The 576,716-nt window shown below is 37.8% G+C and overlaps 13 protein-coding genes across 17 annotated transcripts; 6 read left to right on the forward strand and 7 right to left on the reverse strand.

Moving 5' to 3' along the window:
- Positions 1 to 14,727: 14,727 nt before the first annotated feature.
- On the reverse strand, positions 14,728 to 340,774 carry LOC134745926 (putative polypeptide N-acetylgalactosaminyltransferase 9). Of its 4 annotated transcripts, none has more exons than XM_063680044.1 (13): positions 340,559 to 340,774; positions 206,107 to 206,139; positions 67,424 to 67,448; positions 29,392 to 29,969; positions 27,032 to 27,082; positions 25,292 to 25,484; positions 24,685 to 24,854; positions 23,834 to 23,998; positions 22,974 to 23,437; positions 22,542 to 22,724; positions 22,308 to 22,415; positions 20,262 to 20,390; positions 14,728 to 19,744 (listed from the first exon to the last, which is right to left on the reverse strand). In XM_063680044.1, exons 4-13 carry the CDS (start codon positions 29,621 to 29,623, stop codon positions 19,583 to 19,585), a joined length of 1,857 nt encoding a protein of 618 aa, XP_063536114.1. In that variant the 5' UTR covers positions 29,624 to 29,969; positions 67,424 to 67,448; positions 206,107 to 206,139; positions 340,559 to 340,774; the 3' UTR covers positions 14,728 to 19,582. The 4 variants fall into 4 exon arrangements, with proteins under 4 accessions (XP_063536114.1, XP_063536115.1, XP_063536113.1 ...); XM_063680045.1 differs by lacking the exons at positions 22,308 to 22,415; positions 340,559 to 340,774 and adding exons at positions 21,474 to 21,578; positions 290,727 to 290,881; XM_063680043.1 differs by lacking the exon at positions 340,559 to 340,774 and adding an exon at positions 290,727 to 290,881.
- A 17,194-nt stretch (positions 340,775 to 357,968) lies between these two features.
- Positions 357,969 to 367,050, reverse strand: LOC134745953 (larval cuticle protein LCP-17-like). The gene is made up of 4 exons (XM_063680098.1): positions 366,952 to 367,050; positions 365,364 to 365,588; positions 358,506 to 358,610; positions 357,969 to 358,133 (listed from the first exon to the last, which is right to left on the reverse strand). The coding sequence occupies exons 1-4, from the start codon at positions 366,952 to 366,954 to the stop codon at positions 358,020 to 358,022; spliced, it is 447 nt and encodes a 148-aa protein (XP_063536168.1). The 5' UTR covers positions 366,955 to 367,050; the 3' UTR covers positions 357,969 to 358,019.
- Positions 367,051 to 374,319: 7,269 nt separating this feature from the next.
- LOC134745840 (larval cuticle protein LCP-17-like) lies at positions 374,320 to 376,955 on the forward strand. Its single transcript, XM_063679930.1, has 4 exons — positions 374,320 to 374,344; positions 375,219 to 375,395; positions 376,082 to 376,186; positions 376,680 to 376,955. The coding sequence occupies exons 1-4, from the start codon at positions 374,342 to 374,344 to the stop codon at positions 376,953 to 376,955; spliced, it is 561 nt and encodes a 186-aa protein (XP_063536000.1). The 5' UTR covers positions 374,320 to 374,341.
- A 931-nt stretch (positions 376,956 to 377,886) lies between these two features.
- Positions 377,887 to 379,842, reverse strand: LOC134745841 (larval cuticle protein LCP-17-like; the record flags this gene model as incomplete). Its single annotated transcript, XM_063679931.1, has 3 exons — positions 377,887 to 378,171; positions 378,940 to 379,044; positions 379,588 to 379,842. Coding segments are annotated over 3 exons (582 nt in total), but the record flags the coding sequence as incomplete, so codon positions are not given.
- Positions 379,843 to 398,467: 18,625 nt separating this feature from the next.
- LOC134745842 (sodium channel protein Nach-like) lies at positions 398,468 to 404,979 on the forward strand. Its single transcript, XM_063679932.1, has 10 exons — positions 398,468 to 398,644; positions 399,204 to 399,407; positions 399,903 to 400,056; positions 400,637 to 400,770; positions 401,092 to 401,313; positions 401,642 to 401,829; positions 401,865 to 402,014; positions 402,510 to 402,678; positions 403,148 to 403,254; positions 404,723 to 404,979. Exons 1-10 carry the CDS (start codon positions 398,547 to 398,549, stop codon positions 404,977 to 404,979), a joined length of 1,683 nt encoding a protein of 560 aa, XP_063536002.1. The 5' UTR covers positions 398,468 to 398,546.
- Positions 404,980 to 414,956: 9,977 nt separating this feature from the next.
- LOC134745901 (uncharacterized) lies at positions 414,957 to 430,250 on the forward strand. Of its 2 annotated transcripts, XM_063680011.1 has the most exons (4): positions 414,963 to 415,300; positions 415,451 to 416,646; positions 417,413 to 417,442; positions 427,587 to 427,714. In XM_063680011.1, exons 2-3 carry the CDS (start codon positions 415,944 to 415,946, stop codon positions 417,427 to 417,429), a joined length of 720 nt encoding a protein of 239 aa, XP_063536081.1. In that variant the 5' UTR covers positions 414,963 to 415,300; positions 415,451 to 415,943; the 3' UTR covers positions 417,430 to 417,442; positions 427,587 to 427,714. The 2 variants fall into 2 exon arrangements, with proteins under 2 accessions (XP_063536080.1, XP_063536081.1); XM_063680010.1 differs by lacking the exon at positions 417,413 to 417,442 and having other exon boundaries at positions 414,957 to 415,300; positions 427,587 to 430,250.
- A 6,944-nt stretch (positions 430,251 to 437,194) lies between these two features.
- LOC134745902 (leucine-rich repeat-containing protein 28-like) lies at positions 437,195 to 447,708 on the forward strand. The gene is made up of 4 exons (XM_063680012.1): positions 437,195 to 437,671; positions 441,944 to 442,091; positions 445,087 to 445,617; positions 447,556 to 447,708. Exons 1-4 carry the CDS (start codon positions 437,275 to 437,277, stop codon positions 447,683 to 447,685), a joined length of 1,206 nt encoding a protein of 401 aa, XP_063536082.1. The 5' UTR covers positions 437,195 to 437,274; the 3' UTR covers positions 447,686 to 447,708.
- A 650-nt stretch (positions 447,709 to 448,358) lies between these two features.
- LOC134745843 (uncharacterized) lies at positions 448,359 to 457,366 on the forward strand. Its single transcript, XM_063679933.1, has 8 exons — positions 448,359 to 448,602; positions 449,212 to 449,383; positions 450,760 to 451,074; positions 452,857 to 453,058; positions 453,859 to 453,950; positions 454,247 to 454,432; positions 455,827 to 456,016; positions 457,035 to 457,366. Exons 1-8 carry the CDS (start codon positions 448,391 to 448,393, stop codon positions 457,364 to 457,366), a joined length of 1,701 nt encoding a protein of 566 aa, XP_063536003.1. The 5' UTR covers positions 448,359 to 448,390.
- A 3,868-nt stretch (positions 457,367 to 461,234) lies between these two features.
- On the reverse strand, positions 461,235 to 489,431 carry LOC134745903 (PAN2-PAN3 deadenylation complex catalytic subunit PAN2). Its single transcript, XM_063680013.1, has 24 exons — positions 489,263 to 489,431; positions 488,704 to 488,864; positions 487,810 to 487,979; positions 486,531 to 486,651; positions 485,163 to 485,359; positions 484,513 to 484,744; positions 482,860 to 482,999; positions 482,162 to 482,314; positions 481,012 to 481,108; positions 479,452 to 479,547; positions 478,190 to 478,288; positions 477,169 to 477,250; positions 476,090 to 476,241; positions 474,507 to 474,653; positions 473,918 to 474,035; positions 473,002 to 473,028; positions 472,354 to 472,490; positions 469,654 to 469,829; positions 467,381 to 467,465; positions 466,559 to 466,650; positions 465,850 to 465,958; positions 465,201 to 465,370; positions 464,969 to 465,103; positions 461,235 to 462,854 (listed from the first exon to the last, which is right to left on the reverse strand). Exons 1-23 carry the CDS (start codon positions 489,312 to 489,314, stop codon positions 464,998 to 465,000), a joined length of 2,919 nt encoding a protein of 972 aa, XP_063536083.1. The 5' UTR covers positions 489,315 to 489,431; the 3' UTR covers positions 461,235 to 462,854; positions 464,969 to 464,997.
- Positions 489,432 to 490,798: 1,367 nt separating this feature from the next.
- LOC134745752 (dynactin subunit 5) lies at positions 490,799 to 492,894 on the reverse strand. The gene is made up of 4 exons (XM_063679827.1): positions 492,755 to 492,894; positions 492,491 to 492,678; positions 491,947 to 492,058; positions 490,799 to 491,105 (listed from the first exon to the last, which is right to left on the reverse strand). Exons 1-4 carry the CDS (start codon positions 492,800 to 492,802, stop codon positions 490,905 to 490,907), a joined length of 549 nt encoding a protein of 182 aa, XP_063535897.1. The 5' UTR covers positions 492,803 to 492,894; the 3' UTR covers positions 490,799 to 490,904.
- A 705-nt stretch (positions 492,895 to 493,599) lies between these two features.
- On the forward strand, positions 493,600 to 515,484 carry LOC134745844 (spermatogenesis-associated protein 22-like). Its single transcript, XM_063679934.1, has 10 exons — positions 493,600 to 493,639; positions 493,722 to 493,782; positions 495,277 to 495,376; positions 496,246 to 496,345; positions 504,363 to 504,482; positions 504,852 to 504,992; positions 507,562 to 507,638; positions 510,126 to 510,234; positions 511,942 to 512,080; positions 515,319 to 515,484. Exons 1-10 carry the CDS (start codon positions 493,600 to 493,602, stop codon positions 515,476 to 515,478), a joined length of 1,047 nt encoding a protein of 348 aa, XP_063536004.1. The 3' UTR covers positions 515,479 to 515,484.
- Positions 515,485 to 517,904: 2,420 nt separating this feature from the next.
- On the reverse strand, positions 517,905 to 523,040 carry LOC134745845 (uncharacterized). The gene is made up of 4 exons (XM_063679936.1): positions 522,433 to 523,040; positions 521,221 to 521,449; positions 520,594 to 521,091; positions 517,905 to 517,916 (listed from the first exon to the last, which is right to left on the reverse strand). The coding sequence occupies exons 1-4, from the start codon at positions 523,038 to 523,040 to the stop codon at positions 517,905 to 517,907; spliced, it is 1,347 nt and encodes a 448-aa protein (XP_063536006.1).
- Positions 523,041 to 536,256: 13,216 nt separating this feature from the next.
- On the reverse strand, positions 536,257 to 572,572 carry LOC134745846 (uncharacterized). The gene is made up of 26 exons (XM_063679937.1): positions 572,558 to 572,572; positions 571,634 to 571,795; positions 570,839 to 571,019; positions 569,758 to 569,935; positions 568,481 to 568,673; positions 565,701 to 567,965; positions 564,565 to 564,708; positions 563,854 to 563,954; positions 561,405 to 561,681; positions 560,540 to 560,725; positions 559,746 to 559,870; positions 558,626 to 558,787; positions 558,047 to 558,136; positions 556,853 to 557,054; positions 556,371 to 556,496; positions 554,992 to 555,120; positions 553,255 to 553,533; positions 550,643 to 550,940; positions 546,940 to 547,044; positions 546,197 to 546,336; positions 545,016 to 545,256; positions 544,154 to 544,239; positions 543,657 to 543,738; positions 542,792 to 542,879; positions 540,487 to 540,592; positions 536,257 to 536,382 (listed from the first exon to the last, which is right to left on the reverse strand). The coding sequence occupies exons 1-26, from the start codon at positions 572,570 to 572,572 to the stop codon at positions 536,257 to 536,259; spliced, it is 6,087 nt and encodes a 2,028-aa protein (XP_063536007.1).
- Positions 572,573 to 576,716: the final 4,144 nt, after the last annotated feature.

Raw genomic sequence — 576,716 nt, forward strand, 5'->3', positions numbered from 1 at the left:
TTGGAGGCAAATTTTTTTCGTTAATGTGAACCTCTTGAGGGTACGTTAGGGCTGAAGAAAAAGGCTCAAAAAGGGTTTGACGTCTTATTTATACGTCCCTAGATAGAAAACAAGAGATTTGAACATATTAATGACTAAGTTAACGGTAATAGCTAGTCTTTCCTTGAGAAAAATACGAAAATAAGATATTTTATCCAATGATTTTTCCTGGAAACTTAACTAAGTAGGTACTAGGTCCTATGTAGTAAATGTTAGATATTCTCTTAGAAATAGGTGGAAGCGCTGGTGGCTTAGCGGTAAGGGCGTGCGACTTTCATTCCGGAGGTCGCGGGTTCAAACCCTGGCTCGTACCAATGAGTTTTTCGGAACGTGCGAAATATCATTTGATATTTACCAGTCGCTTTTTGGTGAAGGAAAACATCATGAGGAAACCGGACTAATCCCGATCCTAGTTTATCCTCTGGGTTGCAAGGTCAGATGTCAGATGGCAGTCGCTTTCGTAAAAACTAGTACCTAGTACCATTCTTGGGATTAGTTGCAAGCGGACCCTGGGCTCCCATGACCCGTGGCAAAATGCCGGGACAAGGCGAAGACGATGATTCTCTTATATAGGTAAAAACAATGTGTTATTGATGATAAGTACCTAAATAAGGTATTGAGAGTATCATTTCGTGTCATTTGGAGTTGAAACTCTAGATTCATGGGGTCCCAGCGCGCATAAGTTGTTTGCAGAAATCGCGAAGCGTTCGGTTGACGTAACTGGTGACCGATGAGCTGGCGGCTTCCTCGCAAAAAAATAACAATAATAAAAAATAATAAGGTACCTATACATGTTTCAAAATCAGCTTTCCTAGCGCTGCCCTTTCATTTCACTTTCTTATTTGAAATTAAAGCTTCTGTCGTGCGTTATATTATCAGACAATTTAACTGCTAATCAAGTTCGATAAAGTAATTTTTGTATCAATACAGTTTTGTTTTTTTTCTAATAGGCTACACTTATTTAGGCTTTGTTCGCGAGGTTCTACAGCTCACAGAACCTCCCTTGTGCTTAAAGTTCATCATCTTCCTCGCGTTATCCCGGCATTTTTAGCCACGCCACGGCTCATGGGAGCCTGGGGTCCGCATGGCAACTAATTCCAAGGCACAAATTTTTACGAAAGCGACTGCCATTATTAGGATTAGTCCCGTTTCCTCGCGATATTTTCTTTTCCGGAAAAGCGACTGTTAAGACCTATCTTAACAAGGTACAATAAGTAGGTATTAGTCCATACAAATACCTACTTACCTAATCTAGATAAACTAAGTCTCTCAATTCTATGATATAATAATTAAACTAACTAAGGTGACATCTATTCTACCGAAACTCTTGTGTACTTGCAGAAGTACTCTATAAGCTTAGTTTATCTATGTCATTATATGTAATAGTTCATAACCAATCCGTAGTGTCATAGTGTGGCACTGCACTTAGCTATATAAGCTTCTACATGTATGTAGATACGATCACTCTTTCCAACCTGCCTTCTGTTAACATTAAGCCGGGCCGGGGTTTGAACCCGCGACCTCCGGATTGAAAGTCGCACGCTCTTACCGCTAGGCCACCAGCGCTTGTGTTTGAAGTAAGGTTTTGAAAAGTTTACGACAAGAAACAGTGCCAATATAGAGGGCGCTATTTGGCTGGTTTACGTGAACCTGGTTCAAATCTGTACTTGGAAAACTTTTTGTTTTTTTTATTGTTGTTTTTGTATTAGCATTCCGATCACTGCTACCACACAAAATTTTGCCCTGTATTCTACACACAGTAGGGTCAAAAGTAGGCAACAAATACCCTCATCACTACTCACAATACGCACCGATACCTCGGAATTTTGAAAAATTACTAGACCTTCAGAAACCAACCCACTGTATTCCGCATCATGTCATCCAACATTAAACCCTGTCCTCGTTGAACTAAGGTATTGAATTAAATATGAGTTCAAATGCAGATACGAGAAGTATGCTTAGTTCAAAGTAGCACACGTAAAAGATAAAAATCGTCCGTCACTGCGATATTCAGGGGCGCCTTAACCCATTTCTTGTCGTGTGACTAACGCTTACAGAGCGTTCGCCTCGAACGAGACCACCAAAAATCACTTGGGTTTCTATGTGTGAACGGCATGTCTGTACACGCGTCATGCGTCATAGTATAAGTTGCTTAAAAATAGTACTGAGCGGCCGGCAAACGGGTGGCATCTGCTGTCGCGGGGCGAGGTAATTCGAGTCGGGGCGGGGCGGTGCGTGGCCGTTCTGTATTAACTTTTACTTATTCTGTGACGAGACAGAATTCGGCGTCTCATAAATTTCAAAATAAATACATAATTATTTTGTTATGTCTGACCATACTATGAGGGTCAAATATGTAGTTCATACTGAACAACTTTTACTATGGGACCAACAACGAAAACGCAAAAAAATTGTTGTCTCATAAGAACATTTCGGCGAATCTTATGTCAATGTTTTCGATGGAACAGCAGATTTTCAGATGGATTCGTAGTTGGCTCTATAGTAATATTATTGTTCTGTATATAACCCATAACCCTACTACTAATATTCACCCCTCAAAATAAGGGACACTGTTATGCTGGCCATTCGCCTTATTTGGCAAATATTCGTGATGCATCTCTTACCTTTAACATACAAAACAAAAGGGATGCAACACGAATATTTGCCAAATACAGCGAAGTGTGGTTCTGGCATTAAAGTGGGATGTTATGGGAATACTGAGGGAGCTGAATTTGTATAAACTGACATAGATTCATATACAAAAGAAAAAGTGACCAAGGCCTCCATTGCCCGGGGCTAGGATCGAACCAGCGTATTCTGCATATCTGCATTAGCGGCAGATTCATAAAGGTTTCTGGGCTATAGTTTCTACTAAAAAATATACAAACTTAGAGCTTTACACACAGACCTTCCAATTTCTCAGCAAACAATAACTAATCTTTCACCGAAAATTTAAGTAGGTAGTCTTCACCGAAAATTTACGTAATTTAATAATCACATCATATTCGTATCATATTTCGTACGTAAGTTCCAAGAAACTGTACCAACCGTATCAACCGGATTTCTGGCACGGTTACTTTTATTCATGTATCAGTGAAGCAAATGCTTGGTATGTAATGACAATAACGTCTCCTAATACGGGCCCAGGGGGCAATCTCTCAAGGGAAATGAATATTTTTACACCGGTCCACTTTATGCCACATTTTGTTTGTGTAAAGCCAGTGTTACACGGTAAGCCAAGCTTTCTACCAAGTGACGTTTGCAACCGTGACGAAGGTGCCTTTTACCTTTCAAAACCGTTGGTCGCGGTCAGGCATCTCCGTTGTATGTTTCAATGCCGCCTAAAACGAAATTTTCTAGGTATTTTGGTTGGCCAATATTCGACTGGCTCCACTATATTTACCTATGTACTTAGGTAGAAGAGCAAAGTAGTAATAATATGTACAAGTGGCCGTAATGGCTGCTATCAGGCGGCGTCGCTTAAGTACAAGTATTCGCGGTTGTCCAACTACTTGTTCGTTCCCCCTTGCTGTGGAGACATCTGAGTACTGGTGTGCGGAGGCAAAAATATTTATTGGGAAGTCAGAGCGCCGCCTGCAAGAGACCCGCTCCAGGTAGTTCCTGGTGCAGAGGTTGTCCATTCACCGTTCAACCCGGTAACGAAGCAAGCATGATCGACACCATTGCATCGGAAGCGATGTACTGTAAAGTAGATTTCATAGTGTTATTTTGTAGCTTAGTTTAGTTTTAGTCGATTTTATATTGTATTATTTCATTAGTTTTGTTTACATAAGGGCTAAAATACTCAAAACATAGTGAAACTAACAATGCCAATCTAAACTAATCTTTCTATTGGCCGAACGAGCGCAAAGCGTCTCCAATTAAGCTTGGGCAACAATGCTTTTTGTTCGGCCTCGTATGTCCGGCTCTTTTTGTCCGGTTGTTCTCCTCTACGTGTACATTTATATCAATTTTTAAACGATTCAGTATATTTTTGTACATACATACATAGATACATATAATCACGCCTATTACCCGGAGGGGTAGGCAGTGATCACGGATTTCCACTTGCTACGATCCTGGCATACCTCTTTCGTTTCCTTCACTTTCATAACATTCCTCATACACGCTCGCCGGTTTAGGGTGCTTTTGACCTGGCCTTTCTTTACCATATAATATGGATATTTTTGTAATGTTTCAATAAAGCCATTGTATAGTTAGTAGGCATTGCCAAGGTGATGTAAAGGTCTGTTATGCTATCTCTCCCTCAGGAGATTAAAAATTAAAGAATATAAGGCATACCAACATATTTCAATTGAAGTCTACTTCCAAGTGGGCTGACTGTAGCTTTAATATTATCGGCGTGGGTGTGGCCCTGGGGAATTGTTTTTTACAACCCCCTCTGCCATATGAACCCTTTATCTATAAAACCTTAGGCACATAAAAACTTTGTGAAATAGACGTTTAAGCTATTAAACCTTTTTAGTTTTATCTGGCTATTTTAGGAACTAAAGCATACCGTGTAGTTACTATAGTAGATAGTGATATAAATAATAGTTATATAATTAATATACAACACAGTATAATTCACTTGAATTAGAATATATTTAAAGTCACCGAAAGAAAAGAAAATGCCTTGATATTATTCTGAGAAATTTTGTTAAGTACCTACCTAATTAATGTAACTCCAGTTTTTTCACTAATTCTTAAGTTACCTTGTTTATCCTAGTTATGTAAGTATATGTCTTTATAATGCCTTGCTTGAAATTGTCTAGCACTAAGACGAAAGTTCACATGCAGAACTTACGTAGGGAAGTTCTATATTTTAAGGTGGACGCTCACTTGCCTTCTGTCTCTATCATTACTTACAAAGCTAAGTTTTGAACTTGCTTTAGGTAGAAATTGCTTTAAATTTTAGATTTACCCTGACTGACTTCAACACGGGGTAACTTACCTACTTCATCAGCGTATACATCAGCAAAACATAAGTAGGTTGATATCGCGACGAACTCGAAAATCCATTTGAGTAAACATCCTTTTGAAGACAAGTTGTAACATGTAGTACGTGAGTACAGTTGTAATGCAGTTGATATCATCGATTAAGTACCTACAATACCACAGGGCGGACACGCTATACATAAAAAATCATTTGCGTTTCTATGTGTTAACGGCACGTCTGTACACGCGTCATGCGTCATAGTGTGAGTAAGTTGCTTAAAAATAGTACTGAGCGGCCGGCAAACGGCCGTCAATCTGCTGTCGCGGGGCGAGGTAATTCGAGTCGGGGCGGGGCGATGCGTGACCGTTCTGTATGATAATTACTATTACTTATTCTGTGACAATACTTAAGTTTATGATGCATTTCTGGGGCGTAAGAGATGTCCTTATCACAACCACATAACAACCATAGCTCAAGATAATAAGTGCTACTAGTTCCGCCAATTCTTGGGTTGATAAATGTGCCTAAACCTTTAAAGAAGTTACCATAGGAAGCGGTATTTTATTCACTAGCTGAATAACACATGAGCTGCGTACCTTTATTTGACCTACGTGGAACCGAGTGAATTTTAAACCGAGCCATGTTGACGGGCGAGGGAAAATTTTATTAACTTCTTGTTTATGCATTGGCCTGGATAGTGTTGTTTGTTTCCTCGAAGGCTTCGATCTGTGGAATAAACTCCATGTTTTCTCGAGTTTACAGTAACGGGTTTAAAAAAAACCAGTCAAGTGGGTCGGACTCGCGCTCCAAGATTTCAGAGCATCGCACATATATTTACAATGATTTTTATTTTCCAGTCCGATTCACGCTTGTGCTATTTATTATTTTTTATGATGGAATATGCCTTTTTTATTGCCACTCCCAATGTGGCAATAAAAAATAAGAGGTTTATTTTTTTTAAACGATTTTTTTGACAAACATTTGTTGTCTAAAATATTCGCTAAGCAAATTAAACAGAAAAACTATGTAGTAGGTTTTAGGGTTCCGTACCCAAAGGGTAAAAACTGGACCCTATTACTAAGACTCCACTGTCCGTCTGTCCGTCTGTCTGTCTGTCTGTCTGTCTGTCTGTCTGTCCGTCTGTCTGTCACCAGGCTGTAACTCATGAACCGTGATAGCTAGACAGTTGAAAATTTCACAGATGATGTATTTCTGTTGCCGCTATAACAACAAATACTAAAAACAGAATAAAATAAATATTTAAATGGGGCTCCCAAAACAAACTTTATTTTTTTGCAATTTTTTGAGTAAAACTAAAGCAAAGTACTATCACTTCGCAATTGAAATATGACTCCTTTTAATCGCAAGACCCACAGTCAGTCATTAATTCCTAAGGAAAGCTTTTTAAACCCCAGACTCAGTATAAAAGGATTTCAAAGGCACTAAAGTCTATATATTATTCAGCCAGCGTTCGGGAGCGTAAATGAAAAAGTTTTCTGTATTCAATGACTATTGGAACGCCACCAAATAACTCGTAAACCTGAAAGTTTGAGAATTGAACCGAAATTACGGGAGACAAATTCAGGTCAGCTCAGGGCTTGTACTGGATTAAGCTTTCGGTAATAGATTTTTGGTAATTGTTTAGAAATAAACAAACAAAATACGTTTTAGTTTAGAATTTAGATCAATAATATTTGTTTTCCTTTTAACAATATAGCGATTATCTTAACTCGTCATAGGTATCAGAGACAGTGTCAAAAACGGTAGCTTTTTGATATATTTCAATACTTCCAAGATCTTGTCAATTCATTGAACTAGCTATCTTCTTTAATTTGTGTCCAACTCACTTGCGAAAAAATTTTGGGCAAAATTTCGCGACTTCATACCTATAAGCTACCTATCAACTAAATACCTATTAAACCACCAGGTCAAATTTATTTTCTTTGTCTTGTTTCTGATCACTCTTACTCTGTCACGCTTCTATTTTTGTCTTTTATCAAATAAATAAAAAAAGTTAAGTGCTATTGCATCTTTCTAGCTGTAAAATATAATTGTCTTGAGAAAAATTAAAAACTAAATTTCACTCCCTTCCGTCACATTTTTTGGTGACAAAAAACAAGACAACGAAAACAATTTTAACCCTACCAAAGTTACCAAACCCAAACCAAAGCCATCAAACCCATTAGTAAACGAGAGCATGGCCGTAACTCAATCGCTTCTCAACTTCCCCTCCGATCCAATCAAAACCAATCCAGAAAATTTGAAGTCACCTTAGTGATGTCAAATTGCCGAATTTGTCAAGTAATGTAATTGAAGTCGGGGCAAAACCGGATTTCCCGTGCCGCGCACGGTCCGGCAAAATTCGCTATAAGAATGCTGGGACAAGAATTTTTAAAATTAAATCTTACGGTACAATGATTGTTTCGCTTCTATGCTTCGATTGCATCGTTCTACAAGAACTATAGAGGTATTAATAAACGTATGAAGAGCCATACGCCTATAAATACGCCTTTATAGACGTTATGAAGGGCCAATTCGAATGCACACTGTGATAACAGAATGACATCTACCTGATGACATTCAGTTATAATGCATTTAGCTCGTACTTGTCCGTACATTTGATAACGATAGCATAACTAAATAACATCATTCAGATATTATTCTGATATCAGTGTACGTTCGATTTGGCCAGTTTATTGTGTACCCACCAGCCGGGCTAGCACATGATTGGCGCGAGACTACCCGTCCCCCTTTAATTCATACAGTTAGTAAAAGACGAGTAGTCTATCTCGCGGCGAGTTACTGTCGCGCCAATGATGTGCTTGGCCTACAGGGATCGGAACCAGTTTTTTTACAAAATCTTCGATATAGCCATATTTTTCGAACTATTTTATACTCGCAAAGTTTAAATCAGCTGTGTTTTTAGGTAACTTCCCAATTAGAAATGAAATAATTAACAAAGAACGAAAAAATACCGTTTCCGTTCCCATACAAAAAATACCGGTATTCGATCCCTGGTACCTACTGAATTTCATACAGAATTATGTCGGAGGTGAACTGTGTGGTCCTAAAATTGACCAATAAATTTACAGTTACGGAGAACCTTAGTTCTAGGCTGGGAATGCGGGGATGTTTTATTATTATTCCTGTAAGTATATTTAGAGTTTTTCTCAATAATGAGAGAGAGAAAATGGATATAATAAACAGATAATGATTTAGTACATCAAACATTTATTCAGCAAAATAGGCCACAGGGTAGAGTTGTGCCGTTCCCGGTAACATTACCCATTTTGTATAGAGAATGTTACCGAGCGAGAAATTTCCCCATACAAAATAGGGAATGTTACCGGGAATGGCACAACTCTACCACAGGGGCATGTCAACTTTTTTAGTATAAGTATAAGAGTTTATCATATAACAATATACAAAACTATCTGAGTATATCAGAGGAGTTTCTCTCCTTATTTAATTAAAGAAATCTAAATAAAATATATTTCCAGCTTTTATTGTAAACTCGCATTTTTCATTCTCCTCACAGTTCCATTGCGTAGAATCAGCGGCAGCCGATTGAAAAGTTTTCAACTTAGCGCGCTTTCAGTTTTACGTCCCGATTCAAACTTTAAGATACGTCAAATAATTACGTCTAGATACGATATGGATTAGTTGTCAGTGTCAAAAGTGACGTTTCTTCAAACAAAAATGTCACTTTTGACACTGACATATCTAATCCATATCGTATGGTCTAGACGTAATTTTTGACGTAACAACGTTCGAATCAGGCCGATAGTCGGAGACGGAAATTATTATTTATGATGCTGGCACCACACTTCGCCTTATTTGGCAAATATTAGTGTTGCATCTCTTTCCTTTGACATACACAACAAAAGGGACGCAACACGAATATTTGCCAAATACGGCGAAGTGTGGTGCTGGCATTACATTGACACAGATTATTTTTGGACAAACACAACCATTAATTTATTTTACTCACAACCCCATATTACTTTTTACGATGATAAACCACGCGTAATTATCAAATAACTACCTGAAAACACACGTTAAAAATAATCACCATTTTTAATAACCCAAATGGGTTTCATAAAACAAACCTTTTATGAAATCGTAAATTTATTGTTTTGTGAAAAATACGCCTCGGAGTTATTTTCATTTGACTAAAAGGATGTTATTTAAAACCAGCTGTGTCAGTTGATGCTAAAGTTGGACGTTTCAAACAAGTTTGGTGACATCGTTATTATACAGGCCTATTCGAATGTACACTGACATCAGATTGATATCTAAATTATGTCATTTAGTTATCGTGCATTTCGCTCGTACAAGTCCGTAGACGCACGTTAACAATGATTTCACATATGTATCATTTTGATGTCGAATCAGTTGTCGATGTTCGAATTGGCTTGTTAGTCGTTTAATTTAGACGAGTTTGCGGTTTGTAGAATCAGAGTGTTATAATAATACACATATTGCAGATGCGGTCCCTTTGTTTGACATAATTATTGAAAGTCATAATGTAATGATTGTCATATTATCATTAGTCATAATTCCGAAACCGTTAACTTTTCAGGATTTTTCTCGGGTTCCTATCGATAGGTTAGGTTTGTTTTATGGCAATCCTGAAAAGTTACGCGTTTCTGAGACAAATCAAATTATGACTAATGATAATATGACAATCATTACATTATCACAAACAATAGAGACCCATTGCAGATGTGTATTCAACTCAAAATAATCACTAACGTTGTTGCGTAGGATGATGAAGAGACATAGTGTGATGATAATAAACATATTGCAGTCATCTTAACATGGCGCTATAGGCTTAAAGCTTGTAAATTAGTATCTAATAAATGAATTAATTAATAAATATTTTCAACGAATGAATATTTTTATTGCGTGTAACACATGGACACATATTTTTATTAGTAGAACTTACAAACTAATGGGTTAGTATTTACAATGCAACGAACTAACATATATAACACACATAACACACAACACAACAGTAACACACACAACACAACAGTAACAGTGTTGTATAACAGTATAAGATGTAAACTGTAATAGATGTCATATATTAAAGAAAAAGTGACGAAGCCCTCCTCCAGTACTGGTGAAGCCTTTACCACTGGAGGCGAATCACCGTGAAGGCCGGATTCGAACCGGCTTCTTTAGTAGTGTGACCACTTAAAAAACACAAATCCAAATATTTAATAAAATAATTTGATTTGTTTCTAAAACTTGTTTTAGTATAAGATGTAAGAAACTTTATTTTCTTTATATAGTAACATTTTATAGAAACGAAGACTAGTAGACCAGACATATTAAGTTTCATGTAATTTCCTACTCCTCGTGTCCCTCATTGCTGAGGGTCTTGGCCTCCAAGAATTTTGTGGACGCCTTCTACTGGAATCGGTTTTTGGCAATGTGTAACTGTAACGCAGCGTACTACGTAGGCGAACAACACGCGAATGCGAAGCATAGCGATGCGCCGCGGGGTGAATGATTCCTACCTATAGAGGTGTCCTACGTGGGCGATCTCGTTGCGAACGCGAACGCCGTGGGCCCGCCGCGCCGCGCCGCGCCGCACCGCTTCGCGTTCGCGAGTTGTTCGCTTGTAAGACGCTGCGTAACGCATTCATGTAATTTAAGCATGTTTTAAAATGTTAGTGTTAGTGTTAATCTGAAAACAGAATAAGCCTCACTATTTTCTAATCCTGCCGGTTACCGGCGGGAGAAATAGTAGATAGTGAGCCAAAGCTGCGGGAGGAAAAAGTTACTTTGTAGGTACAGACATTTGTTTGAACACCGGACGGCCATCGATTTAAAACTTCGCTTGAGGGATACGATTGATTGTATTGCGAATGTTTTTTTATAGGCAAAGGGAAGTAGCTGCTTGTAACGACCGTAGGTAGGTAATCATCATCTTTCTCGTGTTATCCCGGCATTGTGCGACGGTTCTTGGGAGACTGGGGTCCGCTTGACAACTAATCCTAAGAATTAACGTAGGCACTAGTTTTTCCGAAAGCGACTGCAATCTGACCTTCCAACCCAGAGGGTGAACTAGGCCTTGTTAGGATTAGTCCGGTTTCCTCACGATGTTTTCCTTCACCGAAAAGCGACTGGTAAATATCAAAATGATATAAGTTTCGAAAAACTCATTCGTACGAGCCGGGGTTTGAACCCGCGACCTCCGGATTGAAAGTCGCACGCTCTTACCGCTAGGCCATCAGCGCTTTTTTTGACCGTAGGTAGGTAATATAAAAGTTAAAAAAAGTTTTTGGCAAAAATTTAATTTTTGGTACATGCTTTTATCGCTGACTGTACTTTTCTTTCCACAGGCAACTAACGGCGCGATTCGGGAAATGAATTAGAGACTAGATAGAAATATAGTAAAAATATGTGACGTCCCATGGGTAAAGGTACCTTATGGCGGTTGGCGCTTACGCTTACGTCGCATAGCGCCACAAGAATTTGCGGCGCCAATATGCGACGTAAGCGCCAGCCGCCATAAGGTACCTTTACCCGTGGGACGTCACATATCTTTTCTATTTCATATCTAATGAATCTGTAATTCATTTCCCGAATCGCGCCGTAATACTCATCGAGACAATTCTAGGAGTAAAAACCCCAAACACACGTTTCGTTGTTTTATCACAGAGTTCCTATGGCCACCTCCTGTCTCCATCATCAGATCAGCTCGGTGGTACAGTCAGCTGCAGAGAAAAGGTACCCCACGTCCATACTAATTTACAGAACTTTGTATGCAGGGGGGGTGCCTTTTCTCTGCAGCTGACTGTACCATAATATTGCATTGTCACCCGACTTACACATGTATGCAAATTTTCTGCTCGATCGGAAACTGGGAAGTGGGTCAAATTTAACTTGCATGATTTCATTACAGACAACGGCCACGGGTGAAACTAAATAAAAGCTTTTAACAAGGGTCAAAAATACTTGTACACTTGGTTGGTTTTTTTTTATACTACGTCGGTGGCAAACAAGCATACGGCCCGCCTGATGTTATGCAGTCTCCGTAGCCTATGTACGCCTGCAACTCCAAAGGAGTTACATGCGCGTTGCCGACCCTAACACTCCTCTCCCTCGTTGAGCTCTGGCAACCTTACTCACCGGCATGAACACAACACTATGAGTAGGGTCTAGTGTTATTTGGCTGCGGTTTTCTGTAAGGTGGAGGTACATCCGCTGTCCTGTGCCCTACCACACAAAGCGAAAGGTCATTCACAGTGCCCATACCTCTCTTTTGGACGTAGTTTAAGGACATACCCCCGGGTCCGGACGTAGTTTAAGGACATACCCGGGTTCCGGGTCCGGGTGAATGATTCATTTTTCTTTCATTTCATGTCCACGCGGCTTAGCTGGAATGACACATATTATATTTTGCGCCTCAGATACGTCGGACACATTGTTGAGATAAATAGCCGACGAATATGCGGATGGGTAAAATAAAATTTTAAGAACTTTTACTGCTTTTCACTTAGAATTCGAGTTAAGTAATATTATTTTTATCTTCAGAGTAAGAACCAGAATTGACGGTCTGATCAACGATAATAGGGTCTCTATTGTTTGACATAATTATTGAAAGTCATAATTAATTAACTAATTAATTAAATTCTTTATTCAACGACCAACTAGGATCAATCAGTGTTAGTAATGCTTATGGGTAATCTTATACTTATTAACATGGTAATAACATGATAATATGACAATCATTACATTATGACTTTCAATAATTATGTCAAACAAAGGTATCCCACATGTTGAATTTTATAACAAAATCTAGTTGAATAGATAGCAAAAGAGCAATTTATCACAATAATGTGAATATTAAAATAATGTATGGAAATAATACAAAAATACAGGACCCGAAAGTTTTTTTTTAAATTAGTCTTTTTTTTTAAACTTCCAAATAGGTAAGTCAAGTAACCTCCCATTCGATTCCTTACATTTTATCCAAAAAAAGATTGTACAGCAACTACATACTACGTACTATATATATACATAAACGCAATATTTCACGGACAAAAACGCAATTAACTTGTTTTGTCCATACTTCAAGATGGGATCTGTGATCTTGACGTCACGTTCACTTATCGTTTTGTTAGAAGCGTTTCACGATTGAGGTACGACTATAGACATTTGATCCTAAAAACACACCTGATCTATTAGTAGTCCTACCCGACCCTACTATTAATGAAAATTTGTCATCTAGCCTATTAGCAGTAGGTAAACTGCAGCAGTTTAGCCTTAGCAGTATGCTGGGGCCACGCTAAGGTATAGCCTGTCCTGTGGTGGACACAATACAGTTATACTTTAGTCTCTATGGTTTTTATTGTTTTTAATGTCGCTAGTCTGGCTCATGGTTTTCCCACGTTATTATAATTTGTAGGTATCTTAAACTTTCGTTAATACTTACAATACTTATTTACATTCATTCGCCACAGTTACAAATGTTACAATACTTACAATCTTCACAGCAGGATGCGATCAGGGCCTTTGCTCTAGGAATTTGTTCAGGCGCTTAGGTAAAACCTTAACAGACATAAAAGGGCTCTTACACATGAGCTGATAGTCACTAGCTGCATGTGTTATTTAAAATTAGGTACTTTTATATTAAAACTTTAGTTTCTCCATTTATAAAACTGTACACTAGCTGTCTTATGCAAATATAAATTAAATAAATAAAACTATTAAGACGCATTATATCGCGTATAATGCAATGTTAAAACAACTAAGAGCGTCTTTTAGTGGTAGTTCCTACTCATGATATATGAGCCGCGCTTTCACTGCAGCTTTAGTAGCGAGCTTTATTGATCGCCAGCATTCCAGTGTGCAGCATGCTTTATTGTCGTCTTTCTCCGTAGAAATTATTTCTTGCTCTCCTACTAGTCAAATTAGTTTCTTATTTAGAACTGTCTAATCGATTTGCTAATTTTTTTATACAATGACGTCAGGGTCAACTCACCTTCTTTTTACACGACTGCCCAAAAAAAGGAGTGTATTGTTATACTTCAATCCGATTGATTACATATAAATTGTGTTTAAAAATAACTGCTATGTATGTTTTTCTAAAATTTATATGATGCTTTCAAGCATGGTGTAAAATAATTTATGAGATCCTGTTGTTTGACATAATTATTGAAAGTCGTAATGATTGTCCATTGATTGTCAGATTATCGTTAGTCATAACTCATAATTATGAAACCGTTAACATTTCAGAATTTTCGTAAGGTTAGGTAGATAGGTTAGGTTTGTTTTATAGCAAAACTGAAAAGTTACGCGTTTCTGAGAAAAACCAAATTATGACTAACGAAAATTCGGACAAACAATACATTATGACAAAAAACTATGAGAAACAATTAGAGACCCATAATTTATTTTGTATACAGTTTAATCCCCTATTATAACTTTTTTCTATAAGGAAAACAATCATCTTAGAAAATTTCCGCTATAATGCTGAATCGGCTAAGGTCAATGTGGGGAAGACCGGCATATTGAGAAGACTGTCATATGATAGGCGTAGAGCAAGAACTCTCGTATTTGTATACGTACTTCGCTCAGAAACACAATTAGAAAGGAATAGCTTCGTTCCATCTTTATTATTACGACGAAAGAGCTCGTAGACAGTTTTTTATAGACGGTCTTCGCCACAATGACCTTAACTTGTCAAAACTATTAACCCTCAGTGAGTGTAAGGTAAAATAAAAACCACAAACTTGTACAAATCCAACATAATGTTTTATTTTACAAATACTATATTATCGCCATCTAACATAATTACGCTATGATACTATGTATAATACATCATTGGAGACATCGCATTATATACAGAAATTTCAACATTCAATTATATTAATTAACTAAGTAAAAGATATAAGGCACGTTTATAACTCCCTAATAATAACTAACACCTAAAGGTTTCCAACTTTTAGGAAATTATATTTAATTACATAGTTACTAAATTTACGAAGTTGGAACCATATGTACAACAATATTAGGAGCGAAACATACGAAACGCATAACAATTGCAACATGTGTACGTACTTACAGTACAAAATTGCGGTCCGTCTGTTTCGGTCCTAAGATCACGAATATTGTAATCTCATTTTACTATAGATTGAGTGATATAATTATTGAGATATTATTACTATAGAGAAGCAATACCAATCAATGAAATTGTCGCAAACGCAACCTGTACCACGAGCACAGAACTTAAGCGCCGTAAAATTCATGGGGCTTACGCGTTTAGATCGCAAGACTCATGCTCCGCTTCTATGGTTTGTTGTCAAAACGACATCAACTCATGGCGCAAAATACTGGTTATGTGCCGGTTCTATTCGCTAGTAATAATAGTTCAATGGATATAATAAACAATATGTGTGGGATCCCTTTGATTGACATAATTATCGAAAGTCATAATGTACCTAATGATTTTCAGATTATCATTAGTCATAATTCTGAAACCGGTAACTTCTCAGGATTTTCGTAAGGTTATCCGGTTAGGTTAGGTTTGTTTTATGGCAATCCGGAGAAATTACGCGTTTCTGAGAAAAACCAAATTATGACTAACGAAAATGCGGACAAACAATAAATTATGACTTAAAACTTTATGGGAAACAATACAGACCCAAATTGTGTAGGTAAATAAATATATGTAAAAAGATAATATGGAGTCCGCCTACACTAACTCTGCACCGAATTTAATAGAACAAAGTGAGAGAGTGTCATTATAAATAAACGTCATATTTTCATAGAAATTTGAGAATAATGATGACATTATCACACTTTGTCGTTGTAAATGCCATGCAGAGTTAGCTCCTTCCAACTCTAGGTAGGACCAACCTCAGTACAGCTACCACCAGTTTGGCACTGACATAAACGCTAGCGTGAACGTAACTTACTTTCTATGCATCTCGCTCGTACTAGCATAATAGTGCGAGCGAGATGTATTGAAAGTAAATTACGTAGACGTCAGCGTATATGTCAGTGTTGACACTGTCAGTGACTCATGGTACGGGTACAGGATATACATTTTGTAGCCTAAACCAGTATTTGAAAAAAAAAATACACTCATCGCCTTGCGGGTAAGATTCAAACTCACGGCTCTGGGACACTGACTCAATACTCTACCACTGAGCTATCGAAATCTCGTCTAAGGCGATGATTTTTTTAAATTTTCCTTTAAAAATTTAATTCGTTAGATCTGCGGAGTACACAAAAAATATATATTACTCGATACTATTATTCAAATGTGATAAATATAACGAGTGATTTATAAGTAATTTCATAATATCTAGCTGAAATCGAAACATTTATACTATGTCACAGCATACCTAATCGAATTCAGTAAGTCATGGAGCCAAATTCAAGTTAAATGAGTCTTAATATACCTATCTTACCCGGAATGTCAAATATAGAAAATTAAATGGTTACTATTTATAATGCCTACTTGAAGGATCAAAAAATACTGTTTGCATGAGAATATATGCAAAATATTGCAAAAATTAAAATAATATCGTTTCGGAATTCTGATGAGTAATAAATAAATGCTTAAGTATTATATAATAATATATGGGAACAATAAATATTTTAAAACATTTTTTTGATATGATATCATAATGTTGATATGGATAATAGGAAGATCTACTAGCAGATATAACATAGTTTATTTGTAAATACACAATTTTGTAAAACAGCATATTTCAACTATCGATCATTTAAAAAATATTTATTTTTTCAGTATCAAGTAGTATCAACTCAACAGTAACTCATAATTTTATTTTCTAGTGTTAAATGACTAAAACGAGTTTTTAAACGACACCCTATCCGCAAATTTGCAATAAAAGTTAAAAAGTTAAAACATCATTTAAGAAATTTCATACTATAGCTAGCTAGGACGCCCTTAGACGAATGTCGTTTAAAAACTAAAAACCGTACAGTATTATAACATCCGTCAAAAGCTTTAACAAGCTTGATAAAATCAAAACGAAAAAAATAAAATCATAGAACATTACAGTCCCTAATTACTCTCATTTACTTTAAAATTGAGCTGACAGCGCGGCTGTCAATCCTTAATGACTTTGGCGAACGCTGACTCGGCCGATGTCTTCTAATTGTCACCTAAATTAATGACATTAATCACGACTGTCACTACGCATTTACATAGCTCGGCGCTGCACGAAACGTAAATGATCTAAACAAGGTAAGTTATAAGGAGGATTTCATAGTTACTAATTATTTCATAAGTGTTTTCACCGATCGTAATATTTTGAATGAAGACTTTTTATCGCCCCAGGTATCGCTGGTGCGACAGGGTGGAGGCGGATCTGCGCGAGCTTCGAGTCACCAATTGGCGAGAGGTCGCACAGGATCGAGAAAAGTGGCGCTGTCTTGTGTCGGAGGCCAAGTCTCATTTTGGGTCGTTGAGCCAACGGAGTGAGTAAGTAAGTATTGTAAGTAAGACTTTTTATTAAACTTTATGCCTGTGATAAAATGTCTCGTAGATTTTCAAAAACCTTTATCTGTGTACAAGCAAAGTTTAAAAATATTTACTGTGACCCATGATCCACTGTAGGTGCAGCTGGCAATATCTTTGTATGACCAAATACTTCCATTTGATCAGAAAAAAAAATAACTACGTGTTTTAACATTTTTACAAAACTGTCAACTTCATAAAACAGGAAACTATTGAAAATATTTAAAAAAGAAAGAAAGGAAAACCTCTGTATATATTTAGTTTAGATCAAGTCCATTTCGCAGCTGTAACCGTTTCCACACATAACATTTACAGGCAGTTGAATTTTTACGCTCTAATAACTATTTAATTGAATCACATGGTTGTAGGAATGTTAAAGTATCTTATAACAATGGAAAATAAAGATAACTTAATGAGACCCAGACCTTGTTGATAGCTATGGAATAACAATTAAAGTCGGCAAATTATTATTGGATACTTTGTACAAAAACTCAAGATGTTTTAGTAAAACCAATCAATTAATCGGAATTGGTTTTTCTTCAATTGGTAAAATTGTTAAGTAGTTATTAAATTGATATAATAAAATACAGATATGCTTTAGATATGTATGTGAACGGTTTTTACTAATGTTATCTTACATTTGAACTATTTATTTTAAGTATTTTAGACGAAGAGGATCTAGAAAAAGTTGAACTATTCTACGTAATTTCAGTCAATTTTAGTTACGATTTCTCCGTAGTCAAAAAAATAAATACGGTCGCTATCAGATTTATATCGGGGCGGCCGAGGTGCTCAATAATATCTCAACACGCACTTTAGCGACTTGACAATAAAGGCGTGTTCAGATATTTGTGAGCACCTTAGCCACTCCGATATATGTGATGGCGACTGTAAGAGAAAATAAATTCGATCGAAAAAGAACTAAATAAACAAAAAATATACCTATTCTAAATAAAAGTGAACAATAGTATTCAAACTTTTGTATCGTTACCCTATCAAAGTCTAGTTTTATAGTCAATTGATATCTAGGTACTATTTTATGCTTTAAAAAATCACAAATCAAAATATATAAATATCTGTTATTATTGCAACGTTAGCAATATTTATAAAGCTTTTATTTATATAACTACATATTTATAAAAAAACATATGTATTCAAGATATGTACTAACATTTTGAATTTTTACTCTTTAGCTAAATAATTTCATAAAATACGTATTCATGACAATAACGAAATAGAAAAACAAAAAATAACAATACCTACTATCATTATTAATGCCAATATAAAATCCAATTCAATTAAAAACCTACTAAATTAAATAAATACACCAATGAGATTACTAGTTTTCCATTAGAATTAAAATGGGAGTTAAATATCAAACAATTTTACAGATTTACTGAAAATTCACTGGGACATAAATCAAGGAGGGCGGTTGGAATTTTATAATCTTGTTAGGAACCAGTCTGTCAGCAGCCAACAGTGTCATTTCTTCAACCAGAAATGTCGCTATGACAGCTGACAGATCCGATTCAAATCGACCTCAAGGAACCTATAATTTAGGCCAAAAACTGCATCACTATTTAAACGTTACAAATAGGTACATCGATTTACATCACCCGTTTAATCGAAAGGGATTGCAATCATGAATCTATGGACATACATTTATTACATTTACTAATACATTTTCACTAAAATGTTCACAACCTTATTTTAATTATAGGTTATTATTTTAGTGAAAATGCATTACAATCATTCATTTACAACATCAACACGGCTTCATTAACAACGGAATGAAATATTGTTCCATCACTATTTTCCAAAACTTCTCAACACCTTTCAATAGTGTCATCACAATATGATTTCACCGGTTCACTATTTGTAACTAGTCCGTTATTAAAATCACTTTTAAATTTAAACACAGATATGCATATGCACACATTGCTTTTAACAACAAGTGAATCATTAATAATAATTTCATTATCAACACTAAGACACATATTTGTGTCCAATTTCAAAATGTCCATATTTATAGCAGTAGTGGCAGTGGGCCCATTCGTTGTTCAAATGAACAATAGTTCTGAACCCACTCTATCGGTTTATATAAACATGAGTTCCGGACCCAGTCTGTCGGGGCGGAAGTTTTCGAGGGTCCACAGTTGCCGAATTTCATCTTCGTTGCAGGACTCCATGGTGATTTTGGACTTGTTTTCCGATATCGCCATGCATTTTTCACTGGAACCATGCTTCAGTAGCTTCGTCTGCAAAAAAACGAAGAACATAGTAAGTATATCATATCACTAATCAAAACATTTATTGACTAAACTAATATTCCAATTAATTATCTTTACTGGATTGAATATCAAAATTGATCACTTTGAGGGCCTGTTGCAACGAACCCACTGACAACGTCATCTTATGAGATAAAAAAATGAGAAGATTCCGCCGTGGCCAGCCACCAGCCAGTGCAGTGCCAGTGGTCGGCCTAAGAGAGATGGCGAGATGATGGAGGATTTTATAAGACTACCTTAGAAATAAGTAGATATAAAATGTTGCTACGCCCTAGTAGGGTCCATGATTGTATTCACTTTATTTTAAGAACATCTGTAATACCATGGTTGCAACGAATAAATGAAATGAGGGATTGATGGCGGGACGATTTCTCAACAACTGGACAGATATTGCACTTAATACCTACCCAGCAGTAGGACACCTAATAAGCTTTAAAAAAAAATCTTACGACGAAGTCGCGGGTAATAGCTAGTATGCTATACTTACATTTTGATCATAGAGCCACAGCTGGTTGCCTTTGGCCCCGTGACACGGGTACAAGACCACGTCGTGCCCCGAATAGTCCAGGCACGTCTCGTCACGGCGAATCTCACCCGTTTTCGAGTACATCCAGTACTGTGGACATTATGCATTATGTTATAACAGATGCCCTATTAGATACAATTAACTGAACATTTGTAAATTATATTACGAACGTAATAAGGTTTAAAAATGGTCAGTTAAATGTGTCTAATGGCTAAAACAAAATTGATGATTAAAGCAAAGTCAAACAAAATTTTTATTCTTCTATGGGAAAAAGGAATCAGGTTAAACCATAAATATATACAAAACACGAAGACCCATCCCTCAGTTAAAAGTACATCTTACACTAGCTACTAAATCAAACAAAAACAAGTCACAAATAAATACAGATGAAGAATATACTAAACATATTCAACTATGGTAAATACAATGAATGATGTATTGAATATGTTTAACATGAATAAGTTAGATTGTGAAATAAAACGACACTTAATATTAATAAAATAAACCTAGCGGCAGTACCCAAATTGTAGGAGTAATATTGGTTTAAATAACTTGAACTTATACAATTACCAGTTCGGATTTATTTTGTCCATTTGTTAACCCTTAAGGATCCCATTAAAAGATAAGCTCTACTATTGCTTATCTAGAACATTAATTTACCTCTGAAATAATCAAAGCCGTTTACCATGCCGTCGTGCCTTATTTTAATGGTGGAAAAATGATGAATTAATTGTATTCTAAAATAAGTAATGTTATGAAAGCATTATTTATGCATACTTGTTAGAACTTGGTGCGTCAAACTAGGGAGAGTCGTGATTAGTGTGTTTATTTAAAAATACGCTAAATTGGTAAATTAATCTATATTAAAGACTAGATCACAACTTACCGCGTATCTATTTTTAATTGCTAAGGATTCGTTTCCAACAAGTTGTCTGACATTTAATAGTCAACAGTGCACAGCACTTGGTCCAATGCGGGAGACAACCTTATGTAAACGTGCTCTAATATTCATCCACGACATTTAAAAGAGGTGGAGACAAATCGCGTGACAGAAAAGATTTCGCAGTCAGTTGCGCTAGCCAATCTACCCACCAACTTTACGCTACTGGATGAATCACCAACACCAACTTCATGAAAGGAAAAGTGAGGTGATATAGACAGCCTATGACAAACCTGGTTGCCTCCGTCCCCATGGCAAGGATAGGTGCCGACCGGCTTCTTCATGTCTTCTGGACCGGCGGCGGAGTCGAGGCATGTATCCAATCCGTGGTTCGCGATCTATTGTGATCCATAAGTTTAAAGGCGTGCCAAAAGAAAGCGTGCCCGGGTAACATTATCACTTGACAGATGTGGGATAAAAAAAATGGCGTAAAAAAAATTGAGTGTGATTGCCACCATCCACACTTACGATCACTCTACGATGTTGTACATATACAAATCGTCAAATACGTCATTCGAGAAAATACACTCAAGAGCATAAGTAAACAGGACGGTTTGGTTTGTTGGAATTTCCAAACAAGCTTTGCGTGAAGCGCCGTGCGAAGATGCATTCTTTATTAAGTCAAGTGATCATGTTAAACCGAATGATAATGAAATTTCTTTTATAAGAGTTGATGATGAAACACTTATTCCACATAATTGAATAAGTTGAACTTAAAAGAAGGTTGCCACTCTAGCCCTTCTAATAATGACACACCCAAATCACGTATATCATTTCAGGCTACCTGATTGCCACCCATGCGGTGGCACTTATGAATCTTAACAGTTTCTTCTTGCGATGAGTTCTCATCAACATCTTCCCCATCGAGGCAGTATCTGCGGCTAAATGCTTCATTTCGTATCTAACTCGTGATGAAAAAACCAGAAAACATTAATCCATGCAACGTGTGCTAGACGGCGTGCTAAACGTGCTTAAAGAGTGCAAAAAGAACTCGAAAGGACACAAAAAGAAACAAAAACTCCTAGAAAGTGGTACTGCCGCTTTAGGTGGTGTAAACGACAGTTAACCTGGTTGCCGCCTTGCCGGTGACACGGGTACAGTCCGACGGGTTTATGGTGATCGGACTTGCGCGTTGGTGAATCCAAACACGTCTTTTGGAAGCCCACGTTTCGGATCTGCATAGGTAATTTGGAAGGCACGTTCAATGTCAACATAAATTAGCACTCGAAATTGAGGATGATAAAATTACTCGTATTATTACGATTTTCTAAAGTAAACGAGAAAAAGAATGATAAACTCACCTCGCCATGGGCCACTGACTCGCCAGGGATGAAGAGTTCAGGATAAATGTTTTTAAGATACCACTCGAAGGATTTGCATTGTAGATTTTTCCTCAGCTCTTTTCGGCCACTGACGTCGCCGAAGTCACCTTTATCGTTGCCAACTCTTTGGTAGTAGTATTTGGCGTAGTCATCCAACCATACCTAAACAAAAGCATACCTTAAGTGTAATGGAAACCAACCTGAGCCACCCTATTAGGTTTAAATTCTTTTAAACTTGTTGCTAACACATCCCATTTTTGCTCAAGCGTTTCTCTATTCAGAGCACTTATACCGGGCGGAATAAATAAGGAATTTTAAAACGAAGCAGCAACAATACTAAATTGAGTGCGGCTCAAGTCTAGATTTTAGTGTTTCAGAACTTGGTTTATAACTATCTATAGGTCTGCATACCTCAGCAAGCCGAACTGAATTCTTCTTCAACACGTTAACACCAGTCCTCCACTTATACGGAGATCGTTTCCTAAATATATGTCCAACGTGTGAGCAGGGTACGATTTCCAACGTCCCACCGCACATCCATGTTTTGAAGGACAACTCCAAATTTTCGCCTCCCCAGATGTCAAAGCCACTGTCATACGTTCCCAATCTTTCGAAGAATTCTTTGTCAATGGCAAAGAGCCCGCCAGCCATAGTTGGGGACCATACTGCTTCAGCAGTATTGGAATGCCTGGCACGCTCTCTGGCTGGGACTGGGTGCCAATTGAATTGAAGGTTCCAGTCGAACCCTCCAACGTTGACGGACGTGGAGTCTCTATAGTGGAATTCAAGAGTATTGTCGTCGATTACATCGATGACGGGGCATACGACGGTAGTTTTGTTTCGCGCTATCCTGTCCAGTAGAGGTTCAAGCCATCCTAAAAAGAATTATTTATTGTGTAAAATAAATCAAGTGAGTTCCTGAATATATACTAGTGTTGAGCTACTGCCATTACACTCATTATCTTCAAAAACCAGTAAAAACATAGGTGAGAAAATGTATTGTCTCCGAATTCAGCATGTATAGTGTGATATTTGTCTTCGGTACAGTAATTAAGCATGCATATCACTTGATTCCTGCAGAGCTCAATTCAAGATTGAGATATATTTAGCGCATTATCTCTTGAGAAATAGGAAGAAAAATTAATTAGTTCAAGCTTGCCCGCAGATCTCGACCACACGTCATTATTTCTTTAAATATCTCTCAAATTGTTAAGAAAAAAAAGGCGATTCAAACGCCCAGACATATCGCCCACTAGCAATAATAAGTTTACCTTCAGTACACTCGCAATGGCTGTCTAGATATGTGAGGACCGGCGCAGTCACGTATCGCGCCCCGAGCAGTCGGGCCCTGATTAAACCTTCCCGGCGCGGAGCTCGGACTATGCGCACTTTTGGCAGGGACGACATATAATCGTCTAATTGCTGCATCAAATGGGCTGGAAAAGAATAGAAATTTATCAATATCTAAGAAATCTTTACAAATGTGTAGATCTACCAATTATCACAGCCTGTTGGTAAAGTTGCGTGGTGATTTTCTAGCAGAAAGTAGCCGAGTTTTGGGTCTAAAAGTAGTATTCTGTAAAGTACCATTCTGTAGCTGACCTAACTTCTTACCAACCACCTCAGTTAAACGAAGAATTTTTCGTAGTCTTCTATTGCATATTTTATTAGTCCTTTCAAGTTTAATGCATAAATTTTATTTGCTTCTCAAATATTGCTACTGCAATGCAGTCACTGTTAGATATATGTACACTAAGGCTCACTAAGAATATTCCAGTTTTATTTCCCATTTTAAGGAATTATTTATGTACCTAAGATTAAGAATTTTTATAGAGTATAAAAATACTTTAAGTGTACTTGCATATACCATTGGTGCTCTAAATAGGTTTTTCCTTTAGATACAAAGGGGGCGTGTATTTTGTTTGAACATCTAAGTTTGTTCGTATCCATTCCATTTGTTTTTTTTTTAATACTACGTCGGTGGCTAACAAGCATACGGCCCGCCTGATGTTAAGCAGTCTCCGTAGCCTATGTACGCCTGCAACTCCAGATGAGTTACATGCGCGTTGCCGACCCTAACACTCCTCTCCCTCGTTGAGCTCTGTAGATACAAAATACATACGCATATCAGAGAAGTCATCCACAAGCACGATCTCCTTGATCAAATGCTCTGGCGAACGGTCGAGCACGGAGTGAACCGTCCGTAACAGCACGGACCAGGCTTCGTTGTGGAAACAGATCACGACGGATGTCTGCGGGAGATCTTCGAGGAAACGCCCTGGTGTTTTGCACCTAATAAAAAAACATATGAAAATTGACGACAACGATAGTGATAAGAGATTGTTGATATTGTTGCGGTGATACAACCTAAATACACCAAGTATATTTTGTTGCTTTTTTAAGCCTGTCAGGGCTTAAAATTACCAAATATTTTCTGTTTAAGCAAATAAAAATTCATTTGATTAGGTGTAATACATTATAAGCTCGACCAGTTTAAATTTCCAATTAGCCTCTCAGCTTGGACAACAATCAAAAGATGTCGTTGTATATTGCATAATGTGACTCTAATTCACTAAGGTAACATAACAGCCTTAAGACTGCTCAAAAATACAGCATCCTAAATGGGAGAAGGCAGTTAGTAAGTTTAATTTCAATGTATCGTTTCAAGTATAAAAATAAGAAATTAATAAGAAAATGCTAGCAGGTAGTGTTTACAATATGAATCTCACCATTCGTCCCTAGGATCCGGCAGTTTCCTTCTAATCGATATGAGATCGCTGACGTACTGGTTGAACGCGTTCTTCTTCCATCCCTCAGCCACAGCAACCTTTGCTTCATCGCTGATGTTCTTCGGAAGGACCACAGGCTTTCCTAGTTCTCCTGGTGCGTTGTCTGATCCAGGCGCCGCTAGTACACCTAGACCTACGAAACGTTAGTCATTAGCATCATTATCAACACCATCATCATCACAAGCCTATAACACGCTGTTCAAACCTCGCTCAGTGGACAACGGGCTTCTCTTAATTTCTTTACAGATAATGTAAGTTTTGAGACAGAAAGAGGCAAAACATTCTTAAATCTAGCAATTCTTGCTAAACATGTCTCATATAAAGCCATATTGATGATGCTTTTTGTATGTAAGATAAATGAAAAATTTAAGAAACAATATTCCGATTTTGTTAACAAAATCACTAGAGAAAACCAACACCAAAAGCAAGCACATGTTATTATCTTAGTTGTACACATAATTATGTAGGACAAATCATTTTTTATTTTATACACCGTATAAGTTTTTTATAGAAATCGATCATTGTCATTTTTATTGTAAATGAAATAGTAGGACGCTTTGGCAAAATATCTTCTAATTTTCTTCCAATTTCTTATCCATCTAATGTCATTGGTTGAGCTCGTATTAATAAAGTACTACATGTTTAATAAATTCAAATCAATAACTATAAGTACGCAGCCGTAGCTAAAAGATAGTTCTATAAAATAAAATAATATATTCAAATTTAAGTGCAATCAAATCTAATAAACATTGGTAGTTTGGGAACATGGCCGTGCTTAGAGTATTTAACAATTGGAGACGCCTCGTCTGTAATTTTCTGTACAATACAGTCTGCCGATTTTTGCTGGGGAGGGGCACGTCAAATGTATGGCTATTTGTAACGTACAAATAGCCATGTTAGATAAATGTCAGTCCATACAATGGGTATGACCATTGGGCGAGGTTTCTCTTAAAGGCGACTCCGGTTGTTAAATTCTCTAAGTGACCGTGGCATTTAATACATAATTATGTACAGTCAAGGAATGTGACATATGTACTCTTTCGTATGTAGTCACTGTGATTATCAATGTTAAAGTCACTGGGATATCATATTATTGTATATGTATAGATATTTATATATGTATTTATTTTTAATATTTTTTAGTATGATCTTTAATATGTATGTATTAATCTAACTATTTATGTATGTATATTGTTATATATTTATCTGTGCTGATTTTATTTAAAAAAAAATCTCCTACTCTTGTTATCCGTTTATTTTTCTACCCATTTATTTCTTCCATACGGTAAATTCTACTACCTGAAGGTTGTCTGTAAGAGATCGCTTTTTAGCGATAAGACCGCCTGTTGTTGCTTAGTTCGCTATGTTAATTATAATGTATCTAAATTTGTTTTAATTATGCACAATAAAGAATATATTATTATTATTGTCACTGTTACAAGGTACGAAATGGTACAGTAATCAAATCTCTTGACCGTCCATAGGATAATATCGTCAGGTTCATAGCCATAGTGAACCGTATTAGTACCCTATTAAGGTTGATTTATGTTTAATATTTTTTTAGTAATAAGTGAGTTTTGGTTTACACCTGATGATATGTGAATCGAAGTCTCACTACAGTTTATAGAACTAAACTATTATTAAAATTGCGTATTAGTAATAAAGCACCATAAACATTACCTTCCTTACTTTTAGGAGCAATCCGATCCATCCAATTGATCCGTTTCTTTGCTGTGATAACAAATCAGGCAAAACGTAAAAGTAAAAGCAACTGTTAACAAACATGCAGCAACATTAGACACAACTAACACGTTCAAAGTCAGTAGTTCAATGGGGAACTTGCATTTGTTTCAATGTAGAGAAATGCTTCTTTTTCTCGAATACAAGCTGTTCTTTAAATATAGCAAGATTAGAAATGAGAAACAGTCAAGCACTACAAAATCCTTAAAAGCTAAATCTATTAACACTGCATAAGATGTGACTTCATAGTTCACACTTTAATCATCCACAGTGTGTCATAATGAATACATTTCTGGCTTCACTTGAAAACTAACGTTTAAGTAAAATTGTAATGATAAATTTTCTTTTAACAAATTAAACACTAGACTTATATTGACCGGGAACCGACGCGCAAGAATGAGGGTAGACAGAGCGCTGTCTACACAACTTTGACACCCACCCGCTATCTTCAGTCACCCGTGAACATGATGCATGTAACTGCGTCGAAATATCGGGAGCTCACAAATAATACAAAAGGTAATCACGGTCTATATCCCAGTCAATATAAGTCTAGTGAAACTAACCGTGAATCATTCAAAACTCACAAATTAAACAGTAAACAACTAAACACATATAAACGCAATTAAGCGTTTACCCACACCCCACACCGATGTGTAGGATAAATATGTAAGTCAAACTGAACCAGTTTTAGTACGGAATAAGCCGCGAAATACTAATACCCACAGAAAACATCGACTTCAGATCGCTTGATTGTGTGAAAAAGAAACAGCCAATTCAAAGGCGATACAAAAATGAGGCAAATATTTTGAATGCAAGTTCCCCACTCCAAAGTCAGTACTAGTAAGATTGATATTCATGCAATTCATAGACTCTATCTCGATTAGCATTTCAATTGTGTGGATCTTAGAACAATCGAGGTGTTCTTTCAAAAGGTCTTATTTCTCTATGGAAACCATACAAACATAAGGCCTTTTGAAGACACTCCTCAATCGTCGCGGACGAAAGTCTCAAGGAAAGGAAATTCTAGCTTCAAATTATCATAACCATTTCCTGTGCATGACTTACAAACGATGCGATCGTATGAGGGAATTATGCAAATTAAGTGTTTTACTGTCTTTATGTGTTTCTAAAAGGTGCTTTAATTGCCATTTTCACTTAAGAGCAGCAACGGTTAAAAATGTATATTATAATTTTTAAGTGTTCTTTATTAGCCTTTGCGATTCTGCATTAAACTCATCAAGTAGATAGTGCTAATCGATATAATCACAAACACTTAACACTTTAAACATTATTCATGTACAACATTAAAAAAAACGCACAAATAACCAAAACCATGAAAGTACAATTAATTACAATCTTTATCATACACCTGGGAGTTTTCTAAAATAAATATTCCTAAACATGATTATTTCAAATCTGGACATTCTTGGGCTCATTCTACTCAGAATCGACAGCATTCTCCATCCTGCCTTTAAAAAAAGATGTCCCAAAATGTCCATTCCATTACGTCACGTTTTAGTGTTTTTTTTTTTCATTCGTGACGTAGTGGAATGTACAATTTTTATAGAAAACTTTGGGACATTTTTTGTCATCAGGATTAAATATGCTATAGTGATTCTGAGTTGAAAGAACTCAAAAACACCAGGATCTGTGAGAATCAGGTTTTTAATATTTATTTTAGATATCGCCCACCTACCAACACCACACCAGGTCATGCCTAAGTGAGCAATATTCTAAAAAAATTATTAAAAAAAAAAAAAACAAATTAATCATTCACATCAATAGGCTGAAGTCGCAGTGTACCTATGTCACAAGAGGCAAAGGATTTTGAAGCTTTTTTACAGTATTTAAGTTTGATATTCGAATGGCAACGGTCGCGTGTAATTGCGACTTCATCCAGGAGCCCGATTAAGATTTCACGACTTGTTGTGGTTTTGAACTGGTTCTGACACGACCTTGACGATCGTCTTCTTCTTCCGCACGAACGCATTTCACTTCATTTCGTATGTATTCAAGGTTGTATCAAAATTGTAACAAGTTTTTAAATCTGAATCTGGCACCAGTTAGCGTCACTTGCACCATCCCACAAACCCGGCCTTACCCGGTTAAACCTGGAGTTACCACAGTTACCAGTACAATTTAACACTGGGTTAACGGTACGGATTAACCCCGGGTTAGTGGGATGGTGCAAGTGGCCCATAGTGTCAATCGTACTTTGATAGCTGAATGTGAATACTAATATGAAGAAAATAATGAACTAAACCTTTTCAGAAAGAACGAAAAGTATTGATGAAACTCACCATCAGACAGATTATTTCCATAATTATCGCTTTTCTTCTTCACAGACGTAGATTTCGCCATCTTGTATGGTTTCGCTTCCGCATCCTCGTATTCTATCGGCGGTGCAACTAAGGAATTCCTACTACCATTGGTAGTCAGCAGTGCTACCATGAACCATAACGCCGTTAATACTAGCACTGCCTTTAATATCCATGTGCGTCTTCTTAAAAACAACATACTAAAGATCTTCATCTTTATTCTCTCAAGCTTCTTTATCTTCTCTAAATTTTATACATTTCAATATTTCGAGTCTTATAGAACTTAAATTGTAAACTTTGAGCAATTCTTTACTATCTAGAGTAATCACAAATGGTGACTAGCATGAAAGGAATCAGATATGTAAGCTTTTAGCGTTCCAAGATATGCTTTATAGATATGACAGTTTGCATCAAGTTTTAATGTTCCCTTCACATGACTATGGTTTCATGTTCGTCTAAAAACTCTTTTTCTTTCAGAAACCACTCGGTTCGCCTTCTTGTTTCATATGTAATGTGTCCATGATAATTTGTTTTCTTCCATATTGAGGTCTCCTCACAATCTGAAAATAAAAGAAAGTAATTCATTTACAATCCAACTACATATATTTTATAGCATGTACCACTATCACGGTTAGAATGTAACTTAATTAATCAATAAAGTATAATAATTACTTAAGAAACAAAACAGTTATAGTCCTATAAAAATTATAATTATAGTGAAATCTTGTATAAATCGACCTAACTCCACAATAGGCTTCATGAAACTTGTATTGTAAATACTAAACAAATAACGACACACAATATTTATTAGACAGTTGGGCACAGGTAGGGCGTATGACATACTTATATGAAAGGGTTCCATTACGTTAGATAGATTATACATACATGTATACGAACTTATATATTGGTTTATTTATTCCAAAACTCCAACAAATAATTATTACTATATAGAACCGGCACAGAGAACCCTGATTTTGCGCCGTTTGCGCTGCCGTTTTGGCATCAAACCATAGAAGCGGAGCGTGAATCTCGCGACCTAAACGCGTAAGCGCCATGAATTTTACGGCGCTTACGACGTTTCGGTCGCGTGGCACAGGTTGTGATTACGACAATTTCATTGTTTGGTATGTCGTCTATAGTATTAATAACTCAATGCAATTAATAAGTATATAATAAACATACCTACTCGTTTTTGACACGTCAAACTCATTCAAGCTAAACCTATTTCAATTTCACACATCCGTTACTATTAAAAAACAAAACAAGTTAACCTTTAACACACTCATTATTTATATTATTAATATCCCCCGTTTTAAAAAGCCCGAGCAAAACAGAACACGGCAATAATGAACCCTTGACATTCGCGAGCTGACATATTGCCGGCGATTTTTCCTCGAATTCCTGCCAGGAAGGTAAATGGTACTGGGTCGGAAGGGAGTTCGGCTGTTCATACAGCTTAGTAAACGTTGATATCTATTGTTGTCGAAAAATAAAAAGTTTTGATACCAAGCTTTTATAGCTAAGAGCTTTTATCGTCGACTCATCTTTTCTTTTAACAGGGGGCGTAAAGCCACGAAATTAGAGGGGACAAAAGATATGACGCGCCGCGCGAAAATTTATTTATATAATTATTAAAACTTAAAATAATTGTAAATGCTGACAAATTACACCGATAATTAACGTGACTCGTGAATTCCGGGCTTCATTGTATCAAGTTTAGAAACAAATTAAAAGTGGAAAAAAATCACTGTCTTGGGTGGGACTTGAAATATGGTGGAAATATTCGCTGTATTGGATAAGGTCTTGTTAGCCAGTGGCGTAACTAGGGGGGGGGGGGGCAGAAGGGGCGTGCCCCGGGCGCCATCCAAGGGGGGGGCGCCAAAATGTCGTCAGGGGGCGCAAATCCTCTAGCTATGCCCCTGTTGTTAGCTCAGATGAAAGAGCACCGGGCTAGCGATTCGGTGGTCGTGGATTCAAGTCCCACCCAAGGCAGTATTCTTTCCAGTTTAATCTTGTTTCTAAGCTTAATAGCATCGTTCGCAGATATTTCTGCTTCATACAAAATTAATTCATTGTATCACTACGTAAACAAATTACTCGTAAAGTTACAGAGATCATTCGATCACAATTACTGTCAATTACCACACAAGGCGGACTCCAATAATCGACTAATATAGATTAGACAATGTTCTTCCAATGTTCCAAGGGTTAATCCATTAATTATGTCACACGAATTTCGAGGTTTTTTGACCCCTCCCTCTCGTCACCCTTGGTCATATTTGGCAAACCCCTCCCCCCATGGTGTGACGTCACATTTTTTCAATAAAATCGGCAAATCGAATTTAGGTATTATAAAAAGAAAAATTACTAGCCTAATTTAGTGTCCCACTGCTGGGCAAAGGCCTCCCCTCGTTTCCTCCACTCGACTCGGTTAATATTTTATCAAAATATTTTAGACAAGAAATATTAGTAATTTTATAACCCAAAACTGATTAGGAAAGAAAATTAATTGAATAAAAACGATTATCGTTCCAAAAACTTGGTATTTAACTGTAAGTACAGCGAATAAAATAATTTAAATAAGTTAGTGACGTCACAAAGTTTGTGACTCCCCCTCCCCCTTGTCACAACATGTCACATTTTCTTGACACAAATGAATTCCACGGCAAATCAGGGGATGTCGGGTCCGTGGGTAAAAGTTTAAGGTCCGCTTGGATTCCAAGGTAACTTTTCATTTCAAAGTGGACCTTATTACCCACGGTAATTTTAATCCAACTCCCGTCCATCTGGGAATAACAATACAGATACCCCCACCCCCACCACAGGGTCCACCGCTGACGAATGGCGCCCCACATTATCGGCTCTAGGGCCCGGGCTATTTTTCAGCCGAACACATTACAATTTGTACGGCAAATGACCGACTTTTACGAGCATAGATTACCATCCGTAGACCGCGTTACGGATGTTACGTCACAATATAGACGTTGCGAGAAGCCGCAGGCGAGTTTCGTTACAGTGATCAAACAATTGAACTGATAATACCTACGAAGACCGCTAGCTTACAAAGGTGCTATTTTACTTATAAAATGCTACTGTTACTACTTTACGAACCGCAATAAGTTGCATCCTCTGCCATTTCATTACATTTGCTGCATGATCCATGTGCGCAGGAATAGGTAAGTAGGCGGATTTTCTTTAAACTGGTTTTTGAGAAAATCTGCTTATTTATTTATTTTAGAAACTAGAATTTTATAATTGTACTATATAATTAGCTAGTCAGTAAATAATTATGTATATACTAACATTAGCCTTAAGATGAAACTGTCACCAACACAAATTGATCCAAGTTGGTCCTTAATAAATGAATTTATTTATTTTATTATTTATTACCCGATCATGGAAGGTATGTATCATGGAAGGTGTGTAGGGTTTGAGGATATGTTCTTATGTTTGTGTTCTGTGTTCCTCGCTAATCTCAAATCTGAACTGATTTAGGTGAATGATCTGCTTATCAATTCGTTTTTATGATGATGGTGACATGGGCTACTTTTTACCAGACTTTGAAAGAGGAAAAGGTTTGGTTACGAGCAAACCGTAGTCGGGTAATTTTTTTACCGTGTTGCTTATATACAGTCACCCATTTATTCATAAACGCGCTACAAGCCTCAATAAGCTTATTATCATTTGTCTTAATTTGTCATTTGGACTTATACATATGTAAAAAGGGATCATCGATGGCGCTTACGCCATTATTAACGATGCTCTGATATAAATACAATGCCGCGCGACGCTGTGCGGCGTAAGCGCCATCGACAATACTTATACGGTCCCTTTTTATAGAAAATGCCCCATATTATAATAACTGCTCTTATGAGTGATGACCACGAGTCCTTGCGCCATCTTTCAGGTAACGTAAGTGATCTATGTTTACGAGTCAGTCCCGCCGCAGACTTTTGTGCTTTTTGAGTTTTTTTTATTTTTATCGCCGCCCATCTCATTAGGGAGGATGGTAGACTGTTTAATTTATGGAGCGTTTTGTTCGATTCATGCAACAGCTTTTATTTGTTAATGTTAGTAAGTGAAGCGAACTGTTATTATTTTATAATTAATGAAATATGGAAAAATACAGCTCGAGCGAGATTTCAATTCGTGACCTTCTCAAACACTAGTGAAGAGAGTTCGCCGGGTTTTTTTTTAAGTTTTTTTAAGAGGGGGGCCAACGCAAATTTGTAGTATGATTTAGATTTAGTTTTATTTGATTTCACACACACACACACACACACACACACACACACACACACACAAAATGCATGCAAGTTTTTGAATAGCCTTAGCCTTCCCGCTATAATATTGTTTGTACCTAAATTAGATATTATACAAAAGAGTTATGTTGTCAATACTTTTTATGTTATAAGTTAAGTCTAATTGTTCTTTCTAATTCTAACTGATTATATAATACGGGCAACCACTGGGGTTGCAACACAGTGTAAACTAACGCAGTCTCCAGGGCTCCAACTTCATATCTACCATGTATGTTTTGAACAATAAAGATTTTTTATTTTTTTTATTATAATCTGATCGGCGATTGGCCCTAGTCACACCTGATGGAAAGTGAAGACAGGGCCTAAGATGGAGCTCACCGGTTCAGTAACAGCCTAGTCACTCTTTTTTTTCTTTTTTTTTTCTTGTATTTATTTATTATTATTGTTTATTATTTATTTCATAATATTAAATTACAGTATAAATTATTGTAAGCAAATCTTTACGAATTTACATTATGATCGTAAAAATATACAAATGTCAATACAGATAAAAATCATCATCAAAAATATCAAGATATACAGGCGTGAGAGTCATATCTTCCATCTCAAGTTTCGAGCGGCGCGCCATATTTTTTGATTCTTTCTAATATCTTGGCTTTAACAAATTGATATGTAATTACGTGCCAAAAAAGCAACGGAACTGATACGAATCAGCGATGATTCCATCTGCTGACCTCATGACTCGATTGTTATTTATAATGACCTTGACGGTTATGCTTCGACTGATGGATTGATTACTATATTTAGTTAATATTAAGTTAGAAGGAATATGTAGTTTTTATTCAACTACTTATGTCGGTAATGACAGAATATTTAGTTCTTATACTGTGGTCCCCACTAGACGGGACATTTACCACATTTACCACTTACATGGCATGGCTAAAAATAAGTGCATTTTCATTGCCAGGAAGGTTTTGGGATTATACTGACCAACTTTTACTATGGGACCAACCACGAAATCGCGAAAATTCCCAAAACCTCCCTGGCAACGGGAATGCACTTATTTTTTAGGCACCGTGTATATTAGCGCAACCAATGTAATTATTAAGGCCATCGAAATGCAGCCAAATTATGGAATTCTAATTTTTTTAATACGTTGATACTAATACGAGTTTTAAATTGTTGACCTTGAAAGCATTGACTATTTGTTTTCAAGTATTTGAAACCTTAGCGGGGTTAGGACAAAGGGGTACAGCTCGTGGTTTTCCTTTGATTATAATACCTGTCCTGTTTTTTTAAATTAAAATATATTTTTTTTTATATGAATCAAACGGTCATACATAAAATATTGTTACAGTATCTTCTCTTAGTGTAACAAATTTTTCTTTTTTATTTGCTTACCTGTCGGAATAAACGTGATAGGAACTGTAGATTTGAAAATTGAAATCTGAAACAACGAAAATGTGACAATTAAAATATTATTCTGCGCGACTGAACAAGTATGTATTATACAATCCTTACATATAAAATTCAGCCCTGCTTATCGCACTTGCATGAATAACATCGTTAAAAGATAAACAATTCGTAATTTTCGAGACTTATAAAGCTAATTTACACAAAAAATAATAATTAATAATGGATATATAAATAGAAAATGGTTTAATCATTGCATAAGGTAATACATCATGTATCTACACAATATTTATACAAGTACGACTAGTCAGGAATTTTTAAACTATTAAGATTTTGCATATCATAAGTCTTACTTAATTAGGTCACTTGAGCACGATACACTGTAAATTTTTATTGTTCTTTGACTACTAATTCATAGAATATTGTCTTCGGTTACCGCGATAGTTACTCATGAAATAAAACTATGAAAACGGATTATATCGCGTATATTGAATTTATAATACATCCTGACGTTTCGAACTCTTTACAGCGTTCGTGGTCAACGGGTGACTGAGGAAAAATTACAAAATGCAAAAATACCCACATACTAAAATAATGAACAATCATAGACTACAAACTTTAAGGCTGGTCATGCAAAATCGGTTCATAAGGCTAGTTATACACTATAATTATTTTTCAAGTAAAGATATATATATATACGCGATAAAAATAAACTATGCCGGCTCCAACCCTACACCACGGACCCGAGAAGATTTAATTCCCTCCTAAATTGTAAGAAGGGTATCCCAATATGGGTATCCCAATAATTTGTTGCCGGTCCCATATTGGGATACCCTTCTTACAATTTAGGAGGGAATTAAATCTTCTCGGGTCCGTGGTGTAGGGTTGGAGCCGGCATAGTTTATTTTTTTTGCATTTTGCATATCATAAGTCTTACTTAATTAGGTCACTTGAGCACGATACACTGTAAATTTTTATTGTTCTTTGACTACTAATTCATAGAATATTGTCTTCGGTTACCGCGATAGTTACTCATGAAATAAAACTATGAAAACGGATTATATCGCGTATATTGAATTTATAATACATCCTGACGTTTCGAACTCTTTACAGCGTTCGTGGTCAACGGGTGACTGAGGAAAAATTACAAAATGCAAAAATACCCACATACTAAAATAATGAACAATCATAGACTACAAACTTTAAGGCTGGTTGTACATGCAAAATCGGTTCATAAGGCTAGTTATACACTATAATTATTTTTCAAGTAAAGATATATATATATACGCGATAAAAATAAACTATGCCGGCTCCAACCCTACACCACGGACCCGAGAAGATTTAATTCCCTCCTAAATTGTAAGAAGGGTATCCCAATAAGGGTATCCCAATAATTTGTTGCCGGTCCCATATTGGGATACCCTTCTTACAATTTAGGAGGGAATTAAATCTTCTCGGGTCCGTGGTGTAGGGTTGGAGCCGGCATAGTTTATTTTTATCGCGTATATATATATATCTTTACTTGAAAAATAATTATAGTGTATAACTAGCCTTATGAACCGATTTTGCATGTACAACCAGCCTTAAAGTTTGTAGTCTATGATTGTTCATTATTTTAGTATGTGGGTATTTTTGCATTTTGTAATTTTTCCTCAGTCACCCGTTGACCACGAACGCTGTAAAGAGTTCGAAACGTCGGGATGTATTATAAATTCAATATACGCGATATAATCCGTTTTCATAGTTTTATTTTACTAATTCATAGATTAGGTTCACTTTAATACGTCGAAAAAGGTATATTAATATTAAGGAATCTATAGGTTTTGTTTAACCTATATAATAATATGCTTTGTTATATCGTAGTTTACTTTACACGTCGACTTCCGCTTTTCGACTTCAAAGTCAGCTTTGAACCCGAATTTACCACATTATGCATTAACCCCACGGGAGGCGCTCACTCAAATTTATTACATGGAAGCCAATTCCGTATTAAGAATCGGATAGGACCATATCTTTCATATTCACCTTAAGATCTACCGTAGGTGTATTTATTACGCTTCTTTGGATGGCTTAATACAGTGACTTTTCTCCACTTTTGCTTTATTTCTAAGCATTGTATCATCTTTTTGTTGCATCTTTTTAAATGACTTTTTTGCCTAAGACGGTAATCTGTTAAACAAAAGCCTTTGTTCCTTTTGTGCTTTCGGTCGCCCATTGTGTACCATTGTCTCTGACAATGGCACGCGCCGTAGCACTCGCTCAGACTCAATGGTACACAATGGGCGAACGCTCGCTCAAAAGGAACAAAGGCTTTTGGTTAACAGATTACCGTCTTAGACGAAAAAGGTCATTTGAAAAGATGCAGACTATAATATCACTTGAAAACTATTCTGCTTTATACAAAATTAATTTAATCGTCGAAAAGGCGTCACTCGTGCACCATCGCGAGCAAGATGCTTTATAAGAGGACACCCGGTAACACCAATCAGCGGTACAAGCTGCACGCTGACTCAAGGTCGTATCAAAATAAGACGAAAACCATACCAAATAGTTAAAACAGCAACCTACAACAACAGCGCAAGACCGCCAACCGGTCTCTCATCGCGCGCCCAACACGCTGCGCGGCGAGCGACAGTACGCGGCGCTATTACCTTGAACCACAGGGCGGACACGCTATACCTACATCAAAAACCACTTGCGTTTCTATGTGTGAACGGCACGTCTGTAGACGCGTCATGCGTCATAGTGTGAGTAGGTAAGTTGCTTAAAAATAGTACTGAGCGGCCAACAAACGGCCGTCAATCTGGTGTCGCGGGGCGAGGTAATTCGAGTCGGGGCGGGGCGGTGCGTGGCAGTTCTTTATGTTAATACTATTACTTATTATGTGCTTGAACGCTACTCATGTACCGGTAGTGTTTGAAAATTAAGATCTAGACTCCCTAAACATGTCACGCATACGTGTTAAACCGTATAATTAGCGTAATGTTAGTATGACTCACGACAGTTAAATTCGATTATGTTAAATCAGCTTCAGAATCGGCCTCATGGGCTCTCAGATAGTGCGATTTGCCGTCCTACGTTATTTACGCGATATTTGAAACCGTTGAGATGCCTATCAAATATTTATTGCCTTTGTGTATCGGTTTTCGGGTTATCCTCTTGGACTGATTACACTTTTACGTGTTGAAAGGATTGTTTTGTAATTTGGTTTATTGTGTTGTAAAATAAGTGACTGGAAATTGAAGCTATGTCTGCAAAGGGCAGAAGGGAATTCCTTTCTGACTGTGTCTGAGCGAAGTACGTATACAAATACGAGAGTTCTTGCAATATGACGGTCTTCCCAATTAACAATGGTATATTGTGTCACTCTTACCCACATTGCCCTTATGCTCCGTCTAATATACGTGATCTGTGCTGTACATCTCTCTGAAAGACGACTTTATTACGACGATATAGACGTCGTGACGCATTTTTCATGCTCTTCGTTAATCCTCGTCATACCTACGGTCTTTATAAGAAGGAACCGTTAATCACCAGTTTTTTGGCGGTTTCACGCACAAAGTAAGACTAATTCGCTCATTAACGCCAGGAAGACTGTGGTCCCGATAAAAAATCTCCTTTGTTATAACAAATTTAACCTTCCGTTCTTTCAAACTTAATGTAAGGTCATAACAACTGTATCCATACTTAATATTATAAATGCGAAAGTGTGTCTGTCTGTCTGTTACCTCTTCACGTTTAAACCGCTGAACCGATTGTTGGAATTTGGTATAGAGATAGTTTGAGTCCCGAAGAAGGACAAAGGGTAGTTTTTATCCCAGAAGTCATCCTTAAAGGGTGTGAAAAGGGGGGATGGAAGTTTGTATAAGGAATCGATTAAAAGCAGATTGGATAAAATATAAGCTACCCAAATACTAACTCCACGCAGACGAAGTCGCGGGCAAAAGCTAGTACAGATATAAAAGCATGTTCCGACATAATGTGCATTGGAGTAACTTCGAAAGCGGTTGTGAAAATGGCAAATATCTACTATAATCCGTTTTCTTTAAGATTACAAATTTGTCTAACCTCAAAAGTAGTGGTAATTAACTTTTTCTTCCAAAAATGCTAGGATTCAAATGATATCTAATATTGCGGTACAATATTAATAGACTAATCAAATGGAAATTATGTAGTAATTGTTTACGTAATGATCACCAATCGTACCAATGCCGCCTCGTTGGCGCTGGTAGCCGCATCTGTAAAAGAAGGCATAATACTTTGCTTCACAAAGCAAACAACTTACCTAGCGGTTCTCAACCGCATCAAATCCAACCATCATCATCATCATCACGTCGGGGTCACCATAAATTGTAGGATAATTCGGTGCTCTTCAATGAAGTAGACGGTTTGAAGTATATACAGTATAATCAGCTTCTACAATGAGTATATTATATTAGCCACTGGGCGTCGGCTCATCGTCCTGTTTACCGGGACTCCAAATAAGTAAAAAAAAAAACTGTAATACCTAGGTTAAGATGTACTAACTCTAATATTATAAGTCTGTATATAACTAACAATCTATGGGAATTTTATTTATTTTATTATATCACAGAATTTGGTGTATGTAATATTACCTGTCCATCTACGGCACGATCAAGCGCTGCCGAGTACTTAAATATTACCTACACCAAATTCTGTTATATAAAGATAAGATAAAAAGATAAAAAAAAGTTTATTACCGTAACTAGAAATCTTACATTCCTTAAACCTTAATTAAGTAATAAAAATACGAAGAAGTTGGACATCTTAAACATAGTAGGTAGGTACATTCATTCAAATTTCATACCGTTATTGGCAATGGGTACCAGTCTCAGCCTGTGCCAGATATATATACTCATTGTGGAAGCTGATTATACTGTATATACTTCAAACCGTCTACTACCATAGATTTAATACACAGATTTAATTTTTTGAGGAAAAAGTTACCACTAGTTTTGAGGTTAAGTATATAAAATTTCTAATATGAAAATAAAAAACGGGATATACCCTGGAAGCACTTATAGCAACAGTACGCACGATGCCTTGGTAATTATTTCTATCGAGCAAATTTTAACCTATTAAGGTTTTGGTCGGAGTTTGCTCGTGCAAATATACTTACTCTATTTTCCGTGTGAACTTTTTCATGGCATTGATCCTTAACTAAAATGAGTTAGTCAAATAAAAACTACTATCCGAATTTCAATCGTGACAGTGGCTGGTCGGTGCCGCCTAGTTGGAAAACGGTTTTGGGTACTGCGTCGGTGGTCAGTGTGGAACGGCCTTTAGCAAGTGACTCAGTGAGTGTTGTGTGCGATCCAACATTTGACAAACGCAATACGGAGGGTAGAGCTATCCTCGCAACGGTGACGTCGCCGGCACCGCCGACGCCGTCTGTCGTGAGCGGCCGGGCGAGTCGGGCTTTGGCCCGCAGTACACGCCGCGCCCTCGACCAGTGAAGACGTGTCGTGTCTCCGTGAAGACGGTCCTCGTAAATTGGACTGAAACATGTCGAGCTATTCGACTTAATAATACGTGAGTGACCCGGTTTAAAATAATCTAATATGAAAAACTACTATGTTGCTTTATCCCCATTCACAGGTTTAACAGTGTTAAGCTAGCTTAGCGGACTGAAGGATCGCAACGACCAGAGATATGCGAGATTGCGTAACGAGGGATGTGTTTGTTCAGAAATGTTTTTGGCAAAAATTTCATTTTTGGTACAAGCTTTTATCGCTGACTGTACTTTTCTTTCCATGGGCAACTAATACTCATCGAGCCAATTCTAAAAACCCGAAACACAATTAAGTTGCGTTGTTTTATCACAGAGTACCTATGGCCAACGCCTGTCTCCAGCATCAGACCAGCTCGATGGTACCATAATATTGCATTGTCACCCGATTTACATATGTATGCAAATTTTCAGCTTTATCGGAAATCGGGAAGTGGGTCAAATTTAACTTGCAAGATTTGACCCTTACAAACATGTTACATACACATTACATACATAAGCTTACATAGGTACATTGCAAGTTAAATAAAGGCTTGTAAAAATAGAATCACTTCATTTGCTTTTCTCATTCAGCGTGCAGTGATTCTATTGGTTCTGAAAAACACATCCCTCGCTACGCATCCTTGCACAACTCTGGTGGAAACGCAGCCTAAATGTTGCGTTGAATGACAAAAGATAGCCATGCAGACCACCAGGGTATCAATAAATTCCCAGCGTCATTGTGGTAAAAGGTCCTGCCGCACAAAATAGATCAAAAAAACCGGCCAAGTGCGAGTCGGACTCGCCCACCGAGGGTTCCGTACTTTTTAGTATTTGTTGTTGTAGCGGCAACAGAAATACATCATCTGTGAAAATTTCAAGTATATAGCTATCACGGTTCATGGATACAGCCTGGTGACAGACGGACAGCGGAGTCTTAGTAATAGGGTCCCGTTTTTACCCTTTGGGTACGGAACCCTAAAAACTAGTCAATATTTGATGGCCATCCAGCTATTGGATTCTAGCCTGGAAAGCTCTAAAACATTCATGAGCGTTTTGATATTCAGCTCGGCAAAAAACCGCACGAAAGGAACGCACGATGGAAATCTGGGGGCACGGCCGTGCCCCCGCCAAGACGAGACAAAGGGCAAAAGGCAGTGCATATCTTTTCTCGGCACGTTTCGCCGTACTTTCGAACCCTCGTAGCTTCGTCTTGGACAATGCTAGAGAGTTGTAATTTTTTGTATATCATGTACTCAGTAGACTTATCAAAAACACCAAGTTTTATTAAGCTACCTATTATACTTAAAATTTTATAGTACCTTAATTTTCACTGTCCGAAACACATGAAATTCGCGTCATAGAAAATACAGACTACTTCCTGAAGTCTTAGAAGGCTGAAATTTGGCATGTAGGGATGGGTCTGTATGCAGACACATATGGTGACCAGAAATCTGTAACTTTCGCCCTGCAACCCCTTAAAATGGGGGTACCTAAAAATACCTCTAAACCTGAAAACATTGGTTCCTGAAGTCCTAGAATCGTGAAATTTTGTGTGGTAGCAGTGATCGGAATGCTAATACAAAAACAACAATAAAAAAGAACAAAAAGTTTTCGAAGTACAGATTTGAACCAGGTTCACGTGAACCAGCCAAATAGCGCCCTCTATATTGGCACTGTTTCTTGTCGTAAACTTTTCAAAACCATTCTTCAAACACAAGCGCTGGTGGCCTAGCGGTAAGAGCGTGTGACTTTCAATCCGGAGGTCGCGGGTTCAAACCCCGGCCCGGCTTAATGTTAACAGAAGGCTGGTTGGAAAAAGTGATCGTATCTACATACATGTAGAAGCTTATATAGCTAAGTGCAGTGCCACACTATGACACTACGGATTGGTAATGAACTATTACATATAATGACATAGCTAAACTAAGCTTAGAGTACATCTGCAAGTACACAAGTGTTTCGGTAGATGTCACCTTCATTAGTTTAATTATTATATCATAGAATTAAATAACTCTTTATTTACATACAAGATAAAGACAGTGGTACTACGTAAACGAAATTAATAACTAACTATCTAAAATAGGCCCTTGAGGCATTGTACCAAGGATGCTGGTGGCATTTCCTCGCTGTATCGCAATGCTGATACGTTGTGCGAGGAAGCCGCCAACTCATCTATCTAGATTAGGTAAGTAGGTAGTTGCAAATATATATATAACTCCGTAATAGATGGATACAGTCCAAGGAAAAAACGGTGCCTCGAAAATCACGAAAATTTGATTCTCGATCAGATGACGCCACTACCTTTGGCCTACTCTCGTATAGAGGGCGTTGACAGTTTCGTTTATTATTTAACTATTTTAACGCATATCAGTGAAAGAAATGGGTCAAAATCATACAATAATAATTAATGCAAGTAAAAAAAAAACATTTATCCATATTTAAATACATTTTATCGTACTTTTATAAATCTACATTTTTAGTTTTAAAGTGTGTCGATAGATGGCAGTGAATTTACTGTGTTTACAAAATTTAACTTCTTACTTCGGCCAAACCGTCCGCCATGAAGATACTTGGAGACGTTGCGGGTAGCGTGTACCTGTCATACGCTCCGGGCATTCGGCCTTCAGTAGCCAAAATGGCAAAAACGGAATCCTTACAGTTTTGTTTAGTCCGTCTATCCGTCCGGTCTTCCGTCTGTCTGTCCATATGTGACAGCCATTTTGGAACAAATGTGTATTTTGTGAGCAGACTATGATCAGTTGTTTTATAAATTACATTACATACTCGACTGACGACGTTCATGTGACTCGTATTCTCACGTAACAAAATATTGTTAATTAAATTAGATTTGCCGTATTGTGCTGCACAATTTATTTGTGCAGTATTCAGCGAAAGGTGAATATATGTAGTCATATCATAATAGGAAGTTTGCAGGCACATACGACTTTTTGTTTTCGGATGTCACAGTACCATCAAACAGACCAACGATTTAGAAACTCGCATGCGTGTAGAGATCTCGAAACACCAGAGTAACGCGACCGTAAGATCCGTAACAATATGTATGCATATTCGGAGAGCTCATTTATATACCGGTTTCTTTACCTCTTGACTCGCGTGTGATAAGTGAGCTATTTTAATATTTTTTAAATAAATTCTGCTCACAAAATTTATCGAAAATAAGTTGAGTAATACGTACGACTTATACAAAAGAACAGCCGGAGACTAGAAAATATTTTTGCCCAACTGTAACGAATACCTACGCTTAGCTCGTACTTCGCACTCGCTAAATTCAAATTTTATTTAAAAAAAATACATGTCTGGGGATCAAACTCGAATCGTCGCACTACAAAGCCGCGGTTTTCCAACAGCACTGCGATAGCACGTAGGTATGTACCCACACCAAGGTATCTATATCTCTAGGTGAAATTTAGCTACTTATTCTCGATTAAGAATTAAATATCTAAATAGATGAAATTTCTGCATTAAGTACATGCCTCAAAAAGAAAAAAATGCCTAATGATATCGAAACCGCTACTTTTTTAGGCGCTGATCTACAATGACTCCGTGATGTTGTATATTCTCTAAATATATGTACTCAGTCGAAAAACATGTAAACACAAAATTCACAAAAATCGGTTGAGTGAGCTGAATCGGAGATCTTAACTAACGCTTAGGTCATTAAAACAATTCCGATTATGATAATAATGCTTTAAAATTTCTAGAAACTTACAATTTATAATACATAAAATTCCTGACATAATTTATATAGGCTCTACATAGATGGCGCTAGCAATACGTAACTTTTATAAAATCTAATGTTAGAATATTGTAGAATTATGCCTGCCTATATATGATCCTGTATTATCGTAGATTCTATAAACGAATAAGTCATTTCTAGCTGGTATATCAACTCTTACAAAAATGAATGACATCCCACCAAAAAACATTTCATGTAAAGTGTTGCCAAGACTAGGCGCATAAAGCTTTTACACTCAAAAGCTATCAGATCCCGTAGTAGGTACCAAGACTTTTACTCTGTAAGTCCTAACTTTATTAACTCTAACTGTATAAAGCCAACATCTTGGTCAAACGTACAGTACGGCTTGGCCGTTTCGTTGCAGTCACATAAACACTCAATCGGTGGACTTGTTGTACCAAGTAGTTACACAAGTCTTTCAAATTCTAAGTGTCATTATGGGATTGTCCAATTTGTCCATTTGACAGCAACGAAACGGCCAAGCCGTACTGTACGTTTGACCAAGATGTTGGCTTTATACAGTTAGAGTTAATAAAGTTAGGACTTACAGAGTAAAAGTCTTGGTACCTACTACGGGATCTGATAGCTTTTGAGTGTAAAAGCTTTATGCGCCTAGTCTTGGCAACACTTTACATGAAATGTTTTTGGTGGGATAATATATTTTAGGGGCCGTTTTAAACGGAGAATTATAATATATCGTTATGGCATTTTCATTTATTGGCTCTGTCCGCTGGGCAAAGCAATAGTACATTTAACAACTTACTTTGTATCTATTCCTTGCAAAGAAAGCTTATGTCTTTATGAACTTAAACTTTAAACCCGTGACTGCCGTGTGAAACTAACTCAAGTTTAACTAATGCCACTTAAGAGGTCCAGAGTAAAGTTTCACACAAACCACACGGCGAGAAAATTAAAAAAAAAATGTTTTGCCGCCCGAGGGTAGTAAAAGTATAAAAACAGTCCGACCTCAGGATATAAACCCTCCCTTGATGCTGCAGGGAGTGAATTTAAGAGTTTGGAATAGTTAATATATAATATTACAGTCACTATAGGTCTTCAATCTCACGGTTCCTAAGGACGGTCCAGTTTCCATCAGGTCTTTTTTTTTTAGGTCCAGTATCTTACGGAGGATCTTCCTCTCGGCCACAAGCAGCATATTTTCTTCCTCAAGTGTCAGTGTTCACGCTTCGCATCCGTAGGTTAGAATTGGGAGAATCACGGTCGGATTTTGGTGCATCTACTTAGAAGCTTGGACATTAACATCTTGGCTGCACTGCATCGCAAGGTATTCTGGATACTGATACCGAACTAATATCACGTGAACTTTTTTCATTTTACCAGTTCAAACCGAAAAGTTTACCTGGTATTAGTTCTAGTTTTGCCTGTTTGTTTGTTAAGGATTTAAAGATCGAAACCGGTTTGTGCACGATACCATGAGCAGCGTAATGACATCAGTGTAATGTCATAAGTATCATTCCAAATTCAAAATCTTAGTCAAACCATCATTAGAGCGTTCTCCGACTACGCATACTTGTTACTGATCTAGAGGTCGCTTTACAGTGGTTAACCAATTCAGCCATTAGGAATGTACGACCAGATTGCATTGCGCCTGCGGCGTGCTCCCGCGCCGCATAGGTCATGGTTGTTGCGTTCACGCATCTCTGCGCGGTGCGGCCATGAAACTGAAATCTAATACCGTCTGTAGTAATGAGGCTCAGATGTACAATACAATACAAATATTCTTTTTAGCACACCTCAATAAAATAAAACGATACAAAAAGAAAACAGAAACACAAGCAGAGGTAAACAACAGGCGGTCTTATCGCTAAAAAGCAATCTCGATACGATGCGAGCGATGTAGTTAGTTTTGCTGAGCATTTTTCGCAAGAGTACAACCGCCGCGGACAGTCGGACCTGAGGAAGGATTACCGACGAATCCGAAACATGTCGCCAAAAGCGGTTAAAAATAATAGTGAGTGAAACCGTACTGATCTAAATATTTTAATGTTTCTCTAAGAACAAATTAAATTATTTTCTATGAAAATATTTTAATTTGTGGTTTTTCAAGTAGACACACTACTATTTAAACTATAAACTGAAATAAATATCATATACGAAGGAAAAAATGATCAAAGCCTCCAGTGTCCAGGGGGCGCCACAAGCCTTCGGGAATTGTCATATACTTGGAAATTTCGACCCATGCCACCGTGGCCGGATAGCCGAGCGGTTCAGGCACCTGTCCGGTAAACGGGGTACGCTGGTTCGATTCCAGCTCTGGACACTGGAGGCTTTGGTCATTTTTTCCTTCGTATATGATATTTATTTCAGTTTATATTTTAATGTTTGTTTAATATTTAAAAGAAAAGTGAACTAAAACAGATATTGTCGAGAAAACGCGGCTTCAAAGGCCCCAAGTTTAACTGGTTAGCAAACACCACAAATAAACTGAATAGCGAGGCTTCTGCAAATTATGCGTTGTGACACCGACCGACTATTTTATTAAAATTGTTTACAATCGTGCTTGACATTGTTTCGTAATAACATAATTAACTATTCTCTCTGCTAGCTTTAGACCTCGCGATCTCCGCCTTTTTGACAAATTTCCAAATATCGGTTGAGAAAATACGACCTGTAGAATATAGCCTTCTTGCCCTAAAAGTAACAGAAAATCTCTTGTTCAAGGTCAAAGTTCATATAAAACGGTTTTTCGCGACTATCAAGGTTTCTTTTGCTCCAATAAAGAAAATAATACGAGTTTCCAGCTTATTATCTCTCACTCTGAGATTAAACCCTTAATTTTTTTAGGAGAACAACCGGACATAAGAAAGCATTCTTGTCCAAACTGAGAACAACTGGACATAAGAAAGCATTCTTGTCCAAGCTGAGAACAACTGGACATAAGAAAGCATTCTTGTCCAAGCTGAGAACAACTGGACATAAGAAAGCATTATTGTCCAAGCTGAGAACAACTGGACATAAGAAAGCATTATTGTCCAAGCTGAGAACAACTGGACATAAGAAAGCATTCTTGTCCAAGCGGAGAACAACTGGACCTAAGAAAGCATTCTTGTCCAAGCTTCGCTCACCCTCTCGGTCTAATTCGCAACTAACTAACTCTCAACACTCCAATTCTCCTCTCCCATAACTATGATATTCACCGGGAAAATTATTTTTTACCTATAAATCCGTGATATCAGTGAATATATTTAAGATATTTTAATTAAACCAACCAAACATAGCAACGACTTCGGAAACGATCCTAACAATGTATAAAATGTTGGGAAATATAAGGGACGCGACGATTAAATTGGATAATTTAACAATATTTTTCGAGGAAACTGCCATTTTCCTGCTTATATATCGATGAATGACACAGTAGTTAGAAAAACAGAAGAACAATATTGTAAAAAAGATCCGAACAAATAAAGTAGAGACGCTTTCCACATCGTTTTTCGTACATTGACCCGCCGCGGCGGGTTATATTGCTGTCAAGTTATAGGGTTTTTTTTGCATACAACGATAGTGGTAACAAGCGCGCGGCCGGCCTGTTGGTAAGCGAAAATCGTAGTATATAAACGCTTGAAAGAACAGATTTATTACACGCGCGTTACCAAACTCTGAAATAACATGACATTTGACATGTAGACTTATATAGACCGTGATTACCTTTTGTATTGTTACACCCACCCGCTATCTTCAGTCACCCGTGAACATGATGCATGTAACTGCGTCGAAATATCGGGAGCTCACAAATAATACAAAAGGTAATCACGGTCTATATCTCGGTCAATATAAGTCTAGTGAAACTAACCGTGAATCATTCAAAACTCTAATATGACATGTACATTAAAGTAACATATACCTATGTCTGGTACTGTACTTCTCTTTCACTCTGATGTAAACACTCAAGATATCAAAATATTTAGATCAGTACGGTTTCACTCACTATTATTTTTAGTCGCTTTTGGCGACTCAAGATATCCATCGAAGTACCTACCTCTTTTTATAATAGCCTGAAAAATATGTCAGTAGCCGTACTACAAGTTGACACTTGACTTATACGTTAGCGACTGAGTAAACTCGATCGCAGTCCATCTCGCTCGCAGATGTATTCGCTAACGTAAATGTCAAATACCAACTCGTGTTAGCCGTACAGGAAATTGCATAGAACATTGTACTACAGCTACTGTTTTACTGCGTTTCTCTTTCTCGCCGTAAGCGATGCCGATGTGATGATATCGTTACGGCATCTTCCCCAATATTTTGTCTCGAGCGATAATAATGTTTTGTTGATCGTTCAACAAATACATTATTATCGCTTACATCGCGCACATTGGTTCGTACAGTCGCCATCAGATACATCGGAGCGGCCAAGGTGCTCAAAAATATCTGAACACGCACTCTAACGCCTTGACAATAGAGGCGCGTTCAGATATTTGTGAGCGCCTTGGTCGCTCCGATATATCTGATGGCGATTGTACCAATGGGAATGATTACAAAATCTGCGAAATAAAGTACAGTGAAAGTTTACTGGTAAATAAATAAGTATTTAAGTGAGTAAAGCAAAGTCGCGACATTTTAAAATACCACTCAGGCCAATTCGAACGTACACTGATATCAGAATGACATCTAACTGAGTTTATCATTCATGTATTAGCGCGGGGGAGACGAACGACCGGTCTGGCCCTAATGGATAGTGACCCTGCATATGAAGCCGATGGTACCGGGTTCGAATCACGGTAAGGGCATTAATTTATTCCTGAGTCATGGATGTTTTCTAAGTATATAAGTAAGTATTTATCTATATACGTGGGTATGTATATCGTCGCCTAGTATCCATAGTACAAGCTTTGCTTAGTTTGGGGCTAGGTGGATCTATTCTGTGTATGATTGTCCCCAAATATTTATTTATTTAGATATAATTTATTTATATATTATCAAACTATATAACATGATTGAAATCTTGTTATATGGTTATAAATAAATAATGGTCGCGTATTGTGCGGTTTAACAGGAATTTCCTCCCGCGGACGCTCGGCTATGAAATGAGCTCCCTGCCGAGGTTTTCCCGAGGGGCTACAGTATGGGGTTCTTCAAAAAAGGAGTGTCCAGGTTTTTAAAGGGTCGGCAACGCGCATGTAATATCTCTGGTGTTGCAGACGTCCATAGGCTACATGACTGCTTATCATCAGGCGGGCCGTATGCTTGTTTGACACCGACATGGTATAAATTCAAATATTATTCTAATGTCAGTGTACGTTCGAATTGGTCTGACTATATAAAAATTTATCATTCATGAATGTTCAAAGAATTCATCAAATTTGGAAAACAAATATTATTAGGTGTTAAGATTTTTTTTTTGGAGCTGTAAAGTCCCATTTCAGTTTTATCTATAAAAAAAAAATTCATAGACAAATAATGTTACATAATAAATAAAATACGAGTACTTATAATGAGAACGTTCTACAGGATTCTTAAAACGAGAATATTTTCAACATTTCACAAGTTCAACGTGGCGTGCTAATAGGTACCTTTGTAGAATAAATAAAACTATCATTACAAAATGACTGCAGTTGTATAACTCTATTCATTTTGCTCTAAAAGTTACTTAAAAATATTCACACCCTTTTAATTTTATGCTTGCAAATTTTTATGACAATCCGAAAGTAGGTTATCTTTTATCAAAATCAATATTAAATATAAACAATAACAAAAAGGTATAATTATTATTGAAATGATACTAATCTCATATTTAATTTCAATACAATCACAATAATGAAAAATCGAAAAAAACTGTTTGAATGATAGACAACTTGTGGGAAATCGTTTCATAAAATTCTCAAATACGAAGAAATAATACATAATCAATCAAAATATTGCAAGAACAATTACACTCAATCTTACTTTGACGTGTCGACTTTTGACGCAAATTGTTTATTTTTAAATAGCATTTTATGCAACAGTTACATAGTAAGAATTTTTATCACCATTAGGTACGCCTCGTTACAATTTGGACCTGCCGTTTCAAAACAATAAAAAAAAATTCAAATCATCATCTTCCTCGCGTTGTCCCGGCATTTTACCACGGCTCATGAGCCTGGAGGCCTGGGGTCCGCTTGGCAACTAATCCCAGGAATTGACGTGGGCACTAGATTTTACGAAAGCGACTGCCGAAAGTGAATAGATATAATAATTTATATTATGATATTTTGCATTCCCCGATTTGACAGGAGCGAGAAAAAAATCAGAAAATCGATGTCGATAAAATTTTGACGTATCATAACCACTCTTATGTAAATTGTTACAAATTTTTAATGACGCGTTTAAGACCCGTTCGTGATTTTTTTTCTATCGAGCAAAAACTGATTGATCAGGTTTCGAATCAATAAATTTACTAGAAAAAGGCCTTAAGATTGCTATTACTTAATATTTTTTGGCAACCGTATTATCATCTAAAAAACGCTACAATTTTTCAAAAACCGCTGGCTTGTTTTTGGAATGGATTTTATAATGAGCCGGGCAGCGAGTACCCTTTGTTCGCTTTTCGACTTGAGCGTCTAATGCGGGAGAGGCGTATAGAGCTTTACAAACTAAACTTAGGTCTACTTAAAACTAACTATAACTAATTATTACTAAATAAAGTCAAGAATAGATGCTCATTTGAGTCCCTTAAGGGCTCAGGGCAAAAAACTCAAAGGTATACTCATACTCATACTCATTTAATCATCTGACACTTTCTTTAGAACTAGGACTATTTACATTAGTATTACTGAACGCTTAAAATAACCATCATTAATTATGTGCCTAATATGCATAAACTATAACACAAACACAAATATGGCCATTAAAATTCAATGATGTATGTAAACATTGCACGAGATAACTGCATAATTGCATTCAGCATTTAGCAATATGATTACATTTGTAATTGATTGAACGCTGATTGAATCAATCGTGATAATGTGAGGCTATTTGTTGGTGAAATTGTGTTTGTCAATGATTTCAAGTGAATAGCATACGGCGAGTACCTGTTAGTAATTTTGTGTGAAATATCTGTATTTCATATAAGAAAATTCTATGTTGAATCACTGTACATAATTAATAATTAAACACATGCAGTATTATTGATGCAAAATGCATTCATAATATTGAATAACTTCTAAACGGACAGACATTGTTCTTTTACCCTAATAAAAAACTGGTACTCGATATACATGTATTTATTGTTACTTTGACACCGTTCATCATAAGCATAACATTATATTTATATATCATATAATGCGTATGATGATTTAGACATGCCTCCAATTCTTGATGGCGAACCAGATGCCTTACCTAAACTTTAAATTTACTTTCAATGGTTATGATTATGAACTTATCACGTTTAAATTATCACTTACCATTCTTCTAGCTACTATAAAATGAATTTTGTATCAAGCAGAAAGTTCTATTATTATTAATTATTTTAGAAAGTTTCTAGACTAGTATTTTTTTAAATTAATTTTTAACAAGCAGAAACGTCTGCGATCGATGCTATTAAGCTTAGAATAAATTTAAAAGTGGAAAAATTACTGCCTTGGGTCCAGAGGCCGTGAGTTCAAGTCTCACCCAAGGCAGTAATTTTTCCACTTTTAAATTTAGTATTTTTTTATACAATTTTGGTGTTTAACGATCGTTTTGTGAATTCTTATAATTAAGTTTGACATATCTATAATAATTCAATGTTTTTAAAAATAATAATAACTGCATCAATAAATTGCTCTGATATTTAGATTAAGGGAATATTTAAAACTTGACAATTTAAAAGTGCTTGTTGCTAGGCCTATTTGAATAAAGAATATTTTGACTTTGACTTTGAAACATCTGCGGACGATGCTAATAAGCTTAGAAACAAATTAAAAGCGGAAGAGGTGGTAGGGTCACCCTAAGGCTCATATATGGCGGAAATATTCGCTGAATTGGGTAAGGTCTTAGTAGTTCAGATTGAAGAGCACCGGGCTAGCAATCCGGTGATCGTGGGTTCAAGTCCCACCCAAGACAGTGAACATTTCCACTTTTAGTTTGTACCTTAAAATAGTCTCAAAGTAGACTCGCAACAATGTTAAACCAACTCCACAATCTCCCATGTTCCTGCCCGCTCACCTAGACTCGTACAGTCGTCATCAGATATATCGGAGGGGCCGAGGTGCTCAAAAATATCTGAACACGCACCTAGCGCCTTGACAATAGAGGCGTGTTCAGATATTTGTGAGCACCTTAGCCGCTCCGATATATATGATGGCGACTGCACAAAAAGGCTGTGGTAGTAATTCCAGTCTTGTCAGGCGCCTTCATCACGGACGCATTAAACACGTACCCGTTTTATGGGTTCTTGTGACACGTTTTTTTGTATAATTACATAGTTTTACTGAGCTGGAGGATGTATAAAATATAGGTAGTCATTAAGTTAGTAAGGATGCGACGTAATTATAATAGGGTTTCATGTGAAATGGTAACATACAGTTCTGTTGTGTGGAATAAAATAGCAGTCAATAGGAGAATGAAAATTAGGGGAAAACAATAACTTTAGATCAATTATATTTGATCTTTTTTTTATACTTCTTCTGCATTACTTCGGTCAAAAATCAACAACAAAGTCCGAATGTATTATTTTAATATTTACATTATTCTAATAAATTGCTCATTTGCGATAGCAAATACATATATTTTACTAGATTTTGTTATAAAATTCAACATGTGTCTAGGGATGATCTATTCGGCCGTAATCCAGGGGCGCGCAACATTCGCTGTACGAGTATGATGACGCGAGAACGCGGCCGTTTAATGAGACCACAACTTGGCCGCAACGAATCGCTCCCAGTTTCGTCTCGCAGGCTTTAATTGAGCGCATCAGCAGTAAGGGCGTTCGCGCACGGGTCGACAGTGCAACGTGTGTTAGGGCCCTAAACGAGATTAGAACTTGAGATTTAGAGTTACGAGTATACCTATTGTGTTTTGTGATTATGTATTTTATAACGTAGTCGTTGAAAATAATAAAAAACGGCTACCTACTATTAATTAAACTGGGGTTTCGACTTGTCTTTCTGTGTCATCTTTGTATGAAGTAGATAGGTACGTGATTAATGATGAGTATATATTTCCAAAAATTCCAATATTGATATTTACTCTTCAAAAGCTTGTAAAGAAGCATCAACATACTAGAATATATATGACGGGCCCGCCGGGATTAATTTGTTACATGTTAAGAATAAAAGTCAAAAATTTTACCAGAAATCGATCCACTACGAATTCTTAATCTCAAAAAGTGTGTAACCGCCTTTACTTCCTCTTCCGCACAGTGCAGTGTGAAATATTAACCGGCGCGTATAAATTCTTACGCCAGGAACCTATTCATTCCCGGCTTTGCTACATAAAGACGGAAATGTCGTATCTCTATACGAATTTGCTAGTAACATACGACGTTTTGGGTTTAGTATGCAGAGAAGATTCTAGGAGCTTTATTTGACGCCCGTGTGATCTGAATATTGAATAAATATTTTATAAATTACCGGCTTTTATGCATGAGGACGTAAAATTAATTTATTAAAGAAAAGGTATAATTAAATCGGGTATTTATATCAATTTTTATTCTAATATTTTTACGCAATTACTTAGAACGAAATAATTAAATTCTTACTCAACGGTGGTATTTAGTTCAAGTGGGTAGGTACTCTTTATTGCATATTTATCTCACATACAAAAGAAAAAATAACAATAGAAACAAGTGCAAAACGATTAAATAGATAGTTAAGCTGTTGCTTACTAAGTGGTATTTCATTATTAAGGCTTTATTTCTAGACTATTCTGGTGTTCCACAGAACGCCATGATTAACTTTAAGTTTATACTTAAGTAATTAAATAATTAAAATAAAAATCTACTTAAGACGATAGGCCGTCATCCGTCAATTCTTAGACGTCAGACGGACGTCCATCAAATTAAGAGGTTGCATTGGAAAATGCGTTTTTCAACGAAATCGTGCCTTCCTAGATACGTGCATCACGCATTGAGATTACACACAATCTTAGACTAACCAGTAAAGATTGACCCCAAGCAAAACTGTACTAGCAAATGCTCTAAAGCTCAAGTTACTTTGGTCGATCTTCATACGTCAAGGTCATGGCATTACAGATGAATGCTGGAATACTGTTATGAAATCTTTGATATGTATTTTAATATGAATCTTATGATTTACGCGATACACTTGAGTTTACTACTAGTGATTTTATTATGGTACGAGTTTGCGAAGGTTATTGATATAAGGATGTGGTAGCGGAAGATTGTTTCAACCTTCAACTGTATGTCAAAAAAAATGCTTTAAGTAAATTCGTGAGCTAATTACGGTTTTTTATTACTTATTAAATGGTGTAAAGCGCTAATAGGATTGAAATAATAAAAATAAAATAGAGGTAAGAGTAATTGATACGGTGACTAATTGGCCACTTTTAACAATTGGCTTGTTTCTTTCTGATTTGTTAGGAGTGGCCAATTACTATGTAGTGGCCAATAACGATAGCAGTCACCCCACATAGCTCAATTAAGTATAATAATAGTTGTCGAAGTTCTAAATTTAATGATACTAAATTGGGAAATGACTTGCCATATGAAAAGTTTTGTAGATCATAATTATGTATAACTTACACCTTTTTAGGGTTCCGTACCCAAAGGGTAAAAACGGGACCCTCTATTACTATGTGACGAGAAAAGTATTACGAATGAATGTAGTGGGAGGTACGAGGAGAGGAAAACCGAGGAAAAGGTGGATGGACTGTGTGAGAGATGATATGAAACGAACGCAAGTGAATGATGAGATGACGAGCGACAGAGAGGTATGGAAGAAAAAGACATGCTGCGCCGACCCCAAGTGAATGGGACAAGGGCAAGCGAATGATGACTTTTGAACCTAATTTTCAAAGGCAACCATAAATTTGCTATTATAAGGGTAACCTTAAAAAATTGGCTGTTAATATGATACTTCCTGCGCACATTTTGGGATATTCATTTTCTAATTATTAATACATTTTTATCATTTCGTGCGTACAATGTAGCTTTTATGTTTTTAATAAGAATTAAGTGTCCTCTTAAGATTATGAAGCGACTTTTATACTCGTTTATAATGTAAGTTAATTTTCTTGTTCAATGCATGTAACCCACGTTGTTAGAAATTTCACCCTGAGCAAAATTTGTACGTTGTAACCATAAGTCAATTATTTTCTTAGAAATAAACAGAAAGTTGAATAACTTACTGTCTCCGGTGAGTCTTGAGCTTCCGATTCCGGGATACCAGCCCATCGGTCTTACAACTCAGCTACCGAGACTTACCCTTTGACGGCGAATATATGCACAATCTTTCATTCTTTCTTTGCGCCTTAGGGAGGCGCCTTTGCGAAACATTTTTTTTTTAAATATATTTAATCTATAAAATTTACAAAGTAATGAAAGCACTAATCTGCCAAACTGCAGAACAGTTTGTTGGCAGAAAACTAAATCTACCCTCCATAAATATTAATACTTTTAACTATATAATTATGTTATATTGAACCTTAGCTTGCATACGAGTGGGTATGTTATTGAACACAGGTCATTGTATTATATTTAAAAATAACATAACATTATAAATTTAACGGTCACGGTCTGGTATAGTTTGCAGTTTCTGATGAATACAAAATTAATTCAAATTATCATCTATTGAAAAATAGCCATAGACGGCATAAACCAAAACGCCCTTCACCATTGGTCAAGGGAATGTCAAACGTCGTTTTACATCGGAACCCCTCCCTAGTGTTATCTTTTTTCGATATCGTGACGAGCGTTGGCGTTTGCGTTATGTCTATTTTTATATGGGATTTTAAACAGCGCGCCAAGCGGGACGTTTTGGAAACTTAAAATCCCATACAGAAGGACACTTAACGCAAACGCATACGTCATATCGCGCTATCGAATGATTTTTACACAAGTATACAGCTAAAAGTTTACAGTATAACTTTTAGCTGTATACTTAAACCATGTTCCAAATAGTCCGTGCAATCTGAAAAAGTCACAAACAAAAGTAATTATCTAATAACCCATGGGGCTAGGGCCTCATTTCGACACTAATCTAAATAAATTACCACACCACTATTTGCATTTAGACTCGTTTTTGTTACTAATTGACTTACGCTTAATGAGCATAGAACGCTAAGTGAAATTCATGGGCAAACCCATTTAGCATTAATGAGCGGTAATAGAGAAAAAGTGCCGGATTAATGACCTAGTCCTAAGTGCATGCTAATTGAGAAAATTATGGCACTAATATTTCTCCGGCTAAAGGATTTCGGATAGTGACTGCACGTTACTGCTGCACTGTTGACGCGGACGTATTGTCAATTTGTTTGATAAATTGCTTTGATGTTGCTAACTTAGTATCAAGATTAGAACGTTCAATCCGTCACTCATTTAACAAAGAAATAGGGATGTTGACATAAATCGCGAATCCCTATATAAAATGTTATGTTTTACCATAGCAGGGAATATTAGAATGCTGAAAATCATATTTTGTAAGTGTAAATATGCGTAATAAATTAATTAAAAATAATTTAAAAGTATTTAGAATAATGCCCGCCATCATGACTGCAAACGCAAATCGGAGCGCGTGACGTCACGTTGTGAGAAACACGCACAGACAAGTTGTCAAACCTGGTGGTGAGGACCACCAGGTGTGGCACTGACCAGAGGTGGCACTGACAGCTGTTTGTTTATCACATCGTTACGTCATCAAGATCACGTGAGGTCGATTTTTTATTAAAAATTAATGAATAAAAATAAAAATAAAAATTGCAATATTTAATTATTTACGTGTCTATCTATAAAATGAAAACAGTTCAAAAAAATTGTCAACATCCCTATTGACATCGCCCGCGTCAACGCCATGGCGGTAACGCCGCAACAGTAACGCTGCTGCAGTCGACATCCAAATGTCACCTTTACTACGAAAATAGTTATTAAGACACGAGTTATTAATAAGTTTATTAATACACGGTGACTTTGTGTTGTCTAACATTGAATAGCTTTGCTTATTAACGATAAAGTTATCATTTATCATGCATGTGGCGATAAACGCCTGTCGAACTTAAATTGTCGCTTAAATTCAATCTAAATACGATTAGTCACTATTAAATTTGTTTAGTAGATTCGTTTGTGTCTGTTTTAAGTTTTATGAACACGGCAGATAATTTATACATAGAAATCGATTTGTATATTATAATATACAAATCGATTTCTATGTATAAATAAATGATCATATCATATTATATTATTAGGATATAATATCATTATAGAAATCTATACTAGATACCTAACGAACTAACGTAGTCTCCTATTCAACAGATATTGTTCCCACGGTACATAAACCGACGGATGTGGCAGAAACAATTATTATAGTGCAAAACAGGTGTTAAAACCAGTCCAGGAATATTTTTATTGGTCACTATTTATATCCCTGGTCTGTTGTTGTCATCGCTGTGAAGCACATTGCCTCAGTGGTACATATATGCATTCTTAAAATTGGAAGTTCTAGAAAATTCCCGAAAAAAAAACGGAAGATTTCGCTACCCATACACAAATATGAGGTGTCGAAAATTATTCAATATGGAAATTTCGCTATTTTGGAAAAATTTCAGACGGCATATCAGTGAGACACTAGCAAGAGTCGAGCGCAGCAGCGTGCCGGGGCGTGCAGCGTGGCGTCGAGCGTCCAAGGGCTTTCTGCGCAAAACCCATTCATAAGAAAGCACATAGTTCTTATTGACAAAAGGGTTATTTGTTAAGTATAACACCGATCACTCCTATAACACATGAGGTCACGTATATCTGGTCTGGTTTGCCTTCCACTCGGCCAACCAACAGGATTAGGTACACTGATCGCAAACACCGGTCGTCGACATCGCAGGATGCGCCCGCTTATCTTATTGAAGCCACAACTGACTTTATTACGTTTAAATTTTATTTATGGTGCCGTTTCGTGCATTGATGGGTTGAATATGGGTGCAATTGGTTTATTTTTGTTTCGTTGTTTTAAAAGCAATCAAATTCTCTGATGACTTCAAAAAGTTGTTTCTAAGTTACAGTGGCTATGATGCGTACCAATCGTAGTACATATTGACATTTGATTTATGAGTAGCTATTATTCATATAAATATCCAAATCAAATACCAAAATGTGTTGAAAATTTTGACGGTTTTAACAAATAGTCGTATTTGTGATGTCCTCAACTTTTAATGATTAAAAAACAACGGGTTGCACTCCGGGAGTGCCGGCAGAAGTGAAAACTTGAATATTGTATTTTATCAGCGAAATAAAACAATTTGAACGGATTATATTCCGTGTGATGAATATAAATATAATACGGGGTTTATAACAGGAATAACACAGGATCGAAACGTCGTGATGTATTTTAAATTAATTATACGCGATGTAATCTATTTTAATTTGTTTAATTTATAATTTATCAACAGTTACTATCTGCGAAGGTACGTTCTCGTCTGTATGTAATGACAATTTTGTTTATAGCCGGTGCATGGAGAAATGCAGTAGGAGAGGACAATACCATTTGGACAACATTTCTCGTGCAATCATATTATACGATCTAAATAAATTAACATTAAACATTACTATTATGGGTCCCATTACTGAGTCTTTTGATCCACATGCACAAAAAGATTAAAATAAATGTAATTTTTGTTTCTCACTAGTCGAATTCCACTGCACCGGGGGCTAGTACATTTAGAAACTATGCGAATCAACACACCCGTTAATAAGTTTTACAGCGATGGAATTGCACCAATAAATGTCGATCGTGTTTGATGTCTTAATGCGACAACCATTTTACTTGGATCCGTGTCAATCCTAGTGTTTCCCGTGCTACTATTGAGTTGTGGGATTTAGTAATGTACCATCTTCACAATATTTTGGGAAATATGAGAATATTCTTATATATTAAAGGCTAAATGGGAAAATTCACCGCTACGGGCGACCTTTCGGGACACCGGTCCGATTGCTCTTTACCAACTGAAGCTTACCAAAAGCATGCTATGAAAATATCTAATGTAAGTAACGTCATCTCAAAAAGTAAATAACATTCAAAACGTTGATATTTCATATCCCTGGAACAGTTGCCGTCCAACATTTGTTATTATATCTATACATACTTTTCGTGCCCCTGACGCCATAATGAAATGTCTATTGGTTTCACAGTGCTTTGGATCACTGTTATGCTGTGAAATGTAATGAATAAAAAATAATAATAATAATAATAATAACTTCAACGCCTGGGTAATGCCCATACTCATATACTCCTTTGGCATACTAAGGTGGACTCAGACTGAGCTGGACGCCCTGGATCGGAGGGTCCGTCTACTACTCACCACACACCGTATGCTACACCCACGCTCGTCAGTTATGAGATTGTACATCTCACGGAAGTGTGGAGGTCGAGGCTTCCTTAACGCCAAAGATCTCCACAACCGCGAGGTGTGCAATCTCAGGAATTATTTCCTTAACAACGAGTGTGGGATGCATCGTGATGTGGTGGCAGTGGACAGGAACTTCACGCCGCTCTCCTTGGCAAACGAGAACTGGCACAAACCTGTGGTACAAAGTGCTGTGGGCCGCAAGGCGGTATGGGAGAGTAAGGTGCTACATGGGCGGTTCTACAAGGCCCTCACGGGACCCGATGTAGACCTGCTCGCGTCGGTGAACTGGTTACGATTCGGGGACCTCTTCGGAGAAACCGAGGGTTTTGCCTGTGCAATTGCGGACGAAGTTATGATGACGAACAACTATCGGAGATATATCCTGAAGGACGGTACGGTCGACATTTGTCGGGCATGCCGCCGTCCCGGAGAGTCACTCAGGCATATCATTTCCGGTTGTTCTCATCTTGCTAACGGCGAGTACTTGCACAGACATAATCTCGTAGCCAGGATTATTCACCAGCAGCTTGCTCTTCTATACGGCCTTGTGGACTGCGAAGTACCGTACTACAAGTATTTACCTGTGCCAGTTCTCGAGAATGGTCGTGCCAAGCTCTATTGGGATCGATCTATCATCACTGACAGGACTATTGTAGCCAATAAGCCTGACATTGTGATAATAGATCGATCGGAGCGCCGGGCCGTGCTCGTCGACATCACCATCCCCCATGATGAGAATCTCGTGAAAGCCGAGAAGGACAAGTCCAGTAAGTACCTAGACTTGGCTCACGAGATAACCGCCATGTGGGATGTTGATTCGACGATCATTGTCCCGATAGTCGTTTCAGCGAACGGTCTCATAGCGAAGAGTCTCGACCAACACCTTGAGAGACTCTCGCTAGGTGGTTGGATCAAGGGTCAGATGCAGAAGGCGGTGATCTTGGACACGGCGCGGATAGTCCGCCGGTTCCTCTCTCTGCGGCCCTGACCACCGGCAGCTTGGGCCCTGCCCCGCTGCTGGCGGCACCCTAGGTTAGGTTTTTTAAAATTTGTTTATATGTATTTTGTATTGTTTTGTAAGTGTTTTTATATTTTACTTTTATATGCATATTATAAAAAACCTAGCATAAGAAAAAGAATAAATAAAGAGAATAATAATAATAATAATAATAGCTTGGGCCCTGCCCCGCTGCTGGCGGCACCCTAGGTTAGGTTTTTTATAATTTGTTTATATGTATTTTGTATTGTTTTGTAATTGTTTTTATATTTTACTTTTATATCCATATTATAAAAAACCTAACATAAGAAAATGAATAAATAAAGAGAATAATAATAAGTCCAGTAAGTACCTAGACTTGGCTCACGAGATAACCGCCATGTGGGATGTTGATTCGACGATCATTGTCCCGATAGTCGTTTCAGCGAACGGTCTCATAGCGAAGAGTCTCGACCAACACCTTGAGAGACTCTCGCTAGGTGGTTGGATCAAGGGTCAGATGCAGAAGGCGGTGATCTTGGACACGGCGCGGATAGTCCGCCGGTTCCTCTCTCTGCGGCCCTGACCACCGGCAGCTTGGGCCCTGCCCCGCTGCTGGCGGCACCCTAGGTTAGGTTTTTTATAATTTGTTTATATGTATTTTGTATTGTTTTGTAAGTGTTTTTATATTTTACTTTTATATGCATATTATAAAAAACCTAACGTAAGAAAAATAATAAATAAAGAGAATAATAATAATAATAAGTCGCTAACAACATTTTGGCCTCCGCTCAAAATGGATGTAGGGTTGGGTCCCGTGGTACTAAAGAGCTCCTCCTCATAGACATGACCATATGCCAGCAAGTTCGGCGGAACAGGGGGGCCCTCTCGGCCGCCTGGATTGACTATAAGAAGGCCTATGATTCGGTGCCTCACTCATGGCTGAGAAGGGTATTGGAGCTGTATAAACTTGATGCAGCTTTAATATCCTTCCTAAGTGCGTGTATGAGGCGGTGGATCACAGTCCTTCGTCAACCAGGAGGTGGAGATGACCGCCCTGGCCCGCAGGACTTTATAAGGATCGAGCGAGGAATATTTCAGGGTGACAGTCTGAGTCCCCTGTGGTTCTGCCTAGCTCTGAATCCCCTCAGCACCCTGCTGAAGGATTCAGGGTTAGGTTGCCAGCTTCGGAGAGAGGGTGAAGTCATTTCTCACCTTCTGTACATGGATGACCTCAAGCTATTTGCGCCAAATAACCAAGACTTGATGGTGCTATTAAAAACCACAGAAGTTTTCAGTACCGCCATCAGAATGGAGTTTGGTGTCGATAAGTGTGCGGTTATGCATGTACAGCTGGGGGAGGTTGTAAATTCAACAAATTTACAACTTTCTGAGACAATGTCTTTCAGATCTATCTCTGAATCAGAAACCTATAAATACCTTGGTATGTCACAGTCGTTGGGTATTGAGGGCGAGGGTATTAGACGGTCGGTGAAGGAGCGCTTTTTCAGTCGGGTCACAAAAGTCCTTAACAGTCTTTTGTCAGGAGGCAATAAAGTGCGCGCCTTCAACGCCTGGGTAATGCCCATACTCATATACTCCTTTGGCATACTAAGGTGGACTCAGACCGAGCTGGACGCCCTGGATCGGAGGGTCCGTCTACTACTCACCACACACCGTATGCTACACCCACGCTCGTCAGTTATGAGATTGTACATCTCACGGAAGTGTGGAGGTCGAGGCTTCCTTAACGCCAAAGATCTCCACAACCGCGAGGTGTGCAATCTCAGGAATTATTTCCTTAACAACGAGTGTGGGATGCATCGTGATGTGGTGGCAGTGGACAGGCACTTCACGCCGCTCTCCTTGGCAAACGAGAACTGGCACAAACCTGTGGTACAAAGTGCTGCGGGCCGCAAGGCGGTATAGGAGAGTAAGGTGCTACACGGGCGGTTCTACAAGGCCCTCATGGGACCCGATGTAGACCTGCTCGCGTCGGTGAACTGGTTACGATTCGGGGACCTCTTCGGAGAAACCGAGGGTTTTGCCTGTGCAATTGCGGACGAAGTTATGATGACGAACAACTATCGGAAATATATCCTGAAGGACGGTACGGTCGACATTTGTCGGGCATGCCGCCGTCCCGGAGAGTCACTCAGGCATATCATTTCCGGTTGTTCTCATCTTGCTAACGGCGAGTACTTGCACAGACATAATCTCGTAGCCAGGATTATTCACCAGCAGCTTGCTCTTCTATACGGCCTCGTGGACTGCGAAGTACCGTACTACAAGTATTTACCTGTGCCAGTTCTCGAGAATGGTCGTGCCACGCTCTATTGGGATCGATCTATCATCACTGACAGGACTATTGTAGCCAATAAGCCTGACATTGTGATAATAGATCGATCGCAGCGCCGGGCCGTGCTCGTCGACATCACCATCCCCCATGATGAGAATCTCGTGAAAGCCGAGAAGGACAAGTCCAGTAAGTACCTAGACTTGGCTCACGAGATAACCGCCATGTGGGATGTTGATTCGACGATCATTGTCCCGATAGTCGTTTCAGCGAACGGTCTCATAGCGAAGAGTCTCGACCAACACCTTGAGAGACTCTCGCTAGGTGGTTGGATCAAGGGTCAGATGCAGAAGGCGGTGATCTTGGACACGGCGCGGATAGTCCGCCGGTTCCTCTCTCTGCGGCCCTGACCACCGGCAGCTTGGGCCCTGCCCCGCTGCTGGCGGCACCCTAGGTTAGGTTTTTTATAATTTGTTTATATGTATTTTGTATTGTTTTGTAAGCGTTTTTATATTTTACTTTTATATGCATATTATAAAAAACCTAACGTAAGAAAAATAATAAATAAAGAGAATAATAATAATAAAATAAAATAATTTCCGCGGATATATTTGAGGTATTCATAGATAACACTTATACAGTATAGGTATGTGTAAGCTAACATAATGGATGTAACAACGATTATGTTAAGATAGGTCCTTATGTTAGGATAGGTAGGTGTTGGCAGGCACCAAAAGCTTACTTTCTTCCTTCGAGTTAGTACTCGAAGAAAGAAAGTAAGCTTTTGGTGGGTGAGAGGAAGATCTCCACAAAATCCTCGGACCAACGCAGAGACCCGATTGCAGCTGGAGAATCGGCAAAAACGCCGAAGTTGAACAGATAGTTGCCGAACCAAACATCATTGGTGTCACAGAGGCACAAAGGCTTCGGTGGCTTGCGATATAGAGCGAATGGCAGGCGATCGGGCGGTGAAAAGAGCTTTCGAGGGAAAACCGACAGCACGCCGACCGGCCGGTCGACCTAGGTATCGATGGGCGGATGTGGTGGACGCGGATCTACGTGAGATCCTACAGCACAGGATCGGGATCAGTGGCGAGCAGTCGTGATGGAGGCCAAGACACACTTTGGGTCGCTGCGCTAGTGGAGTAAGTAAGAATGACAATATTCCCGAGTACTATGAAACATTCTCGAGAAGAGAAAAAAAGAGATAAATATTCCCATATCCCCGCGCATCACTACTTTCATCATATAGGGGAGGTATAGGCCTCAACACACTGGTCGCGTTTATCACCGCTACCGCAAAGCTAATCGTGTCCGAACGGTAGGATGGGCCGATTGCGGTGTGGACTAGTGCCCTAATTTCAGTGTCCACTTTATCAATAACCTGTCAGTTGTGTTTCACTGATGCTGGGAAATTATTGGTTTTAAATAGGTTTCATTTAAGTTTAACGGCGTGGAAAGTTTAGGATGTTTATGTATGATACTTATGATTTTAGCAGTCTTTGGTATAGTTAGAATTTTTAATGTTCGGATTATATGAAGAGCTCTTATAAAACAATCGAACTAGGAACTAGGACAAATGTCAAAATCTTTAAAACAGTCCTGAAATTTGGTATGTAAGTAATGTGTTAATAGAATTGTCCTGTTTTCATGTCCATACGTAACAATGTTTTTTTTAATATTTATTCGGAGGCACAAGCTCGTGTGATTTAGCTTAAAAAAGACTCGTAAAAATGAGTCGAGTTCTTCGATATAAAAGAGGTTTCGGAGCTTCCGGGGTAAACTGCAGAATCCGACACAAGAGCAGAAGATTCAACGGAGCCACGCCGTTCTGTCGCCAAAATAGTGTTTAGTGTATGCATGAAAATTTATATGTATGTTAGTCTATAATAAGACTTATATTGACCGGGAGCTAAAAAAACAATACAAAAGGTAATCACGGTCTATATCCCGGTCAATATAGTTTAATTATTCACGGCTAGTGAAACTAACCGTGAATCATTAAAAACTCTTAGTCTATAATAAGGAATATGTAATGTGGGCCTTGTTGACTGAACAAAAAAAAAGACGAGTATATTTGTTTGTAATAAGTAACGAAATTATAAGGCGAATGGCATTCAAGCACATTCACTGCCAACGTTTTCGTAGCGCTGCGCTCGTAGCCGATCCCAGCATTTTCCCGCTTTGTAGAGGAAAAGTTCCCGGCACTCAATGTGTTAAAGGATTAATTTTATATGCCATCATCACATCACTTTTCTAAAATTGTATATCCACAATAAATCAGAAACAGTTTCAATAGTAGTTAATGGAAAATTCTAAGGGGCATTTACTTATGGGTCAGTTTCATTAAATATATCTCCGATTTCCATCGAAGGGTTTCCCATTAGGCACAATGCCCCGAATGATTTCGGGGCATCAATGTGCCCAAAGGTCGGGGCAAAAAAGGGAAGTATTTATACTAGGTAGTTCCTGCGGTTCGCTACTTAGAGTGCAATCTGTGCCATTAATTTGTCATGTCATAATTAGGAAAACCTGACACTGGACTCGGACCATAATTCTGCATTGCATGTGCAATGACGAAGCGTGGCAATGTCATCATTCATGTCAAATCTCTGTGATGTTTAGAATGATCTTCCTATATCTTGTCGGTGCAAAGTTACCTAACGGAGGTTCTTTTGATATATTTTCATTTACGTTTAGAGTTTAGGAACCTATGGCAAAAAAAGTAAGCAAAAAAAAACCCCAAATCGAAAACTAAAACCCACTTTCACGTTTCTGCACAAACTATATTTCCCCTAAAAAAAGTCGGCATCCCTAACGGTTAGCCTCGTTCTGGTCAATTGATTGAATTCGTGGCCGATCGGCCGTCACTCCCGACGGCCGATTAAGGGCCGAAAAAAAATTGACATGAACCTGGCTTATATTGAAAATGTTTAATGGCGTTTCCCTCTTGTCTCGTTCAATCTAGAGCCGAATTTCTATGGCCTAGCGAGCGGTCGACTCAAAGTCGAAAGAAAATATAAGTGTGATGGTTACGCACTGTCGTTAAAGATTTTCAAGTCACTGTTACGCTGCGTCAGGCGTGATTCACTTCGCGATTTCGTCGCGCCGCTACAAGTACATGCGGCCGTCCCCAATTCTGGGGTCTAGCCATAGTAATTGCCGCGCACCGCTACGGTACGGACGCCTGTTCGCGCTTGCGCCACCTAGCGGTCATATCTGTCGTAATAGACGCGTTTTGTTAGAGAGTAAATCTTCTGTATCTAGTACTATAATTTATTCTGTGGCTGCGTCTTACGTAAGCGAACAACTCGCGAACGCGAAGCGGCGCGTTCGCGTTCGCAACGAGATCGCTCACGTAGGACACTTCTATAGGTATCAAAGGATTGATTCACCCCGCGCCGCATCGCTTCGCTTCGCGTTCGCGTGTTGTTCGCCTAATACGTAGTACGCGCGTTATACGGTTAGGTTTCAGACTACACCAGCATTACTGCTGTAGTACCTAATGGCCGAGCGACATTAATGTCAAAATCGATCGGATTTTTGACATTTACGACAGCAATGTAGTCGACAGTAATGTCGCGCTGCAATACTGCTGCATTGCTGTAGGAAACGACAAATTCAAAAACAGTAGAATCGAGCCCTGCATTTAAAGCGCCGTGGGAGACATACTGTAGGCATGTAAATGTCTTGATAAAATTAGAAGCAGTATTGCAGCGCCACATTACTGTACACTCGATAGTACAAAATGTATAGTTGACAGCAATGTCGCGCCGCATTACTGCAATAGTTATGCTGGTGTAGTCTGAATCCGAACCACAGAATAAGTAATAGTATTATCATACAGAACGGTCACGCACCGCCCCGCCCCGACTCGAATTACCTCGCCCCGCGACAGCAGATTGACGGCCGTTTGCCGGCCGCTCAGTACTATTTTTAAGCAACTTACACTATGACGCATGACGTGTGTACAGACGTGCCGTTCACACATAGAAACGCGTGTTTTTTTTTTCAAAGAGATATCACAAATTTTACATGATAATTGATAAAAAGCATCGTTAAACCAGAATGGTTTGTCTCGATACTCCATTTCGCATGATGACGATGCCGCCTTTTATTACATAATCAAATATACAATACAATACTTAGGTACGGTACATCCAATTTATAAACAACATAATGATTGCAAAGAATCACAAGTGAGCGCATTCCCTGCCCTGTGTCCGAACGGTACCTTTACCTGGTTCTTCCACGACGTGAGTCTAGTAGGCGATCAGAATCAAGTCGTTGATGTGTTTTTTTGGGAACTCACCTTTATGTCTACTCCGCTCACGGCTCTGTGGACAATAGAACGGTCATATTATTGATAGCTTTTGACGTACTTTATTTGGTTTGTTTATTAAATTCTACGGTTAAGTAAACATGTGTCCTTATATAAAAGGCATTTAGTCTAATACCAGTGTATATAAGGATTTAAGGATGCCATTAGCAATAAGTGTAAGTGTAACAAGGTGCATTGGGGTAAATTCGACAACGGGATAATTTTGAAAATCCCTAATATCTACTTAACTAATAGAAGCACTTCACACCTACTTTGGCAATGCTTTCGCTACTGCAACCTTTACCAAGGCATCTTGCTTAGTGTTGATCAGGGGTCGGAAACCGGTATTTGCTCCATACAAAAATACCGGTATTATTACGTTCTTTTTCGTTCTTTTGTTTATAATTTCATTTTTAATGGGACGTTTTAATAATGCAAAATTGTTTTCTAAATACATGATTCAGTCCTACGTAATGAGCATAAAAAAATTCAAAATATTGGGCTATTTCGGGGTTTTAAAAAAATACCGGTTCCGAGCCCTGGTGTTGATACAGTAGAAAGTACTTATAATTAAATATTTTCTACCTCAACTAAAGATAACTTTTTTTATAACACTAAACTCGCGTTATGTACACATAATTAATGTCATTAACGGGTGTAACGCGATTAAATTTCATTATTTTACCTTTTTTCCGACGTTTCAGCTAGGCTGCACTAGCTGTGGTCACGGAAGACTCATGATGGATTTCTCGGGTGGATTTGCTGGGACGTCAGTCTTCCGTGACCACAGCTAGTGCAACTTAGCTGAAACGTCAGAAAAAAGGTAAAACAATGAAATTTAATCTCGTTGTTAATGATATTAATTAACTTTCTTTTATATTTCTTCGAAATATTTCTTTATGTTTGTGCCATAAAAAGTCAACATTAAGGCAAAGCTTCGAGATTCATCTAATTTTTTCCTATAAATTTTCTACACTAGGTCAAAACGACAACGTGTTTTATCACATAGAAAAAATGATAACAATTAATTATTTGCCACCATATAATTGCCACCGACGTGGTATAAAAAAAAAATATGCGTTATAAATTAGAGAATGCAAACCGGTTTTTATTTGTATGAAATTTCGGTAAATAACCGGTTTCCCATACAATTAAACACCTGTTTGCATTCCCTAGTTACAAAGTTATCTTACGACAATATATTATCTATTCCACTCAGTTCCGGCCATAAATCCCATGAAAAAGATTCGCGCCACCGCCTGCCAGTGAGCTGTTAATGAGTGAGGCGGAATGCCAAAAAAATGCCACCCCGAGTCTCTTGATTTATTGTAAATTACTTGGCCATTCTGTTTTCCGCTAATGTAACATGTTTTGAATTTTCTGCATTTCGGTTTACGCTTGGATAATTTTCATTTATTGCTGGTATTGTATGCCAACTGACTTTTCGCATTCGGTGTTATTAAAATCTTAAATTAATGATATGAAAAATGTATTTTGTTTATCATCTTTTAACCTTTCAAAATCTTATGGTCAAAATTCGTGTGTTCACCTCAGTTGTACTGTATAGAGCAAAAAAAATGGTTCTCGGAGAAAATGCAAAAACATGAAGGTTTGGTCAGAATCCTTATTAAACAATACTCAAGAGGTTAATATTTGCGCGCCTTTACACTGGGCCTTGAAAATGTCTTCATACATTTTTTTCACGTTTAATACTCTTTCACGCTAAAGATGCTTATTCGACACCCCAGAATTTTCTTAAGCGGGTTGTACTATAAATGTTTTAAATGCTACTTGCCATAGTTTTTGCATTCAAGTATTTTTTGTTGCAAAAATTCCTGTCTGACATCTTCAAGGTAATAACGGAAATAAACCATTTGTTTAAATTTAGTTCTGAATTTGTGCTTAAATTCATAACATCTATGCAAGATTGAGAAACATTCCTATTTTGGACAATAAATTGCTTATATTATGTAAATTGGCACAGTTCTTGTTTAGATTTTCCCATATTTGTCCATTCCATACATATCTTTGCGTTCTTTAAAGTTCAATCAATAATGTAACATTCACTAAACATTCAAGTAACCTATGTATCTATAAGACTGCTAGATATACGAAAATGTAGTGTAGTGGCATTCTAGAAAAGTGGTGTTTACATAACGTTTTTTTTAACACTTCCAATAAACGAAATAAATGTCATATACAAGGGAAGAAAATCACTTATAAGGACTCCAGTGCCAAGCGGTTCAGACATCTGTTGTGTAAACGGAGGACGCTGGTTCGATTCCAGCCCTGAGGCCTGGCCCTGCACTGGAGGCCTTGGTATTTTTTTCCTTTGTATATGACATTTATTTCGTTTCGTTTATAGTAGTATGTCTACTTGTAAAAAAAAAAAAAAATTTTTCATAGAAAGTAATTAAATTTGTTCATAAATAGACTTCTGAAAAAGCTAATAAGCCGATATTTGGCGTGATAAGGTTTCATACCTTAGCTTTAAATTAAAAGATACTAATACCGATTTTTGCAGGTTTTTAAGTAATTTATGGTCGCAGTAAAAAAACCGGCCAAGTGCGAGTCGGACTCGCGCACCGAGGGTTCCGTACTTTTTAGTATTTGTTGTTATAGCGGCAACAGAAATACATCATCTGTGAAAATTTCAACCGTCTAGCTATCACGGTTCATGAGATACAGCCTGGTGACAGACAGACAGACGGACATACAGACAGACGGACAGACGGACAGCGGAGTCTTAGTAATAGGGCCCCGTTTTTACCCTTTGGGTACGGAACCCTAAAAACAGTAAGTAGTATACGGGTCACATCCCCGACAAAATAGACCTTTAATGGAATGCCCCTGTCCTGTAGAACACTACAATAATTAAGTAGAACGGTCTATAAAAGGTCAGCGGCCGATAATTTGATTGTACTAATCCATTCCAAGCCTATACTGGGTACGGTACGATCGATATCAAAGAGGAGAAATATTCCATTTGAATTAAATATGTCTTTTAATGGTGTTGTTTTTAGTAACTCGTAAATAATGGAATAGTTTTTGTTTGATTAATATTCAATGAATTAAATATACACTTTAAAACATGGGCAGTTAAATATATCACAAAGTACTTTTTCACCTCAGCGGCTCGAACAAGCCTACTTTCGTCACTCCCTGGAGTGAGGAAAGTGCGACTTTCGTCACTCCAGGGAGTGAAACAAAGTAGCTTTTTAATTTAGTGAGGGCCATGAACTGCCACTTCATACTTCGGGATCTATTACTAATTCGAAATACATTTTAACCTTTTATATGTTCTCACTACTGAGGTGAAAAATTATGTGTCACACGAGAGGAAAGTTATTTTTTCCCTCACTAGCTCGGAAAGTTGTCGTTTATCCTTCAATACAAGCGGGGAAAAACGCGTTTTATCCACTAGTGGGGAAAGTAATTTGACCTTGGATGGAGCGTGTTTAAGTAGCTTGACAGATAACAAAACGTAAAACGCTCATGATAATGGTTCGTTCGATATTAATTATCATTAAATATATGGTTTGAGAATCTAATAAAAAATACCAAAAATAGCTTTATTTAATGATTTTAAGTCATAAACCTTAAAATTCCATAAGAAACGTTTGTTTTTTTATAATGATGTTAAATACTAAACGCACAAGTTGAGTCGATGCAATTTCAAAACGCATCGTTGACATTTCATACATCAGAAATGTCAACATTGTCAACCTTTTCTCACCGACTCGCGTAAAAATACACAACTTCCAGAGTTTTCTGTTATAATATCGTAAAGAAATGAGTGATTCCAGTGATGAAGATGATCTAACGCCTGTGGATGTTGCACTTTCCTCGCTATAGTGAGGTAAAAAGTTTTGTGTTACACACGGGCGCAAATGTATTTTACTTCTCGTGTGTTGAAACACTCGCTACGCTCAGGATTCTATTTTAGAACCACTCGCTTCGCTCGTGGTTCACCTATAGAATCCTTTCGCTTACTCGTGTTTCAATTCTACACTCGCGGGTAAAATACAACTTTGCACCCTTATATAACAAATAACTATTACATCTCGTGTTTTTGAGTCCCTCGCTACGCTCAAGATTCTAACTTAGAATCTTTCGCTTACTCGGGACTCAAAATCAACACTCGCAAGAAAAACCAACTTTCCTCTCTTGTTGCACAAATAACTATTTTATGAGATACCAATCGAGCAGACGGATCGCCTGATTAACGCCTCTGGTGTTGTAGGTGGGTCAAAATTCTTTCCGTTTTCTTGTTTTTGACCACTCTGTCACGCTCTCACGCTTGTATTTCCGTCTTCTATCAAATAAATAAAAAAGTCGAGTGCTATCGCATGTCTTTAGTTTCTAGCTGTAGATTGTATTTTACATGAGAAAAATTAAAAACAAAATTTCATCTCATACAAAAAGCTACACTCCGTCACATTTTTTTGGGACATAAAACAAGACAACGAAAAGAATTTTGACCCAGGCGTCCAATTGTCCATGCGCGATTTTAATTGCAATTAGCAAAGTAATATTTTGGTATTAATTTATATGGATTTACTTCATTAATTTAGACGTAGAAAAGTTTGCAATTAGGCGTTACTACGATTTTGTTAAATTTTATTTATAAATATGTAAGTACCTATCAAACATCTGTCATGATTTATTTATGTTTACATGACAGATAGCAGTTGAATAATAATTATAATGTGGCAACATCATTGCGTTACCCCGATTAGTACGGGGTAGTTGGGAAAATACCTGGCAACACGGTAGGTAGCTAGGTAGTGGGGCACGGGAGCCAGTTAGACTGGCTCATGAGACTCGTTCACTTAGATCGAGGCAGTCATCGTGAAGGATCAGTCAGAGTACCTGCAAGTACCTCTATTGTTGTATAAGTGATAATTAGAGTAACCCATAGAAGCAGAATCACCACACATCACACAATATCAATTAACTCTTAGTCATAGTACAGTACGATCTCGTATACTGCATACATCACATACATGTAAACTTCTGAACTTTGAACGCAATCAAAATGCTCAAATTTGAACTTTACACTGTCTCAGGTAAGGTCACGGAGTAGGATGGAGATGGCAAGTGGGCGTTCCCGTCTATCCGACAGTTAGTAGCGACCGACTCACTTTATGCACAGACTATGCTCAGTTGTTGTGTAAACTTCATGCTCGAATGACATTCACGTCGTACGTACGCTCGTCTAACAAAAATTGATAATTAAATTTAAAATGCCGTATTGTGCAGTATTAAGCTGCAGAAATCACAGCGGTTTAAAAAATCTTTCACGTGGAGGTATTTCCTATCACCGGTGGTTATTTATTTAAATATAATCCGATAAATACGAAAAATCTGTTTCTATTGCATTATTTACGAATGTTCGTTAATTTACATCTATATTTTATCAGTTAGAACTTAGAGTTCACAATCCTTTGTCACTATTCTTTACGTTTATCTGGAATATTCGCTATCCTAAATGTCAAATAACTTCGCTACTCAGATGCTGCGCAATGTCGATATTTATATCGATAAAGTTAAAGTTACGATATTTCAAGTTTGATGTTTGGTAGTTCGGTAATAAATTATTATTTTAGACACGTTTCTAATTATTATTTGGGATAATCAATGTCTTAGTAAATATGGCAGCTCTGGTCATCAAGCACTAAGTTAAGTCGGGGTCATTTCATGGCAACCTTTCAAACCTTCGTATTCCTTTACATACGTTTTTGTTTTTTACACCCCATCATATTTTCATCGTTAATATAATTAGACTAGGTACTTAATGCACTTATGCGTACAATGCATGCAATGTGCCATGAATAAACGTTTTATATTTTCTATTTCTTTATTATTAATTATTATAGGTTACCACAAGATGCCGATATTAAAAATAAATGGGTCAATGCTACTGGGCAAGAAAATTAGTTTCCGCAAAAATATAGCACCATTTGCTAGGAGCATTTCTTAGAGAAAGATTTCTGGGGATAAAATTGCCATACATCTCATCTAGCGTCCACACGCCTAAAACTTAGTTACTAATTTAGTAATTATTAGTGACATTCGGGTTCACTTAATTAATAAAAAGTGTACCACGCAAACTAGCGTGAAATATTGGAATTTTGCCGCCCCCCTTCCTGATTTGATAGGTCACAATCTTACAATCAAATCAAGTGGGATCGATGAGCCAGTTTCATGTATGCTTTCACACCATACAATTAATTTGACAATTTAATCAGGTTGTCCCGTCTAGATTGGCCTTAAATGCTGCTACAAGTAAATATATTGTTAAAGACGAATACTTACCTATGTAAGTAATTGCAGATTTGTGATCACAAAATAACAGCAATACCGAGTTAATAGACCTTTAAAGAACTATGATTTTATCTGTTTGACTTTAAGATATATTTAATGTTCACATTAACAACCTAGTTGGTCAATTAATAAGAAACAAATTTCTAGTTAGATATTTGTTGTACTGTACTACATATTATTTTTCATACAATCACGATTATCACTACCTATATTATAATCATAAATAAAGTATCATCTAAATGTGTTAAAACATACGGTAATGAAATATCAATACCTAACTGAACACACAAATATCGATAAAACACTCCGATTACACTGTCCCCTCCCTATATCGTCGAATGGAAAGAAGTTCCAACGGTTAGCTACTCGCAGGCGTGTAGAGGTCTCGAAAACACCAGTGTAACGTGACCGTGAGATCCGTAACAAACCATGCGTAATTAGACCTTACTTATACTGGTTTTTTAGCCCTTTTCTCGCCTGTTAAGTAAGTGATTTTAAAATTATATAAAATAACGCCATCTGGTGTTGAGTAGTTGTATTAGGTGAACGTTGAGCGAGCTTTTGTGAGATGAATGAGATAATGAAAGAGTCGTATGTCATATAGCTTTGACATTATAATTTAAACCGTCACTCATGTAGCCTACAGTTGATATTCGTTCGAGAAATGTCCACCGGTAATAACTTTTTGGTATGGAAAGTTGCTACGAATCAGAGCAATTTTGTAAGTGTGTGACGTATTTTAACGTGGCTATGAATGTGTGAGTTTAGCGACACTGGTTTTCATACTAAATAGGAGTCATTTCACATCCACTAGTTTATTAATTCGTGGGTAAGGTAGATTTTTCATTAAATTCAACACCTAAAATCCAAGCGGTTTGCAACGGCCTAATGGGCGGGCGTAACGAGAAAAGCACCCTCGAGACGCCCCGAGCTAGCGGGAATGCAGTTAGAAATGAAACGAGTGTGGAGAGGCCTTTACGAGATCATTAAATAGACTCGAGTTTTTCAATATGATTGCTGATTAAAAGGCTAATAGCGCTTATTCAGAAGGTAATCGTAGTCCCATAAGTATTAAACTGCAGGATCTCTGAATAGGATTTCAAAATGTAATTTAATCTATAGAACTGGAAAAAAGCAAAGGAAACCGTGTTAGTGATTTCTCCGCTTTTGAATAAAATAATGTCAATAATATACAATAATTATTTCGTAAATTGACAATTCTAACAATGGATTTGAACATGTTTGAAACGTATTAATTACAAATCGTTAATGTAGAAAAGTAGGTACCTCTTCATAACACCGTGAGGACACTAAACTACGAGTAGGCTTAACAGAACCTAAATTTCTCCACTTGGTGAGGTCAGGCTGCCATCGCGGTATTGTATTGTGCAAATTGTCGTTTTACATTTGACGTCGTGAGACGGTTTTCCTCAGACCTAAGCCCTCCTACGTGTATATGTACAATACGGCCGGGCAACTCTACTGCCGTGAGTGTGAAAGAGTTTTTAGGAGCAAGTTTGGCCTGGCCAGCCACATAAGAGCTCATGAGAGGAAAAAGCCTTGATTGTTGAGGTCGCCGTCGATGTGGAGGACTAATGTATTGTAGAGATCAAGGTGCCAAAAGGATCTCAGGTTTCTATTGTTTTGTTTCGTTCAAGTTTAAAACAAAATAAATAAAATTCTATTTTCTAATACCGTTGATTCAAATTGCCATTTTTCCTTGTATGGTGGGCAGCTAGAGGTTAAACCCCAATCGTAACTTGTCCACACATGTCCGCAATTATGAATCATCCTCGTCGGAACCTGGAATAAATGGTCCCCCCAATATAAGTCCGGTTGGGGGTCGGAAGTGCTTGCTCGGCGCCGCTTGATTTATTGGAGCGCCGCGACGGATATGAACCGAGCACGTTGAAATCTCCGCGTCACGGACAAGGGATGAAATCTGAGCGAGTCGCTAAACTTTTACTTATCGCTATACAAGGCGTATAACATCTTACCAGCCTCGGTCCATAAGAAGCAAAAAAGAGGAAGATGGAAAAGAGAGAGGAGATAGAAGATATTCGATAAATTAATGGAGAAACAGGATGCGTACACCTGCTTGATAGCAGAATCAACTTAAAACTTACTCAAAATCACCTGACTTCAACATAGATTGGAATTAATGGCCTCTCAATGGATGAGTTAAGGACAAAAGACGAAATGTGAGCGAGTTACTACAACAAGACGAGACTTTACATTTACATACTTGCATATTATTTTACATACTAATTAGATTATGTGTGGTCATCTTAGTCCTGCTTGATTTATTGATGCGCCGCGACGGATTTGAACCGAGCACGTTGAAATCTCGTGTCAAGGCCAGAGATCACGGTCCAACAAATTACCACTTAAATGAAGAAAAAATGGCCTCTGTAGAAAAACATTTCGAGTAAGAGAGGAGAGTAGAGAATTAATCCAATCCGCACAAATAATAGTTATAATAGTTTGCGATGAGTATACATTGGAGGTAACATAATTCAAATAGTGGCTTGCATTAGAATAATACAAGAAACTAATAACTAAAAGAAAAGACACTGTGTAATCATGTCAGCACTAAAGCTTAAACAAAAAACTGCGACTAAGTAAGTCAAATGTATTACTATCGCTCACACTTGACAATTGGGCATCATCCCGAGGCGTTACAACGAGAAATTTCTCATAAAAATTGAAAGAAAGACTTGCTTATGAGAAAGTTATGTAGACTTTCAAATGTGTAGCAAAATCGCATTTATTTTAATGAAAGCGCTCAAGGCTTTCATTTTATACGAGGAAAGAAATATATTTTCAGTACAAATATTAGTGATTACATTTATGATTTACTGATCAGACAAAGTAGTTGGTAAAACCAGTCAACTGAATAAAAACGATAACTTGGATCTTTTCAAATCGACAGTGAATAGACATCTTTTAGGTAGGTAAGCATATCAAAGGTAAGGTAAGGTAAGGTTGTAAGGTGAGGTTGTGGTCAAATGCTTAACTTTATCGAATTAAACAATTAAAAAAAAAGGACAAGAGCGAGTCGGACTCGCCCACCAAGGGTTAAAGGTAAAAAGTAGTGTTTAGTATTTGTTGTTAATAGCGGCAACAGAAATACATCATCTATGAAAATTTCAACTGTCTAGCTAGCACGGTTCATGAGATACAGTTTGGTGACAGACAGACAGACGGACGGACAGACGGACAGTAATAGGGTCCCGTTTTTACCCTTTGGGTACGGAACCCTAAAAACAACACACACATGTATAATTAAATTTTCGTTTCTATTATGACCCCAATTTTGCGTTAATAAAACGTAAAGTGAAACTGTAATGTACCTACAAAATTTTTACCATTTAACCAAGATAAAGCAACTAGGTACCGACTACTGCAAACTGAATAGGCTTGATGACAATTTTTTATTAATGGTATCAATCGATCAGGTTTGTTTTTGGGATCAAATGCCCATATGAGACCCATTGCATTAAAGCAATACAAAAGTCAGAAATGATAGTCAAAGTCCGACGGTCGTAATTCACTCGCGAAACGCTCCTAACAAAGCGATAACTGAACGTGACGTCAAGGTCACTGAGAGCCCATCTTGAATGTATGGAAAATAAGTAAAATTGCGATTTTGTCGGTGAAATATTGCGTTTATCCATATAGTTGGTGTTCACTCTTTTATTGGATAAAATGCAAGGAATCGAATGGTATGTTTTGTTTATTCCTTTTTGGAAGTTAAAAAAGACTTTAAATTTTGAAACTTTTAGATCCTGTATTTTTTATCATGTCCATATATTATTATAATATCCACATTAGTGTGATACATTGCTCATTTGCTATCTATTTTACTAGATTTTGTTATAAAATTTCAACATATGTCATCATCTCTATTGAAATCCGTAAACAAATTTTCTGAAATCGCCTCTTGCATTAACTAAAACGAAGGAAAAACGAATTGAACAGCATACCGTTTTATTTCATTTGAGCAACTTCGGTGCCGTACGTGACATTCATACTGACCTAAATATTACGTACTTACGAAGTAGTCGGGGGAAAGAACAAAAATTCGAAGAAAATCCTATTAGGCGAACGGTGGTGAGAAATTGTTTTCATTTTTGCGAAACGATTGTTCGTGATAAAATCGTTATGATTTTGCCATTTACGAGTTATTTCGAAAGGTGCTGTTATGTTGCAGGATTAAATTAATTTCGTTACAAAATTTTATTCATATAAGTACGATAAAAAAAAAGATTTTTAATAAGTAGTGAAGAGTACTGATACTAAACCAAAAAGGATTACGATAACCGAAGACGAAAAACGAGTAAAGTGAGATAAATACGTCAGATTAATTTGGAGAGAATTTATGTCATTTAAAATTGTTCCAATACTGGAATCAAAAGGTAATTTTAATCATCTAACTTGTGTAAATATCCTTCCTAAATTAATGATCGTAAGAAAATTCATTTTCAATATGAAGATCTTATTTATGAAGACTTGATACTACTATCTTACCTCGTTAATCAAACAGAAACAACATCACAAAAGCTAACTAACGGTAAGTGGAAGAAAGGAATCCATTCTTATACTTCCCTCGCCATACATAAATGATGGATGATAACTCAGCTACAGGTAACTTGTTCTATTTTCGTATACATGTTCCACTTCTTCCTTATCCCGGAATCCTAAATTGTTCAGTGAAACACGAAAAACAGCTTTGCCCTGTCATTTCCTGATTTAGAAGCCAATAAAACACCCTTCACGATTTCATGGCGTAATCTAATATCCTTGTAATTTTCATAAAATTTCTATTTCCTTGTTCAAAATTTAGCAAATAGAAAGCCGGTAATAAATTTGGTCTATCGGTAGATAAATCACGACGAGACGAGTCGTGTGCCTCTCTTTTTACACGGAGCTCCATCAGTCTATTAGCTTTGACATAGGAAAATGCTAAGATTTATATGTCTGCAAATACATTTTTTATGATGTGATCCAATTCCACCGTACATTTCTTTGACCACTGGCTTTTCACTCCGTCATACGTTTCACTTTTATGCTTTCGTGAGTGATTTCTAAATCCTATCTACAAATTTGTAATCTTCTCGATATGTAGAACTCATTTCTTAGAATTTTTTGATTTACTTCCTAGGATGACTTAGTCGCAAATTCGCAAATATTACTTAATTGTCTTTTATTATTATACACTAACGTTACTTAACGATGCCTATTTAGTTCGTATGGTGCCTGTAAAACGGCCACATGGGCACAAAATGCTTTATAACACACTTTTTTTTATTAAGGTCTTATTTCAATAAATCAATAGTTTTGAGATGAGGCCGTTTTGCGGGCACCACATGAGTGGTCGACTTGAAAAAGGATTTATCAGAAACGAGTTATGCTCAAGGAATCTTTCAAACACTATAATAATCCGATAAAGATATATTTATGTATCGCAAGATAGTCACAAATTCCCAAACGCGACTTCCGATTTCCCGACGTACGTTCAAGTAACGCTTATACATAATTTATCCTATTCGACGTATCGTGTACCAATTGGTTGGTCTTGGATCCGCTCCAGTCGCCAGATGTCGCCAGATCTCGGGATTAGAGGAGATTTATTGGACGAGCCGATAGTGTTCTATTAAAAATTCGATTTCGTTTCGGATCGACGATCTACGTATACTCGAACCGAACGGCACCGTGTAATTTGAAATTGAAAACTGGAACGTATTGAATCCGCAAAGAGGATTTTTCTAACACGTCTTGCGACATTTCGCGGAATTGCATTTGAATAAGAAGCGCTTGCTCATTTCCCAACGTTATTTCGCAAACTTTTTCATTCCTTTGCGCCGAATCGCATACATTTTTAACGTTTAAAAAGGATTATGTCATAATATCTTCTAAAGTATGACGGAGACGTTGCAGTGTAAAAAATACAACGCTTATGTTAATGACGTACCTACTGGGAACTCTAAAATTCACATTTTACCTCGCTTTCATAGATAAATTCTATTTCACCCGCGTCGTAATAAAACGGTTTTTAAGCGTTTTCAGGAAAATGTTAATCTGTTATTTGAGAATGTCATCAACTAGCAAATTATTATCCCTCTTTTCTGTTTGGATAGTTTATTATCTTCTTTACCGCAAGCCTCAAACCGCAGCCAAATAACACTAGACCATACTCATAGTGTTGTGTTCCTGCCGGTGAGTAAGGTTGTCAGAGCTCAACGAGGGAGAGGAGTGTTAGGGTCGGCAACGCGCGTGTAATATCTCCGGTGTTGCAGGCGTCCATAGGCTACGGTGACTGCTTACCATCAGGCGGGCCGTATGCTTGATTGCCACCGTGGTATAAAAAAAAAATCTTCTTTAACCTACTTAACCTTTCTATAGCATAATTTAGTCGGTGGTTAGAATGAATTCAGATCAAATTTTGAAATTATGTTTACTTAGCGAAGTTAATTAAATGGGTAACAGAAACCATCCTGTCAACCTTTATGTTTAGATCTTAAAAAGCAACAACCTAAATGCAAGATAAAAGATAATGAAGAAGAAATTTTAAAACGTAAGGTAGAAACAAAAGCTGACTAAGAACGATGTAGGCATGATGTCTGAATGAAGAAACAAGTCACTAGCGATGTTGGCAGGATACTCGCTAAGCTAAGATGAAAGTATCGCCGGTCATATCACCGCCACTGCCAAAAAGCTGATGAAGCGAGATAAGAGAATCACATTCGCACAAACTGGGACGCAGTTTGTTTTGCTAAAGGTGCATTCTTTGGTTGTGCAAGGGAGCCAAGTTTTTAGACTGACCAATGTTAAATGACCTCGGGGGTCGTAGCTACAATAGACGGAAATAAAGGCCTTTAAGTGCTGTCAACTACAGAGAGCCTACCGTGAACACCCAAGTTCTCAAATTTCGGACGTCTTCCCTTTTACTCCAATTAAGGCGTAATTAGAGTGACAGAGATAGTTGTTCTAAACTTCCATTTTCGCGGTTATAACCCAGTAGCCAAGAACTAGATGAAAACTTTAAAATAAATAATGGACAATTACAAAAACCGGACAAGTGCGAGTCGGACTCGCCCACCGAGGGTTCCGTATTTTTTAGTATTGGGATTAGTCCGGTTTCCTCATGATGTTTTCCTTCACCAAAAAGCGACTGGTAAATATCAAATTATATTTCGTACATAAGTTCCGAAGAACTTGGTATGATCCGGGGTTTGAACCCGCGACCTCCGGATTGAAAGCCGCACGCTCTTACCGCTAGGCAACCAGCGCTTTTCAGTAGATAGATATATGTATAATATATACTGCACTGGAAGTTTTCTACGTATTAGCCCCAAGATACACTTGTAAGTTTTACTTGCGTAAGTAGGGACACAGCTATACTACAGAATGAGAGATGAATATATTTATCTCATTCTAACAAATAGCTTTGTCCCTACTTAGGTACGTTAGTAAAACGTACAAGTGTATCTCGGGCCTAATGCATAGAAAATAACCATAACTCAGGTACAATCTGTGACAAACACACAAATAAATGCCTTTACCAGGACTCAAACCCGGAACCTCCTACTTCGTAGGCCCCTGCCTACCCCTTGACCCTTCACTACTATAACTAGGCTAGTAGGCCACATTGCACGGCGCCATATGTTTTGTGATGGCTCGATTGTCAACTTCAGCACATGACACTTGTCAATTTAGCTTCATTGCATACATTGTGGACAAAATCAAAGAGAGCAGCCGAGGTAGACAGTATAGTTGGTCAAACCAAATTGGCAGTAAATACGAACAACAAAACTATACTCATCCTTTTCTTTTGGGTGCTAGTACGAGTGTAAGACAAAGATATTATGAGTCTCTCTGTCTATGTTTGAAATGAGACAAACTATATATACAAGTAGTGTTAGACGCGCCACCGAGCGACCGGGGGTAAGAGAAAGAATATTCATATAAAATTTGGGCAACATAGGATTTTTCTCTTTCACTCTTATAAATTTCGGTATTTCGCCATCGCCTCCTACCTATGATGCCACCCGGTCGGTGATAAAGACAAAGCATGGCACTATTTTCTCTTTCATCTTATAGGAATCGCAATTAGACTATCTTTCTCTATCAAAGAGTGTCAGGCCCTTGAGCCGAGGGCAACCGTGACCCATGTTCAAATTCAAACACAAATATAGGCTAAAGCTCGAAAAGCTTGTGGAATGCCACCTCAAATGCCGCGGATCACTGGCGTAGAACACATAACACACGGACAAGTCACTGTACATTTGACGTTTATCTGCACACTAGTATTTCAAGCGGGTGAACCTTATTATCCGGCCGCTTTAGTACTGTTAGTTTTATCTACTCGACAATTCGTAAACTCTATTGCTAAGACAATAAGGTCCACATATGCTAAGCTAAGCGTGCTGTTGCTAGTACTAAGTTACTTCAAGCGAGCGATTCGTATTTGTTCTATTTCGCTGGACAAAATGCATGTTCAGCTTATGTTTTCTAGTTGGTTCTGTACTAAAACCAATATTCTTATCTGAATGTCGGTAGATTTTATATCGTTGCAATAAAGTTTACGAATTGTCAAAATGGTCAGTGAAATCTAAAACAATGATTTGTTTGTTTTTAACGTCGCTGTTAAACATATCAAGTGTGAAATGACCCCTTGGTGACTAATTCTTTATGTTATATTGCTTGCCGTACGATTTTACAAAAAAAGAAAATTCGAAAGAAGTTTCGAAAAGATGCTTAAAAATAAAAACGGTTTAAAACCGTCTTCCGTGATAAACGTAAACTGAACCCGATCCAATCTTTACTTAACCTACATAAGACATTGTATTATTTACCCCAAAAGAACAAAACGTAGTCCAAGGCGTTTAAACTGATCGATCCTAAGCCTCATTGACATGAACTCAAGTTTACGGCGCACCGTGTCACGTACGGAATATATACACATCAGTACCTTCATTCTGAATAGATGTATCAACCAAAGGGATTGTAAGCGTCATGTTACTTTTTAGTGTCGAGTGGAGCTCCCTTTCCCTGCTTCGTTCGATTTACACGCTTCAACTGCGTAAGTATCTGTGGAGAGAATGTCAGCTGGTTGATTTGAAAACAAACGCATGACATGATGTTGTTAAACGATACCCTCAGTTACGGCTTTTTAATATTTTCCCAAATTGTCTTAGTTAATTCTCTCAAAGATGCACTTGACACTTGATTGTGGTTTTTACTATTTAAAATCCCGGCAATTCAAATTTAGTCATACATTGTAAGCAGTATCACAAATTCTGTAACTGCTTTTTAGTTGATTGTGATGATACTTTCCAAAGGGATTATTGTCGCAAGACTGTCGGCCTGATTCGAACTTTAAAATACGTCAAAAATTTGCTAAAGATACGACATGTATCAGATATATCAGTGACAAAAGTGACGTTTGTTCAAACAAAAACGTCACTTTTGACACTGTCATATCCGATCCATGTCGTATCTTTAGCAAATTTTTGACGTAGGTACCTATCTTAAAGTTCGAATCAGTACGTATGACTGTTTTCGGGCTGCAATGGAGGACCCATCATAAGTTCGATTTCACCAAAATCATCATCATCGATTTTTGAATAGTATGTAGGTATAGAGATTGTGACCTTCACAAGACTAACTACCATCAGCATACTGTATTATAGTTGTACTAGTTTTACCAATTCATTTATAAGCTAGGTCAAAAAATTGATGCCACTACGCTTTGTTTTTCAAAGGCAGCGTTTTACTACCACTGTTCTAACCTTGACTATCAACGCTACGTCCATAAAAAGCAACTTCTTTACATGTGGGACGATATAGGCTTTATTGACCCAGTTTATCGTAAGCACACGTGTATCGTACCTGGTTCATAATGCGCAAAAATACCTCTTGATATAGAACCTTTGTACTCAACAAGCCATGAAAATCAGTTTGTGTAATTTTAGCCAAATTTTGTCCAAATTTCATTTGTACCTACTTTTTATGTTTACTACGCGATTACTCCGCTATGAAATGATTTTGATGATTTTTTTTTTTTGGTTGGTTATATGTTCTTCAAACTATCATATTTATATCAAATTTGATTCAGTGCTTCTTGTGAAATCGTTTTTTTTTTTTGTAAAGTACCTAAAGATTATTCAGTAGGTAGACGATTTTATTGTTGAGCTTTATTGTAGGTAAGGAAAAGTAGGCAAGTGCCTACTTTTCTTTGCAAAGTCTGAATGTAGACCTTGAACATGCCTTCTTTATCATTTGAAATGATTGAAGAAAAACAAGAATGTACATCCATCAAGCAAAATTTTTGCGTCTTGGAAAACTTCTCAACTTTTCCATTGCGAATTTTAGCCACAAAATAATGCTTACACTTCAGAACATTTACAACCTTCGTCGTCTTGTTTGGGACACATAATACTATTTCACGATCACGTTGACATCTTAATCCAAATTTGCGTTACCTAAAAATACGCGTATGGCACTTATACTTGGTTTTTACGATTGTTTCTACGTTAGGGGTAGTAAAATCTCAAATAAATTTACTCAATGCGTCGTCAATGGGCCAAATAGTGCAAATGAAAGTATACTGGAATGATAACTGCTTCCAGCTCCATTCAGAGCTTTTCGTGTTCTTAGGCGAACTAGTGTGAATGTGGGAAACTAATAAGGAATATAAGCCTAGGCATCCAGGTTTAAGATGTTTTAGGGAGTGTAGCTAATTTGTGGAAGTATGTAGTTTTTTGATAATTTATTAGCACTATTAGCAGCAGAATTCAGTAAATAAGAGAGACTTGTTGATACACAAATTACCGATTCTCGTAATTGTTTTAGATTGTCATATCACATGCTTTGAGGTTATTTCGACCATCTTAGATGGCGATATAATGCTCGCTGCGTCTTACGTAAGCGAACAACTCGCGAATGCGAAGTGGCGCGGCGCGGCAGGCCCACGGCGTTCGCATTAGCTGTGGTTGATATATATACAACAAATTGTGTCAAAATATTTTCAATAATTTTAATGCCCAGAGAGGAAAATGAGGACTACGTTTGTATGAAAAGGCGATTTCGCGCGGCTCCTCCACTTTCGTCTTAAGGCCAGGAAAAGGACAGAATAGTTTTTATCAATCATCATTATCATCTTTCCACACAGACGCAGTCGCGGGCAGAGTCCAGTTCTTTAAAATTCATTTGTCAGCAACAAACAAAATTCACCGCTATATGTATAGTGTTATTTTACTCCCATATAACCAAATATATCTACAACTTCACTAGTTTTCGGCAATATCCGGAATCCAACCCTATTCCCGTAATATCGTAACTTGGAACGATCGTCCCTCGTGAATCAAATCATCGTTTCAGTCGTTCTGGGGACAAGTCGCAATTAAACCGTCATCGTAAATCCATTAACGTGATTTTATGACGTTTAAAGTATTTTTGAATTTCGTAATTGACACATGGAGCGTTATAAATTGAGCGTTGAGCGTGGGTTATACATTTTACAAGTGTAATTTACCTTCACGTAAGTCTGTACTAAGTATAAGTATCTCTACATCCATTTGGGGACATTTTTCCAGTGACACGGGTCTGATACCCAATTGACTAGTATATTCATATGAAATAAAACTATGAAAACGGATTATATCGCGTATATTGAATTTATAATACATCCCATGTAGGGTTGGAGCCGGCATAGTTTATTTTTATCGCATATATATATATATCTTTACTTGAAAAATAATTATAGTGTATAACTAGCCTTATGAACCGGTTTTGCATGTGCAACCAGCCTTAAAGTTTGTAGTCTATGATTGTTCATTATTTTAGTGTGTGGGTATTTTTGCATTTTGTAATTTTTCCTCAGTCACCCGTTGACCACGAACGCTGTAAAGAGTTCGAAACGTCGGGATGTATTATAAATTCAATATACGCGATATAATCCGTTTTCATAGTTTTATTTCATGAGTAACTATCGCGGTAACCGAAGACAATATTATGTACACCAGTACGGACTGGAAGTTGCAACCAAAATCCGGCGACATGAAGACCTTGGGAATAAGCTCGCGCGCGCTCGTTGCGCTCTGCATTTCTTGAAGAGGTGTCGAGATGAAAATCTTATTCCTACATGCGTGAAGATAGCTCCGAAGAAGGACATTATCGGCAGTGAACGCATACTTCGCCGGGCGAGTGAGAGATTACTGTGCAAAGCCATCCATAACAACCGTTACACGGCTTATAGACTTGAGCAACAGATTAAGGTAGGCACCGGTCAATTGCAGGAAGTGTTGACAAGCACCGATTTTAATGATGTTGTTGAACAAGGTAATAAACGTTACGCATTTACATTTGAACAATGCAAGAAACGACAAAGTGCCAAGTTTGACAAGTTAAAATCGAAAACGAGACGCAGCGATAACGGAGGGCTTCAGAATAATAGCGCTAACGGAACGTCGCTGTCAGTGTCAAATCGGTCGGTTGTCAATCTATCCAGTAAACAATTGTCGACGTCTGAGTTTTCAGTATTAGAAAAAGGTCTTAATTATGTTGTGGCTCCGCGAAAGATCCCTTTTGAAGACATTATTGTTAGTGTAGAAGACTGTCTGGTGAAAAATCAGGTAAAGAAGGAAGATTTGGAGGCTATACGGCAGGATGTTTCGTCATTATTACGGAAAGCCAAGCCTCCGAAAAGGAATTTGCCTAGAGATGAATTGGCCGCGTTGAAAACGTTACGCGATGATCCAGACCTTACTATTCTTCGAGCGGATAAGGGAAATGCGACGGTTGTACTTAATACTTCAGATTATAACCAGAAAATTAGGGAATTATTAGCGGATACTACAACCTACAAACATGTAAAGACGGACCCGACTATGAAAGTATTGAAAACCACTAAAGAACTAATTAGTGATTACTCGGAGAGCCTTGATCTGAATGTTGCAAGTTTAGTTCCTGACTGCCCCGTGCCTCCAAAGTTGTATGGGTTGCCAAAAATACACAAACCTAGTGCCCCACTACGTCCCATAGTGAGCCAGATAGATGCTCCCACATATAAATTGGCTCAGTACCTCGCGGGAGCCCTCTCAGCATTACGTGGTAACACTAGCACGCATACAAAGGATTCTTACCATTTCATCGGTGAGATTAAAGACCTAACATTGACTGATGATGAGATCATGGTCAGTTTTGACGTCCAGTCGCTATTTACAAGCCTACCGGTACAAGACTGCATTGAAATTGTCAAGAAGAGGTTATGTGAGCAGAACATGTCAGAGGAATATGCTAAGCTGTTGGAACATTGCCTTACATCTGGCTACTTGCTATGGAATGGTGAATTCTATCTTCAAGTCGACGGCGTGGCCATGGGGTCTCCGGTGTCTCCAGTAGTCGCTGACATCTTTATGGAGGACTTCGAGGAGAGGGCACTCTCATTGGCTCCTGTGCGACCGAAGATATTTAAAAGATACGTAGATGACACTTTTACTATACTTCCAAAAAGTAGTGTTTCAACTTTCTTGGATCACCTAAATTCCATCCATAGCAAAATAAAATTTACTATGGAGTTGGAAAAAGACTGTTCTCTCCCCTTCTTAGATGTATTGGTAAAAAGAAATCCTGATAACACCCTAGGTCGCACTGTGTATAGGAAACCTACTCATACTGATAGGTACTTAAATGGCAAATCGCATCACCATCCCAGTCAACTTGTTACAGTAGGCAAATCTTTGTTTCAGAGAGCCCAGAGGATATGTGATGACCAGCATCTGGCCGCGGAGCTCCAGCATGCCAGGCGCGCGCTCCAGGCAAACGAGCTCAGGATACCGCGGGTCAACCAGAGGTCCCACATTAAGATCCCCACAGTCGAGCGCAGGCCTGCCATTCTGCCTTTTGTCAGGGGGGTCACGGACAGGATCAGCCACATCTTGAAGCGTGCTTCTATAAAAACATATTTCAAGCCAATGAAGAAGATGTCACAATTCCTGAGGCCTGTAAAATGCAATACCCCTCTACAGACTGCAGGAGTGTACAGGCTGGACTGTGAGTGTGGCCTATCATATGTCGGGCAGACGAAACGGAGCATTTCCACTCGGGTGAAGGAACACATAGCTGATGTCAAGCACCGTCGACCTAGGTCTGCTGTCTGTGAGCATGTCATGGATAAAGCCAATCACTCAATCAAGTTTGATAAGCCTCTGGTTCTTGCCAAGGAGAAGCGTTACATACCCAGAATGCTGCGCGAGGCCATTGAGATTAAGAAATATCCAAACTTTAATAGGGAAGATGGCTTTTCTCTACCACCAGCTTGGGATCCTGTAGTCCACCTGATAAAGGAGCAAGCGAGACATAGACTGTGAGACCGTAGTGTTGGATGATGCTGGACATTCTGATGTTTTGAAAAGATGTGTCCCGCCGAGTTTGTTGCCGGTCCCATATTGGGATACCCTCCTACAATTTAGGAGTGAATTAAATCTTCTCGGGTCCGTGGTGTAGGGTTGGAGCCGGCATAGTTTATTTTTATCGCATATATATATATATCTTTACTTGAAAAATAATTATAGTGTATAACTAGCCTTATGAACCGGTTTTGCATGTGCAACCAGCCTTAAAGTTTGTAGTCTATGATTGTTCATTATTTTAGTGTGTGGGTATTTTTGCATTTTGTAATTTTTCCTCAGTCACCCGTTGACCACGAACGCTGTAAAGAGTTCGAAACGTCGGGATGTATTATAAATTCAATATACGCGATATAATCCGTTTTCATAGTTTTATTTCATGAGTAACTATCGCGGTAACCGAAGACAATATTAGTATATTCATAGCTATTTTGGTCACTGAGTAATTTCATGTAATTTAGAGACACAGTACAGTCGAGTTCACATAAATCTGAATGTTTATAATTTGTCTGTAATTTGTTTGTTTGCTTGTCTGTAATTTATATTACCAATAAAGTATGAGTATGAGTATGAACACGACCGTACAGGTTTTGTACGAAGACAGGGGCAAACAAGCATACGCTTCGTGTGATTGGCAATTTCACCGTAGCTAATGGACGTTTGCAACTCGTAGCTGCAAGGCACCTATTTTTCTATGGGTCTTAGTATCCTGATTCAATCAATCAATCAATCCCCTGGCTTTTATCCCTATTCGGGGTCAGCCCTCCTGATACTTTTTCGCCAAACTTGGCGCTTTTGCGTCATTTCTGGCGTTAAGCCCGTCGTCAGCAAGTCTTTTTGGACTGTCTGTATCCAGGTGGTTGGTGGGCGGCCTCTACCTCTTTTGCCTTCTTCTATGGCCAGTACCTCTCGAGTCATGTGGTCTTCATTTCGGCGCATTACGTGGCCGAACCAGCGCAGGCGGTTTTCTTGCATTTTATGCGGTATTTCGGCCACTTTGAACGACGGCCACTTTATCCTGATTATAAATGATAATTGATTTGATTACATTTCCTGATCAATCAAAAAAAGATACTTAAACATATTGGTTTGATGGTAATCAGATGTTATTTTATCTGTGAAATGTTTTCCCAGCTTTCCTTCACTCATACACTATTAAATAAAAGCGCAGTCTAGTATTAATACAATGAGACGCAATGGTCACGACCTCCGTGAGAGTCGAGGACGGGCGCAGTTCACAGTCGGACCTGGGGGTGTATTCTCAATGCTTCTGTGGCCGTGGTATTCATTCTAGGGTGAACCTCTAAGACTACTTAGAGTGACGTCACGTCACGTCGTATGCTAGACCAGGCGTATCTCACTCCGCGATTTTGTCTCGTCGCTACAAATACCCGCGGCCGCCTCAATTTTGAGGTTTTTCCATAGTAATTGCCGCGCACCGCCACGGAACGTACGCCTGCACGCGCTTACGCCGCCTTGCGCGTAGTAGACGCGTTTTTTTAGGGAGTGAATCTTCTGTACTCTAGTACTATTATATATTCTGTGGCTAATAGGGACACACTTAGCCCACGTATTGTATTGTATTGTATTTATACAATACAATATTGTATTTATACGTACCGTGAAATATGTATGGTTACATACTTGTCATACGCAAATCAACGCAGGACAAGCGTCATTTATTTAGTGTATACTAAGCATACAAATTTCAGGGCACATATTTCATAATGGATTGCATACGTTATGCACGTGGGCTAAGTGTGTACCTAGTTTACAAGACCGCTGTAGAATTCTGGAGTGAACCAATAGGTGTGACGTCACGATCTGTAATTAATACTACTTTCTGACTGACATCGAAAACACGTTACCCAATGAGTACAGTGTGTGAGTGCCAATATATGAGTGCGATACAGAAACGGTTGTAAATGTCATTGAATCTAAATATATTCAGTTTTTTTTAATTATTTATAGTACGACGTGTGAGAGATTACGATAAATCTACCACTTGATTTTATAATCTCATCCTATAGGCAAATATAACGACTTTTACTAGCTTCTACTTTTCAACTGAGAGGGAAAACTAAATCTTTTCGAATTAAGGTTCTAATTCCTGGTAACGTTTTCCTTCGCGAAAAAGCTCAAAAAATTCTAGTAAATTTCTAGCCTGAGGCGATAACCACGTTAGGCACTATGAATAAGGGCATGAGCATCGATGTGATGCGAGATAGCTCCTCTAGGGGCTTTGCGAAAAAATATATAGCAATTGCGAATATTCAGTCCGCAACCAGACATAATCGTAACATGGGATGAGGTTGGATGGGATACGTGTGGAAGGGCTTTTACGAAATGATATGTTTATGGTATGGCGTTTAAAGATGGTAGCAGTGGAATGAGTAAATCTGTTGGCAAAAACAAGGAATAATATAGGTGAAATTCGTAATTTCACCAAGTGCCGGTTGCATCATTTCTGATAATTTGTGGCTTTCCATCAGAAAATCCTTAAAAGACATTTCTATCAGAATTTCTGTTAGACACTGTTAATTGTTGTTGATTTTCTGTTGTTAGAGCACCGTCTGTGAACACTGTCAAAAATAGACTGGATACACATTTTAGAACTTTAAAAAGTGCAAAATAAAATACAAGTACGAAAGGGACGAATGTTACTCGCGTCCGCAGGATTTACCTATCACAACCCTGCACGTGTCCCCTGGGTGGTGCTAAACGAGTGACAAACCTGAGGCGAAACATATAGGCTTCCTATCCGCCCCTCCAGAATAGTTTAAAAAAAGTAGTCATGTCGTATTAAGTGTCCAACCATTTTCCCGCGTCTATTTTCAATACTGTTTAGAATAGCTCTTCTTTCACTCACTCTTCTTAGCACCTCCTCATTCGTTATCCTGTCTCTCCATGCCTTCCATTCACCTCCAGACATTTCAAATGCTTCCCTTCTTTTTCTATGAAGATACATAAATGAATCCAGTTCAGCCGACCGATCAAATACCACAATGTAGGTAATAAAACTCGCATGCGAGTTCTCGCACCGTTTAAACGAGCCCTAAGAGAGCCCTATGAGACGTCAGAGGAGCATCGCCCGCCATTACGTCGTCGAAGTGTGATTTACCCTATGCCTGTTTTCCGTGCTTTTATTTATTAAATCTATATTTTTGTAACGTTGGCTTGTGGAGATATTTGTGAACTCGAGCGTAAATCATGTTTAATATACCTTACCTTTCATATAAATAAGCACTATTACCTTAAAATAAAATCCAACACTAAATTAAATATCTTTATATTTTTGTCATAACGTAATACGTAATCCAGTATATGGTGCTTTCATCATAGTTCAGTGATTATTCTCGTCCTCCAAAAATTCAGTTTGCAAGTTATTGAAGATAATTTGGCGGTTCAATGTCCGAATAATCACCATCCAAAAATATTTCGCAATGAGAAGCTAAAAACGCCGCAAGTATCATGTAAGGATAATATCTCATGGCCACTAAATTCTCCGAATCTGCAACGATGAGCAAGACACGATAATGCCACAGTCCTTATGACTGAATACAGTAATCTAACTCCGAATACAACTTTGAGAACAAATCCAATTATTATTTATTTAAAATTGAATACTTGAAAAATTGGGACGCATACCGCCACGAAAGGGTAGCCTAGTGGTCCAGGGCCTTAACCGCGTAAACTGAAGACGCCGGCTTGAATCCGGCCTCCGCCACTGGAGGGATTTCTTACTTTTTCTTTAGTATGATATCTATTTCAGACATTGCAGACTATCTCCGAATGTTAAGGCTACATTTGGATGGCGACTGTACCAGCAACACTATTGCAACGTAGTTGACGAGAGCGATGTTACTGTAAATTTCCTTAACGGAGTTGCTGCCATTTCTGTCGTGATTAGGACATTCAATCCGTCACTCTTTTATCAAGTGACATCGCCAGTAACGCTACTGAAGTCGCAATTCGAATGTCATCTTTCGTCGAATGTTTCTATAGCTATTCACGTAGAACTAAGTTGTGCCGTAAGTTACCAAAATTGCGAAATTTCCACATTTCCACAATTTTCGGAAACATATTATATTTGTGTATGGGGATCGAAATATTCAATTTCCAGAGAGAAACTTATTAATTTTTTGTTAAATTTTCTTGAAATTTCCGAGAAATTTTCCAACTTTAGGAAACTTTTCGCAACTTTCACATCTGTAGGACGTTCATGTCGAACGCAATGACTTGGCTAATCTCTAGTAATCCAGGTTAAAGCTAAAATAGTAATCTTTTCGTGTCGGCCGCGCGATTTTTTTTAGTTAAAAGGTAGGCTACTTTATACATACTTTATACTGTTTCAATGAAGACCCGTAAATGTACACGATATGGTATAAGTTTACATCATAAAACGCTTAAGTGAAATATCTTCGACATAATCTTAAGGCTTACATGTCGAGGTTCTTTATGCAAATGACATTGGTTACTACCTACAGTGTCTTGCGAAAATCATGTTCAAAAGCATAAAAAATAATGATAAGCTTTCGATAAAAAATACCTACAGAAGCCAGCCAAATATTCTACCCTGCATTTTCATTTTATTTTATCGATAGGTCTGCATCTTATCAAATGACTTTTTCGTCTAAGACGGTAATCTGTTAAACAAAAGCCATTGTCTCTTGTGCTAGCTGTCGGCCTTTGTGTGCCATTGTGTGTTGGCGCGTGCCACGGCGCGTGCGGCGCTCACACACAATAGCAAGAGACAATGGCTTTTGTTTAACAGATTACCGTCTTAGACGAAAAAGTCATTTGAGAAGGTGAAGACTATATCCTATATGATAGGTAGAGAAAATATGCTATATGAGGCTATGATTATGAGGTAGGTGCGAGAAAATCAAATTTACCCGTATGCAATATCATTTATATGTTTATTTCAATATGGAGGTAATTCAATATGGACCTTTTTTGTGAATTAAGGTAACCGTTGGCATACGAACATAGTAAACATAATTATTAAGAACCAATTGCTTAGATCTTCATCAAAAATGTCTGTTGTTAGAATCAGTCCCTGCCAGTAAAATAAATAAATTAGTACCACTGAGAAAATCCTCAATATGGCGAAGGATCAGGCGGACGGTCTGCTCGAGTAACGCAAACAAAACCTACTTTCATCCCCAACTACATCGCCATCTGACTCTTGCAAACTTTTAACAACTACAAGAATGGCCGATCGTCTTGTCTAATAAACCAAGTCGCAATGCGGCGTGAACCAAGTAAACTTGCCCATGGCCAAAGACTAGGTAAGATACAGACTGTCGAAAAGTGAAGAGCGCAGCGTACAGCGCCGGAACATGCGCTCAGTGGTTTGTTCTTCTTCACCGCATTCGTTGAGGGGAGATTCATTCCAACACCTGTTCAGACGACATCAAATCTTACGAGGTAAATTAAACTCTTTTGGCGTTCTCGTCAAATCTGAGAGATAGATAATGAAATTTAGCGAACACTTTAACGGTGGCAGACGGTTTGGTGCAACCGACCATTAATACGAGTAGCTACGGTGCTGCCAAATGTTTTGTTTAGTGATAACTTTGTATGTTTAACGATCTTTACATTGAACTCGTCTTTGGCCTGGGCAATACAGAAGTCAGAAGTTTCTGGACCATTACACCGGGGGCGGTGTTATCCGATAACAATGTGTAAGTTGGAGGAAACGAGACAACATGTCTTGTTTTATTGGCACTGGCTTAATTAGACGGCTAACTTTGCGAGAAAGAAATACAGCGAAACTACAAGGGTATTCGGGTAGTTTCGTATCGGATTGTTCCCAAAATCAGATGGAAATCATCCAAAAATTTTAAATACGAGTCCATTATCGGTTTCAAGACAAAAACAAAACGTGTCAGCGACGACGCCATCTATGTCAGCTGCACATCCAGTGTTGCAAATACTATATCAAGATTAACCTTTCGTATGCTTAGTAGCAGATCTGCTCCATATACCAACTTAAACATGAAATTGTCACGATTGCTACTGATATGGCAATTTTTTGACAGCGCATACGAAAGGTTAAGTTCGGCTTTTATACAACTTTTACTGTGCAATAGAGTTTAAATAAACCAATGTATTATAGTTGTAGAGATATAGCAAGGTATTTTGCAAGTGCGTGCGCTTTAAGTTTTAGGACGAAAAAACTATGATTTAAAATTAGCATTACCAAACTTAGCTTTAAAGGATTTGCCACACTGGATGCGTTCTGCGGGCAGCGGTCAGGTCAAACTTCAACTTTAAAGGTTGCTGTCAATATATTTAGATAAGTACGGTTTTTACTCACTATTATTTTACTTATCTCAATATTTTGAAATATGTCTCACGATAGTTTAAGTTCGATTGTTGCTGTCAATGTTGTTCATACATAATGCGGGTTTGACCTGACCGCTGACCGCAGAACGCATCCACTGTGGCAAATCCTTAAAATCACTAGCATTAGGTAAGTGCGGGTGTAATAACTGGTAACTTCTTAACAAATAAGTTTGGGATTAACTTATTCGCCTCTGGGTGTACATTTGATTCAATTTGGAACTAAGTTATAATCACCTTAGCGTGTAACTTTGCCCGCGGTGCTATCGTTTTCTTGAACTTAGTTTTGGTAATTTTTTTAGAGGCTGAGTTACGGAGAGTAGGAGATTGAAAACATAATACAGAATTATATATTAGGGCCAATTTTTTTTTGTTATGTTGTCGAATTTTTTTTACGTCAGATTACGATTAATTTATGTGGAATACTTCCCTCTACTGAACAATATGTGGTATTTTCTATAAAAAGGGACCTTATTGTCGATGGCGCTTACGCCATTGTTAACGATGCTCCGATATAAATACAATGCCGAGCGACGCTGTGCGGCGTAAGCGCCATCGACTATAAGGTCCCTTTTCGTAGAAAATGCCTCCTTCCTCGCGTTGTCCCGGCATTTTGCCACGGCTCATGGGAGCCTGGAGTTTGCTTGACAACTCATTCCAAGAATTGGCGTAGGCACTAGTTTTTGCACCGTATTATGTCATTTATGTCCTAAAAACTTCCTGAGTCTGAAAATTACATACTTTTTTTGGATAAGTTGTGATTTCACACTTCAAACCAGCCAAATACTGTGCAAATCTAACGCAACTAAATAAAACTTAGAATTAAAATCTGTCAAAACATATTATATATATTCAAGACCAAAAACAAAGTAAGTTATAAAATACACGAGACTACATACTCAATTTAAATAAGTCCAAGCAAACTCCTTTGAACGTCGACTTAAGTCACAAATTCCGTATTTAAAATGAATTCCCGTCCCCGAGAATACTTAAAAGGCAAGAATATCAGAAGACGTATAAAAAATTCAGTCGGTAAGTACACATAACTGCGTGTTCCATTCACCGGATCCGCTTTGATTTCCGGCTGCCTTTCATATACGCCGTATTAAAGCTGACAGTACAGTCAGAATAAAAATGGGGTTCCCGAAATTTAATTAAATGTGGGTGCGATAAATGTAAGAAACTTATGTAGGACCTACAGATATACATAGACAAAAAACCGGACAAGTCGGAGTCGGACTCGCCCACCAAGGATTCCGTACTTTTTGGTATTTGTTGTTATAGCGGCAACAGAAATACATCATCTGTGAAAATTTCAACTGTCAACTGTCAATATCCAATGTCAACTGTTTTCTGTTCCACACACCTGTTTAGGTGTGTTGGTCAGAAAACAATAGAATAACACACAACACAGAAAACTACAGACAAGAAACCAAGAAATTTCACCACAGCAATGCATTTTTATAACAGTGGCAATACCAAACAGGAAATCGTTGCAGAAAGCGGCAAAGAAGAAATCGAGTCACAAATATGACACGACACAAAGTTATTCCCATCTCAAAAATCACACGCTCACTGTACTTGCAAAGGCAACCCAAGTCAAAGGTGCAGATTCACAAAGCGTCATTCATGTATCGCACTACATTTTAGCCTTCTCCTATGCGATTACGCCGCCATCTATACAGACGGGAGACCGGATTTAGGTATGTTCTCAGACGGTTGGGGAGAATTTATTTATTACTATTTCTACCCGCGACTTCGTCTGAGTAGAATTAGTACTTCCATTAAATTCCATCCCCTTTTTACCCTCTTAAGGAATGGGTTTTGGGATAAAAAACTATCCTATGGAAGGCCCCAAGACTGGACTCAAATTATCTCCATACCAAATTTCATCTAAATAGTTTCAGCGGTTTAAGCGTCAAGAGATAACAGACAGACAATCAATTACTTTGATTCACTGTGTAAATGATAGATCTGCAGTATGTATTTTATGTGAGTTGCATCTTCCTTTGCCTGTGCATCGCCAACTGGTACAAAATACTCAAAAGGTTGCATTGAGTTGAGATTTTTTTTTCATACTTCAGAAATGTGGAGATACATGAATTGAATGTTCGACTTGGTGGCTGCATTTTAAAGCGTCACATGCATCTATAAGCCACTGAAGATTTTCCAATCGTTGAATATGTATGTATTGTACGCGCAATAAAATTTTCATCATCTCCCTATTTTATGTTTACATATAGACGAAAACTATTACTAAATTGTTAGGTACGTTTCAAAACCTACTTTGTACAATTACAAATTATACGTCAAATTCCAAAATTCATTAAAATAATAATCAAAATAAAACATTACAAAAATCTTAACCTAAACTAGAAACTAACAAACACAAAAGCTATTCACAAAATTCGCCCCGCGCCCCAGACGCAAAGGAGCCCATCACGCTCGCCGCGTTGCCACGTTGAACAGCGATGGACAACCTTTGCAAAAGGAACGACCCGGTTTGGCTTTGTACAAGTAAACTAAGAACAAAGCATACTTTCAATATCGTGTTCTCCAATCTTCTTGATATTAATAGTTTCTAAAACATGTAATCATACGTACGTAACGGTATCTATTAAAAATCCTTAAGTAACGAGGCGGACAGCTAAGTGAAGATAATTACCTGTAGCGAACATAATAGACATTATTTAGTAAATAAATTGACTCATATAAAATTCAAGTATTACGGTCAAGGAATTTGATTTCTGTGCCACGTCGTACGTTATCATAGTGAATATTATTTGAAATCCCTAACGGCTTTCATATTGATTGTTAGTGTGACAAGCTACGACGTGGCAATACCTTTACTGTTCATATTATTCTATGTAGGTATCTATTAAAGTAGTAAGCTATATAATATTGTCTTCGGTTACCGCGATAATTACTCATGAAATAAAACTATGAAAACGGATACATCGCGTATATTGAATTTAAATTACGTACATCCCGACGTTTCGAACCCTTTACAGCGTTCGCTAGACAGCTATAGTTACAATCTAAACCCAAGCTCCATGCAATTTTGAGCTGAAGAAGTACAATTCTTCAGAGCTCAAATACCAAAATTAACAATTCGACATCAAGGTGTACCAAGTACATGACTTAACTTCTCTAAATATTTCAAAATTCTTAACTAAACCGAATACAACCTGAGGATACACAATCCCAAGATGGAACCCTAGTTCCAGCTAGTTGTCTTGTTGCACTTTTTCTCCGTCACTCTAAATTCCCCACAACAACCCCCGCCGCGCTCCACACCTGGTAGCACATAAATAAGGAAAACGGGTAAACTTGAAGTTACATCCGTGTAGTGATGTACCATATTCCTTGGTGAGAATATATCCATTATATTCGTATTTAGTCCGAGATAATTACTAGAAGAAGCTCGCCTTTTCGTTGTCCAAGGCGAGTTACAGAGCCACTAAAAAGATTGATGCCGTCATCTGTCAGTCACTTCGCTTTTCGCGTCCGTATTGAACTTCACTTCAGGTAAGTTCGTTTAATCTTATCATTATCCAGTATCTGAAAATATTCTTAACCAAAGAACTTTCGATGACTCAGATTCATAATTGCACTCAATCGGCGTTGCATCGGTATTTCAATGAATAAAATGACAATGAAATATTTAGGACTAACAAACCGAAAACAAGTTTTCTTTCAATGTTATTTGTTTATCATCGTACTCAATGTTCCAATTTTGGGAACAATTCCAGAAATATGTATCTACATGCGGCACATGACTATTGCCGTGGCAACACTTTGCCGGTCTAAGATTAGTGTGATGCCAGTAGAGTTAGTGCTAAACGATCCCCCAGGCTAAGATGGTCTAGACTAGAGTTAGACCGCTTCGGTACTATAACTATAAGATAAAGGATAGGTATTTACAAGAAGAATCGATGTCACTATTCTTGGCAATTTAATGCTTTAGTTGAAAGCGCGATTGCTTATTTTAGTCGCGTTCACATTTATGACCTACATGTACAAATTATCAACAAAAACTGTAATAGTATTAATTAAAACGTTTTGCGAGGTATTTAAGTAAAAGAATGTGACCAAAGTGACCGCACGATGTTTGCAAACACTTCAATACATATTATATTGTATGCTTAACTCGTTCGCTTCTTTCCTAGCTATTTTTTACGATGCACCCTCATATTCTCGCAAACATTTCTTCAGCACCTGAGACCGAAAGCGTGATATATATTTACATACCTGGGTAGTTAACTTTAGTTTATTGTCTACAGAAGTTACTTTTTTGAAATGTGTTTGACCCTTATAGTATACCTAAGTTACTTATTAGCCTCAAGTGTTTCATACGCTTGCTTACTTGATTTACGGTTGATTAGCAAGATGTGCTATTTGAAGCAGCGAGATTTCGGGTCCTTTTACTTTTAGCTACAATTTAAACATATATTCGCAAACGATCATGCAATTGCAACAGTGTTATCCCACGTAGATATATGCGCATAGACAAATTTAAACTAGGATAGAGAGGTAGATCACCTTGTTCTGTCCGATAAGCTAGATATATACGTTCAGATGTGTTAGTAAATCTGTCAACATATAGACGGAATTAGACACAAATATATGTCTGTTGCTGATTTGTAAGCACACATCTTTGCTTAATTTTCATCACACAATGACAGATTTGTGTGCCCAACACACCTGGGGCCCGTTTCTCAAAAGCTTGTAACTTGTAACACAAGCGGATGTCACTTTTTGACAGCTTTTGTAAGACTTCCACTTGTATTACAAGTTACAAGCTTTTGAGAAACGGGCCCCTAAAATAACCTTAGCTATTACCCGGGAGACAGCGTTCTCAGTTTATTAAAAACCGGCCAAGTGCGAGTCGGACTCGCGCTCCAAGGGTTCCGTATATTACACAATTTAAACAATGTATTTTGTATGTGAAACGTGAGTGATTTGTCTTTAAAAAACCCGTAGGGGTCGGATCAAAAACTAAGTAATTAAGTCCGACTCACGCTTGACTGCGATTTATAATAGGTTTTCCTGTAATCTATAGGTAAATATCTATTTTGTTTATTTTTTTCAAAATTTTAGACCTAGTAGCTTCGGGGATAAAGCGTTGGGAATGGACATTTTTTGCCTATTTTCTTGAATAACTTCTAAATTATTTATCCTAAAATTATATAAAAAAAATAATTGAGATTCTCACAATGAACTCTTTCATTTGATATATAACACGATATAGTCTGAAAAACTTTATTTTTTATTTTTTCATTTACCCCCCAAAAGTGGCCCCATGTTTAAAATTCATCTGTTTGCGTTACATGTCCGTCTTTGGGTCACAAACGTACATATGTATACCAAATTTCAACTTAATTGGTCCAGTAGTTTCGGAGAAAATAGGTTGTGACAGACGGACAGACAGACAGACAGACAGACAGACGCACGAGTGATAAGGGTTCTGTTTTTTCCTTTTGAGGTACGGAACCCTAAAAATCGCATGTTTAGTGAGTTTGAATCATATAAAATTATGGTATTATAGAATAAACAAGTCAAATAGCTATTACAACGGCAAGTAGTGACGATAAGTTCAATGTCCATAGAACATTCTCACTTTAGTAACTTGATAATTTAAAAGTAAAACTATGAAAACGGATTATATCGCGTATATTGAAATTATAATACATCCCGACGTTTCGAACCCTTTACAGCGTTCGTGGTCAACGGGTGACTGAGGAAAAATTACAAAGTGCAAAAATACCCACATACTAAAATAATGAACAATCATAGACTACAAACTTTAAGGCTGGTTGTACATGCAAAATCGGTTCATAAGGCTAGTTATACACTACAATTATCGTTTTTATCGCGTATATATATATATCTTTACTTGAAAATAATTGTAGTGTATAACTAGCCTTATGAACCGATTTTGCATGTACAACCAGCCTTAAAGTTTGTAGTCTATGATTGTTCATTATTTTAATATGTGGGTATTTTTGCACTTTGTAATTTTTCCTCAGTCACCCATTGACCACGAACGCTGTAAAGGGTTCGAAACGTCGGGATGTATTATAATTTCAATATACGCGATATAATCCGTTTTTATAGTTTTATTTCATGAGTAACTATCGCGGTAACCGAAGACAATATTAATTTAAAAGTAGTTAATACTAACGTTTAAGTAAATACAAAATCATCAGATAAAGTACAAGCTTCGTTAACTATGCTGCATTTCTTACCCCAAAAATACTCGCACCGATTGCGAAAACTTAATAACCTCTTCAGCTCCAACAAAAAATAACGGTAAAACCAGAATAAGTCCTTTAGAGCCTTGTCAAGTCTATAAATCTCCAGAAGAGTTTCGTGTTGGGACACAATACATAATTGTACAAGGCGAATGCCAAAGTATCATAGCTATAAGATCAACCACAGTTTTCGAGCGTAAAATCAGTTTTCCGTCTAATTGTTTCAACAATATTGGTTCTAAAATCCGATACTTTTAATTCTTTTAGACCTCTATTGTTAGATTTAATCAATTTCACAGAACAATAAACAATATTACAAGAACAATTTAACTTTATAACAAAGGCCATGATAGTCTCAAACAATTTGAAATTCGCGAAAACTAAACTCCATTTTAAAACAGAAGTTTAATTTTCTGTGAACGCTAAAGTATAATCACAAATGTCTTTTGCAGTAAAAAAGCTAATTTACTGCACACACGGTGATTTAAATTGGCTATGAATCATATCTTACGATATTACTAGAGGTAAATTCTTCTTTTGTCTAAAATAATTATTATCTAGTAAATGTTGTGGATAGGTATTAGGTACCTCAAAAATACCTACTTTAAACATCATCTTCCTCGCGTTATCCCGGCAATTTGCCACGGCTCATGCCTGGGGTTCACTCGACTACTAATCTCACGAATTGACGTAGGTACTAGTTTTTACGAAAGCGACTGCTATCTGACCTTCCAACCCAGAGGGGAAACTAGGCCTTATTAGGATTTGTCCGGTTTCTTCACGATGTTTTTCTTCACCGAAAAGCCACTGGTAAAATATCAAATGATATTTCGTACATATGTTCCGAAAACTCATTGGCACGAGCTGGGCATTGAACCTGCGACCTCCGGATTGAAAGTCGCACGCTCTTACCGCTAGGCCACCAGCGCTCCTACTTCAAACGAATATGTAATATAATAATCCTCGCTTTTAATGATACATTGAATGATTTATATCAATTCCAGTACCAACCTACAGAAATGAGTGCACGGTTAAAATGTTTTACTCGTAACAATTATGAAAACATTTAAAATTTTGAGAATTCAACAAATACAATCTTTGCGTTTAATTATACTTCAAACAATTAAAATCACTTCCAGTAAACAGATTAAGAAAACGTGCACAATTTAACATTATTTTTTGCTTTATGGTTACAAAGAAGAAAATAACTCCAAAGCCAAGACGCTGTGTCTGACAGTGCGGTAATATATAAGGTTGACACCAAGCCTGGTCATAAGTAAGCCACTTCGCACCCCATATTTCTGCTACAGCCCTGGTTCCCTTGTATCCGACCTAAGTAAATAATGTAACACACTCGGTTTTCATTTTTCTTTGTACAGTTTGACTCAAACCTAATGTTTCTTATTATCAAGACAATTTCCTTGATTTATTTGGCGATAGGTAATAGGTGTTCTTAAATCCAGAAATAGAATAGTCGAGTACTAGATAAATGGGTAAGAAAAGTATAGTCGGAAACGATAAATTAAAACTTCAACCACAAATACATTAATTATTTTTATCACTTGATAAAAACAGTCGCGCACATTTGGACGTCTAAGGTTTTGTGAAACAGATCGCATAGGTATTTCTGCACATAAAAGGAAATCTCACCTTATTGTAGGTGCAAACCAAACTACTTAAATAAAGATTGATCAAACTTCCAATCCACAAATATCAATAAGTACACAACATATAAGATAGACTAACCATCAAACTATTAGCTGTAACTGACATTAATGAATCCCCAAGCTTCGGATTCTCGGTACTTCGGTCAGCCGTCAGCGTCACTCGTCAGCTGTCCGAGTCGGATTTATTTGGAATTCTCGTTTCAGGCCCGCTGACGGGTTATTCCTTCCGCCAATCATCCATTGACAGTGCTGGGTTTAGGGGCGTAGCGGAAAGTAGCGGATATTTTTTGGAGTTGAAAAGAGTGAATCCTTTTTATCGATCAGCGTAGTTTTAGTTAGTTTCTTTGTGTTTGTTTTTTTTCCGCTAATCAACCATTGGGGCATCCCAGAGAAGTGTCGGGTACGTGATGCTGTTTTCTTAACACTTCTGATACATTTATGAAGCGGACATCTGGCATGATAGCTTTTAATTCAACGATTTATAATACAGATTTCTGCAGGTTATTAAGGTAGTTGCCATACACGTCACGTCTCCGAGAAAGTAGACCTTTTTGTGGAATGCACCCCATTGAACGTGGAGTTTAGAAACAAAGAGGAATTTATTTATGTCAACTCTTTGAGTAGGTACCTAGTGTTGATTGTGACTCTTTAGTGAAGTCAATACTAAATTAAAGGTTGGACATTGATTTATAATTCTGCAGTTCTGAATAACATTTCACCTGAATGCAATATCATGCGATCCAATCCGTAGGAGTCAATTTTATCTGTGAAGCAAAAAGAACAACAAATCTCCGAACACGCAATAAATTAAAAACCACCCCACACCAGCCAAACCGTTTCTCGCAGACGCCTCGAACGATTCAATTCTTCGACTTTTTGCTCTAATGCGGTCTCCATCGCCGCCTTTACATTGCAAGCGTGCAAGAGTGTCGAACAGATACAGAGTTGGAAGTTAATCTCTTCCAGCCAATCGCTTCTTTCGTGGTTAATGGCGCGGGAGGATCCACCGGGAACGGCGATTACGATAGCTACTCACGTACATTGGCTGATATATAAAAGTAAAATGTCTGTGGTGAAACTTTGTTTATCCATCATGGCGTAATGAAAGTCGGGGATCTCGCAATTCAAAAAGAGGCTGGGTTTGGACGCAATTTATGATGCTCTTGGGTAATCGGAGAGATGTAATAATCGTTACTATGTTGTGTACAGGTTTTCTCTTTTTGAATACTCTATTGATAATTACATTCGTTATTATGTTATTCAGCGGAACCTACTTTAGGATAAACAGTCCTTTTCATCGTAATTAGGTTTGTATTTAATTGTAATCTATCAAGCCCAGGTTTTATTATCACTAAGTTCATTGTATAACTATAAACTCTCATCACTAATCACATAGTTTAAAGTAACTACAAGCAGCAGTTCGTACAGTTCGTACTTCTAAGCTCTGGTTTATTTAAACAATAACAAAATTATTAATGTCACACACAACACACATAATTACTACTCGTGAAGCAATACAGGACTTGTGATAAATGACTGAAAACATAATGTAACTAACCCAAGCAACTTATTTTAATTGCTTTCCCAGACCTTCGCTTTCTCGTCAGTTTTTGTCCATCTTGAAATTGCTCACTTAAAAGTCCACGGAACCAAGATTCTCACAAAAGTTACGTAATGCTTGCAACTCTGCAGTAACGTGGAAAGGCATTTCAGCTATCCACTAACTAGCACTCGAGGTATGTGGTGATATCTAGCCAACTCGGAGAATATATGACAACATTGTTAATGGTATTCCTGCTGAAATTACTGGCCTATTTGAAACAGGAATTTTAAGAATCAAACCTAACCAAAACAGTGCACTGTAAAGGAAAGAATTCATAAATTTCACGATACTTGTTTACGCAACTTGAACTGTTTGTTGAAAAAATGAAATAATATAATAGCTATTTAATTGATAGGCATTCTTTACTTTAGAGAATTCTACAGTAAATTTAGTTTGCGAGTGCCTTCGTGCGCGAGTCCGACTCGCACTTGGCCGGCCTTTTTTTAAATATGTATATGACTAAAATTTATCAACACAAAATGAAAATGAAATTTGAGTCCGTCTGAGCTGACTTGGCACCGACTTAAACAGAACAAAGTGAGGGAGTATCATTATAAACATCATATTATCAGAGAAATTTTACATCAATGATGACATTACCACACTTTGTCATTGCAAATGCCATGCTGAGCTAGCTTGGTCCGACTCTAGTTAGCTGTTTGGCTGATGTGTCCGCAGACAGAACTGACGGACGTATCTGTACATAGCTATCATGGTCAATTATATAATTTTCATTCATCACGTCAGAGACGAGCACTGCATATCAAGTCGTGCACGGTAATTACCCTTCTGCTTTAATTTTATCTAATTTATCATGTAAAAGATGTATAATATTCACTCACCATGCCGTTATCTTGGATTTGACCAAGTAAAAACGAAATCAAATAATCGTCAAACGTATTAGAATCCTTGGAAAAGTATTACTCGTTTACGCCAACAAGAAGTGAAGCCTAATTAAAGAGATGCCGGGAAATGAAAAGGCATAAGCCGATTAGATTAGATATGAAAGACTGATTGAACGGAAATGATTAGAACGAGAAATATTTGCTGGTAATGAAAGTACAGATTCCTCTTTACCTCGCGTAGGAATACGTATACGAATAATTTGGTCAAGTGCGAGCCGAGCGGATCTTCGAAACTTTTTGGGTTTATTTACTCGAAATCGACGCATGGTCGACTAATATTCAAATAATACATTTTACTTTATTATTTTTAACTGTTGTGAAAGGAGGTTTCAACATGGCCTTCTATACAATGGCTCCTAAATAAACTCATTAAAAGAATTAATGCGTATTTAGCTTTATTAATAAGGTATGGAACCCAAAAGTGAACCACATGTACAAGAATAATTGAGCGCAGAGAAAATCTTTTTGTCCTCAACCACATATTTTCGGCCGAATGTTTTGTGCGTAAACATTTTCTTGCCGGCCCGACCTTGATACTTGTTTCACGAAGCCCTTTACTTTCTTACATGTTCTGTCCTAAATAAATTTCGGGGATTCCTCACAATATTTTGTCCCTGCAAAGAAAATATGCAAAAAATGTGATGTTCTCCGGCCTGTGTGTTTCGTCACTCTTATCACTCGAGCAAAAGGTTAGTTTAGCTTTGAGTTGGCTTCTTTATACATTAACTTGGAAAACCGATGAATATCTCGATGACGCAAGCAAGTTCAAAGTCAAATAAGTATGTATAAGAGTAGATGTAATTTTGAGACCTGCCATTTCAATAATTTGTGCTTTCGAAATGACAGGTTAAAATTCATTTTAAAACGGCAGGCGACAAAAGAATATGACTGATGGCAAACAAAACATACAGTCCCTCCTATAGTAATTCTTCTAATATTACTATTGATATATAACATAGTTTCAGTTTCACATAGCTCCCTTTTTGTATTATTTTTTTCCTCCAGATCACATAGCATACTTCGAGCGTTATCTCTAACAATTGTCGATAGAATTCCTGCATCTAGAGCGCTGCAATCTCAAATTCCAACGTTTTCCTTTGCGCTCAATCGTCCCGGCGTATCGATATAAACAATAAAGAGACCGGGATCCAACTAACTTCATTGTCAAACAATACGGCTGCAACTGTACCGACGCAGTGAAAAAAGACAAAACGAAAACTAGTAATAAAACACGGCCAGAGTTGTTCCCTGAGGTACACCTTTTTCACCAGAACATCTGTGACTAGAAACCTTTAGAAGCGATTGTAGTCAGAGTCCATGCTTGTACTGGTTTGATTTACAACATTTCTGCAGTTGAAAAGCTACAGGAATAACGTAGCGGTGGGCAAGTTCACTTTACGTGGATAACAAAATTCCCTCGGTCTGTGACGGTAGTAATACTTTGTCCAGTCGCTTCGTATTCGGGTCGATGTAGGCTGAGGCTTGTGTTATATTTGGATGCGGAAAGGTGATTAGTAAAATACCGAAGTCAAATTGAACAGCTTTATTTTTAAATTTTTTGTATATTATTTTAGGTATACCGACCAGTGAGCATCGATGTTTCAAGTTTAAATTGCAGTTCAAAAGCTAATCTAATAAACTAAAGGTTAAGTGAAAATAGGGCGAAGATGATGAATCCTAAAATCCTAACTTCAAATTTAGTACCTATTAGATATGAGTCATTCTTAACAACCATAACATTGATTGAAAAAATGCATTATTTAATTAACTTTAACCCATAAATAATATTTATAAAAAGCTTTCACTTCATCATAGCCAAATACGCGCTTACATTTATTTGAAGACTCCAAAAGCTGTAAACGCATAAATTGGCAAAAAATATTGATGAATTTTCAGTATCGCCATGTTTATCCAGGGTGAAATTAATGGCGGGGCCAACGGTGGCTGTAAAACGTTGTCTATTTTCATTTTAGGGGCCAATACACGGATTTAGCGAATACTGTTATAAATACTGGCAACTTTAGGGGAAGCTTTTGCGCTGTATCAAAGGCTTTAAGGCGGAAGTGACTGGAGACCATAGACAAATGCAAAATATTGCATCCACATTTGACAGGGTGAAATAAGGTCACGTTCGTGTTCAGATTTCAGAGTACACCAGCATGACATAAATTGAGTAAACTACCTTCAAGACGTTTCCTGTGCCTGCACGTTAGCGTTTTGTCATAACTGGATTCGCTAGCGCTTCGCGACTGTCTATAGGTAGTTACCTGCCACATAATGTTTATCTTATTCGGAAGTGCTTTTTGCCTACTTACATAAATAATGTTTTGACTTTGAGATAGGTATGCTATGCACCGATGCTCATGAGGTTTTTGTTATTGGCTGGATTATCAAACGTTGGTATTAGAGAATTAAAATGTGATACTCGAATTTTCAAAACTAACCTTCCCTTGAGAGTGACACTTACAGTGACATCAACATTATCGTTAAGCGATAAGACCGCATGTTTTTAATCTATCAAATTGTCTTTGTTTATGTTTCTGTAAGTATATGTATCGTAAACTGTAACGTGTGCAATAATGAGGTAGTACTTATTGCATAGTTCAAAGTGAAATGTTTTCAATTTACGGAACAGTTATAGTTGGACGGTTCACGCTTCACCCGCATTTTTAATCTCTTTATTTACAGCTACTGACTTCCGCATATGTGCGGGCACCAGCATATCCACCACCAGCATATCTACTGCGAAGTTTTCGGAAAACTAAATTCGATATTAATATAACACCAATCCTATACGAGTATCTGTATCTACAGACGGGACATTTTTATATTTTTTACTTCGTGTTTGGATAAGATTTGGCTGGTTTAAGGAGGAGAGAAATCACACCTTGTCCCGAAAAAAATGTATATGTAATATTCCCTTGAGTTACGAATATCATAACACCAATACTTTTTCGAAACTCAATGGATTTCTTTAGGAGATACGATCGTTATTTAAAACTTTTTGTTCTCATTGATCGTCAGTAAATTCATCCAACACACTTACAAAGGGCGCGGGAAAACAGTAGCCATTGGATAAATCGGAACAGTGAAAAGGCTCAAAAAAATCTGAACACGTCTCTAATACCAAAGTACTGTGAATGAGTAACTAATTATTGCGTTAAGTATTGGCGCCTTTGTTCAGCGGTGATGAAAACATCATCATCATTTTAGCCCCCTGTCACCCACTGCAGAGCATATGCCTCTCGTGTATGAAATACCATCTTCATTGCGTTTTTCCCGGCATTTTTGCCACGGCTCATGGGAGCCTGGGGTCCGCTTGGCAACTAATCCTAGGATTTGGCGTGGGCACTAGTTTTTACGAAAGCGACTGCCATCTGACCTTCCAACCCAGAGGGTAAACTGGGCCTTATTGGGATTAGTCCGGTTTCCTCACGATGTTTTCCTTCACCGAAAAGCGACTGGTAAATATCAAATGATATTTTGTACGTTTCAGAAAACTCATTGGTACGAGCCGGGGTGTGAACCCGCGACCCCCGGATTGCAAGTTGCACGCTCTTACCGCTAGGCCATAAGCGGTACAGTCGTGTATGAAATACCAAAGAATAATTAATATAATGCACATGTGCTTGTTATTTGTACTTGCTTGAAAGCAATGCGCTCGCAACCAATATGTTTTCGATATAAATCCGATAATTCAAATACAGATTTGAGAATAGCGCCGGCGTAACACTGCGTTTTATAGCCAGGCCATGTATCAAAGTTTCGCAAACGTACGGAATACAGTAATACCTGGGTAAAAGGAATCTCGGATTTTCTTCAATTTCGAGGTATGGGTAAAAAACTTAGGGAGCTCCTCTTAAGTTCGGCTTCTGTAAATAATACAGAATTGATATAGAATTAGTCTAAATTCGTAACTTCTATTTCCACTCGGAGGGTGTCCCTCTAAATGCATGTTATAATAATTAGCTAAATCATTTCATAACCCACATAAATAAAAACAGGAACCTCAACTTTGTATGCAAATAATAATAGTATTTATTTCTAATCGTGTATAACTATTTTGTGTTTGTATTATTCACTCATTTCTAACCAGTGTATAATTATTTTGTGTTTGTATTATTTATTATCCACTCATTAACATTTTACAGACACATAATTTTATATTTAGTTTTCCTTTTCGTTTTTCTTTTTCCTTTATGCATAGTGATGGATGCAGCCTACACAACAAAAACATCAAATTTTATACAATTGTTCCTATATATTATTTCAATAGTAAAACTAACCCGTTTTCCGATTTTTTTATTTAAATTTAGGCAATATTTTTATTTACAAAATTTCATTTGTTTTGAGAGAAAATGTTGGAAAATTAGTGTGGTTTTGGACGTTTTTTTCGGGGTTTTTAATTATTTTATATTTAAAAACTTTATCACAGGTCTATCAATAATAGTGTATGTTTCTGATGGCAATAAGATTTTTCATATATCTCTTACTGAAAATTATATATTTAGCCTATGCAACTTCTAACACTGATTTTTCAGTTAAAATCGATGTTATATTTTTTTTACTATTTTTCCCATAATCAGCAAATAATTACGTAACACATATATTAATTTCGGGCAAAAAAAAAACATTCAGTTAAGGGTTTTGTATTAAGGTAAATTGTATGGTTCATAAATACAAAAAAATTGTGCATTTCAAGTCATTACATTAGTTTCAAAAATATAAGTTTTGCAGACTAAGTTCAATCACGCAACTGTTTCTTATAACAGAGGTTTTACTTCTGTTCACCCGGGTCGCATTTAACCAGGTCCCACTGTATACGAGAGCACCTACTACAATGCCCGACCCCGACTTTACGGCGAAAATTCGAAAACTTTGTTCAAAATTAGTTTGTTTACGCTGTTATACAGGACATTTAAGTCCCGGGTGGCATTTGTACGGGGCCATAATACAGTATGAATTATAAGTGCGAGACAAGTTTGTGATACTTTATAACATTGTACTGTCAAAGTTTCTGATATTGTAGTCTTAGTTTTCATTGTGTTAATTTAATGAATCATAGAGTTTGTTTCAAAATGGTATAATTTCTTATCAACAGTATGATTTAAGATAGGTAGGTATATGACTTAAAGTTTAAAGTTGTTGTTAAAAGTAACTACATACTTTTAATGTTCCGTACCCAAAGGGTGAAAACGGGACCCTATTACTAATACTCCACTGTCCGTCTGTCTGTCACCAGGCTGTATCTATATATAGACAGTTGAAATTTTCAGATGAGATGTTGTATATCTGTTGCCGCTATAACAACAAATACTAACAAAAATAGATACCTAATTGTACGGAACCCTTCGGGCGCGAGTCCGACTCGCACTTGACATTTTTTAGGGTTACGTAGCCAAATGGCAAAAAACGGAACCCTTATAGATTCGTCATGTCTGTCTGTTTGTCTGTCCGTCCGTATGTCACAGCCACTTTTTTCCGAAACTATAAGAGCTATACTGTTGGAACTTGGTAAGTAGATGTATTCTATTAGAAAAAAAAACAATAAATTTTGGGGGTTCCCCATACTTAGAACTGAAACTCAAAAAAATTTTTTCATCAAACCCATACGTGTGGGGTATTTATGGATAGGTCTTCAAAAATGATATTGAGGTTTCTAATGTGTCTGTGAACCTAGCATATCAAGTGCTAGCATCTCAATCTTTTTTAAGAGTTCTAGTAGCATCCCTAATAGTTCTACAGTTCTAGGTGGTTTTTTTTCATAGTTCTGCTCATTTTCGCGAAAAAAATGAAATTTGAAAATGAGATGCTAACTTCACATTTTGACACTCCAGCATCCCAGCCGTTATCCACTCCACAGCCTCAAAATAGCATTCAAACGTAAGATACTAACATTTCTAGACGATATATAACGAGTTCTAGTCAAAACTGTAAAAAAAATTTTTTCCATATATGTATGGGACACGAACATCAAAAGAAATTGTAGGTATATTCTGATTAAAGCTAAGTTTGAGCTAAAATCCCAAATTTGACAGCTAGCATCTCAGCAGTTCCGGATAGCCAGATGCCTAGTGCACTAGAATACACACAGTTGTATCTTCTAGAAGGAAATTTTACAGAGTTTTGATAAACTATATCCGAAAATAGTCGCGAAATCGAGTAATTGCTAAGTTCTGGGCATAGCATCTCAGCCAATGCAGATCTGATACCAGGCATCTCAGCAGTTCTGGATAGCCAGCTCACTAGTGCACTAAAATACACACAGTTCTATCTTCTAGAACGAAATTTGATAGAGTTTTGATAAATTATGTCCGAAAATAGTCACAAAATCGAGTAAATGCTATGTTCTTAGATTAGCATCCCAGCCAATGCGGGTCTGGTACCCAGCATCTCAGCAGTTCTGGTTAGTCAGGTCTCTAGTGCACTAGAATACACACAGTTCTGTCTTCTAGAACGAAATTTGGCAGAGTTTTGAAAGACTATGTCCGAAAATAGTCTCGCATTAGAGAAATTGCTAAGTTCTGAGCATAGCATCCCAGCCAATGCTGATTTGATACCCGGCATCTCAGCAGTTCTAAATAGCCAGCTCACTAGTGCACTAGAATACACACAGTTCTGTCTTCTAGAACGAAAATTGGCAGAGTTTTGACAGACTGTCCGAAAATTGTCTCAAAATCGAGTAATTGCTAAGTTCTGAGCTAGCATCCCAGCCAATGCTGATCTGATACCCGGCATCTCAGCAGTTCTAAATAGCCAGCTCACTAGTGCACTAGAATACACACAGTTCTGTCTTCTAGAACGAAAATTGGCAGAGTTTTGACAGACTGTCCGAAAATTGTCTCAAAATCGAGAAATTACTTAGTTGTGAACTAGCATCCCAGCCAATGCAGGTCTTACACCCAGCATCTCAGCAGTTCTGGATAGCCAGCTCCCTATTGCACTAGAATACACACAGTTCTATCTTCTAGAAAGAAAATTTGATAGAGTTTTGATGAACTATATCCGAAAATCGTCGCTAAATCGAGTAATTGCTAAGTTCTGAGCTAGCATTCCAGCCAATGCAGGTCTTATACACAGCATCTCAGCAGTTCTGGATAGCCAGCTCCCTAGTGCACTAGAATACACACAGTTCTATCTTCTATCACCAAATTTGACCGAGTTTTGATAGGCTGTCCGAAAATAGTCTCAAAATCGAGAAATTGCTAAGTTCTGAGCTGGCATCCCAGCCAATGCAGGTCTGATACCCGGCATCTCAGCAGTTCTGGATAGCCACCTCACTAATGCACTAGAATACACACAGTTCTATCTTCTAGAACAAAATTTTATGAAGTTTTGATAGACTATGTCCAAAAATAGTCTTAAAATCGAGTAAATGCTATGTTCTTAGATTAGCATCCCAGCCAATGCAGGTCTTACAACCAGCATCTCAGCAGATCTGGATAGCTAGAACCCCAGTGCACTAGAATACACACAGTTCTATCTTCTAGAAGGAAATTTGACAGAGTTTTGTTAGACAATGTCCGAAAACAGTCGCGAAATCGAGTAATTGCTAAGTTCTGGGCATAGCATCCCAGGCAATGCTGATCTGATACCCGGCATCTCAGCAGTTCTAAATAGCCAGCTCACTAGTGCACTAGAATACACACAGTTCTATCTTCTAGACGGAAATTTGACAGAGTTTTGATAGACTATGTCCGAAAATAGTCACAAAATCGAGTAAATGCTATGTTCTTAGATTAGCATCCCAGCCAATGCGGGTCTGGTACCCAGCATCTCAGCAGTTCTGGTTAGTCAGGTCTCTAGTGCACTAGAATACACACAGTTCTGTCTTCTAGAACGAAATTTGGCAGAGTTTTGAAAGACTATGTCCGAAAATAGTCTCGCATTAGAGAAATTGCTAAGTTCTGAGCATAGCATCCCAGCCAATGCTGATTTGATACCCGGCATCTCAGCAGTTCTAAATAGCCAGCTCACTAGTGCACTAGAATACACACAGTTCTGTCTTCTAGAACGAAAATTGGCAGAGTTTTGACAGACTGTCCGAAAATTGTCTCAAAATCGAGTAATTGCTAAGTTCTGAGCTAGCATCCCAGCCAATGCTGATCTGATACCCGGCATCTCAGCAGTTCTAAATAGCCAGCTCACTAGTGCACTAGAATACACACAGTTCTGTCTTCTAGAACGAAAATTGGCAGAGTTTTGACAGACTGTCCGAAAATTGTCTCAAAATCGAGAAATTACTTAGTTGTGAACTAGCATCCCAGCCAATGCAGGTCTTACACCCAGCATCTCAGCAGTTCTGGATAGCCAGCTCCCTATTGCACTAGAATACACACAGTTCTATCTTCTAGAAAGAAAATTTGATAGAGTTTTGATGAACTATATCCGAAAATCGTCGCTAAATCGAGTAATTGCTAAGTTCTGAGCTAGCATTCCAGCCAATGCAGGTCTTATACACAGCATCTCAGCAGTTCTGGATAGCCAGCTCCCTAGTGCACTAGAATACACACAGTTCTATCTTCTATCACCAAATTTGACCGAGTTTTGATAGGCTGTCCGAAAATAGTCTCAAAATCGAGAAATTGCTAAGTTCTGAGCTGGCATCCCAGCCAATGCAGGTCTGATACCCGGCATCGCAGCAGTTCTGGATAGCCACCTCACTAATGCACTAGAATACACACAGTTCTATCTTCTAGAACAAAATTTTATGAAGTTTTGATAGACTATGTCCAAAAATAGTCTTAAAATCGAGTAAATGCTATGTTCTTAGATTAGCATCCCAGCCAATGCAGGTCTTACAACCAGCATCTCAGCAGATCTGGATAGCTAGAACCCCAGTGCACTAGAATACACACAGTTCTATCTTCTAGAAGGAAATTTGACAGAGTTTTGTTAGACAATGTCCGAAAACAGTCGCGAAATCGAGTAATTGCTAAGTTCTGGGCATAGCATCCCAGGCAATGCTGATCTGATACCCGGCATCTCAGCAGTTCTAAATAGCCAGCTCACTAGTGCACTAGAATACACACAGTTCTATCTTCTAGACGGAAATTTGACAGAGTTTTGATAGACTATGTCCGAAAATAGTCGCAAAATCAAGAAATTGCTAAGTTCTGAGCTAGCATCCCAGCCAATGCATGTCTTACAACCAGCATCTCAGCAGTTCTGGATAGCTAGCTCACTAGTGCACTAGAATACACACAGTTCTGTCTTCTAGAACGAAAATTGGCAGAGTTTTGACAGACTGACCGAAAATTGTCTCAAAATCGAGAAATTGCTTAGTTGTGAGCTAGCATCCCCGCCACTGCAGGTCTTACTCCCAGCATCTCAGCAGTTCTGGATAGCCAGCTCCCTATTCCACTAGAATACACACAGTTCTATCTTCTAGAAGGAAATTTTACAGAGTTTTGATAAACTATATCCGAAAATAGTCGCTAAATCGAGTAATTGCTAAGTTCTGAGCTAGCATTCCAGCCAATGCAGGTCTTATACACAGCATCTCAGCAGTTCTGGATAGCCAGCTCCCTAGTGCACTAGAAAACACACAGTTCTATCTTCTATCACGAAATTTGACCGAGTTTTGATGGGCTGTCCGAAAATAGTCTCAAAATCGAGAAATTGCTAAGTTCTGAGCTGGCATCCCAGCCAATGCAGGTCTGATACCCGGCATCTCAGCAGTTCTGGATAGCCACCTCACTAATGCACTAGAATACACACAGTTCTATCTTTTAGAACTAAATTTTATGGAGTTTTGATAGACTATGTCCGAAAATAGTCTCAAAATCGAGTAATTGCTATGTTCTTAGATTAGCATCCCAGCCAATGCAGGTCTTACAACCAGCATCTCAGCAGTTCGGGATAGCTAGAACCCTAGTGCACTAGAATACACACAGTTCTATCTTCTAGAAGGAAATTTGACACAGTTTTGATAGACAATGTCCAAAAACAGTCGCGAAATCGAGTAATTGCTAAGTTCTGAGCATAGCATCCCAGCCAATGCTGATCTGATACCCGGCATCTCAGCAGTTCTAAATAGCCAGCTCACTAGTGCACTAGAATACACACAGTTCTGTCTTCTAGAACGAAAATTGGCAGAGTTTTGACAGACTGTCCGAAAATTGTCTCAAAATCGAGAAATTGCTTAGTTGTGAGCTAGCATCCCAGCCAATGCAGGTCTTACACCCAGCATCTCAGCAGTTCTGGATAGCTAGAACCCTAGTGCATTAGAATACAGACAGTTCTATCTTCTAGAAGGAAATTTGACATAGTTTTGATAGACAATGTCCGAAAACAGTCGCGAAATCGAGTAATTGCTAAGTTCTGAGCATAGCATCCCAGCCAATGCTGATCTGATACCCGGCATCTCAGCAGTTCTAAATAGCCAGCTCACTAGTGCACTAGAATACACACAGTTCTGTCTTCTAGAACGAAAATTGGCAGAGTTTTGACAGACTGTCCGAAAATTGTCTCAAAATCGAGAAATTGCTTAGTTGTGAGCTAGCATCCCAGCCAATGCAGGTCTTACACCCAGCATCTCAGCAGTTCTGGATAGCTAGAACCCTAGTGCATTAGAATACAGACAGTTCTATCTTCTAGAAGGAAATTTGACATAGTTTTGATAGACAATGTCCGAAAACAGTCGCGAAATCGAGTAATTGCTAAGTTCTGAGCATAGCATCCCAGCCAATGCTGATCTGATACCCGGCATCTCAGCAGTTCTAAATAGCCAGCTCACTAGTGCACTAGAATACACACAGTTCTGTCTTCTAGAACGAAAATTGGCAGAGTTTTGACAGACTGTCCGAAAATTGTCTCAAAATCGAGAAATTGCTAAGTTCTGAGCTGGCATCCCAGCCAATGCAGGTCTGATACCCGGCATCTCAGCAGTTCTGGATAGCCACCTCACTAATGCACTAGAATACACACAGTTCTATCTTCTAGAACAAAATTTTATGGAGTTTTGATAGACTATGTCCGAAAATAGTCTCAAAATCGAGTAAATGCTATGTTCTTAGATTAGCATCCCAGCCAATGCAGGTCTTACAAATAGCATCTCAGCAGTTCTGGATAGCTAGAACCCTAGTGCACTAGAATACACACAGTACTATCTTCTAGAAGGAAATTTGACACAGTTTTGATAGACAATGTCCAAAAACAGTCGCGAAATCGAGTAATTGCTAAGTTCTGAGCATAGCATCCCAGCCAATGCTGATCTGATACCCGGCATCTCAGCAGTTCTAAATAGCCAGCTCACTAGTGCACTAGAATACACACAGTTCTGTCTTCTAGAACGAAAATTGGCAGAGTTTTGACAGACTGTCCGAAAATTGTCTCAAAATCGAGAAATTGCTTAGTTGTGAGCTAGCATCCCAGCCAATGCAGGTCTTACACCCAGCATCTCAGCAGTTCTGGATAGCTAGAACCCTAGTGCATTAGAATACAGACAGTTCTATCTTCTAGAAGGAAATTTGACATAGTTTTGATAGACAATGTCCGAAAACAGTCGCGAAATCGAGTAATTGCTAAGTTCTGAGCATAGCATCCCAGCCAATGCTGATCTGATACCCGGCATCTCAGCAGTTCTAAATAGCCAGCTCACTAGTGCACTAGAATACACACAGTTCTGTCTTCTAGAACGAAAATTGGCAGAGTTTTGACAGACTGTCCGAAAATTGTCTCAAAATCGAGAAATTGCTAAGTTCTGAGCTGGCATCCCAGCCAATGCAGGTCTGATACCCGGCATCTCAGCAGTTCTGGATAGCCACCTCACTAATGCACTAGAATACACACAGTTCTATCTTCTAGAACAAAATTTTATGGAGTTTTGATAGACTATGTCCGAAAATAGTCTCAAAATCGAGTAAATGCTATGTTCTTAGATTAGCATCCCAGCCAATGCAGGTCTTACAAATAGCATCTCAGCAGTTCTGGATAGCTAGAACCCTAGTGCACTAGAATACACACAGTTCTATCTTCTAGAAGGAAATTTGACAGAGTTTTGATAGACAATGTCCAAAAACAGTCGCGAAATCGAGTAATTGCTAAGTTCTGGGCATAGCATCCCAGGCAATGCTGATCTGATACCCGGCATCTCTGCAGTTCTAAATAGCCAGCTCACTAGTGCACTAGAATACACACAGTTCTATCTTCTAGACGTAAATTTGACAGTTTTGATAGACTATGTCCGAAAATAGTCGCAAAATCAAGAAATTGCTAAGTTCTGAGCTAGCATCCCAGCCAACGCAGGTCTTACAACCAGCATCTCAGCAGTTCTGGATAGCCAGCTCACTAGTGCACTAGAATACACACAGTTCTGTCTTCTAGAACGAAAATTGGCAGAGTTTTGACAGACTGTCCGAAAATTGTCTCAAAATCGAGAAATTGCTTAGTTGGGAGCTAGCATCCCAGCCAATGCAGGTCTTACACCCAGCATCTCAGCAGTTCTGGATAGCTAGAACCCTAGTGCATTAGAATACACACAGTTCTATCTTCTAGAAGGAAATTTGACAGAGTTTTGATAGACTATGTCCGAAAATAGTCTCAAAATCGAGTAAATGCTATGTTCTTAGATTAGCATCCCAGCCAATGCAGGTCTTACAACCAGCATCTCAGCAGTTCTGGATAGCTAGAACCCTAGTGCACTAGAATACACACAGTTCTATCTTCTAGAAGGAAATTTGACAGAGTTTTGATAGACAATGTCCAAAAACAGTCGCGAAATCGAGTAATTGCTAAGTTCTGGGCATAGCATCCCAGGCAATGCTGATCTGATACCCGGCATCTCAGCAGTTCTAAATAGCCAGCTCACTAGTGCACTAGAATACACACAGTTCTATCTTCTAGACGTAAATTTGACAGTTTTGATAGACTATGTCCGAAAATAGTCGCAAAATCAAGAAATTGCTAAGTTCTGAGCTAGCTTCCCAGCCAACGCAGGTCTTACAACCAGCATCTCAGCAGTTCTGGATAGCCAGCTCACTAGTGCACTACAATACACACAGTTCTGTCTTCTAGAACGAAAATTGGCAGAGTTTTGACAGACTGTCCGAAAATTGTCTCAAAATCGAGAAATTGCTTAGTTGTGAGCTAGCATCCCAGCCAATGCAGGTCTTACACCCAGCATCTCAGCAGTTCTGGATAGCTAGAACCCTAGTGCACTAGAATACACACAGTTCTATCTTCTAGAAGGAAATTTGACAGAGTTTTGATAGACAATGTCCGAAAACAGTCGCGAAATCGAGTAATTGCTAAGTTCTGAGCATAGCATCCCAGCCAATGCTGATCTGATACCCGGCATCTCAGCAGTTCTAAATAGCCAGCTCACTAGTGCACAAGAATACACACAGTTCTGTCTTCTAGAACGAAAATTGGCAGAGTTTTGACAGACTGTCCGAAAATTGTCTCAAAATCGAGAAATTGCTAAGTTCTGAGCTGGCATCCCAGCCAATGCAGGTCTGATACCCGGCATCTCAGCAGTTCTGGATAGCCACCTCACTAATGCACTAGAATACACACAGTTCTATCTTCTAGAACAAAATTTTATGGAGTTTTGATAGACTATGTCCGAAAATAGTCTCAAAATCGAGTAAATGCTATGTTCTTAGATTAGCATCCCAGCCAATGCAGGTCTTACAAATAGCATCTCAGCAGTTCTGGATAGCTAGAACCCTAGTGCACTAGAATACACACAGTTCTATCTTCTAGAAGGAAATTTGACAGAGTTTTGATAGACAATGTCCAAAAACAGTCGCGAAATCGAGTAATTGCTAAGTTCTGAGCATAGCATCCCAGGCAATGCTGATCTGATACCCGGCATCTCAGCAGTTCTAAATAGCCAGCTCACTAGTGCACTAGAATACACACAGTTCTATCTTCTAGACGGAAATTTGACAGAGTTTTGATAGACTATGTTCGAAAATAGTCGCAAAATCAAGAAATAGCTAAGTTCTGAGCTAGCATCCCAGCCAATGCAGATCTTACAACCAGCATCTCAGCAGTTCTGGATAGCTAGAACCCTAGCGCACTAGAATACAGACAGTTCTATCTTCTAGAAGGAAATTTTACAGAGTTTTGATAAACTATATCCGAAAATAATCGCGAAATCGAGTAATTGCTAAGTTCTGGGCATAGCATCTCAGCCAATGCTGATCTGATACCCGGCATCTCAGCAGTTCTAAATAGCCAGCTTACTAGTGCACTAGAATACACACAGTTCTATCTTCTAGACGTAAATTTGACAGTTTTGATAGACTATGTCCGAAAATAGTCGCAAAATCAAGAAATTGCTAAGTTCTGAGCTAGCATCCCAGCCAATGCAGGTCTTACAACCAGCATCTCAGCAGTTCTGGATAGCTAGCTCACTAGTGCACTAGAATACACACAGTTCTGTCTTCTAGAACGAAAATTGGCAGAGTTTTGACAGACTGACCGAAAATTGTCTCAAAATCGAGAAATTGCTTAGTTGTGAGCTAGCATCCCCGCCACTGCAGGTCTTACTCCCAGCATCTCAGCAGTTCTGGATAGCCAGCTCCCTATTCCACTAGAATACACACAGTTCTATCTTCTAGAAGGAAATTTTACAGAGTTTTGATAAACTATATCCGAAAATAGTCGCTAAATCGAGTAATTGCTAAGTTCTGAGCTAGCATTCCAGCCAATGCAGGTCTTATACACAGCATCGCAGCAGTTCTGGATAGCCAGCTCCCTAGTGCACTAGAAAACACACAGTTCTATCTTCTATCACGAAATTTGACCGAGTTTTGATGGGCTGTCCGAAAATAGTCTCAAAATCGAGAAATTGCTAAGTTCTGAGCTGGCATCCCAGCCAATGCAGGTCTGATACCCGGCATCTCAGCAGTTCTGGATAGCCACCTCACTAATGCACTAGAATACACACAGTTCTATCTTTTAGAACTAAATTTTATGGAGTTTTGATAGACTATGTCCGAAAATAGTCTCAAAATCGAGTAAATGCTATGTTCTTAGATTAGCATCCCAGCCAATGCAGGTCTTACAACCAGCATCTCAGCAGTTCTGGATAGCTAGAACCCTAGTGCACTAGAATACACACAGTACTATCTTCTAGAAGGAAATTTGACACAGTTTTGATAGACAATGTCCAAAAACAGTCGCGAAATCGAGTAATTGCTAAGTTCTGAGCATAGCATCCCAGCCAATGCTGATCTGATACCCGGCATCTCAGCAGTTCTAAATAGCCAGCTCACTAGTGCACTAGAATACACACAGTTCTGTCTTCTAGAACGAAAATTGGCAGAGTTTTGACAGACTGTCCGAAAATTGTCTCAAAATCGAGAAATTGCTTAGTTGTGAGCTAGCATCCCAGCCAATGCAGGTCTTACACCCAGCATCTCAGCAGTTCTGGATAGCTAGAACCCTAGTGCATTAGAATACAGACAGTTCTATCTTCTAGAAGGAAATTTGACATAGTTTTGATAGACAATGTCCGAAAACAGTCGCGAAATCGAGTAATTGCTAAGTTCTGAGCATAGCATCCCAGCCAATGCTGATCTGATACCCGGCATCTCAGCAGTTCTAAATAGCCAGCTCACTAGTGCACTAGAATACACACAGTTCTGTCTTCTAGAACGAAAATTGGCAGAGTTTTGACAGACTGTCCGAAAATTGTCTCAAAATCGAGAAATTGCTAAGTTCTGAGCTGGCATCCCAGCCAATGCAGGTCTGATACCCGGCATCTCAGCAGTTCTGGATAGCCACCTCACTAATGCACTAGAATACACACAGTTCTATCTTCTAGAACAAAATTTTATGGAGTTTTGATAGACTATGTCCGAAAATAGTCTCAAAATCGAGTAAATGCTATGTTCTTAGATTAGCATCCCAGCCAATGCAGGTCTTACAAATAGCATCTCAGCAGTTCTGGATAGCTAGAACCCTAGTGCACTAGAATACACACAGTTCTATCTTCTAGAAGGAAATTTGACAGAGTTTTGATAGACAATGTCCAAAAACAGTCGCGAAATCGAGTAATTGCTAAGTTCTGGGCATAGCATCCCAGGCAATGCTGATCTGATACCCGGCATCTCTGCAGTTCTAAATAGCCAGCTCACTAGTGCACTAGAATACACACAGTTCTATCTTCTAGACGTAAATTTGACAGTTTTGATAGACTATGTCCGAAAATAGTCGCAAAATCAAGAAATTGCTAAGTTCTGAGCTAGCATCCCAGCCAACGCAGGTCTTACAACCAGCATCTCAGCAGTTCTGGATAGCCAGCTCACTAGTGCACTAGAATACACACAGTTCTGTCTTCTAGAACGAAAATTGGCAGAGTTTTGACAGACTGTCCGAAAATTGTCTCAAAATCGAGAAATTGCTTAGTTGTGAGCTAGCATCCCAGCCAATGCAGGTCTTACACCCAGCATCTCAGCAGTTCTGGATAGCTAGAACCCTAGTGCATTAGAATACACACAGTTCTATCTTCTAGAAGGAAATTTGACAGAGTTTTGATAGACTATGTCCGAAAATAGTCTCAAAATCGAGTAAATGCTATGTTCTTATATTAGCATCCCAGCCAATGCAGGTCTTACAACCAGCATCTCAGCAGTTCTGGATAGCTAGAACCCTAGTGCACTAGAATACACACAGTTCTATCTTCTAGAAGGAAATTTGACAGAGTTTTGATAGACAATGTCCAAAAACAGTCGCGAAATCGAGTAATTGCTAAGTTCTGGGCATAGCATCCCAGGCAATGCTGATCTGATACCCGGCATCTCAGCAGTTCTAAATAGCCAGCTCACTAGTGCACTAGAATACACACAGTTCTATCTTCTAGATGTAAATTTGACAGTTTTGATAGACTATGTCCGAAAATAGTCGCAAAATCAAGAAATTGCTAAGTTCTGAGCTAGCTTCCCAGCCAACGCAGGTCTTACAACCAGCATCTCAGCAGTTCTGGATAGCCAGCTCACTAGTGCACTACAATACACACAGTTCTGTCTTCTAGAACGAAAATTGGCAGAGTTTTGACAGACTGTCCGAAAATTGTCTCAAAATCGAGAAATTGCTTAGTTGTGAGCTAGCATCCCAGCCAATGCAGGTCTTACACCCAGCATCTCAGCAGTTCTGGATAGCTAGAACCCTAGTGCACTAGAATACACACAGTTCTATCTTCTAGAAGGAAATTTGACAGAGTTTTGATAGACTATGTCCGAAAATACTCTCAAAATCGAGTAAATGCTATGTTCTTAGATTAGCATCCCAGCCAATCAATGCAGGTCTTACAACCAGCATCTCAGCAGTTCTGGATAGCTAGAACCCTAGTGCACTAGAATACACACAGTTCTATCTTCTAGAAGGAAATTTGACAGAGTTTTGATAGACAATGTCCAAAAACAGTCGCGAAATCGAGTAATTGCTAAGTTCTGGGCATAGCATCCCAGGCAATGCTGATCTGATACCCGGCATCTCAGCAGTTCTAAATAGCCAGCTTACTAGTGCACTAGAATACACACAGTTCTATCTTCTAGACGTAAATTTGACAGTTTTGATAGACTATGTCCGAAAATAGTCGCAAAATCAAGAAATTGCTAAGTTCTGAGCTAGCATCCCAGCCAATGCAGGTCTTACAACCAGCATCTCAGCAGTTCTGGATAGCCAGCTCACTAGTGCACTAGAATACACACAGTTCTGTCTTCTAGAACGAAAATTGGCAGAGTTTTGACAGACTGTCCGAAAATTGTCTCAAAATCGAGAAATTGCTTAGTTGTGAGCTAGCATCCCCGCCACTGCAGGTCTTACTCCCAGCATCTCAGCAGTTCTGGATAGCCAGCTCCCTATTCCACTAGAATACACACAGTTCTATCTTCTAGAAGGAAATTTTACAGAGTTTTGATAAACTATATCCGAAAATAGTCGCTAAATCGAGTAATTGCTAAGTTCTGAGCTAGCATTCCAGCCAATGCAGGTCTTATACACAGCATCTCAGCAGTTCTGGATAGCCAGCTCCTTAGTGCACTAGAAAACACACAGTTCTATCTTCTATCACGAAATTTGACCGAGTTTTGATGGGCTGTCCGAAAATAGTCTCAAAATCGAGAAATTGCTAAGTTCTGAGCTGGCATCCCAGCCAATGCAGGTCTGATACCCGGCATCTCAGCAGTTCTGGATAGCGACCTCACTAATGCACTAGAATACACACAGTTCTATCTTCTAGAACAAAATTTTATGGAGTTTTGATAGACTATGTCCGAAAATAGTCTCAAAATCGAGTAAATGCTATGTTCTTAGATTAGCATCCCAGCCAATGCAGGTCTTACAAATAGCATCTCAGCAGTTCTGGATAGCTAGAACCCTAGTGCACTAGAATACACACAGTTCTATCTTCTAGAAGGAAATTTGACAGAGTTTTGATAGACAATGTCCGAAAACAGTCGCGAAATCGAGTAATTGCTAAGTTCTGGGCATAGCATCCCAGCCAATGCTGATCTGATACCCGAAATCTCAGCAGTTCTAAATAGCCAGCTCACTAGTGCACTAGAATACACCCAGTTCTGTCTTCTAGAACGAAAATTGGCAGAGTTTTGACAGACTGTCCGAAAATTGTCTCAAAATCGAGAAATTGCTAAGTTCTGAGCTGGCATCCCAGCCAATGCAGGTCTGATACCCGGCATCTCAGCAGTTCTGGATAGCCACCTCACTAATGCACTAGAATACACACAGTTCTATCTTCTAGAACAAAATTTTATGGAGTTTTGATAGACTATGTCCGAAAATAGTCTCAAAATCGAGTAAATGCTATGTTCTTAGATTAGCATCCCAGCCAATGCAGGTCTTACAAATAGCATCTCAGCAGTTCTGGATAGCTAGAACCCTAGTGCACTAGAATACACACAGTTCTATCTTCTAGAAGGAAATTTGACAGAGTTTTGATAGACAATGTCCAAAAACAGTCGCGAAATCGAGTAATTGCTAAGTTCTGGGCATAGCATCCCAGGCAATGCTGATCTGATACCCGGCATCTCAGCAGTTCTAAATAGCCAGCTCACTAGTGCACTAGAATACACACAGTTCTATCTTCTAGACGTAAATTTGACAGTTTTGATAGACTATGTCCGAAAATAGTCGCAAAATCAAGAAATTGCTAAGTTCTGAGCTAGCATCCCAGCCAACGCAGGTCTTACAACCAGCATCTCAGCAGTTCTGGATAGCCAGCTCACTAGTGCACTAGAATACACACAGTTCTGTCTTCTAGAACGAAAATTGGCAGAGTTTTGACAGACTGTCCGAAAATTGTCTCAAAATCGAGAAATTGCTTAGTTGTGAGCTAGCATCCCAGCCAATGCAGGTCTTACACCCAGCATCTCAGCAGTTCTGGATAGCTAGAATCCTAGTGCACTAGAATACACACAGTTCTGTCTTCTAGAAGGAAATTTGACAGAGTTTTGATAGACTATGTCCGAAAATAGTCTCAAAATCGAGTAAATGCTATGTTCTTAGATTAGCATCCCAGCCAATGCAGGTCTTACAACCAGCATCTCAGCAGTTCTGGATAGCTAGAACCCTAGTGCACTAGAATACACACAGTTCTATCTTCTAGAAGGAAATTTGACATAGTTTTGATAGACAATGTCCGAAAACAGTCGCGAAATCGAGTAATTGCTAAGTTCTGGGCATAGCATCCCAGCCAATGCTGATCTGATACCCGAAATCTCAGCAGTTCTAAATAGCCAGCTCACTAGTGCACTAGAATACACCCAGTTCTGTCTTCTAGAACGAAAATTGGCAGAGTTTTGACAGACTGTCCGAAAATTGTCTCAAAATCGAGAAATTGCTAAGTTCTGAGCTGGCATCCCAGCCAATGCAGGTCTGATACCCGGCATCTCAGCAGTTCTGGATAGCCAGCTCACTAGTGCACTAGAATACACACAGTTCTGTCTTCTAGAACGAAAATTGGCAGACTTTTTGACAGACTGTCCGAAAATTGTCTCAAAATCGAGAAATTGCTTAGTTGTGAGCTAGCATCCCAGCCAATGCAGGTCTTACACCCAGCATCTCAGCAGTTCTGGATAGCTAGAACCCTAGTGCATTAGAATACAGACAGTTCTATCTTCTAGAAGGAAATTTGACAGAGTTTTGATAGACAATGTCCGAAAACAGTCGCGAAATCGAGTAATTGCTAAGTTCTGAGCATAGCATCCCAGCCAATGCTGATCTGATACCCGGCATCTCAGCAGTTCTAAATAGCCATCTCACTAGTGCACTAGAATACACACAGTTCTGTCTTCTAGAACGAAAATTGGCAGAGTTTTGACAGACTGTCCGAAAATTGTCTCAAAATCGAGAAATTGCTAAGTTCTGAGCTGGCATCCCAGCCAATGCAGGTCTGATACCCGGCATCTCAGCAGTTCTGGATAGCCAGCTCACTAGTGCACTAGAATACATACAGTTCTGTCTTCTAGAACGAAAATTGGCAGAGTTTTGACAGACTGTCCGAAAATTGACTCAAAATCGAGTAAATGCTATGTTCTTAGATTAGCATCCCAGCCAATGCAGGTCTTACAACCAGCATCTCAGCAGTTCTGGATAGCTAGAACCCTAGTGCACTAGAATACACACAGTTCTATCTTGTAGAACGAAATTTTACAGAGTTTTGATAAACTATGTCCGAAAACAGCCGTGAGATCGAGTAATTGCTATGTTCTGAGCTAGCATCCCAGCCAATGCAGGTCTTACACCCAGAATCTCAGCAGTTCTGGATAGCCAGCTCCCTAGTTCACTAAAATACACACAGTTTTATTTTCTAGAACGAAATTTGGCAGAGTTTTGAAAGACTGTTGAATAATCGGCAGAGGTATGGAACCATGTTCGTCGACGGTTCGACATTCTACGTCGTTAAGTAAAAATTCCCCCAATTTATCCTTATCGTAAGGCATGACCGCTCCAATCCCACTTAACAGTTCCAAGTAATAGAACTTTTTTTTTTTTACATTTTTCGGACAGCAACAAACAAATAGACATAAACGAAACGACCAATCGATTTTGACTTCGATTTATTTATTACAACAAAACCAAACGACCTTATTTTGACTTATAGTTTTATTTATTTGTTTATATTGCAAATTGTACGAAATAATTGTTAATACAATCAATATTCGAACAGAAAGAAACGCAGAATACAAACACAGATTTATATTGGTGTAGAAACCAAGATTTATTCGAACCAAAGTTATCCAAACGGATAGCGTTTAGCGGTATAAAAGCGGAATCGGAATTCAAAAACAAGCCAGGGCCAATATCAGGGAAATCACCAGAGTCCAAGATGAATAGCCAAGGGTCGTCAGAATTTTCAGAGAGCGTATAGCGAGTTAGGGAGTAGTAGCGACAACAACGAGATGCAGTGTGCGACTGATTGCTTTATTTTATATTATAATTGGCTTTCTGTGACAAGGGGCAGAGATAAGATACTAGAGCAGATATTAGAAACAATGAAAAGGTTCGCCGAGGTAAATGGTTATAGCCCTGTACTCTTGCCTCTTGCTCACACTATGTTGGTGCGAGCGAGCCGGACTGCGAGTGAGTTAACGTGATCACTAAAATTTAAGTTCGCCTTCAACTCAAATAAGGGTACTCGGAGGGCCTGTCGCTACAAACGAAAGTTATCTGCCTCTTTATCGCACTTGCATAATGGAGCGATAGAGACGCAGATAACAAACTCCGATTTTCGCGGTGAGCCATCTGAATCTGATTGAATTTTTCAAGTAAATATAAATTTAAATTAGTTTAGACAGGATTTTCATAAGGGATTTTTTTTGCAAACTATGTGTCACTACGCACAATAATAACGTTTACATATTTTTAATGTGGACTCTACATATTGATACGTTTTATTTTATTACATCCTTTTACAGAAGCATAATATATGCTTATACGTATTTTGGTGTCTCATTCATTATTTCATTAAACAAGCAAGGTAATTGGTCTCATAACTTCCGTGAGACACAGACATATTAAATATATTAATAACGGGTCACTAACGGGTCGGATGCGGGGGGGGGAGCGTTTTTCGACTTAAAATACGTGAGTGACCCGTTATTAATATATTTTTTCTACTCGTCGAGTATAATCTGCGTATTACAACTTCACATGCAACACTACAACCTTACTCTTTTCAACGTTGGATAGGCTATGGCACTTCCGACTCGAGCATAAGAATTTTATCGCTACGGTTTAGTCAATTATAAAATTTTGAAAATAGAACTTCATACATTTCGAGGAGACTCGATTCAATGCATCTGCTTTGTGATTGGTTGGCCAACAAAAACATTTTATTTTATGTTGTAGTAGAAACAATTTCTTCATAAGTCAGAAACGCGCATGTGACACCCTTTATATAGCAACATCCATACCCTACGAAAACCACTTAGCGTTGCTTGTTAGTCTCCATAGGCTACGATGGCCAAAATCGAGAAAAAAACTGTCTTAAAATTGAATTTAGCGCGGAGCCGGTACCAGGGCCTCATGAGTTACGAGGAGGTGTCGTTGACCAACCCGCCGGGGGCGCCGGGCCCGGCGGCCGGGGCATCGGTATGAACTGTATGAAGGTATCGCGGGCTGCGGCAGCTTGCGTATCTTAGCTGTATACTTTTGGTTTGTTTACCTATATGATTCTACTAGTTGAAAGTATTATTTTTTTGTCTCGTAGAAAAAGTATTATATACAATAGTGATATAATCAAGCTTTTCAATCTCGTACCTTAATTTAAGCAACTCAGCAAGCTTCGTTGCTTAAACACGGTACTGGACTGAAAAGCTCTCTATTATATCACGATTGTATAAAATACTATAATATGTAATTGGTCTCGTTCATAATATAAGATCGACCAATTTTACGCTCTAAGTACTTATTTGTAAAAAAGGTCCCATAGCTTAGGGAGAATTTACTTGACGATATGCATTGTATCATTGTAGGTAAGAGAGAGTCGGTTATATTACAGATATACAGATCTTTATTGGTAAAATAAAATACATTTTACAAGTCATTATTGTAGGGTGAATATTTGGAATATTTGGTTTATGAAGGTTCATCAATTACAAATAGGTTTGTTTGACTGGGCATATACAGTAACAAATTAACATAATTACAAATTTAGTTCATTACATTATTATTGTATATCTAGGAAAATTTTGCAAGTTTATTGCATATTTAAGGGTTAACTAAGAAAGGCTAACAAAGAGAGTATATAAGGGAGAGGTAGAAACGGGAGTTGGAAGGGGCAGACCTCGGCGGACTTTCTCTGATCAGATCGGGGAAATCCTGAAGAAAGGCCAGGTCAAGAGCACCCTAAACCGGCGAGCGTGTATGAGGAATGTTATGAAAGTGAAGGAAGCGAAAGAGGTATGTCAGGATCGTAGCAAGTGGAAATCCGTGGTCTCTGCCTACCCCTCCGGGAAATAGGCGTGATTATATGTATGTATGTATGTAACTAAGAAATATTTATAGCGGAGCCAAAATCATACTTATACGACTAAAAATACCACTACTACTAATAATACTAATGGCGTTATTAGGGTTCCGTACCCAAAGGGTAAAATCGGGACCCTATTACTAAGACTCCGCTGTCCGTCTGTCACCAGGCTGTATCTCATGAACTGTGATAGCTAGACAGTTGAAATTTTCACAGATGATGTATTTCTGTTGTCGCTATAACAACAAATACTAAAAAGTACGGAACCCTCGGTGCGCGAGTCCGACTCGCACTTGGCCGGTTTTTTTCTTAAACGCGTTACTTCCCTGAATTAGCTATGAATTGTTTGTCTTTATCTGTCATTTTGACTTATGCATTTGTAAGAAAGGGATAAAACATAATTTAACTAAATCAGGCCGTTAAGTTGCCCGTACCATTGCCTGTAAAATGATTTTAGTTTTTAATTGGAAATTTATTAGATACTTGCATTTAATTAAAAAAATGCAAGTACTTATTAAATTTATAATTTGCATAAAACAAATTAATAAAGTAACTATATTAGTTAGTTTAGTTGGTACAATAGTAGATTGTGTCACAACTGTCACAAGGGAGCAAAATGACATATTTACGGCGAGGGCATACAATTGAATCCTAAACGAAGCGAAGGCTTCTATAATAGAATCCTGAGCGTAGTGAGGGATTCATGTATTAACGCCCAAGGTGAAAATAATTTTGCTACCATGTGACACCCCAGACACATAGTGCTTTTCACATCACCTATGAGGAAATTACATATTAGGTTTATTAGGTCTCAAAACATTTGTATTTTAAGCAAAGATCGATACGGACAAGTGCCAAATATATGTATACACGACCTTAGTATAGGTACATACCTCTGGCACTTTGTCCGTATCGATATTTTCAGACGTGACTGTACTGACAAATTAAAAGTACCTACAGCTCATAATTATGTACCTAATATCTTTTCAAAGACAGCAGCAAACACCTAAAATGATACAATAAAAATCAAGTACATTATTTTTGTGGATTTTTCTGGTAACAAATTAGCTTTTACCCCTTTAAACCAAATCTTCGGAAGAACACTATGAAGACTGATATTACTTATATTTATTATTATAAAGTTATTGATTTAAACTAAGTATTTAGAAATTTATACACAATACAGAACCGCATAATTCTGCTTTGTGAAATATTTGTAAAAAACTTTTTAAATATCAACTTTTTAAATTGCATAGACAAGTATGGATGCGTTTAAGGAGACCTAAAATGTCAAAATAAAAATAAATTATTAAACTAATGTTTTTTTACGTTTCTTTGTAAATATTACGCTAATTAATTAATTTACTTCATTTAAATATGCTATTAATTAATTTAAAATACGCTAATTACATTTATTGTTTACAATTACAACAATAGTTATTTGTTATACAAGGGTGCAAAGTTGTATTTTACCCGCGAGTGTGGAATTGAAACACGAGTAAGCGAAAGGATTCTATAGTTGAACCACGAGCGAAGCGAGTGGTTCTAAAATAGAATCCTGAGCGTAGCGAGTGTTTTAACACACGAGAAGTAAAATACACTTGCACCCGTGTGTAACACAAAACTTTCCCCTCACTATAGCGAGGAAAGTGCAACATCCACAGGCGTTAGATCATCTTCATCACTGGAATCACTAATTTTTTAACGATAATACGATATTATAACAGAAAACTGGAAGTTGTGTATTTTTAGGTGTCGGAGTCGGTGAGAAATTTTTTGTTGACAATGTTGACATTTTTGACGATGCGTTTTGAAATTGCATCGACTCGAATTGCAACTTGTGCGTTCAGAATTACATACAACATCATTTAAAAAAAGAAATGTTTGTTATCGAATTTAAGGTTTATGACTTAAAATCATTAATAAAGCTAAATTTGGTATTTTTTATTAAATTCTCAAACCATTTATTTAATGATAATTAATATCGAACGAACCATTATTATGAGCTTTTTACGTTTTGTTATCTGTCAAGCTACTTAAACACGCTCCATCCCAAGGTCAAATTACTTTCCCCACTAGTGGATAAAATGCGTTTTTCCTCGCTTGTTTTAAAGGATAAAAGACGGCTTTCCGAGCTAGTGCGGGGAAAAATATTATTTAACTTAGAAAAATAGTATGCACGTTATCGATTATAACATATTATAATATTTTAAACTGGCAATAAAATGTCCCTGAACAGAAAAGTGCCACTTTGATCCCTCCTAGCAGGGAAGAAAAGTTCCCTTTTCGAATACCTTGATGTGAACAATAATTTGTCTAGGAATTTGTCATATGTTTTCTTTTTGAGTTTTACTGTGCGAAAACATTAAACCCTTGAGCGGCACAAAAGGCATATTTTTAAAGAATGCAAGAATGCATATGTGCAAGCAAATGCAAAACAGAATTTTACGTCAGAATCAAAATGATTAGATCAGCATTGGCTGGGATGCTATGCCCAGAACTTAGCAATTACTCGATTTTGTGACTATTCGGACATAGTCTATCAAAACTGTGTCAAATTTCGTTCTAGAAGACCAAACTGTGTGTATTCTAGTGCAGTAGGGAGCTGGCTATCCAGAACTGCTGAGATCCTGGGTGTAAGACCTGCATTGGCTGGAATGCTAGCTCAGAACTTAGCAATTTCTCGATTTTGAGACAATTTTCGGATAGTCTGTCAAAACTCTGCCAATTTTCGTTCTACAAGACAGAAATGTGTGTATTCTAGTGCAATAGGGAGATGGCTATCCAGAACTGCTGAGATGCTGTGTGTAAGACCTGTATTGGCTGGGATGCTAGCTCAGAACTAAGCAATTTCTCGATTTTGAGACAATTTTCGGACAGTCTGTCAAAACTCTGCCAATTTTCGTTCTAGAAGACAGAACTGGGTGTATTCTAGTGCACTAGTAAGCTGGCTATTTAGAACTGCTGAGATGCCGGGTATCAGATCAGCATTGGCTGGGATGCTATGCCCAGAACTTAGCAATTACTCGATTTCGCGACTGTTTTCGGACATTGTCTATCAAAACTATGTCAAATTTCGTGATAGAAGATAGAACTGTGTGTTTTCTAGTGCACTAGGGATCTGGCTATCCAGAACTGCTGAGATGCTGTGTATAAGACCTGCATTGGCTGGAATGCTAGCTCAGAACTTAGCAATTACTCGATTTAGCAACTATTTTCGGATATAGTTTATCAAAACTCTGTAAAATTTCCTTCTAGAAGATAGAACTGTGTGTATTCTAGTGGAATAGGGAGCTGGCTATCCAGAACTGCTGAGATGCTGGGAGTAAGACCTGCAGTGGCGGGGATGCTAGCTCACAACTAAGCAATTTCTCGATTTTGAGACAATTTTCGGACAGTCTATCAAAACTCTGCCAATTTTCATTCTAGAAGACAGAACTGTCCGTATTCTAGTGCACTAGGATTCTAGCTATCCAGAACTGCTGAGATGCTGGTTGTAAGACCTGCATTGGCTGGGATGCTAGCTCAGAACTTAGCTATTTCTTGATTTTGCGACTATTTTCGGACATAGTCTATCAAAACTCTGTCAAATTTCCGTCCAGAAGATAGAACTGTGTGTATTCTAGTGCACTAGTGAGCTGGCTATTTAGAACTGCTGAGATGCCGGGTATCAGATCAGCATTGCCTGGGATGCTATGCCCAGAACTCAGCAATTACTCGATTTCGCGACTGTTTTTGGACATTGTCTATCAAAACTCTGTCAAATTTCCTTCTAGAAGATAGAACTGTGTGTATTCTAGTGCACTAGGGTTCTAGCTATCCAGAACTGCTGAGATGCTGGGTGTAAGACCTGCATTGGCTGGGATGCTAGCTCACAACTAAGCAATTTCTCGATTTTGAGACAATTTTCGGACAGTCTGTCAAAACTCTGCCTATTTTCGTTCTAGAAGACAGAACTGTGTGTATTCTAGTGGACTAGTGAGCTGGCTATCCAGAACTGCTGAGATGCCGGGTATCAGACCTGCATTGGCTGGGATGCCAGCTCAGAACTTAGCAATTTCTCGATTTTGAGACAATTTTCGGACAGTCTGTCAAAACTCTGCCAATTTTCGTTCTAGAAGACAGAACTGGGTGTATTCTAGTGCACTAGTGAGCTGGCTATTTAGAACTGCAGAGATTCCGGGTATCAGATCAGCATTGGCTGGGATGCTATGCCCAGAACTTAGCAATTACTCGATTTCGCGACTGTTTTCGGACATTGTCTATCAAAACTATGTCAAATTTCCTTCTAGAAGATAGAACTGTGTGTATTCTAGTGCACTAGGGTTCTAGCTATCCAGAACTGCTGAGATGCTGGTTGTAAGACCTGCATTGGCTGGGATGCTAATCTAAGAACATAGCATTTACTCGATTTTGAGACTATTTTCGGACATAGTCTATCAAAACTCTGTCAAATTTCCTTCTAGAAGATAGAACTGTGTGTATTCTAGTGCACTAGGATTCTAGCTATCCAGAACTGCTGAGATGCTGGGTGTAAGACCTGCATTGGCTGGGATGCTAGCTCACAACTAAGCAATTTCTCGATTTTGAGACAATTTTCGGACAGTCTGTCAAAACTCTGCCAATTTTCGTTCTAGAAGACAGAACTGTGTGTATTCTAGTGCACTAGTGAGCTGGCTATCCAGAACTGCTGAGATGCTGGTTGTAAGACCTGCGTTGGCTGGGATGCTAGCTCAGAACTTAGCAATTTCTTGATTTTGCGACTATTTTCGGACATAGTCTATCAAAACTGTCAAATTTACGTCTAGAAGATAGAACTGTGTGTATTCTAGTGCACTAGTGAGCTGGCTATTTAGAACTGCTGAGATGCCGGGTATCAGATCAGCATTGCCTGGGATGCTATGCCCAGAACTTAGCAATTACTCGATTTCGCGACTGTTTTTGGACATTGTCTATCAAAACTCTGTCAAATTTCCTTCTAGAAGATAGAACTGTGTGTATTCTAGTGCACTAGGGTTCTAGCTATCCAGAACTGCTGAGATGCTATTTGTAAGACCTGCATTGGCTGGGATGCTAATCTAAGAACATAGCATTTACTCGATTTTGAGACTATTTTCGGACATAGTCTATCAAAACTCCATAAAATTTTGTTCTAGAAGATAGAACTGTGTGTATTCTAGTGCATTAGTGAGGTCGCTATCCAGAACTGCTGAGATGCCGGGTATCAGACCTGCATTGGCTGGGATGCCAGCTCAGAACTTAGCAATTTCTCGATTTTGAGACTATTTTCGGACAGCCCATCAAAATTCGGTCAAATTTCGTGATAGAAGATAGAACTGTGTGTTTTCTAGTGCACTAGGGAGCTGGCTATCCAGAACTGCTGAGATGCTCTGTAGAAGACCTGCATTGGCTGGAATGCTAGCTCAGAACTTAGCAATTACTCGATTTAGCGACTATTTTCGGATATAGTTTATCAAAACTCTGTAAAATTTCCTTCTAGAAGATAGAACTGTGTGTATTCTAGTGGAATAGGGAGCTGGCTATCCAGAACTGCTGAGATGCTGGGAGTAAGACCTGCAGTGGCGGGGATGCTAGCTCACAACTAAGCAATTTCTCGATTTTGAGACAATTTTCGGACAGTCTGTCAAAACTCTGCCAATTTTCGTTCTAGAAGACAGAACTGTGTGTATTCTAGTGCACTAGTGAGCTGGCTATCCAGAACTGCTGAGATGCTGGTTGTAAGACCTGCATTGGCTGGGATGCTAGCTCAGAACTTAGCAATTTCTTGATTTTGCGACTATTTTCGGACATAGTCTATCAAAACTGTCAAATTTACGTCTAGAAGATAGAACTGTGTGTATTCTAGTGCACTAGTAAGCTGGCTATTTAGAACTGCTGAGATGCCGGGTATCAGATCAGCATTGCCTGGGATGCTATGCCCAGAACTTAGCAATTACTCGATTTCGCGACTGTTTTTGGACATTGTCTATCAAAACTCTGTCAAATTTCCTTCTAGAAGATAGAACTGTGTGTATTCTAGTGCACTAGGGTTCTAGCTATCCAGAACTGCTGAGATGCTGGTTGTAAGACCTGCATTGGCTGGGATGCTAATCTAAGAACATAGCATTTACTCGATTTTGAGAATATTTTCGGACATAGTCTATCAAAACTCTGTCAAATTTCCTTCTAGAAGATAGAACTGTGTGTATTCTAGTGCACTAGGGTTCTAGCTATCCAGAACTGCTGAGATGCTGGGTGTAAGACCTGCATTGGCTGGGATGCTAGCTCACAACTAAGCAATTTCTCGATTTTGAGACAATTTTCGGACAGTCTGTCAAAACTCTGCCAATTTTCGTTCTAGAAGACAGAACTGTGTGTATTCTAGTGCACTAGTGAGCTGGCTATTTAGAACTGCTGAGATGCCGGGTATCAGATCAGCATTGGCTGGGATGCTATGCCCAGAACTTAGCAATTACTCGATTTCGCGACTGTTTTCGGACATTGTCTATCAAAACTATGTCAAATTTCCTTCTAGAAGATAGAACTGTGTGTATTCTAGTGCACTAGGGTTCTAGCTATCCAGAACTGCTGAGATGCTGGTTGTAAGACCTGCATTGGCTGGGATGCTAATCTAAGAACATAGCATTTACTCGATTTTGAGACTATTTTTGGACAGTCTGTCAAAACTCTGCCAATTTTCGTTCTAGAAGACAGAACTGTGTGTATTCTAGTGCACTAGTGAGCTGGCTATTTAGAACTGCTGAGATGCCGGGTATCAGATCAGCATTGGCTGGGATGCTATGCTCAGAACTTAGCAATTACTCGATTTCGCGACTGTTTTTGGACATTGTCTATCAAAACTGTGTCAAATTTCCTTCTAGAAGATAGAACTGTGTGTATTCTAGTGCACTAGGGTTCTAGCTATCCAGAACTGCTGAGATGCTGGTTGTAAGACCTGCATTGGCTGGGATGCTAATCTAAGAACATAGCATTTACTCGACTTTGAGACTATTTTCGGACATAGTCTATCAAAACTCCATAAAATTTTGTTCTAGAAGATGAAACTGTGTGTATTCTAGTGCATTAGTGAGGTGGCTATCCAGAACTGCTGAAATGCCGGGTATCAGACCTGCATTGGCTGGGATGCCAGCTCAGAACTTAGCAATTTCTCGATTTTGAGACAATTTTCGGACAGTCTGTCAAAACTCTGCCAATTTTCGTTCTAGAAGACAGAACTGTGTGTATTCTAGTGCACTAGTGAGCTGGCTATCCAGAACTGCTGAGATGCCTGGTATCAGACCTGCATTGGCTGGGATGCCAGCTCAGAACTTAGCAATTTCTCGATTTTGAGACAATTTTCGGACAGTCTGTCAAAACTCTGCCAATTTTCGTTCTAGAAGACAGATCTGTGTGTATTCTAGTGCACTAGTGAGCTGGCTATCCAGAACTGCTGAGATGCTGGTTGTAAGACCTGCGTTGGCTGGGATGCTAGCTCAGAACTTAGCAATTTCTTGATTTTGCGACTATTTTCGGACATAGTCTATCAAAACTGTCAAATTTACGTCTAGAAGATAGAACTGTGTGTATTCTAGTGCACTAGTGAGCTGGCTATTTAGAACTGCTGAGATGCCGGGTATCAGATCAGCATTGCCTGGGATGCTATGCCCAGAACTTAGCAATTACTCGATTTCGCGACTGTTTTTGGACATTGTCTATCAAAACTCTGTCAAATTTCCTTCTAGAAGATAGAACTGTGTGTATTCTAGTGCACTAGTGAGCTGGCTAATTAGAACTGCTGAGATGCCGGGTATCAGATCGGCATTGCCTGGGATGCTATGCCCAGAACTTAGCAATTACTCGATTTCGCGACTGTTTTTGGACATTGTCTATCAAAACTGTGTCAAATTTCCTTCTAGAAGATAGAACTGTGTGTATTCTAGTGCACTAGGGTTCTAGCTATCCAGAACTGCTGAGATGCTGGTTGTAAGACCTGCATTGGCTGGGATGCTAATCTAAGAACATAGCATTTACTCGACTTTGAGACTATTTTCGGACATAGTCTATCAAAACTCCATAAAATTTTGTTCTAGAAGATGAAACTGTGTGTATTCTAGTGCATTAGTGAGGTGGCTATCCAGAACTGCTGAAATGCCGGGTATCAGACCTGCATTGGCTGGGATGCCAGCTCAGAACTTAGCAATTTCTCGATTTTGAGACAATTTTCGGACAGTCTGTCAAAACTCTGTCAAATTTCCTTCTAGAAGATAGAACTGTGTGTATTCTAGTGCACTAGGGTTCTAGCTATCCAGAACTGCTGAGATGCTGGGTGTAAGACCTGCATTGGCTGGGATGCTAGCTCACAACTAAGCAATTTCTCGATTTTGAGACAATTTTCGGACAGTCTGTCAAAACTCTGCCAATTTTCGTTCTAGAAGACAGAACTGTGTGTATTCTAGTGCACTAGTGAGCTGGCTATTTAGAACTGCTGAGATGCCGGGTATCAGATCAGCATTGGCTGGGATGCTATGCCCAGAACTTAGCAATTACTCGATTTCGCGACTGTTTTCGGACATTGTCTATCAAAACTATGTCAAATTTCCTTCTAGAAGATAGAACTGTGTGTATTCTAGTGCACTAGGGTTCTAGCTATCCAGAACTGCTGAGATGCTGGTTGTAAGACCTGCATTGGCTGGGATGCTAATCTAAGAACATAGCATTTACTCGATTTTGAGACTATTTTTGGACAGTCTGTCAAAACTCTGCCAATTTTCGTTCTAGAAGACAGAACTGTGTGTATTCTAGTGCACTAGTGAGCTGGCTATTTAGAACTGCTGAGATGCCGGGTATCAGATCAGCATTGGCTGGGATGCTATGCCCAGAACTTAGCAATTACTCGATTTCGCGACTGTTTTTGGACATTGTCTATCAAAACTCTGTCAAATTTCCTTCTAGAAGATAGAACTGTGTGTATTCTAGTGCACTAGGGTTCTAGCTATCCAGAACTGCTGAGATGCTGGTTGTAAGACCTGCATTGGCTGGGATGCTAATCTAAGAACATAGCATTTACTCGATTTTGAGACTATTTTCGGACATAGTCTATCAAAACTCTGTCAAATTTCCTTCTAGAAGATAGAACTGTGTGTATTCTAGTGCACTAGGGTTCTAGCTATCCAGAACTGCTGAGATGCTGGGTGTAAGACCTGCATTGGCTGGGATGCTAGCTCACAACTAAGCAATTTCTCGATTTTGAGACAATTTTCGGACAGTCTGTCAAAACTCTGCCAATTTTCGTTCTAGAAGACAGAACTGTGTGTATTCTAGTGCACTAGTGAGCTGGCTATTTAGAACTGCTGAGATGCCGGGTATCAGATCAGCATTGGCTGGGATGCTATGCCCAGAACTTAGCAATTACTCGATTTCGCGACTGTTTTCGGACATTGTCTATCAAAACTCTGTCAAATTTCCTTCTAGAAGATAGAACTGTGTGTATTCTAGTGCACTAGGGTTCTAGCTATCCAACACTGCTGAGATGCTGGTTGTAAGACCTGCATTGGCTGGGATGCTAATCTAAGAACATAGCATTTACTCGATTTTTTGACTATTTTCGGACATAGTCTATCAAAACTCCATAAAATTTAGTTCTAAAAGATAGAACTGTGTGTATTCTAGTGCATTAGTGAGGTGGCTATCCAGAACTGCTGAGATGCCGGGTATCAGACCTGCATTGGCTGGGATGCCAGCTCAGAACTTAGCAATTTCTCGATTTTGAGACAATTTTCGGACAGTCTGTCAAAACTCTGCCAATTTTCGTTCTAGAAGACAGAACTGTGTGTATTCTAGTGCACTAGTGAGCTGGCTATTTAGAACTGCTGAGATGCCGGGTATCAGATCAGCATTGGCTGGGATGCTAGCTCAGAACTTAGCAATTACTCGATTTTGAGACAATTTTCGGACAGTCTGTCAAAACTCTGCCAATTTTAGTTCTAGAAGACAGAACTGTGTGTATTCTAGTGCACTAGTGAGCTGGCTATTTAGAACTGCTGAGATGCCGGGTATCAAATCAGCATTGGCTGGGATGCTATGCTCAGAACTTAGCAATTTCTCTAATGCGAGACTATTTTCGGACATAGTCTTTCAAAACTCTGCCAAATTTCGTTCTAGAAGACAGAACTGTGTGTATTCTAGTGCACTAGAGACCTGACTAACCAGAACTGCTGAGATGCTGGGTACCAGACCCGCATTGGCTGGGATGCTAATCTAAGAACATAGCATTTACTCGATTTTGTGACTATTTTCGGACATAATCTATCAAAACTCTATCAAATTTCGTTCTAGAAGATAGAACTGTGTGTATTCTAGTGCACTAGTGAGCTGGCTATCCAGAACTGCTGAGATGCCTGGTATCAGATCTGCATTGGCTGAGATGCTATGACCAGAACTTAGCAATTACTCGATTTCGCGACTATTTTCGGATATAGTTTATCAAAACTGTAAAATTTCCTTCTAGAAGATACAACTGTGTGTATTCTAGTGCACTAGGCATCTGGCTATCCGGAACTGCTGAGATGCTAGCTGTCAAATTTGGGATTTTAGCTCAAACTTAGCTTTAATCAGAATATACCTACAATTTCTTTTGATGTTCGTGTCCCATACATATATGGAAAAAAATTTTTTTACAGTTTTGACTAGAACTCATTATATATCGTCTAGAAATGTTAGTATCTTACGTTTGAATGCTATTTTGAGGCTGTGGAGTGGATAACGGCTGGGATGCTGGAGTGTCAAAATGTGAAGTTAGCATCTCATTTTCAAATTTCATTTTTTTCGCGAAAATGAGCAGAACTATGAAAAAAAACCACCTAGAACTGTAGAACTATTAGGGATGCTACTAGAACTCTTAAAAAAGATTGAGATGCTAGCACTTGATATGCTAGGTTCACAGACACGTTTCTAATATCATTTTTTTTCTAAACTGAATAGTTTGCGCGAGAGACAATTCCAAAGTGGAAAAAGTGTGTGCGTGTCCCCCTCCCCTGTAACTTCTAAAATTAGAGAATGATAAAACTAAAAAAAATATATGATGTACATTACCATGCAAACTTCCACCGAAAATTGGTTGAACGAGATCTAGTAAGTAGTTTTTTTTAATACGTCATAAATCGTAAATCGCAATTTACCTTTCACTTACGTTTTACATAAAAAATACATTGTTTAAATTGTGTAATGTACGGAACGCTCGGTGCGCGAGTCCGACTCGCACTTGGCCGGTTTTTTTTTATATTCAATGCTACGTATTCACAACATTTACCTTACACGAGAAGGTCAAATCATTTTCTGAAGATGTTTACGACGGAAGATTTAACCGCAAGGAAGTATTAAAAAACATATTTGTTTACTGAAAAAAGGTAGTAACATTCAATGAAACCAGAGGCCCAATCGCGGAAAACGGAAACCGAAATTTCTTTATCTGCTTCTCAATCGCTTGAATATGCTAGAGCGATATATAGATAACGAAACTTCCCGGGTAAGCCCTCAGACAGCAGCAAAGCGGCACACATTTCTATTCTCGTAACAAAAACATTATGAAGCGATTTTGCATGTACAACCAGCCTTAAAGTTTATAGTCTATGATTGTTCATTATTTTTAGTATGTGGGTATTTTGCACTTTGTAATTTTTCCTCAGTCACCCGTTGACCACGAACGCTGTAAAGGGTTCGAAACGTCGGGATGTATTATAAATTCAATATACGCGATATAATCCGTTTTCATAGTTTTATTTCATGAGTAACTATCGCGGTAACCGAAGACAATATTAAAAACATTGTGTTCGGATTATTTTATCGCATACTTCGTCGTTAGCTACTTCTGCTACTGACAACGTCGAACCACGGGCGATTAAATTTTATCGACAGCGTACAGTAAAAGCCTCACCACAACTAGAACTAAACGCACTAACCAACGGGAAATCTAATCAACGAAACAGCATCACCAATGTTGTACACCGTAAAGCTAGCTCCACCGCAAATAAAATTAGATAACAACCGGCGCGGCAAAATGAAAAGGATATAGAATAAGCGAGCGGCCAAACTTTTGCCTGTCTTTCTAATTTGGGCGTACAGTAACACTCTTAATTGACCATAGCTACATCTGTATTTGAAATAGGGTTTAGAATATGTCAATTAACAGTCTGGACTTGGCAACACGCATATAGTTGGCCAGCTTTACAATTACGACCACCGTGGACTCTACACGCGAAAATAAACCTAGAACATTTGAGATATGCGTCAATTCGGAACCAACGACGCGGCTCGCAAAGTTTTAAGCGTTGTCCTAAAATTTAGATACTCAAAGAAGCACGACTGTTGTAAAATTCGTGTGGAAAGGTAGCTGAATATAAACAGGTTTTATTTTCGGCGTAAATTTATTATTTATTCCCAGTTACCTCTGGATATGACGCAGAACTTCTGCGGCAGAAGTCATAAAAGTGTAAGTAGCTTTCAGTTAGGTAGCGCGTGGGAGCGGTAACCTACTTTTAAAAACGTTTTACCATTTAATTATATTGATAAACGAAATACAAGGCGTCCACGCGGCAGATTTCCGATAACGAAATTTCATTTTTGAAATTTAAGAAAACGATAACTAATTAATTTTAACGAAAAGAAAATAAAAGTGAGTAGTAATATCGATTTTCGCTGTGTACGCATTCCTGCAACCTTTTTAGCATATTTCGAAATGGACTCAAAACTTACGCCTTGCGATACTAAATGAAAAGACCTTGGCTAGATACGCCTCCAAAGCATATATACGCTGCTCTGTTGGCCAGCGAAAACGCTCCCCCGCCTATCGTACTTCGCGTTCGAAAATTATTTATATTTAAAATTGGACATCTGCCGCTGGACACCATTACAAACCGTACTTAAACTGTGACCTGTTTAATCTTTAGCCGAGCACTCTATATCAAAAATTTTATGCACTACCTAACCTAAGCCGAAATGTTCATACCAGTTCATAAATAATGAAACCCTAGGGGTGTTTTCTTTGTGCGAGAATCAATTCCATATAAAAGGGATACCTTTGATCCCCTGGTCCACAGTAGCAACAATCCGAACTATTCTCTATAAAGGGGTTACTAGGGTTACCAGAGATTTTTCTATTTTACGCGACAGCCATATTTAAATTTCAGGACTCGGGGTTAAATTCGGGACAGGTAATACTTATGTTGTGCTTGCTTGAAATAAACATACGTTAACTTGAAATTAAAATACATTTTCATTACAACTTAACAATAGGTACCGCTTACCGTTTACCTTTATTTGCCTATTTTATAAGGGATAATCAAGAAAAATATTTATCACTTCACTAAGAAATATTGGTACTAACTTGAAAAAATAAGTTATTTATTACATTTATTTAAGTACTTAATTTCTTAGATTTCATACTTAATGATCAAAATTCGGAACTATGTTGTCCCAATTGTACTCCCCAAATTTCAGGGCATGTCCAAATTCAGTAGCAGAAAATCCATTTTTCGGTACGTGTGGTCACGCTAGGAAGTATAAATAGGCAAGTACCTAAGTCCCCGAACTTTCATTGGCAGAATAAAGGATACAACTTTCAGGGAAGTAACGAGTTTTCTGGATCCAGTTTAAGGTGGAAACAAGATTGTTGGGGAAGTTCACGCAATGTAAGTTAGGATGGTATTCCAACTATCCAATGTGTGTCTAATGTGTCTAATGTGCAATGCGTCACACTCTCTCATTAAGCCAAATTTGAGACGCAAATACACATTGGACCAAGAAATTAGACAGATGGAACCTTAGCGGGGGAAAATGGACGGTAACTACATAATTTAATGCATCCAACTCTGAACATTAAGAGCGGAAACACAAACCAGCAGTGCAGCAGTTTCAGAGGAATTTTATTCGCACTTAAACTATCGTGAGACATATTTCAAAATATTTATCAGTACGGTTTTTACTCACTATTATTTTAAAAATAATAGTGAGTAAAAACCGTACTGATAAATATTTAGGAATTTTATTGTTATGGAAAGGAAAGCGACAGATAAGAAACACAAAATTGGTTAACCCTTAAATGCGCTGTTTCGTATTCCATAAAAATTGTTTCTTCAAAATAAGCCCAATTTGTGTAAGGTCTAAAAATAAGCGATCTTCACAGATTGTACTAGCTATGATGACAATCGTACGTCGACAAACGACAAAGAATGTCAAATGCTACGAATAGTAAATTGACTTTGTCCATACATTATTTAAGTTTCTCGTATTTGCTGATAATTAATATCGTTATTTTTACTCAGACACATTAATAAAAATAAATTGAATTGAAACAAACAAAAATCTATAAACTTAGAAAAAAACTAAAATAAAGAAGTAGTCTTGTAAAAAACTAAAGAAATACTCGTACGCCGATGATGTCAGAAAAGTTGTAAACCAATCGGGCGTCCTGTCCTGCCTGACCGATTACCATGCTTACGTAACGTGGACGTTGTATTACGGGATTATATTTTGGGGTGCAAAAAGCCGTTAAAATTACGACCATCATATCCGTACTGTGGTCTATAAAAGTACTTTACTGGATTTCAAACTCTTAACCTTGGCGAAGCAAAAAGTTAGATCGATAAATAGTACTACAATATAGCATAACAGCTGATCCATGCTACATTAACAGTGATAAGACGAAGTCATCCAAAAAACAACAATCACTCATTGGAACAAAGATCAGAATGTAAATCTTAATTATCAAAATGCATCTGCGTAAGGCCTGGCACAAATCATTCATCATATCTCGTAAATAAATAAATCAGCCAGGTAAATTTTAAACCAAATAGCATCCTCAAAATCTCTGGTGCTTATTTACAAATAATATATGTTATATATGAACGTTTTTTAACGTTTATCATAAATGATTCGATCCATTTTCATATTCTTTATTTGCATCGATCATACATTGTCATAGATATAACTACATAGAGAAAACTACACAGTGAGGAAGGCTATGAACATCCCAAGCAACCTCAGGGGAAGAGGCAGAAGACCAGCAACCTGGTGGTTCAATGTCGAAAAAGAGATGACACAAAACCTGACTACACAGACAACCCAGGATAGATTGTCCTGGCGCCGACGTACGAGGAGGCCCGACCCCAGCTAAACTGGGAAATGGGCTGGACAAAGAAGAAGAAGATACATTGTCATAGATGCATAATTTACATTATTATATACAATAGATATGTCAGAAATATATACAATTAAAATTAGGTGTCATTGTAAACATTGGAAAGATATTACATTCTGATACCTAGGTAAGTTTAGCAAGGTGCACTAACTTCACACTCAAATCGTTGCCTCGAGCCGTCCTGCTAAGATTTATCCTAGACTAAACTAAACATATTTGCCGTACCAAAATTGGTGTTTGCCAAATCTCGTATACAGTTTAGCAACAGTTATTTGCGGTATACAGTTTGTTGTGAATAACAAATTGTTCGGAACACTTTGGCAATAAGAAGTTTCGGATATTTGTGATATAGCGGGGTTTGTTCGTAATAAGGTTGGAAGTCTGTTTTAATGTTACGATCAGTTTGGTTGCGGTGTATAAGTAAAATAAACACATTTGTGCCATTTTCATCCAAAAGGGTACTTATTGTCGGTTGTCAATATTTCCATATAGCTTCAATTTGAAATCAACCTTATCGACAACCTTTTGGTTGAAAACGTCACATTTCATTATGACTATAGTAGTAAGGTTCTTAAGCTTCCCTACTTTTATAATTCTGTATTACTAAGTGTAAATGGGGTTTGTGGTGTTTAGATTTACATCCGTTAATCTAACCACTCTTGGATTAATTATATTATAAATAAAACAATTTATTATTGCTCCACACAGTGCGCTCGAAACACCGCTCCGCCATGACAGTCTGACACGTGTTGCCAACGCATCTGATTGATTTATTTATTTATGAACACCACAGGGTTCGAATGCGCCCATGCCATGTTCGCTAGTACCATCGTCAAAACTACAAGTTCATATAAAAAATAAGAAAAAAAGAAACGATGGGCCTTCTTTAGTGCAAGGACCCTTAAATTAAATGGGAAAATCGGCTTCTTTCGACAAAACGCAGTGTAAGAGGTTTTATGCAGGCTTTATTGAAAAAGAACATTCCGATCTAACTTGTACAATAAAATAGCCACGCTACTAAAGTAGCTGTTTAAAATTCATAATATTACACTAAACTTACACTCGAGTGTATACTATAACCGTTTGTAAACACTAACCTAACCTAGATATAAATATCCAGATAAAGTGACCTATTTTCCAGCAATGAAAACATGTAACTTTCGCCTACAACATACAAACGCCCTCAGTTCATAACTTAATCACAAACACCAACGCCTACGAGATGCCAAACGGTAATCCGAAGTTACCTAATAAGTTATCCTTAATGAAGCATCGGCAACACCGTTGCTACTAGCAACCCGGTTCAGATGGTTGAGCCGCTATTACCTGGAAGAAGAGAAATAAGGTTAATAAAGGTCAAATCATTTATACAATGGTAAAGACAGTTCCAAGTCATTTTCGAGGAACTTGGGCCCAGTTAGAAAATTCGGCTTGGTAATTATACAAAACACAAGATTGTAATTAAATCGCAGTATTAAAAATCACAATAATTGACTAAAAAAAAGTGATAGCTCTCAAGGAATCTTAGTAATAGGGTCCCGTTTTTCCCCGTTAGGTACGGAACCCTAAGAATGTATCGGGTTGACAGATGTTACGAAAAGTCACATAACTAATTCCATACATGATCAATGATTGTCGTCTTGGCTAGGCCCCGAGTGACCGCTGTATACTTGACTGATTTCAATTTCTTTTGGTTCATTAGTGTACAAATTTTGTACCTAATACACTAAAAAAAAAACATTATGATTGCGCCTTTCATGCGTAATGTAAATATTATTTGCAGATAACATACATCTCTAAGTAAACAATGTCTTTTGTAAAGTTTTCTTTTAACGCCGCACGGCATTGCTAATGAGTAATCAAATTGTAGTAGTAAGTAACTAGTAGTAACAAATTGTAAAATAGTAAGTAGTCACAATTTCTCAAGAAATGAGTTAAATTAATCGTATCATCTTTGGTGTCTCTAAAACCTTAACTCGTGGAAGTAAAGTTGTAAAATATTTTTATTAAACGCCAGAATAATGTTCCAGGAACGACCTGTCTGCAAAATATACGCTGGAACTTTGCGGCTACTGAGCAGACTTTTAAAATTAAACTTAGGATTTAAGGGCAATTATGTATTGTTAACTTTTTTACATTTAGTGACCCACTTTAGAATTAGTATTTTAAGTTCAATTTAAATTCGCAAATAAGAGTAAAAAAAGACACAAACTTAACACCAACTTTAATAATGATCTAGGTACTATTATCAAGATTCTAACAAACCCAAACTCAGTGAGGTTGTTTCGCATACACGTGTAGGTTTGTAAAGTATGGAATTACATGTAAGATGACATGTAACGCAAGCAATATGCCCTATAACACATAATTTCATACATTGCATACAACCAGTGCTGCACGCGCATTTGGTGTGTTTCGCGTTATATTTCTGTTCCTCCCGTTTTGAATTTGCCTCCTAAATCATAAAAAAATCTATCGATATCCAATATCGTTATTCCGTATACTCATTCTACAGTAACGTGAAGACAGTTGCAGCTAAATACTAGTTCGTCTGAGCGTTTGACTTGAGTAGCTCGGCAAGATATTGGAATTCCACTCTTGACTTTGTATCTGGTGATCGCCGTTTCAACAAAGCGACGGTGTAAGTATGCTAAACAGACGGACACCTGACGAGGTCGATCGAAGATGACACGTCTACGTTACGACGGGCTACAGAAGAAGGGTAGTGATGTTTGCTCAAAGCATTTTCTCGGATACGTTTGTATTTATTGGCGAACTTAATGCTAATGGCATTCTCAACCATTCAACAATTGGGCTAAACAGAGAGATGATAAGCATTTGTATCTATATTTAAAGGTAGATCACATTAAAGGAGAGATAGCATTTTTGCTGTGATATAAAAGGGGTGTCTTTCTGTCTAATAGCCATATATGAGAGGTCAGTCAGGTCAAAAAAAATTGCCGTTCCATAGAAAACATTGATTTGTGATTTCGATGTTCAATTTACGATGATAAAAATGGTTCAGTATGACCTACATATTCTTCTCTCACATTATGCTTAGATATAACAAGACCACCATGAACCTTAGAAATATCTCACAATTTAACTTAGGAACGATACCAGACGTCATTCAATCTGTTCGACTTTGGTGATCTTTCCGGGTTACACCATCCGGTTTACGAGACAGCGTGTTTACGAGGTAGCGATACTCGTAGCAGCGCGAGGAGCGTTCGATCAGATTTACTGCGAATGTCCATGTCCCCATGTTCATTCTGCAGAGTGAATCACCCCGGTATGGAACATTTTGTTTGCCATCGAAATATTGAGGTAATAAATCCATCGTTCGAATTTTGTAACTTAGTTAACTAAGGGCTCATTTAGGCGGTGCGAAAACTAGCATGCAAGTTTCATTACATTGCAGAATTGGTCGGTCAGCTAAATTGGATGTAACCACAATAGGCCGCAATGTAACTAAATTTACGTGTGAGTTCGCGCGTTCTAAATGAGCCCAAACAAATGAGACTGTCTATGTGAACCTTCAGGTTTAACTGTGATCAAAAATAGCGTTATGGTGGTCCCACAATGGCTGTTATAAAATTTTATGCGACAGGTAGAACATGTGACACTACCAAGCAGTGTGGGACCAGAATTTCATTTTGTATTACAGCTGTTATGAGCGATTTATCATTCCTAAAAATGTTTTATATATATCTTTCATAACACCTCTGCATAGGTACGAAGCTGCATCAGTTTGACACAATTTCCCAAAGTCTAGTTTCAAAAGAAACTCACAAAGTAGCTTTAGTTCGTAGTTTAAAGTTAAAACGTATTTAGTTTGTTGATTAAAAGTTCCGTAAGACCTACTCTTCGGTCCAACAAAACATTTTCCTCTCCTATAAAGGCAGCATGTTAAAGCCTCAAACTTGGAGTTCAAAATTTGAAAACAGAAAAGTACAACTTGTTTGTAACAACGGCAACGAGTTTTAAAAGTTTCCGTACCGAAAAATAACGACGTATTTTTCTGAAGTTGCTTTCCCGTCACGGATTAATAAGAAAACTCGACTTAACACCTATTTTGACGGAGTTTCAGCAAAGAATTTTATACCTACAAGCTCAGAAGACAAGAAGAATAAAAACACTTTACGATACTTTGTTTTGTTTTCAGTTCGGGGTTTCAGTACTGGCAATAATAAAATTGAAAATAAAACGTAATTTGAACGTTGAGGATTAGCACATTGAATTAAGACGGTGGTGGACTGGTGGATAACCGCTTCTCAATGCAAACGTAGTCCCAGATCTCCTCGGATATTGACATTATGGAAAACATGTTTACCCAATTTATTGTAATTAACCATAGCTATATATTATGTCTCTTCGTTTGACTTCGTTTAATTTTTCAAAGAATTAGAAGCGAAAAACAATATCCGTACAAATTTTTAAAAGCTAATCTCATAATACAGGTGACGAAATATTATCCCTCCACCAGTTCCCGTTTCCGGCCTCAACCACTGGAGGGTTTAGTCACTTCATCTTAATATATTTGACCCAGATCAGACCATCAACCACAGCATTCTGGAATGCCCCCTTACCAGATACACAGGCCATGTCATTGTAAGATCCTGTCAGAAGAAGCAGTCGCGTACCTGGAAGGGCGAAATTCTAAATATAAGTTTTTTGTTTTCCTTTTATAATATGTAATCCAGTGACATGTCATACGATAAATAAATATATTTGACATCGATTTCGGTTAATAATTTAAATAAAGCAGTGTGACTACTTCACAAAAACACATCAAAATATTTCATAAAAATAATTTAATTTGTTCCCTAGTTGAACAATTAAAGGAAATTTTTCTTTTCCATCAACATGAAAGCGTGCAAATAAAAATGGAAACACGAAGTAATATAGTTACCTAGTTTAAGATTAATTTTGTTTGCTCATTTAAATTTCTTGCGGAAAATGTTGAACGCAAGAAAGAAGAAATAAAAGCTCGTTTAATTGTTGACGCTGGAAATATTCCCTTGGGTGGCTTGAGCGATCAGGGCAAATAAGACGGAGATTGTATTACTTATCCACACTTTTTTTGACTAACATTTTGTAAACCTTATTACCAAGAGATAAGGTCTGCCGATAATGCTGTTAATAAATAATTTCGCATAATAAAGCGCTAATAAAAAGATCTTGAATCAAAGTTAGACAAATGTTAGGAAAAAAGGGACGAAAAAATTGTACCCTCGTGAATTTGTATTTCATATTTATACTCGTATATTGTTATTTACACACTTCTGGATGAGATTAGCCCAGTTTTTAGTTTAGTGGCGTACACGAAGAGAGGCCTATGCTCAGCGCAGTGGGCCAGGAGGACAGGACAGGAGGTTAAAATGATGATGACGATGATAAGTTTTATTTAAACAGGTTCTATGTGCATAATCCATTAAATTACCTTGTTCAATGTTTTAGAGGGGACCAATCTAATCAGACTTTTTAAACGACTTCAAAGTAGATAATTTTCAATTCCTTGGGATTTTCTTTTGTCCCGGTTCATCGAGGACGTCTGGACCGATCTGACGATCGCGACAATAGTTATATCTTCTGTAAACAGCCGACGACGGACGTGCAACTCCCGCAATTTCGAATTTCGAGTGCGGACGCGGCAATTCAGTTACGGAACTGGGCCGTCCGGCAGACATTACGGTCCGGGTGCGCCGTGCTAATCTCGTTCTTGTCTACATCGCCGTGAAAGCTGGCTGGTAGAGATGGGATCTGTTGATGAATACAATATAGGTACGTACATGCATTTTGTTTATTAAAAAAGCGTGGTATAAAAACTTTGTTGTTTGGTTTTCCTTAACTATTATCACTTCTGCTACTAGAGGGATGTTCATTTCATACCATGCATGAAATAAATCTATTGAAAAAAAAAAATGTATTTTAAAATATTACGTATAGGTACATATTATGTATAGGTACAGCAAACATAGCTGCATAGTGGTCACAAATCCCATTTTACACAATCAGAAAGGAACTTCAGATCACGCAATTTAACCGTGACGTCACACGCAAGTATTTCACATAGACTGTAGTTTAACGTTTTGAAAGTTCGAAAATGAAGACGATTTTGACATATCAAATATCCATAACAATCCCTATTGCCATAAATCTAATGACAACTCACTTTATTAAAATTACATGATCCTACCCTAAACAGCCGAGTGCTTTCTGTTTAACTTTTGCAACTCCAAATTAAGAATACTCCCATGATGTTCCATTAAAACCCCGTTTTAAATGTCAACATACCTATTCAATTCACAAACAACATGTCTTTGGGGCAAATTATTCCGGGTTGTGTTTGAATCTTCGGTTATTTAACGATAACGACAAAGCCCGTGCCGACATTTAATTTTGAAGAGATTTCCTGACGCCGCAGTGTTCATAGTGCTGACAGTACGGACAAACGATAGGTGGGTAAAGAAAAAAAGCCGGCCAAGTGCGAGTCGGACTCGCGCACCGAGGGTTCCGTACTTTTTTAGTATTTGTTGTTATAGCGGCAACAGAAATACATCATCTACAGAAACACATACATCACACAATACATCGGTTCACGAGATACATCCTGATGACAGACAGACGGACAGACGGAACCCTAAAAAAGGTCTATTACATGTGTGTTGTACAGACATTCTTTTGCCAATGGTCTTAATTTATGCAGTATTTTTGTTAGTAGTAGTAGTAATCACTTTATTGTACACAACACAGGTTTACAAAAATAAATTACAGTAATGGAAGTACAAAGGCGAACTTATCCCTATAAGATTCCCTGTAAAATTCAATTGCTTCGGTTAAAACAACAAGTTAGATAGGTTCTTGTTTTCCATACATTAGGACGGCTGCGATAGTATTGTGACGTCACAATACGATATCGTTTAGTCAGAGGCGTTTGAAGAACCGAGTGCCGGATATCAGACTTTGACTCTCATGCCACTGGCGATGACGATGTTATCGAGATAAATAATAAATATGAAAGAGACCAAGTAGCTCATAGTAAATCGAGTATCTTTTAAAGTAGTTAAGATCAAAAAATATATATTTGATGATATTCACGAATTCTTTAACGTCATACCAATGGAAGGAATTCTAGAAATTAGGCCTTTGATACTGCGGCGTCATCCAAGCTTTGCGCTACTGTCACTACCCTGTCTAATGTTCCCATTGAAATTCGCAGGTGGCTCCCCCACACCAATTAAGGTGAAAGAGGCTTTGCAGTTTCAGACGTTATTAGTTTGCCATGAACGTGCCGTAGTTTGAAGGTTCACCGTTCGATTTAATTGGGAAATCATTGCTTTAGGGAGCTGTTGTGTGAAATTTAATCACTGCTTCGATTCACACGAGAGATTTGTAATAATAAACTTTAATTGAATTGTGATGGAACGGAATTTGCTTGTGTGTGTCCATGTCAAATAAAATGAATCTTAAGCGGTTTATTTCACATATTTATAAGAAAGTTATAATATTTATATGGATCTTTTTTTATCGATTCACATTTTGTTTTTTTGTTTTTTTCAAAATGGCGGTGATTCGCAATTCACAGAGCCACTGACTAGTTTAGTATTATTTAGTATTACATTGGTGTTGAATTCTTGTCCCGAACACAGTGTCGGTCCATTAATTCAGTTTCGCCCCGTGTTGTAATTAATTCCACCCCAAGGTAATTTAATAACGAGCCGAAGCGTACGGGAACGAATACAAAGTTACGTTACGCAGGTACGTGAATGTATTTCAAACATGCTGTAACGCAAATCTGAAATAGTAGGTGCTCAGTTAACAATTGACATTACGCGTACTTACAGTGAAGTTTATAAATAAGTATTCATTTTTTCACTTTATTGTAATGGATTGGGGTGATAAAATGTATACATAATTATACACTCCACTCTACCTAAATACCTATAAGTACTAGAAATAGGTAGGCACTACTGAAGTGCAAGATGCGGAAAATATTCTAATCGTTGTTGAAAAAGCTTTCGGAAATTTCAGAAAATTTTAACAGGAAACAAATTAAACTTGGAAATGTCGAAAATGGAAAATTTCGATCCCTGTACAAAAATATGAGAAGTTTCCGACATGTTTCAACGTAAGTAATTTAATAACGAGTCAAAGCGTACGCGAACAAATACAAAGTTACGCAGGTACGTGAATGTATTACGAACATGGTGTAGCGCAAATCTGAAATAGTATAACTACGTTTTGTATTGTAATGAAACTTTGCACATACAAAGACATGAGGTACATCTAGATCTCTAATTAGTTTATAAAACAAACGAAACAGAGCAAAAACAAGTTTTCCGAGACACCTATGAGACGTTCCGACACCATTTTAATAATTGTACCTACTTTTATCAGTTTATTGAAATTTGAAACATCGTTTTGAGCTAAAAGCGGAACCATTAGGGTAGAATTGATAATGAGTTTTAATATTCAAACGATTTGGTCCGACTACGTAATTTAGCTGATATAATATTGATCATTTGATAAATTGGTCATTAATTAAGGTCAGTTATAAATAGTGAAAAGAGGACTTTTATTCTATTTTTTGAGACATTAATAGCTATTTGTTTTACAAGGGGGTAAAGTTGTTGTTTAACCTCTCGTGCTAATATTGATATCCGAGCTAGCGAAAGATTCCAAAATTGAACCACGAGCGTAGTAAGTGGTTCGAAAAATGGAATCTTGAGCGTTGCGAGCGTTTCCAAGGCACAAGGATTAAACAAATTTTGCCACCGAGTGAAACAGAAAATTTTTCATCTCACCAAATACAAGGAAAATACTAGTTAACTGTAAAATATCAAATAGAATGATTTTGAATGATTGAATTGATTTGGTTTGATTTTATTTGATATTTTACTTTTAGTACCTAGTCGGCTCATAAGTACTGTCATATACATAGTATCAAATAAAATCAAAAGTTTAAGTTTATTCCGTATAATTTGTACAGCGTTTGAAAGCTTATAAACTAGAGAATCTAAATGTATAACATTTATTCAAAATGACCGCCATAATTATCTACACAGGCTTGAAGTCTTCGTGGCCAGTCGTCAATGGATTCACGCACCACTTTCATGTCGATATTGGCCACTGCCGTAGCAAGAGATTTTTTCAGCGAGTCTAGATTTGCATGAGGTTTTGAGCACACCTTTTCCTCTAAATACTGCCATATTTTATAGTCTAAAGGATTAAGATCTGGGCTAGAGGAGGGCCAATCTTCATGCCGTATAAAGTCGATTTTATTGGAGGCGAGCCAGGCTTGTGTAGACTTTGCCTTATGGGCTGGAGCAGAGTCCTGCTGGAAAATCCAATGCTGGTTTAGAAACATCGTATGGGATAGTGGTTTCACAATATTAGTCAACACCGTGTCTTGGTACACTTTGGCACTAGTTTTTACTCCTTTCTCACAAAAATGCATACTAGTGACGCCCGCATAAGAAACTCCCAGCCAAACCATCACAGATGAAGGGTGATGACCTCTTTGAATACGGGGAATGCTATTAGACGCTTCTTTACTATTGCGAGCGTACACTCTATCATTTTGTTTATTACAGTTTTCTTCTATGTCAAACATTTTCTCGTCCGAAAACAGTATACAACGGTGCTTATTTTTAGCGTACTTCTTCAATAAAGCTTTAGATCTTTTAAGCCTTAAAGCTTTAAGCCGACCATTGAGAAGATGGCCAGTTTTTCGTTTATAAGCACGAAGTCTCAGGTCTTGATTAAGCACTCTTTTCACCGTGTTTTTGCTCAAACCCATCTGGAGGGCCATAACTTTTTGTTTCCTAGCGGGATTTCTGGCAATGCGTGCCCTAATTGCTTGTACAACCGCTGGAGTCCTAGCTGTACGCGGACGACCGCTTCTTTTCTTGTCATTTAAACTAGAGACCTCACTGTATCTTTCTATGGTACGATACACAAATCTTAGAGAGAATTTTAAATTTTCAAGTAGCTTAAAAATTTTAGTCGGCGAGTGACCACAATGATATAGTGCAATTATTGCGGTACGGCTATCTTTAAGCGTCCACTCCATGTTGAAGAAAACAGAAAATTGCAAAATTATACTACTCAAATATTTAATAAAGATTCGAAATTCAAATGCAGAACGGTTTTTGTTTTAGGAGTTCCAAATTTAAATTTTAAAGGCCAGTGACAGAACTTATGAGCCGACTAGGTATTTTTGTTGCGTTGGTGTGGTGAAATTTTTTTTTCACATCACCAATTCGAAAAAGGGCTTTTTCTTCCCTGCTAGAAGGGATCAAAATGGCACTTTTCTTCCCTGCTAGGAGGGATCAAAGTAACACGTTTCTGTTCTAGGACACTATTTCAACATTTTTTTGCGCATTATTTTTTAAGCTTAAATAATATTTTTAAACATTATATAAACCTCATAGGTGAAAAGCAATATGTGTCACATGGTAGCAAATTTTTTCTGATCTTGGGCGTAGCACACTTGAATCCCTCACTACGCTCTCCTGAGCTTCTACTTTAGAATCCCTCGCTACTTTCGGGATTCTATTATATATATATATATATATATATTTTATATTTTTTTTTTTTCAAGATAACATGATCCCATTGTGTTAGTATTACACATTATAAGGCTTAAAAACTATGTTAATACTTAAAAGTTATATTAGACTTATTTATTTAATTAAACTTAACATTATTGGACAACAAACTTGATCAGCAATCATCCTTAGAATGCTGTTTGTGCTATACCTGGTTCTGCGCAGTAATGAGGCCGCTTTCTTGCGTATAATTGCTGCAAAGCCATCGGTTCGAGCCTCCGCAAACATGGCGGAGGCGCTACAGAACCTAGGCAGCCCAACCAGCACCCTGAAGGCGTTGTTGTACACGAATCGTAGAGCGTTATACGATTTTTGGGTATAGCTGACCCAAAGGCTACCTGTGTAAAAGGATGAACAAAATGCCTTAAACAAAGTTATTTTTACCGCTTTTGAACATCTATTATAGAATCCTTCGCTTCGTTTAGGATTCAATTGTACGCCCTCGCCGTAAATATGTCATTTTGCTCCCTTGTGACACAATCTACTAGTGTTAACGTCAACAATAACTATTTTTTTCTATTGTCCGGTAGCAAAGCAATCATTTGACAAGCTATAACTATGCTAATGGGACAGGACACACGATAGGCAATAACGACTTGGCGCTTAACGAACGGGTAATTGGACGGTTTGCGTGTACGATACGATATAACGTCAGATTAAATAGACGATAGGCTTGTACGCTTATTGATTTTTAGGATAATTTGTGGCGTTTTCAACCTAAAAGTACCACATTGTCGGTTGTAGATAAGGTTGATTTCAAATTGAAGCTATATCCAAATAACGCCTTATTGACAACGGACAATAAGTACCCTTTTAGTTGAGAATGGCACATTAAATTTGTTCATTAGTAAATGCGTACTATTGTGTAGCTTAACTAACATTTTACAGTTAAGTCATGTCGTTATCGTTACTTCTTTACGCATAAAATTTTTTTTTGCTTTTCTTTGTATCTTAAAGATTTACAACTTAACTTATATTTACAATTCTTGTACAGCACAAGTCACAAGTCTACCCACAGATGATTTTCATTTTGTATAAATTCCACAGGGAGCTCTGTTATTGGATATGCTTAAGTTCTCATGTTTTTTGTATATTATTTAATATAAACGGTTTTGAACTTCTCAATAAATAAAATAAAGAATAACACGTTCGTTTTCTTTATATTATTAGGGTTCCGTACCCAAAGGGTAAAAACGGGATTACTAAGACTCCGCTGTCCGTCTGTCACCAGGCTGTATCTCATGAAACGTGACAGCTAGACAGTCGAAATTTTCACAGATGGTGTATTTCTGTTATAACAACAAATACTAAAAACAGAATAAAATGAATATTTAAGGGGGGCTCCCATACAACAAACGTGATTTTTTTGCCGTTTTTTGCGTAATGGTACGGAACCCTTCGTGCGCGAGTCCGACTCGGACTTGGCCGGTTTTGTTTTAATTTGCGTGTCATACATATCGCATAGAGTATTTAATGCACCATTGGACCCGGATAATAGTGAGTGATAATCCCAAACCGTATAAACTAGTTTCAGTTCTGTTTCTCCAGAAACTTCCTGCCTTTTGATGCCTGCGGTATTTTCGGACCGATACGACCTTCAAACCTTCAAGAGAATAACGTACTCCCATCTTAAATGATTAAAGCATAGAGTAACTTATACTAGAGCGGTACTGTCATAGTAAATTCACTGCCATCTGTCGACACACTTTAAAACTAAAAATGAAGATTTATAAAAATACGATAAAATGACGCGTATATCGTCGTACCGAGAGGGAAAAGTAACACGTTGTTTACACTCGTCTAAAGGCTTACAACAGTTAACACACCGCAACATAAGGCTCGGCGCGCCCCAACGATTTGATTGACGCGGGTTTTTCAAAATCCGCGGAAGGGGATTAAATCGTATAGCTATCAATGTCGCCCCACAATTCAGCAAACTATAGATTGCCTACCGATAGATGCGCCGTTGACATATCTGTTTACGTAATTTTTACAGAAACAGATACCAACATGAAGGCGTTTTGGTTGCCAGAGCTCAACGAGGGAGAGGAGTGTTAGGGCCGGCAACGCGCATGTAACTCCTTTGGAGTTGCAGGCGTACATAGGCTACGGAGACTGCTTAACATCAGACGGGCCGTATGCTTGTTTGCCACCGACGTAGTATAAAAAAAAACCCCGTAATCATTTAACGGTGAAGTTAGACAGTTTCCTACCTACCTATATAGTTTTGCCAACCCTTATAAAGGTTGTAAATTTTCAATGAATGATAACGAGTTTTGCTAATTAAGTGCGTAATGGCCAGTAATAGTAGTTTATGCAACTAATACATAATGAGAGGCCTGAAAACACAAGTGTGGTTTTATGAAACGAGGGTCAGCGAGTTAACCATACTATAAAATATGTATGGGCCAGTATTGTCAACAAACAATATGCGTTGTCTAGCGGTTAGTTATCTGCGGTACACACATGTTCTCGTCTCACGCAATCAGCTATTTTATTCACGGATTTCCAAAATAGACGCGTAACCTCTTCCATTTTTATCTGGGTTAATACTTCCATTATGTATTGGAAGGATGTTTCAGCATTTTACCTACGGTTACATAAACTGTCTAATCTATAAACTTTTTTTTTTAATTATTTTAAATTTTTAAAAATTATGTTTGGATGAATGATGAAGTTATATGTATTTTCTTTATCAACAAAATTCATGAAAATGACATCATTAACAGTAGGTTTTTATGTTGATTACGACGTTTACAGGAAACTAATATTAACACTCATCAATAAGTAATCATGAATTGGAACAAGTATAAATTTAAAAAAATTGGAAAAGTAAAAAGCACTAGTTCGCGAAAACCAACTTTCCGCACGCTAAACAGCTACGTAAAGTAGCACTTTTTGAGCAACTGTATTAAAAAATATTTTTACATAATTTATTGTATATTAAGCCCCTTTTGTTTGACTTTTTGATTATTATAAGTTAGGAGCGAAAAAAAAATTCCATACAAAGTTAATTGACCACAGTTATGCAGAAAACGACCAACAATTTTTTATCAATGCGAAAAGTCACTTTGACAAAAATAAAAAGTTGGTCGCTTTCTACAGAACTATGGTCGTTTTGAAAGCTCCGAACTCTTTATTTTTAATATAAAAAAAAAATATTTAATACTTAAGAAAAAAAAACAAATGAAGGGGCATCAAATTGCGTAAATATATTATGTTCTATATTGTTAATATTCAGAAAGGAAAATGGGGAATACGTTTGTATGGCGAATCGATCACACCCTTTCGAATTAGCGGCCATCCTTTTTCATTTGGTAAATTTAGGATGTACATGTAACACGACCTTATACACACGGAAACATATTATGTCCCCACCACTCGTCCAACTGCAGACTACAAATCAGCAACTTATTGCTACAAAGATTGCCAGAATCTAATTTGAAAACAGAGGTGGCTCGAGAGGAGCGGCGGGAAAGGCGCTAGAGTTGGGAAGAGTTCGAGTCTTATGAGTCTAGGTTAGAGTAGACTCAACTTATACGAGACTGGGTTTAAAATACTTTTAAAAGGGAGCGTAAAGCCAGGAAATTAGAAGAAAACAAAATCGCGCGAAATTTGCGATGGAAGATAATGGCCATGCGCGAGCTTTTACCTTTTATACAAATTACTCCAAAAATATATGTACTTTAAAATGTTGCTAGTCAGATCCCTCGGCTATATCACTAGCTATTTTACAATATAATAGTATGTATACTGTTTTGGTAATGGTAACAAATACAACATACATCTGAAAATAATAAAAAATTAGACATGTTTTCGTGTTTTCTTTCTATCGAGCCAAGTATAACCTTTTAAGGTTTTGGTTGGAGTCTACAGTCTAGTTACCGTGTGATTTTTAGGGTTCCGTATCCAAAGGGTACAAACGGGACCCTATTACTAAGACTCCGCTGTCTGTCCGTCTGTCACAAGGTCTCATGAACCGTGATAGCTAGACAGTTGAAATTTTCACACATGATGTTTTTCTGTTGCCGCTATAACAAAAAATACTAAAAACAGAATAAATATTTAAGTGGGGTTCCCATACAACAAACGTTATTTTTTGCCGTTTTTTGCGTAATGGTACGGAACCCTTCGTGCGCGAGTCCGACTTGCACTTGGCCGGTTTTTTAATGGCATTTGCCCTTGGTTACCGCGATTGGAAATACCGCGGGCGACAGTTCATTCCAAAGTTTAACAGTGCGAGGCAGGAAGTTTCTGGAGAAACGCACAGTTCATACTCGTATTTGACATCATATAATTAATTATATAGGTACATTAATACGCCAATCTGGAACCGGCGTACGACTTTGTTCCGGTCGCGGTGGAGACGGCTGGGCCGTGGTGTTTGGAAGCGAAGAAGTTGGTAAGAGACTTGGGGCGGCGTTTACGTGATAGAGGTTGTGATCCCCGTTCAGGCTCCTACTTGGTCCAACAAATATCGCTTGCTATCCAGCGCGGCAATGCCGCAAGTCTATTTGGCACGTTTGGACAGGGTGGGGGTCGGAATGGGGTTTATGTTTAGTATAAATAATGTGTATTTTCTAGTTAGTTTTAGTGTTTTTGTTTAGTTTTATTATGTAGTGTTGTTACTTTGTTCATAAGTTTTTTGTTTTTGTAATTTTGGAGACTCATTTCACAATAAATTATTATACATGTGACATGGCATGAACTTATTGTAATATACACAAATTTAAGAATAAAGATCATACTTTTGTTTAGTCATAGAAGAAAACTCTAAAGACCGGCTAAAACTGTCCTTAGTTTTCGTTGAAACGAGGCCTCAGAGACTCGATTATTTCTTTAAACAACACTAAAAGATGCACCGCGTTAACTTCTGACACTTATGAGTTCCAAAAGTCGCAACTTTAGTGTCTGAGGTCGAGCGAGCATTAACCAAGACTTAGTTTTCACTTAATATTGCTCTGAAGACGGCTGACAGTTAACTTAGGGGTAACTAGGAGTTACGGATTACTTTAGTACGGTCGCAACTAGCAAATAATTTCAAAGTTTACGGTTTGTATTTAGTTGCAAAATTAATCTTAGTGTAGACAACTAAACACGTACCTACTTAGACTTCTACTTTACTTAGTACTGGATACACAAATGTGGTAATGTTTTAGTCCCGCGACGACAAAATATAACAATAGTTATTTGTGCAACAAGAGAGGAAAGTGGGTTTTCCTTGCGAGTGTTTATTTTGAGTCCCGAGAAAGCGAAAGATTCTATAATTGAATCACAAGGAAGCGAGTGACTCTATGTTAGAATCTTGAGCGTAGCAAGGGACTCAAAAACACGAGATGTAAAATAACTTTGCTCTCGTGTTGCACACATAATTTTTCACCTCAGTAGTGAGAACATATTTAAGGTTAAAATGTATTTCGATTTACACAGAATAATACAGAGAAAAAAAATTGTAATAAAAGTATGAAGTGGCAGTTCATGGCCTTTTATGAATCAAAAAGCTACTTTGTTTCACTCCCTGGAGTGAGGAAAGTCGCACTTTCTTCACTCCCTGGAGTGAGGAAAGTCGTATTTTCCTCACTCCAGGGAGTGACGAAAGTAGGCTTGTTCGAGCTGCTGAGGTGAAAAAACCATATCAGACTGCAAAATATGGAAGTCCCGACAAGAGATGGAAAAAATGCTACTGCGAAACTTGTAAAACTTAAAAAGGCGTTACATACATTTGATACGTTAAATTAGATGAAAAGTAACACATAATATCACGTAAGGTATTGAATAGCGCTAAGTAATCTTGTACCAGTTGCACCTAACCTAGTTGCCTAGTTGGTTGTTGTTGACAATATGTATAGTCCCCAACCCGAATTTCAATAAAATCACACATGAGGTAAATCCGCATAATGAGTCTGATTTAACGGAGTTGGCATCGGCGCCCAAGAAGACCCTTGACCCACTAAAGTCTTGGACAATTACTCAGAGCTCTGCGCGTGGCATTTCCATTAGCGTGGACAAAATGTATGGGCATACATTTATACATTGGACTATTTTATCGTAAAGTCAAATCGGGCGTTTATTTGCCCACGCCGACAATTGACACCTGACAATTTCCTGTACATTTCTGGGACGCAAAGTAGAGCAACGTCATTATGTTATGCAATAGTTGGACATTTTTCGACGATACATTTTATCACTAACTAAAATCTTTGAAAAGTAGTAAAATCTTGGAAATCTGTCCAGGACTATCCTTTCCAAATTTTACAATTCTTTTGAAATAAAACTATGAAAACGGATTATATCGCGTATATTGAATTTATAATACATCCCGACGTTTCGAACTCTTTACAGCGTTCGTGGTCAACGGGTGACCACGACGGGTGGTGTCACCCGTTGACCACGAACGCTGTAAAGAGTTCGAAACGTCGGGATGTATTATAAATTCAATATACGCGATATAATCCGTTTTCATAGTTTTATTTCATGAGTAACTATCGCGGTAACCGAAGACAATATTATTTACAATTCTTTGTCAACATGGAAAGTCATAGAAAATCAGAAAATGCTCGTGTCCAACAACCACAAGTGTGTCGTTCCACAGTGGGACGGTAATTAGTGTCAATGTTTACTTTTTGGGATAGTAATGTACGAATTGTACGATGGATTGTCAATTCAACAGGGGCCAGCTAGTTAGGCTAGGCTGTGAAGTTATTGTAGAAGTAGTAGTAGTAAACTCTTTATTGTACAAATATACATATTAAAAATTACATGGTACAAATAATAAGATGTACAAAGGCGAACTTATCCCTTTGAGGGATCTCTTCCAGTTAACCTTTGAGTAGATGAGAGGAGAAAGTGAAAAGAGGGTGACAAATGTAGCAAAATGTACAACAAGGCACCAGAAAGATAAAGGATATAAATACATACAAAATTAATAGGATAAACATATAATATATTACATAAAAAGGAATGGGGAAAATACACTAAAAATTGGAAGAAGTAGCAAAATATAAAGCAACATACAATACAAATCACACATTAATTAATCAGATAACCATAGCTTCTTTAACCTCTCCTTGAACGACGCAAGCGATTGCGCCTGTCTGAGCGAAACTGTTATTGAAAGCGCAAAAAGATGATTGACCTTGTATTTTCCGTGCATTTCCCATATGCAAAACAATTTGATTTATCTGTGGTAAACTAGTCTTTTGTAAATTTGTATTTTCATTAAAATAATATCGTAAACTTACACGTATTTCACGGTCCCACGGTCTCAGTGATTCATAGCATTAACACTTTGAAATTACCTGAAACAACAAGAATAGTAAAATTAGTAAAGCACTTAAATGGTGTTAATATGATGTCAAAATAATCAGTTTACATAATTATAAAAAATAGGAAGAATGGCAAGTACCGGACAAACCACGTCTAAACTTTAAATAATGCTCATAATTTTATTCCTGTATCGTGTAGATGTCAAACTCAACAGACGAATCCCCCAGTGGTGTAGGAGGAGTCAATCTGGCACGCTAGGGCTTACAAAAATAGCCATTTTGCACGAGAATTCGCTGCATCTGTGTGACTTTAAATAGTTTAAATATTCATAAACCTACCAGTACCCGGACCTGCCCGGTCTTAAGGCTCGAATTTATCTTTCGTCCGGTACTAGGCGCCTCATTTTATTTAGATTTAACATACATGTATTTCGCAGTAGTATATGTTTTCTTTTTCTTATAAGAATATGTGATCAGTAAAATAGCTATCAAAATATAAATAAATGGAAGAACTATATTAAGAATGAACAAAACTAATATAATAGAGTACGCAGAATAAAAGTAGAGGCAGATTACAGGCGTTTTTATTCTGAAAGAAGGATATCTTCCAGACAGTTTCCAATTAACGTTTTTCACTTTTAATTCTTATGTTAACTAACGCTACACTTGCAAAATAGGTATTTTATGTCAAAACTTAAACTACCTATTATAATGATTGAAATACCATTATTTATATAAGTACCTAAAATTAAACGCATTTTACAAAAAATTATAGTCTAAAGTAATTTTTCAGAAACGACTAAGTTACTGGATATACTAAAGTAACATGCATAGTATAAACTATCAAAACATGAAAAAGTACTTAAACTAAATAACGAAAACTAGACAGATACAAGTAAACATTGTATATCAAACATCAATCAGTAAATACCTTTGGTGTGTAGCCAGAAATTCAACCATTTCAAACGCTCGCGCTCCCATACCGACCGTTCCGTACATTAAATAGAACCATTACCGTACGTGGAATTGCTTCAATATTTGAAAACTTAGGGCTTATAATCTCTGTAACTTGTTATTGTAAATTAGATTTAAAAGTTATACGGATAAGGTACAGGTAATGTAGAAGAAGGAGCAATGTTAGCTATGTTGTAAAAACGCAAGCGCGACATAGACACGTAACCACGCGTCATAGGCTTTTGAGCGCATCTGTTCTAAAGGTTTGTCTATATTCACAACTACTTAGCTTCTCGTCTGCGTGGGACGATGATGATGATGATTGATAAAAACTTTTCAATGTCCTTCCTCGGACTTCAAACTATCTCCATGCCTAGTTCAGCAATTTAAGCGCGTAGAGGAAACAAACAGACATACTGATATTTACTTTTGCATTTATAATATTACTAGCTTTTACCCGCAACTTCGTCTGCGTAGAATTAGTTCCAGCAGTTAGAGTAAGTATAGCGCCTGGATAAAATCTAATGGCAATAATTTAGAGCATAATATGCTCAATTGCTTACACCAATGGCAACAGGCAATTCATTAATTTTCTCATTTCCACCCCCCTTTTCACCCTCTTTAGGGATGACTTCCGACATAAAAATTATCCTATGTCCTTCCCCGGGACTCAAACTATCTTTATGCCAAATTTAAACTTAATCCGTTCAGCGGTTTAAGCGTAAAGAGGTAACAGACAGACAGACAGACAGATAACCAGACACACTTTCGCATTTATAATATTAATATGGATAGTAGGGATAGGGATGGTTATCCTATAAGAAAACTAGTATAAGATGTAAATTAAGCCTAAACCTGTTGTCAGAAGGTCACCATGATAGGTGGCCACCGCTAAATCGACGAAAGCAAAAAATAGAAAAAGGGAGGGAGGGAAGAAAATAAGATTAAATCCTTATCAATGACTTACTTCAGAAGTTGTTGTAGGATAATTTAAGTAATTCTTGAATTCTTGAAAAGTTAATTAAAAAAAGATTTATTCTTGATAAAATCTTCAGAAAAAGATTTCATTTTAAAGAATCCGAACTGGCCAATAAAGCGGTAATATACAACAATGCGAAACTCAGGGTAACAGGGTGTCCAGCAGCAGATTTCCGATTTCAAATTCAAATAATTTTCGAACACGAAGAGCCATGGAGATTGGGGGGGTGTTGTAAGAGTCTGTTTTTTTATTCCGTAGACTAAAATGACGTTTCATGTGGATGAGATGACATTTCTTAGTACCACATGAAATGTCATTTTAGTCTACGGAATAAAAAAACAGAATATAGTTTCCTGAATGTTGCGGATAGATCAGTGACAATCAAGGGCCTGACACTCTTTGATAGAGAAAGATAGTCTTATTGCGATTCCTATTAGAGGAAAGAGAAAATAGTGGCATGCTTTGTCCTTATCAGCGACCGGGTGGCGTCATAGGTAGGATGGCGAAACACCGAGATTTATAAGAGTGAAAGGGAAAAAATCCTATGCTGCCCAAATTTTATATGAATATTCTTTCTCTTACCCCCGGTCGCTCGGTGGCGCGTCTAACATTACTTGTATATACTATGTCTATGGTGACAATGGATCGCTGGCCAGCAGAGCAGCATCACAATTTTTGTATGTTCGTGTGTAAAATTGGAAACTGCGATCATGGTCCCATCACCAGTATGAGCACACGTTAACCAAGGCAGGTAGTTACCTAACAATCATTACAATATCGAGTCGTGGGAGTGCAGTCGCGTGAATCATTGTTTAATTATCCACCATCTGCGCAACCGCTTTCCAATCTGGATAGTGAGGATCGGATATGATGTCACACTGCAGGGATCGGAACCGGTTTTCCGCAAAAACTTCCAAATAACCATATTTTCCTAATTCAAAATATTTAGATGAGAACGGTTTCGGTTTGCGACTAAAAATACAAGTGAGTGAAACCGTTCTCATCTAAATATTTTGAAATATGTCTCACGATAGTTTAAGTTCGATTATTTTTCTAATTATTTTATACTCAAAATGTAGGACTTAATTGTGTTTTTAGGTAACGACTTCATATTATTAGATTGCCCAATTAGAATGAAATAATTAACAAAGAACGAAAAAATACCGGTTTCGTTCTTATACAAAAAATACCGGTATCCGATTCCTGTGTAGGAGAGGAAACGGCGGGAGGTTCATAATCATAATTATAATCATAATCATTTTATTGGTAAAGCTAATTTACATGTCAGTCTGGGTACAACTTTTCATTTTGATTTAAAAACATAATTTTACTTCTATGTGTATGATAAAGATCTTGACGAATTTTTAGTCATCTTTTTACATTTTTTAAGAGGTTTGAACCCGCGACTTTTGACCACCACACATAATATATATAAATGTATAAAAATGATACAATAATGAAAAGCTACTATATCTGCTTACGTGCATCATATCAGCGCAATCGATTCTCACGTCAAATTTGAAATTATCCGTATTGAGGTTCCAGATCTCCAAAAGCAAATTGTTTTTACATGAAACTGTCAAGATTACAATTTCCCTTTTTAAGAGTGTCACGAACCCAACCATCATACAATCGAAATCACGCTCTCATTTTAAAAGAGTTGATTAAAAGACATGAACCTTGGCATAGAATAGACATTCAAGTAAAATTAAATTTGTGTTTGACTGGTATTAGTTGTCGTTGCTAGGCATTGTAATAAGTATCTACAAAGAAAACAGAACTATGAGTAGTAAACTATTTACATACAAAACTTCTACACGCTCTATTTCATTTGTATACATTTTTTTAGCAACAAAAACTGTTAGTATAAGTTACTTAGGTAAATGTTCACAATCGAAATTAAACTATCGTGAGACATATTTCAAAATATTTAGATCACTACGGTTCCACTCACTATTATTTTTAGTCGCTTTTGGCGACATGTTTCGGACTCTTCGGGAGTCCTTCCTCAGGCACGAGTGTACGCGACGGTTCTACTCCGTGCATAATAGTGAGTGAAACCGTAGTGATCTAAATGTTTTAAATGTTCATGTTGATGTGTCTTATAGCTACAAAAATAATTTAAATTTTTTATTTATTAAGGTTCCTTTGGATTTAAAATGTCCGCGCAAAGTAAGTAAATCTTTGCTTAATTACCTGCCATCCGCTAGCGTAATCAATTTGCAATCTGGAGATGCGATTAGCGTTCGTAAGGATCTAAAGTAACGTTAATTATGATGCAGAATTTTGTAAGGTCCATTTATTTTAGAACTATATTCCGCCCGCGGCTTCGTCTGAACGGAATGATGATGCTGATCATCATCTTCCTCGCGTTGTCCCGGCTTTTGCCACTAATCATGGGAGCTTGGGGTCCGCTTGGCAATTAATCCCGAGAATTGGCGTAATAGTTTTTACGAAAGCGACTGCCATCTGACCTTCCAACCCAGAGGGTAAACTAGACCTTATTGGGATTAGTGCGGTTTCCTCACGACGTTTTCCTTCACCGAAAGGCGACTTGTACATATCAAATGATATTTCGTATACATAAGTTCCGAAAAACTCATTGGTACGAGCCGGGGTTCGAACCCGCGACTTCCGGATTGAAAGTCGCACGCTCTTACCGCTAGGCCACCAGCGCTTTAGGAATAAAAGAATCCCCTCATGTGCTTTCCCCGGGCGTCAAACTATCTCCATACCACATTTAAACGAAATCGTTTTAGCGGTTAAAGCATGACAAGAGGTAACAGAGACATAAAAGAGTTACTTTCGCATTTATAATATCAGTCGGGATTAAGTTAGACCAAGTCGAAAGTCATGATTTTGTATATTTAAAGTTCTGAACTAAAAACGAGCATCCTGCTGTCTGTGTGTCTGTCAGTCACTCCCAGACGCTATCAATTATAATGACACTGACATCTTTTCAATTTAACAAAACCTCAACCCTAACAATTATAACAACGATAAAAACTTTAATTAACGCGCGCAAAATCATAAAAACTATAGAACTGCCAGCGCGGATATATGTCCGTGAGACCGAAGGACCGCCACAAACTGTCTTTTTATTTTCACTTAAAATTACGGCTTTTAAGCCAACATCTATAAGAGCCACTGCACACGGTGAAATTTTGCGTTTCGGAAAAGCGTTTTTTTGTATGATATAGGAGGCAAACGAGCAGACGAATCGCCTGGTGGTTAGAAATTACCGTCGCTCATGGACATCAGAGGGGCCTACCGCGGACCACGTTCGACAGAGAGGCAACGCGTCTAACATGGTTCACGGTAGGCCCTATGATGATGCATACGAGTATGTCGGGCATATGTCGGCAAAGATAACATCCCCTAGATGTCATCGTTGACCGATCGTGCATTTGCCCTCGTCCATTCAATTTGGTGTAAAAACGCTGGTGGCCTAGCGGATAGAGCGTGCGACTTTCAATCCGGAGATCGCGTTCAAACCCCGGCTCGTACTAATGAGTTTTTCGGAACTTATGTACGAAATATCATTTGTTATTTGCCAGTTGCTTTTAGGTGAAGGAAAACGCGAGGAAGAAGAAGATTCAATTTGGTGTAAAAACATCTCAGTGTGTGACAGCCCTAATAGGACAACAACATGAGCAACGTAAACAGACCGAGTGGTTTTAACATCCGGCTATTAACGACTTAACCGGCCAATCATGTAGATTAGAACAGCTTAAACAGTTTAACCACCACCTGCTACCAAAGAGTTCTTAGTTATTTTGGGCACATAGCCCATAGAAAACCTGACAACTTAGAAAAACTGGTGGTGGTTCTGGTAGCCGATCTAACAGCCGATGGACAAGACCAGGTTGCTACTGATACTTAGATTGGCATGGCATCCCAGTAACGACCGCCACGAAGAAAGCTGAGAACAGGACAGATGGGAGACAACTGGTGACTGAGGTCACCAAAGCGTTTCAGAATGAACACGCTTTTCAGCAATGAAGAAATCGACATGATTGAAGCAGTTTAAAAAGAGCGGTGAATAAATACCTCTTTAAAATAGACAGAACGCACAGTCCCATAGACGAAGAGGCTTGCCCTCAACCGATGAACAGCTACCAGACGCTCGGATCTACTAATAAGAATAGTAACTATCAAGTTTCGTTGCTTTCATTACCATGAACGATTTTCCGGGGCTTTGTCTTAGTCTACATGTGCCGAGAGTGTATGGAGAAGGAAACAACCAGAAATATTCAAGTAGACTGTAAACAGGTAGAAGTATACAGCGAAAATCACGTAGAGCCTCCGAACACACTACACCAGGAATCAGCAACCAAAAATGTAAATGAATTCATCAAAAACTTAAATACTTCGTATATTTGCAGTTGCAATGGCATAGCGGTTACGTGACCAAGTGCACACGCTGTTACTAACTCTTAACTGTACACATTGATGATAATAATAAACCTCAAAGCGGTCATATAACTGACGGTAAACATTACGTGTAAAACAAAACGCATGAAAGACATTACAATAAATGGCCGGTGACGGGAAATAATAGGTAGCAGTAATGTATGTTTTATATAGATATTAGACTCCACCAAGTTTACTGGTCTCAAAGTGGGTCATATTTCCCGTAATGTGTAATGGGTCTTAAGTCTAACGTATCTTCTAAAATTGTTATCTGAATGTGGGCGGGCGATTATTCTACCTCACCCAAACGTGTTATCTCCGAATGAGCTGTTTCATGAATTTGCACTATATCGCAGTGCATCTCGCTTGCATTGATGTATTGGTGTGATCGAGAGGGAATGTAATCGAGTTTACGTAGTCGCTAGCCTAAATGTCAAATGATGGTACGGCTACTGGTGGAATTCTTGAAAGAGTATTTCTTCGAGACAGTTATTAAAAAAAAAAGAATAATTAATAGCTACAAATATCATAAACCTCAATACCTAACATTTAAAAGTAAAAGCTGAGCGCTTTTGATCTACTTAGTCCATTTTATTCCGAAACGAATTAATGAAATTAATGGCTTTCAGCTATCGTACAATATCGTTTCCCATTAATTATTTACGTGCGTGTATGTACACGCGTACATAATTCATTTTCGACATGCTTACCATAAATATCTCGGGACTAATGTTACGAGCGACACACAAAATTAAATCAAACTATATCAAATCGTGTCACAAATCAACAGTGCATGTAAACAAGTCACACGCCCATAAAATCCGTATAGGACAACTGTGACGTGATAAATGATAGTTCAGCGGGTTTATGCTGGTCGCACTTTTCGTTTGTCGTCGTGACCGTCACGGTAAATATGCTTAATCACAATTCACAAATTATAAGTTGTGATAAATAAGTGGTGTTTTACAAGCTTTTAATTAACTTGCTACCTATTATGTATCTATGTTTGTACGGGTCCAATCTTGATAGTTACATTTGACCCACTTCCCGACTTCCGATGAAGCTGAAAATTTGCATACACATGTAAGTCGGGTGACAATGCAGTTCTATGGTACCATCGAGCTGATCTGATGATGAAGACAGGAGGTGGTCATAGGAACTCTGTGATTAAACAGCGAAACCTAATTGTGTTTGGGGTTTTTGGAATTGTCTCGATTAGTATTAGTTGCCTGTGGAAAGAAAAGTACAGTCAGCGATAAAAGCTTGTACCAAAAATGTTTTTTTTTGCCAAAAACTTATGTATTAAACACACACATTCTAATGCGTCGCGGTCCAAAACTCATTATGACTAGAAATGAGAAGAATACGTCTTCATTAGAAATTAGAAACCCATATTTATTTAGGTAAAAAAAAATCAGTATGTAAATCTTTACCTCGTCGGCGTAAGAAACAAATCGAACCTGATCAAAAGTCTTAAATTCCTAATTCATTCATCTCTTACTGTTCCGTTCCAAGCATTCATTATTTCCACAAACTATATCTATGATTTTCTTTTAGTTTATTTAGGAAAATCTTATTGTAACTCTTAATATTCCATTTAGCTATAATCAATCAATCAGAAAACAACATACATATAAATCCGCCCCTAATATCGTAATTTGATATTAGTCCAGCAGAAAAAGGTGCGCGAATCACGGGCCAGCAAAGTAATATCGTATGTTTAGCCGGACGCAACACCGGCTGACCTATTTCCCTGCTATCGATTATTCCGAATGTGGTACTCCTTAACAAATGGCATTATTATGGCACATATCGTTGGTGGTACAGAAATAATGTCAGCTGCATCACCTAACTTGAAACTTTGTACTGTTTTAAAACGTACTGTTAAATCTTAGGTATAGTATGAATCTTCTCAAATGATTTTTACGCCTAAGACACTAATCTGTTAAACAAAATCTCGGCCATTGTGTCTGAGCGTGTGCCAAAGCAACAATGTCGTTTAAAAAGCGGCTGTACAGTGGTGGTTTTAAGGTTCTAAGTGGTGAATATGGAAATGTTGTCGCGTAGAGCGAACGCGATAAGAAGTGAAGAGAAGATGAAGACATGAGAAGATGAAGGGATTGCACAATCTACCTACTACTCAATACGTCCGATCAAAGTATAGATAATTTGAGTACCTACAAAACTAGATACACTGGGCTATCATATATTTAATACCTGATATATAAAAAACAGGGTTCTTAGTTAACCATAGGACGAGATGATTTTATAAATACCATTTAAGAAGGAAAGAGGAGTGAGAAATTCCATATACTAAATATAGAAATTTATTATATGCGATTAAGAGCAAGGCAGAGGCTTAGGGCTTTATCAAACCTGAAGTAGCTAACAATCGTTTGTCTCTTTAATAATCTGTCTTTTTGGTATGGATTTGTAAGAAAAGGCTAAAACATAAATTAACAAATTGAGGCTTGTAAAGCTTTACGATTAAGGGGGTTAGTCTTCAGTGTCAGTCAGCAGTATGTTAATACTATAAAAAATTCGCAAAAGAAAGCTTGTATCGAAAATAATTGATAAATTATTTTAAAACGGGTCACTCACGTACTATTAAGTCGAATAGCTCGACTAACCCGTCGACGACGTGAGTGACCCGTTTTAAAAATAATTTAATATGTTTGAGTCTCACGGGAGTTTTATAGTTAAAATAATTGGTACTTATACCAAAATAATTTAGTAATTCATGAATAATCTATATTTTTTTTGCTTTATATGTAAAAATTACAAAGCATTTTCCCACAGAAAATCCCACAGGAGCCTGCCGTTCTAATATTCTGTGCCAATATTGGTACTCAGCCAAACACCTCCGAACTCCGCATTCGTCCTACAAAGTTATTGCGGTACATATTTTTACGATTCCGATACAATACGACCAGTTGCATCTGAACTTCTGCATATGCGGCAGGCGCCAAAACCATTTAAGCTATAGTTTGGGAAGCCATTTCCGTCACTAGAAAAAGGCGGCAAAAAAAATGTAGGCGCGAAGGGTGGTCCTCCCATAGAAAATTTGAACTTTGCGCCTGTTTCTACTAATAATTGAATGTTTTATAATAATATGTGGCTTTCTATCAGATGGGGGTTTATGCTTCATGTGCATAAGGACCTTTCCATCAGAAAATCACATGAAGCATAGAACCCTTCTCTGATGGAAAACCACTTAATGTATGTTAGTTTTAAGGTATTTATCTATGGGTCAATAGTTGCCTGGAAATAAAGATTTTTCATTTAATTTCATTCATAACCGCCATGATTGGGTTTCCTATTGTTTATGGCGTTTGATGCGAATGCAGAAGACTGGTTCAATCTCAGCCCCGGGCACTGGAGGCCTTGGTCACTTTTTCTTTCGTATATGTCCAAGACTCAGAAAAACGCCCGTCATTTTGAAAACATACCATAATTTAGAACCCATTTATGAGTAGAAAATGTTCGTTCACAGTCTACCGCCATTGGTATTTAATCGTTGACATTGGTATAAGAAAGTCTCTGTGGCAAGGAACAGGGTTATGTTTCCAGAATAACGGGCGTTTTTTCAAGCCTTTTGTATATGACATCTATTTAAATTTATCGATTCTGTTTGTAGAGAATTCAGTATGTATTATTATTATCTATTGTACGTACGGCTAACGGCTATGTGCATGTAATACCAACGTGGCATGCGATCGGAGCGCCATTAGCGACGCATACGGCGATTATAACAGATGGACGACCCGTCTGTGTTAGCAATAGCGACAGACAAGAGACAATGAATGAGTAGACCACGCAATATTAACGGCGATTTGGTACTTTGGTATCGTAGGACAGCAAGGCGAACCAACAAATAAAAAATAAAAAACAAAATGTTACAAACAAAGTTACTATGCCCAAGGCACAGAACCGCTGCATTCCGTGGCAGCTTTCGCTACGCTGCCACGAAGTGCTGGAATCATCTTCCGCCACCAATCCGACAGAGCAGTACTATAAGTTCCTTTAAATCAAGACTCAAAGCGTACCTAATGGACCGTTTTGCTGCCTGAAGCTAAATGTTTAAAAAATTCCGGATCCCGTCATCGTCATTATTACCTATTCTGTTCTGTTCTTTAGTTATTCACCAGTTAAGTTATGTATATTTATGTAAATTCGATGTATATATTTATATTAGTAGTACTCAATATTATTATGTCACGTCGTCCACAACGTGTCCCGTCCCGCACTATGCTGTCCCGCACACTCCGCTGGCTCCACAGAAAACCGCCGTTGACCACGCTAGTCGTGCCAGCTGCATTGCTGAGTGGAGACCATTTCGGCTTCACATCTCTATTTCTACTGTTTCGTTTATCTTTGTCTTGTATTTGCTATATATGTGTTGTATTGATGTGTTGTCTGAATAAATGATTTCTATTCTATTCTATTCTAAAGTAAAGCTTAAAGTCTTACAAATATCGGAATCTTACCATCACTAAAACCCTCCAATAATGAAAATATCCGTTGTCCGCCAACTAGGACACATTCTGTACTTTGGGAGTCGAGTTTACGAGAACGTTAACGCACTAAGAGTGTTAAGTTAAAAATCGTGGTTTCAAACCTCGGTTGTGCTATATGGAGTAGAAAAAATCGTTCTCACAAAAATGCAAAAAGATGATTAAAAATTCGGTCAGGATTTTTATCGTACACATACATACAAAAAGTTTATGGATCTAACAGCAATCGAAGAATTTTGCTGAGTAGTCGCGTATGGCTCGACTCACATGATGAGACACGCTACAGGGGTTGGCTACGTTTTAGGGTTCCGTACCCAAAGGTAAAAACGGAACCCTATTACTAAGACTCCGCTGTCCGTCTGTCAGTCTGTCCGTCTGTCCGTCTCTCCGTCTGTCCTTCTGTCCTTCTGTCCGTCTGTCCGTCTGTCCGTCTGTCACCAGGCTGTATCTCATGAACCGTGATAGCTCGACAGTTGAAATTTTCACAGATGATGTATTCGCTATAACAACAAATATTAAAAACAGAATAGAATAAATATTTAAGTGGGGCTCGCATACAACAAACGTGATTTTTTTGGCGTTTTCTGCGATGGTACGGAATCCTTCGTGCGCGAGTCCGACTCGGACTTGGCCGGTTTTTATTCAAAACACTTCACATACGTCGTCCATACAGCTAGAAATCTATCGCATTAGCAATGTGCTAATGGAAACAGTTATAAACGCACGCCGGTTGATTTAATCTCGATATGGATTATCCAGCTTATTGGATTCTGTTTAAATAGGACACAGTTTATGTGAATCGATGTCAATAGGAATTGCTTCATTGCTAGAAAGCTTTGACAAAAGGAATAGGTAGTTTAAATGCAATCGGGAATGGAACGCTAAAAGAAATTCAATTCAGAGATAATTTAAAACAATTTATATGACGTAATGACAGAGGAATCATATAATTAAGTATCATGGCGGAGATAAGAAGTGTATATTTCATGTTATGACGATTCTATGACGGCGGCTAAATTTGTGCGACTCTTAAAATAAAGGAAAATACACACCAAATGCATATGGAGTATGGCTTCGGCTGTCTATTTAGATACGCGTCAGTTCATCTATGTTCTATCACATTGCTTGCGTTCCTTCACGCCCGGTGCCAAAGATATGAAAAACGCATACGTACAATTCAACATACGTATAATTCCAAACATTACATGTATTTATTACTACCGATGTCAACACGTGCCTAAGCAGCGGGATTAGTCTGGTATGTTGCGGGCTTAAAATCTTAATATTAACATAGCATCCAAACATGAAATACTACGCTCATCCAATACAACTTTAACGAGCAGAAAATGATAAATTGAGATCGATTCCCGTACAGAATCCAAAATCGGCCGCGCGTGAAACCAGTGGCAACATAAGGCGCGAAAGAAACTACGTTGTGTCGTGACCGGAATTTTAAGACGGACTGTGTAGACTGAGATGCGAATGAGAATTTTTACAATTATCTGTAATTCCGGTTTTTCGAGTTATATCAGCTGGGAAAGGAATTATTTGCAATATAAGGGCAGCAATCCGTCAGGTTACCGTAAGTCAAGATCAAAAAGGTCATGGCACAACACGAACAGTCGACGTCAATGATAATTTTACACTTTTGCACCTTCGTATTGGCTGTTGTATTTATAAATGTTGCTGTATATATTTCATGTCACTATATAATGTCACTGTAAATGTTGTATTGATTTTTGAATTTAGATAAGATGTTTCATAGAGTCATATCTTAGACTAAGCTAAGTTAGCAGCGATTTTGATAGCCCAATCTGCAGGTGTTATTTTAAACGTCAAACTTTTATGAAATTATGATGCATACTTAACACTTTTACAGTCTGTGCTATCGAAATCGCTGCCAACTTAGCTTGGTCTGACTCTAGTAACAAATAATAATATAATCGAAATTAGAGATAGGTACTGATATTTGCGGTCGTATCTCATCCTATGAACAGAACTCTCAATAAGAACGTTCTTGTCGGACGCCGAACTTACTTACAACACGATCGGCTTTCATTCCACGTTCTGCTTCGACTTACATTGCTCCGAGAATTTTAGATGTACTGTAGAAATATTGTAATAAAGTACAGATAGGTGTTGATATTTGCGGTCGTATCTCACCCTATGAACAGAACTCTCAATAACAATGTTCTTGTCGGACGCCGAACTTAATTACTTACAACACGATGGGCTTTCATTCCACGTTCTGTTTCGACTTGCATTGCTCCGAGAATTTTAGATGTAGACTGTAGGAATATTGTAATATAGTACAGATAGGTCGAATTTAAACTGTTGTGAGACATACTAGCATTAAATAATTTTAGTTGTTTTAGTCACTCGCGCGACATGTTTCGGAGAGCCTAGGTCTCCTTTCTCAAGTAACAAGTGAGTCTAAACCGTGAAATTATTAATTGTACAGATAGGTGTTGATATTTGCGGTCGTATCTCACCCTATGAACAGAACTCTCAATAACAATGTTCTTGGTGGACGCCGAACTTACTTACACCACGGCTTTCATCCCACGTTCTGCTTCAACTTACATTGCTCCGAACATTATTGATGAAGACTGTAGCGATATTGTAATAAAGTAAAGATAGGTGTTCATATTTGCGTTCGTATCTCATACTGTTATTTTTTTAAACATGGCGGGTGCGCCGACTGCCCCTGCCCGCCCCTGTAACGCATCGTAACGTTTTACAAGACACCCCCCCCCCCCCCCCATTTCGGTACGTAATATTTGAACGCCCCCAAATATTGCAGACATAGAAAATTTGCATTGATGCTAATGGCGTTGAATATTAATCAATTGAATAATTCATTAGTAGCATTAGGTAGTTTTGAGTATTATTTCATATTACGTGTGCTGTATCTATTTTATTACCATTATTTAAAATATTACTTATAAGCGAAGGCTGAAGGAAAGAACGGAATTCTGTACATTCAGTCTTTATGAAACTATCAATCCATGATCCATAACTAGGGATGAAAATTCCGGAAAAAATCAAATGTTTTTTTCGGGAATTTTTCAAAATTTCGTTTTTTTTTTCGGTTGCTTTCCAGTTCTATTCAGAAAAATTTTATACGTCACACACAATGCTACTGATGAGTGATGACAGTGTCAATGCCATAAACAAACACATTAGACATGCAACCTTAACCTACCTGTTTAAATTCCTAATTAAGTATATTTAAAAATATATAGTTTTTTTCGAAAGAAACTTGAAAAAAACGAGCCATTTTGAAATTTTCCCGCAATTTTCTCGGTTTTTTCAACGCTATACATAACCATTCCTACCATTTACATTTCACCGCACAAGAATCTAATATATAAACAAGCCTAACCTCGTTTACGTGAAATGAAGACGAGGGACGCGTTTAACGCGTCACGCCTATCTCCGCACCTTTTCCCCTTTGCGAGCTGGCCAAACAACACATTTCATTTTTACATCGTCTAAACGAGACCTCGAGTGCTACACATTCATTCTGCCCCGTCATTGTAAGAGCCGAGCCTTTTTCGTAACCGATATTGAAAAATTGTTCCTTTTAATGTAACAGTTTTTTTTATAGATGTGCCGATTTTTATTTTGTTGTCGAATTTTTTTTGTAATTAGATGTGGATACAATTTGGCTGATTTGAAGAGCTCTTCATTCTAGGCGAAATATAATTTGTCAAGCAAATCTTGTCAGTAAATAAGAACAAAAAAAACTACACTCATCCTCTTCTTCTGGGCGCCAGCACCAGTGCAAGACAAAGACAGTATGACTCTCTCCGTCTACGCCCGAAATGAGACAGTCCCTTGACAAACTATAAATACGAAATCACAACTGGTCCATTCCGTTCAGTATCGAAAATACCACACGTTTTCGTAACTAAGCAGATTTTTTTAAAGACATACGGTGAAATTGGGCAGGTATATTGTACAGAATAGGGAACTCTATAACAAATATAACCGAAACCTAAAAAAAAACTTAAAACAAAATAAAAATTGGCCCAGATACGTAAAATGTGCATAAAGCCCGGTTCACATTTGTCTGACGTGTCGACTCGTGTTGTGTTGTGTCGTGACGCATATCGGTTTCATACATTTAGTCTGATGCACGCTGCGTCAGACAAATGTGCACGCAATTATATTAAATGTATGAAACCGATATGCGTCACAACACAACACGACACGACAGACAAATGTGAACCGGGCTTAAGGCAGCGATGCGTTGCGATATGCGCGTATCGTCTCACACAACGACATCATACACACATGGTACACAACATAGTACCTATTAGAGTACCTAGACCACGGGAATGTTACTTTCGGATGTCGGCGTTACTGCTGACTGCACTGCGACTGCAGCAATGTTACAATTACCTTAAGCTAAGCTAAAGCTGTAACTAAACCACGCGGTAAGCGGTAGCTAAGATACTCTTGAGGCATAATCGTTTTTCAGTGTTTACGTTTCATTTGGATCCCTAAGAAACAAAAGCCGCGCAACTCACAAATCAAAACGATAATTAAAATAGTTGTTTGTCAATACTCACCCCCACATTGACAAACACCGATTTCAAAACGATTACTTTTAAGTTTTTGAGTTTTACTCGTTTCAGCCGCAATGGACGCAACAAAAACTTTCAATGAGTTTCTAACATTTCTTTGTATCGTTTCGTATTTCTATGGTAAAGGCACAAACATATTCTAAAGGTCCGTTATATCCGTTAATAATTTCATAGGAGTTACGCTTAAAATTACACTCGCACAGTCTGTGCTATCAAAATCGCTGCCGAGTTAGCTTGGTCTGACTACTCTTTTCGCTACAGTTCTCTGATAACCGTTTCGACAGAAAACTCGTCACAGGTATAGAACGTTTTACGTTTTATTAGTCACAGCACATCTCTATATCGGCTCGATACAATTGGTTACCATGCAAGGCTTGTAACTAAATTTGCCCCTTGTAAACACCCACCCGTTTACTTGTGAATGTTTCGGCGGTTCACCCTTAAGCCTTTCAATTTTTTAGGTCAAGTGGAGGTGGGGCAAGTGCGGGTATTGCATTGTTGTGAAATAGATGTTTTGGTTATTTTAAGAGAAAAGGGGACGTCCCGTCCGTTTCTTAATAGTAACGTTTTGACACAATTTGTTGTATATCAACCGCAGTTATGTTTGATTTTTATCGAATTTTTAATTATTACAAGTTAAGAACTGTATGAAAGCTGTTTTTCGCTTCAAATTTTTACCATAATCAAAAAATCGAAAAAGGTTAAAAGTAGGGGCATAGCTATGGTTAATATACATCCAATTATGTAAAACTAATTTCTATGTCAATATCCAGAGAGGAAAATGGGGACTACGCTTGTATAGAGAAACGGCCGTCCCCTTTCCCCTTAACCGAAATCAATGCGCGCAGGCGTTACCGAATCGTCTTGTTTATGTTAGTGATTAAGAAGATTAATGATAGAATTAAATAAAGTGGGTGGGCCGGAGGTAGGTAGGAGGTAGCATTGAAGTTCACCAGGTCAAATCATGGAAGAAATGTTATTGGACAAAAAACATCAGGTGCAAAAATACCTGAAATCCACCGGCAAACGTATACCTAGTCTACCAATTTATAGTAAGCATTTTTTTCTTTAAGATAGCTTCTGATCTGATCCGTAATTTGATGAATTATGAAGCAGGAGAAATGAGCCCAAGTGTTTTATATTTTAATGTGTTTGGGTGGCCAATATTCATTTGTCCATCAATAAAGCGGCGGCTGATGTTGACGAGGTTCCATGGCTAGCATGGTCCATGTTTTAAGAACTAAGTCATTATAAATTATAAATTAACACTGTTTAATGTTTCTAATTAAAGTGATTCACACATTGACAACTTGACATTCGCAACACGATTCACGCACTGACGTATCCTTAATATACAGTGTTTCATTAACAAATTGACGTCTCGGCATACATTATTAAATCTGTCTCCCCGCTCGCGCGTCATTTCGCGTTGCCGGTGTCAGACTGTCAGTGCGTTAGAAGATTAATAGCAGGTTACAATGAAGTGGGTGGTCCGGAAATCTTCGAGTTTACAGAGTTCACTTCTGATGAACTAATACCAAACTTCACTGGCCATTAGTGGATGTTGTGTATTTGTAATAAGGTTTACGACTTTTCAGCTACTCGTAACAGTATTTAGTGTTGTTTAAGACTCGAGTCCTTTAAGTTTGAGTTCTCTGGTTTAAGACTCGACTTAGTTTTTGAGACTATTAAGTTGCATCTTGAGTTCTTTTAAACTCCTTAGTGACTGAATGTTTTGAAATTTTTTTAAAAGCACATTGTCTTTGCATGAAACTCATGAGTTAAGCCCGGTTCACATTTGTCTGACGTGTCGTGTTGTGTTGTGACGCAAATAGGTTTCATACATTTAATATGGTTGCGTTCACATTTGTCTGATGCACGCTGCGTCAGACAAATGTGCACGCAATCATATGAAATGTATAAAACCGATATGCGTCACAACACAACACTACACGTCAGGCAAATGTGAACCGGGCTTTAAGCACACACATTATATAATAACACCTGTTTTTATTCGGAGTCTTTATTCGGAGGAGGATCTTTAAAAGTAGTTGAATCATTATTTAAATTTGGGATAAAAATATTAAGATTCTTACGGCTCCAAGCAGTCCGGATCCGAATCGTTAAAAACTGTTGTATTTACCTGTAAACAAAAACACATATTATTAAACATATTGTCTGATTCACGCCGCGTCAGAAAAATGTGAACGCAATCATATTAAATGTATGAAACCGATATGCGTCACGACACAACACAACACGTCACGACAGACAAATGTGAACCGGGCTTAAAGCATCATTATGTTAACCATCAGACAAAATGGACTAATTTCCATTCAGACAATCATTCTGAATCATACTATAAACATCGAGGTGTTCCGTGTCTATTTTTACTTAGAAAACAGGTTTCGCAGATGAGTTGGCTTCGCTTAAAATAAGTATTGACCTTTTGACTGTGGCATATTGGTCAGTCATTAAAGTTTATATTTATATACTATGAAATGAATAAGTGTGATTACTTAGTGAGTACGCTAAACTTTTAGAACTTCACATTGTTGGTATATTAATTCTAGAAGCTTTTATTGTTGTATCGCGGCTTTCGCGACAGAACAACAACATCAAAGTTTATTAAACCGAACTGTTTTAAGAAATAACAATTTAGCGCTTAAAAATGGACACCAATCAGCATGAAGCCTCGGCTTCCATGGCGCCGCCGCTGATGTTCAGTAAGTATGTATGTATATAAAAAATATAACATACAAATTAAATAAACAATCAAATATAAATACCTACAATTATAACTTGTGATAAGCGAACGCTAAATCTTGTGAATAAAAGACATCATCATTTTAGGCCTTTTCCGTAAGACCGATACGTGAGCGACAGCCTAAATATTATGCGCTATATTATTAATATTATGTGCTAGTCAAACGTCACATCACGACGGATAACGAATAACAGACAAAAATGTGTATAGAAAAGAAGAAAAACTTTAGTTAGATTGGTTCTTGACATGCATGGGAGCTGTCGAAGCGATTTCTTATTCGATCAGTGGGACCCTAAAACCAATTGAGTTTGAGCCGTTTATCTCCACGCCCACCACTCGCGATAATATGCCGCTCGGGTTACATTGCTGTACAACCGAAACAAGCGCTGTGCCAATATCCGTCTGCGAGGCTAATTCTCATTATTAAACGTTGCTGGCGAGCGTTTGCTATACTGAACCACTAGGTATGTTCACTTCATCAGATGTTCAGCTCTGACGTCCGTCTTTATAGAAACTGCTCTGTAGAAGCGGTAAGAGAGTCAGGACCAGAGGGCCTAAAGCGAAAAACGAAATCGAAATTTCGCTATCACTCTCTATCGCTCTTGCATATGAGCACGGATAAAGAATTTTCGTTTTTCGCGGCATGGCCTCAGGACTGACGATCTGGACAATACCTCCTCCTGAGCGCTTTCCTTTTTGCTTCCTGATGAATCCATGGGTTTTGCAATCTAGTCCAAAAGAAAGGTGTAGGTTTTTACGAAAGCCAAACTAGGCCTAATTAGTATCACTTTTCTCACGAAGAGCAACTGATAATTCCTACATAATTATTGGCTTTGTGAGCTGTAGACCTCGTAAACCTCCATGGCTCCGACTTTTAGAAAAATTTTCAAAATCTAAATCGACAAAAAGTTCTATATCATTATCAAAACTGCTTATCAAATTTCACAAGAATCTGTTGAAAAATGCGACCTGCAGAGAACATCCGGACATAATAATTGATTTCATCCATTTATATTTCCGAATATATATGTAAATCTTGACATGTAATTTATATTACCAATAAAGTATGAGTATGAGTACATTAAATTGTTCCAAGCCTGAAACGGATACCTTCGCTTTCGCTCGGCCAATTATATTTCCTACACCCACGACCTCATGTGTGTGTGCCTTACCGCTAGGCCATTTGACTAGCACTCAAGGGACCTAGCAGGCCACAAATTAGGTCAGGTCTGAAGCATTTGCTCGCGAGTATACATTGGGAATGACATCGGGGAATTAGCGGATGGCGTATCAAAATCAATGCCGTATTGTGGTAATGAGAACGTCAACAAGCTATTAGAGCGATAGCTGAATCAAAGTGTTAATGTGGTTTATAAAATAAAATATAAGTAGGTATGATTGTCAAATCAAGAATAAATAAAAAGTTAGAAGGAAATAGAAGAATTTAATCTTTCAAGTAATAAAATAGGCGGCCATCTATCAGCTGGGTTGAAAATAGTAGATAGATGTGGATTCATGGATTGTGATAACGTTGAAAATAACAAAAAGTAAAATAAGTTTGTCATTCTTACGTAGTAAGCGAACGCTATTAAAGGGAAAAATTGTATACAACGTATTTTCCCAAAAAATAACAATAACAAATCTAATTCAGGAAATATATTACCGTAAGGTCAGGATGTGAATGCAAATCGCAGGCCCGAGAAATCGGCCGCGAAATTGACTGCCATTGAGGTAAAGGTCAGGCACCTACTCACGAGCATATCTGGATTTGAAATTATAATTTGTCTCATATACATAGCAAAAGTCGCAGATGAAAGTTCCGTTTGTTGTTTATTTCGTATAGCATATGAAATTAGGTAATCAGAGAATATATTTGAGGTAAATAAGCTAGGCAGCTAAGTCAGGATAGTATGCAGATGTTCAGCTGGTCAAGAAAATGTCGGTTATACGCGTTGTATTTGAGATTAAACGAAAAAATTTGACCATCATCTTTGAATAAACTCATCAAATGGACAATAGGTAAGAGAATTTGACAGAGATATAAATAGGAATCATTATGTCATCTGTCTGTCGAGCGCACTTCAGGCTCCCCCGGGCAAAAAGCCGGGAGAACGCTAGGGAGATGATGATGTCCGAGAGGACAAATGTCACTTCTAATGCCTTTGAAATAGAGGGCTTTCCTGGAAATTCCCGGTGATTTCAGATAAATTGTTACTTTATAGTTTTGAGTAGTTTGCCATTTACTTCGAATTGGGAGAAGTACGGGTATGATGGTTGCATTAAATTTAAAAAACTCCGAAGGCTCCGAAAATTTAATAAGACATTAATACCTCATCAACAGCATATACGCGCTCCAGTGCTTAACATATTATTATCAGAGGATTATGATTATAGTCCCCACCTTAGTCCAATTGATATTAACGGATCTTTAAAATTCAGTATTCTCAAAAATGTTCGCCAATAATTAGACGATGGTAAACATCATATCATTCTAAGTTTCGAGAAACTCATTGTGTGTAGAGTTTGGTCCTGCTTACGTCTCATGAATCATATATGGGGTTCGAACCATAACTTCCGATTTAAAAGCCCCACGTGTAATACCCTATTTAGACGGATCTAGAATTTCCATGCCATTTTCTACTACATTTTTTTTAATACTCTGTAGTTAGTTATACAATGTATCGAATATTGCATGCAAGTTCTCGCTTCTGTAAATGAGGCTTAACTCGCTACCATTAGTACCCTTGCCCTGAATATTAAATTTCATAGATGTACCTAATTTATTAGCTTACTTTGTGGCTAAATTTGCTAAAGATTTTTTGCGAGGTAAAGTGAATAAAGGAAATATTTATGGCTCCAAAATAGGCCCATAAAAACGGGAGTTTGTTCGCGTTATTTATTATTTCGTCTGAGAATATATGAAGTAAAGTATATTTGAAGTATAAGCCTATTGCGCTACTGGGAGCTATTAAACCGGTCTATGAGATTTATGACCAATGAGAGACGAGGGACCGTATCAATGTGTGAATTGCTGATGAGGTCAATATTGAATCACAATGAACATACTTTAATATTGATAACTATAAATAAAAACTCCTTACGTTATAAGTCATTTAGGAAAGTCATTTCATTTCACCAAATTGCTGGATCCTCATGTACGAACAAAAATCTTAACTCCACGTTCTCATACTACTGGATAAGTAAAGTACCTTAAAATTGAAGTTCACTTACAGAGTACTGTTATCACAAGTATATGGCGTAAGTTAGAATTCTGCAGCGCAAGCGGAAAATTGCTGGGAAATCCCCTTGAGAATTCAGTTTGATTGTGTCTCATGAAATAAAAGAATACGGCGTAAGCAGCACGATCAAAAGTTCACCCCACCCGTTATGAAACTTCCATCTGCAAGGAATGGAATTAATTTAATAAGCAAAATGGAGCAAAGCTCGAAAATCATTCCCCAAATATAGGTCGGGGTATTTTCTCAGCGAAATCCCCGAGAAAAAATCTCTCCCATAGTGATTGCTTTTCAATTTAGAATTGAGCGTAAGGAATGAGGAAGGGAAGATTGATATTTGGGATTTTTCCTGGGCCTTGGAGGCCGCACAAGTGAGCGATCGCCCCAGTCTGTCGCCGGCTAATGATATCCGAAGCTTATCGGCTCGCCTGTCGCGCGTCATTTTTACGGATTCGTTTGGATTTATGTAAATTTGTTTTGTCAGCGACCCGCTTTGTTACTGAGGATCTGCCTATCGGAAATATTTATATTCTTCTGACTTTTTGAGTGCTTCACGCTGATAGAGTTCGTGTCGGTGTATTTTCGCCGGTTTAATTCACAAAGTTTTTTCATCGGCCCAATTTGGAAATATTCGCGATAACCCGAATTGGATAGCTACGTTATTGATGAACAAACGTAAGCGTTGAAATATTCAGTGAGTTTTAGATGGAACATTTCGTAAAGTACATAGTTTAACAACTAGAAAGCGTTATTAATATTCAACAGCGCACGGTTACTGGTTCAAGTTGCCTAGTTTGTTCTTGTATCTTAGCGGCAGAATTTGAATGTCATGCATTCTCTGTGCATTTCAAGTGCGTCCTGAAATTTAGGAGGTTTATACCATTCCAATTAGACATTCACGTCTTATCACAATAGACCATCAGGCTGTATTCAATAAGCGTGCATGTGATTGGTTATAATGGTGTTAGTGAATTAGGTATTGTATGCTTAGCTATAGCTATTATGTCACATCTGGAGCACAGCGTGAGAGTTCCATTGTTTGAATTATTGCTAAAAGCGTATTGTGCTTTAACACGCATTGTGTTGGTAATCGTATGAATAAACTATTAATGCGCAAAGTTACCAATGAAAATGAAATTGGATTATTGGATGATCGAATTGGGATAATTAATTAATATTTAAGTAAGCCGATCTAAAGATAACAGGGTAGATTCCTTCAATAGACCTCTTGTCTCGATTCGCCACAATCCTCTCTGGAGTATTATATCAGTAGGCTTCGACATCAGAGTGGGATAAGGAGTTTAGCATCGATTTTGAGTGATTGATGTTGTGGGACCGTAATCCGATCAGATCCTATCAATCGACCTGTTGTCGTGCATTCAGTGCTGATTGCAATACGAGTACTGATGGTATACAAATTCATGTTGAATTTATAGAATAAACAACAATTTTTGAGCCACAGGGAATTTAACGTAAACATTTATGATGATTGCACCACTAAAGTCTGAAATGACAATACCTCGCTTAGAATTGCTAGAAACATTTTCACATGCTCGGATACATAACTACCATGTAACTAGGATTTATTTAGATGCGCCATTATAAGTAAAAATAAAATAAAGATAAAAGATAAATACAGAAGTATAAGTTTATTGCACATAAAACAGATACACTACAAAATTGGTGTGACATCGGTTGGTGGTTAAGTAAGTACGGAAAGACTAGGCTAGACCACCACACCACGGGAGACCAAGTAGGCATTTGTAAAGCGTACAAATGTGGTAGTTGCAATATAGAAAATATAAAGCAAATTACTATATTGTAGCGTACGGCTTACTCGATGGTTAGCGGACACCGAATTCCTTGAGCGTTTACAAGAACTACGTAAGTATTAACATGCCAGACGAGTAGTTTTTACTTACCTATGTTTACTATGAAAGTGTTAAGTTGTGAATCACGGGCGACAAACAACGTGTCTACGATAGCGACTTACAAATGTAAGACTCGTATTGCCATTAAAAACACAATCACTCGACTGAGCATATAAAATACATTGTCTTGTCTGGCTTATCCTGTGAATAAACCGCAGAATAAAAATGTAGAAGTTTACATAGAAGCTACATCGGTGTCTATTATTAGGTAAAGTATTTAAACTTGTAGGCAATATTACGTTACACCGACGTTTTTGTAAATATGTAATGCTAATTATAAAATAATTTTATTGAAATAAGTACATGTCATTTTACAATACATCAATTACTACTTTATAATACAAGAAATACAAAAAATTTGAAACTAAAATCCGATCTGAGCCATGCCGGGTCCAAAGGTCCCCATCACACTAGCAGCGTTACCCCGCTGTATGGCGATGGAGACCTGTTGGACAAGCCATGATTCAGACATTGGGTTCTCTTGGCCAGAGTTGATCATCGTTGATTTTTTCATTGTGATTGACATCTGTATTTAAAATTTATAGATTTAAAATTTACTTTAATTGAAAAACGACTCAGTCATGGTATGTTACGAGAGATTTAGTATAAAAACCATTTGCATAACCCAATTTTAAAAAGACATTGACATTGACTTTAAAATGTTACATGCCTTACTCCCTTTCCGCACTTGGACTGAAAAATAGAACAATTACGCTACTTAAATGCCCATGTGCGCCAGAGTGTATTATTAAACAACGGTTCAGATAGCGGTAAGCGTTCCTTGCCACAGATTATATAATAGTTCTTACGAACAGATACTTATCTCTCAAAGAAAACGAAAATACCTACCGTTTTGATACCTACACAAAAATACAATGGAGTGACCTTCAACGCGCCGCTCCCTGCACCGCGCGCACCGGCACAACGCTAGGGTTGCCGACGCTTCTTTCAAATACTTAGGTGTCTTAGGCATGTTAGGTAGATATCTAGCTATAAATGTGTCGTAAAAAACATTACCTACATCTTTAAAACAATTTAATAGTAGCTTGTAACTATCGTAAAAATAATAACAGTAGGTATATTGAGAATGTCTATTACTTTTCCTCATCCCTCGAAAGAGGAAAAAACAATATTCTTTATTTGTTTTGTTGTTTCTGCATCCATCCACACTACAATCTGTGTTGTTTGTTCGTGACGAAGACATTTTCTTTGGCATAGCGCGCGGTGACGTGCTTGCGTGAGCGCGTGTGGCAACCAACTGGCTAGGTTGAGTCCCGCCGGCGGGAAGCGAGTCGTAGGTATAAATCCGTGCTCGCGCGGAGAGTTCCATAGGCCTGTCCTTGCTCCTAAAATTAGCACTCGCGAGGTAAACTGCGTGAGTAATGTCGATAGTTAGGCCCATGTGCGGGAAAGATGTATTTATTGAAATCATCCATAGATTTAATGCTCAGTAAAAGGGGTTTAGCACACAAACCACTGCTTGCTTTGACATTTCTTTTATTACATTGATATACAGGATTAATTATAAGATTACATAAAGATCAAATCGAACATAAGTAACATAACCTCGCGCACAGGCCTGCCGCCAAATCTGACAGCTCTCCCTCTAAAACTAAAATGACCATAGATACAACAATCAAAAGTATAGAGCCAGGTACATACTACATGTAATTATCAGTAGTATTAGGCCACATATAGGATATTAACTATTGTGATGCTTACAGCTCGGCCATCCTTTTTATTTTAGTGAGTCCTCTCACTAAAGTAATTCAACATTTATATCAACAACCATATATCATAACATGTCATTCACCTTAACACTAACGAAAGATAAACATACATAACAACATTATTTTAACCTTCTGGTTATTCAGTTCCTCATTAATCAATCGCAGCCAGTGACAATATGTATATTAACCTGATGCTTTAACCTGAGATCATGTAAACAGTCATTTCATACAACCAGCACCTATAGTAGCATTTACAGCCTTCTTCTAGTCTTTCACTATATGAACTAACTTACAGTCATGGTCTGCTCTAGACAGTCTGTTAAAGTATAAACCAACATCAACATTTACAGTCTGCCCTCAAGGCCTGCTCTAAACAGTTTGGTAAAGTATAACACGTTATAAACAATCATAGTCTGCCCTTAAGGCCTGCTCTATGGCAAAGCATAATACATCATATACAATCACAATCTGCCCTTAAGGCCTGCTCTAAGCTGTTTGACATAGTATGACACATCATAAATAATCAGTCTGCCCTTAAGGCCTGCTCTAAATAGCTTGGCAAAGTATAACACATCATAAACAATCACAGTCTGCCCTTAAGGCCTGCTCTAAATAGTTTGGCAAAGTATAACACATCATAAACAATCACAGTCTGCCCTTAAGGCTTGCTCTAAACAATTTGGCAAAGTATAAAGTATAACACATCATAAACAATCACAGTCTGCCCTTAAGGCCTGCTCTAAATAGTTTGGCAAAGTATAATTCATGATAAACAACCACAGTCTGCCCTTAAGGCCTGCTCTAAACAATTTGGCAAAGTATAACACATCATAAACAATCACAGTCTGCCATTAAGGCCTGCTCTAAATAGTTTGGCAAAGTATAATTCATCATAAACAATCACAGTCTGCCCTTAAGGCCTGCTCTAGACATCATTCCAAAGTATAAAAATTGTTATGGCCTGCTCTAGACTAGACTAGTCTAGACAGTCTGCCATCACGGCCTGCTCTAGAAGACAGGCTGCTATCAAAGCCTGTTCTAGACAGTCTGCCAACATTCAACCTAGTCAATCTAATTATTTAATTAGACTGTTGTTATGGCCTGCTCTAGACTGGACCAGTCTAGACAGTCTGCCATCGCGGCCTGCTCTAGAACACAGGCTGCTATCAAAGCCTGTTCTAGACAGTCTGCCAACATTCAACCTAGTCAATCTAATTATTTATTTAGACTGTTGTTATGGCCTGCTCTAGACTAGACCAGTCTAGACAGTCTGCCATCACGGCCTGCTCTAGAAGACAGGCTGCTATCAAAGCCTGTTCTAGACAGTCTGCCAACATTCATACCTATAGCCAACCTAATCATTTAATTTGTTATGGCCTGTCTGCCATCACGGCCTGCCCCAGACAGTCTGCCCTCAAGGCCTGCGCTGGACAGTTTGCCAAAGTATAACTAATTATTTATTTATTTTTGAATCTAACTACAAGGTCCATATTACAAGTACCTATCTTTGCCAAAATATAAACTAACATAATAAACAGTCTGCCATTACGGCCTGCACTAGACAGTCTGCCAAAACTCAACGGTTATATTCTAGATTCATAATATTAATATAATAACTAGCAGTCGTGTCAGCGAAGAGTCTCGACCAACACCGAGAGAGACTCTCACCGAGTCGCTTGATCAGATGCATAAGACGGTAATCGTGGACACGGCGCATAGTACGTCGGTTCCTCACTCTGCGGCCCTGACCATCGGCAGCTTGGGCCCTGCCCACTGCTGGCAGCTCTGTCTTAACAGTTTCACCTCCTTTGCTTCAGTCAGCTCTTGCTGCGATGCCCTCGCTTATCATCAACTTCATCCGTTCAGCCAGGTTACCAGCGTTGAAACATACAAAAATAAAAATAGTTATAATCATTAGCAGTAGCAAAGATAATTTTAGTCACAGTCATCCTCAACAATTTAATAATTGAAATATAAACATCGACTCAGTCAATCATTATCATCATCAATTAATCTTACTATATACCTAATCATCATCTATCATCATCTATATCGTCATCAAAATCGATCTGTTCGGTAATCATCATCGATATCATCATCAATATGGTCAGTCAAGCATTATCGCCGACATTGTTATCGAAGTCGTTCAGCTCCGTTTTCATCATCGATATGGTTAGTTATTGACCCTGTCGTGGACATCGAGGCAAACATTCGTTGACATCGACACTAATAGATATGTTCGGTCATATACATAATCATCGTTCTCGGACCTCTGTTACCTAAGATCTTCCTTAGATACCTACTCATCGTTACTGAAATCGTAATCAGACGTCAATGACGTCATGGATATCAGTCATTATCTTCATCGAAAAATCCTCAACATTAATTAAATAAAATAATGACAAATATTCCATCGATTCATCAACTTTAAGAAGATTACATTTAAAACAGGTTTTTATTAATTTATTTATATAAACAGATAATTATTTATTCAATGACCTTATGATCCTGATGTTTCGTCCTAAACTTCGTTCAGTATTTCACAATGGTAATATTCAGCCCCAGGAATCGGCAAGAACGCAGCAACTATATCTCGGGATGACATGCACCCAAAAAAAGTAGCTCTAAATAATAGCGTATAGGTACTACACCGAGTACACCGTAACATATACTAGCGTCATTAGTGTCATTACCCCACCTACTATATTATTGGAAGTATTGGAAGTGATTAAAAGTTATTCCAATATACATTTATTCACTTTTTGTTAATTGATACAGCCAATATTTCCTGGCTATGCTAATCGTGACGACAACACACTTAATGACAAAAATGCAACCATACATTTTGTCTTTATGAATCATGGTTCTTTTGCCTTACTATACTTTAATTAATATTACCAACTTATTTCTTGTCATCACTGTGTCTCTGTCATAAAATCATACATGTTACCTTCCATGGTACCTTCTGTTAAACCTACTGATCAAGCAAATTTTAAGAATACAAAGTTTCATGAATTGAAATGAAAAATAAAAATTAGTTCCAAGCTCCTTATAAGGCTTCTTGAGCCTACTTTATAAGGCTTCTTTAAGTTTGAATGTTATCTACTTTTAGCTTCGTTTATTTAACTTACCTACTCTGGTGTTGATTCTTTTGTTAAGGTCAGTCACAGACTTCTGCTCAGGACCATACTAAAATTTTGTACTAACACTTGTGACAGTGGTTGTACTTATTCATCGATTTTGCATTTCAAGTCAATTTTCAATGAGAATTCTTTAAGTCTTGTTTTTTTTCAAACAGGGACTGTTTTTGTAAACTTTTTAATTTTACAAATAGACTTTCTTAACTTGATAATGTATACACAAGTATGCTGCTTTTGCCTTTTCTTGACACTTTATGGTCCTTACCTATTAGTAACCTGAATTTTATAATTTGTGACCTAAGAGTTTGATTAACTTAGTTAGGCATCACTAACTGTAAAATTTCTTAACCTGAATCTGTCATACAATAATTATTTCAGATTCACCCTTTATGCAAATGAAACCTTAAAGTCACAAATTAATTGTATTTCATAGCAACAATTCATAGTTTCATTTGTGGTTTGTTATTGTATTGTACAACTGCAAAATATAACTGAATACTATGCAATATGCTTAATACAAATATTGAATATTGTGTCAACAGCATGGAAAAAGTAATCTGTTCTTGTTTAGCCAATCTGCTTTTACTAGACAGAACTTGCACTAAACTTATAAATTTAGAGAAACAAATGTGTACATTGGTGTATATTTTGTGCAATAAGGTTTAAATATAAATACCGCTTGTCACCAATTCAAAGGTATGAAGTAGGTATTCAAGATTTCTAAATAGAGTGAAATATAACTTCTTTTAAATACCTGCTAGGAGATCTTAACCACTGAAAGTGAACTGTACTTATTGTTATCAGAAAATAAACATTTATATTTCATTTTTTTCATTTTCTTATGCTATGTCAATATCCACAACGCAACCAGTCATCATGTAAATCATGCTCCCTGAATGATAATAATGATGTTTTAAAATTGTTACTTTGATTTTCAATTGCATGACATTTAAAACAGTAGTATGAAATAGATGTAAAACTATCAATGTCATTCATTTCAAATTTAGAATTCATACTGTGTGTAATTCCATTAATTCATTATTGTTTCTATATGCATCTCTCGGAGTATCCAGACTAATAATTTTCAGTACAACAATGATTGGCAACTAAATGCATGTACCTACAGTACTACTATGTAGAATATACCATCTTTAATTAACATTTTTTTTTTTTTTACATTTGCCTATATACAAATGTTTATAAATAATTTGTTTGCATCAAAACAAAAACTAGTTTCTTTGTCTTTTCACCTAAATAACCGATATGCACATTTATCTATTAAGATTCTTTTATTCTGAATTAGAGACCGGGGTATTTATCTCAATAAGTGTGATGCTTGGTAAAGGCCTTTTCTAAATCTTCCCATTGACAACCGTCATGGGCCAATCTCCTACAATTCTAGCCCGCTGTCAGTCGCTACCTCTCATCTTTGCTATCTCATCATTTCATCATGGCAATAACTTCTGCAATACTAATCAATCACCTTTTTTTGTTATCTCTTACCATATATAGGCATTATATACTCATGCATCATTAGAACAAAAAAAACCTTTTAGTGTCATTAGACTATCCAAAAATAATAGTAATAATACCTAGTAAATATTCAATTATTGTCATTTTACAACTCATTGTTAATAATTAACTTCACTGAGCACCTGAATTGTACCTGAACAGTGCACAATACCATCCTTACCATTTTGACTTCTTATAACCATGTTGGCTCTTAATGATAGTTCTCTGCGTCTCACCAATCTCACCGTGATGGTCGTTTGCTTGCATTTTCGTCGAGATCTATTCTCATTGTATTCCAACGTGTCTCAACGTGTCAGTCCAAAAACAAACAATGACAAAAAACACAGGTTAATAACTAGATCAATACATAGCAAATGTCCAGTGCATTGCAAATTTAAAACAACTTTTATTTTAAACAAATGAAACCAATTTTCAATCATTTTGTTTACCGTACAAAACAAACTAATGAAATCGTGTATCATATATATTTATATATATATATACACTATTGTCTTGATTATGAAATTAACATTCAAAAGACCAAGCAACTTACATTACTATGTACCTCTTTCATCATCATCATCAATTTTAAGAGCTATGCTCTTGTTGATGGAGTAATTACCATTCTTTGCTGGGCCAGCCTTTTGACTCCCTCGTACAACATGACAGAAACTCTATCTTTCATTTGGCTGAGATATGTGTTCCTCTGCGTCTTTCTCGCTCAATCTTGCCCTTCAGGATGTTTAAAAAGAATCTGTCGTGCGGGTCGTGCCATATTAGATGACTAATCATCTTGCACCTTCTGTTAGCTGTTGTGCCTAACAGGCATCTCTTCTCTCCTGCCATGCTCAGTTCCTCAACGTTCGTCTTCCTTTCTGTCCAGCTAATCCTTAGCATCCTCCGCCAACACCGGATTTCAAAGGCCTCCAATCGCTCTCTGTCCCGTTGTGTCACTGTCCACGTCTCACAAACATTTAAAGCAATGCTCCAGATATACGCCTTAACTAAGCGTTTTTTTTTTCACATTCTTCGAGATGTGTGCTTCATCTCTATATAGGTGAAAATAATCATCCAATTTCTATGTGGGCATTTGAATTCACAATCCCGCTTTCTGAGTTGAAATCATCCATAGATTTAATGCTCAGTAAAAGGGGTTTAGCACACAAACCACTGCTTGCTTTGACATTTCTTTTATTACATTGATATACAGGATTAATTATAAGATTACATAAAGATCAAATCGAACATAAGTAACATAACCTCGCGCACAGGCCTGCCGCCAAATCTGACAGCTCTCCCTCTAAAACTAAAATGACCATAGATACAACAATCAAAAGTATAGAGCCAGGTACATACTACATGTAATTATCAGTAGTATTAGGCCACATATAGGATATTAACTATTGTGATGCTTACATTATGGTAGATAAAAATTGATTGTATGAAGGGATTTAATGCTTTCTTTGAACCTGACAATGAATAGCATACCTTTAGTGCAGAGGATTGTGTCATTTGTCACTACTTACTTCATTTCATTTACAATCACCCCAGACCCCAAACGGCTCCAACTCAACGGCACACAAGCGCTATTTGTGACATAATGTGGCGTAAAACGTGTTCGCCGAGTTGTCTTTAAAATGCGTTTAATTAAATTTTCCGGCCTATTTCCTTGATTCGCTTGAACGTAACTCGTCAATGACAGACGTGCTTGTGGAGTGTGTGATGAGAGTAATTATATAGTAGTTTATTTTAACTACACCTGATAAAGACTTTTTAATTAAATGTGAGGTAAAGTAATAAAATGAAAATTTTGAGTTGTTCTCTTATGTTTGCTGGTAGAGTTGACTTTTAAGTGTGGTATTTTCTATAAAATGGGACCTTATTGTCGATGGCGCTTACGCCATTGTTAACGATGCTCCGATATAAATACAATGCCGCGAGACGCTGTGTGGCGTAAGCGCCATCGACAATAAGGTCCCTTTTCATAGAAAATGCCCCAAATAATGATTTCGAATGATAAATATTGAACTGTCTATCGTCATCCGCTGTCTGTCGTGAACTGGTCTTGTGATTGTCATGTCTTATTTTGAATTTAAATGGTCGTACGAAATATGTATGTTAGTCAGCCAGTCAGTCAGTCGATCTATGTCAGGTCACCACTGAGGTTGGAAGCCACGACAAATATTTAATAACATTCATATTGAATAGATTTGCTTTGATTTTGTTTGATATTTTACAGTTAGTAAATACTAAAGACAAATGCCTTGTTGGTGGTGAAAAGTTTTGTGTTTCACTCGGTGGCAAAATTTGTTTAACCCTCGTGCCTTGAAACCCTCGCAACGCTCATTATTCCATTTTTCGAACCACGAGCGTAGCTCGATCAATTTTGGAATCTTTAGCCTGCTCGGGTATCAGTATTAGCACGAGAGGTTAAACAACAACTTTGCCCCCTTGTAAAACAAATAATAACTATTTATCAGGAGTGCCAAAAAATAAAACTTACCCCACCCTAAACTTTTTCTATGCCTCTTCGACTTTTCTCATAATATACCTCATCGGTTTGAATAAATCTATGGTAATGTAAACATTACCTTGACGGTAAAATAATAATGGTAAATTGAAAATCCAACATTTCACGACAATACCAATACCGTTAACGATCTGACTAAAGTTACTGAAAGGACAGTTTCTCGATTCATTATTGAGGACGGCATTGAAGATCATATCGCAAGCTTGTAGACATTTGTCTAGTTGACAATTATTATTTCCTTCGTCATATTTAAGAGCCTTCGCTCTTGTACAATTTTGTTTTATTTCTCTTGCTAATGAGATTCTAATGACTCGGGTAACTGGTTAACGCCGGGGTTAACTGGGCAAGCATCGGAGCAGTATTAGACTAAAAATTATGCAGGTTCGGGTTTTCCTGTAGTGATTGTTTCTCTTTGTACTAAAACAATAAGACATGAAAATTATGATGTTCGTAATAAACCGTTACCTTCAAAATAATTATACTAATTTTAAATGCAAATCTGACAGGAGAACATAGAAAGCGATCTTTTGAGTATTCAAAAGTTTTACCTACCACGGACAGACTCCGACTCTGTCCGACAGTTTCATTCATGAAGGATTCTCGTAGTTGAAAATGAACTCAGCAATTTCTGCATTTACACACGAAACGATGAACTACTAAATAGTCTTTCTCCGAAACCACGGACTAAAAATCCCATTCAAAAGCGTTGGAGAGGTAATTGCAATTTATTTATATGATAAGTCCCGTTTTAGATACATAACGGTTAAAACTTATTTCCACTGAAATATTAACAGTAAAAAGCACTCTTTTCTTTGTCAGCGCTAAAATCAGAACTAGGACGTTAGCATAAAACAATAGCTCGTTTGCCGCACTAGACGGGTTTGTGCTAAAACGACGTTTCAAAATTAGCATTGTCTCGTGACAGACGGATGTGGAGAACTCGCAAAACTAAATGCTGAGGCCAAATGCACATGACATTTAGAACAGACACACATATAGCTTGCTAATAAACTGATGGTGTGTTGTTTGATAGATGATTGTGATGCAAGAAGGTGTCGAGCGTCGAGCCTGTCAAGTTGGTAATAAGGCACTGAAAAATGCCGTCAACAGTCGAAGATCTAAAGGTAAAAAAGTGGATAATGACGTAGAGCTAAAAGGACACGACTTGGAAACGTAAACTGAGAACACAGACGTAGAGCTAAAAGGACACGACTTGGAAACGTAAACTCAGAACACAGACGTAGAGCTAAAATGACACGACTTGGAAACGGAAACTCAGAACACAGTATCTGAAAACAATATTTAGGAAAAAGTAAAGTAACGAATAACGATAGAAGAATAATAAGGAAACTGATTACAATACCACGTAGGGTATTCGTACTAGGTAGGATGAAAATAAGAGTTAGGTGGACTCACTCCACAACTCAAATCATTTGAGTAAAAATTGTCAATTTGATAGCTCGTCAGGAATTAAAGAAGCTCAAAATAAATACTGAACAAACACAACACCAATCAGTACCAGAAATTTTCTATATTGGTTTTTAATATTGAGTTAGATTACCATGACCAAAATGATCATTAGATGATTCAAGGACTCTTTAATGGGAAACTAATATCAAATTGATCAAGTGTGCCATATGACAGTAAACTATCGTTTTAATTGCTTTCACCTTTCACCACTTTCACTAATTCAATACTTGTAAATGTAAACATACAATAATGCACACTCTAATACTAAATCTTTCACAACACTTGATTGTTAAGCGTTTTATACGAACTCCCAAAATATATGCTCGAGCTATTTTAAACCTCAAAGCGGTTGATTCAAGATCGAAATCGATATCTGATACGGAGATAGCTTGATCAAAATTTACAGCATTTTAGACTTAATGTTGGTGTAATAGAAGTCAAATTCAAATGTATTTTATTTGGATATAATGTTTTGGTTGAAACACGACCGAAATATAAATCCTGGCTATACTCGTATGTTAAAACTGAGATGGTTTCATAAACGAGAACGGCAATTAAATTTTGATGTAATTAAACACAGTAGATAATTATACACACAGAGTTGATAATTAGGGAAAAATTAAACAAAGACGAGCTGAAAATTAGCTACAATAAGGTCACGAAATATGATCCACTTCGTTCGTCTTTTAGGTTGGAGGCGTCTGACGGCATCTTTTTTAATCGACTTCTAAAAAGAGGCGAGATCCTGAACTGGGAAAGGAATAAAATAAGCTTCGTTTTTTTGATAACAAATTCCGGATATAGAAAATATATAATTGTCTATGGAAAAAAATGTTAGGCGGGCGGTGTATAAAGACTGTATCTTTGTCAAATGGTAAAGTTCATAAACATAACGGATTTTTGCTTAGAAAATGAATAAGCAATGAAATTCACTCACCTTAAAAGTTACTCAAACAATCAAATATCTTACATACCTTATTCGTCACTAAAATCCTCAACGTAATAAAATGATTACATCAACGGTCCACGGATGGCATGAAATCCGTTAACCACGGCGGCCATGTTGCATATCTATTCAAATTTAGAATTATCGGTTGCATCAAAGAGAGGAAAAGGTCACCGAACATTAAGTTCATAGGTTCACGACGATCGGCACAGAATGCCTGCCGCAGACTAGAAAGGATTGTTCAATATATTTTGTCGTCTTATTTGTTTTCTAAATTAAATCGGTAATTATGGTATCAATTCGTAAGGCTAAACGTTTGTTTTATGTCTGAGCGTTTTCCAAAAAAAAACTGAAAACCTGATTCTAACAAATCTGGACTTTCTTGGGCTCATTCTACTCAGAATCGTCAGTCTGATAAAATAAAGATGTCCGTTCCTTACGAAACGTTTTAGTGTAAACATTTTTTTGCATGTGCACGACGTAATAGAAACTAATATTTCCATAGAAATATGCTAGCGATTCTAAGTTAGAAAAACCCAAAAATATCAGGATCTGTGAGAATCAGGTTTTCAATATATTTTTTGGAAAACTATCATAAAAGCGCGACATTTTTTGGCCCTTTTGTTGTTGTTATACTTTCGTATGAACTTTGTTAATTTAAATAAACATCCAACATTCTTGATGATATACAATAATCGCATGCATTGTTATTCAGTATAACACAACATTAATAACCTAAATAAAACCAGATTTATATAGTTATCTTTCCTTATGGAAAATAATGATGCTTTAAATTATTGTACAAAACACAGCTGGCCGGTCGACCTTTACCCTCCATTAACCTACTTTCATAACCAGTTTTCCTCTTACATTTTCGTAACGTATAGGTTTGTAACCATTTATTTATAAAAATATATACTTAATCAAATTCAGATAATTGTATTGTGTATAATTTACGTACTTTTGACACTATTTTTTTCCAAGCGCCTCTGGCATCGTCTTAATTTGCCTCTATTAAGGTATTTTAATGTTTTTTTTTATATGGGTATCTATATTAATTATTCAAAGCAAAGTCAACGTCAATGTGTTACCGCAGTGACTAACTACATACTAAAATATCTTTATCGAATTAGATACTAATCATAGGGAAAGGTGTCTTTTGGTGGAGGTTCTAATGTTACCTGACATTCGAATACCTTAGCATTCTATTTATACCACTGTGTATTGCTAGACTGTGAGATCGTGACATCGTGAGCAACCGGACGACCTTCCCCCTCCGCTCGCGGATGTAACCGTGGGGACTCTGACCGCGGAATCCATAGACAAATAGAAAGGTGTATTTTGCTTGCTTATTTAGACTTGGCAATTGCCTCTTCATATCTAATTATATGGTTAGATGGTTACTATTATTTGATATTACGAGTGTTGAAAAACGTCAGGTTTATTAGTTAATTTGTATCCTCATTCGTTTATTTTGTCTGACTGTCCCAATAAACTCCTATTTACCAGACTTTTATGTTTTAGAATAGTTAAAAAAAATGTTTTACGATAATTTTCTGAAAAAGAGTGTGCGGGGTCATTTTTGAGCTCCAGTCAGATTTCTATAGTTATTCTAGCTCAGCGGTTCTTACTTTTTTGGCGACGGAACCCTTTTGGAAAGCAAAATATTTGACGGAGCCCCAGATAAAAAAATTACGTTCGTCAAATTAACCGTGGACCAGAGATATAGGAAAGCAGGATATTGATTTGTTTTCTCGTTTTCAAGCGGTGACCTAGGGACTAGGGGTCCGCGGAGCATACTGAATGGATGTTCTAGTTCGTTGTATCATAGAGTAACTTATACTAGAGCGGTACTATCATAGTAAATTTTGTAACCCCAGTAAATTCACTGCCATCTGTCGACACACTTTAAAACTAAAAATGAAGATTTATAAAAATACGATAGAATGTATTTAAATATAGATAAATGATTTTTTTTATTTGCATTAATTATTTTTATGATTTTGACCCATGGTCTTTCACTGATATGCGTTAAAATTGTTAAATAACAAACGAAACCGTCAACGCCATCTATACGACTGTAGGCCAAAACTAGTAGCGCCCTCTGAACGAGAATCAAATTTTCTTGATTTTCGAGGCACGTTTTTTCCTTAGACTGTATCCATCTATTACGGAGTTATATCTATCTTTGGTCAAATTAACCCTGGACCAGAGATATAGGAAAGCAGGATATTGATTTGTTTTCTCGTTTTCAAGCAGTGACCTAGGGTCCGCGGAGGACACTTTGAATGTATGTTCTAGTTCGTTGTATTTATCGTTGTGTTTTTGTACAGTCGCCATCAGATATATCGGAGCGGCCGAGGTGCTCAAAAATATGTGAACACGCACCTAGCGCCTTGACAATAGAGGCGTGTTCAGATATTTGTGAGCACCTTGGCCGCTCCGATATATCTGATGGCGACTGTACGTTGCAATGTGAAATTTAATATAAACATCCGATAAAATGACCTTTTTGAGGTTTTTCACTGTACTTATTGCCGCCGCAAATGCCTAATTCGGGCAGGATCATTGACTTCGACATTTGTCGGCAGTAATGCCGCGCCGCAATACTGCAGCAGTAATGTAGTCTCAATCCGAACGGTACCCTTTAGGTTCTATCCGGGTAAAAACAGCACAAACGTGATCGCTGGCACTGTGTGTCAAAACTGGGTCGTGGCAAATCCACCTTACGGTACTTTACTACTGGGTGACCGGCGCTCGGCCCACTAGTGGAGGTCAGGGGTTGGCCAGGCCTAGATTTGTCTTGGTCTGGACTAGCTAGATTTAATACAAGACTAAGATTTAAGGTTGACTGGTAGAGAATGCCTTGTAGCATTAAGTCCGCCTTTTGAACATTTGTATTTTCTTTTGTGCAATAAAGATTAAATAAATAAATAAATACAAAATGGGATGTTATAGTGTGTATCTTAGGTTTATAAACTTTGGAAAATTTTCGTCATTGAAATTCTCTAGGAACACCTATAATTTTCCCACGAAAAACTAAATTTTCCAATACTAAATATTTTTTTCGAAACGAATGAAATTTCTTATGTTATGGAATATTTACGCAACTTGCAAATCTTTATATAAATCAAAATCCAACCTAATTATCAGCTGAGAAAAATGTAATTCTGCTCTTGATTTTTAATTATAATACATGAAATCTAACGATCAAGCTAAAACAGTAAAAAAAAACGGCCAAGTGCGAGTCGGACTCGCGCACCGAGGGTTCCGTATTTTTTTAGTATTTGTTGTTATAGCGGCAATAGAAATACATCATCTGTGAAAATTTCAACTGTCTAGCTATCACGGTTCATGAGATACAGCCTGGTGACAGACAGACTGACAGCGGAATCTTAGTAATAGGGTCCCGTTTTTACCCTTTGGGTACGGAACCCTAAAAATATATGTATATATATTATCTCCTGGGCTAAAATTACCCCGGCGCACGGCCCAGTATTTGATTATAGTCCGCATCTTCTCAAATGACTTTTACGTCTAAGACCCTAATTTGTTAAACAAAAGCCAATGTTTCTTTTATGCGAGCGCTCGGCCATTCTGTGCCATTGTGTCTGAGCGCGTGCCATTGTGTCTAACAATGGCGCACAATGGCCGAGCGCTCGCAGAAAAGAAACAATGACTTTTGTTTAACAGATTAGGGTTTTAGACGTAAAAATCAATCTGTGAATGAGGTGAATTCTACCTTCAAGTCGACGGCGTCGCCATGGGGTCTCCGGTGTCTCCAGTAGTCGCTGACATCTTTATGGAGGACTTCGAGGAGAGGGCACTCTCATTGGCTCCTGTGCGACCGAAGATATTTAAAAGATACGTAGATGACACTTTTACTATACTTCCAAAAAGTAGTGTTTCAACTTTCTTGGATCACCTAAATTCCATCCATAGCAAAATAAAATTTACTATGGAGTTGGAAAAAGACTGTTCTCTCCCCTTCTTAGATGTATTGGTAAAAAGAAATCCTGATAACACCCTAGGTCGCACTGTGTATAGGAAACCTACTCATACTGATAGGTACTTAAATGGCAAATCGCATCACCATCCCAGTCAACTTGTTACAGTAGGCAAATCTTTGTTTCAGAGAGCCCAGAGGATATGTGATGACCAGCATCTGGCCGCGGAGCTCCAGCATGCCAGGCGCGCGCTCCAGGCAAACGAGCTCAGGATACCGCGGGTCAACCAGAGGTCCCACATTAAGATCCCCACAGTCGAGCGCAGGCCTGCCATTCTGCCTTTTGTCAGGGGGGTCACGGACAGGATCAGCCACATCTTGAAGCGTGCTTCTATAAAAACATATTTCAAGCCAATGAAGAAGATGTCACAATTCCTGAGGCCTGTAAAATGCAATACCCCTCTACAGACTGCAGGAGTGTACAGGCTGGACTGTGAGTGTGGCCTATCATATGTCGGGCAGACGAAACGGAGCATTTCCACTCGGGTGAAGGAACACATAGCTGATGTCAAGCACCGTCGACCTAGGTCTGCTGTCTGTGAGCATGTCATGGATAAAGCCAATCACTCAATCAAGTTTGATAAGCCTCTGGTTCTTGCCAAGGAGAAGCGTTACATACCCAGAATGCTGCGCGAGGCCATTGAGATTAAGAAATATCCAAACTTTAATAGGGAAGATGGCTTTTCTCTACCACCAGCTTGGGATCCTGTAGTCCACCTGATAAAGGAGCAAGCGAGACATAGACTGTGAGACCGTAGTGTTGGATGATGCTGGACATTCTGATGTTTTGAAAAGATGTGTCCCGCCGAGTTTGTTGCCGGTCCCATATTGGGATACCCTCCTACAATTTAGGAGGGAATTAAATCTTCTCGGGTCCGTGGTGTAGGGTTGGAGCCGGCATAGTTTATTTTTATCGCGTATATATATATATCTTTACTTGAAAAATAATTATAGTGTATAACTAGCCTTATGAACCGATTTTGCATGTACAACCAGCCTTAAAGTTTGTAGTCTATGATTGTTCATTATTTTAGTATGTGGGTATTTTTGCATTTTGTAATTTTTCCTCAGTCACCCGTTGACCACGAACGCTGTAAAGAGTTCGAAACGTCGGGATGTATTATAAATTCAATATACGCGATATAATCCGTTTTCATAGTTTTATTTCATACGTAAAAATCATTTAAAAAGATTTATACCAATACAAATAACTTTATTTTGCGTGAAATATGGTACAAAAGGTGGTAGTGGTGGTGGTATACTATAATAAATCTAGCATTTTTTAAAGATTACTCAGTAAAGCAATAAACCCAAATACCAAAACACTACAAACCAAATGTATAAATGATACTTGACATTGATCGTTCAACATTAAACGATCAAGAACTCCAAAGGTCAATGACTCCACAACCAGATTCTAAGATAACACGTGTTGGTTAAATATGTAAATTGATGCAATTACTCCCGAAATGGACGGTGCACTCGGGGCTAATTTTAAAAACCGGTCAAGTGCGAGACGGTATTGAGAACAAAAATGAAACTTTACGAAAACATTGTGATGAGTTTTTATGTTTATTTCGTGTTTTGTTATACTAAAGACAAAAAAGCTTTTTGTAAAATATCTACTTTTTTTTTATTACAAAAAGGCAAGCATTTGCCCGCAATCTCACCTGATGGTAATAAGTGCCGATGCAGTCTAGGATGTATCATGCTTACCTAAAAGATGTTTTTTCCGAGTACCTATGAATTTGTTCAATTTTTTTTTTAATAAAATTAGAACTTGTTTCACAGCAATGTAAAGAATAAACCACACCACTTTACTCTATTTGGGATAAGTTTAGCGTCAAAGCGTAATCCTTTAGATCCTTGCTTGTTGTTATGACGCATCTATAACTGATATTCAGAGAATATTAAATAGGTAGGTACTTTAACTAGAATGTAGGATAATTCCAAAAATAACCGATGATTCCATACTGTCCATTTTCAGAATTACGCGATGTTCTGAAATACATATTGGAAACTACCTAAATACGAAGTGAGCTTTGGACAAAAGCAAGCCACCGGCCACGGACCCAAATAACAAATATTAGTTATTCCATATTCCAATCTTTGTCTAGAAATAAAGATTCAGATAGAACAATTTTAGTTACATTTACATGTCATTCTGAAGAATATATTAGTAAAAAAAAAAGATTGCCACTGATGGTAAGACAATATTAACCCCTGGGTCAAAATTAGCCCAGCTCACGGACTATTTCCTCAATAAATCTCCAAAACCAAAACACTTAATACCGAAATATAAATAACACAAACACTCAACCAACCAACAACCAACCGACAGCCGGTGAGTAAGGTTGCCAGAGCTCGACGCCTGTGCGGGGTGTTAGGGTCGGCAACGCCTCTGGAGTTGCAGGCGTCCATAGGCTACGTTGACCGCTTACCATCAGGCGGGCCGAAAGCTTGTTTGCCACCGACGCAGTATAAAAAACAAACTCGATTTTGGACCACAGTACGTCGGATACCCTAATAACAAGTACTCGGGTCTATTCCCGTATTCCAGTCTTGGTACAGGGATAACATTTGCGAGTGCAGCGATTCCGGAACTGCACCAAACCTTTATCTGCATTTAATTTAATAGCTATTCTGGCCATTTCACTTGGACGTGACTTGCTTTTTAGGCTACGTTATTTTAGATTATATATAAGACGTTATTTTAGATTATACGGGTGTGAACGTGGACAATGACACAGAGGGACAGAGAAAGACTTGTGGTGCTGGCGGCGGATGGAGAAGATTAGTTGGACCGAGAGAAAATCTAACGAGGAAGTTCTTAACCTTGTGCAGGAGAGGAGGTCCCTGCTGCAAATCATTGAGAGCAGAAGAGGGAAGATGGTTGGGCACCTGTTACGACACGACGAATTCATAAAAAATATTGTGTAAAGGGAAAGTAGAAGGAAGGCGGAAGAGAGGGAGACCAAGAAGAACATACATGAACCAACTTAAGGAAAAGATAAACGTCGTGTCGTATCAGGCGGTCAAACGAAAGGCTCAGGAAAGAGATGCTCCACCGACAAGAGCTAGGCTCTTAAATTAATGATGATGATAAGACGGCCATTAAAAATAGTTTTGGTTGACGTGATAATTTAATTTGACCTAAACAGAATTAAATAATGAACGCGGAGATTCAAATAGGCTATTCATCACAAAAAAAACCGGACAAGTGCGAGTCGGACTCGCCTACCGCGGGTCCCGTACATTTTTTTTTACTATACAGGTTGGCTAAAAATTAAGTGAATTCCCGTTGCCAGGGAGGTTTTGGGATTATACTGAGCAACTTTTACTATGGGACCAATCGCGAAAGATATTTACCTTCCCATAGAAAATGAACCAGCCAAAACGTATGAAGAAACAGCCGACTTTTTTTTCGCGATATCGTGGTTGTTGGTCCCATAGTAAAAGTTGCTCAGTATAATGCCAAAACCTCCCTGGCAACGGGAATGCACGTATTTTTTAGCCACCGTGTAGATAGGTAGGAGCAAAAATACCCTAAACAATGTGTATCTTGTGCTCCTTATTCATAGCTTCGTTTTATATAGAACAAAATTTCATAGTTTAAAAAAATTCAAAATTTCCTTAAAATGGAGCAAATATTGGAGCAAAGTAGGGCCATTTTACGGTAGGTATGATCTAGCATTGGCTCATTTCATTACAATCCCATATTTGGCACTGCCGGTAGTACTATTAATTATTCTGTGACTGCCGTAACTTTTTATGTCGCTGAGCCCAGGTAAACACTATAAGCATCTCATTTCTTGGGCGGTTTGAGAACCGGGACTAGATTGTATGGTAATTTCAGGTTCCGTTGTATAAGTGGTGGTCTCGAGATGCCACCGCGCAAGTAATCCTGCTAACTATAGGGTACATTGAGATTGAAGCTTTAGGCCAGATTTCATTATAATAGTAAGATTAAAGTTATTGTAAATTCCTATATATTCAATCTGTTTTGGGGTTCCGTACCCAAACGGTAAAAACGGGACCCTGTACTATGACTCCGCTGTCCGTCTGTCTGTCTGTCCGTCTGTCTGTCACGAGGCTGTATCTCATGAACCGTGATAGTATTTATTACATGTATTACAACAAATACTAAAACCTTATACCGTACCTTTGAATACGGAACCCTAAAAAGATTGATTTATTGAAGACGTTTCTGCCATCATATTTAGATTGCTCACACTACAATTACTTTCAGATCTAGATTTATCTAAACAAGAAGGTGAAAGGCATTACGTAAGTACTTGTGTAATAAGTAATAACAGTACATAAGTGGGATGGGAAAATGTGCTTTTATAATCGTGACTCGAGTGGAATAGAATGTAAAACAAACAAAAAAGTTTGAAACACACATTAACATACATTTAATTATGTTATTTTCGTAAACCTCTTCCTCTTGTTAATATGTATATCAATTATATGTTTAATAAATATATAAATTTTTACGAAATAATAGCCCCAGCACCAGCCCCAGCCCCGGGCACTGGAGGCCTTGATTTTTTTTCCTTTGTGTGTAATATTTATATCGTTTATAATTTAAATAGTAGTGTGACTACTTGTAAAAAACTATGGGACCAACCCCGAAATCGCGAAAAAAAAAATTTGGCTGTTTCATACATTTTAGCTGGTCCATTTTCTATGGGAGGATAAATTTTTTTTCGCGATTTCGTTGTTGGTCCCATAGTAAAAGACGTTCAATATAATCCCAAAACTTCCCTGGCAACGGGAATGCCCTTATTTTTTAGCCACCCTGTATACGCTTCTTAAGATGTTTATCCTTGTTTCTTTATTTTTATTTCTAACTTCTTAATATTCCTTTTTGAACATTTTAACGTGTTGATTTCTTTCATTTACTTCCTTTTATCCTGTCCTTTGACGTTTAACTTAGAACGGGAAATATTTTATGTTTTTGTATTGTAAATAATCTTGATCAACATCATTAAATTCGTATTAAAAGACGATTTTTCTGAGAATGCTACGAAGCCGTATTTTGTTTTGATACTTAATTAAGGATTGATTTACCCCGCGCCGCATCGCTTCGCTTCGCGTTAGGGTGTTGTTAGCCTACGTAGTACGCTGCGTAACAGTCACGCCTACTGGAATGAAATGAAGACATGCAGGCAAACCAAAGAAATTCTACCGGAACTGAACCACAAACTTACCAAAATATTACTGAAAACACCAAGAAGCCAACTACGTAAAATAGTAGGATTAATAACAGGACATAACACACTAAACAAACACCTACATATTATGGGTAAAACGGACAGCCCCATGTGCAGAGCGTGCATGGCAGAAGAAGAAACAACAAAACATATTCTCCTAGACTGTAAACAGGTAGAAGTATATAGGAGCAAATACCTAGGGAATCCATGCACACTAAAGGAAGCAACTAGCAACCTGAAGACCTTGCTAGGCTTCGTGGAGGAGCTGGGGTGGTTAGAGTAGCGCTACCTCGTTTCACGCAAAATAGGTACATTGGATGTCGAGTTGCGGAAAATGCCCAGCAAAACTAACTAACTAACTAACTAACAGTCACGCCTGAACGAAGATATAGTCTAGTGGGGTAACTGGGGATAGAAGGACATCTTTAGTCTTTTTTTTTATGAACTAATGTATTTGAATTTTTTTATTGATAGGAGCTTTCGTCTTATAGTTGGGCGGGTTTACGGTACTAAATTCGTAAACGAATATATGTGCCATTTTCAACCAAAAGGGTACTTATTGTCGCTTATCAGTAAGGCGCTATTTCCATATGGCTTCAATTAGAAATCAACCTTATCAACAAGCGACAATGTGGTACCTTTTGGTTGAAAACGTCACATATAGCTTTTGAGTAACATTAAGGGCTTAAGGGCTAAAACTCACCTGTTATTTATTCAACGCAGACTTTGTTGAAAACTGAAACAACAAGAAAAATTAAATTGGAAGGATAATTGAATCAAAACATTAAAGCTAACAGCTGATTAAAACAAACGATAAATTGCAAACAGAGTTCGTTAAATAAAACCGGCCAAGTGCGAGTCGGACTCACGCACGGAGAGTTCCGTACCGTTACGCAAAAACGGCAAAAAAATCATGTTTGTTGCATGGAAGCGCCACTTAAATATTTATTTTATTCTGTTTTTAGTATTTGTTGTTATATCGGCAACAGAAATACATCATCTGTGAAATTCTCAACTGTCTAGCTATCACGGTTTATGCGACCTGAGACAGAGCCTGGTGACAGACAGATGGACAGACAGACGGACGGACAGACGGACAGTGGAGTCTTAGTAATAGGGTCCCGTTTTTACCCTTCGGTTACGGAACCCTAAAAATAAACGTACAAAATATCAATCCATCAAAATTACTTTCAGTGAAAAGTATTTGTAGTGACTTTTATACCTTTCACATTTGGTTTTATTCGTTTTAAGCTTAAGTGATTTCTTTGTTAAATAGCCCGTTTATCTGGAATCTTAATACAATTGTCGGTAAATCATGCATGAAAATAGATTTAAATAAAATTTATAAGAATACAAAACACAAAGAACCATTAACCATACCTATTTAAGATTGTTATTTAGGCAATGAATAATATAAGATTAATAAGTTATTTATTTTAATTTATTAATATTACGTCACGTCACAAATGTAATAATTAGAAATACATATAAAACTTAAAAAACTAAAACTAAAAATAAATAAAACTAATCTTAAAATAAATACCTAAAAACTAATCCCCTGCGGCACGCGGCACGGTGCCGTAGATGCTGGCAGCATTTCCTCGCTGTATTGCAATGCTTACTCTTTGTGCGAGGAAGCTGCCAGCTCTACGATCACCAGTGACATCTATAATTTTTGAAAATAGTTATTTATTAAATATCGTTAAACATATTAAGTATGTAGCTTAGTTTTAAGTCAGGTACCCACTGAAAGTGAGCGTCATGGCTTGCCATCATATTATGCTGAGTTCCCTGGGGATCCTATTTAGCATCTTAGTTTGTGTTGTATGTGTTTCTCAAAGTATTGTCAAACGTTTTAGGATGTTATATAAATGTATTTTTTTCTTTCTTTCTTTCTAAAACACATTTCGATCATTCCTAATACCTAAAACGAAAATTCATTCAAAAAAATTATCTTTCTCGTAGACGAGCAAAGTTACCCCTTGGGCCAAAGTTACCCACATTTATTAATAAACATCCGTCTAACATTGTTCATTACTTTACATGAACTAAAGCAATCTCGAACATAATTGGAAAACGCTCGAAGCGTAATCAAACAGATATAGCAGAAACTAAACAAGAAAATATTGTTCCAACTCGACAGGAGCCAGAGGCTACTAAATAGTGAAGACTGACGACCCCCACACAACGCTATTAAATTTAGTATAATGGTCGTAACTTTATTATTTTTGCATGCTGCATGATTGGTCATAAGAATCTAGTCATAGCTATAGGTAATACTTATTATTGCTATGCCTATTCAGGATGTGCTGATCAAAAATTGTTTTAATACATCTTTATTGTACCGCATTCAAATGTGCTATTGTACCGCATTCAAGAGGGGAAAAAAACGCCGCGAGAATCGTAGATGGCGCTTAGTTTTATTTTTACATATTAGTTATTTTCCTTTGTTACACGAGTTTACTGCAATATACACTTTCTAAAATAGGACTTGTCGAACGGCTGCCATAGCCACAAAATTACTAATTAATAGCGCAATCTTCTTAGTTACCTTCTCAGAGAGCTTACTAGATGCCGGCATAACTAAATTAAAAATACGCCTAACAAGCTTTTATTATGCTTTCATTGCCCCGTTGAGATGACAGCGGTCTGACCACGCCAATTTTACTTTTCGAAGTGATAAATAGCAATAAGGTATCAATTTTAATACGCACAAATCTAGAATGCATAAAAAAAAACCTCAACGCAATGAAACGGGTCAACCAATTTTAATAAAATGTGTCTAAGAAGCAGCACTAGAAAACCTGCATACGAAAAATAAAAATCTCATCCAAATCGGTTTACCTACCCGTTTCAGACCTACGATGCCACAGACAGATACACACACATAGCGAACCAACTAATAACGCCCATTTTTTGCGTTACGAAGGGTTCCGTACCATTACGCAAAAAACGGAAAAAAATCGCGTTTGTTGTATAGGAGCCCCACTGTAATATATTTTTTAATACAGTTGCTCAAAAAGTGCTACTTTTCGTGGCTGTTTAGCGTGCGGAAAGTTGGTTTTCGCGAACTAGTGCTTTTTACTTTCCAAGTTTTTTAAATTTTTACTTGTTCCAATTCATGACTACTTATTGATGAGTGTTAATATTAGTTTCCTTTAAACGTCGTAATCAACATAAAAACCTACTGTTAATGTAAGAATACGAAAAAAATGCATATTTCATATTTTATGATTTTCATATTTTCATCATTATAAGTATTATAACACGTTTATTTTTTTTATGTTGAAAAACCGTTCTTAATAAGTTGTCTGAATGGAACGGAACGCCTGTCAATAAAGAAGAGGCGTATTTTCTTACTGCAAGAATGTTTTAAGTTTCCAAAGGCAACATTCGATATTGTTTTTATAAATATACGATACACAAATAATCGTAAATAACGATATTTAGGTAATAATAGTACAATGTTTTAATATTTACAATTGTTTCTGTCTTATAGAACATGCATTTGAAAAAAAAAACTTTCATTGAAGTGGGTTCAATAAAAATCTATTCTAGTCGAATAAAAGCTATAAAAACACCTCTTCATAATGTCAATGTAAATAATGTCACAGAATTAATAACATAAAAGATTCGAATTCCATTCCTTACTTGTTGCTTTTCTTATTTTTTCGCAACTGTATTAAAAAACGTCGTTCGATACACGGGCGGAAATGTCATTCTTGTAATGACATACTTTCCGCACTAGCATCGAAATGTACTATTTTTTTGTTTTTTGTTTTTGTTGTTATAGCGGCATCAGAAATACATCATCTGTGAAAATTTCAACTGTCCAGCTATCACGGTTCATGAGAGACAGACAGACAGACAGACGGACGGACAGCGGAGTCTTAGTAATAGGATCCCGTGTTTACCCTTTGGGTGCGGAACCCTAATAAACAGCGCCACCTAAAACAATGATGCGGTGTGCAGGGCACTCGGTGTTGTATTGCGGTTGTCAGTTTTTTGTATGTTTACTACTCTCCGCTGAAACTATGTTCCGCCGTATCGCAGTTAATTAAATTTTGCTTGCACGAGATTAAAATCGAATCGGATGTTATGTGAACACTGAATGTTTTTGTGTATGAATAGTGAATTTTGGTGTTGCCTTGCGGAATATACAGGGAGGCTAAAAAATAAGTGCATTCCCGTTGCCAGGAAGGTTTTAGGATTATACTGAGCAACTTTTACTATGGGACCAACCACGAAATCGCGAAAAAAAAATGTTTTCCTCCCATTGAAAATGCACCAGCCAAAATGTATGAAACAGCCAAAATTTTTTTCGCGACTTCGGGGTTGATCCCATAGTAAAAGTTGCTCAGTAGAATCCCAAAACCTCCCTGGCAACGGGAATGGACTTATTTGTTAGCCAACTTGTATAGGGTCGAACTTCGAAATCAAAAGAACTATGAGGGGTCAGTAATAATAATAATTTATAAGATGGTTCTAGCGCTGGCAATATCTAAGGGAGTGTTGAGCCAATCACAAACAAGAACCAGGCGTTGCGCATGGCTCAGTCCGCAATTTCGTCGCGTCGCTACAAGTACATGCGGCCCACACCAATTTTGGTGCCTAACAGTAGTAGTTGCCGCGCACCGCTACGGAACGCACCTGTTCGCGCTTGCGCCACCTTGCGGTCATATCTGTCGCAATAGACGCGTTTTGCTAGAGGGTGAACCTTCTGTACTATTATTTATTCTGTGCAAGAACTACAACGTCTACAACCAACCAGAGATCGCGACGCTAGCGCCGAAGTTACACACGTACGCCACTCATCTCGGAGCGACGATAGAAACTAGGTCTCTTGTATGTAAACCACGAACAAGAACATAAACTTGTACAGAAAAGAATTAAAAATAATGGCAAACTCAATCACAAGTTTCCTTTTAAAATAGCGCAAACAAAGATCCGAAACATGCTGTCGCCAAAAGCGACTAAAAACAATAGTGAGTGAAACCGTACTGATCTAAATATTTTGCAAACAAAGATATTCAAAATATTCTTTATGTTTCTTTTACCCATCCTTAGCCAAAGGGCAACTCAAAATCCCTGTTTAATTAGCATAATGCTCTAGTCAACACGTTCAGCAGCTAGTCAAAACGTTCCGAATTTTAATTACACACACAGAGGTATCAAAACAAACTCCAGAGGAAATACCTCAGATTGAAAGTTAATTAGATTCACTTCCCACTGGAGTAGTGATGGGGCTTTTGCGGGAATGTTGGGAAAATTTTACAGTATTGTTTTTACACTTCCCGCCTTCTTTCCCCTAGACCGGTAGTTCCATTTACTTGGGGTCGGCCCTCGTCCGCATGGAATTGTTTACTCTCGCCACATTTGAACTTTTTTTAATGATATACGAGCAGACGAATCGCATGATGACGGTAAGCAATGACTGATGTTATGGAATAGGTAATTCCGTAATATTACATACATAGAAAGAAAGGAAGGAGGTTAGCAGCGTAAGCTTAAGACGCCGGTACGATTCCGGCTCCTGGAGGGCTTGGTCGCTTTTTCTTGAGTATATGACAATTTATGTTTACAAATTATATATAGTACTTAAAAACACAAATCAAAATATTTAATTTAACATTTATGTGTAGTAAGTGGTTTAAAAATGTTTTGTCTACCCCAAACTTTTTCATACACTTTTCATCGGGTAGTCACACAAATCTGTTTTGACATTTTGCTGGGACGCCAGTAAGCCGCGACCACGACCAGTGAAACCTGTGTCGAAACGTCGGTAAGGTAACAAAATAAATTCGCGATAGACCCGATCATAAATGTGATTTAATAAGAATTCAGTGAACCTAAATTTTGGGAAAATCCCGTTCCCACAATGTTCCCTCAAATGAACCTCAATTTAGGGAATATCCCGTTCCCGCAATGTTCCCTCCATCGCGGCACACCACTACACAATGAGTACGGAGAAATTAATAGCAGATGAAATTTTAAGGAACAAAGGAAATTTAACGAATACGACGATTACGGTCGGAGGGCAACTGAGTGAATTTAGAGACCTTATTTTATATAAATATTCAATTGATTATGCAGAGGAATGACCGAGTAGGTTTTGATATTTAATTTGGACGCCGTTTTGTTCAATGTAGGTAGGTAATTTACTTTTATTAAGAGTTACACGAATCATCCGCAAAAAAGCCGCTCTCGTACAATAGAGTTAACGCTGTCATTTCATAACGACATGCTTAATTTACGTAACAATCTATATGTCGTACTTTAAAAGTAAATCACCAAGAAAAGTCTTAATAAGTCTTATTTTATTTATTTTCGCCCTCTTTTATAAATTTATTGACTTTAGTCTATTGTACGCAGTGCTATATTTGTCTACCGTTCTTCATCAATTCTCATCTACTCAAAGGTTAACTGGAAGAAATCCCTTAAAGGGATAAGTTCGCCTTTGTACTGCCTATTTCTGTGCCATATTTGTGTTCTATGTCTTTGTACAATAAAGAGTTTTATACATACATACATACAAAAGTAAATCACCGAGGCAAGTAAATATATAAATGTAAATAAGTAAATGTATAAATGTGTCTGTAATATTTAAGGATTTTGGATTTAAATTTTGGCAATTATATAACCATAGGTAAACTACATCAATTAATATGATATGATATTTATTTATTTCATAATATTACATTACATTATAAATTATTATGTCAATATAGATATAAGAATTAATATTATGATCGTCAAGAGTACAGTAAATATTACTTTTTTAAGTAAACATAAAACAAATGAAGCTGATTAAATATCAAGATCGATAAGTCATTTAAACAATGTAGGTAATCTGTAATATTATCTTTCTTTTACCAATCAATAGAACCATAAAAGCGTAATAGCCGTGTCCGTCTTGAAAATGGGAGCTACCGATATTACCTAGGTACAGGTAACAAAGAGCAACAATGGCCATTCTACTTGGTTACCGGCCACGAGAACGAACACAGCAGCAAAAACCTACAAAAGTAACTTTACTTATCGATCCAATTCGATAAGTCGAGAAATGCTTCTGTGACAAAAGGCAGTTTACACATATATTTTCACCTCAGCAGCTCGAACAAGCCTACTTTCGTCACTCCCTGGAGTGAGGAAAGTGCGACTTTCCTCACTCCAGGGAGTGAAACAATGTAGCTTTTTAATTTAGTGAAGGCCATGAACTTCATACTACGGGTACGGTACGGTATACATATACGTCTAGTCTCGTATCGTATCGTATCTTATCGTACCTATCGTACATATTATAATACTTTTTTTTTCTGTTCATTCTGTGTAATTCGAAATACATTTTAACCTTTAATATGTTCTCACTACTGAGGTGAAAAATTATGTGTGCAACACGAGAGCAGTTATTTTACATCTCGTGTTTTTGAGTCCCTCGCTACGCTCAAGATTCTACCTTAGAATCTTTCGCTTTCTCGGGACTCAAAATAAACACTCGCAAGAAAAACCAACTTTCCTCTCTTGTTGCACAAATATCTATTTACAACTACCGTAACTAGGAAAAAAATATGATAAGCGACATACGAGGGTGTTTACATTTGCAAATTCACCATATGTTATACGCGTAAGTTACTTACGTGAGTAAAACTTACAAGTGTAAATCCGGCCTCACGCTGCGTCTTACGTAAGCGAACAACTAGCGAACGCGAAGCGGCGCGGCGCGGCGGGTTCACGGCGTTCGCGTTCGCAACAAGATTGCCCACGTAGGACACTTCTATAGATATCAAAGGATTGTTTCACCCCGCGCCGCATCGCTTCGTTTCGCGTTTGTAGTTCGCCTACGTAGTACCAAAGATAGATATAACTCCGTAGGTAATAGATGGATACAGTCTAAGGAAAAAACGTGCCTCGAAAATCGAGAAAATTTGATTCTCGTTCAGAGGGCGCTACTAGTTTTGGCCTACTGTCGTATAGATGGCGTTGACGGTTTCGTTTGTTATTTAACAATTTTAACGCATATCATTAAAAGAACATGGGTCAAAATCATAAAAATAATTAATGCAAATAAATAAAAACATTTATCTATATTTAAATACATTTTATCGTATTTTTATAAATCTTCATTTTTAGTTTTAAAGTGTGTCGACAGTACCGCTCTAGTATAAGTTACTCTATGCTAGTACGCTGCGTCAGGCACCAGAGGACCTAGCCAAGATGCCAAACGTAATTTCAACGGTAATATCTCTATCACTCTTCCATATTATTGCGACAGGGCATAGTGACAGGCGATGAAAATGCAACCATGCTCCCACCGCAGATTTTTAAAACTACTTTTTATCGATCGCTGCAGAGTTAGCTTGGTCTAACTTTAGTAATTATTCGTGCAGGAATGGCCCAGGCGAGTAGCACGGGTGACTGACATCATAATATAATTCGGATGTTACAAAGTATAGTTGCTCAAATTGTCAGTAAATAAGAACAAAATAAACTATACTCATCCTTTTCTTTTGGGTGCTAGTACTAGTGTAAGACAAAGATAGTATGATTCTCTCTATCTATGTTTGAAATGACAGTCCTTTGACAAACTATCAGTTTGTATTGGCCTCTATGTTTTCGAACGTGTGCCCCGGTAATTAAGTGTCGGGAATGCACGGGCTGATCAAATAAAGCCCGGAGCGGGTGGCTGCCGTGTCTGTAGGTACTTGTGATTTGATTGCAGACGGACTGGCTCAGGCAAGGGCATGACACTTTGATAGAGAAAGATAGTCTTATTGCGAATTCTATAAGAGTAAAAAGAAAATAGTGCTATGCTTTGTCTTTATCACCGACCGGGCATTTTTTCATGGTCGGGTTATGGCATCATGGCATCATAGCAAGGAGGCTATGGCGAAATACCGAAATTTACAAGTGAAAGAGAAAAGACATTGGACATGCAAACCGGATAAATTGCGTAGTATACATTTTATATGAATATTCTTTCTCTTACCCCCGGTCGCTCGGTGGCGCGTCTATAACTACTTGTATATACTATGTCTATAGGCTGAGGTCTTGATAGAGTGGACTGCGATATTTATTAAACGCGCAGAAGGTTTATTAAGATGGTGGCCAAAAAGTTTGTTAACAAATATGTTTGATTGAAATCTTTCCGTTACTTATACAACTTTTATAAAATATCATTTTAAAATGAAAACTACAATTATATAACTATACTGAAACACACCCAAATGTCAATAGAAAACGCCGAGAAATTAAAATTTTCTATGGGAGATCAACCCTTTGCCTACATTATTTAAACCTGCGGCTTTTTTCTACGTACTAATAGTAAATTATAACAAAACGTATTATCTTCAAAATATACTCCTTTACATTTTATACAAAAAACCGGCCAAGTGCGAGTCGGACTCGCGCACGAAGGGTTCCGTACCATTACGGAAAAAAAAGGCAAAAAAATCACGTTTGTTGTATGGGAGCCCCATTTAAATATTTATATTATTCTGGTTTTAGTATTTGTTGTTATAGCGGCAACAGAAATACATCATCTCTGAAAATTTCAACTGTCTAGCTATCACGGTTCATGAGATACAGCCTGGTGACAGACAGACAGACGGACAGACGGACAGACGGACAGACGGACAGCGGAGTCTTAGTAATAGGGTCCCGTTTTTACCCTTTGGGTACGGAACCCTAAAAACGTAAAGAGCAAAAAATAGGCTATTGTAAGCACAACTATGTCAAAAACAATATAAGAATATAACTGTATTCTTTTTCAAATGAAGCTTTAGTACCTACCTACTAACTCGATTGAAAATACTTTTTGTTAAATACTTACTTCGTTCGTTAATATTTGGATTGTCTAACTTATATGGTGTTGTGGCCAAGCGGTTATTTTTAGACAGTTATTTATACTCGTTCTGTATATAGAAACAGCTTTTGAACATGGCTTTGACCTCAAAGATATTTTAAAAAGCTGCGCACCGTTGGCAACAGTTCCTCATAACAGCATCAGAATCAGATGGGAGATTTAAGATAGGAGTACGCTCTTTCCTTGTATGTTTTCGTTCGTAGCAAAAATTACCAATATCAAACCAATGTCAAAATGAAAAATTGTCCTATTCTAATAGAAACAGTTCTATCCATTCCATGTTCTATCGTGCTGAGATCGCAGTAGGCTCGCCGCAAGTCATTCGATCCTCGGTCAGTGGATACTCGCTTTCGTTGAACGTTAAACAAATAATAAATGAATGAATGAATGTGTCACTTCTATCCATTCACTGCTCTATGGTACGGAGATCGCAGTAGCCTCGCCGCAGGTCATTCGATCCTCGGTCAGTGGATACTCGCTTTCTTTGTACGTTAAACAAATAATGAATGAATGAATGTGTCACTTCTATCCATTCACCGCTCTATGGTACGTAGATCACAGTAGCCTCGCCGCAGGTCATTCGATCCTCGGTCCGTGGATACTCGCTTTCTTTGTACGTTAAACAAATAAATGAATGAGTGAATGTGTCCCTTCTATCCATTCACTGCTCTATGGTACGGAGATCGCAGTAGCCTCGCCGCAGGTCATTCGAGCCTCGGTCAGTGGATACTCGCTTTCTTTGTACGTTAAACAAATAATGAATGAATGAATGTGTCACTTCTATCCATTCACCGCTCTATGGTACGAAGATCGCAGTAGCCTCGCCGCAGGTCATTCGATCCTCGGTCAGTGGATACTCGCTTTCGTTGTACTTAAACGTACGTTTAAGCGTGGAATACACGCGATGTGGCTTCGTGTATTGAGGTAAGGGGCATTCCAGGAAAGTCTTGGATACGTGTCGCTATTTTTCAACACTTGTGATAAAGTTAAGATGCCAATATTTAGCATGATAACGTTTGATAACTTAGGTTTAAATTAAACGGTATATACTTTACAGATCAGTTATGTAGGTTATTAAGGTAGCTTCGATACGTTTCACGTATCCGACAAAGTAGACATTTTCGTGGAATGTGACCCATGTTGGGGAAACTGGGTTTGTAAGCTTCATTTTGGTGGTGTCCCACTCGGGGACCTGCCTTTTAGTCATACTTGTTATGAACAAAATGCTGCACTTCATGATAAAAGCAAGCCGCTTTGCACAGTGATAGTAGGGACCAAACTGAGCGATTTGACCCGCAGCAGCGGCAGTTTCACCCCTTAGGAACAGAGATGGCGCCACTTCTTTAAAAAATATTTCAAAAAATTCTACAAGCTAAACCAATGAACCGATTTAAATGTTTAATATCTCAAATGAAAGCGCATTATATACATTACTTTTAAAAAAATACTCAAAAAATATATACTCAATACTTTTGATAAAAACGGGAATTTTAAGTTTATTTTTTTACTCGATTGATAGTTTTTACTTGATTTCTCAAAAAAATTGTATGGAATATGAATAGTTTAATGCATGTATATATTACTGAATAAATAACAAGTATTATAAAAAAAACCCGACACCGATATCTCATACTTCTCGAAATATGAAAGTTTGAATGTGAGTGTAAATTTCTGTAAGATATATTGCAAATAATTCTACAAGCTAAACTATTTGACCGATTTTAATGTTTAATATCTCAAATAAAAGCGCATTATATATACTACTTATAAAAAAATATTCTAAAAACATATACTGACTACTTTTGGCAAAAAACGGCATCTTAAGTTTTTTTTCTTACTCGATTGATAGTTTTTACTTGATTTCATAAAAAAAATTATGGAACATGAATAGTTTAATAAATATATATATAGTACTGAGTATATAAAAGTATTACAAAAAAACCCGACACCCATACCTTTCATTCTTCACGAAATATTTAAGTTCAATTATGCACGTTCTTACAAATAAATTCTTTAAAAGAAATCTTCAACCACAGTAAGTGCACTGATTTTAATATGAAATGTGCCATATAAAAAGAAATCACCCAATTTATTTTAATAAATAAAAAATTAATAAATAAAAACTGAATAAAGTTTTTTCCTGGTGCTGAATTACAAAAAAATATAACAAATCTAAAATAAGGAATTATTTTTATTTAAAGTGACTACATTTGTAAACAAAAAACTTAAATGTCCTCTTCGGGTTCACCGGTAGATGTAGAACTGAAAAAAAAAGTCGTTTTAAGAAGTACTCGTACCATTTGAATACTACAAAATCACCGATCATACATGAACTGGTTGCTGTAGATTACTGTTGGAAAATTTTTGTGCCTGTAGATTTAATGTTGAATTATTTTTGTGCCTAGTTGATTACCATTAAACCTATAATTTTGTGCCAGACCTATAATCAGTGGTCAGCATGCAAAATAACTCTGGATTGAAAATTACATTAACTTACTTTTGATTTGTACAGCCACCTTTGCATGATTTACACTGGGCTGTGCATGGTAAGCTGACGCGACGACACTCACAACGCATAGTTTCGCAGCCAGATTTGCAGCCACAATGGTCCAAGAGGCTTAATTGCGACCAAATATCGCTGTAACTGCCGACCATTCCGGAGTCCAACTCTCTTTTTCCTCAGTCCATCCTCAAGAAGATGGACACGGTATGGAAACTTCTGGTTTCATAGCGTTTCCCCATATATGGCCCGCTTGGTAAGCGGCTCGAAGTGCATGTTTATAGAGAGCAGCTGATGTAGGTGGCAGGCTTGACACAAGCTTGTTTTTTGAAGCAAACAAATATTTGTGAACTTCATTTACGTTTATGTGTTCCGTTTGGCCAAACAATAACACAAATCTAGGGTTACTTTATACTAAAATTAAAATATGTAGTTACACACCTGACAACTGACAAAATCAAAAACTTAAAAGTTGACATAGTCCTATTTTCCCGTCTTTTTATAGTGGCCAGAGAAAGGCAGCTTGATCTGAACGAATTCTTCCAGTACGAAAACCAAATTTGTCCACCTTCGTTATCAGTCAATGGAGGGCGTCGTACAGGGAACAAATCTGATTTGGCCGAGAAATTAGAACCTGCCAACCCTGCCACCTACATCAGCTGCTCTCTATAAACATGCACTTCGAGCAGCTTACCAAGAGGGCCATATATGGGGAAACGCTCTGAAACTAGAAGTTTGCATACCATGTACATCTTTTTGGGGATGGACTGAGGAAAAAGAGAGTTGGACTCCGGAATGGTCGGCATTTACAGCGATTTGGTCTCAATTAAGCCTCTTGGACCATTGTGGCTGCAAATCTGGATGCGAAACTATGCATTGTGGGTGTCGTCGCGTCAGCTGGCCATACACAGCCCAGTGTAAATCATGCAAATGTGGCTGTACAAATTAAAAGTAAGTTAATGTAATTTTCAATCCAGGGTTATTTTGCATGCTGACCACTAATTATAGGTCTGGCACAAAATTATAGGTTTAATGGTTATCAACTAGGCACAAAAATAATTCAACAGTAATCTACAGCAACCAGTTCATGTATGATCAGTGATTTTGTAGTATTGGAATGGTACAAGTACTTAACAAAACGACTTTTCTTTTTCAGTTTTACATCTACCGTGAACCATATAATTTGACATCACCTAATAATAATTAGTTGCCCGTTTATTTTTGTATTTAATACACTGACAATTACCTGATTCAATTCGGCTTATATGTATAAAAACTACTAAATTGACCTACTTTTATATTATACACATAGATTTAAGATTAGATCCTAAGTATGCATGTAATATTGCTATGCCCCCACGGGGTCCATGTGGAACTACCAAGAATTTGTAATACCTATAAAACCATGGTTGCAATAAATAAATATGAAATATGAATCCGAAGAGGACATTTAAGTTTTTTGTTTACAAATGTAGTCACTTTAAATAAAAATAATTCCTAATTTTAGATTTGTTATATTTTTTCGTAATTCACCACCAGGAAAAAACTTTATTCAGTTTTTATTTATATTTTTTTGTTTTTTTTATTTTTATATTTATAAATTGGGTGATTTCTTTTCATATGACACATTTCATATTAAAATCAGTGCACTTACTGCGGTAGAAGATTTCTTTTAAAGGATTTATTTGTAAGAACGTGCATAATTGAACTTCAATATTTCGTGAAGAATGAAAGGTATGGGTGTCGGGTTTTTTTGTAATACTTTTATATACTCAGTACTATATATATTTATTAAACTATTCATGTTCCATAATATTTTTTTTAAGAAATCAAGTAAAAACTATCAATCAAGTAAGAAAAAAAACTTAAGATGCCGTTTTTTGCCAAAAGGGTTCAGTATATGTTTTATGAGTATTTTTTTATAAGTAATGTATATAAAGAGCTTTTATTTGAGATATTAAACATTGAAATCGGTCAAATAGTTAAGCTTGTAGAATTTTTTGAAATATGTTTTGAAGAAATTTACACTCACATTCAAACTTTTATATTTCGTGAAGTATGCGAGGTATCGGTGTCGGGTTTTTTTTATAATACTTGTTATTTATTCAGTAATATATACATGCATTAAGCTATTCATGTTCTTTACATTTTTTTTGAGAAACCAAGTAAAAACTATCAATCGAGTAAAAAAAAAACTTAAGATGCCGTTTTTTGTCGAAAGTAATCAGTATATATTTTTTGAGTATTTTTTTAAAAGTAATGTATATAATGAGCTTTCATTTGAGATATTAAACATTGAAATCGGTTCATTGGTTTAGCTTGTAGAATTTTTTGAAATATTTTTTAAAGAAGTGGCGACATCTCTGTTCCTAAGGGGTGAAACTTGCGCTGCTGCGGGTCAAATCACTCAGTTTGGTCCCTACTAGCACTGTGCAAAGCGGCTTGCTTTTATCATGAAGTGCAGCATCCGGGCAAAAAATGGCCATAACAAGTATGACTATTTGCAAGCTTCACCCGGGAAGCTACCTGATTAAAAAAAAGTCAATAGCGGAATCGCAGTTTTAACACGATTAAAGGTTTCCTCCAGATTGTAGTACTCAAGTTAATGTATAAAAATGTGGAGGCGTAACGTTATAGAGATGTGACTCCACAACGGCAACAAACTGTTCATCTGTGCTATCATTTTATAAACATTTTGTGCTTAAAAAAATATTAGATTGTTTAGGTGCTGCTAATTGTGAAATACGGCATCACACAACACAGTATGTGTGTACTATTCCTTATGACGGGTCCAGCGGTCATGTTTTCACTGCCTGACGTGTATACTTGTATACACAGACTCTTACGAGTTACCGATCTGGGAAAGTAATATTTACTTGCCTCGGTGATTTACTTTTCTTTGGATAATACTAATTCATACTGGTACACCCGACATAGATATATGTTACGCAAATGCTTAAAATGATCATACCAAGTATGTTATACCCAAGTCTACGTATAAAATATGTGGAGGCATAATTGACGTATGCACATGAAGCTAAAGGATCCTTCTCTAATGGAAAGCCACATATAAACAAGTTAAACATAAAACAAAATATTTTAAACAACTTTTAAAATAAAAGTACGATGAAAGTATGGAAAAATCAAATCTCAAGAAAGTCTCTATCAGCAAGATTTTCTTTAAAAATAAGTCGTTATCAATGCAAAGTTATGAAAGAAACGTTGAAAACTTCGTAATCGGCTTCCCGAATGCCTTTGACTAAAATATCTTCTTTCAAACGTCTGATACTACTGCGTAATTAAGTAGCTTTTAACTAGAGATGGGCCGAATATGGAGTAAGCCAAATACGAATATTCGGCCGAATGTTCAGTTTAGATCCTACAGAACGGAATATTCGGCTGAATTATTCGGTTCATCTGTATCATTCTAATAAATCATTTGGAAAGTGATGAATTCCCTAGAAACTCAGGGCCTCGCAAGTAAATTTTCAACACTCCAAATAATCAAAATGTGTTTAAATGACAACGGGAAAAAGTATCTGATGAAAGAGAATACTTGAAAAGTTGCGGCGGAGCTTACATTTTAGTGTTAATAAATATTTACCGAATATTCGGCACTTTAACCGAATAATTCGGTCGAACACTATCATTGGAAAACGTGCCGAATATGCTGAATACCGAATACCTAATTACCAACAGTCAGCCTTAGGTTACACAGCATATCTCTGATTAATTTATCTTATGTTATGAGATGTATGATGCTTTGATGCTTAATTTGCATGTTAAAAGGTAAGATGTTAGACGAATTAAAATAGCACAGTAAAGATACGGTTGCGTAAAACGTTAAATACATAATAATTTATGATAGAAAAACTTAAGAACCTAATATTAGCCTAAAACCCGTTCTGCGCCATGCCGGGTCCAAAGGGCCCCCCATCACACTAGTAGCGTTACCCCGCTGTAGGGCGTAGGGCGATGGAGACCAGGGGTCCATTTCTCGATCGGTATTAGCCTAATATTATTAGTGTGTTGCCATGGTAACCCATACGATTTTACACTATTTTACAGTTCGTGGGCTAATCTGGAGGCACGGCCCCCGCCAAGACGAGCAAAGGTGTAGAGTTTGTGAAGTTAGGGCTTGTACAGTTAGAAGCTTGGCTCTACAAAAGATCTGGTAACTTTTTGACAGGAGCCTTATGGTTTTGTCTTGGCAACATTTTACATGAAATGTTTTTGGTGGGATAATATTATTAGTCTAATACCGTTCGAGATATGGGCCCATTGGAAAATTAAATTATAATAGCCAATTTTTTTGTAATGTCATTCTAATAAGATATTTAAATCACATGTGCAGGAATTCTGAAAATATTCTACCAGGAATAAGATTAGAGCTCGTTCCCACTATGTCGGATGTCGGGACGACTTTTAATCGGGTGTCGGCGCCTCTGTTCACACTAGTCGGCTTTCGGGACGATTTTTAATCGGGTGTCGGTGCCTCTGTTCACACTAGTCGGCTGTCGGCCACGACCGCAGCTGGTGCCATTTGAGGTTCTCATTTGACGCGCGGGATCGAGGCACAGGGGGTGCGGCGCGGCCGGGGTCGGTCCGACATCCGACATCACGTGAACAGCGCCGCCGACACGATTTTTTTCCGGACGGAGGGCTGACAAAACACACGATATTTTATGTCGGATCCGACATAAAATCGTTGTCGTTCGTGTGTGAATAGCTTCATATAAAATGTTCTGCCGCTACGACACCTGATTAAAAATCGTTCCGACATCCGACGTAGTGGAAACGAGCTCTAAGGTAGGGAAAGAAAAAAATCTGAATTTTACTTAGATACTTAATTTTTTATTTCAGCTTCTTTTTCAAAATCCGCCATTAAGAAACCGGAAAATATGTACAAGAAAGTTTTTCAGGATCTAAAATTGCTTCAAATTTCATCGTAAGAGATGAAATAACTACAAAATAAAGACGAAAAGGAACAGAAACAACATTTGCCTTTTGCATTTGAATGCTGAGTACTTGAGCGCGGTCAAGCGCAATGTAATTAGGGCAATTGGCCGGTCTATACAAAAAGAGTATTTGCCCAGTTGCTTATGAGTATATACAAAACAATCAGATGCGGTGTTGTAACGCTGTTGGCGTTAAATACACAGAGAACAGCCAAAGTGATAACGCTATTAAAACTATTCTATTCTATTGTAATAGTTATTTTAGATACAAGTGCGGAAAAGAGGAAATTCGAAACGAGTGGCGATAAATTAAAACACGACCGCAGGGAGTGTTTTAAATCGACACGAGTTGCGAATTACCTATTCGCATGTGTATCGAACAACGTTTTACATATGGCCCTTTAAACTTTCGATATATGCACAAAAAGTACACTTTCCGCACTAGTGCGAGAAAGTAGCACCATATGTATTGTAAATAATATAAGACTCACAGGCCGATTCGAACGCACGACACTGATATCAGAATAACATCAGGCCCCTATGGTGACAGGTGCGACAATTTTCGACGTCACTGTTACTGACGTCACAGGCCTCCATAGGCTACGGTAACCGCTTACCATCGGACGGGCGGTGTGCTTGTTCGCCACCAACATTTTAATAATAATAAAAACTCCATTATATTGGCAATAAATAAGTACTTATTTTGCGAAGCTAATGAAAATTCAGTTTATAACAAAAAGAGTATTTTCCCCGGTTGCTGATGTACAGAACACTTAGACGTGATGTAGCCAGTATAATGGGGTTAGCCGGTCGAAGTGTTTAGCAGATGGCGCCAGCATAGCTTGCCCTGTCAATCCCTAGAATTGTGTCAAATTTTTGTTTTTTTTTAAAGCCCTGGATGCCAGCCCTTTAAGCCATATCTCATAGAAAAAGGGGCAAGCTATGATGGCGCCATCTCTGCAAACCTTTGACAGTTGCCAACCCCATTAGATAGTGACCGTCGATGTCATTTAAAATTTTCGCAGATAAGACATTTGTTGTAACAAAACATTTTAGTTCAAATTACGGCCAGCGTTTTACGTACAAAGGTTTTCGAACGCTTCATAATGAATTTATTTATAATCTGTATATAAAATACTTTTTGTCCCAATTTTAGAGACAAAAACAAAACCTTAGGTAATTATATCCGTAAAATTAGGTGTTTCAATTATCTCCGCTCGTGTCTTATAAAAAGTTCTACAGAATGGACTATTCATATTTCAAACTTAGCATCCGCTTTAGTATTTCCAGCCATTAGTTTGCTAAAATATTAACGTGATTCAGAATACATTTAAAATTCGCCGCTAAACTAGGATGTGAAATAACAAAACATGCTAACGCAATAAATCGATTGAGTGTCTCCGGATGTAAATAATTTAAATCACGAATGCACGCATGCATAATACAAGTACGTACCGTCAACCGGGGTGAATAGGGATGGTTGGGGTGAATAGGGACACAACTTAAAATGTGATTTTCCTGACAATTTCTTTAAAAAAAATCCTACACCAAATGTTGATACATTGATTGAAAATAATAGTAGATTTTATATGATACAATTTGTGTGGGTATTTTTTAAGAAATTGTCAGGTAAATAACATTTTGAAATTTTGTCCCTATTCACCCCAGTCATCCCTATTCACCCCGGTTGACGGTATTTGGAAATATCTTGAGACTGAAGAGAACTTCACCTTTAGAATCGTTTGTTCGATTTGAATACATTCTTCTTCTTCTTCACGTGCCATCTCCGTCCAGGAGTTCGGCGCCCATTTGTCTATATGTCTTTCCACCTGTACATGCATGCATACATGCATGTTGAATGCATTACAGATATTTATCAATTACTTAAACTATGTGTTGTATATTATACATTTGAATTAAAAAGTAAAAATTGTCAAATAGTCAATAAATAAAATTACTTAATGAAAGATATAGTAATATTTAAATTTTAACTTTTTTGCTAATTCTTAGAACTCCTCTCATCCATGAGAATGTTCTCGAGAGATTGCGGAAATTCTCAAAAGAAGGAATGTGAATGTTCTGTGAAGGAAGGAAAATGTTCTCACCGGCACAATACTAATCTTACCCAAAGGAGTGATTTTAGTAGAGATAAAAATCAACTTTTTGTAGAAGGTACGAGTAATTTTAATAAAAACGTGAAAAACGTGAAACGTGTAAAATACGTGAGTGACCCGTTATTAATATGTTTAACGAGTAAACTACCCAAATGTACCCTTTAAAATGTAGCGGATTTTTCTGGCATGGCAAATACTCCACCGACAAGAGCCAGGCTAATAAAATAATGATGATGATGAAATAATAAATAGTATATATGTGTGTGACTAATGAGTAATGTATGCAGTCATCAATTATATATTTAATTGCTTTACATTATTGCGTCAATTGCCACAGCCGGTTTAATTTAATAATCTAGATAATAAAATAAATTCAGCATAATAGAATTGTCGCTTGTCGATAAGGTTGATTTCTAATTGAAGCTATATGGAAATAGCGCGTTACTGACAAGCGACAATAAGTACCCTTTTGGTTGAAAATGGCACAAATGAAGGTATTAAAACGAGCTTCAGCTTGCTTGAATTTATGTCAAAGAAAAAATCTAATTTGATTGGCCTATTCGTGTTTAGTGCGAGTTCAAACATTTGCCATTAAACTAAACCCAAGTAGCAATAAATGTATGAACTCCCAATATTTAAACACTTAGAATAAATTTAAAAGTAGAAAAATTACTGCCTTGGGTGAGACTTGAACTCACGGTCATTAATTTAGAATGAGTAGCACATCGTAACTGGTGAATTTCCAATATGACTTGGAACTCCGGTGGCCGTTTAAGAAGTGTAACACTCTTACGGTAGATGTCGCTAGGGTCCCCTAGACCCATATAGTGGGAAGATTTGCTGACTATGGATGAGGTCTTGGTGGCTCAGTTGGCAGAGCGCTGGAGTATCGATCCAGAGGCCGTGAGTTCAAGTCTCACCCAAAGCAGTAATTTTTCTACTTTTAAATTTATTCTAAGCTTAATAGCATCGATCGCAGACGTTTCTGCTTGTTAAAAATTAATTTAAACACTTATCAATGTGTAAACACTAAACAGGCCCCAATGTGAAGGCCAGCTACACTTACCCTTACCCTAATTGACTTTACATAATGTAAGATACTTTAATATGTGACGTTTTCAACCAAAAGTGACCACATTGTCGCTAGTCGATAAGGTTTATTTCAAACTGAAGTTATATGGAAATAGCGCCATATTGACAACTGACAATAAGTACCCTTTTGGTTGAGAATGGCACATATAAATCAGTAAAAAAATACATAAATAAATGTAACCGCACATTCGCAAAACATAAAGAGGACAACACACCGCGTGATAGTGAACATACTCGTAATGATCAATTAGCAGAAGGTGCGGCGGGTATTATTCAAATTAATCATAATCACTTTGCTTAGTTGGCTCGTTAGACGCGATGTCGCCTCTGCTTGTCTTTGGTATAATAATGTCCTAAGACACACGTTTTCATTTAGGTACCGCCATTTCACGTTCAGTTTATCTTTTAATCAGTTTGTCTAAAATTTACGTATTTGAATGATTCGCGGTTAGTTTCACTAGAGGCTAGAGGGTAATATCGGGAGCTCGAAAACAATACAAAAGGTAATCACACTCCATATCCCGGTCAATATAAGTCTAGTGTCTAAAATTTGTTTGTTCTGTTGTTAATAAACTAAAGTAAAACTTGCGTGTTAAATTAGCAATCAAGATATTTTGGAGACGCCACCTCATATCCCATATTCGCGAGTTTCGCGACAGTGATGCCGCAAAGCCGGTCATAACAGCGGTTCCTAAACACATCATAAATGGACCGCGAGCCAGGCGCAAATTTCATCAGTCATCGCCTCCCGGGCGAAAACTCGTATAGCGGTTAACGGCTATGTATGATGAACCCTCGTGAACGTCAGCTGCCGCTACGTTGGTGGGTTGAGGAATGGCAGCCACCGTAACGCGTAAGACGGTCTTTCCACCGCGATACAACCGGCTGACGATTTGTTTTATTAACAATAGCATCTAAACTACCATCTGACAAAGTATCAAACGAGAGGCGATGACGCCGATGACTGAAAAGAATTTTCTTTTTTACATATTCATGCGACCAGCTGACGGTCTTTCCACAGCGACACAATCGGCTGACGATTTTGTCTATCAACAATAGCATCTAAACTATCATCTGACAAAGTATCAAGCGGGAGGCGATGACTAATTTTTTTTTATAGACTATTTGCTGCATGAATATGTAAAAAAGAAAATTCTTTTCAGTCATCGGCGTCATCGCCTCTCGTTTGATACTTTGTCAGATGATAGTTTAGATGCTATTGTTAATAAAACAAATCGTCAGCCGGTTGTATCGCGGGGGAAAGACCGTGTTACGCGTTACGGTGGCTGCCATTCCTCAACCCACCAACGGTGCGGCAGCTGACGTTCACGAGGGTTCATCATACATAGCTGTTAACCACTATACGAGTTTTCGCCCGGGAGGCGATTGGTCATCGAAATCTGTTCCTGGCCCGCGGTCTAAAAGTAATATGAAATGTGTGTAGATAAAACAGTATGTAACTGAACATAATGAGGCATTTAACCCACACACATTTAACCATTAGTTTCACGTGAGTCGTAAAGCCATTTCACCCATTTACCAGAAGGCCATGATCAATCAAAACATCTTCACCTTTCCCCGTAACGTAAACAAGCATGTTGTTATGGGTTTCACCGACCTCTGACCCGCGTTCTATTGCCGTATAGCACACGTATAGTCAGTTAAGGTCAAATGCTATTAGTTAATAATGCATACTAGCCCCGATGGAGTGGATTTCGTCTAGTAAAAACAAAAAAAAATGGGGCATTTTCTATGAAAAGGGACCTTATTGTCGATGGCGCTTACGCTGCACAGCGTCGCGCGGCATTGTATTATATCGGAGCATCGTTTATTATGGCGCCATCGACAATAAGGTCCCTTTTTATAAAAACTACCACAAATATTATTATTATTTTTTTACATGTAGATCAAACGACTGAGTAATGGGATCCATAAATATTAATAGTGATTTTAATGTTATTTTGTTGTTGAAAAAAAAATACTTTAAAAAAACGTAGTGTAGAATATTTCCATGTAACATTAAATTAAAGTAGGTACCTGTATTAATTACTCTTAAACATTGATGTTTTTTTTATCTTAAACATTATTTTCATACAAATGGGAGAACCTCAAAAAAGCTCTGACTAGACGGGAGCATACGCATGGGAGCTTGTACAGTGAGGTTTGAAATTGCATGGAGAAATTATGAAAGGAATTCATTCATAATCTCTATTAATACTTGCCCTATTAATACTTGCGACTCGATTTTTGCAAGTCAGGCCAAAAACTACGTTTAAAAAAATCGGTCCAATCGTTGGCTAACCATGTTTGTTAAATTAATTTATATATTATGATTAATAAAATCTTTTATTGAAACTCCCACAGATCCATTAACATTATTATCACAACCAAATTGTATTACAATCCCTAAACACAGTGACTCAGCCAAACGTGTAAAGATGAGTCGTGCGTGAAAAGGAACAGTGTGGAATCTATTAAGCGGTGTTTCATCTCTTTCTGCTGTGACCGATGAGGGTATGGACGAGAATGAATGCCCTTTCTTGGCATTAAGATGTATTGATTGTAAACAAAGCTATCTCTCTATCAATGATACCATTGAACTACAGTAGAATCCGCTTATAATGACATCGAAGGGAAGTGATAAACACGTCATACTAAGCGGATGTCATATAAAACATAATTGATTAAGGATTAAGACCTGACCGCTGCCTGCAGAACGCATTCAGTGTGGCAAATCCTTTAACTTCTTATTTTTGTGCAATTTTCCAAATTGATCTCAAATACCTTTGTGAGAGATGTTTTATTAACCTTGTACCAATTATCAACTTGTCGGCAAGAATCAAAACTAAAATAACTTAAACACCACGCGCAAACCAAACGTTCTCGCAGGAAAAGACGTCGGGAGTCGGGACGGTCATGAAAACCAGTGAATGTCAGTATAACCGGACATAATTTCATGAAAATAGGATTTATAGGTCATTTAAGCGATTTGTAAGCGATGTCACTGTCAAAAATAATTGAATACGAAAACCAAACTTCGCACAGTAATTACGTCATAGTAAGCGGTTGGTGAGTATAAGCGGAGTCGAAATAAGGATCTTAGATACACCTATGATGGTTCTTAGATACTTTTCAACGCAACGTTATAATGTTGCCGGGGATATATTTATTTTACAGCTATAATGTTAATGAAAGATATTTTAAAAGTCCGGATCCATAAATCGTTTTTGCCCAAATAAGTATGGTCCTCAAAAACCAGATGTCAGTCAGTCCATTTAATAATATTGTCTTCGGTTACCGCGATAGTTACTCATGAAATAAAACTATGAAAACGGATTATATCGCGTATATTGAATTTATAATTCATCCCGACGTTTCTCCGGGTGACCCGTTGACCACGAACGCTGTAAAGAGTTCGAAGCGTCGGGATGAATTATAAATTCAATATACGCGATATAATCCGTTTTCATAGTTTTATTTCAGTCCACCTTGTTTAAACCTTTTAATAGTAAAATGCTCTCCAAGCCAGTTCAAATACCTACTAGATGTTAACTGTCAAACCAATTAAAACAATGCAGTCTACAAAACCGTGGGACCGCGCTTCAGCTTATTTTAATTACTAAAATTAATCATAACCATGCGAAAACCGCAATAATACGTCGGATTTATAAATTGAATGTCACGTTTTACGGGAAATAATTAAATCCACACTATATTCTATAGAGCACTAGCAAATGACTAAGCAAACCAAGGTATTATGCTGTATATGCTTATACTATTTATAACGAGTAACAAAAACTTTAAAACTTTCATGATTTTTTATTTTTTGCGCATTTATTCAGAAAAATATTAAATAGCAAATATTTTATTTATTTGCTACAAAACATTTATATGAAACCGTATAAATTTAATATCAGAAATGGCAAGATACCCTCATGAGTTATACGAAAATGATACCAAACTTGACCACATAGCAAAACTTAATTTTATACAAATTTCGGGGTGCACCCTCGCCGTAAGTCAAAATTTTGCATCAAAAATTCCATTGGCATCCCTTCCTAAATTAATCTATGAGTCAAAAGGAGCAGCTGTGCCAAAAGAAAATCCCTCATCATCATTTGCTGTAAATCATAGACATATTATATACATACAAGTAGTTATAGACGCGCCACCGAGCGACCGGGGGTAAGAGAAAGAATATTCATATACAATTTGTGCAACATAGGATTTTTACATTTTCACTCTTATAAATTTCGGTATTTCGCCATCGCCTCCTACCTATGATGCCACCCGGTCGGTGATAAGGACAAAGCATGGCACGATTTTCTCTTTCCTTTTTTAGGTATCGCTATAAGACTATCTTTCTCTATCAAAGAGTGTCAGGCCCTTGCTGTAAATCGTACTTTTTTGCCGTGTGCACCACTAGTTGTGAAGCTAACAATTAAGCCTGGTTCACATTCGTTGACCGTTAGCTAGGAAGCGGCAGATCAAAGGTCGCGAGGTGAAAGCGAGAGCTTTCGCTAGACCCGTCTCCACTTCACGAGCAATGCTTACCGAGCGAGCATTTAACATTAAAACCAGGAATAGGTACAGTGAGCTACGAAATTGCATGGAGAAATTATGAATAAATTAATTGATAAAGTCGCCATGCACTTTTGCGGCTGATGGTACCAGCCGGGGGTGCCTTAAGGGTGGGAGGGTCTGTTAGTAGTTATACCGGTATGACGGTGGACAATATCTGCGACGATGCGATGGGAATAGCAATGAACAAATTCGTAATTTAAAAATGGATTTAATTATAAAACTACTTTCGCAATTGTTTTTTTAATGTGGTTATTTGAAATTCCCGATCATTTGTAGTGAGTTTTTCTTACTATTACAGATGTTAAATGTTATCCACTATTTAGAAGCGACTTTTAATATTTGTCGGTTCTATTCGTTTCTGAAAAATAAGTGTTGCCACAAAATAAATAAATAAATTGATCTTCAAATTATTTTCTATATGGCCATAAAAAAAAGAACCCGCAATCGGTTTTTTTTAATCAAGGTGTCTGTGATAACTGCGATAGTTACTCATAAAATAAAAACCGGTCAAGTGCGAGTTCGTTTTACTCGCGCACCTCGGGTTCCGTACAAACTTTCAATTATATCATGTAACTATAAACACGAAAGATTTTTGACCAGAAGTATACCAAGCATAATTATGTACAGCGCCATCTATCGGCAAATCAGCTAACTAATTAGCGAGACCGGTAGTATACACGTTGGTTTTTCAGTGATAATTCTTTATCATGTGAACCGATTTCAACAATTTTTATTTTATTTTTGAATGTGTTTAATTGTAATCTCATAGAAATTTCAAGTATAATAAATGACCTAAAGCGTTCGTGATGAACGGAAGACAACAAGTTCAATCAACTTCGAAGCATCAACGACGAAAGAAATTTGTACCAGCAATATACAAAGTAAGATATTACCATGACACAATGGCAATACTGTCACATAGGACGCAACGCTTTCCCGATTTGAAATTCGAATGGCGAATTCCAAAACGGCCGTTTGAAAATGGAAATTCGGCCGTTTCTAAACAATGCGAGCGTTCCCAAATGGGTCGAATGCAGACGAATGCGCTTAGGAGTTGGCCGGCTGCCAACGGGTTGAAGGTCAATGGAACTTATGGGGATTGGGTGTTTCGTTCTATCGATATAATTCTGTTTTTTTTTTTCACATTGCTCGATCCGATATTTTAAATACGACTACAATAAAGCAAAAAGTAAAAACTACCTTTTATTTGCTACACATTAAATTATTGTTTGTTGTTTAAAAGAAAGCGTTAATGCAAAAATAAAAAGATTTTGAAATTTTGTAGAAGCTGTTTTCCTCTAAAGGTATCGATCGGATTGGCCAATTTGAAAACGCTCTGGTTCATGCTAAATGTAGGGTTTCTATAATTGTTCCATATATGCACTCTATTTCTCTCTATTGTGGCCGGGGTATAAAATAATAACAAAGACAACTAAGTGGGTACTTTTGTTATTGTTACAACATTTGTTAGTTCATTTTCAGCGGCGTGACAACCTGAGCAATTTTTATGATACGTAGTAAATACGTATTTGGAAACTGCGTTTATTCTCATTCGGCGCTACACTGAACGTTTCACAACTTGAAATCCGAATTTCAAACTGGGTAAAATACAAATTCGCCCATTTATAAACGCGCGGGCATTCCAAAATGGGTCGACTGCACTTGGCCGTTTGCCAACGGGTTGAAGGTCGGCGGAACTTATGGGAATAGTGTTTTGTTCCTTCACGTTTGTACTATTATAGGTATATTATTATTATGGTATGTAGACAGAGACGTTTTATTTAAGCTGTCATCGAATTAAAAGAGCTGTTCAAGAGCAGTTCAGAGCTAGACTCCGCAATATTAAATATATTAAACCGGGTGCCGAAATCCTGCTGGGCGGCCCAGGTATGCTCTTGTCACGTTCCGATCCTCATCCATTCTCTCAAGATGGCCCAACCAACGGAGTCTGTGAGCTTTAGTCTTTCCCATGATGTTAGGTTCAGCCACTATGTCTTCAATCTCATGGACTGTCCAGCTTCCATCGCTGGTATCGCTGGTGCGACATGGTGGAGACGGGTCTGCGCGAACTTCGAGTCACCAATTGTCCTTGTGTCGGAGGCCAAGTCTCATTTTGGGTCGCTGAGCCAACAGAGTAAGTGAGTAAGTAAGTAAGGGTTCCGAAATCCGAATTTCGGAACGACCTATTTACAAACTTTCAGCCTTTCGAAAGCAGCGTAATGTCTAACCCTAGAGAAATGCCGCAGACATATTTGTAGTCGAATGGAAAAGGTTAATCGCGATATCCACACAGTTTCACGATTTATCTTACAACGGGAACGAATCTGTCTCAGAATTTACCGCCGCATAAAATAAATGTAGGTCGTGAACTTTTAGTTTTAGAAAACGTACAAAATCCGCGAACACAAGTCTGCATTTGTCTTGTGAAAATATAGTTTTTCTACCTACCACCTGCGACTATTGACATGCCGTCGAAAGGTTTTGAAGATTGCGAAATTTCCATACAGAAATTATTTTTAAATTTCTGAATATTTGTTCGTTTTTGGTATCTTTTCGCAACTTGCACGTGCGACTTCGTCCACGTACGAAAGCCGTTAAAAACTAAATAAAAACTTCACTTCTACAAATTTTTAAGAAAAATATTTCGAATTTCACTTCAAATCAAAGATTTAGAGTTAGGTTAGAGTAGGTTGTGCGTTTGGGAAAACAGTCTAAAACTGGACCTCCAAATTGAAGTTTTTCCAAGGACCGGCTGATAACGTTATCTTTGAGCACTAATCCTCACCATTTATTTATTCAGCATTGTACAACTTTGTCCAAACTCACCTGAAACAACAATAAAAACATAATAATTAGTACGATAATTAAAAAAAACATACAAAAAGCTTAGCGCAACCACACCTTATTTGAATTTGAATTATTATTCTGTCACTTTCATCATTTTCTATCTCTTAATTCATTTTAGCACCAGTTTATACGCTACAGAAAAGACCTGTCTAAGCCAAAAGATGCAACTTACTCTTCCGACATTGAGCACAATTCTAAAAAGGCCTAACTACCATCATATCACACGACTTATATTACTTTTCAGATACTAGAAACAAGCACTGAAGATACAGAGGATTACTCGCATTGGGTATATGCCAACTAGAACTAATGACGTGTATTTTGGACTTTATGTCTGTGGGATAGGGTTTAATTTTGTATGCAGCCAGTGAACCTTTTTGATTATAACCGCAAAGGCAAAGGTCAGCGCGTGAAGCAAGTTATTCCTGTAACTTGCATAGCCTCAAGAAAACTACACTTGCGAATAATTAAAAATTGACAGTGTTGATGTAAGCTTCCATACATTGAGTTGACTAACAGACGTATTCGGATTTTAATAATCAGATCTGGATCAGTTATGGATCTGATCTAGACCTGGAAGGCTAAAATAATGCACCTAAGTTTCTGAAGACATGCACAGCTGATCTAAGTGGCGAATGTTGTCGCGTAAAGCGATGGCGGAACGAAGCGGCAGAAATTAATCCGGACATTCCTCCACGTTATATATGCAATAGAAAATGCAGAACGAGGCTACATCTCTACACAGCCACAGAATATATAATAGTACTAAGTACAGAAGATTCACTCCCCAACGAAACGCGACTACTACGAGCAAGGCGGCGCAAGCGCGTGCAGGCGTCCGTTCCATAGCGGTGTGCGGCAATTACTATGGCAAAACTTCAAAATTGAGGCTGCCGCAAGTACTTGTAGCGACGCGACGAAATTGCGGAGTGAGACACGCCTGATGACACAGCGCCAAGAAGTCAAGCCAATCTGAAGTATGGTGACAAAAACATTTATAAGGTAAGGTAAGGTATCGAAGTCCTAGTTACATTGGTATAAGATCTAACGTTTCGTTAAGCATTCGGAATTGACCAGGCGATGAAATCAAATGACTTTGCGGATTGCAGATACCGGCTCTGAGACTACGGAAGTGAGGTAGAAAGTTACAGGATGATGCAGTGCATGAACTTTAACACTTTGCCTAGGTGAACTGGTGAACATAAATCGTGCTTTTATGAAAATGGTGAAACTGGGAGCACGCAATATAATCATAAATCGTGCTTTTATGAAAATGGTGAAACTGACAATACGCAATACAATATAATAAATACATTAAAAATATATAAGTAGACGTAAACGACACTAGACTTTATCTTGATATGTACATCAGTGGCCAAGTTTGGTATATTTAGTATAGAGAAAGCCGTTTTTGACCTTTTTATGTCGTGTGCAAAGGTAAAGTATATGTAATTATTTGCACTGTTTAATTTTTGTCTTATAACACTATCATCACTACATAGTATAAAACAAAGTGGCTTCCTGCTCCCTATGTATGCTTAGATTTTTAAAACTACGCAACGGATTTTGATGCGTGCTTTTAGGGTTCCGTACCCCCAAAGGGTAAAAACGGGACCCTATTACTAAGACTCCACTGTCCGTCTGTCACCAAGCTGTATCTCATTGAACCGTGATAGCTAGACAGTTGAAATTTTCACAGATGATGTATTTCTGTTGCCGCTATAACAACAAATACTAAAAAGTACGGAACCCTCGGTAGGCGAGTCCGACTCGCCCTTGGCCAGTTTTTTTAAAATAGATAGTGATTCAAGAGAAAGGTTTATATGTCATCAGCATTACACCCGTGCGAAGCCGAGGCGGGTCGCTAGTTGTCTATAACTCACAAATATTGCAAAAATCCTTAGGTACTCTAAACCATATTGTACAAAACAGATTTCGATGACGTCAACACACCAGCGATCACTTTCGCAAGTGCTGTTCGATTACCAACGCGTTCGATTCGAAAAAACAAAAGGTAATCCATTGTTCAATTAAAACATTACACGGATAACCACAATGGGGTTACGTAATTTAATAACCGAACAAAAGCCGATCACAATTCATTTGATTGGTATTAAGTGATGACAGTGAAAACAATTGTAATAAGTAATGATGTATTACATCCGATTGGGAATATTTTGTTTACAATAAATACATAACTTTTTTGTTTTCTTGTGTTACAAAAAGGCTCATGACTCCGTCAAAAATTTTCTTAGTTAAATCTAAATAACAGTAAAGAAAATACGCGTCATTGTATGATTTGTATTTTTTTATTTGCATTTTGATATTTTTTGTAAATAAATAAATTAAAAGTTCTCCGAAAAGGACTCGTTTCTAAAAAAGACTCGGGCCTCTAACAAGTTCAAATGGACTCGAGCTTCGAAACACTGACCCGAGTCAGAGACTCATTATGAGTCTTAATGATCATTAGACTCATAATGGCCTTCAAACTACAACGTCATAAGGATATGACAACGATATGGCATGTATCGCAACTAGACATTGTGGGAGCAGTGTCAAATGTCATCCGACGCGGGCGGCCTCGACCGAGGACCGGTGCATTGTGCAGTGTACAGTGCAGTTGTGATGCAATGGAAATATTAAACACATAGATAGGTAGAGCACTGCTAGTCTAGAGGTGCGTACGACTTCCAAGCCGGAGGACATGGGTTTGATTCCCGGCTCGTACCATTGAGCAAACTCCGTTATCAATGTTGTAATTGAAAATCAGGGTTGGCTTAATGTTTTTCTGTTCTTTCTCTTAATTTTAACAAGCCTTTGTAGTTGGGGAAAATAATTTAAAAAAACCCGATTGTTGAAAGTTAACTTTTTTTGGAGTTTGTTAAAAATATCTTCCAAAATAATACACGCTCAATATATAATTCGCTCGCAACGCTCGGTTAAGCCCTTCGAAATACCCTTGTTAAAGCCAATACCGAGGCAAGATTAACAAATAATTTCACGTCACGTTCACAAACGAAATCCACAGAAGCCACATTCGGTACAATACTCTTATACGACCGTAATACGACCGCCATACCTCTAGATTAGTTAAAATAGATTTTTGTGTGATGCTCTTTATGTATAGATTAAAGTTTAGATGCATGGAAATAGATAGATAGATAGATAGAATACTTTTTATTGGCACACCTCAGTAAAATGTACAGCTTAAAGAAAAACAATTGATTAATGATAGAGGCAGACAACAGGCGGTCTTATCGCTAAATAATTACTTAATCTACATAATATCGCGAATCATAATTACAGATTGCCTATGAAAATATAGGAGTAGGTAGGTAAAGGTAATTATTTCATTAGTATTGGTAAGGTTTTTTTTTAGGATAGTACTTAAATAATAATAGAATAGTTACTATAACTTTCTTATAATGATTTATGGGAGTGCACTGCACCAGCGCTTCTGAAGGCAAGCCGCCACTGCTCTGAACTATATACATAGAGACATTTCTAAGTCTAAATGGAGGTTGTAACGATATTTGTGAGAATCCAATTCCAGTGACATTCAGTGGAACGCTCTTATACGACCGTAACTCGACCGCAATATTTACCTCTCGTGGACAAAGCATTGTGACCACGCGTCGGTGCCGCCGGGCAGAATAGAACACCGCAATAACTCTGAGTATGGACTAGGTCCACAGACATAATATATGTCAGTAGAAGGTGCATGTACGGTCGAGTTCACAATCATCTTTACAAGTCATTGTTCCAAAAATATATTTACACGACCTTTTTGTCGGTGTTTTAGAAGCGTGAAGACAAATGTCCTTGTGGTTGGTGTGAAATTGTAGAATATCCTATTACAACTCAACTATGAAAGAAGGTCCTTAACATTCAACTTCAATAAGCCCAGATCCCACTTAGATTATCTAACGATGCATGAAAGTGTGAATATTAACAATTAATTGCCACTGCCGATGCCGGTACTAATAAAAACAATGTATGATCAGTAACACTAAGCTAACTTTCAACCTTAACTCGTAGACGATACAGTTGAAAATACTACGTATTCGACAACAATGAATTATTTAGAATAAGTGGGATTCGAATAGCTTACCAATCTATGACGTAAGATGTACCAGGCTTAGGTGAAGGTGAACCAGTGGGGTAAACTATGCACCGTGAAACCGTGAATCTTAAATCTCCCGTAAATGATATCGATTTAGGCCATTTTATATAAAGTTGGAGGTATCTTCAATGAATGAATTTATTTATAATTTCGCCATGCAATTTCGCTGCTCACTGCACACTAAGTACACTTATTTTTCAAATTCGGGAATTTTTATGTTATAAACTAGTTATGTAATTAGTTTTGAGTTGATTTTATGTATATTATGCATCAAATTGTTTTTTATTAGTGCTACCGTACAATAAATTAAAAAACTCACAGTTATTGCAAAATAATAAATCTGTTATTCTGGTGCTGATCATCATAGATTTATGTTACTTGATTGGTTACTGCAAATACACCTAAGCGCCGTAGCATGCGCTCAGACTCAATGGCACACAATGGTCGACCGCTCGCACAAAAGGAACAATGGCTTTTGTTTAACAGATTACCGTTTTAGGCGTAAAAATCACTTGAGAAGATGCAGACTATAATACTCAACTTTAACGTTTAGTAATAACGGGTTATGACATGACTTCTTTTGGCATTAGTAAATTGTTGGTTTGATATTTTGCAATAACAATATTTGTGTATTTAATGGCCATCAAAAGCATTATTATGATGTTGTAAGCTAGTGAAATGGCATCCTCTATAACACCAAATAGGAATGAACACTTCATAGTTAAAAATTTGAATACAATGTGTACAAGTTTGACTATAAAGAAATAGTTGCATCTTTAACCACGTTTATCTCAAAATGGTGAACATGAGGGTTGACACAGTTTTGCTTAAACACGTCCAGTTATGAGCCAGCGGGCTTAGCACGGTAGCATTTTTATCGCCTGTCACCATGCCTGTCACGTTCTAACAAGTAGGTAAGTGCGAAAGTGACAGGTGATGAAAAATGCAACCATGCTGACACCGCTGATGAGCTGTAAGTCATCGGCCTGGCTAATCCAATAATGCCGCATAATAATGATGCCATGCTATCTCAGACGAAGCGGACAAAGTTAGCACAGCACTTACAGTAGAGCATAATTATACTACTATGCGCGCCCCTCGGGCGACGCGTCCGCGCCAGCTCCAACAGCGTCCTAGAAATGATTGCGGACAAGTTTTGTCCTTATATCACATTTTGCTGCGGACTTCATACGCCCGACAGCACTGTGGTAAACACATTGAGAAATAGACGGGTGTCAGTGTGTTTACCACGGTTACCTACCCTAATTGTAATTTTTTTGTTTAATGTTATGGGTTAAATGTTTGTGTTTGTTTAATGTTTGTATTGTTTGTATTATGTACTTATGAGTCACATACACGAAATAAATTAATTTTAATTAATTCATTAATATAATCTCTTTATAATATATGTTAATTGCTCAATCAAGGAATTTGATTCTTGTGCTCTTTTTCACAGAGATTATACATATCAAAGCCCTCTAATTCTCACTGTGACAAGTGACATCGTCTACAATGTTAACTGATTCACCTTTATAGTGCACAATTGAAAAAATAACCACCTCTGTCATCTTTTTGTATATTTTCCCTGTCGATTTTTAGGTTTATGAGGCTTTAATTGAGGATTTCTTATAATCTGGTCCGTAAAAGGGTTAAACCGGTTAAAGCAAACAATATGTATACCAATGGTCAATTAGGTAAGTGTTGCTGTTAGTACAAACTTCGTACTACGTAGTGACACAGAGATCAAATTTTTATTCCTACTATTATAGCACAATTGAAAATGTCGGTCTCGAAATCATGCCCATTATGCTGCCAATTAACTGCGTAGTTTGCTATCGAGATTGGCACAAACATTCATGATGCATCTTTTCCTAAATATGACAGACGAAAGTGACGCAACAACGCCTACGCTAATCCAAACCACGAAATGAATTGCCGCTATTAAGTATTACGACTGCAGACTACAGAGGTTTCAAATATTACAATACAAATACTTCATTTAACACGCGGCAAGACTCATACTGTTTTCAACAGCCTCATATCACCCATTGTCTCCAATTAGATTAATCAAGGCGTTTGTATCAATTGGGCCGCAATCAGAACCGTTAAAGAATGGAGCTGCTGTGATACTTAACACGAAAAATCACTCAATTATCTTGTTTAGATCAATTATGGTCGGTCACGAGTGATCTATGTGGAACAAAACGATTATATTAGTGGTTAAAAAAGGGGCCGAGAATGTGAAAAATAATATTTACTTTTTTATTTCATTGTGTCTGCGGCGGTTGAACCTGACACTCGTGCCTGAGGAAGGATTCCCGACGAATCCGAAACATGTCGCCAAAAGCGATTAAAAACAATAGTGAGTGAAACCGTACTGATCTAATATTTTGAAATGATTACGTCTTCTTCCTTTTACCTATAGAAACCAGCCAATTTACCAAATATAAATACCGATAACGATTGTACGCAAATAAATACTAAATAATTCGAATATGCGAGGATTGTTTGTACACCAGAATCTGATGAAACTAACACCGCCATTGTGGCTCGGAGTTCGGACACTTCGGACGCGCTGAAAAAATATTTGGTTTAGTTTCGGCTCAAATTTTAACAGGAAAATACAAATAGTTTTACAATCCTTCTGGTAATAACCATTACTATTATTTCCTCGTTAAACGGAATACGCTAACGGATATACAGATAATGGGTTAGTATTACGTTTAATGGCACATTAAAGCTTTATGTATTTACATTTATAGTACCTAATACTATAGTGAGCACATTTAAAATTATTAAAAAATAATGGTTTATTTTGTCCACATTTATTGATAATGATAACATAACCAGAATGACGGCCCGATTCGAACAATGCTTATAAGAAGTCATAGCTGTACGATACCGATCTGTCAGTGTCAAGTGCCGTTTTTTGGTTGAAGAAATGTCACTTGTCACTACGCACGCATACGCATTATTCGACGATTCGAATATTGCGTATCCGTGCGTACCTATGCGTGCGTGCCCGATGGCAGTGATAATATTCTTGTGCTCTAAAGAGTATCAACTTTTACTTGGGTCTCGTTGCCTTGTTTACGTCCTCTGGATAACTGATTATAACTCTATTTTTTTAAACAAGAAATTAAATTTGTTTAACCATTTTTACAATTTAATTTTGTTCGTTATAAGTTTTTAAAGGGCCGTCTGTTTACGAATAAATATATACATGTATGTATAAACATTCTTATAACAAACGAATTACTAAGTGCTTTGATCACCTCGATACAATTTTGTTAACCTTTATTTCCTTTCTTTCGTATTTCCGACATTAAAAATACGTTTTAGCAGCCTAATGCAGCTCCTACATTTTCATGAATTTCGCGATACCTATGCATCATGTATGTGATATTACAAAATTGCAAAACTAGCGCACTGTTCCTTGCTCACTACGTATAACGGTAAGGTATATTTTACAGGTTTCCTAATACGGCCAGCGGCATGTCAAGTGGCAAAGAAACGAACTAATTCTATATTCATTAGGTGCCTACAACACAGTTAACTGTTGTCGCATGCTGAAATAAAGCACGTAAATAAGGTCGACATATTGACCGGGATATAGACCGTGATTACCTTTTGTATTGTTTTTGACCTCCCGATATTTCGACGCAGTTACATGCATCTTGTTCACGGGTGACTGAAGATAGCGGGTGGGTGTCAAAGTTGTGTAGACCGCGTGAATGAGGGTAGACCGAGCGCGGTCTACACAACTTTGACACCCACCCGCTATCTTCAGTCACCCGTGAACAAGATATCGGGAGGTCAAAAACAATACAAAAGGTAATCACTGTCCATATCCCGGTCAATATAAGTCTAGTGAAACTAACCGTGAATCATTCAACTTGTACAACAACTGTAAATAAGGTCGACACATTACACAAGACTTTTGGTAAACTTTATTGAATGGAGAGAGTCTAACACCGTTCAGCGTGAGTAGTACGGCATTCTGTACAATAACGTGATTTACCGTTTCGTTTCGGCAAATTAACAAAGACGCTACGGTGTGCTTTTTATAACAATAATAAAGTTTATTCACCCTGTGAAATTCACAAGGGTGTCATTTATTTATTCTTAAACAATACAACCATTGTGTCAGAAATCACATTATGCTTACTGGATGATTTTGGGGCCGTGATCCCGAATATCAAAATTGTGTTAAGATGGTCATAATCATAACAAACAAATTTCCCCAAGGGGATAACCACAAAATCGCGAAAATAAATCTTGTATTTCCTTGAGGGCCCGAAGTAGACGAAATATATGGACCCAGGAGTAAATTTTTTCACGATTTTCATTACGGTATCGGTTTGTAGAAACCTTGTTCAGTACGACCATCTCAATACATTTTTGACACTGGGGATCACGACCTCGAAATCACCCAGTACACGATTTATAAAAAAATCGGTCGCTATTCTTCGATTTGTCTTCTCCAAGTTGTGGGTCACGATTCACGATAGATTTCGTCCGAGATGGCGGGAGCTTGACGCCTTTGACAGAGACTGGTGTGGGAGACTAGAGATATAGTTTCAATCTTCTGAAATGATTTTAATGGAAGATTAGGAGGGAGGACTTTGCTCAGGATTGGGATATTATGGGCTAGTAATAACAATGTTTTCCCACCTATTAAACGACCAAAAAAAAAAACTAAATGATACATTACATTAGACAATAAAATAGTATTTTATACAATCGTGATATAATAGAGCTTTTCAGTCGAGTACCGTGTTTAGGCCACGAAGTTTGCTGAGTGGCCTAAAGAAGGTACGGGATTGAAAAGTTTGATCATATTACTATTGCATGCAATACTTTTTTTACGAGTCATCTAAAATAATACTTTTTCTACTATAAAACCTAAATAATTAAAGAAAATTAGGTAAGTATCTCAGTAGTACAAAAGACATCAACGCGTGCATAATATATGAATAGGTATTACTCATTAGTAGCGCGTTGGTGTCTTATCCACTGGACCGCGGCGCTACGTGATTGGTCAAATTTATTATAGTTGACTAAACCGTTTCGAAATGAATATTGCAGTTGAGTTGGGAGCCCATACATGAAAAGTACCCAATTACAGTGCGGTATACGAAATCATTCAACCATTACAGTCGACGAGTAGAAAAACGCAATTGTTTACACTTTTACCTTCGAACACAAGGAAAATAATCAAAAACGTAATGTGTTGGGCACGCAAGGCCAGTTAGGCCAGCCATGTGAATGTGACATCTGTCCTATCGTTTTATACATTTCAAACGCCGTGTACACGCATGTCTACGTCGTCAGCATTAAGTATGCATCTGGTGTGGTTTAGCCTTTATTATTTATTCATTAGACGCCGCTATTATGATACTATAATACCGTTCGCCGAATTTAGGTTCTTTTGAAGGATGTTCTATATCAATGATCTTTTTTCTATTTACCCGTCTAATATACGGAAAAGTCTATAGGTTAGACTTGTATGAATGCCTAAAGAAATGAAAGCTAAAATAACAATATGCCTTCAATGAAATATCAGAGGGAAAGCTAAAAGTTAATCTATTTACAAACTCTATAGTACAGTCGCCATCAGATATATCGGAGCGGCCAAAGTGCTCACAAACATTTGGACACGCCTCTACTGTCAAGGCGTTAGCGTGCGTGTTTAGATATTTTAGGCGGTGTTATGGATTTTTTTTACTATACCTTAGCTCTGTGTTTAGGTATAGATATAGATATTAATACTCTCCCTGTCTCTCTAGTAGTCCGATTGGTAAATTATTTTACCCAATCTACAATATATCAACAGGCTGGCTAAAAAATAAGTGCATTCCCGTTGCCAAAGGTTTTGGGATTATACCACAGGGCGGACACGCTATACATCAAAAACAAAAGTAATTTCCAATAATCGACAACAAATAGAAACATACTGTATTAATCATTGGCAGTGCCTATGACAATTTGTTCAAAAATATGCGGCAATGATGACATTTGACAAAAGCCAGAATTTTATCAGTGTCATAAATAAAAAAGATAATCGAAAAGGTCGAAGAAGGTTTCATACTTTTAATAACAAAACTTCCGTGAGACACAGACATATTAAACATATTAATAACGGGTCACTCACGTATTTTAAGTCGAAAACGCTCGACATGTATCACTCCGTACTTTGGAGCAACCTGTACGTGTTAGAAGCTCCTGAGGTCATAAATAGTATGAAACCTTATTAAACATATTAATAACGGGTCACTCACGTATTTTAAGTCGAAAACGCTCGACATGTTTCACTCCGTACCGAGGAGCGTCATCAGGAGCTTGCGTCGACGGTGACGGACCGGCGCAGACTGCGGGCCGCAGCCCTCCGCGCCCGATGACCGAGGGTAGTTTCTCGCCGCCCCTGCCGCCACCGGCGCCCGCGCCGAGTCATCGGGCGCGGAGGGCTGCGGCCCGCAGTCTGCGCCGGTCCGTCACCGTCAACGCAAGCTCCTGATGACGCTCCTCGGTACGGAGTGAAACATGTCGAGCGTTTTCGACTTAAAATACGTGAGTGACCCGTTAATAATATGTTTAATAAGGTTTCATACTATTTATGACCTCAGGAGCTTCAAACACATACAGGTTTCTCCAAAGTAAAAAATCGTAATTTATTAATTTCTTCGTAACCGCTACACCGGTTGTTATGATACTGTGAATACTGGTTATAAATACCCTAATGCATATGTAGATTTCGGCTTTGTCCAATGGCTAGGGACACCCTGTACAACGTAATAATGTTAAAATATTTAATGACAAACACTGTCCTACATTCCGTACAAATTAATCCAACTGGATTGTCATTCCAAGCCAGCCAGCATTAAAAAACAACAAGCGGAAAATAAAATAAAACAATAATTTGACATTCATAAGTTTGAATACAATTATGAGCGTTTACCCCGGACCCGGCGTCGGGTGCCAAACGAATAACGACTTTATTAATATACAATATTGGGCTTAATTTTATTTATTTACTTGGTAAAACTGCTCATTTTCTCACTCGTATATCACGTAATTATTAAATGAATCTGTTCTTTATGTCGCAATATTTGGGTTGAATACTAATATGTAAATGAATATCACTACACCTTATAATAAAAAAACAAAATCCCACGCCGCGTCTGTTTGTCTGTATGTAATGTATGTATGCATGTTTGCGATAAACTCAATCAGAAACCGGATAAGTGCGAGTCGGACTCGCCCACCGAGGGTTCCGTACTTTTTAGCATTTTTTCTTATAGCGGCAACAGTCATACGTCATCTGTGAAAATTTCAACTGTCTAGCTATCACGGGTAACGAGATACAGCCTGTGGTGACAGACAGACAGACAAACAGACGGACAGACGGACAGCGGAGTCTTAGTAATAGGGTCCCGTTTTTAACCTTTGGGTACGGTAGGAACCCTAAAAACTACTGCACGGATTTTCATGCGATTTTCTCCTATCATTAGAGTGATTGGTCTATCTAAACGTGGGTAGGTAGACTCCGTGTGGGTAGGTACAGTCAGCCAAACCAAAACTATTATCATAACACCCCTGCATTCCTTCATCAAGTTTAGTAGATGTTATAGTGATTTTCAAAATCAGCCCGAACAGTAAAAAATACCTATGTCTGTCTGTATGTATGCCGTCGACTGGACAGAAACGGCTTTGGACAGAGTAGCATGGCGGTCTTTGGTGTGTAAGTAAGTAAGTATAGGTATGTAGTCTTAAGTGGCTATATGGCCAATACAGAAAGACAATTTTTTTTACTGACTGTAGATAGAGATGTATAATTATTGTTTACAGATGTAATAGTATATTGTTGACATTCTAATCACTGTTGCGCAGTTTGTTAAAGTTTGCAAGTTAGTTCAAATCTGTAAATATAGCGAGTTGTATAATGGGTTTTTACTTCTCTTTTAATGTATATACAAATAATTAGGATTAATCTGTAAATTTAGTATAATTAGTTTTAGGGAAGCTAATCATAACAATTATTTAGGGTAAAGAGAGTATATTGTTAACCAAGGGATGAAAGGCACTCATTCCTACCGAGGTATTTTGGCGCTCGAACTCAAGGAGCTTAACACCTCGAACGCCCGTGTCAAAAATTTACTACTGAATTAATAACCTTGAAATTGTGAATTAAAGTTCAAATTGTAGCAATCGTATACGGGACAAGGCATTCGAAGGGTTAAGTGTGCAGCTCAGGAGAGCTATTGGCCGGTAACTATCCGGTTGATTTTCTGGCTTTCCCGGCTTTAGGACTGCAACCACTTTTGCCAGCTTAAACTCCTTAGGAAGTCGTTTGTGTTTGAGAATGAAAGAGAATAGTGTCGTTAACCAGTTCACTGCAACAAGACCCATGTGCTGAATGAAATCGTTATAAATATTGTCAGGGCCTGCAGCTTTGTTGATTTTTAGAGACTTTACAGCTTTCATTATTTCGTCGACCTCAAAAGGCCTGGCAAGATGTTGGTTCCTTGGAGAAGTCTCTTTGAGAGTCTTGAGGTCTATTTTGACTTTCTTAGTAAATAGTTTATCGCGTTTAGCTCGTGTTATCTCCACCATGCGGTCAGCGATGGCGATGGCTCATTTTGCTCAATGAGAGAGTGAGACGCAATGACATTGGACAGATGGAATACCACCCTTATACGTCGATTCAGCCATTTCGTGTTCAAGTATGTACTAGTAAAGGCAAGGTCATTGCCACTGAGTACCGCGCCTACAAACCGGCTCATTAATAAATATTTTCCTCTCAACCTAGAACCTGTATACTATCGTTAACAGCCATTGAGGAAACCTAAACGTTATTGCTACGAGATAAGGTCGAACTGTGGCTAGTAAAGTTACCGTATATAGTTGACAGAGTTCATTGAACAAACTTAGACGTTATTGCTACGAGATAAGGTCTACCTATGGCGAGTAAAAGTTTCGTATGTTGAATTACCGTATTTGAATCAGTACCAGTGTAACTGTCAGCTGAAGATATGTAATAACTATGGGCAGTCGGAGATCACAGTTGATTGGATAGCTTGAGGATAATGGTCATCGCAATCGTTAGCGATTGATGTAGAAGTATTTACAACACAACGCTTACCCATTAGTTGAACCAGTACGAAATAGACTATTAAATTATTAATGTGAGACTAGCTTACATTTTTTTTTTTCAAACTTATTTAACTTACAATGTTTATACGGCTCCTGTAACACGAGCAAATAATTTAAATGAATGAATAATGTAAAAAGAAGAAGCATGCATTTATTTGGTAGTATTCGTGAAATGAAGGTGGGACTTCCAAGCTTCTCATGTTTACTCTTCTAAACCAATTTTCTTCGCATTTCTCGGGTCAAGTTATACTAAACTAAAGGCTTAAAGTTGAATTGATTTGTGAATAGTATGGACCGGTCTGATTCATTGAGAAATCTCGTCTAGTCTAGTTTATTTTATATAAATGGCTGCGAAATTAAACCTTTAGCATAAGCGACATATTTATCTAGTGTGTCATAGAAATCTATGTCTTCTTTCATAGCTACATTCCATAATAATGTAAGCATCATTTTTAGCCTTCACTCGCCCACTGCTGAGCATAGGCCTCTCTTCGTATACGCCACTTATCCCGGTCCTGGGCTAATCTCATCGAAAAGTCCCCGCGATTTTTCTAACGTCATCCACCCAACAAGCCAACGGATGCCAGGCGCTTCTTTCATCCGAAAGCAGCCACCAATCCGTCAACTTTTTTTTTTTTTTTTTTTTCAAAAAAGTATAATACATTTAATAATGTAATAAGAGTTTAGAAATAAATGGAAGAAAACGATTTATAAATAACTAAAATCAATTAGAAATACTGTCAAAATGCTAATATAAAATCCCCGCCAGATTTCGTGAAGCCACATTTATCACACACTTCAAAGGTGTAGGTATATAACATAGATACCGTTAATAGGCTTATTATAAGAAATTACACGGTGTTATACTTATATACGAGTACTTGAATAAAAACAAACATAATTAAAATTACGTCATGTGATTTAAGTCATCTGTTTACAATTCTTACTAATTCTTTTGAATAATGAAATGAAATAATTTATGTCGGGCAAAGTGGCCCATAGACAAATACCTTAAAACTAGCATACATATTATAAAAAATAAAATATAAAAATGCCCTAATACCTACGCGTGCGATTTCTTTGTGATCTTTCTTTTCAAAGCCACAACTTATACTTCAAAAGCTCAAACGTCGCTTATACCATTTTAATTTCAACCGCCCTATATAAATTATTGATTCTGGCGCTAACGCTCTCATGATGATATCGGCTTAACTCCCTTCGAGGAACGCTGTCAAAAAGGAAAGGTACATTTTAGGAGCATAATGAAACCCTCTACCAGACGGGCAGGGCTAATTAAAATAAATTAATTTCGTCTGATACCGGAATGACTTGAAAGTAACTGTGTGTTCTAAGGCTTATATCTTATTTAAAGGGAGTAGAGACGGCAATTCAAGACGCTTGGGTGGTGAATTTTAAAAATGTTTCGCGTACGTTGGAAACCTTGGCCTTGAATTTTTAATCGTGTCTTGGCTTTCTGAAAAAGGAAATGATTAAAAAATAATAAATCAAGTGTAATTATACCTCCTTAAGTTGGGTAACAAGCCGAATTTGAGGTAGGTAATCAACCTGATTTATTCGTAGGTATTACGGTACCTACACCAGTCGGTATCATCTAATAAAGCATAGTGGATTAACTTAGACGCCGCCGTGTGAACGATTTTGACGTTGCCATACAAATTTTGCTGTCACTACGGTATTCGATAAAATCTTTTCAAAATCGTTCATACTGCTAGACGGCTTTCCCCCTTTCCCGCATAGACGCCGTGTAAACGATTTTGAACGTTGCCATAGTACAAATTTTGCTGTCACTACGGTATTCGATAAAATCTTTTCAAAATCGTTCATACTGCTAGACGGCTTTCGCCCTTTCCCGCATAGACGCCGTGTAAACGATTTTGAACGTTGCCATAGTACAAATTTTGCTGTCACTACGGTATTCGATAAAATCTCGTATACGGTATAGATACTTACGGGAAAAATTAACGCAGTGTAAACCTAGTCTAACGCTGTAATTTCATTTTACGCCCACAAATGTCAGTATTTCTTATCTGATTCCAGATACTATGTACTACTGTAGTTAAATATTGCTAGAAATAAACAACTAAGCATTAATACTTAAGTATATGAATTTAAACAAATCTACCAAAACCGTACAACAAAGAACATACAATCAAAATCGAAAATGGCGGACGATAAATCAAGTACTCATTGCAGTTGACGCGCGCCTATGCCTCTTTGATGGCCGTCATTAGGGCATAAATACGTCATTAATATTATAACGTGAACGGCAATTACCGTCGAATCGATGGGTTTCAAAACATTCTATTAGGAAACAAATTAAATTATTTTTTATTAAAATATATTATTGCGTGTAATTCAAGTAAAGTTTTATAAATTAAAAACTGAAACTGATATAGATGTCATATACGAAAAAAAAAACCAAGTATTTATTGGCTTTTTAAGTTTTCATACCCTATCAATAGTATCAATAAACCCTGTCCGTCCGAAATATTCGACATATTGTACCATTTTCAAATAGTGATGGGCGCCGACTCGTAAAATCGCGGTGGCGGCGCGCCGGCGAATACAGGCCGGCGGCGGCGTGGCTGGTGATGGTGTAATTATAAATATAAAATTCACAAAATATACGTTCACTTTGTATAATTTTTAATAATATAAGATTTGCATTGTATAAAACCCGTAATTATACGATTATAATGTCAAAATGTCTAATCTGATTTTAAATAAGTTTCAATAAAGATAATTTGTGCCATTTTCAACCAAAAGGGTACTTATAGTCGCTTGTCAGTAAGGCGCTATTTCCATATAGCTTCAATTAGAAATCAACCTTATCGACAAGCGACAATGTGATACCTTTTGGTTGAAAACGTCACATTTCATGTTGTATAAAAGTTAAATTTCATAAAAAAATTATAGTCCAAATAGTCCAACAATCAAAAATCATATCAGTTAGGTTCCGTACCCAAAGGGTAAAAACGGGACCCTATTACTAAGACTCCGCTGTCCGTCCGTCTGCCTGTCTATATGTCACCAGGCTGTATCTCATGAACCGTGATCGCTAGACAGTTGAAATTTTCACTGATGATGTACCTTTTTCTGTTGCCGCTATAACATTAATAACTAAAAACAGAATAAAATCCCAAGTAACATATATAAATATTTAAGTGGGGCTACCATACAACAAACGTGACTTTTTTGTCGTTTTTTTTTGTGTTATGGTACGGAACCCTTCGTGCGCGAGTCCGACTCGCAATTTAACCACTCGAAAGTAACAATCGTTAATTAATTTCGTTCTGGCGCTTCGCCGACTGCTATAATTATGTATAATTTGAAAGGGATTTCTGTTATTTAATTAATATGTAATTTAAAAGATATTTCAAATAGCTTTATTAGTAATAATTAGGTACTATAAAATAAAACTATGAAAACGGATTATATCGCGTATATTGAATTTATAATACATCCCGACGTTTCGAACCCTTTACAGCGTTCGTGGTCAACGTGTCACCCGTTGACCACGAAGATGAGTAACTATCGCGGTAACAGAAGACAATATTAGGTACTATAAGTTATCTATGTTATACAAAAATTAATTAGCCATTACAAACTTTATATGATGTATATACCATATGTTATAAAAACGGCAAAAAAATCACGTTTGTTGTATGGGGCACTTAAATATTTATTTGATTCTGTTTTTAGTATTTGTTGATATAGTGGTAAAAGAAATACATCATCTGTCTAGCTATCGCGGTTCATGAGATACAGCCTGGTGACGGACAGACAGACAGCGGAGTCTTAAGAGGCCGGTGTCGATTTTAGTCGCAAAAATGTAAAATTTGATAGATTTAGTCTGTGTAATTGTACACCTTGTTACCTAATTGAAATAACAAGTACTGGTTTCTATTAGCACGTCTTCTTATCTTGCCTTTTATCAGATCAATTTTTTGAAAACATACAAAATTAGTAATGATTTTTTTTCTGATGGACGTTTAGGTAAACGCGCGTGAGGCACTGATTTTGTAGCTCTTATTTGTAAATTTCGTAAAGTTTGCACTGCTAAAAATGGTAAATTTGTATTACACATATTCTGTACTTGACCTTTATCAGATTACATTTTTGTTATATGACTTAGAGTTCGAGGAAATGAAAGTTAAACGAATTCAATTTTCTTCAGAAATTACCTCAAAACAAGTGACAATTTTTCCGAAAATCTACTTATTTTCGACGTAATTTTGATACCTAAACAATCAACAACATTTGCTGAAACTATTCTTATACATCAATTTGTATAATTTATCACCATAATTTTTTGATGAATTTTTAAAAACTGCCCCTTCTTTCCATATATTACCGGCGACGCACACTCGCGACCTCATTATTAAAAGGCAAGATGAGAAGACGTGCTAATAGAAACTAATACTTGTTATTTAGATATAACGTACCAAAACGTGTATAATTTCAACGACTAAATTTATCAATTTTACATTTTTTCTCCAAAATCGACACCGGCCTCTTAATAATATTAGGGTTCCCTTTTTACCCTTTGGGTACGGAACCCTAAAAGCTGATGTGATGCCATTTCTACGCTCAATTATGGGGAAGAAGGTGAAATAAGCAGTAGTAAGTAGTCTAAACGGAGTCGCGTTAGCTAGTAATTATGTTTATGATTCATATTCACCTAAGCGTGAATATGAATGTATGTTGATCGTATGGAACCTCTGACCCAAAAGTGCGACTTGCACTTGACTGCTTTTTAGTGTTCCGTACCCAAAGGGTACAAACGGGACCCTATTACTAAGACTCCTCTGTCCGTCTGTCCGTCTGTCTGTCATAAGGCTCTATCTCATGAACCGTGATAGCTAGACAGTTGAAAATTTCACAGATGATGTATTTTTGTGTCCGCTATAACAACAAATACTAAAAACAGAATAAAATAAATATTTTAGTGGGCCTCCCATACAACAAACGTGATTTTTTGTCGTTTATTGCGTAATGGTACGGAACCCTTCGTGCGCGAGTCCGACTCGCACTTGACTGGTTTTTATGTAAACAATGCGTACTAGCCAGTTATGATTTATGCACAACGAAGCGTGCCGTGCCGTACGGGTATGTTGGTTAGTTAGATTAACTGTTTTGGGTTATATGTAGACAGGCAGAACGTGTAGGTGGCTAAGGGAAATGTGGAAGGAAATAATGCAAGCGGCTCTTTAAACACGTGGCTCCTTCACGGCACTTCTTCCCTAAATGTTGTGAAAATTGTTTCATAGAATGTAATGTTTCGCAGAACTTTTATTGCATAGAAACCGTTAACTTTTTAGGTACAGCTAAAAGGTCATTGTGTAGAACCCATTAGGTCTAACAGAAAAGTAGGTTAGGTTAGGTTGGAACCGCGACTCTTTGTGAAAAAATATGTTTTCTATGAAATGAAAATTCTGTGAAACAATTTTCTGTAAAACAAGGTACAACCCTTTGTGATCTGAAGAGTGAAGTGTTCTGATGGATATTCGATATTTAAAATGTATAATATGGGTTCTAAGGGTTCTGGTACCAACGTACTTTTTAATAGTATGAGTTCTCTAGCGACTTTCATATTGATTGTCACTGATGTGACAACTGACAAAATACGAAATAAAATTCCTTTAGTGTACAAAAAAAGTCAAAAACTTTTCTCGTAGAATTCCTCTTTCATTTAGAATTTGTCTTATTTTTATAATTTGTTTTTGTAGCGGTTGTACCTTGTTTTACAGAAAATTGTTTCATAGAATGTAATGTTTCGCAGAATTTTCATTTCATAGAAAACATATTTTTTCACAAAGGGTCACGGTTCCAACTAAACCTAACCTACTTTTCTGTTAGACCTAATGGGTCACTCTTCAGATCACAAAGAGGTGGTTTGGGTTTTATTAACAATACCTATTGCATGGAAAAAAAAACTTAACTATCTTACCACTTTAATCGACATGAACAATTGAACATTCTACAAGTAAAATGAGAAGCCATTCAATTTGTTCAAAAGACGTTCTCATCTATCGGTACTAACATAACATCAACACTTACTTAACATGGATCTTATGTCTTTGGAATAACGTTTACAAACTATCAGTTAACATTATTAACAGTCAGTCATAAATATGTAGACAATTATCAATCTTAAACAATTGAAATAAGGTACATGTAATTTCCTGTATGATCATTATGTTCGGTTCAAGTTGCCGTCATCGAAACTTAACGTCAATATGATGATAGCCCGTCATCTAATACTAACGGCCTTAATCGACTGCGGCAGTATAAGAAAGGCTTAAGAGACACAATAAGCGCAAATGATCGCTGGGGGTAGGGTTACCAGTAGTCATGCGCAAAATGTGTCACTAAAAAGAAAAGATTGATATGCATCTTTCATACTCTGTGACGTACTACCACTCTTTTAGTTCATTAGTTCAGTTTAGTTCAGTAGCTCAAAAGATTCATCTATATCAACAGTACTGGTTTTATATCTCTCATTCGCGGATATATTGAGTTGAATGAAGGATTCGATTGATAATTTCATTCAATAAGAATCACTCAAATAAATGAATTTATGAATCGAAGGTTTAAACGTGGCGTCCTTGTCACTTTAAGCGAATGAGTAAGTAAATAAAAAGATAATTAAACTGAACTGCTGAACTAAAGAACTAAATAAATTCGAACTGAACTAGTGAATGAAAGAGTGACATCAAGTGATACTTCATTTGAATCTCTCATTCGCGAATGCGAACTACTAGTTACCAGATGGCAGAAATGTTCCTGACTTGTCAGGAATTTTCGCCTTTTGTCACGAAAATGTCAGGATTTTTTTGAATGAACAGACTTTTTTATAAAGTACCTTTTTATTGAAATAGTGAAGTACTATTAATCCCAAACAATGTAAAAAAAATGAATCAGATCCACTCAACTTAATCAACGTAATTATTAATTAACAAATCTTTACTCAGGCATACATATGTTTTAAAATTCGAAATCATGTTTAATATTCGCATTTGCAAGGATAACAATATAATAATATAAGAAGTAGGTTATCCTCTGCCTCTGTGATTAAAAATAATGTAGGTAAATCGTCTTGTTTAATCAGACAATCCAGCCCCCCCCTCCCCTCCCCCATCGTTGTCGTCGTCAACGATGAGTGTCAGGAAAAATATACGCAATTCAGGCATTTTCTCAGGAAATTCAAAATTTGTATCTGGTAACCCTACCTGGGGGGAATTTGGACGATAATAATTATGTAGTCATTAGTGTGAATTTAATGTATACCTAAATGTTAATGTTCTGTTTTTTTTCTGGGTTTTTGCAGGCAGGCATTTATTTATTTGTTTGGCAGGAAACGGCGCAGGATCGGCAAAAGTGGAGTGCTCTCGTGAAAGACCCTCTTCGAGTAGTTGAGCCATATTAGTATGGCAAAATCCATTGAACTACGATTTCCAAATTGATTTTCTAAGAGATATTTGATTTAAAAGTAACACAAAAATTATGAAGATATTTGAGTTAATTTTTAAACATAGCTTTTGGGCAATAGTTGGATGGTTTTAAGGTTAGTAACTCATTATTGTCCAATATCAACCTGTGGAGATGCTGCAATGAGACTCCGATCGACCAGCAGATCAAGCGCCGGAAATGGAGTTGGATTGGGCATTCACTCCGAAGGGATCCTGAACACATACCGAGGCAAGCCCTAGACTGGAATTCCCAAGGAAAGAGGAAACGTTGCCGTCCAAAGCAGACCTGGCGCCGGACTATCATTGCAGAGGCGACGGCTATTGGGAAGACTTGGAGCGAAGTCAAGCACGAAGCTCAAGACCGATCCAGATGGCGGCGCACTGTGGACGCCCTCTGCCCCACCTAGGGGACATAGGACAATAAGTCAAGTGTCAACTCATTATTGTTACTGACCTTTTAGCCATGCCCTTTTCGAAGGAGGTGTTATGTTTGATGTGTATATATCTAAGTTATCTTTACAATATAATCACCCTTCAGATGGCATACGTCATTTTTGAGTTGTTGAAGTGATTATTTACTGAAAATTTGATTAAATATATAATCAAATTTCTAATTTCATTGACTTAATCGGCCACATCCCGGCATATTACGAGAAAGGAAATTAACACATCGCGTGATATTTTCGTAAAATCGTAAAATCGGGCATATCGAGATATTCCTAGGCATATCATGAAACGCCGAAATTTTTTAAAATGGTTGAGCGCCCCCTTGTAGTTGAGATAAAGTTACAAAACGGCGTATTTTTATCAACATAATAAGTGTAACAAAATAAGGAGGTTATTGAACTTACTGTGGGCTAGGTAAAATTTGTCCCACAATATTTAAAAAAAATGTATATATCAGAGTAGCCAAGGTGTTTATAAACATATGAACACTCTTATCAGGACATTAAAGTACATGATCAGATATTTTTGTGTCACTTGGGCGCTCCTATTTATTTGACGGCGATTGTACAAGAAACATTTATAAATAGAAATAATTAGTCGTACATACACAAACGAGACAACGTATCAGTCGCTTATGACATTTCACACACGAACATATTTAATGTATGGAACAATACGATACGAATCGTCGCATGGTCAGCATAACGGGCTCGGTCAAAGATGGCGGGACCCATCCACACTGTTAACTCATAATATACCTTATTTCAAACACTTTAAGGTTCACCGATGGTCAGTTAATCTACATAATTCCGTGGCCGTAACGGTATGTTTCTTTTATACGCGTCGAATCTTCGTGTGAATTCACATAGGTGTGCTAATTTGACTAATCATAGACCTTATCGCCTTTAAAAAAAGGTTAAAGAATGGTTGGTGATGGTAAGTACGTCATGGAACGCATAATGTGACGTTGGTATACGTATCCGTTGGAAGCATTATGTTGTTAATGTTTTTGTACATTTAGATATACTTAGTTAGTATCGGCTAATAATCAAATTTCAGTTACAAAATGGTATTATTGAAACATTTTTTTTGATTCGCGTTTAATAAAGATTAAAGATCTTTTTGTACTTATTCCACTCATCTAAAATTGTATTATTAAAATTTAGGTTTGAGTCGGTCATGAACTAAGAACTGCTAAGAATGAAATCCCGTGTAGGCCCGAAAGGAACTAAATCTTTTTGCACGTTCTTAATCGGTCTTTAGGTCCTTTAGTTCAGTGGGATTGGAGAATTTGGCGAGCGCTTGACTGAATAAAACAGAAAACGGACGGAACGAAATGATTCACAATGTCGCTGGCACAAGTGGGAACGAGATGAAAGAACGACGTGACACGCCAAAGCCCAAAAATTAGTAGAAGGAAAATTTAATATTTTTCTATATATTGATACTTTTTTATTGTGTTAAGGTGTTTTAATGTTTAATATCGACATATCATACCTACCGTACAACTTGAATTAAGTTACCAAAGATTGGAAAAAATCGAATGTAAAACAGATTCCTATTCATTCCCGGCTCTCAATAACCAAACTGAACTAAATGAACTAAAAGACCGAACTAGTTCTTTTGACCGATTGACCGAGAGCGGAGCGCTCTCTGAAAAAAGTCAATACATAAGATACAATCAAGTTCCCAGTCCATAATACCCTAAAGTGTGTACTCCTAGAATCCCGGCAGGAATGAATATCCATCATAATTGCAAGTATAATTATGTCTAAAAGGATTCATTTTTATACGCTTCGCTAACCCACAACAAGGCATTAGCTGATATATCAACAGGATAAATAACATTTTTGTTTTCGAATTGGTTACCGTGTACATTTACGGAATATAGTAACCGAATTTCGTGGGTACATTAGTAATAGGTACCCGGTCCGATACCAAATGTAAATACATGCATAGATTTGTATGCAAACCTTCTGTGATGTCATTATCCAGGTAGGAAAATGACGTGTATATGGTGAACCTGCAATCCCCCTTTAAATCGCTATTCCAATCCATTGGGCGAATAACGATTAAAGAAACAGTACAATAAACTTTAATTTAATAAACAGTAACTCAGATCAAATATCCAATTTGAGAAGCATCATAGGACTAAATCCTCGATTTGTTCAACGACCTCGCCGACCTCAATCGTAACGCTATATCCTAAACGGTCCGAGATGGCTTATCGACGGCTGTAACGGGGCACTAATGGCCTTTTAAGGTCAATATTTCAGACCCCCCGATCCCTGTGGGGACAGGAAGCATGACAGGTTATACTTACTAGATATAGCATTTTGTAAGACGAGTAGTGCGTAGTGCGCTCAAATATAGCCGCTTAAGCATAAGCGCTCTCGTAAAATCGAAGTTTACACTCTCATTTAAAAACGACATGCTTTTATTACATGAAACTTGGGATGAACATTTATTAACTTTCAAATAGGAAAAAAATAATGGTACCATTCGATTCCTTACATTTTATTTAAAAAAATATTGTACAGCAACAACATTAAACGCAATATTTCACCGACAAAATGGCAATTTCCTTGTTTTCCATACATCGAAACGGTTTCTAAACAATAGCGACGTTACATGGTGACGTCACGATGTATTGCCATTTTGATGTGTCAGTATATAAAGTGCGGGTGCCAGACTTTGACCATCATTTACGACTTCTGTATTGCTTTAAGGCAACGGGTCCCATACAGACATTTGATCCTCAAAACAAACCTGATCAACTGATACCATTATAAAAATTTGTCAACTACCCAATACCTGCGAGTATTTGCATAAGACGCGGAATCTAGACTAGGTAATCTGTACAGGCAACGCAGTAGAGTCAGTAATTGGTCCCCTAACGCGAACTCCGACCCCCCGTAATTGTGCTGTTAAATTTTATGACCAACATCAAGGGCTGGGTTTCCTTTAAAATCCCTTAACTAGCGCGTGTCTAATTGAAATTGTTTTGGTGTGGCATTCGAACTCTAAAGAACTAAAGTCACATAAACCGCCGCTCCCATACTATCGCATTTACGCTCTCGTTTTAAAACTAAATGCTTAAGTTGCATGAAACTTGGCATGAACGGCATTGGTGTTAAATTGAAATCAAATTATCATAAATGTGTTCGAATCGTCTCAGTTGAGTGAAGGTCGTCTTATTTTGCGACTTAATCATTGTTTTACGTCGCAGTCAAGGCACAGAATAAGCAATAGTATTATCATACAGAACGGCCACGCACCGCCCCGCCCCGACTCGAATTACCTCGTCCCGCGACAGCAGATTGACGGCCGTTTGCCGGCCGCTCAGTAACTATTTTTAAGCAACTTACTCACACTATGACGCATGCCGCGTGTACAGACGTGCGTTCACACATAGAAACGCAAGTGATTTTTGATGTATAGCGTGTCCGCCTTGTGGTCAAGGTTTATTTAAGGTATTAGGTATGTTAACGTTATAGTAACATGTTTTCTATGTTTAAAATAATAAAATAAGAGGGTTAATTCCTATTAATATTACGAAACTGAACCTTCGGCCGAAGCATCATTTTTGTGCCGAAATCTATCGAAAACGAAATCGAAACTTCGGTCACACTCACACATTACTTTAAATACATGAAATGCGCGCTCCCCCGCCATCTGTATTCCCTCAGAAATACTACATCTTAAGGCTCTATATTCACTTTCCATTAGGTGTGAGTGTGACTAGTGCCATTCGCCGGTCAATTTATTATACCTATATAAAAAAAAAACCTATATTTGTACGCATAAACATTTCAATAGGTATTCAAAACTATCCAAAATTATATGTATACCTCCGCAATAGACAAGGTAGATTTGGTGACAACTCAACATATTCCTAAAATATGTGTGTCTTAATCTTTAAGTATAAAAAAATCAGCTCAATCAGACGTCTGAAAATGGTTTAATTTAACTTACAAATTTGAAATTAAATAAACAATTGTACAACATGTAAACATTACCCATGTAAAAACCCTACCTAACAAAAACCTAATAAACAGCCGAGCGTGTATCATTTTACACGATTCACTGCACAACTCCCGAACACCTATAAAATTTTCCTTTCAATAATTCCCGATACCCATACAAAAGGCCGAAAACGTCCCGAAAAAAGGCCCAGTAAACACCATTATCTATAAATCGAGACTCGATAACTAGAGGCTTGTGAATATAGAAGACTGACAACCGCCATACAATATTGCGAGGTACGCGCGTGCATCAGAATTGTTGTAGACGGTATATTTGCTACTTTTGTGTGTTTTTTAGCGTTGCAAGTATTAAAATTGATATTTTAGGATTTAAAAGCGTAAAATTCAACTTGTCTGATTGCTGTCATAACTTTCGTATGTATACAATGAAAGCACAAGCGTTTTAGTCATATTTTTATTGAAAGTGACAGCGGTCAGGTAAGCCTAATTTTACGTTTGAAAATTATAAAAAACAGAAAGGTAACACAGTTACCATGGCATGCACAAAGCTAAAATGCAACATAGTAATTAGCTCCACCATGAGGCATGTGACGTTGTCAAAACGAGTGACGACAGACGAGTGTTTTGCCACTACAAACTGGATGAAATTGTCCAGTAAAAGTATCCAATTTAATGACATGTATATTCCATTAGATGCAGTCCCATAAGCTTCCAGGATACCCTCTTTACGCTGCGTCTTACGTAGGCGAACACTCGCGAACGCGAAGCGAAGCGGCGCGGCGGGCCCAAGGCGTTCGCGTTCTAAACGAGATCGCCCACCCTCTTACACTTCTATAGGTATCAAAGAATTGAATTATCCCGCTCGGCGCCGCGCCGCTTCGCGTTCACGTGTTGTTGGCCTACGTAGTACGTTGCGTTAATTTAGATGTGGTGCGGGGAGCGGGGGAGGTGTTCTACCGCAAATAAACAGGATCTAAACTAGTGTTTCTCAGGATTGAGTAAAAAGCCAGGTCCCGCTGAACTGGATCTCCATGCCGCAAGAAACTATACGGTTTTACCAAAAAATCCAAATGCGATTAGATTTAAACCTTAGATTTAATCTTACTGACTCGTATGTGGCCGATAAACCGTACTATGCCTGGATAAGGGTTAACAGTCTATTAATTTACTACTCTCTAATCGTAACAAAGAACGTGAATCTTTGCCGTACATAAAGGGAAGAATGAACATTGAACCATTTATCAATTGAGGAGCAAAAAGTATACGTGAATGGACGGCTGACTGTCATATCAGAAAAACATAATGAATTCACGGGGAAATACTGTTTTATGAAAGAGATTCATTTATATTAGGTACTACTTTATAAATAAGAATATACAAAGAACCTATTGTTGTCTTCCGCTTCGAAGTGAGAGAGATTTTGTATAAAAGAATGTGACGTTTTTGATGTGACGTTTTTGATAGGTATGTAAAAAAAACCGTCCAAGTGCGAGTCGGACTCGCGCACCGAGGGTTCCGTACTTTTTAGTATTTGTTGTTATAGCGGCAACAGAAATACATCATCTGTAAAAATTTCAACTGTCTAGTTATCACGGTTCATGAGATACAGCCTGGTGACAGACAGACGGACAGACGTACAGCGGAGTCTTAGTAATACTACTAAGACTAGAGAGACTAGGAACGGAAAAATTTTCAAAATGACTTCTTAGCGGCGGTCTACAATGAAATACTCTGATTTTAACTTTCACGATATGTATTATTTACGAAAACGGGACTTGATCGCGTAGAATTAAGTCTTAAAATTACGTCCGACGTTTCGAGGACGGCATAGTTCCCGTGGTCTTCGAGAATATGTCCCGTTTTCGTAAACAATAATACTTGATTATGATGTAATGGCTCATGTATTGAATTTAAGTACGATTAGTAATAACCGTAAATGTATATGAGTAAATATGTAAGAGGTCTGTGACTGTTTTGTTCCAAAAAGTTGTACAGATTTCTCCATAGAAATGTTCTATCCGAAAATTCATTCCCTGACGGGGGCAAATACTGATTGACCTTAAAAAAAAAAGTTTTAACTATGATTTTATTTTCATAAACGATACGAACAGTAAATGAATAGAGGCAATATTAAGACCCCATCATCGACAGCCAACAGGAATAATAAAGCAAATGATAGAACATTAGTGTACATACGAACATCAACATTCTTATCCGATCATTGATGGACCTTATGTGTTCGTAATAAGGTTTATTGTCAGTTAACAATGTTGACGGTATTAAGAAAACACGACGTTCAAACATTTGTTGTGATGGTCGCTATCGCTACTACCGTTGTAATTTGTTTGTAACGCGACGTACAGTTTTTAATGATGTCTGTAGTGTTTGTAGAAACTCGAGTATTTGATATACTCTTCATACGACTTGACATTAAAGTGCATACTTGTGTGCATGACCTATAATCACTACATAGTATAAAACAGTCGCTTTCCGCTGTCTGTTTGTCCCTATGTTTGCTTAGATCTTTAAAACTAAGCAACGGATTTTGATGCGGTTTTCACCTATAAATAGAGTAATTCTTGATGAAGGTTTTAGTGTATAATTTGTAAAGGTTTTGTGTAACCCGTGCGAAGCCGGGCGGGTCGCTAGTTAGAAATATAATTCAATTAATTTATAACCTCTTTTATGAAAGATGTTACTCTACCCAGGTTTTGTCAAATATAAGGTACCTACTTCAGCTGTTAGTAGCTGTATTTATAACCGCCATTTTTAAAGAAAAAAATGCTGTCTTCTTCCAAAGACTCCTTGAATATAAAATTTATGAAAAGTTGTTGTGGTAATTGAAACTCGACACCCGACACCGAAACGATGCGAGTCGGACTCGCCCACAGAGGGTTACGTACTTTTTAGTATTTGTTGTTATAGCGGCAACAGAGATACATCATCTGTGAAAATTTCAACTGTCTAGCTGTCACGGATCATGAGATACAGTCTGATGACAGACAGACAGACAGACGGACAGTGGAGTTAATAGGGTCCCGTTTTTGCGCTTCGGGTACGGACCCTAAAAACCACGAAGACTGGGTTATTATATTAAAATTTATGTCCCACCCATAAAAGCCGTAACTGCAATTGGGGAACGAATTTGAATTTGCAATTCATTGTTTAAAGCACAAAACAATTGAATGAGTTTTTCAATGGCTGTTTATGCAGAATTATAGGAACGACTGAAGCAAGGAATTGAACTATCCTCGTTTCATAATGCTAAATTATGAAACTGATTCTGTTTTAACAATTTTATATACTTTTCAATTCATTTTGACACGACCTCGAGTCGTTATCACTTATCAGACATCTGACGCGCACAACTAAATGCGAGCGAAATGCCTTTACGAGCGTATGTTCCGCATTCCCACTCCGAGGTATCTCGGGTATAACCGAGTAAAGTTGTATTAAAAGTCCGAGTTAGAGGTTACTTTGGGAATTAATTGTATCGAGCGAAGTGTCATAATTCGTGTATCGGAAGCTATGTTGTTAAAGATAATATAGTCAAGAACTACATATATTTTTTCCACGTCTACGAATATCAACGCCTCTTAGAAAAACATGATCATATAAGGAGATTTTTCGGCTTCTGGCTCAGGGAACTGCCTTAATTCATAAATTGGTAACTATTTTACAATACATAAAGTTACAAATACACGAAAAAATTGCACCCAAAATCCCGGGGTATGCTTATGAAACATATAGACCGCCGGCCAGGAACAGATTTCCATGACCAATCGCCTCCAGGGCGAAAACTCGTATAGTGGTTAAGGGCTATGTATGATGAACCCTCGTGAACGTCAGCTGCCGCTCCGTTGGTGGGTTGAGAAATGGCAGCAAATAGTCTATAAAAAAAAATTAGTCATCGCCTCCCGCTTGATACTTTGTCAGATGATAGTTTAGATGATATTGTTAATAGACAAAATCGTCAGCCGATTGTGTCGCCGTGGAAAGACCGTGTTACGCGTTTCGGTAGCTGCCATTCCTCACCCCACCAACGGAGCGGCAGCTGACGTTCACGAGGGTTCATCATACATAGCAGTTAACCGCTATACGAGTTTTCGCCCGGGAGGCGATGACTGACGAAATTTGCGCCTGGTTCGCGGTCCAATATTGTTTGCTCCAATCATCGTGAGCCGTTAGCGCTGATTGATGGTCTAGGCTCTAGGTCGTATCTAAATAAGATGAAAAACATATCAAACTGTTACTACAGAACCGGCTTTCGAAGACGTTGTATTTGACAATCCAATGGCACAAAATAAATGGCACGTCGGCTCAGATCTAAACAATGAATAATAACTTCTTAGATGGGACGTGACTCAAGTCATTGTACCGTATGACTTTTGAACTTTGGAATCCAATCATGAATCGGAAGTAGATGACAGATGAAAGTTTCGATCGGCCTTTAGCCATGTTATAAAGAATAAAGAAAAACATATTATCGAGAAAGATGCAATTGTAGAAAGTGTGAATGCTGACTAAATTGGGATTGAGAATTCCGCTGGTCATTAAATTGTCTGTAATTCGTGTCTACGGCCATAATCATTAATCAGCAGTAACGGTTGGTTTTATAGAGGTCATAAAGCATCAGTAGTAGCGTATCTTAGGAGATTTGAGTTAAAAAAAAGCATTTTTAGGTGCTTTTAAAAATAGAAGATTCAAGAGGATTTACGATATCAGCAGGACTTACTTCTTAGGTAAGAAGATTAAGCTTTGGATCATAAAGATAGTGCTTGATGCTTACAAGGGTCATACACGTCTTTTAGCAAACTCGTTAGCGTCTTTCCTGTAGACATCGCAAATTTAGGGGAACCTAAAGCTAATTTTTACGCGGCACCTTTACAGGCGGATTACATGTTTTCAGTACTTGAGACTCAAATAAAAACGGGGAAAAACGGGATATCTATGTACCAGAGTCGTTAACTTTGATTGTACTGTCCACAGAAGTGAGTTTTTTTCTAAAATGTGTTTGACCTACAAGTATATTTCGAGTCATTGAAACTAGTTTATTTAACTTATCTTTCTAGAGTTTCAAGTTATCTAATTTTACGAACAGCGGGTTATATTGCGATGGACAATAAAAATACGCATTATGATTATGACATTTTCTGACATCAGGGGAAGGGGCGTATTTTTTTAATACCACGTCGTTGGTGAACAAGCGTACTGCCCGCCTTATGGTAAGCGGTTACCGTAGCTAGTATGCACCTATAGGTGTCCTATATATCAAAATTAGTATTTGGTAATTAAATAGTTTTGGTTACCAACGGTATTGTATTATTAACCTTCCATTATGTAAAAGAAATTAAAAAATTAAATTACTTACAACTTCATTCATCATTTTTAATATTATTTAATAACCACACTCACTTTTAGTTAATGACCGTCAACAAACACTATGTTTATTTAACTGCGGATTTACCTCTCTCTACCTCCGTATATCGTTAAAACACTCAATGAAAAAGCAACCATACGACGAACGACATAAAATTCAATTTTTAAATGAAGATAAACGTAAGATACGATATTGCTTAATTAATAAATTACATTACGCCATTCTTTTTTGTGATAAAAGCAATCTTACTATGTAAAAAATAAGGTTCAAATTAAAGATAATGATATTAAGATGTGATGTTGCTAAAATTAATAAATGATATTTAACTTACGCCATTAAAAATGCGTGAAATGCGCGTAGAAATTGCCGTGACGTACCTGTAATTAAAAAGAAAATTGTGTATTATTAAATAAATGGAAATTTAGATGGCTACAAATTATTATGGGAAAGTCATGGGCGGAATGGGTCCCGGTCAAACTAGATCCCTTAGGCCTACTTACACCACCTCATTAACCCGGGGTTAACCGGTTAAACCTGGAGTTACCATAGTTACCAGTACAATTTAACACTGGGTTAACGGTTTAACCGGTTAACCCCGGGTTAGTGGGATGGTGCAAGTGGCGTTTAGTTAATCGGCTGGTCGTTAATAAGGAATTAAGACGTTGGTAAGTAATTAATTGTTAGTAGGTACGAATTATGTAAGCTACCTACTAAATTATGACCCTAGTCAAACCCATCATAGTATTTTTAGAGCTCTCTAAACATGTTTAGTCTAATATCATTGTTTAATCTAGCAACAAGTATGACAAATGTTGGCAAAACCCGCCTTTGTCACATGGGACTATCAACTAATTCGCTGAGCCACGGCATAAACTAAGACGGGCAGAGTAACAATTGCATACGAGTTATGTGGGAGCCATGGGAGCACAGGGCGGACACGCTTTACATCAAAAATCACTTGCGTTTCTGTGTGAACGGCACGTCTGTACACGCGTCATGTGTTATTTACTTATTCTGTGGTGGGAGTACAAATCTGAACAAGCGCGGGCTGTCGCACACTGGTCCCAAATCGTGAATAGTGGAACATAATTCATTGAAATGACAGCTGCAACGTACCCAAGCTATGTGAAAAATACTAAATATATGTACGACTGTAGTTAGCTTGTGTAGTTGCTGACTATATAGCACGTTGCGACTTGAGTACGTGGGCTGAACGTCTTACCTTAATAGAATTAATAAATCTGTTACTCTGTCCAGTGACACCATCCGTGTCCCAACTATGTCCATTTCTTCTTAAGCGCATGTTTTGGAATCCCAAAGGAAATTAATTGCTTTACACTATTTGACTAGGACGGCATATGTAGAAAATTTGATATATTATAATTCCCTTTGCAACAATGGCAGAAAACAATGTGATAAATATAATATTATATTATTATATTTCGGGTTAAAGATATTTATTATTCTTAAAAGAAATTTACATTTCACTTCATGAGACTTAAAAACTATTTACGAGCATAGAATTTATACTTATATATTTACGCTCTATACTCGTAATATTATATTTACGCTCTGAGCATACTCGTAATATTATATTTACGCTCTATATTCGTAATATTATATTTACGCTCTGAGCATACTCGTAATATTATATTTACGCTTGCAATAGGGATGTTTCCTGTATTATAATAAAATATTTCACACCACGCACGAAATAAAGCACCAGATAATTATTAGAAAAACTTAAGACAGCAGTTATTTTATGACACAATTTCTATTTAATAAATCGGATAGATCTTAAAAATCCGGACAAGGTGCGGACAAGTGTAGTTCGAGTCGGACTCGCCCACCGAGGGTTCCGTACTTTTAAGTATTTGTTATTATAGCGGCAACAGAAGTACATCATCTGTGACAATTTCAGCTGTCTAGCTATCACGGTGCATGACTATACCTATATATAATCACTTAATCAAAAAATGGTTGTTCGACACAATTTTTTTTAGATTAAATTTTTACGACTTTTTCGGATTGGTTGATTAATATATCCATGCCAAATTACAGCTTTCTAGCACTAACGATCACAGAGCAAAGCCTCGGACAGACAGACAGACGGACGGACATGGCGAAACTATTACGGTACTTCCACCTATTTGCATTGTGATTTGCAATACACAAGTAAGGTGATCAAAATTGAAGAAATCTCAATTTTATAACAACATTGATTCTACATTTGTTTCACCTAGTAACACAAAAATACTGTGTCTACAATATTTCAATCATGTTACTTACTTTGAAATGATACAAACGCATAAAACAGAAAATATCAAAGAATACAAAAAGGAAATTCACATCAAATGCGCTTTTCATTAATATTTCCACGAATCTGGACCTTATTTCAAATACATAGCGTTGTAATATGTGTAGAAGTTTATGAGCGCGTTCGTACATAAACGAAAACGTATAATACGCGGCCGATAAGGGCGTTATTGTTACAAAACACATTACTAGCCCGATAACGTGCGTTCAATGTAAGGAATTTGGATGTGGATTCTATGCAAAGTTTTGTCGATCGTTTTAACATGGTGTACTTTTCCTATTTGATTTTTTTTCTCATTAATATTGTTTATTACTTATACAGTAAACTACTGTGTTCGTGTGCAAGGAATTAATCTTGAAACACGTTTAAGGCCGTTCCATCGGTTTGCCGCTGTCTTTGTCACATTTCGCAAGAAAGAACGGGAAAGAACATATGCGCCAAGTGTCAGTTTTGATCGAATTTTGTCGGTTTTTATTTATTTTAAAAACATTACCTTACAATATCGAAATTCTAAAGCTATGAAATTACTATTTATGTTAAGATTGTTTTTTCTTCTTTTTTTTGTTTATAGTATCACATAATAAATAACCGAGTAAAGTAGGATTAAAAGTCCGAGTAGAGGTTACTTTGGGAATTAATTGTATCGAGCGAAGTGTCATAATTCGTGTATCGGAAGCTATGTTGTTAAAGATAATATAGTCAAGAACTACATATATTTTTTCCACGTCTACGAATATCAACGACTCTTAGAAAAACATGATCATATAAGGAGATTTTTCGCCTTCTGGCTCAGGGAACCGCCTTAACCACCATTTTGGAGTCAACGGCCGGCAGTCCACGTGCTTCTTGTAAAGTCCAGCTATCGCTTTACAAGAGCTAATAAAATCACCGTACACTGTCTTGTACGAACAGTACAATGTACAATTTTAGTCTTATTTAAAGCTCCTAAGACCTTGATGCTGTCGAAATAGTCCCATTGGACGGAAGCCATAATTTTAAAAGAATGAATGAATGACATCTTATAAGCATTGTTCGAATTGGACCGTAAGCAGGGATCAAAAATCATTTGCGTTTCTATGTGTGAATGGCACGTCTGTACACGCGTCATGGGTTATATAGTGTAAGTTGCTTAAAAATAGTATTGAGCGGCCGGCAAACGGCCGTCAATCTGGTGTCGCGGGGCGAGGTCATTCGAGTCGGGGCGGGGCGGTGCGTGGCAGTTCTGTATGATAAAACTATTACTTATTCTGTGCCGTAAGTCACTTGTGTTGGTCGAAACTTTCCTATGAGACTGCTCTTCGAAACTCGGTACAATGATCGCCGAATAAAATTGTCATAACATTTGCAACGGTTACGATTATAATCAATTGTCATAACGGTGTACTAAATGATGTCATTTTTATCACTTATGCAATCAGATGGCGCTGTATTGTATCTTGTTAAATATTATTACAAGGGCTATGATTGTTAGATCATTGTTACGGTAAACGTTGAATTGTAAAATTAAATTACAAGTACATTTGTTTATGAAATAAAACTATGAAAACGGATTATATCGCGTATATTGAATTTATAATACATCCCGACGTTTCGAACTCTTTACAGCGTTCGTGGTCAACGGGTGACCCGGTGACGGGTGTCACCCGTTGACCACGAACGCTGTAAAGAGTTCGAAACGTCGGGATGTATTATAAATTCAATATACGCGATATAATCCGTTTTCATAGTTTTATTTCATGAGTAACTATCGCGGTAACCGAAGACAATATTACATTTGTTTAATTAAATATTTTGATCTGTGTTTAAGGGTTCCGTACCCAAAGGGTAAAAACGGGACCCTATTACTAAGATTCCGCTGTCTGTCTGTCCGTCTGCCACCAGGCGGTATCTCATGAACCGTGATAGCTAGACAGTTGAAATTTTCAAACATGATGTATTTCTGTTGCTGCTGTAACAACAAATACTTAAAAACAGAATAAAAATAAATATTTAAGTGGGGCTCCCATACAACAAACGTGATTTTATACATTTTAAGTATATAAAACAAATATGGATAGTGTACCTACATTTTGTATCGCGTCTTAAATATTTAGCTTCAAACTTAAAGCCGTGTACATTTTGCTTTACCAAAAATAAATAGTGACATTTGAAAAACGAACCACAAGGTCTACAAGCCTCAGCTCGACGTTATCGTGAAACCACAACGAACAAGAAAACAAATTGCAATTCCTTGTAAATCTTATAAAATGCATTTTATATTCCAACGTGCACATCAATGCACCAGATTATCAAGATATTAGTAGTCAAGTAAGAAAATGAGCGGTTTGCCTGACTTGTATTGAAACAGGTTTTGACCGCTACCACGTTACATCTTTCGCACGTCTTCACTGACGGAGTTAACTGACTAATTATAGATCTTATTGCAACGGTATAAAGTTTATTAATGGTCAAAGTGCGTTGTTGTTGTTTGAAGCTTGCGCTTGAGAAAGATGCTCCGTACGAGCGATGGTGAGGCGCCAATGTATCTTGAACTCCCAGCCCATAGCAACTATACGTAAGCTGAGATCTATATTTATACTGGTTGAGGTTAACATTCGACGGGAGCTTGGAATGATATCGGTGTACTTGTTGGTGATTTATCGAAACGGGTTTCTTGGTACAGGGATATTGAATGCGGATTGCGGTGTCAACGGGTGGCCGTTCCTCGGTCAAGTACATGTTATGTCGTGTCTGTCTGTTTGTCCGAGTTTGAAGGTCCCATTTTTCGGTTTTTCGCTTATATCTCCAAAACTATGCGTCCTAGCTACATGATCATTTGCACAAAATTAAAGCTGATCAAATTTGCTACACTCAGTTAAGTTTTTAGATATCTTGTATAGTTTTCGAGACATCCGCTCAAAATAATAATTAAAGTAACAATTTTACCAATGACATTGACTTTTTATGCGCAAATACCTACATTCAAATAATCGAACAAAAACACAGCAAAAAATTTTTTTACTCACACTAATATAATTTCATTAATTTCATTTATTTAATATATAATATTGTTTCCTTACTTTCTTGACATCCGAACGTAATCTTTACCACCCGCCTGAGTTAAACGGTAAACATATAGTCACGAACAGAGACTTTCTGAATGGAACCAATGATAAGGGTTTTCAGAAAAAATGGTACCATTTACTTTTTTTCTAAAAACCTTGAACTATTGATTGAATGAGATAAAGAAAAAAAGTTTCCCCAGTTTTTCATACAAATTTTGGGTGTCAGTTTTGTAACGATCCATACAAAATGTATGTGAAAATGCGTCACAAAACGGACATTTTTTTGGGGACATATTTGTTCGTGATTCTAGAGATGTAGATGTAGCAATAACCCAAGGGGTTCGCGCCGCGACAGAGACAAGCGACCGAGACAGAAGACCGCGACCGGAGACCACGACCGTCACTTGACGGTAGGCAACATATAAGCGACAGTTCGCGAGCGAGACAGAGCGTCTCCTGTGTCTGTCTCTTGTCTTAGCGCGAACTGTCGCTTATATGTCTTCTGTCTCGGTCGCTTGTCTCTGTCGCGGCGCGAACCTCCACCTTAAAAAGGCAAGCTCATGTGCAACAAATTAAGATTAATGGTATGCGAAAATTAATCAACAAAAACAGATTCAAACGCAGGTAATGAAATAAATTATGAAAATACTTTTTGTGCTCCTTAAGGGGCCCACTGACTCTCAGTCCGCCGGACGATATCGGCCTGTCAGTTAGAACAAAAATTTGACAGTTCCGAACAACTGACAGGCCGATATCGTTCGGCGGACTGATAGTGGGCCCCTTTATGTATGAATGAGTATAAACCTATCTATAGTTATATAATTGAATGGCACTGTTCTCCTTGAGGCTAGAAGCCTAGACAGCAATGGCTAACGGTCAATCTGATAAACGTGAGAGTTCCTTTTTTAAAGTATAATTAGACTATTGTTTAAGACCGTGTGATTAGCCGGTGTGCTCAGTATTGTTGCACATTTTATTATAAAAGCTGCGAATTAACGCTTCAAATAAAAGTTTGGGTTTTTTGCGAACAAGTGAATAGTCCGGTCTCTTCACATTGAGGTCATTCACCCTTACTTTCTGCATTTGACCAGGTTTGAGGAAATTTCATCATCATCATTTGCAGTAGGTGCTACCAAGAGATGTATCCACTTTTTCACTTTATTACAATGCAGTAAGGTGAAAAAACGAAAACGTTCCAAAAATCTTCGAAAAATGCGTTACGTATTTGAACACCCTCTAATAACTGTGATAAAAAAACGCAACCTTATTGTGTTTGGGTTCTGATAGAATTATCTCGCTGATTGCCTGTTGAAAGAAAAGTACAGTCAGGCGATTAAAACTTGTAACAAAAATGAAATTTTATAAAAAACCTTTTTAAATCAATCATCTCTTTGTAGGTACTATTGACACAAGCGAGTCACCGCAGTGTATTATAACAAATAGGAACCATATGCTTTTGAATTCCGAATGCCGCTACAACATTAACGTAACGGCTCACGCAAGTTTACGTCCAACCGGAATTTAAATTCATCGAACACCAACATTCTTTACTGACTATCGGCGGACCTTAATGTCTTAGAAATAAAGTTTAAGATTGGTTAATTAACAGTGGAAGATGGACAATGCGTTCGAGTGGAAGTCGAGCCTGTTTGATAGTGTTGTAACACTTATAACTTTAGGAAGTGACACTTGTACTGTACTGAGGAAATTCGTATTTAGATATGGTGACAAAAACCGGCCAAATGCGAGTCGGACTCGCGCACGAAGAGTTCCGTACCATTACGCAAAAAACGGCAAAAAAAGTTTGTTGTATGGGAGCCCCACTTAAATATTTATTTTATTCTGGTTTTTAGTATTTGTCGTTATAGCGGCAACAGAAATACATCATCTGTGAAAATTTCAACTGTCTAGCTATGACGGTTCATGACATACAGCCTGGCGATAGACAGACAGCGGAGTCTTAGTAATAGGTTCCCGTTTTTAACCCTTTGGGTACGGAACTCCAAAAATGCGTTCGAATAAAAAAACCTTGAACCATGACCTAAAGTTAAAAGTGCCTTACCTCAACTATTAATAGCCTAAACGGCAGTTGTTCAAACATGTACTTACTATTATATTTTCAAATACTTTTATCGCTACGGAAATAGAAAACAAAACGTTAACTATACATACAAACACTCACTTGTGTGTATGTGTATGTATGTGTACCCCTCACATTCTCACACTTTTAACATTTAATGGTTTAATAAGTGCTTTGTCTAAAATTACGATTATTAATCATGTATAAACAGAATAATAAAATAGGCCATTGTTTTCACAGAGTTAAAGCTGTACAAATAGTGAAATTAAATTTGTTTGACAATCATTAAATTTATTTACGTACATTTTGTGGAGTTTCTTGTGAGCGTTTAACAAATACCTATGTATAAAATTGTATAAAAAAATGTATTTAATTTTTGGAGTAAATATCGATTTTGATACAAAATGTTCCACATAACATCGTTCCAGAGGGTCTACCGCGCACCACGTTCGACGTGTTGTCTCCCTGTCACACTTACGTATAAATTTACAAGTGCGACAGAGAGGCAACACGTCGAACGTAGAACGATTTATAAAACGTAAGTTTATGAATTTTTTTCTGTGTGACGAACTGGAATTAAACTTTCTAAGTTTCTATACATCTGAGAGGACAAAACCTTATTGGAAAAACGTTTCCCACAAAAATTACATACGCTGGCCTTTCAACAGCAACAGCTGCAGCCAAAAAGATAAAAGAACATAATTAAATAGAAAACATATATATAGCATTTAATGACTTTATTCATAATTAAAACGCTATTAGCAATAAATAAAGGGAATTCGAAACAGTAAATGACAATGATGGCAACTGTAAAAAGTCATCAGGTTTACAAAACTTTTACGCAACTCGGCTGTAACGAAACATCTTTAACGCAATGTGGCAAAACAGAAGGGCTATTATTACTCTCTTTCATCTCTTTCACTCCTGCTACGACTGTGCAAGTGTGAGTGAGAAGTATTGCGACCTCGGTCGTCAGTTTGGTTTGCGGCAAGTAAATTAATTGAAAGATGGCATGTCGCAATTCAACCTTTAGTTCTTTATATTGTTGACATTTGTGCTGTTTTTTACGGTTCCGTACACAAAGGGTAAAAACAGGACCCTATTACTAAGACTCCGCTGTCCGTCTGTCACCAGGCTGTATCTCATGAAATTGTATTTCTGTTGTCGCTATAACAACAAATACTAAAAACAGAATAAAATTAATATTCAAGTGGGGCTCCCATACAACAAACGTGATTTTTTTGCCGTTTTTTTGCGGAATGGTACGGAACCCTTCGTGCGCGAGTCTTACTCGCACTTGGCCGGTTTTTAATTTAAAAGTAGCTCGTAAATATTAAATGTCTATTGTTAACCTAGTTAAAGTAATAATAACGTTTTTAATAGCATAGGTAAGTAGTTAAATATTATACAGCAATATTATCTGCAGAAATACGTATTCTTGTTAACCTAATTTACTATCAATCGTACCTATTGATTACTCGGTTTTCTTGTATTTTTTATTTTTTTATTTTTATTTTAGTGTAGCTTTTATTTATATACAAGATATATACAATGGTACTACGTAAACGAAATTAAAAACTAGCTTAAATCTAAAACAGGCCCTTGAGGCATTGTACCAAGGATGCTGGCGGCATTTCCTCGCTGTATCGCAATGCTGATACGTTGTGCGAGGAAGCCGCCAGCTCTTACTTAAATTAAACAAACTCTTCGGTCACCAGTTACTTCAATTGTTATTTAGTTCTTTTCAGGTTGAATTGATGACTCTTCTCTAACTTACATAAATATAAAATGCCCACTAATCTTATATAAAGTCAAAAATCAACTTGTCATGCTTGAAAAAACCGGCCAAGTGCGAGTCGGACTCGCGCACCAAGGGTTCCGTACTTTTTAGTATTTGTTGTTATAGCGGCAACATAAATATATCATCTGTGAAAATTTCAACTGTCATGTCGGTTCATGAGATACAGCCTGGTGACAGACAGACGGACAGTGAAGTCTTAGTAATGGAGTCCTGTTTTTACCCTTTAGGTACGGAACCCTAAAAACAACAAATATTACACGTTTGCTACACTGATGTCCGTAAAAATGTTTTCAAAAGCGGGAAATCAATTCAACAAAAAGCGTAAACAATAAAGCAAAGCAATCCTTTTAACATTTTACGACAAACTTTACTGCCGTTCGGCCGAGTTCTCGTTTAATACATTCCTAGATAACAATATTGCTGAGCTATCTACTTTTATGTAAGTACAGTGCTGTTTTAAAAAAACCGGCCAAGTGCGAGTCGGACTCGCCCACCGAGGGTTCCGTGCTTTTTAGTATTTGTTGTTATAGCGGCAACAGAAATACATCATCTTTGAAAATTTCAACTGTCTAGCTATCACGGTTCCTGATACAGCCTGGTGACAGACGGGCAGCGGAGTCTTAGTAATAGGGTCCCGTTTTTACCCTTTGGGTACGGAACCCTGACAAAAACGATTCTTCACCTAGACGTTTCCTTATTATCCTTAAGTAGTTTTTGAAACTGATACCAGGGTGGCAAAAAATAAGTGCATTCCCGTTTCCAGGGAGGTTTTGGGATTATACTGAGCAAATTTTACTATGGGACCAACCACGAAATCGCCGAAAAAAAATAGAAAATGGAAGAGCCAAAATGTATGAAACAGCCAAATTTTTTTTTCGCGATTTCGGGGTTGGTCCCATAGTAAAGGTTGCTCAGTATAATGCCAAAACCTTCCTGGCAACGGGAATGCACTTATTTTTTAGCCACCGTGTATTATGTACTTATTTTATTTGTAGCTGGGGCAATCGGAATCTTTGAAAGGGAAGGAACATCTTATTTTTAAGTTGTAACTACGCTACTCTTTTTTTCCAAATTTAGGGTTTTTGATATTATTTCTACTCAGAATTATGAGCTCTTCTGATCCTAATAGAAGAACAAAGGGTCCACTAATTTCCATACATTTTTCAATATTTCCATACATGTCTCTGAAAAATGGTAACGGAATAATAAAAATCTTGGACACTTTTTCTCCTACAAGGATCGAATAAGCTCGTTATTCTGAATAGAAATAACATAAAAATATCCAAAATGTAAAAAAATTAATAGTACCACATGAAATAAAATGGCCCACATACTTAACAATATAAAAGAGAAAGAATGCTTTTAATTAGGTATAGTTTCTTTTTCACATTTCACGTTTTATATAGGTATAATAAGTACTTAACAAATGTCACTTAGTAAAACGTGTATGAAAATAAATATGTACCTACTTATATAGACAGCAGAGTGTACGCTAAAAATAAAAAAAAACATGAACAGCGCCCTAAGTTTAAAGAATGCATTTACAACACGGCTTTGAGATTACTCGTGTTTTAGGTGCGTTTTATTTGTAGTTAAATTTAGAGGTTTTATTTTAGTTTCCCGTTTCGGTCCGCTGTTTCACTGGCGTTATCTACACTAAAACATTTGTTTTGATGGTCGCTTATTTCACTTAATGAAGATAAGATTCCGATTTTTTTTTTCTTGAAAATAGTGACGCTGACTAAGTATATATTTTTCTCGTCACGTGATCAACGTTATATTATAACTATATCTACAGGCGTAACATAATCGTGGTTATCGACATAACAACGACATAATACCTATGTAGAGTAAACTTCTAGATTTGACACCTCAGTGGAATAACGCGGTCACGCGATAACTATGTATTTTCATAATAGACTCTCTGTTACATTTTTATTAGAAAAATGGTGTTTAAAACCGGTTTTTAAACAATACGAGCCACTGCAACTCGTAAGTCAAGCAAAAAAAATAAAATTTTATTTTCTAGTTAAAAAGCAAAAAAAGAAAATCATATGATTCTGAAATGTTAGATACAACGTCATCCCATTTATTCGAACAAACCTGTATTCTGTAATCCCAATTTAACACCAAAATTACGATTCAAACTGACCCAGATTGCTGTGATTTTTGTTTGGATTTAACACCAATTTGTACACAAATGACACTTTCACATTGACAAAATGTACAAATGAAATCGTTAACCATTACACGTGTAATTTCCATTTCGTAACGCATCCACGGTAATCTGCATCGGATGTGTTGGTTCCCATCGTGATGACTGGATGACAATGGCGCCGACAATTGCTTTACACACTTGTTCACGAAGTTTACGGATAGCTGTTTCCCATTTTTTTGCTTTTTTTATCGATTTATCTGCCGTCATTGCCGATATTTTTTTGAATATTTTTTTTCGGGTTTTTTTTTTACTCATAATTGTTAGCTTCTTTAATCTGGATAACTAAATTGAGTCGCTTAACTTCAAACTCGGACAGATAAAAAATCTGACAGATTTTGCGGTTTTGGTATTATTTCCTTTTATTATTATTTGGTCATAGGTAGATATTTCCTAAGGGCCGCTTGCTCGTTCCAGGGTTAGCCTAACTAACTCGGAGTTAACCGTTTAAACTCGGTGTTAACAGTACAGTTTAACCCTGTAGGTATTATAAACAGTTAATACAATAGCATGCGTATGAACGAACGCAAGTGAATGATGAGATGACGGGCGAGAGATATGGAAGAAAAAGACATGCTGCGCCGACCCCAAGTGAATGGGATAAGGGCAAGCGAATGATGATGATGATGGCAATAATATACTTATATCTTAAGTTGAAATTGGGATTCGAGTAAGAACAGGGGTCATTACGTGCGGGTTTAACGACATCATAATAAAATGTGACGATCTGGAACGTATCTAACTGCACCAGTCTTTTAAAAAACGCTCACAATTTTAATAACAAAACTTCCGTGAGACGCAAACATATTAAACATATTAATAACGGGTCACTCACGTATTTTAAGTCGAAAAACGCTCGACATGTTTCACTCCGTACCGAGGAGCGTCATCAGGAGCTTGCGTTAACGGTGACGGACCGACGCAGACTGCGGGCCGCAGCCCTCCGCGCCCGATGACGGCGCGGGCGCCGGTGGCGGCAGGGGCGGCGAGAAACTACCCTCGTTTACAGCATTAGCGAATGACGTAGTGACGAGTGTTGTGTGCAACCCATCATTTGACAATAATGGGTTGCACACAACACTTATTAATATGTATGTTTCAACATGTTTATCAATATGTTTAAACGCTCACAAATCTAATTTATGTTTATGCAAGGTATTTGTACAATTCTACAGGCCAGTTTAACTAATTCAGGACGAAATTGATGAATACACAATGTTTTGTGAATAAAGATGGTTACGGCACGATTGCGAATGTAACAAACTGGTTTAGTTGTTTATAATTAGCTTGCACATCAAAATATCAAACACGCGCGCATAATGGTTTATAAATGATTGCACTAAATATGTTACTATTGCTGATACTGAAATACAAGACTTATCGTAAGTGATGTGAGCAGTTAGGACTATCTAAATTATTTGTACAATATATGGGGCCTTTTCTATCTATAAAAAGGGACCTTATTGTCGATGGCGCTTACGCCGCACAGCGTCGCGCGGCATTGTATTTATATCGGAGCATCGTTTATAATGGCGTAAGCGCCATCGACAGTAAGGTCCCTTTTTATAGAAAATACCACATATCACTTTTAGTCTCAGATCTTGTTTCTAGGGTTTTCTGAATCAAAGCAAGTACATGTAATAATTAATGCCTTAATATTAATTTATTAGCTATATTGATAAAAACCGTATATACCCCGGCCACACACTCGACGAGTATGGGAAGTAGCGAGGGAAGTATGCAGGGCAGTATGGCGGCCGTTGACGAGTAGCGTGGCCACACTACGTCTCTGCCTACTTCCCATGCCACTCGTAGATGGCCGAGGTAATAAACGTAATTCATCATGATCAACCGGAAAGGACAATTAGGTAAAAAAATACAAATATAACCCCTTTTCTACATGTATTGCCTAAACTAAAACCATACAATTACGTATGTATTTCTATTACCGTATCGCAACATGATTTACTTATCAAATGCATACGCGTTATCAGCGTGATAAAATTCTCTCCAATAATACGTTTAATCAGATTTATTGTGAGTGTTCGTTTCGCTCAGCTGAGCGAGCCGTGTGAAATTGTATTTCATAATGGATAGTTTTCAATGTTGGCATATAACGAGAGATGGTAAAATATTGAAGAGGTACCTTTGCAATAAGGCTGCCTTTCGATTGGGATGGAGATGAGTAGACATGCGGGAATGTAATCCAGCGGAGCGGAGAAGAAATTTAATGTGGATTACAACCATGAACCAATCCTAGTGGTTGAATCCGGCACTTCATCTCATCTCCGTATTTGAAAGCAAAACAAGGCCCAGTAATAAGCACACTGTGCGATCTCACACAGACAGCACTGAGAATAGTAGAGAAATGGTGCAAGGAGAATGACCTATCGGTAAACCCAAAAAAGACCGACACAATTCTCTTCACACACAAACGAAAACTGGGTACATATGCAATGCCAACACTTTTTGGCACAAAACTGACACTTTCAAAGGACGTAAAGTATCTAGGCATAATCCTGGACGATAAACTGAACTGGAACAAACACCTGGACAATAAACTGAACAAAGCAACAGTAGCCTTTTGGCAATGCCAGAGGATGGTGGGAAAAAGATGGGGACTTGCCCCTCACATTATACTGTGGCTGTACAAAATGGTAATAATGCCAATGATCAGCTACGGCGCGGTGGTATGGTGGCCCCGCACCCAGCTAACTACAGTAATAGACAAACTAAATAAAACACAAAGACTAGCATGTGTGGCTGCAACGGGCTGCATGAGAACTACTCCGACTGCGGCTCTAGAAATAATGCTAGGACTCCTGCCACTACACATATACATACAGAAAGAAGCGGCTGCCACAGCTCTTCGTTTGAAAAATCTAAACCTATGGACATCTTTCAGCTCATCGCACAAGAAGATCTATGAAAATACGATCTTAAAACTGCCCATGCTGGAAGCGCCCATCGACAAAATACCAAAAACTATGATCTTCTGGAAAGATTACGCCATATCGTTAACAGAAGATCCGAAAGAAGGACTAAACCAAATAAACCTAAGAATATTCACAGATGGCTCAAAGACAAACGAAGGGACAGGATGTGGTGTCTTCTCAGAGGACCTGAACATACACATCACAAAGTCCCTTGGTGAACACAATACGGTATTCCAAGCTGAATGTTTAGGAATAATAGAAGCTTGCAATGCTATTACAAGACGACAAGTGAAACACGAAACCATACTAATACTGTCAGACAGTAAATCGGTACTACAAGCGCTATGCAGCGACAAACTTACTTCAGAGCTTATACTTGAATGTCATCGAAGCCTCACTGAAGTGAGCAAAGAAGGCAACAAAGTAACAGTACAATGGATAAAGGGGCATAGTGGATCAAGAGGAAACGATGCAGCGGATGAACTGGCCAGAAAAGGTTCAGAAACACCGGCATATGGACCCGAGCCAATCATGCCCCTACCAATATCCTACATACACAACCAGCTAGAACAACATCACAGACAACTGCACAACAAGTACTGGAATGAAATGAAGACATGCAGGCAAACCAAAGAAATTCTACCGGAACTGAACCACAAACTTACCAAAATATTACTGAAAACACCAAGAAGCCAACTACGTAAAATAGTAGGATTAATAACAGGACATAACACACTAAACAAACACCTACATATTATGGGTAAAACGGACAGCCCCATGTGCAGAGCGTGCATGGCAGAAGAAGAAACAACAAAACATATTCTCCTAGACTGTAAACAGGTAGAAGCATATAGGAGCAAATACCTAGGGAATCCATGCACACTAAAGGAAGCAACTAGCAACCTGAAGACCTTGCTAGGCTTCGTGGAGGAGCTGGGGTGGTTAGAGTAGCGCTACCTCGTTTCACGCAAAATAGGCACATTGGATGTCGAGTTGCGGAAAATGCCCAGCAAAACTAACTAAACTAACTAACTAAGGCCCAATTAAAATAATAATTTAATTTTGAGTATAAGCTTAGTGATGATACCAATTTAACTTTCAGCTGCAATTCTCCGACCAACGATAACACATTCGTGGTCACCAAATTATGATGAAAAATACATGAAAGGAAGCAGAAGGCATATCGAGCAAATATGTAATTAATATTAAACACAATTTCAGCTAAAATAGTAAATTCGTTATCAAGTATGTCCAGTCTGTGCAGGAAACACGTAATCAGACACTGTGATAGAGAAAATAAGTAACATTTTTCGTGTATTGTTATTTTTTTATTGTATGTATACATTAAGTAGATCATAATATCAGGAAAAATAGCTACAGGTTTACTCTTCACTTAATTCACGGCACCTATCGTGTTATAAAAAATAAATAAAAAAAATATATAATAAGCTACCTACAGAAATAAAAAATACACAAAAAAAAACACTTATTTACAAATAAACTCAAGTCCCTTCTATTAAAAAAACCATACTATACCATCGAAGAATTTATGCAGGATGATCTATTATGATAGTAAACAAAGTTCCAATACTTAGAAAATATTAAAAAGCAATAATATAACGTTAAGAAGTGTTATCTGTAAGTACTAAATGTTATATTTAATTTATTTAGTATTTAGTTAATGTAGTTTTAAGGATAATTGTCATACCCTATCAGGGTGCCATGTAATCTTTTTTAATTGTAACATCTATTGTATTGTACCATGGTTTGCAATAAACGACTTACTTACTTACTTATACTAAGGCATCATTAATAACCTAGAGTCATTATACGGTCGGTTTTTCACTAAGAAAATATGTCACTTTAGCCACGATATAGAAACCTCATATACTCCTCATCAAAGCGAAACATATCAACACATATCAAAGCAATCTAGAATAAGAATTCTATCTAGATAATATCACTGATTTTAGTCTTTGATCAAACGATAATAACTATGTTATGTTTGTACTCGTAATGTTATCAATTTGTAACTACTTAAGGCCTGTTCCCTGAGCCAGATGTGCAAAAATACCCCATGGTTTTTCCTATTTTTCGAAGAAACGTTGAAATTTTTAGACGTGGGAAGGATATATGTAACGGAAACAACTTCAATAACGGCAATATTTACTCTAATGATAGGTCGTAATTAAATGAAAGGATAAAAGCAACAGAACGTTTTCCCAATACTAAATATATTAAAAATAAAAACCGGCCAAGTGCGAGTTGGACTCGCGCACCGAGGGTTCAGTACCTTTTAGTATTTGTTGTTATAGCAGCAACAGAAATACATCATCTGTGAAAATTTCAACTGTCTAGCTATCACGGTTCATGAGATACAGCCTGGTGACAGACGGACAACGGAGTCTTAGTAATAGGGTCCCGTTTTTACCCTTTGGGTACGGAACCCTAAAAACGGGTAACTCCCAATGTTAGTAAAGAAATATTTTTTTAATACAGTTGCTCAAAAAGTGCTACTTTACGTAGCTGTTTAGCGTCCGGAAAGTTGGTATTCGCGAACTAGTGCTTTTTACTTTTCCAATTTTTTTAAATTTATACGTGTTCCAATTCATGACTACTTATTGATGAGTGTTAATATTAGTTTCCTTTAAACGTCGTAACCAACATAAAAACCTACTGTTAATGTCAGAATACGAAAAATATACATATTTCATATTTTATTACTTACCTCTTCATCATTATAACACGTTTATTTTTTAATATTGAAGATTAATAAGTTGTCTGAATGGAACGGAATAGTTATGGAAGGTAGAGGTAGGAAGAGGCGTTTTTTCTTTGTTTGCGCTGTTTCCAAAGGCAACATTGGATATTGTTCTTATTCCTTACTTGTTGTTTTTCTTATTTTTTCGCAACTGTATTAAAAAACGTCGTTCGATACACGTGCGGAAATGTCATTCTTCACTCGTCCCGAGTCTCCGATATCTCGGTACTCGTGAAGTAATAACATACTTTCCGCACTAGCATCGAAATGTACTATTCTATGAAATGAAAATTCTGCGAAACATTACATTCTATGAAACAATTTTTTGCAAAACAAGGTACAACCCGCACTTAGATATGCCAGCCACGTATTGCAGTAACTATTACTGTTAGTAAGTCCGTCTAGATTTCTAGAATCAAGGTATGACCTCTGAAGCTGTTCAGCAATAGTAATTCCTCTTAAAACTTCTGATACTCCGGACTTGTTTTGGTCACATTTTTATTATTTACAGTTCAGTGAATTCCATCGAAGTTACATAATTCTTGTGTTGTAAACTGGTAATTGAAACCACGGTAGGTAGGTTCTCGAGTGGCGACCACGTACCGGAAGGCGCCGCGTGGGTAGACCCCCCACAAGGTGGACTGATGACCTGGTAAAGGTCACGGGAGTCCGCTGGATGCGGGTGGCGCAAGACCGGTCATTGTGGCACTCTTTGGGGGAGGCCTATGTTCAGCAGTGGACGTCCTCTGGCTGATATGATGAATTGAAACCGGTGACCGCTTATCATTACATGGTAATAGGGCATTTCACAAAAAGGTCTACATTGTCGGGAACGTGACACGTATGGCACCTACCTTAATGACCTGCAGAAATCTGTATTGTGACGGTGAATTTAAAGCTAAGTTATCAAACGTTATAATGCCAAATATCGGCTTCTTAGCTTTATGGGTCATCTATTAATTACATGACACGAATTTCTAGGTTTTTTGACCCCTCCCCCCCTCATTGTCACACTTGGTCACATTTGGCAAACCCCTCCCCCCTGGTGTGACGTCACATTTTTCAACGAAATCGGCAATTCGAATTAAGTATTATTAATATTGTACCAAAATATTTTTGACAAAAGAAATATTAAAAATTTTATAACCCAAAACTGATTAGGAAAGAAAATTAAACAAATAAAAAAGATTATCGTCCCAAAAACTTGTTATTTAACTGTACAGAGAATTAAAAAAAAATCGGTTACTGATACTGATGAAGTTAGTTACGTCACAAAGTTTGTGACTCCCCCCTCCCCCTTGTCACAACATGTCACATTTTCTTACCCAAAATTTTATAACCCAAAACTGATTAGGAAAGAAAATTAAACAAATAAAAAAGATTATCGTCCCAAAAACTTGTTATTTAACTGTACAGAGAATTAAAAAAAAACGGTTACTGATACTGATGAAGTTAGTGACGTCACACAGTTTGTGACTCCCCCCTCCCCCTTGTCACAACATGTCACATTTTCTTGAACCCTAAACGTGTGATGTAGGTAATTAATGGATGACCCCTTATCAGAAGTGTTAAAAAAAATTGCATCTCGTACCCGACACTTTTCTGGAATGGCTCTAATATTTATGTCTATTTGCTACCACTTCACTACATATAGTATAAAACAAAGTCGCTTCCTGCTGTCTGTCTGTCCCTATGTATATGCCTAGATCTTTAAAACTACGTAACGGATTTTGATGCGGTTTTTTTTAATAGAGTGATTCAAGAGGAAGGTTTATATGTATAATACATCAGCATTGCGCCCGTGCGAAGCCGGGGCGGGTATCTAGTTAGTTTGAAAAAGAAGCATCAAATATTAAGGTGAAACATAACCTCAAACCGCAGAGGTAAGATGCAGATAACATGAATTTCTACAAACAACACGTTTCTAAAAACTGACCGCAAATAGGAAACTCGTTTCACGGTACACGAAACACAGTAAAAAGATAAGATTCTTCGTGAGTTTTATGACTGACTATCGAGTTAAAATTAACTCTTCGAAAAACAGTTTCAAAATTTTGGTTTTGCTTTGAACAGATCAGGGGTATCGTTCGGATTCAAACTACACGAGCTAATTACTCTTGCAGTACTTAATGCGACGCGACATAATATAGCTGGTCCAACAGATCTCCTTGGCAATTCAACGGGGCAACGCTGCCAGTGTCATGGGGACTTTTGGACCGGCTACGGTCCGAAGCGGGGACTTGGCCTAGTTTAATTTAGTGTTTAAGATTGACAAAGCCTGTTGTGATATCATTTGTTAGTATGTGACGAAGCCTGTAGCTGATTTATTGTTGTAAGCACTTGACGAAGCCTGCGTTGCTGATCATGAACTGTGTGTTGTATATTATACATTTGGTTACTAATAATAGATATGTATATATTTTGAATAAATTACAAGTCATATATAAATAAAAAATAAATAAATAAATAACGACTCCGGGCAGCAACATTGATTTGGACATTTGCGGCTGCAATACTTCTGAATCCGAACGGTACCTTTATTGGTCGCAAGTTGACGCCGAATGATTGTGGCATGTTACGACGTTTCTATATAAATGTTATTGTCTTTCCATACAATGTGACAACTCACAAAAACACACGAAGGCCTTTAATACTCGTAGCAAGGAAAACAAGCAGATGCCAAAGAGAAAACCGGCGTGTTACAAAGTTAATACCAAAAATCACCACGAAATGACAAGAGTGAAAACAACTAAGAAGACATCAATTAAACATGTTGAGTTTATCATTAACTTTCGCAACAACCGACCAATTCACCGGCTCCCACGGCGCTCAGACAAGCGGAACCCAACGCAAGCATAATTACTCATTAAGCGATGTTGCATAAAACGTAACGAGAACTACATACTTTGTTTGTTTAAAGTTTAAGTTCTCATATTTGTTTAGAAATTTGCCGTCTGTACATGCCAAGTTTCATGTCATTCGAAAGAAGAAAAGAAAGAAAATACATTTATTTGACGCCACAACATACTCGTAGTACATAAAAAAGAAAGGCATGCAGACAAAAAAAAACATTTGGACGCTAAAAAGGACTCAGCATAATGCCGCGGCAAACCGTGGCGCTGGTTTTCCGTGGGGACCTGACTTAATCTAAAATTAATGGCGACACGTACGCCAACGACACACAAATAAATTAACATTGACATAAAAACACAAACATTATTAAACATAGAAAATTAAGACAAGTAAAATATTAACTACCGCGTTTTTTTAATTAAATTTTTCAACAGTGGTTTTAAAATGAGAACTAAGTTTTTAAAATTATTTCACAACACGGACGAAATAAAGAACCAGAAAAACAATTTTTATTTAATAAATCGGACAGAACTAAAAAAACCTATTGCATGAGGGCGGCCAGGTTCGTATAACCATAGAGTAACTTATACTAGAGCGGTACTGTCATAGTAAATTTTGTAACCCCAGTAAATTCACTGCCATCTGTCGACACACTTTAAAACTAAAAATAAATATTTATAAAAATACGATAAAATGTATTTAAATATGGATAAATGATTTTTTTATTTGCGTTAATTATTTTTATATGATTTTGACCCATGTTCTTTCACTGGTATGCGTTAAAATTATAAATAACAAACGAAACAGTCAACGCCCTCTATACGAGTGTAGGCCAAAACTAGTGGCGCCATCTGATCGAGAATCAAATTTTCGTGATTTTCGAGGCACGTTTTTTCCTTAGACTGTATCCATCTATTACGGAGTTATATCAATCTTTGGTATAACTTACACCGTACATAAAACCGTGAATGTAAGCAGAAAACACAGACGCTAAGCTGACATGGGAGTTCAAGAATTATGCTAACGATACCTACGCTTAAAGTGAACGGTACTCTCAAAGTAAAACCATATGCCCGCGAAATTGCTACAATTGATGTGACAGCTGCCTTCGGAGCGAATTTCTTGACGACAAAGCTGATGTTAATATGCGAGTTTTAAAACAAGCCGTCATCATTTTACGTGTTTAATGTATTCTGTTAAGTTTGTTATGAGAAGTTAGGGCTTTAAAATCCGCTTGCGACTAAAGTGGGACTTTAGGTTGCTACAGTCGTACCCGTACATGAAGAACTTGTGACGTTTGACTTTACTTTAGTAATTGCATTTAACATTTGGCATTAGATTGATTTAATTAAATGCAAATAACCTTTGCCGAAAACTACGAGAATTTGTCGAGAGAAAATGTACACAGATACAGAGTAAAAAATATCCAGAGTAGTTTCTCATCTCTAAAAGTTAAAAGTTGTCACACACATAGTAATTAGGTCAATGTATATTTCAGTTGCAAATAATAGTTTACCTACTTTATAACCAATTTAACAAATGTAGACCATGAAATAAAACTATGAAAACGGATTATATCGCGTATATTGAATTTATAATACATCCCATAAATGTAGACCAACCAGTAAGCATAATTTTTATTTTTATTTATTTATTTATATCATAATAATCAATCAATACACAATCCTTATTGGTATCTAAATGCAGCATTTAAGTATGATTTTTGTATTTTTATTTCAAGTGCGTGACGCACCGGAACCTCAATATTCCAACACAAAAATATAGTTCAAGAAATAAAAATGTAGACAGAGTATCTTTTTTTAGAAAAGAAACCGACGAGTTGAACCCTTATTTATGTCTAATTGCAGTAAAAGTAAATATAAAGGTACACAAAGTACTACTTTACGGCAAATTACACCCGTATCCATCGTAAAATGGGTGCCGTTAAGCTCAACAGATGGAAGCGTCGAGCAAGTCATCTTTCTAATTACCCCCACACTTAAGAGCTGCGCAAAACGCTTCTCTGTAAACTCATCCAGTATAACATGAAATTTCCAAATAAAGAAATGTATGTATAAGGATTTGCTATTGCTTTTCTGGCTTAAAATCGTAACTACTACTTGTTATGCAGGCGATAGAAAATAGTCCATATTTCCCTCGCGTTTCGTCGCGTTTCAATACATATTTCAGTATTTTTTCATTTTATTTTAGATATATTTTTATGTTCATAGAATCATTACCACACCATTTTGTATGAGGGTGACAAAAAGTCCATAAATGCCCTCTCTGTTCGTCGTGTTTCAGTATGAGTTTCTTTTTTACATTTTTATGAGTGAGCGTGACGCACCGGAAACTATTTTTCGACTCTACATATGTCCCACTGAACCGTAGAGGGCAGCTCAATACTCAATAGCCTACTGTTTGTAGTCGCGAATTATTAAAAGTCAATTTTCAAATTTTTAGCAATTAAAGGTCAAAAAGTTTCCGATTTAGGTCACAAGGTGACACTTTCGAACGCACACGGTCCCTATAGAGCTAACGATAAAAATACCAATAAAAATTGGATTTGAAACGAAATTGAACAAAAAATCAAGAATGGTTAAATACTCCAGCACCCTGTATTGGATCAATGGAGGGTTCTAGACTAGAGGTGTTAGCGTAAACTATCCCTGTTTCAATTTCTAGTTCAACAACTTTGCTAAGTTGGTTTTCTTGCGGTTGCGAGTGAACTAATTTGTTGTTTCATTTGGTGAACACTGAGCATTTTTAAGAGTTAAACTATATTTTCTGATTGTTTGACCTACTTTTTTTAAGAAAATGGACCACAAGTTTTAATCTATTAAGATATTTTATCAAGACAATTGACAGTGACAATGGCCGTCTCCCGCTGCAGCAGCGCTGCAGTAATAAAGCTGTTGCAGTCGCCATTTTAATGTAACCTAAAGCCCGGTTCACATTTGTCTGTCGTATTGTGTTGTGTCGTGACGCATATCGGTTTCATACAATATGGTTGCGTGCACATTTCTCTGACGCAGCGTGCATCAGACAAATGTGAACGCAACCATATTAAATGTATGAAACCACTATGCGTCACGACACAACACAACACAACACGACACGTCAGACAGATGTGAACCGGGCTTAACGCAGTTCGCACCGCAATGTATAGTCAACACAAGATAGATATTGAAGCCCAAATATTTACAAATCCTATTTTACCTTCCTCTAAACCTATTTTTAACATTAGTTAGGTTTAGAGGAAGGTAAAATAGTTCCTTTCCTACCTAAGTGCGCAGTACGCACCTCGCAATGTTGTCATGTCGCAAGGAGGTCGTTTACATGTCAAGGCGACGTTTTGACTCGTCGTTTGTCGGGGTCGGTTAATTGTTAATCATTATTCGGTTGGTTTAGCTGTAGTGCATTCAAGGACGTTTGCGATAATGACGCATAGTATAGGTATGATTTAAAATAGCTTTAGTATCATTTGCAGTCAGCATCAAATAGATAGTGACGGCCAAAATGGCCAAATATAGCGGAACATATAATGTATTTGGCCACACCTGAGCTAACCTTTTTATTTCAAAACCCACATATTTAAGTGTCATGCTTATTGGTAATGCATGTTTTTATGATATCGCTTGACCGTCTGCAAGACGTTTAAATGATGTTTGCCCTTAAGGTGGTTACCGGGAATGTCCCTGATTGTACCTACTACCTTGACCGTATACGCCTACTGCCTACTACACAGTTTTGTAGAATCCATACTAATATTATAAATGCGAAAGTCTGTCTGTCTGTCTGTCTGTGTGTTCCCTCTTCACGCTTAAACCGCTGAACCGATTTAGATGGAATTTGGCATAGAGATAGGTTGAATCCCTGAGAAGGACATAGGATAGTTTTTATCCCGAAAATCATCCCTTAAGAAAGTAAAAAGCGGAGTGGAATTGAGATAATCAACGAAGTGCCTGCTAATTTGTGTGCATAACATGCTCAAATTTAGATTGCTATGTGATATTTTCCAGGCGCTATTCTTACTCTAGCTGCGGTTACTAAGTTCACGCAGACGAAGTCGCGGGCAAAAGCTAGTAATTTAATAACTACATATAACCCTACCACAGCCTAGGACGTGCTATTTAAATACCTAACTGCCTTGCCTTGTCTTGCCTGGGATGCAGGATGCTTGCAAAAATTTAATAACTTGTAGTTAATAAAAAATTCTGACGTTGCTGCGTTCAGAGCTTGACCAGTAAAGCTTGTTTATATGAGATATCTGAAGAAAATTTAAAATATTGAAAATAGCAACTGAGATAGAAAAATGCATGTTTGTAAAAAGATTTTTTAAATTGAAATCATGAAACTTTAGAAATTTAACACAACACTAAATATAGCCGGTCAAACTACATTGTCAGTCGCAAAAGGCGCGAAATTCAAATTTTCTATTGGACGGACCTTTGTTTGTGCCTACATTTTTAAAATTTGTTGCTTTTTTCTACTGACGGAAATAGCTTGATAGACTATAATTATCCGTTGTTCGTGTGTAATTTTAAAACTAAGAGTTAGATATGAGAAAGTTAATCGAATTGTGCGTAAGTGTCCGGACTTTTGTCAGGATATTCCATCTTTTTCAATCCTAGCCCCGTAAATAGTCACTGTCGATTATCAAATTAGATTTAATTGACGACTTAAATCTTATTATACCTAATAGTAGGTATAATGGCACCCTTATGCTTGTAATTTCAATCACTACATATTATAAAACAAAGTCCCTCGCCGCGTCTGTCTGTAAGTATGTCTGTATGTTTGAGATAACCTGAAAAACAACTGAACGGATTTTCATGCGGATTTAACCTATCAATAGAGTGATTCTTGAGGAAGATTTAGGTGTAAAATTTGTTAAGGTTTTATGTTACATGTGCGAAGCCGGGGCGGGACGCTAGTGTCTAATAAGATTCTAATTGGAAAAGAATACCCGGGGGTCGTGTATCAAAACCCCCCTAGGTTTCCCTAATTAATAATATTAACTGTCCATATTATTATTTTTCTATTTTTAAGTAGGTACCTAAGAGGAAAAATAGTGTAATGAAGTCCTTTCCTTATGTATTATTTAGCACTTATAATGATTAAATACATTTTAGTGACTCGTAACAAAATGAATAACAAGCGATTTTTCAGTTTTACCAAAGAAAGCTGAAGCGACCTATGCGATAAATAAGTCCTATAAGTAGGTACAGTCAACAATGTCACCATCAAATATATAGAAAGTGGCCAAATACTTTGGAACACATCCTTATTTCTATGCAAACAAGTGTTAAGGTGTGTTATAGTTAACGCTATCTCTACTGAGCTCGTTCACTTACGTACTAACAATGGCATTCTGTTAAACAAAAGCCATTATTTCTTTTGTGCCTGAGCGCGTGGCCTTTGTGCCTGAGGCTCACACACAATAGCCACGCGATCATGCACAAAGGCCACGCGCTCAGGCACAAAAGAAATAATGGCTTTTGTTTAACAGAATGCCATTGTCAGTACAGGTAAGTGAACGAGTTCAGTAGATAGACCGCATACTATACAATATATTATTTGGCCACTTTGACCGTCAGTGTATAGTATGCGGTCTATCTACTGAGAGACTGATTTGAAAGGGACGAAACTACAGTGTTGCCACTTTTTAATTTCTATTTTTTTGCCAGACTGTAGCCTAGTAAGTTTTCTATTTTTCAGGAAGCAATGAAACAAAAGCAATGCTACTTTATTTGGTTTATGAAAGGTTCTATTTCGATTGAAACGGAAGTGTACACTGTAATGCACATTGGGACACAAGGATAGATAGGTTGCATAATCATGAGTATCATGACTAATGTCCAACCAGCTTTTTTTATACCTATATGGATGGTGGCAGACAAGGAATAATAAATAAATTAGGTAGGTATTCTGCAATGCTAATTCTGTCTGTCTACCTGCGAGTAGGTATAAAAGTAGGTAAAGCCTGACCAGTAATATATGATCATTGTCAAGAGGGCGCTGTATATTCTCATGTATAGGGTGACAGTTCAGTATAGTATGAAAAAATTAGTTCCAGCGAAATTCCGCAACATGGCGCGTGATCATATATTCCTGGTCAGGCTTTAAGGTATTTATGATAACGTTAGTATTTATAAAAAACCCAGTGTATGAGAAGCAAACGCTTTTAACTTAACCCATTAAAATATGTAAAGAAACCACTGTTATGGTTAATTTAGTATGTATTCGTATAATTAGTTTTTTGCTTTCACGTTTTTAAACATATTCAAAACTTGAACTACTTACATTCCCTCGAGGTAAATATAATTTGATTTGCAAATTCCGTATGTACCAGTGTTTTTTTTATTATTGAAAAAAAAGTATTATATTTCCTACATTAAGTATTATAATAAATATTTAAAGAAAAGTACGTGACTAATTTGGATATTTATCGTTAAAAATAATATAAAAATTAAGTATCCCGTTTGTTCGTTTGACACTACACGTGGAATTCTACAGTTCTTTGATAGCTTGTTACCTATATCGGAAATAAAATAAAAACTGTTCACGCTTCAACTTTTTATCACTTATACGCAAATTGTATGCAAATTTTGACATATTGCCGTTAACATTCCAACGTTTCGCCGTCATTCTCAAGTGTAATATAGCCCCGGTCAAGCAAATCAAGTCAACGAACCTCAAGTGCAAAGCATCTTGCCATTAAAAACAATCCTGCTCATCAAGGACCGTCGCATTCCTAATAAAATTCGCACAAACCTTTTGAAATCCAAATGCCAAATCCACACACACACAGTAGTAGTTAATAAACAACTTTATTTGTTTAGTTAGTGCACTTCACAAGAAAATCTAGAAATCCACAGGTTCCGTGATGCGATCGCGCGTTCGCGGGGACGAGCGACGTGCATTCAATAGCGGCGACGCGGCGAGACTGACTTCCTTCACTTGACGGGAGTCGGGAAGTGCAGATCGGCTTGGAGGATGGGTGCGCGGGTGAGCTTCCGTTTTGATAAAATTCGCGAGCCTGCGGGTTCAGTGATTGCCAATGCCACAAATCTTTTGTGACACTGGTTATATCGGAAATTACCTAAATAACAAATTCAATAGGTAAGGTAGTTTATTTACTAAATTAGTTATTACGATTAAAATAAAGGTACCTACTTTGGTTCTTAGATGTCCTGCTATCCTGTTTGAGGAGAAAATAGAATAGATGCAAACATTACAAGGTTTAGCAATAGGAAGTAGGTTAGTGTCAAGAAATATTAGGTAGGCATAAGTTAATAAGCAATACGTATTCAATATTCATTTCAAAACAATATTTTAAGAGAACCGTGTGCACCGAAGCAAGTAAGGAACAAAAATACAATATGTATGGAAATGTGCACAATACTAATGGCGGATATTGCCCTCTCATTCTCACAGTTTATCCATCTTACTTCATCTGATAAGTCGCCATTTTTATCTGCTCTGTCGCCATATTGTGTTTGAGGGAGGTTCAAAAATTTCTGTTTTCGAACTTTTCGTCGTAAGTAGTCGTCGTCGTATCTTTTGAGGTTGTAAAAAGTGGAGTAAAATAATACAGCTAAATATGGTAGTATTTTGTATGGAAATGAGTAGTATTTTGTATGGAGACAGCCGCTATATGACGGCACAGCTATCCTAGGCAAGCAGAGCTTAAGCCACTAAAATTAGTTTCTAAATTTGCCTATGCAGCGGAAGTGGACCTGCCGATCAATATTCGGGGAAAACGGCAAGTGCTGTTCGGAATTTCCCTCACGTTGTCTCGCGTTTGTCTGATTTTGAGGCCGGGCATTTTTTGTTTTGTTTTTCGCTTTGTTTCTACTACCCAAAGGTTTTTATTAGCCTGGTTCAGTGTACCACTGCTGGGCAAAGGCCTTCCCTCGTTTCCTCCACTCGACCCTGTCGTTTAGTTTCCCGCCAGTACGGGTAAAATGCGTCCAAGTCGTCCCGCCATCGCCAAAGTCCAAACTCAAGGTGGAATATATAGAAAGAAAAATTACGTGTGGGTCTCAGGAGGTTATATTCAAATTGTACAAAGCAGCCAATTTAGAATCAACCGACTATCCCTAAGAGAGTTGCCACAACAAGCAGATAGTGTCTTGATGAGTTAATTTGCAGTGTAGTCTGTAATGGCGCATGCAACTCCGAGTAACCGGCAATAGCTTATACCTACAACTCCGGCGAGGACTGAAGACAATTTTGAGAATTCCCTATGCAAATACACCCCGTATAATCTAAACTGCTACCGTAAAATCATACAGGATGAGCAAATTGGATACGTATTTTAAATGTGTATTCACAGTTCACACAAATTGCCTGACTCGGTCCTTCGACAGGCTTCGATAAACCTCGTCAGCCAATTCCTTACAATCCGGTCGGCAATTATGTACAATTTCATCGTATTTGTAATCTAATTTCCACTCACTTCCTTTTGTAACTGTCATCAAACCATGCGTATCTAAAGCGTTGCTCAAATCAATTACTTACGGGGACGTCACACTGCAGCGTAGCGCAAAAATATGTATACATATATCGCCCTATTACCATCACATAAGGTCTAAAATTTGTATGTCGCAGGTCGCAGCCATACCAATATAGCCAAGTTTTTGAGGTTACATTTAAATCACTTGGCTGAGTGAACCAGTTGTTTTCGAAGGGCCGACTTTCAATACCACGAATTAATAAACTAGTGGATGTGAAATGACTCCTATTTAGTATGAAAACCAGTGTCGCTAAACTCACACATTCATAGCCACGTTAAAATATGTCACACACTTACAAAATTGCTCTGATTCGTAGCAACTTTCCATACCAAAAGGTTATTACCGGTGGACATTTCTCGAACGAATATCAACTGTAGGCTACATGAGTGACGGTTTAAAATATAATGTCAAAGCTATATGACATACGACTCTTTCATTATCTCATTCATCTCACAAAAGCTCGCTCAACGTTCACCTAATACAACTACTCAACACCAGATGGCATTATTTTATATATTTTTAAAATCACTTACTTATTACAGGCGAGAAAAGGGCTAAAGAACCAGTATAAGTAAGGTCTAATTACGCATGGTTTGTTACGGATCTCACGGTCACGTTACACTGGTGTTTTCGAGATCTCTACACGCCTGCGAGTAGCTAACCGTTGGAACTTCTTTCCATTCGACGATATAGGGAGGGGACAGTGTAATCGGAGTGTTTTATCGATATTTGTGTGTTCAGTTAGGTATTGATATTTCATTACCGTATGTTTTAACACATTTAGATGATACTTTATTTATGATTATAATATAGGTAGTGATAATCGTGATTGTATGAAAAATAATATGTAGTACAGTACAACAAATATCTAACTAGAAATTTGTTTCTTATTAGTTGACCAACTAGGTTGTTAATGTGAACATTAAATATATCTTAAAGTCAAACAGATAAAATCATAATTCTTTAAAGGTCTATTAACTCGGTATTGCTGTTATTTTGTAATCACAAATCTGCAATTACTTACATAGGTAAGTATTCGTCTTTAACAATATATTTACTTGTAGCAGCATTTAAGGCCAATCTAGACGGGACAACCTGATTAAATTGTCAAATTAATTGTATGGTGTGAAAGCATACATGAAACTGGCTCATCGATCCCACTTGATTTGATTGTAAGATTGTGACCTATCAAATCAGGAAGGGGGGCGGCAAAATTCCAATATTTGACGCTAGTTTGCGTGGTACGGAACACTTTTTATTAATTTAGTGAGCCCGAATGTCACTAATAATTACTAAATTAGTAACTAAGTTTTAGGCGTGTGGACGCTAGATGAGATGTATGGCAATTTTATCCCCAGAAATCTTTCTCTAAGAAATGCTCCTAGCAAATGGTGCTATATTTTTGCGGAAACTAATTTTCTTGCCCAGTAGCATTGATCCATTTATTTTTAATATCGGCATCTTGTGGTAACCTACAATAATTAATAATAAAGAAATAGAAAATATAAAACGTTTATTCATGGCACATTGCATGCATTGTACGCATAAGTGCATTAAGTACCTAGTCTAATTATATTAACGATGAAAATATGATGGGTGTAAAAAACAAAAACGTATGTAAAGGAATACGAAGGTTTGAAAGGTTGCCATGAAATGACCCCGACTTAACTTAGTGCTTGATGACCAGAACTGCCATATTTACTAAGACATTGATTATCCCAAATAATAATTAGAAACGTGTCTAAAATAATAATTTATTACCGAACCAAACATCAAACTTGAAATATCGTAACTTTAACTTTATCGATATAAATATCGACATTGCGCAGCATCTGAGTAGCGAAGTTATTTGACATTTAGGATAGCGAATATTCCAGATAAACGTAAAGAATAGTGACAAAGGATTGTGAACTCTAAGTTCTAACTGATAAAATATAGATTTACTTAACGAACATTCGTAAATAATGCAAAATAAACAGATTTTTCGTATTTATTGGATTATATTTAAATAAATAACCACCGGTGATAGGAAATACCTCCACGTGAAAGATTTTTTAAACCGCTGTGATTTCTGCAGCTTAATACTGCACAATACGGCATTTTAAATTTAATTATCAATTTTTGTTAGACGAGCGTACGTACGACGTGAATGTCATTCGAGCATGAAGTTTACACAACAACTGAGCATAGTCTGTGCATAAAGTGAGTCGGTCGCTACTAACTGTCGGATAGACGGGAACGCCCACTTGCCATCTCCATCCTACTCCGTGTTCAATACGACAAGTTGTTAATGCGTTTCTGAGAAAAACCAAATTATGACTAACGAAAATGTGGACAAACAATACATTATGACTTAAAACTATATAGGAAACAATGAGAGAAACAGAGACCCACGACATGTATATCTTTAACGTAGACTGCATACAGCATACGAATACGAAGACCGCGGTATCAAACGAACACAATTACTTGCACGCCAATATAACCAGCATGTGCTTTGCTAGATAAGGCTTGGGTATTTAGTATTTTTAACTTTATCACAACTGTGTTAGGTCCATTTTGGATCTATTGCGTTTCGCAATGCATTTGCTACGTTATCAAGTGGGCACTTCCCCTTATCGCCGGCTTGCATCTGTGTCGTGCGATTTGTTTATGTTAAATTATGGTTTATTTTATATTCGGTTTGATTTGTTTAGGATAAGTTATTTTGTTTGTGCATTGTTAGTGTTACCTATTCAGAATCTCTAATAAATTTCATTCGATAGAGTGACGAGCGTTCGCGTTGACGTTATGTTGGAACAGCGCGCCAAGCGGGACGTTTGGAAACTCAAAATCCCATACAAAATGACACTAAACGCAAACGCCGTACGTACGTCACGCTATCAAATGAAACACGGCGACATGTTTTAGGGTGACTGGATTAACACTTAATAAAAGCTTATGATAATTTTAAGTTATTATATATCATGCAATAAAACTATGATGAAAACAGATTATATCGCGTATATTGAATTTATAATACATCCCTACGTTTCGAACCCTTTACAGCGTTCGTGGTCAACGGGTGACGGGGGTCGGGATGTATTATAAATCCAATATACGCGATATAGTCCGTTTTCATAGTTCTATTTCATGAGTAACTATCGCGGTAAGGCGGTAACCGAAGACAATATTATTATATATCTTAAGTTTTAACTTATAAGGTTTAAAGGATGTTAGCCAAGCGTTATCGACGCCTTTTCTATACAGGGTGGTTAAAAAATAAGTGCATTCCCGTGGCCAGGGGGTTTTGGGTTTATACTGAGCAACTTTTACTATGGGACCAACAACGAAATCGTGAAAAAAAATTACCCTCCCATAGAAAATGGACCATGGACCAAATTTTTTTGGCGATTTCGGAGTTGGTCCCATAATAAAAGTTGCTTTGCTCAGTATAATCCCAAAACCTCCCTGGCATCGGGAATTCGGGAATACACTTATTTTTTAGCCACCGTGTATATACTTATAGGAATTTTTATGACTCTACAAATAAGATCATTTTAGATATTTTTGAGCTTTTTGTTGTGCAAGATATATGGAGGTGACTGTATTTGTATTTTATCGGCGTGAGAAAGGCCTGATGGCATAGTCAGTGCAGTAATAATTGAAATTTATTGCCATATATCGTGAGAATAATAAACTACATGGCGCCATACATGCCAATGGATATTAATGAGGAAGAAATTATACCTATATTTATGAAATACGTATTCATTATTTGCATATAATTTTGTATTCATTATTATTCACTATTAATTTTGATGAAAAAACTAATTACAAGTTCACAGGTTTTGTCAAGAAATGCATCTCGATAACAACCACTGATGTAGGGATTTAGTGATACGCCTAATTCGGTGATACAATTTTTGAAGCATGAGACCCAGGAAAGCTAGTGAATTAGGGCCTTTTAAATGGGATCTCACGGCTTCACGGCTCCGGCGGCTTTGCCGTGAGGCCCATTTAAAATGCTCTAATTCACTAGCTTTCCTCGGTGTCATGCTTCAAAACTTGTATCACCGAATTAGGCGTGTCACCAAATAATGTGAGTTTACCCTAATAGGTAGAAGGACAGGGACATCCGATAGCCTCTTTGTAAATTTTTTAATCTCCAATGAGCAAAAGTACTATTAAAAATATTAGGAAATAAATAAATAAAAATAATAAACATAAGATATTTGATATTGTCTTCGGTTACCGCAATAGTTACTCATGAAATAAAACTATGAAAACGGATTATATCGCGTATATTGAATTTATAATACATCCCGACGTTTCGAACTCTTTAAACGCCACGAACGCTGTAAAGAGTTCGAAACGTCGGGATGTATTATAAATTCAATATACGCGATATAATCCGTTTTCATAGTTTTATTTCATATGATATTTTATTTTATTGCTCTCCATTCCAAGCCAGGTGATAAAACAGCTCATAAAGGAATCCTAATATTGATTCTACTCAAAAGGTAATATACAAAGAGCAGAAAGATCCTCAACAAATACGCTTATCTGTGGCGTTTTTCACCAACTGACCTAAGTCAACACAGCGCTTGTATAATGTAAATACGACGTAATGAACGCTCAAACTGCCCCAGATAACGTATCTGTAGCGTGTCATCGGAAGTACTGGTGCACTTGCAGTTGTTATTGTTGATAAGTTCATTGTAAGTTTAGTAAAATAATAAATAAATAAATAAATAAAAATGTTATTTATTTAGGTATCAACCCATTCCTACGGTGCTCAAACATGGTCACTCACAGAGAGTCAGAAGTCCAAGTTGAAGGTATGCCAACGGGCTATTGAGCGCAGCATTTTAGGTGTGAAGAGGACCGATCGTATCCGGAACACCACGCTGCGCGCAAAAACCCGCATTGCTGACGTCGGTGAGAAGACTGCTAGGCTCAAATGGGACTGGGCCGGTCACGTCTGCCGCATGCATCCAGACAGATGGGCTAGCATAGCCACCAAATGGATGCCAGAAGAGGGGCGCGGACCCGGCAGGCCCAGACGGAGATGGCGGGACGACCTAGACACCTTTCTCAACAACTGGCCGGAGGAGGCACTATATCGGGAGTCGTGGAAGACAAGGGGAGAGGCCTTTGCCCAGCAGTGGGACACCATAATGGGCTAGTAAAAAAAAAAAAAAATCTAATTTATACATTCTAATCTATATTAAAATAAATGCACTTTTATTTACTTTATGCACTTTATTCATTCACTGGGATGGGTCACCACGGAAAACAAGCCTGAAGTTGAACTGATGAGAACATATGCAATTCCATGTCACTCGCTAAATTCTAATAGGTACAACAAAATATTGTTAAAGCAAATTAACATTTCCGCTTAATTTATGTATGTGCACGGCCTAATTAATGTATGTGCAGTATTAACCCGTCCCAGTTAATTGTACACAATGCTATCATTAAATAAGTTATTATACAACTAATATTTGCTAAAGTGTGAATTGTTGAATAACTGATAGAAACTATTTACATTTGTCTTACCTGTCAGGAGTGACGGGCTGGGTGAACATGGCTAATTTGACATGTGATTGTAATGGACATAAATACCTATACAGTAGCGGCAAATAATCTACCATATTTTTTCAGCTACGTTTGCACATTTTTTTTTGGTAATTTCTCAAAAACGGCTTTAGCGATTTTGATGACATTTACAATACAGAGACGTATGAAATTGACAATTCGATCAACCTACCTACATGTATTCTTACAAAATAGGAATTCATTTTTGACTGAATTAATAGCAAACAATCTGTCCAGTTTTATTAAATTTTTATGAAAATGTACCTATACGATTATTTTTATTTTAAACGCTCTGTATGTTATAAAAGGAAATGCGCATACCAACATTAGTAATGCATAAGATTACGTCATGCGGCAAGGGAAATACCAATCCATTTCTTAGACAAATAAATTACGCAATCGTAAGTTTTGTATTTTGAATGACGTTCTTATCACACAGACCATTTTCCTAATCGATTAAACATATGTAGACGACTCGTGGTCACATTGACATTCACATACAAATTTAGAATGAGAGGGTAGAGCTCAGTGGTTTCAGTCGCGTCTACATCTACGAATTACGACCTGGGGCCCGTTTCTCAAAAGCTTGTAACTTGTAATACAAGCGGATGTCACTTTCTGACAGCTTTTGTTAGAAAGGGACTTTCACTTGTATTACAAGCTACAAGCTTTTGAGAAACGTGCCCCTGTGCCCTGTTTATTACAAGCATGTAACTTGTATTACAAGCGGAACCCTTATTTTTGACAGCTTTTGTTAGAAAGGGACTTCCACTTGTATTACAAGCTACAAAGCTTTTCATAAACAGGGCACTGGGGCCCGTTTCTCAAAAGCTTGTAACTAGTAATACAAGTGGAAGTCCCTTTCTAACAAAAGCTGTCAAAAAGTAACATCCGCTTGTATTGCAAGTTACAATCTTTTGAGAAAAGGGCCCCACAAGGCTTACCATGAGCAATTAAAAAACCGGCCAAGTTCGAGTCGGACTCGCCCATCGACGGTAATTTCAACTAAATCGGTTGAGCGGTTTAAGCGTGAAGAGGAGTTAAAAAAAAGTTATTTGTTTAAAGTTTATATGATTTTACTTCAGAAAGGTGTCAATGTTGATACCATAAATGAATTCAGCACCCCCGATTTATACGAAAACGTTACCAAACCCGGCCTAGCAGCTTCACTGATGTAGATAATCAAAATAAAAATGAGAGCCCTAAATAAACCTTCAAGAGCTGATATCTCAAAAACTCTACAAGATATCGAAAAACTTGACTGAATAAAACTTGTAACAAAATAAATCTCTTTTCATTTTGTATAAGTGGCCAAGTCGCTCAGACGCATAGTTTCCGAGATATAATCGAAAAACCGAAAAATGGAACCTTAAAACCCCTTTCTCCCCCCCAGCACCAGGGTTACGGCCGGGGACTTTTGATATGTTCATTTCCTAACTAGTCCAAACAAAGCTACGAAGTTAAAAATTGTGTTCCCTAGCATTTCCCTCTATACCTTCTTATTGCTTGGCCTAAATGTTTTATGATGAATTTGAATTGAATGAAAATTGGAATCCCGTGAGTTTATTGTAAAAAGAATGAAAAACTTAAGCAAAATCGAAAAATTTCGACTGGCCCCACACTACGCGGGGCTTGCCTTATCACTAGTATGCTGCAATTGGGCAATTGGGCATACCTACCTAGGGCAATTTGTAATGAAATTCTAAATACAAACCTGGGTATTTATATGCTGGTTCTCAATATCCCTGTCTTGATAAACATTCCAGCTTAGAAGCACTCTTTCCTAGTTTAGCTATCTAAAGGCAAAAATAAGTAGAAAAACGGCGTTAAATTCTATTAAAAACGAAACGCCTGACGACAGCGTCTGAGCAACTAGAGCGCGGGTAACTTTGTCGCGACAAAAACTGAATTGCTTGGTGCTTTTAAAACTATGGCCAAGACAAGTAACAAATTAATGTTATCGACAGTTCGTCGGGAGCTCATAATAGCACTTGTTTTTTTCTCTGCTGGAGTTCCGTATCGTGAAATGTAGTTGAAGACCCTTCCATAGGGTACTGAGATTTAGATATTTAGACAATGTTTTGTTTTTTCTAGTTAATTTGGGTTTTAGACATTTTGGGAAACGGTATAATTGAAAATTCATCAAAACATGATCAAGTCAAGTTATAGACATTTTGGGAAATGTAGAATTGAAAATTTATCAAAACGCGATAGAATCTAAATGAATTATTGTCATATTGAGAATACTGTAATTTAAGAAGTAGGCGTAAGTCATGTCGAGCTTTATACATTATAAGAATAATCTGTTTTGACATTCTGATATTCTAGGAACACGTTATTATGATATTTGGCTGTAACGAACCGAAATCGTTGTCATAAAGGTCACTATCATGGAGACTATATAAAGGAGCCAAATCTCTATGTATGAAAAGTGTCCATCAAAAAACAGTAATTAGGCGGCGCCACCATACACCGAAATACTACCAAAAACAACCTACGTAATTTGGTCGGGTTATTTGTTGCCTTAAATGGTTCATGTTATACTCATGTCCCAGAGCCTAACTAGCGCCACCGGAGAGATTAGGAACTATTATTTAAAGCTGAAAGCGGTCACTTTTGCAACAATTCTGCCATAAGAGATTGGCATCCTTTCTATACCATCCATAGTCACTATATTTATCATATTATTTTCTGTATTGAGGTGTGCAATAGAGACTATTTCGATTGTATTTTAAACACTGGTTACCGCTACATTGTCAATTTATTCTTCTCTAAAATAAAGTATTTTTTCGTTGTATTGTATTGTATTATCACTAGTTAAAGTTAGATTGTCAGACTTTATTATTATCTACAATCTTAATTATTTTTTCGAACAAATCATTATATTATAAGAAAATTTGTACACTCGAGATGCGTATAATTGCTTACCGTTCAGCGCTTCGCATCAGATCGTTTCCACGATATAGAATTACGAAGGAAGAAAATAAATGATTTCGCAGAAAAAGGTACCGTTTAGGAAAGAAAAGAAGAAGAAAGAAAGAAAATAAATTTATTCAGGACGCTTACAGTATTGCTTAAATGTAATACACTTTTATTAATATAAAACATAAACGTCACTGAAAAGGTCTCCCCTCAGCTTGATGTCAAGTTACCTTTCAGGTATCTTGACGCTGGTCTTCCGTGGAGACCTGTCCAAGCGATCGCGTCAGCACGTAAACTTAACTAACATTGGTTAAACTAAAGTTGCTTGCCCTTAGAGCTGGTCAAAGACGCCTAGTCTTACTAAGATGGCATATAGTCGAGAAATTCGGACGGGCACCGCCGTGGCGGGGTGGCCTAGGGGTTCATGGCGTTAGCCGCGATAGCTAAAGACGCCGGTTCGAATACGGCCTTCACCACTGGAGGGCTTCGTCACTTTTTCTTTAATATATGACATCTATTACGGTTTTTAATTTATATATAGTAGTGTGACTACTTAAAAAACACAAATCAAAATATCTAATAAAATAATTTGATTTGTTCCCAAACTTGTTCATAAACTAAAGTTTACAAATAAATATTATGCCTGACTGTGAATCCATGTCCATGTCCAATCCAATCCATGACATCCACCCTCACCACTACACACCATCCTTAAAATTTGTTAAAATTTCGTGTAAGCTATGGTCATGGTCATTTTTGTCCAATCCAATCCATGACATCCACCCTCACCACTACACACCATCCTTAAAATTTGTTAAAATTTCGTGTAAGCTAAATGGTCATTTTTGTTATTTTAGTTTTAGAAATTAATCTTTACATTTTAGATTTTTATTTGTACAAATAGTTTGCTTTAACCTAGGGAAGAGCGGTGCCTCCCGACACAGGCCATTTTTTTGCTTACCGGGCGGCTCCATCACCTAAATCATGGCAATTTGTGTTTTAAACAAATAAAGAATTTTGTATTTGTATCCTCACCACTTAGATTGTTGGCAGTCCTCAACTGTGCGTTGCTCCAGTAACTTCCTGCCTCGCACAACTAAACTGTGGAATGAACTGTCGCCTGCGGTATTTCCGGACCGATACGACCTTTATACCTTCAAGAAAAGAGCGTATTCCCATCTTAAATGCCGGCAACGCACTTACAACTCCTCTGGTGTTGCGGTTGTCCATGGGCGGCGGAAATCGCTTACCATCAGGTGATCCGTCTGCTTTTTTGCCTACTATACCATAAAAAAAGTGAAGATTTTAGAATTAAATATATGTCTGTTACCGTAAAACCTTTCGGAAAACCGGTCCGATCGCTCTTAATCAACTGAGCTACCGAAGCCTACTAGAAGCGTGCGAATCTTTCCATTCCTTCCTATTTGCTTACACGCCTTTTCCGTTTTACCTTTCATATAAAAATAATAAATATAACCTAGTAGGTAGTAGTAGTAGAGCCGATTAAAGTTACCCATTCATTGAATACTCCCATGCCACTCACATTACCAGCAATCCGCACCAAAGCCCCACAAAACGGATTATGGGACAACATGAATGGATTATATGAAAATACCATTGACAACCTCCCTCTAGTCGCTGCATTACGAAACAATGAAACGAATGCTCACCCCTAAGCATTGCCCTTGAAACGAATTAAACGAGAAGGCGAAAACTCAGAAATTCAGAATATTCACTTTCCCGTAATTTTTAATACGATACGTCCTTATCTTAAATAAGTTTACCTGCGCGCGAATAATAAATACATAGATAAAATAGAGCTGCAAGGCTGTATTAAGTAATTCCTATTATAAAATACTTTGAAACTAACCAACACATTGCATAATGTAGGTGTATACGGTTTCTGGCACAGAACTTATCGCGATTTCGTGGTTGGTCCCATAGTAAAACTAGACTTATATTGACCGGGATATAGACCGTGATTACCTTGACATACAATAAATACAAAATCTGTAAATAATACAAAAGGTAATCACGGTCTATATCCCGGTCAATATAAGTCTAGTGAAACTAACCGTGAATCATTCAAAACTCCCATAGTAAAAGTTGCTCAGTATAATCCCAAAACCTCCCTGGCAATAGGAATGCACTTATTTTTAGCCACCCTGTATACATATAGCACTAGACCACGTATGAACGGCCTTGGTATGCCACGCGACGCCCCGCTCGCCGCTGTCATCCAGTCCGCGGCCTTACCTGCACGTCATATCATTCGCTCTATCTAGCGAGAAATAGAGATCGGTGAAAAATACGGAACCCTTAACAGAACGAAGCCAGTTAAGTGAGCCGACGATGCCATTTCGACGGGTTTGTTATCGGCTTCGTTAATTTTATGCATTATTTATGAACAGTGAATATTGCGATATTGTTTAATAAGTTCCATCTATTGCGTTTGTTGTAGAAAACAAAAGAAAAATACTTTGCAGAATATATTCCTGTCGAAAAGTGAGAGAAAGAAACAGGCCGCGTAGAGAACATAACGAACGCTCCGTAGCGAACGAAACGCAACTGTCACTCAAAAATCAAAATCAAAATGTTTATTCTGTAAATAGGCTTAAGCTAGCTCTTTTACACACTAATATGGAAGAGTGATAGAGAGACACAAAGCGATTCGATGGCGAAGCGCAAGCGATTTCGCCAGGATCGTAAAATTGGTGTAGACAATCCTAAAGGTGTAGGTACGACTTAACACAGGCGGTTGGTAAGGTAAAGTACGGACGCTAAGCACGAAAATTCTTAGTACATTGACCCGCCTGTTCCTATCCATATATGTATCCGCCTATCGCACGTGCATAATTATATTGATGTCTCGCTTGCACAGTGGTATTGACCGCCGCCACTGTGGGCCGGACAGTAATATATTTACGCGAGTGTGATAAATATAGGAACAGGCGGGTCAATGTATGAAATTTTTCGTGCTTAGCGTCCTTACTTTAGTTGCGCGGTAGTTTTCTCTTACGCAGCGTACTACGTAGGCGAACAACACGCGAACGCGAAGCGACGCCACGCGGCGCGGCGCGGAGCGGGATGAATCAATCCTTTGATACCTATAGAAGTGTCCTACGTGGGCGATCTCGTTGCGGAACGTGAACCCCGTGGGCCCGCCGCGCCGCGCCGCGCCGCTTCGCGTTCACGAGTTGTTCGCTTACGTAAGACGCAGCGTTAGTTAGGTAGCAGTATTTTAACCAGTTTGTAGTTACCCATAATAACTTCTCGGCAACCGTGAATTTGCTTTTATATGGCCTTAATGAATATTTTATAAAGAAACCTCAATGAAAATCGAAATAGCTTCCAAACACAGAAGTTATCCCATTTATTAAACTCAGATGTCTAACAAACTTCTAGTTTACAAACAAAGGTCTACATAACTCAAAAGTTAGTCTTGAAAGGCCTAAAACTTATTCAGTGCTAACAGGATTCTAATATATTATTTTCATATGGTGGTGGCCGAGTGAGCGCGGTGGTGGCAGAGTGGATATGACGTCCGACTTTTCAATCCGGAGGTCACGGGTAGGGGGCATACAACAAACGTGATTTTTTGCCATTTTTTGCGTAATGGTACGGAACATGTAATAAAAAATAAAAATAAAGAACCCTTCGTGCGTCCGACTCGCACTTGGCCGGTTTTTTTGATAGATTAAGTGTCAACAAGTGGTAGATTTATAAGTTTCATCATAGTCATTGGACCTGAGATTCGAATATTATAAAAATACTCCTCAATTACTCCCAATTGTTTAAATAACACCTAAAGTTTAAGTAACAATGTTGTTATTTTTAAGCCGACTTAATCATAAGATGTATGGCTTATAAAATAAATAAGATTTAAAAAAAAGTGTCAACAAGTTGTGAAGCTCAAGAGAAATTTACCGATATGTTATTTGAAGAAATCCGTCCAGTATTCTAAGCCAGGGTATGTATATTAATTAAATCATCCGTTCTCAAACCCATTAAGTAATTTCTGGGTCGCAGTCGGGTAAAATGTTAATATTGACGTAGATCATGTATGAACCATCGCCATCGCTCACACTGTTAACCATCGGAAGAGGTGGCCCACGCGCGTGAATGGAACAGTACGGCTACCATCAGTTTGGTACTGACATAAACGCTAGCGGGAACGTAACTTACTTTCTATGCATCTCGCTCGTACCGACATATTAGTGCGAGCGAGATGTATAGAAAGTAAATTACGTAGACGTTAGAGTATATGTCAGTTTTGACACTGTCAGTGACTCATGGTACGGGTATAGAAGAGACAATTGCTTGCGACTCTCAAACCGTAAACAATAAGTTTTGAAGTTCGCCAAATAACCGCACGAAAGGGTTCCAGAATAATGAATAAAACAGATAAATTATTCAGTAGGCAATCGCATTATATTCTGGTTATCAAATTTTATTGGGTCGATTTTTCACCTTCAATTAATGGGTGAAATGAATAAATAATTAGATTTGATGGGATTTTAAAAATAATTGTGGTTATGCATTATTTATAAAGTAAGAGTAAGCTTTGTCGCCATACTATGGAAAACGTTTGAGTATCTATGTGAGGACGTCATATGATAGTTATGATACCAAGAAAAAGATTAAGATAAGGATAGTTTCGTACATCGTATCTTTATTAGGCATATTACAATGCGCCTATAAACGTCAAATAAAGCTACGCCGGCTCTAACCCTAAACCCCCCCTACCTTTGTCTCGAGAATATTTAAATCCCCCCTCAATTGGAGGGTATCCCAATATGGGACCGGCAACAAACTCGACGGGCTACATATTTTCAAAACATTACGTCTTATAATTAACATGCATTACGAGTAAATAAGAAAAAAAATCAATTTAAATTACTATAGAATCCATTCAATTACATACATATAGAAATTCATCAGTTAGAGGCATTAGAATGAATGAAACCTGTATCAAATTCGGTCGAACCAATATAATAAATCACTTATCGCACAGAAAAGCACCCTAATTTCCCTAACATATGTCAGACGTAAAGATGCCAAGCGCCGGAGGTGCGAAGACAATATGGCCCTTGATTTAGGGGGTCGATAAACGCCCCCCGGACAATAAGGTGAACCCTGAAGGGTCCCGAAGATTGGGACGTAGGTATACGTTGCTTCTTGGTCCGTGTCTTGGGTCGTATAGGTTTGCATAAAGGTTGTGAGGTCAATAAAATGAAAGAACTAGGTGAAATAGGTTAACCTAAAAATTTTAAACAAAAACAGTCTTTAAAGTATAGTACATAGAAGTAGTACCTAATATAGGCATAGGAATAGCTCTTAAGTAACATTCCGACATCATAAAATGTTACTAAGTATACTATGTCACTTTGAAATGGCCGTGAATAACAAAAAACCGGCCAAGTGCGAGTCGGACTCGCGCACAAGGGTTTCAGTACCATTAATACGCAAAAAACGGCAAAAAAATCACGCTTGTTGTATGAGGCTTCATCTATTATTTGGAACCCGTACGAGTTCTCATACGCCTTACTTCTAGAGAAAATCCAAAAGGCCTTTTTGAGATTTCTGTACAAAAAAAGATATGGCTACTACCCCTTTTTGTACCCAACAAAATTCTTACTAGGCTGCCTTGGATATAATTATCTAGAGGTAAGGCGCAACAACATCTTGCTGACTACGGCTTGTCGCATATTGCGCGGTGACTCGGACTGCCCGGAACTGGTAGCTGGAGTCTTGAGGTTGTACGTCCCGGATATTCCTCGAGTCTGCTTGAGGCCGCGAACGCGTCCACTATTGGCTGTGCCGGCAGCGCGCACAGTATCGCACAGAAACTCGCCACTCCTCCGCGCGTTATCGCTGCTCAATGCACTCCTGACATCAGCACCAGAGTGAGACTTGTTTGCGTGGAGATGGGCGAATGTGTGCCAGGAGTGTCTGAGGTTTTGTGATATGAAGGATGATAGGCTTTCCAGCACTTGCATTTGACTTAATATGACTATCTGTATTTTACTTTATATATATTTTGTATTTGTAATTTGTATACCTGTAACTAGTTTAATTATTCGGTGTATTGGCCTATGCTGTGATGCCGTGTAAATATATTTAAATAAATAATAATAAATAATAAATTAAGCCCTCAAAATGAGAGCCCCACTTAAATATTTATTTTATTCTGTTTTTAGTATTTGTTGTTATAGCGGCAACAGAAATACATCATCTGTAAAAATTTCAACTGTCTAGCTATCACGGTTCATGTAGATCATGTAGAGATATGTAGCGATACCTTTACTATTCTCACATCGATGACAAAAGTGAGAATTAAATAGATTTCTCGATATCCGACGAGATATTACCGGACATCAATCCTGATGGAGCGTCTTCAATTCAGAGACTTGTTCTTATCTGATTCGATCTTCCAATATTTCATAACTTCAGAGACGAAGCAATGAAATGACTGTCAAGCTGAATCATGAATATTTGTATTGTGTCGCGTATTTTATTTTTCAAGGAAGCAATGTTTGGATTCACACAAACCTGCCGCCAAAAAGCGGCTCCCAATACAATCGAAGTTACCCCTCTCAATTTAAAACGCTATGCTTAAATTACATGAAACTTTTGGCACGAACATTTAATTAACATATTATATCTGGTAGGTACTTAGTTTTCGTTGCTAGTAAGTACTTTTTTTTTTTTTTTTTTTTTTTTTTTTTTTTTTTTTTTTTTTTTTTTTATATATATTAAGCCATTATTTCTTTTGTGTGAGCGCGTGCTCGCCTTTGTGCCTGAGGCTCACACACAATGGCCACGTGCCCAATCACAAAGGCCACGCGCTCACACAAAAGAAATAATGGCTTTTGTTTAACAGAATGCCATTGTTAGTACAGGTAAGTGAACGAGCTCAGTAGAGATAGCGTTAACTATATATAAGAATCAGGTTACATTGCAGGTCGAATATACAATTACACATTCAGTTAGACTTTACCAGATGTACAAGCACATGCCACTCGCTGATACACAATGGTCACGCGCTCACCAACAATGGGCACGAGCACGCAGAAAAGGAACAAAGGCTTTTGTTTAACAGATTTAGGGTCTTTGGCGAAAAAATCATTTGAGAAGATGCTATAATTCAGTATGCAGACCATTTAATCGTCTCTCACCGGAAAGGTTCGAGTTGACTTGTTGAATGAAACTCATTTACTTAAATCGTTTTCGACATTATTTTCATTCACTTGCGCAAACTAGATACCGGAGTCTAATCCATTTATTCCTTCAGGCTGAGAAGGTTAGCAGGATAAAAAAGCATGAAATTTGCAGCGGATAGGTATCGCCGTGAAACTAGTTTCGTACGTAATGAAGTTTTGGTGATAGAAATCAGATTGGACAAAAATTTTCGTAGGTAGCTTTTTACTATTTTTAGATACTTTGTAGAAGAGATAGGTAGGTGCATTAGTATTAGTATGTTTTTAATTTGTTTGTAGTTTTGCAGTGACTTAGTATACCTATATAACACTGTTATGCTGTACAACCATTTAAAAAAAAAACAAGAGGCCACACGACTAAAGTTTATAGTAGTATGTAGGTAGATATGTAACTTCTAGAACCATTATAAAGTTTTACATACAAAACTTCTACTTGCTCTTTATTTTTATACAACAATTTTTAGCAACGAAAACTAGTAGGTACTAGGAACAGTCGCCATCAGATATATCGGAGCGGCCGAGGTGCTCAAAAATATCTGAACACGCACCTAGCGCCTTTACAATAGAGGCGTGTTCAGATATTTGTGAGCACCTCGGCCGCTCCGATATATCTGATGGCGACTGTACCATGTTACATAAATGTTCACGCCAAGTTTAATCTTATACCTTTAAACGAACAATTCTTGTATATTATATATTTCGGGGATCTCGGAAACGGCTCTAACGATTTCGATGAAATTTACTATATCCGGGGCGGAAAATCGAAGTAGCTACTGAGTTAGGTCTTATCTCTGGGAAAACGCGCATTTTTGAGTTTTTATATGTTTTCCGAGCAAAGCTCGGTCTCCCAGATATTGTAATTTAGATAAACATGTCGTTTTCAAATGAAACTGTAACTTTGATTGTATGGGAGCGGCTTATTGGCGGCGGCTTCATGTGACTCTTAACCAGTCCGTAGTTACAACTGAGAAAAAATACAATTATTTATATCACTTATTTTGATTTGTGTTTTTCGCAAACCAAAAACAAAGACAACCTCGTCTTTCTAAGATGGCATATATAGTCGAGAAGTTGGGACAGGTTCCGCCGTGGCGAGGTGGTCTAGGGGTTCATGGCGTTAGCCGCGATAGCTAGACGCAGGTTCAAATCCGACATCTATTTCACTTAGCAGTCCGTAGGTTAATACCCACAACTAGGGAATGTAAAACCGAATTTTAAGTCTTTGTTTTAGTTTTTAGTTCGTTCTGGTGTTGGTTTTTTCTGTAACTTTCGTTATAAATGTATTTAAAAAAGGCGGTAATTAATATTTTGTTTGTCTTAATTTTCTGTTTAATAATGTTTGTATTTTTATGTCAATGTAAATTTATTTGTGTGTCGTTGGCGTACGACTCGCCATTATTTTTAGATTAAGCCAGGTCCCCACAGAAAACCAGCGCCACGGTTTGCCGCGGCACTATGCTGAGTGGGGATCCTTTTTGGCGTCCAAATGTTTTTTTGTCTGCATGCTTTTCTTTTTTATGTACTATGTTGTGGCGTCAAATAAATGTATTTTCTTTCTTTTCTTTCTTCTTTCTTTCTAATTGTATGGAAAAATCGGTTAATAACAGAATTTTCATACAAATCAAAACCGGTTTTGCATTCCCTACCCACAATCGTGAATTTGCTTTTAAATGGGTTGTTAAATGACGTTATAAAGGACTTTAAAACGCTGGATATTCACCCGTCTATTCTGTGCTCTTAGTCAAAGCTGTGTCCTGTAAAAGTCGCCGTATCAGATACTAAAAAGCCAGATAAAAATAAAGCAACCCACCGACGGATCGATTTCCGTTGCGACACTTGCGACTAATTAGTTTCCAGGCAGCTCGTGATACGGTCTTTTAGCTTATTTACAGGTCTTTTTTACAAGGCAAAAGAACCTGGTAAACTGAGATTTATGATTAAGTGGGAATTGTATTTGTGTGGAATATAGGGTGACTTACTGGATAGTGCATATTTTTAAACTAATCATACAGTTAAAAAGCTCGCCTGGTAGACAAACTAGACAATGTGTTTTAGTATTAACAAAAAAATATTCTTTAAATCATTTTACGGTTTAGACTCACATGTTTTAGTCACTCGCGCGACTAAAACAAGATTTAATGTTAGTATAAGAAGAATAAGAAAGAATAAGAATAAGAATATATTTATTTAAAAGAAAATGTAAATAAAATTTAAATATTTATTTAAAAATTTATGTCTCACAACAGTTTAAATTCGATATATTCTTTAGTTAAATTGTTTTCCATCCTGCGCTGTGATACGCTCCTTATTTACAGGTCTTTTTACAAGGCTAAACAACTTTTTAAAATGAGATTTACAACGAATAGAATAACTATAGGGGGTCTGACTAGGGCACCAAAATAGCCAAGCCTAGCCTAGCCACACACACACACACACACACACACACACACACACACACACACACACACACACACACCCACACACACACACACACACACACACACACACACACACACACACACACAATTAATAAAGAAACATAGTTTTAAGAATAGTATAATACTAAATAATTGTAATTAGATATGGAAGAGCGGTGCCTCCTACCAACAAAACTTAAAAGGAGATACCAGCCACTGTAATATTTGTAAAGTTTTTGAATGCCATAAACAATTTTGAATTTTGAATTGAATTTTGAATTTGAAAATAACCCCACGTTTGTAGTATGAATTATCTCAGATGATTTTTTCGGGCTCGGGCCCTAATCTGTTAAACAAAAGGTACCTACCTACCTATTGTTTTCTTTGTGCAGTGGTTACACTGCTTACTGCTAATCCCTGCTAATCATAAGTATATAACTTGAACAAGCCCGTTTAAAAAGCAATCATTATATTCATATGGTCCAAATTCATGAAACAGCCCATTCGGAGATAACACGTTTTTTTATCTCTAAAGAAGAGACCATCCTGATTGTTCTCTGAATGAGCTGTCACATAAATTTGAACCTTAATACTATCACGATAGTTGCTTTTTAAACGACATGGTTGCTTTGGCACGTGTTGACGACCGCTCTTAAAAGAAACAAAGGCTTTTGTTTAACAGATTAGGGCCCGAGCCCGAAAAAAATCATTTGAGATAATTCATACTATACTACCTATGTACCTATTGTACCGCGAGTTACTTTACTGTATAAATTATACAGACAGTTTATACAGAGCGCATGTTGACATGAATTATAGAGGCGTCTTCAAGACGGCCGTCAATGGCCTGCACTACGGTACAGAGAAGTTCCGCACAGTTTGTTTATGAACAGATTTATCTTACCCTGATTAATGGCTTTTTAATATAACATCCTTAATTAGTACTCTTATACATTAAGCCCAATCCAGCACAGCATTACTGCTGCAGTACTGCAGCGTGACGTTACTGCCGACTGCATTGCTGCCGCAAATATCAAATCCGGGAAGCAACATCGAATTTTGAATGTGTATTGTATCAGGTGGTATGCTGGCTTGTTAATTTCAGGAAGATGTGTCAAAATAATTTTCGTTGTCTTGTTTCTGAGTAAAATTAAAAACTAAATTTCATCTCAAACAAAAAGCTCCATCACATATTTTGGGGACAAATTTTGACCCAGTTACCAAATGAAAATATTTTCAGTTGACTCCCCCGAGGAAACTACATGCACTTTCGTCCCAATTCGAACAATGCTTCTAAGAGATTAGAGATGGGTAACTCATATTCATATCATATCATATCATTTATTCTTTTATAGGTATATACATTTCACTTAATAGATTTCAGATTAATAGAAATTACAATGTCAATTTGGGATGTCAGGTCTCATTATTCTCATCCATAAACTCATTCACCGAGTAATAGGCCTTCTGTATCAATAAAGATTTTAAGTGTGAATTAAAACCAGGACTCAGGAGAGATAGATATAAAAGATATATATATTTCTCTTTTCATGAATCACTCTTCTTGAGATCACTGCGGACGATACCGATCTGTCAGTGTTAAAAGTGACGTTTTTGGTTGAAGAAATGTCACTTTTGACACTGACAGATATCGTTATCGTACCGCAGTGATCTCTTAGAAGCATTATTCGAATACGGCCGTTTGATGCGTATCTGTGTACTGTGCCCAGCCTGTAGGTTAACTTGGTTCATAACTAAAATAATATTCGTGTGAAATTTCAACTACCAACACTAGGTCCTCATCTAGCTCAGAACATTTAGACTAGTATTACAACTTACTAAACCTAAACTTCCTCGAATTACGGACCGTGTTCCGTGTACACAGTGCTCCTAGGGCTCGATTCGACATATATAACGTGACATTGCCATTATACCCTTTACATATTTTAATTATTTATTACCTGCACTATTTCTGATCAAAAGGCCGTGCCAGGATAAGCTAAGTGATTCTGCCCCCCTTGAGTTTGGGCTTGTAATTTTTATAGATTGTGTGGCTCTACATTAGTCATTATTGTGCCAAATTTGAGCACTCTAAACGTTATAGTTTTTGGTTTATAAAAAAACGAAATTTTATTTTTCTTTGATTTTTTTTCTAGTCAACCAATTTTAACGAGCTTGGCATATATTGTACATTTAATAAAGATGATTAAATGACCATAATTATATTTTAATTATCTCATAGAAAAAGAAATATATAAATCCAATTAAACTTTTTACATTTTTTTTCTTTCACTTTCACGTTTGAGACCGCTCCAATTTTTTCACTGGTAATACACCCACTAACGTCCTATAATATGTATTTTTTTCAACATTTTGGCTGAGGGAGAACATAGAGATATCTTTACTTGAAATGCTTTACATACATTTCCTAGAACCGCTATAATTCAAATCGGAATGATTACAACCTTTTTAGAAAAACGTACATGTTGCATATGAAATACTGGCCACTTACATTTCAACTTTATTTTTTTATTTTTATTTCAGTAGATAGTTTATTATTCAAGTAGGCATATCACAATGCGCTTATGAACGTCAAATAAAGCTACGCCGGCTCTAACCCCATACCTCTGACTCGAGAAGATTTAAATTGAGCCCCGTAAGGCCGTTGAAATCGAGTTTCATGTACGCCTCATAACTGCTACTTGGAAAATATGGATATATCATGAAAACTAGTCGAAAAGCACCCCTGCAACGGTATCCAGGACCGTTTACGTTTATTAAGCGTCTTAGGTAAGAGGAACGATCAGCGAGGTGAAGTTTGCTCGAATAGCTCGGTTCGGTTCCGAAGCTCAATTTAGGCGCCCGCGTGTTGGAGTTCCGAATTATGGGTTGGTAAATGGTTACTTGGGGAGTATATTGTTAGATGTTTCGAGATGGTTTAAATCTTCGGGCATAGTTCAAATAACACACTTAAAGTATGGACACGAAAAAATCCGATACAAATAGAAAAGTTGCAAAAAAAATTTTTTTAAGTATATAATATTCTAATGTGCAAAAAACAGCTTGTAAAAATAGAAAATCGTGGGATTGTAGCAGGAAGCGAGTAAAGATTATCAGAAAACGCTGTTCAAAAGAAAATATAATGCAAAAATATAACGGTGGAAAATATAATACAAAAAGTCACAGAAAACCCAACGTTATATTACGATTATTCTCTTATAATGCAGTATGATATCCACACAATATTACAAAAAAATTGCTGCTTGAAAAAAGATCATTTCAAAGATTTACCATATCATGCATGATCGGATTTTTTCGTGTCCACACTTTAGTTTAGATTTTAAAAGGAGCAAAAGTAAAAGTATCATCGTGATTTCTTTGATAAATTAATTTTACGTACGAATAGCTCGGTTGGGTAACTAAAGCTCAATTTAGGAGAGCAGATATCACAAAATGAGCCGTTTGGCTATATCTCTAAAATAAGTCGAACACCACCCCTGCAACTGTATCCCAGACCGTTTACGTTTATTAAGCGTCTTAGGTATATTATGAATTTTGCTCAAATGATTTTTACGCCTCACATCCTAATCTATTAAACAAAACCTTTGTTTATAATATTGTCTTCGGTTACCGTGATAGTTACTCATGAAATAACACCATGAAAACGGATTATATCGCGTAAATTGAATTTATAATACATCCCGACGTTTCGAACCCTTTACAGCGGTCGTGGTCAACGGGTGACTGAGGAAAAACTACAATGTGCAAAAATACCCACATACAAAAATAGTGATAAGTAATTTCATTTTTACATATAAATAATTCCAATATAATATCGTTCATTGTCAAGCCTGAAAGACTTTTGTATCACGTTTCAAGTAACTACGCCAATTTCATTATATAAGCTTTATTACCTTTTTCACACAACCGTAGAAAGAACCTCTGTATTCAGATTTTAAAATCTGTTACGGTTTTGATACATATATGATATGATCGCTTGCGCTTATTGGTGCGCGCAAAATGCACTGCGACTCGTGTTATAAAGGCATTTCGTTCGCATTTATTATGACACCGTTGTGCAAAGGTCACCGCTCTTCTTCTCGTCCCGGTTTTATGCAAAATTTCGCCAGTCTAAAAAAATAGTCCAAGTTATCTCGCCATCGGCGACGAAATCTCCTTGGTTGGACGCGTGCGGCTTCCGCGGCGTGGTTATCTTAGCCCAGAAGTCATCCGCCATGCGACAGACAAACGCAGACTACTACGTAGGCGAACAACACGCGAACGCGATGCGGCGCGGGGTGAATCAATCCTTTGATACATATAGAAGTGTCCTACGTGGGCGATCTCGTTGCGAACGCGAACGCCGTGGGCCCGCCGCGCCGCGCCGCGTCGCTTCGCTTCGCGTTCGCGAGTTGTTCGCGTACGTAAGACGCAGCGATAGACATGACCCAGGCCAGTCTCAGTTCAACTTGGCCGCTTTCCGACCTCAATTATTCGATAGGTGTTCTGGACGCGTTTCGTTTCACACATAACGTTGCACAGTGCACTCCATAACTCATTGTATTGTATCATAGACATTAGTATGTACAAGTAGTTATAGACGCGCCACCGAGCAACCGGGGGTAAGAGAAAGAATATTCATATAAAATTTGGGCAGCATAGGATTTTTTCTCTTTCACTCTTATAAATTTCGGTTTGTCGCCATCGACTCCTACCTAAGATGCCACCCAGTCGGTGATAAGGACAAAGCATGGCACTATTTTCTCTTTCCTCTTATAGGAATCACGATAAGACTATCTTTCTCTATTAAAGAGTTTCAGGCCCTTGAATCATATCAATATCAAAACTTTAACAATTTTCAAGTTTGAATACCGCTCCTTTACGTATTAATGGAACCACCTTTGCATTCGCCAGTTCATTTAAATGCAACGCAAGGTTTATTTGCCCGGTGTAATTACAACGTACAGTCCACTTCGTTTCCTTTTAGATAGCTTTATCGCAACTTGGACTAGTGTTGGTGGGAACTCGAGTCTCTTGTCGAGTCTCGAGTCTTTTGCGTCTAAATTTGAAGAACGCTGCTCGTTTTTACGAGACTGAGCGAGCGAAACTACCGAGTTTTAAGTCCCGAGTCGAGTCCTTTATTGAGTTTTTTTAGCCTCCGTATCTGAGTCTTTATTGAGTTTTTTTAGACTCCGTCAATAATTTTACCTCTAGGTTTTATCTATATAACACTAAAGAAATAAATAAACTAGGCTTTATCGTAAGATTTACGTATCTTACACATCAATTTTTTTAACAGATATGTCTGCGAGCGATACTCCAAATAGCGATAGTATAATATAAAATTTAACATGAAGTTGAAGAGTTAAATTTTAATTTTTTTGTAAATAAATCTGAAGAGGACTCAAGTCTCCACAAAAGTCTCTAAGTTAAAAAGGACTCGAGCTTTGACTTAATAACTGAGTCGAGTCTTATAGCAGAAGACTCAAAGCACTTGAGTCTTAACCAACACTAACTTGTGTAGTTTCATGGAAAACTAGCGGTTATACGAACGCAACTGTGATTAAAAGTGCATAAGGGTATATTAGAGAATAACTGTCACTTAAGGGTGTGTTTTAACTCCTTTATGGTCAGTAGTTGACACATGTTGAATTTTATAACTAAATCTAGTTAAATAGATAGAAAATGAGCAATTTATCCAGGCCATGGAGGACCTCAGTGCGATGCTCGCTGATCTCAGCAGAGTATCTGAACGAGTTGGTCTGAAAATGAACATGGACAAGACGAAGATCATGTCTAACGTCCATGTTGTGCCAACTCCCGTATTAATCGGAGGCTCTGCGCTCGAAGATTGCTCGCAGAACTGATGGCCGGTGGGGCCGGAAGGTTCTGGAGTGGCGTCCGCGTACCGGAAGACGAACTGCCGGTAGGCCTCCAACGAGATGGAGCGACGACCTGGTGAAGTTCGCGGGAATTCGTTGGTTGCGAGCGGCACAGGATCGGTAGGAGTGGCGAGCCTTGGGGGAGGCCTATGTCCAGCAGTGGACGTCTATCGGCTGACATGATGAGCAATTTATCACAATAAATTGGAAACTTAAAAAATATATGGGAATAATAAAAAAATACAAGACCTTCAGTTTCGATTCGAATAATTATAGTAGTATTTTGTAATGTTAGAAATATAAAGTGAATATTATTTATTGAATTCGCTTTAGCTATACATTTTCCAGTTACTAAGCAATTTAATAGGTTGAAATTAGTAGCTAAGTCGTAAACGGCACTTGCGATATGAGTTAAACCTTCGGTCGCCGTAGCATACAAATATTATTGTTTGACAATTCGTGATTCTTATTGCGACGATATAAGGTTTATTATTGATCAGTTTAGTTGTAGTGCAATACGTACTGAAGTAAGTATTGCTACACAAGGTAGAAATTTTAAATGGGTATAGTAAATCTTAAATAACTTTCAACTGCAGCTGCGTTACTGTTGCGACATTACTGCGTTAGCGTTGATGCCGCCGCTGCATCTCTCAATTTCCTTGATAAAATGAGTGACGAATTGAACGTCATAATCGCGGCAGTTATGCGGCGCCCAACGTCACTTATTTTCAGGGATGGGAACCGGTTTTTTGCAAAAACTTCGAAATAGCCATATTTTTCGAACTATTTTATACTCGGAATGCCTACATGCCGATACGAAGTCTTTACCTAAAACAACTGAATCCTAACTCAGTTGTGTTTTAGGAAAAGACTTCGTTTTATTAGAATGCCCAATTAGAAATGAAATAATTAACAAAGAACGAAAAAATACCGTTTCCGTTCCCATACAAACATACCGGTATTCGATCCCTACTTATTTTATTAAGGAAATTGACAGACACAGCAGCGACATTAACTCCGCCACAGTAATGTCGCAACAGCAAAGCCACAGTTAACATTCGAATGTCACCTTAAGTGTCGTAGTCACTACATAGTCGCTTCCTGCTGTCTGTCTGTCCCTATGTATGCTTAGATCTTTAAAACTACGCAACGGATTTTGATGCGGTTTAGTAGATAGAGTGGTTCCGGAGGATGGTTTATATGTATAATACATTAGCATTGCACCCGTGCGTAAAAAGCTATGTGAAACTGAAAAGCGAGATCAAAGACTAGAAACGTATATTTCAATAATAAATTAAATGCAAGCCGCAATTGGCGTCCACGCCTCTATTTGCCAAATCATCGTCCGAGTGATATTACGCTCGGAAAGGGAATATCGGATTAGAGACTAATTAAGTAGCTTGGTAGCTGGTAAATGGAATAAATAATTAAGTGGGTATAAGAGTTTTTACAATAACTAAAATAGAAAATGCTTTAATCAAAAACGCTTAATTGAAACTTAACTAATAACACATAGATTACTGGTTATAAAGCGTTCCTGAAATTGTCTCCAATCAGCTTCATGTCAAGGAACCTATGAGGTCCCCGACGCTGGTCTTCCGTGGAAACAATGCAAACCGGTTTTTAATCGTATGGGAAAACCGGTTCATAACCGGTTATTAACCGAAATTTCATACAAATAAAAACCGGTTTGAATTCCCTAAATATAATACAACAGCTATACAAATTAAAATTGTAAAATTACACCCATATTACAATACTTAAGGTCCAGTAGGTTCGTGTCCTCTCACTCTCACTGAGCGTAAGCGTGAGCGAGATGGATGTGCGCTCGGGACCGCGGATATCATGTCTTTGAATTTAAATTGTGTGTTTAAATAATAAATATCTGGGAGACAAACATATAAACTCAAAAATGCGCGTTTTCCCAGAGATTCGCACCCGTGAACCCCAATATAGCAAATTTCATCGAAATTGTTAGAGCCGTTACCGAGATCCCCGAAATATATAAATATTATATAAGAATTGCTCGTTTAAAGGTATAAGTTAAAAGTAATCGCTGAGTTCCCTCAAGCATACCTAGTCGGCTCATAAGTTCTGTCACTGGCCTTTAAAATTTAAATTTGGAACTCCTAAAACAAAAACCGTTCTGCATTTGAATTTCGAATCTTTATTAAATATTTGAGTAGTATAATTTTGCAATTTTCTGTTTTCTTCAACATGGAGTGGACGCTTAAAGATAGCCGTACCGCAATAATTGCACTATATCGTTGTGGTCACTCGCCGACTAAAATTTTTAAGCTACTTGAAAATTTAAAATTCTCTCTAAGATTTGTGTATCGTACCATAGAAAGATACAGTGAGGTCTCTAGTTTAAATGACAAGAAAAGAAGCGGTCGTCCGCGTACAGCTAGGACTCCAGCGGTTGTACAAGCAATTAGGGCACGCATTGCCAGAAATCCCGCTAGGAAACAAAAAGTTATGGCCCTCCAGATGGGTTTGAGCAAAAACACGGTGAAAAGAGTGCTTAATCAAGACCTGAGACTTCGTGCTTATAAACGAAAAACTGGCCATCTTCTCAATGGTCGGCTTAAAGCTTTAAGGCTTAAAAGATCTAAAGCTTTATTGAAGAAGTACGCTAAAAATAAGCACCGTTGTATACTGTTTTCGGACGAGAAAATTTTTGACATAGAAGAAACCTGTAATAAACAAAATGATAGAGTGTACGCTCGCAATAATAAAGAAGCGTCTAATAGCATTTCCCGTATTCAAAGAGGTCATCACCCTTCATCTGTGATGGTTTGGCTGGGAGTTTCTTATGCGGGCGTCACTAGTATGCATTTTTGTGAGAAAGGAGTAAAAACTAGTGCCAAAGTGTACCCATACGATGTTTCTAAACCAGCATTGGGTTTTCCAGCAGGACTCTGCTCCAGCCCATAAGGCAAAGTCTACACAAGCCTGGCTCGCCTCCAATAAAATCGACTTTATACGGCATAAAGATTGGCCCTCCTCTAGCCCAGATCTTAATCCTTTAGACTATAAAATATGGCAGTATTTAGAGGAAAAGGTGTGCTCAAAACCTCATGCAAATCTAGACTCGCTGAAAAAATCTCTTGCTACGGCAGTGGCCAATATCGACATGAAAGTGGTGCGTGAATCCATTGACGACTGGCCACGAAGACTTCAAGCCTGTGTAGATAATTATGGCGGTCATTTTGAATAAATTTTATACATTTAGATTCTCTAGTTTATAAGCTTTCAAACGCTGTACAAATTATACGGAATAAACTTAAACTTTTGATTTTATTTGATACTATGTATATGACAGAACTTATGAGCCGACTAGGTATATTAGAAATAATTTTCGTATTTTTAGTTTTTGTGTATAAAAAAATATATATTTTAAAGTGCATTTAAGACCTATGCTCGTGATTTTTTTCTATCGAGCGAAAGTCAAAATCTCAGGTTTTTTTTTTTTTTTTATGTGATATTCAGCAAACGAGCAGACGAGCCGCCTGATGGGAAGCAGTCATCGTCGCCCATGGACGTAAGCAACATCACAGGAGCCACTTAAGCATTGCCGACCCTTGAGAACCCTAAATACCCGCTTCTTGAAGAATCCCATGTCGTAGCACAAAGGAGGCAACTCATTCCACATTCTGCACGTTCTGGGAAGAAACGAGCGGGATGCCCGCTTATTCATGGTGTGCCATGTGTCTAAGAAGTGAGGATGAGCTTTGCTCCTTTGGCGGGAGGTGCGGTGATAGAAACGAGACGATGGCACCAGGTCAAAAAGTTCTTCGGAACATTCCCCATTGTACAGACGGTAGAACATGCAGAAGAGCCAACGTCTCTCCGAAGACTAAGAGGTTCTAAGCCGTCAGTAAGTTCGGAGTTGCCGACAATACGAACTGCCCGACGTTGGATGGAGTCAAGGGGAAGGAGCTGGTATTGTGGAGCGCCAGACCAGAGATGAGAACAGTACTCCATATGGGGTCGAACCTGCGCTTTATATAACAAAAGTCGGTGACCCGGTGTGAAGTACTGTTTGGCTCTGTTAAGCACCCCAAGCTTTTTCAAATCACTGAAGTCCCTAGTGGAAGGTCTTACTTAAGATTGCTTATTAAATTTGGCAACCGTATTGTGATATGTGTGATCTAAAAAAGCGCTACGACTTAACAACCGAGATACCGAAATTGAATACCGGTTAGTTTGTATGAAAAATATACCGGTATTCGATCCCTGCTTTAAGGTGAAATTTTATTGTACAGTCAGCAGCAGAAATTGCTAAGCGGGCGAGGTGTTCAAAATGATCTTGACGCAACTTAATTGTTAAGAGAATAAGAGCGTGTCAAGGTAATTATGAACACCTCGCCCGCTTAGCAACTTCTCCTGCTGACTGTAACGTGACGCGGCAACAAATAAAATTTTAAAGCTGAGTACTCCACGCGGTTAAGTAGTAAAAATGATCGAAAATTTCAACATTCGTATATTTTTATTCCGGGGCTGTTATCATAGTACTCTTATCTCGCTCGTTTAGATATTTTACGAGCCCTTAGTAAAGGTAACAGCGTTTTTTATATTTTTAGGGTTGCGTCTGGAATGGCAAATTCAAAATGATTCAATAAATTTTGTACTAAATGGGCGGGTTGCGTTTCACCTTAGTTTTAACTGATATAGAATGACAAATGGATCAAGATGATGTAAGCATTAAGAGTCCGCAGCAAGCTCGGTTCTCCATACAAACCACATTAATATACCATAGAAGACGCAAATGCATCTACTTCGCGTGTCCGAACCCCGACCAAGCGTCGAGGTTGACCGTTGCTTTACAGTCCACGCGCGTCAGTTTTTGCAGCCGGACGTGCGTGAAAACTTAAAAAATGCTTCGTTGCATGATAATTAACTGCAACAGCCCAAAAATTGCGAGCACCCAAAGGCAAGAACATATTTCCTATCACAGATAAGTAATTTTAAAATTATATTATGCGTAAGTTTTGTATGAAAAAGTCGGCACGCTTAGTTTCAATACAAATCGTGGTATTTGCGTCATCTAGCGTATACTTATATATCATTCACCTTAAGGGGGACCCAAGCTCGGTTCTCCATACAAACGTAGTTACACTCTCATTTTAAAACGACTAGCTAGATTGATCTGAAACTTTGTACTTCCAATAGGATAAGGTATATCTTTGTCTGTAATTAGTTTATGTAGCTTCAGCTCTATTTAGTTTGTTTTATATACTAGAGCTATATAAATGAATTACAAACATATATATACCTCATGTCATTGTATTTGCAAAGTTTCATTACAATCCAACAGGTAGTTTTAAAATGAGAAAGAAACTCCGTTTGTATGGGAAGGTGAAATTCGGCCGAGCTTGCCGGGGACTAAGGTCCGGCTACACCATAAATAAAACTACAATCAGTTTTGACCTGCTAGCATGAGTTGCGTTCTCGCGCGCGACTCCATACATCTAGCGCGACTTCAAGAATGGAATCGCGCGCGAGAACGCAACTTATGCTAGACCGCCAGTACTCAGTAGCAAAAGCTGTGCAGGTGAGATGTTTAAAATAATCTAAGCAAAACTTTATTGACGATAGATGAAGAGGATAGTCGACGATTGCTTTTCTATACAAACGTAGTCACCATTTTCCTTCCTGGATATTGACATTATGGTAAATTAATTTTTAACAAGCAGAAACGTCTGCGATCGATGCTATTAAGCTTAGAGTAAATTTAAAAGTGGAAAAATTACTGCCTTGGGTGAGACTTGAACTCACCAGAGGCCGTGAGTTCAAGTCTCACCCAAGGCAGTAATTTTTCCACTTTTAAATTTATTATGGTATATAAATTTATTGTATATTAACCATAACTATGCCCCTTTTTTTCGATGTTTTAATTATTATAAGAGTTATAAAGAACGAAAAACAAATTCCATACTTACCTACCAAATTTTTTTTTTATATAAATAATTTATATCCAGAAAGGAAAATGGGGACTATATTTGTATGTAGAAGCGGTTACGTGCCGTCCTGCCGTCGTCCCCTTAGTCTTAAGAGCATGTTCATATAATTTTTGACCGCTTAGCCACTTCGGTTACTGACTGTAAAGACACCAGCAAAAATATATTTATGTGACCTTAGCCAGAGCAACGTAGCACATATTTTTGAGCGCTACAGTGTACAAGACAATATTGCAAGGGACAGGACACAGATACAGACGCGTGTGCATTGCGCTTCGACGCGAAATGTCTTTAAAATCACTCAAAAATCGGGCAACAAATATTACGAAAGCATGTCTTGTAGGTGGGGTCCCTTTGTTTGACATACTCGTAATTATTGAAAGTCATAATGTAATGATTGTCATATTATCATTAGTCATAATTCTGAAACCGTTAACTTTTCAGGATTTTCCTCGGGTTATCCTATAGATAGGTTAGGTTAGGTTAGGTTAGGTTTGTTTTATGGCAATCCTGAAAAGTTACACGTTTCTGAGAAAAACCAAATTATGACTAATGATAATATGACAATCATTACATTATGACTTTCAATAATTATGTCAAACAATAGAGAACTACGAGTATTTCTTACATTTACTATTTAACAAAATTAACGGAACCCTCATTTCCCGTTAACAAAGAGAGCATTTGAGTGATTTTTTATAAATTCAACCGAGCCTGACCCTTGTTAGCCGGTAATGGGTGATGTAAAATGGTAGGTGATATAAAATGTGAGCGCCTGCCAAATTTCGACGAGCAAAAACGTTTGATGTCGAAATGTACTTATGGTGGTGGAAGGCGCTCAATGAATAATAATGTAGATGTTACGTTACGGGGAAGGAAACGTGTCAAACGTGATCATGATATAGTCAACAATCTATCGACGAACGACTTGCGAATAAGGCTTTTAAGTGGGCTTTTCCTAAAGTAAATACTGAAAACCCGATTCTCACAGATCCTGGTGTTTTTGGGTTCAATATATACTCAGAATCACTAGCATATTCCTAATATATATTATATAAAATAAAATAAAATTATATAAATCCTGATGATAAAAATTTTTTTTTTAATGAAAATTGTACATTCCACTGCGTCACGCACATACAAATGAAAAAAGATCACACTGAAACGTGACGTAATGGAATGGGCATTTTGGGACATCTTTTTAATGGCAGGATGGATTTTCCTGTCGATTCTGAATAGAATGAGCTCAAGAATGTCCAGATTTGAAAGAATCAGGTTTTCAATATATATTTTAGAAAAAGCCCAGGTACTCTAAATGAAAATGGAAGAATTGGTGTTTATGTTTAATGTTTTTAGGGCGCCGCCGCCGCCAAACGAATAAATGTACCTTTATTAGATCCATATCATTGATTGGAGTGGAATCTTGATAATACCTAGAGGCTATGTTCAGATATTTGTGAACACCTCGGCCGCTCCGATATATCTGACGGCTATACAACTTCACTACATATTTAGTATAAAACAAAGTCGCATCCTGTTGTCTGGATGTCTGTCCCTATGTATGCTTAGATCTTTAAAACTACGCAAAGGATTTTGATGTGGTTAATAGATAGAGTGATTCAATAAGAAGCCGGGGCGAGTCGCTAGTATATTATAAATACAAGGTAGGTAGGATCGGGCCTAACAAGGTTCATCGAGAAAGTTTCAATTGAGAGCAGTTCAGTGAGTTGAACACAATTTAACAACATGAACCTGCTGATTCATAAGACATTCTCGTCTTTACTAGAAGTTTCTTAGATAACATGATCTCGAGATACTTTATAATATAAAGTTTATATAAATATATTGATTTAGATTTATTTTAAGTAAGTGGAATCATAATTTATTATTTACAAATCTAAATACAATTACAATGCCAATTATTAAATTAAATGAATAAATTACAAAAAAAAACAGGCAACATAAAAGCACAATAACAACTAATCAAATAACCCACCCCGGGTCATTCCAGGCGCAAAAGTTCCCAACACGCTTGCTGCGTTTCCGCGTTGAACCGCAATAGATAACCTTTGCACCAGGAACGACTCGGAGCGTGGATCCAGACCTCTCTCACGCAAGCGACTCCCGAGCTCCCTAAAGAAGGCCCGTGCCTCCGAGCACCAACACCCAGTGGTCTCCACCGCGAGTGGAACAAACAAATAATTACCCAAGCACGCATACTTTTCCCGTTTTCTAAGAGCGGCTATCTCAGCAGCAGCAGCTTTATATAAATATTAAACAACCAGTTTCTGGCTGCGAGTTTGTCTGCGTAGAATTATACAGATTTGTCTCGTCGAATGTTCCCTAAAAAAATTCAAATTCAAAATGTTTTATTTGCAAATATAGGTATAGTTAACGCTATCTCTACTGAGCTCGTTCACTTACCTGTACTAACAATGGCATTCTGTTAAACAAAAGAAATTATTTATTTTATGAGCGCGTGGCCTTTGTGATTAGGCGCGTGGCCATTGTGTGTGAGCCTCAGGCACAAAGGCCAGCACGCGCTCACACAAAAGAAATAATGGCTTTTGTTTAACAGAATGCCATTGTTAGTACGTAAGTGAACGAGCTCACTGTAGAGATAGCGTTAACTATAGTACATACAGTGATGGTAATCTTACAATAAGCGGTGTCGCCATATCGCTGCCCCAGCAATATTACAGAGTTCTATGTTACATTTTCAAGATAGTTGAAATTCGACTTAATGTCACTATGATAAAGTTCAAATTTCAGTTCGATAAAAGTGAAACATAGAACCCTGTAATGTAATATTGGGGCAGCGATATTTGACCAACAACCTGACTGTTACAGTTAGACATCAGTTACTTTCGCATTTATAATATTACAAACAGTGTGAAAATATAATTTTGAAACTGACACGGGACTTCGCGTACAAACTTACGTTTATTTATGGCCTGACGTTTCGAACGTGACGTTACGTTCGTGGTCACAGGCAGACCACCTGCCTGCCACCTGGCTGGCTGCCTGTGACCACGAACGTAACGTCACGTTCGAAACGTCAGGCCATAAATAAACGTAAGTTTGTACGCGATTAAGTCCCGTTAGTTTTAAAATTATGAGTGAAAATCGTGTTAGTTTAAATCAGTATTAGTGTAAAAATAGTATGAAATACTATGATTTAAAGGAAAACACAAATTATATCCAATATGGTGCTAAAACGGTGCATTTCTAGGGGGAGGGGGGAGAGCTAAAATTAATTACAGCACTTCATTAGGCCTAAGTGCCGTCTGGGCGTCTAAAAAGATTCTATTAGACTAAGAGCCCGCTCAGTAAGTTATTTCGTAGACTACTGCATAAATCCATACTAATATTATAAATGCGAAAGTCTGTCTGTCTGTCTGTCTGTCTGTCTGTGTGTTACCTCTTCACGCTTAAACCGCTGAACCAATTTAGTTGAAATTTGGTATACAGATAGTTTGAGTCCCGGGGAAGGACAAAGGATACTTTTTATCCCAGAACTCACCCCTCAAGGGGGTGAGAGGGGGGTGGAAATTTGTATGAGGAATCAATAACCGCTAAACCGATTTAGATGAAACTTGGTATGGCGATAGTTTGAGCTGTGGGAAAGGATATAGAATAACTTTTATCCCGAAATCATCCCTTAAGGGTGTAAAAAATGGGGTGGAAATGTATAGTGTGACCAATTTGGGGGTGAAAAATGATGGATTAAAAAGCAGATAAGAATTAAGGTACCCAAATTACTAATTCCACGCAGACGAAGTCGCGGGCAAAAGCTAGTATATAATAGATTTGGTTTTAGGAAGCGTTTACGAAGGCGAAGGTTACCATACTTATAAATACCGGTACTAGTAGAGCAGTTTCAGGTGATAATGTGAGCACACTGGACGAGAGCACCAATTTTTTTCAGGTACTTGTTAGGTCTATAGCTTTAAGTTTTTGATAGGAACCAATTCCTCCGTCGGCCATCTTTAAAAAAAGCGGACAAGTGCGATTCGGACTCGCCCACCGAGGGTTCCGTACTTTTAGTATTTGTTGTTATAGCGGCAACAGAAATACATCATCTGCGAAAATTTCAGCTGTCTAGCTATCACGGTTCATGAGATACAGCCTGGTGACAGACAGACAGACGGACAGACGGACAGCGGAGTCTTAGTAATAGGGTCCCGTTTTTACCCTTTGGGTACGGAACCCTAAAAATTAGTGGTTTTGTCCAGCGTGTCCACATTTACGACACTCTGCCCCACTATACGAAAGATTAATATATGTCACGCAGACAGCATGTCATAACTATTGTCAACTATGGATGGAAAAGTTTCCTCAAGCTATTTAGCGTAAACTCACTTATCTAAATCACATTTACCTACTCATTCGTGGATTCACAAACTTTATTACAGAGCTAACGCGAACCACGTTCGACGTGTTGCCTCTCAGTCGCACTTGTAAATTCGTACGTAAGTGTGACTGAAAGGCCGAGTTTGCCGGGGACTCCTTTCCAGCAAAACCTTATTCAATAGGCGCTCCTCTACTAAAATACTATCCCAGGACACCTCTAAGTTGCGTTCCACGCCATATCCTACTACAAGATTGTATGTTTACCCCTAAAACATCTAAAATCCATGAATATATAGTCTCACAAAATCCATCTAAGAATTCCGTGAAAATAACCAGAAACAGAGGCTGCTCCGTGCTTTAATTTATTGCGATCTCGAGGAACTCACAGCAAACTCAACAAACTCTTAATACCAGCACCACACTTTGCTGTATTTGGCAAATATTCGTGTTGCATCCCTTTTGTTTTGTATGTCAAAGGAAAGAGATGCAACACGAATATTTGCCAAATAAGGCGAAGTGTGGTGCCAGCATAACTGTCCATCGGTGGACTTTATGCCTTTTATAATAAGGTTCACGAACTGTCAGTTAACAGTTAGTGATGGTACAACGGGTTTCCGTTCCTCCGTATAAATAGAATGTCGTTTCCATTTGCACAATGCTAGAAATTAGAGGTTCAGTTAAAGGATATATTTGGAATCGGAATTTGTTTTATTATTACGCGGGTCAAAGGTCTTTGGGAATTGTTTTGTAGTTACGAAATATTTGTACTCGTTTCAAAAAGCAATTGAAATTGAAGAGATCAAATAAGGTTGGGGTAAGATTAAGGGTTTTTATGAGGGATAAGATGAAAAGTCGTCCGTAATGCTTTGGCATACGGAATTTTTTTTGTCTTACCCGTCATAAAAACCCCTTTAATTTTACCCCCACGCACCCTAGATTATTTTCGAGCATCTAGGATCTAATCGCAAGTTAGATATCCAGTCTTAGGCCCTGATTAGTAAAACATAGCAAACCTTCGTTTTGTCCCTTTCTAACAAACACAAAAGTCAAAAGGACGATAATGACAAACGTTTATCTGTTTGTTACACTTAAAAAGCGTTTATGAATAACGCAAAACATTTACTGCCAGCGACCCGCTAGGAGGGTTCTCTGTCCGTAGGTGCTTTTGGCTATGCGGTTTTCCCCGTGTTATCGGCTACGCTTGTAGCGCGTAGTGCGTAGCTCGCGCTGACACGAACACTAACTGCCGTAGTAATTCACAACGACGGGACTTAATATTTTTCCAACCGGAATTTTTGTTTCAGTTAATTAGTTGTATAACTTAGGTACAAATATGAAATCCAAATCTACAATGTCGTAACAAATGTTTAAGTACATATGTAGTATGTAGGTGTGGTCTTGGACGGCGCGCTAATGCGTCAATCCTGACGGAATTAAAAATCCAGTGTTTATCAGCCTCCAGCGGATCCTTAGCTACTTTGGACACGTGGCCAGACGGGAGCCGGACAACCTTGAAAAGCGCATTATGGTTGGCATGGTAGATAAAAGACGGAGTAGTGGATATCCACCAACCCGCTGGGTAGACACTGTAAAGAAGCCCTGCCAGGGATCTACACAGGCGCCTAATATCAGGACGGCGGAAAATCGTGCAGAATGGAGAGCCTTGGTGCACAAAATAACGACCTCATGTGGTCGCGAACCTCAGCCAGGAACCGAGGAAGAAGAAGATATGTAGGTATAAATGAGAAAGATGTGAAGGTATGTAAATATATATTGACCCATGTCCAATTGTCCATTTACCTGACCATTTCCGTGCTTTTGAAATAAATTTCCCACACGTCCATTGCGAAAAACGTTCGGGGATAAATTGAAATTTCCCACTACTTAAACACGGCTGTTTACGATCGGCATCAATTAATTTACTCGATGTCGAAGCTCGCAGTTGAGAATCAATTTGCTGTATTTTCCAAACGGTTATAGGTCATAACAATTTTTAACCGACATACAGGATGACCTTAGCCATTGGACAAACCCTGAAATCCCACGTAGGGTCTCGCCCCTCTATCGCTAGAATATGCAAGAGCGATAGAGGCAGATAACGAAATTTTGATTTTCGTGTTTCGCGGTAGGCCCCCTTGATACCTATTCGCACTTTAAAAATCTTGATTGTTTACTAATACGATGGTGGCCGCTTTCGGACAAAAGTAGCGCCTGGTGTCCGTTGGCTTACTGGCGGTGGACGGCATTCGGAAGATCGCGGGTCACTTCTGGATGAGACTAGCCCAGGTCCGGGACAGGTGGCGTACTCAAAGAGAGGCCTATGCGCAGCAGTGGGCGATAAAAGGCTGATATGATGATGAAGCTTCAGTTCTCTACACGATGGCCCAGCGTAGGTCAGTCTAAGGGACGCAGTGGAATGCGATAGCAATATCACTTGCTCCCTTCTAACGCATTAATGCGTCTATTGGACTGGCCTATGCTGGGCCATCGTGTAGAGGAGCCATGACACGATACTCGCAGAGCAATGAGGTTCTGTCAAGGTCGTGTTATAATAACAAACCAATTTGAGATTTTTAGCTTGAAATCGGCTGTTTATTTTCGAAAAATTAATAATTCATACTGTATCAGTGTTCAAAAAGGTCGTAACCGCCTATTCGATTGCACATGACGTAACATTCACGAAAACTGAATATTAATAACCCCGATGCGCTTAAAAACAATTTAATAGGTCTCTTTCGGCCAACTTAATTTCAATTTATATTCATATTGGTCCGAATCTCACTGATGCAGGGATCCTATTGCCAACGCTGTCCTAGCTTTGGCCTCTCATCATCATCATCATCATGTCAGCCGATAGACGTCCACTGCTGGACATAGGCCTCCCCCAAGGCTCGCCACTCCAACCGATCCTGTGCCGCTCGCATCCACCGAATTCCCGCGACCTTCACCCTTTGGCCTCTATTACTTCGAAACTTAACTAGTCTAGTTAATCTTTATCTTTTCATACTACGACGGTGGTAAATAAGTGCAAGGCTACGGATAAGCGCACATTGAAGCCGCGCTCGCAGCTAAAGAAGGGGGGTCTCTATTGTTTCCCATATAGTTTTAAGTCATAATGTATTGTTTGTCCACATTTTCGTTAGTCATAATTTAGTTTCTCTCAGAAACGCGTAACTTTTCAGAATTGCCATAAAACAAACCTAACCTAACCTAGGTATCTATAGGATAACCTGAGGAAAATCCTAAAAACACTAACGGTTTCAGAATTATAAAATAACTAATGAAGCGCTGGTGGCCTAGCGGTAAGAGCGTGCGACTTTCAATCCGGAGGTCGCGGGTTCAAACCCCGGCTCGTACCAATGAGTTTTTCGGAACTTATGTACGAAATATCATTTGATATTTACCAGTCGCTTTTCGGTGAAGGAAAAAATCGTGAGGAAACCGGACTGATCCTAACAAGGCCTAGTTCACCCTCTGGGTTGGAAGGTCAGATGGCAGTCGCTTTCGTAAAAACTAGTGCCTACGTCAATTCTTAGGATTAGTTGTCAAGCGGACCCCAGGCTCCCAGGAGCCGTGGCAAAATGCCGGGATAACGCGAGGAAGAAGAACTAATGATAATATGACAATCATTACATTATGACTTTCAATAATTATGTCAAACAAAAGGACCCCTAAAAAAGGGACATGCAAGTGTCCGACCCGAGAGTTTGGATTTACAGTCATGAGGGTGAGTTTTCTACGATGACATTTAACTTTTTCGGATTTCGTGGTCACTTTTATATTAATTTGTATAACCCTTTCAACGTCAGAACTCTGCTACAAGCCACTATATGCCGTAATGGCTACAACTCCAAGCTTTTAGAACCACTAAAAGCTTGGAGTTGTAGTTGAGGTATCTAAAAATCCTGACAGCCGCGAAGTTCTTGCGTAACCCTGACAAAGGACGAAAAATTATAATGCCGGCTGTACATACTTTTCGAGAGACTCCGAGAAAGGCCGAAAACGAGTGTGTACAAACCGAATGAATCTAGGATTGGGTGTGAGTGGTGGGGGGAACTGACAGTGACAGAACGGTTTAGTCTTATGTATCTTTCAGTAGGATTACCTAGCAGAGAAAGCGATATTATTGTTTGTCCTTGTCACAGTCTTACTTTTTTAGGCTTCCGTACCCAAAGGGTAAAAACGGGACCCTATTACTAAGACTGCTGTCCGTCTGTCCGTCTGTCACCAGGCTGTATCTCATGAACCGTGATAGCTAGACAGTTGAAATTTTCACAGTTGATGTTTTCTGTTGCCGCTATAACAACAAATACTAAAAAGTACGGAACCCTCGGTGAGCGAGTCCGATTGAAATTGAAATTGAAATACCCCAACCAATCATTTTGTCGCGTATGTTCTGGCGACGACCTAGTGAAGGTCGCGGGAATTCGGTGGATGCGAGCGGCACAAGATCGGTCGGAGTGGCGAGCCTTTGGGGAGGCCTATGTCCAGCAGTGGACGTCTATCGGCTGACATGATGATGATAATGATGATGATGATGATGTATGTTTGTCCGTCACGGACGCATGCGTATAGCTCATCTATAGGATCTTGCCATCTATGTGCTCTCTCCTCGTTTCGCTCTTACTCGTTTCGTCACGCCCTTCTCCGAGCGGTGCCGAGACTAGGTGAAAGGCTCTCGACGAGTGTATACAGCGGGCATAACGTGTCAGAGGAATTCCTGACGTATGGCAACCCTAGTTACAGGTGACTGTACATAAGGCGAATGATCGCTAACGGTTGAGAATTGAGAATGTATCCGGTTTCGAACACGTTTCAACAAATTCCATTATAGAATTACGTTGATTACTCGCGGGTTTTTCGCGTATTATGAACAATTTTGATTATTTCTTTATTTGATTAACACGGTTATTCATTGTTTGTATGCGCTTTTGTTTATTTTGTATGGGTTAAGCTAATTTCGTTATTTGATTTTGAGAACGTTTGGCCATTATAAAAGCATCAAAAACTCTTTTCAATGCGTGTTCTCGTTTATCGTTTCGTTTCGTTAAATCGGCCTGGATGTCACAGTGACAATAGTATATTATGAGGTCTAGCGACTTTCATATTGATTGTCACTATGACAAGGTACGAAATGGGTCATAAATTAAAATCTTCGACCGTACAGTCGCCATCAGATATATCGGAGCGGCCGAGGTGCTCAAAAATAACTGAACACGCACTCTAACGCCTTGATAATAGAGGCGTGTTCAGATATTTGTGAGCACCTTGGCCGCTCAGATATATCTGAAGGCGACTGTACATCGACAAAGGCCGGGACGACCGATGCTACGATATGTCACGTGACTATTTCCATCTAAATCCATACATTATTTAAGTTTCTTGACGTTTTTAATGTTTTTATATCAAAGACTGTAATCTTGGCTAGGCCTCCTGGAAAAACACTCGCTTTCTAAAACGTTTTTGACCCAAATATAAATTTCAGAAATTATTGAATGAAATACCTAATCGAATCGATTTATCACATTATTTTCACGTATTTTTCGATTATTCGACTATCGTTATTTTGGCAAAATCGTATTGGCTATATGCGAGGATGCGAAAGTTTAAAGCGGTAGGTAACCTTGGCAAAAATGTGAACTATCGCTCTAATTTATCCCATAGCTGACAGGCGAGCGCCGGTGTCGCGCACATGGCCAGTGTCCCACTAGAATTTAAACGAGATAAAATTCCTCTGGTCACCAGCACTAAAATGTAGGTAACTACTTTAAAATAACTTCCAAAGCGAGATTTTATCCCTCGAGATAATCTCGACAAGGAGTCCATTTCATAACAAATAGCCTGACCACGACTGCCTTAGCAGTGTCAAACTAGGGAATGCAAACCGGTTTTTAATTGTATGGAAAAACCGGTTATTAACCGAAATTTCATACAAATAAAAATCGCCTTCCTTCCTTTTCCTTTCGCTTCGCTTCTCGCTTTTTTCCTTTGTATTGTATATGATATATATTTCGTTTTTTTTTGTTTATTTCGTAAATAAAAACGGGTTTGCAATCCCTACTCAAACTGACATATTTACTAACGTCTGCGTAACTTACTTTCTATACATCTCGCTCGCACTAATATGCGAGATGCATAGGAAGTAAGCTACGCACACGCAAGCACACCCGGATGAGGTTGAGGTTGTAGCCGTACAGGGCGTTCTAAGAAGGAAATTTACGTTTTCTCCACATAAACCAAAAAAACCCGGCCAAGTGCGAGTCGGAATCGCGCACGAAGGGTTCCGTACCATTACGCAAAAAACGGCAAAAAAATCACGTTTGTTGTATGGGAGCCCCACTTATTTTATTCTGTTTTTAGTATTTGTTGTTATAGCGGCAACAGAAATACATCATCTGTGAAAATTTCAACTGTCTATGTCAAGGCTCGGAACCGGTTTTTTCTTTATACAAAAAATACCCGTACTATTACGATCTTTTTCGTTCTTTGGTTTATTATTTCATTTTTAATTGGACAATCTTATAATACGAAATTGTTACCTAAATACACGATTCAGTCCTACGTAAAGAGTATAAAATAATTAAAAATATTGGACTATTTCGGAGTTTTGAAAAAAACCGGTTCCGAGCACTGAGCTATGTTACTATCACGGTTCATGAGATACAGCCTGATGACAGACAGACAGACAGTGGAGTCTTAGTAATAGGGTCCCGTTTTTACCCTTTGGGTACGGCTAAAAAGCTCAGGAATAGCGATCAAAAACCAATTACGAACATAACAACTACCATAGTCTCCAACTCCCAGCAAAGTACAGAAGTTATGAACTTATCATTTAAAATCAACGCCGCATATAATTAGCTCAAAACTAGTTAAGCCCAATTAGTAAAGACTTTATTTATAGTTGAGAGTTTCCGGCAAATTCAGTGCGCGTTGATTGTATTAAGACTCTTAGGAAACTTTGTCCGGTTTTGTTTATGCAAACTGTCCGAATATTTGCGAAAACTGAATGAACATTTTAATAAAACTGAGATGTGTGAATAATACGGACCTCTAATCTCTGTCAGTGTTTTCCCTAGTTTAGCGCGGTAACCTAATTGTTAATATATCAATCCATACTAATATAAATTAAAATATTATAAATGCGAAAGTCTGTCTGTCTTTCTGTCTGTGTGTTCCCTCTTCACGCTTAAACCGCTGAATCGATTTAGATGAAATTTGGCATATAGATAGGTTGAGTCCCTGAGAAGGACATAGGATAGTTTTTATCCCGAAAATCATCCCTTAAGAAAGTAAAAAGCGGGGTGGAATTGTGATAATTAATGAAGTGCCTGCTAATTTGTGTGCATAATATGCTCAAATTGAATGATTGCTATGAGAATTTTTCCAGGCGCTATACTTACTTTAGCTGCTGTTACTAAGTCCACGCAGACGAAGTCGCGGGCAAAAGCTAGTATATTCTAAGGCCCGAGATACACTTGTAAGTCTTACTTACGTAAGTCGGGACAAAGCTATTTGTTAGAATGAGATAAAGATATTCATCTCTCATTCTGTAGTATAGCTGTGTCCCTACTTACGTAAGTAAAACTTACAAGTGTATCTTGGGCCTAAAGGGGCCCACGGAATATAAGTCCGCTGGACGATATCGGCCTGTCAGTTAGAACAAAATTTTGTCAGTTCCGATTAACAGGCCGATATCGTCCGGCGGACTGATAGTCAGTGGGCGCCTTTATAAACATATCGATTTTTCCTTTTTAGGGTTCCGTTCCCAAAGGGTAAAAACGGGACCTTATTACTAAGATTCCGCTGTCCGTCTGTCCGGCTGTCTGTCCGTCACCAGGCTGTATCTCATGAACCGTGATAGCTAGACAGTTGAAAATTTTCACAGATAATGTATTTCTGTTGCCGCTATAACAACAAAGGAACGTAATACGGAACCCTCGGTGCGCGAGTCCGACTCGCACTTGGCCGGTTTTTTTATTGTGTGTCGTACCACAAAGTACAATCTATAAATTGTACAGACCGATGTCTATCACTACGAAAAATGAACTGGGATCAACTCTGGCCAACGCGGGATTCGAACCCACATCTTTGGCTAGCCGGTCCAACGTGCTATCAATTCCGCCAGCTGACCATCCGTCATTCACAGCGAATTTTGACATTGTAATAGTGACACGTCACTAGCGACATCTGTATACGCAAACCGCAACGCAGCAACCTCTCGGATGCCTTTAGTTGTTTTGAGGTATTGTGTCTAGAACGGCGTTAAAAATGTGTACAAATATGTATCCAGCCCGCGCAGCATGGTTCCCCTATCACTAAGTCCGTCACTTTCGCACTCACATACTTGTTAGAACGTGACAGGCATGGTGATAAGTGTGTGATAAGCGTACCGTGCTACGACCCCTGGCGTTAATTGTCAATTTAATCTTCATGCTTTCAGGCAAAGTTTTATTTTGACCGGCTTACGCCCTTAATTTAGACGTATGAGACACATTTTTGAATACGACGTATGGCGTTCCATCCATTCCATACTTTCCATACTAATATTATAAATGCGAAAGTCTGTCTGTCTGTCTGTCTGTCTGTGTGTTCCCTCTTCACGCTTAAACCGCTGAATCGATTTAGATGAAATTTGGCATAGAGATAGTTTGAGTCCCGGAGAGGGACATAGGGTAGTTCTTTCCCAGAAATCATCCTTTAAGGGGGTGAAAGGGGGGGGTGGAACTTTGTATGTGAAATCGATAAAACGCAGATTGGATAAAAAATAAGCTACCCAAATTGCTAACTCCACGCAGACGAAGTCGCGAGCAAAAGCTAGTGTTCAATAACAATGAGGCACATACTTTTTGTATGAAGATTGTTAGTCTCTATTATTAACTTGTGTGTGATAAAACTTTTTAATTTGTCTGTGCGATTAGATATTTTGAGCACGTCGCCGTGACTGAAAATGGTGGACGTGCCGGCAAGCGAGACTTTAAATTACATTTTACGGTAATATACGAATTTTGAAATCATTTCATTGAACTGCCTTTAATGGTGGTTATTTTTATTAATAGGTTTTTATTAAAATCTTTAGCGAACCGAAAATAACGTTATACCTACAAGTTATGTGTATATGTATACGTGTTGCCTCCCTGTCACACTTACGAACGAATTTACAAGTGCGACAGAGACGCAACACGTCGAACGTGGTTCGCGGTAGGCCCTCTGATCCTCTGATTTCCATATTAATATTATAAAAGGAAGTCCGTCTGTCTGTCTGTCTGTTATTTCTTTTACGCTTAAACCGCTGAACCGATTTAGTTCAAATTTGGTATAGAGATTGTTTGAGTCCCGAGAAAGGATATAGGATAGTTTTTATTCCAGAAATAATCCCTTAAGGGGGTGAAATTTTGTATGGGGAATTGACAGCAAACTGAATAACAAACTTATAGTCGATAGGAACTGTCCCGCCCACGCGGTGTAGGTAGCACGGCTATCCCGCTGGTGCACGATTTAATTAAAATTTTGTATAGAGATAGTTTGAGTCCCGGGGAAGGACAAAGAGTAGTTTTTATCCCAGAAATCATCCTTTAAGGGAGTGAAAAGTGGAGTGGAAGTTTTTATAGGGAATCAATTTAGATAATGGACATACAATACTAATTCACAAAGAATTAGAGCCGGTGCGGGCCAACCGTAGCACTGAATAATTCACGGACGAAACGGGGTAATTGAACTTCTATAGGGAATACCCTATATAATATCTATTTATTTTAAATACAGAATACTGTATTTAAAATAAATTGTTTTACACCTTAATTCATAACTGACGTAATATTGTCTTCGGTTACCGCGATAGTTACTCATGAAATAAAACTATGAAAACGGATTATATCGCGTATATTTAATTTATAATACATCCCGACGTTTCGAACTCTTTACAGCGTTCGTGGTCAACGGGTGACTGAGGAAAAATTACAAAGTGCAAAAATACCCACATACTAAAATAATGAACAATCGTAGACTACAAACTTTAAGGCTGGTTGTACATGCAAAATCGGTTCATAAGGCTAGTTATACACTACAATTATTTTCAAGTAATATACGCGATATAATCCGTTTTCATAGTTTTATTTCATCATAACTGACGTTTAAACACCTGCCCAAAACGCAGCAAAGCTCAAACAGCTGTATCTATTAAGTATTCTAATTCGGTGACCACAAAACCACACGGTTGGCGCATCCCGACTAATGCCTGTTTCGTGTGGTCACGGGCCGGCTGCAATGCCAATACACGAATGCTTTTAGGCTTTTCATAATACGTACCTAATTGGCATTTGTGCGCATTTTCAGAAAATATGTTTTTTTTTGTTAATAAAGGTGATTTTATTGAGTTAGTCTAGGATTAGCTTCGAATGTGACTTTATTGAAATTAGTGCACCTTGCATTGGGATAACTTCGACAACGGTATGTTAGAAATAGCTCAACATTTTACATGTTATGTATATTTTTCACCATCTTCATTTATCTTTATTTAGCTCTCACCTGAAGTAGACATGCTTACTGTAAATTCAATAACATGGTCTATGTCACAAAACTATAAACTGCGATGTCATAAACTGTCAAAAAAGGTGTTAATTTCACCCCTAATTATTTCGAAACAAGACCTCGCAATAGATATTTCAACCCCAAATGAGTAGTTGCCGCAAAACATGACGGTGCCTGTCCAATAAATAATATGCGAGGGATTTTCAAAGGGTTTTTACATGCAGGTCGGACCTCCGATGTTTTGCCTGTCATTAATTACGCATTCTGAAACTCTAGTGGAAAAAGGGTACAGGTGTCATACGAGTTGTATGAAACTTGTATCTGTTTCCATTGGATATGAAGAATTATGAATTCCGCTCACAGGAAGCGGCTAGGGAATTTGGACGCCTACCACGAAGAATTGGGAGGAAAAATCCAATGCTTGTTACGCTTTTTGAATAGTTGCTCGTTAGTTTAAATTCAACTTGGTAATAGGTTAGGCTTCTCTTGAATTAGCGGAGTAATATAGTTTTCATGCGTAACATTTAATAGGTTCAATTGAGGCCCGTGGCAATTTCATCAAATGGGGTCAATGCGGCCTGGTGCTCACGGTTTTACAGCCAAATTGTGACCTCTCAAACCAGAGGCTCGTGACATCGTGGCCGTTTTACCACCCTCACACTGCGGAAGTGTGAGGATCAATGCCTTGCCGTCGGCGGGCGGTGAAAACAGCTACCGAAATTTACATTTTATTCACATGTGAGGCAAAGTAATCAAATGCAAATTTTGAGTTGTTTTCTTGTGTTTGCTGGTAGAATTGACTTTTAAATGATGATTTTGAATGATAAATATTTAATAACATTCATTTTGTATCGACTTGTTTTGATTTTGTTTGATATTTTACAGTTAGTATTTTCCTTGTAATGGTGTAGTGAAAAAATGTATGTTTCACTCGGTGGCAAAATTTGTTTAACCCTCGTGCCTTGAAACCCTCGTCACGCTCGGATATCAATATTAGCACGAGGGGTTAAACAACAATTTTGACCCCTTGTGAAACAAATAACTACTTTCCATTACCAAACGTCGCTGCGTTTCAGCGGCACCGTAACCAAATGGAAGGCAAAGAGGCATTATTTATGAGTCGTATGGAAATTCGCGGCGGAATGGGATCGTAATGTTTGATCGTTTCCGAGATAATGGCCGCGCGTTACGGACGCCATTTTTCTCATTATTTGCTTTCCATCTGCATAACTGATCATTTATTTGGGAATTTTGTTTTTGTCGCGTTGTTTAGTGCGTTGTTTATGTGTTCACCCCCTTTGTTTGACATAATTATTGAGTCATAATGTAATGTTTTTTCTTTTTTATGAAATAGGAGGCAAACGAGCAGACGGATCACCTGATGGTAAGCGATTACCGCCGCCCATGGAGACCCACAACACCAGAGGGGTTGTAAATGCGTTGCCGGCCTTTAAGATGGGAGTACGCTCTTTTCTTGAAGGTTTGAAGGTCATATCGGTCCGGAAATACCGCAGGCGACAGTTCATTCCACAGTTTAGCTTAGCATTGATTGTCATATTATCATTAGTCATAATTCTGAAACCGTTAACTTTTCAGGATTTTCCTCTGGTTATCCTATAGATAGGTTAGGTAAGGTTAGGTTTGTTTTATGGCAATCCCACGCGTTTCTGAGAAAAACCAAATTATGACTAATGATTATACTTGGTTTCGTCCTCTATATTAAAAAAAAATATATATTATAGGGACATTTACACACAAATTGGCTAAGTCCCACGGTAAGCTCAAGAAGGCTTGTGTTGTGGGTACTCAGACAACGATATATATAATACTTATACAAATACTTAAATACATAGAAAATGTCCATGACTCAGGAACAAATATCTGTGTTCATCACACAAATAAATGCCCTTACCGGGATTCGAACCCAGGACCACACACACACAGCACACACACACAGCACACGCACACGCAGCTTCACAGACCGGTCGTCAAAGCCACACAAGCAAGGTTAACATAGTATCGCGTAGCGTAGTTTAAGTTTTTTTAATACAACCGTTGATATGGAAACTCCTTTATAATTATAAGTTTACGGGAAAAAATTCATTCTTGATACAAGCTTTTATCGCTGACTGTACTTTTTTCCCACAGGCAACCAATACTTATCGAGACAATTCTAAAAACCCCAAACACAGCTTTATTTCTTATATCACAGAGTTCCTATGGCCACTTGTCTCCATCATCAGATCAGCTCGATGGTATCATAATATTGCATTGTCATCCGATTTACATATATGTATGCAAATCTTCAGCTTCAATGGAAGTCGGGAACTGGTCTTTAACTTGCAAGATTTGACCCGCACATACATGTATACATACGTAGGTATATTGCAAGTTAATAAAAAGCTTGTAATAAGTAATATTCAATAAATTAATCTCCTTTTAGCTCGTATATTATGCATAGGTCATTAGTAAACTAAGGAGGATCATTAACTGTAACGATGTAATGTGATATTGATTGATGACTACGGATAATTTCGGCGGGCCGTAAAGGTTCCGTTCGGATTTAGACTACACCAGCAGTACTGCGGCGCGATATTACTGCCCAGCAGAAAAGCAATTTCATAGGTATTTTATTTTAAGGTTACAAATTTTGAAACAATGTCAAGTAATGCAGAAGAATTATAAAAAAAAGATACAATATAATTTATCTGAAGTTATAGTTCTCCCCTCATTTTCATTTTCCTATTGACTGCTATTATATTGCACACAACTGTACGTGAAACTAGCGCAATAAGAGATGTTTTAGAATAAATTGATCAATCAACAAAAAAACATTGTTGATATAGTTATTTGTGCAACAAGAGAGGAAAGTTGGTTTTTCTTGCGAGTGTTTATTTTGCTCTTCGCTCGCTTCGCTCGTGATTCAATTATAGAATCTTTCGCTTTCTCGGGACTCAAAAACACGAGATGTAAAATAACTTTGCTCTACCGCTTTGTTAAATAACCGTACCGTACCGTACCGTACCGTACCGTACCGTACCGCACCGTACCGTACCGTACCATACCATAAAAAAAATGTAATAAAAGTATGAAGTTCATGGCCTTCACTAAATTAAAAAGCTACATTGTTTCACTCCCTGGAGTGAGGAAAGTCGCACTTTCCTTACCTCCTATTATCCTAACAGTGGGATAACATTATGTAGAATAGTTTATTATCACTTACCTTTCACTTTCAGGAAAAACACGACAGGAACTCACTCTGTTTTCAAACACAAATAAAAGATTTTCAGTTCACAAAACCGTTCACTTTTATTCCATTCAAGGATATTTACTTCCACAAAACACTAAAGACGAAAACAATACAAACCTACAAGGAATCTAACCTCAAAATACTTTCACTTTCACTGAACTCCCGATTTTTTTCACAAAAAAATACGAAATCAAAGCACAGCTCGTTTTTAACAAGAAATAACGAGAAAATAAACGTAATAATGTACAGATATAGTTTTAATTAAAAATAATCGTGAAGGAGAAACGATCATTAATGTTTGTTGTCAAAACTGTCATTTGTTCGACGCCACAGTCAATACGCATGCGTTTTAGGAAAGACCTAATGCGCAGGTCTGTCTTGATGACGATGTTATTGGAAATTGTGCTTTAAGTGTATGGGATTGGGTTTTTATTTCTTTGTTGTAAAGTATGATAGCGGAAATCTAGTAGGCTAATACAGCATGGAGTTAAGTTAAAAAAAGTTTTACATTCTTACTTAAATAATACTAAACTTAGTATTCGAGTATATATTAAATTCACGATATGTTATTTTTAGGGTTCCGTACCTAAAGCGTAAAAATGGGACCCTATTATTAAGACTACTATCCTGTCCGTCTATCTATCCGTCTGTCTGTCTGTCCGTCTGTCTGTCACCAAGCTGTATCTCATGAACCGTGATAGCTAGACAGTTGAAATTTTCACACATGGTGTATTTCTGTTGCCGCTATAACAACAAATACTTGCTAATGCAAGATCCTGTATTTGTTGTTATAGCGGCAACAGAAATACATCATCAGTGAAAATTTCAACTGTCTAGCTATCACGGTTCATGAGATACAGCCTGGTGACAGACGGACAGTGGAGTCTTAGTAATAGGGTTCCGTTTTTACCCTTTTGGTACAGAACCCTAAAAGATAAATTTATCCCAATACTAGCAACAACTATTATCGAGTTCGTCGAACTTTGCACCGATTTCAATAGATCAAAGTGTAATTTTATTGTAAACGTTAAATTTTCATAGAAATTCGACATTAATGATGCCACACTTTGTCATTGCAAATACCGTGCAGAGTAAGCTTGGTCCTACTCTATAGGGTCACCCCACACTAGCGTCTTTTGAGCGTCGGCGTAATGGAAAATGGCGTCGCTGCGTAGTTGGGTCAAAGTTCTTTTCGTTGTCTTGTTTTTTGTCCCCAAAAAATGTGACTCGTGTGTATTATTAATCTACAGCTAGAAATACATGCAATAGCACTCGACTTTATTTATTTATTTGATACTTACTACTTACTGCTGTGGCGCGACGACCCGAAGTGGATCTTGGCCTCCGACACCATGCTATGCCCAAAGCTGTTTCTGTCAGTTGATTTATTTGATAAAATACTAAAATACAAGCGTGACAGAGTGGTCAGAATAGAAATGAAAATAATTTTGGCCCAGTTACGCTAACGTTGCGTCGAGCAGTAGCTGTAGAGTTGACTAGACGACGACGCTCGGGAGACGCTACTGGGGGGTGGCTCAGGGTTGCTGTATTCCATTGATGAAATATAAACTTCACATACTGAGAGTGTCCAAAGCCTTAATAAAAACCAGATTAAATATATATATACGAGTATATTATATACATATATAAACCTTGCATGGAAGGTGAATAGGTGATTAAGGCGATAGGGGGCGGTAAAAGATAAATAATTGGACAGGTTAATGGTCCTTTTGACGTGTATCTATTGTTATATTTTAACAGTCACGTTAAACATTAGTCAACCGCATAATAAAGGCACTGTAAATTCTTAACACTTAACTACTTAAATTCGCTGTATTTTTTTAGTATTGCATCTTAAGCTACGTAAACAAATTACAGACCTAGATATACCTTAACCTATTGTAAGTACAAAGTTTCAGGGCAATCTAGATAGTCGTTCGATATTCCTAAAGTAGAGGATATTAGTAATACAAAATATCCAACTTTAGCAGAGTAAACTTCTCAAAATTTACAAATAAGAGCTCACAATTCAGTGCTTCACGCGGTTTTTCGTAAACGACCATCAGAAAAAAAATCATTACTAATTTAATTAGTCCTTTTTCTAAAATGTACAACGATATTCCTAAAGATAAGAAGACGCTCTTACTGGAACAAGTACTCTTTATTTCTAATAATGAGCGTAAAATCTTAAATGTTGTCGGGAATATCATCAATTTTACATTATTTCGACTTTTCTTGCAAGAACGCTCTTAAGATGAGAGCGTAACTACGTTTGTATGGAGAACAGTTGAAATTTTCACAGGTGACGCTATAACACCAAATGAGATACAGCCTGGTGACAGACAGACGGACAGATAGACGGTCAGACAGACACCAACTGTCCTGTTTGAGTTAGTAATAGGGTCCTTTTTACCCTTTGGGTACGGAACCCTAAAAATGCTCTGAGCAGACTTAAAAAGGGGTGCCACCTTAGACATTTTTTTTTACACATATACACTACGCCTCTTTAAAGTGTAAATTACACGAACTCCAATATTCAAACTCAAAAACCAGCGCGCCCTCATTAATATGCAAAATTCTCTCAGAAAAGAAAATTAAGAGTTCAAAATAATCTCATGGACACTAATTACGAGAGTGATTTATAAGAAAACTTCTCGAAGAGAATCATGTTAGGTACCTTACTGTCTGAGTTTTAATTAAATTTTCAACAAGTTTCTCGCCCCTAATCGGCTGGTCGTTTAATAATTTTGATGAAGCCAGGATATTTCGCTGTCTGTTGTAACATAGAAAGGAATCAAATCGGACGCATGCGGGTCTCGTAGTAATCGGTGATCAATTGCGCAATTTTCAACCAAAAGGGTACTTATTGTCGCTTGCCAGTAAGGCGCTATTTCCATATAGCTTCAATTAGAATTCAACCTTATCAACAAGCGATAATGTGGTACCTTTTGGTTGAAAACGTCACAATTGATCATACATAAAAAAAACCGGCCAAGTGCGAGTCGGACTTGCGCAAGAAGGGTTCCGTACCATTACGGGAAAAACAGCAAAAAAATCACGTTTGTTGTATGGGAGCCCCATTTAAATATTTATATTATTCTGTTTTTAGTATTTGTTGTTATAGCGGCAACAGAAATACATCGTCGGTGAAAATTTTAACTCTCTAGCTATCACGGTTCATGAGATACATCCTGGTGACAGACAGACGGACAGACGGACAGACATACAGACGGACAAACGGACAGCGGAGTCCCTTTGGGTACGGAACCCTAAAAACAAATAGCCACAACCGAATACAGAACCTCTTCCTTCTGAGTTGTTGCTTAATAAGATGCAAAGTAGAGAGAAACACTCATGTAGCATATCGGGTCGGTATACCTATATATCTTAGCAATAAACAGCTTAATAAGCTAAAATACAAGTTTTAAGGATGACTCACGTTAGACCGGGCCGTGTCCGGGCCGGAGCTTCTGGCGCTTCGTTTTCTATGGAAAGCATCACGTGATCACCGGTCATGACATAGAAAAGTAAGCGCCGAAAGCTCCGGCCCGGACACGGCCCGGTCTAACGTGATTCATCCTTTATAGCTGGTGGCCTAGCGGTAAGAGCGTGCGACTTGCGACTTAAGGTCGCGGGTTCAAACCCCGGCTCGTAACAATGAGTTTTCCGAACGTATGTACTAAATATCATTTGATATTTACCCAGTCGCTTTTCGGTGAAGGAAAACATCATAATCATAATCATTTATTTACACACAAATCGTGAGGAAACCGGACTAATCCCAATAACCCTCCCATTTACCCTCTGGGTTGGAAGACTTGGAAGGTCAGATGGCAGTGGCTTTCGTAAAAACTAGTGCCCACGCTAATTCCTGGGATTAGTTGCCAAACGGACCCCAGGCTCCCATGAGCCGTGGCAAAAATGCCAGAAAAACGCAAGGAAGATGATGATTATTTGCGCACAAATATCAAATTACTTAATTGCCTAACCTAAGCCATAGCTGAAAGTGAAAGTATATTAAGTAAGTGCTTGGCTTTTAGTCTGACCTATGGGCGTTAGGTTTATATGTTGACTAATGTAATATTTAATTGGATAATCGACATTCATCTTTAATAACATAACTTCCGTGAGACCCAGACATTCCTAACTACTAATATTACAAATGCGAAATTAACTATGTTTGCCTGTCTGTTACCTCTGCACACTTACAGGGCGATTTGAACGTTATTTTATTTTGATTTATTAAATTCGCACGCTTCTGGTAAGCTTCAATTGGTTAATAGCGATTGGACGGGTCGGTGTTTTAAAAATTCTTCGGCAATACTCCAACTTAGTCTTTCCGGAGGCGTTGAATTTTACAATTTTTCCTTTAATCAAAGAGGATATACTTAATAAGATTGAGCGGTACTGTCATAGTAAATTTTGTAACCGCTATAAATTCACTGCCATCTATCGACATACTTTAAAACTAAAAATGAAGATTAATATAAATACGTTAAAATGGATTTAAATATGGATAAATGATTTTTTTATTTGCATTAATTATTTTTAAATGATTTTGACCCATGTTCCTTCAATGATATGCGTTAAAACTATAAATAACAAACGAAACCGTCAACGCCCTCTATACGAGAGTAGGCCAAAACTAGTGGCGCCCTCTGATCGAGAATCAAATTTTCGTGATTTTCGAGGCACGTTTTTTCCTTAGACTGTATCCATCTACATCATACCATGCTGATATCAAATAGACATCTAAATGATGTCATTCAGTTATCGTGCATTTCGCTCGTACTTGTTCTTACATGTTATTGGCGCGAGCAACCGCCCGCGCAGCATGGTTCCCCTATCACTAACTCCGTCACTTTCGCACTCACATACTTGTTAGAACGTGACAGGCATGGTGATAAGCGTACCGTGCTGCGTGTGCCTGCGCGATAAATAAATGACATCATTCAGATATTATTCTGGTGTCAGTGTACGTTCAAATTGGCCCGTTAGATGAAATTTGGTAGGAGAGGCACAAGGACATAGGTAGTTTTTAGGAAAAGCGATTTTTATTTGTGTTTATTATTATTGCATTAGCACGTACCTACATCTGTTCTGCCACTTTTAATATGGACACAGACTACACAGACGTAGACGCCGCATGATGAACCGTTTACAAAGAGCACGAGACTATACCACTCGCTCGCTCGTTCGATTATAACCAAAGATCCCATATTACATCAGATACGACATCCTTTCGGAAACTTACTAAAATATCCCTCGGCATGCCAGCCTTACTGTCTCCAAGCGCCAAAAGATAACTACCATTTTAACACAGATCATTTACTCTACTAGATAACGCATACCAACGCCAACCTCCCCTCCTTGCTTCGTTCTTCTCAGTGCTGAGGGTCGTGTGTGGACCTCTGATGTGGATCACATGATTCCGGATGACAGACTTCCAGGCCTTTCGATCTCTGGGGCATATACATTAATTACATCACACGGTTAGGGGGGAGGGGGTCAAGAAAATGTGACATGTTGTGACAAGGGGGAGGGGAGACTCACAATGTAACATGTCAGAGGCTCCCTTTCCATGTTAGCATTATATGTAAACATAATATTGTTCTATTTTGAGTCGGTTAAATTCCATTCTTGTGTCTCACGGTAATTCAAACAGCTATATTTCTTTTCATATCTTAAGTGGACCTTGCTATTTGAAATTCTAGATACACCACTTGGAGAGTTTAGCTGATATAGTAACCCAATATATTAAGAAACTTATTTTTAAAATAATTTGAACTTTATTTCAATGTCATAAAGCTTTTTGCGTTATAAATTTTTGTGCAAAGTTAGTTTGGTTATTAATTTCAAGTGTTTGTTTAAAATACCAACTCGGATTTCACGGTAACGATAAAAGTTAAGTTATGACTGTAAAATATTCTATGCAAAATTGAACCATATTATTAAGAATTAAAAAAGGGCGTATCCCTACAATATGTGTCTATATAGAAAAACAAAGACGTTTAGAATAAAAAATTTAAAGACATCCCACCGACGAGAAGGAATAGTTTTGGCTACACCCATTAAGTAGGTCAATTTGGACCTTATGTTAATTAGGAAATAAAGAGTAATTTGTATAGGATAGTACGGAATCATGAAATTCAGGATTGGTTTAGGTGTTACCAATGGGGTGCAAGGAGTTTGCTAGAGCGGGGAAATCGGGATCTGGGAAGGGATTTCATAAAACCCCTTTGCGGGGAATTCTCGGGGCCATTCGCGAAGCGTTGGAGGAAGTTCTCTAGTGTAGGTTAGGTCTATTTAGGTTACCTATATTGTGTTCTGGTCTAGATTTTGCTAGTATCTTATGATGCTGGTAGAGTTCGGATTGGAGCATAATATGGTGTAATCTATTGTGGGGTTTAACTTGAATATTTTTAGAGAAGTGCATTTTAGATTGTGTTTATTTAGTGGGTTTAATTGTTTTATTGGTTTGTGGTTTAAACAAGCGCTAGTGTTTGATATAATACTAGTGAGGTCTAAATTATAAATCAATAAATTTATTAAGATTGTAAAGTTTGTTTTGTTCATAGTGTCATTTATAAACTATTTAGTGAATTGTAATTATTAGTTGTTTGTTGATTTGTGCCTAGAAAAGTGCTAATGTAAGTAAATATATTGGTGAAATTTTACTTACAAATCAATATATTATTAAAGGTTGTAAAGTCATGTTTGGTTCATAGTGCTATTTATTAATTTATGTTTTAATTATGCTTAATATATATAGTGTTTTGACCTGGATTATTTAGTGATATTTAGCACTGGAATGATTTTGGTTGGAGTACTTTATATATTATTTTAAAGTTAGTTTTGCAATTTATCTTACAGCTTTCTTAAATAACTTATGGGGTAGAGAGAACTAATTCCGATCCAGTACAGTGCTGGGCAGATGGAGAGATAGGGCGGGTACCTTACGGTGACAACGACAGTCTTAATTCTCCTACTGTGCATTTTGATAATATCAGGTGGGTCCCTGACAGTTCCTGGGTTTACAAGGACAGGTTCTAACCCCTGGGGTCTGGACAATTTGGGTTGTCATCTAGACTTCTTAAAAAAGCCAGATTCTAGACCAACTATCCCATTACCTTTTTCCCGACCTACATCGGCTGTCCCAAACCCTATCGCTGATGCTGGTCCACGTGGAGAAATAGGGGGTCAGTTCTAAATCGAGGTGTCTCCACTCGTCTTAGTTAGCTGTAGCCTAGGAATTTCTCATTGCACATCGAGAAATTACGCGAGTAAATTAAATGTACATCCCGGGATGTTAGTTTGCAATTATATCGATAGATTAGTTGGTTAGTTTAACTGTTAGGGCTAGGGTTTATATTTGTATGGTTTAGGGAATTGTAGGATTGATCAAGGTTTATATTTTTTATATAACAAAGCCATTAGATCTTCACAGTAGTTAGCTAGGTTCGCTTCCGATATATTTATGGCTATTTAAACTACATAGTACGAGTATAATTATGGGTTTATGGGTTAAATTTAAATAGAGGTAGCTAGGATGTAGTGTGGGTTTAGGGATTGTTAGAATTGTATTACATACACTTATTTATGACTCATTGACAAACCTGACATATTTATGATTTTGAATATAATTTGGTCCTTTGCAACACTACTGGTAGAAAATATATTGTGGGAAAAACATAACAAATAACCACAATATAATGTAGTATTTTAGAATCAATTTGCTTATAAAAGAAATATTTGTTTTGCCTGTCCCTTGGCAGTCTGTATGACGACTTCATTCTGTGTTCTAGATATCTGTAATTTTCACATTCGACCTTAAAAATACAAGGTCATATTATCATAAAAACTTTATTATTGAAAATATATATCAATGAGAGATTTACCCAAGCTAGATCGATGCAGAGCAAGATCGTGGTTTATTTTGGTCCGAAAGGTGATTCAAAATTACTACAACTATAGTTTGGTTAATATTATTTCATCGAATACCTACTAAAATATACTACAAAATTACAGTATTCTGGGAAATTGGAGTGGATCAAATACAGCTGCTCTAACTACCAGTATTTTGTTATGTTAAATTGTCCCTTTGATGTCCTCTCATTTATGACGAAAAATGTCATAAAATAATGTTCAGGGCAAATGACGAAGTAGCCCTGTCATTATGAAAAGATGTCCCTTCAGGACCACATGATAGTTCCTTCAGAACTGGGGCGGGGGTCTGCCCTAGCAACTGGATGATGACCACGGATAGTCGCGGCGGAGCGGGCGACATCTATACCCCAAAAACAAAATATTTGTAAATTGTGACATTTATTAGTGATCGTACTTTGACCATCTGACTATTACATTCGACAGACTACTTATTTTGACATACATTATTGAAGACTTAACTAAGACATCCTTCAGACTTATAAAATTATGTTTTACATACTATTTATAGATTACAATTTAAATCAGGCTTTGTCTGATTAAGACATACTTTACATTTGTTTTACAAACTGTCTTTAAACTTGCAATGACGTTTCTAAATTCTCTGACATACTTTACACTGACATAATTCATAGTTTATTAATTACTTAACATTATTAGGATTTTTAACTGTTTTATTCATAACTCTTTCCTATTATGCGAAAAGGATTTTGGTTACTATTAACGGTTATGACGAAGGGTTCTACATAAACACAAGACGATCATTTGGCCAATTTACTGATCCAATTCAAGATATTAACTTATATAATTAGATTTGCGTTAGGTTATTTACATTATTTTATATTAATTAGTAAAGGTAATTTCGGATTGCGGTATTTTAAAGATTTTTAGAATTTTAGATTTTCTTATTGGAATTTTTAGTATTTTAGACAAATTTTGGGTTAGCTAGGTAGGGTAAATTAGGGTTAGTTAGAGAGACAGGTGGGAGAGTGTTACAACAAACTTTGTGACGTCACTTTATTTAAATTATTTTATTCGCTGTACAGTTAAATAACAAGTTTTTGGAACGATAATCGTTTTTATTCGATTAATTTTCTTTCCTAGTCAGTTTTGGGTTTTAAAATTAATAATATTTCTTTTGTCAAAAATATTAGAAAGAAGCATGCTCAATATAAGAAAAATAGACAAAATAAGACACTCTAAAATAAGAGAAAAAACAAGAGCAACAGATGCTTTGAGTTATGCAAAGAAACTTAAGTGGAAGTGGGCAGGCCATACAGCAAGACTAACAGACAAGAGATGGAAATCGAAAGTCACTGAATGGAGAGGCCCACTTGGCAAAAGAGGCCAAGGCAGACCACTTACACGTTGGGAAGATGACATAAAAGGAACAGCCGGCACAGACTGGATGTCATTAGCACAGGACAGGGACAAATGGGCAGCACTGGAGGAGGCCTTTACCCACTAGGGATTCATGTAATTAAACACTAATTTTAAGTTTAAGTTTTATTTTTCAAATTTATATGTAACCGTTTTTACATCGAATAAAGGGCTTTTTTATTTATTATTTTATTTTTATTATTAATAATACTTAGTTCGATTTGCCGATTTCGTTGACAAAATGTGACGTCACACCAGGGGGAGAGGGAGGGGTCAAAAAACCTCGAAATACGTGTGACGTAATTAATGAATGAACCCTCTTGCGCCTGCTGAGTTTGCTGGTTGAGGTATATAAAGATGCGTGCATTCAACATACAGAGTGGTATGATATATATCAACAGCTCCTTCTACCTGACAATTTGGTTAAGAAAATATATAAATATTTGTGATTTGGCAGAGGTTCCGCCAATATTGACTAGGTCCTTCAACATCCGATACCGACTAAGTATCCCCAAACCCCGAACGATGTTTCCCTCTTGATGCAAGTCTTGACACTATGAAGAAGTGTTGCACGTTCCCAACTGTATTACACTTGACGGGGCTTGCGGAGTCTGTAGATGAAAGTCTATGGTTGTAAAAGACAAAATGGACGATTGAAATGCAACACAAATCGTCGATATGGCGGCCGTAAAAATATCATAAGCGGAGGATCAGCGCGTGTCGTGAGCCAAACGACTCCAGCTCTGTCGTTACTAGTTATGTGATGTTCCTGGGAATGTTCCTGAAGTAGGAACGTACGGGAGTGTAAAATTATAAGAGGAGGACCAGCGCGTGAGCCAACTCCAGCTCATTCATATAATAGTGATGTGGCAATCCTGGGAACATTCCTACAACGCTCAGTAATTTTCCTTAACTTAAGGTAGTATCTTTTAATAGCTGAGGAAACGCAGCGCCCGGGGGGCGATTTTTGAATTTCGAGCACTCGATTTCGTGATTTTCCCTTCAATATATCTCGAGTAATATTAAATTGCTCGTATTTCAAAATTATCAATTCACCGTTTTCCACAGTTTCGAGTGACGAAATCGAACTCGCGAAATTCATAAATCCGCCTTCAGACCCCGTGCAATTATGTTAAAATATTTGTGTCGTTTTCAATCAAAAGGTACCACATTGTCCCTTGTCAATAAGGTTGATTTCAAATTGAAGTATCCTTTTGATTGAAAATGGCACAAATAGTCCCTTGTTTAGGGAATATTTCCCGCAATTGGAAGTTTGGAACATTCCCGCGGTACCTCACTGGCCGTAAACCGTGACATACTTCCTAAACCGTCACTTTAACCCGCCAATGTAACAAGAGCCATGATAACACACTCAAACTCCACTAACTCCTATAACAATTGGTGCAGTGCAGGCCAAGTAAAATTGGAAACACAGGGTTCGGAATATGTTCACATTTTTTATGCACAAAAAGTAAAGTAGCACTAAACATACAGTATCTGAGGCTTGTAAATAGTGTGTATGCTGTAAAGAGAATAACTAATAGGGATTTGACTAGTTTTACCCAAAAAAAAATTATTTAGCGAAATAGTTTTAGCAAAAAATATTCATTAGTTGGGCAAACGAATAATATTTTTTTAAATTTGTATTATAAGATGTGACATTTAAAATTAATGCCGGGTAAATCTTTCTCGCCAAATTTTTTCATATTTCCCGCCATTTTCTACTTATAAATTGGTTTGTTTGTACCTACATATGATAAAATAATTATGTTATTTTACTTGATTTTTTTGTAAAATTTCTATGTTAGTAAGATCAGCGAGGGCACAAAAAGCAAATGCGAAAATAAACACAAAAGCAAATAAAACGAGATTAAATCGTAAATTTAAAAATTGCCACAATCACGAGTGCTTTTAAATTGCTTACTCGAGTGTATTAAGACAATTATAAAGGTTTCTAATTATTCTCGACTAAGGAATCAGCCACGATGTCTATCTCTTCAACAAACCATTTTTACTCGACTGTGAACTTGTCTAGTAAAACATGGCCTCTAGACTTCAAGAAACTACGTAAACCGAAGCGAGAAATATACTGGTTTTTCTGTATTAAACAGTCCGCAAGTGTAGTGAATTTAAATACGGATACGGGTCTAACTTATCGCCTGTTCGCGTGACTGGAAATATCAACTGAAAATCGATGGAACAAAGCATTTCAAGCTTCTGTCATTTGCTTAGGAGTAAGAAAGTTTTAGTACCGTTAAGTGACGTTTGTACAAGGTTAAATATGATTAATGAATATTTTGATAGCGATAGTGCAAAAGGTATGCTATTGTGGAATTAAATAGATACATAACTGTTAAAAGCTAGAGAAGCATAATAGTACTCTCTCCAGGTCGGTGTTGTGTCTGGGGACCGAAGTCCAATAATAATTGGATAGGAGTTGTATACAGTGTGGAAAAAATGTATGGGCCCTGGAGGGAAAGTGCCCCTTAAGTTAGCTCATTTTACTTAAAGGATTTCTTTTATTTTGAAAAAGAAACAAAACTGTGTTTCACTGTTTTTTTTTTAATTCGCTTGTCTGGCCCGGGAATCGAACTGATTACAAATTCCAAAAAATAAAAACTCGCTATTTTATTCTTCTAGTCGATACAGTTCATGTAAATGTTAAAATTTCTCCAAGAAACATTAAGTCTATCGTACAAAGTATTCATAAAATCGATAATTTAGTATTTTTTTAATTTTTATGCGGTTCGATACCCGGACGAGGGAAGCGAATTTAAATAAAAAACATGCCAAGTGCGAGTCGGACTCGCGCACCGAGGGTTCCGTACTTTTTAGTATTTGTTGTTATAGCGGCAACAGAAATACATATCTGTGAAAATTTCAACTGTCTAGCTATCATGGTTCATGAGATACAGCCTTGTGACAGACAGACGGACAGACAGGCAGGCGGACAGAAGGACAGACGGAGTCTTAGTAATAAACGGGACCCCGTTTTTACCCTTTGGGTACGGAACCCTAAAAAGTCTTTGAATGCAGTTTTGTTGTTTTTTTTAATAAAATAATGTTTCCTTTAAGTAAAAATAATTAACATAAGGTTTTAAGGCACTTTCCCTCCAGGGCCCATTTCCACGCTGTATATTCCAACTGACATTCTTAACTCCGTAAGCGCGACGTAGGGAATGTATGGAAGGTTGCACTCTTTGTATGGAAGCAGTCGTACTGGAAGTATTAGTTGTACTAACGCCATCTGTGAGCTCTTGTGCCACGACGATGACAGTGGCATGTAGAGAAGACACCACAAGGTCCAAGTTATGTATTTTCTTTTATCTTCTTTATTTTTATGTCAGGGATTTACAGATGTATCTGCCGTAGATCTGACCGCCTAGATGTCGTCTATACCCGCCAAACACATCTACGTACGCATATCCCAAACTTTTTTACGGCCGCTTTCTAAATGGCAAAGCCAACCTGACCCACCCTGTTTTGTTCTGTAATTGTTATTGTAAGTCCATACGCAAATAAATGACAGTAAAAAGACAAATGTATGCAAGTTATAGTTAACGCTATCTCTACTGAGCTCGTTCACTTACGTACTAACAATGGCATTCTGTTAAACAAAAGCCATTATTTCTTTTGTGCCTGAGCGCGTGGCCTTTGTGCCTAAGGCTCACACACAATAGCCACGCGATCAGGCACAAAGGCCACGCGCTCAGGCACAAAAGAAATAATGTTTTTTGTTTAACAGATTGCCATTGTCAGTACAGGTAAGTGAACGAGCTCAGTAGATAGACCGCATATGTTACTGTGATTTATCGTTTAGACGTCCCACCTAGTCGTACACGTTTATTTATTAGTTCAACGATTCGGTATCGATGTTACGCTGTATCGAAAGCGCAAATTGAAAACGGCGTCTATTCGTATTAACTGAGTGCAAGTGAGTCAAAAATGATACGCAATCCAGTGTAACTTGGGGGGTTAAATAAAGAACGCTTTTTGCTTTTTGAACGCGAAAAACCGGTTTCTGTGAATTTTGACATTGAAAAACTTTCGACCCGCACACGTGACGTTTAAGGAAACTTTTAAAACGCCATAATAACCCCATTTATAGGCTTAAGATGACTGTTAAATAAACTCGAACAGATATTCTAGTGTAAATTCAAAAATCGACTTGTCCGATAGACGTAGAGAAGTGCATGTTTGTTGCACTTGTAGCCGCGTATGCAATTTCACACTTGTCGCATCATGTTGCATCCTAATGCGATGCACCTGGGACCTGCAGAGATTTATGTTCAAGCTACATGGAAAAAGTCACTTAAAATAAGGTATTTTTTATCTAGCAGATACGTTTACTTTTAGCTAGCGATATTATACATTTTTAAATTAAAAGACAAATGGAAAAAACTCACAGCCTCGGGCAAGACTCGAACTTGCGACCTTTTGGAACGCCGGCGCTAACGAATTTTGCTTGATAAAAAATATTAAATTCGCACGCTTCTGGTAAGCTTCAATTGGTTAATAGCGATTGGACGGGTCGGTTCAGCAAGACTCCAACTTAGTATTTCCGGAGGCGTTGAATTTTACAATTTTTCCTTTAATCAAAGAGGATATAATAAGATAGAGCGGTACTGTCATAGTAAATTTTGTTACCACTGTAAATTCACTGCCATCTATCGACATACTTTAAAACTAAAAATGAAGATTTATAAAAATACGTTAAAATGTATTTAAATATGGATAAATGATTTTTATTTGCATTAATTATTTTTATATGATTTTGACCCATGTTCTTTAACGGATATGCGTTAAAATTATAAATAACAAACGAAACCGTCAACGCCCTCTATACGAGAGTAGACTAAAACTAGTGGTGACATCTGATCGAGAATCAAATTTTCGTGATTTTCGAGGCACGTTTTTTCCTTAGACTGTATCCATCTATTACGGAGTTATATCTATCTTTGCTTTAATTTAAGGGCATCCTACACTAGTGTCTCCCGAGCGTCGTCGTCTAGTCAACTCTACGGCTGCTACTCGACGCAGCGTTGGCGCAACTGCGCAGCGACGCCATTTTCCATAGCGCTGACTTGACGTCGACGCTTAAAAGACGCTAGTGTAGGATGGCCTTAAAGGTTGAAGGTGGTACCAACAATAAAATTAAAAATACTGGACTGCGTTTGGAATTGGATGGAGAAATGACAGCCTTTGCTCACTCCAAATATCACGAAACTTCATTCAACATAATATTTGCATGACAACGAATAATTTGAGAACAGCAAACACCCAAATAGCTACATTATAAGACAAAGGCGGATGGGTCGAGATGCGCAAATATTGTCCTAGATAGTGATGTGACCAAGCTGCATTCGCTGGAGAATTTTTTGGGGACTTCATCCCGAGTAAATATTCCCGGACACATTGGCACAGAAACTTATCAAGACAATAAGTTAGGCAACACTTAAGGGATATTTGATGGATACGAACGTTTTTAAATTGTCCGATTCGATATCGGATGACCTTCGGAGAAAAACAGGTGATAGAAAATCCACTATGGCATCAAGTCCTTTTATTTTTGCATGAACGCTTTCCTTTGAACAAGAAACAATAAATAATTAAATGTATAAAAAATAAAAAAAAGGCACTTTTTCACTTTTTGCTACTTTGTAGTTGTATCCGACCTCCGACATCGGATCGGATAATGTGAAAACATTCTAAAGTCAATACATTCAGATTATTAAATTATTTTTTATAATACATATTACAGTAGGTTTCCCAGAAAGGTATTTTACATGAATTGGTTAATATCAAATCCTTTTAATTGTTTTACAGCGTATAACGTTACTTAAAAGTTGGAAATATTTCCAATGAAATTCCTGGGAATAATATTTCAGTATTCCCGGAACATCACTAATAACAGCTAACAATCTCATAATAAACTCAATATCAACGAGTGCTGTTATGCTGTAATTAATTACAATCTGAATAATGAATAAAGTGTTTTATAGTGGAGAAATAGAGGGTTGAGTGTTGTTTTGTGATTTTAGTAACTTTGTATTTGTGGTAGTGTATTAGGAAAGTCTCGATTTTAATGAGGCTGATTAATACTGGTTTAAAAAAGTGATTTAAGTAAGTTGAAAATTTGGTCCCGCGCCTCTAATAAAAAAAAACTCGATTTTATGAACGTGATATCAGCAGTAAATGAGTAATTTTAATTCTATTTACTCCATAGAAACTAAATAATATGGAGTAATAGGTATGTGGTATCAAAAAGGTAAAAGTGTACCTTATAGGTATTAATTTCTTTGCCTAGAAATATGTGTTTTAGCTTGATTAATTTTCGCATACCTTACCATTCATCTTTGTTACACTCGTTGTTAAACATAAGCTTCTCCTTTTCTATTTATTTCGGTATGCGGAAGCTCTTGAGAAGACTGACACGCAGCGTCTTACGTAACCGAACAACTCGCGAACGAGAAGCGTAGCGGCGCGGCGCGGCGCGGCGGCCCACGTCGTTTTTTCGCAACGAGATCGCCCACTTAGGACACTTCTATAGGTAGGTATCAAATGATTGATTCACCCCGCGCCGCATCGCTTCGCTTTGCGTTCGCGTGTTGTTCGCCTATATAGTACGCTGCGTTAAGAACAACTGTAAAATTTGTACCTAAACGGTTCAATTTTGGAACGCCTGATAACTTATCTGGAGTTATAATTTATAATATCATAATAAGTTAACTAGTTTAATGTATGCAATTGTTATGAAGCCACACTACAATGTCGTTATTTTTAAATTGCTTATCAATCATACGTCAAAACAAATAAAAGTGGCAGTTCACGGTGTTTTCTTTGCTCCATGATTGCAGTATCGCGTGTACTAAACACTTTACACCAAATACACAGCATTTTATCTACTTTTGGAATGAATTGTCGTATGATTTCCAACCTTAATATTAGAAGCATACAGTTTAACTATTAATAAATTTATAATTAGGCAGCGTAATATTAAGGTCTTTATTTCGTTTGTAATAAGGTAGAAATTGGAAGAAAATATATCATGTGTCAAAAATATAGGTAATCGTGGTGTAATGTACCCCGCCTTTGAATAACAAGGTGAAATTGTTAATGAGTACTTAAATAGCTTAAATAAGTGTTAGTTTATTGGAAAGACTTTTTCACCTCAGCAGCTCGAACAAGCCTACTTTCGTTTCACTCCCTGGAGTGAGGAAAGTGCGACTTTCCTCACTCCAGGGAGCGACGAAAGTGCGGTTTTCCTCACTTTTTTTTGTTTCTCTGTATTATTCTGTGTAATTCGAAATACATTTTAAACTTTAATATGTTCTCACTACTGAGGTGAAAAATTATATGTGTCACACGAGAGCAAAGTTATTTTACATCTCGTGTTTTTAAGTCCCTCGCTACGCTCAAGATTCTAACTTAGAATCTTTCGCTTTCTCGGGACTCAAAATCAACACTCGCAAGAAAAACCAACTTTCCTCTCTTGTTGCACAAATAACTATTGTCGTTAAGCGATTTTGTAATTTAATAAACTCAAGTAGAAACGGACCGCGGTGGTCATTTTATTTTAAAAACTGGACCTCTGAAGAAACTAGTTGGTGACCCCTGTCCTAGTCATTTGCGAAAGTGCCGCACTCTTGTGGACACTGTTTAAACATCATTTTATTGATGTTACAGGACTTACAGTCCAATGATGATGATGATCAAAATAAGATCAAAACCGTAACATGTTGTTAAATCTGAACCGGACTTCTTATTACACAGCGTCTTACGTAAGCGAACAACTCGCGAACGCGGCGGGCCCACGGCGTTTGCGTTCGCAACGAGATCGCCCAAATAGGACCTTCTATAGGTATCAAAGGATTGATTCACCCCGCGCCGCATCGCTTCGCTTCGCGTTCGCGTGTTGTTCGCCTACGTAGTACGCTGCGTTAGTGCGCATGAGGTGTACTTGTCAAGATCGTATCATAACAAAATCAAAACTTTAACAAAGTTAAATAAAAATCGGCCTCAAGCTAACGTGTGAGTGAAATAAAAGAAATCATTTAAAAAGATAAGTAACTATAAGTTTATTTCATACAAGTTCGGGTGTGTCAATCATTTAGAACTTCTTTTGGCCTTGCTGGGGTTCTGGTGGTGGGGGGTGCGCGGCGATGTACGCGAGGGCACGGGCGATGGCTTCCGGGACCGGGGGAGGGGTGGGCAGATGAGGACCCTGGAAAACAAAGTACAAGACTACTTAAAGTAAACAGTACAAGACTAATTAAACAACAAAAACGCATTTAACTGATTTGCAACTCTGAAGTGATCCCATAAGTGTTCCGTTTGTCAAAACAAAGTTTTGCACGGAACACTAAAAATGGGACAATGTTACACTAACGGTCTGTGAGCTGCAGACCTCGCGGCCATTTGAATAATTTCCAAAAACTTGTCACAAGGCGGCAAATTTAAAACATAGTAGGCGCGAAGTTGACTTCCTCTTCTGATCAAGTCGTGAAACCTTCCACTTCCACCCCGAAACCCGTTTAAAATATACGTTCAAATTCCACGGGAGTTCTATGGCTCTGTAAAAATTTTACGTGCGTACCTGCGCGTTGAAACCATTTTCGTCGGCAGTGTAGGAGACCTCCACGGGAGTGCCGTCGTCAGCGGTGTACTTGTATTGCCCGGATACAACTATGGCCTCCTCCTCCTAGAAGTTATAATACGACTGTTTAAAAAAATTGAACAAAAACTCAATTGAAGTGCAATCCCGCTATTTGTCCCGAGGGATCTACAAGTAGCCATTAAAGAGTTCCGCTATTTATCTTCTGGATCCTTCATCTGATCAGGCCTTTCCACTAAGGCGGAGATGGAAGGAGACTTACGGGAATCACTTACCAACACCTAGCATTGGTTGTAATCCTGCGGAGCGGAGAAGAAATGAAAATTATAACTAATAAAACAAATATTCCTCTTGGATCATTTTAATGAAGTCTGTCAAAAATACATTTGAACATACAGCAGTTATATAAAAAGTATGTACTTGATGGCCAGTTTCAACAATAACCAATGTTATTGCTTGATTCCCGTAAGTCTTCTCTCATCTCCGCCTCACTGGAAGACAACGTGTAAGGAATACCCTTGAGTTGCAAGTAGCATCCATAGCTAGAGCGGACCAACCTAAAAGCTGTGACAGACGGGCGTACCGGACCGCGAGCTTGGTTCAAAAGATGCGCGCGAAAGATGTTCTTGAACTCGACCGACGTCCATAACCATAACCAAGTCACGGTCATACGTCATTCATATTAATGCCCGATTTAATTTCATCTGCCAACTCCATCGACGTTCCGTTTGTTCCGTTTTTAACACTGATTGACACATCATTAGCTGATCATTATGCGTTATGCGTTTATATTTCATATATATATTTCATATTTATTTATTGCAACCATGGTTTTATAGGTATTACAAATTCTTGGTAGTTCCACATGGACCCCGTGGGGGCATAGCAATATTACATGCATACTTAGGATCTAATCTTAAATCTATGTGTATAATATAAAAGTAGGTCAATTTAGTAGTTTCTATACATATAAGCCGAATTGAATCAGATAATTGTCAGTGTATTAAATACAGAAATAAACGGGCAAATAATTATTATTAAGTGATGTCAAATTATATAAGTATTAAAATAATAAGAATGTAAATGTTTTAGAAATAGAATTAATATTAGAGTGCAATATGTCAATAATTTGATTCAATTTAACCTTATCTACAATATTATCCAAATTTAAAATTTAAAATTAGTGTACAAAAATAGTGGTGTTACTAATCAGACGGATCTGAAAAAAATCTTCTAGAGTGTAGTAGCATTTGTCAATCAAGTAAGTTTTAAGTGTAGTCAAGAACGTTTTGTTACATTGTTCTGCTTTTATAGTGTTATCTATTTTGTTGTATACTTTTATTGCCATGGCGTACGGACTTGAGCTGTATAATTTTAAATTAGAGCCTGTTATTGTTGCCAGGTTATTTTTAAATCGGGATTCATATCGTCGCGGCTGATCTCGGATATAGGTAAACAGGTTTGGGTTTTCCCTAACAAATTTACCCATTTCCAAGATGTATAAAGAGGTCAGCGTAAGAAGTTTATATTCCCTAAAATATTGTAAACAGCTTTCTGGGCAGTAAATATTAGCTAAAATTCTTATGCATTTTTTTTGAAGTATAAATAGGTCTTTCACATCCGTACTATTTCCCCATAGTATTATACCATACTTAAGCCATGAGTAGGCATAGGCATAGTATGCGGTAAGCGCAGATTGGAAATCTGTCGTTCTCTTAAGCTCTTTCAATGCATAAATAAAAGATGACAGTTTTGTTTTTAATTTGGCAATATGCTTTTTCCAATTCATATTAGTGTCAATATCAAACCCTAACAGTGTTGCTGTCCCTACGCATTCCAAGTCCATGCCGTTAAACGTTACTTTTAAGTCTAGAGGGTTTTTTTGATGCGGCCTAAATTGAATGATTTTGGTTTTGGATATGTTTAATTTTAGGTTGTGGTCTTCCATCCATTCTATCAATGGAGTTAGTGCTAGGTTTATTTCATTATTGATGCTCATACTGTCTTTGCATGACGTAAGGAGAGATATGTCATCTGCGAAGAGAACGCAAGAATAGTCGTTTTTTATAAGTTTTGGAATGTCGTTAATATATATTAAAAATAACAAGCATGCGAGTACTCCACCCTGGGGGATGGAATGGGTCATGTTGTGTACGTCAGATCGAACGCGTTTAATTTCTCGTGTTGTCAAGTCGACATTTTCAATTTCTACGTATTGTTCTCTATTTTTTAGATAAGATGCAAACCATTTGTGTGTGATTCCCCTCACCCCTATTCCCCAAAGTTTATTTAAGAGTATATCATGTTGAACCATGTCGTAGGCCTTGGACATATCTAACAGTATTCCGATAGCGTATTTTTTATCGTTTATTGCAGTCAATATATCTTGAACGTATTTGAATACTGCTAAGGTCGTAGATCGGTTTTTACGGAACCCGTTTTGCGCGTCGTCAAAAATGCTATATTTTTCGCAAAAGGAGTATAAGCGTTTATTCATTGCGGATTCGAATATCTTGGAAGTCGTTGGCAAGAGAGCCACTGGGCGGTAATTATTAGGGTCTGTTTTGGATCCTTTTTTGTGTATTGGCTTGATTAAAGATTTTTTTAGAAGGTCCGGGAAGGTTCCTGTGCTAAAGGATTGGTTTATTAAAAGGTATAAGGGAAAAGTTAGTTCTTCTACACATTTTTTGAAAAGAATTGGTGGCAACTCGTCTATTCCATGACTTACTTTATTTTTAAGTTTCATTATTATTGATTTAATTTCTTCGGGGTATACCGGGGTCAAATAAAATGTGTTTACGGTGGGTAGAATTACAGGCCGGCCGCGCGGTAGATTGCCGCAGCTGGCCGAGCCCACGGTCGCAAAAAATGTGTTGAAGTTATTCGATACAGTTTTAGGATCGGACGTAAGTTTATTATGGATCGCTAGTTCTATGTTTTGTCGAGTGCGTATTTGATTTTTGTTCGTGCGCTCTTTTATTAGTTGCCACATGGCTTTTACTACGTTGTCGGACTTTCGTATTTTTTTGGTGTATTGTATTTTTTTAGATGAGGTTATGGCTCTTTTAAGTAGCTTTTCATATTGTTTATAGTGTCGAGTTAGTATCTCGTTTTTTGTTTGAGTAACTATGATTTTTAAATGTCTTTTTGCTCGGCATGAGATTTTTATACCCCTCGTGAGCCAGGGTTTTTTAGTATGTGTGTTGACCTTGATTTGTTTAATAGGAATGCAGTTGTTAAGAATATTTATTAGGGTGTCGTTGAATGTTTTATAGTTTTGGTTGATGTCAAAGTCCGAATTAATAAGTCTGTTCCAGTCTATATCTTGTAGTTTTATTTTGAAAGTTTGTATGTTTTCCTCAGTAAATAGTCTTTTACTAAGTTTGAGAGAACTATTATACCTATGTTGTCTATGTACATCGATGCTAATTTCGGTACTTTTGTGATCAGAAAATCCAAGGTCGCTTACATCAGTTTTCAGTGTGATATCAGTGAAGTTAGTAAAAATCAGGTCTAGGCACGTGGACGTGGTGTTCGTGACTCGGGTCGGGACTTTAATATGCTGAGTAAAATGGTATTCTAGCATTTGATCGATAAAGCATCTAGATTGATTATTATTTTGCATTATATCTAAGTTAAAGTCGCCTCCAATTATAATTTTTTTGCCGCGGTCTTTTTTTGATACGAGATCTAAAACTCGTGACAGCTGTTTAAAGAAAATTTCGGTCTCTCTACTATTCCAGTAAATAACAATTATCAAAATGTTTAGTTTACTTAATTCTATAGCTGAGATTTCAATAACATATTCGATGGACATGTCCACGATGTCCTTACGTTCGGTAAACACTAGTTGATCACGCAATAATATGCAACAGCCACCTCCCGTGTAGTTAGTCCTATTGAACGACGACGCGATGACGTAATTGTTAATGTGAATTAATTCTTGCTTTTCTTTAGACAACCACGTCTCTGTGAGACATAGTACATTATATTTATTGGGGTTCTCACTCAAAAATGCGTCTAAGATTGTCCGTTTGTTAAAGAGACTTTGCATGTTTTGATACATTATTTTAAATTCAGTATTTAAGATCTGTTTTTTGGTATGTGTGGTAGTATTTTGTACATAGTTGCTATAGAAAAAAAGTCTTATTTTGTGGTGTCGTCAAGCTATTCGTTGAGTTATTAGTTGATGCGCCGGCGCCGCCGCCGCTGCCAGTTTGCTCGTGCTCTCTCGTAGTGCCTTGTAGGTGTGAGGTACTAGGAGTGGTGGACGTATTGGTGGATGATGTGGTTGAGTCGAATCGCAGTGTGGATGTATTAGTGTCAGGAAGCTCAGGAGCTGATGCAGATTCCGGTATGTAGTCCTGTTCATTATGTTGTGGTTCTAAATTGATAATCTTCCCGTTCACTATAAGGTTATTCTCGCGGATAACGGCGTGATGGCCGCTTTGTCGGGCTAGTCTTAAATTTGATAGTAATAGCTTCCTTTGTTTAAGCGCCTTTTCGTTTAGGTACTCGGAGATTGATATGCCGGTATTTTTAAAGAGCCATGAGTTTTTAAGGATATATTTGGCCATTCGCTTACTTATTAATTCAACCTTTAGCGGTCTAGGGTTCCTACTAATTCTTCCTATTCTTGAAATATCTTCTATATAGCCAGTAAGCTCAACGCCTAGGATGTCATGGAATAAATATACTATCCGGTTTTCAAGTTCATTCTCTTGTTCGTTCCGGTACTCGGGCAGACCGTGTATAACTAGTATTTTCGTGTTGTCTTCATAGGTCTCTTGCGGTTTTTGGGTGGTTTTTTCATTTAGGCGGTTTAATTCGTGTTGAAGTTTAGTGTTTTCCCCTTCTAGGGCCTTTATTTTATTTTCTAGACTTGTAATGCTGCTCTTTATTGTGATTTGCTCCGTGGTTATCTTGTCTGTATGGGCTGTTATGTCATTTCTTAAGTTAGCTATCGTTCTGTTTATCTCCAATTGAACTGTGATTTTTAGGTCGTTAAGTATCGATTCATTGTTCTCCTTAAGTTTATAGTCTAGTAATTGACTAATGCTGTCTAGGGTTACGGAACTTGTTGTATTTGCTGTGCTGGAATAAACGTTAGGTGGAGTTTGCGTAGGGTCCTGGGGGCCCTGGGGCCTCGGGGGGCTGTTATCTGTGCGATCATGTGTTAAGTCATCGATCGACATTGTAGTTTCATTTAGATTTAGTTGAACTGTATTCCTAATTGGTGTGTTGTCATTCTTAGGCCGCCTGGTGACGTTGCGGCATAATTCACATAGCCAGTGTTTATCTAGATGAAAGTGATTGGCCATATAGAATGCAGAGGTCATATTTATGCAGGATTGGTGACAATGCTTTCCGCATGCTGTGCATGTTAGCTTCTCGCTTTCGTATTTAATTCGGAGATCGCAAACCAAACACTTCATTTTGCCGTTTGTTTTTTTGGTAGTTTACCTGTGTACTTGTGCAAGCCCTCAGCCAATCCGCGCGAAGGTGGGAAGAGGTCAGTAGCTACTTTTCCTTGTAGTGGGAGCAGGTTAGATATAGCCATTCACCAATGGCGAGGCGGATGCAGGTGATTGGTTTATGCGTTTGTTAATTTCTAAGATTGTCGCAACCGTTGAAACACTTTAGACAGTAATTTTCGCACTGATATTACATATTGAGGCAGGGTTTTTGTGTTTTCTTAACTATTACACACTTCACTTTCACTGATTATACTTTTTCTTGATTTTAGTTAGCTTTTTCTACCGCTTTATAATTTAATTCGCGGGACGGACGTATACAGATGTGTTGTCTGTCGCTCTCGCTCTCGCTTCATTTGAATAGATGTCGACATGACCTTCAAATTGATTCATTTTAATTCGTATCGTCTTCTCAAATATCAAATGATAACCTTTAGACTAATTTATTGCTAGTTTGTGGTATTTTGCTAGTTCGCTCATCATATAATGACTATTCAATGGAATATAGATTAAGTGGTTGGCCTTTCCATATATAAAATCTAAACCCTCTGCTTAAGATTTAAAATGGCTTAAAATAATATATTATTGCACTCTATTCCAATAAATGCAACTATGTGAATATTCATTATGTAAAATCATGACTGGAAAAGCCCTTATAGTGCAAGTAGCCGTTTAGTTTTACATATTATTAACTTCAATTCTCAAAAACAACTTCATATTCCTAGTTACAATGTAGTTATGTTTCTAATTAAGAATATTGTAGGTACCTACGTTTTAGTACCTATTACTTGTGGACGTTGCGTTTAAAAATGTGAATAAAGATATAATATTTCTTCCGCAATATTGCATGAAATGAGATATAGGATCACAAAGGAGTCGCAACTGGCAGAAAATAGAGTTAGAGATGGATAAGGAATACCAATGTCAATGATATGCCCATTTTTAATGAGGATAAACGTGCAAAGTTAACGCAGATGGCGCTACAATGTTTTAAGAAAACATGTCTTAGATATTACCTATCTAATTATTTGGTACACCAAATCCAAAGAAACAAAGACTACTTACAGACATTTTTTGGATAAATACTTGACAGTTGGAACATTTGTAGATTTTTAACATTAAATATTTTCTGGTTATAAATTGAAATAGATGTCCCCTAGTGACCGAGATCGGAATCGAATCGGCTCCTTCAGCTTATGCGTCCGTCCCAAATTCTCGAGTATACCCAATCTTCGAAAAGCTAGGCGAATTGACCAAATCTATTATGTGCTTGCACCTCCTATAACCCCCCATTTTTCTGGTTCATGTGTGTCGGACCACAGACCGGGGGGGGGGGGGGGTTTGGTAGATGTTTTAAACTACTTACAGGTCCAAAGGTCTTCAGCTGTCCCGACTCCTGAGCGGAGATGCCGTTGCTGGTCTGGAAACTGGATTCGTAGCCATCGGGCCTCACGTCGCTGGCTTGCTGCAGGATCTCAGCTTGGGTGTCAGGGCCGCCCGAGGGCTGGAGACGCTGCTGGCCGGGCTTGTTGAAGAGGTGGGACACGTCGGCCGAGGCCGCGGCGATCAGGGCAAGGACGATGAAGGCTCTCTGGAATTATGGTCATAAAGATTGAACAATATTCTAATACGGGTCAAAAACTTTTATAGTAGGTATCCTAATGTTTCTATAAAACTAGAAGCACCTACTTCATACTTGAGCAACAATTACGATACTGCAATGCAAGATGCATTGCAGTACTGATGTAGAAAGAGCTCATAGTTTAGAAGAAATTTCCATTTTCAATCACACATTTGAACTTATCCCAATGCACCTTACCGTAAAACCAAACTATAATCCCAAGTCCCCCTAATATCGAAAACTAACTAAAATGTCATCGTTTATATGCAACTGAGGGACAACCGCAAAATACATGGGTAATGTGTAGTCTGTTCGGAAAGAGAAAAGTCGTGGAATGTATTGAAGAAGAAGAAAGACATTTATTCCTTAAAGCACACATACACAGGACAATACGATGAAAGAAATAAGATGCTTAAAAAAGGGAATAATAATAGCAAAAACTTAAATAAAATTATTTACACATTAAAAACATAAAAATTACACACGGGTCAAGCAATGTGTGCAGCAATGTGTGATGTGTGTATTGGGCAGAGACATTCCACGACTCTTCTCTTTTCGCACAGAGTCTATTGATGCTTAATTGGGTCAAAATACTTAGTGTTGTCTTGTTTCCGACCACTGTCGCGCTTCTATTTTTGTCTTTTATCAAATAAAAAGTGCTATTCTAATAACCTCACACAAAAAAGGAAGTTTCTTAATTTTTTACAACTGTTGATATCTCGACTAAAAGTAAACAACTGTTATAGACAATTTTATTATGCACAAGTTTAACTGAGGGGTCAATAAAATTAAAGCTTTTTTACAAGCTTACACAGACAGGTATTTTGCTCCTATTAAAGACTCCTGCTGGTATTTAAAGTAAGTACCTACTTATCCAATTATATTTAGTGTTTTACATGAGATCTTAGTTATGCATCTTATTGAATACCTATTTACAGATGCCTTCTTCATTTGACCTGGAATATACTTTATTTGTATTTATGAAGAATCTCAAATATATTTTTCTTGTAATTTCAAAGTTATTAAAGAAAATAGACAATAAATTACCATTCTCCCACCCCTTTATCTCCGAAACCACTGGGTCTAATGTTTTGAAAAAAAAAATACACAAAATAGTTCTTTACTCTTTCTCTCTTTAGAAATGTGCAGTCAAGCGTGAGTCGGACATAATTACTTAGTTTTTGATCCCCGGTTTTTTTAAAGATTTATTGGTATTGTACATTGTTTTAAGAAATATTTTAAATAAGAGACATAAGACTCACTGAGTTAAGTGTTATGTTGTTACGAGTATACCTACAGTAGGTACATAAATTATCTGTGTTATGATACTCACCATTTTAAGTGTGTCAAAGTTAAGCGTTGCACTGTGACTGTGATTATGGCAAACGCCGATGCGGTTATATACTCATCTCCATTCTTGGTATCGACATTTAGATTATTTTGCAACGATTTATATTGCTGAACGTCATATAATTTGTATAGTGGCAAGGTGAACAATTTTTTTGTTGATAAAACGTTTCGGGGTTCCTTAGCGTAAATGGTGAAAGCGGAGTTTCGTATATTTTCGTCGAGTCGGACATACGTCGTCCGTCTGTGTATTTATTTAGTACCCTTTTGTTTTGTATGTATATCTTAAAAGGAAAATTTTAGGTTTAAATTAAAAATAAAATTTTAGTTTTTATTATTAAAATTTTAATTTTAGTTTGCTCGTTTGCCTCCTATATCATAAAAAAGTACATATAGCTCGATTATTCTTTAATAAAGATCAGTTCTAATTTTTCGATTTAAACTCATGTGTTTGTCACGTGAGTTTAAACCGTAAAATTAGTTTTATGTTAGTATGTCTCACGACAGTTTAAATTCGAGAGATCAACGTGTTGCATCTCATGGTATTTATTTTTATGTTTGAAAAAACATACAAAAATTAAAGGACATAACGTCATATTATTGTTTATTACAAAAAAAATATTGTTTTTGTTAGAGCGGTTTTTGTACTTACGTTTTTTTTTTTAATTTTTCATCAACACATTCACACTTTAGCTTACATTCGACCAAAGCACTTGTAAGTAAAGTTGTTATACTCGTACATATAATAAGTTATTATATAATTAATAGATTTACAATAAAAACAAACCTACAACTAAAACTATCTTCAAAAATCTATATCTAAAGAGGGTCCCTGGGGCATAGTGCCAAATAGTGAAAATCAGTTATTATATTATGTATTTTATGAATGTACGGAACCCTGCATTATAAATAGTTCGACACTTGGCCGCTATTTTAATTGTTTTTTAAAGAGCGACGAATTCTTGTTTGCAACACTAATCTGGTTTAAAGAATAATGTAAACTAGCGATCCGCCCCGGCTTCGCACGGGTTACCCTTAACAAATTATACACCCTAAACCATCCCTAAGAATCACACTATTGATAGTTGAAAACCGTATGAAAATCCGTTCAGTAGTTTTGGAGTTTATCGCGAACATACAGACAGACGCGGCGGGGGAATTTGTTTTATAAGTGTAAGGGCTGAGTGGACGCTCGAGTTGGGCGTGCAGCGGGGCGGGGCGTGCGGCGTGCATGTTAAACAAATGCAAACGTATAGGAGCGGCCTTAGTGCACGCTGCTCACATCACTTGTGAGCCCGACGCCACGCTGCACGCCCCGCCGAACGCTCCGCTTCGAGCGTCCACTCAGGGGGCCTACCGCGAAAACCGAAATTCGCAAATTGCAGGGATCTTTCTCTTTTATTCCAATGAAGGCGTAATTAGAGTAACTGAGAAAGATGCCCGCAATTTGCAAACTTCGATTTTCGCGGTTATAGGTTACACTAATGGTCGGTTGCACCAAACCGTCTGTCACCGTTAAAGCGTTCGCTAAATTTTATCGTATGGGAAGTTTCATAATTGACTGCTGAGTGACGTTGACCAGTCCGCTAAATATGGTTGGTGCAACTGGGCCTAAAATGTATAAATAGACGTATGTAAATAAAGTAATTAACAGTGTTTACTGTTTAGTCTAAATGCGATCTTCCTTAAGGAAAAATCCGCTCATACAGGTTTTTGTATGCGATGGCCCGCGCTTGACTTCTGTTAGTATTTGAGTATTTTATTATTTTATTAAAGTATTTTTGATTAAAAATTAAGCCCGTGATATTTATTACATAATATGTATAACATGAGGATTAAAACCATACAAAACACTAGTTAGGGTTCAGTACCCAAAGGGTAAAAACGGGACCCTATTACTAAGACTCCGCTGTACGTCTGTCCGTCTGGTCGCCTGTCCATCTGTCTGTCACCAGGCTGTATCTCATGAACCGTGATAGCTAGGCAGTTGAAATTTTCAAAGATGATGTATTTGCTGATCAACTATAAAAAAACCGGCCAAGTGCGACTCGGACTCACGCACCGAGGGTTCCGTACTTTTTAGTATTTGTTGGTATAGCGGCAACAGAAATACATCATCTGTGAAAATTTCAACTGTCTAGCTATCACGGTTCATGAGATACAGCCTGGTGACAGACAGACGGACAGACGGACAGCGGAGTCTTAGTAATAGGGTCCCGTTTTTACCCTTTGGGTACGGAACCCTAAAAACCGGCCAAGATCATGTCGGGCCATGCTCAGTGTAGTTATGTATATGGAAAGACCTTGGCCTGGGTCAGGTGGAGAGGAGAAATGGACTGTATATTTAAAGATGTAAATTATGGAAAAATATTGATTTATTCCGAGAAACACGTTACATGTCGAAGGCTAGAAATTGAAGAGGTCGCTATATATAGTAACGAAAATCAATCATGTCACATATTTTAAATAAAGAACTTTGCGATAGCATTGAGATACAGCGAGGAAATGCCGCCAGCATCCTTGGTACAACGCCTCAAGGGCCTAATATAGATTTAAGCTACGAGTAGTTATTAATTTCGTTTACGTAGTACCACTGTATCTTATATCTTGTATGTTAATAAAGAGATTTAAAGAACTTTTATTTTTAATGTTGCTAACATTATTGCGCCTCGAGAATGAAATGAAATGAAATTAATTTAAAAGCGTATTAACATGAATTGAGTAACATTTAACATGAGTCACGCCAGGGACTATAGGGAATATCGTGGGAATATTAAATAATACGCGAAACTGCGTAGGGGGCGCCAGGGCGCCACTGCCGCAATCTGAGGGTCTATCGCGAAACAAGAAAATGGAAATTTCGTTATTTCTGTCACTTGCATATTCGAGCTATAAAGAGACAGATAGCGAAATTTCGGATTCGCGTTTCCCGGTAGGTCCTCTGTAAACAAACCGCCTTGATGCATCAATGTCGTATTTTATTATCTCTGAAAACTTGTCAAAAACCTGTTAAAGGTACAGTATGTATACGTTACTCTATGGTTTACTAAAAAGGCTAGTCCTGCACTCTGGTGGCAGAACATTGCAGTAATATCCCTCAGCATTGTTGTACCATGCAAAAATGCCGTACCATTGGCATTGCCATGCTATTCCATTTCCGAAACTCGTTCCATTGTTTACCTACCGTATTCTTGCGCTTGGCTTTGGATCGGACATATACTCCGTAGGCCGGACAGTTATCTGGCCAAGCAGGGTCTCCGCTGGTATTCGGTTGGCAGAAGATGGTCGGGGAGGCCGTGTACTACATGGAGGCGATCAGTTGAGAAAGGGGCTGGCTCAACTGGACTCGACTGGAAAGAGCTGGAAGTTGCCGCTCAAGATCGTGACAAATGGAGGATTCTTCTGCGAGCCCTATGCCCGATAACAGGAATGCTTTATCATCATCATCAACATTCTTGCGCTAATAAATTACATGTTAAGAGGTATGTACGTTCGCTTCTCCCTCTGGATATAGACATTAAGAAAATTATTTTAGACAACTTGATGTACATATAATAACCGCAGTTATGCCCCTTCGTTTGACTTTTTTAGATTGTTTAATTATTATAAGAATTAGGATCGAAAATAAAATTCCGAACATATTTTTGGACTATTGGATTTAACTAACCTAAAACTTAAAGAGGAAAATAGGGTATCTGCGTTGACTGCGTTTGTATGGAAAAGCGGTTTTTTATTTTGATTTGCAATGTGCGTTGCAGAACTTTCTTAAAATTTCCGCAATTTCTGGAAACTTTCATGAGAATGTTCTCATGCAAGTTTCCACTTGGGAACTTCGCAATTTTAGAAAATTCTCTTTGCCACATTGCTACTTTTGACTTGTTTTCCAATGTTTTTCGGCTGTTATGAGCTAATTTTAGGATTTTTTTCCTTAATAGCTGTAGGCTCTCTCGTCATCGTCATTATAATAGTGACATTTGATTATCAAGTTTAAGATAATGAAGTCAATGTATTCATCAAACTGGCTTTTGAGCCCGCAATGTCAGTTTCATCAGATTTATCGACCTACATTTAATTTTAATTATTTTATAAGTTTGATTTCGATCGACGACCGGTCTGGCCTAGTGGGTAGTGACCCTGCCTGTGAAGCCGATGGTCCTGGGTTCGAATCCCGGCAAGGGTATTTGTTTGCGTGATGAACACAAATATTTGTTCCTGAGTCATGGGTGTTTTCTATGTATATACTCATACTCATACTCATACTCATTTATTAATAATATTGTTACATATTACACGTCAAAAATTTAATTTAATTACATGAGATAGATTACATTATTTTAATTACATTTAATTACATGAAATAGATTACATTGTTTTAAGGTTTTGGGTTGTGTAGGTACAAATATGTCAATTAATTTTACAATTGTGAGCCTTATCATATTAATTAGTATTGTTACATTAAAATTATTTTTTGGAGGATAAGTATGTATTTATCTATATAAGTATGTATATCGTCGCCTAGCACCCATAGTACAAGCTTTGCTTAGTTTGGGGCTAGGTTGATCTGTGTAAGATGTTTTCTAATATTTATTTATTATTTATTTATTTATTTATTTATGTAGGCAGCCAAACAAATATTAGTACCTACTTAGGTATATACTCTAAAGATGTGCAAGTTATTTCGAAAAACGGCATCCCTTTTTTATACTACGTCGGTGGCAAACAAGCATACGGCCCTGATGATAAGCAGTCTCCGTAGCCTGTTTCATGAATTTGAACCGTATAAATAGAATGGTAAATTTGCTTTTTAAACGGGCTTGTTCTCGTTACTTATGTCGGTGCTATTAGCAGCAAGCAGTGTAACCACTGCACAAAGGAAACAATTCCTTTTGTTTAACCGATTAGGGCCCGAGCTTGAAAAATCATCTGTAGTATAATTCATTTTTTTTATATTACGTCGGTGGCAAACAAGCATACGGCCCGCCTGATGTTAAGCAGTCTCCGTAGCCTATGTACGCCTGCAACTCCAGAGGAGTTACATGCGCGTTGCCGACCCTAACACTCCTCTCCCTCGAGCTCTGGCTCATTCATACTATAATTATGTTTATGAATCCATTCATATACTGGCCATGCAATTTTGCGGCTGTGTGTACGTACAATCAGCATCAAAAGTAGCATATTGGACTATGCGTAAAAAGTATCTACGCAAAAAACGGCAAAAAATCACGTTTGTTGTATGGGAGCCCCACTTAAATATTTATTGTATTATGTTTTTAGTATTTGTTGTTATAGCGGCAACAGAAATACATCATTTTAATTTTTAATTTTAATTTATTTATTCGGGAAACACACAGCACATAATAATATAATAAGGTTAAATATATAATTAGAACATAGGCCAAAAGAGTTTCCACTTATAGTTAATACAAAATTCCTTTGCTCCGAAAAAATCGTGAGTTCATCTATGAAAATCGCGAGTTCAAAGTCTCACCCAAGGCAGTAATTTTTCGACTTGACTTTTAAATTTAGTCTAAGCTCACAGGCATTGTTCACAGACGTTCCTGCTTGTTAAAAAATTTGGTCTAAGCATAAAAGCTATTAGTATGTACCTATATAAAATCCATGCTAATATTACAAATGCAAGTGTGTCTGTCTGTATGTTACCTCTTCACGCTTGAACCGCTGAACCGATTTAGTTGAAATTTGGCATAGAGGTAGTTTGAGTCCCGGGGAACGACATAGGATAGTTTTTATGTCGGAAAGCAGTTAAGCTTATGCTCAAATTAAGTGATTGCTATTACACTTTATACAGGCGCTAAACTTACTCTAGCTGCTGTTACTGATTCCACGCAGACGAAGTCGCGGGCAAAAGCTAGTATGGTATAAATAAAATTTATCTTTTTGGCTTAATAGTAGCGTAGCAAATCAGGTTTTAGGTTATTTTCCGTTCAAGTCATCTCGGATATGGTATCAATACTATCAATGCATTCAATATGATGTCCTGAATACTTTATATAATACCTAGTTTATATTCTGTACTTACTTTTTTGTGGCAATAAAGCACTTTTCATTTCATTTCATTTCAAAATATATGAGATGACAAGCGCGAAAATAGTGGGGGTAGTAAATGTGACGTCATAAAGTCGACGGTACAAAGTTTTTTATTTTTTTCTTTTAAACATACCATGTGGGATACCAAATGAAAGGGCTTTGTGAGTGTTACAAATATGTAACATACTATAACATTTTCATTACTTAGTCTAACAAATTATTAGAAAACGTTCAAAAATTTCACAATCCAGAGTTGACATTTAAACTGCTCTAAATTGAAAATGGCTAATTGTATTGTTCCAAATTTTATACACAAATGGTATCTTTAAAGTTTAAAGATACCATTTGTGTATAAAATTTGTGTGTAAAAATAATGTTGTTTCCTTTAAGGTTCAAAGGAAACAATTAATTTTTTTTTGTACTGCCGACTTTATGACGTCACAGATACTACCCCCACCATTTTCGCGCTTGTCATCTCATATATTTTTAGAGCAAGATTCCAGGGTCGCCAGACGTTACTTATTTTCTCATGAATTAAATGTATAGAAAAAGTAGTGTTAGTATGTAGGAACGTATAATGTATGCATACTTGCTTTGCAGCTAGGTACTCTTGCTAGCTCGGCCCGGCGGCCATTTGTCCGGTACCAGGTGTTAAAGTTAGGTACAAATATAATACTAATAACAACACTTACGCCTGCTGCACTGCACCTTCCGACTCTGCTGCTTACCTTACGGCTCGTATCCATCATCATCTTCCTCGCGCTGTCCCTGCATTTTGCCACGGCTCATGGGAGCCTGGGGTCCGCTTCGCAACTAATCCGCAAGAATTGGCGTAGGCACTAGAGTTTTTACGAAAGCGGCGGCCATCTGACCCTCCAACCCAGAGGGTAAACTAGGCCTTATTGGGATGAGTCCGGTATTCCGCGATGTTTTCCTTCACCGAAAAGCAACTGGTAAATATCAAATGATATTTCGTACATAAGTTCTCATTTCAAACTCATTGATACGAGCCGGGGTTTGAACTTGCGACCTCCGGATTGCAAGTTGCACGCTCTTACCTGGCCACCAGTGCTTACTTACTTTACGACTCGGATCCAACATCCTTTATTTTGATCTAAATGTCTATTTGCTTTTAGCACGCGCGAGGAATGACCTTAACTCACTAATATGCATGATTAATAGCATGGCAGTGTCCATGTGCATTTCATTATCTGTTTAGGGTCAACAATATAAACCAGATTGCTAATTTTGTGTAGAAGATGACAACAGTATATAAAGAGTAGGCGAATTATTGCAGATCACAGTTCTCCGGCGGCCGAACTTGCAAAATGGTGAGCGATATTTGGTAAATTTTTTTAATACTACGTCGGTGGCAAACAAGCATACGGCCCGCCTGATGTTAAGCAGTCTCCATAGCCTATGTACGCCAGCAACTCCAGCTATACATGCGCGTTGCCGACCCTAACACTCCGCACCCTCGTTGAGCTCTGGCAACCTTACTCACTGGCAGGAACACAACACTTTGAGTAGGGTAATATTTTAGATTTTCTAGCACACTGATAAAACTAGATAGCTATACAATTTTGACAATTATTTTTGTCTTAAGTTTGGGTGATTTAAAGGAAAGTGCAGATCAGACAGAACTGGGTCATTGTGTACAAAAATAAAATCCTGTACTCTAAAGTTACGAATTATGTTGCCTAATTTCTGGTTGTGATTTAATTTTTGGGAGTATCTATGAAAATTATAGGCATGTTTAAATATATCACCTTTATAAACTGAAATAAAACAAATTAAAGTATTTTCTGTAAATAATATAATTTGTTCTAATACTTCTAACAGTATATCACCTTTGTTTTTAACTTTTCGGTAATAGTAATAGTAGTACATACATAGTAATAGTAAAGTTCAGTTTCAGTAATTAATCCAGTAAAAGAACATTTTTTTTTTAATTCCTGAAATTGAAGAAGCGTAGCTGGTAAAGAGTGGATACATACTTAATTCCATTTGTCATTACAGTGTCCGGGTGCGAATCCCTTATTGATCAGATGCTTCATTGGCAATATAAAACTCATAAATGATCCTTTCTAACCAATAAACACAAGACAGGTATGATCTATGCATCTATGTGAACTCCATAATAAAACATCGCAACCTTGATTTTTGGATGGTCCGATAAAAAAAAAAAATTAAACTTTTTTCCAGAAATTCTTTATTGTCCTCGCTCTGGCCGCGGCCTGCGCCGCTGACCGCAACGCTGACAGAGCCGCCCAGATCGTGAGGTCCGACTCCGAGGTCAACCCTGACGGCTTCTCGTATGCCTATGAGACCAGCAACGGAATCGTCGAAAGCGCCAACGGCATCATTAAGGACCCTAACTCTGTAAGTATTGCACGTTTTAAACCGGGCAGCTCAATAGTAGCAATGGTTCTGTTTACAAAAATACAAAAAGAGGGTCAAAGGGTAGGTGGAGGTGCTAGTATTTTGGACGTTGCTGAATTAAGCAAACGCCTGAATAAATATTATAAGTAAATGTTTTTAATCCGACACCAACACCATCAGCCTATATTATAAATATATAGATATACCGCGGCCTATTATTATCTGATGGATCACAAGTGTTTGCCTATTAAATATTTTCTTAGGAAACTGAACACCTTACAAAAGCTGGTCCGTCAAATTTAATTAGGAATTTCATACTGATGATGTTTTCCTTCACCAGAAAGCTAGAGGACTATTATAGTTACAAATTTGACGGTAGTAGAGGGCTAAAATTAAATGACTTTCTTAAACCAATTTACCGTAGCTAAATTGGTTAAGAGCAACGCACGGATTGCGGAGGTTGCGGGTTCAAGTCCTGCCGGAAGCGTAACTTTAAATTTTTTCCTTTAATATAAAATTTGACTTTCTTAAAATTAAATGGTCCGAAGCCATACTTCAAACCCACGACCACCGTTTTGCTTTTCAGTGTCATTAAAACTTATTCACTTTCTGAGTTCTGACTAGACATAACATAATCTCATGGCTTATTCTCTGCACCAACTGAGGTATTTTATATTTTTTCGCAGGAATACCCGGCCCTAGCGGTTAATGGAGACTTTAGCTACCCTGGCGACGATGGCAAAATCTACCGTATCACCTACGTGGCTGATGAGAATGGCTACCAGCCCCAGGTAAGTTAATAAAAGTTATACTAGATTGTCCGATATCAGTTTTAGGTAATAATATCGTAGATACAATCAGCAGTAGAAGTTGCAAAGCGGACCATGTGTTCCAGATTCTCTAAATACAACTTTTGTCAAGTGATTTCGTGTAACAGTTTGACAATGTCGCCAGTTAAGTTTCTCCTAAATGTACTAACGACATGCAAGCAGCCTTGGTCTCCAGCAAGACCTCACGCACCTCCCTTAAGGATGACTCACCTTAGACCGGGCCGGGTCCGGGCCGGAGCCTCCGGCGCTTACTTTTCTATTAGTCAGAGATGACCAAGTGATCACGTGATGCTTTCCATAGAAAATGAAGCGCCGGAAGCACTGGCCCGTCTAACGTGATTCATCCTTTATACTGGCCATCGCTTTATGTGTATAAGACGCCCAGAATTACGTCATCTCTCCAGCATTTCCATTCTTCCAAGCAAGAAAGAATACTTACGATTATTTTTTCCAGGGAGAGCATCTGCCCACGCCGCCGCCAGTACCTGAGCAGATTGCCCGTGCCCTGGCGTACTTGGCAACGCAACCTCAACCCGAAAACAAGTTCCAGCAAGGACCTGGAGCCCGCTTCCCCGCTCCTTCTGCCCGCTTCCCTGCTCCTTCTGCTCGCTTCCCCGCCCCGGCTCCTCCTGCACGCTTCCCCGCCCCCGCTTCTGCGCGCTTCCCCGCCCAATCCGCATTCGGCAAAACCTCACGCAAATTCCCTAGCAACAGTCCATTCAGGTTCTAGAAGAACCTTTCTAACAACAACGACCACTGCCATTAGTCAATAAAATTAATAAATAATATTTTCTTTTTATTGGTCCCATTATTGAGATTTGATTTGTCTGAAAGGTTTGATATATAAAAGCATCATAAGGCTCGTACTGATGTATGGCAGCGAGACGTGGGCAGTTACGCAAAAGAACGTGCATACCATTCAAGTTGCCGAAATGAAGATGCTGAGGTGGATGTGCGGCGTTAGCAGGCTCGACAAAATTTGCAACGAGGCAGCCTGGGCGTGCGTGACGTCGCCGAAGAAATGCAGGAGAGTAGGCTGTAGGAGGAGACCACCAGACTACGTTGGCAATTTAGCACTACGATTCCATCCCCGGTAAAAGAGAGAGAGAGATTTGTCTCATGATTATCGTAGCGCTCTGCCAATGACGTCTACGGACGCGCACGGTGTCAGTTTAATGCCAACCATTCCGTTTGACGGCAACTTGACGTTTTTAAGATTTGGCTTAGCACCATCTTAGCACCGACTTCAAACGTATCAGTTTGCTATCGCATATAAAACGAATTATTTGACTTCAAACGGAAAATATTCTTCATTTTATTTTTTCCCGTTTGAAGTCGGTTTAATTTTTTTTTAAAGATTAATTTTATGTTGTGTATAGTTTTAACGAACTTCACAGTAAAGTTCTAACTGTAATGCTGTGTAATTTTTGGAATAAATAAATAAAAACATTTGCACGTTCCAATCGCGACAGAAACAACGTCAACTCATTTCATTAAGGTAATAAACAAAATAATAAAATATAATAAAGAACTTTTTGACATTTCCAACAGCAATGCAGTTTGCAGCACTATTCATCATTACTGCTATCTGCATTTCTGCAGGAAACGTCAAAGCCAACATCGGTATCTCTGTTATCTAACAGGGTTAAATAAAATCAGACTTCAATCAATTACATTTATTAATAATAACTACTGGCAGTGGTTAATGGAAATCAATCGTTTATTTAGAAGCGGCCGAACTGGTTGTTGGGTTTTCTGAAGGGGCTGGCAGCAGCGGTGGCAACGACGCGGCCAGGAGCAACAACGGCGCGGGCAGCGGAGACTACGGGGGCAGAGACGACTGGGGCGGCGGAGCGGACGGATTCCTGACTAGGGTGGGTGCGGATGTATTCGATGGAGCGCACGATGGCCTCAGGGATTGCTGGGGCTACGGGGAGGTGGGCGCCCTGCAAAAATATTAAATAAAATAAGTTTATGTCAAAAACGTCTACGAGAGAGAAAGTTACCACGGCCTCCAGTGCCTAGGGCTACCTGGTGGGCCTCGTGGGTATGGCGCTTGCGACGAATGTAGAAGACGCTGGCACTAGAGACCATGATTACTTTTCATTTCGTATTACCTAAATCTATTTCAGTTTAGACTTATTTATTGCAATATGTAACATTATGTAACATTATCAATAAGGTTTTCTCAATAAATTCTTCTTTTTGTTCTTATTGCCGACTGTACTTGTTTCCCCAAAAAATTGAACTCGTCAAGTGGAATTATATAAGTCTAATCTCGAGAGGTCTACTCGTACTAATCTATCTTCTGGTTCTTTCAGATCAGCGTGATGGTAAATTAAATGTTGTCATCTTGTTATTATACCATCTAGTCCATTGTGCCACCTAGTCCATCCACTGGGCCTTACTCAAAATCAGCGTCGCGAAGTGTACCATGTGGCTCATATCATACCATGTACCAAGCTGAGTGAGGACCATTTAGCGCAACTCTTCATGTTATTGTGCTAATATATGCTTTTTCTTTATTTCCTTCTTCTTTCTATACTGTATTATACGAGGTAAAATTTATTAGGTGATACTATAGGTTACGCGACTGTATACTCATTATAGTCATTATTATGGAAAACTTTTACCTAAAAAAAGTCACCCACTACAGGGCAGCTAAAAAAACGTACTTTATCTTTCTTATTGTTTCGATTTTTTTAATGTCTTACCTCGGGCTGGAAGCCGTTTTCGTCAGCGACGTAGTTAACCTGGTAGGTCTGGCCATCATCTCCGCGGTAGCTGTAGGAGCCTCGGACAACTTGTTTAGGGTATTCCTGGAAAAAAAAGTTACAGTTAATTTCATTTTCAGTCATCAGGATTTTCGCTGACATGTCAGAATTTTTCTTCCTTTGTTAGGGTTGCGCGATGACTTCTTGAATCTAAAGGTTTTTAAAAACCTCAACTAACCACTAGAAGAGGAAAACCTCATAAGAAAAGCAGCATTTAAAAAAAAATTTGAAGTACGACCGTCTCGTATATGTACTTCGCTCAGACCTCAGACATAGTCAGAAATTAAGAGCTTTCTGTAAGTGGAGTAAGTGTACAAACACAAGTTAGAAGCGACGAAAGAGCTTGTAATCGGTCTTACCTGATAGACGGTCTTCATCTCCACATAGTTACTTTTATCTAGACCTTAGGATTGTCAAATAACTTGTTCACATCCTGGACAACACCCTCGGCCTGAGCTTGGATGCCGTTGTCGGTCTCGTAGGCGTAGTTGAAGCCATCGGGACGGACGTCAGACACAGAGCTGATGACCTCGGCGGCCTGTTCGCCGGAGCAGACCACGTGGGACACGTCAGCGTAGAATAACTCACCGAGTTCACGTCCTGGACAACACCCTCGGCCTGAGCTTGGATGCCGTTGTTGGTCTCGTAGGCGTAGTTGAAGCCATCGGGACGGACGTCAGACACAGAGCTGATGACCTCGGCGGCCTGCTCGCCGGAGCGGACCACGTGGGACACGTCAGCGTAGAATAACTCACCGAGTTCACGTCCTGGACAACACCCTCGGCCTGAGCTTGGATGCCGTTGTCGGTCTCGTAGGCGTAGTTGAAGCCATCGGGACGGACGTCAGACACAGAGCTGAAGACCTCGGCGGCCTGTTCGCCGGAGCGGACCACGTGGGACACGTCAGCGTAGAATAACTCACCGAGTTCACGTCCTGGACAACACCCTCGGCCTGAGCTTGAATGCCGTTGTCAGTCTCGTAGGCGTAGTTGAAGCCATCGGGACGGACGTCAGACACAGAGCTGATGACCTCGGCGGCCTGATCACCGGAGCGGACCACGTGAGACACGTCACCGTGGACGCAGGCCACGGCCAGGGCGAAAGCGACTAGGAATTTCTGAAAAAGATGATCATATTGAAATAAAACAATTCAATTTCAATTTATTTATTTCCTTTAAGTACAATTTTAAGTTTACATCATCTTGTTCATAAGAGCAGGAAACGATTCCTCCGTACTAGTAAAAACTGTATGACGGCAGAAAGCACCACCAATTGAAACAACGCCTCTGATGTGCGACGTCACATGTGTCGATTTGACCAGTCCCACATTAATTTACCCCACCTTCTCTCTTACCCCACCTGCAGCGGTATCATGGTCGCATTTTTATCACCTGTCATGTCATGCGTCATTATCGCAGTTACATACTTGTTAGGACGTGACAGGCATGGCATGGTGACAAATAAAGAGTCGACCATCTAAAGGGGCCCACCCATTACCAGTCCGCTGAACGATATCAGCCGGTCAGTTAGAATAAAAATTTGACAGTTCCGAACAACTGACAGGCCGATATCGTTCGGCGAACTGGTGATGGGTGGGCCCCTTTAGCCCTACTGACCTTATATAAACGCATGAATTGAAAATACTACGAGTATATATATCAACGTGTTACTCGTTGAACACGAGCGCTGTAAAGGGCTCGAAACTTCGGGATGTATTTTTGAATACTCACTCAATTAACTCGCGGTAACCGTAGACAAATAAAGACTATGAGTAATAAAGACAATCAGCGGCGGTAGCACGGTGGCATTTTTATCGCTTGTCACCATGCCTGTCACGTTCTAACGAGTATGTATGTGCGAAAGTGACGGGCAATAGTGACAGGCTATAAAAATGGAACCATGCTGCGCCCGCAGGAGACGAGAGACGAGAGAGAGAGAGACGGGAGTTACATGGTGAGATCGTTTCCAAGTTTCGTTACAGTAGTTGCGATGATCAATGGGTAAAATCGGTTCTACATTTAGAACCTAATTGGCAATTTAATGAAACCGTCTTGAGCCATAGCAGTAGTAGTAGTAGTAAAACTCTTTATTATACAAAAAGAAACATAAAACAAGAGAAAAACGCATAATTTGTACAAAGGCCATAATAAAGGGAATGTTAAATTTGAACTACTGGTTATGTTAAACAACTAAAGGATACAGGTAAGAAAATCATATAACAAACCTTATTATCCGTAGTTAGAGTTTTGTGATATCGTGTTTCCAATTTGACATTGTGTACTGTTTCATTTCAACTGTAGTTACTCATAGAGAGAGTGTTTATACTTAATGATATGTTAAATTAAGTTTACAAATCTGCTTTAAAATTATACTGGTTGTTTTTAGATTAACCAATCAAACTCACGATAACTCAATTACTTCACCATGTTTTCAAAAATACTCAAACATCTTAACTACTCCGAATATTCAAGGTTTTTAGCGAAGAATAATTTTTTTTTAATGATAATGATTTTTCAGAAATCGGATATATGTACCTAATACAAAACGAACACGCTTTTTCGCCATTATATATATAATTTTTTTTTTTTTATGTGATATTCAGCAAACGAGCAGACGAGCCGCCTGATGGGAAGCAGTCATCGTCGCCCATGGACGTAAGCAACATCACAGGAGCCACTTAAGCATTGCCGACCCTTGAGAACCCTAAATACCCGCTTCTTGAAGAATCCCATGTCGTAGCACAAAGGAAATACCTCAGGAGGCAACTCATTCCACATTCTGCACGTTCTGGGAAGAAACGAGCGGGATGCCCGCTTATTCATGATGGTGTGCCATGTGTCTAAGAAGTGAGGATGAGCTTTGCTCCTTTGGCGGGAGGTGCGGTGATAGAAACGAGACGATGGCACCAGATCAAAAAGTTCTTCGGAACATTCCCCATTGTACAGACGGTAGAACATGCAAAGAGAGCCAACGTCTCACCGAAGACTAAGAGGTTCTGCCCGACGTTGGATGGAGTCAAGGGGAAGGAGCTGGTATTGTGGAGCGCCAGACCAGAGATGAGAACAGTACTCCATTTAAATCAACTTCCATTTTATGTTAAAACTTTAAATGTAGCTTTTAATGTAAATATATGAAGTAAAAGGACACTTTCTCTGACGGAAAGCCACAAAAATTATATTTTGATTATTCGTGTAATATTTTAATTATATGAGAATAATCCAATGAAAGCGGCACTTATTTTTTTTTAATGATCTTTTGCAATTTTACATTAAATTAATAAAGCAACTTTATTTAAATTTCGTTGCCAACTTTTGTAAATGCCTATTATTATTACAATAGGTACTGTATAAAGTAGAAGAATTTTAAACCTTTTCTAAATATGTTTTTTTAAACAAATTGCTGAATAGTTTAGAATGATGAATTCACTTTGAACTTCGAATATAATATTGTACTCACCATTTTGCTAGGTAGGTCGTCCGAACACAGTCTGACCCTCAAAAATTGGCCTTCTCCTTATATACTAAAAGTGTCTTCTGTTATTATATTATAAATCTGGTTTCTTATTGCCGGGCGGAAATAGATTTTATTAGCACAGACTGAACACTTTTCTGCTGTTGTATTATTTGGCTAGCTATACACCTGATGAGCAGTTATTTTTATATATAGGAGGCAAACGAGGAGACAAATCACCCGATTGTAAGCGATTACCGTCGCTCATGGATACTTGCAACACCAGAGGGCTTCATTCCACAGTTTGTGGAATGATTCGACTGTGCGAGGCAGGAAATTCCTGCAGTAACGTTCAGTTGAGGACTGCCAACAATAGTAAGAGGTAAACATGGAAATGTTGTCGCGCAGAGCAATTGGTGGAAAGACGCAGACGCAAGTGAAGGACCCGCACGAAATTGCCGTTTCATACAAACGTAGTCCTTATTTTCCAGTCAAGATATTAACATTATTGAAAATATTTTGACAAAATTTGTTGTATATCAACCACAGCTATGCCCCTACGTTTGATTTTTTTCGAATGTTTAATTATTATAAGAGTGAAGAGCATTTCAAAATTTGTATGAAATCTGTTTATTGCTCCTAATTTTTACAATAATCAAAAATTCAAAAAAGTCAAACATAGCTATGGTTAATATACATCAAATATGTACGAATATTTTTCATAATGTCAATATCCAGAGAGGAAATTGGGGACTACATTTGTATGGTATTAAACGGCCGTCCCCTTTCCTCTTAACTGGTAAACATGGCAATGTTTTCGCGCAGTAAATAATCTATGGTCCGATAAAGGAGCCTAATGGTAGCTACCGGCAGCGCATGAACCATGAACTGGAAGCTGATTAAACGGGAGGCCATTGTTAGGTTCTGTAAATACCAGCGGCTGAGATGGGCTGGTCATCTCGAAAGAATGCCCGATTCGAGAGCTCCAAAAATTATGAGGGTGGACGCCACAACAGAAAAGGCCTAGTGGTAAGATGGCTGGACTGCGTGGAAGAAAGATCTTAGGAGGATGAGGAAATATACCAACTGGAGAAAGGTTGCCAAGGATCGCAACAACTGGAGGAAGATAGCGGAGGAGGCCAAAACCCACAAAGGGTTGTAGCGCCATCGGAAATAAGTATTAAGTAAGTTTTCGCGTAGAGCAATGGTGGAAAGAAGCTTAAGATATAGGCAGTGGCGTAGCCTGAACCAATCTAGCCGTGAGCGAAGTCTCATCTCTTTCAAGGTGCATTCCCACATATGCAGGTGTTCATAAAATTATCTAAGATAACATTTGCTAAATACCTACTCACGAAGTAACCTTGGTTGAATTCATAATCTTTGATTTATTCAGTTTGTACCTAATATCTCAACCAAAGCAGTAAATTATGCGAAGTCATCAACATCTTTATTTTTAAGTATCAGTATTCTAATGGAGTTTTTTGAGTCTGAAGCCAGTTCTTTTTTTTTAATATATGGTATACCATAAAATTATAAAAACGAATAATAGTAAATACTACAGCCGTTTTAGCTAACTGGGTTAAATTCACAGTTATTTAGTTTTTTAAAGTACATTTGGTTTCTTTTTTTGGAATATTTGCAAATAAAAATAAAAGTCCAGCTATCAAAAGGGTAAAACAGGTAATGAAACAAACAATAGGTAGTAAGGACAGTTTATTAGTTATTGTTGTTTAGGCTAAGTTTCGCCTCCCCATAAAGATAACCAATTAGGATGCATTTTTGATTCCTTATCTTAGTTTGCAAATGCCGGCCGTAATAAAGACAATGCACTTTACTAAACTTTACCTGAGCTAATCTTTTTTTTTTCCCCTCCCACATTTTTAAGTGCCATCAATTTTATGATATCGCCTGACCGTTTGCAAGACGTTTAAATGATTTTTGCCCTTAAGGTGGTTCACCAGGAATATGTACAAATACGAGGGTTATTGCCTTATGACGGTGTTCCTTGCAAAACATCAACTGCCCACTTTCCTTGCTTCAACAAAGAGCAAAAAAGACTTTTCTCCATTGAATAGTTATTGTCTATCTTTATGTATTCTCTGTCACTACGCTACTACCTACCTTTTGCTTTTTTTTAATGCTTTAAATCTTCATGAGAATAATTATCATTAATTAGTAATTAAGAAAAAGTATAGATTATAGAAATTTAGCACACTTATATTTAAATTAAGGAAACTGTAGGTCTAATTTTCGAATGCAATGTTTCATTATTACTCACAATGTAAATGACCGTTTGTTTCTTAATAAAAGAATTAAATATAATAAATAAAATATAAAATATAAAAATAAATGAATATTAACTCATCTACGGAACCCGAAGTTTTAATCATAGCCGCAGACATTTGATGATTTTATTTATTGAGGTCGTAATTTTAGCCACTCTTTTTTATTTAATTTGTATTCTAATCAGGCTATAATATTTATATACTGACATTTAACGTTACTAGGTATAGTCTGGTATTGTTTTGTTCATAAATATCTACCTAAAGTGACATCTAGAATAGGATAAAATAAACTAAGGCTGTGGGCGATATGGAAAAAACACTTCTTCTTCTTCCTGGTCCTCACCTTATCCCGTTACGCAGGGTCGGCTTTCTTGATTTTGAGGCGCCATCTATTTCACTGTTTAGCATCGTCGACAGACATGCCAATTTAAGTCATGTCCGTCTGGATGTTGATCATCCACGTAGTCTATGGCCTGCCCCTCCCTGTCTTTTGTGTAGTCATGGAAAGGCACTTTTTAACAATATGGTCATCGTATCTACGCAGCACATGCCCAAACCATCTTTATCTAGTCTCAGTTATTTTGTCTGTAATAGGTGCAACTTTGAAACTCCCCCTTATGATTGCGCACTTTATCCTTGAGTGTAACTTCCACGCATTTCAGTGGTATGAAGTTTTTATTGTTCGTTTTAGGGTTCCGTACCCAAAGGGTAAAAACGATTATCGTATGTGTGGCGGAGAGGAAGAGACAGTAGAACACCTTATGTGTGAATGTCACGCCCTCGCCAGACAAAGGATGAAGGAATTTGGAACAGGCTATCTGGAACCAAAGCGGAACAAAAGAGCTCCATCATCCATCAATATGGAGATGGTAAGAAAAGCTCTTGAGTAGCGGACGGATCTTTCCTAGGGGTTAACTGCACAAAAGATCCCTATGGGTCGAAGTGTATCCGCAAGGGCCCCCGAAAACTATAAGATAAGATAAGGGTAAAAACGGGACCCTATAACTAACACTCCGCTGTCTGTTTGTCTGTCTGTCTGTCTGTCTGTCACCAGGCTGTATCTCATGAATCGTTATAGCTAGACAGTTGAAATCTTCACAGATGATGTATTTCTGTTGCCGCTATAACAAAAAATACTAATAGCAGAATAAAATAAATATTTAAGTGGGGGTCCCATACAATAAACCTAATTTTTTTGCCGTTTTTTGCTTACCTGCTCAATTATTATTACCAGATATTATCTTCAAATGCAATAAATGCCAAAATACTAAAACTGGAAGACAGTAAAACATTCGTTACGCAATCAGTCGCCTAATAAATGCCCATCTTATAAATTATGCAAACGAGTTTAGATAGTGAGTTCAGATGAGATAATTTTATCGCATACTTATCATAATCCGTGACCTTGAACTCGGGATGACCTTGAATTCGCAACCTGCATGGCACTAGACGAGGCGTCTTCTAATTGTAATAACAGGTTATGAATTTGATCTGGATTTGTTGAATATGGTATGTCAGTGTCAAATGTAACGTTTCTGAATAGGGAATATTACGCGAAACTCTGCGCAGGGGGCGCCACTACCACAATCTGAAGGTCTATCGCGAAACAAGAAAATCGAAGTTTCGTTATCTAACATCTCTGTCACTTGCATATTCGAGCGACAAAGAGGCAGATAGCGAAATTTCGGATTCGCGTTTCCCGGTAGGTCCTCTGTAAACAAACCGCCATGATGCATCAATGCCATATTTTATTATCTCTGAAAACTTACTCATAGTGTTGTGTTCCTGCCGGTGAGTAAGGTTGCCAGAGCTCCCAGACAGAGCTCAACGAGGGAGAGGAGTGTTAGGGTCGGCAACGCGCATGTAACTCCTCTGGAGTTACAGGCGTACATAGGCTACGGAGACTGCTTAACATCAGGCGGGCCGTATGCTTGTTTGCCACCGACGTAGTATAAAAAAACTTGTCAAAAACCTGTTACAGGTACAGTATGTATAAGTTACTGTATGGTTTACTAAAAAGGCTAGTGCTGCATTCTGGTGGCAGAACATTGCAGTAATATCAAGCACTTATTCTCCATCCCATGTAGTAGAACTAACTATTCTAAAAATATGTTTATTAAGCGAGCATGTGCACTTTATAATGATAATAACATTGTAAAAAATGTAGACATATTTAATTGTACCATAGGCTCAATAACATTTTTATTCAGGACTAGTACGTAAATCTAGCCGCGATCTGTCAATATCTAAAAGTGTTAATATACCTATTATGTCATGTTTGTCGATACCTATTCGCAAATTCTGTGTAACCTTTTACTAATCTGCTGAACTTAAGCCAAGATAGGTACTTTTTCGTGCTATATATAAAGATATGTTTAATAAAAATGGAAACTATAGGTCTAGACTATAACAATACTGTAACTGTAACAATATTTTATGTATGACCGTTTGTTTCATATTTAAATAAATAAATAAATAAATATCCCCTTTTAATTTATAACAAGCAGAAACGTCTGCTGAATAAATTTAAAAGTGGAAAAATTACTGCCTTGGGTGAGACTTGAACTCACGGTGTCTGGATCGATAAGTATTCCAGCGCTCTGCGAACTGAGCCACCAAGACCTCATCCATAGTAAGCAAATCTTTCCACTATATGGGTCTAGGGGACCCTAGCGACATCTATCGTAAGAGCGTTACACTTCTATACGGCCACCGGAGTTCCAAGTCATATTGGAAATTCACCAGTTACGATGTGCTACCCATGAAGCTACTTACATAAACTAATTATAGACAGATATACCTTCTCTTATTGTAAGTACAGTCAAAGGCAAAAATATCGATCCAGATAAATGGCCAAAAATGTGTGAACACGACTTTATTGTCTAAGGTGTAAGAGCGTACACATATTTTTGAAACTTTGGGAATGTATATATATTTATGCCCTTGACCTTACAAAGTTTCAGAGCAAACTATTAGCTACTCGTTTTAAAATAAGAGCGTAACTACGTTTGTATGGAGAACCGAGCTTGCCGGGGACCCAGTCACATTCACTCATTCAATCAATACTGTTTTTGCGATTAGTACTCTGTGTAGCTGCGTATGTAATCACTTTACTCATCTGGCGATACCGCGAAGTACATGGTAGGGGTAAGGAAAACGATCGCAGCGCATAAGGTGGTAAAAATTGACAACTATGGATTAGCGTCTTTAACATTTTCATACTAGTTATATGGGTCGAAATGGAACTTTAATTTACGATTACTCCTGAGATATTAATTTAAATTGTATGGTGTAAGGGACCATTGTAATCTGTATGAAATGCTTAATATAACTAATGTATTTAATTTGATAATTATTTACACTGTATCCGTGTAAATAGCTTTGCAAATACCACATACTATGAAATCTTTTTGTAGAAGATAAGAATGGGTATATTAAGTTATCCTTAAGAGATAGACATACACCATCGCGGACTTTTTTGTAGAGCAACGAAAGAGAAATCTTTTCACCATACATTGTTTTGTTATATCTCAAACGGGTTGGGCAGCGTTTTCGATTAAAGCTCTTAGCCAGCGTGATTTTTTTCTGACTTCATTACCAAAATATCGTCATATTTCAACCAATTTACACAAAACCTTAACAAATTATACGCCTTAAGCTTCCTCAAGAATCACTCTATTCATAGGTGAAAACCGCATAAAAATCCGTTCAGTAGTTTTCACTGAAATTATTACGATTTACTTACTCTCGCTTAATAGTTTAAAATACAAGCCTATAGTTGCAACCGCTGTGTGGCGCTGACATCGTGCACGGTCCCAAGATATAACTCTGTAATAGATGGATACAGTCTAAGGAAAAAACGTGCCTAGAAAATCACGAAAATTTGATTCTCGATCAGATGGCGCCACTAGTTTTGGCCTACTCTCGTATAGAGGGCGTTGACGGTTTTGTTTGTTATTTATAATTTTAACGCATATCAGTGAAAGAACATGGGTCAAAATCATATAAAAATAATTAATGCAAATAAAAAAAATCATCAATCAATCTTCATTTTTAGTTTTAAAGTATGTCGATAGATGGCAGTGAATTTACAGTGGTTACATTTACTATGACAGTACCGCTCTATCTTATATATATGTTTTATTTCTATAGGCCAGGTCAAGAGCACCCTAAACCGGCGAGCGTGTATGAGGAATGTTATGAAAGTGAAGGAAGCGAAAGAGGTATGTCAGGATCGTAGCAAGGGGAAATCCGTGGTCTCTGCCTACCCCTCCGGGAAATAGGCGTGATTAAATGTATGTATGTATGTTTTATTTCTGGTATCGACATTCATCGACGCGGTTAGTGGAACCGAAGTGGCGAGCTACTCGGTTTAAGCTGGGGTTTATAGCTGCCTGGGGTCCGTTTCTCAAAAGCCTGTAGCTTGTAATACAAGTGGAAGTCCCTTTCTAACAAAAACTGTCAAAAAGTGACATCCGCTTGTATTACAAGTTACAAGGTTTTGAGAAACGGGCCCCTGGAAATAGCTATATATTTACAAGGAGGAAAAGTTGCTTATTTAGGACCTCGACTCAGGCAGAAAGGGGAGGGCCCCCGCTCCGATTCGTTCCTTGTGCAAAGGCTGTCCGTGGTAATCCAGTGTGGAAATGCTGCGAGTATAGGCACCTTTGCACCGGGAACGGCAGGGAGCGGTTAATTTTTTTGTTTTAAAATATTTAGATCGTACACGACGACGCACGAGTGCACGACGTACAACCGCCGCGGACACTCGTGCCTGAGGAAGGATTCCCAAAGAATCCGAAACATGTCGCCAAAAGCGACTAAAAATAATAGTGAGTAAAAACCGTACTGATCTAAATATTTTGAAATATGTCTCACGATAGTTTGTTCGATTTTTTTGTTTTATTTAAATTTACAGATTTAATTTTTATTTGTAAGCTTTAGTGTGGTGGGGTGGAATAAACACGTGGCTGATGCTCATCGGGCGGCTAGGTCGAGATTTGTGGAATGGGTGTCTTGCGGAAAGCCTAGATCTGGCATAGTATATAATGAGATGTGTGACAGTCGTAGGGTGTTCAAATCACGATTAAAGTGGTGCCAGAACCATGAAGATCAACTGAAAATGGACGCCCTAGCTGAACAACACTCTAAAGGTAACTTTCGAGGTTTTTGGAAAAATACAAGAAAGATGAACGTTCGGCCTGGCTTTCCGGTGAGTATTGATGGGGTGAGTGACTCGAAGGGCATAGCGGACGTTTTTAAAGAACACTTTCGTGTACAATCACCGCTGGGACCGATGCGTCTAACGCCCGGTGCTCAGACCGTAAATAAGGTAGTAGAGATAAGATTTACAGCCAAAAATGTCGCTAATGCGATAAAGTCGATCTCAAGAGGCAAATCTCCCGGTCACGACGGTCTGAGCATTGAGCATCTTCAACACGCTGGTCCACACATATCACGAGTCCTTGCTATGTTCTTCAACTTGTGTGTGAGTCATTCATATCTGCCCACAGACATGCTGAAAACGATAGTGGTGCCGGTAGTGAAAAATAAAACTGGAGATCTGACAGATAAGGGTAACTACCGACCCATTTCTCTTGCTACGGTTATTGCAAAAGTGTTTGACGCTATGCTTAATACACAGTTAGGCAAATACTTAAAGCTGCACGATAACCAGTTTGGGTTTCGGCCTCACCTGTCCACAGAAAGTGCCATACTGTGTCTTAAGCATACCGTCAGACATTATACCGATCGCGAGACCCCGGTATTCGCATGCTTTCTTGACCTCTCCAAGGCATTTGATCTGGTGTCCTACGAAGTGCTATGGCAAAAGCTCGAGTCAATTAACTTGCCGCTAGAACTAATTAATATCCTTAAGTACTGGTATGGACATCAGATCAACACGGTCAGGTGGGCGGGGGCAATGTCTGATGTGTATGGGTTGGGGTGCGGGGTGAGGCAGGGGGGCCTGACTTCCCCCGCACTGTTCAACCTTTACATGAACGACCTGATCGAGGCGCTCAGCAAGCAGCATGTCGGATGTCAGGTTGGCGGAGTTTGCGTGAATAATCTTAGTTACGCAGACGACATGGTGTTGCTGAGCGCGTCAGTCTGTGGTCTCAGGCGTTTGCTAAAAATATGTGAGGGGTACGCCGTGAGTCACGGTTTAACGTACAATGTTACGAAGAGCCAATACATGGTCTTTGAGGCCCGCAATAACAAATTGTCGAATGTGCCACCTGTCATGCTGAACGGAGCTCTCTTAGATAGAGTGCAGAGTTTTAAGTATTTAGGGCATATTGTTACTGCGGACCTCAAGGATGATGTGGACATGGAGCGGGAGCGGAGGGCGTTGTGCGTAAGGGCGAACATGTTGGCTCGCAGGTTTGCTCGTTGTAGTAGCGACGTGAAGATAACCCTTTTCAAAGCGTACTGCACGTCGCTGTACACGTGCAGCCTGTGGGCGGACTACACGCAGAGAGCGTACAACGCGCTCCGCGTCCAGTACAATAACGCATTCAGGGCGGTGTTGGGGCTGCCTCGCTACTGCAGCGCGTCCGGCATGTTCGCGGGGTTCACGGCCTGTTTCCACGCCACCATGCGCGTGCGCGCCGCCGCGCTGGTGCGGCGCGTGCGGGCCAGCGCCAACACTGTCCTGGTGATGATCGCAGATCGTTTTGACTGTCCTTACATCACGCATTGTTGCAACAGGCATGTAAGGACAGGCGTGGGCTAGTTAGTAAGTAATTTATTTATTTCATCTGATTGTATTGTTATTATCTTAATGTGGTATTTATTATTTTAATGTAAATTGTATTATTATTATTATTATTTTAAATTGTAATGTTAATTGTATTTTTAAATTGTAATTGTAATTGTATGAGCTAAATAGCTTGAAATAAATGAATTTTATTTATTTATTTATTTATTTAGTTTACACTGGCCGGAGAAAGCACAACAGCGGGAGTTGTGGAGATCAAGGGAAGGCCTTTGCCCAGTAGTGGGACATTTTAACGGGCTATTAAAAAAAAGAAGAAAAAAAACTTTAGTTTTAGGTTAATAAATAAACATTAGGGATACGACAATTTTACACAGATCGAACTAGTCCCAACAGTAAACTCAATAAGGCTTGTGTCGTGGGTACTAGACGACGATATATATAATATATAAATACTAAACATAGAAAACATCCATAACTCAGTAACAAATGTGACGTTTTCAATCAAAAGGTAAATTGCTTGTATCTTTATACGAAAAACCTGTCACAGCGTCGTTATGGCAAGCGACAATGTGGAACCTTTTGCTTGAAAACGACACAAATATTTGTGATAAACACACAAATAAATTCCCTTACCAGTATTCGAACCCGGAAGCTCGTGCCTGGTAGGCAGGGTCATTACTGACTAGTCTAGAAGCTCGTTAAATTGACTCCACAAATACACTCGGATGCCTTGCAATTCGATTACCCGCCAAATTCGGATAACGTATTCAGCGGTTTGAGCTAACATTAACGCTACTACACACACTAGTCGTAACTGTGGAAAACACATTCAATTAACAACCTTAATTGAACGTAATAAATTCCAAATTCAAACTGATTTTGTAATGGTCGTTACGACTGTTTCGACGTGGTGGGCAGCACTGTAGTGTAGAACTTAATTCTGAAATAAAAGCTTAGTATTGGTTTTAATTGAAATTATATTGATGTAAACGGGAGTGGAAAAACATCTGAGAGATAAAATAAATTCTCGAAGATAACAAAGGAAAAAGGAACAAGCTTGTACTAGTTTACTTGTCTTCAACACCAACGCAAGTATATTTAATTATATATCCTTAAGTATAATCCTTATACGTGTATTTATTCTTGTTGGCGTTCTCAACATGACGCTAAGTTTTTTTTTGTAGGTTTTCCTGGCGAAATAACGAAGGAGCATAGCCATAGTTCGTTTGTGTAAAAAAAATCCATACTGTCATAATTATATCCAGTAGAAAAATGGTGACCACGTTTCTAGGGGTCCGTAGTCCGTACCCAAAGAGCAAAAACGGGACCCTATTACTAAGACTCCACCTGTCCGTCTGTTCGTCTGTCTGTCTGTCCAGCTGTCTGTCATGTCAACAGGCTGTATCTCATGAACCGTGATAGCTAAACAGTTGAATTTTTCACAGATGATGTATTTCTATTTCTATTGCCGCTATAACAACAAATACTAAAAAGTACGAAACCCTCGGTGGGCGAGTCCGACTCGCACTTGTCAGGTTTTTTAATTTTATTTAGATACAAGTATGTACGTAATATGTTACAACAGGCCTTAACAGATTACAATGTTTAGTTACTTAATTATGTAGAGTAAAAATTTCAGCTTTCTAGCACTATCGATCACGGAGCAAAGCCTCGGACAGACAGACAGACGGACATGGCGTAACTATAATTGTATGGAATACTTTGTATGGAGAAGTGGTCATCTACAACCCTCTTAAGAGGGGAATAATGAACAGTGGAAGATTTTATATTGAATTTTTACACGTTTTAAATAGTTTTAATCGAGGGAAGCCAAGAAAATCACACGGATACTAGACTATATTTTTAAGAGCAGACTTACCAAAATCTTAAAAGAAACAAACATATTTAAACAACATTAAACATGTCTTATTTTCATTTATTATCAGTTCTGTATATCGTAACTATGCATATGGTAGCAGTGTAAAAAAGCTATTGAGCTTTTTTTAGTAATATCACTATATTGCTGAGGGATCTGACGAACAACTTTTCAAACGAAAGTATATTTACAGAGTAAGAGAGTGCCATCTTTTGCCCTTTCTAATTCCCCGGCTTTACGCCTCTTTACGGCTCTTTAACGTTCAAGGATGCATTTTGTCACATATGAGAGAGGGGCCTGTATTTAGCCCACAACTTCCCAGTGGTTCCGTGTTCGTGAGTCGTGACACAGCTGTTCGAATTTAAAGCATCCACAGCGATGTCCGCTAACCATAAGGCGGGCTGTACGATCGTTTTCCACTATCGTAGTATTTAAAAAAAAACATTAAAAAGTTTTTGGCAAAAAATTTATTTTTGCTACAAGCTTTTAACGCTGACTGTACTTTTCTTACCACAGGCAACTAATACCCATGGAGACAATTCTAAAAACCCCAAACGCAATTAGTTTGCGTTGTTTTATCTCAGAGTTCCTATGGCCACCTCCTGTCTCCATCATCAGATCAGCTCGACGGTACCATAATATTGCATTGTCACCCGACTCACATATGTATGCAAATTTTCAGCTTCATTAGAAGTCGGAAAGTGGGTCAAATTTAACTTGCAAGATTTGACCCGTACAAACATCATACATAGTTACTTAAGTACATTTCAAGTTAAATAAAAGCTTGTAAAAAGCAAAACCGACTTCAAAAATTAACAAATAAAATAATACTATTAATACTATATTTCTGAATATGACCCTGATGAAACTAGGATTTTACATTGCAATTTGAAATTTTTTTCTACCATTAGCCTACTTATTATTATACGACATCAATAAATTAAAATAATAACTATTAATAATAAACTGACAAATCAATTCAATTAATCATTTACCAATATAATTATTTTTGACGATATATTCTTAGATTTAGTTTTAAGATTTGCGGTCATTTATTTTATTTTAATTTAAATTGATTACTAATAAGTAAATGTAATTAGCCTAGAATAATATTACTATTGTGTGCCCTTACAGGGTGTCATGATCTGACTTTATATTATGTAACACCTATTATGTACATGACCATACAATAAATAAATGTTAAATGATACTACCTATAATAATACCTAATTTGAAGTAAGTGCCAAGCTTCCTTCTCCTTTTCTGAAGTCGGTTAAAAAATAGATTTATATTAGGTTACGACAAGCCGAACGTAGGCGATAATATAGCGAACGTATCTGTTCTTGTATCTGCAACTCTCCCAGTCAATTACAGGTGAACAGTTTTAAACGATGTGACACCGCTATGTCCCAGGTAGCATTTATACGTCATTTTGACGTCCGTTACGTCATTATGACGTATAAATGACGTCATTATTACGTCGCTGACGTCACTTTGCTACCTGGTGTGTAAATCCAATACGGGCAAATATTTAAACGGTGGTTAGCGTAGGACTAGAAATATTGAGATATTTTTTTCTTAGAAATACGATGAAAATAATATCCATACAAAATAATTTGGCCCGCAATGCAAAGCAACACACAAGTTACGGGATATGAGCTTTTTAAACTGTCAACGCTTGTTGGCAGTTACTATAAATAGCTCGTATCTCGTAATGTCATGTCCTCATGTCATGTTTTTTTGTCTCGTAAAGGGGCCCACTGACTATCAGTCCGCCGGACGAAATAGGCCTGTCAGTTAGAACAAAAATTTGACAGTTCCGAACAACTGACAGGCCGATATCGTCCGGCGGACTGATAGTCAGTGGGCCCCTTAATACCTACAGTACATTGCTGCTCGGTAAACTTTAAAAAATAAATAAACCCCGTACCCCGTATCATAATTCAGTGTAATTTTAAAACTGGCCATGTGCGAGTCGGACTCGCATTCCAAGGATTCCGTACATTACACAATTTTTAACAATGTATTTTGTTATGTGAAACGTGAAATGGAAAACCCGTAGGGTTGAATCAAATATTAAGTAATTAAGTCCGACTCACGTTTGACTGCACATTTCTAATAGGTTTTCCTGTCATCTACAGGTAAAAAACAATTTTGTGTATTTATTTGAAAATTTTAGACAAAGTAGTTTCGGAAAGAAAGGGGGGGGGGGGGTTTAAGCGAGCGAGCGACGGTAATTGGAATTGTTTACCATAAGGCGATTCCTCTGCTCGTTTATACCTCCTATATTATCTTTTTTTTTTTAAACCGGATAAGTGCGAGTCGGGCTCGCCCACCGAGGGTTCCGTACTTTTTAGTATTTGTTGTTATAGCGGCAACAGAAATACATCATCTGTGAAAATTTCAACTGTTTAGCTATCACGGTTCATGAGATACAGCCTGGTGACAGACAGCAGACCGACAGACAGACGGACAGACATACAGACGGACAGCGGTGTCTTAGTAATAGGGTCCCGTTTTTACCCTTTGGGTACGGAAACCTAAAAAACGATCGTATAATTTAATAAGCCTAAAACACTTCTGTCTTAGAGATAAAATATATATATACCTACATGTTAGGAGGTATTATTGTGTCTTTGTTTCTGCTACCAACATTATTAACAGAAACCATAATTTTTCCATATTTTTGTTAAAAAAAACCGCTCGCGGAGACAATTTATGATCACTCGGTTAAAAGGAGGTTATAAGAGGAATAATTCATGAAGTGTGCGAAATATTAAACACATATTTCACGATGCCACGGCATTTTTCCCGTTCTAATCCCCTCTTATTGAAACCGTTAGGGGGATAATGCAAACGTATATAATCTCCAGAGTTAAAATGAAAAAATAATGCTGTTGACTTTATACAGCAAATTCATACAGGGTGATGATTTTGTTGTCTGATCATACTCTGATGGGTATCTAGGTCATACTGAACCACTTTTACTATAAGGCCTACCCCGAAAACGCAAAAAACCGGCCAAGTGCGAGTCGGACTCGCGCACGAAGGGTTCCGTACCATTGCGCAAAAAACGGCAAAAAAATCACGTACGTTTTTTGTTGTATTTATTTTATTCTGTTTTTAGTATTTGTTGTTATAGCGGCCACAGAAATACATCATCTGCGAAAATTTCAACTGATGTGTAGCTATCACGATTTATAAGATACAGCCTGGTGACAGACGGACAGACAGACAGCGGAGTCTTAGTAATAGGGTCCCATTTTTTCCCTTTGGGTACAAAACCCTAAAAAAGCAACTCTCATACATTTCGGCGTTTCTGCGAATCATCTTTAATGTTTTCTGTGCAACAGCAGATTTTTTTCTTGATTTGGCGGTTGGCCTCATAGTGACGTTCGGATGTCAACTGCACTTTGTGAAAACTGGTTTTTATAAAAAATCCCCAAATCCCTAGTGTAAATTTCATTCAATAGCGTGACGTGCGTTAGCGTTTGCGTTATGTCTATTTTTATATGGGATATTGAGCAGCGCGCCAAGCGGGACGTTTTGGAAACTCAAAATTCCATACAAAATGCTTACATACCGTAAAATGGGGTAAGTAGGAGTAAAACTGACATTCAAACCTCGATAACATTTTATTTTTACATGTGCAAACTGAATGGTGTATACAATAAGTGTTCCGGACGTTTGTATTTTAGTTTTTATTTTATTTTGGGTAGTGCCATTTCATAACTTTGACGATAAACAGGAAATCCCACCTCAACCTGTAGTCCCTCGTAATTGGGGTGAGACGGGTTTTTATACAAAGGTGATTTTGGAAGATTGTTGGATCGTTTTTTTTATTATGAGTCCATTTGATAGCTCCATTTTAAATTGGAATACATTATTTTTGTAGCAGTAGCCTTAAAGTCCCATCTCACCCCCCTTTCATCCCTTCTCTTCCCATTCATAACCCAACTCTCCCCGCGAACCCTACTCACCCCATTTTACGGTAATAGAACATACGGTAACACAAACGTGTACGTCACGTCACGCTATCGAATGTTTACATTCGTTTTCACCAAGGCGTTTCGGAAAATTAGTTTTAAATTTAAATTAAAAATGTTTTTCAATGAAACTTTGAATTAACATGTCCCTGAAACTTGAGCTGTTGCAATTAGCTGGTAATCAAGTAAAACGAAAGTGATTAGCGCGAACATGTCGGTTGCGCCGTGTTCATTTAGGTATTAATGAGTTCGCGTGATATGGGGATAGGCTATGGCCGGGATGCAGCGATTATTGATACATTTTGAAATTAAATGAAATATATTTTTCACCTCAGCAGCTCGAACAAGCCTACTGTCGTCACTCCCTGGAGTGAAGAAAGTGAGACTTTCCCCACTCCAGGGAGTGAAACAAAGTAGCTTTTTAATTTAGCGAAGGCCATGAACTGCCACTTCATACTTATATTACAATTTTTTTTTTGTTTCTGTGTATTATTCTGTGTAATTCGAAATACATCCCTTTAATATGTTCTCACTACTGAGGTGAAAAATTATATGTGCAACACGAGAGCAAAGTTATTTTACATCTTGTGTTTTTAAGTCCCTCGCTACGCTCAAGTTTCTAACTAAGAATCACTCGCTTCGCTCGTGATTCAATTATAGCATCTTTCGCTTTCTCGGGACTTAAAATAAACACTCGCAAGAAAAACCAACTTTCCTCTCTTGTTGCCAGTGTTTTGATACAATCGGTGGTCTTAAAATGAAAGGTAGTCCTAAATGTCCTACTCCTACCCCATATAAAGCAAACATATCGAATCAAATTAGAATTACGTTATGAAACGCCAATTTTAAAATTATTGAATTAAAATGAATATATTACCAAGCGATGCACGATGATGATGATTCCACGATGATAAGCAAAATACTTGTCGCTCTTTACTATGTAGAAAATTAAGGAGCTTCTAATATTGGACGGGGAAAGAACAACCTAATATGTAATATCGTTGTCTGAATACCGACAACACAAGCCTTCTAGAGCTTACCTACTATGAGGATGTCCAATAATATTTATTCATTAATTTTATTTTGTAATATTGCCACAGCCTTACTTCTCACTCGCTCTTCACTTGCACTTACCCAGGAACTAAAATTATTAACTCAATTATATATAATTGACGTAATAACTTATATTATAGCGCTGTAGTCCCTAATTTATTCACTTTCCGGGCGTCATGTGGAACTGTTTGAGAAACTTTGTCACTTCGTTTTGTACCGAAAGTTCGGTTCATGGCGTCAAGTATCTAATTAAGGATAAAAATAAACTTTCGAGGTTTTCATTAGTATTTAGGTGCTTCCACCGTATTAAGGGTCCCCGGCAAGCTCGGTTCTCCATACAAACGTAGTTATACGCTCTCAGTTTAAAACGAGTAGTTGTACTTACTATAGGATAAGGTGGCTGTAATTAGTTTATGTAGCATCAGGTACCATAGTTAAAAAAAAATCATCGAAAAGTTTTTCATACAAAACTTGTTTTTGCTCTCTTTCGTTTGTTTTATAAACTGTAGCTATATAAACTAATTATATACCTAGACATACCTCATGTCATTGTATGTGCAAAGTTTCATTACAATCCAACTAGTAGTTTTAAAATGAGAACGAAACTCCGTTTGCATGGGAAGGTGAAATTCGGCCGAGCTTGCCGGAGACTCTTAATGATTTGCCACACTGGATGTGTTCTGCGGTCAGCGGTCAGGTCAAACCCGCATTATGTATGAACAACATTGACAGTAACCTTTGAAGTTGAAGTTTGACCTGACCGCTGCCCGCAGAACACATCCAGTGTGGCAAATCCTTGAAACATTTTTAGTGCGAGCCCGCGTTTCCCAAAGATGCTACTGGTGTGTGATTCTCATCTTCTCCCTGTACTGCTGCGGACAGTTCTCCATACTGCTCTCGGCCCGTTTCCTGGAGATACCGATCAGGATGACCATCAAAAACGGACAGGCTCTCACGGAGAAGCTTCCTTTGCCTTCTGTCACTTTTTGCTCTGAAAAACCCACTGATCAGTGGTATGAAAAGTTCCTGGATGAAGTGTAAGCAAATTACTTTTTACTAGCTTTTTACCGCGATTTCATCTGCGTGGAATTAGTAATTTGTGTAGTTTATTTTTATCCAATCCACCCCTCTCTCTACCCCCTAAAGGGATTATTTAGAGAATAAAAACCATTTTATATCCTTCCCCACAGCTTAAACTATCTCCGTACCAAATTGCATCTAAATCGGTTCAGCGATTATTGATTCCCCATACAAACTTCAAACGTAATTTTCACCCCCTTAAGGGATGATTACTGGGGTATAAATTACCCTTTGTTCTTCCCCGGGACTCAACCTATCTCTATTATACCAAATTTCAACTCAAACGTGAAGAGGTAAGAGGCAGGCAGACTTTCGCATTTATAATAATTATAATATTATAGTACCTATATCGAATTATTCACTTAATCCTTTCGGCCCGTTTCCTGGAGATACCCCATCAGAATGACGATGAACTTAAAATATACTCGTAAAAAATTTAATGTACTTTCTAGGAAAATTCCTCCCGAGTACACCAGAGAAGTAGTATTGGAAGCCATGCGTCTGGGCGTCAGTAACCTGACGCCACTGTATATCGAGGATCAACAGCTACTGAACGTCACGCTGATGAACATGCTGGATCATGTCCTGGATTATAATCACATTACGGTATAGAACCATTGAGTTACTCAGTGCTCGTGCTCAGTGGAGGATGCGGACGAGGAGGGCCGACCCCAAGTAAATGTGACTACCGGTCTAGGGGAAAGAAGAAGAAGCCATACCAAATAATGAAATTGTCGCAATCGTAACCTGTAGGCGAGGGGAGCGGATCGTGAACATGACCAAAACGTCGTAAGCGCCGTAAAATTCATGGCGCTTATGTGTTTAGGTCGTTAGATCCACGCTCCGCTTCCGTAGCATTCCACGAAATTGTTTACCGTTGTCCCGTACGAACGCGAATTGCAGGTATAAGAGTTTTCTTTTCTGTTACATAATGGTCAAAAATATGCACAGAAAAATAATCATCAGCTTTAAACGCCGAAAAAAAGTCGCAACACAGGAAATAAAATGCGTCTGTACGGGATAGCCCGTGGAATGCTCCTTCCTGCTATTTGTTGTCGGCCGACGACAAATCATTGCACAAAGTACTTGTTCTCTGAGCCGGTTCTATACGTATTAATAGTTCAATGGAGTCATCAACTCATGAAATCATCAGGTCATCATTAAATACTTAAATGTTATTCCGTAGACTCGCGAGTTCGTCTCGCGCGTGTCTGTGCCCTGCGACGTGTTGTTGAGTCGTTGTGAGCTCAGGGGCGTGATAGTGCCGTGTGCGGATCTTTTCCAACGTGTCAATGGACAGTGTTGCCGGTTCTATGATGAGTATGATCCATTTAAAATTTATCTAAATTACCTTGCCCTTATTCTATTATATGGGTCAAATACATTTCAGAAAAAGGACAAAAGCCCGCTGCCAATACCGATTCAATCCCTTCTGTTATCCCACCATGATGTTCTGGGTCTTCCTTTACCTCTTTTTCCATCTATTTTTCCCTCAATTATGTTTTTTACTATTGAATATTTGGTATTCCTGTGAATAGATATGTCCAAATTAGGTTGTTTTTCTTCTTTTAATTGTCAATATGACCTCCCTGATTTCGCTTGTAATCTTTACGTTAATTGTAACTTCTATCTTGATTCCAGTCCAGAAACGTACGTTTCATCAGGAAACGTCTTTAGCAACAATCTCAAAGTTGTAACCACTATGGACTACGGTGACGCTTACGTCATGGTCCACAGACCACTGTCAGAGCCACTGATAGACCAGTCGTCGTTCACGATGGCTAATGGATACTATATCATGTTCTATATAGATCCGGTAAGGATTGAGAAGTCCGAGGAAGTTCATGAAATGGAGGAGAAAACGTGAGTGTTCTTTTATGCATTTAACTAATGGAAGAGGAAGCAGGACAGAAAGCGCAGCGTTAATACAGTCTTCTACAAATAGATCACCATAACAATATGGATAATAAAAGGCAACTCGCGGTCACCACACATTAGCACTCGTAATTATTTAGTATGAAAACAGCGCAACCACTTATGTTGCGTTCATGTTTATGACCTACAATTGTGTACCTACGTTAGAAATATCTAAAAAAATTTAGTTCTAGAGATAAATTAGGGTGATCGGAACTAAAAGTTGTTTGTAGTGTGTACTTAGTTCTTTATAGACAATGATGACTGTTGTTTTCAGAGGGATATGCGTCCACCCCGACGAGCAAGACTTGCGTTTCTTTGACTCGTACGACTACTTCAACTGCGCAGTGGAATGGATCATCAATGCCAGCATGGCTGTGTGCGGCTGCGCGGCCACTTATACGGCTGTGCCTGATCAGTATACTTGCAATTTTACAGGAATGAATTGTCTGAGGAAGTATTCTAGTAAGTCAGATTTTACGATTCATTTATTGACCAAGTCGACTCGTGCAACTACTTTATTAACTGCGCAGTGGATCTCATCATCAATGCCAGCATGGCTGTGTGCGTCTGCGCTGCCACTTATACGCCTGCGCCTGATCAGTATACTTGCAACTTTACTGGAATGGATTGTTTGAGGAAGTATTCTAGTAAGTAGCATTAACGATTCACATTAAGATGCAGTGATTGAAGGCAACAGATTTTTTGAAAAATCGTTAGGTTTTTTAGATTTTAATACGGTTGCCAAAGATATCATTAGCAATTTTGAGAGCTTTTCTCTAGTTCATCGATTCGAAACCTGATTAAACAACTTTCGCTCAATTAAAAAAATCACGAATGAATTTTTTTTAAATAATTTTTCGCAAAAGCTATTAACATGAAAATTTCTTCTAAAAATGCGTAATATTATTACTGATCGAACCCATCGATTACTGTTTTTTATAAAAAAATACTAAAAATAACAATTCAGTAAGAATGATATCTGCGATGCCGGGCACGCACGGCCGTCCGCTCAGTACTCAGCGAGATGCGTTCGGAGATATATCTACCTGAACTAACTGCACCTGAGTGTAATAAAACTGAAAACAAAAAGATGCCGATTTAACTGTAGTGTAGTTTACAATTAATAGTTCAATAACTTTCAGCTTTAAACAGGATGACCTACGGCCTCCACATCCACGACTATTTATCAGACCTGGCGGCGGCGGAAGGTATAGAGATGCAGACTTGTCCAGAAGTATGTACGTACACGCTTTACACGAAGAATTTCAAGCCCAGTGTACTGGTACCGGAATATGACTGTACGGGGTTTTTGTAAGTCTTCCAATGTTAAAGTTAGGTTAGGTTAGATTCTCTGTCCAAAGCCGTTTCTGTCCAGTCGACGGCGCCGAGTTCGCTGAGGTCTTTCTGCACTTCGTCTCTCCAGCGGTACCTAGGGCGTCCAGACGGAGTAGCATGGCGGTCTTTGGTATCGGAGGCCAAGATCCATTTCGGGTCGTCGCGCCACAGCAGTAAGTAAGTAAGTAAGTAAGGTTAGGTTCTACACAATAACATTTTAGCTGTATCTAAGAATTATAGTTTTGGTACAACAGGTAATCACGGTCTATATCCCGGTCAATATAAGTCTAGTGTATCTAAGAAGTTAACGGTTTAAAAACAAGTTTCTATGAAATGAAAATTCTGCGAAACATTACATTCTATGAAACAATTTTCTGTGAAAGAAGCGGACACCGTTGGTGTAGAAAGAGATATGTTATTATGGCGTATTTTTTTTTAATTGCAGAAGTGGAGTGGATTCTAAGAACGCGTACGTCGTGCATTTCACATATGAAAGACAATTCTATAAAATACATGAATTCGTCCTGATCACCGATTGGATAACATTACTAAGTTAGTATCAGAGTATCAGTAACAGTGGCGTAGCGTGAACTGGGCCTCGGGCGAGGCGCGAGGGCGTGGACGACGGCCCACTACGCCTACGCCTAGCTACGCCACTGATCAGTAACGACAGTAACTACCAATACTATTTATTTTGTTATAAGAACAAACTGTTAGGTTATGCGGATCCGTCCATACTTGCTAATGATCCGTGAATGCGTCGCTAGCGTATCAAACTAGTGTAGTACAGTCGCCATCAGATATATCGGAGCGGCCAAGGTGCTGCAAATATCCTAAGACGCCTCTATTGTCAAGGCGTTAAGTGCGTGTTCAGATATTTTTGAGCACCTCGGCCGCTCCGATATATCTGATGGCGACTGTACGTAAATTACGGCGTTATTCATAAACGCTTGTCAAGCCTAACAAGCCCTTGATAATCGTTTGTCCTTACCTTTTATTTAAATTTTAACAAAGGTTGGTTAGAACTTAAGCACAAATTAGAACCCCATTAGGGGTGATATTCCATTCTGTCCAATTTCTTTTAGTTCAATGTGTATTGCGTCTCATATTTTGCTTAATGAGAGAGTGGGAAAAAACAGACCTAATATTAAGTCCTGTTTTCGTAAATAATAATGTAGCTCCACATACTTACCTTGCTGTTTCATGTTATGTTCAACTTGTTTTTTAAATAAGTCATAAATTTTTGAGTTTTGTATGATTCACGGTTAGTTCCACTAGACTTATATTGACCGCGGGATATAGACCGTGATTACCTTTTGTATTATTTATGAGCTCCCGACCCGATATTTCGACGCAGTTACATGCATCATGTTCATAAATAATACAAAAGGTAATCACGGTCTATATCCCGGTCAATATAAGTCTAATAAATTTTTGGTCTCATGCATCTAATGTAGAATCTGTTTGAACGCCTGATTAATAGCGCTAGACTTATAAATCGTGCGTCCTAAACGCGATACACAAGCAGGCACAGTCGTGCTTACCGCTCGCCACTGTGGGTGGACACACTTAGGTCTAAGTTACCTTTACTTAATGTGGAGAAGACCGGCATATACAATGTATTGCAGCGAAGACCGTCATAAAGCAAGAAATCTCGTATTTGTATAGGTCACTCAGTATAAGGAAGAGCATCACTCCTGCTCTACTGACCTTATGTAAGGAGTATACTGTATAAAAACGCAGGAGGTAACGCAGCGTACTACGTAGGCGAACAACACGCGAACGCGAAGCGAAGCGATGCGGCGCGGGGTGAATCAATCCTTTGATACCTATAGAAGTGTCCTACGTGGGCGATCTCGTCACGAACGCGAACGCCGTGGGCCCGCCGCGCCGCGCCGCTTGGCTTCGCGTTCGCGAGTTATTCGCTTGTATTACGTAAGACGCTGCCTGAAGAGCTTGTAGAACGTATTCGCCTATAGACGGTCTTCTACACATTGACCTTAATATTTATGCTCTACAGGTAACCTAGGGGGCGTCTACGGTCTCTTCCTAGGCTGCAGCATGCTCACTATAGTCGAACTCGTGTTCTATCTCTGGACCCGAGTCGTCAGCAAAATGTGCGAGAACCATGTCCAAACTTCTGAACACCGCAAAATATCAGTGGAGAAAACTGATCATACTCGCAAAATGTCGGTAGAGAAAACTGATCAAACCAGCAAAATATCGGTGGAGAAAAGTCAGCAAGAATTGCCGGAGCTGTTAAAATTCAATAACTGATTTATTTATACCGGACAATATATAGTTCGTTTAATATGGAATGAAATAAACTATAGCTAGGTAGGTACTCATACTCACACTGAAACATACATACATTCTGAAAACCGCAAAATATCAGTGGAGAAACCTGATCATAGCCGCAAAATATTGGGGTAGAAAACTGATCAAAACAGCAAAATATCAATTCAATTCAATTATTTATTCATAAAATTTTACATTTTATACGTCGGTCGGCGTCGGGTTATCGGTGGAGAAGTCGTCAGCAAGAATTGCCGGAGCCGTAACAATTCAATAACTGATTTGTTATAATAATAATAATAAAAGTTCTTTATTTAGATAACCAAGATCCACATATTGTTAGTTACATATTTTTATAAACTATAGCTAGGTAGGTACTCATACTCACACTGAAACAGTCATACATTCTGGACACCGCAAAATATCAGTGGAGAAAGTCATATCCGCAAAATTTCGCTAATTAATAAATCTCTGTACCCGCTACGCCATTCTACACCCCAGTTTCATATAAAGCTGGGAACTAGCTCGAATCCCATAATGAAGTCTGCAGCAACATTGTGCAGGCGACGTGTCTCTCGGATTACCAAAATTACTTAATTACTTTTCGTTACACGAAGACAAAATTATGTATTTAATTAAGAACTAACGTAAGCTGAACTCGTTTTAAAAGCTATTAGTGCTACAAAATTAAGATATAATCAAGTAGAAATTAACAGCAAATATTCAAGCCTGCAATTTAATTTTGCAATTCCTTTGAGGTGTAATAATATCAAACTTTTACGTTCTAAAATAAAATATAAATATGGACGGAAAGGGAATTAAAACCCAGATACCGTTGACCTGAAAAATTTCAAAAAAGTACTCAATAAAGACAGCATAAAAGTAAATCGAAAATGATCTGAATTTACTGAAAATTGTACTGATCACAAAAAGCGATAATATTTTTTTCTATAAACCATTTAAATGCTAACTAAGACTTGCTGGAAAGCAAAAAAATATTTTGTAAGAGTTTATACGAAGTACGAAGTGACATATACCTAAGTACGTAAGTAACATAAACAGTTAGGTTACTACTTAGGTAAACCTTCCATATTATTCCGACAGACATCCACTTCCACATCGATGTAACCATCCCAGGTTCCAAAACATTCTCCGTATATTGTATTGTATCAGGGTATTACCTAACCTGAACACTAATCCTAAGAGATACAGGCCCGGATCTGACCTTGTGACCTATTTTACTAGCGACCAAATATTTTACAAGCAAAGCACCAAGTTCAGTGTTGCAAAAGCACATTTTTCAGGCAATTCTCTTTAAGTCACTTTTACTAGACAGGACAAAGATTTATAATTTGTGCCATTTTCAATCAAAAGGGTACTTATTGTCGGTTGTCAATAAGGCGCTATCTCCATACAGATAATATGGTACCTTTTGGTTGAAAATGTCACATTTCATTCCTTTGTTTTACCGACTCGTGACTATAGCTCATACACTTAAGAAGTATGTGTATTCAACATGACATTTTGTAGGTAAGCAGTTTTTTTATTTTTTTATTACAAAAAGGCAAGCATTTGACTGCAATCACACCTGATGGTAAGTGCCGATGCAGTCTAGGATGGATCATGCTTACCTAAAAGATGTCTATTCACTCTCGATTTAAAAAGATCCAAGTTATAGTGGACTGGGAATAGATTTGCAGGAAGTGAATTCCACTCCTTAGTTCCGTTCACAAGCAAAAAGATTATTTGTTGTGGAATGTGGGTAAAACCTAACCCTAACCTAAACCTAAACTAAGTTATGATGTACGCAATGTAGAACATTGCGTAGCATTTAGTTATACATGCACGATGTTTATATGTCTATTTTATTTCACTTGCAGTATAATAGTTAAACCGTTGTTTTGGCGTAAGATTGCATTTGGATAGATGAATAAAGGATGACTCACGTTAGACCGGGCCGTGTCCGGGCCGTGTCCGGGCCGGAGCTTTCGGCGCTTACTTTTCTATGACATGACAGGTGATCACGTGGTGCTCTCCATAGAAAACGAAGCGCCGGAAGCTCCGGCCCGCACGCGGCCCGGTCTAACGTGACGTGAGTCATCCTTAAACTCTTTATTGCGCACCAAAATTTTTCACAAATCAAATTTTTTTTAAATACTGGTTTTAGTTTTTACGTCGTTTTACATAGAAAAGAAAAGGTCAGAGATTCACAAATGAAAAGTCAACTGTAAGTACCGACAACAATATCACAATTTCCCGCAAACCCACCGGAATGAATTTCCATACAATTTCAGCGCAGTCATGGAAAACGATGACTGAATAGGCAATTTGCGGGATCACTTGGAGGTGGGGCTTTTTGGAAAACGTTTTCAAACGAAAATGCCTAATGAACCTGAAGGGCTTTGTGATGAGATAGGCTTATCGTGTCACGGTACGTTTAACGTATAAATATTGGATTTTAGACCTTAATGCTTTGGCTTAGGTTTGTGGGTAAGGAAGGTAAATGAGCGGCATCTAATCAATTTGCTACTTCCACGATTCTTTGAAAGGCGATGATTGCTCAGAAATGAGGATTTTCAATGACACATTACTTTAAAGGGTGAACGCAACGGTTTTCTTTTGTTTTAATGATATCGTGCATACCTAAAAATAAAGACATATTAGGTTGCAGATGTACTGCATATTCCTTTACCATCGTATTTTCACGGAAACGTACGAACGTGTGTTTATATAATATGTCACTTAGAACAAAAAGAACTGAGCATGGAGACTATATAAAGGAGCCAAATCTCTATGTATGAAAAGTGTCTATCAAAAAACAGTAATTAGGCGGCGCCACCATACACCGAAATACTACCAAAAACAACCTACGTAATTTGGTCGGGTTATTTGTTGCCTTATATGGTTCATGTTATACTCATGTCCCAGATCCTAACTAGCGCCACCGGAGAGATTAGGAACTATTATTTAAAGCTGAAAGCGGTCACTTTTGCAACAATTCTGCCATAAGAGATTGGCATCCTTTCTATACCATCCATAGAACTGAGGTTGACTGAAGTCGGATGACAACCACGAACGTATCCGAGAAAATACGATGGCTAACGATTATGCACTACATCTACGGCTTTAGCTACGTACTTCTGATTTGTATTATGCGCATTAAGTAAAATGTAACTAAAAAAGTTCTAAAATTAACTAAGGTAGATCTAGAGTTTTGAATGATTCACGGTTAGTTTCACTAGACTTATATTGACCGGGATATAGCCCGACCGGGGTATCTTCAGTCACCCGACATGATGCATGTAACTGCGTCGAAATATCGGGAGCTCATAAATAATACAAAAGGTAATCACGGTCTATATATATCCCGGTCAATATAAGTCTAGTAAGGTAGATCTGTAAGTCTAATTACGACTTGGTACCCAATGGTTAGTAATTCCTGTATTGAACGAATTAATAGTTGTGCAGAAAGTTTTCATGCATTTGTACGTCAAAATGCCAATATTCTATAAATATATCACACATGCAGCCTAAGGGCCGATAAGGATGGACTGCAACCCGACTGCAATTTGTATGGAAACTGCTCGTCGACTGCACGCCAACTGCAACGATACAAGTTGCAGTCGGATTGCAGTCCGTCTGTACCGGCCCACAAGGAACAGTTCGTTAACATTTAGTTCGTTTTTGCTTTCTTCGACTCTTATAAAGGCATCCTACCTGCCGGTTTTTTATAATCATCTTTTTACTTTTGTATTAGCGTAAATCTGTATTAAAATGAATGAATAAAATATTAATTTGAAATATGACAACATGATAATTTATTCGCAGCATTATTGCACGCTCGCCAATGGTAATTTAATGAGTATCCCATTTCAAAAGCTGTGAATGCCATCAATTGACTTCGCGCGCTTATTTTTCTGGTTCTATTATTATTCTGAAAATTTTCGGATGAAAACCATTGTGGTTCTGACGTGAAAAGAGAGCGGTAGTAAAATTTAATAATGAATAATGATCCTTCTTGTCAAAAAAGATCACTGCCGAAAAGACGTGTCGTGAAAAAATTCCACAGTCAGTAATTTTTTGACAAAAGTTACACTTAGGGTACGGGATATGTGCCCCAGTTGGATAGGTGCCTTACTTTTATTATTTCAGTATAATAATGAGTAACTATCGCGGTAACCGAAGAAAATATTATATAATAATGCTTTCAGAATGCTGATGGGGCTGTCAAGGTTCTGCAGCGCCTCAACGATGTTTGCAGAGGCGCGCACAGACGGTTTCCATCTTGCGTAAGCGCTCAGCCTCCTTAAAGGGGCCCACTGACTATCAGTCCGCCGGACGATATCGGCCTGTTAGTTGTTCGTAACTGTCCAATTTTTGTTCTAACTGACAGGCTGATATCGTCCGGCGGACTGATAGTCAGTGGGCCCCTTAATGCAAAGAGCAAGAAGCAGTCCTTTCTGAAAGTATTATCTGATAGATACGACTGTCGAATATGGAGGCACCTGGTGGTTTTAACTGGGCGACCTGTATGTTGACCTGTATGTTGACCTGTATGGTGTTTAGTTCTTTTTAGTTGTAGGTGAACTTATTAAATACTAACACTAGTTATTAGGTACTTAGCTTAAGAAAAACTAACAAAATCTATGGATTGTTATGATCTGCAATAAATGATTATTTAATTTAATTTTAATTTAATTTAATTAAATCTAACTTCCTTAACTAAAAAAAATATAGTTTTAATAGGAAACCCAAGCTCCACATAAACTGACTGACTGTAACGTAAAATAGGCGCGAGGATAGTCTTCTTGTCTTATTAGGGTTCCGTACCCAAAGGGTCAAAACGGGACCCTAGCTATTACTAAGACTCCGCTGTCCGTCTGTCTGTCACCAGGCTGTATCTCATGAACCGTGATAGCTAGACAGTTGAAATTTTCACAGATGATGTATATATCACAGGGCTGGATTGCCCAGAATTGTTAAGTAAGATTAAAATAACTATTCCTGCTAGGCTACCTCGTCCTGGTTTGTATAAACTGTTTAGCATTCCATTTGGAAAAACAAATTTAGGTCGTAATTCTGCCCTTTTAAGAATGGCAAAATCATACAATCACATCCCAGGCTCTGCGGGAGTTGACATATTCAACGACAAACTTGAACAGTTTAAAAGAAAGGTGACGAAATATGTTGGCTCACTGGATGTCCCAAAGTAGTTAGTTAGTCATAGTTTCTTAAAAATTCTAAAATAATACAATAAATAATTTCTAAAATATTAATAAAATATTTTTATAGTAAATATTTTAGTTAATGTAATGTACTAATTCCATATAGCCATAAGTTTACTGCATGTTCACTATTGTTCACAGGTACAAGACACTTATATAAGTTGTGGTTACCTATAATTAGATAAGCATCAGTAATGATTGTTATATAGATTTAAGAGCATGTAAGATGTATTATCTGTTGGTAATCCTAAATAAAGAAAATAAAAAAAAATTCTGTTGCCGCTATAACAACAAATACTAAAAAGTACGGAACCCTCGGTGCGCGAGTCCGACTCACACTTGGCCGGTTTTTATTCGTTCATGATTTGACTTTTGTTAAAGTCATTAGTAATTCTAACAGTAGGTGTCCTATATACCGTTTTCATGTTTAGGTACAAAAATATGTCCAAATTAAGAAAAAAATACGGAAAACATAAACTACGATTAGAATCTGCAATCTGCACCTTTACGATCCAAACAAATTGGAACACGAATATTAATAAAAAAACGGCCAAGTGCGAGTCGGACTCGCGCACGAAGGGTTCCGTAACATTACCACAGATTAATAAATAGTTACTACGTAACAGATACATCATTTCCATACAAAAGCGAAAATACCTACGCTATAATAGCCTACAAAATCTTAATAATAATACCTGCTGCTCAGGACGAGAAGAAATGTACCATAAGTACGCGCACAAAGAGTCGAGACTGCCTTGCTCGCCGTGCGAGTCACGTGCCAACGCGTCATCGTAAGAATGCGCTAGGGTTGAACTGTTACTTATCTTATTATTGTAATAAAACGAATGTTGCGAATCAACCATATTTTTTATTAGTCGATCAAATATTTATAAACAACACTTATAATACCTGACTCAAAAAACTCCTTAATTTACGATTTACCTACTTATGTTCAAAGAAATAAATGGTGACAAAATTCATAAAGATAGATTCAAAATACTACTCGGTAAATACGACAAATTTTCCTTTGTTTTTTGACTTTTACACCCATCTACTGCACAATAATTACGTGGTTTCGGCATTTCGAAGCGTAGGCGCGGAAAACGTGCGGTGCGAGCGCTCAGGCGGGCGTTCGGCGGCCCTCTGTCGGTTGTATCGTCGACGATACGCCGAGCGGTAGGCATATAGCGCGTGGCCTTGAGCAAGTGAAGGAGGCCTGACATTACGGATAAAAACAGCAAAAAAATCACGTTTGTTGTATGGGAGCCCCATTTAAATATTTATATTATTCTGTTTTTAGTATTTGTTGTATCATAGTTTATGCGATACAGCCTGGTGACAGACAGACAGACGGACAGCGGAGTCTTAGTAATAGGATCCCGTTTTTACCCTTTGTGTACGGAACCCTAAAAAATCAATTACACCCCGTGCACAATATCCTGGGTATGATTTCGTAATATGAAAAAATACATTAGCAGGGCAGGTGCGACGTTGCAATTTTCCTCTGCAATTCTGTACACCTCGATGCATATTTACAAAAACTAGGATTACATTTGAAGTAACTACTTTTTATTAAAAATAGTCCCTATTTGGGTTTCTCTGCTCGCGATATTTAAAGCCGTAATAATAAGTAAGTAGGTAGTAGATGGTAGTGGGTACCAAATCCATTTCGATTTACTGTTGGAATAGCTACGGCTATTTGACTAAGGTTATTATTATCGATCGCATCGGGCATGTTTGCGCAAGCTCACACGGATGACTACTATGCCATAATACGCAAGAGAATTGCCTCGTAGCTCTGCAGATTGCCAGCTCCAACCCCATCCTGACCACTGTTGCGGGCCGATACGACTCACCTATAATGCAGCATTTTGAATGTGGCATAACCGCTATTAGGTGAGTTGTAAGAATTTTATTGCTGTCTGTTTTTGTTTTGTCGCTTTCTGTTTTTTGTTCCACTAACACTTAGTTTTTAATCTTAATTGTTACTAACCGTTATGAGCCAGTGTTGTCTTAAATAAATAAATTGAATTGAATTGAATTATTATGCGGTCTAAGAAGCATGACCTAGAAAGGTAGATTATCTTGGGTCAAATGGATGGCAAGCGCGGGCGAGGAAAAGCACCCTCGAGATGGTCTGATGGTGTGAAGAGGGTGGTTGGCGGCAACATGCAGTGCGTGACTCATATGGCTTATGACCGCACACTATGGAGACGGAGCATACATGGTCGCGATCCTCAGCAATGAGGGACCGAGAAAGACGAAGAAGATTATTACTACCTTATATGAACTACGATTAGCTTTATCTACTAACCCGGGGTTAAGCGGTTAAACCGGGTGTTACCATGGTTACCAGTACAATTTGACACTGGTTTAACCGGTTAACCCCAAGTTAGTGGAATGGCGCAAGTGGCGCTTAGACGTTTCCAATTATAATTTTGTTCATTAAGGCCGTTCAACCGGTTTGTCACATTTCGCAAGAAAGAACGGGAAAAAACATACGCGCCAAGTGTCAATTTTGATCGAATTTTGTCGGTTTTTATTTATTTTAAAAACGTTACCTTACAATATAGAAATTCTAAAGCTATGAAATTACTATTTACGTTAAGATTGGTTTTTCTACTTTTTTTTTTATAGTATCACATAATAAATAACCGAGTAAAGTAGGATTAAAAGTCCGAGTTAGAGGTTACTTTGGGAATTAATTGTATCGAGCGAAGTGTCATAATTCGTGTATCGGAAGCTATGTTGTTAAAGATAATATAGTCAAGAACTACATATATTTTTTCCACGTCTACGAATATCAACGCCTCTTAGAAAAACATGATCATATAAGGAGATTTTTCGCGTTCTGGCTCAGGGAACCGCCTTAAGTACTCTGGCTGGCTGGATGGTAGTAACACACAAAATCTAGTGATACGGAGGAGGAATAGGTAAATGGCAAAATCATATACCTACCCGACTTCCAATTCGACTTTAGACTTCTGTGTTTCCGAGTTCCGACAACGTTTTGGCCGAAGGGTGTCAAAGTTCCGGCGGTTCCGCGTTGCGTAACTTGCGTAGTTCATCACAACCATAATGTGTTTTGCAGTTTGTATTTTTGAGATATATTTTTTTATAATATGTATGCTTTAAGGTATTTATCTATGGGCCACTTGTTGCCTGAAATTAAGATATTCATTAATTTATTTTATAACATTATAATTATGTATTGTAACTACAAAAGCTTCTAGGTGCGATAAGTTGCAAAACAATTAGGTATATGTTGTTGTACAAAAAAATTCCGTAGGTAGATTAACGTTATTTTTGTTTCGCGTTGAACTGAACAAAATGGAGCGTTCGTGTTAAGCAATTCTAAATGTACAGAATTCCACGCCCTTGCATATTTTAATACGCAGCCAAATGCGACGGAGCGCGAAATGGGAATCTTTCTGGATCGTAACTGCGAACCGGGATGCAATATCGAAATATTTCCTTTAATAAATGGATTAAAAAACCATGAAAACTAATTGGCGACAATTGTTTCGAAGCGTTTTTCAAAGTGGAACCATTTATGAATCCGTGCTGGAAATTTGCTATTTCTGTACAAATCGATTAGTAAGTAATTTCGTGTGTTATGTCATCATGTTTTAAGAGCTGATTAAACCAAATATGCACATGACACACTGAACCCGAAACAAATCCGAACTCCGAATTTTCCTTTAAGATGAAAGAGGGAGATCGCCCGAAATCGCCTTTTCATACAAACATGGTTTTCATTTTCCTCTGTGGACATTATTAACATATATTTGATTTATCAAACACATCACAGCTATAATTCACATAAAGGATGACTCACGTTAGACCGGGCCGTGACCGTTTCCGGCGCTTCGCTTTCTATGGAAAGCATCACGTGATCACCTGTCATGTCACAGAAAAGTAGGTAAGCGCTGGAAGCCCCGGCCCGGTCACGGCCCGGTCCAACGTGAGTCATCTTTAATGGTGTGTTTACTGCTTTAAGTTATAATCAAAAAGCGCAAAAAAGTCAAACGAAGCAGTAGTGAACAAAAACATGCATCAAATAATGTCAATATGCAGAGAGGAAAATGGGGACTACGTTTGTATGGAGAAGCGGTCGCCCCCTTTCCTCTTAACTACTGTCTACGCATAAGTAAACAGTTGTTACTTAACATAAAGCTGTAAACACACTATATAAGAGTTATAAACTCTGCAGTTAACGCTTCTAACCGAAATGCACAATCATAACCATAATTCCGAAGTGATCTAAAATCGGAACTGTTTGAGGAAGTTGCAGTATTATGGTTGCAATCTTATCGTCTATCATAATGATGAGTCACTCTCGCTTTAGGTATGTTATAATGTGACGGCCACGAAGACAGATTCATGTATCGTCTTTTTAGGTTCGCTAATTGCCCATAGATGGCGCTGTTTTCAATGTGCGTACCATCACATGTACATAGAATAATTACGTAAGTTTTCACTGTAAATTAAATTCAGTTTCAAACTTTCTATATCATGTATTTAAGTATAAGAAATTTTATGATGATTTAAGTATTTCATTTTCTTTTGTTTGCCGAAAATAAGACAAAAATGTGAAGGTAAAGTGACATGTATTCATGTACCTATATTTAAAAGTACCCACTACTCGCAAATTGTACTTAGTGATATTATTTGTTCTGTTTATTCACTGGTGCATCATTGGATTCAATGTGTTAGTCTTTATTAAAAGTTTTGTTTGTTAAAGTACATAAGGAAAACGTTTTCTATAATTTAGAATTTTGACTGTTTTTTTTCGTGTTTACTGATAAAGTCAAATTGTGTTATCAGTGCATTGCTTAATTAAATACACTACGACAATATTTATCGGCTATGCAAATTGTAATCAATAGAGATAAAAAAAAAAAAAAACCTTATCAAGATACTTGAGTTCGGGGCGTGGTAAATTCAACAATCATAAGTATCCGTGCATATTACATAAAGTGTTAGTTTAAATAATATTGAATACGAATTGAATTTATGTGCTTGCTTGCTCTAAAATAAAACTACGTAGTGTGCGTGATGTACTAATAGCATCCCAGGTAGCAAAATGACGTAAAATGATGTCAGCGACGTCATAATGACGGCATTATTACGTCATTATGACGTCGCTGACGTCATTTGACGTCATTTTGCTACCTGGGATTGAACCGATATGATATTCTTATTGTCGTTTATGTATCCGAATACAGACGTTACACCGACTGTCGATCTCATAAAATGTTGATAAGAAATTCATTATAAAACAAAGGGATCCCCTGTAACGGGCTTATCGGCGTGTGTGTGCATACAGAAGCTACTACAAGCATGGATACCCCTGGAGAGATATTCCAATCGATAATCAGACCGGGCAAGTCAATTGCTTAAACAAAACCAGCGTAAGCGAGGTTTTCTGGTTAGTTATAGTTACTACGGATGTCGAGGCCTGATATACCGGTTGGTAAGTCTCTCTGTTTCCTCTTGGCTCGGTATGCAAGGATAGTACGTGGCCAGGGCACCACGCACATGCGCAGAGGGTAGTAACCACACCGATCAAAACAAGACACGACGCGTTTTCCTAAATCAGTCAGAAAACAACAAATATCAGTGAATACTGGAAAAACTGTGCTCGATTTGATAAATAAGATACTTCCAACAGACGCGTGGCGATTCGATCTTAGTCTAAACAAAACAGTGATTGTAAACATGAACGAACATAAAATCTTGGTTTTTATCGCGTTTATGATACTCTATTGTCTGTACTGCCTCAACAGTTGGTTCACGTCTGAGAATGTTATAGAAGAATATGCTCCAGAGGCGCTACCTGATTTGCCGCAAGAAATCCCTGAAATATTAATACCTGATACACCAGCTCTCAAGGAAGAGGTTCAAATAAAAGCCAAAACAAAAACAAAGATAATTCCACTGTTCTTCTACAATGCGTGCAGCGTTTTAGAAGTGTTTACCGAAAAGCCAGCGCTGATCAAGAAAAACAAAACAAGATCGAAAGATTTAGACAACAGCAGTAACGCTATAGCTGTCATTGGTATAACAGTATTCTTAGTGGCTCTCGGCGTCAACGCAGTTCTAGACACACTGAAAGCCAAAGAAGAAGAACGTGAGCGGAGAAAACTGAATCCTGATGGGGAAAGAAGGCAATCGTTGGCAGAGTTTGCTAATAAAAAGCAGTTGAGACGAGAATCGAGCCGATTTGGGATACAATTGTTTCAAATTACAGAATCAGTGGTTAGTGGGGAGGAAAAAAGTAGACGCCAGAGTCGTCCGTATACCCGTGGAGACTCCACCAACTCCTACTTGTCTGACAGAAAGGCTCAGACTGACGGTTCCACGCCTAAAGAGACAGCGGAACCCAGGCTGGTGAAGAGGCAATCGGTTGCTAAGCTCTTTGGTATGTTTTTATGTTTATTTTTAGATGATTATTTTTAACTCAATCTTCGTTGTTTATATGAGGTTCACTTACAATAAAACAAGTACGCTGACGCACTTTTTTGTATACTAGTAGATTAGTTTAAAATCAGACACGATTGTATTTATTGGAAACAACCTACAAAAATATTGATAGATTGCGAGTCCGTAGATGAACATGCAGTTTGTTTGAAAATAATCGTCTAATTCAATTTATTACTGAAGGAAAGGTAAAAACAAATGGATTAGATTATTGTCAGATATAGTCAAATTATTGTGTTTTATGATCCCAAGGCCCTAGGTCCTACCTGTACCTAGTATTAATTTTTTCAGTGAAGTAAATAATCCATATCTCAACTGGAACAGAGGTGGATTTCATTGAATTCTTTCGGTTTTAAAACAAATTAAATTCAACCTTATGTCCTACACTATTGAATTTAAATTCAAATGCATTATTTTTGTAGTATGAGCCCTTACTTGATTGCTAACACTTTCAAAACAATTAACATGAAAATATAAATAAAACGCGCTTCAGCATATTTGGTTAAATGTTGATTGAGAATGTTCATGTTTATGACTAACACTGTTTTAACTGTTATGACTAACACTATTTTAACTGTTATGAATGACTAACACTATATTTTAACTGTTATGACTAACACTATTAATTTTTGTCTATGACTATGTTTAACTATCGAATCTCTATCTTCTGTCAATGTTTAACTTATTTCACTATGTTTCGAAACAAGGTCTGTCTGACGACTGAAAAAGAATTTCAGGTAAATATAAATGTCTTTTTAATATTTTTATGTCGCTTACATATACCGAGAGTTACTGATTTAGAACTCCATACTACATGATTTTTTGACAGCTTGTGCATCGCACATCTAGTAACATCTATTTTGTCAGTAAAATCTAAAGTATTAAATTATTGAAGTACAAACCTGATATATCTGTATACTGAACTGATGATTACGATGAGATTGTTACTTAAAACACCGACAATAAATGTTCACCTTCTCCCGCTTAGAAACCTCTACGTACAACAGAAGTGGTTACATGGTTGCCATGGTAAAGTTTTCATTAAAACAAGTCGAATATTGCCCATGTTGGGCGGCGAAAAGATAAAAGTGTAAACTGCCAACCTGTCAAGAGAGGCACGGAATATGTTGGCGACATATCGTTCTGCTTTCATTGCAATATTATTGGGCCGGTTCTGATTGCACGATTTGATATCCTCTATAGCCCGTTTTTCAGATTATAAATTTTATAACCTCAAAAGTACCTACCTAGTGGTTTTTTCCTCTGAAATTAAATCTGAGTAATGTGAATCTGAATTATACTGTCGTTTACATATTATTGTACTGCAATATTAATTATCATGGATAGCATTTCGGAAGAAAAAGCTAATTACCACTACTTTTGACTTTAGAAAAATTATTATCTTATAAAAACAAAGTCGCTTTCGTAAAAACTAGTGCCTACGCCAATTCTTGGGATTAGTTGCCAAGCGGACCCCAGGCTCCCATGGAGCCGTGGCAAATTGCCGGGACAACGCGAGGAAGATGATGATTATCTTATAAAAACAGTGTAGTGCCCGAAAATTAAAACTTGCCTAGACAAAATGAAATTTTTATGTGTCAAAATACTCAAATTAATCAACATTAGCTGCTCTCACTGATTGCTGCCGACGAAATGCAATCATGAGTCATCTCATAAGGCATTTGGCTCGCACTTAATGGTGTGCGCGATGTGTCAGATGACATGACTCAAGAGTCAAAATCATATCAAATTAAGATAAAGGGTCAGACACATTTTATATTATAGTCACTCGTTCGCGTCCTTCATGTACTCGTACATCGCAAAATTAAGGGAATCTAAAGCTAATTTTTATGCTGTACTCAGGCGGGATGTTTTTTTTTCAGTACCTGAAACTCGAATAAGAATAACGTGATATATATGTACAGTCGAGTTCATAAATATATACACACTTCTTGACCTTAATCTATTGAAATAAGGTAAAAACATGTATACATATTTATGAACTCGATTGTACCAGTCGTTAACTTTTTTGTATTGTCTACACAAGTGACGTTTTTTCTAAGGTGTGTTTTACACGAAAACTTTATCAAGTTTTTGATACAGACTCGGCCTCCGCGTGACGTGATTGCACAACCCAAATATTTGCATCGTTAATTTTGTAATTGCTTTAATTTGTTTGCTTTTATATTTATTGCTTTTTAAGCCAGGTACCTAGGTACTTAATTTCTGCTAGTGCCAAGTAAAAGTAGTATTTAAAAATCGACTTGTTTCATATTTTTTGAGAATGTGAACTCATCTTTAGTTATGTAATGTTTTGCATTGTTAGTGATTTTATTATAAAATAGACTTTATTCGCTTGTAGCAATATTTAACGCTTGACAAAATATATAACCAACTGACAATTTTGTCATTAAACTAATTAGTAGTTATATTTGATCGTAGTTCTGTAGAAAGCGACCAATTTTTTATTTTTGTCAAAGTGACTTACACCATAACTCAGTGATTTGGTCGCATTCTGCATTGATTAAAAAAATGGAGTTGCTTGTTTTCTGCATAACTACGGTCATTTATACCTACGTACATAATCAATATCCAGTAGATATCATTTACGTCTGATTAGTCTCCTAAATGATGTTCCGAACGACTAATCAAAGGCTTCATAATATGGTTTCACTAATTTCAGTAGCTGTACGGTGCTTAGGTACGTACGAGTAGTTATGTTATGAATATACCTGTTTAAGTAGGTAATACTAATTGGGAATTTAATACATCTGCAAAATATTTAGTATATAAAGTATATACCAATATATTGATCAATATTGATCTACATTTTAGCAGTAACTGCTTAATAGAGAATAATTTTACTATGGAGCCAACCCCAAAAATATGAAAAAAATGTTAGTACCTATCTTAAATTTCGGGGAATCATTCGGGGAACCTCTCCCAATGGTCATACTTATTGTATGGACTGACGTATATCTGATGTCATACATTTGACGTGCCCCTCCCCCACAAAAATCGGCTCTGTTTTGTATAGAAAATTACAGACAAGGCGTCTCCAATTGTTAAATGCTCTAAGAATCATTATAATCTACCGAGCGAGCGAAGTGAAGTTCTTACATTCTACTTGGAACACGGCTGCCTAGGGGCACGTCACGGCATTTCAATGAACTAACATATAGAACCGGCACAGAGAACCAGTATTTTGCTCCATGAGTTGCTGCCGTTTTATCATCAAACCATACAAGCGGAGCGTGAATCTCGCGACTTAAACGCGTAAGCGCCATGAATTTTACGGCGCTTACGACGTTTTGGTCGCGTGGTACAGGTTGTTATTGCGACAATTTCATTGTTTAGTATGTCGTCTCTAGTAATAATAACTGAGTGCGCCATTTCGATGTTTTTAAACTACGGTTAAGTTAAGGATAGGATAGTTTGATGGACAATAAGTTCTAATGGAATTCGGTAAAAGTGGTACCACATTGTCATAAGGATGAACCTTTATTTAGTCTTTCATATTTATTTATTTTATTTTATTCATATATACCTACATGAAGGCACATTATTTCTTGTGCCATTTAATTAAATAATCTATCTCTACTTTGTACATCGTTGCGGCAGATTATATCTGCACTATTTACATTCTAGTATGCCGAGGACAATTAGAACCAGGGAATGTCGCTTCTTCACTGACTTCACCTAATAGCATTTGGAAAATACCTCTCTGAGTTGAATAGCGTCCCAGAATACCGCAGAAACAGCTAGAACGCGTCTAGAAATTAAATTAAGAGGAAAGGGGACTGCCGCTTCTGCATACAAACTTAGTCCACATTTTCCTCTCTGGGTATTGACACTATGGAAATATTTTTACTTAGTTTGATGTACATTAACCATTACTATGTCTCTACGTTTGACTTTTTTCGATTTTTTGATTGTTGTAAAAATTTGGTGCGAAAAACAGATTTCATACAAATTTTTAAATGTTCCCTATAATAAATCAAAATTAAAAAAAAAAACATTTCATTTCTTTTATTTTATTCTTAAACAATACAATCATTGCGCGCATTGTGTCAGATGTCAATAAACGTAGGGGTATATATAGCTGGACGCAATAGCTGGGGTTGATTTGATATACAACAAATCGTGTCAAAATATTTTCAATAATGTTAATATCCAGGAAGGAAAACCCTGTTGAACAGGGCATGGGTACACTAAATCACCCGGTGGTCTACAGTAAATCGAAGATGGAAATCGTCTGCTAAATTATTGGGCTCGTTGGTTGTTATGCTCAAACGACTTGTGATCTTCTTGAAAATAAATGTGTTATCAACAAATAGAATAAGTAAACTAGTACCTAAAAAATATATTCATACAAATTAATAGCTTCATACAACCACTGCAATGCAACTAGTGATATTATGTTCTATAGAAACCGAAGTATTGGACTCCGTGGTCCGGACTCGGGCCGATCTAGCATGAGTTATCCTTTAAATAAATGTCCCGCTCCCATACCGGAGCGGGATGCGTGCATCCAATGTGAAGAGCGCCTAAGAGAGAATTCAATAATTCCAGGAATGCAATAATCTGCAGGTGAATGCATTCGTGCACTTTATTCATTAAGCTATTGTCAAGTTATATAAAGGAAAGCCGGTTTTGTGTTACGGGGAACATACTCGTAGATACCCAAGGGCCTGACACTCTTTAATAGAGAAAGAGTCTTATTGCGATTCCTATAAGAGGAAAGAGAAAATAGTGCCATGCTTTGTCCTTATCACCGACCGGGTGGCATCATAGGTAGGCGATGGCGAAATACCGAAATTTATAAGAGTGAAAGAGAAAAAAATCCTATGCTTCCCAAATTGTATATGAATATTCTTTCTCTATATATACTACTTGACTACTGAATCACTACTTGTATATACTATGTCTATGTAGATACCAGAATAGAGGAGACAGGATATTGTTTTCGAGCTGCTTACGCCAGTTTTTTTGTATGTGTGCGTTTAGTTGTAAAAGAAGGGCGTGCTTGTTATTAAGATTCCTTACAAGCGAAAGTATGATTTAGTTCTGTCTGTAGATATTCATAATCGGATTAAAAATTAAATTTGTTTCTAAAAGCAAACAAATTATGATAATTGATGGTTGATGGTTGGGTTATTGATTCAAATTATAGCCGGTCGTTTTCAGTCCGTGGGTATTTCCGTAATACAACAGTACGTACTTACGACTCGGCCACGACTTTGCGCGACCGGCGACGGCGGCGGCGATAACCATAGGTTGGAGCGGAACACAGCGATCGGACCTTTCGTTCCCACTGTGGTTGTCGACGCCGCCGTCGCGAATCGCGCAATGTCGTAAAAGAAATTGACACGGGTTCAAAATATTTTTATGTTCAATGCTTGCCCTATGAAATGCCCAACCGAAACTAAGTATATTAATGTATACAGAATACATAGCTTTAACAAAGAAAGTCCTTGACTGTATTATATTTTGCCCACGCCTAGTTAAACATGACGCTTTTGGTTGAAGAAATGTCACTTATGACACTGACAGATCAGATCCATACCTATCTAATCCAGATCTAATTCTTAACCTGTTAATATTGTCTTCGGTTACCGCGATAGTTACTCATGAAATAAAACTATGAAAACGGATTATATCGCGTATATTGAATTTATAATACATCCCGACGTTTCGAACTCTTTACAGCGTTCGTGGTCAACGGGTGACTGAGGAAAAATTACAAAATGCAAAAATACCCACATACTAAAATAATGAACAATCATAGACTACAAACTTTAAGGCTGGTTGTACATGCAAAATCGGTTCATAAGGCTAGTTATACACTATAATTATTTTTCAAGTAAAGATATATATATATATATACGCGATAAAAATAAGCTATGCCGGCTCCAACCCTACACCACGGACCCGAGAAGATTTAATTCCCTCCTAAATTGTAGGAGGGTATCCCAATATGGGACCGGCAACAAACTCGGCGGGACACATCTTTTCAAAACATCAGAATGTCCAGCATCATCCAACACTACGGTCTCACAGTCTATGTCTCGCTTGCTCCTTTATCAGGTGGACTACAGGATCCCAAGCTGGTGGTAGAGAAAAGCCATCTTCCCTATTAAAGTTTGGATATTTCTTAATCTCAATGGCCTCGCGCAGCATTCTGGGTATGTAACGCTTCTCCTTGGCAAGAACCAGAGGCTTATCAAACTTGATTGAGTGATTGGCTTTATCCATGACATGCTCACAGACAGCAGACCTAGGTCGACGGTGCTTGACATCAGCTATGTGTTCCTTCACCCGAGTGGAAATGCTCCGTTTCGTCTGCCCGACATATGATAGGCCACACTCACAGTCCAGCCTGTACACTCCTGCAGTCTGTAGAGGGGTATTGCATTTTACAGGCCTCAGGAATTGTGACATCTTCTTCATTGGCTTGAAATATGTTTTTATAGAAGCACGCTTCAAGATGTGGCTGATCCTGTCCGTGACCCCCCTGACAAAAGGCAGAATGGCAGGCCTGCGCTCGACTGTGGGGATCTTAATGTGGGACCTCTGGTTGACCCGCGGTATCCTGAGCTCGTTTGCCTGGAGCGCGCGCCTGGCATGCTGGAGCTCCGCGGCCAGATGCTGGTCATCACATATCCTCTGGGCTCTCTGAAACAAAGATTTGCCTACTGTAACAAGTTGACTGGGATGGTGATGCGATTTGCCATTTAAGTACCTATCAGTATGAGTAGGTTTCCTATACACAGTGCGACCTAGGGTGTTATCAGGATTTCTTTTTACCAATACATCTAAGAAGGGGAGAGAACAGTCTTTTTCCAACTCCATAGTAAATTTTATTTTGCTATGGATGGAATTTAGGTGATCCAAGAAAGTTGAAACACTACTTTTTGGAAGTATAGTAAAAGTGTCATCTACGTATCTTTTAAATATCTTCGGTCGCACAGGAGCCAATGAGAGTGCCCTCTCCTCGAAGTCCTCCATAAAGATGTCAGCGACTACTGGAGACACCGGAGACCCCATGGCCACGCCGTCGACTTGAAGATAGAATTCACCATTCCATAGCAAGTAGCCAGATGTAAGGCAATGTTCCAACAGCTTAGCATATTCCTCTGACATGTTCTGCTCACATAACCTCTTCTTGACAATTTCAATGCAGTCTTGTACCGGTAGGCTTGTAAATAGCGACTGGACGTCAAAACTGACCATGATCTCATCTTCAGTCAATGTTAGGTCTTTAATCTCACCGATGAAATGGTAAGAATCCTTTGTATGCGTGCTAGTGTTACCACGTAATGCTGAGAGGGCTCCCGCGAGGTACTGAGCCAATTTATATGTGGGAGCATCTATCTGGCTCACTATGGGACGTAGTGGGGCACTAGGTTTGTGTATTTTTGGCAACCCATACAACTTTGGAGGCACGGGGCAGTCAGGAACTAAACTTGCAACATTCAGATCAAGGCTCTCCGAGTAATCACTAATTAGTTCTTTAGTGGTTTTCAATACTTTCATAGTCGGGTCCGTCTTTACATGTTTGTAGGTTGTAGTATCCGCTAATAATTCCCTAATTTTCTGGTTATAATCTGAAGTATTAAGTACAACCGTCGCATTTCCCTTATCCGCTCGAAGAATAGTAAGGTCTGGATCATCGCGTAACGTTTTCAACGCGGCCAATTCATCTCTAGGCAAATTCCTTTTAGGAGGCTTGGCTTTCCGTAATAATGACGAAACATCCTGCCGTATAGCCTCCAAATCTTCCTTCTTTACCTGATTTTTCACCAGACAGTCTTCTACACTAACAATAATGTCCTCAAAAGGGATCTTTCGCGGAGCCACAACATAATTAAGACCTTTTTCTAATACTGAAAACTCAGACGTCGACAATTGTTTACTGGATAGATTGACAACCGACCGATTTGACACTGACAGCGACGTTCCGTTAGCGCTATTATTCTGAAGCCCTCCGTTATCGCTGCGTCTCGTTTTCGATTTTAACTTGTCAAACTTGGCACTTTGTCGTTTCTTGCATTGTTCAAATGTAAATGCGTAACGTTTATTACCTTGTTCAACAACATCATTAAAATCGGTGCTTGTCAACACTTCCTGCAATTGACCGGTGCCTACCTTAATCTGTTGCTCAAGTCTATAAGCCGTGTAACGGTTGTTATGGATGGTTTTGCACAGTAATCTCTCACTCGCCCGGCGAAGTATGCGCTCACTGCCGATAATGTCCTTCTTCGGAGCTATCTTGACGCATGTAGGAATAAGATTTTCATCTCGACACCTCTTCAAGAAATGCAGAGCGCAACGAGCGCGCGCGAGCTTATTCCCAAGGTCTTCATGTCGCCGGATTTTGGTTGCAACTTCCAGTCCGTACTGGTGTACATAATATTGTCTTCGGTTACCGCGATAGTTACTCATGAAATAAAACTATGAAAACGGATTATATCGCGTATATTGAATTTATAATACATCCCGACGTTTCGAACTCTTTACAGCGTTCGTGGTCAACGGGTGACTGAGGAAAAATTACAAAATGCAAAAATACCCACATACTAAAATAATGAACAATCATAGACTACAAACTTTAAGGCTGGTTGTACATGCAAAATCGGTTCATAAGGCTAGTTATACACTATAATTATTTTTCAAGTAAAGATATATATATATATATACGCGATAAAAATAAGCTATGCCGGCTCCAACCCTACACCACGGACCCGAGAAGATTTAATTCCCTCCTAAATTGTAGGAGGGTATCCCAATATGGGACCGGCAACAAACTCGGCGGGACACATCTTTTCAAAACATCAGAATGTCCAGCATCATCCAACACTACGGTCTCACAGTCTATGTCTCGCTTGCTCCTTTATCAGGTGGACTACAGGATCCCAAGCTGGTGGTAGAGAAAAGCCATCTTCCCTATTAAAGTTCAAGTGTCAAGAAGAGGTTATGTGAGCAGAACATGTCAGAGGAATATGCTAAGCTGTTGGAACATTGCCTTACATCTGGCTACTTGCTATGGAATGGTGAATTCTATCTTCAAGTCGACGGCGTGGCCATGGGGTCTCCGGTGTCTCCAGTAGTCGCTGACATCTTTATGGAGGACTTCGAGGAGAGGGCACTCTCATTGGCTCCTGTGCGACCGAAGATATTTAAAAGATACGTAGATGACACTTTTACTATACTTCCAAAAAGTAGTGTTTCAACTTTCTTGGATCACCTAAATTCCATCCATAGCAAAATAAAATTTACTATGGAGTTGGAAAAAGACTGTTCTCTCCCCTTCTTAGATGTATTGGTAAAAAGAAATCCTGATAACACCCTAGGTCGCACTGTGTATAGGAAACCTACTCATACTGATAGGTACTTAAATGGCAAATCGCATCACCATCCCAGTCAACTTGTTACAGTAGGCAAATCTTTGTTTCAGAGAGCCCAGAGGATATGTGATGACCAGCATCTGGCCGCGGAGCTCCAGCATGCCAGGCGCGCGCTCCAGGCAAACGAGCTCAGGATACCGCGGGTCAACCAGAGGTCCCACATTAAGATCCCCACAGTCGAGCGCAGGCCTGCCATTCTGCCTTTTGTCAGGGGGGTCACGGACAGGATCAGCCACATCTTGAAGCGTGCTTCTATAAAAACATATTTCAAGCCAATGAAGAAGATGTCACAATTCCTGAGGCCTGTAAAATGCAATACCCCTCTACAGACTGCAGGAGTGTACAGGCTGGACTGTGAGTGTGGCCTATCATATGTCGGGCAGACGAAACGGAGCATTTCCACTCGGGTGAAGGAACACATAGCTGATGTCAAGCACCGTCGACCTAGGTCTGCTGTCTGTGAGCATGTCATGGATAAAGCCAATCACTCAATCAAGTTTGATAAGCCTCTGGTTCTTGCCAAGGAGAAGCGTTACATACCCAGAATGCTGCGCGAGGCCATTGAGATTAAGAAATATCCAAACTTTAATAGGGAAGATGGCTTTTCTCTACCACCAGCTTGGGATCCTGTAGTCCACCTGATAAAGGAGCAAGCGAGACATAGACTGTGAGACCGTAGTGTTGGATGATGCTGGACATTCTGATGTTTTGAAAAGATGTGTCCCGCCGAGTTTGTTGCCGGTCCCATATTGGGATACCCTCCTACAATTTAGGAGGGAATTAAATCTTCTCGGGTCCGTGGTGTAGGGTTGGAGCCGGCATAGCTTATTTTTATCGCGTATATATATATATATATCTTTACTTGAAAAATAATTATAGTGTATAACTAGCCTTATGAACCGATTTTGCATGTACAACCAGCCTTAAAGTTTGTAGTCTATGATTGTTCATTATTTTAGTATGTGGGTATTTTTGCATTTTGTAATTTTTCCTCAGTCACCCGTTGACCACGAACGCTGTAAAGAGTTCGAAACGTCGGGATGTATTATAAATTCAATATACGCGATATAATCCGTTTTCATAGTTTTATTTCTTAACCTGTTATTAAAATCAGAATACGCCTGTAAGTATCTTATGTAAATTATTATTTCCCGTCCCGTCCGAAAGCCATGCAGTACCGGTCCCGGTACCAAGAATTTCAGATCCCGATTCTGGATATGGCCGGAACCGGGAGTCCCGGTTCTTCCCGGTTCTCAAAGCATCTTATGATTATTTTTAAGAAATTGTTTGTGTTATGAATTCCTTATTTTCATATAAATAATTACATAAGTATTAATTAATTACTTATTTGATCAAAAAATCACATTAACCACATAATCACATCACGTAAGAAGATGAAAGCACACTACTTGACTGTGTCCACCCACCATATCACCTAAATCAGACAAAATCTAACCATCTCTGTTTACCACAGGAGGTCGCCCAGTACCGATGGTGCGGCGCTCTTCTTTCCCCGCCCTGCCGCTCAACCCCGACGTGCAAGCGCTGATGCTGGGCCACCGGCAGCCATCTTGCGACAGTGACGATGAAGACGGGAAGGGACGACGTGTGAGGATCATACGGAGATACTGAATCTCTAATAAAGCTTCTACGTGAAGTTTTTTAGCATTAGCCCATGTTCCGAGAGGCGAATGTATGGGACGGGGTTTCTCAAACATAACTACCTTTTTTTCCAAGGTAACTGTAAACTTCTATCTTGACCAATTTGCAATCACTGACGAGTTTTTGTCATTTTTTTCATTAGTTGGTTTTAGCTACATAGTTGTGTCTGTATCCTCATTGAGGACCTTCGTGGACTGCAGCTTAGTTACTTATAATTTTAGGTCGGCAATAGTCATTTGCAAAAAATGGGGGGTGCCCCAGAAATGTTAATGTCTTATAAAACTTGTACGCGTATTGACTTCTAGCTTTATGCTCTGTTTTTTAATCAATCAGAGTTTTTTGTTAGCAAGAATATTTATAAAACAATTGTTTAACATAAAATTTCGTCAATTACCTAAACATTCATACTTGTGACTGGATTGTTATTCATTTGTTGTTTTGATGATAAAATGAAATGTAATTGCTAATTTTATTGACATAAAAACATTCAACGATTACGTGTAGGTTATTAATTATGAGAAAGTGCCTAGTGCCTAGTTCTTGAAAAGTTTTAGCTAATTTTTTTCATATAGAGCACTTTTTTCACTAGGCATTTATTATCTTATTTCGAATATTAAAAGTGTTAATTATTTTTATTTCCTTACTTAAAATATAAGTATCGATGTGTGATAAAGATAGGTCTAAAACTTTCAATATGTATATGACATTAGCTAAAGAATTTGACATATCTCTAGAAATGCATATTTGAAAGTCTGAAACTGAACTGCGAATGAATAAATGTGATAAACAATTACCTAAACACCTATATGAGTGTAGGTATGGGTATGTCTTTATTAGTATGAATTTAGATAAATGGAACCAACTTACCAAAGCTTTGACTACCTCTGGATATTGTTTTAAATCTTCGTAGGGTTAAGAAAAACGTTGAGTTTTAGGAAAGTACTTAGTACAATTATCATAGCTTTGAGTAGGTATCACCATGGTTCTTCTCTTTACGGTGTGAGAATCTAAGAATAATTTAAAATGTTCAAGAGACTGTAACTTCAGGGTTTATTATGATGATTCTAAAAACAAAAACAAGATTACGCAGCGTACTAGTTACGTAGGCGAACAACACGCGAACGCGAAGCGGCGCGGCGCGGCGCGGGGTGAATCAGTACTTTGATACCTATAGAAGTGTCCTACGTGGGCGATCTCGTTGCGAACGTAAACGAATTCAGCAGCTTGGGACCACAAATGAAAACGCCTTGCGCCCGTCGCGCCGCGCCGCGTCGCTTCGCTTCGCGTTCGCGAGTGTTCGCCTACGTAAGACGCAGCGTCTAATTTTAATAACAGGGTGTGAATTAGATCAGGATTAGATATTAATGTCATCAGTCAGTGACAAAAGTGAGATTTCTTCAAACAAAAATCTTACTTTTGACACTAACAGATCACAGACACATGAGACACATTAGGTACCTACATAACTAATCCAGAACACGCCTGATTGTCTGATTTATCTGTAACATGTAAATTGACATTTCGTCGTTAGGAGTACCTATATCCTTATATATAAAGTACCCATGTACACGAAAGAAAATTCAGAAATGGACGTTACCAATTTTATCGGTATGAACTTATCTTTTAAATTCTATAAAAAGATTTAAAATAATTCAGGGTAATTGAGGCCGTTTGTGTATTTAATGTTTGTAATAATACAATACTGTAATGTAAGATAATTATGAATTCATATTCATAGTACTTTTATAATCTTAAAAACTTTTCACCTGATCAATATATATATCTTTATACAATAGCAGATGATATAATAATAGTACAGTCACCATCAGATATATCGGAGCGGCCGAGGCGCTCAAAAATATCTGAACACGCACCTAGCACCTTGACCTAGTACTTTTATACTCTAAAAACTTTTCACCTGATCAATATTTATATCTTTATACAATAGCAGATGATATAATAATAGTACAGTAACCATCATCAGATATATCGGAGCGGCCGAGGCGCTCAAAAATATCTGAACACGCACCTTACACACCACCTTGGCACCTTGACAATAGAGGCGTGTTCAGATATTTGTGAGCACCTCGGCCGCTTCGATATATCTGATGGGGACTGTACCTACAGTATGTATTTATTTTAATGTAGACTATATAACTGGACTGTAACAAATGGTATACAAATACAACTATACATAATTGAAAAGGTACTGCTCAGATTCAGAATACAGTCTGCGTTAGGTACTGTAATTGCAATGTCGCGCCCGCGCCGCAATGGTGCAGTCTGAATCCGAACGGTACCTTAAAGCACATATTATTCGTATATTACGATGTAATAATCACATTGTAGTTATAATAACCATACTTTCCTATCTAGAACACGCCTTTCATTTAAATACCTACCTTAATAGTAGGTAAGTACGTCAATATGTGTTTTGTACTTATAGGTACATAGTACATACATACCTCTAATTCCAATGATGTTATAATTAAATAAATTAATTTGAATAATTATACTCTGGTTATTGAGTTTTATTACTTACCCTTTTTATTTCCAATTTATTTCGACTGCCTGTGTCATATTTTCCATATTGTACTCACCAAATAATAGTTATTTGTTATACAAGGGTGCAAAGTTGTATTTTACCCGCGTGTGGAATTGAAACACGAGCAAGCGAAAGGACTATAGTTGAACCACGAGCGAAGCGAGTGGTTCTAAAATAGAATCCTGAGCGTAGCGAGTGTTTTAACACACGAGAAGTAAAATACATTTGCACCCGTGTGTAACACAAAACTTTTCCCCTCACTAGCGAGGAAAGTGCAACATCCACAGGCGTTAGATTATCTTCATCAACTGGAATCACTCATTTTTTATACGATATTTTAACAAAAAACTCTCGAAATTCTGTACATACTTTTACGTGAGAAGTTTTAAAGTAAAATTTTTGTTGTCAATGTTGACATTTCTGACGTATGAAATGTCAATTATGCGTTTTGAAATTGCATCGACTTAACTTGTGCGTTCAGAATTATATTTAACATAATTATTAAAAAACAAACGTTTATTATGGAATTTTAAGGTTTATGACCTAAATCTGATATTTTTTATTAGATTCTCAAACCATTTATTTAATGATAATTAATATCGAACGAACCATTATTATGAGCGTTTTACGTTTTGTTATCTGTCAATGGAGCGTGTTTAAGTAGCTTGACAGATAACAAAACGTAAAACGCTCATAATAATGGTTAGTTTGATATTAATTATCATTAAATAAATGGTTTGAGAATCTAATTCAAAATACCAAATTTAGCTTTATTTAATAATTTTAAGTCATAAACCTTAAAATTCCATAAGAAACGTTAGATTTTTTATAATGATGTTAAATATAATTCTGAACGCACAAGTTGAGTCGATGCAATTTCAAAACGCATCGTTGACATTTCATATATCAGAAATGTCAACATTGTCAACATTTTTTTTACTTAAAACCTTTTCTCACCGACTCGCGTAAAAATACACAACTTCCAGAGTTTTCTGTTATAATATCGTAAAGAAATGAGTGATTCCAGTGGATGTTGCACTTTCCTCGCTATAGTGAGGTGAAAAGTTTTGTGTTACACACGGGCGCAAATGTATTTTACTTCTCGTGTGTTGAAACACTTGCTACGCTCAGGATTCTATTTTAGAACCACTCGCTTCGCTCGTGGTTCAACTATAGAATCCTTTCGCTTGCTCGTGTTTCAATTCCACACTCGCGGGTAAAATACAACTTTGCACCCTTGTATAACAAATAACTATTGCCGTGAGGTCCCATTTAAAAGGCCCTAATTTACTAGCTTTCCTGGGTGTCATGCTTCAAAACTTGTATAGGCGTGTCACCAAATAATGCGAGTTTACCCTACGTAATTAAGTTAAATACATTAGAAACGAATATTCTTTTGGTTTCGCCTGAGTTTCTTCTTCCATTTATAAACATTATGTTTTATCTTACATTGAAATTTAATAATAGTCACACCTGAACGACGATATTCGACTTAATTTTGCATTTGGATCATAGCTGTACCCACCCAACTAGGACCCAGTTAATTTTGGACCACGTCGGGAGCTTTGGGAGCGCGGCGGGCCCACGGCGTTCGCATTCGCAACGAGATCGCCCACGTAGGACACTTCTATAGGTATCAAAGGATTGATTCGCCTTGTTCTGCATCGCTTCGCTTCGCGTTCGCGTGTTGTTCGCCTACTACGTAGTACGCCGCGTAACGGACGCCAGGCGGTTCTTTCATCCCTGCCATCACTGCCTGGCAACATGTCCCGCCCATAAGCTTGCAATTCCATCTAATGTGGGTCAGTAAGTACATATGGGTCTTGCAATAGTTGCAATACCTATCTTATCAGAGATCATGTTACACTGGCTATCCAGAGTGACGAAGCCATTAGCCAGTGACGTGTGTTTGTTTACCTTCGGCCGACCTCGGGCGCCGCGTTGGACGCGCGCCAGACACTCGACATCTTTACGTAACCTAAGAATAAATAATAGTACTAGGTACAGAAGATTCACTCTCTAATAAAACGCGTCTATATGACCGCTAGGTGGTGCAAGCGGCGACGTTCCGCAGCGGTGCGCGGCAACTACTATGGCTAGACACCAAAATTGGTGTGGGCCGCATGTACTTGTAGCGACATGACGAAATCGCGGAGTGAGCCACGCCTGACAACTTTGGGAAACGCTAGACAGACATACATACAGACATACAGACGGACAGACAGACAAGACAACACTCCGCTCCGCTTAGTAATAGGGTCCCGTTTTTACTCTTTGGGTACGGAACTAAAAATTATTGGAATTCTATTCTTACGCGTTTGCACTATTGATGTGAAATCATCGACGATTTACGGTGATGAACATAAGGTATGCAATTAGAATCAATGAAAATAACATAGCTAGTAGACGTAGTACTTATGTACGTAGCACTAGGTACTTGTAATACCTACCTACCTAATTTAATGACTTGATCCCATGCAAAAAAAATACCTAGTTATGCATATTCACGGACCTAATCAGTGTAGCCCGTGTAAGTACCTAATAAATACATCAGGCATGTTCTGATTTTAATAACAGGTTGTGACTTTGTTCATTCATTCGTACTTTTAAAATTATGGCTTCAGTCCAGTGGGACTATTTCATTTCATTTATTTATTGCAATCATGTTCATTTCATACAGGTGGTAAATAAAATATAGTCGGTACATGATACCCTGTTAGGGCACAGCAAAATTGTCTTAAAAACTAAATTAACAAAACAATTTTTATTTTATTTTATAAGTTACATATTACATTCTGATAGAAAATGACATAATTACTAAGATATTAATTATTCATTCTATATTATTTCGTTATTCATTTATATTATTATCATTTAAATATTCGTTCAATGTGTAATAACATTTTTTTAATAAAAGAGATTAATTTAAACATTTTTTTATCATTTCCTACATTTTTTATAGCCTCTGGCAGTTTATTAAATATTTTTATTGCCATTACATAGGTACTATTAGTGCTTTTTAATTTTAGAGGTCGGTAGTAGTAATTTGTTTCGATGTCTCAGTAGGTGGGTTGTGGGTAATTCGTATCTTCGCCAGTATCAAGGTCTTAGGAGCTTTAAATACGACTAGTACAAGACTTTGTGCGGTGATTTTATTAGCTCTTGTAAAGCGATAGCTGGACTTTACAAGAAGCACGTGGACTACCGGCCGTTGACCCAATAATGGTGGTTAAAGGCGGTTCAATTGTCCATTCACTGCACACTACCGCATTAGTTAACTGTATAATAAGCTATCGATATTACACTTTAAACAATAATAATGAGCAAAAAACAAGGAAATTAATCACGATGCTAACTATCAAGATGGCGCTCGAACCGGAAGCGGTTATGAATTAGATCTGGATTAGTTATGCATCTGATATGTCAGTGTCAAAAGTGACGTTTTGGTTCTAAAAATGTGACTTTTGACACTGGACTTCCGGTTCGAGCGCCATCTTGATAGTTAGCATCGTGATTAATTACTTTGTTTTTTGCTCATTAATATTGTTTAAAGTGTAATATCGATAGCTTATTATACAGTAAACTAATGTGGTAGTGTGCAGTGAATGGAGAATTAATTTTGAAGCGCGTTTAACCACCATCTTGGAGTCAACGGCCGGTAGTCCACGTGCTTCTTGTAAAGTCTAGCTATCGATTTACAAGAGCTAACAAATCACCGTACACTATCTTGTACAACCGTACAATTTTTGTCGTTTTTAAACCTCTTAATACCTTGATACTGGCGAAATAGTCCCACTGGGCTGAAGCCATAATTTTAAAAGAAGAAGAAGAAGAAGTAAGACTTTTGACACTGACTGATCAGATCCATAACTAATCTGCCGACTGGCCAAGGCTCGGAAGTCACTCGGTGTCATGGGTGTAAGGATTTATAACACCCTTCCGAAAGAGGTCATTGACTCAGCTAGTGAGGCAATATTTGTAAGTAAACTTAAGAAAATGCTAATTTGTTTAGCTTGTTACACAATAAACGAATTTATATTCAGAACTGCTGGTGTCCCAAACTGATGTAATTTCAAAAATAAATTAAAACAATGTAAAATAACTGAATAATTTAATATTGTGATAATTAACTATAAGAAATGTAATATTATTCAATTAACTCTTATTATGTATTATTGAGATAATGATGTGTATGCTGTGTGACGTGTAAAATTATTCATAATTTTATCAATAAATTTCTCATTCTCATTCTCAATCCAGATCTAATTCATAAACTGTTATTAATATCAGAGCACACTAAACTTTTTTTTTTAATAATGGTCAGTCAAAATAATCTACATATATCAATAAGAAATATAAAATCCTGTTTTGATCAGGGAAATACACAGAAATGATATGATCAAAAACTAAAATTAATATAATAATTTCACCTTTTTAGAAACATTTTTTTTTTAATAAAGGCCATTCTTTGGAGGTCCAAAGAATGGCCTTTATTTAAAAAAAAATGTTACGTTACTGCACACATAGGTATAGGTAACATAGGTATGTTTTTATAAATTTGTGTTAAGATTCAATTACAGATTTTGCAAATGAAAAATTATATTGATCGGGCTTGACTTAGGTGGTCACAGCTAAGTGCTACCCTAACTTTGGATACATTACATCAGTCAAGCGTAAAAATATGGGTAATAAAAATACTCACTCAAAAATATCTCCCATAATTCGCTGACATAAGAGCACATAATTTTCGAGTATTGTTTATTATTATTATTAAAAAAAAAACATTGTAATTACAGCGTTCGCCAATACATTACAATCTTAATACTAACCAATATTACTTAACCTAATACATTAATTAATACATCGATTCAAATATTCGTTTACATTCGTTTACATGTATGATTTGTACACCCATATTTTTACACTTGACTGTATGTATATATGTTGTGTAGGGGCCCATTTCTCGAACGATATTAGTCTAATATTATTAGTGTGTTGCCATGGTAACCCATATGATTTGACAGTTCGTGGACTAATAATATTAGTCTAATACCGTTCGAGAAATGGGCCTCTGCACTTTAGGAAAAAGTAGCCATCGTTTCAGCGTGTACCCTCTTGCGATCAGCGCTAGTTTCCGTCCATGCTCTAGTTTTCGTCCACTTGACAAGCAAATAATATATTTAATTTTTAATTTGCTACTTGCGAAATATCATTTTTATGTAGACAGATATTATTGTTTAGACTTGCAATAAGCGGAAGAATCTGTGCATGGTAACCTAATATAATGTGCACGCGTACTTACTTATGTAAGTCTTCTTCTTCTTCTTCTTTTAAAATTATGGCTTCAGCCCAGTGGGACTATTTCGCCAGTATCAAGGTATTGAGAGGTTTACAAACGACAAAAATTGTACGGTTGTACAAGACAGTGTACGGTGATTTGTTAGCTCTTGTAAATCGATAGCTAGTCTTTACAAGAAGCACGTGGACTACCGGCCGTTGACTCCAAGATGGTGGTTAAACGCGCTTCAAAATTAATTCTCCATTCACTGCACACTACCACATTAGTTTACTGTATAATAAGCTATCGATATTACACTTTAAACAATATTAATAAGCAAAAAACAAAGTAATTAATCACGATGCTAACTATCAAGATGGCGCTCGAACCGGAAGTCCTTATGTAAGTCGCTGCGGCCAAAATAAATGTCTCCCTACCCACATACTGCATATTTTGAGTGTCAATTTGTCTATTTTGCAAAAACTTACATAAATACAAATAAAAGTACTACGAGTACGTCAAGTTAATTAATTATTAGTATAAGTACTCATGTAAGTGAATTCTTATGAGTAATAAAATTATTTAAACCTAATAAGTCCAAATTTGTGCAGCAATGGAGGTTTATATTTAATATTCGTCAAGTGGACGAAAATTAGAGCTGGACGAAAACTAGCGCAATGAGCAATGACCCTATAATTTACTAATAGCTATACGCTGTGTGTGTAATAACCGGCAATATTTCGCGTGCACATAATCGATGCATGACCTTAACTGCAATAAGTGGGTGTGTTAATGTTCATTTTCTTTGTTAACGATTCTTACAACTCATTGATAAGTACTTTTTCATATTATGTATTAGTAAGAATAACCCCTAGACTTTTTCACGTAGGGTAAGTATTATTTGTAAGAATAACAAACACAAACACAATTAGGTTCCGAAATAAATGTCATATACGAAGGAAAACAATGACCAAAGCCTCCAGTGTCCAGAGCTGGAATCGAACCAGCGTACCCGGTCACGGTGGCATGGGTCATAAAAATAATAAAATTAAATTATAAAATTTTTAATTATTATGGGTATTAAAATATTTTCATAGAAAATAATTTAATTTGTTCTTAGGGCAATTAGGTTCCGTTGTTCTATCATAGTGTTCCTTAATGGCCACCTCCTGTGTCCATCAGATCAGCTCGATGGTATCATAATTCAATAGCATTGTCACCAATATTACATAATGTAAGTAAGTCTTATTTGGCTTGCAAGATTTGACCCGAAACATATACATATATATATACATACATTGCAAGTTAAATTAAAAGCTTGTAAAATGGCATACTTAAAGGCACTTTCATGATATGCATCAAAATGCACGCAAACATTAATATAGTCGCCTTAGAAATCAGGTCAGCTGTTTCAGTTTAAAAACTCAATCACATGTTTAGAATTATTATAGTTATTTTAACGTTTCACCTACATATTTTATTCAGTTTGGCATAATAATTCTTATACCGAAGACCTTGCTGTATTTAAAAATATCACGCTTCGCGCGTTCGCCACGGGATGCAGTATTCGGCCGGCGGGATCAAAGACAACTGCTTGTTCGTTTTATTTTTAATTTCGGACTAAGGCTGCGCAAATCAGCCAAATAAAAGTGTGTTTAAGTGTAATGATAATTAAACATGGATTACAGTGATATCATACAACCGGTTGTTCTACATTGGAATTATAGAGGCTTCACTGAGTTCCCTTTACATTTGCTAAAGGGTGAAGAATCAGAAATAACTGATATATATCTAAAGGAGAATCTAATATCTCGTCTGCCGAGCGATATCGGCAGATTGGAGCACCTAGAAAGCCTTTACTTAAGCGGCAACGATATAGCGGTGTTGCCTCGAGAGATATCGAAGTTACGGAGTCTAAAGTGTCTCGATGTTAGCGGGAATAGATTGAGGAACATACCGGATGAGATAGGCGATGTTAGGGGCTTGAAGTTCCTGATATTGGATGAGAATGAATTAACGGAGTTGCCTTTGAGGATCGCGGAGCTGAGAGCGCTGCGGTATCTATCGGTTTGTGGTATCTAGTCCTGTTTATTATAGTATGTTGGTGTTGTGTTGCAGCTTGTATGTATAAATAAATTGCATTGATGTTAATAAACTCCACGCACGGTATGTTAACAGCTTTGGACAGAGTAGCATGGCGGTTTCTGGTGTGGGAGGCCAAGATCCACTTCGGGTCTTCGCGCCACACCAGTAAGTAGTAGTAAGTAAGTAATAAACTCAGACTTATGTACTCTCTTCGGAACTTATGTACAGCTGCCACCCCTGCTTAGAAGTTTGTATGCAGCGTGGCACCTTTTCTCTGCAGCTGACCGTACGGATATTTACTAGTCGCTTTTCGGTGAAGGAAAACATCGCGAGGAAACCGGACTAATCCCGATAAGGCCTAGTTTACCCTCTGGGTTAGAAGGTCAGATGGCAGTCTCTTTCGTAAAAACTGGTACCTACGCCAATTCTTGGGATTAGTTGCCAAGCGGACCCCAGGCTCCCTTGAGCCGTGGCAAAATGCCGGGACAACGCGAGGAAGATGTTAATAAACTCATTAAAAAATAATGTTAGTATAAGAGATAAGTACCTAGATTTCATAGCACTAACAGACAGACGGACGTACCGGACCGCGACCATGGCACGGTCCGAGGTCTGTTCGCCGTATTTCTTTTTCGCAAATGGAAAAGTAAAATACCTTAAAGCTTGTAACATATCATTCAAATCTCAAAAAGCCACTGCGTGTTTGTACAAATCGAAATACCTACACAATAGCACAATATTTTATACGGGTCTCTATTGTTTGACATAATTATTGAAAGTCATAATGTAATGATTGTCATATTATCATTAGTCATAATTTGGTTTTCCTCAGAAACGCGTAACTTTTCAGGATTGCCATAAAACAAATCTAACCTAACCTAACCTATCTATAGGATAACCTGAGGAAAATCCTGAAAAGTTAACGCTTTCAGAATTATGACTAATGATAATATGACAATCATTACATGATTCTCAATAATTATGTCAAACAAAGGGACCGCATTTTATACAGCTTAGTTATAGAGCACTGTAAGCAAGCATCAAAACAATTTTGATGTATGCGTATTTACTTAGTTACTCCGTAGCACTTTAGTGAAATACCACCCACAATATACACTGTAAAATATTTTTCACTTCAGCAGCTCGAACAAGCCTACTTTCGTCACTCCCTGGAGTGAGGAAAGTGCGACTTTCCTCACTCCAGAGAGTGAAACAATGTAGCTTTTTAATTTAGTGAAGGCCATGAACTTCATACTTTTATTACTTTTTTTTTATGTTATGGTATGGTACGGTACGGTACGGTCTCGTCTCGTATCGTATCGTATCGTATCGTATCTTATCGTATCGTACATATTATAATACTTTTTTTTCTGTTTATTCTGTCTAAATGTGTTCTCACTAGGTACTGAGGTGAAAAATTATGTGTGCAACACGAGAGCAAAGTTATTTTACATCTCGTGTTTTTGAGTCCCTCGCTACGCTCAATATTCTACCTTAGAATCTTTCGCTTTCTCGGGACTCAAAATAAACACTCGCAAGAAAAACCAACTTTTCTCTCTTGTTGCACAAATAACTATAGTAGTATTTGCTATAAACCGAATATAAGTTAACGGCGTTTACAGTAAGTCAAGTTTACTCGTCCCAGTTACTTGCTTTTACCATCGGTCGTAAATTTAACATTAAGACCCAGTAGGTTCGTGTTCTTCTCTCACTATTAGTGAGCGTAAGTGTAAGCGAGATGGATAGTGTGCTCGGGACCGCGATATCATGTTTTTGAATTAGCCTCATGCATGAAGTTTATATTTGAACGAAATATGTTTTATTCGGATGTTTGTTACCGTTATATCATGTTACAAATGCATTTCCGTTTTTAAATTAACATTTAATTACTTAAAATTATAAATAAAAAGTACAAAAATTTGCCCGCGAAAAGCGAGTGAGCGAAACGCTCGAAACACCACGTGAGATCACGCGTTTGACAGATTAGTGTCATTAGTAGCAAACGTCAGTTGGACCGCCCAACCTGTGACGTCATCACGCTCTGTCGAATTCGCGCCAAAAATTATGAGCGTTTCAACCGCTCAAAAATTTTCAACATTTTAAATATTTTTTAATAAAATAATGTTAAGGTTTACAAAAGTATTTTTATCATTGCCGGTGTTCCAACGATATAAATTATGAATCCAAAAATAAAAATAAATTCATGCATGGAGCTAATTTTAATTATTTGTGTATTTAATAATTAAAAAAGTAATCGCTGAGTTTCCTCATTTTTTAAAGTTCATTTTAGACACCTAGGTATGTTCGTAATTCGAATCGCTGAAGTCCCTAGAGCAAGGCATCAAGATTGCTAATTAAATTTATGGCAACCGTATTGTGATCTAAAAAAGTGGTACAACTCTTTAAAAACTCCGTTCTCTGAGGCTACTGCACCTTAACACTATATTGAATTATATTCGGTTGCCAAGCGCAAGAAAATAAAGTAGTTACGAGTGTAAAATTAATAATCATAAATAGGTGTATTCGGATAATTCCAAATGTGGAAAACCGTCGGATAATTCTGAAAAGGGACTCTTATAATGGTTAATTTTGGGTGATTTTCATTTGATATTCGGAATTATGTGATACACGAAATTACCCGAATAAAGTTACCCTACTTTCTTTTTTATTGCTCATCCTAAAAATAAACCATTTGATGAACTCGGCAATTTAAATAATAAATAATAGAGTTAAATAATCAGTTGTCTTGTTGCTAAAAAGTTTAAAAACTGTAAAATCCAAGTTGAAAATTACATACAAACATATTTTTTATATAATTATTTTACATTTAATATATTATAAATGCGCCATTTATTGCGCCCATCGCCAATCTATTGTATGAAGAAACATTAAAATTTAGATTCCCATATTTCCTACATCAAGTACATACAAACAGTGCGTTGTCAGAAAATAACTAAAAAAATTGCTTAGAACATTTTTTGAAATCAAACTCAATTATACTCTGGTAAACCCAAATAGTCAGTAGAAAAAGGCGCGAAATTCAAATTTTGTAACTAAGTAAGACCGACCCTTGCGCCTACATTTTTCTGCCGCCTTTTCCTCCAAAGGGAAATGACTTGCCAGACTAGATACGCAATAGGAATAGTTATACAGCCTGGGAAATTCGACTGTTCATAAAGGTTACTGGCTAGTCAACTTCAGCCCAACCATTATAATTCTGTCTTACGTATATGCGTATCTGCTTCGAATCAAGAGTTCTAGTTATACTGGGACACGTTCCCAATCGAGAACGAGAGGTTTCATGAATAGACCATCGGGTAGACCGCCATAATATACCTTAACTCGATAGAGTAAGGTTCAAGTTTGTATAGTTGTTGTGGTGGTTTAATGTTTGGCGCCTCGGATAACTAACAGATAAATCAACGTTTCCTCATTGATTTGGTTGACCTGTTTCGGGTGGTAATAGATTTATAGTATTTGTTGGGGATAGCCATTTACTACTAATGCTGTATTGTATAATTTGTATTGTGTAATAACCTTATTAGATTTTGAAAGATTTCTGTACCTACCCCTAATGTAAATTTCATTCCAAAGCGTGACCTGACGTACACGTTTGTATGAGGCTTTGAGTTTCCAAAACGTCCCGCTTGGCGCGTTGTTCAAAATGCCATACAAAAATAGATGAATGCTCGTCACGCTATCGAATGAAATTTACACTCGGGGTTCAGATCTTGTTTGTCAATGCTTTTTAGGGTACCTAGGTGATATTGTGTTGTTTTCACAAACCTGTGACAAGAAACAATGACAATTTACTGTGAGGAACTGTTTCTAAAATACCAAATAAAAAATATATTCACGAGTCCAGGTCATCTTCCGTTGTCCCGGCGTTATTGGCACGGCCTACTCGGGAAGCATGGGGTCCGCTCGGAATGTGCCTCTGTGAAATTGTGTCTATTGTTAAATAAAAATATTAAAATTTTTTAATAATAATAATAATAATAATAATATTTTAATTTTAATTGCCATAGGCATTATTTTTAAACTGACTTTGACTATCTAGAATCTAATTTAGAACTTATTGGGATAGTCCGGTTCCCTAATGGCGTTTTTCTTTGCCGAAAAGCGAATGAAAAAAAACATAATATTTCATACAAAGTTCCAAAAAATGACTAATTTAAGTGTCTATAATTACTTGCATATTATTTTATTTGAGGAAAAGTACATAAATGGAAATAAAAACATTGATTTCTTTAAATTCCAGATAACAATTTGCAATGGCTGCCCCAACGTCCCGTGTACAACCAGCACCACTGCGAGTTCCGATTCTGGAGGAACAACCTGAAGGCGATACCTTTCTCTTTATGGTACCACATGTTTAGGGACCAGCAGACTAGGAGCTTCGGAATGGGGTAGGTTGTCTAAGTAATTCTATATCTCAGATAGTAGAAAGGCTACCACATTGCGAGCATTCCATGAGAAGGACCGATCTTATACAGTTCGTGTCGAATTTTCGCGTTGGGCTTGGCAACTGTCAAAGGATTGCATAACATCTAGATGGCGCCAGCATAGGTAGGTATTAGAGTTAGGTCAAGATAAGTCTGTAACGATTTTGATAGAACACGCAGTGAAAGGCAGTTCCCTGAGCCAGAAGGCGAAAAATCTCCTTATATGATCATGTTTTTCTAAGAGGCGTTGATATTCGTAGACGTGGAAAAAATATATGAAATTCTTGACTATATTATCTTTAATAACATAGCTTCCGATACACGAATTATGATACTTCGCTCGATACAATTAATTCCCAAAGTAACATCTAAGTCGGACTTTTAATCCAACTTTACTCGGTTATTTTTTATGTGATACTATAAACAAAAAAAGAAGAAAAAACAATCTTATCTTAAATAGTAATTTCATAGCTTTCGAATTTCGATATTGTAAGGTAACGTTTTTAAAATAAATAAAAATCGACAAAATTCGATCAAAATTGGCACTTGGCGCGCATGATCTTTCCCGTTCTTTCTTGCGAAATGTGACAGTGACAGCGGCAAACCGATGGAACGGCCTGTAAGGCCTTTTATATCACTTGCACTGCGTGTGCTATCAAAATCGTTGCAGACTTATCTTGGTCTAACTCTATCCGTCTCTATTAGATTTGGTTTAAAGGGCTCTGGATCACAGAATAAAAAAAAAATAGTAAACACAATTCTAGGGATTGACAGGAAAACCTATGACGGCGATATCTGTAAAATATTTCGGCTGGCCCAACCCCGTTGTAGAGAAAGAGAAGAAAGGTAAGTATGGCATAACATTTTTGGATAGCGACACATTGCAATATGCAAAATGTTGTATATATAAATATATAATTTCATACTATTTCCATATTTTTTTAGGGTTCTGTACCCCTGCGTAAAGGCATTTACCCCTTTTTTTTTGTCGAAGTGGGAATGCACTTACGCACGGTGTATGGGACTCGCCGCTCCTTTTCCCTCTCTTGGCGAGAGGGGGGGAGAATTGGCCCTACCCACTAAACCCACTCCGGCGTTTCACCCTCTTGGCCGTTCGTGAGGGCGCACTGGGATCGATAACATTCCACCACGGAAAAAACATTCCACCCTGCAAAAAAAAGGGTTCTGTACCCAAAGGGTAGAAACGGGACCCTGTTACTAAGTCTCCTTTGTCCGTCTGTCTGTCACCAGTATTTCATGAACCGCGATAGCTATAAAGTTGAAATTTTCACAATTAATGTATTTCTGTTGCCGCTATAACAACAAACACTAAAATTAGAATAAAATAAATATTTATGTGGGGCTCCCATACAACAAACGTAATTTTTTGCCGTTTTTTTGCGTAATGGTACTCGAGTCGAGATGGTACTTCGTGCTCGAGTCCGACTCGCACTTGGCCGGTTTTTTAAGTTCCGATTAGCGTTTTTTATCAACGATAGTCACCTTAGCTATGCTAGCTAGCTATGCCCCCTGGGCTGCTTCTTGCACGCTCCCTCAGATTGCTTAACGTCATAATGTAGGTTCTTTTGTGTTGCTTGTATGTGAGACTTCACTCGTAACGAGGACTCCATGGAACGCTTGGTGGTGCAAGGGAAAGTCGAGAGCAACATATCTCGTGGCCGCTCCCCGACACGATGGACAGACCTCATTAGGTCCACCACAGGAAATACAGTCAACGTGCTTCCACTCCACCAAAAACAGAGCCACAAATACAAATAACTTTTGTTTGCATGATATATGGTACAAAAGGTGGTCAGACAATATTATACATAACACATATTTCACGAGCATCTGGCATGCAAAAAACTAAACTTACAACTAAAGGTAAGTTTAAACAATCATAGTCAAGGCCTATATTATAATTATCATGCACCTACCTCACTCAAAAGATGTCATGTATTCATCATGGCGTCGGACCACAAAAGCTGCCGCGGCACAGAAATCGACCGTGACATGACCACGACCACTCTGTCAAGAGTGTAGGATTAAGAAGAGTATGTGAGACTTATTCTGCCTTGGTTGAGCAACGTTCCTCTCTCTTCAGTGCGTAATGGACATGTTTATGGCACCCACAAACATCCATTATTGCTTGTTTTGTTTACTTGATACGCCACATTAGCTGAGAATAGATATTATGTTTAGAGTTACGTAAGATTTGTTACTATAAGTATCATCATTTAGAGCCATACTTAAAATTAGGCTGTAATACTTTAGTTATAACTTTTTTTCCAGCCAAGCTTCGTAAACAAATAAAATTTAAGCATGGGGACCTCTTTTGGGGGGGTAAATGAGAAAATTAAAAAATTAAGTCTTTCAAACTACATCTTGTTACATATCAAATGAAAGAGCTAATTGTGAAAAACGCAAATATATTTTTTTTGTAATTTTGGGATAAATAGTTTAGAAGGTATTCAAGAAAATATACAAAAAATGACCATTCCCCCCCCCCCCCTTTATCTCCGAAACTACTAGGTCTAAAATTTTGAAAAAAATACACAAAATAGTTCATTACCTATAGATCACAGGAAAACCTATTAGAAATGTGTAGTCAAGCGTGAGTCGGACTTAATTACTTAGTTTTTGATCCGACCCCTAGAAGCTACATAATTACAGACCTAGTCCATTCTAGTCCTAGTCCTTCCTAGTCCTTCTCCTATTGTAAGTAAAACGTTTCAGAGCAATCTAGCTAGTCGTTTTAAAATGAGAGCGTAACTACGTTTGTATGGAGAACCGAGCTTGCCGGTGACTTAAACGGATGAATATATTAATAAAATATATACTCATATACTTTCTTTATATTGTAAATCTTCCCATAAAACTATAATATATGTATATGCAACGTACTTCAACGGCCATCCATGCTTTGTTATAGAAAATTCTAATATGCATTTTTTTTTAGAAAACCTCAAGCAATTTCTACAAATCAACAAGTATGCCGACTTACCATAACCAATGAGAATGGTTCCCATAAAATAGATATCCAATGTCCACCGCAACACCAACACATATTAGAAAGTACATATTCGCCACCAAATCTGTACGAACTGTGTCGAAGAAAACTATATCAGATCATATCAGAAACTGCCAGAAAACTATCAACAGACACACCAAGCATTTATTCAGATTATTATAACCGAAATGTGTCAAATATTCAGAACAATTTCTTAAATTTCAATCTAGAATCTAAAAATATACGAAGCGAAGACAAAAATGGTAACTACGAATTCAAAGTCATACCATCTGTTTTCAAAAATGGGAATAAAACGAAAGAACAGAGAATTTACGCAGCATCTGATATAGTGGATAAATACTACAGCTTTCTACCAACTTTTATGAAGAGAGAATTACGTGTTGCACCTATATCGAAGTGTGAGAACGCCGCTTGCAAGAAACCTATTTTTGATTTCGTGTTATATGAGTTCTGCCTTGGGTAAGAAATTGCCTGATTTACATTTCGGACGCTCATTTTTTAGGGTTCCGTACCCAAAAGGTAAAAACGGGACCCTATTACTAAGACTCCTCTGTCCGTCTGTCCGTCTGTTTGTCACCAGGCTGTATCTCATCAACCGTGATAGCTAGACAGTTAAAATTTTCACAGATGATGTATTTCTGTTTCCGCTATAACAACAAATACTAAAAAGTACGGAACCCTCGGTGTGCGAGTCCGAATTACACTTGTCCGGTTTTTTTTATACCATGTCGGTGGCAAACAGGCATACGGCCAGCCTAATGGTAAGCAGTCACCGTAGCCTATGGACGCCTGCAACACGAGATATATTACATGCTCGTTGCCGACCCTTTAAAAACCTGTACACTCCTATTTTGAAGAACCCCATACTGTAGCCCCTCGATAAAACCATATTATTTTTGTGTAGGGTTTAAAGGGGGCCACTGACTATCAGTCCGCCGGACGATATCGGCCTGTTAGTTAGAACAAAAATTTGACAGTTCCGAACAACTGACAGGCTGATATCGTCCAGCGAACTGATAGTCAGTGGGCCCCTTTAGGAAGCCTTGAGATGATCTAGGCTTGTCGAGAGAGATTTTATGTGACCTGAGTTAGAATTTCGTAATGTACATAGGTACTTAATTTATTTTATACGTACGATAATATCAATGTAGTTACTCGCCATTAGGTACTTATACAATCACCATGTTTGAATTCTGTTATGAGACTTATGAGTACTTGCATAGAGTAACTTATACTAGAGCGGTACTGTCATAGTAAATTTTGTAACCCCAGTAAATTCACTGCCATCTGTCGACACACTTTAAAACTAAAAATGAAGATTTATAAAAATACGATAGAATGTATTTAAATATAGATAAATGTTTTTTTTTATTTGCATTAATTATTTTAATGATTTTGACCCATGTTCTTTCACTGATATGCGTTAAAATTGTTAAATAACAAACGAAACCGTCAACGCCATCTATTCGACTGTAGGCCAAAACTAGTAGCGCCCTCTGAACGAGAATCAAATTTTCTTGATTTTCGAGGCACGTTTTTTCCTTAGACTGTATCTATCTATTACGGAGTTATATCTATCTTTGGTACTTGTTTATGTTAATCCCGAAAAATATACTTGATTAAAAAAGAAAATAAGTTGTCAAGAACAACAGAAGAAAAAATATAGATCATAGAACTACGATCAAAGCGCAAAAAATTACTTCCGTTGTTTTCTTCTTATCGTATTTAATAATTTCCGGATAAGATTTCTTACTTATACCGCCAGAAATAAGATATTTGCAGAAATTGTATTTAAGATTTATATTTGTATAATATTGTCTTCGGTTACCGCGATAGTTACTCATGAAATAAAACTATGAAAACGGATTATATCGCGTATATTGAATTTATAATACATCCCGAGGTTTCGAACCCTTTACAGCGTTCGAAACGTCGGGATGTATTATAATTATTATAAATTCAATATACGCGATATAATCCGTTTTCATAGTTTTATTTCATTTATATTTGTACTTAGTTCTTAAGGTATTTTTTTTTCGTGGCAATAAATACTTTACTGATTCTGATTCTGATATATGGGGCATTTTATATGAAAAGGGACCTTATTGTCGATGGCGCTTACGCCGCACGGCATTGTATTTATACCGAAGCATCGTTTATAATGGCGTAAGCGCCATCGACAATAAGGTCCCTTTTTATAGACTCACGGTGCAGTCGCCATCAGATACATCGAAGCGTCTAAGGCGCTCACAAATATCTGAACACACCTATTGTCGAGGCGTTAGAGTGCGTGTTCAGATTTTTTGAGCACCTCGGCCGCTCCGATATATTATTTATCTGATAGCGACTGTGCATAATTTATACTCGCATTGTTCATGTTTTTTGTTTTATTTTCAGGGAAATAATCCTCATCGAGAGAACGGAAACTGTTATTCTGAGCGCTGTATTCTGTTCAAAAACCTGTTCAGAAGTATGGAAGCGAGGTAGAACGAATGTTATACCATGGACCTTAGTACAAAATAACTAATTAAATAACGAATTTAAATAAAATACTGTGTGTTTTCTTGCTTAGGTACCATCGCGCCTACATTTTTTAAATTTGCAGCTTTTTTCTACTGACAGAAATGGCTTGATATACCTAAATTGTAGTTCTGCGGCAGTAAGTAAAATATCTACTATATAAGCAAAACTATATAACAGCAGTGGCACGGCATTCATGGAACTCAATTCCCACCGGTTTGCCTAATTTGATGGAGTTAAGACCTTAATAAAATTGTTTTGGTAATGAAGAAAAAACAGTCTCCAGCTCCGGCTTGTGCTTATGCGGCATGTTTCTGACACTCTTTGATAGAGAAAGATAGTCTTATTGCGATTCCTATAAGAGGAAAGAGAAAATAGCGCCATGCTTTGTCCTTATCACCGACCGGGTTTTTTTTCATGGTCGGGTTATGGCAGCATAGGTTCCTACCTACCGCGATGGCGAAATACCGAAATTTATAAGAGTGAAAGAGAAAAAGGATTATGCTGCCATACATTAACCTGTTAATACATGAATATGTCTTTCTCTTACCCCTGGTCGCTCGGTTTCATGTCTATAACTACTATATGTCTATATTTGGCGCACCGCTTCTGTTGTCACCTGTCCATACTGACAGCCATCTGACATCACTTTCTGTTGGAAAGCGTTCTCTATTTTTTCTTTAATAAAATGTAAAAAATCATTTTAATAATAATGTCAACTGAAAATAGAACTGATAAAACAAATAATAAAATAAATGATAAAAGTGAAGCTTGGAAGGAAAGGAAGAAGTATTTCAAACTACACAAATGTTCTTTGACTAACGTGACAAATAAATATGAGATTAGATGCAATCGCCTTAGAAGATTCATTTTGGAACTCACTGCGGTTAATTTTAACGATATAAGAGCTATATCTATGTTTAAGTGAGTAGATATGCTTACCTATAGGTACTGTTTATTCAATATACTTCACTGGATATCTTTATATTAATTGCCGAGCGGACCCTCATGCTTCCTGACTATTCCCGAGTGAGCCGTGGCGAAATCCGGATTAGCGCTAGGAAAAGGACGATTACTGAATAATTTTTAAAATTAGTAATTTTTGCATGCAAAACGAAATTATCCATTTCCAAGTACAAGCTTTCGACGGCCTTCTAGCATAAAGAAACCAAAAAACTTGTCTCCAGAAAAATCTGAAACTGGTCCAACAAACCTTCCGCATCATTTTCTTGGCCATATGTAACTGAGCGAATTGCAAGCTCTTTTTAGCATGTAAATGGACGATATTAGTGATTCCCTGTCTTTAAATTTATGCATGACCAGTAATATATGATCATTGTCAAGAGGGTGCTGTTTATTCTCATGTATAGGATGACAGTTCAGTATAGTATGAAAAAATTAGTTCCAGCGAAATTCCGCAACATGGCGCGTGATCATATATTCCTGGTCAGGCTTTATTAACATTTTAGGACATTCTTACACAAATCGACATATTGTTATATGTTAAGTTTACGGCGAAGGTGAATACCATAGGTCCTACGCAAGCTTGTGTGCGGAGAAACACCGTCAATTCACCAAATACCCGTTCACTATACATCCGTTCAGCAAACTACGTATCTGGGCAGAGGCGGTCGTTTTCTCAACCCTCCTCATTATGATATTGCTGGAGCCGTTATGGATCGCCAGCAGAAATCCTAGGGATGACGTAAGTAATCGAATTTTAACTGTTGTGAGACATATTAACATTTTACGGTTTAGACACTTGTTTTTAGTCACTCGCGCGACATGTTTCGGAGAGCCTAGGTCTCCTTTCTAGCCTAGGGCGAGTGAAAACAAATGAGTCTAAACCGTAAAATTATTTAATGATGACGTAAGTATTTATGTTATTGTATATTGATGCTGGTAACTGTAATCCTTAGAGCGTTTTCACATTTTCCGATCGGATATCGGATGTAGAATCCTACATCCATGTAGTCAGGCCGCTGGGGCGCCGACTTTAGCGGTCACGCACATTACACAAAACATTATGCCTACATGTCACACAAACAAATATTATGGACCCGACAGCTGACTGGGGTCTCCGACATGGCTGAAATTATCGTAAGCGCCTTTCCGATATCGGATCTCGTAAGGCGTCTATGAGAAAAACAGCTGCAGGAGAGTGCTGTATGGCATCAAGTTCGCCTTTTTGTGGGATTTATCGTTTTTTAGTAATAATGATTTATGAAATAAATAAATAAATACAGAAAAACACATAACCCGATATCAGATCGGGCAATGTGAAAACGCTGTAACCCGAGGGCCACGGATCGCACACTCAACGCCGACCGCCATACAACCAGAAAAGTGCGAGTCGGACTCGCCCACCGAGGGTGGCTTACTTTTTAGTATTTGTTGTTATAGGGGCAACAGAAGTACATCATCTGTGAAATTTTCAACTGTCTAGCTATCACGGTTCATGAGATACAGCCTGGTGACAGACAGACAGACAGGCGGACAGTGGAGTCTTTATAGGGTTTTTACCGTTTGAGTACTGAACTTTAAAAATATAGGGCGGTCGGTGTCAAAGTTCAGCGTGCGTCCCGTGGCCCTCGCCTATTTAAATGCTATTTAGAGACGAGTGGAACTCGACGCGAAGCGTGACGAGTTAAAGGCCCGACCATCTGCGGTCATCAACTACAATTTTGTCGGAGGGGTGCTGACCTGCGGTGAGTGTGGCCGTACATTCACTGCAAAAATAGGCTACGTCAGCCACCTGAGAGCTCACGCCCGTCGCTCTCACTAGCCAGTACAAACCCAGTCACCGTGGCCGAAACCGGCCAGGACAGGCTGATGATGATGATGATGATGATATCATCATACCATACCATACCATATGGTATCCGCAAATAAAACTGATGACCAGGGTACTGAATTGATCTCCTTTACTCATGCTACAACAATTTGGTTTACGGATAAGTAGGTTTACTTAGTTTTTATTATTCCTAATACATTTGTCATGATCCTTTTTCTTGCTCAATAAATTAAATTTGTTAAAACATGCTAAAGCAGTCAGCTTGTTAATTCTTTTATTTTTTTTAGGATGCTCTCCATATTATAATAGCATTTAACCACATCGTCTTTGTCGCCGTCAATATCCATATCAATTTCTTTACCGGCTTCATAGACGGTAAAAACAGACAACGCATAGAATTCAACCATTACAAGATCTTAAAGAACTATTTCTTCTCATGGATGCTAGTGGATTTCATGCATCTGTTTTGCTCGCTCCACGAAATGTTTTCGGATAAATTAAGCTACACTCATCTTGTGCGAACTGTGTGCTCCGTTTTGTCTGTTGAGTACGTCGTTATGTTAAAGTATCATAGCAATATATGCACGGTTTTGAGAATAAAGGTAAGATTCTGACAGTTTAATCAGTTTTAGCTTAGCATGGCGAGGAGTTTTGATATTATTATGTTTCGACCCTCTGGTCGTTGGTTCTTAGAGGCCGGTGTCGATTTTAGTCGCAAAAATGTAAAATGTTTGCTTTTCTGATGGACGTTTAGGTATGAACGCGCGTAAAGCACTGATTTTGTCGCTCTTATTTGTAAATTTCGTAAAGTTTGGACGGCTAAACATGGTAATTTTGTATTACACATATCCTGTACTTGACGTTTATCAGACTACATTTTTATTATTATGACTTTGAAGTAGTGTAAATGAAAGTTAGACGAAATCAATTTTCTCCAGTAATTACTTCAAAACAAGTGACAATTTCTCTGAAAATCGACTTAATTTCAACGTAATTTTGATACTTAAACAATCTACAACATTTGCTGAAACTATTCTTATACATTAATTTGTATAATTTACCACCATCATTTTTTGATGAATTTTTAAAAACTGTCCCTTCTTTTCATATATTACCGGTGACGCACGCTCGCGACCTCATTATTAAAAGGCAAGATGAGAAGACGTTCTAATAAAAACCAATACTTGTTATTTAGATATTACGTAACAAAACGTGTATAATTTCAACGACTAAATCTATCAATTTTACATTTTTGCTCCAAAATCGACTAACAATAAACACATCCCTCGCAACGCATCCTCATAAATCTTTGGTCGAAACGCACCCTAACACGACCCGTAGGACTTCTCGCGTGCACCAATAAGTAGGAGCCAGATACCTTATGGCACGAATTTAGTGCATCACCCGCGCACCAATAAGCATAGGCCATCGTACCATTCGTGACTTATCAAAATCTTGAGATTTTAAAATCTGAATGCTGTGTATTGTCCAAGACAATACACAGCATCGAGCTAGCCCCAAATTTCAAATTAGCAAGCTTAATACTTACTACTTTAGGTAAGTGCATACTTAGTAGTAGTAGTAGTAGTAAATCACTTTATTGTACAAAACAAAAATTGATAACATGAAATTCATATAAATTTAGGTACAAAGGCGAGCTTATCCCTATAAGGGATTTCTTCCAGCTAACCTTAGAGTAAATGAGTGGAAAATTCGAAATTAATTAGATTACATAGATAAATAACTAAAAATATAACTCAGGAACATATTTTAATATTCCTGATATAATAAATGCACAAATAAAGCCTGACCAGGAATATATGATCACGCGCCATGTTGCGGAATTTCACTGGAACTAATTTTTTCATACTATTCTGAACTGTCACCCTATCACGTGAGAATAACAGCGCCCTCTTGACAATCATCACATATTACTGGTCAGGCTTTTAAATTCGAACACAGTACCACTACCACCAGTTTTGACATTGACACTTTCGCTACGTCTACGTAGCTTACTTTCTATGCATCTCACTCATTCTCGCATATTAGTGCAAGCGAGATGTATAGAAAGTAATTTACGTAGACGTGAGCGAATATGTCAATGTCAAAACTGGTGGTAGCCGTACAGGAGAACTTGCTTCTAAGGCAGGGCCACTAAGTAAACTAAGTTACCAAATAGCCGAAAAGATTTGAGGTGATTTTAGTACAGTCGCCATCAGATATATCTGAGCGGACAACGTGTTCACAATATCTGAACACGCACTCTAACGCCCTGACAATAGAGGCGTGTTCAGATATTGTGAGCGCCTCGGCCGCTCCGATATATCTGATGGCGACTGTACCTCGGTACTCAAACGAGAATTCAGTACTTTTTTAATATTCAGGTGCCTACAAAAACAGCTCTAGAGCTCTTACTACACCTGACCACATATTTGTCTTGGAACGTGATGATCCAATTCGTGATCGAGTATTACATAGAGGGGGGCTACGAGCCCGTGCGGCCGAGAAGCAGCTCCTGGATTACTATTGGAGACTTGTGGGACAAACCGGGGGAGGTGCGGCTTATGTATGGGCTTATGAGGGCAGGTGAGAGTTAATTACTTCAGGCGTAGAAGTGCGCCTGCCGTGTAAGTGCGCCTACCTTTAATTTAGTCTATATAGATATATAGGGCTAGGCGCACTTCTCCGTGAAGGGGGTGAAGTGCGCCTACCTATATAATCTATATAGATATATAGGGGTAGGCGCACTTACATGGCAGGATCACTTCGCCCCCTTCACCTTATTTTTTTTAATAGTGATTTTTTAATAGATTTTTTTAATCCACGCGAGATCTGTGTCCAGGTTGCATGGTCAACCTAACCAAACACATCTTACCTAACGGTGACAAAACTATTTTAAGATGTGTGTGGCTGTCGTTTATGTAAAATCTAGTGCCTGCGTTTAGGTTGCTAAAGCGAAATTTTACGATACAACTGGGAAAACGCAAAGGACCGTTGTTACAAAACAAAGCATACTTATAGCATTGCACATCGATATAATTAACTCGGTGTGTGCCTATGCAAAGAAAAGTACAGTAAGAAATTTTCATTTCTCATCCTCTGAAAGTGGGTCGTTGTTCAAAAAAGTGTGAAGAAATTGATACGTTTCTGCTCTAGAGCACTGTACTTTCTAAGTACGTTTTTTCTTTTTTTTTACAAGCAATTAAAATTTTGGATTTAAATGGATTTGTTGTACAATTTCCATTCTGATAATTAGCTCCCAATTCCATAAAAAACGTTGCGTTGCTAATTGCGTGTAGAGGAGCCATTAGAAAATACAGGTAGGTACTTGTCTTTAAAACTGGGCTAAATATCCAAATCCGCACACATATTTATTTTTCTTACAGTGAGCATGTTAAGAAGGAATTCGAATTTACATCTCCTGCTGTACGATGGGGACTTTGAAATATTTACCACATTTTCCTTCATTATTGCCCAAGTAAGTTTCTACTTTGACTAATAATCACATAAAGACTTAGCCTTAGGGGTTACTTAAACTTAAAACCAAACTCAACTTGTCTCAACTTCGTAGGCTACGTACAGTCGGTACAGCGTCAATGCTGGCCTTAGTGGACAAAATGATTTGACGCATGAGCAGGGCGACAAGCGGGGCGTGCGGCGCGGCGTCCATTTTAAACTAATGCAAACGTATGTGAGCAGTGAGCAGCGTCAGCTAAACGCGCCGCTTGACGCTCGCCACTGTGGTGGTAAACTTAGTTATTGTTTTGATTGCAGTGCGTAATTTTACACTGCTCCTTCAAATACATGATAGCTCTATTCGGCACGCAATCGTCAAAAGCGAAGTACTACATGGTGACCCAGCAGGTCCGGACTTATATGAACCAGAGACGCTTTCCGCCGTGGATTAAGAAGAAAGTTCTCAAATTTTATGCGATCCGGTTCAGGTCGCACTTCTTTGTGGTAAGAATTTTTTATTTTTTTTATTTGGCAGGCAAGAAACCCAATTTTTACAATCTAATATAAAAAGGTGTACAAATAAACATAAAATACAGTACAAAATACAACTTACAACCTAAAACAATGAAATAAAACATTTACAAATGTATGCACTTAAGATGGCCGTTCTCGGACCGGTGCAGTTTTCGCCAATGTTTGTTAAATTCGTCACTGTAATCTTTAGCTACCAGTGACAGAATATATGTATATAGATGAATAAAATGGTTAAATATACCTTCTTAAAACCCGTGTAATTAACCTTTCGTATCATTTTGAGCTACGTAAATCGTTGGTTTATACTACGGTTCCCAAAATTATTAAAAGGTAAATGAAAAAGATAAAACGGTCATTGTGGATATCCCTGGGGGAGATCTGTGTCCAGCAGTGGACGTCTATCGGCTGATCTTTTGGCGCAATGACCCAAAATGAGTCTTGGCCTCCAACATAAGAGCACGCCTGGTCCTGCGCGGATTCACGCCAGTTTTCACTGACGCCGAGCTCCCGAAGATCTGCCTCCACTCTATCCGCTCACCGATACTTAGGATGACCTGCAGGACGGCGTCCAGTCGGTCGACCCAAGTATGCCCTCTTTACTGCACGATCTTTACCCATTATTTCGAAGTGGCCCAGCCAACGGAGACGATATGCTTTGGTCTCACCCATTAGGTATATTCGGTTCGGCTATGAGTTCTTCGAAGTCGACATTTTTCCGAATCCTCCAACTGCCATCGTCTCTTTTAACAGGTCCCAGAAATCAGCTGATCTAGTGAAACGCTAAAAGTAGAAAAATTGTAATTGAAACAATTTTTTTTATGATATAGGAAGCGACGCTTGATGGCAAGCGATAACCGTCACCCATGGGCACCCGCAACACCTAAAATATAAAGCTTGGATGCCAGTTACTCTCACGCGAAGGAAGTTACGTTCCAGGCAGATACCTACCTTCAGTTAGTTAGACAAAGTTGTCAAAGGATTTGGGATTCTTCGTCAATTATGTATGCAGCAATACCTGCACTGTTGAGCTTGCTATTATACAGTGAGCTGCAAAAATTCATGAACACATGAATAATTTTGCCACTGCTTCTAAAGTGTCACTCCAGTCTTTCGTAGTGTTTCATAGGCATGTAAAAGAGCCCTCGAGATATACCTACTTCATCATCATCATCATGTCAGCCTATAAACGTCCTCTGCTGGACATATGCCTCCCCCAAGGCTCGCCACTCCGACTGATCCTGTGCCGCTCGCATCCACCGAATTCCCGCGACCTTCACCAGGTCGTCGCTCCATCTCGTTGGAGGCCTACCGGCAGTTCGTCTTCCTACCGTATACCTATTTACAGAATTAAATTCGAATTTCAGGAGTCCACCATGTTAAACTGTGTCACCGGCCAACTGCACGAAGACATCATTATGCACACGGGCCGGCTTTTGGTGCGTGAAGTGAGGTTCCTCAAGCAACTGCCATGGGCTGTGCTCATCGAGATCTCTCTCAAGTTTCAGCTTGCTGTCTTCATTGAGGGGGACATTATTTATAAGATTAATACTATGGGTAAGAAAATACAGTGATAGTCATTACAAATATAAATAGTGACGGCCAAAGTGGCCAAATGTATCGCACACCTTTGTTGCTATAGAAATCAGGATGTGTTTAGCCATTTAGGCCATCACTATTTATTTGATGCTGACAATCAAGGGCCTGACACTCTTTGATAGACAAACGATAGTCTTCTTGCGATTCCTATAAGAGGAAAAAGAATATAGTGCCATGCTTTGTCTTTATCACCTACCGGGCATTTTTTCATGGTAGGGCTATGGCATCATAGCAAGGAGGCTATGGCGAAATACCGAAATTTATAAGTGAAAGAGAAAAGACATTGGACATGCAAACCACTTAAATTGCGTAGTATACATTTTATATGAACATTTTATCTCTTACCCCCGCCGGTTGCTCGGTGGCGCGTCTATAACTACTTATATATACTTACTATGTCTATGCTGAAATAGGTACATGGCTCGAAGATTACATCAATTGAAGCTCTGTAGGTCCGTAGCACATCATAAGTAGGTAATAGTATGTCCTGTCCGAACGGAATAGACGGAAGATGCTCGCAATTTGCGAAGTTCGGTGTTCGCGGTAGGCCCGAGTACTGTAAAATGGGGTAAGTAGGGTTCGCGGGGAGATTTGGGTTATGAATGGGGAGAGAAGGGATGAAAGAGGGATGAGATGGGTTTAAAGGCTACTGCTACAAAAATAATGTATTCCAATTTAAAATGGAGCTATAGTGATACTCATAATAAAAAAAAAACGATCCAACAATCTTCAAAAATCACCTTTACGAGGGCCTACGGAGTGAGGTGGAATCTTCAAAGTTATGAAATGGAACTACCCAAAATAAAATAAAAACTAAAATACAAACGTCTGGAACACTTATTATATACACCATTCAGTTTGCATATGTAAAAATAAAATGTTATCGAGGTTTGAATGTCAGTTTTGCGCCTACTCACCCCATTTTACGCTACTAACTATTGATCGTTGAAAAACTAACGCTTTCTTATTTCTACAGGCGATTGTATGTACTTTATAAATAAGGGCACCGTCGCGTTGTACACGGAATCTGGCTACGAGCTGGATCACCTTGAGGACGGCGAGCATTTCGGCGAGACCACGCTTATGACCGAACGCAAACTACGCTTTGTCACGGCCGTGGCTGTCACTAACTGCGAGCTGTTTAGTTTATCGCGCGAGAACTTTGAGATTATCGAGCGATATAGAACGGCGTATGATGAACTTAGGAAGGTTGGTGTTAAACGACAACAGTGGGCGATGGTGATGGACGAACAGTATAAAGCTCAGTTGAGAGAACAGAACAATGATAGATATAACTCAAATAGCTAATAGTAATAACTTAGCTTAAGACGATTCTCGCTGATTTGGCCTTGAGCGCCTCAGCGTCTCTGTACCCGCACCCCGCTCACTGCGATCGTACGTGAATTTCGTCTCGGTGCGGCGACTGCGGCGGAACGAGGTTCAAAGAATAACCTACAGCCCAGAGGCGCGCGGCATTTGGCGCTATACCTCGTATTTGTGTATCTTTTGCAGATATTTTGTTGTTTGAGTATGAGTAGATCATGCGTGTAGTGGAGGTCGTAAATTATAATAAAAATATATTCCCTTATGCATTATACTTTACAAGCCTCAATTAGTTAAGATAAGATAAGATAATATTTATTCATTTAAAACTTATGCTAATTGGTTTTATACAGTGGTAAATATATATACAATTTATATTTAAATACTAGTACATTCATGGATTCAACTCAAAATAGGTACAGGTCAAGTTAAAAACTTTAATACCGAACGAATTTGTATTTTCTGTCGCTCATGGAAATTTGATAACAATACCTAAACTAAGTAAACATTGTATCTTAGGTATGCACTTAATTTGCAGTTAATTTGTGTTTTATCTGTTTCTTACAAATAAATACCTAAGTCAAATCGACGGATTAAGATTTATAGCTAAAGCTTGGTATGTACTAAATTGAGGCGTACAGTGCGTTTATTTTATACAGTTTTTTTTATCCGTAATAAATAAATATAAATAATGCCATTAATAAAAAAATATATAAAATTATAAAATTAAAGTACCTACTAGCTTCATATACTACCACAAATGTGTTATTTTTCGAAGTTAGAAGTTTCCTAAATCATTACGTGGGAATATCATCATTATTAGGGTTCCGTACCTCAAAAGGAAAAAACGGAACCCTTATAGGATCACTCGTGCGTCTGTCTGTCTGTCTGTCTGTCTGTCCGTCTGTCACAGCCTATTTTCTCAGAAACGACTGAACCAATTAAGTTGAAATTTGGTGTATATATGTAAGTTTGTGACCCAAAGCGAACATGTAACGTAAACAAATTATTTTTAAACACGGGGGCCACTTTTGGGGGGTAAAAGAGAAAAAAAAAAGTTTTTCAAACTATATCCTGTTACATATCAAATGAAAGAGCTCATTGTGAGAATCTCAAATGTATATTTTTTATAATTTTAGGATAAACAGTCAATTCAATTCAATTCAATATATTCTTTATTCAAATAGGCCTAGCTACAAGCACTTTTAAATTGCTTAGAAGTTATTCACGAAAATAGGCAAAAAATGAGCATTCCCCCCCTTTATCTCCGAAACTACTGGGTATAAAAAAAAAAAAAAAAACAAAATAGATCTTTACCCATAGATCACAGGAAAACTTATTAGAAATGAGCAGTCAAGCGTGAGTTGGACTTATTAAAGACATTTCACGCACGTTTCACATAAAAAATAAATTGTTTAATTTGAGTAATGTACGGTACCCTTGGAACGCGACTCCGACTCACACTTGGCCGGTTTTTATTACAAGCGCGCCACAACCAAATCAGCGCTTTGCAGTCATTTATTTTTTTAGTGATTAACGGCTATGTATGATGAACCCCTGTGGACGTCAGCTGCCGCTCCGTTGATGGGTTGAGGAATGGCAGCCACCGAAACACGCAAAAAAAATTGTTATCGCCTCCCGCTTGGTACTGTGTCAGATGATAGTTTAGATGCTATTGTAAATTAAAAAAATGTTCAGCCGGTTGTATCTCGGTGGACCGTCAGCTGGTCACATGAACATGTAAAAAAATCTTTTCAGTCATCGCATCCCATTTCATACTTTGTCAGATGGTAGTTTAGATTATATTGTTAATAAAACAAATCGTCGGCCGGTTGTATCGCGGTGGAAAGACCGTCAGCTATTAAAACATTATTGTTAGTTTAAAATAATTTTGATTTAGCCGTTTAGTAAAAAGTAGTGTTTTATTATTTTTATTACGGTAAAACTATAAATATCAGGAAATAAGTTTAATTTTATAATTGTTGAACAATAAATGAAGATTCATATATATTTTTTTCATAATTTTTTGTTTACCCATTTAGAAGACATAATACACCAAGTTGACCCAATGAAATAATTACTGAAATCCAGAAGGAGATACAAATAATAATAAAATAATAAAACTTTTATTAACAGGCAAGGATCACCCATGAAAAACATACAGACATAACTACAATTACACTATTTAACACTAATTACTACTTAACTAAACCTACAATAAACTTAATAGTAAGTTTTTCCGTAAATAAAAATACGATAGGCCGTTTTGCTAGTTCTTAATCGATTAAAATTATTTTTAAACTACTAAAACAATGTTTTTTAACAGGTACTATTCATACATACAACGTTATAGGTAATAGGTAGCTTATGTTAAATCAATTATTTATTGTTTCGAGATGGAATGGAACATTATTCAAAACGTAAAACTTGAATGACATTATAATATGTCGGTTAGAAAACATTTATTTATTTATTTCAAATGAAGTTTTCTCAAACATACGTATATTATAGTATAATATATACGGATATTATCATTACATTCATTGTAATAGACCGCAAAATACCGTGTTGCGCTCGCTAATGCGCGTCGCAACCAAATCAGCGCTCTGCAGTTATTTATTCTTTGGCCACAATAACTCCGATATTATAGCACTTTGCTTGTGCATAAGCGAACATAGTGCAAGGAAGGCACGGAGCGACGAGCGACACAGCCTCCTCGTCTCAAAGCTGGCACACGACTGCCGGCCACGCCATTTTCAGGCTGCATACGCATGAAATGTGGAAAAACGTTCGATTTCTTAAGAAAATATTTTTTGATTAAGAAAAGCTATGTTGCATTTGTAGAACCTGTTAAAACATTTTTCTTAGTTTAAAAATAGTTTTAATCGATTAAGCCGTTTAGAAGTTATAAGCAAAGTTAGCCGCAAAACGGCCTGTCGTGTTATATTTTTTTCGGTGAAACTACAAATTTCAGGAAAAACGTCAAATGTTGCGATTGTTGTCCATAGAGTGAAGATGCATATATATTTTTTTCTTAATTTTTGGTTGACTCATTTAGAAGTTATAAGCTCTAAAAAGTAACAGTTTTTGGCCAAAAACTGCGCGAAGCGCCTTAAGGGGCTCACTGACTATCAGTCCGCCGGAAGATATCGGCCTGTCAGTTGTTCGGAACTGTTAAATTTTTGTTGACAGGTAGATATCGTCCGGCGGACTGATAATAGTCAGTGGGCCCCTTTAGTATAGCTTGCTAAGTCGGTTTATTTTTGCAATTTCGATACTTATTTAGGTTGAACTCATGACTTAACACAATCTGCGGATTGTAACCTAAAAATATAACTCAAATATTTAAGTTTAAGCACCATAGCTTTGTATTAGTCTTAACACTCACCTGGAGTTACCAAGGTTACCAGTACAATTTGACGCTGGGTTGACGTTTTAACCGCTAACCCCGGGTTAGTGGGATGGTGCAAGTGGCCCTAAGTTTTGTAATTTTTGGTACCTGTTTGTGTTTAGGTTGAACTTATGACGGAACCCAAGCTGCTTAACTAGAAAGATCTCTAAATTTTGAAGTTGAGATCAGGTACAGTCAAGGGCATAAATATATACACATTCCCAGTTTCAAAAATATGCGTACGCTGTTACACCTTAGACAATAAAGTCGTGATCACATATTTTTGAGCCATTTTTCTGGATACTAGAACATGGGCGCACAATTTCAAACTATATTCATAAAAAGCTTTTTTTGGCGGTTTGTTACGTAATTACTTTGTAAGGTAATTAATTTGTCTTGTTGAATGAATAAAACAGCTGTAATTTATTTTCGACTTTATTTAAATTACAACTTACCCAAAAAATATTAGAACATAAATAAGATGAAATGACTCAGTCATGATGATCAGTCGGTAGGCAATAGTAATAGCAAAGAGTTTGATAGTAGTAGATCTAAAGTTTAGAAAAAAAAATCTCCTTTTTGACAGCTGAACCACAGAATAAGTAATAGTATTATCATACAGAACGGCCACGCACCCGCCCCGCCCCTAGCGGACTTCTGGCGTGCTCTCAGTACTGTTTTTAAGCAACTTACTCACACTATGACGCATGACGCGTGTACGGACGTGCCGTTCACACATAGAAACGCGAGTGATTATTGATGTATAGCGTGTCCGCTGGCTGTGGCTGAACGGCGATACGTTTCGTTATCGCTTTATTGCTTGGAGGATATAACCAAATGGAGACGCCTTGTCTGAAATTTTCTGTTCAAAACAGTGTGCCAATTTTTGCAGGGAAGGGGAACGTCAAATGTATACGTAACGTAAAAATAGCCATGTAGCAATAAACGTCAGTCCATACAATGTGTATGACCATTGGTCATGGAGTTTCGACAGAGGGGAATGCCTGTTAATGGCTACTCCGTTTGGTTATACCCTCTAAGCTTTATTGCATATTGTTAGGAGCCGTGAAGCGCTGTCAGTATCATAGTTGTGGTTATAGCACAAAACCTTGACTTTACCTTCTACAATCAATAACTCTTTGGTTCAGGTAAGACGTACCTAAAGCCTGACCAGGAATATATGATCACGCGCCATGTTGCGGAATTTTACTGGAACTAATATTTTCATACTATACTGAACTGTCACCCTATACATGAAAATAACAGCGCCCTCTTGACAATGATCATATATTACTGGTCAGGCTTTACATACACATTAATAATATCTACAGTCTTAAACTTATCTCAAACTTAGCCTAGATTAGAGACAGTGCGTGTTGGACGGTCTGCCATCTCGAGACCTGGTGGCCTAGCCAAGGTGACAATCGCTTGCGCTTTGCTATCGAATCGCTTTGTGTCTATCACTCTTCCATATCACTGGTGACAGTTGCGTTTCGTTTCCTACGGAGCGACAGCGATTGGCATGTTGTCTACGGGACCTGAGTCGAAAGGTGGTCGAAAGCGAAGATAATTCACGCTTCTAAGCAGGTTCTGCCCCCTATGCCCCTTTGTTTGACTTTATTCGATTTTTTACTATTATTGTAAGAGTTGAGAACGACAAAAATGGGAAAATATTTTAGAACCTCAAACTCTGGCACAAATTTAATACGTCTACATCTTCAATATTTAAAAAAATAAACAAATGTTTCGCTTTTCGTACTAAAATAATTTCGACTTAGGCCGGATTTAGACTTGTAAGTTTCTAACGTAAAATTTATGTAAGTAACTTACGACTGCGTTTACACCTAAAAATAAAATTAGAGTTAGTGACACTTTACTTACGTGAGTAAAACTTACAAGTGTAGATCCGGCCTTATAAGATTTCTTTATGATTTAAATGTTTCACTTGATTTTGTTCAAATTTGCTCCTTCCTTACCACGTTGCTTTAGGATTCAATATCCTACGACTCGCTGTACATACTGTAATGTCCTTCGGCGCTGACTCGGTACAACATTTCATTCATGTTGTATGGACCTATAGCCCTGTAAAAAGAAAATAGCTCGATAGAAAAATTTAACACTATTTCTATTTATGATTTCATATAATTTGGTTTGAAAAATATACAGTGATAGCCGACGAGTAGAAGAGCAAGTTGTTATTTAATCTAATTTGAACATCACTCGTCGCTATAAGGTCTATACTCGGCCGGCTATGACTCCTCCTGCTTGAGGCTCGCCGACGAGTAGAAGAGCAAATTATTATTCTATCTAATTTGAACACTCACTCGTCGCTATAAGGTCCATAGTCAGCCGGCTATGACTCCTCCTGCTTGAGGCTCGCCGACGAGTAGAAGAGCAAGTTATTATTTAATCTAATTTGAACACTCACTCGTCGGTATAAGGTCCATACTCGGCCGGCTATGACTCCTCCTGCTTGAGGCTCGCCGACGAGTAGAAGAGCAAGTTATTATTTAATCTAATTTGAACACTCACTCGTCGCTATAAGGTCCATACTCGGCCGGCTATGACTCCTCCTGCTTGAGGCTCGCCGACGAGTAGAAGAGCATGTTATTATTTAATCTAATTTGAACACTCACTCGTCGGTATAAGGTCCATACTCGGCCGGCTATGACTCCTCCTGCTTGAGGCTCGCCGACGAGTAGAAGAGCAAGTTATTATTTAATCTAATTTGAACACTCACTCGTCGGTATAAGGTCCATACTCGGCCGGCTATGACTCCTCCTGCTTGAGGCTCGCCGACGAGTAGAAGAGCAAGTTATTATTTAATCGAATTTGAACACTCACTCGTTGCTATAAGGTCCATAGTCGGCCGACTATGACTCCTCCTGCTTGAGGCTCGCCGACGAGTAGAAGAGCAAGTTATTATTTAATCTAATTTGAACACTCACTCGTTGCTATAAGGTCCATACTCGGCCGGCTATGACTCCTCCTGCTTGAGGCTCGCCGACGAGTAGAAGAGCAAGTTATTATTTAATCTAATTTGAACACTCACTCGTCGCTATAAGGTCCATACTAGGCCGGCTATGACTCCTCCTGCTTGAGGCTCGCCGACGAGTAGAAGAGCAAGTTATTATTTAATCTAATTTGAACACTCACTCGTCGCTATAAGGTCCATACTCGGCCGGCTATGACTCCTCCTGCTTGAGGCTCGCCGACGAGTAGAAGAGCAAGTTATTATTTAATCTAATTTGAACACTCACTCGTCGCTATAAGGTCCATACTCGGCCGGCTATGACTCCTCCTGCTTGAGGCTGGCCGACGAGTAGAAGAGCAAGTTATTATTTAATCTAACTTGAACACTCACTCGTCGCTATAAGGTCCATACTCGGCCGGCTATGACTCCTCCTGCTTGAGGCTCGCCGACGAGTAGAAGAGCAAGTTATTATTTAATCTAACTTGAACACTCACTCGTCGCTATAAGGTCCATACTCGGCCGGCTATGACTCCTCCTGCTTGAGGCTCGCCGACGAGTAGAAGAGCAAGTTATTATTTAATCTAACTTGAACACTCACTCGTCGCTATAAGGTCCATACTCGGCCGGCTATGACTCCTCCTGCTTGAGGCTCGCCGACGAGTAGAAGAGCAAGTTATTATTTAATCTAACTTGAACACTCACTCGTCGCTATAAGGTCCATACTCGGCCGGCTATGACTCCTCCTGCTTGAGGCTCGCCGACGAGTAGAAGAGCAAGTTATTATTTAATCTAACTTGAACACTCACTCGTCGCTATAAGGTCCATACTCGGCCGGCTATGACTCCTCCTGCTTGAGGCTCGCCGACGAGTAGAAGAGCAAGTTATTATTTAATCTAACTTGAACACTCACTCGTCGCTATAAGGTCCATACTCGGCCGGCTATGACTCCTCCTGCTTGAGGCTCGCCGACGAGTAGAAGAGCAAGTTATTATTTAATCTAACTTGAACACTCACTCGTCGCTATAAGGTCCATACTCGGCCGGCTATGACTCCTCCTGCTTGAGGCTCGCCGACGAGTAGAAGAGCAAGTTATTATTTAATCTAACTTGAACACTCACTCGTCGCTATAAGGTCCATACTCGGCCGGCTATGACTCCTCCTGCTTGAGGCTCGCCGACGAGTAGAAGAGCAAGTTATTATTTAATCTAACTTGAACACTCACTCGTCGCTATAAGGTCCATACTCGGCCGGCTATGACTCCTCCTGCTTGAGGCTCGCCGACGAGTAGAAGAGCACGCAGGGCGTTTTCCACCACGCACTGAATTGGACCACTTCGGACGCTGACACTGGGGTTATGCTGAAATCAGGTTACATTTACAAGTTTTTGGGGACAACCCCAACGCTTATAACAGTTGTATTATTCTGAAATGGTCGTCACTTCTTATGTCGCTTACCTAACGTCGTTGAACATTTGCCAATCCTCCCCTATCTGCACGTAAGCGACCAAGTTCTTCGGATTATCCTCGACACATATAACGGCAGCGGAGAGATTGTATTCTTCTTCCGAAACGGTAGTCACTTGCTTCTTCTTGTGTTTATCACGGTTGTCGTTCGATGCGTCGTTCTGGAGAGATAGAATAAAATTAAATATTTTCTTAATATTGTGCTTTTTGGTCAGCCTACCTGGGGGGCCGATTTTTTAATTTCGAGCGCTCGATTTCGTGATTTTCCCTATAATATATCTCCACTACTTAACTATGCATTTAAATTCTACTAAAATAATAGGGTTTAGGGGACTAGTCAACTAGTCAAATCAGTTTCTTTTTTCGAACTGTCAAACCGAATTTGCTACTTTTTTTTTTCAAGCCTAATTTAGTGTCCAACTGCTGGGCAAAGGCCTCCCCTCGCTTCCTCCACTCGACCCTGTCGTTTGTAGCTTTCCGCCAATCCGGATAAAATGCGTCCAAGTCGTCCCGCCATCTCCTTTTCGGCCTACCTGCACCCCGGCCAGCACCAGCTATGGTTTTAATTTGCTACTATGGAATTTATATGAAACACTAGCATGCTATGAATAGATTTGCGAGTTTAGTTTGTCGTGGCTACCTTATCATTGATAATGACGTCGCCGTCCGACTGCAACCTGACCAGCAGCTGGTGCGGCAACACGCAGTGAGAGTCGGGACTCTTGGAAGAACCTTGGGACGGACTCGGTCTGAAATGTAACAAAAATGTCGGTCTGAAATGTAAGAAAAACTGTTATATTTAACCCTTTGTACTCCACGCCTCGTGTGCGCGTCATTGTGAACTTCGTGGGAATGCACGAGGGTTGATATTGGGCTGCAGCCGTCAGTTGACGTCTTTAGCGGTCAAAGGTGTTAACACAAATCAAAATACGTAAAACATCTCAATTGTGATTCATGTAATTACACAAGTGCATGTTGCGGAAATTTTCCAAAAAGGTAAATTTAATAAAAGCCTAAATTTAAAACAGAAATCTTTTTTCTAAACTGTGTCAGTCACAAAAGTAACTAAGGTTGGGTTAGGTTAGATCCTTAATTATATCTTAACGACGGTCGAAGGTCTACCAATAGCACAAAATATATTAGTACTAAGTACAGAAGACTCACTCCCTAGTAAAACGCGGCTACTACGCGCAAGGCGGCGCAAGCGCGTGCAGGCGTGCGTTCCGTAGCGGTGCGCGGCAATTACTATGGAAAAACCTCAAAATTGAGGCGGCCGCAGGTACTTGTAGCGAGAGTGAGAGTAGTGAGACACGCCTGCCAATATTCAGGTAAGCGTGCGGGTGTAATACCTGTCCGGGTGTTTGAACCGGCAGCCCGGCCTCGCGCAGTGCATGCCGTAGCGGCACGGCTTGCCGCTGCTACCGCGTTTCGTTGAGTCCGACTAGAACATTACAAAAAAGTCAAAAAATGCGGACACAAAACTTTAATACTCTTTTACTTCACGAGAGCATGAGAAGTGAAAATATTTTCACTTTTCATGCTCGTAAAGTTCAACTTTAAGTCGTGCGTAGACGACATAAAGTCGCTTATTATGTTCTAGAGCATAAAGTCAGTCATCTATTACGACCCTTAATGACTTAGCAATAAAGTTGAAAATCTGCCATACAAACTGCCAGCCCTGCCGGCGCGCTCCCGACCAGCGTGCCCCGCGCCCCCGACACAACCGAGTACAATTTATTTTAGTCTTGAATAAATACTGTTAAATATCCTAAAATATTGGATATTTTTGTATGTATATTTTACTCACAATCGAAGTGAAAAGCAGTGTGTATAACTCAGGCATAAATGTCCATTTTTGTCCTCGACTATATTGGTCCTCGCTGCGCTCGGACCAATAAATTGCTTTGTGTGAATATTAATTGCCTTATGCCCTTGTTGTACAATCTACTAATTGTACAACAAGGGCATAAGGCGACTACTACTGAATTTAGGGTGATGAATATGCACGAATTATTATATTAAAATGACCGATTTAGTCGCGGTTTTGTGTAAAAGATGGTTATTAGACTTAGACAGGTTTTAAGATGCAACAACTTCGCCGGAGAATTTTTAAATTTTGTATATTTACTATATAAGTTTTTTGATAGTGTTTTGATTCACGAAGTAGTTACCGTTTCTTTTGGTGTGCCTTTGGCCCAGTAGGCTTTCTCGTGAGCAGTGACACCACCACAGTTTATAGCAAGTATCGGCGGTAACCTGTAAAAAACATAGATATCTGTAAAGTAAAACATATGAAAGACTTGTTTCTGCATGTTAAAAAATAATTTATAATGGGTAGCACATCGTAACTGGTGAATTTCCAATATTCGAAATTAAACTATCGTGAGACATATGTGGTATTTCCTATAAAAAGGGACCTTATTGTCGATGGCGCTTACGCCATTATAAACGATGCTCCGATATAAATACAATGCCGCGCGACGCTGTGCGGTGTAAGCGCCATCGACAATAAGGTTCCTTTTCATAGAAAATGCCCCATATTTCAAAATATTTAGATCAGTACGGTTGTTCCCGGGGAGTTTCGTACTCAAAGGGTAAAAACGGGACCCTATTACTATGACTCCTCTGTCCGTCTGTCACCAGGCTGTATCTCATGAACCGTGATAGCTAGACAGTTGAACATATCACAGATGATGTATTTCTGTTGCCGCTATAACAACAAATACTAAAAACAGAACAAAATAAATATTAAGTGGGGCTCCCATAGAACAAACGTGATTTTTTTTGCCGTTTTTTTGCGTAATGGTACGAAACCCTTCGTGCGCGAGTTCGATTCGCACTTGGCCGGCTTTTTATAAAAAAAACTATCTGTTGCCCGTGACTTCGTCTGCGTGGAGTTAGTAATTTGGGTATAGGATAGCTTATTTTTTATCCAATCTGCTTTTTATCGATTCCCCATACAAACTTCCACTCCCCTTTTCACCCCCTTAAAGGATGACTTCTGGGATAAAAACTACCCTATGTCCTTCCCCGGGACTCAACTATCTCTATACCAAATTTCAACTAAATCGCTTCAGCGGTTTAAGCGTTAAGAGGTAACAGACACACTTTCGCTTTTATAATTTTATATAAATTTGCCGGCTCCTGGCCTAGGGAATAACTAAAAGCACAGACTAAGTAATAGTATTATCATACAGAACGGCCACGCACCGCCCCGCCCCGACTCGAATGACCTCGCCCCGTAACAGCAGATTGACGGCCGTTTGCCGACCGCTCAGTACTAATTTTAAGCAACTTACTCACACTATGACGCTTGCCGCGTGTACAGACCAGGGACCGGCCCGCTATCCCTTATCGGGGTTTTATAAGGGTATTGCATAAGGCTTAACTCACCATACCCTTTGCCAGACGAAACCCTTTGTTTTGGTTTTAAAAACCCTTATATAAAGCTACCATATTTGAGTAATCGGTAGCCCGAATACCCTTACAAAACCCTTATCATCCGCTCACCAACACCTTGCATATTGCTTATAAGGGTTAGCCTTATAAAGGGCTTCCCTTTTAGCATATAAGCGTGCTAATTTAAGTCGTATACCTTGTTCATAAAGCACACATTACTTCGAATCCGAGCGATCGTCGGCGGCGACGGCGGCTTTCTTTGACTAGGCAAGTATTTTCTTTCCTTTTCATACACTACCGTAGATATATACTAATCCTGTCTCTTTCACGCAAAGGGAAACCTTTATAAAAAGCGCTTAAAGATAAGGGTAACCCTTATTAAGAGCTAGCCTTATTTTTGGTTAGCTTTTCGGTAAGGGTTAGTCAAAGGTAAGGGTATGAATGGGCTTGCAGCTCAAAAGGGAAAGTCTTTCAATGTGTTAGCCGTGTTTAAGTGTCGCCCATTGAAAGGGTTTTATCGCGGAAAGGGTTGTCCGGTCCCTGGTACAGACGTGCCGTTCACACATAGAAACGCAAGTGATTTTTGATGTATGGCGTGTCCGCCCTGTGCCAAAATAATTTAAGTAATAAATAATTTAAGTTGCATAAATTATGCATATATTTTGACATCTTATTATTAAATTATTTTCCCAATGACTTTTAAATAAATTATACACTACATCCATTTTGTAATTTGACTTTTTATATAAAAAAATTAACTTATCGATATTAGTTTTATTTATTCATGGACATTTTATTATTTAATATTGAAATCGTTACCAACTTATTATTAGTTTTTTAACAGGAAAAATTACCCACTGTTTTCATTTCTGTCGTAATATTTTCTATATTGTACTTTATTTTATGTTAAAATTATTAAATTGTCAATTATTTGCATGTCGTGTCCTCGACTGAATACTGATACATGTAAACCTTTTCTGTTGTCATCTTATACACGTATTCTGGCAAATAAAGAAATTCTATTCTATTCTATTCTAATAGTTACCGTATGACTCTGCCCTGTTGCTGCGTGGGCGTGAACCGCGCGCACTGCTCGCACCAGGCGGGCGTGGCGCGGCGCGGGGCGAGGGAGGCTCGCACTAGCTCCGCGAAGCCCCGCGCCGAGTTGGAGCCCATCGGGTATTGGAGAGCACAGGCTAGGACCACGGATGAACGTTCCTCCTGCCAGTACATATTAGATAAGTTAAATCAATGAGGATATAATTAGATAGAGCCGTACTGTCATAGTAAATTTTGTAACCGCTGTAAATTCACTGGCATCTATCGACATACTTTAAAACTAGTGGGTTTTATAGTAGAAAAATCCGTGAAGCCATTGAAATCAAGAAACATAGAAATTTCAATCGAGACGAAGGTTTTAAGATCTCATCCACATGGAACCCAGTCATTAGTAAGTGTAAGCGAAACCAAATATCGAAAGTTGAAAAATCGAATATTGTGAGTGTTGTGTGTCGACCCGGTAGCATCCCTAGTGCGCAAAAGGTTCAAGTTAATAAACAAGACCAAGTGCGGGTAGTTCGAAAAACTCGCGCGCCTAGAAGATGTTGATGTCGACTTTAGCCAGTCTTCTCCGAGACCACGGGGACAACGCCGTCCTCGAAACGTCGGAGGTAAATTTAAAACTATTTTACGCGATTAAGTCCCGTGGAGATAAATGATAATGAGTAAAAATCGTGAAAGTTTAAATCAGTGTTATACTTTAAAACTAAAAATGAAAATTTATAAAAATACGTTAAAATGTTTTTAAATATGGATAAATGATTTTTTTATTTGCATTAATTATTTTTATATGATTTGACCCATGTTCTTTCACTGATATGCGTTAAAATTATAAGTAACAAACGAAACTGTCGACGCCCTCTATACGAGACTAGGCCAAAACTAGTGGCGCCCTCTGATCGAGAATCAAATTTTCGTGATTTTCGAGGCACGTTTTTTCCTTAGACTGTATCCATCTATTACGGAGTTATATCTATCTTTGGTTAAATAGAGAGCGAGAGGCTAGACTGCCCGTTCCAACACCACTGGATGCTGTTGCATGCACAGCGGTAGTGTTGTGTTCTTCATTATGTATATAATTAAATGTTATGTATATTTTTATTTCTAATTTAATGTGTCTTTACTAACATTAGCATATTAAGATTAATTTAATTGTATTACTAACAAATTATATGGGCATTTGTCTAAATTAAATAATTGAAATTGAAAATTGAAATAAACCTCTCGAGTTGAAAATAAGTAATTACAGATAGTGCATAATTGTTTTCCATCTTATTTTCTCAGAAACGTTTGTATTCGAGCTACTTCAGTCAACCTCAGTACTTTTTGTTCCGAGACTGATTGGAAATAGCAAAACACGTTAGTACGTTTCCGTGAAAATACGATGGCCGATAGCGAAGAGCTGAGATATATCCGACTCTTCTCTGTCCACTTGTTAGTTCGGTAGCTCATTCTTACTGAGTTAAAGAGTCTAAAGACACTGGGTAGATAAATTATGTTAGGTAGAATACATTTCCCATGTGTAACTACATATTATTACCTCTTTATTGCACTTCAAGCACCGGTTGAGCTGGTGTCGGCCAATAGCGAAGAGCTGAGATATATCCGACTCTTCTCTGTCCACTTGTTGCTTCGGTAGCTCATCCTTACTGAGTTAAGAGTCTAAAGACACTGGGTAGATAAATTATGTTAGGTAGAATACATTTCTCATGTGTAACTACATAATATTACCTCTTTATTGCACTTCAAGCACCGGTTGAGCTGGTGTCGGCCGATAGCGAAGAGCTGAGATATATCCGACTCTTTTCTGTCCACTTGTTGCTTTGGTAGCTCATCCTTACTGAGTTAAGAGTCTAAAGACACTGGGTAGATAAATTATGTTAGGTAGAATACATTTCCCATGTGTAACTACATAATATTACCTCTTTATTGCACTTCAAGCACCGGTTGAGCTGGTGTCGGCCGATAGCGAAGAGCTGAGATATATCCGACTCTTTTCTGTCCACTTGTTGCTTTGGTAGCTCATCCTTACTGAGTTAAGAGTCTAAAGACACTGGGTAGATAAATTATGTTAGGTAGAATACATTTCCCATGTGTAACTACATAATATTACCTCTTTATTGCACTTCAAGCACCGGTTGAGCTGGTGTCGGCCGATAGCGAAGAGCTGAGATATATCCGACTCTTCTCTGTCCACTTGTTGCTTCGGTAGCTCATCCTTACTGAGTTAAGAGTCTAAAGACACTGGGTAGATAAATTATGTTAGGTAGAATACATTTCTCATGTGTAACTACATAATATTACCTCTTTATTGCACTTCAAGCACCGGTTGAGCTGGTGTCGGCCGATAGCGAAGAGCTGAGATATATCCGACTCTTTTCTGTCCACTTGTTGCTTTGGTAGCTCATCCTTACTGAGTTAAGAGTCTAAAGACACTGGGTAGATAAATTATGTTAGGTAGAATACATTTCCCATGTGTAACTACATAATATTACCTCTTTATTGCACTTCAAGCACCGGTTGAGCTGGTGTCGGCCGATAGCGAAGAGCTGAGATATATCCGACTCTTTTCTGTCCACTTGTTGCTTTGGTAGCTCATCCTTACTGAGTTAAGAGTCTAAAGACACTGGGTAGATAAATTATGTTAGGTAGAATACATTTCCCATGTGTAACTACATAATATTACCTCTTTATTGCACTTCAAGCACCGGTTGAGCTGGTGTCGGCCGATAGCGAAGAGCTGAGATATATCCGACTCTTCTCTGTCCACTTGTTGGTTCGGTAGCTCGTCGTTTACCTTGTTGAGTTGAGAGTCTGGAGATACTGAAAAAATAATGATATTAGTTTGTCTTCATATATATAAAAAAAGCCTTTTATTTCTGGGTAACAAAACTTAATTGCTAAAGACTAAAGCTAATTTTGTCTGTATCTAAAATTACTCCAGAACCCTCCTAAAAGAGGTCCTCTTCCAGATTCTTCCATTTTTTTCGGTTATGGGCCTCCCATATCCAGTTGGCCCCCGCTACTTTAATTATGTCGTCAGACCAGCATGCCAATCTCTTCCTTTTTCCATCTTACTTTATACATAAAGGCAGGGATAAAGGCTGATTTTAGTGTCACGCGGACCGTCCGTGCGGATTTCTCCGCACAGGACCAATATGTATTAAGTTCAGGGAGCGTTTTAAACGGTCGTCCGCGCGGACAGCTTTCTCATACAATTTGGCGGAGCAGAATGATCCGCACGGACGGTCCGCGTGACACAAAAATGACAATGCAGCCAAACGATTTGAGATATTGTTGTACAACTTTTAATCTTGATATGCATAGTTGTTACCTGAGTATTCCACAGGTCCAAATAAGGCTGCATGTGCAAAATTTATTAAATTATTAAACATTAATAAAATAAAAATTTTTGGACAGGGGCCGTGCAAAACTGTCTATGATATTAATTAACATTGAGAATAATATCAGCTATGGCTTTCTATCAAGTGCATTGACATATCAGTGCCCCAATATTACAGAGGGTTCTATGTTTCACTTTTATCGAACTGAAATTTGAACTATAGTGACATTAAGTCGAATTTCAACTATCTTGAAAATGTAACATAGAACCCTGTTATATTGGGGCAGCGATATATGTCCGGGTGACCCCAATAGGGTCATGAGGTTTTTTTTAAGGAGTCCGTGCTTCCACTATGGGTTCACAAGTTCAAAGTGGAAGCACACTTGGACGTGTGACTTTGTCGTATCATTTTGTATGGGGAGAGTGAACCTGTTAAGACAACGGCCCTGTAATAGTAGAGCTATCCAGTAGGCCGAGCACATGATTGGCGCGACAGTATCTCGCCGCGAGATAGACTACCCGTCTTTTACTAACTGTATAAATAAAAGAGGGACGGATAGTCTATGTCGCGACCAATCATGTGCTAGCCCCAGGGGTTGGAAACCGGTATTTGCTCCATACAAAAATACCGGTATTATTACGTTCTTTTTCGTTCTTTTGTTTATAATTTCATTTTTAATGGGACGTTTTAATAATGCAAAATTGTTTCCTAAATACATGATTCAGTCCTACGTAATGAGCATAAAAAAATTCAAAATATTGGGCTATTTCGGGGTTTTTTAAAAATACCGGTTCCGAGCCCTGGCTAGCCCGGCTGGTGAACTTTTGGGTTTGGGCTGGTAGGATGAGAAAATTTTACGATATTATATTTATTAGCTCGACTGTTACAAGTGAGATGAAACTGTACCTTCTTCCTGACTCAAATTATGCCAACCGTCTTCTTTCGGCTCGCCGTCTTCGAACTCTGTGCTGGGTCCTAGGAATTCCAGCTCTGCGTACTGGTATTCTTCCGGATAGCCGTTCACCTGTTTCATGTTTTAATTGTGATTGCAGTAAATAACATACATTATTTAATACTTAGGTAGGTACAGTCGACGTCAAAGATATGTTAACACTTTTGCACCTTACTTCTTTGTAATAAGGCGAAAAATGTAAACTTATCTTTGCCGTCGACTGTACCTATAAAACTGTTATCTCACAGTAAAATCTGAGGTAAGTTTGTGATTTCTTTTCCCTGTAGACAAACTAATCACATATTGTTCCATAGAAAAGAAGCAAAAAGAAATATTCATGTATCATGCAAAGGAGAAACAATCTCATTATTGTAGTTATGAAATTTAACATTTGACGCCCCATTTTACCTGCTCGCTAACCTCTTCCGATTCAATTTAACTTTGGATTTTCTGAGAAACGCTTTGTTTTTCTGACCACTATAAATAATTTACAACCTTATAACCTAGGTTTTGTGTCTTCAAGTCTTAAACAAGTAAGCTTACTTGTGTGGCGGGTGCTACGATGGGAGCTGGCACGTTACCCCTAGTTTTGGGGGGAGAATTGTTCGCGAGTAGGGCCATCTCCTTTTCTTTATTTCGTGTTTCTAGGATTTCGTAGTGCATTTGGTGGAGTATAAAACGGTTCCAGCTCTGAAAAAAAAAGTTAGTCATCGTCATCATAGCCACTGGGCTCATAATTTCATAGTTGTCACTTGTTACCAACTAATTTAATTAACTGTCATAAGGATGTATGTATGTATAAACTCTTTATTGTACAAAGACATAGAACACAAATATGGCACAGAAATAGGCAGTACAAAGGCGAACTTATCCCTTTAAGGGATTTCTTCCAGTTGACCTTTGAGTAGATGAGAATTGATGAAGAACGGTAGACAAATACAGCACTGCGTACAATAGACTAGAGGAAAGTCAATAAATTTATAAGAGGGCGAAAAAAAAGGATTTGTTATCTGAAGAGCTCAGTTGCAAAAGCAGAGTTTAACACCATAATCAGTAATGCATTCTATTGTAATAGGGATGATGACACATGACATTAGAAGAAGTTTTATACGTATAAATTCTACTCACTATAATTTCTTTGTACATACAACATTTTTTATTCATGTTGAATTTTATAACAAAATCTAGTAAAATAGATAGCAAATTATCGCAATAATTTGGATATTAAAATAATATGTATATGGAAATGATAAAAAAATACAGGACCAAAATTTAAAAGTTATTTTTTAACTTTCAAAAAGGAATAAAGTACCTAAAGGATACCATTCGATTCCTTACATTTTAAAGAATGTATAGCAACTATATGCATAAACGCAATATTTCACCGACAAAATCGCAATTTGACTTATTGTCCATACTTTAAGATGGGCTCTCAGTGACCTTGACGTCACGTTCATTTTTCCGTTCATGTTGCACTTCTCGAATTTATGTCATATGCGATATCAATGTGTCCTACTTTAATGTGTCTACCTGTATCAAGGCCCGGAGATCCTGCGAATCCCACCTGTCGGGAAGAATAAGGCCCAAGATGGCGGCCTCGACTAAGGTGCGGAAGTCTCGAAGGAAATTAGCTGCCTGACAAGCCGTGCCGGGTGAGATTTCTAATCTGTACCTGAATGCGAGTTTCTTGCACCCGTATATTCTCAGGTTAAAGGTGCAGGGTTAGACCATAGAGTAACTTATACTAGAGCGGTACTGTCATAGTAAATTTTGTAACCCCAGTAAATTCACTGCCATCTGTCGACACACTTTAAAACTAAAATTTAAGATTTATAAAAATACGATAAAATGTATTTAAATATAGATAAATGATTTTTTTTAAATGCATTAATTATTTTTATGATTTTGACCCATGTTCTTCTTTCACTGATATGCGTTAAAATTGTTAAATAACAAACGAAACAGTCAACGCTATCTATACGACAGTGGGCCAAAACTAGTGGCGCCCTCTGAACGAGAATCAAATTTTCTTGATTTTCGAGGCACGTTTTTTCCTTAGACTGTAAACATCTATTACGGAGTTATATCTATCTTTGGTTAGACTGACTAGATATTTTGCTCTGTACCTGTATCAAGGCCTGGAGATCCTGCGAATCCTGCCGGTCGGGGAGGACGAGGCCTAAGGCGGCGGCCTCGGGGACGGTCCGGAAGGCGCGCAGGAAGTTCGCGGCTTGACACGCTGCCCCGCCAGATGAGTCGAGCATTCGAAACAGGAAGCCTGTATATAACAAATTAAATAATCTACTAGTAATTATGTATGTAAGGAAGAGTAGGTGACAGGGCTAGAGGAAGATCGCCAATGAGATGGACCGAACAAATCAAAGCCAGTGTGTCGGCCACAGTAAGCGAATGCTCACGGAAAGCAGCTCTACGGGAGGAATGGCGACGTATTGTTAATCGAGTGTTAAAAGAGTGCAACGAAGAAGAAGAATTATGTATGAGAATGACCAACTTCACTACACAGTTTAACCATTAAATAATGGTCTTCGTCGACAGTTCTACTTCACCAAATGAGATTTCAAAGAGTCTATTTAAGGCCGTTCCATCGGTTTGCTGCTGTCACTGTCACATTTCGCAAGAAAGAGCGGGAGAGATCATGCGCGCCAAGTGTCAATTTTGATCGAATTTTGTAGATTTTTATTTATTTTAAAAACGTTACCTTACAATATCGAAATTCGAATGCTATGAAATTACTATTTAAGTTAAGATTCTTTTTTGTTTTTTTTGTTTTTTTGTTTATTATATCACATAACCGAGTAAAGTTAGATTAAAAGTCCGAGTTAGAGGTTACTTTGGGAATTCATTGTATCGAGCGAAGTTTCATAATTCGTGTATCGGAAGCTATGTTATTAAAGATAATATAGTCAAGAACTACATATATTTTTTCCACGTCTACGAATATCAACGCCTCTTAGAAAAACATGATCATATAAGGAGATTTTTCGCCTTCTGGCTCAGGGAACCGCCTTAAAGAGATGCTTCGATTTTAGCTGGATCCAATTATTTAACCGTGACGTGATGACATAGGCGACAGATGACAACCGTGATTTGTGACAAATTGTGACTTTTTAAACAAAATAAGTTACAAATCGGTCCACCAGTCTTTCACAAATCGGGGTGTTAATTTAAATGACAGATACCGTACCTAACTCGCAGCTGAGACAGAACTCCTTAGCGCAAGTATGCGCCAGCAGCGTTGCCTTCACAGCCGGGGTGTAGTACAAAACCTGAAACGTGAAGAAAAGTATAAAACCTGAAAGGTGAATAGGGTTGATGACAATTTTTTATTAATGGTATCAATCGATCAGGTTTGTTTTTGGGACCAAATGTCTATATGGATGGGACCTATTGCATTAAAGCAATACAAAAGTCAGAAATGATAGTCAAAATCCGACAGTCGTACTTCACTCGCGATGAGTCGCGAAACGCTCCTAACAAAACGATAAGTGAACGTGACGTCAAGGTCACTGAGAGCCCATCTTGAATGTATGGAAAATAAGAAAAATTGCGATTTTGTCGGTGAAATATTGCGTTTATGCATATAGTTGCTATACAATCTTTTGGATAAAATGCAAGGAATCGAATGGTATCTTTACTTTATTCCTTTTTGGAAGTTAAAAAAAACTTTCAATTTTGAAACTTTTAGATCCTGTATTTTTTATAATTTCCATATCCACATTATTGTTATAAATTACTTATTTGCTATCTATTTTACTAGATTTTGTTATAAATTTCAACATGTGTCATCATCACATTGCAGATATATGTTTTCTTAATTTCGTGCTAGATTATTAATCTATTATTTTTTATTATTATTTATTTATTTAATAAAATACAGAGTATTCATACAATAATCATAGCCCCGCAAAACTCAATAATGAGTTTGACTGTGGGGTCATCAGTCTCTAGTTACATTTGTACTTAACTTAATTTTATAGTAGTGCAATTACTACAAGATATTGAGGTAGTGTATTTTTAACATAGATTTAAATTTAGACTTCTTATTTTCACATCTTATGGCTTCGAATCTAGGTAACCCATGTGCAAATAGGTACTATTAAAATGCGAATCAGAACAGAAAGGGGAGAAAATTATTTTTACGGGCAAAGATATCAAATTTTAGGCACCATAAAAATGGATAGCCACTTAAAAATCAATCTTATTACCTGAAGCATACAGTTGCAGTACGAATTGGGTAAAATGGCCTCCAATCCAGGGAGACTGGGTTTGCTCGTTTCACTATCTTGCTTGTAACGACCGTCAGTCTGAAAATAAAAAATAGGATATACTCGAGAAATTACGGCTAGGCCTAGTGGTTAAGGCCTAAAGGGGCCCACCGACTATCAGTCCGCCGGACGATATCGGCCTGTCAGTTAGAACTAAAATTTGACAGTTCCGAACAACTGACAGGCCGATATCGTCCGGCGGACTGATAGTCAGTGGGCCCCTTAAGAATGTGTTATGGCGTCTGCCGCGAGTCCAGAAGACGTTGGTTTGATCCCAGCCTACGGAACTGGAGGCTTTTGAATAAAATTGATAAGTAGCTAATACCATAGAGTAACTTATACTAGAGCGGTACTGTCATAGTAAATTTTGTAACCCCAGTAAATTCACTGCCATCTGTCGACACGCTTTAAAACTAAAAATGAAGATTTATAAATATACGATAAAATGTATTTAAATATGGATAAATGTTTTTATTTATTTGCATTAATTATTTTTATGATTTTGACCCATGTTCTTTCACTGATATGCGTTAAAATTGTTAAACAACAAACAAAACCGTCAACGCCATCTATACGACAGTAGGCCAAAGCTAGTAGCGCCCTCTGAACGAGAATCAAATTTTCTTGATTTTCGAGGCAGGTTTTTTTCTTAGACTGTATCCATCTATTACGGAGTTATATCTATCTTTGCTAATACATCTAGTTAATGTTGAATTTCTTTTTTTAAAGCTTAGAAATGTATTAAAAGTGGACAAATTTACTGTATTTCATTCATTCATTTATTTATTGCAATCATATATGCTCATTACATAACATACAGGTGTTAAATAAAATATAGTCGGTACATAAGAGCGGGAGAGAGATATTGCTTTCTCGCTCTTACTTATGGGTGCGTCGCACAATAACCTTGGTGCGGTAGTGTGTTAGCTGCTTAACAGTGCATTCCAAATTATAGTCCGATCACGCTATATTTTAATGACATATGCAATGTCTAAGGATAGTATTCCATCTGCCAAATGTGTCCAATGTGTATTTGCGTCTCACATTTTGCTTAATGAGAGAGTGGGAAGCAATGCACAGGTGGAATACCACCCTTATATCCCTTGAAGCGCTATGTCTGTTTAATAATTTAATATGTATAAATAACTTACGTTTTTATTATTTCTGTTAAGACGCCCGTATCTTGAATTTCAATAGCGTACCTTTTGATAGTGCTTGGGCACGGGTTGGTTAGTGAATTTGTTTTCTGTCACTTTGGCAGTGAACAGGTCTTCTAGAGTGTCTTCTATGTAGGGCATCTGAAGCAAAATATACTTTTTTATAAGATACGTTATAGTTTGAAAATAATAGCCCAATAATGTATGTATGTATGTAACTTTATTGCACATAAACAAGTTTATAAAATAGACAAAACAAAGTAAAAGATGTAAGTATATGTACAAAGACGAACTTATCTCTAAAAGGGATCTCTTTCACCTTTGACAAAGTGAGAGAGGAACAAACACAAGGCCAGGAAATGAATGCCCAAAAAAGTTATAGAGGGAAATGCTTGGAACACAATTTTTGACTTCGTAACTTTGTTTGGACTAGTTAGGTGAACATATCAAAAGTCCCCGTTTGATGTTGATACCATAAATGAATTCAGCACCCCAGATTTATACGAAAACGTTACCAAACCCGGCCTGGCAGCTTCACTGATGTAGATAATCAAGATAAAAATGAGAGCCCTAAATAAACCTTCAAGAGCGGATAATTATCTTAAAAATTATACAAGATATCAAAAAACGACCTAATAAAACTTGTAACAAATTAAATCTCTTTTCATTTTGTATAAGTGGCCATGTCGCTCAGACGCATAGTTTCCGAGATAAAATCGAAAAATAAACGAAAAATTTAACCTTCAAACCCCCCTCTCCCCCCCAGCACCAGGGTTATGTTCGAGGACTTTTGATATGTTAATCTCCTACCTAACTAGTCCAAACAAAGCTACGAAGTCAAAAATTCTGTTCCTAGCATTTCCCTCTACACCTTCTTATTGCTTGGCCAGGAACTAAAAATATATTTTTATTTTATTAGCCTCGCCTTATTAGCGCTCAAAAACCGGCATCGCTGACGTAGGCGAGAAAACCGCTAGGCTCAAATGGGACTGGGCCGGTCACGTCCACCGCATGCATCCGGAGAGGTGGGCTAGCTTAGCAACCAAGTGGATGCCGGTAGAGGGGCGTGGACGGGGCAGGCCCAAACGGAGATGGCGGGATGACCTGGACAGCTTCCTGAACAACTGGCCGGAGGAAACACCAAATCGGGAGTCGTGAAAATCAAGGGGAGAGGCCTTTGCCCAGCAGTGGGACACTTAGTAGGCTTAATATATATTTATTAGCCTACTTTGGTGTCCCACTGCTGGGCAAAGGCCTCCCCTCGTTTTCTCCACTCGACCCTGTCATCGGCATTTTCCCACCATTTGGGGTAGAATGCGTCCGAATTCCATCTTACGGACCCCAAGCTAACCTCCCCTGCTCGGTCACCCTGCTGAATAACGAACGAGGCTCTGGCGACCCACCAACCCGCACTGGACCAGCGTGGTGGGCTTACGGTCCAAATCCCCCTTACGATGTACAACTCCCCGTTACGGCCCCGAGTGCCCGGCAAAAGGGGTACTAAGAATCCCCGGCTGGAGATTTCCCACAAAACTAATTTACCAACCCATGCAAGAAAAACGGACTCCGAGGCAAAAATAATAATTGTATGTAAATTATAGTTACCTGATTTCTTTTGAAAGTCCTTGGGTTAGGAGCGTAGCCGATCGGACCCTGCATTTTCATGGTGTTTAGAACCTCCGAGTCTATCGGCTTGGGTTTCCTATGAAAGGAATTTAAATTTTTCGTTTGTCCCTTTCCGACGTATCGGTATGATGGAAAGGGACAAACGATTATTAGCGGCTTGTCAACTTTAGTAGACGTTTATGAATAAGGGGGTAAATGTTATTCAAGTCATGTTACTCATGTTAGTACACATATTGGGCCAATGCAGGCCAATCCAAGGGACGCAGCTATACTGTGAAACGAGATAACAACAGTCACCCAGCATAAATCATTATCACTGAGGGTCACTCATGTAGGTACATATTTGTAGATCCACCTATAATATAGCTTGATATGTTTTAATTCATTACTTGGATGATGGCCAACGGTGTCAGCATAGTTCCATTTTAATCGTCTGTCACTTTCGCACTTACATACATGCTAAAACGTGACAAGCATGGTGACAGGTGATAAAAATGCGACCGTGCTACGGCCGCTAGTTTTGCTTACACTCTACAAAATAACCACAGATTATCCTATTATGAAGCGTTTACGAAGAGGGCGTCATCACAAGATATAAATGCAATGTTATCTCTTCTATGCATCTTGTAGTTGAGATCAGGGATATTCGCATCCGCATCCGCAACCGCGGAACTTGCGCATTATTTTCAACATCCGCATCCGCATAAAATCGATGCGGAGCTTAATGCGGATGCGGATGTGGAACAGGTAGGTACAGGAACGTCTTAGCGGCGGCGTAATTTCGTCATTAGCCAATAGGAATCTCGTTTCGTTTTTGTGATTCGTCGATCGAGCATGAGCCTATGACGGAGAGCGACAAGAAGTGAATAGTTTGTTTTATTTGGACTTTAGTATAGTAATGCGATTGTGGGGCACCTATATTATTGTTCAAATACTAAAAGTTTCGTTTTTTTATTTAATAAAAATTACTAAAGTGTAATATTTGACGTTTTTTATGTGCCTAATCTCGACATCCGCATCCGCCGCATCCGCGGATATGAGCCTTCAAAAATTCGCATCTGCATCCGCGTCCGCGGATGTCAAAAAATCGGCATCCTCAAGATCCCTGGTTGAGATCCGTGACACATACCTGTATCCCTTCCTAAAGAAGGCTGGGGGTAGCTCGTTGAACCATCTCGGACCGGCGGCCAGGGGGGGGAGGGGCACGGACGAGAACTGGAAACTGGTGTCTGTTGGACCCGCGAAAGGAAGGTTCGGAGGGGCGTTGGCGAATTCCGTGGCTCTGTAATTTATAAAAAATGCTAAATGGATTTCGAAAAAAATATACATGTGGGACCACCTCTGAAGTATGATCTACCGAACAATAAACAAATTATCTAAATCATTTCATGATTGGCGGAGTAATTGCGTAACAAAGGTACAAAAACATTTAAGTCGGTTAAAAATCATGTGTTTCACTGAACAGACACGTTCATCACACTACAAAGGGAGGATTGGGTCTCCACCTATAAATACTTACCTGCAGAAATTGTTGAATACAGGTTCATGATTGTGCTGAGGTGAGAACAGGTGCAAATGTCCGGCTTGGTCACCGAAGACAAGAGCTTGGCTTGTTGCTGACACGTCCATCACAGTGCAAAGTGAGGATTGGGTCTCCACCTATAAATACTTACCTGGAGAAATTGTTGAATACAGGTTCATGATTGTGCTGGGGTGAAAACAGATGCAAATGTCCAGCTTGGTCACCAAAGACAATAGCTTGGCTTGTTGCTGACACGTTCATCACAGTGCAAAGGGAGGATTGGGTCTCCACCTATAAATACTTACCTGGAGAAATTGTTGAATACAGGTTCATGATTGTGCTGGGGTGAAAACAGATGCAAATGTCCAGCTTGGTCACCAAAGACAAGAGCTTGGCTTGTTGCTGACACGTCCATCACAGTGCAAAGGGAGGATTGGGTGTCCACCTATAAATACTTACCTGGAGAAATTGTTGAATACAGGTTCATGATTGTGCTGGGGTGAGAACAGGTGCAAATGTCCGGCTTGGTCACCGAAGATAAGAGCTTGGCTTGTTGCTGACACGTCCATCACAGTGCAAAGCGAGGATTGGGTGTCCACCTGTTAATAAAGAACCGTGTTACCGCCTGGACTTAAACATGGAAACTAGGCAGATACAGATGTAGTGAAAAATCCTTTGCCATCGTATTTTCTCGAAACGTGCGTATTTGTCATGCTACTTCAGTCAACCTCAGTGTTTTTTGTACTGATACCATAGAGTAACTTATACTAGAGCGGTACTGTCATAGTAAATTTTGTAACCCCAGTAAATTCACTGCCACCTGTCGACCAGGGACCGGACAACCCTTTCCGCGATAAAACCCTTTCAATGGGCAACACTTAAACACGGCTAACACATTGAAAGACTTTCCCTTTTGAACTGCAAGCCCATTCATACCCTTACCTTTGACTAACCCTTACCGAAAAGCTACCCAAAAATAAGGCTAGCCCTTAATAAGGGTTACCCTTATCTTTAAGCGCTTTTTATAAAGGTTTCCCTTTGCGTGAAAGAGACAGGATTAGTATATATCTACGGTAGTGTATGAAAAGGAAAGAAAATACTTGCCTAGTCAAAGAACGCCGCCGTCGCCGCCGACGATCGCTCGGATTCGAAGTAATGTGTGCTTTATGAACAAGATAGACGACTTAAATTAGCACGCTTATATGCTAAAAGGGAAGCCCTTTATAAGGCTAACCCTTATAAGCAATATGCAAGGTGTTGGTGAGCGGATGATAAGGGTTTTGTAAGGGTATTTGGGCTACCGATTACTCAAATGTGGTAGCTTTATATAAGGGTTTTTAAAACCAAAACAAAGGGTTTCGTCTGGCAAAGGGTATGGTGAGTTAAGCCTTATGCAATACCCTTATAAAACCCCGATAAGGGATAGCGGGCCGGTCCCTGCTGTCGACACACTTTAAAACTTAAAATGAAAATTTATAAAAATACGATAAAATGTATTTCAATATGGATAAATGTTTTTTTTTATTTGCATTAATTATTTTTATGATTTTGACCCATGTTCTTTCACTGATATGCGTTAAAATTGTTAAATAACAAACGAAACCGTCAACGCCATCTATACGACAGTAGGCCAAAGCTAGTAGCGCCCTCTGATCGAGAGTCAAATTTTCTTGATTTTCGAGGCACGTTTTTTCCTTAGACTGTATCCATCTATTACGGAGTTATATCTATCTTTGCTGATACTGACTGAAATAGCATACATTGTTGCGTCGCGCTTTAAAAGTGACAGAGCTAGAAGTAGTTCCTCGCGCTCTAATCAAATTAATGTGTGATGATCTGTCTATAATTGAAGTTTCAAAATTTGGCAACTTTTTTAGCAATTTTTTCAGTAAATCTTGCCAATTGGCAAGTTTTTTTATCTATTTTAGCAACTTTTCACCTCTCATTTAGAATCTTACTTGGAAGACGGAGTGGTTGTCATCACTAGCGTTGACATGCAGCAGCGTGACGTGTCCGTCCCCGGACAGGGCCACGGCGCGGCCGGAGAAGGCAGGCAGGTAGTGCAGCAGCAGCGGCGGCGCGGCCGGCGCGCGCGACCACGCCGCCGCCGCCGCCGTGGCCGAGCCGGCGCGCAGGCGGCGCACGTCCCACACTACCACGTAGGGCTCCGCCACTGCTACGCCGTTCACTCTGTTCACAATGGTAGATATTTTTATAAGATAAGATAAGATAAATTTATTTGCAATGTAGTGGTAAACGTAGTTGGACAGTGGGTAATTTTAAGTGCGTACATTTTGCTTAAAGAAGCATGCAAACTTAACCCTTAAATGCATAATGATGTATATATGCATCGTATATTTGATGGTCCGTGGCTCAATATGCAGCTATCCAAAATCACATTTATTACTTTTATACAGCATGACACATCTATTTCAATTTATTAAAAAGTTATACAAAAAATCATGCATTTAAGGGTTAGGAAAGTTTGCATGCTTTAAAAGGACATTAACTAATACATAATAAAAACTGCCGGAATCCGACACCCTTCGAGCCAAAAGCACCAAATAAAAAAAAACTGGTTCACAACTATAGTCGGTATAACACTCACGACTGGAACCCGCACGTGATGAGCAGGTCGCCCTGCATGTCCAGGTCGGAGAGGCAGGCGGAGTGCGCCCGGAACGTGTGCTGCGCTGTCGTAGGGCTCCGCAGGTCGCGGAGGCTCACGGAGCCGTTGGCGCTGCCGCAGGCGACTAGGGAGCTCCCGCCGCCGCGGAGGACGGCGCAGCCTTCTTCCGGGATCGGCTATGGATATATATATAAAACAGCTTACGGCTTTATAATATAACGCAGAGGGAATATATTTCCCACATGATTTTGAACTTTGTTTCAAAGCACTTTCAAAGTGATTCAAATTTGCGTAATTTCTGACATCATTGAACGTTTTAAAGGGTTACATAAAGCGAGTCGGACGTAAGTTTTTGACGTTAGAAGAACAGGGTACAATCTAATAGCGTTTAGTTTTCTTGAATAGATAAGATGAAGTAGATTTAAATTTTAATATTTATTTTATAATTTTAGGCAATGTCATATACCCAACAGTGCCCGACACCGTTATCCTTGAGTGATACCACTGATACCACGCAAAGAGGTTAGAGGGAATAAATAAATAATAAATAAAATATTTTTATTGTACATAAGGAGCACGTTACATAATAAACAATTACACAAGGGTTTGTACAAACATGACAGTATGGAGAGGTCAGACTTTCGACCCCTAAACTAGGTAAGCACCTGTGCCTTAGGGGCTAAAGTTCGTCTAAATTCGATGTCGAAACAAAAATGAAGGTCGTGTACAGCAGTAATATAGTAAAACATTAAACTAATTGCTATAAATAAATAGTTGCTTAAGTTATTTAAATTTATTTACACTTTAATTATACATTAGCTAGTTGCCTCTGCCTATGTTATTATAACGAGGAGATTTTCAGTCTCATTGTAAGTTAGATTTAGCAGCCAGTCTTGTACTTTAATTTTGACTTCCCGCCTTGTCAAGCAAAAGTCAAGGAATGTGGGTTGAAGCCTCGTGAACGATAGATGCCGCTGCGTTGGTGGATTGAGAAGCAGTTTGTATACAAACATAAAGAAAAAAAGTTGTCATTTTAAAAGCCATGTGGAAGAAAAGTGATTAGAATATAAATTATAAAATGATAGGAATTTGTATTGCAAAAAAATACTCACAACATCAGTCTCCACAAGTCTACCACTGCATGTCCGTCATGTTGCGCGATCTGTTGAGCAACTAGTGAACTTTACTACTCACAATTACAGTTTCCACCAGTTTAGTAAGGTCCAGATCTATCAACTTGTCCTGATGTCCGCCCATCATTAGCTTGGTAGAATTCACTTGGTACAGGCACTGCATGTCTGTCATGTTGCGCGATCTGTTGAGCAACTAGTGAACTTTACTACTCACAATAACAGTTTCCACCAGTTTAGTAAGGTCCAGATCTATCAACTTGTCCTGATGTCCACCCATCATTAGCTTGGTAGAATTCACTTGGTACAGGCACTGCATGTCCGTCATGTTGCGCGATCTGTTGAGCAACTGGTGAACTTTTATGATGTCTATGATGGTAATTAAAAAAGATTTATACATGTTAATGAGTCTCACATAACCAATGAGGGTTGTGTTGTAGTTTTCTGTTTTATTTTTATCTTTTTCAAAAACAACACATAATTTACTCGTAAAGTTTTTTTAATAAGTAGAATTTTAGCCTTGTTTTAAACAATGTATTTTTTTTATGTGAAACGTGAGTGAAATTTCTTTAAAAAACCTGTAGGGGTCGGATCAAAAAGTAATTAATTCCGGCTTACACTTGACTGCACATTTCTTAATTTTAGACCACGTAGTTTCGGAGATAAAGGGGGGAAGGGTCAAGTTTTTGGCTATTTTCTTAAATAACTTCTAAACTATTTATTTTAAAATTACAAAAAAAAAAAATTGAGATTGTCAAAATGAGCTCTTGCATTTTATATCTAACACGATATAGTTTGCAGGGATCGGATACCAAATTTCAACTTAATTAGTCCAGTACTTTCAGAGAAAATAGGCTGTGACAGACGGACAGACAGATAGACAGACAGACGCACGAGTGATCCTATAAGCGTTCCGTTTTTTCCTTTTCATTTCATTTCATTTCATTTATTTATTATCTCATATAAGCTTACAGTAATGTACCAAATCGCTTACACGGTAAACATTATGCATAATTAATTGAAAAATACAAGATTCTGACACAAATAACACCATAGAATTAACAACTACATAAAAGGACAACAAAACACTAATTACGGTTAAACAACCAAGTCAAACATAAAGAATAAAAATAATAATATTTTGAGGTACGGAACCCTAAAAACGGCCAAGGTAAAAAACGGTAAAAAATCACGTTTGTTGTATGGGAGCCCCACTTAAATATTTATTTTATTCTGTTTTTAGTATTTGTTGTTATAGCGGCAACAAAAATACATCATCTGTGAAAATTTGAACTGTCTAGCTATCACGGTTCATGAGATACAACCTGGTGACAGGCAGACAGACAGAAGAACAGACAGACGGACAGGCGGACAGAGGAGTCTTAGTAGTAGTAGTAGTCCCGCTTTTACGCTTTGGGTACGGAACCCTAAAAATAAAGTCTTTCTGAGCTTTTAAAATGGAAAAAGTAGGTAATAGACAAAGAAATGTTACTAACCTGTGAGTATGTTTCGGAATGCCTCTCCGTATCTGATGGCGCAGTGACGTTTTCGTCAGCGCATAAATACCATTTTCCATGGTTAGTATGTCCCTCACTTCCTCCGACTCATGGACTTGGAAGGATGTGTATTTCTGCATAGCTGGGCCGTAGTATGATGTCACATGGCCCTAAGTTATGTCAATCAGTTAAAATTCGGTTATTAGTTTTACAAGATAGTATTTATTGGATTTGGGGATGAGCTGGTAGCATAGCGGTATACTGTGGAGCTGTCAACCTGTAGTGGCAGCATGGTTCCATTTTTATCGCCTGTCACTTTCGCACTTACATACTTGTTAGAACGTGACAAGCATGGTGACAGGTGATAAAAATGCGACTGTGCTACGGCCGCTGGAGGCTTGGTTCAAACGTATGTTCAATCCATTAAGTTTTATGGGTAAAAACAATATCGATTTAAAATAACAGTTGTTTAATGTTGAAGGAATAAACATGATAACCCTGGCTAATCCCAATATGACATAGTTCTGAAGTTATGTTGTAATTTTTCTAAATAATGTAGTGTATAAGATGTCTGATAAGAAACCTCTTGCTTACTTCTTACTTGAGGAATAATAAGCTTAAAACTTGTAATTTTCTAAAATAATCAAATATCGAAATATGAAAAATTTGCAGAAAAAAACCTTCATCTTACCCTAACCTACAGTGAAAAGGTTATAGGTAAGGGAAAAAGGCGCCGCAGGCGCCCTGTACATCTTTACAGTGTAAAAGGCGCCGCAGGCGCCCTTTACGTAAGGCGCGCTTTTGATTGTCGGGCTTCGCTCAACCCTACAGTGTAAAACCTGTGTGTAAAAGGTAACTAATTAAATTTATAAATTTAACAATAAGAATACATACCCCTTGATTACCCATCCAGATGAGCTCTTCAAACTTGTCAAACTGCACTGCAGAGACACCAAACCTGTCTCCACCATCCACCAGTATAGTGCTCCGCACTTCATACTCCCCTTCCTGTGACGGCATGATGTACTGAGGAGTGTATTCTGCTGTGTATGCATCTAGAATAAAGAAGAATCTTGATTTTTTTTGAAGTTCAGGTTTCATTGTTGGTTTATAGTATGAGGTGTTTGTGTTTAATAAAATGTGTGAGAAATTATTTAAATATGATTGTGATATAAATATCTATCAGAATAAATGTGCAGTTAACAAGCTTTATATTGAAATATAGCCCCAGCTGCATGTTTATACAAAATTTAAAAACAAAGGACATTCAAATAAATTTAAATTAAATTAATCTTACAAGTTACTTTCGAATCTCTCTCCAAAGCCGTGATTTTTATGCAATGTTTAAGACTCAGTAGTTGGTAGTTCCCAAATTTATTTCTTAAAAGGGTAAAATAATCTAAACGGATTCTTATAACAAACCAAACAACCATTAATACCAGGTCTTAAATACCTGTTAAAAGATGATCGGCTGGCATACACAGATCGTTAAAATGGTACTCCATTTTCTGAACGCGAATGCGATTTTTATTAGAATGCGAAGGTAAGTAACATCAATACATTATATTTTTAACACATAATTTAAAGAAGCTACCGGCTACCGGCTCCGATTATAATTTACTCATTTCATTACCCAGTGTAAAATACGCAAGCAAAATCGCATCACAAACCACAAACGGCACAAACCAACAACGCAAACCAGCCACTTAAAATAGTACAGTTGACAACAATGCAATACCGATGTCAAAATGTTATAAACATTTACTTCCGTAAAATAATTTACTTAAAGTCTGAAATCTTTGTTTACTTATTACTATTTCACGATTTGTGTCGCCTACAGTACTTTAGTGACATGGCGCAGCGAAGGGATAACGGATTCTTTACGCCATTGTGCACGGTATGCGAAGAATATTGCTAAACGACAATGAAGCTTATGGTGATCAAAATAGTTTTCAAATTACTAGTGATTTTGTGTAATATGGATATTAAAAGAAGTGTCAGCCGCAACGCAAGCGAAGCGACTGCGTCGTCTGTAAAATTGCTAAAGGCATTTTTCTGATTTTTAAACGCTCATAATGTTTGAATTCAACAATTTCAAATATTATTTTGATGATTTTATTATTTATTTCAACATTAAAATATGAAGTTATTATCCTAGAGATACAATAACCAGGGGGGTGTCACTGCGCAGTTTAGGTATATTTGGCCGGCGCACCGCCCGGGCAGGTGTATGCCAGTGGGCTGCCGCTCGCGCAAAATTGAAAATACGCAATGGCTTCGAAACCTGAATCGCGATCTAATCTGTATAAAAGATAATGTTCTGTTTACGGATGTCTGAATAAACGGAAGAACAAGGAAGCAGAAAAAACAATTTTTTTAAATTCCGGACTATATTGACCGACATATTTTTCAAAGGATTCTGTGGCATACCTACTTCCGTGAGAATCAGACATATACTATCTCCGGCTAAAAATTTTATGTTTACAGAATCAACGTTTGTAATTCCTACATATTTATCTTAAAAATAATAAATCAGTAGGTATAGGTACAAAAACTTGTCAAGTGACAACCCCGTGCCGACACTCACAGCTCGGTCATAAAACTGCGGCGCGCAAAGAAGATTCACGGTTCGTGCGCGGTTATAAGTTTCAATTTTGCTTGCAGGCGGCGGGTGTAGGTATAATTTTGTACCTAAATCTGGCTTTTGTGAAGGAGTGAATTTTCTGTACGGTAGTACTATTAGTTATTCTGTGCAATAACTCTTCTCAAGTTTTCTCATCATTATTAAATACCGGCTATGACTATGACCTACTCGACCAGTTCCCAAGTATTCATCAAAATATTCGTGTCGTGTGGCAAAAAAGAGAAGCAGGATTTCATTTCTGCCTACTCGCATCCAGGCCATAAATGATTTAAAAAAAAAAAAAAACATTTCTGCCTATTTTTGCTACAAGTGTAGATAGTCATTATTAAAAAAAAAAAAACTAAGTCTGGTGACGCAAATATATTTATATTTAATGATGATAAGTTACAATAAAAAAAACTATAAAATATTGGAATTAAATAACATTAGCAGCTTATGTTAAAATTAAAACTTAATTTACAGTAGTCGGTAGAAAATGCTGGTAGTAGCCTTTAGTGAACTCTGTCATCAAGTCAGGCATGGCTTCAGGTAAAGTGGTGACGAAGCGAGCAGGGCTGCCGGAGTATCTAGCGAATGAGGGTACCACTGTCTCGGCAGGCAGCACAGAGTTGTCTTCAATCATACAACAGTCTTTTAGGACACATCTCCTGCCCTGTAAATAGTATAGGTATTATAATATTAATTGTTATAAAATATAAGACTAGTTTTTATTCGGCTTTGTAGTTGTAAAGGGAGTAAAGGGACTAAGTATGTCTGATGTTATTTAAAGTTGTGCATAAATCTAAATTTTGGGCAACTATTTTGAATTGAAACTGAATAAACACAGAAGGCATAAGCGATGGCAAATTGTAGGACAATATTTTGTGTCAAGACTGTCAAGACATATTATGCCTCATTTCTACTATATTCTTGGCCACATTATTATTGCCTTCACATGGATACTACTACCAAGAAGCAGCTCAAAATGGAACATTCTTCTTAAGAGTCCCCGGCAAGCTCGGCCGAAATGCACCTTCCCATTCAAATGTAGTTCCACTCTCGTTTTAAAACTACATGTTGGATTGTAATGAAACTTTGCACATCAATAACATGAAGTATTTCTAGGTCTGAAATTAGTTTATATAGCTCTAGTTTATGAAACAAACGAACTAGAGCAAAAACAAGTTGTATGAATAACTTAAATTCACTGTATTTTTTTAACTTTGGTATCTAAAGCTACATAAACTAATAACAGACATAGATATACCTTATCCTATTGTAAGTACAAAGTTTTAGAGCAATCTAGGTAGTCGTTTTAAAATGAGAGCGGAACTACGTTTGTATGGAGAATGCAGCTTGCCGGAGACCCTTAAGTTGCAGCATACATTAAAATCTAAATGGGTTTAGATACAACCCAAAGGAATTATATCAACCAGTGAAGAGAATTGTGAGAAAATTCAGCAACTTATATTTTGACACCCAGCCAATGGTATCGAAAGTCAACAAATACTCACTATAACAACATTTTTCCCAATGTACACATAAGATCCAACCACAGCAGCATTTACCACAGTGTTTTCCCCGACATAAACATGGTCACCCATTTGAAGCGGGAAGAAGGCCACCCTGTAAAGTAAAACAAATACAGTGTAAACTCCATATAACGTCTAACAAAACTTCCGTGAGACACAGACATATTAAATATATTAATAAGTGACCCCCCCCCCCCCCCCCCTTGTAGTAACTACTCTCTCTCTCTTTAGTCTTTTTCTACCCATTGGGTGTAGGCCTCCTTCATTTTGCGCCATTCGTCACGGTTCTGTGCGACTCCAAGTGGCTCCAAGTAGTCACTACTAGCCGCCCCTTTCTCAGCACTCATCTTGCTTGCTGCCGCCCTAGGCCCGGGCCTACTTGGCCTTAGGGCAAATCCGCCACTGTTTATTCCAACAGGTGTTATGTATCATTCTCAATAAGCCCTCTCACAGTCGGAGAGAGAACGAATTGCGTCTTTGGAGTGCTCGACTACTTTTATAGCATTTCACCCTAGTTTGTACTCACCCTTTACTAAACTTCTTAAAAGGTGGCCGTATGACGGACCCTTTACTGATGATGCAAAAACGTCCTGTCTTAACATTAGCCAGGTCGCCTCTTATGATTGCTTCACTTTGAACGATAACTTTGCCATGTAGAATAATGTTTTGAGAGCCGCACAGCACTGTTTGTCTGCTCACTTTATTACCAGAAGCCTGCGAAAAATAGTTTGTTAAACCTGAATTATATGAAAAAAAATATTTTAAAGTAATGCGAGTTATACAAGCTTACTGTTTCCACATATTCAGATTTATTGTAATAAATATCTTGAAGCTCCATTTTACAAAGTTTCTGTTAAATAAATCAAGTAAGTTCCTAATTTAGCGAACAATTACACATCGACCATCAACAAATACGAATTATATTATACGAATCCAGATACGTAGTATCTCTTATTAGTCTGTGGAATCCAGTCAACTGAGTCAACTGTCAGTGTGTGTCACTACTGTCAGTGCCAGGCAGGGTGTCAAAATGACAATTGGCGATATCTGAGTTACTATAAAACTGCTAGCATTTCAAAGCGTGTTTAATAAATAGTAAATATAATATTATTACTTTTTTCTTGAATTTAAAAATTCAATTTTATATTCCAAAGGCGGTAATGTCGTAATTCGAGAAGAAACCACGAAGTTTATTTAATTTTATATGGGGTTTCACTACTGGCAAGTTTCGTCAAAAAAAATGTATAATAAAAGAAATATACAACTTATTTTTTTGTCCTATTAATGGCATCCAGAATTTTATTGAGCCGTTGTTGCCATTTATTTATTTAAATTACTGCCGTGTTTGTTTTTATTTTGATAGAACTATTAAATATTAAATTATCTCTTTCCAAAGTATATGTAATGACATTTCTTATGAGTTTAAAATATTAACAAATTTTAATACTCAAAATATAGAATAATCAACGCTACGCAAAAACCTAGTACCTAAATTAAAAAAAAAGTGACTTGGCGCCAATGTAAAACTTTTTGTAACGTTTGTGTGTGTAATTACTTAAATTGAATTATAATTTAAAACTCTTCGTGCTAAAACTAATATCTTATTATAATATAATTATAAAGTGAATACATTAAATGGATAGGTATATTATTAGAGATACACGGGCTGGAGCTGGTAAGATATATTTTAGTCTGGAATCTACAATAAATAAAAACGGGAACGGATATCGTTATTAGAGTACGATTATTTTTTTCAGAATGTCTACAGGGAAATGAAATAATAGCTTTCCCAACGAGTACAACAGGGAACAACATGATGTATGTATTTTTAGCTTCCTTTTATGTAATGAGAGAGAATTTACATATTTTCTTACTTTTAAATTATTAAGAGAAAGTAAGGTTGGCATGGCAAGTGAAATGTCTAGACGAAGTTCCTTTGCAAGTTTGAGCCGTTTTTATTATTTATTTACCAGTTTTTATTTTCTGCTCTAAAGTAGTGTGTAGTCGTAGTAAAGTGATGATCGCAAAAATTATGCGAAGTATTAATCTTTAAAGAACCAGTTACCTAGATGTAAAAATAAAACTCGTAACAAATTATTCGATTTTTTTAGACTATTACCTGCGCAGAATCCATGCTTAATATTATAAATGCGAAAGTCTGTCTCTGTCTATCTCTCTGTGTGTTATATACCTCTTCACGCTTAAACTGCTGAACCGATTTAGTTGAAATTTGTCATAGAGATAGTTTGTCCCGGAGAAGGACATAGGATAGTTTTCTCCCGAAAATATTCCCTTAAGAGGGTGGAAAGCGGGATGGAATTGACATAATTAATAAATTGCCTGATAATTTGTGTGCATATGCTCAAATTGAATGATTGCCATGAGACTTTATCCAGGCGCTATACTTACTTTAGCTGCTGTTACTAAGTCCACGCAGACGAAGTCGCAGACAAATGCTAGTTTCATATAACTACCTATGATGGATTGAAATAAATACTAAAATTACATATCAGATAGAGAAGAGGCAGAGGAGGATAATTTTGAAAAATCTTATTAAAATCCAAAGTTGTTCATATTAATTCAGTTAAGAACAATGAAGTAACTCCACGCAGCTACTTATTTAGGCCGACACATCTGTTACCCTAATTTACATTCCTACAACCCTAATAGGTGTGCCGTGCCTAACGAAACCTACATTATACCAGAGATAAGTAAATATTAAAGACTTGTTTTCCTCAATAAACATTTTCTCAAGTAGTTTTACAAACATAGACAAACTGTTGTAGGTAAGTAAGTAAATAAGCAGCGGGGCTAAGATGGACGGCTGTCTATCATTTGTCACCATACCTGTCACGCTCTAACAAGTACGTAAGTGCGAAAGTGACGCATGATATGACAAGTGACAAAAACGCGACCATGATACCGGTGCTGGTTAAGTTAGAGGTCCCTTTTTTTAAGTTTTTCGAAAATAACTCGTAAACGGTGGCCCGTAGCAACAAGTACCCTTAATTATCTATAGCGAGGTTAACTATAGAATTACACTTTACCTATATAAATCTTAGTTGTCTTTTTTTAAATGATATAGGAGGCAAAAGAGCTAACGAGTAGCCAGATAGTAAGCAATCACCGTCGCCCATAAACACCTGCCTAACCAGAGAGGTTACAAGTGCGTTGCTGATTTAAGATGGAAGTACGCTCTTTTCTTGAAGGTTTGAAGGTAAACGACGGTACGAAAATACCGAGGGCAACGTTTATTACACAGTTCACAGTCTATTGTATACATGTCTCTGATAATACCTTACGTTGTCCCAGCCCCGAGCAATTCTACACGCCTTACGGCGCAGAATTCCAGCATGTGCGGGAGACCAGATACAGTCTGCCACAGAAATCTAACGCTCCAACGCCGACAAATGTAAGCGCATAACTTTTAAATTAGGTAAAAGAAAAATGGGAAAATTCACCGCTTCGGGCCAGATTTGGACATGCGAACTTTTGGAACACCGGTCCAATTGCTCTTATACAACTGAGCTACCGAAGCCTACTAATAAGCGAGCGAAGCCAGTGTGAAATCACCTGGGTTTTATTAAAATGGCCGTTATACTATCTTCTAATTGTTTTCCCTGAAAAATCGCCAAATTATAAGTGTAAAAAACAATTAAAAATACAATAGGGTATTTGATTACTAGTCAAATCAGTTTCTTTTTTCGAATTGTCAAAACGATTTTGCTACAATGGAATTTATATAAAACACTAATAGCATGTGACGTCACGATCAAATTACCTACTCTATCCTCCTCCTCCTGCGGTACCAAATTGTGTACATAATAAAAGTCAAACTTCAGTCACACGTCCCACAACAGCATTAAGAAAATTACTATAGTAATAAACACCGATAGTACATATCATTCATATCATATCATATCATTTATTGAATGTCATATTTCGGTACAAAATTTTTAGATGCCCCCCGCTTTCAAATTTGAATGCTCGCGCGGAATATTCTGACAGTTCATAGAGTTGTGAATAGTCTGTTCACACCGGACTGACAGCAAATATTTATAATGTGCAAAAAATGAACAAGAGGCCTCTAGGACTATGAGGTTAAAAAAAGCTGGGACTTAGAGGATTAGGCTATAGTTTTATACGGGTTTTAAAATAGAAATTGTGTCTAAAAATAACTGCTGTTCTCTATTAATCTTGTGGTGCTTTATTTCTCTCATGTTGTAAAAGAATTTATTTTAAATACAGTCAAATACCCTATAAATACTAAAATAATTTCAGATGATGCAAGGTCAGACTCAAATAATGTCTGGGATCGATCCTAACTACTTGTCAGCTTATTCAAGCTCCAACGCTCAATATACGGCAGGTAAGCTTAACGGCCCGGCCACGACACCGCGCGGCGGCGGCATTGGCGAGCGGCGGCCATAGGTTAGAGCGAGACACAGCGATCGGACCTTTCGTTCCCACCTGTCGTGGCCGGGCCGTAATGCCGGCAGTACACTCGTCGAGAGCCTCTCGCCTCTCTCAGATTCTATAATACTTATTTTACATTTATTTCTAACATTGATTAATTATACTCTGAATGACTGTAGGTGTCTCGCGCGTCCAATGATGGGCCCTATGACAGATCATTTTTAGGGTTCCGTACCCAAAGGGTAAAAACGGGACCCTATTACTAAGACTCCGCTGTCCGTCTCTCACCAGGCTGTATTTCATCAACCGTGATAGCTAGACAGTTGAAATTTTCACAGATGATGTATTTCTGTTGCCGCTATAACAACAAATACTAAAAACAGAATAAAATAAATATTTAAGGTATCCGTAATGGTACGGATACCTTCGTGCGCGAGTCCGACTCGCAATTGACCGGTTTTTAATATGGAGCATCTGTCACGTAAAATGTTTGTAGACATTTTTTGGAAGTATTATACTTGTGTGTGTTGTATAGTGTAATATTTATTTTTTAAATTAACCTTTCCAAAAGCTACTTGGAGGGACTGTCATAGGGACCATTATAGGGGGGTCTACCGTCTACTACTGCGCGAGCAACAGTGTCTAATTTCTCTCCAGTTAATTTTATTCATAATCAGTGTACAAATTAGTATGCCCTACATGTGTTATACATCGTTTTGTAGCCACTATTATGGGCTTTAAAGTGACGTTTAGTGCATTATGAAACTCTCAAAAGAAACGTGAGTACGAAGTGGATTAGTTTTAAAAGAAATAATCCTACCGTCAAGTAACTAGCTAGCTTGGCGCTCGCTTGCGCCTGCGCATGAGTCATCAGTCATCACCAGCCGTCAACGCGCCGCTGCGAGAGCGTTGGACGCTTTACATTGCTACTTTACTCTACATTGCTGCTTTAGCCATTGCTTTATTTTATACTGCTGCTGAAGTATATATATATAACCGAAATGCCGCCCAAACGTGTTGCTGCAATTAAAAAAAATGCTCAGAATGCTCAGCGGAGATAAAATCGACCGAGTTTTTGAAATGTAATAAATGTAAAAAAAATCTTTGAACTCAATTGTACAAATGTAACATTCGCCCGCTTCCGATTAATGACAAATAACAATAAACAAACATGGAAATGCTCTAAATGTGTTGTTCTTCCAACTAACTCACCAATTCATCAAGTCACACCACCGTCAAAACAGAAAAAACAAATACATATGACAGATAACGGGCAAGCGTCCACCTTAAGAGCAACCAGTAAAGAAAATGCCGCCACCAGCTCACCAAATGTCTCATCATCATTTAGTTCATTAGATTCAACCCAATCAAGTGACTCAAGTCAAAACGACAGTTCAAGAAGCCTACCAAATTTTACTCAACTTTCCCAGATATGCGATTTGAAGAATCAAATTGCAACTCTTAACACACAACTTACTAGCGCAAACGAAGAAATTGATAATCTCAATGCCGAAGTATCTAGGCTAACTAGGGTACAAGCTGAAATGAAAAGGCAAACCACAGCCCTAAAGAACCTCCTACATACAAGTGGTGTAAAACAGAATAAATCAACTCCCAAATCAGCCAAGAAAAAAACAAAAGCTGACTCTAACGAAACCTCCATTGACCCGCTGATAATTCCGACAGAAAATGTTGATATTAGTGTTCAAGTTCCAGTAAATTCACCAAATGTTGAACTACAGGATGATCAAAAATCAGTTACGGAATCAATTGAAATTCAGGAATTTGCCCAAAATCAACGAACTCAGCCAACAATATTTGTATACGGCGGCCAACAATGCATCGGAGTAGGCCCTAGGCTTCAACAAATGCAGCAGGAGAGTAATCTTATAAATTACAGAGTAAGTGCCTTCGTTAAACCCGGTGCGTCTACTAGATCTATTTTAGAGACTATTAACAACCATAAGTATATCGAGGGTGATAGAATTGTACTGTCAGTAGGCGAGCATGATTCAAACCCAATGGATATATTCTATTATTTGCGAGTTGCACTGACAACTTTTAAAAAATACCCTGTTTTGTTACTAAGTGTTGGCAAAAATAGAGAAATTGATGTAAACAGCCTAAATCATATGCTAAAGTGTAGTTATGTAAAAATGGAAAATGTAATATTTATAGATAGTTTGTATAAGTTAGGAAATAATTTAAACAATAAACGGTATTTGAGAGAAATATGTACGGAAATACACCTGAAAATTTACCAAATAGATTACAAAAATGCATATTATAACTATGTAAGTGTAAATGTAGTAAGTAAAAACGAGTCTGTGGTGCATTCAGGTTCCCAAAATAACGTACACGCAGAAAATTCTGAAAAGTGCTTAAGGTTAGATAAACCTCTACCTCAAAAAGGAACAATACCGTACTACTTTTTTCGCACCAAGAGTGCAGCATAACAGTAGTCAGAACGAAATACATATAAATGTCCCTAATGAAGGTAATCTGCGCATTTTCCATCAAAATGTGCAAGGTTTAAAGTCTAAGGTTAGTCAAATTGAAATCTTTGCTGATTCGGCAAAAATTGATGTCTTATGTTTTTCTGAATCTTTCTTAAAAAGACACGAGGCATCTATTTTACAAATCGAGGAATACAAAATGGCCGCATATTTCTGTAGGACAAAAAAGACGCGCGGAGGAGTTTGTATTTATGTTAAAAACTCTATAACATGTCGTAATGTACAGTGGGTTACGGATATGTCTATCGAACAACATTTTGAAACCTGTGGGATTTTCTTACCCGAACTTAACCTTGTTATTGTATGTGTGTATCGAAGCCCAAATAGCGATATTGAAATATTTATGAAGAATTTTGAAACTCTACTTAGTAAGTTAACACTTCGGGCTAGACAGTTAAAACGAAAGCTAGTTGTTGCAGGGGATTTCAATATAAACTTATTAAATAATGACACAGCTCAAAAAATTTTTCTCTCGACTCTTAGAAATTTTAATCTTTGTCACACAATTAAGGAACCAACAAGAATTAATGTTCAGTCTCAGACATGCATTGATAATATTTTAACCAATTGCTCTAAATATAGTGCTAACGTTTTAAATTTGGGAATATCAGACCATACTGGCCAAATAATTATAATACCAACTAGTCTTAGCTTTAAGGAAAAGCATTGGTATAAGAAAATTAGGCGAATAGATTACCATCTAGACATATTTTTAAAATACTTAAAGCAAATGAACTTTACGAGTGTCTTCATGGAGTCAGATCCAAACGCTGCTTATAACGAATTCATAAACGCATTTACAATGATATTCAACCTCTGCGTGCCACATGAGAGTGTAAAAATTTATCACAGGAAGAGGCAAAATTGGAAATCGCGAGGCATCTTAAAGTCTAGTAAAAGCAAACGTATAATGTATTTAGGAATACAGAAAAATAAGCGAGATGAGACTATATTATACAGCTATAAAAAATATTGTAAAATGTTAAAGAGAGCTATACGTCTATCAAAAATTATAACAAATGATAATTTTATAAAAACAAGTGTTAATAAATCTAAAGCTACTTGGGGCTTAATTAAAAAACATACAAGTACTACAAATTCAATACCAACTATGATCTCTGAAATACATGCTGATGGGGTAAACTTATCAAATGCTTCTGATATAGCAGAAGCATTTAACACGTATTTTATTAATCAAAACGCACACAGCTCTACTCAATCGCCAAAATATAAATCATCTCAAATAAACACTACAAATAGCATATTCTTAGCTCCCGTAGACACTTATGAAATTAAAAGAATTGTTAGACAATTAAAGAATAAAAAGAGTACAGGTTATGATTGCATACCTATGACACTCATTAAGTCGTGCATAGACCAAATTGCTGAACCTCTTGTTTATATTATAAATTTGACGCTCGAATCTGGCATATTTCCCAACCAACTGAAAAAAGCGCTGATTAAACCGCTATACAAAAAAGGCAACCTAACTGATATGGGAAATTATAGACCAATAGCATTACTTCCTGCTTTTTCCAAGGTATTCGAAAAAGTTATTCACGAAAGGCTAAGCAAGTTTCTCAATAAAAATGGTACCTTAAGCCCATCCCAATTTGGATTTCAAAAAGGGAAATCGACCTCACTGGCTGTGTTTAATTTGTTTACGCAAATCTGGGACAACGTTAATGAGCGTAAGCCGTGCGTTTCCCTATTGATTGATATGTCAAGAGCTTTTGACTGTGTGCTACATAACGTACTTTTACAGCAACTTGAACACATAGGAGTTAGAGGGAACGCATTGCAGCTATTCAAAAGCTATTTAACCAATAGAGAGCAAGCTGTGTTTATTGAACAATATGATAGGCAAAACAAAATAATTGAGCACAAACAATCAACCTTTCAAAAGGTTTTACTGGGGGTACCTCAGGGAAGCGTATTGGGTCCGCTTCTTTTCCTTATTTATTTTAACGAACTTCCAAATCAAATTGAGGAACCATGTGTGATGTTTGCAGATGATGCGACTATATTATTTTCATGTGAGAACAGGGATACAGATATGAACGATAATATTAAGCGCAGCCTTAGAACAATTCTAGATTGGCTTGAGACTCTAAATCTTAAAATGAATCTAAGTAAAACGAAGCTGATTCAATTTAGGCATTATAAAACTCCACCAACTCCTTTAGATATATCTGACGCAGGAACTCCTATTGAGGAAATTGCAAGTGCTAGCTTTCTTGGTGTGAAAATAGACTCTCATTTAAATTGGAAGACTCATATTGAGTACATAAATAGCAAGATTTCAAGTAGTTGTTATGCCTTATCAATACTTTCACAAACATGTTCCGAAACTGTAGTAATAAATGCTTATTATGGAAGTGTGTATCCACTACTTTCATATGGAGTTATCTATTGGGGCAATTCTGTCGATGTTCAAAAAACATTTAAACTACAAAAAAAATGCTTAAAAACGGTATACCGTATGCGCACTGAGGAATCGCTTCGTACTGTATTTAGAGAAAAACGTCTTTTAACTTTGACATGTATTTACATCCTAGAGATATGTTTATTCATAAAAAGTCAAGCTGCATATTTTATAAATAAGTCATCATTAAAAAGCAATATCCGAGACCAGTACAAATACGATATGTTCCTTCCAAGGGTTAACAACTCTATGTACAAAAAGAGCACTTTTGTTATGGCTATCCGTATTTTCAACCATCTCCCTCTAGACATGAAAGCGCTAGACGGATTTATGTTCAAACGAAAGCTCAAGAACTGGCTGATAAATAAAGTATTTTATGATATCAATGAATTTTTTGCAAGTTAACAGACACCTATGTATATATAACGATGTAAGTACTTAAGTATAAGTTTAGTTTTAAGATAGGTAGATTGTCTACCATAATTGTACGCCCTAGCAGGCAACTGTTGATACTTATTATTTTTAATTACCACCTTTGTACGTACACAGTTATACAATAAACATTATTCTATTCTATTCTATAGACGCGTCAGGTTTAAAGGGGCTCACTGATTATCAGTCCGCCGGACGATCAGATGGAACAAAAATTTGACAGTTCCGAACAACTGACAGGCCGATGTCGTCCGGCGGACTGGTAATCAGTGGGTCCCATAATGATCCACAATATATCATGCTTCACTAAATAGGGAATATTACGCAAAACTGCGTGGGCGTCATATTTTATTATCTCTGAAAACTTGTCAAAAACCCCAAACACCCTGTTACCCAAAGTTACAGTATGTTAAGTTACTCTATGGTTTACTAAAAAGGCTAGTGCTGCACTCTGGTGGCAGAACATTGCAGTAAAACCCCTATTCAAAACAGCTATCACCGTTACACGGAAAATGTAATTTCATAGGGCATCAACATATGCAAAGAGAGGTGCAAATGGAAAGGCAAATGCAATTCCGAGCGGAGCCGGCGTTCGGAAGCGACTATCAAAATCGCAACTTGACTGGCATCGAGAGGAATAAAAGTTTTACACAAACTCGTTGCGGTAAGTACTAGTATCTGAAAGAATAGTAGATTTATAACAAGAGCATAAATTAACCCATTTTATCCGAGGCAATAGGGAATACGCGAAACTCTGCGTAGGTGGCGCCACTACTACAATCTGAGGGTCTATCGCGAAACAAGACAATCGAAATTTCGTTATCTAACATTTCTGTCACTCTTGCGTATTCGAGCGATAAAGAGGCAGAAATTATTAGCGATTTAGCGAAATTTCGGTTTCGCGTTTCCCGTTAATTAACGCGTTTCCCGGGGTTTCCCGTTAGTGTGGCCCCATCATAAAAAAATATGTCTACACAAACCCCTTTTTAAAAGCAATCCGATCCCAGCCGGCGTTCGGAAGCAATTATTTAATTAGAATCGCACCTTGACTAGCGTAGTGAGGAGAAAAACTTTTGCCCAAGCCTGTTGTGGTAAATACTGATGGGGCCCACTGATTACCAGTCCGCTGGACGATATCGGCCTGTCAGTTGTTCGGAATTGTAAAATTTCAGCTCTAACTGACAGGCCGATTTCGTCCAGCGGACTGGTAATCAGTGGGCCCCTTAAGTGCCGGTAAAAAAGTTAAGTAGTGCCTTCCGTGTATTTAGTTTTTAACTGGAACTGTTAACTGCACGTAACTTCGTTTGCATGGAATCAATTCACGGAAGTTAACTCAAAGTAAATTGCATGTTCAGTCCGTTTTCTTTTTCTGTGTCCAGTTTCATTTAGTAATTAAGACATAATGAGGATTAATTTGATGCCCATTTCAATCATATATGACGCGTATATTTTTGGCCCAAGTGCTTAACAGAATCGACGGTACCTTTACTAAAGTTTGATCATTAAAATTACCACCCCACCTTAGCAAATTTATTCTGTTTAGCCCAGTGATTGAGTGGTAGAGAATGCCTTAAGGCATTCATTCGGCCTTCTGTGCTATTTACTTTTTTTTTCTGCAATAAAGTTTAAAATAAATAAATAAAATAACTTGAGTAAGTAAACCGGGCCATTCTCCTGTCTTCAGCCTGTCAAAGTAAATAAATTCGTGCCTGTTATTTAGTTGTCTGGGTAAACAGATAGATAGCCTGTCCATCCTTTCTGACGCCGATCCCGATAGCTTAAATAGGTAATTCTGTAGGGGAGCAGTTTAAATACTTTTAATTGATTTAGATTGTCAATTAACATCTTTCAATTGTCTTCGGTTACCGCGATAGTTACTCATGAAATAAAACTATGAAAACGGATTATATCGCGTATATTGAATTTATAATACATCCCGACGTTTCGAACCCTTTACAGCGTTCGTTGTCAACGGGTGACTGAGGAAAAATTACAAAGTGCAAAAATACCCACATACTAAAATAATGAATATCTTTCAATTGTTAAAAAAAGCAATTTAGTTAGGGGCGGTCTTTTTTTTTTCCTTTTTTTTTTATTCAGGCAACAAGGCCCATATTTAACATAGTATACCTTATAGACTAACATACATATAATTTTCATAAACTTAAAAATCAAACGCTACCACGTCGGTAGCAAACGAGCATACGGCTCGCTTGATAGTAAGCATTCACCGTAGCCTATGGACGCCTGCAACCACAGGGTTGTTACTTGCGCCTTACCGATCCTTTAAAAACCTTTTTAGGCTTCCGTACCCAAAAGGTAAAAACGGGACCCTATTACTAAGACTCCTTTCTCCGTCTGTCTGTCTGTCACCAGGCTGTATCTCATGAACCGTGATAACTAGACAGTTGAAATGTGACAGATGATGTATTTCTGTTGCCGCTATAACAACAAATACTAAACTAAAAAGTACGGAACCCTCGGTGGGCGAGTCCAAGTCGCACTTGTCCGGTTTTTTGAAGAACCACATGCTGTAGCCCCTAGGGAAAAGAGGTTTTTAGGTTCAAGGGTATTTTCTCTTGGTAGCGTAATTATTGTTTATTTTCCAGAAATTCCGCGTAACTTTGAAAGCAGCACGCCGATGGTGAACAACAATTGTGATTTCAAACCTAAGCAACAATTCATCCATGATAGCAAACCTTTACCAATGCTGCCTCGGAATTCCAACGGTAAGGTTTAACCGTCATATCAGCCAAAAGATGGCCACTGTCATACACACAGACATAGTATATACAAGTAGTTACGTGCCACCGAGCGTCCGGGGGTAAGAGACAGAAAATCCATATAAAATTTGGGCAGCATAGGATTTTTTCTCTTTCACTCTTATAAATTTCGGTATTTCGCCATCGCCTCCTACCTATGATGCCACCCGGTCGGTGCTAAGGACAAAGCATGGCACTATTTTCTCTTTCCTCTTATAAAAATCGCAATAAGACTATCTTTCTCTATCAAAGAGTGTCAGGCCCTTGTCCCAAAATAATTTGAAGATTATGTCTACGTTTTCCTTGTTAGCCTAATTAAATTTGTATTGGTTTAAGAAATTCCGCGTAACTTTGAAAGCAGCACGCCGAGGGTGAACAACAATCGTGATATCAAACCTAAGCAACAATCCATAAACTATGATATCAAACCTAAACCACAGACGCCAGCTCAACAAATGCCGCTTCGCAATTCCAACGGTAAGGTTTAAGGCGGTTCCCTGAGCCAGAAGGCGAAAAATCTCCTTATATGATCATATTTTTCTAAGAGACGTTGATATTCGTACATGTGGAAATAGTTATTTGTTATACAAGGGTGCAAAGTTGTATTTTACCCGCGAGTGTGGAATTGAAACATGAGCAAGCGAAAGGATTCCATAGTTGAGCCACGAGCGAAGCGAGTGGTTCCAAAATAGAATCCTGAGCGTAGCGAGTGTTTCAACACACGGGAAGTACACACTATAGCGAGGAAAGTGCAACATCCACAGGCGTTAAATCATCTTCATCACTGGAATCACTTATTTTTTTACCATAATACGATATTATAACAGAAAACTCTGGAAGTTATGTATTTTACATGTCGGAGTTGGTGAGAAAATGTTTGTTGACAATGTTGACATTTCTGACGATGCGTTTTGAAATTGCATCGACTCAACTTGTGCGTTCAGAATTACACTATTTTTTTTTTTTTACTAGCCTAATTTAGTGTCCCACTGCTGGGCAAAGGCCTCCCCTCGTTTCCTCCACTCGACCCTGTCGTTTGTAGTGTCCCGCCAATCCGGATAAAATGCGTCCAAGTCGTCCCGCCATCTCCTTTTCGCACCCCGTTACATTACATTATTACATTCAACATCATTTAAAAAAAAACAAATGTTTCTTATGGAATTTAGGGTTTATGACTTAAAATCATTAAAAAAAGCTAAATTTGGTATTGTTTATTAAATTCTCAAACCATTTATTTAATGATCATTAATATCGAACGAACGTTTTACGTTTTGTTTCTGTCAGAAGCTACTTAAACACGCTCCATCCAAGGTCAAATTACTTTCCCCACTAGTGGATAAAATGCGTTTGTCCCCGCTTGTTTTAAAGGATAAAAGACGGCTTTCCGAGCTAGTGAAGGGAAAAAATATATGTAGTTCTTGATTACATTATCTTTAATGTATAAGCTTCCGATACACGAATTATGACACTTCGCTCGATACAATTAATTCCCAAAGTAACCTCTAACTAGGACTTTTAATCCAACTTTACTCGGTTATTAATATGTGACACTATTAGACATTTTGAAAGACCTCAATCTTCACTAGCGCCCCCAGCGGCGAAAGTAAACGCGGTAGCCCTCATTACGATAAGGAGAACATCCGGACATACGAAATAAAAACGGCCTGTCGTGTTATTTTTTTTTTTGGTGAAACTACAAATTTCAGGAAAAAAGTCAAATGTTATAATTGTTCTGCATAGTGAAGATGCATATATATTTTTTTCATAATTTTTTGTTGACTCATTTAGAGGTTATAAGCTCTAAAATGTAACAGTTTTTGGCCAAAAACTGCGCGAAGTGCCTTAATTGGTTGAGCGTGTGAAGGTCTCTTCACTAACGCTCAACCAATTCTACGATAAACAAATAAGAAACTTACTAGACACATTTCAATAGACGCAAATATCAGGCATATTAATATTAGGCATAAAATATCTCACTCGTGCCAATTATTCCATTTGAGCACAACTTTTATTAACTTGTATTGAAAAATCCTTAATACGGTTGAACGGCATCCAACTTTGCTAACTCGCCCTAACAAGCTCATTACTGTATTTCGGGAAAACTTGTAATGACAAACTTTGTCATACTTACTTTCAAATAATAGATCGCGTCTCACTGGATCCCGCATCCTGAAAAAAAATTAGGTAGGCATGAAAAATTATGTTATTATGTTTGTTCAATACACACATGCAACAACTCCAAATTAATGGGTCGTACACATTTTATTTCATGGTTAATTTATTCGCGTCTTTCCTGTAGACATCACAAAGTTAAGAGAATCAAAAGCTTATTTTTTTCATTGGACCCTACACACATGAATAAGACATGATATGTACAGATTTAGATTTGAATTTATTTATTTCATAATATTAAATTACAATATAAATTATTTTTACACTAATCTATACGAATTTATATTATGTACACAAAACAGTATCCACTATACTTAGCTTTCATTGACTACGCTAAAGCTATTAGTAATTAGTATATGGAAAGCTCGTAATATAGAATGTGAATTGCCGTCAGAAACAATCGAACTCATTCAAGATATCTACAACAAACTGGTGCCGAAATATATACAAAAGAAAGAGAGCAGTCTGATTTACAAGTAAAAATACCCTTACATTCGCAGTTACTTTTATAGTAATTTATGATAAAAATAATATATAGTTCGTCATTACCGCCACTTTTTGTATATGACCCTTTTGCCTATTGGTATGACTTTAAAAAGCGCTATTATTAAAAGTGGCTGTGCCAAGAGCTGAAATAGAACATACTATTCACTATAGGGGTTTCAAATGGGGGTTTAAAACCTTATTAATCGCCCTGTATAATGTGTATCTTTTGCTTTTTATATTATGAGATTGGTCTTTCAACTGTTATTTTTAGATAAGGTCTGACAAGAGTAAGATTTTACTAAAGTTATTCTAGATTACTTCTCAAGAATAGAAAGTAGATATTTCTCACAATGACTCTAACTTAAATTGAATTGCATTTTCCCCCCAGTCCCTCCGAAGAAACCGAATGAGACGGAAACACCCAAGAGCGAAAGCCAAGTCCTGACACGGCTTGACAAACTTAAGGTAAGTGCTCCAAGTTTTGGCATTTGATGCTTTTGATAGCAACTTGTGGGAAATGTGATTTAGGTACTTTATGTGTAACTTAAGTTTATTTCGGTATAATGTCACAGTTAAGAACGTAGTTACGTGCTTTGCATTATGTTTTATACTATCAATCAATCAATCAAATGTTTTATTCGTGATAAACTTAAAACTAAAATTACATACAAAAGTATAACTAAAGCTATAGGAATTAATTTTGTTAAGTTTGAAAATGTTTACTTAATCATAGTAATTTGTTCGATACAGTGGGTAAATTTATTCGATACAAACAGCAGATTGTATCGAATTTTACCCACTTATTTACTCAATAAACCAGACAATTACAACACACAACAAATTAAAATATTTTATGTAAAGCCTGACCAGGAATATATCATCACGCGCCATGTTGCGGAATTTCTTGAAACTATTTTTTTCATACTTTACTGAACCGTCACCATATACATGAGAATAAACAGCGCCCTCTTGACAATGATCATATATTACTGGTCAAGCTTTACTTAATATTTTGTTTCAAAACCAAAATAGAAACTACTATGTAAATCACGAAGGCCTTGGTCACTTTTTCTTTCGTTTATGACATATTTCAATACTGAGAACAACTTATTAAATGGGAAATTTATTTCACAAGTTACAGGATGTTTTTTTTACCTTTTAGCTATATTCTGCAAGATGTTTCTCGTAGGTTTACATCTGTATGTACTGTCGCGAACAAAATGTTTATCACAAAAAAAAAAACTCATCACTCCTCAAAAAGATAACAATCACCAAAAACCCCGACGACGTATACGTATGAAGGGGCCTCATAAAATAAAAACTTAAAGCAATGGATCGTCATAAAAGTAACTGGGGCCATCTTCCCCTTTGTCGCGGTGGTAATGGCCGCGATTTCGGAAGAGTAAATAAAGTGGCCCTCATCGAGGCAGATGTAGTGATGGAAAGATTGCTCACGTTTTATTTGAAAAACAAGGATTTGCTAGATGACAAATTTTTTGTGATGGTATCAGTCGATCAGGTTTATTTTGAAGATCAAATGTCTACATATGAGACCTATTGCATTAAAGCAATACAAAAGTCAGAAATTACAGTCATCGGATTTTTGGTGGCAGGGTTTAATGACAGGTAGGTAGGTAGGTAATTTTATTAAATTATCGATAATTGAGTATCGATATAGGAACTCCCAATATGGGATAATAATTCCAAATACTATTGACCGCCCCCAGTTTTGTTTGTAAGTATATATTTTTTGTAAGTCTTATTTTAGTGTCAATTACAACGTTTACACAAAGCGTTTTTGAAATAAGCCATGTTACAAAAAATAATCAAGAGTAAAGCTACAAAACCCCTTTTAAAACAAAGAAGAGAATAGAGTTGTTTTGTTTCATGTGTATACTTTCAATTAATTAAATTATTTTTTTACAAATAAAACTTGAAGGGATTGTGAGTGTCATGTAGGGAGTTATTGTCCTCCTAGAGGGACAGGAAATCCCTACCTGTCATTAAATTATGACTCCAAAATTCCGACGTGTGATCCTCTCTGTACTAAAAAAATAATATATGTTATTGTTATAAACAGCTAGTTTTTATGTTATTTATGCTCTACTCTTTTAAAAGTCAAGTTGTTTCGAACTTTATTGATACTGAGCTTTGAGCTGAGCTTTCTTGATATTATTTATTCTGTAGGCGCAATGTTGAAGGCCGGGCCTCCAGTTGGATGCAATATCCGTCGCTTTGTCTTGTGAAAAACCTAGTTTTCGCATTGAACCAAGAAAAGAAAATAGAATTAGGCCTTATATCATAGATTTAGCTTTATTCTCTAGGGAAAGAATGTAGTAGAGAGATTCTTTCTTAATAAAAACTTTAAAGAGAGAAACTAAACTTTTATTTGGTTAAACTTTTTGAACAAAGGAAAAACTTTAATTACTGAATCGTGGGCTTATCAGTCAACCAGAGAAAATTGTGTATGGTGTGTTACTTACAGTAAAAAAAAAATACAAATATTCGAACATTAAGTACCTATGTACTGGAGGTATTATTTGGTACAGTCAGCTGCAGAGAAAAGGTACCCCGATTGCATAGAAATTTGTATGCAAAGGTGCTACGAGGACGGACGAGGAAGCTAATAGTATTGTTGACTGTACAATACTTATTGTACTTATCCCTCGACGCCTATTTATGTAGATAAAAATACAATACTATGACATTTAGAGTAATCAGTTGTATCGATAGTGCCTAAAACATTCCAATACATTCGTTATTACTTATAACCCAAACACTATCCATTTCATAAATTAAATACTGAATTGAAAGCGTCCCACATTAAATATGACAATCACAGACAGATAATTAATCGAAAACCCACTTCATCAATTAAATACTAAATTGAAAGCATTCCACATTAAATCTGAAAATCACAGACAAATATTTAATTGAATGGTCTGTTTCTAGGCATTACACAGGAGCGGGCCGAGGGTCTTTTCAGGGCCCGTCGAAAAGGTTCTCAAATGGCACAAGGCGCTACAAGACATTGGAGTGTTGATTATCTATGAGATCGTGGGTAAGTGTCTATTGATTAATACTTTAGTAGTCACAATTTGAGCGATAAACTGTTTTTTAGGGTTCCGTACCCAAAGGGTAAAAACGGGACCCTATTACTAAGACTCCGCTGTCCGTCTGTCTGTCACCAGGCTGTATCTCACGAACCGTGATAGCTAGACAGTTGACATTTTCAGAGATGATGTATTTCTGTTGCCCCTATAACAACAAATACTAAAACATAATAAAATAAATATTTAAGTGGGGCTCCCATACAACAAACATGATTTTTTTGCCGTTTTTTGCGTAATGGTACGGAGCCCTTCGTGCGCGAGACCGACTCGCACTTGGCCGGTTTTTTTTGTTTTTGTGTGTAGAAGTATGTGTGTAAGTAGGTGTTTCTATACTGGGTGTAAGGGGGCGTCCATTAATTGCGTGATGTGTATTTGAGGATTTTTGATCACCTCTCCCTCTCTGGTGAGATGTCGTGAGATTTGCCTCGACCTTCTCACCCATCCCTAATCTCACGTGAGATTTTTCAAAACGTGTATTTTGAGTAAAAATGCGTTGGTTTTATTAAAAAAAACAATAACAAAGTTTGTATTGTTATTTTGGTTAAGAGTAGTAGGTATTTGGAGGATTTTGTCTAGAAACGTATTTTAACTTAATTAAATTAAATTTTCTTGCAATTATATTTACTTAAGTATACGCTATTTTTTGCCATAAAAAATTACGTGATATTTGCCGAGGTATTTAATTGGTAGCGTAACCTTCACCGTCAAAGGCAAAATTGGGCAATTTCTACTTTATAGCTAACTAGTGTCGTAATCGTTATGCCGTTTTCTAGGGAGTTGATAATTTGATCAGTTAAATTCGTTAGCGCCACTTGCACCATCCCACTAACCCGGGGTAAACCGGTTAAACCTGGAGTTACCATGGTTACCAGTACAATTCGACACTGGGTTAACAGTCTAACGGGTTAACCCCGGGTTAGTGGGATGATGCAAAGAAGCTCATCTTTTTGATGATTTTCATTTATTTTGTTTTTGATAATTTGTTGATCTATCACTTTTTTGTTTCACATTCGTGGTTCAAAAAAATCATTTGTTCGAACAAAATACTTTTACACCTGTTCAATGGAACTGGCTTTTAGAACAAAAAACTCTTTTGTTTCCGAGCATGCATCCATATGCTAACTCGATCATTGGAAGTGAAAGGATTAAAACGTGTTTTACAGTGTGGTGTACAAAAAAAGCCTGTGGTTATGAAAATTCGAATATTCAAGCCGATTTTCCAATCTAATATGAGCATTAAGTGCTATGATTGAGTTCTAGGACCGATATTTCAATTTTATAATTATAGAAAGTGTAAATTCTAGGTAGGTAGGCTAAAGGCTACGCTGTACTATATACCTACATAGAGCGCAAAATGAAAAATATAATTAACTTAACATAACACTTGTCTAAATTACGTATCAGTCCACCTCCTCCCTCCGGCTGTTGCGAATTAACACCCTCCTTTTCAATATTTCACTTACCCTCCTCGTTGCACAATGTACCATTATTCCAAATCTGAAGTAATTTCGTTAATAAACAAAGAAGTTATGATTTTTTTAAACCGACATTTTTTTTGGCTCTGGTGTAAAGTTTGCATTTTGAGGGTTACTACGTTTCCGCTTTTTAATTGCCATCGATACATGATATACGTTCAAATATTCTAATGTTTTCAGCAAAATGTGTGAGCATCCAGCCAGGAACACCTTGCTCAAAGAATTTGGTGATAAGGGATGATAACGGACCGGCCATGCAGGTGGTTTACTATGAAATCGACTTTCTGCTGCCAGAGCTTAAGCCTCCTTGTACTGTCAGGTAAGTTATGACATTAAAACGCGGTCAAAGATAGTTTAACATAGGAATTTAGTGATACGAGATAACAACGGGCTGGCTATGTAAGTGGTTTACTTATGAAATTGATTTTCTGCTGCCAGAGCTTCAGCCACAGAATAAGTAATCTCAGCCTCCGTGTACTGCCAGGTAAGATATGACACTAAACCCGGTCAAAGATAGTCAAAGACACACGCGATTGAAAGAGGCGGACACTCATTATCACGCTGTTACGTAGAGAAATACGACCATTATCCGATTCTCGTGAAATTTTGTAAACAATTTTATAATTCAATTATATGGAGTTTTTTTGTCAATTGTTTTGTATTTTTTTTCTAAATGGCCGAGTTATGGGTATATGCGAGGTCTGCATCTCATAGATTGATTTCAGATTTATTTGTCTTTTGCGTTAGATCGAAAGTGTGCACGCAATGTTTACCACCTAACTAGCGGAACTAATGCAATCTACCACAAACATAGGTGCGCGGCAGCGAGTTTGGTAGATCTAAAGCCCTACACAAGGCCTTAAAGCCCTAGAGCCCTACCAGTACCTATTCTTCGAATAGCGAGCTTTAAACACCCCAAAAATCTTCGTGTGTCGGGCTGAATTGAGTTGCATCGCAATATCAGCAAATCCTAGCACTGTCAACACCCCAGGCTGACGCAATTGCCGCAGCTCATTTCATTTGGGCAGCGAGTCATATTTCACTGACCTACTTTCAATTCCAATACTGACGGAATTCTGATTGCCAACCGAGTATTCGCCTCGGACTAAAAATATTAAAAAAAATCCTTAGATTTCACAAGATCACTAGCCTCGACTCGACTTTGTGTCTTGTATTTTGTTAATATATTTTTCCTTTTTTATTGTGGGACGTACCACATTATTTAAATCTACAAATTGTATATATACATATGTCAATCACAATGAAAAAATCAACGATGATCAACTATGGAATGGACAACGTGGGACTCGAACCCACATCCTTGGGTTGTCGGTCGCCGGTCCAAATGCAAAAATGCCAGAAAAATGCAGATGTCGCTAGTGACGTTGTTACAGTTGGAATGACTAAATTCGCGTTGATTGACGGGTGTTCAGCTGGCGGAATAAGTAACGCATCGCACCGACAACCCAAGGATGTGGGTTCGAGTCCCACGTTGTCCAGAGTTGATCTTGATCATCCTTGATTTTTTCATTGTGATTAACATCTGTATATACGCAAAGAGGGATATAATAAGATAGAGCGGTACGTACTGTCATAGTAAATTTTGTAACCACTGTAAATTCACTGCCATCTATCGACATACTTTAAAACTAAAAATGAAGATTTATAAAAATACGCTAAAATGTATTTAAATATAAGTTGATAAATGATTTTTTATTTGCATTAATTATTTTTATATGATTTTGACCCATGTTCTTTCACTGATATGCGTTAAAATTATAAATAACAAACGAAACCGTCAACGACCTCTATACGAGAGTAGGCCAAAGTTAGTGGCGCCGTCTGATCGAGAATCAAATTTTCGTTATTTTCGAGGCACGTTTTTTCCTTAGACTGTATCCATCTTTTACGGAGTTATATCTATCTTTGATATACGTCTTGTATTTTTTCATTAATTTCAGTTCTTTCGATTTTTAATTCATTTTCTATCTTTTTGACTTAAAAATATCTGACGATATCTTAAGTATTTGTACTCGTAGAGCCATAAGAGAGTGTCACAATATTATTGCAGGTGACTGTACGATGAGCGATTGATTTTTGGTTAGGTAGATTTCTTAGTTAATTATCGCATTTATATTTTCCTTCGTGAAGTTTTTTCCCTAAATTTAGATCGTCATTGTACTGCAATAAGTAATTCTATTTATTTGGATAGGTTAGGATCGGTTTACTCTACCATTAGCAAGCCATACACGCACGGATTTGCCCGTCGGATCTGCCTGAAAGATGTGTCTGGCGGACACATCTGTCAATGTGTGGCGAGAAATAGACACAGATGGGCAGCGGACGGCCATCCGGCGGACAAATCTGTGTCTATTTCTCGCCACACATTGACGGATGTGTCCGCCAGACACATCTTTCAGGCAGATCCGACGGGCAAATCCGTGCGTGTATGGCTAACGATCGAAAATGTCAATTTTATTTTAAAGATTGGTTAGACAATTTCAAAATTATATGTGTGCTCAATCTGATTCTAATTGCGGTTTGATTATTAATATGAAATGATTGATCTAAATACCAATATTACTCAGTCATTTCATAATTGATTATCAATTTGTTAAACAACATCAATCTGTGTGCCAGAAATATGTACGGTGCATTTTAAGGCGCTTTGGGCGTATTCGTCTCAATGAACTGGATAACGTTGGTTAGTCGATACCGAGTTACGGCTGGTTCATACGATTCTCACGTACATCGTGTAGGTATGTTCAGATTTTAACCAAATTCGAGCGGATTTAGGAGCTATTTGTTTTGCTAATTCATAAAATGTGGAAGCATTAAAAGCCAACTGTTTCTCATTTGGATTTTGTTACATAATTAAAACTTTGTCATACGATTCTCACGTACATCGTGTAGGTATGTTCAGATTTTAACCAAATTCGAGCGGATATTGGAGCTATTTGTTTTGCCAATTGATAAAATGTGGAAGCATTAAAAGCCAACTGTTTCTCATTTAGATTTTGTTACATAATTAAAACTTTGTCATTTACGATCTACAGCGTTCTTACTTATTTAATTGTAATCAAAACACAAATAACAGTTTTGAATGATTCACGGTTAGTTTCACTAGACTTACCGAGATATGGACCGTGATTACCGTTTGTATTGTTTTCGAGCTCCCGATACTGCAATTTTGAGACCCACCCGCTATCTATTCTTCAGTTACCCGTGAACAAGATGCATGTAACTACGTCGAAATATCGGGAGCTCGAAAACAATACAAAAGGTAATCACGGTCCATATCCCGGTCAATATAAGTCAAGTAAAAGACAAATAATTGAAATTCCAACTATGAGTTTCTTTTACACACAATTCTTTATTTACGATTAGATGTCTAGTAGAAATTTAAATTGCCGAGCAATAAAAGGGATAAAAAAGTTTCTTAAAGCTTTTTCAGCACCGGATGAAATTTCAGTAGTTATTGATATTTTTGACCGAAAGTCAATTTACCAGACATTCATAAATTTTCTGTGTTTATAAAATAACCTATCTGTCTACAGAGTGGTGGGTCGCATGATGGCGGGCACATGTCGCCTGCAAGCGTTCAGCGTGCGGCCGGCGACGGGCGACGACGTGGCGACACTGTCGCGACGCGCCGCGGTGGCGAGCCACCACGTCGCCAAGCTGCGCAAGGAGTACGGAGCGAGCGACAACATGTAGACTGATTACTGAATGATCCCAGTTTTTATAAATTAGATACAAAAATGATAATTATTTTCCTATTTTGTCCAAAATTGTAACAATAAGATGATGTATCTGTAGTAAATTGACCAGTTGACTCGTCATTCAGTATCTGGGATAAAAACTAAGCTGAGAACGTGATTGTTACAGCAACTTATTTAATATTAAAACACCTAAAACTTTGTTTACGGGTACAATTTTGTTTTATAAACAGTCTACTAACATGCTTGTAGCAAAATAATATCTCTGTTTCTATGTTTATCTCCTAATAAATTACATGTTCAATGAATTTTAAAACCTGTTGATTCAATGTCTGTATTCAATTATTTTCATAATTTTCGTGTTTTGTCTTTGCTGAAATTTTAAATAAAATGGTTTCGTAAAATTATTTTCTTTTTTATTATTATGTAGTAATCTTAGCCAAGTGTAAAAATCTAAAACATAGAGGAACGAAAGTAAGCAAGCTATATCAAGTGATAGTTCGCCTGCAAGCGTTCATCTCGGGTCTGTCTTTATAAAACTCGACTTTGTCTCGTTTTATAACTTCGCGACTACACTGATGCCCCCTCGGCCCTTGAGTTTTAAGTGCTAATTATGTACCGTTGCACACAATAGTTTTTCTAAGACAGCAGCAAACATCTAAAATGATAAATAAAATCAAATATAGGTTTGTAGATTTTTGCCTAGCATGCAAAATGCAGCAAAAAATACAGCAGTTGTACTATATTGTATGAATATTCATAATAACTGCTATTATGATGCTATAGAGACAAGTGCCGGCTCACCCCGAAGCGAAGTTGATTTAGATATCACGTGCAGTCGTGCAGTCATGGAATTGACACATAGAAGTGCGGGAGAAGAACTTAATTCTTATGGTCGTTCTTTAAATTGTAAGTTATAGACGAATTATCTCTCAATATCTATGTAGGTACAATATAGGTATTGGAAATCTAACTCCAACTCGTACAAAGAAGCAGACCTAATAATCAGCACAATGCTCCTTTGAGATATGATAGTATTCTCATTCGGTTCAATCACGCAAGGCAAAGTGCGCCGATACTTCAGTCTCGAATGAATGGGGCTGAATGGGCTCTGTGATGTACGTCTTTCATTAGCGCTGAGATCCAGTCTGGATATGTATGCAGAAATACTAAAGAATATACCTATAGATGAATAAAATCGAAGACAAGTTTGCTGCAATTGTTATTTGCGAAGGTCGTTGAATGTCTGGTAGTATAACCTAGTGATAAATACCTGCTGAAGGTAACAATATGTTATACGTAGATACGTACATGCATTGTAGTGTAACCAAAATATCAACAACGTTTATGTTTTTTTAGGGTTCCGTATGCAAAGGGTAAAAACGGAACCCTATTACTAAGACTCCGCTGTCTGTCTGTCCGTTTGTCTGTCTGTCTGTCTGTCCGTCTGTCACCAGGCTGTATCTCATGAACCGTGATAGCTAGACAGTTGAAATTTTCACAGATGATGTATTTCTGTTGCCGCTATAACAACAAATACTAAAAACAATAAAATAAATATTTAAGTGGGGCTCCCATACAACTAACGTGATTTTTTGCAGGTTTTTTTTTGTAGTTTCAAGGCCCAGAAGTCCAAATTTTAAAATATGATACATCAGCTATGTATTAAAATCACGTTGAAGATTTTTTGTCCTAATATTCTTCAATATTTAGAGTCGTAGGTACGTAGACATGAATGTGTACAGCTCCGCGTATCAGCATTTTCCGTTTTGTAGCAATGATTTTTCGTAGAAATAAATTCGTAGAGGCGCGTAGTGAGAAATTGAAGATAATAATATGCTTGTTTGTAAAATATTATATTTATTTATACATTAAGAACTCTTCTTTAGTAAAACCTTAGTAATGAGAGCATCGTTTGGCCTCCACCCAATCTTCGATAGCGAACAGTTTATGAACGAGACCCAATAACGTAGTACAAACAGCTACACTCTTAACTGTCCAACTGGACTTTATGCCTTTTTTAATAAGGTTTACGAACTGTCAGTTAACAGTGTGGGCGATGGTACCTACGGCTACTTAAATTTTCGAAAAGCACCGCAAAGCATTTCCGAACGACATTAGAGGCCGCAAGATGTACCTACTTGAAATGCTGCCAAGATGCAGATGGCTGTTCAAGCGGATTTTGAGATGAAATACGTGAATTTGTGCTTAAAAAACGCGATAGCATGCAGAACTTCCTTGCCTTAATATTTATTCGTCCTGAACGTGCTAAGTGAACTTTGATTTAAGGGGCCCACTGATTATCAGTCAGCCGGACGATATCAGCCTATCAGTTAGAAGAAAAATTTGACAGTTCCGAACAACTGACAGGCCGATATCGTCCGGCGGACTGGTAATCAGTGGGCCCCATTAGACGTTCCAGCATCAGCTGCCTGTCTAAAACGAAATAATAATAATATCAATTATTGTCAATAGATCTATTAAAATTAGTAAAACCCAATAGGTAGGTACAGGTACTTTTAAATGTCGGCTAATTCCGAAAAACATCCATATTTTCACCATATTATAAATTAGAAATTACCCGAATATACCTTACGATTATGGCATTACAAAATGTGCGTATAGAATGTTACAAATACAAATAACTTTATTTTGCTTTATTATCCAAATAAATTGAACTTTTTCACTTAAGAAAAGGCATTTAACAATTTGCTCCTGAAAAACATCCCACTGGCTCCATCCTTATCATCCACCGACAAAAATTGATCAGTTTTTCAGACGTTAAAATTTTATAGCAATCAATTTCTGTTGGACATAAATATATCAGATACTGAATTCCGGATATGCATTAAAACCGAGCACGATTTATCTGTTAGGCGGGTGCCGGATGATATATCGCGTCGTGTGGTCGCTTTACTCGCTTTATCTGCGAACTCATTCAAAGCGATAAGGTAGTGCACGTGACAGATTGACAACTTGCGATATTTCTTCGTTAGGACTGAGATGTCTTTAAATAGACGAAATGAAATCCAAGTCTTTTAGGAGAATCATCATTTTCCTCGCGTTATCCCGGCATTTTTGTCACGGCTCATGGGAGCGACTGCCATCTGACCTTCCAACCCAGGGTAAACTAGGCCTTATTGGGATTAGCCCGGTTTCCTCACGATGTTTTCCTTCACCGAAAAGCGATTGGTAAATATCAAATGATAATTCGTTCATAAGTTCCGAAAAACTCATTGGTAAGAGCCGGGGTTTGAACCCGCGACGATTGTAAGTCGCAGGCCCTTACCGCTAGGCCACCAGCGCTTATAATCAAGTCTTTTAGGTATAAAGTCGAGAATGTTCATTTGTTTAGGGTTAAATAACTTGCTAGTAGCAACTTAGTGGACTTGCTTGTTAGTAGTAGTATGTAACTTTCGTAGTTCTTTTTGTATTTTACTGAAATGTTGTTATGTCAATGGAAATTGTTATATTTTGGGGAGAGCAATGTATAAAGTCGAATCGTCTGGAAACGATATTTAGTTTATAATTAAGGCAAATTATTGTTACCTACCTATATTACGAGTATAAAATTCACGTCGAAAAGTGGTAAAATAAGAACTAAGTTACTTACTTACTGCTTACTGCTAGCCTTTCTCCGCAGACGTCTTGTCTGGTTGCCCTTGGCATAGGCCTCTCCCATATTCCTCTACGAGTCCCTGTCCAGAGCCTGTCTTCTCCAGAAGGCTCCAGCCACCTGCCTGAACTCGTCTTCCCATCTCATTTTTTGTCTTCCATCATCCCTTTTTCCGTCTCTTGGGTACCATGTTGTGATGTCTTTTGACCATTTTATTCTTTTGTCTCGGAGCATGTGGCCGGTCCACTTCCATTTTAGTTTTTTCATAGTGTGGTTTACGTCGATTATTTTTGTTCTCTTTCTAATGTCCTCCAGTTTTATTCTATCTCTAAGTTTTATATTCAACATGCTTCTTTCCATACTATTTTGGCAGACTTGGAGAGCTTTCCTCTCCTTGACAGTTAGGGCCCAAGTTTGACATCCATATGTAAGGCAGGGAAGGATACAAGTGTTAAATACTTTGTACTTAATGTTTGTTGGTATTTGGTTGTTCTTCACTATTTCCTTTAAAGACCAATATCTTTTCCATGAGTTCCCGATTCTAGTGTCTACTTCTTGTTGTGTCAAGTTTTGAGGTGATATCACTTGTCCAAGATATGTGTATTGTTCTACATAGGCAATGAGGTTGTGGTCTATGTATATGTCTTCCTTTACACTGTTGGTCATTATCTTGGTCTTTTCAGTGTTCATAGATAGCCCCACTTCTTTGCTGCGGTCTGCAAGCTGTTGTAGCATTAGCTTTAGGTCCTTCGGGTTGTCACTCAGTAGAATAATGTCGTCAGCAAACCTTAGATTTGTTAGTTTTGCTCCATTTATGTTAAGACCAAAAGATTCCCAGTTAAGTTTTCTAAATACATATTCAAGAACTGCAGAAAACAGCTTTGGTGATAAGGGGTCTCCCTGCTTAACTCCTTTCTGCATGTTAAATAATTGACCATCTCTTTCTGTTCGTATTTTAGCTGTTGAATTTTTATATAGTTCTTGGATTATCCTTATGTATTTTGTTGGTATGTTTTGTATCCTCAACGCTTCCCATATGTACTTATGTTTCAGTGAGTCGAACGCTTTATTGTAATCTATGAAAGCAAAGTAGTAGATTTTGTTGTATTCTTCATATTTTTCTATCAGCTGTTTGATTGTATGGATATGGTCGACAGTTGAAAATCCACTTCGAAACCCAGCTTGCTCCTTAGGTTGGTTTTCCTCTAATTCTCTGTTTATTCGGTTTAAGGTAACTTTGGAAAATATTTTGTACAAGTTTGTTATTAAGCTGATGGGTCTGTAGTTGTTGACTAGGCTTTTGTCGCCCTTTTTATGAAGTAGTATAATTGTAGAGGTTGTCCATTGTTCTGGTATAGTTTCCGCTATCATAATGTCATTAAATAATTTTGTTGTGGTTCCTAAGATTTGGTCTATACATCCTTTTATTATTTCGTTAGGTATTTTGTCATCACCAGGGGCTTTTCCATTTTTTTGAGATAGGATTGCTTGTCTTACTTCACTTTCCAGAATAGTAGGGACTTCTTCCTCATCTTCTTTGTATTCTAGGGGACTGTTGGTGTTCTCTGTATCACTGTATAGTTCCCGATAGAATTCTGTTGCGGTGTCTATGATCAGTGGGCGGGTAGAGACTTTAGTTGCTGTTACTTTGTTGTGTAGGTTGGGTATCCATTCAGTTTTATCCCTTAGTTCTTTTAGTGCCTTTTTTGTTCCTCCTGTTCTCTCTATATGGTGTTGTATCGTCTGCAGTCTAGATCTTGCTGTATGTTTTCTAATTTTGTTGTTGATTTCTTTATTCAATTCTGCAATTTCTTTTCTGTTCACGGTTCTGTTCACTATAAGACGCTTTCTAGTTTCCATCAGAGCCCTTGCTTCATCCCCAATCTTATCTTTGTATATTTTCGAGTTGTTGATTTTGCAGGATATAGCTTTTAGTTCTCTTTCTAGTGTATTGTACTTATTCTGAATTGTATCCTCATTTTTGTTTTTGATCATCTGGAGATTAGTTTTTAAAGGTGTTAATAGGTCTTTCGGGAGCGGTAGGTGTATTGGTCTACTGTTTGTTGCTCTAATTATTTGTTTTCTACTTGTTTTAGGCTGCTTCATATTAATTTTGCTTCTTACCATGCGGTGGTTTGTGTTGAAGTTGAGTTGGTTTACTGTGTCTAGATCTTTGAAAATGGATGGCTTGTTGGTCAGAATGTAGTCTATCTCATTTTTTGTTTGGCCATTTGGCGAGACCCATGTCCACTTCTTACTATGTTTCTTTTTATAAAAGCTGTTCATTATCTTGAGGTTGTAGGTGAAGGCTAGGTTTATCAAGCGTTTCCCGTTGTCATTCCTTTCTCCAGTGCTGAATTTACCAATAACTGCATTTACTCTATTGTCGGTTGTCTAGTTTCCACCACTTTCTTGACTTTTCTTCCCTATTTTGCCATTAAAATCTCCCATGACAATAATGTTTTTATGGGCAGCCTCTAGTGTAGTCGAAAGTTGCTGGTAGAACTCATCTTTTTTTGCTTTTGATGCTGCTTCGGTTGGTGCATAGATTTGTATAATAGTCCACACGTTCTTATGTCCTTGCAGGTCTATATTTAATATTGCAATCCTTTCGGATATACCTTTGAACTCTATAATTTGCTTTTTAAGATGTTTTTTTACCATAAATCCGACTCCGTGGTGTCCTTTGGTTTCACCTATATAGTAGAGGATATAGTTTTCGTATTCTTCAATTTGGTTTCCTTGTCGTCTTACTTCGCTTATGCCGAGAATGTCCCATTTGATGTTTTCCAATGCTGTTTCGAGTTCCAGTAGTTTTTCATTGGTTCTTAGAGACAGTGTGTTCAGGGTGGCTATGTATATGTTGTTGGAATTTGTTGGGAGGGTTTGGTCATCTTCCCCCACGGTGACCAACCGGCTTGGGGTGTGTTTTGATTTTGTTGTTTTAGTTAAGGTTTTGACACTTATTTCCGTTAGGTTCTGGATGTTTTTATTTGTTGTTGTTTTAGATTTAGTTTTAACATTTTCTTTAGTTTTCTTGCAGGTGTGTTTTTTTGTTTTTGTTTTAGATAAAGTTTTGAAATTTGTTTCAGTTTGGTTCCGGGTATTTGTTGTTGTTTTAGATAAGGTTTGGACGTTTGTTTTGGTTTGGTTCTCGTTGTTGTTGTTGTTGGTGGCGCAGGTCAGTTTTTTGAGTTTTCCGACATGGACGTGGATCTACTTCTTTCAAGGAAATTTAAAATGTTAGGTTTTATAATTTCTCTTGGCGTTCCTGTGTTTTTTGGTGCATCTGTTGTATTTATTTTCTTCTGATTTGAGGCATCTGGTGAGACTGACTCTTCTCTTTTCCTTTTATCCCTGATATTATTTGTTGGTTTTTTCACTATAAGCTTATCATACTTTATGAAGGCCACATTTCCTTTCTTCTTTTCTTCCTCCACTTGGTTTTGTAGCTGTTTTCTCTTTTCAAGTACCTCCTTAGGGAAATCTTCTTTTATGTAGATACCTTCCGGAAGTTTCGCTCTGTTTTTAAGTATCAAGTGTTTTTTCCATGTTGATGCAATGGAGATGACAACGGGCCGGTTTTTGTCGCTGACTTTTTTGCCGATTCTATATATATTGTTGATTTCTTGACTGTCCAAGTATGTTCCGGATTCAACTATAGTTTCCTTCACGTAATCAACCAGTTCGGCTTCAGTTTTTCCGATTTCCTCAATTCCAAACACTACCAAGTTATTTTTTCTTTTTTCTCTTTCGATAAAACTGAGTTTTTCCTCTAAAGTACATATTTTTGTCTTAAGTTGAGTATTTTCGTCCGTTAATGATTTGAGCCTGTCATCAATCGCCACCATGACGTTACTTGTCACTGCGTTTGTTATGTTGGCAGTTTGTTCGTCAAATTTTTTGTCTATGCGTGCCCACAGTTCTTCAATACATTTCTCCATTATTTGTATTTTTTGTTAGGTTGGTATTTGTATGCACCGAGTTCCTGTTTTAGGTTATGTCGTCGGATTTTATTTTATGTTTTTTCTTAATTAATGCGTTCCCCACCGTAACACTTCCTATTATTATCCTTTTATTGCTCACAACACAAGTTTTGGTAACCAGCTGGCACTTTTCGCACTAATGTTTGACTATTTCACTTCGATTCTAATGGCGGCCGTGCAGCGTCGGGTCGGATGTTTTAGCAATTATTCTGCAAGTACTGCGTTTCACACCGTGTCACTTTTCACTATTGTTTTTTAATGTTCACTGCACTGTTTTCCACTGTTTTTGGTATCCAACTCGCACTATTTCCACTTAAGTTAATTAATTACTTGCGGAGCGTAATGGCGGACGTGTTCGCTCTACGATCACCGGAACCGGAACTAAGGAAAAGAACTAAGTTAGAAAATATTAAATCATTTTACGGTTTAGACTCAACAACATGTCGCGCGAGTGACTAAAACAAGTGAGTCTAAACCGTAAAATGATTTAATATTAGTATGTCTCACAACAGTTTAAATTCGATTAAGTTAGAAAATATTAGGTTATTGATAAAATTTTACATATTTACTCACGCGAACACATTTCAAACAGTTTTTTTAAAGCGTAATAATTTAAATCACCACCGTCACTGCGAGTGAGACAAATGCCGCGGGATTCCATTCCATTATTTACAAAAAGAATTCAAAAGAAACGGGCCGTCACTCGGTCGAGATGCAGCTGGAGCGTTCCCGCAGCATGCACGAGTTGGGCGAGAAGAGATCCTAGGCAAACTAGTGCCATGTGACCTCGAATTAGTAGGTACTACGTACATAATACATATAGTTTGGCCAGGGACTCATTTCAAACATAGACGGAGAGAGTAATATTGTCTTTGTCTTAAGCTATTACTATCAGTGTGGAAAAAATGATTGGGCCCTGAAGGGAAAGTGCCTCAAAACCTTAAGTTAGCTCATTTTGCTCAAAGGAAACATTCTTTTATTTTTTTAAAGAAACAAAACTGCATTCTAATTATTAAAGAGCCCACTGACTATCAGTCCGCCGGACGATATCGACCTGTCAGTTAGAACAAAAATTTGACAGTTCCGAACAACTGACAGGCCGATATCGTCCGGCGGACTGCTAGTCAGTGGGCCCCTTTAAATTGTAAAACGGGAGTTAATCGCTTATTTAAGTTTAAAGCTTTACCTCCGATGTTTCAAGGACGGCGTTATCCCCGTGGTCTCGGAGAAGCTGGCTAAAGTTGACATCCTCCGAGACCACGGGGACAACGCCGTCCTCGAAACGTCGGACGTAAATCTTAAAACATAAATACGCGATTAAGTCCCGTTTTACAATTTAATGTGTAGAAATCGACAAAGTTTAAATTAGTATTTAGGTGTAACAACTATGGGTCTTGGTTTGCTCTTAATCTCGCCACTGCTCGGTAGGCAATTGGATTTAGTTTCACTCTTGTGTAAAGGCTTCCTTTCTTACGTTAATGCTTTTAAAGAAAATACTTTCCTTGCCAGTTAAGTCTACTCCTAGAGTTTTTCATTGTCTGTGATGTCATTGAAATGCTATTATGATAACGGTTTCACTCGACTATTGTCGATTCTTTTAATGGATAGTTATTTTTATTTGTACCTATACGTATTTGTACGTAGTAAGAATTCGTTTTACAGTTAAGTTTTATTCGTAAGTCTTTTTTATATGAGTGATAGGAGTTTTTCTTCTCTTAGACAAGAGTCCCTCTAATGGCATGTACCTATATTATGCTAAATGTGTTCTAGGGAAGCCAGGGGTTCACTCGCAACCTAATCCTAAGAATTGGCATGGGCCAGTTTTTAAGAAAATGCGTTTTGACCTCCCAGTGCAGTCCAGAGGGGGCTAGTTCTTTTTGCGATTAGTTCTGTTTCTTTACTTCTAATATATTCATAATGTTGCCAGCCTTTTGCCGCGTAGGTATAGTTAGACTAAGAAAAGTCTGCAGAGAATTTGACAGCACACGCAATACCAGCCGGGCTAGCACATGATTGGCGCGAGAGTATCTCGCCGCGATATAGACTACCCGTCCCCCTTTAATTCATACAGTGAATAAAAGAAGGGTAGTCTATCTCGCGGCGAGATACTGTCGCGTCAATCATGTGCTCGGCCTACAGTGTTATTTATACGTCATATAAACTCACTGACTCTGCCTACTATGTTGTAATTGTGCAAAATTTGGTACTTAAGAACAAAAAATACTTACATTGATATTTATAATATGATATCCCTAAATCCGCTATTACCCAGAACGCCTACATCAAAATCAGCTAATCAATTAAGCTGTTTGTGCGATAATTCGAGCGCCGAAGGCGGGGAGCGATTCTGAATAATGTAGGAGCAAATACCGAGCACAGCTATTCACCAAACATTTTGTACGCAACAATTATGCTTATAAGTCTTCCATCTTTATTTGCATCTATTATACAATTTTAAAGTAGTACTAGCCTTTATAGTGCGACATAAAATATGTAGTAGAAATTAAAAAAAAACTAAAAAAAATCCATACTAATTTGTTGCCATGTCAAGGCATTTTACGAGTACGTCAAAAATGTGACATAACACTTTAAACTCTCGCGTTTTGTACACATAATTAATGTCATTAACGGGTCTAACGCGAATAAATTTCATTACCTACGCTGGGCCTTGGCGGCCGGGGCGCGTACGAGTATGAAGGTATCGCGGGCCGCGGCAGCTCGCGTATCTTAGCTGTATACTTTTGGTTTGTTTACCTATATGATCCTACTAGTTTAGAGTATTATTTTTGTTGACTCGTAGAAAAAGTATTGTATACAATAGTGACATAATCAAGCTTTTCAATCTCGTACCCAATTAAGGCCACTCAGCAAGCTTCGGAGCCTTAACACGGTACTCGACTAAAAGGCTCTCTATTATATCACGATTGTATAATAGTACATTATGATACAAGTGTGCTAAGTTGGTCATTACACACGAGGCGATATTGTGCGCGCGAGCTGTAAGCGAACGCGCAATAAGAAAGCCGATGTGTGTAATGACCAATGCACACGCGTTTCATACGCTCTTTTCTTTTCAACACACTTGCGAGAAAAAAAAGAAATTCATATTAATCAAATTTTAATAGTTAAAACAGTTAGTATTGTGTGTTGCAGCTGTCATACTGCCGGCCGCCCCTCGCCCCGGCCGCGGGCGGCGCGGCGGCCGGGCCGGCCGGGCCGCGCACCGCGCAGGCGGTCGGGCGCGCCGGTGCCCGCCAGTCTGACCAATTAAAGAATGCTCCCTTTCCATGCATATTATTAGCAATCAATTACCTTCTTAACTCAGTCGGATAATATAATGAAAAAGCACGAGTGGAATAATACACTGAAAGAGCACGCGTGTTTAATATCTAGGATTATGAGCCAAAAGAAGGTGGAATAAAAACGTCGTTTTGAGCAAGTGTGTTGAAAAATACTATTACGCAACAGGACGCTCTCTAGCGGCTGTTTGTGTCCACTGCATTGTGCGTTGTCTGACAGAATCAATTTAACGGGACTGTTATGAATTAATGAATACAGTGTAAGTGAGAAAGTGAATTTCTTTATTTCTTCAATTTAGGTATATTACAATTCACTTATAAATGGCAAAAACTACCACTGGTTCTAGCCTACACCACAGCCTCAAGAAGAAAAAAAAGTAGAGGTCAAGAAAAAAGGTTAGGTAACTTAGGATGGTATTCCACCTCGCCAATTTGTTGGTCCAATGTCATTGCGTCTCACTCTCTTATTAAGCAAAATGTGAGACGCAAAATACACATTAAACCAAGAAATTGGAGCGGTGGAAATGGTGGAATACCATTAGGTAAGTAAAGAGTGTTAACCTCTTGTCCGTGTATGATAACGATCCGATTGAATTTTAAGTCATCTCTTTTCGTTTTTTTTTTTGATAACGATTATTTCGAGGTTTGAACCACGATTTTTGACCACCACACACATATAAAAGGTTAAACTGAGTGACATAATTATAGATCAAGTTATAAAGGTTTATCCAAGTTGATGCGATACCGATGTAAACACAGTTCAGGTGGCAGTTATAGGATTTGCCTCGTTACTCTAACGACACTATTGACGCGTGTTATTTGCTCCTAACTTTCTATAACACACAAAGGAATTATTTACGAGGGCTGAAATATCGGAATTTGTCCTATAGTCAGTCTACAGAAATAAATGGGCACGTGCTAAGGAAAAAAAACATTTTGCGTCATAATTTGCTTTGTGTCTCATTAAGTAATAAAACTGAAATACTATGAAATTGTATTAAAGTTTTACCACGAATCCAAAAGGATTTTGCGACATATAATAGTAATAAATAATAATAAATATTTGGGGACAATCTTAGACAGATCGACCTAGCCCCAAACTAAACAAAGCTTGTACTGTGGGTGCTAGGCGACGATATACATACGTATATAGATAAATACATACTTATATACATAGAAAACACCCATGACTCAAGAACAAATATCTGTGCTCATCACAGAAAAATAAATGCCCTTACCAGGATTCGAACCCGGGACCATCGGCTTCACAGGCCGGGTCACATCCCACCCACCTATAGACCTAATTTTTGTACTTATGTTTTTACGAATAAATGATTTATGATTTATGACCCACTAGGCCAGACGGGACGTCTAAATATGTCTAATTAGGCGGTTCCCTGAGCCAGAAGGCGAAAAAATCTCCTTATATTATGATCATATTTTTCTAAGAGACGTTGATATTCGTAGACGTGGAAAAAATATATGTAGTTCTTGATTACATTACCTTTAATTTATAAGCTTCCGATACACGAATTATGAGACTTCGCTCGATACAATTAATTCCCAAAGTAACCTCTTAACTAGGACTTTAATCCAACTTTGCTCGGTTATTTATTATGTGACACTATAAACAAAAAAAGAAGAAAAAACAATCTTAACTTAAATAGTAATTTTACCGCCTTCGAATTTCGATATTGTAAGGCAACGTTTTTAAAATAAATAAAAATCGACAAAATTTGATCAAAATTGACACTTGGCGCGCATGATCTTTCCCGTTCTTTCTTGCGAAATGTGACAGTGATAGCCGCAAACCGATGGAACGGCCTTAAATTGAAATTAAGTTCTATAAAATGCAACCGAATAAGAACTAAAGTCTAAAGTATTTTGGTAAACCTTAGCCTGAAACATACAGCTACATGTCTGTAGAAGTTAGAAACCCCTAACAAACGGCTACTAATAGCTTGGCCTCCGTCATCATGATAAAATACATGTTAGTTAGAAAAAGGCAAGATTTAACAGAAGTTTATAGATAACAAGGATTTACCAATAAGGATTTTACGAATATCAAATCATTACATAAAATCGTTAACTCCGCGAAAATCGAGTCAATGAAACATTTCAAATTATGGTTCGTTCTTGTACAATAGCGGAATCGCAAAAAGTCCAATAACAAAAGTGCTTTTATTAGCTCAATCGGCAATAAAACGGTGTACAATAAAATACTAACATACTTTTATTACACCATACCAGGATGAAAAATTCAGCAAGCTGAATTGCGTTCAGAGATATCTTCGCGCTTACTCGGGCTCGGAGACAATTGAAAAATTGTGAAGCTGTGCTTAGCACGTGATATGAGAACTGATGCTACTTAGAAGCTAAGTCGCATTTTGAACTTAGTTTGTGAAAAACCGAGGTTTTATTACTGTAATAAATTTTAAATACTTAGGTATAACTAGCAATTGAAAGAAGGAATAAACTAAGTTTGCTAGCAATTAAAATGTTTAACCCACTTGAGCGCAAATTCCGACGAAACGTTGGTAGAGTCGGATCAAAATTACTGTGCCCGGTGTTTGAAATGACAAAGTGTGGCAATTTAATGTTATCGTTAATGTCAAATGTCTATTAAAAATATAACGTTATAATGATATTGTCCTATTCAAATCGGTGCAAAGTTAGCTTAGACAGACTACACATTTACGAAACCTTTTCGCGACGTACATAGCGGAAAAGCTTTGATTTGTATACGACGTTGCGCTACGGTCGTAGCTTAGCATTTTGCAACAACTCTAGTTAAAATACTTTTTTTTTATCACAGAAATATGTACAAAACCCATTTAAAAATGTGGGGGTCGGAGGCTACCTTTGGTAGGGAAGTGGGACGTGGCATTAGGGAGAAGGGCTCTGACGCCCGGGCGGGTTCGTACCTGGTGCAAAGGTTGTCCATCGCAATTCAACGTCGCGGCTAGTGTGATGGGCACCTTTGCGTCAGGAACAACTCGGGGGGGGGGGGGGGGGGGGGTGGACTTTTTGACTAGGCTTAAATTTAGTCTCAAGTTATTGAATTATTGTTATATTGACGTTTATTGAATAAATAATTGAATTTGAAAAAATAACCTGACAAGTGCGGACAAGCCCACTGAGCGTTCCGTACAAATTTAATTTTTAGTATTTAATGTTATAGCGGCAACAGAAATACATCTAAAAATTTCAACTATCTAGCAATCACGATTCATGAGATACAGCCTGGTAACAGACAGACAGACGGACAGTGGAGTCTTAGTAATATGGTCCCGTTTTTTCTCTTTGGGTGCGGAACACTAAAAATGTTAAGAAATACCGTATATGCGATAGTCTTGTTAAATAATGTGCAATCAATATCAGAATAGGCCGAGAAGGTAGTCAAAGTAAATCCATATGCTCTCCGAAACGCAAAACCCTGTCGGTGGAGACTGGTAACATATTCGGCGCTATTTGCTCAGTGGACTGTGCGTCCAGGAGCTCGGCGCCGCCACACAATACACGGATAAAACCATAGACATATATATTACTTCGTAAAGACCGGCCTTACGAGCACTACGAATGGGGCCGATACATTGGAGTCAAAATCGCATTTAGTTACACCAGCGCGCTCAGTCGTGTGGCGAATTGCGCAGTGGAAAGGCGTCACCATTGGTGTAAACAAAGTATAAACGTATGCATACAATTCCGCCTTTCCACTGCGCAATTCGCCACACGACTGAGCGCGCTGGTGTAACTAAAATAACTAAATGCGATTTTGACTCCAATGTATCGGCCCCATTCGTAGTGCTCGTAAGGCCGGTCTTTACGAAGTAATATATATGTCTATGGATAAAACTTACACCGTTCCGCAATCCTTACTAGCAAACACTATACAACAATGAGCTTGGGTTATTTATTATTACTTTTTTGATCTAATTTGTTTGGCCTATAAGGTGAATTTGAGGTAGGTAATACCTCTATTTTCAATTAACTGGTACATTGATAACGGGGTTTGCTCGTAAGCGTAGTTTGCATTAAGTAAAGAAGTACAACGTGAATATTCCACCAACATAACAAAATGTGCAGCTATTTAAGTTCCGTCCTACAATATGTAACATGTTATTTTAGTTCGCGACAGTGGAACAACCAGCACTCTGGTAGTAACCATGCGGTGCAGAGTTCCGAGCAGATCGTATTCCCGTTGCTCCCATTATTCGCCCGATTGAAGTGCCATCGGAAAGTTTTAAAAATTGCAAAATTTCCACTTGGAAAATTTTCGGAAGCTTCTCATATTTTTGTGTAGGAATCGAAATTTTCCATATTCAAAATAAAAGTTTTCTTCATTCCTGTGAAATTAAATATAAATAAATAAATAAATATTATTGGGACATTCTTACACAGATTGACTAAGTCCCACGGTAAGCTCAAGAAGGATTGTGTTGTGGGTACTCAGTCAACAATTTATATAATATACAAATACATAGAAAACACCCATCACTCAGGAACAAATAGGTATCTGTGCTCATCACACAAATAAATGCCCTTACGGGGATTCGAAGTATTCGAACCCGGGACCATCGGCTTCATAGGCAGGGTCACTGCCCACTAGGCCAGACCAGTCGTCAAATTTTCCTGAAACTTCCGATAGGTTTTCCAACTTTTTGGAAACTTCCGCTACTTGTGCGTCTGTACCTTAGGCAAACCATTGTACCAACTATACGCAGAGGGCATACAACGGCCTACGCGTCCAATATAATAACGCGTTCCGGGTGTTGATGGGGTTGCCGCGATTTTGTAGTGCCTCTGGTATGTTTGCAGAGGCACAAGTTGACAGCTTTGCGGCGATAATGCGCAAGAGGTGCGCTTCACTGATGCGTCGCCTGCGCGGCAGCCCCAACAGCATTCTGGGCGTGTTCATGGAGCGCGAAAATGGCCCCATGCCCAACCGTTGGCAGGGGCTGCATGCACTAGTCTGCCGTCTAGTTTTTAGTTTTAGTTTTAGTTTTTATGCGCTACTAACACTAGTAATAAGATTGTAATGTTTGCTAACCATGTATGGACCTTTTAGTCTGTAATAAATGTTTATTTATTTTTTATTTATTTATTTATTGTAACTATAGTTAGATCAAGAAAAGTCTGCAGATAATTTGATAGCACACGCAGTACCAATGTTATTTATACGTCATAATTTCATAGAAGTTTGACGTTAAAAATAACACCTGCACTGCGTGTGCTGTCAAAATCTTTGCAGACTTTTCTTGCTTGGTTTGACTCTGTTCGCCGATTACCTACAAAAAATTCAGATATCAGAGATTGGTAGATACTGTCCGCGCGCGAATTCCGTGCATGGCTGAGGAATGTTAGGAATGTTGGGTGTCATGACAGAGTGGTGTCATTTTGTACGTACGGGCGCGGCGCACACCCCCCACTTCCTCGACATCCGAATTCACGGCATTGGCGCGCGGACAGTACTTTGGGTGTATAGTCTGATATGCTGCTTTTGATGCTGTATAATCTATTTATTTGATATATTTCGAAGGGTCCGGCAAAAATAAGTGCCATCCTGTACACGGTAAGCGGGCGGAATAAAAGCCCAGCACTTTCGTGGCTTTGGCTAAAACGGTGCGATTTTATTGTCATGCTACTTTTTAACAAAGCAATTTTTGTACGAAACGCAACTACAGCGCAATGATCCAAACGTAACTTAGTAAGCGGAAATTGCAAGCAAATTGACTAAAGCTGCGTCACGCAATGATTTATAGGAAAATGATCTAATAGATTGTGATGTCGACATTACATAATCAAGCTCCGCCATGAAGAATCGTTCATCTCGCAATCGTTCGGGGTGAAATTTAAAATGAGGGCTATCGTTTTTTTGCTCACCAGTTGGCGCCTCTGTTGATGGTGGTCCAAAAGACTATAGAAAAGCTGTCAGTCATTGAAGTGACAAGTGACATTTGACATTTCGAACTATGGAAAAGACCACCATCTACACTAGCGCCCCTAGCGGCGAATTCATACGCGTTAGCCCTCATTGCCTTCCCTTATCAATGAATAGTTACCAAAACCGAAAAATAATCACGTGGAAAGATCTAAAATCTGAAATTAAAAATGGAAACTTATTTTTATTTCTGTAATTTTTCCAGTTTCCATGAATTTTGCCACATTCTTTTTGAATGTAGGTTGTAGGTGAATTTATTTGAGAAGCATAATTAAATAAAACAATATATAATGTAGCATTAGAAAAAGGGTAAACAATCTTGACAGGTAACAGGTAAACATACATGTACACGTATTTGCTGTGACTTATTCTTCAAAAGTGTTTTTCAATAAAATACACGTCGATATTGTTTACCCTGTTTTAATTCGAAAAAAAAGGAAATGGTAACGAATCGAGTTAAAAGTTGAAGAATTATTTTTTCACCTCAGCACCTCGAACAAGCCTACTTTCGTCACTCCCTGGAGTGAGGAAAGTGCGACTTTCCTCACTCCAGGGAGTGAAACAATGTAACTTTTTAATTTAGTGAAGGCCATGAACTTCATGGTACGGTACGGTACGGTCCGGTCCGGTCCGGTCCGGTCCGGTCCGGTCCGGTCTCGTATCGTATCGTATCTTATCGTATCGTACATATTATAATACTTTTTTTTTCTGTTTATTCTGTGTAATTCGGAACACTTTTTAACCTTTAATATGTTCTCACTACTGAGGTGAAAAATTATGTGTGCAACACGAGAGCAAAGTTATTTTACATCTCGTGTTTTTAAGTCCCTCGCTACGCTCAAGATTCTACCTTAGAATCACTCGCTTCGCTCGTGATTCAATTATAGAATCTTTCGCTTTCTCGAGACTCAAAATAAACACTCGCAAGAAAAACCAACTTTCCTCTCTTGTTGCACAAATAACTATAGCCTTACCCTCGCAGATTGAAAATCATAAACAGACCCTCTAACAAGATAATTTTAAGACAATCGTTTCGCCAAGGAGTTAATTCCCCAATCTTCCATTTTGTAATCCGCAACCGGAGTTTTACGTCCAAATTAGCTCGCTGTTTAATTAAACGGAAAATATCTAATAGCAAATAAGAAAATATTATAGTGTTGGTGTAATTTTCAAGAGGCGAGCGTAGGCGAGGGACCTAACAACAAGAATACTTAGAACAAATTGGGCATAAATTCATAATTTATGTATGAAAACTAGGCCAATTTTCAACTGCGTCGCATGATTTACGGAAAATGGATTTTGATTGGAGATTTGCGCAAGCATACGGTAAGCAATTAAATGAGTTATTCCTACCAATATTTAGTAGTGGGATAGATTTACTTGAACCAAACCATCAAACGCAAAGGTCCCTAGACCTAAATCCGTTATCGAATATAGTTTCATTAATAGCAAAGGAATTTAAAGGTAAGTTAGTGATAGTTTTAGCGTACATAAGATTTATTTCATTGAAAAATATCCAAAAATTAAAACAATCATAATACGCTTAACTTTTTGAACGCATAAAACACATGGCTTCAAATAAGATCCCATCTGGTAAAAAGCATGAAGCGCATTGGGTTTCATAGGAATATATAGTCCTCCTCATCGTTTTCGATGATGGCGACCCCAAATAAACATTATGGACGTTGTCTAGCGTGAGCCCTAATGTGGCTGGCCAGGCCTTTCATAGGAATATTATTAATCGGAAACAATCCGTCTAGTCACAAGCCTTCTATTACGTTTATTTCTATGACCATCAAGAGAGAGGGAAAATCCACAACGTAGGCTTCGAAAATATAACCAAGCAAAAAAACATCCGCAACACGCTGCGTCACAGTATCAACAAAATATATCAATTACGAACCTTAAAACATGAATTCTTAGTCAGTATTTAAAAAAAGTAACCTTGCGCTCACGAGACGGCGGAGCGTGAGCGTGACCTTCTGAAGCTCACTTGAGCCAAACGCAAAGGTCGCGATTCACCATCGAGTTTAATTTGAAGCTCATAACAGGGAATTAATAAGGCGAAGATTGCACCAGCTGAAGTATAGCGGGATTGGATAACTCGATTAGACGTGGGAACGGATGAATTTCGATTTTTAACGCGAAATAGGGTGTTGAGGCGCGATTGGCGTGTTATATATAAATAGGTACCTCGTTTTTTATTGCGTTAGAAAAATAGTAAACAATCTTATTGTGTTTTTTTATTGAAAACGCTATAAGAAAATATGAAACCAAAAGAATGTAAATACCTAATTGTTACATGTTTGCTGTAACTTATTTTGTGTATTTCCGTAAAAAGATACGTCAGGATTGTTTACCTACCGTTTTGCGATTTTGCATTTTGCCCCCGGACAAAGATTTAATTACCTAAATGAAAAACAAATATCGGTTTTCTAGCCAATTTATTTTTCCTAATTGACAACAAATAATATTTTGTATCAGTTTATTATAGTAAAACCTTTATCACATTACCTATTTAAAAACAAAATCTTAAGTATGAAATTTAGATCATTATTTGATGTGAAACGTATCTGTAGACATGTAGGTATTCAAGCTGTTTTAAAATAATTACCTAATTAATCGTAGATCGTCAATTCTTCATAAATTCTGCGTCGATTCTTAAAATTCGTTATACCTATCGAGCCAGCAGCATATTATCAACACGCGCGACGATAAATCGATAGAAATGAACGCACGTGTAGATCCAAATATAGATGGGACTTTTGTTACTTTAGATTAAGAACTAAATTAAGATTAGCACACCGTGTATTAATATACACCGTGTATTAGTTACTAAATAATTAAACAGTCTTAAAAGCCAGAAATACCTATTTGGAATTCAAGAGTTTACCAGGCAAAAGGTTTCCTTAACTCATGACACTTGTCATGGTCTTCGAAACTTCGATAGAAATGAACGCACGTGTAGATCCAAATATAGATGGGACTTTTGTTACTTTAGATTAAGAACTAAATTAAGATTAGCACACCGTGTATTAATGTACACCGTGTATTAGTTACTAAATAATTAAACAGTCTTAAAAGCCAGAAATACCTATTTGGAATTCAAGAGTTTACCAGGCAAAAGGTTTCCTTAACTCATGACACTTGTCATGGTCTTGTGAAGATTATGATTGAAACGCACGTAAATTCTTGTGAATAACCTGTAACAAGTCAAGTATTTATCTATAAAAGCACTCAGTCTGCAAAATTCTACTCCGATCTTAAATCTGCTGAAATTTCGCTTAAAGCTGAAATTGGTTGTGTAGCAGGAAAGTATAATACTGATAAATTCAGTACAAGTAAGCAGTCCTGTGCAATGCTCAGCAGTATCGCTTGGCACTAATTTTGTTTAGCACCCTCGTGCGTAATCCGCCAAGCATAAAAATATTATTCCCGCACAAATTGCCGATGTAAATGTAATAAAGGCCTCCTTGGAGCGTTAATAAAAAGGCGATAATGGCCCTATATTATTTGGATAAGACATTCAAAGGCAAATTATCTCAAATTATTTCGATAGCCGAGAAGGGGAGTGAATTGAATTTTGTAAATTTGTTGAAGAGTTGCAAAATTAGGTAGCGCGGTCGGTTTGCTATATTGGAGTTAATTCAGTTATTTCAAGTAATTTGATATTACCAGAAATAAAATTGTAATCTATGATGATTCAGTGCGCAGCTGTTTTATTAAGAACTAGCGACCCGCCCCGGCTTCGTACGGGTTACACAAAACCTTAACAAATTATATGTCTGAACCTTCCTCAATAATCACTCTATTTATAGGTGAAAACCGCATGAAAATGGGTTCAGTCGTTTTAGAGTTCATCGCGAACATACATACCTACACCCGCGCCAGCAGGCGGACGCCCTAAGACGTATGCCATCTGAGAGCTGAGAGGCTATTTATGGTTTTCCGGAGCCTTCTTTAAGTGCCTGGCCGCGGTGTAGAGGTCGCGTTTTATATCCGGGTACCCATCCAGCAGATCTCGCCAGTCTCTGTTCCGGAGGAACACCATATCTGTTACCTGGAAGATAATACAGTTTTTGTAAAAAAATATTTTTCAAAATCCAGTAGGTTTTTGTAGGGTTCCGTACCCAAAGGGTAAAAACGGGACCCTATTACTAAGACTCCGCTGTCCGTCTGTCCGTCTTTCCATCTGTCTGTCACCAGGCTGTATCTCATGAACCGTGATAGCTAGACAGTTGAAATTTTCACAGATGATGTATTTCTGTTGCCGCTATAACAACAAATACAAAATGTACGGAACCCTCGGTGCGCGAGTCCGACTCGCACTTGGCCGGTTTTTAGTAAAAAACGGCGGTAACAACTACTGACTGGGTCGTTTCGGTAACTTGACTGTCGACAACGCTACCCTATGCTTTTAGCACCTCACAGTCGACCTAAAAATACGCACACACTGCGCTATACTTTTAATTTGCAACGTCTCGTCTCGTGTAAATATTCGAAGCACGGATAAAACCACGCGAAGGGGAGTCGGGTATTTAGGAAACACGAATTCATGCCGGTAAGGGCAATTATTTGTATGATGACACAGATATAATTTTGTTCCCGAGTCATGGTTATTTTCTATGTAGGTATTTAAGTAATTATGTGTTATACATATATTGTGTCTGAGTACCCACAACACACGCCTTCTTGAGCTTACCGTGGGCCTTAGCCAATTTTTGTAAAAATATCCTATAATATTTATATTAATTGAATTTTATTTAAATTTAAATTCAGTTTAAAATTCATTATTTTTCGAGGAATATTTGTAATTATTGCCTAATAGTGAGAGATATAGAATCATTACAGAATGTTGCAAGTTAAAAGTTGTGGAAAGTTTCAAAAAAGTTGAAAAAGTTTTCAGAATTTCCAGGAAAATGTCATAGGATATTAAGGATACTATAGTGAAATTGAAAATTTCGATACCCATGTAAAAATATGAGAAGTTTCCCAAAATTGTTCAATGTGGAAATTTCGCAATTTTGGAAACTTTCCGACGGCACATAAGTAGTGAGAGGTGAGAGGTCAAGTAATAGCTACCTCTAAGTAGGCTTGTAAGGTAGGTAAATGAGTTTCATGTAATCTTAGAAACAAATTCTCATTTCTCTTGATATGTGTCGATGTTATTTGATTAAGTCATATTTTAATATATTATTTTTGTCGTAATTATAATTATTTGAATAAAAGATGTACTAAAATCGTGCCAGGATGCATAAAATAATGCAATTACATTAAAAAAATTGTGGAAAACCCGGAAGGTAAAATATTCGTACCTTAGTCCACTTTGCGCGTTTTATATTTCTAATTAATTTATTACTCTCTTTAGCGACCATACTTGCCCTACTCTCCCCTAGCTACATAATAGGTAGTTCGCTAATAAGCCGACTTGTTGAGAACTTAAAGTAGTTACGCCGTAAGCGTGTCTCGTCGCCTAACAACGACTGAGCGGAATCTGAATAGGACCCTTGTTTGCTGCCCTTTCGTTACATTTGAGCAAGGTGAGGCGCAGTACATAGTTAATATCAGTGGGTCTATATGTATACACAATTTTGGCCACAAATATGTATAATTTTAATATACACACATTTAATATACATATACATATAACTATACACACCAGAAAGTCTCGCCAATAAATACGAAATAATAATATGTGAGCGCAAACTTGATGGGTTTCCTAGTGATTACTGAATAGTTCCACCATCCATCTCCTCACTCCATCACCAGATCAGCTCAATACTCTCAATAGTACCAAATTTATTGTCGAATTACTGTATTCTGGGGTGTTATCTATTAGCTATAGAGTTATCTATAAAGTTAACTTGCAATATTTTATAACAGTACATCACTAAGTTAGTTACAAGTGAATTAATAAAAAGTATGTAAAAATGTGTTTGATTGGCATTTATAGCGTTGAGCGGTGAGATTAGCAAGCTCATTTGCATGCAATGTTCTGTCGCTTTACTCATCAGGTCCAGGTATCTCTCTCTACACTGTGCCATCATGAATATGTAGCAAGTGATTGTTGGGAGCGCGGTATCGGAAGCAACAAGTTAGCGCCATCATAACTCTTTTCGCATTATTATTTATAATTCGATTGGCATTGTCCATAAGTGATTGTCACATGCCACTTGGCTTGGCTTGGGTAGGTTTGCCTTGGCCTTAACGCGTCAGATGTCAGTATTTATTGCCGTACTGTACATAAATCTGTTCACTGTGTCATCATGAATATGTAGCAAGTGATTGTTGGGAGCGCGGTATCGGAAGCAACAAGTTAGCGCCGTCATAACTTTGTTTTCGTACTACTGATTTTAGATATCGAGTTGTAACAATATAAATTACTTTCATCACACTCGCTCAGTAAATGTGGAATTGCACGCAGGCTTAGCGGGAACTATAGAAAAACCGTTTTCCCTAGGGAGTTATGAAGTTTCTAGTATTATAATTTAACAGTTTTTTGGTCTCGGGGGCGTAATAATATCGCAAATTCGAGTCTATAAATCGATTTAACTATACTCTCGTTTGCAATATTTAACTTACACCCCATGTTGCACAATGTACTATTTCACCACACCAGATCGTAAAGGCTCTCTTTATTTTCAAAAACTGACGAGAAAGTGGCATTTTATTCACAAGATTGGCAAAGTAATTTGATGTAAATATAGAGTTGTTTCCTCGTGTTGGTGACATTGACTTTCATGTGATATGTGATGATGATGAATGGTAAATATATTCAATAGCGTTAATATGGATTTGATTTGTAATGTTTTACAGTTAGTACTTGCGTTGGAGCGGTGATAAATGTTGTGTTTACTCGGTTGCAAAGTTTGTTTTACCCTCGTGCCTTGAAACTCTCAAAACTCAAGATTCTACTTTACGATTCTCAATTTTGGAATATTTCACGTGATCGGGTATCAATATTAGCATGACCAAAAATTTGTCTGGCCAAAAATCTATAGTTTCCAAGATTTTATTATTTTTGTATATGTCGTGATATTTTTTTTACCTAACCAATTTTTTTTTGGAAACTATTGATTTAGCAAATCTCGGTCATCTATATTAACATTTTACATGAAAACTTTACAGTAAGTAATATGACAAATAACTGGCCAATTAAAAATTACTTTAAGTGAGTTCTAATCCAATTACTGTACATAATGTCATTGTATTGTTAGGTGTCATTGGTTATAACAACTTAAAATAAATTATTTTACATTTTGATGTAGGTTTATAAGAAATTATCATGACATCATGACATACAATGCAACATTCTCATTAGTTTTTGAAGATCAAACGAGAGCCTTTACGATATTTCGTACATCAAGTACCGATAAACAGGATAAACTCATTGGTACGAGTCGGGGCTTTGTGTCTATTTGAAACGAATTAATTAGCGTAGTAGCATGATCGTTATCTATCACTGAGCCAAATTAATCAGCTTAAGAGCACGTCGAACTAGGAATCTGACACTAATTTGGCCGTGTACGTAGGAACACGGCCAAATTAGTGTCAGATTTAATACAATAGGCCATTGTATTGTCGACGCTGTGTATACCTACATGATAGTGATATAATTTTTCACCACCTGGTAAAGGCTCTCTTGATTGTTCAAAAACTGATAAGAAAGTTGCATTTTATCCACATGTGAGGCAAAGTAATCTATTGCGAATTTTGAGTTGTTTTCTTATGTTTGCTGGTACAGTAAGTTGACTTTCAAATGATTACTTTGAATGATAAATATTTAATACCATTCATTTGGTCGATCGATTCAATCGATTTGCTTTGATTTTCGCTCAAGATTCCATTTTTCTAACCACTCGCTACGTTCGTGGTTCAATTTTGGAATCTTTCGCTTGCTCGGGTATCCATATCAGCACGAGAGGTTAAACAACAACTTTGCCCTCTTGTAAAACAAATAATTACATATTAGATGCAAAACGTTGTACCTATATCATTGGATGCTTGTCACCCGACTTACATATGTATGCAAATTTTCAGCTTTATTGGATTCATTTTCTTTGTAAGTCGGGAAGTGGGTCAAATTTAACTTGCAAGATTTGACCCGTAATAATAATGTCCCACAATATAAAAGGAAAAATATATTAATATTTAATGTTATTACCGTTCTTGTGACGAAAGTGAACTGTACAGGTGTGTCCGGGAATAGGCCAGGGACCAATCCGAAAAATCCATTCGTTGATAGCACTGATACCAGCTTCCTTTCTCCGCTGAAACCATTTTTTTTGTATCATGGAAATGAAATGAAAACACACGGAAAGTGGTTCAAAAAGTAACAAGATTTGAAGCAATCAAATATACGCAGTGAAGCTAAATAAAAGTGTGTGGTTGCATATTATTATTAGAGAGCAGATTTGAAGTAGCAATCTCAATATTAATATAACTTACCCGCCAGTAGGCTAGCAGGCGCGGCCGCTGGAAATGCCGCGAGGCTAAAGCACTCCAAATACGCCCATTTGGAACCGGCATACGACTTTGTTCCGGTCGCGGTGGAGACGGCTGGGCCGAGGTGTTTGGATGCGAAGAAGTTGGTAAGAGACTTGGGGCGGCGTTTACGTGATAGAGGTTGCGACCCCCGTTCAGGCTCCTACTTGGTCCATCGCTTGCTATCCAGCGCGGCAATGCCGCAAGTATATTTGGCACGTTTGGACAGGGTGGGGGTCGGAATGGGGTTTATGTTTAGTATAGATAATGTGTATTTTCTAGTCAGTTTTAGTGTTTTTCTTTAGTTTTATGTGTACGTGTTTGTTTTAGTTTTTAACATTTGATAATGGTTAAAATCTATATGTGGAATGTGTGACAAGTTATATGTTATTTGCTTTTGAAATAAAGTGAAATTGAATTTTCCGTCAGAAAAATAACAAAGTGCATATAACTTTTATTAACTTTTTATTTACTATCATCATAATTTTTGCCCAATATTTACAAAAGCTTCCAAAAAGGTTTTTACTTTTTTGTTCCGATAAGTTACATTATTTTTGTGTGTAGAAAATAGTTAAATATTGCAAACGAGAGCATAGTTAAATTGCGACGGCTTGCCGGAGCGATTTATAGACTCGAGTTTGCAATATTATTACGCCCCGAGTGACACACAATGTTTTTCATCACACTTGCGATCTAAAAATGAAGTAAGTATAAAGAAAAAAAGCTGTTAATTATATTAGTAGAAACTTCATAACCCCCTTAGGGAAAACGCTTTTTCTATACATTTACTGAGCAAGTGTGATGAAAAATACTAAATTATACCAGTCATATCCATATTAAATTGAGATCGCTACCTTCAAATCTGCTCTCTAATTTTAATGTTATCTGTATAATTGTAAATCCACCTAGCTACGTACCTACTTACAGTACATGCATATTGCATATTCTTTGTATTAAGTATAATGTAAGTTAAACAATACGAAATAAATTTTAAAGAAACAGAAACGTCTGCGAACGATGTTATTAAGCTTAGAATAAATTTAAAAATGGGAAAATTACTGCCTTGGGTGAGACTTGAACTCCAGAGGCCGTGAGTTCAATTCTCACCCAAGGCAGTATTTATTCCATTTTTAAATTTAGAATACGAAATGTTCCAGACAACATAACAGAAAAATAAAAACACTGACAACCAAAGAATGCATTTTACAAAATAAAAGCGCCAAGCATTTCTGTAAAATATTCAATGCGAGGCAGGAAATCCACAACTTACTCATATGTACAAGAGAAAGAAATGAAACAGAGTAACAGCTTCATGCAACGACGCAAAGTAAACTAGTCACCAGTCATAGACAGTATCAGAAGGATATAAGCTGTGGGTGAAGTGCTCAAACAATACATTATTATTAATTAAGTGAGCAAGTGCGTACATGACTGAGTGCATAATTATGGTTTTTAACACTTAATTAGCTTAGGTAGTACGGGCCGATTCGAGTTTTAGTTATGCGATCTAATTCCGATACGATACTGATCTGTCAGTGTCAAAAGTGATTGACGCAAAACTAAGTGGTGAGTCAGGTCGTAGAAAATTCAAAATCATTGCTCTCGTTCGTACAGTCTTATGAAGCGGGATTCTCAACAGTAGTGCAGATAGTATTATGCATATAATTACGGTATCTGACATTTATTGCCCGACTCGCCACTTGGTGCTGCGACAAGTACAGCCATGAGTCTGATACCAAAGATATAAAACTCCGTAATATATGGATACAGTCTAAAATTTGATTCTCGATCAGATGTCGCTACTACCTTTGGCCTACTCTCGTATACGGTGACGGTTACGTTTGTTATTTAACATTTTTAAGTTTAGTTTTAAAGTGTTTCGATAGATGGCAGGGAATTTACTGTGGTTACAAAATTTACTATGACACCGCTCTATAATATTATATCCTCTTTGCTGATACTCTGTCACGTGTGTTTACTCCTACCTTGCATCAGTAGACCATTTCTCGACTTCGCCGTCGTGTATAAAGTAGATGCAGGCAAAAACATCTCCCTCCTGTATCAGCTCCCTGCCTGGAAAGGATTTGGTGGGAAATTTTGTTTCGGATTTACTAGTACTTAAGTCCTCTGCCAAGTAGAGTTGCATCAATATGATGTTATGTCCGAATATAAACGCTGTGTTATATGCTGTGCCCTGTCCTGACAGGGTCTCAAAAACAATAAAAAAGTTGTTTAATAAAAGTTGCACAGTTTGTTACAATTTGCGAAGTGTCTCAGTAACCTCGCAGAGGATGATGTTCCACCCGTCACACTACTAATACTATCTCATAAATAAATAAAAACATTTTGTTACTTTTTTCGATGGTAAAGTACAAAATGGGTATTTGGGTTTATGATTATATATTATTTAAGTAATACAAATATTGTAGTCGTTAGAAATAAATAAATCAAAGTGTTGGTAGAAAAAGGAGTAAAAATGTCCCACTCGTCACTTTTGCAATGACCCCATAGTCAATCGAATTTTAAGCTACCGCCATTTGGCTGATACGACAATGATTTTGATTTATAACGTTAATAAATACGATTGATTCATGGGTGACAAACAGGACGTGATAGATGCTAAGGTCCCGTGTATCTGGACCGATGTTACGTGACGTCAAATTGGTTATTAGAAAAAGTCGTTAAAATTTAAAAGTATTGTAAAAAATCTTTTCTTTTTCCTTTCTTTTTCTACTAACAAATTGGGCTACCTGAGAGTTCGTGAAATGAAAGAAAGATATTAAGAACAGCAACATACTTCAGACATTACGGTCTACTAAAATATGTTGTTGTTCTCATTCCAATAAATACCTGCACATATAACGACCCTATGCATCCTAGTAGCTAACTGCCTTGTAAAATAAGCTGGCTGCGACCTGAACAGAGGGATATCCTGCAAGTAAACCAAAAGTTTATTCTCAGGAACATCACGAAAATTTTACAAAAAAAAACTGGAAAATTATCGGGCATTTGCTAGAGCTGGCGCGGTTGCACCGAGCGGGTGAGCGGGTTCGTTATAAATAGTAAGTATAGTTTGTCAAAGGACTGTCTCATTTCAAACATAGATAGAGAGAATCATACTATCTTTATCTTACACTAGTACTAGCACCCAAAAGAAAAGGATGAGTATAGTTTTTTTTGTTCCTATTTACTGACAAGATTTGCTTGACCAACTATATGAGCGTTGCTAACTGGCGCGGACGCGTGCGACGGATTTTGTCTACAATTGCACCCGCAAATTGCAACCGTGCCAGCTAGCGGACGCCCTTTATCGAATGTATCGTAGTGATTTTCGCATACATCAATACCTGCAAATGATATGCGTACAACGCCACGTAGAGGTCCTCTCTGAGGCACAGCGGAGCTTCCACCACCAATTCAGGCATCCAGTTACCTGAGAAATATAATGCAAACAATTTAATTTCTGTACCATTTTGTTTGCACCAACGACCACTGGACACAGTCCAATATATTGATCTGACCAGATCCGCACCGCTCTTGATTCCACAGTTCACATGGCTCTCCACACCGCCAGACAGAAACAGATGGGAGAAAGATCGTAAAAGAGAAAATGATATACAAGGGAGGTCACGACCCTCAATATTTAGGAGTATGACCGAAGGAGGAGGGACCATTTGTATTTTGTCACAGTGACAATCAATATGAAAGTCGCTAGAGACGTCATACTATTACTGAAATTCAATTCCTTGACCGTGCACGTGCATTACATGGTATTTGTGGCATGCTACTTGCATTGCCCATTTATTCTTATTGCAACTAGGCATAAATACTCAACACATTGATTCGAGTCATAAAAAATGTAACTTTTTTTTAGGAAGGAATTTGAAAAATAGTTTTTTAGTCACTAACAAAACTATAAATTTGAATAAGATTGGATCTACTTTGAATGTAACGTCAAAAAATATTGACATCGCCTTATAAAGCAAGTTTAAAGCACTATTTGACGTCCCAATGCCCTATATTAAGAGTAAAATATAAAATAGTTACAATTAAAGCCTGACCAGTAATACATCATTGTCAAGAGGGCGCTGTTATTCTCATGTATAGGGTTACAGTTCAGTATAGTATGAAAAAAATAGTTCCAGTGAAATTCCGCAACATGGCGCGTGATCATATATTACTGGCTAGGCCTTACAACTTACAACCCACCTCTTTGCCTCTGCCAAAGAAGAGCAGTGTACCCTTTCACGCGCTCCAACAGTGACTGATTCAAACCACTATGTTTCAAGTAACTGTACAAATTAGCAGCATTGTAGTCGAAATTCAGCAGTTCCCGATAACTCAGGTACATCTCTCTGAACGCGGAACTGCCTATCCATATACACACGAGGTGGCATATGTAGCATACGAAACATTCGTAGTACATTTCTTGAAGATTAATGGCGGCATACTGAAATAGGATAAGGGATGTTGACATCAGTAGAATTTTATGACGTAATCTATGGAGTCATAAAATGACCAAACCAAAACAAAATTGACTATATCTACACACATATCATAAGCTCTCTACGATGCGTTCAAAAACCGTAAATTATGGCCAGCGTAAAGACATAGTATAAACAGAGCAAAGTATGTTATCTTCATACAACGCACCGCGCGCGACTTGTATGTGTGCGCCATAATAATATATATGCGTCGCCGCACGCACACTCAAACAAAATCTCGACCCGTTTCTCAGTGCGCCAGTCGAGTTTGTGTTTGAGTGTGCGTGCGGCGACGCATTGATACTTATGGCGCACACATACAAGTCGCGCGCGCGCATGGTAAAGATAAACGACTGTATTTTCAGAACAAATTTATTATCTTGAGGAAATGGCTATTATTTACGGTGCATCTGGACCTTCTTATGCCACTTGACTGTTAAAAAGTGGAGTCGACTTTTTAAACTTGGACGGAAGTCGATCGAAGATGACCCTCGCTCAGGGCGGCCAATATCGGCTGTGACGGAAGAAAACATTGCAAAAGTTTGACGTTTTATTGAGCGTTTGAGCAACTTTTTTTCTGATCTTACAGCACAATCGAGATTTAGACCCACGACTTTTGACTAACCAACAGTCCAACACATACTTAACCTTTTCGACGTCGTGTTAAATACAAAAGGTCACTCGGACGCCACGCCACGTCCCCGAAGTGTCAAGACTGAAATTGAACTTTATGCACATGCATTTAGGTCTATGTTGCTTTGTGGTCTGTGACGTGACGGATTAATCGGTGTTTGGCGTTGGACCTGCGGTGCCGATACATCGGTCATTGGCGTCCAATAGGTTAAGATTGAAGCTCATATTATTTCTATTGATATACTACTAAAATCACATGATATATGTACTTACATTGCCAGAGTTAGTTTTGGTGATAAGACTCATGATGAAGCCCAGGGCAATAGCGTAATCGTCCTGCCATCTCATCGGCACTAGGAAACTGTGATTACCGGAGAATTTCTTTTTCTGAATAAACACTACTGTTTTACAACCTAAAAACATACAAATGTACATACTAAGTGTAAGGCCTGTGTGGACGCTCGAGTTGGGCGTGCGGCGTGCATGTTAAACAAATGCAATCGCAGTTGGCACCATCTGATGGCCCACCGCAAAAACGAAAATAGAAATTTCGTTATATGTTGGCAACTCCAACAGAAATATAAGTTGCCTTCATTCTAATTCGGTTACACATCACATTTCACCTTATGTGCTTTTGTGCTTTTAATTATTAAATATAATATTGTGACCATGGATGTAAGTAAAGGGAGGTAGTGAACCGTGAACCATCAAATATAGGTTCCGGAACCTATATTGAGTAAGTCGTACGGCTGACGCCAATGTGTCAAAACTGTCACAATCATCTACTAAATATTGCCTGCATTTTAGTTTTATCAACTATGAACGTCACGCGTCTATTATTAATAAAAGGTCATTGATTGTGACCATCAAGACGGCTTTCTGCTCTTCGCCCATCTACTGAACCAGCCACAAGACCTCCGCTGAACATTATCTGCCGCTCTATCGCTCTTAAGTGTTCGAGCGACAGAGAGCGTTTTTTGCGGTAAAAATCTGGTCGTACCTTTAGAAGAACTTACCTTCTCCTCTGATATCAGGATCTATCCATTCGTTGTAGTACCTTTGATACTGATCTAGAGTTTCCACAGGTTTTGGTATGTAATAAGAGTTGTCCAATATAGATGCTGAAAAAAAAACATATCACCCCATGCACCTAATATTAATTTTATTCTAAACATTCTAATAGGTATAGTATTTTTTATAAAAAAAAATATGTTTGACGATCTTAATCATTCTTATTATTAAATTTGATCTGTGTAATAATTCAATATTATTATGGAATAATTTAACATCAATAAGTTGCTCTAATAATTAGCTTAAGATAATATACTTAGTTACTTACTGCTGTGGCGCAACGACCCAAAGTGGATCTTGGCCTCCGACACCAAAGATCGCCATGCTACTCTGTCCAAAGCGGTTAAGATAATATATAATACATATTATGTACATAATACTTATCATTCATAAGTGCTTGTTGTGTGCTAGGCCTACATGAATAAAGTATATTTAAACTTTGAATGTTCTCCGGAGATTTGTAAAAAAAATTAAAAAATTGTCAGAAAATAATAATAATATACAAACAACTATATCTTTAGGTAATAAATCAAAATGAGCTTTAGGATTAGGTCTAAGTACCTGCATACCTAGATATTTACTGTTTTTAACTGACTTCAATTGCAAGAAGGAGGAGGTTCTGTATTCGGTTGTGGCAATTTTTTAATGTACAGTCAGCAGCAGAAGTTGTTAGGCGGGCGAGGTGTTCAAAATTACCTTGACACGCTCTTACTTCTTCATAATAAAGTCGCGTCAAGACGAAAGATAGAGGAGAATGGAAGAGAAAAACATGTTGTGCCGACCCCACATAACGTGGGATAAGGGCAGGAAGAAGAAGAAGAAGAGAAAGTCGCGTCAAGATCATTTTAAACACCTCGCCCGCTTAGCAACTTCTGCTGCAGACTGTATGTTCAGTGTTCACCGATTATATATTATGATATTTAAATTAAATTTATTGGGATGTAAATGATTGAGTAAACAATATTGATTAACTCACGTCTGCAGGCAATCACGACCCACCCACAAACCATTGCTTCGACGATCAAACTAATGATTGCAAAGTCAACCAAATTGTAAAATTTTTGACTCTGAAACAAAACAGACTGGAAAATAATATTTATATTTCAGCCTATATACGTCCCACTGCTGGGCACAAACCTCTTCTCATGCGTGAGTATTTTCACGAAATCGTGCGCTCGTGTTTGTTTTCAAAATACCTATACTTTTCACATTATTGTTCTATAAGTTACAACTTTTTATGGCTTTAAACTGGTTTTGATATGACTTTGACGGCCGGCATCTCTCGCACGACACTTCATTTCGCATCCACCAATTAAATAAATAAATAATAATAAAGCCATTTATTCCATATTTCACATAAAAACGGTAATTACAATTCTGATGTGTTGTTATTTTGGTTGTTAGTTTCTTTTTCCCTAGGGTTAATGTTAGTATGATTAGTTTATATATTATAAGTTCAAATGAAATATGGACCCCTTATTGGGTAAAGGCCTCCTCCATCTTATGCCATGTTTCCCTGTCTTTGCCTTTATACATCCAATTGTTTCCTGCTATGTCTTTTATGTCATCAGCCCACCTTCTTTTTGGTTTTCCAATTTTTCTCTTCCCGGTTGGCCCCTTCCATTGTGTGGTTGTTTTGGTCCATCGTTTATCTGTGTAACGTGAGATGTGGCCAGCCCATTTCCACTTTAGTGTGAGTGCATGTTTTAGCGCGTCAGTAATCTTTGTTCTATTTCTTATGTCTTGACTTTTTACTTTTTCTATTTTTCTAATATGTAGCATGCTTCGTTCCATTGCCCGCTGAGTGCATTTGATTTTTTGTTTTACTATATCTGTGTACACCCAAGTTTGGCACCCGTACAGTAGACAGGGCAGAAGGCAGGTATCAAATACGGTTTTTTTCATGTGCAGGTTGTAATTTCCTTTCAGAATTTCTTTTAGGGACCAGAATCTATTCCAAGTAACGTTTATTCTTCTTTTGACTTCTTCCTCGTTTTTTGTTTTTCTAAATGAAAGTTCCTTGCCCAGATATTTGTAGTCTGTCACATATTCTATATTTTTTTCATTGATTATGATTTGTCTTTCGCGGCTGTTAGTCAGTATCTTTGTTTTTTCCGCATTCATTTCCAAGCCAACTTTAGTGCTTTCATTATCAAGTGAGATCATCATTTCTTCTAGGTCTTTTGGGGTCTCCGCTAAAATGACAATATCATCAGCAAACCTGAGATGATTTAAATATCTTCCATTGATATTAACTCCTTTTCCCGTCCAGTGTAGGTTGCGGAATACATCTTCAAGTACTGCTATAAATAGCTTGGGCGACAGGGGGTCACCTTGCCTGACTCCACGCTTTATATTTATTTCCTCTCCTCTGGTTTCTAATTTTACCTTGCTTGTGCTGTTTGTATAAATGTACTTCAGAATGTTAATGTATTTTTTATCAACATTTGTCCTTTGCAATGCATTCCAAATAGAATTGTGGCTAATACTGTCAAAAGCTTTGCTATAGTCTATGAAGGCCACATACAGAGGTTTGTTGAATTCATAGTGTTTTCCACCAATTAGCGTGAGTGATCTTCAAGGTCGTATCGAAATAAGATTAACCCGTAACAAATTGTTATATCAGAATCAGGCGGATGTTGTTGTATGTGTGAAAGGGGAGAAACAACGCAAACCTATGCAACCAAGTAATGGAAATGATGGTTAACACGTTCACAGTCCCAATAAATAATGTTTTAATTTCCTAAAGTCCAAGAAAATTACCTACTTAAATCACACGTCCATTGGTTTCTAATTTTACCTTGCTTGTGCTGTTTGTATAAATGTACTTCAGAATGTTAATGTATTTTTTATCAACATTTGTCCTTTGCAATGCATTCCAAATAGAATTGTGGCTAATACTGTCAAAAGCTTTGCTATAGTCTATGAAGGCCACATACAGAGGTTTGTTGAATTCATAGTGTTTTCCACCAATTAGCGTGAGTGATCTTCAAGGTCGTATCGAAATAAGATTAACCCGTAACAAATTGTTATATCAGAATCAGGCGGATGTTGTTGTATGTGTGAAAGGGGAGAAACAACGCAAACCTATGCAACCAAGTAATGGAAATGATGGTTAACACGTTCACAGTCCCAATAAATAATGTTTTAATTTCCTAAAGTCCAAGAAAATTACCTACTTAAATCACACGTCCATGCTCCACATATGGGTCACTAAGAAATAACTAGATAATATTTGAATACTGCTGTTTGTTTCGAGACTAGTAATGTAATTCAAAAGAAAGATCGATTAAATAATCTCTTTATTAGGTTTGCTTAGGCGTGTTTGTTGTATGTGGGAGTTTTCAGAAAAAATGGTACTATTTACTTTTTTTCGAAAAACCATCAACTTTTGGGTTATTTAGACTCAGAAACTACGAGTACTATTGAATGAGACAAAGAAAAAAAGTGTTCCCAATTTTGGGTGTCAGTTTTGTAACGGTCCATACAAAATGTAATGCGTTATAATACTGTAATTTTTGTGGGGACATATTTTTTTTCTTTTTAAATCGATAGTCCTCGTGATTCTGAGTAGAAATAACCTAAAAGTTGATGCATTTTCGAAAAAAGTAAATGATACACTTAAGTGAAAATGCCCATCTTAGTGACCCATATGTGTGGCACGGACTTGTGGAGTCAATTCGTCGTGACCCATAATATGAGTCACTGGACTGCGAAGGTTATAAACAGGAGGCAGTACCTTGAAATCCTGACAGAAATGTTTATAAAACTGGTAAAAGAATCGAAGACGAAGAAGTCTTGCCAGCTGATAGCCCCAATTGCTAGTAAACATAGTCAGCATCGGCAGAACAAGAGAAATGATGTCGATATACGTTTGAACATTCTTGAATCTTCTCAATTTCACGTGTCGATATACGCACTCGTCGTTTATTATAACTAGTTCCATCTGAAACATAGTCAAACCCATTTGTATATTTCGAAATATTTTGAAGGCCTCCTAGCCTAGTTGGTATTGACCCTGCTTACAAAGCAGGCGGTCCCGGGTTCGAATCCTGGCATTTATTTGTGTGTCAACGGAAAGCTAACAAGGATGCTCCTTTAATTAGGAAAGGCCCGACTGAGCATGGTAACCAGTGTCATAACAGGTCATGGACTATTTAACAAACATCTTTTTATAATAGGTGTCACAGACAGTCCCCTATGCAGAGGATGCATAGGGACAGAAAAAACAGCCTCTCACGTGGTGCTGGAATGCAGCGGAGGGGCCCCATACAGGGCAAAACATCTCGGATCCCCGAGAGACCTCCCCGAGGTCTCAACATCAAAGGTTTAATAGGTTTCCTCAAGGAGCTGGGCTGGCAGGACTAGCCCACCCTCCCATGTCACGCAAAATAGGCGCCAGTCGTCGAGTTACGGAAAATCACCCGAACTACAATACAATTTGTGTGTCTGAGTTTTGAATGTTTTCTACGTATATTATCCCCATGGCCCGAGCTTTACATAAAGCAGGTCGTTACAAGTTGGCATGATTTTAGAAACAAAACCGTAGCTAAAGCCAGGTGACCAAAACAGATGCTATCCATAATATCAAATGTCAACAGTTCTAATTGATGCCGTTCGCAATTTAGTTGATGCAAATGGTCATCAGTTTTCATTCCAGCTTTGTTTGTGAATTGACAACATGAAATGGCGCTGTCGAGTTAATGATTCGCCGAACGGACAGCTAATGATATAGCTTAGTATACTGTTGCTATAATTCATTTGTACGACAAATAAAAGCAAAACTTGAACTAGACGCTTTGTACTCGATTGATGAGTTTTTTAGTACCTATTCAATGATTAAATAATAAATGGACATGTAATGTATAATATAAAAAATATCTTATTTTCTAATATGTATACCTAATTGATAGAAAAATGTGTATTAATGTGTTAATAATATAAAACTGTATATGTACCTTTGTAAATTTGACGTGTAAAATGTGTATTTTATCAATAAACCATTGAATTGAATTGAATTGCAATTTGCATAGTTTTTTTCGCAAATATCATGTTTTATGTAAGCAAAGAAAATTGATTGTAATAGTGAGGTAAAGTCTAACCCCCTTATTCATAAAACTTTACGGGCCTGATTTAGTTAAATTATGTTTAATCCCTTTCTTACAAATACATATGTCAAAATGACAGATAAAGACAAACGATTCATAGCTAATTTAGGCCAGTAACGCGTTTATGAATAACGCCACAAGAAAACAACGTGGCGCTGTGCTAACTACACAATCAAAGTTAACGCAAAATGTATGGAGCTGTACAGCGCCATCTCGTTTACCTGTCAAATTGGAAGCACGAAGTTATCTTAGATTTTACGCATCTTACTCAATCAATGTATCTTTGGTGTAAGTATGTAGTGAGCAAGTATGAGGTTTTGGTCTTGTACATAATACAGAATCAAATAGAATTCCAATTCATAAGTAAGTCGGTAATACTGTAGCTGTAATTCATATAGAATGTAACTAAAATCCGTTTAAGGACCTCATTGTTTTTACATTCCTAATAGAAAAAGTAGGGAAAAAATAATAGGTACTTACGAAAAAAACCGGAGAGTGTATATATAATTGTATACCGATACTTTTTATTTGCTGAACGATATTTTTTTTCTCCTATTGTTCCTAATAGGATTACGATTGCGAACGAATCCTCACAAACGAATCCAACTATTTTTATTATTTAAAGAATAGCACACGAAGCTTTCTTTGTAAAGGGGCCCACTGACTATCAGTCCGCCGGACGATATTGGCCTGCCAGTTGTTCGGAACTGTCAAATTATTGTTTGTAACTGACAGGCCGATATCGTCCGGCGGACTGATAGTCAGTGGGCCCCTTAAGGCCTTTATCTAATTATCCATAATTATACTGGTTACCACCACTTTTAACACTCACAATATGTTCGCTAGCGTGTATTGATAATTATATTGATAACGTAAGCTTACCGTATAAAACTCCGCTAGCGTGTGCTGATATTCATATTGATAACGTAAGCTTACCGTATAAAACTCCGCTAGCGTGTGCTGATATTCATATTGATAACGTAAGCTTACCGTATAAAACTTCGCTAGCGTGTGCTGATATTCATATTGATAACGTAAGCTTACCGTATAAAACTTCGCTAGCGTGTGCTGATATTCATATTGATAACGTAAGCTTACCGTATAAAACTTCGCTAGCGTGTGCTGATATTCATATTGATAATGTAAGCTTACCGTATAAAACTCCGCTAGCGTGTGCTGATATTCATATTGATAACGTAAGCTTACCGTATAAAACTCCGATACAAAATGCGCAAGGTGTAAAATATCAAGAAGAACCAACACCACCAACAGCATATGTATCGTTTCCAACGGCAAAGTGTTGAGGATCAAGACGATGGCAGAAGAAAGGTAGGGCCCTACGAACCAGACCAGGGCCAGCCACAAGGCGTATTTGCGGGTTAGGTGCGCTTTCACCCACTGCTTCATCCACTGAAATAATATCATTTCTAATTAAGTAATTTGACTGATCCTTGAAGTAACATGATTATTTAGAGTGGTTTTTAGGGTTCCGTACCTCAAAAGGAAAAAACAGAACCCTTATAGAATCACTTTGTTGTCCGTCCGTCCGTCTGTCTGTCAAGACCCTTTATCTCGGGAACACGTGGAAGTATCGAGTTGAAATTAAAACCATATACTCAGGTCTACAGTCCCTTGAAGTTGTGAAAAAATCGTAGTTAACGTAAAAAAAAGATACGGGTGTTTTTGCCGAAAAAAACGACACTCTCAAGGGAATCAAAATTTATATGTACCCTACTTCCCGTTGAGCTACAACTATAAAATTAGCAAGTTATATCATCTTATACTAGAAGTACAGCAAAAAAACTGAAAACTGAAAACTAAAATAAAGTAAAAAATAAAATAAAGTTACATTTGTACGGAACCCTCGATGGGTGAGTCCGACTCGCACTTGGCCTGTTTTTTTATATTATCGTCATTAGTTTATTTTAGGTGTGAAGAGGACCGATCGTATCCGGAACACCACGCTGCGCGCAAAAACCCGCATTGCTGACGTCGGTGAGAAGACTGCTAGGCTCAAATGGGACTGGGCCGGTCACGTCTGCCGCATGCATCCAGACAGATGGGCTAGCATAGCCACCAAATGGATGCTAGAAGAGGGGCGCGGACCCGGCAGGCCCAGACGGAGATGGCGGGACGACCTAGACACCTTTCTCAACAACTGGCCGGAGGAGGCACTATATCGGGAGTCGTGGAAGACAAGGGGAGAGGCCTTTGCCCAGCAGTGGGACACCATAATGGGCTAGTAAAAAAAAAAAAGTTTATTTTTATTGCAATTGTTAATATCTGACATCCAACATTGACTCAAGTCGGTGACAAAATAAAAATTACATCAATATATTAAGTATGTACCTATATTATATCACTATCAGATCATATTTAAATTTCATAACATAATTTGTGCCATTCTCAATCAAAAGGGTACTTATTGTCGGTTGTCAATAAGGCGCTATTTCCATATAGCTTTAATTTGAAATCAACCTTATCGACAAGCGACAATGTGGTACCTTTTGGTTGAAAACATCACATTTTATCGACAGCTAATGGCTCCTCTACACGATGGCCCAGCATAGGCCATGCCAAGGGACGCCGCAGCTATGCGGTGGAATGAGATAGCAATATCACTTGCTCCCTCTAACGAATAAATGCGTCCCTTGGACTGGCCTACGCTGGGCCATCGTGTAGAAAAGCCATAATAAAAATCAGTTGAGATGGCGCTAATATTAGAATATATGTGTCGTTTTCAAGCAAAAGGTACCACATTGTCGATTGCCATAAGGACGCTCTGACAGGTTTTTCGTATAAAGATACAAGCAATTTTCGTCCTTATGGTAAGCGACAATGTGGTACCTTTTGATTGAAAACGTTATATATATTTCAAAGAGTACTAACGGGTAGTTTGATGGTCTTGCCGCCTCTGACCAAGTACTTAATGGAGTAGTATGGGTTCTCTTTAGGTGGATCCTTCACTTGCATATAATCCATGGCTGCTGTCGGGTGCCGGTGTATGTTGAAACGGGTCTGAATGACAAAAGACAATAAAAAACAGTTAATTTAACTGCACAATAGGGGGTATTACTGTAATTTTATGCCACCAGAGTGCAGCACTAGCCTCTTTAGTAAACCATAGAGTAACTTATACATACTGTGCCTTTAAATATATGGCTTAATTTGATGATCACAACACAAAATGATCTATTTACAGTTACACAATACACACGTTCTTATAATTCTATATCTACATCAATGCAGGTTGTTAGTATGTACTCTTTGTAACAATGTTGAATGTTGTCTGTTTAGTGTGCCTTTTAAATAAATAAATAAAATAAAACTATACAACCAGCTGGTGACTAGAACTTTTACATTATTATTTTGATCTCGATGTCTTTCCTAAAAAGGTTTTTAGGCTTGACTTTACACCTTGGTTTTAGGGTTTAGGGACCCGCTTTTACTAAGACTCCTCTGTCCGTCTATCTGTCTGTCTGTCTGTGTGCCTGTCTGTCACCAGGCTGTATCTCATGAACAGTGATGTTGCCGCTATAACAACAAATACTAAAAAGTACGGAATCCTCGGTGGGAGAGTCCTACTCTCACTTGTCCGGTTTTTTCTTAAGTTTCGTAATTTACGCAAATTTACAAAAAATACGTTATATCTTACTCTACAAAATTTTATAGTAAGCTCTTGAAGACAAAGTAACTTTATGACTGCGCGCAATAGGTACTAGATAATAAACTGCTGTCTTTGTCGCTTTTTAACATCAAATGCTTGTTCTGTTTTTTGTTGAGGGTGAAATATATTCTAGGCGTTTTCTATTGTGTCGGACTACAGAAATACGGCTACTAGGTACTATTCTTCTTCTTCTTCTTCCTCAGCGAGTATACGCCCACTGTTGGGCATTGTTGGGCATACGCCTCCCCAAATCTCCTCCAAGCAACTCGATTTGCTGCTTCTCCAGAGCGGGCCCAATCTTTTTAATGTCATCCTCCCATCTTGTTGGAGGTCTGTGATCTGGTCTTTTTGAGCGAGGCCTCCACGCTAGGACACGCTTGCTCCATCTCCTATCATCTCTGCGACATATGTGTCCGGCCTATACCTCATCGTCATAGGTACTGTCCGCGCGCGAATTCCGTGCACGGCTGAGGAAAGTTAGGAATGTTGGGCGTCATGCCCGAGTAGTGTCATTTTGTACAATCGGGCGCGGCGCACACCCCCTCCCCCCCACTTCCTCGACCTCCGAATACACGGAATTGGCTCGCGGACAGTACTATACCTTATCGTCAATATTTTCCTGGAAGGCACCCACAGGTATCCTCAGAATATCGGTGTAGTCGGTGGTGTGTGCTGACACTCGCACCGGCCGGTGCTCCGTGCCTTCTAGCTGACCGAATATTGAGCCCTGGCAAACGATAATTAACAGGGTGAGTCTTGATCAGAATTATGCGTTACTTACTCCTGTACATTTATTATAAACACTTGTACGTAAGAATATTAAAAAATCTGTAAATTTAATGTTCGTTATAATTAATTAAATGTTTAACTCAACTGAGTCTCATGGTTACCCTACTGTTTACATAGAACTGTCACAGACTCATTATATGATTTATATGAATGTGATGAAGTATTAGCTTATGCTTACTGGTTATAGGTAATACTTTTGTTGCACTAGAAAATGCCCAACAAGTAACCCCATGCTTACTCTGTCAAACACTTTACGAGTATAAAATATGAAAACACTCATTTTAAGATAAAAATAACCTTCTTAAGAGTAGCCAAAGTCTTCCCTTTCTGAGTGATCACAACTTCGCCTCTATGCACTATGAAGACCCAGGGGTTTAGGTCCATTTCCCTCATAACTGGGACATTAGGCAGCAGGTGTAGTTGAAAATAAAGACAGGACAGTTGTTTCATCATTTGCTCGCCTCCTTTTAGTAACGTGTCGACACCGGTGAAAGTTCTGATAATATAAAATAGGTTTAGGATCAAATCCTGTCAATCCCTGCCGCTTCTTTCCGCCATCGCTCTTCGTGACAACATTTCCATCTTCACCACTTAGATGGTTAGCAGTCCTCAACGTATCGCACAGCTAAACCGTGAAATGAATTATCGCCCGCGGCATTTTCAGACCGATACATGAAAAGAAGAAAAGAGCGTACTCCCATATGCCGGCAACGTTCTTGCAACCCTTTCTGGTGTTGCAGGTGTCCATGGGCAACAGTATTGTTTACCATCAGGCGATTCGCATGCTCGTTTGCCTCCTGTATAAAAAGGAGAGGGAGACGTGGACGCAATCTACACGGAATGGTGGGAAAAATGAAAATACAAACGACAGGGTCGATTGACTGAAAAGAGGGTAGAGCTTTTCCCAGTAGTGGAACACTTAATACCATGATGGTGGCAAACAAGCGTACAGCCCGCCTGATGTCAAGCAGCCACTTCAACCTATAGGTGCTTGCAACTAGTGGACTTAGGTACACGCACGTTGTCGACCCTAGAAGATTTCTTCTTGGGAGCACTAAAAATCATACTCACCATTAGGTAAACAACACTACATACCTACAGTAAGTCACAGTGCTGTTCTGGCTATGGTCTTCTGTAAGGTGGAGGTACTTCTCCAGTTGAGCTGCTTCAGATTCGAGCGAGATGACATTTTACCCTAAACCTTTACCCTACCTCTCTTTTAATGGGACGTAGTGGAGGTACTTCTCCAGTTGAGCTGCTTCAGATTCGAGCGAGATGACATTTTACCCTATACCGTTACCCTACCTCTCTTTTAATGGGACGTAGTTTAAGGACACGCAGTCCCACGGATTTTAATCTAATATGAAAATTTCATCAAGTGTTTCTTCTTGTCTTGCCCCTGTTTCTCGCTCGCCCTGTGCTTTTGAAAAGGGAAGTACGTAACAGGTCCGAATTGTGGGAGTATACCGGGCAGAATTTTATACTTACTGTCTGTGAAAGAAGTGAATGATATCCTGTCTGAACATGGAGCTGACACGCTTATGTATGAAGGTTTCGTATATATTGACGCCATTAGTTCTGTTAAAGGTAATAAACAATATAAATGAGCATCACATGACTGCGTGTATAGATATTGAAATTAGTTGCATTTCAGTTGACAAAGGGGCCGTTAAGACATTCAAGAGCTCCGGAAAAGAATTAAATGCGTGTTATGAATTGGACTGTTTATACCTTCGAGCAACGCCGGCTTCCGACATGTCGGAAGGGAGGGGCCCAAGCAATATCTTACCGTAAATCATTCTGCCAGTTTTTGCGGAAGGAAACGTGCACACAGTTGCACTTCTCTCACTACATACAAAATCCAATGACGACACAAATACATAGAAAATGACACACGTCAAAGACAAATCTTGCACACTTCGATCTCTTTTTGTGTACGGACGAGTCACAACACGCATAGCCATAGATACAGTTGTACCTATACTTCGGCAGAGGGGAAGTTCGAATGCCGTCTCCCTTCCGTGTTGCTTGGAGGTTTATACAATTTGAGTGGAAAGTAGAAGGTACCTTATCCACCAATAGCTGAAATGCGCCAAAGACCTCTTGATCAGCGTATCGTCCAGCCGCTCTGCGTTGAGAAACTTGTTCAAAGAGCTGAACGCGTGTTGGAAGAGGGTGCTACTCCGCCGGCTCAACATCAATATCGCCAGGGAGTAGCACAAAACACACCTAGAATTACATTACTGATATGATGATGACGTAATCCAGTTATCCCTCAATAGGGACATAGGGCTCGCAGATGAATTTTCCATTTGTGGCGATCCTGAGCGGCTACTTCCAGCTCTAAGGCAATGGTATATCATCGCATAGGTATACTGCCAAAATGGTGTAAACTCTACGACCAAAAGGTGAGGCTCAAAAGAGAGTATCTAAACCAAGAATTGTGTCTCATTGAAACAAGTTACCTACCATCAGTCGTCCACCAAGTAGCATAAATTGGGTATTCAAATGACGTCGTTACCTATTCCCATAATCTAAACGAGGTGTGGTAGTTTAACGTCTCTTTCTATCACACATTTCAGTCAGGTTTAAAGGGGGAGGTGAAATTTAATCGCGTTAGACTGGTAAATGGCATTAATTATGTGTACAAATCGCGAGAGTTTAAAGTGTTAAATTTTAAGTATACCATCACGGAGCAATTTTGAACATAAGCTGACTGAGGTTGTCACAATTATTTTGTCAGTGGCAACCAAAACTCACTAATTACCAATACAAATTCATAGCCATAGTGAACCATATTAATACTAAAACAAGGTCGATTTTTGTTTAATTTTTTTTTAGTAATTAGTGAGTTTTGGTTGTCACTTGATGATTTGTTCGTCAATAGAAATCTGATCTATAAGAGTTTATAGAGATAGATAAGAATAAAAAATAAGCCGGAGTAGCTTTATTTGACGTTCATAAGCGCATTGTAATATGCCTACTTTAATAATAAACTATCTTTATCTTTAAGGATGCTGACTATAAAGAGATTGGGATCATCTAGCTCCACAAGCAAATGAAATCATTTTCCACTTACCCTTACATTGCCAACAAAAAGTAGAATAATGAATAAAAATCGATTCCAAGTAATATGCTATTACAACATAATATACTGATATGATAAAAGATAAGTTTTTTGACTAACCAATAAACGACAGTGAGGGAGTACAACACGACTCCCAAAAGCATATCGGTCTCTCGGACATTAAATAACCCGTAAGAGATGCGCAGAAACGCACACTGGGCCACGCTGTAACTCTGTCCAATCAGCTAAAAACAAAAAGAAACAAAGTTATAGCTGGATATATCATCAAGGAGCTTAAAGATAAACTGGAAATGGAAAATATAATCCCACCAAAAACATTTTCATGTAAAATGTTGCCAAGACGAAACCATAAGGCTCGCACTGTCAAAAAGTCATCAGATCTCTTGTAGAGCCAAGCTTCTAACTCTACAAGCCCGAACTTCACAAACTCTACACCTTAGTCAAAATATGTGGCTTGGCCGTTTCGCTACCATCACATGGACGTAAGGTGAAAAATTAATTCATATTTTTTTATTATAATAGTTGTTGTAGTAACGAAACGGCCAAGCCACATAATTTGACTAAGGTGTAGAGTTTGTGAAGTTGGGGTTGTAGAGTTAGAAGCTTGGCTTGGCTTCCTTTTTAGGGTTCCGTACCCAAAGGGTAAAAACGGGACCCTATTACTAAGACCCCGCTGTCCATCTGTCTGTCTGTCACCAGGCTAACAGATGGACAGTTGAAATTTTCACAGATGATGTATTTCTGTTGCCGCTATAGCGACAAATACTAAAAAAGTACGGAACCCTCGGTGCGCGAGTCCGACTCGCAATTGGCCGGTTTTTTTGTAACTATGACACGGTACGAAGTGGCACAGATATCAAATTCCATGGCTTTTTTTTGTACTTGAAACTTACTAAGTCCATCTGTTCGGGTGAAGGATCCTGATACAATTCTATAAATTTCGGTAGCCAACAGCCAGGCCGTTTCGATGTGCTAATCAAAGCAAAATGATCATCCCACTCGTGTTTGACGCATTCCATTATCAGGTAATGACTAATTGAGAACATTAGTAATATAGGGAAACATTGCCATTTTATCAACTGCAGAAAAATAGATTTTATAAAATGTGTTGTTATGAAAACTGAGTAACGTACAAGGCAATATCTAATTTATTAAATTAAAAATTTTGAAAATCCTCTACGCTGTACCTGTGAATCTTCTGTACCTAGGTACAGAAGATTCACTCTCCAACAAAACGCATCTATAACGACAGATATGACCGCCAGGTGGCGCAAGCGCGAACAGGCGTCCGTTCCGTAGGCAACTACTATGGCTAGACACCAAAATTGGTGTCGGCCGCATGTACTTGTAGCGACGCGACGAAATCGCGGAGTGAGCCACGCCGGGCACAACTCCGCAGCACAATCTAAGTGACTAATATTTTTCGTAAAATTGACAATTGTTTAATCATTTTTACAAATCGCCAGTTGCCACATATATAAATTAGAAATTTTGAAATCGTAACAGTAAAAATGATTGAAAATTTGTTTGACAAAAAATGTTCAAAAACAAATTCAAATTTAGAATAAATTTAAAAGTGGAAAAATTACTGCCTTGGGTGAGACTTGAACTCACGGCCTCTGGATTCTAAATTTATTCTAAGCTTAATAGCATCGATCGCAGACGTTTCTGCTTGTTAAAAATTAAATTCAAATTTTCTTTGCAAGTATAATAAAAACGATTTGAATGAATAGAATGTGAACGAATACTCGTACATACCAACAGTGTAGACACATTCGCCAAAGGAGTATCAGCCAGATAATTGAAATAACCCAAAAACAGATGCAAACGGGCATATTTGCTCACAGCATAGACAAGCAAGGCGGTATCCTGTGCGATATATATGGGTGACACCGCTGGCAACATGTACCAGGGAACTAGGGCTATTATATCGAGGAGTAGACCACGTGTGAAGTAGTGGCAGAAGCATTTCCATTTAGAGTAGATTAGAAGACCTCTCGCATCATAGTAAGGCGCCTGGAAGAAATAAAAAAAACTACATTGGAAATTAACTATTTCTTGTTATTCTATCCCGTTAGCCAGGGGACAATTGTAGCAAAGTTTGTTAGAAGAACAGAGCTTTATTAGACGTCCTACAAATTTCTTTGTTAGATGACCCATTATGGAAAGGGCTTATATTAAGGGACTGCCACAAAAATGCATGTTTAGTTAATTTAAGTGCCATAAACCAAGGGTTTAAAGATTGACCCAAGGGACCGTAGTCATGGCAATGTGACAAGAAAAAGTTGATTCACCCAAATAAAGGCTTTATACAGGTCACCGCGATCGCAATGGTGACATTACAATCGTCGACGTTGGCACGTTCTCAGTGTGTTATTATATTATATCAGGCGTATTGTTTTAGAACACTAATAATGTACACAATGGGTATAATTGTTAAATCTATCATTTTATTGTCAGTGTATGAATCGCCTTAACGGTTCTGTGTTATACTATCACACAATTCGTATTTCCTAATATCCATGTTACAGTCTTAGAGTTCTTGAGTAGAAAAATAGAGCTGAACCTACCCTTGTATCAGTTCTTAGATAAATAAATAATACTTACCAAGCATTTTACTACAATATCTAATGCAGTAAAACAGTCGATTACCGTATTTATCGGTAACAATACTTGTCGTTTCCCGGCTAAACTCCCGCCTGTTATTAAAACATAAAATGTTAGTACCAAACAATCGCCGATGCCGAAAATAACATGCAAAAATGTACCAGAGTGCTAGTGATTATGATTCTTACACACATTGAATAAGTCCCACGGTAAGCTCAAGAAGGCTTGTGTTGTGAGTACTCAGACAACGATATATATAATACTTATACAAATAGAATAGAATAGAATAGAATAGAATAGAATAGAATAGAATAGAATAGAATAGAATAGAATAGAATAGAATATAATAGAATAGAATAGAATAGAATAGAATAGAATAGAATAGAATAGAATAGAATAGAATAGAATAGAATAGAATAGAATAGAATAGTTTATTTCACAAATAGATTTACAAAACATACTTACATACATAGAAAACATCCATGACTCAGTAACAAATATCTGTGCTCAACACAAAAATAAATGCCCTTACCGGGATTCGAACCCAGGACCATCGGCTTCACAGGCCGGGTCACTACCCAATAGACCAGACCGGTCGTCAATTTAAAATCGATATCGATCGTCTGCTAAAGCTAGGGTCAGAATTTTTTAAATAAGCAGTGGCTGTTAAAAATAAAGCATGTAAAGGTGATAAGTATTATTATTTTATATATTATCTTTACATACATTCTCGTATGGCGAGTTTAGGAGCGTTTTAGTCGCGCCCGTGTTTCACTCTATTAATTTGATAGTCAATGTATAATTACCCTGTAGTGCAGCAACAATGATGTTTGCAGCGACTAAGAAAGCGCGCAATGCCATCCAGTATTTCGTGAACCTGAAGGAAAATTCAATTTTACTGTTCGTACCTATTAATAGCCTTAGAATAGAAAAGAAATCATTTATTCAGACAACACATATATATAGCAAATACAAGGCAAAGATAAACAAAACAGTAGAAAAAGAGATGTGAAGCCGAAATGGTTTCCACTCAGCAATGCAGCTGACACAACTAGAGTAACGGCGCTGGTTTTCTGTGGAGCCAGTGGAGTGTAAAATTCTTCTCGTCGTTGTAAAAGATTTAAACAGCTTTTAAACTTCAAAGTTGGCCTTGTGTCATTGATCATCAAATTTGAAGAACTAACCCGTTTTAATACCTGTACCATGCAGATAGTAGGAAGTTTGTTGAGAGCCATAGATAATAGAAGAGAAAAAATACTTGGACACTGTTACGACACGTCGAATTTATCAAAAACATCATAGAAGGGAGAGTGGGCGAAAAAGCCCTTTAATAAAGAATAAATAAAAAAGGGAGAGTTGAAGCAAAGAAGAAAAAGGGGAGACCAAGGAGAGCAAGTATTATATGAATCAATGAAAGAAAAATCTCAATCGCATCTTATCATACTGGCAAGGAAAAGGCAGAGGACCAATATACATGGAAATCGCTCCTCCGACAAGAGTTTAACTCTTAAATATATGATGATGCAGGTAGGTACTTGAAAAGATTAAAATAGAGAATATAACAACATACCTGACTTATATGCGAAACTAAATTGCTTACTTAGATCCTGGATGTCTCCAGATAGACCTGGGCATTTCTTTGGGATGTTTTAACAATTTCTCCTTTTCTTTAGAAGGTTTACCGATTTCATTCCAACTGTCCTGGAAATATTACTGCAGTGTCTTAACATATTTGACTAATAATAAGTGAAGAAACCGAAGTGACGAATGAAGAAATTTGCAGGCCTGAGTATTTATATTAAACGGACGATCTAATTTACAGACGAATTAATACTTACCACCTTTCTGATAGCCACATGTGCTTTCAATAGGTCATTAAATAAAACTTTAAACTTTTCTGTGCACGACCGGATATGTAACCTTTCTATAGGGTATTGGTTTATGATGCGGAAAAAATCGACTGTACTTATGCATAGCATCTGAAAAATATTAGGTTTTTCAGTATATGAAGAGTCCAGGGCAAAACCGATACAACAACTTTAATGAATATATTGGGAAGGATTGGTACGACAACGAGCGAAGCGAAGAAGAACGTGTTAGATAAAAATCGTGCACACAGCGTTATAAGCCGAGCGAGAAAAATATTAGTTAATAAAAAGTTGTTAAAACCAGTTTTATCCAAGGCATATAAGAAAACTACATTAAGCCGGGATGGTGATGACCATCAGGGCATTTTGAAAACTAGTTTTGACTGAGGATGATGCGATAACAAACAAGAAATATGTTGTAAAACTCTATATGCATTACATACCTCACATTCCGTTAAAGATGTGCATGTGACCATAGACGGTTTCCCAAAAAACACGGCCGAGCAAGACACCAGCCTCTCGTCCGGCCCGTAGATGGTCTCTGTTACCACTCCTGTCTCCGTCTGGCACTCTTTTACTATGACTCCCTGTGAGGAGATAAACACTTTCAGAGCCAAGTGCCACATATAAAATGAACACACCTATCGTCGCAGGGACCGGTCCGGTATCCCCTTCGAGGGTTTTGGAAGGGGTATTTCGTAAGGCTTTATTTACCAAAGCAGAGCCGTTGCAAACTTAAATCCTTTCATTTGGCTTTTTAAGCGCGGGTAAGCTGAATACTCGTTCCTAAGCGCTAATCTCTTGAAGGGGTATCGATTATAAATTATAACGCTTATGCCATTTTAAACTTTCTCTTCGTAAAAATAAAATTAAATATTGCTCGTTTTTTGTTTAAAGCAAAGGACTACCCAGTCCTCTAGCGTGTTGACATTGTTGACAGCACAGGTGTCATAATTTTTTGATTTAGGAAGGGGGATACCCTTTCATTATAACGGTACTTATCTCTGTAATGGAAACCCGTTCCGAGAGCTAAGTCAAATAAACGGGTAAGCAATTCAAAGAATAGTTGGGGCTATTCGATAAATGACTATTAAGCAATTTAAAGGCTTTTTTCTGGGAAGGGGTAGACGGGCCCCTACATGACAGTGAATGTGTTAACAAGTTACGTGATTATCACACTGATGTGGATCCGCATATTCCGCACTCCGCTCCGAGCAAGAGCAAGACCGATTTTTCGTTAAGAGATATTTCGTGACATTCAATATTATTTCTAAATTTCTGGTACTGTTTGAAAGCAGGTTTGTTGCGTCTGAGATAGATTAAATGAAACCGTCTATTTTTGCGATGGATAGTAAATTTCCCAATTGAAATATCATGAAGAATATAATATACACGACCGACAAAAACGTAGTTCTTTTAATTCATATTGATTCATGGCTTGATTACTATTCTTTTATATTTTTTACAAACATTTTACTTTTGATAATATACTTTATAGGTGGAGAAAATGATCCTCCATCGAAAAGTTGGATGGATTGAAGGTATAATATTAGTCTTAGTTCCGAATTGTTTAGTAAACAGTAAGTTTTGCGAAGTCATTTTCAAATTGTAGTAGGCAGAACATAAAAAGAAAAATACTTACATTAACAAGCCAGCATACGTCCTTTACTGTCACACCAGTTAACAATATTGTCGAGTTTTTCGGTAAAATTGTAAATCTGGCTATACGTGCGAGTTCCTTGATGAGGGCTGGATTGGCCCCGACAAAAGCTTTGCACATCATGATGATTTTTGCAGCGATCTCACCATGCGCCTTCCAATATATATCATAAGGTTCATGTCGGAGCAGGCTTGTATCAGTAATCTCTAAATTCCTGTTATGCCTCCAGTGACATTGCACGTACTTTTCCAGACGATTCCACAACTCAGGATGAACATTCTGGCGTTTTAATTTATGCCTCAAGTGTATTGCGAAGAACAGGTAATTCGAAGTGTTTATGTTCCTCAAATAATTTACAGCGATCAAACGGCCGGCGCAGTATGTTGCTATTATCAAACTCAGGTAATCGAAAACTACTCTGACACCCAGTTCTTCAAGCGCATTAGGCCACGATTTAACATACAAATCCCGAAAGGTCCACGTCAAACAAGCGGCAAACATTTTAGAAAGTGATGGGTCACAGATGGCTTCTTTTCCACAAAGTGATTTGCCAAAAAAGTACCTTATACGTAACTTCGGTACAATTTTTGTAAGCGAGAGCACAAAATAACCACTTACATAAAGGAAGGACAAGTAAAGGAACATAGGTGGATAAACATTTAAGCTTGGGTCTCTGTTCACATCGTTAATAGTGTCGTCCATAAAAAATACTAAATAAACTTTAATCAGCCTATTGAACTGACTGATTGAGTATAGTTCAGGTTTTCCTATAATAACCACGACGTCCTCCAACCAAAGACTTGCCAGAATATTAAGAATAAATGTCCAACTCTTGCAGCGCTTGAACATTACTGACGCAAAGTTGGATAGTAGGTGACCTTGTTCCTCTATGGCCGTTAATAAGCACAAAAAAACATCAGCAATATATACAATATTTGTCCACGCTTGGAAATGACGAAAATACTCCGGTTTTATAGATAACGGCAAATGCGGTGGATACAGTATTAAAACAAGAGTGACAGTGACACGAATAATTAAATTCCAAATTTTTATGAATTTAGAATCAGGCACGAGTATCCACGGAAACTGACAGTTAGCAAACATAGACTGCCTTTGCAATTGCTCATCAGGACATAAGACTAGTTGGCCGATATATTTTGAACAGTGATAAACAGCCTCTTCGGGAGGTAATACGAATTTAGCCTCTGACTTTTTCGTTGCGTTTTTCCATTTTGTAATCGCTTCATGTAATTCCCACCAGCGTTTTTTGATCCAAGCGACTCCTTCATCTTCTGCTCTATCCAACCCCCTCACATGCTGCTTGCAGGTGTGAAGAGTCCTAGCATGCTGTATTTTACTCTTTATACTCTCCATAATTTTTCTACGATCTTCCGGGAATTTGGTCAAAGCTTTTAAAATATCATTCCGAGTAAAGAAATATATTTCGCAGTAAGTCAGGCAGCGGACGATTACAGTTTTTGTGGCCGTAGGAGGTATAAAGAAATTGATATCTCCAAATAACGTTCCGCCTGACACAGAAAGTAAAGAAGTGGTGCCATCCTCTGCGGATATCAATTGGACTATTCCAGATTTGAGATAAAACAAGTGAGAGCGAGAGTGGGGGCTCGCAAAGAAAACTTCTTTAGGTAATTTGAATTCAAGGTGTGTCAGATCACAGAGCCAGTGAATGAAAGGTAAAGAAACTCGTCTCAACGTGGGACTGTGATGGAAAATGGGCCACGTCAGATCCTTCTTTATGTCAAGTCGTAAATGTCTAGGAAACTCAAGAATAAGTTCTGGAGTTGTTGTGATGCCGCCACGTTTTTTCCACGTTAGGTTATAAAAGTTGCTGACGTCAACATACGCTCCAGGATGGTGGCTTTTTCTTTTTGTTTCCACTACAATTTTTTGGACTCGCGGGAAAAATTCAAAGCTTCTTCGCAGTTTTAACTGCGTCTCGGCAAATGACTTGGGATAAGCGATAAACGTGTAGATCGAGAATGTGATTAACATAAACAAAGTCACACAATAGTACGTTGTGATGTTGCTTGGCTTGGTGTCACTCGATAGATCCCGTAAACCATAAGATAACACTAATAACATCGCGCTCATGTATCTCGCGTATTCTGTATTCGTCTTATTCATCTGCAAAACACCAAACTTATAATTAAGTGTCATAAAACTCTGTTATTAGGAATTAATTTCACTCTTACTAAGTTAGACAAATGACTATATAGAGTAGCTGTGGGTGCATCGTAATTTTCACTTTATGTTATCGATAACCGATACCTTAATTACATTCAAATTAAGAATATCTCGAAATAGAGTGTGCGGAAAGAGAAGTCGTGGAATGTTCATGGCCCAATACATTTTACGTCTCTTTCCGAACTGACTCTATCAGTCGTGATGACGTTTTATTCGAAATGAAATGTCAGTTAGAAACACATTTTGTCAAATTTCGCATGTTACTTGATGTCGAACGATATGGCAGTCGGCCCCTGACTCGTTTGTTTGACAACGGATGCGTGACATGCGCGAAAAAGTTTGCATTACCGCCATTTGACGTTTAATTAGTTTTTAAGTATAAAATTACTTTGATTTGCTGCATATGATATTGATGTAGATAAAGCAGTGTATGTAACTGTACATAATTAGGCATTATGTAGCAGTCTCACATAAACTACTAGTTATATACATACCTGAAGGATCAATTTTTTTCGCCAATCGTATAAATCGCCTATGCCAACTCCGTATGGTTCCCGGTAAGTTAGTAATATGAAAACGCATGATATGACATTAGTGAACACCAAAGTTAATAGACTGTAACCAATAACCAAGTTCCAGAAATTGTGTGTAGTTGACAGTGAAAAATGCTCATTAATTCTGTAGATTCTGTAAAAGAAAGTAATATAGCTGTGGAAATGAAATAGATATGTAATTAAGTATTTCCCTCCGGCACTGAATAAATAATAAGCTAACTAGGTACAGAAGGTTCACTCTCTAACAAAACGCGTCTATTACGAGAGATATAAGCGCAAGCGCGAGCAGGCGTCCATTCCGTAGCTGTGCGCGGCAACTACTATGGCTAGACACCAAAATTGGTGTGGGCCGCATGTACTTGTAGCGAAACGACGAAATCGCGGAGTGAGCCACGCCTGCCTCCGGCCGGAAAGCGTCAACTTTCGGCCCGCTGTGCTACACAAAGTTTTGCCGCGTTCCGGATCCGACGGACAAAAAATAAATAAATAGAAAACACACCTCGGTCTGTACATAAGAAAGCTTCAGATCACATCTTTCATTTATTGTATTGTTGTTTGTAGAACAGTATGGGAAAATAGTAAAAAGACACTCCAGGAACGCGCCGCGGTGGGAGGTTGTACGCCTTGAATTCTAAAGCGGAGTTCAAAAGAAGTGGCACATAATGTAAGCAAACCAAATTTACCTTCAATAACAAAGATTCTCACACTTCACAAAAATCACATCTCCGCCTTATCTGGGCGATTAAGATAAGTTTATTATAAATTATTGAATAATATCTTAAATATATTTTTTTCATTTTTCATTTTCAATCATATTTTAATGAAAAAAACTTGTCAAATGGTAATAAAATCTGTCATGTTTGGGTTATTTGCCATTTCAATTGAACTCCACTTCGTCGGCTGAAAATACGTTTGTGCCAATACGGATATGTCAATAATAAAAATGCTTTTTAAATAATAATAAACATGAGGCACATATGTTAATAAATAAGTTCAATATTTCCTAAATGTAAACTTATCGAAAATATACATTTTTTTTGCATCTTTTCGCTTTCCTGCAAACCAATGTAAGTGGCGTATGATGGCACAAACGTATTCTCTCCCGACGTCTTTAGTCTCTGATGACAAGAAAGGCAGACCCCACCATCTGATGGGATTAATAATTCTCAAGGATAGAGAGAGATACAGAGAGAAAGAGAAAGAGAGAAGATACTCACATAATAATGTCAATCAAATTGCACACATTGGGCCAAATTCTTATAGGGGGACAGAGCTCCGATGTAAGAAGTCTATGGAGCGGGAGCAAAGAGATAATATCGAGCATTAAATACAATTTAGGCTTCGGAGGGTACTCCCGTCGCTTAGAAACGTCCGCAACTCTAAAATAAAAATAATCTATTTTGAAATGTATTAAAAGTAGCGGATCAGACTACGCGTCAAAAGTATATGACCATTCTCTTATTACTTAAGGGCCCCGGAAAGCTCGGTTCTCCATAAAAACGTAGTTACTACTAATAGTATAAAAAATACTAGCTAGATTGCTCTGAAACTTTCTACTTACAATAAGATAAGATATATCTAGGTCTGTAATTAGTTTATGTAGCTTCAGATACCATAGTAAAAAAAATACAGCGGATTTAAGTTTTTCATACAAAACTTGTGCTCTAGTTAGTTTGTTTTATAAACTGGAGATACATAAACTAATTACAGACCTAGATATACCTCATGTCATTGTATGTGCAAAGTTTCATTACAATCCAACACGTAGTTTTAAAATGAGAACAAAACTCCGTTTGCATGGGAAGGTAAAATTCGGCCGAGCTTACCGGGGCACTACTAACAAAAAGAGTTACGTCTCTACATGTAGAACAATTAGACTGAAGGATAGGTACTTTTGAACATGAACTGTAGAAATATATCTCTATTTGGAAGAGTATTCCAGGATGGCAGATACTTTTGGCATATTGTTGTATCCGCTACTATTGATGCTGACAGTACAGCGACTTGCAAATTGACACACTAAGAATGAAATCCATTCATAAAGTACCCATGATCTTTTGCAGCTGGGTGTACATAAAAAGAGTTAGATGGATTCTTTAAATAGTACTACCACAAAATAAATAATAGTACTAGGTACAGAAGGCTCACTCTCTAACAAGCGCGAGCAGGCGTCCGTTCCGTAGCGGTGCGCGGCAACTACTATGGCTTGACACCAAAATTGGTGTAGGCAGTATGTACGAAATCGCGGAGCGAGCCACGCCTGGTACTACTACGAGTACTGTCTCTTATTATATGAACAATGTATAAGGAAGAGCAAAGATGGCGCAAAAGGAACAAACCTGTGAACTATATGAAGTAGAGTGTCAAGTCCATAGATGACGTCACAGAAGTACTCGTGCAGGTATTTAATGATGACCAAATAAAAATTCGTGTCCATCACATCGCTGCAGTTTATCGGATAAAGGGACTCTATAGCAGCCTGTAAAAATAAATACATTTCTATACAAACCATAACACTTGGAAAAGGCTCCAATTCAAATGTATCGCACGAGCGTAATTATATTACGCAGCGTCTTACGTAAGCGAATAACTCGCGAACGCGAAACGAAGCGGCGCGGCCCACGGCGTTCGCAACGAGATCGCCCACGTAGGACACTTCTATAGGTATCAAAGGATTGATTCACCCCGCGCCGCATCGCTTCGCTTCGCGTTCGCGTGTTGTTCGCCTACGTTGTACGCTGCGTTACTGTCCCGGTGGTCCACGACACTGTGCGAGCACCGGACAGCAGTATATATGCACGTGCGATAGAGATAGGAACAGGGGAACAGCGGAATTTAGTGATTAGTATAATTATGTAAATTCGCAATTAAAACTAATAAATGTGTAAACAGGACGCTTGGCACAAGGAATTTGGAACATTAACCCGCCTGTTCCTATCTCTATCGCACGCCTATAATTATATTGCTTCCTCACTCGCACAGTGTCATTCAAGTCGGCATCATGGGCGGGGCAATATAATTACGCGTGTGTGATAGAGGTAGAATCATTGTATGGAATTCCTTGTGTGAAGCGTCCTTTATTTAGTGACTTACCATATTTATCCTCAAGAGCACAGAAAATAGAACCATGAGACGGAAAACCGGGTTATAGGGAAGGAAGATGATGTTCATCCACTCCAAGCTGTCGGCCTCATCATCGTCTTCCTCGTCGTCTTTATCATCATCATCTTGGTAAGAATTTCTTGGTATTGCTTGCTAGAGACGTTTATTTCGTATTATTCTTAGATTAATACATACATACATTTGCCCAAACACATACATACATACATTTATACTAAATGGCCCAAAATATCGTTGACATTTTTTTAGTAATATTTTACTAACAAGTCTTTAAGGTTGACCTGTTGAACGCCAAGAACACCTAAAGGCGTCGGAGCTTGTCGTGCTCACAGCGCCATGGACAACTATGTGTTATGGCGGACGGTGTCAAACCTTCACACTTTCAAATAAGGTTTACATTAGCACGCTTGCGCCCGGGCGCTTGGCGTGTGAGTGGTGTTTGTGTGTATAACATAAAGCGTAAAAAGGTTAAAAAAATGTGCTATTCTCAACTGAAAGGATAGGTTGTCGGTTGTCAATAAGGCGCTATTTTTTTTTCTTTGTCTTATTCAATAGTACTCGTGATTCTGAGTAAATAACCCTATAGTTGATGGTTTTTCGAAAAAAAATAAATGGTACCAATTTTTCTGAAAATACCCTGATATAAAAGTGCTTGTTGCTAGGCCTATTTGAATAAAGAATATTTTGACTTTGACTTTGACTTTGACTTTGACTTTGACTATAGTTATTGCGTTAGTTTAATCCTGAATGCAAATTGTTAATAAGTAACTTACCTGATATAAAAGTGCTTGTTGCTAGGCCTATTTGAATAAAGAATATTTTAACTTTGACTTTGACTTTGACTATAGTTATTGCGTTAGTTTAATCCTGAATGCAAATTGTTAATAAGTAACTTACTTGCCGCGTTACCATTTCGTCGTCTTAAGATACCGGCGTAATATTAATATATAATATATCTATCTAAACCATAAGTTTAGGTAGTCCTGAAATAAAGAAAACCTGTAAAGAAGTGTATTATAATCGAATTTAAACTATCGATATCGTGAGACATTAGCGGTTAACATGTCGCGCGAGTGACTAAAAAATACGTGAGTTTCAGCTGTTAGTTGTATATTATAATTTGGAATGGAAGACGTTTTAAAATTAGAGAACCATAACATAACTATCAGATCTGCCAGTAAACAAAAGTAAAAAAACATGCCGTGAAACCATCAAGTGGCTTAAGGGGCCCACTGACTATCAGTCTGCCGGACGATATCGGCCTGTCAGTTAGAACAAAATCTTGACAGTTCCGCACAACTGACAGGTCGATAACGTCCGGCGGACTTATAGTCAGTAAGCCCCTTTAGGCTCTTAGGCGTGCCAAAAAATAAACATACATAATTATTATAGGCAAACTGGTTAAACATGGACCTATTTTGTTTATTACGAAAAACATTCATAACTTCTGCTTGACTTGACATCGTCAGGGGCCCACTGACTCAGTCCGCCGGACGATATCGGCCTGTCAGTTGTTCGGAGCTGTCAAATTTTTGTTCTAACTGACAGGCCGATATCGTCCGGCGGACTGTTAGTCAGTGGGCCTCTTAAGTCGTACGTACTTGACGTAGTCGTAAACCTAAACATGTCCATGTTTAGGCTGTTTTTCTATGACAGATGTGCGAAGATGCGTAGTGAGGGATGTCTTTATAAAGAACCATTTAAATCACTTGTATCCTCGAATTGATATTACGTGTGTTAAGAACGTGTTACGTGTGTGTTGTGTGACTTTAAATTGACATGTATAACATGGTAACTATAATGTTTATATTAGTGTGTGTATGTTATGTTTAACAATTTTTTCACCACAATTATGGTAAGCATTTTCTAGTTACTTTTTTGTATAGGTGTACGTACTTACTTACTCAAATTAATATCTACAACTTCTTATTCCAGCAGTTTTCGCCGAGTTTTTTGCTTTCAAGCTGTCTTCTTGATATCTGTCAAAGTTTTATTTTTACTGCATGATGTACTAAATTTTAGCAGAAAGTAGGTTTAAGTTTAAATCTGAAGTTTAAGGACGAGTTGTTTATATTTATTTGTATGGCAAAAACACAAGTGCGAGTGCGGAGCTGAAAATTATCCGCGAGTGCCCACTCACCACCTAGCCAAGGTGACAAGGCTTGCGATTAGCATGTTGGCTACGCAACCTGGCTAGCAGTAGACTTGTTCACCCCTAGACAACAATGTCACTTATTGGATCTAGAAATTGGGCGTACTGCTATAAGTTACCTGTTAAGCTACCTGTTACCTATATTTCATAATTTTCTCATAACGATTATATTTTTGCCATACGAATAATTAAACAAATAATTTAAGTAAAGCTGGTTATTACATAATCAGCAAAACACATACAAGGCCTCCTTTTATTTAGTGTAAGGTTTCCCAATAATATTTTTTTTATCAAAAAACAAATGGTACTTAATTCTTTAGTACCTAATTTTTAAGACGCTCATTAGTACATGCCATGGTTTGAACCTAGAACCTCCTGTTTGGTCTTGCTCAGTTGCCACCAACACTTCCTTTAGAGCTCACTTATAATGTCTTTTATCAGGAATTAAAACCCACATTTTATGATGCAATTAAAATTCTCTGTTTACAATCAGCCCTCAACATTCAAATGATTCGAGTCTGCGGTAGAAACCAAAACAGAAAAAAAGTTAATTAACTTCTTTTGAGAGTAGAGTCGTATTTATTCCCCTCAAGTCAATTTAGCTTTGAAAAAAAAAGAAGAAATACCTCCCTCGGCACTTGAAGTATTAATTTGTGTACAATTTCTGTTTCTTACCAACGTTTCGCGTTTGTAAGTCGGTTTGAATTAATAAATATTTTTCTAATGAACTAAAAGAAAACTTTACAGCCGGAATGACGGAAATACTTTCTCCAGGGCATTTTTTCGGATGGGAATTTATTTTCCGTTCCCTGACAGATTCCGTTAACTATGAGTTACTTTTTAGGGTTCCGTACCCAAAGGGTAAAAACGGGACCCTAATTACTAAGACTCCGCTGTCCGTCTGTCCGTCTGTCTATCACCAGGCATCTCATGAACCGTGATAGCTAGACGGTTGAAATTTTCACAGATGATATATTTCTGTTGCCGCTATACTTAACAACAAATACTAAAAAGTACGGAACCCTCGGTGCCCGAGTCCTACTCGCACTTGGCCGGTTTTTAGGCTTCCGTACCCAAAGGGTGAAAATGGGACCCTAGTTACTAAGACTTCGCTGTCTGTCTGACGGACGTGTAACGTAAACATAAACATTTTGAACATGCCACTTTTGGGAAGGATTAGATTAATAAAAGGAGTTATGAAAACTATTATTATTGAGGCACATAAAATATGTTATCCTTCCTACAGAATTTTCATAGCAAACCGCATCACACTCGCTATACGATACCTTCAGCGTGGTTCACAAACTGCTTAGAAAACATCAACACTAATGTAACCATTTTAATTAGGATAATGGCTTCCCACGGCTTTTGGCCCGGCAAAGGGAAAGGTTTCTTTTCACCATTGATATGCGTGCCAAATCACTATTCATTAGCACCATGGTTAATTACTTAGTGAGTGTGTGGGCTTTTTACTTAGATAGGGCAAAACCCAAAGGAAGGGTTAGGTATGGTTTTAGCTGTAGTCTAAATGTGTTATATTGTAGCGTCAAACCTACGAACCCAATTTAATTAGGTAATGAAGTGTCGGTCGTAATGTTTTTGCGGCCCGAGCGACTTAGGCTTATTTTAATAATAATAATAATAAAATTCTTTATTTCAGGCCAGATTGCCCATAGATTGTTAGTTATATACAGACTTATAATATTAGAGTTAGTATCTTAACCTAGGTATTACTGTTTTTTTTTACTTATTTGGGGTCCCGGTAAACAGGACGATGAGCCGACGCCCAGTGGCTAAAAAACGGACAATCCCACCTCTCGGCTATATCTACCAGCAAGCTGTTGGTGCTACCCCGCAGGCGATACATTTGAGAGGCGATTCTTTTTCTCATTATGGCATGAAAATCGTCCATTCGTGCTTCCGCGTGCTTAAGAGTCCGCCAAAAAGCCGCCGTTAATACAAATAAAATAGAGCATGTAGAAGTTTTGTGTGTATGACGTTTACCTACTAGCTCTGTTTTCTTTGTATTACGATTTCTAGCACCGAAAACTAGTATCATACAAATTGTGAATGTCCATGCCTTGTTTCATGTCATTTTATTCATTCATTTTTTTACGTTTCAATTTGTACTGGTTAATGGTTAATTGCATTAACAATAAGAGTTTTGAATGATTCACGGTTAATTTCACTGGACCCACCCCCCCGGTCCCGGTCAATATAGGTAAGTCTAATTGCATTAACGTTTCGGCCAACACTGGTCCGGTACTTCTTGCATTGTTTTCAAAGTGGTTTCCTACGATATTCAAAGTGCTTTTACAATGTCTCTATTGTAAAGTAGGATGTCGTAACAATCATCGATATCGTAAACCAGTCCAAGTATTCTCATTGCCAGTATGCCAGTGGTATTTCACTCCGTTAGGCCGTTGTAGACGTCCGTTGTTTTCGGCGGACATGTTACGCGACTACGTCCAGTTTTGGCTACCGACAACTACACCCAAAAAACAAGACATTTTGTTGAAAGGTATAGAGATAGTTCGAGTCCCGGGGAAGGGCATAGGGTAGTTTTTATCCCTGAAGTCATTCTTCAAGGGGGTGAAAAGGGGGAGGGGGGTGTGGAAGTTTGTATGGGGAATCGATAAAAAGCAGATTGGATAAAAAATTAACTACCCAAATTACTAACTCGTGCTCCACGTTAAGTCTCGGGCAAAAGCTAGTTGGAAGATAGTGCTCGAGCGGTTTCCTATTAGAATAGCTGTTCGAGTGCTTTACGATTGAACGTACCTTTGATTTTAAAGTTATTCCGAAAGATAAAATGGTTTACGAGATCCGAGTCGTAAAATTACATTGAGACGATGTTGTGTTTGTAACTTACTTGTGTATTTATGTAATAAACGTAATCAAAAT

The sequence above is a fragment of the Cydia strobilella genome, chromosome 12, assembly GCF_947568885.1.
Source record: "Cydia strobilella chromosome 12, ilCydStro3.1, whole genome shotgun sequence".
NCBI classification, from domain to species: domain Eukaryota; kingdom Metazoa; phylum Arthropoda; class Insecta; order Lepidoptera; family Tortricidae; genus Cydia; species Cydia strobilella.

Bases quoted from the DNA above. Each gene is read 5' to 3' on its own strand.
- LOC134745845 (XM_063679936.1), bottom strand. From the start codon at position 523,040: ATGGAGAAATGTATTGAAGAACTGTGGGCACGCATAGACAAAAAATTT. The intron at 521,450-522,432 runs GTCAGTCTCACC...TGGTAAATTCAG, and splicing joins GATAAAAGGAAAAGAGAAGA to CACTGGAGAAAGGAATGACA. The intron at 521,092-521,220 runs GTAAGAAGCAAA...ACTAATCTCCAG, and splicing joins TCAACACAAACCACCGCATG to ATGATCAAAAACAAAAATGA.
- LOC134745842 (XM_063679932.1), top strand. From the start codon at position 398,547: ATGTGGAACTGTTTGAGAAACTTTGTCACTTCGTTTTGTACCGAAAGT. The intron at 399,408-399,902 runs GTAAGCAAATTA...TGTACTTTCTAG, and splicing joins GAAAAGTTCCTGGATGAAGT to GAAAATTCCTCCCGAGTACA. The intron at 402,015-402,509 runs GTAAGTAGCATT...AATAACTTTCAG, and splicing joins TTGTTTGAGGAAGTATTCTA to CTTTAAACAGGATGACCTAC.
- LOC134745844 (XM_063679934.1), top strand. From the start codon at position 493,600: ATGGATAGGTATATTATTAGAGATACACGGGCTGGAGCTG. The intron at 493,640-493,721 runs GTAAGATATATT...TATTTTTTTCAG, and splicing joins AGATACACGGGCTGGAGCTG to AATGTCTACAGGGAAATGAA. The intron at 512,081-515,318 runs GTAAGTTATGAC...ATCTGTCTACAG, and splicing joins AAGCCTCCTTGTACTGTCAG to AGTGGTGGGTCGCATGATGG.
- LOC134745953 (XM_063680098.1), bottom strand. The intron at 358,611-365,363 runs GTAAGTAGTTTA...TATAACTTCTAG, and splicing joins AGCTGAAGACCTTTGGACCT to GAGGAGGAGGCCATAGTTGT. The intron at 358,134-358,505 runs GTACGCACGTAA...TTTGTTTTCCAG, and splicing joins AAAATGGTTTCAACGCGCAG to GGTCCTCATCTGCCCACCCC.
- LOC134745840 (XM_063679930.1), top strand. The intron at 375,396-376,081 runs GTAAGTATTGCA...ATTTTTTCGCAG, and splicing joins TCATTAAGGACCCTAACTCT to GAATACCCGGCCCTAGCGGT. The intron at 376,187-376,679 runs GTAAGTTAATAA...TATTTTTTCCAG, and splicing joins AGAATGGCTACCAGCCCCAG to GGAGAGCATCTGCCCACGCC.
- LOC134745843 (XM_063679933.1), top strand. From the start codon at position 448,391: ATGTCAACTGAAAATAGAACTGATAAAACAAATAATAAAATAAATGAT. The intron at 448,603-449,211 runs GTGAGTAGATAT...TGAATACCATAG, and splicing joins AGAGCTATATCTATGTTTAA to GTCCTACGCAAGCTTGTGTG. The intron at 454,433-455,826 runs GTAAGAATTTTT...TTCGAATTTCAG, and splicing joins TCAGGTCGCACTTCTTTGTG to GAGTCCACCATGTTAAACTG.
- LOC134745752 (XM_063679827.1), bottom strand. From the start codon at position 492,802: ATGGAGCTTCAAGATATTTATTACAATAAATCTGAATATGTGGAAACA. The intron at 492,059-492,490 runs GTGAGTACAAAC...TTTACTTTACAG, and splicing joins TTTAAGAAGTTTAGTAAAGG to GGTGGCCTTCTTCCCGCTTC. The intron at 491,106-491,946 runs GTGAGTATTTGT...TACTATTTACAG, and splicing joins TTGGGAAAAATGTTGTTATA to GGCAGGAGATGTGTCCTAAA.
- LOC134745901 (XM_063680010.1), top strand. From the start codon at position 415,944: ATGAACGAACATAAAATCTTGGTTTTTATCGCGTTTATGATACTCTAT. The intron at 416,647-427,586 runs GTATGTTTTTAT...TGTTTACCACAG, and splicing joins ATCGGTTGCTAAGCTCTTTG to GAGGTCGCCCAGTACCGATG.
- LOC134745903 (XM_063680013.1), bottom strand. From the start codon at position 489,314: ATGGAGTACCATTTTAACGATCTGTGTATGCCAGCCGATCATCTTTTA. The intron at 476,242-477,168 runs GTACGGTATCTG...TGTTATATACAG, and splicing joins CTGTCTCAGCTGCGAGTTAG to GCTTCCTGTTTCGAATGCTC. The intron at 474,654-476,089 runs GTACAGAGCAAA...TTTTTTTTTCAG, and splicing joins ATCTCCAGGCCTTGATACAG to AGCTGGAACCGTTTTATACT.
- LOC134745926 (XM_063680044.1), bottom strand. From the start codon at position 29,623: ATGAAGATCTTTAGTATGTTGTTTTTAAGAAGACGCACATGGATATTA. The intron at 22,416-22,541 runs GTGAGTTTATCA...TTACCTATGCAG, and splicing joins AGTCAGTGGCCCATGGCGAG to ATCCGAAACGTGGGCTTCCA. The intron at 19,745-20,261 runs GTAAGTATAGCA...GTTTTTTTGCAG, and splicing joins TGTGGCTCTATGATCAAAAT to ACGAAGCTACTGAAGCATGG.
- LOC134745902 (XM_063680012.1), top strand. From the start codon at position 437,275: ATGGATTACAGTGATATCATACAACCGGTTGTTCTACATTGGAATTAT. The intron at 437,672-441,943 runs GTATCTAGTCCT...TTTAAATTCCAG, and splicing joins GCGGTATCTATCGGTTTGTG to ATAACAATTTGCAATGGCTG. The intron at 442,092-445,086 runs GTAGGTTGTCTA...ATTTTTTTTTAG, and splicing joins ACTAGGAGCTTCGGAATGGG to AAAACCTCAAGCAATTTCTA.
- LOC134745846 (XM_063679937.1), bottom strand. The intron at 560,726-561,404 runs GTATGTACGAGT...ATTTTTCTGCAG, and splicing joins CGAATGTGTCTACACTGTTG to TTGATAAAATGGCAATGTTT. The intron at 544,240-545,015 runs GTGGGTTGTAAG...TATATTTCTCAG, and splicing joins TCTTTGGCAGAGGCAAAGAG to GTAACTGGATGCCTGAATTG.